We start from the raw sequence: 404,624 nt of genomic DNA, 5'->3' as shown, positions 1-404,624 counted from the left end.
GTGGTCAAATACAGTTTTGGAGTATAGAGTTAAGAAACTTAAAATGAGTACAGAATCTGACAACTATGTTCCATCTAGATTTAAGTCACATTTAGAGTTTGGCTGGGATGTTAGCCAGAAGAGATTTGCTATAGTTTCATGAGATAAAATTATGGCATGAATCATCATCTCTCTAGCTTATTCAAGTAAAGATATTTTTTCAGAGGTTATTTTAAAGACGCAGTTCATAATTTGATGTATATGGGTTTCTACAATTTGATTCTTTAATTTCAAATGGTATGGTGGAGAAGGCATACATTATCTAAAGCTATATGTTCAGATTTATCAGATGAGAACTAAATGAAGGTATGCAAGAACATTTTTTAAAAGGAGTTAGAGGTTCTATTTAAAAAGAATCTTGACATTTTCCAGGCTAAATTATTATTATAGAACATAGAACTTTTATAAAAATACAGATATCTTTCTGAGCAAGGATTTTAAAGACCAATTATCATACATTTTGACAGTATAAGACAAATGCAGAATGTTGGAAAAGCTCATACTGAGATCATCACCTAATACTGCAGCCATAAAACATTCAAGTCCAACCTTAGAGTTCCTGACATTTGCTATGGAGATGAAAATGTGGGTTTCAAAAGACTAGTCCAGTAAGATGTATTTTCTCATTTATGCTGGAACTTTTGATTGCTTATGTTTTCACAGGTCAATTTAATCTTTATCCTTTAACTCTATCATAACCTTTAGGTATTAGCATCTGGCATTCTACTGAAGTTAACTGCAGTGTCCTTAACAGTCATTTTTTAAAAAGGTATTAGAAAATTATATAACTTATATAATTTAAGTAATTTATATAATTTAAGCAAGATGTGTTATTTAGATTGACTCTGCATAAACTTAAGCATCACCTAGTATTACAGCCATAAAACATGTAGATTACTTAACTTCTCAGTGACTTGGTTTCTTCATCTGTAAAATGGGCATTACCCCTTCCATTCTTAGGAGGATTAAATTAGAAAATACATTTCAAGTGCTTAGAATAGTTCTTGGCACGTTGTAAGCATTCAACATAGGATATATATTATCAGTAGCAGTAGCTGCATATGGGAAATGATGGCTTAATATGTAGTAATATGAAAATAAATAGAGGGCATATTGTTTTAGAATTTACCTGCCTAAAATTTGGAGAAAATATTTTATATTTCCTAATCAATAAAAAATAAAATTTCTTAAAAATTACCTATGCACAATTAATATTTAGTGAGCATTCAGTAATACATTATATAATTACTACCCCTTAAGCAAAGGAAGCAAAATAAACCTAAAATGTTATACATAATACACAAAGTAGTACTTATTATCACCATACATTTTATTGTTTAAAAAAGTTTTCCCTGAATTAAATGTTCCCTAGAAAATCTTCCATTGTAGATTATTAATATGTTAAAGTCCCTTTATAACACAGCTTGTTTAGTACCTAGATTTGTGTGCTGTGTCAAATCATTTCCACTGAAAGTTATACCTTGTCCTAAAACAAAATCTCATTAATTTATTATTTTGTTTAAGCGATGGGTCAAATAATGTTTCCCTGAAAAACAAATATTATAATGTTAGGCTAAAAAAGACATTAATTTTCCTCACCAACACCAGGATTTCTGTATATTTGTGTCTAGTAAGGCAAGTAATTTCTATCATACTATGGCAGTGTAATTGGTTTAATTGTTTTCCCAAATTTGTACAAGTTCTGAATCATTGATCTTTAAACTTAAGAGAATAACTTCATAAAATTTGGCCTTAAAAAAATAAAACCACTCTTTTCAATATTCTGCACATTTTATGTACATTGTTTCCTCTCCTGAATTCCAATTGTATTATTTTAGCTCCATTTTCCATCACCTCTTTATAGTCTTTATAGTCTAAAATGGATATTTTCATGTCCAGAGAAAGAAGAATAAGAGTGGCAGTAAAAGGAATAGAAAAATGGCGTTTCGAAAACTCTGAAAATTAATTAGAAAAAGGTGGGAGAAGGATGGCATGAAAAAGAAAAATGAAAGAGAAACACTGAGGCTAATCTAGTGCTGATCCTAGTCTGTTCCCGTGTCCAACTGTAAGCTTAGGAATTCTATTTTGGGGCTACAGTTATTGGATGATTTAAACAGGTTGGATATCCAAGACAACTTGTTTGCATGGATATTAGCAGACAAGTTGATGCTTGTTGTCTGCTGGGAGCTCAGCTAGAACTTCTGACAAGTGGCAACACATTCTCCATGTGGCTTGTTTAACATGATGGCTGGGCTCCCAAAGGGAGCATCTTGAGTACTAAGTGTCCCCAGAACAAGCATTTCAGGTCAAAGTTGCAGAACTTCTTATGATTTAACCTTGGAAGTCCCAGAACATCACTTCCAATGCATTCTATTGGCCAAGCAAATCACTAAAGTCAGCTCAGATTCAGAGAGAGGAGCTGGACTTAATGTCTCAATAGGAAGTGTAACAAAGAATTTGTGGCTATCCTTAAACAACTGCAAATTTGAAAAAAAATTCTAGAAATAAAAATCATTATGAACAAAATTAAGGCTGCAACATGTTGATTTCACAGAATTTTTGACAAAGCTTAAGAAGTAATTAGTGATCTGGATGATAGAACTGGAAGAGAATATTCAGAATAAAAATCCCAAAGGTAATAATCATATATATATATATATATATATATATATATATATATATATATTTTTTTTTTTTTTTTTTTTTTTTTTGGCCATGCTGTGTGGCATGTGGGATTGTAGTTCCCTGACCAGGAATTGAACCCATGCCTCCTGCAGTGGAAGCATGGAGTCTTAACCACTGGACTGCCAGGGAAGTCCCAATAAAATATATTTTTTAAAAGACAATGGAAGCCAGAAGATAATGGAACACACTTTTCAATGAGCTTGAAAGAAAACAACTACCAACCTAAAATTCTGTACCAAGTGAAAATATTCCTCAGGAATGTTTCACACAAATAAAAACTAAGCACACTTGTATTAAAGGAAATACTAATGGGAGTTCTCTAGGTTAAAAAATGAGAATGGTCCTAGGTAGAAGTTTCCAGATGCAAGAAGGAATGAAGAACACAAAAGTGGTAAAGCTCTGGGTAAATCTGAGTAAACAGGGACTGTATCAAATAATAATACTAGGATTTTTTTGGGGGGTGTTTCAAAATATATAGAAATTGAAACATGATAACACTAGCATATAAACCAATAGAGGAGGTTAAGTAGAATAAAAGTGCACCAGAGGAAAAGTAAAGTACTAATTATCATTAGAATTTGACAAGTCATGAATATATTTTTGAGTCCAGATATAAACCCTCATATTTAGTATGTCGATTTTCAATAAAGGTGCCAAGACAATTCAGTGAGGGAAAGGATGATTTGTTTTCAACAAATAGTGCTGGAATAATTAGATATCTACATGCAAAATGATGAATTTAGACCCTTGCCTCATACCATACACAAAAATAAACTCAAAATGGATCATAGACATAAATGTAAGACCTAGAATTATGAAAATCCTAGCAGAAAACATAGCAGTAGATCTTCATGGTCTTGGGTTAGGCAAAGATTTCTTAGAAAGAACATGAAAATCACAAGCAATGGAAGGAAAAAACTGATAAATTGCACTTTATTAAAATTAAAAATTTTGTCCTTCAGAAAATGTAATATGAAAGTGAAAAGACAATCCACAGATTGGAAACTATTTGTAAATCATATATCTGATAAGGGACTTGTATCCATGATATATAAAGAGCTCTTACAACTCAATGATAAGACAAATAATGGGGAAAAGATTTCAATAGACATTTCAGCAAAATGAATATATGAATGGCCAATAAGTACATGAAAAGATGCTCAATATCATTAGTTATTAGGAAAATGCAAATTAAAATTATAATGAGATGACACTTCACACCCACAAAAATGACTCTAATAAAAAAAAGACAATAACAGATGTTGGTGAGGATGTAGAGAAACTGGAACCCTCATATGTTGTTAGCAGGAATGTAAAATGGTACAGTCACTTTGGAAAATATTTTGGTAGTTTCTTAAAATGTTAAACATAAATTTACCACATAACCCAAACAATTCTTCTCTTAGGTATTTACCCTCTCAAAATGAAAATATATGTCCATGTAAAGACTTGTACACAAATGGTCATAGAAACATTATTCATAATAGCCAAAAAAGTGGAAATAATTCAAATGTCCATCAACTGGTGAATGGATGAACACAATGTAGTGCAGACATAAAGGAGACTATTGTTAGGCAACAAAAAGAAATGAAGTAATGATACATATTACAACATGAATGAACCTCTAGAATGTTATGCTAAGTGAAAGAAGCCAGACACAAAGACTACATTTTGTATGCTCCTATTTATATGAAATTTCTAGAAAAGGCAAAACTATAGAGATAAAAAGATCAGTGGTTGCCTAGAATTAGAAACTGCAAATTGGCCACAAGTTTTCTTTTGGGGGCAACAGAAATGTCCGAAAATTAAACTGTGGTGATGATTTCATAACTCTGTAAAATTACTAAAAAACAATTTACTTGTACACTTAAAATGAGTGAATTTTATGGTATGTAATTTACCTCAATAAAGCTTTTAAAAACTGTTATGTAAAATGACATGTTTTGTAATCAGAATTACCTCTAAAACAGTAGCAAAATAAAGGTGAAATAGAATAATAGAAATACTTAACCAAAAAGAAAAGAAAAGAAAAGCTAGAAAGGGGACAAAGAGGAACATAAAACAAGTGAACAAATACCAAGCACACTGTGAGATGGTAGATTTAAACTCATATATATAAGTAATAACATTAAAGTATAAATGGACTGTGTGCTGTTTTTCAATTTATTGCCTCAGCTCCAAATTCACCCTTTTTTCTGTTCTGTGGAAATGGTTCTGGGCCTTTTAAATAGTTTTCCTTTGCCAGATGGCACTGAGGCTTTGTCAGTAGAGGGCGCTGGAGAGACATTACAGAGAGAAAGGGTTTTTACATCCTGGTGCCACTGTGCTCACTCTTCAGGCTCCGGCAGCATGCGCAGCTTTCCAGCATCCAGCTCCTGCAGTGCACATGGCTTCCCCAGCCTCAAGCACTTGTCCTTTCTCCAGCACAAAGTTCCTGCATGCATGGTGACCAGCTGCACCCAGTGGCCAGCACCTTTCCATTTCTTGGGTGGCGTTGTGAGATGCTTCCCCATGAACAGCTTTCCCCAGCGTCCTGGAGTGAGGATTTCCGGTAAGTTCCAGAGGGTAGACTTCCAGAAAGTTCCACCCACATGGCACCACAGAGGGTTCTCTGCCATCCAGTGAGCCTAGCTATGATCAGTCCTGAGATGGTGGGGGAGGGAGGTGTACTTTTCCTTGGACACTCTGTCTCAGCCCTAGAGTAGTGGCTTTTCCTTATATCTGCTATATTTATTAGAATTCTCTGCTTTTTACTAGCTAATCCTTCATTATCCAACCGCCTGTTATAGTTCATTATTCTCTATATTACATTTTCCCTTCAAATTACCGTACAGTTTCTCTCTTCTGAGTGGACCTAAACTGATACACAGACTAAGTTCTCTAATTAAAAGACAGAAAATTTCAGATTTCACTAAAAAAATACCTAAATATATTTTGCTAAAATGTAAGAATACATTAAGATTGAAAGTGAATATTGAACAAATATTTATTCTTATGCAGTTGCATAACATTGAAATAGAAATTTAGCATGGAAAAAAGATTGAAAGTAAAAAAAAGGAAAAAATATATACTGTAAAATAACTGGCCAAAGGGAAGCTGACATAGCTATTAAGGCAAAAGTAATTACCAGAGATAAAGAAGAGTACTTCGTAATGATAAAAGGTTTAATTCAGAGGGAAGTATAGAAAAATTCTAAATTCCTATGGTGACTAGTAACAGCTCCCCCCATCAAAAGAAAATATGGACAAAACTACAAGAATAAATAGATAAACTGATAATTATAGTGGGAGGATTTAACATTCCTCTCAGAACAAATGGAAAAGAAAATCAGGTCCTAGCTTTGAACAATATAATTAACAATTTTATTGCATGCAGCAACTGCAGAATCCATGCTTTTTTAAAAAGAAAAAGAACGTTAATAAAAATTGACCATTTCATTTTTAAGTCTTTTGTCATTTACAGACAGTTCTGGGTGTACTCTGATGCTTTTGTAAATATGTTCCTATAAAAGGGTTTCATCTTCAGGAAATTCATGGAAAAGACTCTGACAAGTAGAGGTTTCTGGTACCTGACTGTACTGCTGAACTGAATGAATAAGCATTTTCAGAACTCTAATGAAAAACTGATGAGCTCATAAAAGTGCTAACAAAAGATCAAGATGAAAAAAAAAATTAATTACATGGGACTGAGTGAACTGATGAGGATGAGTGTAATTTTTGTGACTTTCTGTTTGAATTTAAAAAAAGAAAAAATCCCACAAGGACTCAGAGGCAAAGAATATACAAATCAATTTTCACTGCAAAGTAAAGGAGCTGTTACAGTGGAGGATTACTGGACTGAATGTCAATATTATGACATAGTATGAGTGTGTTTCATGTTTGGTAATTGCAATCATTGTTGCTTTTGTTGTGGTCATCCATGTACAATGCTTGGTGTCAGTCTATTTATCTCTTGTAAAAATAAAATACAGTGTGTGTGAAAAAAAAAATTGACCATTTGTTGTACAATATAAACACATTTCAAAGGATTGAGATTATATACAGTACGTTTTCTGATCAAAATGAAGTTAAACTTGAATTTTATTATAGAAGTAGAAAATATTCATCCATTGTAGAAATTTACAAGTACGTTACCAAATAACTCATGTTTCAAAGGAGAACTCACAATGGAAATTCGATAGTATTTTGAACTGAGTGATAATAAAAATACAGCTTATTAAAACTTGTGTGATGCAGCTAAATAGTACTTAGAGGTTAATTTCTAGGCTAAATATGTATATGTTAGGAAATGAAAAAGGTTGAATATCAATGATCTAAACATTCAGGAAGTTAGAAAAAGTACAACAAAATAAACTTCAAAAGGTCAAAATAAGAAATAGTGACAATAAGAATAGAAATTAAAAAAACAAACAGTGGAAAGCTAAATCAACAAAGCTAAAATTAAATTGATAAACCTCTGGTAATGCATAAATCAAAAAGAGAGAAGGCACAAATAACTATTTGTTCTAAGCTATTTTAAAAGTTAATAGAAGCTATTGTAAGCAACTTTATACTAATACTTTTGAAATTTCAGGAAAAAGTGGTCAAATTCGTAGAAAAATACAGCTTATCTAATATGACACAAGAAAACTAGAAAATCAAAATATTCTTATAGCCATTAAGCAAATTGAGTCTATGATTAATTGCCACAAAGAAAACTGCAAGCCCAGATAGCTCCCCTGCATATTTTCATGGAACATTTAAGAAAGAAATGCCAGTGTAAAACATCTCTGCCAAAGGGTACGAGGCAAACATGATCTTGATATCAAAACTCAACAGGGATATAAAGAGAAATGGAACTTAGAAGAATATCATGAGAAGGAAAGCCCCTCAGAGTATAGATGAAGAAATTCTAAACAAAATATTCTCACACCAAATCTAGCAAGATATAAATAACATAATGTATCATATTAGTCTGCTCAGACTGCCGTAACAAAATACCAGAGAATACGTAGCTTAAACAACAGGAATTTATTTCCTCACAGTTTTGGAGGGTGGCAAGTCCAAGATCAAGGTTCTGGCTGGTTGGGTTTCTGGTGAGAGCGGTCTTCCTGGCTTGGAGATGGCCACTTTGTCCTCATAGGTCTTTCCTCTGAGTGCCCATGAAGAGAGAGCAGGAGATCTCTGAAGTCTTTCCTTATAAAGACACTTGTTCTATGGGATCAGGGCCCCACTTTATAACCTTACTTAACCTTAATTACTTCCTTAAAGGTCCCATTCCCAAATAGAGCTACACCGGGGGTTAGGGCTTTAACATATGAATTTTGAGGGGACATAAATACTCAGTCCATAAACATACATCATGACCAAGTGGGATTTATTGAAGGAATGTGATGTGATTCACACATTATCAGAATAAAATAAAAATGATAAGACCCTTTCAATAGATGCTGAAAAATAGCATTTGATACAGTTCAATATCCATTAGCTGATAAAAGTTAACATTTCTTAGAAACCTAGGAATAGAAGGGAATTTTCTTAATCTACCAATAAGTGACAGTATGCATCATATCTAATGGTGATATTGTGACAGCTTTTCTTTTGATGTCAGGGATAAGACAAGGATGTCTGCTGTCACCACTTCAATTCAGTGTTGTAGTGGAGGCCCTAGCTAGGGCAGTAAGGCAAGAAAAAGAAATAAAAGATATAAGGATTAGAAAGTGTGCTGGTTATTAAGTTACTGTCTCTGAGCTTGAATCCCCCTTTGTGATGCTGGTTCTGGGACTCTGGAAACCACATTTCTTTGTTAGCTGTATCAGCTCTGCCTATAGGAGGCCCTAAAGGGGCCCAGGAGTGGAATTGCTGGGTCATATGTTTGTTCTGTGTGTGTGTGTTTCTGAATCATCTTATAGTCACCTGGTAAAAAAATTTATAGAAAATCACAATTTAGAAGAAACCTTTGAATTCTTATTTTCAGTATTATCAGAGATGAAGAGAATTAGATATAAAAATTTTTTTAAAGGATCCTCATCACTTTTTTTTAAATTGAAGTATAGTTGATTTACAATATCATGTTAGTTTCAGATATACAGCACAGCAATTCAGATATATATATGTATGTATGTATATACATACATACATATATATATGTTCTTTTTCAAATTCTTTTTCCTTATAGGTTATTACAAAATACTGAGTAGAGTTCCCTGTGCTAAACATTTCTGCTGGTTATCTATTTTTATATAGTAGTGTGTATACGTTACTCCCAACTTCCTAATTTATCCCTCCCGCTGCCTTCCCCTTTAGTAACCATAAGTTTATTTTCTATGTCTGCTCATCACTTCTTTTAAAATTACATAAAGACACATCAACTGCAACCTCCTGAAACATATTTTGCTCTAAGGAGTAATCTACACTTGTTGGGACTGATCTGTTCAATCCGTTACATCACTGACAGAGCAGTGGGCAGTTAGTCCAGGCTTACACTACTCTGTGACCTCATTTCTCTCCTTTGTTTCCAGAGAAGTTTCCTGCCTGGTTATGAACTGTTTCCTTGCAGTTGGCTTGAATCCCAAACCTCAGCTTCTGCCTATGAAGTAAATATTTTGCTTCTGATTTTATCTTTTCTCCATGTATGAACTTTGAATGCAGACTTTTTCCTATAATTGTGACCTGAATACAGAATTGTGATCATTCTATTCCAAATATACCCTGACCACACTTCTGCCTATGTACCTTGAATTATTTGGCACTATGAACAGCATTTAGCGTAGCATTTTTCCCTTTCTTCCTTGGGGAATGAGAGAGAGGTTGGGTTATGAACCAAATTTATTTAACTAATTGATTCTATTTGAGGTGGTATCATACAGTGTTAAGTGTGAGTAAAATAACTAAAGAGGTGGCGATCAGGGTGGTGGCAGGAAGCTATTTAGTTCCTAGGAAAGTACACTTATTATGTAGAAAAAAGGAAATGATAGTTTTATTCATATTATGTCAAATTAATGAGTCAAAATGAAACATAATGGATTTTCTGGGTTATATACAGTCACCCTGATATAATAATGGTTTCCCCACTCCCACCCTGAAACTTTGCAGGATTTAACAATGGAAAGGCTTTTAAGTTTTACTATTAGAAAATTCTATGGTCATTGTTAACAGTCTTATGTTAATTTAGAACCTTTTTGAGTTTCCAGAAATCAAGGCAGTGTTAATAGGTAACAGCTATCCTCTGACAGCTTCTTGAAAACACTGCCATCCGTTTACAATTGCTTTATCAAAATTATTAATTATATAACTTCCTATCTGTTCTTTCCAGTTTAAATAAAAGTGAAAATTTCCATAGCATCAATTTTGGTAAGTGAATCCAGAGCCAAACAATAACAGACTCTATGAAATCTGAATAATACTTTTTATTCAGACAACTTGTTTAAGGAGTTCATTCTTGAGTGTTCTGCTTTTTACCTTAAACATTTAAAAATTAATATTGGCCTGTTTTGGTAAGAAAAAGCCAAAGGGTTAGTGATTAACCTTAGAAGTTTTGTTCACCCTTCTCTCTTTGAGTCAAATTCAGTAATAAAAAATACTAGTGTAGGCAATTTATTTCTTCACGTGTCTAGTAATTTTTTATCATATACTGACATGGTGGATGATAAGATGACGAGACTCTGAATTCTAATATCTTCCTCTGAAGAGTGTTGATTTTTGTTCTAGCAGGCAATTATATTATTGGAGAATCATCCTAATCTTCTAGAGTCTTGGTTGTAGGTTTTTTTAGTATGAATCTGTTTAGGTTTTGTCCTAGAGCCTATTCCTCTCTAGGAACTTGATCTTTATTCATAAGGCCTGGTCCTTCTTGAGCTCAAGGTGTTTACTAAGTTCCTGTGACTTTTATGGTGTTGAGATAAGTGTCTAAATTAATGATTTTGTATGTGGATATCCAATTTTCCCAGCAATATATGTGGAAAAGGCTATCCTTTCCCTATTAGATTGCCATGGGATCTTTGTCAAAGATCAACTGAACATGAGTGTAAGGGTTTATTTCCAGACTCAAAATTCTGTTTCATTTTTTCCATATGCTTATCCTTATGCCACACTCTCTTAATTGTTGTAGCTTTATATTATGTATTGAAATCAGGTAGTATAAGCCCTCTAATTTTGATCTTCTTTTCCAGGTTGTTTGGCTATTCTAGGTTCTTTATATCTCTATATACATTTTAGGATCAGCTTGACAATTTCATAAAAATAAGCTTGCTGGCATTTTATAGGGACTGCATTGAACTTATACGTCAACTTAGGAAGCATTACCATCTTAATAATGTTGAATCTTCCAGTCTATGAACATGAAATATCTTCCTACTTATTCAAATCTTTAAAAAATTTCTCTCAGCAATGTTTTGTATTTTTCGGTGTACAAAATCTTACACTTTTTTGTTAAATTTATTCCTAAGCATTTTGTTCTTTCTGATTATTTTGTGAATAGAATTGTTTTCTTCTTTTCATTTTCATATTGTTTGTTGCTAGAGGAATAAAGCTGATTATTGTCTATTGGTCTTGAATTATGTGATTTTGCTGAACTTATTTTTTTTAGTTTTGGTTAATTTTTTGGTGAATTTCTTAGGATTTTCTACATATAGGGTTATATTGTCTGCAAATAAAGCTAATTTTATTTCTTTCTTTCCAATCTGGAGACTTAATTTCTTTTTCTTGCCAAATTGTACTGGCTGGAATATCTACTACAACACTGGAGAGGTGAGAGCAGAGATCTTTGCCTTATTCCCAATATTACAGGGAAAGCCTTCAGCATTTCTCCATTAAGTATATGCTAGTTGTAGGGTTTTTGTGGGTGGCCTTTATCAGGCTGAGAAAGTTACCTCTATTCTAAGTTCCAAGTTTGCTGAGAGATTTTTTTCATAGATGGGTGTTGGATACGGTTAAATTAAACATTTTTCTGAATGTATGAATATAATCTTATGTTTTTGCCCTATTAAAATGTTGTATTATATTAATTGATTTTTGCATGTTAAACTAACCTTGCACACTGGAATATTTGGTCATGGTGTATAATCTTTTTTTTAATATGCTATTGGACTTGGTTTGCTAGTATTTTTTTTTTTAATAATCTTTTTTTTTTTAACTTTATTTATTTATTTTTGGCTGCGTTGGGTCTTCGCTGCTGCACGCGTGCTCTCTCTAGTTGCGGCCAGCAGGGGCTACTCTTTGTCGTGGTGTGCGGGCTTCTCATTGTGGTGGCCTCTCCCGCTGCGGAGCACAGGCTGTAGGCGCACAGGCTTCAGCAGTTGTGGCATGCGGGCTCAGTAGTTGTGGCTCGCGGGTTCCAGAGCACAGGCTCAGCAGCTGTGGCACACGAGCTCAGTTGCTCCGCGGCATGTGGGATCTTCCCAGACCAGGGCTCGAACCCGTGTCCCCTGCATTGGCAGGCGGATTCTCAACCACTGCGCCAACAGGGAAGTCCAGTTTGCTAGTATTTTATTGAAGATTTTTGTGCCTATATTCATAAGCGATGCTGGTCAGTTTTCTTTTTTTATGATGTTTTTGTCTGGCTTTGATATTAGAGTAATACTAACCTTATAGAATGAGTTTAGAAGTGTTCCCTCATCCTCCATTTTCTGGAAGGATTGGTATTATTTCTTTGCTAAACATTTGGAAGAATTTACCAGTGAAGCAATCTGAGCCTTGGATTTTCTTTGTGGGAACATTTTTAAACAGTACTTCAGTTTCTTATTATAGGATCTCCCGAAGATACCCATGTCTTAATCCCCTGAGCCTGTGAATATATTACTTTACATGGCAAAAGAGACTTTGCAAATGTGATTAATTTAAAGACTTTGAGATGGAGAGAATAGCCTGGATTATTCAGTTGGGCCCAATGTAATGACGAGGGTTTTTAAAAGTGAAAGAGAAAGGGAGAAGAGTCAGAATGATGTGATATGCAAAGCACACCTGCCATTGCTTGCTTTGAAGATAGAGGAAGGTGTCCATGAGCCAAGCAATGTGTCTAGGTGTCCTCTAGAAGCTGGAAAATTCAAGGAAACAGATTGTCCCCTAGAGCCTCCAGAAGGGAATGTAGTCCTACTGTTACTTGGATTTTAGCCCAGTGAGACTTATAATCTTTCCTCAGGGAGTTGAACTTCTAACCTATAAATGTAAGGTAATAAATCTGTGGGTTTTTAAGCCACTAAATTTGAGGTAATTTATTACAGCGGCAATAGAAAATGAATACCTAGACTATTCATATTTTCTATTTCTTCTTCAGTTAGTTTTGTTAACTTGTGTCTTTCAAGGAATTTGTCCATTTCATCTAATTTGTCTAATTTGTTGACACAAAGTTGTTCACGGTGTTTCCTAACAATCCTTCAGTGCTTTTGGTCTCTTTAAGGTCAGTAGAGACCTAAAAGAGGTCTCTCTCTTTCATTCCCGATTTTGGTAACTTGTATATTCTCTCTGTCTCTTTCTCTCCCCATCCCTCCCTCCTTCCCTCTCTCCCTCTCTCTCTGTCTCTATCTCTGCCTTGGTCTGTATTTCTAAAGGTTCCTCAGTGTTGCTGATCTTTTCAAAGAACCAACGTTTGTTTCACTGATGTTTTTTTCCTGCTCTCTTTCTGTTTTCTATTTCATTGACTTTCACTCTGACCTTTATTATTACTTTTCCTCTACTTGCTTTGGGTTTAGTTTGCTCTTATTTTTCTGGTTTCTTAAGGTGGAAGCATAGGTTGTTTATTTGATACCTTTCATCTTTTCTAATGTAGGCATTTAAATCTGTAAATTTGCATCTAAAGCACTGTTTAGTTATATCCCATAAATTTTGAGATGATTTATTAAATTATCATTCAGGTCAAAATGTTTTTTAATTCCCTTGATTTCTTTTTTGACACATGGGTTATATATATATATCACTGCAGGTACAACACAGAAACCTGTCATTTAATCCACCAAACACAAAATACACCAGAAAAAAGGACTACAATAAAGGAATTCTCAATATTCAGCATGCCAATTTGTGACCTTGTAGCACAATTACTGCTGGGCCTTTTCACTTTTTTGGTTGAATTCAACATCCATGGAATGTAAGCCATCTTCATCCTTTAAGGGAATGAGTCCCCCCAAAAAGGCTACTTACACTAGGGAAATTATTTTTTCAGAAACCTACTCCTTGGGACGTATCACAGATCTACTAAAACTTCCAAGACTCCTGTACAAGGCTCCCTAGGCTAAAGAAACACTGCCCTATAACAATGCTAGTCTTACAAAGCCCACAGACCTTTGGGTACATTAAGCTTCTGTAAAGTGTTAGTTTCTGCTAACAAAAATGACAAAATAGTATATATTTGTTCTAGTCTCCCCTTTCCATTTCTTGAGTTCAAGTCAGAATACCAAAGTAAGTTTGGCAAATGAATCCCCAAAAATACTGTGTCACCTGCTGTATTTGGAATACTTTTTATCACTATCGCATTTATCAAATGTCATATCAACCTGCTCTAAACTGGAAAAATAAGCACATTTACATGAAAGAGTTGCTTGAATTGTGAATTCTCTAGGATACTTGCAACCATCATGGTCCAAATGAAGGCACTGTCTTGTGATGCTTGAAATTCAAATGACTTTTATTTAAATTGAAAACATATTTAAACATTAAAATATATGAAGGCACATATTTTGGATATTAACCCCTTATTGGATATGTCATTTGCAAATATCTTCTTTCATTGAGTAGGTTGCCTTTTGCTTTGTTGATTGTTTTATCTGCTGTGCAAAAGCTTCTTAGTTTGATGTAGTCCCATTTGTTTATTTTTGCTTTTGTTTCCCTTGCCTGAGGAGACATATCCAAAGAAATATTGCTAAGACTGGTGTCAAAGAGCATACTGCCTGTGTTTTCTTCTAGGAGTTTTATGGTTTCAGATCTACATTTAAGTCTTTAATCCATTTTGAATTTTTTTTTTTTTTTTTTTTTTGGCTGTGTTGGGTCTTCGTTGCTGCGCGCGGGCTTCCTCTAGTTGCGGCAAGCGGGGGCTACTCTTTGTTGCAGTGCACGGGCTTCTCATTGCGGTGGCTTCTCTTGTTGCGGAGCATGGGCTCTAGGCGCACGGGCTTCAGTAGTTGTGGCGCATGGGCTTAGTTGCTCCATGGCATGTGGGATCTTCCAGGACCAGGGATCCAACCTGTGTCCCCTGCATTGGCAGGCGGATTCTTAACCACTACACCACCAGGGAAGTCCTTGAATTTATTTTTATATGTAGTGTAAGAAAGTGGTCCAGTTTTCCCAACACCAGTTATTGAAGAGTCTGTCTTTTCCCCCTTGTATATTCTTGGCTCCTTTGTTCTAAATTAATTGACCACATAAGCATGGGTTTATTTCTGGGCTCTCTATTCTGTTCCATTTATCTATGTATATGTTTTTGTGCCAGTACCATACACTTTTCACTACTGTAGCTTTGTGGTATCGTTTGAAATCAGGGAGCATGATACCTCAGTTTTGTTCTTTTTTCTTAAAATTGCTCTGGCTATTTGGGTCTTTTGGGTTCCATACAAATTTTAGGGCCATTTGTTCCAGTTCTGTGAAAAATGCCTTTGATATTTTGATGGGGTTTGCATTGAATCTGTAGATGCTTTGGGAAGAGTGGACATTTAAACAGTATTAATTCTTCCAGTCCATGAGCATGTTATATCTTTCCATTTATTTGTGTTGTCTTCAATTTCTTTCTTCAGTGTTGTATAGTTTTCAAAGTACAGGTCTTTCACCTCCTCGGTTATTTTATTCCTATGTATTTTATTCTTTTTGATGCAATTGTAAATGGATCGCTGTCTTAATTTCTCTTTCTCATAGTTCATTATTAGTGTATAGAAATGCAACAGATTTCTGTATATTGATTTTGTATCCTGCACCTTTACTGAATTCATTTATTCTAATAATTTTTTGGTCAAGTGCTTAGGGATGTCTATATATACTATCATGTCATCAGCCTATAGTGAGTTTACTTCTTCCTTTCCAATTTGGGTTTCTTTTATTTCTTTCTCTTGCCTGCCATGGCTAGGAATTCCAATATGATGTTGAATAAAAGTGGTGATAATGGGCATCCCTGTTTCGTTCCTGATCTTAGAGGTAAAGTTTTCAGCTTTTTACCATTGAGTTATGTTAGTTGCGTGTTTGTCACATGTAGCCTTTATTATGTTGAGGTATATTCTCTTTATACCAACTTTGTTGAGAGTTTTTATCATAACTGGATACCAAATTTTTTCAGGTGCTTTTTCTGCATCTATGGAGATGATCATATGATTTTTATCCTTTGTTTTGTTTATGTGGTGTTTTGATTTGTGGCTGTTGAATCATCCTTCCATCCTGGAATAAATCTCACCAAATTATACCATCTCCTTATAAAAGGTTATGTGTTTCACACAGAGCTATGCATTTGGTGCTGGAGAGGGTGTGGAGAAAAGGGAACCCTCCTACACTGTTGGTGGGGATGTAAATTGGTGCAGCCACTATGGAGAACAGTATGGAGGTTCCTGAAAAAACTAAAAGTAGAGTTGCCATATGATCCTGCAATCCCACTGTTGGGCATATATCCAGACAAAACTATAATTCGAAAAGATACATGCACCCCAATGTTCATAGCAGCAATATTTACAATAGCCAAGACGTGGAAACAACCTAAATGTCCATTGACAGAAGAATGGATAAAGAAGATGTGGTACATATATACAATGGAATGTTACTCAGCCATAAGAAAGAATGAAATAATGCCATTTGCAGCAACATGGATGGATAGACCTAGAGATTATTATACTAAGTGAAGTAAGTCAGAAAGAGAAAGATATCACTTACATGTGGAATCTAAAATATGACACAAATGAACTTATCTATGAAACAGAAACAGACTCACAGACATAGAGAACAGACTCGTGATTGCCAAGGGGGAGGGGGGTGGGAGAGGGTTGGATTGGTAGTTTGGGACTAGCACATGCAAACAAACTATTATATATAGAATGGATAAACAACAAGGTCCTATTGTATAGCACAGGGAACTATATTCAACATCCTGTAATAAACCATAATGGAAAAGAAAAATACAATCAGAGAGAAAAAAAAAAAACCCATGTATTTGGAAAGATGTAGTGATAAAAAATGCAACAATCCCAGAAAGGAATCTGCTTAAGACCACATTCTATAAAAGGTGTTGTATTCCTGGTCTGCTTATTCTAGGTACCAGAGCTTAACTAAAATTATTAATTGGTTCTATCTGTAACAGTACCTAAGGATTCTGAAAATCTGGATCTTATAAAAGCAATTTTAAAAATAATTGACAATGGCTAAACCCATCCTGTTGTCTTGGGTTTGCTCTCTGACTGCAGTTGCTTACATTGTTACTTTAAGTAACAGTGCTTATCAAACTGCTTTCCAAAGAGCCTTTACCCTCATTCCATGTTTTGCAAGTTATCTGTGAACATTGCTAATTATGGGAAATAGCTTCTTTTTGTTTGGTGCTGCATCTCTGTTTTCTCTCTGCATCCTGCTCAGCTGCCTCAGTATTCTGTCTTTGACAATGATGAAGGGAGAGCCTAATAGGCTTGACAAGATAAGGAACTTCCATATTGATTCCAAACTGAAAATAAATACCACATTGCATGGGAACATCCCTGTGAGTTGGGTGGGACTGACCTACTCCTCATCTTCCGGAATGGGGACTGGGACACAGGGCTGGCACATCAGGGCTTTTCTTGGGACTTTTGCTGGAACCGTTGGGGGAGACGAGTTCTCATTCTTAGGATTCCTAGCTTTAGAGATACTGGTGGTCATCTCTGCTATCTCATAAAGAAAGTTTGTGGGAAAACAAAGGTAGTACAGAGGAAAGCAGTGGTTAAGAGACAAAGAAAAACAGATTTCTAATTACATTTTTAACCCCTTCATCCATTTCTGAAGCTAGATGTCTCAGTTACGTGATCCAGTGATCCTTTACCTCCCCTTTTAAAATCATGCTTCACTCCTCTATAAACAATTGTGTCTGAATTACTGATCTAGCTCTGGTATATTCTATGTAAAGCTTTCAAGTACTTCTCTTTTACTATTTACACGTATTAATGCCTAAATATTTCGTGATCACTGTTGTGTACCACAAATTACACACACTTATGGAATATAAAACAAAGAAATGAATTAACAGTTAATACTTATAATATAAATGTCCTATTATATGTGGCCATCTGTTTTTTGTGATAATCTGAAAATTATAACCAGCAGTTCCAGAATAGGCACCTAGTCAAAAAAAACCCAAAATAACAAATGAGTAAATAAATGATTGAAGAGGGAAAGAAAACATATCTTATATCTGGTAGGATGGGCATTCTCTGATTGACAGATGCTTTTACGTTAGAAATCATCCAGTTTATTACAGGTCCACAGTCCTTTTCCCGGAAACCCAGGGAGTCAGATAGATTTTTTTTTTTTAAACATCTTTATTGGAGTATAATTGCTTTACAATGGTGTGTTTGTTAGTTTCTGCTTTATGACAAAGTGAATCAGTTATATATATACATATGTTCCCATATCTCTTCCCTCTTGCGTCTCCATCCCTCCCACCCTCCCTATCCCACCCTCCCTATCCCACCCCTCTAGGTGGTCACAAAGCACCGAGCTGATCTCCCTGTGCTATGCAGCTGCTTCCCACTAGCTATTTTACGTTTGGTAGTGTATATATGTCCATGCCACTCTCTCACTTTGTCACAGCTTACCCTTCCCCCTCCCCATACACTCAAGTCCATTCTCTAGTAGGTCTGTGTCTTTATTCCCATCTTGCCCCTAGGTTCTTCATGACCTTTTTTTTTTTCTCTTAGATTCCATATATATGTGTTAGCATACTGTATTTGTTTTTCTCTTTCTGACTTACTTCACTCTGTATGACAGACTCTAGGTCCATCCACCTCACTACAAATAACTCAATTTCATTTCTTTTTATGGCTGAGTAATATTCCATTGTATATATGTGCCACATCTTCTTTATCCATTCATCTGTTGATGGACACTTAGGTTGCTTCCATGTCCTGGCTATTGTAAACAGAGCTGCAATGAACATATTGGCACATGACTCTTTTTGAATTATGGAGAACAGTATGGAGGTTCCTTAAAAAACTACAAATAGAACTACCATACGACCCAGCAGTCCCACTACTGGGCATATACCCTGAGCAAACCATAATTCAGATAGATTTTTAAAGCCAGAATTCCTCAGCTCCTCTAAGCTCCTTTCTTTGGTCTAGTCATTTGGATTTCTACTGTTTGAGGACTTCCTCAAACACTTGTTGATGCTGATATGTCTGTTCATTATTTGAACGTGGAGCACTTAAAAGCTGATCAGAAGCATATACCACCACCACCACCTTGGGTATATCAACTTGAGGGACTTTATTGTTGAACTGACCTCTTTTTAGGGCCCAAATTTCCAGTGTCTATGTCTTTTCTCCTGGGAAGGAATGACTTCCCCCGCCCCCCCAGTCCCCCGCTCGAGGTGAAATGAACTTATCTGAGAGTGTTTTGGACATTGGCAGGGGAAGGAGACTGCAGGTGTCATGGCTCAGCATGACTGGGGGGCAGCAGGGAGGGTCTTGGTGGCTTCACTGCTCTTTACACAAAAATTTTAACCAGCTATGTTTGTACATTTGTTTGTGTGGTAAAATATACATAAAATTTACCATTTTAACCTTTTTAAGTATACAATTCAGTGGCATTAAGTACATTCACAACGCTGTGTAACCACCACCACTGTCTACACCTAAAACATTTTCATCACCCCCAACAAAATTCTGTACCCATTAAACAATAACACTCCCTTCCCCCTTCCTCCCAGTCCCTGGTAACCTTGATTCTACGCTGTCTCTATCAATTTACCTATTGTAGGTACCTCGTATAAGTAGAATTATACAATATTTGTCCTTTGGCGTTGTTTGTACCTTTTTATTTTTCAAAGAACTCAGGTTAAGTAAATGGCCCAAGGCCATCAACTCTAAGTGGAAACATGGCCACAGAAACCTAGGTATGTCTGTCAAGAGACTATAGTCTTAACTACTATGCCATTACTACCTTAGTTGTTGACTTTTCCCATCCATATGCATATATGTATCCATACACAGCAGGTATTTTGCACTTGCCATTAAATCCAGAATGTTTTTCCATCCTATTAGGAATTCTCTGAAACATTTTAATGCTTTCTAATAATCATTTTGTATGTATCATGCTTTATCTTTTGTTGATATTTAACTATTTGTGTTTTGAATTTTAAATAACAATATATACCTTTGTACATAAATATTTGTATTTCTGATTAGAACCCTAGGATAAAAGAGAATGTTATTTCTGGTTCAAACAATAGAACATACTTAATAGTTGATACTTGTTAAATTACCCTTCAGAAATTAGCCAGTGTATAATACAAGTATTCTTATGACATCTTCATCACCACTCATTTTTTTTAATTAGGTGAAAAAAACCTAATGTCCTACCAGTTGAATAGGATCTTTGATAAAATATTTTCATTTACTATTTTAAATTTTCTATATATTATGTCACTAGCTCATTTTCTATTCTGTTTTAAGGTATTCATATAAACTTTTCTATATTTTGTGGCATGTTTTTTCCCAATTTTTTTCTTTGCTTTAAATTTGATGAATTAATGGGTGAAACAGAAAATAGAGTCCAGCATTCAATCTTTTTGTCTGGTCTCCTGAGATCTAGAAGATATTTTGCTGGTGAGGGGTTAACACTTTCATTGCCTTTATAGTTTTCAAAGTGGAAATATTTTTATTGCTTTTAGTAATTAAGAAACTAATAAACAGATGTTCTTTTAAAAAGCATTCAATAGTACAGAAATAGAGAAAGTAGAAAATTAAAGGCTCCATAATCCCATTCCCATATAACCATCTGCAAAAGGTATGGGAAGCTTCAGTCATAAATACAAAGAAATATAATACGTGAAAAAAATAAGGCAATTATTAACTCTAGGAAAAATGTAATCATAGCACACTCATTAGCTCTGAAGTGTACAGTATTTCAATGGTCCTAAAATAAAAACAATAAAATATGGATTTAATCAAAAATTTTAACATAGCCATGTTGGGAAGGTGAAGGAGGGCAGAGGGGAGTACAGGAGATTGAAAAGTCTTCCTTCATCCTTTTATGGATTAAGTGGCAGAAATATATGTATTTTATTTAGCAAGATGTATGTACATGTGAAAAGACACAAATATAGAAGCTGGCTGTTTTGGGGGAATGGAACTTTGTGCCAAAGGACAAATTACTGCTCTTTGGTTACAAGCCTTTGAGAGCTACTTTACTTTAAATTTTATGGGTAATTACAATGTATCCAGATTGGGATAAAGCTAAAAGAAATAAGATGACAAAAACACCTACATTTAAAAATAAAATTCTCTTGAGAAAATTTTATTAACATTAATAACAATAAATCATTCAACCTTTTCAGTCTTTAAGAGGTTTTTGTTTTAAAGATGAAATTTATTTCAAAAGTCCTCAAATAAGCCAATCATGAATAAACTTTTATAACGAACTTCTCAAACAAATCTTTTTACTTATCTACCTTTTTTCTTGGGATGACAATAGCATTATTATGATAGTATTAAGTTTTCTTTTTTATTCAAATGAACTGTTTTCAAGATTAATGATTATTAGCAAATCTTGATGCAAGATAAACATGATACTTTAAAATTACTTTTCAATTTCCTATGAACTATTTTAAAGTAAAAAAACTATTTGGTACTAAGTGTTCTTATGTTCAAATTCTAAAAGTAATCTTTAGTCCCAATGGAACTTGGTACTCCAAGATTTAAAAATTTTTTTAATGATATTGACATAATATATATAATTTTAATCACTAAGTTCCTCCTCATCACTGAAATATGTGCTTTTCTTTATCCTTGGGCGTCTTGAATCATCTGATGTTGAGGGACCCCCTGAACTGGGTTTCCATTTTTTTTGTTCTTCTTCAATTTTGGCTTGCTGTAATGTGGTTTGGAAAACAAACAAAACAAAATCAGGAATCTGTTTAATATTACTTATAGTCCAGTGATTCAAAACATGGCAAAACATACATCACAAGTGCCAGCACTCTCTACCCTCCTAGCCATGCAGAGAGTTCTACTCCATTAAGATGCCATTTCCCCTACCCCCAAGTTTTGTCCCAGTCTTACCATGTTAAGCAAAATTATTTTAGACAAGTTCTACTAATTAACAGGCATACGAAATGGAGCCTACTTGTCATCCCTGTTGGATGTGGGAATGTTACATAAAATACGACATTAGTTAACTAACAGGAAAAAATAAATTGATGTATGCATTTACAATTTATCAACTACATTAAAACAAGTGGTTATATAAAATCAGGAAGTTATACACCCTTCTTCAAAAAATGTTTCGTATACTTGTATTAGGACCTTTAACGGTCAAAAATATGTTTTTGGTTTTGTTTTAAAATGAAGCTTCTTTTAAAACAGTATCTTCGGTTTAATAAAATCTTTTCCATTGGGCTAAATTCACTTGAATCAAATAGTTCTGTTCAATTCTATAATGAAAACAGATTAAGACAGTAACAGTGTTGTGGTGCCCTTAAAATCTAGAAAGAACCGATAGGCACTTTTCCACCACACTGTTCTAAAGACCTTAAAGAAAGAGCCTATCTCCTAAAGTTTAGGGGCAAAGGGGAAGACAGAGGTTGCCATCAGGATATGAGTAGTAAAGTAAGCAAGGAATATAAAACTATGAACTCAAGGCAGCTATGGCGTGGTGCCTTAGAAGAGAACTGTTTAGTACCTGGAAAGCTATGGCCTGACTGAGGCTGTCAAGAGCAGGATCTTCCCCTTCATCATCACTTTCTTCTACTTCTTCACTAAATTATTAAAAAAAAAAATCAGAATGCACTTAATCAACAGGAAAAAGACAGAAGCTACACAATGATGTATTTGCTAAGAGTGGATATACATACATTTCTTCTTCTGGTTCAGGAATTTTCTTTTTTTTCTTTTTCTCTTTCTTCTTTGGTGGTTCACGTTCTCCAAGCATATTTTTAGGACAGGCATAACTTAAGTGTCCACTTTCCTTTTGTTTCCCATTAAAAAGGAAAGGAGAAATATTACATTTGTTGTGTTATTAACAGAAAACTTGGTGGTTCCTTAAGACTAAAATGTTTTAGAACTTAAGAAAGAATACTGTCACACAGGGGCTTCCCTGGTGGCACAGTGGTTAAGAATCCGCCTGCCAACGCAGGGGACACGGGTTTGAGCCCTGGTCCGGGAAGATCCCACATGCTGCAGAGCAACTAAGCCCGTGTGCCACAACTACTGAGCCTGCGAGCCACAACTACTGAAGCCCGTGTGCCTAGAGCCCATGCTCCGCAACAAGAGAAGCCACCGCAATGAGAAGCCCGCGCAACACAACGAAGAGTAGCCCCCGCTCGCCGCAACTAGAGAAAGCCCGCGCACAGCAACAAAGACCCAACACAGCCAAAAATAAATAAATTAATTAATTAAAAAAAAAAGAATATTGTCACACAGGGAATATACACAAAGAAATTAAAACCCATTACTTTAATATTTAGAAGGAAGAGATTATGATACCATTACTCCCAATAAGGAAGTATTTCAGTCGTTTCACTACGAGTAAAAGAAGTTTTCTTCCTTCAAACATTTTAAATCTGAAGATTCAGGATATAAAATAATTCAAAATTTAAATGGACCATCTACCTTAGTTGTAAAAATTTTAAGTTATTATGATAAAATGGGGACAAAACTATTCCTAACTTCCAAGATGTTGCTGAACATTTTCTTTTAAAAACAAATGGAAAATTTAAAGTCTTCCTCACTTTTCCTATCAATTAATTTCATTTTGCTTCTTTCATATCTAGATTATACCTGCACTGTCCACTTATGGTAGCCACTAGCTATAATTCTCTTGTGGTTACTGAGAATGTGTCTGAATTGATACATACTGGACTGTGAAGACAGTATGAAAAAAGAATGTAAAATATTATAATTTAAAAAAATTTTAATTACATAATTCAAATGAAAATATTTTGAATTAAAATATATTAAGTTTTTACCCTCTTTATTTTTTTTAATGTGGCTATTAGAACATTTATAATTAAATCTGTGGCTTGCATATGTTTGTATTTGACAGTGCTGGACTAGCCATAACATTATAATGAGCCATAACATGGTTTGAGTTATAAAACGAGACAATGAATCTGTGTATTAGCTTACCAAAATACCTTTAGAAGTAATATGTGAGAATGAGGGTGTGCGGAGAGGCTGAGCCAGGATTAGAACAACAGAAGAGAAAAATAATCATGCTTTTCAAGTATATTTTACAAAGCATCAAATAGACTGTGTACTTTGTATACCTGGGGACATGGCTGAACCCAAGAGGTGTTATTGTTAATGAACTGCTGAGAGGATGTACTCAGAGAACCATTTTTCAAACTGTTTCTGGAATAATGGTATACCAAAAACTGTTAACATATCCCATACAAAAAAAAAAAAAAAAAAAAAAAAAACGGGGACAGGGGTTTAATAGTGAAATAGCTTTGGGAAAAATCAGGCTAAAATAAATGTAAACAGATTTTTGCGGGGGGAGTTTTAAGAAATATTATAATGTACTAAGTATAATATGACAAATCTATGGATCCATAAACCAAAAAGACAGATTAACAGATTCATCCAGGAGTTCTCGGATAATTTAATATTTACTGTGAATATGTGGATATATACTTATCTATCTGATCATAACAACTCCACCCTCCTTTCCTTTCTTTTTTTTCTTTTTTATGATGGACTCTGGAACACAGGTTTTGAAACATTAACTTAGGTGTCAGAATCATAAAAATTGACAGAATGTACCCAGTGCCTTGCTTGCTCTCTCTTTCCATCCATCCATCCATCTATCTATTCACCCACCCATCTGTCTGTATATGTATATATTTTTGAGGGGGAGTGAGTGGCACTGGGGAAAGGACCCCAACACATTTCCTTCTATTTTCCATATGATCATGTAGCCAGGACAATGTCTCTCAGTAATATTCTCTTCAGTAGAAAGCTCCCCATTAACCTCTGGATCCTGCTCTTTAGTATATATAAAGACATTTTAGAAATAGGCAGCAACAGACCCAGACTGAAATTCTCTTGATACAATTATGGGCCTTGGGCAAAGTTGTGTTGTGGCTATACATCTCTCCTAATCACCCAAAGTTTAAATGGATAACAATAGATGATGAGAACTAGATAAGAAAATCTGGGTATAGTTCAGCTCCTGAACTATCAGCAGTACTAATAGGGGGGAAGACTTTTCAAAACAATATCCCATAGAGGATGGGTCATATCATAATGTTTTTACTGACCTGTGATACTTAATCATTGGCAAAATATTATAGAAACACAAAAATTTATGGGTCACTAAAATCTTTCAGACAATAATGTAAGTAATTAGTCTTAAACTTTTTAATCTAACAACTTTCAAAGGTTTGGAAACTGGAGAAAATACCACCCTATATTACCCAACTCAGGTTAACTTTACATACGACATTTCAATTGAGTTTACTTACATGAGTCTAGAGTCCCAAAGTAAAACTTTCATAACCCGATTTTAGCCATCCAGAAGTCTTGGAGAACACAAATAAAACACTGATGTGAAAAATACCTTCAAGTAAACTATGGAAAATTATACTGTTTTAGGTATACTCACCCCACATTCATAACACTTAGATTTATCAAAGTAGTTTCGTCTTCGGATGAACTCAGCTGCTCTTCCATTGTCAATAGCAATGCTTGCTTTTATCACTCTACCAAATAACTAGAACAGAGAAAAATGCAAACGCAGACGGATGTATTTCACTGAAACCTAAAACTACAGTTATTGGATCCCATTTCCTCAAACCTTCAATTCCATTTTATTTTTTAGATTATTTTAGCAATTGCCCACTTAGGTATGACAAATTCTTTCCTGTAGAATAGACTTTTATTCCTTATATTATACCAGTGTTTTGGGAACCCAGTACAGTTTTGACCTCTTTTCTGTAAGTTAAATACCCTCAGGACCTACTGATATCCATCAGACGTGACCATCCCCCCATCCCCACATTTTTAGCCTGGATAAGCACAAAGGCTTTTGGTTAAAAACCTTGTTGGGAATGAATGGCTTACCTGTTTGTTGTTTATTGCCCTGGTACAGTTTTGTGCAGAGTCTTTATCCAAAAATAAAATAAATGCAACCCCTTTACTCTTCCTGGTATCTTTATCTTTCATTATAGTAACCCTTAAAGCATAAACAAATAGCCAGTTAAAAATAATGAGGCAGCAATAAACAAAATATATGAATAAATACTTGAAAAACTCAAGTGGTCAAAAAGGGTTAATAAAACATTTATAGAGTAAGCAAGGAAATTAATATATCTGACAAATAGCTAACTCTTCAAAGTCATGGGATATCAAGAAGAATGGAAATGGGAAAGTGTGATACTGATTTCACACAAGTGAACACAGCTATGATTAGGAGTATCTGATAAATCTAACATTAATCAGAGGCTGAAGGATGAAGAGATTAGAGACAATGGAATCTTGAGGAGTAAGCATAATTCCTCTTCTCTACTGACTCCCTCACTCTGCAGGAAAAAAACAAAACAAAACAAAACAAAACAAAACTGAGATGTTCTCTTCTAGCCAAAAAGTAAAGTGATTTACTCAAATTATTTTTTTCTAGGTGTTAGAACAGAACTATAACCTTAATATTCTTTTAAAGAATCTCCACTTCTGTGCTTCTTAGCCATACTACCCAAGGTACGTAAGTGGTAGGGATGGTCATAAGAGTACAGAGCCTGTTCTTTCTCCTGATGCTTTACCCATGCCTAGTCCTGTGGTCCTCGCTCATCATATGTCATTAAATACAGTTTAAGAAAATATTCAACAGGGCTCTTTGGAGAAATGGCTGACTCCAAGGCTGGGATAGGGTATGTACAAGATGAACTTGGAACATCTTGTTATGTCAGAAAGGAAGTACTGGGGCTTCCCTGGTGGCGCAGTGGTTGGGAATCCGCCTGCCCATTCAGGGAACACGGGTTCGAGCCCTGGTCCGGGAGGATCCCACATGCTGCGGAGCGGCTAAGCCCGTGCGCCACAACTGCTGAGCCTGCACTCTACAGCCCATGAGCCTCAACTACTGAGGTCCGCACGCCTAGAGCCCGTGCTCCACAACAAGAGAAGCCACCGCAATGAGAAGCCTGCGTACTGCAACGAAGAGTAGCCCCCGCTCGCCGCAACTAGAGAAAGCCCGCGTGCAACAACAAAGACCCAACTCAGCCAAAAATAAATAAATAAATAAATTAAAAAAAAAAAAAGAAAGGGAGTACTTGAAAAAAAAAGTAATGATGGGGCATGGCACAAGAACAGAGAAGCCAGTTGGAGGGAGCACCCATTGGCCAAATCTAGGACAGTCTGAGTACCAAAATAATTAAATACAGTAATGAATTATAAACCACATAAAAAAGGAATTCATAAGTCCATAATGATAATAAATAAAAGGGGGAGAAAGGAGAGCTGCTGAATGCCAAGGGATGACTGGTGAATGTATAGGGAGTGCTAGAGTTGGAAAATCACCATTTGCAACAATCATGGTACTGCATCAGGCAAGAATTATCAACAAATGCTATGTCTAAAATGAAATTTTTATGTGGAATAGGATGTTTGCATTGTCTTAAGAGTGTCTCCCACTGACTGCTTCTTAGTTGCAAAAGGGAAAAAAAGTAATTATACAGTGGAGAAGTTGGTTAACATCTTAACTGGGTGATCAAAATTAATATCACTAATGAGGGACAGATGCATGCTGTATGAATCCAGATGTGACACCCTCAGAACACATCACCTATAGAGTATACCAGCCAAGAATACATAACCACCATATAATCATGAGGCAACATCAGGAAAACACAAAATGAGGGGAAAAAAAGATGGGTTAGAGCTATATTATTTATAAATGTTCCAGATTAAAGGAGGCTGAAAAGATAGGACAGTTAAAATAACACCTAACTCTAGACTGGATTCTAGAGGCAAAAAATTCTATGTGGGACATTATTGGGTCAACTGACAAAACTGGAACATTGATGACTGATTCAACAAAAGTACTGTATCAGGATAAATTTATGAGTTTGGTAACTGTACTGTGGTTATATAACATATAACCCTATTGTATTTTTAGGAAATACACACTGAAGTATTTAGGAGTAAAGGGTGATTATGTTTATAACAGTCTCAAATGACTCACAAAAACAAATTGTGTGTGTGTATGTATACACATAGATATATATAGACATACTCATATAGGGGGGTGTGTGTGTGTGTGTATATATATATACACACACCCCCCCCCCATACATGCACACACACTGGGGAGAGAGTGCAAATGATAAAGTAAATGGGGATAAAATGTTAATAAGTGAAGAATCTGGGCAAGGGATATTTTGATGTTCTTTGTACTATTTTTGTAACTTATAAATTTGAAATTATTTCCAAATAGCAAAAAAAGAGACAAAGCTCTAAGACAAAGCTTAATAATTTTCTAAAAACTGAATTAACAGGAAAACAGACAAGAGAACATGAATGAATAAATAAACAGAAATTTGATTTAGTATTACATTTCACATATTAAAATTTATTTTATTTGGATTTGGGATTAGGTACCTATAGAGTCATTGGAATGAAACTGGTAAAAAGATGCCACTATATTAAGAAAAGTGATGTCTTATTTCATTAAAAAAAATATAAGTTACAATAATTTAGGGAAAAATGGGCAACAAAAATGGTTTACTTTCTCAAAAGGCTGCATCTGTTTATTCATTGGGCTTAGAAGGAAGGAAGAGAAGTCAAGCACTTGATGCAGCTCAAGTTTAGGCTGGTTTTCTTCAAAGCCACACCAGTTAGCATAAACAGGAAAGTTTTTAACCAATTTTGAAAGGAGTATAAAGTAAGATAGTTACTTTAACTTTTTAAAAATTTCATGTTTGTGATGGTCAGTTAAAGTCATAAATCATTTTTTTGAAAGTACTATTTGGAAGTGTTAGCTTTCTAAGTCATACTCAGCTAATGATCTCTTCCATCTGTCCTCTCTTTTCCATTCCCACTGCTGTTTTTCTTGTCCACGGTGGCATTACTGTTTCCATAATCTATTCTTACTGGTTCCCTTGATGCTAATTTATGCTCATCTGCTAGTGGAAAAGTCTTCTACTTGAGGAATAAATAAAATCACTTATTCCTTTGCTCAAAAATCTTTGGTTCTTCAAGTTGCCTATTCTTTGGTCCAGCAATCAATATCCTTCATGATTATGGCTCCCATTTCCCTCATCTTTCACTGCTCCTCACTTGCAAACTATGAGGTCTAGCCACAAGAAGGCACTCAGTGTTCATGGAGCATGGCCTGAACTTCCCCTAAACTGGTGCCTCTGTTCATATGGCTTCTATCCGCTTTCAAATCTCAATGTTTTGCCCATTAAAATTTCACTCCTTCTTCAGGGTTCAGAATGTGTCAGTTCTTAACTGGTAATAATTTCTTCTCCTTTCTTTTCTGCTTGTCTCTACTGAAATCTCTGTATAAACAAGGCCTCATCTCCCCTATTCAAAAAATTTATTTTTGCAGTAATAACAAATCTTTATGTTTGGATACATGTGATGGAATTTTTACTCTATTATTTGCCAGGCACCTCTCTAAGCTTTATCTATAAATGTTCCTTTCATCTCACCTATTCTGATATAAAAATCTTCTTTAAGATTGTCTCTGTAACCCCTATTAATCCTACCTCAATATGTTAAAACAAAAAGACAGATACAAATGGGAAAGCAGTTTCTCAAAAGCGTGCATCCATTTGTTTGTTCATGTGGCCATTCAGTCTTTCCATTAGCCTCAAGCACAGGTACTAAGCACTGGCAGTAGGACAGGTTTTTATCCTCAGGAAAAGGCTTTTAGTCTAGAGGTGGAGAAAGCCCTATAAACCAATTAAAATACATTACTTTGATAGAGGTACCTTCTACGGTAACAGAAAAATAATTACATCAAGGATTTAAAAGGACAAACCTAGGATGATTCCCATGTCTCTAGCATGGGAAAAAAGCTAGATGGTGGTACCATTTCCTGATATAAGGTAGATGATGTACTCATTTAAGCACATGAAGTGAAGCAGACACTATTCTGGGAAACCTGGGTGTCATCCATAACACCTCCTTCTCGCTCACCCAACCCTTACATACAAAGTAAGTATATCACTAAGTATTACCCATTTTCCTGCCTAATGATCTCTCAAATCTGACCAGTCTTTACCTCTCCACCTGTATCATCTTAGTCCAAATTTCTCCCCTGGGCTATTGTTATATCTTTTGACTGGTCTCCCTGCATCTGCTCTTGTTCCCCTCCAATCCAATCTCTACACTGAAGCTGGACGGAATAAGCTTCTAAAAATTCAGATCACGTCACTCCCTCATTTAAAATTATTTAATGGATTCTTGGTGTCTTTAGAGGAAACTGCTTCCATCTCTGGACCTGTCTTGTGCTTTCTCCCTCTTGCTCACTCATCTCAAGTCACACTGGCCTTCTTTCTGTTTCTTGATCTTGCTTTATTTTCTCTTGCCACAGGGCCTTTGCACAAGCAAGTCCCTCTACCTGAAATGTTCCTCCCATTCTTTTAACCTACTTAACTCTTACTCAGCCTCTAGGTTTCAACACAAAGGATAATGACTTAGGTAAATCTACCCTGACTCTCTAGACTAGATCAGGTCTTCCCTGTTTATAGGTGCTTTATAACTCTGTGTCTAACTTCATAGCATTCTCATGGCTTATAATTATGTATTTGTATGGAAATTCATTCAGCGATTCTGACAGGGAAAAATCAAGAAAAGGTAAAGGTTAAAGGAATAGGCTGGAATCAAACTATTGGATTCAAACCTTGGCTCCACTGCTAACCAGCAATATGATTTTAGGTTTACTGTGTGCTTCAGTTTTGTCATTTATAATATCACGATAATAACAGTAGCTACCTTAAAAGGTAGTTGTGAGACTTTAATGAGATAATTTATGTAAAGATATTAGAACAATGCATAGAGTATTTATGTGTTCATTGTTACATATCATCATTATTAGTGTTCTGATTGATAATGATCACTGTTTGAAATTCTGAAGACCTAATAGCATTTTTGATGATTTTTTAATAGAGAAGTAAGTTTAAAAGAAGTTAACCTCAGGATGCAGATGAACTTCAACTGTTTAACATCCATTTATCAAAGCTAAAAGAAAAACAACTAGGCAAGATAAATATGCTCTAAATTCTTGGGATTTTAAATACGACTTTAAGTTTATACCAGAACATATTATTAGTTGTAAGATAGAATAACACTATCTTGCTTTTACTTTACACTCTCATTAACCCTGCATTGTTCAAGAGTCAACTGTGTTTGTTTTTATATTCTATTTGTTTGACAAATAATAATCCATTCGTAGTATACTTGATAACACACCTCCTAGTACCTAAAATATATATTTAATCAGAGCCTTTAACTTATGTCTTATATTGGATAACAGGATCAGTTTTAGTTCTTAGTAATATGGTACAAAATTATATTATTTAAATAAATTAAGCCGTATAAAGGAATACCATGAAATCATTAAATACAAGGATGTATCTATATAGTACATGGACAGATATTCATGATATGTCAAGTTAAAAAAAGACAGCAAAATTGCATGTATAGAATTGTCTTTTAAAACTTGTCTATAGATATTTATGTATATTAAAAAATTACTGAAATATACATAAAATGTTAACAGTAGTATTTTTATTTCTTTTTTATATCAAATATCTGTTTTATAAAAAATAGTAAATCTACTTCCATTAAGAAAATAATGGAGAAGTAAACTCCGATAGACTTTTAAATGAAGTTTCAAAATCTGATATACTTACTTTACAACTTTGCCATACTTGGAAAATATCTGAAACAAAAGACCACATAATAATTTGCAATTTAATTTAAAATCATAAGAAAACATTAAATTTTCAGGCTGTATATACTGACCACATTGTTTGTTGTAGTTTATGAAAATTTTTAGCCTCTGGTCTATAAGGCAAGCCCTAGAAGATATATTTTTTTACTGACTAGCATAATACTCTTTTTTTGGCTACTGGTGTCACAGGTATTTGCCTTAGTTCCTAAATTTCTGACAGAAGAGTGCATACAGAGGAAAAAAAAAAACACTCTTCATATGTGGTAGATTGAAGTCACACAAATTGCACAGCTGAGTGTTCCTGTGGTATATCCATGACAACTATCAACCCCACCATAGCTCCAGAGAAACCTCGTGCTTCAACTATCAATGTTGTGGAATATCACTGTTCCTGGCCTACCCCCAACCCCATCAAGCAATCACTATATCAGAAGACAAATCCTTACGTAGACTGTTTATAAAACAAAAAAGCTTCTATAATGAAAAATCCATTCCCATCAGTCTCCTTCTGCCCACCCTAATATGTTGGTGGTACTTTACAGTTGGCCCTTTCTTCCCTTTTACATCTACATCTTCACTCTAAGCAATCTCATCTACTTCTACTGTTTCAGCCGGTCCTATTTATTATATAATGCTTCGTACAAAAGTCCTTCAGAATACATTAATGTATGTAATCAGTAATAATAAATGCTTGAGTTCTATAAGTTGTGTAACCATGGAACATAGTATAACTGGATTGCAGTGTTAGTAATACTGAATTCTGAAGACCAAAAAGTTTTCTCTCTTTTTTTTTTTTGTGGTTTGCCTTTCATTTTCTTTTTTTAAAAAAATTTACTTTATTGAAGTAGAGTTGATTTACAATGTTGTGCTAGTTTCTGGTGTACAGCAAAGTGTATATGTATATATACACACATATACATGTATATATATATATACACATACTCTTTTTCATATTTTTTTCATTATGATGTATTACAGAATATTGAATACAGTTCCGTGTGCTATACAGTAGGACCTTGTTGTTTATCCATTCTGTATATAATAGTTTGCATCTGCTAATCCCAAACTCCCAATCCATCCCTTCCCCACCACTCCTCCCCCTTGGCAACCACAAGTCTGTTTTCTATGGCTGTGAGTCTGTTTCTATTTTGTAGATAAGTTCATTTGTGTCATATTTTAGATTCCACATATAAGTGATATCATACGGTATTTGTCTCGCTTTCTCACTTACTGCACTTAGTATGATAATCTCTGGGTCCATCCATGTTGCTGCAGATGGCATTATTTCATTCTTTTCTATGGCTGAGTAGTATTCCATTGTGTGTGTGTGTGTGTGTATGTATATCTATCTATCTCACATCTTCTTTATCCATTCATCTGTTGACGGACATATAGGTTGTTCCCATGTCTTGGCTATTGTGAATAGTGCTGCTATGAACATAGAGATGCATGTATCATTTCAAATTATAGTTTTTTCTGGACATATGCCCAGCAGTGGGATTGCAGGATCATATGGCAACTCTATTTTTAGTTTTTTGAGGAACCTCCATATTGTTTTCCGTAGTGGCTGCACCAATTTACATTCCCACCAACAACGTAGGAGGGTTCCCGTTTCTCCACTCCCTCTCCAGCATTTATTGTTTGTGGACTTTTTAACGATGGTCATTCTGACCAGTGTGAGGTGGTACCTCATTGTAGTTCTGATTTGCATTTCTCTAATAATTAGCTATGTTTAGCAACTTTTCATGTGCCTATTGGCCATCTGTATGAAAGACAGTTTTCTACATAACATTTCTAATGGCTTCTCATTTCACTCAGAGTCCTTACCGTTATCTGTGCAAGCCCTATAAGGCACCCCTGAATGGGCTTACCTCTGACTGCCCCTCCTCTTCTCTCCACTTTATTTACTCTGTCTGCCTGAAATGCTTGTCCCCCCTAGACATCTGCATCACTGCCTCTTACTTCCTTCATGTCTTAATCGAAAGTCACCTTCCTAAAGTAAAATTTCACCCCCAACCTAACATTTAATAACGCTGCTTTCCTGCTTTTTTTCTCCTTAGCACCTAACACCTTAGCATTAACTTAGTATCTAACAAATAACATCATCTGAATTTTTTATATTTCAAATTGTTTCTCTATCTCGCTACATTGTGAGTGCCAAAAGGGATTTTCATCTTTTTGTTCACTGATGTGTACCTAGTACTTGTAAGTGTTCCTTGGCATATAGTAAGTGTTCAATAAAAAGAGATGTCTCTATTTTTATACAAGGAAGGACACTAAAGTTTGTTTTCTTCTCTGTTCTTGGAGACTCAAGCTATCTTAATTAATTAATCGAGTACTATGTACCACCTATGCAGCATCTCTCTACTGTACTTAACATCTACCCAAAGTAGCAGAGAAAAGAGGGCACACTTGTAGATAGGACTCATGTCATTCCTTCCAGTCCCTCTCAACCACCCATCTGCAGGACAGGCACAGAAGGAAATTTTGTTCTCTGTAAGGTAACAAGGTGAAAGAAGATGTTGGAAGGGATTTTTTTCTCCTCCAATCACCCCTATCCTGAATTGAAAACAAACTTTATTAAACTGTTAAGTTTTTGCCACATATATAAATTAAGATATACTTTCAGAATTGGAGGATTAGGAAAGGGATCTGTTTTGCTTCCATCAGCCCTTCCTCCAAAACCTCCACCCCACTACCAGTTTCAAAAGCCAAGTAAGCAAGCAGGAAAAATCAGCATCATTATGCTAGTAGTGTCTTCTGTGTTTATAAAAAACTTGTTATCCTCTATAAAGCACTGGGAATTCTCTTTGGAAATTACAAGTGTCTAATTTTTTTCACGTACTTATGTTTGCTATAGAGGTCTTTGATATTAATGATTTAAGTGCATTATAATGTATTTATTATGAATTTTGCCTAAGAGAACTGTTTGCTTAAGCTACATTTGTATCTCAAATAGAGAATTCAGTAGATAACAATACTAATACAAAAACTTACCCGGTATAAGTCATTGTTGGTCAGGGAAAAGGGCAGGTTGGATACATACACTGTGCTTTTACTTGGGGCCAATCCACCACTCATTTCTAAAAAACAAACAAACCAATCCAGAAGCAATCTAAACCAGATATTCTTCATTCCAAGTAAAACCAATACTATAGGCAAGTGACAAATTTATATACTTTCCTTCTTAGTAATACTCAGGAAACATTGACTCCAGCTGGGTGAATTAAGGAATTCCTTTTCCCCAGACACCACTTAAAGGAGTTTTCTGGTCCTCCTTTCAAGTAGATTCTTTACACTAACCCCTTTCAGTGATGGAATATGGCGTGAGTGGAGAGGTGAGTTTCAAACAGATGAAGGAAAAACTCTGAAGCTACTCTTAACCTCCCCTCAGGCTGAGAGCAAGAAAGTGCTTTCAGATATGCCTAATACCTTGCCTACCCACGTGAGAAAGAGCCTGGGAGCCCAGAAAGAACCTTAGCTGTTGATTTTCACTAATTTGGCTGGGTAACTTTTTGGTTGTCTTAATATTTTTCTCTGGAGCGGTGCTAAGAGGAAATTTTAGCCTCACATTTTGACGATGTAAAAAAAGTTCTTTCAAATCTCTAATTTTGCATAGTATTGCTAAATTATGAAATGATACATTTCATTATTGGGATAGTTTTCAGTACCCTGAAGGGTATTGACCTGTATATGTATTTTTCAGTTTACAAATATAATCTGTAATTCATTTTCATACCGTATATTGCAAAGTCAGCAAATTATCTCTGAAAATTATATCAGACTCAACCAAGTTCAAATTTTCGATTTAAAAAGTGTGTGTGGTGTGTATTTATGATCACAAATATCAAAATACTGATTCTAAGGCATGCCAGTTCGCGATGTAATGGGAAAACCGCTTGATGCTTGGGATGTTTTGGGGGACAACTTCATCGACAGGTCGCTTTTTAAAAGCTTCCAACTGAAACTCTTCACACGTTAGCCGTTCTGGTGAGAATGGCGAGGGCAGGCAAAAGTAAAGGTCCTGGAATAAAAAGGGTGGCGGGAGAGAGGGGCAAATGTTTCCGGCAGCTGAGTCTGGGGAGGAGCCCGCAGGGAGAAAGGCCGCAGCTGGGTAGGCGTTTACCTTCAGGTGGGGCAGGCCCGGGAGACTAGAAGAGCGCGAGCCCTCAGCTCACTCGGGGCTCAACCCCGACTATTCGTCGCCCCTTGCAGCTGCCTTGGCATCACGGGTCCTGGGAGGGGTCAGGAGCCGGCGACAAGAAGTTAGCAGCAGTGCCTCTTCCAGGATCTCCTTTGACCCAAACCCCGGAGGCGGGTCTAGGGGCGGGCGCTTTTGCTGACGTCTTTGCGCGCGCCGGAAGTGCCTCCCTGGGAGCGCGGCGGCGAGTGGACGACTACGTTTACGGGGTCTCCCGGCGGCCCAGAGTCGGTGAGCGCATTTTACCTTTCCGAGAGGTGGACGGGGATGGGCATGGGCTGCTACACCGGGGAGAGGGGAGGGCGCGGGCGGGCGGGGCTTTCCGCGGCGGAACCTGGAGTCTCCCGCTGCATTTGAATCGTGCAACGATTCTGCTCCTGCGGTTGAGGGTGGAGAGACGCAGCGGAGTTTGGAATAAAGGAAAGTGTTGAGTCTGTGATACAGGTTCGCTTTTCTTTAGCATCGTAATATGCAAAAAGAGGACTGAACTAGGTGACTTCAATGAGCCGAGGTCAGTTAGTAAGTCGGTAAATTTACTGAATGTGTTCGACGTACCCAGTTCGGTTATAGGCACTTCGGGAGCTACAAAAAAGTGTAAAGCGGCCTTTTTCTGGAGGATATCTCAGTCTCGTTGGGGAGACAAGGTCAACCTGGGGAGACTCGGATTCACAGAATGACTCATCCTGAGTATTGGTATGGACAAATGTTAACTTTCTTGGCACCTTTTTTCTTCCTGTAAATCTATAATGGGCACACACTGCTTTTTCCCCAAGTGGCTGTAAACAGGCCCGTCATTCCGACAGAAAAACCAGAAAATAATGCAAGGTAGTTTATACTTAACTTCTACCCACCAGCACACACAGACCAGGCCTCTAACCACTCCCTGGGAGCCTGCGTGCCAGCAGCCTGGAACTCAGAGCCTCTCCTGGAGCCTGCACAATCAATCCAGACTGAAGCCGATGTCTTCTAGAGAGACGGAAGTGCAATCCAGCCAGGGCGCAGCAGAATTTTGAGAGGCCCGAATGCCTCCGCGTCCACCAGGGGACCGCTGGGACTAATTCTCTTGGCAAACTTGTGGCCAGCCAAAACTGCCATGCTTCACATCCCTGTTATCCTTGGTTACCGTCCAAGATGTAAGCCCCTTTGGTCTTCTATGCTACACCCCCATCCCCGTGCTGCTTTGTGCTCGCTCCCTCTGCCTTGATTTAGGCTTTCACTGCTTCTCCCTACTTTTCTTCCACATTTCACCCCTCAACACAACAACTGTGCTCTCTGAAACCTTTCTTCCTTGCTTAACAAACTTTTACTTACTCAGCCTCTTTATGGAAATTTTCTTACGTCTCCTGACCCTAACTAACACTTGTTTTTTCCCTCCAGCCCTTTCAATTGAGCCCTTTCTCTTGACACCTGCGTTTGTGGGTGGGTCCTGGCTCTAGCCATATGGAACTGATTTCACTTTCTTAATGCTTTTTTCTTCAGTCAGCTTCTTTGCAAAAGTTCTTTGATTTTCCTGATCCCTACCCTACCTTTTTCTGGATAATTCCTATACCTGCTAAAGATCTCAGTTTAGTCAATTTCTCTGAGGGGTGTTCCCTGACTTCCCATAGACAGAATTAGGTACCCTTGCTGTGTGCTAAGTGCCCTCTACTTCCCTTTTAGTAGCACTTATAGGATGTATCCTGATTGCTTATCTCTTTGTCTTTGCTACTAAGCTAGGCTTTTGGGGAGGGACTGTATTTGTCTTGTTTACTTTTGTAACTCCAGTGCCTAATAGGCAGTCAAGTATTTCTTGAATCATTGCAGTTGCTGCAGATACAGCCTCAGAAGTCAGGCGGTTGATGTCATCTCCTGACTTTTAAAATGTAAAAATCTTTCAAAAGACGTCAGCTGCTACTCAGCTACAGCTGATTGTGGCTGTGTGACTGTGTGATCCCAGCGTTGCCAGAGTGTCCAGTTTTTTCAAGGCAAGTTGGAAATATAGTTTCTTAAAGGGTTATCTTCCAGTTTTTAAGTGTGGTCAATGGACTAAAATTTTATTAAAAAAAAAGAAACCTGGGCCAAACATAAGTCACACGTGGCTTCGCAGTCATTGTTATGGAATCTTTTGTAAGTGTTGTAGGGTTCAGAAATGGGCTTTCTGGAGAATAATAGATTTTGAACTGGGCCTCTATGGATGTTTGGAAGTTGAGTGAGAGAACGGAAAGAGGTATTCCGGTTTGGGAAATAAGACAACTCCAGGGTAGTGTTTGTTACTTTGTGACACAGTGAGGAGGAAGGCATGAATGAGCCTTTCCGAGAGAACAGAAGTTTAGGTGAGATGGTAGAAGGGGGCATGTAAAGGGCAGAGATGTTTGGATTTGTTACAGTTAATTAATAAGAAACTATTTGGGTTCTTGATCAGGGAAACTTCAGATATGAATGACATATTAGCAAAGTTAATTGAGTATTCTTTTTTAAGGGTGAAATGGAGGGTAAAAGACTGGAAGGAGGCTGACCACTAAAGACTGTAAACTCCATCCAGATGTGAAATAAGATTTAGATTTGAAAATATTACACGCAAACTTTGCCTATTTGAGTAATTTCCGTTACTTGATCACTTATGATGAACAATCAAGAATCTACTACTAAGTATTTAATACTTACATAAAAGAAGTTTCCTTAAAGCAGTGAAAAGTCAAGTAACTTGTGAAACTACTAAAGAATGCAGTACTTTAACAGTACTAAGTTCTATTGTTTGTTATGAAGCAATCAGCGATCTCCTTTCCTCTAGCCTCTTCACCTTCAGTCCTTCCTGTATACTGCCAGGTTAATGTCATTTGGAATGACATTTTTCCCCCTCACCTTATTTCTAGGTTTAAAAGCCTACAGGGAGCTCCTCCTCTAGTTTTTCGCATTTTTCTTTTTTAAGTATTTAGTTGACATGTATCTTTATTTTTTTAAAATTTATTTATTTTATTTATTTTTGGCTGTGTTGAGTCTTTGTTGTTGCGCCGGCTTTCTCTAGTTGCAGTGAGCGGGGGCTACTCTTCATTGTGGTGCGCAGGCTTCTCATTGTGGTGGCTTCTCTTGTTGCAGAGCACGGGCTTTAGACACACAGGTTTCAGTAGTTGCAGCACGCAAGCTCAGTAGTTGTGGCACACGGGCTTAGTTGCTCCACGGCATGTAGGATCTTCCCGGACCAGGGCTCAAACCCGTGTCCCCTGCATTGGCAGGCGGATTCTTAACCACTGCGCCACCAGGCAAGTCCCTGTTTTTTTTGGTTTGTTGTGCCATTTAATGCCCTTGAATTTTGTTTTCTCTGTCCTTGCCTGTTTGCTTTGTGAAGCAAGGTGATATGGTGGAAAGGGCTTGGTTTTTAAAGTCATACAGGCCTGAGTCTGATTCCAGGCTCCGTATGCCTCTGAGATTTGAGCTTTTCAGAGCCTCTGTGTTTTTTTTTCTGGAATGGGAGGGATAATATCTGCTTCAGGGGAGGAAATGAAAGCTTGTTGAATACCTATGCAGGCTCATTTCCCACTCCTTTGCAATGCCAATCTTCTGCCCTGGTCGTTTGTATCTTTCTCATGGACGTTTTATCTTCCCCAATTCCTTTCTGTTTTCTTGGATTCTACCATTGACTGTTGTTCATCCACATTTAAGCACTCTCTCAAGATTAAATTTTCTTGGCTTTTTTTTAAGTATCATTGCCTGCATTTATCTCTCCCTGGGCACTGAACAATGATTAATTCCTGTGGATTCTTTATTTTGACCATTTTAATTGACATCCAATGTTATTTTTTTCTTCACAGACTTTATATTCTAAAATTCATTTTTGTTTTAGATGTCTGGAATTTTAAACATTTTCAAGTAGAAGTAGTATTATGTAATTTTTAGGTTCAAGTCGACACTTAAAAACTTGTTTTAATTTAGGATATCAGGAATACGTTTACCTTGCTTTAACATCAATGGATCTCATCCTAAGATAAGTTTAAGATTTAAAAAAAATGTCCCAGGCAACTGTATAGGGATTTCAGAGAACAAGACCTAGGCATTAGTATTTTTTTTAAAGCTCTTTAGATGATTCTAATATGCAGACAGGGTTGAGAATCACTGCTTTAGGTGCTAGAGCTAAAGGATTCTCATTGGTACCTTTTGCTCAAAAATGAAGTGGCATTAGTGTCATGAGAAGTGTGATAGGAGCCATAATCTAATAGTGCTCATTGGAGGTTTTCTGAGTAACCAAAAGGTACAAACTAATATTTAGGTTCTTCAGAATGGCTCATGTAGTGGTCATATGAATAATATATTTATTTGATCAATATTTAATAAGTACCTTTACTGTGCTAAGCAACAGGAGTAAGAAAGGTACACATTCATTGCCTTTGCAGTGGTGTTTAGTTTGGAAGGGAGGAGAGGAAGGAAAGTAAATTGAATATAATGTTATATAGCACTAGTATAGCAGGGCGCTTTAAGGGGCCCAAAGGAGGAACACTTTATTCTTTCTGGAGAATATAAGAAAAGTTTACATTTGAGCTGAGCCCTGAAGGAAGAGTAGAGGGTGAAGGCAAATAAGTAGAAGAAAGATATTCTAGGCAGGAGAAAAGCATGCCATGATATGGTGGTGAGAAATAGTGGCACACTTGCAGAACAAGATGTAGTTTGTTATGTCTGGAGGTTCTGGAGGCTGTTGGGGAATTGGTAGGAGGTGAAGCTGGAATGGTAGGAGCAAGGTAATAAATAAGCTTTTTCAAGTTTAGGCTGAGACTTCATACTTTAGGATATGGGGAATAACTGAGAGATTTTTAAATCAGGTGTCTTATCAGAATGAACACTCTGGCTACAGTTTGCTGAGTGGAAGAGGTGACATCAGAAGCAAGGAGACCAGTGTTTTACTGTTAGGGAGTCCAATGGCTAGATTAAGAGCATATGAACAAAGACAGTGGTAGCTGGGTTAGGGAAGTGGAGATACATGTGCCTTATATATTGAGGTGGTAGATAAAACTGGATTTAGTTACTTAGATATGAAAAGTTTTGGGTCTTGTGTGACTCAGGTTTCTGATTTGGGCCTTTGGGTATCTGATATAGTGTCATTGACCAAAATGGGGAAGACAGGAGATAAAGCAGTTTTCTGAGAAGTGTGAAGAGTTGTTCTGGCATATGAAGTTGGAGGTGCTGTGAGATACCCTCTTGAAAGGAAGTGGAGACGTGGGAATCATTTATCCAGAGGGGGCATGTTACCAGCTTTAATAGATTTACTCCATGAATACTGAGCACATACATTGTGCAAACTATTCTAGGTGCTTAATATTAATCAGTGAACAATGTAGAGATCCCTGCTTTCATATAGTTCACATTCCTAGTAGCAAGGGACCAATAATATACATCAAAGTTATATAGTATCTTAGATGATTAGTGCTGTGGGAAAAAACAGCAAGATTAGGGGGATCTGGTAGAAAAATGACTTTAAGAAGACATTGGAGGTGACATTGAAGGGTTAACCATGCAGATACTTGGAGACAAGCACCCTGGGTGGGGAATTGCCAGTGCGAAGGCCTATGGCTCATCTAAAGCATGAGGTCAAATATGACCTAATTGCTAACCATGGTTTGCTATCAAAATAGTTACTGAATGAATATAAAGAGTGAAAGGAATGCATTTGGGAAGGAGGGAAAGCTATTTATCCTGAGTGTATTTAATACTGGAAGCTGGCTAGAGCAATGTGCAGAGTTTCTCTGTAGCCTAAGCTGCTACTATAACCTTATAGATAAAATGAAAAACAGATCTTTCTCTGTTGCCTTGCCTGTGGATTCAAAGCGTGAATAGTTTTACAGAAGGATATTGCCTGTGACTTTCCGGTTTCTCAATTTCCAGGCTACTCTTACCGAGACTTCAAGTCCTCCCTGTCATCTTCGCCCTCAATTGAAGCTAACATGACAGTGGTTGGGTAGCTCAATGGAATGCTCTAAGAAAGCTTATTTCTTCCTGGACGTAAATATACCATGATGGTATATTAAACGTACTCTATTGAATATGGCGTAAGAGAATGAGATTTTTATAATCTATGACCAGTTATTAGCAAACTTCTAAATGAAGCCTACATTCCCCACACTGAATTCTAATTCTGTTCTCTGCTTAATTGTCATGTAGAGGGTCCTTCCATTTTTCAGTTGTATTCAGTTTTCATACGGTGTTGGATCAGAGAACTTTACTGGAGTACTTCTGATACTCCCCTAATGGGAGGAGATTAGTGAAGTGATGACAGGGTAAGTAACATGATCACTTCACTGGGAGTCAGAGCACCTTAGTGTATGTATGTATGTATGTATTTATTTATTTATTTATTTACTTATTTATTTATTTATTTATTTATTGTGTTGGGTCTTCGTTTCTGTGCGAGGGCTTTCTCTAGTTGCAGCAAGTGGGGGCCACTCTTCATCGCGGTGCGTGGGCCTCTCACTATCGCGGCCTCTCTTGTTGCGGAGCACAGGCTCCAGACGCGCAGGCTCAGTAGTTGTGACTCACGGGCCTAGTCGCTCCGCGGCATGTGGGATCTTCCCACACCAGGGCTCGAAGCCGTGTCCCCTGCATTGGCAGGCAGATTCTCAACCACTGCGTCACCAGGGAAGCCCCACCTTGGTTTAAATTTAGCTGACTGGCTTCAGTTGCAGAACGGGTCAATAGCCTAAATCTGGATAATGTCATAAACATGTGCCGCTAATCAGAAGGTTGCTGTACTCATCAGTTATTTTAAAATCCTTTGAAAGTTACAAAAAAGATTCTTTGAATTCAAGGTGATATTAGCATATTCTTCCCTTATTATCCTATAGTACCTTCGTTATATCCTCCTGCTCTAATACCTTTTCCCTTTTCTGTTGTTTTAATTAAAGATCCGGCTTAAAGCCAATCTTCTTTACAGCCCAGTGTTCTTTCTTTTGTATGTAATCATCAAACTGTGTCTTCTGTTTTGTTTTACTAACAGTACAGGGTTGCATATGGAATCGTCTATTTATACTACTGCCTTCCCCAATTATATAGGCTTCTTTTTTTAAAATTATTTTTATTGGAGTATACTTGCTTTACAATGCTGTGTTAGTTTCTACTGTACAGCAAAGTGAATCAGCTATACGTATACATATATCCCCTCTTTTTTGGATTTCCTTCCCATTTAGGTCACCACAGAGCATTGAATAGAGTTCCCTGTGCTATACAGTAGGTTTCCATTAGTTATCTATTTAATACATAGTATCAGTAGTGTATATATGTCAATCCCAATCTCCCAATTCATCCCACACCCCCCTTCCCCCTTGGTAGTGTAGGTTTCTTAAAGATAAAAGAAGTTTAATAATTTGGCATGGACCTTACCAGTGGTGGTTGATTTTTTGTGGTGTTTTCTACTAGTAGGTGCTAATTATTTTGCTACACCAAGCTCTATTTAATTTCACCATTACATTGTGTTCTACTATTTTTATGTTCTTATTCTGAAAATACGCAGTAATAAAGCATTATATTCTGATATTGCTGTTTTGTAAAAGCAATAGGTGTGGTAAGAGTACATTTAAAAACTGAATACCTGCAGATTCTGTAAAGATATTAATATTTCAGTATACTCACTGGTAAGAGATAACTTAAAAAATGAAATAATTGATTATGAGATTACTTTATAGCCTAATGTTTCTATTTAATCATTGTAATATAGACATGTAAGCAATTTATTTGTTATTTGTAAAGGAAACTAACTTCCTTTTATAAAATTATTCCTATACTTACAGTAATTGAAATTTTAAATTAAGATCTTTAAAAATTGTCAACTTTTTAAGGTAAAGAAAATTTACCTTATTTACTAAACATTTTTGCTTGAAACTGTGATTTCTGTAGCTCCGGGTAAGGTGAATACTCCATTGGGGCATCATCAGGTATGAAGTCAAATATGCAAAGTTGTCATAGGATTAACTATAGGAATTGAAATTTTGGTAATAGTAGTGTAATATCTTGCTGTTTTGTGGATGCTCTCTGTTTCTAGTAGAAATTAAGTTCAAAATACAGATTGATGCCTTACAGAAGTGATTGTTACATTCAGCAAAGTCAGCTGGGAGTTTGGGGCCAGATAAATTCACGTTAAAAAAATTTTTTTTAATTGTAAAATATACATAAAATTTTCCTTTTTAACCATTTAAGCATACAATTCAGTGGTGTTAAGTATTTACAGTCACATTGTTGTGCAACCATCACCACCACCCAATGCTTTTCATCTTCCCAAACTGAAACAACATACCTATTAAACAATGACTCCCCATCAGATAAATTTGCTTTTATTTAGGTTTTTTCTCTGTCTCTGGATTTTAACTGTGATTCATTTGCTTACATTTAGCTCTTCCACAAATGAATTTAATTGGTCTCTTGTCTCTTGATGATGTATATTCTAGACAGTGCTATTTTGACTTTCTGTATGATTATGTTTCTGTTTTTTGCCTTGTTCTAGCTGCTTTGTTTCCAATTGCTAGGTTTTCATCAAAATTAAATACTTTTACTTTGCTTGCTGCTTTTTTTTTTTTTAGCTTCTGTAAGCTGTGGATTTATTAATTAAAGTAGAAATACTGTGAGGTAATTGCAATAAAATTTTTGTTATTTGTCTTCCAAACTGCCAAGCAGAAAAAGGCAACTAGATCAGGAGTGACCTATAAATTTAAGACTATAAATACAGTCTTATTTCTGCACTCAGCTAGTGAGGCACTTCTCAAAATTTCTATAAAGCAATTAGGTGAGCCTAGTCTTTCAAGTAGACCCACTCCTCTATCCTTTGAATTTCATGTAAAGTGGTAGGTAGGGCTACAGGCTTGAGTAGATTTAGAGTCACTTTTTTTTTTAAACGTAAGAATATTTGAAATATTTGGAATTTCCATCGTTAATCATACATGCCCTTTTTGTTTTTTCAATTTTACCTAAGCCTGCTCTTTGTATACAAATATACTTTGTATACAAAGTATACATATTTATACATATATATACAAAGTATATATATTTGTATACAAATATACTTTGTATACAAAGTATACATATTTATACATATATATACAAAGTATATATATTTGTATACAAAGTATACAAATATACTTTGTATATTTTCAGAGAAAGTCATTAAAAGTTCTCCATCAAACTTATACCTAATAAGTTTGGTGTTCTTTGATGAGTCAATGATTACTGGCTTGATATTGGGATTACTTTTGAACATGGGACCATTTATTGCCAATATAAAACTGTAGGGTTTTCCAGGCTGAGGATGCCAGATTTTCTTTCAATATGTGAGGTATTTTAAAGCTAGTGTTTTTAATATTCTAGGTAAAAATGACTTAAACATCTAGTGCAATCCTTTCAGAGAAAGGATAAGAGTTATGCCCTGTCCAGCTCTCAACTGGCAAAGTTAGGACTAGAAGTCTTCTTGATGTAATTTTGTTGTTCTTACGAAACTTGAGTGGCCTCTGGTGGTCAAAATAATATCTTCTATTTTCAGAGGTGTGTTTGAAGGGAGTCTTGCTTATTAAGGTGCATAATTTTTTATTTTGAGAGTTTTATTTATACAAATAATGAAGGTTTAGTTATTTTTCTCCATTCATACATACAGACACAAATCCTTATGTCTGTATTTTCCCCCCCACCTACAGGAGATTGTTGAAAACTTTAAATTTGATTCCTGAAAAGACTCAAGTAAGTGGTATAGTAATTATTCATACATTCTTTGTGGGCAGCCAGTAGATTTCAGTATTTTATTGCTGTATCTAGTTAAGAAACTATATAGGATTTCTTTAGAACTCTTGTAGTTTATTTTTGTTTCACATTAATTACAAAATCTTACTTTTCCTTATGTTCTCCTTTAGTTCATTAATTTATAGTCATAATTTTTGCCATCAATTGACACGTTATACTTATTGAATGATTTTCAGGACCTTTAAAAACAGTTTCTTATTTTTATAATAGATAATAAGATGTATAAAACATGCAGTGAAAATATTTACCTTCCTATACTCCAGCCACCCCATTTTTCCCAGAGGCAGGCATGGTTATGTTCTCTTGCTTATACTCCCAGAAGTGGTCTGTGCAAAAGCATATACGTATTCATATCTTGCCTTTTTACTTCCAAAGCGTCAGCATACTCTACATGTTAGACTGCCCTTTGCTCTTTTTTACTTAGCAGTGTATCTTGGCAATCTTTCTATATTGTTATATATGGGATTATTTTCTTTGAAATGGTTTGCATAGAATTCCTTTATATGAATGTACAGCACTGTATTTAACCTGTACCCTCCTGAAGGACATTTTAGGTTGCTTTCAGTCTTTGCCATGCACATGTACAAGTATATGTAGAAGTGGAATTGCCAGGTCAAAGCATATGTGCATTTAACATTTTCAATAGATATTGTCAAATTGTTCCCAGTCTGTTCCAAATTATACTTCCTCCATTAATTATGAGTGTTGCTTTCCTTACTCTCATCAAAACAGTTTGCTTTCTTCAGAGCTTTGGGTACTCCATTATAGTTTTAGTTTTCATCTTCTTTATTTTGAAGAAAGGTGGGCATCTTTTCAAAAGATTGAGCCATTCTGTTTCCTTTTTTGTAAACTGTCTTCATATCATATGTCTATTTTTCTTTTGGGTTGTTGATTTTTTCCTGTGATTTGATTTCAGTTTGTTGCTGTTACTATTTCTGTGTATTGTGTCTTAAGGAGTATAAAACCTAACTCATTCTTTAGACTGAAACCCTTTTACTGAAACCTGGATTCAGTAAAGGTAGGTGAGGAGAAGCAATGTTGACTATTTCTTTTCCATGTTGACTATTTCTTTTCCTTTTAAGCTTCCATCAGTTCTTCTACCTAAAAGACTGGTTACTTTGAAATAACACTGTTAATGATGTCTGATTGTAGAGTTAGAATTCAGGTTGATTTATGCATAATGTTAAAAGCTAATTTGTAACTTAAATTAACATTTCCCTAGGCATCTTTGGTTAGTTAGTTCATTTTATTTGGTCTGATTGTATTAGAAAGTATTATAGGTTTGTTTGTACAGAGAAAATTAAGATTGATTTTACTATGAGAGTGTTAAAAAAATATTGCTCTCATCTTCCAGTCTTTGTTTTTTCCTTAGCCTAAACTAACCTAAACTATTACGGTTCTGTGCTGCCAAAATGGAGTGTCTATTTCTTTTTCTTCCCCCTTAGTAGTACATCAGAAAGAACCACCAAAAATCTCTTGATATATGGCTTCTCTGAAATATTTTTCATCTTCACTGATCTGTGGACTGTGTATGTGGACTTGTTGCCTTATTTTCTATGTACTAAAAGGCCATAACTTGGTACCTGTTCCATTTTCACTTCTCGCTCATGATCATCCTTCTACGCATCAGGATGGTTCACAGTTCTAACCTGCTCCATGATTACTTCACCTTCCCCCAGTTCTGCCCTGTTAACCATTTGTCGTCTACTCCAGGGCTTGTCAAGCTGTTCCCTGTGGGCCACCTGCCTGGTTTTGTAAATAAAATGTTTTTGGAACACGGCCACACCCATACATTTATATATATTGCCTATGACTGTTGTCATTTATACTACCAGAATTGAGTAGTTGTGACAGAGACCTGTGATCTGCAGGGCCAAAAATATTTGCCTGGTCCATTAAAAAAACATTTGCCAACCCCTCAATTACTGTATCACCATTTCCTGTAAATGACCTTTGGGCTGTTTCCTGTACCCTATTCTCATCTTCTGTCTTATTTGCCTTGTTTACCTGTTCACAGATGCTCTTTCATCTGGACTCTGTAACGCACTGCATTAGCCCTCTACCCAGAAAATGTCAGGTCTCCGTCAAAGTAGGAAGCCTCTCTCTGCATCCCAAATGGGAAAAATGCTGACAGAACTTTTAATTTCAAATTTATGAAGGTGCCTCTGCATTAAAATAAGATTATAATATTAAAAACAAAATCAAGAGTGGTTTGTCTCAGGGTTTGTTGAGTGTGTTTTGTGGGTTTTTTTTTCCTATTTATTTATTTATTTTGGCTGCGTTGGGTCTTTGTTGCTGCGCGCAGGCTTTCTCTAGTTGTGTCGAGTGGGGCTACTCTTCGTTGTGGTGCGCGGCCTCATTGCGGTGGCTTCTCTTGTTGCGGAGCACAGGCTCTAGGTGCGTGGGCTTCAGTAGTTGCGGCATGTGGGCTCAGTAGTTGTGGCACACGGTCCCTAGAGCGCAGGCTCAGTAGTTGCAGAGCTTGGGCTCTGGGGCACGTGGGCTTCAGTAGTTGTGGCTTGCGAGCTCTAGAGCGCAGGCTTAGTAGTTGTGGCGCATGGGCTTAGTTGCTCTGTGGCGTGTGGGATCTTCCCGGACCAGAGCTTGAACTCGTGTCCCCTGCATTGGCAGGTGGATTCTCAACCACTGCGCCACCAGGGAAGTCCTGTTGAGTGTGTTTTTACAGGGTTGTTTATTTAGTATTTTTTTCAGTTAAAACCACTTCATTGGACATAGACAGTAAGCTCCAAGGATGTAGAAAAGCTGAAACTACTGTTGTACACACCATCCAGCTTTGCTTATTAGCCTTTTACACTGTTCATTAAAATGAATCTTTTCTAATTTTTACTCTATGAGAATGAAAAATCTGTGGTCTTATGGATCTTCCCACAGTTGATGAGAATAAGGTCTTTGAAGCTTTTAAACAGCCTTGGAAATAGAAGGAAGGTGGGGCTTTCTACTACATTTTTTTTTTTAAGAAAATTTCAAAATTGTTTTGAAGAATTGCCATAATCATTGTTTTTTCCTTTCGGTCACTTACATTTTTTTTTTTTCCCTTAAGTATCTCTGGAAAATATCTGTATTAGAATGTAATCATTTACTTTTTCCTTTTCTTCTTTACTATTTCATAGTAACATAAAACCCATTATTCTTTGATTTCTTTTTTTTTATTCTTTAGTGGCTTACAGAAGAGATGAAATGTGGTCTGAGGGACGATATGACTATGAAAGACCTCCAAGAGAAAGAGTACCTCCTCGAAGTCACCCCAGTGTAAGTTGTTCTTACCTGTAGAATAATTCAGAACCAAGTGTCCAAGTGAATTTTGTCTACCAAAAGCTAGTTGAAATGTAGATAAATCAAGCTTATCTTTTAAAAGTCAAAAGTTTGAAAATGAAAGGCAACATTTTATTTATGTAGAAAATCTGTATTTTATATTTCTTACTTAAATTTCTAAAAGGGAGGATTTATACTTAATTTGTGAAGAAAATTTAAGGTTTGATAAAGCTCAGACCATCAGTTAACAAAGAAATATTTGAGCACCTGCTGCTACTATTGGCTGTCACCTGTTTTTCTATGTTCCTAAAAATGTTTGCAAATTGGATATGTGAAATTCTAAAGTAGGGGGAGGTAGGCAATTTCTGGTATGCTGTTCTACTGCTTGTCTCTTTGTTGCTCTGGGAATTGATAATTTTGAACCAGTCCTTTTCTTTTCTAAAGGAACTTGCTGTTTTACTTATTATTGTATTCCCAGCACTGTGTTTAGTACCTGGCACATAGTAGGAGCTCACTGTTTATTGAATGGGTGTATGCTCTCTTTCTCTCCTCAGAATCCTCTATAGAGACCCAAGGGAGGGTTTGGGTAAGGTCAAGAAGCTGTCAATCTTAAACTTTTGCTTAGGCCCATTCTAAGCACCAAGGGATTGGGCTCATGGTGATGGTATATGGGTATATTATGGATTCATTATACACTTATCAAAGGGCACAAATATTAGTTTATATGTTAGTTATTTTTTGTATATGTTGTAAGTAAATCCTACAACCCACTTAGATGGGTGATATCATCTTCATGGTTGTCATTTGGCCTAGGTTACAGCTTAGCTTGGGGTTGATCTAAAATGAATTAAGATGGAAAAAATGAAGAGGCCTCCCATATTTCAGAAGGGGTGGACTTAATTATTACAAAATGTCATTTCTTTCCAGGTTAATTAATAGTCTTAATGTTTCTAATCAAAATCTCAATTTAAAAATTTTTTCAGCTTGATAGAATTATTTTATAGTTTACCTAGAACAAAAAAGTGATAGATAAACAAGATGTAGGACTAACACAGGGATGGGAAAAGGGATGAATTTTTTAAAAATTATTTTTTTAGGTCCCTTACCCTCCCATGGATATATCCTATTAGAAATTTGGGATACTTAAAAGAATTTTCTGTGTGGTTATGCCATTAACTGAATATATAGTTGGGTTTGTTTTACCTTTTTTTTTTTTAATTAATTAATTTTTTTGTTTTTATTTTTGGCTGTATTGGGTCTTCATTGCTGTGTGCGGGCTTTCTCTAGTTGCAACGAGCGGGGGCTACTCTTCGTTGAGGTGCGTGGGCTTCTCATTGTCGTGGCTTCTCTTGTTGCAGAGCACGAGCTCTAGGCACGCAGGCTTCAGTAGTTGTAGCACCTGGGCTCAAGTGGCTCACGGGCTCTAGAGTGCAGGCTCAGTAGTTGTGGTGCACGGGCTTAGTTGCTCTGCAACATGTGCGATCTTCCTGGGCCAGGGATCGAACCCGTGTCCCCTGCATTGGCAGACGGATTCTTAACCACTGCCCCACCAGGGAAGCCGTACTTTGTTTTTGATTTTGGGGGTTTGCCTTTTTTTTTCTTTTCTAATTAGTTTTTTTTTTTTTTTTAATGTAACACTTTTACATGGCTCCAAATTATAAAATAAGGTAATTTAGAGAGGGGATGACTTACTTTAAATGGAAATTTATTGTAACTATCTACTTAACTAGTACCTACTTACTATAAGTGAGGTATATATCAACTTCCTAATCTTCAAAACAATTCTGAGTGTTGAATGGTACATTTCTAGAATGTAGTAGAGTGTTTTAGAAGCCTTATAATGTAGACAGAGATTTATATACAGAAATATAATTTCAGAGAACAGTGGGAAATACTCATGATAAAATCATGGGGAAAGTTATGACATAAAACTTTTAAGACACCATTCTGCATTATGTGTGCATGCTCTGTTATATGATAGAACACACTGCAGTGGGAGTTGGCTTAAAGAGCTGTTAAAACTGGAAGCTGAAGGACCTGCCCAGAGGCTATTGCTTATCAAGGAAGCTGGCTTAAATATGCTGGGGAGGAGTGAGTTTTAAGATGGGAATAATCAGTTTATCAGTGTCATAAAGACCAATAAGTAGGGCCCTCTCTATCTCTAGTAAGGTCATTGTCTGTGTGAGAATGGATTTGAGAAAGCTCATACCTAACAGCCTTTTTCTCTCAAGTAAGAGGTGGCAAGATCATCTATTGAAAGTGGAGGAGGTAGAGGGAGACTTGAGGCCACTGAAGTTTGGCGTAGCCATTGTAGGTATCTCCTGACTAGAGATGTTTAAAAAGACTGTTGCTGAGGGGCTGTAAACTTATGTACCTTAAATTTTATAGGGGCACCAATCTGCAGGATTGTGTGCTTTATTATCTAAGTAGCCCAGGTTGGGAGTAGAGAAAGCAAGTTGTATTGATTTAAGATTCCAAGATGAATGGTGGACCCAGGGAGATAAGGATATTGAAGAATTATTGAGGTGATATGTGGAATGGGCTGATTAGGAAAGGGAATAAGGCTATGAGAGGGACAATGGATTGAAAGAAGTAAGGGGTTGAGGGACAGGAAAGGCTTAATGAGGTTGAAGACCAGGGTATGGTGGAAAGATAAGCAATCAGTATTTTGGAATGTAGAGTTTCCAAGATGGAACGGTTCTGGGTGACTGAAGTTCAGTATATGGTGGTGGGAATGAGGGTGGGTGAAGGTTATTGGAGTTGAGGTCAACAAAACTTTGAGGTTAGATTTTGGATCAGTAATCTAGATTAGGGGCTCTCAGTCCTCACTGTACATTACCTAGAAGGCTCTTAAATACCAATGAATGGGCCCTAGATAATTAAGTCATAATCTTTATGGATAGGATCTGGACAATAGTGTTGTTTAAAAGTTCATCAGGTGATTCCTGTATGCAGAGTTAAGAAAGTCAGATTGTAGCTGAACACTGAAGTTGCTGATGATGACAGTTGAGGTAAAGATGACAGGTGAGGGAAGTCCTCAATGAATGAGGATATTGCAGTAAAATTTAAACAAACCCAAACGTTTTCATTTTATACCTTTTGTGTGTGTGTGAAAGTGAAACAGAGGCATTTTTCCTTTGTAAAATAATTTCATCAGCGGTAAGCAGATAGGGAGATATGTTTTTACCACAAGTGCCCTTAAAATCAGACTGGATATACTCAACTGTAAGTGCCTAAAGGTAAATCTCACTTCCTTAAGTTCTCTGGCTACTAGGTTTCTCCTAGATGGGGAAGAGCCCAGACTGCTTTTCTCCTTCTGGAGCATGGAATGTGCCCAGAACTTGTCCAAGTTCATTCCTCTGGCCTTTCTTCTTTTAATTCCATTAGATTGGTCTCTCCATCCCCCCCAGTCAACTTCTATTACTTTATAAATCCTTCTGTATTCCCACATTCCCCCCCTCCACAAGACTCAAGACACTACATTTTTTCTGGTGAACTTGGTCTTATTATGCTTAGTAATTTAAAGCCTTCCTTTCCTCTCGATATGTTATACCCCTTTGATGGCTCTTGGAAAATTATCCCTTTGCTTTTTATGTTACACCTACATTTTAGTTAAAAAAGCATAGGTTCTTAACCTTTTCTGTGCCATGATCCCTTTAGCAGTGTTGTGAAGCCTATGGATCTCTTCCTAGAATAGCATTTTTAAAACTATAAAATAAAACACACAGAATTAAAGGAGACCACTTATATTTGAATATAATTATAAAACTATTAGAAACCAAATTTGTGATATAGTAATATATACTGCTTTTAGTAGGTCATTAGATATCAAGCAAGAACTAGTGGTGGGGATTTCATTGCTGTGTTTTCAAAGGAGTGATGAGTGTAAATGATACTTTGTTGTTATAGCAACAGCTATAACATGAACATAAAAATATCTGTGATTTCTGTTAGTGGTGAAGCCACAGATACTGCTTTTTGCTGTTGTGTTGTTTGTTGCCTACTTTTAGGTGAAAAAGTAATTTTTTATTCACATCTGATTTCATGGACCGACAGAATTCTTGGGTTAAAGTGTTTAAGTGACACTGGAACTAGAAATGTAAATCACTAAAGTTGTAATTGTGACTTTGGATCTAATAAAAACATAATTAAAAGTTTTAAAATATTTGCTTACAAAGCAGAGATCATCTAATGTTATTTTAAAAAGTATATTGGTGTATGATATCGATATGTACAAGAATGTTCCCAAGCAGCATTATTCATAAGAACTCCAAACTGGCAACAATCCAAGTGTCCAACAGCATGGATAAATTAATTGTGCAGTTATACGGCAATGAGAAAGAATGGACTGCTGCCATATGCAACAACATGTGTGACCCTCACAAACAATACTGGAAGAAAGAAGAATGTGTCCTGTATGATTCCTTTTATACAAAGTTTCAAAACAGGCAGAACTAGCCAGGAAAGAAGTTAACTTTTGGGAGACAGAGGTAGTGACTGGGAGAGAGCGCAGGAAGGCTTTTGCCATGCTAGGAATGTTCAGTTTCTTGATCTGGGTGGTAGTTACACGGTATGATTACCTTGTGAAAATTTATCCAGAAATACATTCATGGTTTGTACACTTTTTTATGTGGCTGTCATACCTAAATAAAACTTTACTTAAAATTTTGAAAGGACAGAATATATACTTTTTTCTAAATGTAAAACTTTAGCCAATCCTTCATAAAGTGAGAACCCACTCTCATTAGTGTCTGGGATAGACAAAGTTAATGTTCTATTTTATTTTGTATGTTTGGGTTCTGTTCTCTAACAACAAACGATTTTACTGCATTTCTCTTTTTTTTTTTCCTTACTGTTCCCTTTGTCCCATTCATTCCCAGTTCTGATACATCAGAAATGTGTTTGAGAAACTATTGCTATGACATAAAGTATGACATCAAATAGGGACTCTAGAAGGTACCTACTACACTAGTATGACCTCAGTTATAAAGCAACTATTTTGTGAGCTTCTAGCTTTTGATAAACCTGGAAGGCAATTGGACACATATATTTTGGTGCTGATGTTAAATTACACTTAATTTGAGTATTGGAAAGCTTATCCTCAATGTACAACTTGACAAATATATCAATTATTATTTTAGCACTTTAGAACATTTAAAAATTACTTCTGTATCAATAATAAGTTACTTTTAAGGCGCTTCACATAAATTTTTATTTAGTCTTAAACTTGGGTAGATAAATAGGAGACTTAAGCCCAAAGAAGTATACTACACAGAATCTGCATGTAAACATACACATTCCTTCGTTGGGAGGACATTGATTATCACAGAACATCTACATTTAACTTCTAGATGTCTGTAAGGCCTTTACTTTTAATTTTTTTATTTTGTTTTTAAAAATATTTATTTATTTATTTGGCTGTGCCGGGATAAATAAAGTTGCAGCATGCGGAATCTTTAGTTGCGGCATCTTTAGTTGTGGCATGCGGGATCTTTAATTGCAGCACACAGGATTTAGTTCCGTGACCAGGGATTGAACCCGGGCCCCCTGCGTTGGGAGCGTGGAGTCTTAACCACTGGACCGCCAGGGAAGTCCCTGTAAGGTCTTTATTTTTAAAAACATGCTTTCTACTTTTTAATCTGTAATTTCTGTGAGCTTGGTTATATGATTTTGTAGCCTTTTTCAAGTTTTGTGACAATGGCTTTTAGATACCAGTAAATTTCCAGTTGTGGAAGTCCGCCTTGTTAGCCTGATAGGGAACAGATAGGTAATGTGGAACATTTTAATGAAGTTGCAACATAAAATGTCCATTTTCCATTGGCTTATTTCAGATTTTTAGAGATGGTAAAGTTTGGAAACTAAGATCAAAACACTAGCAGCTTATATCTGGGGCACTGTAATGTAACTGGGACTGAAGCAATCCTATCTGCTTCTACCTGCCTTCTTCTTTTGTTCCTTTAACAAATGCATATTAAGTAAAAGATTTTCTAATCTTGGTACTTGGTAGCAGTGAGAATTGTAAAGACTGAGGGTAGTGATGAGCAGCAACATTTTTAAAAAATTTTATTTTTGGGGAGTTCCCTGGCGGTCCAGTGGTTAGGACTTGGAGCTTTCACTGTCATGGCCCGGGTTCAAACCCTGGTCGGCAAACTAAGATCCTGCAAGCCGTGTTGTGCGGCCAAAAAAAAATTTTTTTTTTTTTAAATTTTTCTGTTACATATAATTAGTTTTGAGTTACGTAATTAGGTTTTATAATTAAGTAATTACATAACAATATATTTATTTCCTTAGGTTTGTTGAATGTTTCTACTGTTCTTGTCATTGGTTATTTCCCTCTTGGAGACTCTAGCCAATCAGAAATCAATTTTTTAGTGAATTCAGAACATGAGTTTGTTAATTTCTAAGGCCTTATAGGTAATATATGGGACATATATTTGTTCCATATATTCTCGTATTTAAATGTACCCAAGATAAAATCAGACATCTGTTTTTAATCCAACTTGAAATAATCAAGTCTACTTAATTTAGCAATTCAGTTATATACATATTCCAGATACTATTGCTTAAAGTATATTAATGTGGAAATATTCCTTTTCTTCCCACTCTTATTTCATGAAACACTTATTAAAAGTGTGCACATGCATAATTTAATTCTTTTTATGCCCCGCATTTTATTGTTTTACCTAGTCAGTGTTCCTGTAAATTTACCCATGTAAATAAAACTTTTTTCAGTATTTTATTATGAAAGTTTTCAAACCCGCAGCAAAGTTAAATTTTATAGTGAACATCCATTTACTCATCATTTAGATTCAACTGTTAACATTTTACTGAACTTGTTTTATCATGTCTTATCCATCCGTGTGTCCTTTATGCATACACTTAATCCATCAAATTTTGGGGATGCATTTCAAAGTAAACTGTGGACAACAGTACACTTTACATTACCTACCTAAACATGCATATCATTACCTAAAGTGCAATGTTTTTTTTTTACAGTTTACTTGAAATGTGAAAATTACATATGTGAAATACAAAATCTTAAGTGTTCATTTGCTGAGTTTTGATTTAATAATGTTCCTTTGTGTAGAGCTGCCTTAGGAGGTGTTTAATTTTTTTGGCTGACAGAATTGCATGAACTTAACTTTCTTTTTGTTGTCACTATTTCCAGAGATATATGAGCAATTCTTGGCTACATTCTGTAATATGTCCTAATTTTCTTTTTTTTTTTTTTTTAATTATTTTATTTCATTTATTTTTGGCTGCATTGGGTCTTTGTTGCTATGCGTGGGCTTTCTCTAGTTGTGGCGAGCAGGGGCTATTCTTTGTTGTGGTGCACAGCCTTCTCATTGCGGTGGCTTCTCTTGTGGAGCACAGGCTCTAGGCGCGCGGGCTTTAGTAGTTGTGGCACGTGGGCTCAATAGTTGTGTCTTGCGGGCTCTAGAGCGCAGGCTCAGTAGTTGTGGTGCACGGGCTTAGTTGCTCCGCGGCATGTGGGATCTTCCTGGACCAGGGCTTGAACCCATGTCCCCTGCATTGGCAGGCGGATTCTTAACCACTGCACCACCAGGGAAGTCCTGTCCTAATTTTCTGGGGCAGTTCCAGTTTCAGATATTTGACCCATTATTCCCAAAAGCCATTGAAATGACCCAGAAAAATCAATATTTCATTGAAAATTCAGTGAGTGAATTAAACCAATAAGTGCTACTGCACAGAGACATGTCATAAAACATGAGGGATCAGAGTGAGGAAACCTCAAGCTTTTGAAAGCGGAAGTCCACCAGCCTGGTGGGTAATCAAATTTTTTAGTTAGGTGTGGTACTTTTCTAGTAAAAAGCATGTGATGCCAACAGGAGCGTAAAATTGAGATAGCAAAGTGGAATGTATATTATGTATGTGGTGCTTGCTGTGTGCCAAGTACTGTTCCAGGTGCTGGGAATAGAGCAGTGGATAAGACCAAAGTTTCTGTGCCCATGAAACGTGCATTCATACTAAGTTGACTGTGTCAGGAAATAATGGCATTGAATAGTTACATGTACCATTGTACTTAGTTACTTTGTTGGTAGGTTAATGTTTTAGTTGTTTTTGACTTTTTATAAGGGTAAAAATTAAGTATATGAAAGTAAACAAAATGATGTGATGAACTCCCAAGGACAAATCATTCAAATGGTAATTATCAACTCATGGTCAATCTTGTTTTGTCTATGCCTTCACCACTTTCCTCCCTCCTAGATTATTTTGAAGTAAATCCAAAACTTATTTCAAATGAAAATATTTCAGTATGTGTTCCTAAAAGATAAAGATGCTCAAGGGGGTGCTTATATATTAAAAATGTTTTTGTGTTAAAATGGGTGGAAAATATATTTTAAGGACAATGGAAAATAAATGTTTTTAAAGAAATGTAATCCTCATAATTTGTACCCAGTTAGTAATGAGACTAAACATTAGTGTGGGAAATTTCATGTAATTTATATATGGAATCAAAGAAAACATCAAACTTGGTGCTTTTACTTAACTAAAATGAAAGTGTTTCTCATAACAGGTAGTTACATTAAATTGGAATTTATAGAAAATGAAGAAATAATTGGTTGTTTTGCAACAAAACACAATCACCATTTCAGATTTCAAAATTGCAAAACTAATTTGATATGTATCTTAATCTGATCAGATTTCTATTAGTACAAGCAAACTGAATAGTCCATATTTCAGAAATGCAGAGAGCCTTGTGGTAGGAATTGTCTCGTCTAAAAGGTAATGACAATTACAAAAGTGTAAAAATCATAGAACTATAACTTTTCAAAAAAGTGGTTAAGTTTATATACATGTTTTTGCTTTCTACATCCTGCCAGAGTGGATAAATGATTAAGTAAAATGGGTTTTTAAATTTATCGTTTTTTTTTTTAATGAACTACATATACTTTTTATTTTTGGTCTGACTGATCATACCATTAATACTAACTTTGGAGAAGCAAATCCGATGGATCCGTCTGCATTTTAAATAATAGAAATGTTTCCATTCCATTGAGTTTATTTTTTAATTAATTGAAAATGATCCTGTTGTCCTTAAAAACCCTGTATAACATATTCTTCATAAGTTATAATTTTTATTTCTGGTTCATGTATTATGGTGCCATTGTTTTCCGAAACATTTCTTTAAAGGAGGTTCCAAACATCAGTATCTGAAGCCTTGTGTACTTCCATTAGCATTTAGGAAGGAAAATTACATATTTATAGCTTAATGTAAGATTTGTACAAGAATTTCAAACAGTGGTGGTGTTTCCATTCAGATCTGGCTTTGTAAGTAATATAAAATACTGTTTGAACTTTCTTAATAATATAAGCTTTTGAAAGAGAGATTCTGAAATCTTTGCCTCTCATCATGGATTTTATTGGAAAGAAAAAAATTCTTGAATGGTATATCTGGATAAGCTATGAACTCTCTGAAAACACAGTCTTGCTTTGTCACAGACTCCTACAGTCATCTTCATTTCCTTAAATCTTTTCATAGAATGAGGGAGTTTTCTTTAAGATTAGATGCCTACAGAGCAGAGATGGTATAATGATACTTACATTTGAAGACTTTCTCAAAACATAAAGGAAATGCCAATTTCATCTTCATTGCTAGATGTAAGAACTGTCATTAGGAGATTTTTTCTTTTGCTGATTAACAAGTTTGGAATGATTATTTTCATTTGTATTATTTTGTAGAAACAATTTGTTAAATATATAACTAAATGTGACTTGAGTTTTACTTCTTTGAAAGTTTTACCATATACATTTTAAAATCCTGAAATAACTTTGTAGTAATTTGGGGGAGTTGAACACAGAAACAGGCTGCTTGGTAAGGTAATAAGCTGTCTATTAATAGAAGCGTTTAGGCGTATATGCTCCCCACCATCCCTTCACCAAAGCATCTACAAACAAGGATATTGTGGAGTGGAATTTTATGATTTCCTGGAATTGGAGAAATCAGTGATTCTAATTTTATGTATAATAAATTTTGAATTAGAAAATGCTATAAATTGTAATGTTAATTTTGGCTTAATGCCAATTTTTTTTAAAAGAAACTCAGTATTTGTTTAGATTTAATTGAAATCTCTGTGAAAGATAGTGTTTAGAAGAAAGAGTCAATAAATTCATTTGTGTACTATATTTTATGTAATCATACAGAATATATATTACAGTTTAATGTCTAACATACTAAAGAAGGAAACCAACTTGTATCCCCATGGAAAAAAATTAGGTAGGTCATTTTAACTGTCAAATAGATATGAACTATTGATTTTATTTTTTCCTAGCACATTGACAAATTTCCTACCCATTGGGAAATTTGAATTGGATGTAATTATTTATATCTGAATAGTTGTAGTTATTAATGCTAAGAAGTAATGTAAGGAAATAGACACTTTGAGGAATGTAGTGTTTCACTTAGACTTGCAAAAATAGTAATCAAAAGAGCAAACATTTTTTGAGCACTTAGTGTGTCCTGCTGTGCTGAATGTTTTACAATTTGGTTTTTATTTAATCCTCACAACTCCATGAGGTAGGTACTAGTATTAATCTCATTTTGCAGATAATGAAACTGAGACTTAAGATGGTAAAATAACCAGCCCCGAACGTTGGGCATTATATTTTGGTTTTTCATTTTGTCAAATTAATTAACTCATATTGATCATATCTTATACTTAGATAGCTTGCCAGTTTCTTTCACATATACCTAATCTGATATTGATAAACATAGCAAGAGTGCTTAAGACCAGATTGTTTACAGATACATGTTCTGTAGCTCTCCAGTTCTTCTTGTTGATAATCATTTTTGTTTAGTTATTTTACAGCAGCTTCTTGTCTAAGACAGGTGTTCTTCTCTCCCTCTGTCCAGTTTCCCAACTCCCACTAAGAATCCATTCAGCTGCTAAAACTTGAAAACATTAATGTATTACTTTGAAAATTAGTTCAAATTTTATAACGAGTTTTATTTTGCTTCAAAACTCGTGATGTCAAAGGCTCTCCTCTCTCTAGTGCTGCTGGAGAAATAGCAAAATGTTTTCTCTAGATATTTCTAGCTCAGTATTACCTCCCTATTTGCTGTTGGTTATGTGTCAAAATCTTATATTTCTTCTGAACAGTACTTCAAACGCAGTAGACCAAAGATGTGTGCTATCCTAAATGGTTTTACTTATAAAATTCCTAGACAGTTAGGGATTAGAGCTACTGTAACATTCTCACTTTTGTAGTTTATTTTTTATTAAAACAATAATATTGTATTTTTTCTTTTACTTATGATTGGTTTTTTGCATTGCTGCATGTTACTTAAACACCTGGCTTTCTTCATTGAACAGTTTTATTTCCTTTAATTCATGTGAAGACCTTACTATTAGTTATATTCATGTTATTTCATTAATGCATTTTTGTTTGTTTATACATTTACTCTATTTGATTAAGGATAAGAACTCCTGTGCTTTTTAAAAAACCTTTCCAAAACCAAATAGAGAAGTTAGTGATTTTTATATATTTCTTTTTGTCTGTTTTAGGATGGCTACCATAGAGTAGTTAATATTGTGCCAAAGAAACCACCACTGCTAGACAGACCTGGTGAAGGAAGCTACAGTAGATATTACAGTCATGTTGATTACCGAGAATATGACGAGGGCCGCAGTTTTTCTCATGATCGAAGAAGTGGTCCACCTCACAGAGGAGTATGTAAATTTCCCCCATGTACTAATTGTTATTTTTTATAAGTTTAAAAAATCATGTAATTTTTGGAATTTATGGGACTGGCCATGAAGGCAGTTGAATAAACACTTCCTGCTTGATGCTCTGTTGACTTGCCTGCTGGAGCTGTCAAATGGGAACTGGTAGTCAAGAATCTTGGGGTGCTGGACAAAGTGGGTAAGCCCTCTGGATAGCTCTATCTAAATGACATTAATTCCAGCTAGCCTGCTTTTTTATCCCCTAAATTGGCAAGGATTTGCAGAACCAGATAAAGGTAATCTTGTCTATTGTTTTTGTATTCAATAAGTGATAACCAGGTAGTTATCTTTTACTGGATGTGCCCACTTACAATTACTTTATTTTCATCATGATGAAATGCTGTGGGTAAGGTTGGGTTAAGGTTGTTGAGACTCAGTCTCATTTTTGTTATTATTAAAGTCTACTTCCTAACTCAGATTAGAAAGCCCTCAAAACATTGCCTTTCCTATAATAAGCACTTTTTAAGTGTTAGCCATTATTGCTATTATTATTATGTTTTTTCTCTTGATCATCTTTAGTAATCTAGAAGTATATATTTAATGTTGCAATAATCTGTTATTGAACTTGATTAAACTATTCCTTGATGCACTTCCTTTGACCTAGCTTGCATGTTTATAACATTCCTTTGCTAGACCATTTTCCTACACTTTCTCCTTTTTCTCCTTCCCTTCTATATAATGTTGTAATTAATGGTACATATTCAGACATTGCTTATGATAAATTTGACCTCACAGTAGCCATTGGAATTAGTTTCCATACTTTACACCTGAGGAAATGGAGCTAAGGTGATTTACCCAAGATGAGTATGTATGGGAGTTTAGTTCTCTTACTACCACATCATCGTGACCCTTGACAATTCTAAAGTGGCAGTGAGACTATTCAATATTTTCTTGTGTTTGTTTTTAAGTTTGGGGTGTTATAGCTTCCTTACTTCTCAATAGAATTGATTTTTATTTTGTTCAATTTTAAATGTCATGCTGTTCCTTTAGGAAGAAGGGTTTGGTATTGAAAAGTAAATACTATGTGTTATCTCTATTTTAGAAATACTGGATTTTGCCATCAGAGCCATTCTTCCAGGTAGTCTCAAGGAGAAACAGTTTGGCCTTTGCATAAACAGTTGTTATCCCTCTTAGGAAAACCCTGTGGCCATTTAGTGTAGACAGGGGATTTTGGATTCATTGGACCAATTTGTATTTGAAGCCATATGAACAAGATTTTTTTCTAAAACCTTGCAGCATAATAGTGCCTCGATAATATTTTTTACTATTGTTGTTACAAATTGTGTTTATCCATACTTTACACATTTTCTCTTTAAATTTTCTTCAAACAAACAAGCAGGCCCACTTGAGATCCTTAGGATTCTCATGATGCTAATTCTTACCTAGAGTTCAGTTAGTATAAAGCAAACTGCTTACTTGATCCAATATTCTATTATAGCTATTGAGTTTTTTCTTTTGTTTGTTAATGGTTTAATGTTGGGAAGGAAAATGATGAATACATTTTACTTCTGTAAGAATAGAGTACGTGATGCTAAAGAGGAGGATGAAGATAGTATTTATTTTAGGTGAATCAATGTTTCTGATTGTAGGTAATGCACATGTTACAGTTGTCCCTCGATATCAGGAGATTGGTTCCAGGACCCACCAGGATACCAAAACCTGAGGTTGCTCAAGTCCCTTATATAAAATGGCATAGTATTTGCATATAACCTATGCACATCTTCTGTATACTTTAAATCATCTCTAGATTATTTATAATACCTAATACAACATAGTGCTATGTAAATAGTTGGCTGGCATGCAGCAAATTTAAGTTTTGCTTTTTGGAACTTTCTAGAATTTCCCCTTCCCCAATATTTTTGAGCCGATGCAGAACCTGTGGGTATGGATGGCTGATTGTACATTGTTCTTTGTATAATTTTAAAGTAATTGAGTATGGATTACCATGTGGTTCTTTTATATGTACCTTTTCCAAATTTGTTTTAGAGGACAAAGTGTGCTTTCTTTGATTAATTTTAAACTTAGTGCCACATCTTGTTCTAATATAGCTTATCAGTAAGTGTTGATTTCTTATTATATTGTTTCCAGTTGTGGTTTTTAATGGGAGGTAGGTTGAGAAAAGGAAACTTGAACAAGAAAAGTGGAAAAGTGACAAGTTCTTCATTGGGCTTGAATACGAAAATTGCTGAGCAAACTTGACAGAGGAAGAATAAAATGAAAGGTCGAGAAATGTGTGCTTGGCTAAATTTAAATTGAACCTTTGTTCTCGAACAGACTTTCTATGTTGTGAATGTTGGCATGTGCTTTTGGTAATAAGGCTGTTTGGGCCTACCAAAGAAATACTTTAAGTATTTTAATAGAGATAAATGGTACCACAGGTTCTCAGTCTACCAAATTAGTTGTTGAAATGGATGACTTGCTGTATCCTTTTTACTTTTTTATGCCTTTGAAGCTCAGAGAAATTTAGAAAGGTGTTTTTGCCCTCATATTATTTTGGTCTTAGAGACTAGTTTCTAGTAGTTCTGTTAGATACATATATACCCTACCTGACCAAAATAATGTAAATGAATATCTAAGTAACGTTTTTCTGTTACAGGATGAATCTGGCTATAGGTGGACAAGAGATGATCATTCTGCAAGCCGACAGCCTGAATACAGGTAAAAAGATAAAAATAGCATAATTACTTTGATATTTGCCTCACTGAGATGTCTGCTATTGAAATCTAACCTCAAGGCAAATCAATGAAATATTTAATAGGATTTAAAAATTTGAAAGCAACTAGCATTACATTCTTTTTGTGACTGTGTAATATATTAATGGCACTAATAGCTAGTGTTCTGTATCTCTTGGCATTTTGTAATTGACAGTAAAAATATATATTTAAAAATATTTAAACTCTTGTTATATTCTTCTCTAATTATTTAATTATTCTTAATGAGGATTATAAGGTATATATTTGCTTAATTAGAAAATAAGGCATTTTTTCCAGAAGTATCCTTCTTGAAAATATTTGAGTCATTACAAATTGTCTCCTATTAAAAAGCATCTCTCAGTTGCTTTATTTTGATCAATTAAGTTCTGTTGGGAAAACACATTTTGGAAGGACCTCGATCATTGTTAGCTTTGGTTACTTAATAGAGGCATTTGATAGAATAGTTAGAAAAAAAAGATGGACATACTTAACCAGGTTGATAGTTGTTTTTTTAAATGATTTCACTCTGGTAGTGTTGGAAGTTGTAAAAGGAGCCTTTTAAAGATCTCTTATAGACTGTTAGACAAGAACCCCAAACTCATGGAGAATGGCAAGGAGTAACTGCCACAGCTCCATAGGTGCCAGAAGTAGACAGCTGGATTCAATGGATAAGAGCAGGGCAGTTAATTACTCATAGCACAGCAGTCAGAAGGGGCATCAGCATTGCAGTATTGGTTTCCTGTCCCCAAGTCCCACAGGGTGATGTGATAGGCAGAGATGGTGGCTATGCATTGCAGCTAAGGAACCCAGAGTTAAGTGCTGGGTACCTTTTGTTGCAATCAGGAAGCAAGCCAGTCCTTTCCCAGGGAGTAAGCAGTCACATGGTAATTATGCTGTGGTCACCTTGACCTGTTGAACTGTCTCTTGACCAGTTACAAAAACTCTTCAGTATCACTGGATGGTTAGGTCTTTCAGTTTGGTATGTATGGCAGGCATGTACAAGGGCGTTCAGAACTCATGGCAGGCTGCCTCTCTCAAAAGAAGCAACAGAGATAATAGATGCTGAAAAATACTTTGATAAAATTTAACACTCAGTAATTATAAAAACTGTCAGCCAGCTAGGAATAGAAGAGAATTTCCATTATTTGATAGGCATTTGCTATACTGAATGGTAAAGTTAGAAGCATTCGCCTTAAAACCAGAACAAAGCAATAATGCCTGTTTTCACTGCTTCTATTCATTATGGTAATGGTGGTCTCAACACCTTCAGTAAGACAAGAAAAATGAAGGTTAAGGGTTAGAATGAAAGAAACAAAACTATTTACAGATTGTATAATAATCTATGCAGAAAATCCAAAGGAGTCTATAAACTATAGAACTACTAGGATATTAGCAAAGTTCAGTATAATAAAATCAACTATCAGCAGCATAAATTAGACAACGTAATTTAAAAACACTATAGCAGGGACTTCCCTGGTGGCGCAGTGGTTTAGAATCTGCCTGCCAGTGCAGGGGATACAGGTTTAAGCCCTGGTCCGGGAAGATCCCGCATGCCACGGAGCAGCTAAGCCCATGCGCCACAACTACTGAGCCTGCGCTCTAGAGCCCGCAAGCCACAACTACTGAGCCTGCATGCCACAACTACTGAAGCCCGCGCGCCTAGAGCCTGTGCTCTGCAACAAGAGAAGCCATCGTAATGAGAAGCCCGCGCACCTCAACGAAGAGTAGCCCCCGCTCGCTGCAACTAGAGAAAGCTCACGCGCAGCAACGAAGACCCAACGCAGCCAAAAAAAAAAATATATATATATATATATAAATAAATTAATTAATTACAAAAATACTATAGTATGAAAACTATCAGGAGTAATAAGAAAAAATTTAACTGAAGTGTGTGAGACCTATTTGGATGAAATTACAAGTCATTTCTAAAGAACATTTTAAAGTCCTGAGTACATCCTTGGCTATGAAGAGACAGCATCACAAATATGTCAGTTCTCTTCAAATTCAGGTGTGAATTCAATGTGGTTCCAGTCTAAATTCCAGGATTTTTTTTTTTTTGCATAGAAGTTGGCAAACTGATTCTAAAATTAATATGAAGAGTGAAGGGCCAAATAGCAAAAATAGTATTGAAAAACGTGTGAGGACTGAATATGCCATGTATCAAAACTTATTAAAGCTGTAGTAGTGTAAACAGTGAAACAATAAGGAATCTGGAAGCAAACCTAGATATTGAAAAACATGTGAAGACTGAATATGCCATATATCAAAACTTATTAAAGCTGTAGTAATGTAAACAGTGAAACAATAGGGAATCTGGAAGCAAACCTAGATATTGAAAAAACATGTGAAGACTGAATATGCCATATATCAAAACTTATTAAAGCTGTAGTAGTGTAAACAGTGAAATAGAATAGGGAATCTGGAAGCAAACCTAGATATGTCTAGGAATTTAGGATATTGGAAGTATTAAAAATCAAATGGGGAAAGAATGAACTTTTTAATAAATAGTACTGGGGCAAACTGCTATCCATTTGGGGGAAAAAAAAATGTGAAACTGGAAGCCTGGCATGTCAACATAAATAATCTGATATAATAGAGACCTGAATATGAAAAGCAAAATTAAAAAAAAAACAACACAGGTTTTGGTTAGATTAGCTAATGGTTTATATTTCTCCCTAAATAAACAGCTCTTTTTTTTTTTTTGAAACAGCTCTTGGATTATTTTAATTCTGTTGTTTTTCAGTGTTTAAAATTAGAGTTTCTGTTTTTATCTTTCTTCTTTTTGTCTTTTTTAGCATTTTTTTTCCTGTGCCTGTGTATAATTTTACATAAATGAAATAAAATCATATATGTGACTCCTCAATCTTAAAAGCTATGTTAACAGCTTCGTGTATATTCTACTTTTCTCCATATTCATAGACATTTGGGGTATTTGATTTTTGTTGATGAGATCATGTTACACACACTTTTCTCGAAGTTGCTTTTCTCCTTCAGAGGCTTGTGAAAATCCCTCCAAGTTATTTGGTTTAACTTTAATTTGAATCTTTTTAGTGGCCAAGTAATGTTCCATTTGGTGGCTATACCAAATAATTTAGTTGTTCACCTATTGATGAATATTCATGCTGTTTCCAGTACAAAACAGTGCTGCAATAAATCTGAGTACATAATATCTTTAAGAAACAGTACTTTGGTTTCTATGGGATAGATTGCCAAAAGTGGAGTTTCTGGGTCAAAGGGCATATATATTTTAAATTTTAATAGATGTTTCCAGTTTGCCTTCTAAAAGCCTAAAACACTTACGCTTTCATTTTAAAAATCTAATATTTTAATTTCAAGTTTAATTTGTTTTTCTTTTTTTTTTCTCATTGGTGAAGCAGAGTTTTTATTTTTTTTATTTTTTATTTTTTAAATTTTTATTGGAGTATAGTTGATTTACAATGTTGTGTTAGTTTCAGGTGTACAGCAAAGTGAATCAGTTATACATATATCCACTCTTTTTTTTTTTCAGACTATTTCCCCATATAGGCCATTACAGAGTATTGAATAGAGTTCCCTGTGCTATACAGCAGGTTGTTATTAGTTATCTATTTTATATATAGTATTGTGTAAATGTCAATCCCAACCTCCCAATTTAACCGCCCCCCCCCAATCCACTGGTAACCATAAGTTTGTTTTCTACATCCGTGACTTTACTTCTGTTTTGTAAATAAGTTCATTTGTACCCTTTTTTTTTAGACTCCACATATAAGATTTAGATTCCACAAATATCATGTGATATTTGTCTTTCTGTGTCTGACTTACTTCACTCAGTATGACAGCCTCTAGGTTCATCCATGTTGCTGCAGATGGCATTATTTTGTTCTTTTTTATGGCTGAGTAATATTCCATTGTATATATATGTACTATATCTTCTTTATCCATTCCTCTGTTGATGGACATTTAGGTTGCTTCCATGTCCTGGCTATTGTAAATAGCGCTGCAATGAACATTGGAGTGCATGTATCTTTTCGAGTTATGGTTTTCTCAGGGTATATGCCCAGGAGTGGGATTGCTGAGTCATATGGTAGTTCTATTTTTAGTTTTTTAAGGAACCTCCATACTGTTCTCCATAGTGGCTATACCAATTTACATTCCTGCCAGCAGTGTAGGAGGATTCCCTTTTCTCCACACCCTCTCCGCATTTATTGTTTGTAGATTTTTTTGTTGATGGCCATTCTTACCGATGTGAAGTGTTTTTCTTATTTATTAACATAAGTAAAGTTTTGAAATTTCCTTTAAGCATTGTTGTAACTGTATCCCACTAATTCAGATATGTAGCAATTTTATACTGATTCTGACATAGTATATTCTAGTTATTCTGTGATCAGAGAATGTTGCCTGTATTCTTACTCTGCTGTTTGAAATTCATTGATCATTAGTTGATCAGTTTTCTTATCTGTACCATGAGCATTAAAATAAGATATTTTCTTTTTGAATTTTTTCTGGATATATACATGCACCTTAATGTTCACAGAAGCACTATTCATAGTAGCCAAGATGTGGAAGCAACCCAAGTGCGCATCAACAGACGAATGAATTAAGAAGACATGGTATATATATATATACAATAGAATATTACTGAACTATAAAAAAAGAATGAAATACTGCCATTTGCAGCAACGTGGATGGACCTAGAGAATATTATGCTAGGTGAAATAAGTCAGAAAGACAAGTGCTGTATCACTTAAATGTGGAAACTAACAAATAATACAAAGGAATGTATATACAAAACAGAAACAGATTCACGGATATAGAAAACAAACTGGTAACCAAAGGGGAGAGGGAAGGTGGAAGGGACAAATTAGAGGTATGGGATTAACAGATACAAACTACTGTGTATCAGTATAAAACAGATAAAAAACAACTATATACTGGGTTGGCCAAAAGGTTCATTCGGTTTTTTCTGTAAGATGGCTTTAGTAGAACTTAGTTGTCTTTAACTTCATTCGAAACAATTTTGTTAGATCGTATGTGACCGCTGTCATATCAGCGTGCATTAAAAAAAAAGACATCAGAATTGGTGAATTTTTATGTAGCCATTTTAATACTGAAGATGGAAGAAAAAAAGCAACATTTTCGGCATATTATGCTTTATTATTTCAGAAAAGGTGAAAACGTAACTGAAACGCAAAAAAGATTTATGCACTATATGGAGAAGGTGCTGTGACTGATTGAACATGTCAAAAGTGGTTTGCGAAGTTTCGTGTTTGAGATTTCTCGCTGGATGATGCTCCACTCTCGGGTAGACCATTTGAAATTGATAGTGATCAAATTGAGACATTAATTGAGAAGAATCAACATTATACCACATGGGAGATAGCCGACATACTGAAAATATCCAAATCAAGCATTGAAAATCATTTGCACCAGCTTGGCTATGTTAATCGCTTTGATATTTGGGTTCCACGTAAGTAAAACGAAAAAAACCTCCTTGACCATATTTCCACATGCGATTCTCTACTTAAACGTAATGAAAACGTTCCATTTTTAAAACAAATTGTAACGGGCAAAGAAAAGTGGATACTTGTACAAAAATGTGGAACGGAAGAGATCGTGGGGCAAGTGAAATGAACCACCACCAACCACACCAAAGGCCGGTCTTCATCAAAGAAGGTGATGTTGTGTATATGGTGGGATTATGAGCTCCTTCTGGAAAACCAAACGATTAGTTCCAACAAGTACTGCTCCCAATTAGACCAACTGAAAGCAGCACTTGACAAAAAGCATCTGGAATTAGTCAACAGAAAACGCATAATCTTCCATCAGGATAACACAAGAATGCATGTTTCTTTGATGACCAGGCAAAAACTTACAGTTTGGCTGGGAAGTTCTGATTCATCCGCCATATTCACCAGACATTGCACCTTCAGATTTCCATTTATTTCGGTCTTTACAAAATTCTCTTAATGGACAAAATTTCAGTTCCCTGGAAGACTGTAAAAGGCACCTGGAACAGTTCTTTGCTCAAAAAGATAAAAAGTTTTGGGAAGATGGAATTATGAAGTTGCTTGAAAAATGGCAGAAGGTAGTGAAACAAAAAGGTGAATATGTTGTTCAATAAAGTTCTTGGTGAAAATGAAAAATGTGTCTTTTATTTTTACTTAAAAACCGAAGGCACTTTTTGGCCAGCCCAGTACTGTATAGCATAGGGAATTATACCCATTATCTTGAAGTAACCTGTAATGGAATATAAACTGCAAAAATACTGAATCACTATGCTGTGCACCTGAAACTAACGCAATATTGTAAATCAACTATACTTCAATTTTAAAAAAGGATTAAGTGATTTTACACATACAATGCATATTTTATCATGCCTGTCACATAGTAATCATTTAATAAATGTTAACTGTGGAAAAAAAGCAAGGTATATTCTCTTTTCAGGGTATAGAGTTAATTCTATATGGTATAATCATTCATTTGGTAAGTGTTTACTATGTCAGGTAAACTCTTCTAGCCTCTGGAGACAATAAGCTCCTTTCTTTCACGAAGCCTACATTTTAGTATAGATTATAGATAGTAAACAGATAAAAAACAAAACATAAGTTTTATGAAGAAAAATAAAACAGGGTAGTGGAGTAGAAAGTGCTTCTACTTCAGCACCTTCCTGTAGCTTCACTTGATGTCTGGATGTCTTCAGTAACATTTCACATTTTACACTATCACAAAAGCTATAGCTTTTACTGGCTGGCATCTTTCTGGAGCTTCTACCTAAAAGACTTTGTGAGTGGAAAATAGCTGTTGTTCTAGGGGGAAAAAATTACTACATTGTAAACCAGACAGAGAGTAGTTGTGTATTTTTGTAAGAGAATAATGTTCTGAGCAATTAGGAGAACCATGCTAGTCAGTGTTTTTGTTTTTGTCAGTGGGGTATACATAATAATTCCTTATTGCGGGAAGGAAATATTAGAACATTTAAAATATTTTATTTGAAACAGTTTTTAAAATTTAAAAAAGTTGCAAGAATAATTCAAAGAATTCCTGTAATCCTTCACAAGAGACCCCATTAATGTCTCCAACACTGCCCCAGTAATGCACTTTATAGCAAAAAGATCTATCTGATCTCATAGGTCATGTTTTTGTAGACTTCCTTAATCTGGAACAGCTTCTCAGTCTTTCCTTGATTTTTATGGCTGTTTTTGGCAAAATGAAAACAGGACAGACATTTTATAGAATGTTTCTCAATTTGGGTTTGTCTGATGTTTCTTCGTGATTAGATCCAGGTTATACATTTTTTTCTGATGCAGTTTCTGAAGTGATGCTGTGTTCTTTGTATTGTATCCTGTTAGGTTGCACATGCTGGTGATTTGTCCCCTTATTAGTATTGTTGTCTTTTATCACTTGATTAAGATGGGGCCTGTGAAATTTCTTCACTGTGAAGTTAGCCTCCTCCCTTAAAGTTAGTGTTTGTGGGGAGATACTTTGAAACTATGTGATTATGCCATTCTTCATCCCACTTTCACCCCCTAGTTTTAGCATCCATTGATGTTTCTTGCCTGAATTAATTATTAATGAGATGCTTTTAAATGGGTAATTTTGTAATTAGGTGCTTCTTTCTATATTTATTATGCAGGCATTCTGTTGTGAGAAGAGCTTTCTCTTCTCTCCCCAGCCCCTTTAAAAAACAAACAAAACTTTGTTCTGTGTGGTATAATCTGTTGCCATTATTATTTTGATGCCCAAATTTGGCCAGTGTGAATCCCTTCAAAGTAACTTCTGTGTTTTTTTAAAAAAATATTTTGTTGTGGTAGAATATATATGACATAAAATATGCATTGTAACCATTTTCAGTTATACAGTTCACAGGCATTAATTACATTTACAGTGTTGTACAACCATCTCCACTATTTCCAAAACTTTTTATTACCCCAAACAGAAACTCCATACCTGTTAAGCAATAACTCCTTATCCCCCGCTTACCCCCAGCACCTGGCAACCAACATTCTACTTTTAGGAATTTGCCTGTTCTAGATATTTCATATAAGTGCATTCATACGATATTTGTTTTTTGTGTCTGGCTTCTTTCACTTGGCATAGTGTTTTCAAGGTCCATCCATATTGTAGCATATGTCAGAACCTCATTCCTCTTTATTGGTGAATAATATTCCATTGTATGTATATACCACATTTTGTTTATCCATTCAACCTCTGATGGACATTTGGGTTATTTCCACCTTTTGGCTATTGTGAATAATGCTGCAGTGAACATTGACATATAAGTATCTGTTTTGAGTCCCTGTTTTCAATTTTTTTGATGCATACACAGGAGTGGAATTGCTGGGTCATACAGTAATTCTTTGTTTAGCTTTTTGAGGAACCACCAAACTGTTCCATAGTAGCTGTACTGTTTTACATTCCTACCAGCAACGTGCAAGAATCCCAGTTTTTCTACATCCTCACCAACACTTGTTACATTCCTATCATCATCATCACCATCATTATTACTGTTATTACTGCCATCCTGGTAAATGTGAAGTGGTATCTTATGGTTTTGATTTGCATTTCCCTAATGACTAGTAATGATGAACAACTCATTTCATATGCTTATCAGCCATTTGTATATCTTCTTTGGAGAAATTATTCATTTTTTTTCTTTTTTTGCCCATTTGAAAATTGAGTTGTTTGTCTTTTTGTTGTTGTTTTAGGAGTCCTTTATATATTCTGGATATTAAATCCTTATCAAATATGTGATTTCTAAATATTTTCTCCCATTCTCTAGCTTGTTTCTCACTTTGTGGATAATGTCCATTTTTCATGTACAAAATTTTTAAATTTGATAAAATCTAATGTATCTATTTTTCCTTTTGTTGCTAATGTTTTTGTGTCATATAAGAATTTATTGCCAAATTAAGATCATCTGTGTTGTTTTGACTTACCTACCTCATTTTTTGATTATTTCCTTACTTTCTGCTGAAAGATGTTCCTGGTCCTTTTTATACTTTCCCTACCCTGACCCTAAAATCAGCAATTTCTCTAAGGAACACAGGTTCTCTTTAGTGGAGAGTGGTTTTTTATAACCAAGATCTGGACACTAGGTGCGTGCATATATGCACGCACACACACACAAACACACACACACCTTTACATCTGTATTTATTTTTATACAGTATTTACATATATGAGTTCATGGCAGTATCCTTTCATCTTTTCCATATTTTACCTCGCTTCTTCATCAGTGAGAAACCTGGCTTCCATTTGTTGGTAGAGACAGTCCTCCATGGGTCTCTTGCACTCCTACACATCTGGCCAAGTTACACCAGGAATGCAAGGCCCTGATCACTTTTTATCCATATTATTTCTCAGAGCTGAGTTTGTAGTGAGCACTCTTGAAGGATAAGGTAATATCTCCCTCTGTGTCAAAGAGCAAGCTTGCTTATTGCTTGGGGTAAAAATAGTGGTTTTTTACTTGGGTTCCCCAAGTTCAGTGTTCCTCAGTTATGAACCAAACCCACGACATGTGCATCCATCTGGGCTCATATCACATCATCCCTGTGGGACTTGGGACCTGGGGAAACTGACACAAACGTGCCAGCGCTTATGTTGTTTGCTATGCTGATGTATTAAGTACTTTGTCTCTGATCCAGGAGTCTTGTGTCTTCTGCAGGCATCCATGAAATAGTAACAGTCTACCTCATTAGCTTGTAAACAGAGTAAAATCTGATCTCAGAGCTGAAACCAGCACCTTCAATATATTTGCTTACATTCTTGTACATAGTTAATCCTCTGACCCTGTCGGTCTTTCTTCTCATACTCCCCAGCACTTTCCTTTTGCAGATTGCCATCACTGGCTGCTACTGGGGTGCCTTGCTTTCACACCATCTTCCACAGGTCTGTTACTGGCAGTGGAACGTTCTGTTTTATGTGTTTCATATTGTAGCACATTACGTACTTCATAAATCTAGCGTGTGTGTGTATTAGTGGTTTATATTCAAATATGTTTTATTAGTAGGACTGTGGAATCACTGGAAGCAACTGGATGAAATAACAGCTAACAGAGGAAAAGAGAATGTATCAAGTTTTCTATCATCCTCATGCAACAACCCCCGCCCCCCGCCTGTCACTTTCTTATTTTTTTTTAACATCTTTATTGGAGTATAATTGCTTTACAATGTTGTGTTAGTTTCTTCTATACAACAAGGTGAATCAGCCATATGTATACATATGTCCCCATATCCCCTCCCTCACTTTCTTATTTAATAGAGCCACATACCTGGTAATTTGTCTACATTTCAAGTATATAATCACCTACTAATCTTGGTTCTGTATTTACCTAGTGATTATATTATCTATTTGTTCAAAACACACTTGTAGATGAAATTCAGAATATGTTAGGATTTTTTTCATTTTGTATTCAAGGAACATGTCATACTTTATTGATATAGATAGAATGAGGTTATTTTTAACAGTCACTTTTCCCCCTCTACTTACGAGGTCTCAGAATAAACCTTAGGATGGAATTTGTTTAAAGTACTAAATAATATCTAAAAATATGGAACAAGAGTGTCACCAAGTGGTCAGTATACTTTAATTTTAAATAGTTTTTTTTTTTCCTGCATTCACATATGGAAAATTTTGATTTAGTTGTTAAGTATTTCATACTTATTGATTTTTTAAAAAGAGTAGATTTAATTTTTAATTTTATTATAGCTATTTTATCTTCTTAGGTGATAATCTGTTTGATGGAGAAAAATACTGTATAACATCTTTTTCTATTTAGTTCAGGGGTACAAATGTTTACTGAGTGTTTACTATGTGTAGGCCACTGTGTTTGTATCACTGACTTACAGTCTAGGTAGTGAAATAGATGCACAAGTACATAGCATAATATAATACGTGCTGAAGTTTCATCAAGTGCTGAAGACAAATAAGCACTTATCCTGTACTGAGGTTTTATTAAAAGTTTCTGGGAGGGGTGGATAATTTCAACAGAACCTGAAGGAAAAGTAAGAGTTAATCAGAAAAAGAGTAACAGGGACCATATTCCTACACAGGGAAGAGCGTGAGCAAAGCTGTGTAAAGCATGATGTGTAGAGCTATTAATAGGCGATTATGTAAGAGCTGGGGAACTGTGGATTAATCTCTAACTAAGAAGTCTGGGTTTTATTCTATTAACTGTGGGGAACTACTGAGAAATTTTAGCTTGGTAGAAAGAGGGGGGCTACAGTAACACAGTCAGGTTGTAGCTTGTCTTCAGTGTAGGGGATGACTTTTAAAGATGGCACTAGGGCTTCCCTGGTGGCACAGTGGTTAAGAATCCGCCTGCCAATGCAGGGCACACGGGTTCGAGCCCTGGTCTGGGAAGATCCCACATGCCGCGGAGCAACTAAGCTCGTGCGCCACAACTACTGAGCCTGCGCTCCAGAGCCCGCGAGCCACAACTCCTGAAGCCCGGGCGCCTAGAGCCCGTGCTCTGCAACAAGAGAAGCCATGCAATGAGAAGCCCGCGCACTGCAACAAAGAGTAGCCCCCGCTCGCCGCAAGTAGAGAAAGCCCTCATACAGCAACTAAGACCCAACGCAGCCAAAAATAAATAAATTAAAAAAAAAAAAAAGATGGCACTAGAGATAGAATAAGAAACCATGAATATCTTAATTGGAGAAAGGGAGTTGGGGGTGGAGGAAAAGGGTTAAATTTGATAAATGCTTAGGAAGTGAAAAATCAGCAAGATGTGGTTGTTGGATGTGGGAATAAAGAAGAGGGGAATATCTGGAGTCCGGGCGGCGTCCGGCATGGGAGCCGGGGGACCACGATGGTAAAGAAGCGGAAAGGCCGCGTTGTGATTGACTCAGACACGGAAGACAGCGGCAGCGATGAGAACCTGGATCAGGGGACACAGGTTCGATCCCTGGTCTGGGAAGATCCCACATGCCGTGGAGCAACTAAGCCTGTGTGCCACAACTACTGAGCCTACGCTCTAGAGCTTGTGAGCCACAACTACTGAAGCCCGCGTGCCACAACTACTGAAGCCCGTGCGCCTAGAGCCCGTGCTCCGCAACGAGAAGCCCGCGCACCGCAACGAAGAGTAGTCGCTACTCACTGCAACTAGAGAAAGCCCGCGCGCAGCAATGAAGACCCAACACAGCCAAAAATCAATAAATAAAATAATAAATTTATAAAAACAAGAAGAAGAGGGGAATATCTGGATTTTTTGTTCGTTTACTGTGTGTGTAATAATACCATTATCTGAGATTGGCAGTATAGGAGGAATGGTTTCAAGGGAGGAGCTGCATTCAAAATTGAGGTTGTCCAAGGAGAAGGTATAGTTAGACAAGAGCAGTGGACTAAGGTCAGAACCCTAGGGAACACTTTTACGGAAGTGGTGGAAAATAAAGCTTTTTAAACGGTATTATGGGTCACCGATGTCTAATGCAACTGAGTATTTCAGTGATGTAAAGATTAAAATATCTCTTGGGTTTGGCAGTGTCAGGATGAATGACATGGGAAGGGGGTAGATTCAGCCTGGGTGGATAACTTTTTAAAAAATACTTAACTGGGATGGGAAGTAGGCAATGTTGTTAGCTGGAGAAGGACACTGGCTAAAGGGAGAGCACCTAAAACCTTTTTTTAGCTGGTCAGTAATTTGAGCATATTTATAGGTTGAAGGGAAAGAGAGGTTGAAGATACAAGACAGAAAAGGGATAACTGATGAATCAGGTGAATGAGGACGAGGATGAAGACCATTGATAGAAGGGCTAACTTTTTTTTTTTTTAGGTAGCTGTGGTATGGCATCCTGACAGATAGTTTTGTTTTTTTAATTAATTTTTATTGGAGTATAGTTGATTTACAGTGTTGTGTTAGCTTCTGCTGTACAGCAAAGTGAATCAGTTATACATATACATATATCCACTCTTTTAGATTCTTTTCCATTATAGGTCATTACAGAGTTTGAGTATAGTTCCCTGTGCTATATAGTAGGTTCTTACGAGTTATCTGTTTTATATATAGTAGTGTGTATATGTTAATCCCAATCTTCCAATTTAAGAAGGTCTAACTTTTAATGGTGGGGAGGAGAGAGTCATATACCAAGAAAGGAAGGACAGAATTAGGGGTGGGCAGATGAAGGCAAATTGGGGGAGAGGGGTGTGGGCTGGCAGTTGAGGTAGTTCATGCCTAAAGATTGCTGTATTTTTCAGTATGTGAGGTAACTCATTGAGAGTGAAAAGTTTGGTTCTAGGTTAAAGGACTTGGGGAGAATTATCAACATAGAGAATACTTGCTGGCATGAATGGGAGATTGAGCTCACTAATGATAAATAAATAACTCATTGAGAGTGAAAAGTTTGGTGCCAGGTTAAAGGACTTGGGGAGAATTATCAACATGTAGAATACTTGCTGGCATGAATGGGAGATTGAGCTCACTAATGATAAATAAAAATATTACTAGTGGAGTTGAAGTCACAGTGGAAGTCAGAGACCATGTATCCAAAGGGGGACCAATCTGTAGGCTTGTGTAATTTCTCTGTAGGGTATGGCAACCCAACTACATCAGTGAAAAAATCACAGATTTTGGAATTAACTCAGGCTTTGGGTTGCCTTAGATGATGTATCAGAATTGCCGGGAGGGAAAGTTAGTGGTTTTCATAAAGTATTTCAAATACTGTAATTTAGGCTGGAAGCACAATAAGAATGGGGTTCATGGATTGCTAGGAAATATAAGAGACTTACAGGTATCCATGAGGTGTAGGTGGAGTTATTGTAGGAGTGAGAAAACTGAAGGATAAGACATTGTGATAAGAATGCAGTATTGGATTCTGATGAAGAGCACCTCTGGGTAATAAGTGTCAAGGTTTTGGATTTCAGGGAGTGCCTAAGTATTGTGAAGAGGTAGGAGGTGGTCAAGGAATTGCTACCATGCTGCACAGATGATCCACGTGAATTCTGAAAGTCACTCATGATGTGGGTAGGATATGTTACAGTGCAGACTGTGTCATTGAGTTAAAGGCTTTAGGAAATGTGGGAAAATTCCTAGAAGGTTGGTAATATAGGCAATGTGGGGTTATAGTGGGATGGCATGAATTTAAATAAGGAGTTGTCGGGCTCTTTCTCCCTTTTCTTAGAGGATGGAGGATTTAGAACATAATCCTGTGCCCCATATACCTCAGGAGCTTGAGGTAAAGTCATCAATGTGCACTTATTACTCAAGAGTTTGAGGGGAGATAGTATTTGTGTTCCATTGCCAGGTTTCAGTTAAAGGAAGTTGGAGGGATTGGTTTATGAAGAAGCTGATATGAAAACATTACAAGATTGACTCAGATTACTATATTTTTGTTACGTGAGTGAAACAAATACAGTTATTAAGCATAAAGTACTTGTAATACTTACAGGTGAGTAGTTAACATATTTGTTTATCTGTGGTAATAATGCCCCTGTCTATCGATGGCAGTAACTCATGTGCCTACAGTGGCCAGTTAGGGAATGTAAACGAATGCCGAGGGTCAGATTGGAGCAGCTGCTACCTGGTACCAGCTGATCTTTGCTGTTTAATAATATAATGCCACTGTGGCCTGCTTCAAAAGAAGTCAGAAATCCAGATTTTTAAAAAATGTTAGATCTCTTGATTTTTCAGTGTTCACAACTAATTAAAAAAAGGGTTTGTGATCTCTGGAGTAGGGCAATAATCTGGGACTCTGAAATGAAGAGCATGTAACAGCAGCTGTCTCATAATGGTGTTTCTCAGTCCTGGCTGTACTCTGAATTAGGTGTAAAGCTTTTTATAAAAAAAAAAAAAATACTCCATAATTCCTGGTCCTCACACTTGGTGATCTGATGTAATTGGTCTTGGGTGGAACCTGTGCATCAGTATTTTCTAAAAGCTCATCAGATGTTCTAATGTGAAGCTAGACTTGAGAACCGTTGATCTAATAGGTAGTATGGCTCGACAACAGTCCAGAAACTGCAGGATCATGTTAACAGTGACTTCTTGGCACCTTCTCTCATTGGTGGTAACTTCATCTTGAATCTTTATTTTTGACAGCAGTTATTCCCTTTGCTTATGTTTCTAAAACTTGTGTTCATAAGAATTGCTTAGGAGCTCATTAAAAATGAAGATTGCCTGTCTTCATCTCAAGAGATTCTGATTCAGTAAGTGGAGCCTTAGAATCTGAGTCACCTGTATTTTTCACAAGCTCCCTGGATGATTGTGATGCAGAGGGGCTGAGGACTGAAGTTTGAGAATCTCTGACCTGTACTGTCTGCTGCTGATGGCAGACAAATCTGTATCTCTGGCCTTGGCTTCTTTTCTGAGCTCTACATTTCCACATCCAACTGCCTATTAGACACATTTTCACTTGGGAATCCCAGACTTTTCATTGAAAACTTTTTATTTCATCATTCTTGAAAAGACTTCAACCTCTTCTTCACACATCTTAGGCATATAGGTAGACTACTTTTCCCAGCCTTCCTTCCAGCTAGGTGTGGCCATGTAACTATTTATCTCCAGAATAATGTGAGGAGGAGTTCTGTTTCTACACATATTCTTCCACACATATTTGCCTTTTCCCATGTTGCAGGGTGGACCCTGGAATGCAATGGCAGCAGGCATGTGATCTTGGAAGCCACATGTTGAAATAGCAGAGTGGTCAGCCAGGGTTCTTGGATGATGCATGGAGCAGAGTCTCTCACCTTGGAAGGCCTGCCCTAGACTGTTTCATGGTGGTTAGATAGACTTCTTTTGTGTAATGACTCAACATTACATTTTTTGGTATTTTTGTTATAGCAAGTTAGGAACGTTTTTCCTTAACGTTAGGTACTGTTTTAGGTGTCAGTGATCAAATTGTGAATAACACAGAAAAGATCTGTATTCTAGCTGGGAGATCTCAGCCCATATCTCATTCCCAGATTACTTTTAACTGTAAAGATGTGGTTTTGTGGGAAGAACTCTGCACTGGGTCCCCAAACTTCTCATCTCAACTCTGGTATAAGACAGTTACTTGATTTTGGGGTAGTATAGAGTAAAAAGTAATGTGGGAAATCCCTTAGCTTAAGTAACAGTACCCCTCGTTCTCTTGTTCCACATTTAAAAACAGATATTTGAGGTCTGCACTTAACTTATTCTTAACCCTGCTCTACTAGTTACCAAGCTGCTTTCTCTAAATGATTCCTGAAATTTTAATTCCTTTTTGAAGTTCTTGTTGACAAGAAACGAAGTAGCCAGTATTTTGTGTGAAGTATTTCTGAGTGTTGAATGTGGGAAGGAAAGAAAAATGAGGTCCTGAATAAGAAGTAAAATGCTTTCTTTCTCCCCCTTGTTCCCTCCCATTATATCTTTGCCTGATTTTTACTCTTAACCAGTAAACATACATCTGCTGAAACTGAGAGGTTGATCACAATTTGTCTGGTTTGGTGTGAGAGGTGGAATTACTTTGGGGGTGTATATTAACAGGTGAGAATCCTGAACTTTATACGTCTGCTTTTGAAACCAGCATTCAAGGTAATTATAGTGTAGATTGTCCCAGGTTCACATTTTGAGAAACAGTGCCTTATAGCATGTTAGTTCTTCCCATCTTCCATTCTCTAGGTGACTTTGCCCCCTATATATATGTCCAGCATTATGGCTGAAATGTTTGTGACACAGCCAAAGATGCTGTCCTAGCTCTCAAGTTATATACTTTTTTGATAATAAAAAGGATCAGTTCTGTTAAATATATGGGGTTTTTTGGGAGGCCTCATAGTAAGCATTCTAGCTGTACTTATATTTCTTCTTCTCTTTTTGATTGGATTCATTATATATGTTGATATCCTCATTTTCAACATAGCTAGAAACTTTATAGTTTGAAGGCTTTTGATGTAAGTTTTCTTTGTGCAGTAAATGGAACTTCGTCTTACTTGCAGTGCAGAGTTATACCCTGTGAATTAAGGAATGACAATTAAAATGTGCTCAAGTTCCCAGTATCATGTTGTTGTGTTTAGCATGCTTCAGGGGCATCTTTAAACAAAATTCTTTCTTAAAATCAGGATGATACTTGCACAAAGAAAATTATACTAGTTGATATTAATTGAATTTTATAGCTAATCATGAGTGTTAGGACTAACACACTTTAAAAGAAAAAAGTATGAATAAAGCTGTGATACTTATTCAATTGATTCTTTTAATTTTTTTTGGACAAACTAATGATAAACTAGAGATTTTATGTTTTGCATTTTAAGTACTAAATGACAGTTGTATATGTGGGTTTGTTTTAATTTGTACCGTTCTTCAGGAGACAGTTCTGTATTTAAGAATGTTTAGCTTAAATTTATTTTACTTATGTGATTTTAAATACTTAGATTTTCTTGTTAAAATGGGATTTTTACATCTGAAATAATTTTAAGGAATCTTAATTAGTGATCAAGAAGACAGAAATCTCTAAGTATTTCAAATAGAGGGTTAGTCATTAGCAATTCAGGGTCAACCTAAGGGAATTTAGGTCATATGAAGCCAGGCTAGTCTACTTCCGGTTCACCCTGCTCATTGTGTAACCCTTAGGAAGATCTTTATATCCTAATTCTGTGAAGCCATCAGAATTATTTCTCAGCTTTTCATCCTCTCAACTCCTGCTTCTGAAATTGGCAGATATATAAAAGCAAAAGCAGCCCAAAAAAGACAGGCTCAGCAATCTGGGCTTCCTGCTTCTCTTGTACTTTGGATCCATAGTTCTTTACTACATTTTTAGCTCTCTGATGACTCTGAGCGGATTACTAAAAAACAAATCTTTTGTTCAGTTTTTCTAGATTTTTTTCAGCAGTCAAGTTAGAATTATTTAGTTCCCCATTTTTGGACATAGAAGTATTTCTTAAATGTAGTAGTGGTATTTTGTTGAAGTAGCAAAAATCGAGGTGAGCCTTGAAGTAATGGTATCTTTAGGTCAAACTCTATGAAACAGAAATATTTAAAAAATATGTCAAAGATTTTATTAGTAGAAAATATCTATTAAATATATGGTACAGAGTAAAACCGTGAGTGAATTTACAGAAATACAAGCTGTTAAAGCAAGGGCAACAGAAGACTTAAAATTTTTCTGTTAATAATTATTTTGTGTTTGCTTATTCATTAGTCATTTGATAACATTTAGTTGCATACATACAATAGCAGGCACCAAAGATTTAAGAAAAACTATGGGAGACAAAAACATCTTTAAATTTTATATTTTGTTATAAAGGATTATTTTTTTTAATGTTTTATCTATAAAAGATTGTCTTCAAATCTGTGCACTAACTTTTCTGCAGGTCAGGTGACGAGAATCATATTTGGAAATAACGTTGAAGGTTAAGAATTGCTTTGTTAAGGTATAGCATTTTTCTGAATAATGGAAAAATAAATAGCAACAAAATATAAGTTGGATTATTTCTTGGTCAAGACATATTATAAGGTTTGCCTTTGCAGAGAGAATATCCTGAGGTGGAGGAAGCTAATCATGTTGCCCTGATTTCTTGGTGATCCTCTGGGAAGATTACCTGACACCACGTTGGTAGTTGAAGTTGACAAGGCTGCCTTCTCTTGGGTTTGGCGAGTAATGCTATGCTGTTCAGGTGTTCGAAATAAATCTTTAAAATATAATAATGATTTTTAGACAGTAGTTGGTCTTACAATTTGTTTTCCCTTAAAATAAATATTAAAAATGAAAATTCTTTTCTCGAAGATGAAAGTTCTGTTTGCTTTCTTTAAAAAATCCCTTCACATCATTTTAAGTGATAAGGAGCTAAATTTTTGTATATCACATTTTTAGAGGAAAATAAACACCTTTTTTTTTTTTGCTGAGTTGGGTCTTCGTTGCTGCGCACGGGCTTTCTCTAGTTGGCGGCGATCGGGGACTACTCTTCGTTGCAGTGCGTGGGCTTCTCATAGCAGTGGCTTCTCTTGTTGTGGAGCACCGGCCCTAGAGTGCATGGGCTTCAGTTGTTGTGACTCGCGGGCACTAGAGTGCAGGCTCAGTAGTTGTGGTGCACGGGCTTAGTTGCTCTGCGGCATGTGGGATCTTCCCGGACCAGGGATCGAACCTGTGTCCCCTAAATTGGCAGATGGATTCTTAACCACTGTGCCACCAGGGAAGTCCCAATACCTTTCTTTTTCATAGACACTTCTTAGAGCATATAACATACATAAAGTACACAAATCAAGGTGTATAGCTCAGTGTTAACCGTAAGTGTAACCACATCCAGGTTAAGAAATAGAACATTACTTGCACCCCAGAAGCTTCTTCATGCACCTATTCAGTTATTTTCTTCTTTCTCTCCAAAGGTGATCATTATTCTGACATAAAGCCATCTTAACAGTCAATGAGAATAATTACAGTCGTTGTGACTTGTAAAACCTTTTGTCAAAACATTAAACTCTTTCAATAGAAATGTATAGGGAAGTAAAATAAATGGTAAAACTAATATTCATTTAATACACTGTAATTTATAACATTAGAAACATTGAGAGTTTGAGTTTTATTTCTTTGTAAAAAAACTTATCAAGAGTAGTTTGAACAGTGTTTGTCTTCTTCTTGAAGCAAGCATCTTTTTTATGCCTTGGTGAATGGTCATACGTACTCCATTCTGAGTTTGGATCAGTTTCCAACATTTTATCCTTTGCATTTTCATTGCCGTGAAATATCTCTGAGAGTTCCTTTAATGTGAATTTTTTTCTTAGCCTCACTTCCTCTGGGACATCTTCATCCTTTTTTGTCACAGTTCTTTCGTTGTTTGCCTTCAATAAGTTTGCCCTCACCAATTTCCTCAGGCTGCATATCTTGAAGGCAACATTGTCAACATTCCCATGGTCACCTGTTTCTTCCGTAACTCCATTTATGTTCAATTTGAATTCCACTCCTATCACTGTCACTTCTTTGTTTCTTGGCTGCACTTTTGTCTTTGTTGACTAATTCTCTTTCAATTATCCATTTTTATAAAATATCACGTGGGTTTATCACTGGGAACAAGAAGGCAACAAAACTACATGCTTTGTTGTCTGTGTATGAACTGAGTAACAGATGCACCGTGACTAATCCAAAAGCCTTTGAAAAATGCAGTGCGATTCGTCACTGATGATGATGTGCATTTGTGAGTCCTGTGGTGATTTGTGGACTGAGAGCTAGCAGCTTTGCACCCATTTATATTCCCATCCGCAACACATGTGAATTTCAGTTGTTTCACATCCTTGTCAACACTTGGTATTTTCAGTGTTTTTTTTTTTTTTAATTTGAGTTAATAAGTATGAATACTTATTATGTATTATGAATTATGTAGGCATTATTCCTCTTAATCCATCATTCCTGTTTTATAGATGACGAAACAGGCACAGAGAAGTTAAGTAACTGTCACACCTCTCCCATGGTAACCAAATGATGGAGCCAGGATTTGAAACCTGGCAGACTTGTTCCAGAGTCTGTGCTCTTAACTATTGGACTGTATATAAATTAAAGATTGAAAATAGAGTAGAAAATACTTTACTTGAAAATGTAACATATAATTTGAATGTTTAGAAGAGTTGAAGGAATTTTAATACTTGATGTTAGGTATGTTATAAAGTAACATTTTAGAATTGTTAAGTGGTTCCAAGAAAGCTTTAGAATGTTTCTTCTTATTTCTTAAACTGATAGATTAAATTTGAGTGTGTGTGTGTGTGCCCGCGTGCATGCACGTGTGTCTGTCTGTCTCAGGATTTCTGAACTTTGACACTATTGGCATTTTGGGCTGGGCAGTTTTTTATTGAGGGGGTCTGTCCTGTTTATTGTAGGTTGTTTAGCAGCACCCCTGACCTTTACCCACTAGATGATAGTAGTATCCCCCTGTTGTGACAGTAAAAAATGTCATGTCTTCAGATATTGCCACATGTCCTGCTTGGAGCAAAATCACTGTCACTTGAGAACCATCAGTATACTAAGGAGCCTCACTAATAGAATCCTTTTTTATCCTTGCATATATTTTGACTGTTTTTCATATTCGTAATTTGGATAAGTAGGGTTTTTTTGCATTTAGAGTATCAGACTCTCAGAGCAGTAATAATAGCTGTACTCGTCACTTGAGTACATTAAGCATCAGGAAACTGTTTCTAGAGGTTGCTTTTCCTCTTTGAAGTATAATTACAGCTACTTAATTACTGTGGAGAATATTAGCTATCCAGATTTCTTTTTGGATTGGAAGGTTGGTGTTGGAGGGAGGTGGCTTTGAGTAGTGGAAGATCAATTTTTAAAATCTAAAATAGGGAACTTAAGAGAATATTGACATCAGAAAATATTTAGTTACATAAGTTGTTTATAATAGTCAAACTGATTTACTAAATAATTGTGAAATATTTGGTCTTCCACTTGATAAATAGGAACTATCAATGAAATGAAAGAAAAAAAAACTTAACAACTAATTTCTAATTAAATAAAAATAAAAATTTAAAACTTACATTATGAAGTACTACAATCACATTATAGAAATCATCTGAAAGCACTGTTGATTTTCTGTTGAATTACATGCTTTAAAAACTCATTGCACTCTTACATTACATTTTATGCCAAAGAAATAGAAGTAAATAAAAGGGTTTTGTTTCGGTATAAGGTAAAAGATACAAGGTTGCTCAATTTGTCCTTGCCATATTATCTTAATTTAAAGAAAAAAAGAACAAAACAGCTAAGTCCTTGTATATCCATTTTTACCTAAGTCTGTCATAAATTATAGTGGAAGACAAAAATTTAAGAAAATTAAGACTCAGTTGTTTCATAAAACTAATATCACGTGCACTAGTGATATACATTGACACCCATCTTATTTATGGATTACTGGATTTTTTTTTTTTTTTTTAAATTATTAGCACCTTTAATTATTATTTATTTATTTATTTGGCTGTGTTGGGTCTTCGTTTCCCTGCGAGGGCTTCCTCTAGCTGCGGCAAGCGGGGGCCACTCTTCATCGCGGTGCGCAGGCCTCTCACTATCGTGGCCTCTCTCGTTGCGGAGCACAGGCTCCAGACGCGCAGGCTCAGCAGTTGTGGCTCACGGGCCCAGCCGCTCCGCGGCATGCGGGATCTTCCCAGACCAGGGCTCGAACCCGTGTCCCCTGCATTGGCAGGCAGATTCTCAACCACTGCGCCACCAGGGAAGCCCTACTGGATTGTTTTGATAGCTGTGACTTTTTTCTCTCAAAGATAGAAACTCTTATGGTTGACATTTGAAACCAAGTGCAAACTAAATTAACCAGGTGTTATGCCTAGAAAAGGAAGGAATTCAAAGTATTGTGTAGCATTTTGTAACATTAGATTGAGCCTAGAAAAAGTGAGATTTGTACAGAATATAAATAGAGGAAGAGAGAAAGGAAACTTGTTATTTAAAGATAAGAAAGGCATTCTGACAGTGTGGACCTTGAAGTCTAACTCTGTTTTATGGACTAGAGTAGTATTTTTCTTTTTAGGACCAGTAAATCCCTAGCAATTTCCAGCCCAACCCAAATTGTGTATTATTCATGATGAGGCTTATATATCCCATCCTAATTTTCACTATTGGATGGGATCATTTGCCTATTTGATAGGGAAAAATTAAAATAACTTGAGTTATATTAAATATTTAGTGAGATGATACATTTGTCTTTCATTGATTTATCTTCATATCCTTCATCTACTTTTTATTGATGTTTTCATCTTGTTCAAAGGTTTGTCAACATTCATTAAATTATTAAAGACTAACATTTAAGACTGCCATCAGATGTTGGAATTTTCCCTCTTAATTGGAAATTTGCTTTAAATCTAATTAAATTTTCAACTTTAGGCACTTTTTTGGTATGTAGTTTAAACTTGGTATTTTGATACACAGTGGTTTCTTCCTGTTGACTTATAATTATTTAGTATCTTTAAAATATATATATATAGAGAGAGAGAGACAGAGACAGACAGACAGACAGAGAGACAGGTCTTTTTCTCCTATCCCTTCCTTCCAAACATTTAGCTTTTTAGTCAGCCTGAATTTGTCATAGTATGTGTTAAAGGAAAGAGAATCTATCACCCTCTTCCCCACGTTGTCTCAAAGTTAGGTAAAATATTTTATAACTTGAGGATCCATATGTTTGGGGGAAGGTTAAAAATAAGATAACGGATAATGAAAACACTAAACCTTAAAACTATAGTCATAGATACCATTCATTGCAAAGTTGCTGTGCTTAAAGGAGTCAGGAAGTAAATTAAGACCAAAGGCCATGCGTGAGCAGAGGAACTAGTTTTTGAGTCTGTGTCTTCCTGCAGAGAATGCTCTGAGAAGTGTCACTGTAAATAAAGGTGTTTGATTTTATTAAACTCAGTGTTTCCCACAGTTGTGGATTAGTATCTTGTGGAACACATTTTGATGAGAAAAGCTTTTTTATATTATAAGTAAATAAACATTAAATTTGTATATTTACAATTACATTATAAACATATAAAGTCAGGTCTCTGGTAGAAAAGAAAATATGAATCAGCCAAAACATATTTCTATCAGTATGTAACTAACTTGCTGTCCAAAATACAATTAAACTTCTAAAGCATAAAAATCTTGAGATATTGGCAAGGGGTAGGGTGAAAAAAATCCCCATACTTTTCCTTGTGTTCTGTGAGAAAAAGGAAGCTATAGGTAAACTCTTTATTCTTTAATAAATTGTGTTTGGAAACCTTCAAGAAGTACATAATTGTTTACATTGGAATCAGCAAATTATAACCCATGGGCCAAATCTGACCAGCTGTCTATTTTTGTAAATAAAGTTTTATTGGAACACAGCCACACACATTGGTTTACATATCATCTGTGGCTGCTGTTGTGTTAGAGTGGAGTGTTGAGGAGTTGTGATGGAGACCATATAGCCCACAAAACCTAAAATATTTGTAGTTGGACCTTTAAACAAATGTTTGTTGACCCCTAGTCTAGTGAATGGCCATTCTGCCTACTTTTCACTTTATATGTGTTTTGTCTGTGTACAGAACTCCATAACTGCCATTCTTTACATTGAATTATCCACAGTTCATCTTCTGTAAAGCAAATTGCTTGGGAAGTCAAGTGGAAGTCTTGTTCTGGAGGTTTTATTATTTTGAGTAGGTTTTAAACTCTTAACAAATATGTAAGATTTCATAGTTTTTTCTGAATGACAAAGCTATCAAGCGGTTGTATTGGCACGCTTAGCTAATTTCTTGAATAAGCCTTTATACCGATTTGATGGAAATCATAGTGGGATAATACTGTCAATAGAATTAGCTAACATCTGTTGAGTGCTGTGTACCAGGCCCTGTTCTAAGTGCTTTACATATAATATCTCATTTACTCCTTGCAGCTGTAAGTAGGTACTGTTATTATCCCCACCTTGTAGATGACGAAATTAAGGCATAAGGAGGTTAAGTAACTTGTTCAAGGTCATGGAGTCAGTAGTTACTTTGGGAGGGGCTTTTAGTACTTAGGAGGCTAGTTCACAGAGGGCCTTAGCAGTCCCTTTCCTTCCTCTACTAGTTATGCTTCTGTTAAGTCCTATACATAGAGCTAGTATTATATTTGAAATGTTGGTGCTGTATAATTCTATAAACGCCAAGAAAGCTCTCTGACTCATCATTGTGTCCTTGGCACCAACATATGATGCCTTCACAGAGCAGTTAGAGTGATCATTGTAAATGTATATCAGGTCTCTCTACTGCCTCATTCTTTGTTGGGTTCCATCCCCTCTGTTACATCTCTGCTCAGATATTACCTTCTCAGAGATGTTCTTCCTGATCATCTCATCAAAAATAACCTCCCTCACATCTACCTTTCTTTATACTGCCTGTCAGTCTGAAATGTTGTATTTATATGTCTTCTCCATTACAATATAGGCTTCATGAGGGCAAAGACTTGGTCTTTTGGTATCAAAGTAGAGTGGATATATTTTCTATTGTTCTTTCCATCCATTTTCTGCAACAGGAACCTAACTTCCAAGAGTTGAAACCACTTACCTCCCAACTCACTTGCCTCCTAATTCCTTGATTCTTGAGATGAGTTCTGGGCATACTTCTTGCTCCTTATTACCTCCTCCAAGCCACAGTTCCAGTGTCATCTCTGAACTTCTCCATTTGTACCACCTGTCCTCATCTTTGTACTCTTTGATGAATTTCCAGGACCCCATTTCTTGTTCCTGGATTATTATAGTTTCTGGCATATAGTCTTCTCCTCCATCCCTCCCTATCCTGATTTGATGATGCTTTTAATTAACACCAGTTCTTTCTTGTGTTTTCAGCTCTTTAGCTCTCCGCTGGCATGGTCAAACCCTACAATCATCACCACTGGAAAATGTTCTGCCTCTATCATTAGCCCTGAGTTTCTGTTTTTGACTTAAAGATACCATATTTATATGTACACAGCTCTTAGACGTTAGTGAGTTTGTGTAGTTCAGTCCTTCTCAAAGTTTCCTGTGCAACAGAATCACCTGGAGAGCCTTGTTAAAGCCCGGAATCCTTGGTCTCACTCCCAGGGATTCTGATTCAGTAGGTGTGGTTTGATGCCCTGAATTTGAATTTCTATCACCTTCCCAAGGTAGTGCTGATGAAGGTCTGGGGACCTGCATTTTGAGGAACACTGCTCAAATGAATACTTTCCCCCAAAGGACAAATACTTTCCACTCTGCCTTAAGCGTCTGTTCATGTCCTTACTTTCTTTACTTTCTATTAATGACTTCTAGAATTATGTTACTGAGGTAAAGGACTTGTGAAGAGAGATTTCTCATATTTTTTCTTCTTGAAATGAGAATTTTCCTCTTTATCCTTTTCGTGTTCTTCTCTTCTTGGCTTCAGTGCTATTCTCTTCTACTTAGTTCCTTTGTCCCATTTTTTCCTGGTGATTTTTGGCTCCTTCTTTGTCAGTTACCATTTTTGTGTCTTGGATTATCAGTTTCTCCTTCAATAGGAAATTAGCCTTTTCCCCCCAACTTCCAAATATGACCAAGTAAGCCCCTTTCCTCAGAGTATTGTCCCAATTCTCTTCCTTCTTCCCTCTGCCAAACTTTTTTTTTTTTTTAGAAGAAAAGTAGTTTAACTCCTTTAGTAGATATGTCATAATTTCTTATAGTCTGATTTGGTTTCCAAAGTTTTACTGGACAGCCCACTCACTGGTCATGTGACTCTTAGGTTTTAAATATGAAGATCTCTTCCCAGCCTCTGCAGTATTTGATATTAACTACCTTTTCCCTTTTCAAAAATTTCTTCCTTTGTTTTTTAGTTACTGCTTTTTTAAGTTTTCACTGTTCTGACTACTTCTCTTCTTGTTTGCATAATATCCTTTAATCCTTCTCTGCTTTTTCTTGAAGCTTGGAATGCTTTTCCCACCATCTAAATCTGTGCTGTTCCTATGGGAGCCACTAGCTGAATGTGCCTGTTGAGCACTTAAAATGTGGCCAGTTCAGGGGCTTCCCTGGTGGCACAGTGGTTGAGAATCTGCCTGCCCATGCAGGGGACACGGGTTCGAGCCCTGGTCTGGGAAGATCCCACATGCCGCGGAGCAACTAGGCCCGTGAGCCACAGCTACTGAGCCTGCGCGTCTGGAGCCTGTGTCCTGCAACAAGAGAGGCTGTGACAGTGAAAGGCCCGCGCACCGCGATGAAGAGTGGCCCCCGCTTGCCACAGCTAGAGAAAGCCCTCGCATGGAAACGAAGACCCAACACAGCCAAAAAAAAAAAAAAAATGTGGCCAGTTCAGACTGAGATATTGTGTAAGTGTAAAATACACACTGGATTTTCAAGCTGTAAGATGAAAGAGAGAATATAAAGTATCTCACTAAATTTTTTAATATTGATTACATGTTGCTAATATTTTAGATATATTGGTTTAAGTAAAGTATTGCTAAAATTAATTTCACCTGTTTCTCTTTTGAAATATGACTACATCATCTGTGCCTTGATTATATTTCTCTTAGACAATATTGATCTAAATTTCACCTTTGCTTAAAGACTCCTTGGTCAGTTTTTCATCTATTAATATGTATATATGTCGCTTCTAAATTACAGTACCAGCCTTCTGGAACATTTACTCCCCATTCCCCCATTAGATATTAAGCTTCTTCAGAGCCAGAGTAATTCCTCACAGTGCCTTTCGTATATTGGGACAGAGATATATAGATATGAAAAAATATGCATACATACACACATGAATAAATGACTTGGCTAATATTACCACTTTATCAAAGTAGTACCATGTACTTACGGTAGCTGACGCCTGTGGTGATGTTTTTGCTTAATCTGATGGTCAGTAGGAGATGCTGATGTGAAGGAGAGGAGAGACGTTACTCTGCTCTGAGATGTTAAAATCTGACGTGCACTTCCCCCGTGTGTATCTAGCCACCCCAAGCCGCTCTGACAGCTCTCAACTGTGCTGTTGTGATTTTACTGCCATCTGGTGTCAGGATTAGGAAACTGTAGTTCAGCATTTCATCTTTCCATTCCCTCCAGAGAAGATAGGCAGTCTCTCCTCTGAATGTGGGCCTGTTCTTCTCCATTTCCTGAGTAAGTTATCAGGAAGAGCTCATTTACTTTCGCTGTATGAAACCTTGTATTCTCCTTCTTGGAGCACTCTTTCATTGCCTTCCCTGATAACTTACTCACCTGTGCCTCATGTTTCTACGGCCACTCTATTTCATTCTTCTCAGACAGCCCATTTCCTTCTCAGTGTGGCAGTTTTCTAGCCCTAGATTCTGGGCCTTCTGCACTTTTTATCCTTTGTTTTCATCTATACCCAAGGCTTTTAAATACTGCCTGTTTACAGACAAATTTATAGTTATAGCCAAAAATCTCTTCTGATATTATCACCAGTATCTGTAGTTGCCTACCAAGATATTACATGAGCATCTCAAATATAGCACTATCAAGTCTAAATGTGGATCTCCCACCGTGTCCCTATTTCTCAGGTCTATTTTTCTTATTTCAGTAATCCATCGTGCCAGAATTCTGGGTATCATCTTGTCATCCACCGTCTCTCACACTCATTAGTCAAACATTTACCTTGTCTCGTTGAGTCTACAAAACTGCACTCTTGTGCATGTTGAATTTCCCCTGCTCCCGCCTTATCTAAGTCACCACTGTCTCTTGCCTGGACTAAGTAGACTCCTAGTTTCCCTGCACACACCATTGGCTACATGTTTTGCCTGTATGTTTAATATCAGCCTCTCGCACTAGCCTGAGAGTTCCGTAATGGCAGGGACTGCATGCATGTGGTTCACCATTGGGTCCCCAGCGCCTGGTACAGTTCCTAAAATCTGTGTAATACATATATAGCTACTTACTTCAGCTCTCAGTGATATTGATATGATTTCTATAGCTTTAGTGATTGAACTTGAATATATTGGAATTTCTTTAATGCTTTATTTCAGTATTAGTATTTTGTCTGAGTTTATTTATCATAAATGAGTTTTAACTGTTTTCTACTTTTGCACAGAGAAAATTATATCTGGAAAGAGGATATAGTTTGGGTATTAATCAGTTAATGACAACAACCTACTTATATATTGTGGACTACCAGTCAATATGCTGAAATTATTTTCTGAGCAGTTGAAATTTCATACAATTGGCTCGTCTTTTTAGCATTCTTCTGTCTGAAGATAATGGTCTCTAATTTTAATATGGAGGTACATTTGCTAAATCTTCAATTAAAACCTTTTTGACTCCAAGTGTTCTTTTAAATAGAGGCTTGTGTCTTTTTTTTTTAAATTAATTAATTTGTTTATTTTTGGCTGCGTTGAGTCTTCATTGCTGCGCGGGCTTCCTCTAGTTGTGGCGAGCGGGGGCTGCTCTTTGTTGCGGTGAGCGGGCTTCTCATTGCAGTGACTTCTCTTGTTGCTGAGCACAGGCTCTAGGCATGCGGGCTTCAGTAGTTCTGGCACGTGGGCTCAGTAGTTGTGGTGCAAGGGCTTAGTTGCTCCGCGGCATGTGGGATCTTCCTGGACCAGGGCTTGAGCCTGTGTCCCCTGCGTTGGTAGGCGGATTCTTAACCACTGTGCCACCAGGGAAGTCCGAGGCTTGTGTCTTCATAGTTGTATTTAATAATTTTAATTTGCTTTACTGTTATAAAGATAGTTTTGCTTTATAAATCTTTATTACTTGGGCTTACTTTCTGCTTTGAGTTGATGATATTGCTTACTAAGGAAATTTAATTTATAAAAGTAAAGATGATATAAAAAGTTGGTATTTAGAGATTGGCAACAATCTGTTGTAAATTCAGAGAGCAAGGATTTAATAGGTATATACCAGGGTTTCTCAACCTTGGCATTGTTAACACTTTGGGTTGCATAGTTTTTTACTGTGTATATGTGTGGGTATTGTCCTGGGCATTGTAGCATTTTAGGAGCATCCTGCCCCTAACCAGTAGGGGCATTCCCTCCTCTCCAGTTGTAACAACAAAAGTGTCTGTAGATGTTGCCAAATTATCATGGAGGGCAGCGGGGAATCACACTAGTTGAAAACCAGTGGTATATCCTGTACTTAGAAGAGGATAGTAGACCATGAACTGTCTCATTGGGGAAATCTTTGGCATTCTCTAGGTGTCTTTGAGAGTATGGTAGCTGTGTGGTATGTTGTTAGTAGCAAGCAGAAGTAGAGACTATATGACTTTTTCACATTAAAAAATTTTTGTGCTTGCTTAAAATAAAGTAACTTTTGCACTTAACCACCTGGTTCTACCCCAAACTGAAAAAATGACATAATTCACTGATAAAGTTTCATTTTGTTGACTGATTTCAGAAGTTAGGTGGTGGTAGAAAAAGGGGACATAAATTACAACACAAACAGTGGTTTGTAACCAGAGCTTTTGCCATTTGAGCTTGTATATAGAGAGTATAGGATATAATTAACTTATTTTATTTTTTCTTCAAAGGGACATGAGAGACGGCTTTAGAAGAAAAAGTTTCTACTCTTCCCATTATGTGAGAGACCGGTCTCCTCATAAAAGAGACACTCCTTGTTTCAGAGAATCACCTGCAGGCCGAAAGGATTCTCCACACAGCAGATCTGGCTCCAGTGTCAGCAGTAGAAGTTACTCCCCAGAAAGAAGCAAAACTTACTCTTTCCATCAGTCTCAACATAGAAGTATGTATTTTTAAGAGTTCTCCTTTTTTTTTTTTTTTTTTTTGGCAACCTCCACTGATAAGAACGTATTGAGTCAGATTGCCTTATATGTGTTATTATTTTTAACTCTTTATTTGAAAAATTTCAAACTTACAGAAAAGTTGAAAGAATAGTATAATGAATGTCATACACACACATACACACACACACACATTTTGAAACCATTTAAATTGCAGGCTATATGACATTTCACTTCTAGTTCTTCAGCGTTCAAGAGGTTGTAATCATGTTGGCAAGTCATATACCTCCTGTATTTTCTGCTAATTCCTGAGCTGATCCAACCTCTTTAATCTTCTGTCACTAGGGGAAATCTATTTATATTTTTCATGAAAAATATTAGTGGATCCCCCTAAATATAAGGTATATAGCCTTATAGAATTGAGAGCTAAAACCTACCTTAGGTTCATTCTTTCCCAACCTCCAATTTGTTTTTTTGTTTTTTTTTTTTCATTCTTTCCCAACCTCCAATTTGTTTTTTTTAAGTTTGGAGTGCCTGGACATGCATGGCATTCAGTGCATGTCATCCTGGCCCAGTTGCTCAGTATGTGTTGGAATAAATAAATGAAGCAACTTTTCTAGGTAATGCTTTCCTGTGTTGTCATTCTAGACTCTACTACCTGCAGTTGAGCTCATTCACAAAACACTTCCTCATGCCTTCTGTATCCAGGGCACTGTGTTAGAACGATGTCCCTGTCACCAAGGAACTAGACTATATATGTGTATTTTTCCCCAACTAATAACAATTTTATCATTATGTAAATATAACATGTAAAGTATAACTTTGATGTAAGGCTCGTTATGTCGTAAATGAGTTAACATGACATTAGCCGGTCAGGGTAAGAGACTCTCACTCTGGGGATGGAAGAACGTGCCATGGAGGAAATGACATTTGGGCTTATCTTTTATTTCAGACTTCTACAGGTGGAGAAGTATCTTCTAGGTAGAAGGAATTATAAGCCAATAATTTTTCTTTCCTTTTTAACTTCCTTCCTTTTAACTGTTTTTTTCAAATGGTAAGGTTTTTAGTTCAACAGTCTTTGCCTCCTGCATGTTCAGAGTGATGGAAGATCACTTCAGATCATTAGATTGTCTCCATTGTAGCTGTTGCTGGATTCCTGTATTTAACAAACATTTATCACTTGTCTACTGTTTCCAGAGCTAGGTGGAGTGGGGTTTCCAAAAAACGTATTTTTGGATATATGTGTAAGAATGCCATTTGAAGGATTTAAAACAAACATAGTCACTTACACATGCCTGACTGCTTAAAATATTCTTGGAATAGTTCCAGGTAACTGAAAGTTTTACTGTGGAGTTCGGTGTTAAAAGTTTGGCATTTTCTCCTATGCTTTACTTCCTTTTTCTCCCCTCACCCTTCAAGTGGATAAATAACCTCTAAGTCTAATTTATGCTCACATGCACAGACCTAAATATCCCAAATTAGCCAGATATACCTTCTAAGACCGACGATATTTTTTTAGATGTGTGTGACTGAAATCCAAATCTATTAATAATTTGGTTAAGAGGAAGAAAGTGTCTTTGGAAACTGATTTTGAAGCCTTTTTTAACAAAACATGAGTAAAATGGAAGCTTGAGATCCTTCTTTACATCTTATAGTGAAGCTATTAATTTATTTAAGTTACTGTTGAATTAGCCTTATTTTTTACATTTCTCTTCTAAAACAGATTCCTAGGGAGGCATCTTCTGTCTGCCTTTGGCCTGGTAGTCAGTGGCCAAAACTCTCAAATCTCAAGATGAAATGTAGAGTCACACAGTGATGCTCCTGTCTTAGTGTCTGCGATATGCTTGCCCCATCCTCTGAGGTCTAACACCTTTAATATCTTGCAGTGATGGAAAGATAACAGAGAAAGTTGGGAGACTAAAATCTGGTGTGAATTGAATGAAATAGAGTGTATGACTTTGTTAATGCCTTTATGTTTATTTTCTTAAGTCATTTAGCTTTGAAAGTAAAGTTCTTTAATCAAGAAAAAAAAGTTTGTTCTGGGAAAACTCTCTTTACGGGTTACTTTGGTTGAATCCTTAGCTGTTTGGGCTGAACTGTTGAAATGTTTTTCTGTACTCCTTTCGTTAAATAGTTTTTAGAATAGTTATATGAGATCATCTTCCAAAAAGTTAACAGTAAAAGTCTTGCTTTAAACAATAAAAGGAAAAAGTAATTGTTATTTTACATATCTGTGATAATGGTTTTTGCTTTAAATCTAAATCTCACAAATGTTGATGGCACCTTGCTTTTCTTCAAAAAAGGACTGAGAAATATCATCCTTCAATTATCAGTCACTTAAACTGGACTAATTAACAGTGATGGGTTAATTTAGTTTTCCAATGTAAATTGAAATTTTGACAAAGATTTTAAATGTTTCTGTAACAGGTAAAAAATAATTTTCTTATTCCTTATGCCCTCATTTTGTTAATTCTTTAACTTTTAATTTTTTGCTTCTTGTTCATACTTTTCAGAGTAATTTTATTTATTTTAATAATCACTAGTAGTTTGTCCATGGTAATTATTTTAGGACTAATTCTTCACAATTGTTCTGTGCATTTAATGTATCTGTGCTTAATTATAAGCCACAGAATGATTATTACTTTTTCATCTCAGCTGCTTAGTTCCCATTTTGTGCTTACACACACGCACATGTGTGCACACATGTCCACACATGTTATTTAATTAAATTTTTTCTACTTAGCCTTTTGGGTTAAATCTTATGGAACTTTGTACTGACATAGACTAATTATTTTCCTAAATCAAACTGTTTACACCTTGTGTTTCACGTTTAAGAATTTTCTGCCTATAACTTAAGTGGACTAACCTGGTCATAACGGTGACTACGATACTATTTTTCATTCCTTATTGTTGTTCATATTTACATGCTAACAGTGTAGGTTGTCCTTCTTAATCTGTTTATTAACAGATTATTATGATACTGTTATAGTTAAAACTGTTTTGTTATGTATACCTTGTGTATTTTTACTTGAAGTTTATTTTATTCTAATTAACCTAACAAAACATCTCCCCATTTGTCAACTATCTCTTAGATATTTATTTCCTTTTTCCCTACCTTCTCTCAAATGAATCTCATTGTTTTCCTATCTTATACTTTTGCTGTTTACCTTCTGTTTAGGATAATAGCATTAATAATGATCACTATGTTTAGTCTCCCATATGGGTATGGGAGACTTTTTGTTAAAGTACTTCCTGTGATGTTTACTGTATCACAGTACAGTCTTTCCATTTTTGTATAGCTCATTTTAAAAAACAATTAAAATCTTTTCCTATAATGTCTACTTAATACTAGTTATTTATCTTAGAGCCGTAAAGATATTTCTTTTTTTGTTGGAACCGTTTGTGTATTTGAAAAGTACCATCATAATCTTTTCGATTTTTTTTTTTCCAGGTTTAAATATATTTAGTTCCTTCAGCTGTTCCTTTCATTTGACATGGTTTTCAGACCTTTTGCTTTCCTAATTTTCTTTCTATTCCTTTTAAGTCATGATGCCAGAAGTGAACTTTTATTTTGTCAACCATACTGTATTACTGGTCCTTACTGAAACTGCAGGCAACTGAAACCTAGGCCATTTTCACATATATTACTATGAAACAAAAAGCCCTGCAGCCTGTACTTTTTTCAGCTGCAATTATTTGTTTGTAGTTAATGCATTAAAAAAAAAATCTTGGAATGATATATTTCATGTAGTTAACTTTGGCTTATAATTCTCTTCCATAAAGGTCTTAAAATCTCTTTAGTGATCCTATGTATTTAGCAGCAGATAAAAACAGCTTTGTTTTATCTACAAATGAAGTATGCTTTATGTGTTTTGTATTAATCATTAATAATTATGTTGTGTTATAAAGCAGAAACTAACACACCATTGTAAAGCAATTATACTCCAATAAAGATGTTAAAAAAAAAAATTATGTTGAGTAGCATAAGGCCCAATATAGAAACCTCTAGGCACCTCCCTCTGTGGACCACAGCCATTTATCTGCATTGTTTGCTGTTATTCAACCAGTTGTGATTCCCCATCTTGTTTTCTTTTCCACTTGAGGATTACAAAGCATTTCCACTATGGAAACAATGACATAAAGATTGCCTTGCTTTGTTTTGTAAATCTGTCGTGGCTCCTAGGGATGATTATGTTAAGTATTTACAAACTCTTTGTTAATTCATTCTAAACATTTGCTACAGATTAATGTCACATTTACCAGTGATGCTCATATATAAATTAGGTTGTGTGACATTTTGGTTGAATTTTTTAAATGTCATTACTATGGAAGATTTGTAAGTTTATTGTTTTTGTTGGTCTGTATCTGATTTTCTATAGCTCTGACTTTGGGCCCAGCCTCCCCTTATTTTCTCAATATCAGCAGCCATTATTAAGAATGAAAGATATTTTTAAGAAAGACTTATTCATCAGTGTTTAATCCTTTTCAAAAGCATATCTTCTACAATAACTGAAAATGTACAAGAATTAAAAATACTATTTTGAGAAGAGTGTATTTGGAAGATAGACTCTATTATTGAACTTAAGTATAATGGGAAAAGACACATGTCTTAATACCTGTTGGCTGTGAATGAATTTGGAAGTCCACATGAATTTTTGGATCATAGCTGAAATTCCAATAAAATTTAGAGATTTAATTCTGCCTTTAGAAAGAAGGCTTTTCTGTGCGGCTGTAGGTGATAATGGGAATATGGAAATAAGGCTTTACCATCAGATCATGTTTGTTACGCAGTAAGAACCTATTTTCTTAGCAGCTAAATTTTATAGTGTTTCTTGGTTTGAAAGTCATTGTATTTATGTTCAGTGCTCATAAAATCATTCAACAAAAATATATTTCATATAAATGGTTTGCCAAGCAAGACAGATCTAGTCTTTGCCCTCTGAGTTTATGGGTTAGAGAAGGAGACAAATCATTACATGGGAGTAGGCATTTTAGGGGATATCTGAAGAGTGGGCAGAAGTTGGTGGAAGGAGGAAAGTGGAGCAGGGTTATTGGGATGAGTTGTTTCATGAGGAATTTAATCGTGGGCTGTTAACTGATCCAGGCTGTAAGTGTGCTATTGAATTAGATTCTACAATGTATTCTTGTGTGTGAGAGTCTATTTATTATATCACAAAGAGCTTTGGCTGTGAGTTTTCTGGGTGAATCCCAGGAGTACAGCTTTAGCTTTTCTGGCACCTGAGTGATGGAGGTTCTGAAACAGTAATCAATTAATGGCATTTTCCTATGTGTAGGCATTTATAGCATCCCTGTTGCACATGTTCTTAATATGTACAGATGATGTAATATTTTACTTATATTTTAAAAAGTGAGCCCATGTGGTTGTAACTGATGTATTAAAGGAAAGTTCTCTTCAGAAATGCACTTCCATGTATTCATAGTTAATATGCCTTTATTTCAACTTGTTGGATCTCTTACCTCCAAAAGTTTGTTATTTGTGGGAAGCAGAGGTGATACAGAGAGAGCTTTTTCTACCCCTGTGTCTGGATGAACCTGTGCCCCCTGCAACAGAAGTGCGGAGTCCTAACCACTGGACCTCCAGAGAATTCCCTGTTTCATACCTTCTTGAATAAACCAGTAGATCTCTGAGAAATCATGTTCTTCCTAACCAAGAGCCCCAAATTTGCATGTCTTCATCCATGATCCAGAAAAATGAATCATTTCCTCAGCATCTTTATAGCCACCACATCTTCATTTGTTCATATCTTAATTTCCCCTTTAATGCTTCAGCTATCAAAGGAGAGATGAATCTACTACCTGCGCTGTTAGGTTTATTTGTTTATTGATAAGACGTTCAGAAGTATCTGGTTTTCTCTTATACATTAGGCACTGTACCAAGAATTTAATAGTTTGCAAGATGTAGCCCCTAATTTTATTATCTCCAGTGATTTTTTTTTTTTGATGTGGACCATTTTTTAAAAGTCTTTACTGAATTTGTTACAATATTGCTTCTGTTTTATGTTTTTTGGTTTTTTGGCCACGAGGCATGTGGGAACTTAGCTCCCCAACCAGGGATCAAACCTGCACCCCCAGCATTGGAAGGCGAAATCTTAACCACTGGACCTCCAGGGAAGTCCCTCTAGGGATGGTTTTAATTTTTTTTCCTAGCAGTGTATTTTGCTCCTATATGGGTTATCAATAATTAGTAATACTTGATAGGATTGGGTGAGTCTGGTTAAGTTCATCGCTGCTTTCATCAGGAGAACACATCGGCAAGAAAGTATATTTCTGAAAGATCGTATCAGATTTACAGCTATTATATTCAAAGAGACAGCAAATATTGTTAAATTCTTACAGAACTTTTAAATGTTTATTGTAACATTAAGCTGCTTCTCTGGCTTTCATTTCACCTGCGTGGGAAGAACTTTATATCTAGTCTATGGAACCAGTATTTGAAATTCTTGTTCATTGTCTTCCTCACCATTTATTCTTTCACTCACCAATACATTGACTTGGATTTTGATTTCCATATTGCCAACTTTAGAATTTTTCTTTCCTGGTTTCTTTCCTTCATCCTACTTTAGAACTCATTTTCTTTAGCAAATCACAGCAAAGGCAGGAATGTGTTGAGCCCTTTTGCCCTGCTCTCAAGTAGGAGTTAGTTTCTGCTTACTAAGATCACATGTGAGATGAATTTGAGGTAATGGCTAAGTAGCCAAGGAATAGCATTCTGTCAGTTAGAAATATAGAAGTGTGAGTGAAAGAAGTGGATTTGAGAGACATTTGTCTTCATAGTATTGGTTGGAGCCGCGGAAGAATAACAAAACAAAAAGGATTGAGGATAGGAGGAACATTCATATTTAAGGAACAATAACCAACAAAGAAGAAAGAGAAAGGTAGGAAGATGTAGGATGACAAACAGAAACGTACAAAGGCATGAAAAGCAAATGGTAAAATATTAAGAAGAACTTGTGTATGAATCATTAAGCTGCAGTAGTAGAGGACAAGAAGAAAGACCTTCAGTTTTAATGTAAGCAGATCATTGGAAACTCTGGGATAAAGAGTTTAAGCACAATGGGTTGTTTCTATTATCTCTTGTGTTAAAAAAAAATACTCTAAAATTTAGTGGACTAAAACAACCACTTGTTTATGATTTTGCAGTCTGAGCTGGAATCAGCTGGGTGGTTTTACTGTCTGTTAGGATATTATTAAATAGCCCAGGTCTGTTGAAGGTAGCATGGATGGGAATCTGTAGTTAAATGCAGTAATTCCTACAGTGTTTCTGAAATTTGGAATCAAAATCAATCAATACAGCACCAGTGGTGTGTTAGTAAACTGACTCTTCAGGGGAAAGACACCTGATTGTGACGTTTGCCGATATTCGTGGAGTGAATACTTTTACCATGGCTGATTTCAGGCTACCAGTGTGGAGTCACTGAACTTAAGAGTTTGGAATAGATACAGACAGTTCATTCTCAACAGCTAGTGTGAGCCAGGCCCAAGCCCCAGACACTCCTATAAAAAAAAATCATTGTCCTGATCTCTTGATCTACAAAGAATTTGAGGCAGGTTAACAAAAATAAACACTTATTAAAACAGGATTAAGTAAATGGGTGAAGAATTTTATATAAAAGGGAAATAAGGGTGTGAAAATAAAAGAATAAAGTTAGTAGTTTATGAAATAGTTGCCTATGATAAGGATTTCAACAATTACTGTAAGTGAACTAAGGATTTGCCTAAAACAAAGAGGAAATGAGCAATAAATAGTGTTCATAGTGAAACTTAGATAAAAACACATCAGCTGCTCAGGAGGAACAAAACTTTCTGATGACATCAGTGAACAATTAGATAAGGATACTGCGTCTTCAACATTCTTGCAAAAGTAGGATGGCAATATTTGTGTGATGTTTCTTGAATTTTTTTTTAATGCAAGGTGCTGACAGTGCCAAAGTGATTCAGAAAATGTATTATTTTCTCAGAAAAAAAGATAAAATTGGCAATTTGGGATCTATAGTAGAATAATTTGAAATAAATGATAAGAAAACTTATTGGAAATATAGCTGAGAGCCCCTTCTAGTTTATTTAGGCTATTTAGAAAGCCGATTCCATCTGCATCATTAAGAGTTTGCAGGTAAGGAAACTAACAAAATATTTACAAGATTCTAAGTATGGGATAATTAGGAGATCAAGTAGCTGTGGATTTGTTTATAAGGAAAATCCATATATGAGAGAGTTCGTATAAAAAGAATTAGCAAGATTTAGTAATAGGCTACCTGTTGAGAACACGTCAGAATGACTGCTTGCCGGTAGCCGTCCTATGCTCAGGGAACTGATATGATATACCATGAAAACTTTCCCAGGTGTCCTTTTTGATTTCTAGTGGTGATTCATCTTTCACTCTTGATTTTTTGGTGTCATTCTTTAATCCTTTGAATATTGACTTTATGGAGGAGATTAGATTAGATGCTTATAGTGGTAAGTAAGACGTGTGATCCCCGTCTTTAACTTTTGGTGTCTTATCATAGGATCCTTTTCTCATTTCTTTCTGCTCGTGCTGTCCTTGGTTAGCCTCATCTTCATACATAATTGTTGTTGGACCCAATCTTAAACAGAGTTTTTCTCCTATTCTGTTATTTATTTCTCTTCATTGGTGTTTGCTCAGGCAGCCCAACTTGAAAGCAGGGTAGGAAGACGGTTAGGGTCACTGGCAAATGCTCAAAAGTTCCTGTTCTCATTACTCCTACTTCTGGGTTCTTCTCTTGTTCCTCCTGGGCACAGAGGTGCTGGTGTTAATTCCTCCCTGCCCACCTTTCCCTAGAGTCCGTGCGTGCTGGTGCCTCCTACAAACGGCAGAATGAAGGAAAGCCAGAAAGAGGTGAGTTTTGAGCTAGATTGTGATTTGGGATCGTGAAGGGTGGGGGGCTATAATTGATAGAGGTTATAGAAATGGGAAAAGTGTATAACTGCTCCATTAGTCTGCTGTTGGAACCAGAGTTGAACAATAGCAGACTCAGGTAGTAGGATTTGGGGAGACATGTGGGTTTGTTGTCTGGGCTAGACACTCCCAGTCAGCAACTGCCACCTCATAGGAGGTTGAGATCTGTAGAGTAGACAAGTCACTGGCAGAAAGGACCCAACATCAGTAGGATCAGGATATTTCTATTTACCGTTTTTGTGCTCTTTCTGCTGCCATCTGTATCATCCTTTTTCTTTATCCTTTGCTTCTTGCCTGTCCCTGCCCTTCATGCCACCGGTATATATGAATATATGTTGATATTTGATAAACCACTGCCCTCTCCTTCAATGTTCCTTTGCTTCTGCACACTGAGATTGGTTGAAATCTGCTTAAATTAGCCTTATGCAGCTAAAATCATGAAAGATCCTAAGACTACACTTGGATACCATACTTGGCATACCTGTAGTGCTGATGTTTTGTTTGTAAAGGAGGTGCTAAATAAGAGATTAACAGCTGCTTGTGAAAATTTTTTGCTGTGTTTAGCTGCTGTGTGCCAGAATTGAGCCTATAATTATGTCTTTAATTAACATAGTGTGCTGTGCTGATTGGTCCAGTTCTTCATCTCTCAAGGAAATACTTAATCAGAATAGACTGGGGAGGTCATTGAATCCTAAGGGTAGAAAAAGAATTCATCTTTTCACCAGTTTGTGAGTGCCTACTCTTTTCTTAAAAGACTCAACTAGGTAGGCCTTGGGTATTTGGAAAAAAATGAGCTATGATACTTGTTCCTCTAGGGGCTTTTGGTGCAGTGGGATAGACTGACACTGTCACATTATGATATGGAATTTGCCATGTGCAATGGAAATACAGTAGGGAATGACTAAATAAACCATGTTCTTAGCCATTTGGGGATGTAGTGATGGTTGGTATCATTTTGCTTTTGATTTTCAAGGTCTGTAAGAACTTTTAAACTTGCTTAGTGTGAAAGTCTCTTAATGGTACCACAAGTTAAAAGATTCTAGAGTTAGGTCTTTTTTAAGACTATTGGAGCTTCACAGTTGGAATACTGTGCCTAGAGCAGGAGTTTTCAACCTCAGCACTACTGACATTTGAGGCTGGATAATTCTTTGTTGTGGAGGGCTGTCCTGTGCATTTGTAGCATGTTTAGCAGCATCCCTAACCTCTACTTAACATGTGCCAGTGACACTCACCCACTGTGACAATCAGAAATATCTTCACACATTGCCACGTGTTGTGGGTGCGGGGAGCTGTGGGGGGCGTCTTGAGAAAGCCTTTCCGGCTCTGCAGGACATTGGAAAGAGATGTTATTCACTACGTCGCCAGGTGGTTGGAAGCCCTTGACCTCCAGGCCCTTACTTTGCTGTCTTGACCATAGCAGGAAGAGCTTAAGAGGCTTTTTGACTGAAGCTGGCTTTGCCTCAGTTTCAAGGTCGTTTTGTCTCCGCTTTTGCTCTTGACTGCTTTCCTGGCCTTAACCCACTATCCAGTCTTGACCAGTTTCTGTGTCACTCCAAACTTGGTGCTACTTTTTCCTCTTCTCTGTAATTAAAGTTTTCCTAGCACTTGAAAGCAGAGGATATCTGTTACAGTTGACATATAGATAATTTAATGAAACGTTTTTCTATTAGCAACAGCTCACTGTTATTTTTAAGATTATATTTTACTAAACCCATTTTTGTTGTTTTCGTTGAACCGACTAAAATAATATTTAAATTTATTTTCTGGCTTATATTTCCATAAAAACAATAGTACACATAGAGCACTATGTGAGTGTCTGAAGTGACCAAAGATAAAGGTTAGTGACTTTATCACATACAAATTTATTTTTCACCATTTAACAAATATTTAGGTACTCATTCATATCAGGTACTGGATTAGTGAGTGCTCTATTATAGTTTTCTAGTTTTAATTTTTTTAAAACATTTCATGAATACCTGCTAAGTTTCCTACATACCTTTCTCTTTGAGCTATAGCTTAATTAGCTAATAATTAGCTAATTCTCTTTGGTAGTATCTATATAATAACCTCCATTGGATTTTTAGTGTGATGTATTAAAAGTTAACATTTCGGAACTTGGAGGAGGAAGCATTTATGATTTTAAAATGTTTTTTGCCTTTCCTGAGGTCTTCTCTGTGGTTCCGTGTTTGCTAACTGGCATTGATATGGCCTAGATTGCCATATATGCTGTCCTTTGGTTCTAGGTTATTTGAAATTTTTGATGGTGCCCAGCCTCTAAGATAGGAGGATTTAGATATTAACAGATTTAATTTAATAATGTAATAAAGATTTCACTATTAAAATAAGTGTATGACCTCCACCCCTTATTTATTCATTTACAAAATCACTCTAGTTGAAAACGAATAAGCTAGAAAATTGCATTTTATATTTTCTTATATAGGTAAAGAAAGACCTGTTCAGTCTTTGAAAACATCAAGAGACACTTCACCCTCAAGTTCTTCAGCAGTTCCTTCATCAAAGGTTTGTTGTATTTCTAAGATCAATTCAAAGAGGAAACACAAAGTAAATGAGATGGATTGTATAGTACAGATGCTTTTATTCTTTACTGTCACACCTAATGGGGGTACTTTGCTGCATTGAAAGCTTGAGTTTTAAGTAACCATAACTTAAAAGTTGCCCCCAGAGTAAATGAGCAGTTTTCTCATAGAATTATTTCCACAGGTTATGCTAAAATTGGTATTTACTGAGCCCCTTCTCATCTTGACCATAGCCGAGTGGGAATGAATATCCAGATGAGGCATATTTGAGAGACTGTGCTTTTATTTTGGAAGTGCGGTAATAGGCAGAGACCTAATATTTATTGTATAATTACTTGATTCTATGTACTATATTATGTATTTTCTTCTGTTATTAATTCATATAAAAATTCTATGATGTAGGTAAGTGTATATTTCCATTTTATATAGCAGGCTCAGAAGTTAAATAATTTTCTCAAATTATTTCACTGATGAATTCTCCCAAACGTTTAAGAATACCTGTACTTCTCAAACTCTTCCAAAAAATAGAAGAGGATTGAACACTTCCAGACTCGTTTTATGAGCCTAGAATTATCCTGATACCAAAACCAGACAGGGACATTACAAGAAAAGAAAACTACAGGCCAATATCTCTGATGAAGATAGATGCAAAAATCCTCAGCCAAATGTTAGCAAACCAAATTCATCAGCACATTAAATGGATCATATACCATGATCAAGTGGGATTTATTCCAGGCATGCTAGCATGGTTCAGTATCTGCAGATCAATCAGTGTGATACACCACATTAATAAAATAAAGGATAAAAATCATATGATCATCTTAGTAGATGCAGAAAAAGCATTTGAGAACATTTAACATCCATTTATGATAAAAACTCAACAAAGGGGGCATAGAGGGAACATGCCTCAACAAAATAAAGGCTATATATGTCAAGCTGACAGCCAACGTCATTCTCAATGGCAAAAAGCTGAAAGCATTTCCTCTAGGATCAGGAGCAAGACAAGGATGCCCACTCTCACCAGTTTTATTCAACATAGTATTGGAAGTCCTAGCCAGAGCAATTAGGCAAGAAAAAGAAAGAAAAAGCACCCAAACTGGAAAGGAAGAAGTAAAACTGTCACTATTTGTGGATAACATGATTTTATATGTAGAAAACCCTAAAAAGAAATAAAAGCAAAAATAAACAAATGGGAGCTAATTAAACTTAAAAGCTTTTGCAAAACAAAGGAAACCATTGATAAAATAAAAAGACAACCTACAAAATGGGAGAAAATATTTGCAAATGATATAACCAACAAGGGATTAATATCCAAAATATATAAATAGTTCATACAACTCAATATCAAAGAACAGGCAGAAGACCTGAATAGGCATTTTCCCAAACAAGACATACAGATGGCTAGCAGGCATATGAAAAGATGCTCAACATTGCTGATTATTAGAGAAATGCAAATCAAAACCACAATGAGATATCACCTCACACCAGTCAGAATGACTGTCATCAAAAAGTGTACAAATAACAAATGTTGGAGAGGATATGGAAAAAAGGGAATCCTTGTGTGCTCTTGGTGGGAATGTAAATTGGAAAACAGTATGGGGATTCCTCAAAAAAAAAAAAAATTAGAACTATCATATCATCCAGCAAGCCACTTCTAGTTATATATGCAAAGGAATTGAAAACAGGGTAAACACATGGCAGCTCTGAGAGTGCAAGGAAGCTCTGCACCCCTTCGCTTAACCTTGCCTAAGCATCTTTTATCATAAACTGCCTCTTGTTGGCCACAAAACTCAGCCCACATGTGAACACTGGGAGTTGGGTGTCCATCTGCCATGATGCTTCAGTATGCACGTGTGACCACTGCTCATGCTGCTCTCGTAAGGAGAGCAGCCAAGATGGCAAGGTAGAAAGACCCTGAGCTCATCTCCTCTCAGGAGCACACCAAAATCACAGTTTCCTGCAGAACACCCATCAGTGAGAAAGAGTGGGACCTACCAGAAAAGATCTTCTACAACTAAAGACGTAAAGAAGGAACCACAACGAGACAGGTAGGAGGGATGGACTCGCAGTATAATCATATCCCATACCCCCCAGGTGGGCAGCCCACAAATTAGAGGATAATTATATTGCAGAAGTTCTTCCACAGGAGTGAGAGTTCTGAGCCCCATGTCAGGCTCCGCAGCCTGGAGTTCTGGCACCAGGAAGACAAGCCCCCAGAGCATTTGGCTTTGAAGGCCAGCAGGGCTTAATTGCAGGAGCCCCACAGAGTGGGGGAAATAGGGACTTCACTCTTAAAGGGCACACACAAAATCCCATGTGTAGGGGGACCCAGGGCAAAAGCAGTAATTTGATAGGAGCCTGGACAAGACCCACCTACTGGTCTTGGAGAGTCTTCTGGAGAGGCAGGGAGCAGCTGCGGCTCACCCTGGAGACATGGACACTGGTGGCAGACATACTAGGGAACGCTCAGACACATGAACACTGTTGCTGGCTGCTGTCATCTTGGCTCATTAGCACCAAGACCTGGCCCCACTCAGCAGCCTGTAGGGGTCAGTGCTGGGGTGCCTCAGGTCAAACAACTAACTGGGCAGGGACACAGCCCCATCCATCAACAGACAGCCTGCCTAAAGACTTCCTGACCTCTAGACACACCCCTAGACACAGCCCTACCCACCAAAGGGCCAAGACCCAGCTCTAACCACCAGTGGAGAGGCACCAGCCCTTCCTGCCAGGAAGCCTGCACTAGCCTCTAGACCAGCCTCACCCACTAGGGGGCAGACAGCAGAAACAAGCCAGACCCTGCCCTGGGACCAGCTGTGCCCTGGCCCTGACCACTAGCAGGCCAGCACAACCTTCGGGACACCCCAGACCCCATACCCAACTGTTTCAGGAACTGGCCTCCCCCCCTACTCCAGCAATCTGAAATGAGCTCTGGGATCTCTGGCCCTGCAGCCAGACTCCAGGAAGCAGTTCTGCTTGCCAATAGTCCGGCACTAACCCCAGATCTGGCTTCACCTGCCAGTGTGTGGGCAGCAGCTCTAGAGTCTTTGAGACCCTGACTCTGCCCACCAGTGAGCCAGCACTAGCTCTGGGACCCCCTAGGGTTCTGCTACCAGCCACCTTGTGACCAGGCCCAACTAAACAGTAGCCAGCAGCATCTCCACAAGGCAGGGCCTGGCAACCAGCTGGACTTGGGGGCAGCCAACTGGACTAGGGGCCAACCAAGCCTACCAGACTACCCACATAGTTAGCCCACCATAACAGAAGGACCCACACAGCCCTTTTAGGGGGAACGCCTAGAGCATATAGCTTAGGTGATGGCGGAGGGGGGAGTGTACTGCTAGGACACAACGGACGTCTCCTACAGAAGGCTACTTCTCCAAGGTGGAGAAACATAACCTACCTACCACATACATAAAAATACAAAGAGCAACTTAGACAAAATGAGGCAGCAGAGGAATATGTTCTAGAAAGGAACAAGATATAACCCCAGAAGAAGAACTAAGTGAAGATAGGTAATCTACCTGTAAAAGAGTTCAGAGTAATGATCGTGAAGATGATCAAAGAACTTGGGAGGAGAATGGATGCACAGAGTGAGAAGTTAGAAGTTTTTAACAAAGAGTTAGGAAATATAAAGAACAGCCAGAGGTGAAGAATACAGTAACTGAAATTAAAAAAATACGCTAGAATGGATCAATAGTAGACTAAATGATACAGAAGAATGGATCAGTGAGCTGGAAGAGAGAGTAGTGGAAATCACTGCCACTGAATAGAAAAAAGAATGAAAAGAAATCAGGACAGTTTAAGAGACCTCTGGGACAACATGAAGCACACTAATATTTACATTATAGGGGTCTCAGAAGGAGAAGAGAGAGAGAGAAAGGGGAAGAGAACGTATTTGAAGACATAATAGCTGAAAACTTCCTTAATCTGGAAAAGGAAACAGTTACCCAAGTCCAGGAAGCACAGAGAGCCCCGTTCAGGATTAACCCAAAGAGGAACATGCTGAGACACATAGTAATCAAAATGACACAAATTGAAGATAAAGTGAGTATTAAAAGCAGCAAGGGGAATGCAACAAATAACATACAAGGGAACTCGTATAAAACTATCAGCTGATTTTTCAGCAGAAACTCTGCAGGCCAGAGGGTAGTGGCACGGTATATTTAAAGTGATGAAAGGGGAAAACCTGTGACCAAGAATACTTTACCCAGGAAGGCTCTCAGTCAGGTTTGATTTGAAATCAAAAGGTTTACAGACAAGCAAAAGCTAAAAGAATTCAGCACCACCAAACCAGCTTTACAACAAATGTTAAAGGAACTTCTCTAGGTGAAAAAGAAAAGGCCACAACAAGAATACAAGAAAATTATGAAATGAAAAAGCTTACCAGTAAAGGCAAACACACTGTAAAGGTAAGAAATCATCTACACACAAAGCTAGTAAGGAGGTTAAAAGACAAAAGTAGTAAAATCATCTGTATCCACAATAAGCAGTGAAGGGATACACAAAACAATTAGATGTAAAATAAGATAAAGACAGTAATCGTGAGGGGAGGAGGGTACAAATGCAGGCTTTTAAAAATGCATTTGAAATTAAGAGATCAGCAACTTAATATACTGTTATACAGAAACCTCATGGTAACCACAAACCAAAAATCTGTAATATATATACACACAAAAAAGAAAAAGGAATCCAAACATAATACTAAGAATAGTCATCAAATCACAGGAGAAGAGAACAAAAGAAGAAAGGGGGGAAAAAGACCTACCAAAACAATTAACAAAATGGCAATAAGAACATACATATTGATAATTACCTTAAATGTAAGCAGAGTAAATGCTCCAACCAAAGACATAGAGTGGCTTCATGGATACAATAACAGGACTCATATATGGTGTCTGCAAAAGACTCACTTCAGATCTAGAGATACATACAGACTGAAAGGGAGGGCATGGAGAAAGATATTCCATACAAATGGAAATCAAAAGAAAGCTGGAGTAGCAGTACTTATATCAGACAAAATAGACTTTAAATAAAGACTGTCACAAGAGATGAAGAAGGACACTACATAATGATCAAAGGGTCAATCCTAGAAGAAGATATAACAGTTGTAAATATATATGCACCCAACATTGGAGCACCTCAATGTATAAGGCAAATATTAACAGACATAAAAGGAGAAATCGACACTAACACAATAATAGGAGGGGAGTTTAACACCCCACTTATATCAGTGGACAGATCATCTAGACAGAAAATCAGTAAGGAGACATAGGCCTTAAATAACACATTAGACTAAATGGACTTAATTAATATATAGAGAGCATTCTATCCAGAAAGCAGCAGAATGCATATTCTTTTCAAGTGCACATGGAACTTTCTCAAGGATAGATGACTTGCTAGGCCACAAAACAAGCCTTGGTAAATTTAAGAAAATTGAAATCATATCAAACATCTTTTCTGACCACAAGGCTATGAGAGTAGAAATCAACTACGAGGAAAAAACCTGCAAAAAACAAACACATTGGAGGCAAAACAATATGCTACTAAACAACCAATGGATCACTGAAGAAATCAAAGGAAATGAAAACAGTATCTCAAGGAGATATCTGCATTTTTTTTTTTTTTTTTGGCTGTGCTGTGCAGCTTGCGGGATAGCAGTTGCCTGACCAGGTATTGAGCCTGGCCCACGGCAGTGAAAGCCTGGAATCCTAACCACTAGGCCACCAGGGAACTCCCCTGCATTTCTGTGTTCATTGCAGCATTATTCACTATGGCCAAGATGTGGAAACAACCTAACCTGCCCTCAGTGAATAAATGGATAAAGAAAATACTGTATACATACACAATGGAATATTATTTGACCATGAAAAAGGTGAACATCTTACCATTTGTGACAACATGGATGGAGCTTGAGGGCATTATGCTAAGTGAAATAAGCCAGACAGAGAAAGACAAGTATTCTATGATCCCGCTGACATGTGGAATCTAAAAAAGTCAAATTCACAGAAAAAAGGGTTGTTACCAGAGTCTGGGGGATGGGAGAAAAGGGGAGATGTTGGTGAAAGATTATAAACTTGAAGCTATAATATGAATAAGTTCTGGGTATCTAATGTATAGCATAGTTATTATAGTTAATAATACTCTCCTGTATAATTGAAATTTGCTAAGAGATCTTTGATGTTCTCACCACAAAAAAGAAATGGTAATTATGTGACATGATGCAGGTGTTAGCTAACGCTAAGGTTATGATTATTTTGCAATTTAAAAAAAGTGGGTATATATCTCCATTTTATGGAAAAGGCTTAGATGTTAAATAATTTTCTCAAGGACATAGCCAGTCTTCACTGCATCATTCTTCTCAGTCCTTCCTTCTCAGCATCCGAAAACATGTTGAAAAGGTGCATGGTTCTAATCCTCAACTTAAAACTTTGGGGTGTTGCTGAGGTTCTCTTCACCAACCTCACACTCTTTCTCTTTCCATAACTGTTGTTACTTCTATTCTCGTCTTTCTTCACTTCTTTTTGTTTTCTGTCTTTGGTATGTTTGGCTTTTCTGTAAGAATAGATATCACCTGGTGGTCTGTGCTGGTGTTCAGTGGGCAGCTGCTTCTCTGCCTCAAATGGAAAAAAGAAAAGGTGTCTTTGTGACAACTTGTGTCTTTGGAGCTTTCCCAGAAGTGTGAGGATGCTAGAATGCTGGATTTTGAATAGGAAAGATTGATTGGATTTTTCGGTTCTTTCTTATCATATCAAGAGTGCTTTACCCATCTGAAACACTGGCTTGGTTTTGTTTTTTTGGGTTTTTTTTCCCCAGCTAGAAATGAATGAAGAGTAAATAATACCTACCCATCTAAGTCACTATGAATATTTAAATTATGATATTTGAAATATTTATTTCTCTTGAACTATAATGTGGTGTGAATATATTACAGCATAGGACTTTATGGTACGTGATAAAAATATATTTTAACTGTAAAATCCAACACTAATGGATTTTAGATATTTTCATCTGACAGTTTATTTTAGATGTTTGCATTTTTGTCTTAGAATGGAATTAGAATTTCAGAATTTTAGATCTATAATCATTTTATGTATTGGGAAAGTACAGCTTCCTGTGTCCTCTTCCCAGGGTTACATGCTAGCTTTATTACCTAGATTTCCTGATATGGTGGAGGACTTTTTCTTTTAAACATTATGGTCACTGTCATGTAGGAATAGTTTTTCAGAGTGTATTTTCTGCTGTTAGAAGGCAGTTTCAAATGAGAGTTTTTTAAGTGCACAGAGTTAATAATGGTTGAATAGAAGGATTCAGTTATAAAAGATTTTGCTTCCTTCTTTACTAGAGATAATTTACAATGTTTTGTTTTGTTTTTGCTCTATAACTTTCTCTTCAAAACAGGTACCAAAGAAAAGTGAGGTGTACATTTAAAAAAATACATTTGTGTGTGTTTCTTATTTTTTAAAAAACTTTTTAACCTTATTACTGAGTAATAATAAAGGTATTGCTTATATCTTTTTTTTTTTAATTTTTATTTATTTATTTATTTTTGGCTGTGTTGGGTCTTCATTTCTTGCGAGGGCTTTCTCTAGTTGTGGCAAGCGGGGGCCACTCTTCATCGCGGTGCGCGGGCCTCTCACTATTGCGGCCTCTCTTGTTGCGGAGCACAGGCTCCAGACGCGCACGCTCAGTAGTTGTGGCTCACGGGCCCAGCTGCTTCGTGGTATGTGGGATCTTCCCAGACCAGAGCTCGAACCCATGTCCCCTGCATTGGCAGGCAGATTCTCAACCACTGCGCCACCAGGGAAGCCCCGCTTATATCTTTTTAACCTTATGTATGGGTAGGGCTTTGGAGTAAGATATTTAGGCTTACTCAGTGGCCATGGAAACACTCCATGTAGATACACTGTGATTATCTTCCAGTAAATATTATGGGTGGCAAACCAGTTTTTTGGTAAATTGAATTGAAGGTGGTCAAGGGCCTTACTCATCTAGAAGACCTAGTTTTAAGTTCCAGCTCAGCATTTATTGGTAACTGTGTGCAAATCACTAACCTTTTGACATTCAGTTTTTTGGTTTATAAGTTGGGGGTGATAAAGTCTAGCCACTTTCATGGAATTCCGTTTAATTAAAATACCTTTTTTTGGTTTGCATGTGTAAGCGCTTTATAAATGATAGTGTACCATAACATGGGGATTTTTACTGACACTGTCATCCAGAGGAGGTATATTTAGAATCAATGATGTGACGTTATAGAAGTAAGAGATGGAGACAAAATTAAAGTACCAAGCATTATGCTAGATGCTTTCAGGTCTGTTACTTCCCTTGATTCTCACAACTGCTTTAAGAGTGAATATAATATTATTAATCCCTGTTTTGTAAATGAGAAAACGAAGGCTCACAGTGTCATAAGTTATGTGTATAAAATCATCTACCCTCACTAGTGATGAAACTGCTATTCAAACCCAGCTTTGTCTGTAACTCCAAATCCTATACTTTGTTTAGTATTGTATGTGGTTGGAGAAGGGAAGTAGTGGTAGTACCAAAAAATGAAATTTAAGTGTATACATTTCGTGTAAAGAGTAGGATTTATATAAACTATTACAAAGTATAAAATAGCATATCTGGACTTTTCTGTTTCATTAATTAGGAATTTACCTTGATTAAATATTGGCATTAGTTATTTCATTGAATATAATTAAAGATACAAAGTTGAAATCAGTATAATGTCTTGTATATTCTAAGTACTAGTTAGTATATTAGTTGTCAGTGTCTTTTGTTTCGTTCCTTAGATGAATTTCTAAAGCTTTATATAAATGAGAGTAGGAGTCAGATCTAGTCTATATGTCCCAAACAAATTGCAACTTAACTAAATTCTGTGTTGAATATTTTTGAAAAAGCGAAGAATGTACTTGTTCTCTATATAAATTTGAAGGCTTATATGATTTTATGTGTAAGTGGGGTATACTTCTTGATGTATTTGAAATTTAAAAGCCCTTGAGAACTGTAACAGAACCATTCTTTTGTTTTTATTAGGTGTTAGACAAACCCAGTAGGCTAACGGAAAAGGAACTTGCTGAGGCTGCAAGCAAGTGGGCCGCTGAAAAGCTAGAGAAGGCAGATGAAAGTAACTTACCTGAAATTTCTGAGTATGAGGTAAGGCAAAATTTCTTCTTTATGTTTCACATCTGAGAGTTTTGCCTGGATTTTAAATTATGGATGAAAATTTTAGTTTGTTCTAGTGTTTTAAAGTATATTTGGGGAAAATGTCCTCAAGGATTATTAAATTTTACCACACACAGTAATAGAATGAATGTGAATGACTCTGAATTCAGTAATTATACTATGTCTGAATGTCTCTAGTAGTTTAGAAGTGTAAGAATAGTATAAATATAGAGTATAAGGGAAATGCAATATTTATATGCTTCTTTTGTGAGCTTTTAAAAGTATTTCTAGAAATCATGCTAAGCCACTAGTCATAAATCAATGAATTCAGAACAAAAATCTAATTAAACCTTGGATCTTGGGCTATATTTATATTGCATGTTATACTCTATGCAAATTATCTCATAAATATTCCAAGAAATGCAATTATGCATTGTTTGGTCTACCTGTGCTTTTTGATGAGTCTTGAGTACCAAAAAATGAGAACATTTTTGGGTCCACAGAATACTCTTTATAGAATGTTTTCATTAAAATATTTGAAAATGAACTGAAAAATTTCTCTATAACCTGTAATAGAGTGAAATACAGGTATTTTGTGGGCAAAGTTAAGCTCCTAGATTCAGAATTTGTTACTAGAGGAATTATTTTGACCTCGCAGAGAATATAAAAATCTCTGTATGATGACAAATTGTGTATATTCGGAGGAGATTTCTGACTTTACAATATATTTTTGGATGCCTTTTAAGGAAGGTCCTTTGATAAAACAGATCAAGCATTAGAATTCGATGTACAAATTATATACCTACATTCATCTTAATACACTATGAAAAGATCCTTTCCAAAATAACTAATGTACACTGCTCATAGAAAGTACAAACCAGTACAAACCCTATCAGTACTTTCAGAAATAGAGCCTTTCTTTTTTAAGATGCTGATCTATCATTTAGCTATCAGTTGTTCTTAAATAGGTCAAGGTTTCCTTGTTACTGTAGCTATAATAATAGATATGCGTATTTTCAAGTAAAGATATAAAAATATCAAGCTGTCCTTCTTTGGTACCTTTCTAGCACTATTTAAAAGCACGAACAATACAGTAATACATTTAATAGGGTCATTTTGCCTATTTTCCTTAATAATTTAGAATAATGGTTTTTATATTAATAATAGAAATATGTGCTTTAAAATTGCTAATTTGGACATCTGATAATTTTTCTCAGAGTACTTAAACCAAAAACTTCCAAAAATACTCAATTTTTTGTTTCCTAAATACTATATCTTCAATTAGCAAAGCTTTATTAAGATATATTCATTCTCCCCCCCTCGTCTTCTTTGATATCTCTTCATCGAAAAAAAAAATCTCACTATCCACCTTTTCCAGATTTTAAATATTCTATTTATAGTCTTTTTTCATTGCTTGACTAGATTTTGACTCTGAATAGTCAGTGACATTGGGTCTAGAAAGACTTTTTTTTCAGGCTCCTTGTTTTTTCTCTAAAATATGCCCAGAATTTGCTAGGTTTTGAATTAATGAGAAGTCAGTAATCCTAAAAATCTATATGTGGGTCATAGGTCAGACATGATTTTTTTGTTGGACCAAAGGCAAGGTGAGAGCAGGGTTGAGATTACTTTAGTATGTTTGTTAGTTGGTGTACATCGTGAGTGTTGAGCAGCATTATCAGTCTCGTAGCATCTAAATGTTCTTCAAGTTACATTGATACTTTTCCATACTGGAGATAAAGCAGTTGAGAAATTCTTAACGATACTCTCTCTGTCTTTTGGGCACAGATAGTCACATTTGTTCTAGGGTAGTTTTTAAATAGTTGCTCATTTCAGTGATCTATGTTTTATGAGAAGTAAATTTTTGAGAATTTTGACCTTGGTTCTCCTATCTGTTCTCCTATCTAGGTTCTCCTATCTCCTATCTCCTATCTATAAACTCCTATCTGATTTGAAAGAATAAGGTGGAAGGAAAAAAGGACTTTGATGCTATGGAAGAGTTTGGCATAGTGCTGTGTGTGTGTGTGTGTATGTGTGTGTGTATGTGTGTGTTTAAATCTAATTGTGACAATCTTTATATTAGCTGTTGAATAGAGAGGAGATTAAATATTTAAGTTTCCAGTTCATCTTCTCTTGCTGTCATCAGTATAGTTTTAAGCAATTTGGTTGGGAGACCATGTAGTTAATAGAGAGTCCAGTGAAACTGAAGGTAAATTCAGTGATATGTTTAAATATTCAGGAATATTATAGTTCATTCTTCTGTAACAGTTTGCATACATTTACCTTTTGGACTCTAATAGAGAATTTCCCAAAGTATTTGATAGAATGATAATTCTGCAGGGTCTTAGTGGTCTGAGGAAGAACAAAAAAGATTGTGTTAGCCCCCTTACATTTGGGAAGTGCTAGATTTAAAAGAGGTAGGTTGATTTTGGCATTTCAGCACTTTTCAGAGATTTTAATATGTTAATATGCTCATTAGTGGTCTGTGACAGGAGGATGAATAATAAAGTTTGCATAATTTATCAAATTTTTGGCTTGAATTTTTCTTCACAGTGCAAATTTTAGGATTAGTGTTTTAAGGCATGTATTTTCAGAAAATAATACTATACTGGCTTTCTCATAGTTTATTTAAATTCACTAAATATTCATTCTGCATCTGTTTGTGTCAAACACTGCATTAGAGACACCATCCTAGCTTTCAAAGAGCTTGCAGTCAAGTTTGGTAGAGATATAATTTACTATCTGTAAACATATGGCCGTGAGAGTTTTGCTTTTGGCTATCAAAATGAAAAGCAAATTATTCACAGATTATTAGAATGTTGCGGTAGAGCAGGTTGTTGCTTCTTGCTGCAGAAGAAAATTTTAAAATGTTTCTTATTTAAATGTGAAAATGTGAATTATGTTGTTTCCACGTATCAGGTGTTATTTTCCGCTTACCCTGTCCCTAGTGAAGTATGCCCAACTTCCATGGCCCTCTTTCAAATTCAGATCCATTCAGTGAAATCAGTAGTGCTCGAGATAATAAGACTCAATATCTTTCTTGATTCCACTTTTCTTCCTTTCCTGTTGTAAAGTTTTTTGCCACTGTTTCACTGATGACCTTATATTGCCTTTATTAAAAATTTCTTTTACTTGTCTAGTTATTTAGATAGATAGATAGATAGATAGATAGAATGTATCTCATGTCTTGTTTTCCCTCCAGTACCTTGGATAATATATATCTAATGAACTAAACTAAATTTAATTACTAATAAGCTCTTTTTTTCCAGTTTTACTGAAATATAATTGACATACAGCACTGTATAAGTTTAAGGTGTACAGCATAATGAATTGACTTACATATATTGCGAAATGATTATCACAGTAAGTTTAGTTAATATCCATTGTCTCATATAAACACCACAAAAAAGAAAAATATTTTTTTCCTTGTGATGAGAACTCTTAGGATTTACTCTCTTGTCAACTTTCAAATACACCAGACAGCATTGTTAACTATAAACAGCATGTTGTACATTACGTCCTCAGTACTTATTTATCTTATAACTGGAAGTTTGTACCTTTTGACCACCTACATCCAATTCCCACCCCACTACTCCCCAACCCCCACCTCTGGTAACCATGGATATGATCTCTTTTTCTATGAGTTTTTTAAAAAATTCCATATATAAGTGAGATCATACAGTTTTTGTCTCTCTCTGTCTGGCTTATATCACTACCATGATGCCGTCAAGGTCCATCCATGTTGTTGCAAATGGCAGAATTTCTTTCTCTTTTATGGCTGAATAATATTGTATTGTGCATGTAACTTCTTTGTCTGTATATCAGTTGATTGATACTTAGGTTGCTTCTGTATCTTGGCTATTGTAAATTATGCTGCTATGAACATTGGGGGTGCATGTATGTTTTCAAGTTTTTTATTTATTTTTTTATTTATTATTGTTTTTTATTTATTTATTTATTTATTTTGTTTTTATTTTCTTCAAATATATACCCAGATGTGGAATTGCTGGATCATATGGTAGTTCTCTTTTTAATTTTTTGAGGAATCTCATACTGTTTTCTGTAGCGGCTGTACCAATTTACAATCCCACCAACAGTGCACAAAGGTTCCCTTTTCTCCACATCCTCCCAGCATTTGTTACATCTTGTCCTTTTGATGCTGGTCATTCTAAGAGGTGTGAGGTGATATCTCATTGTGGTGATGATTTGCATTTCCCTAATGATTAGTGATGTTGAGCACCTTTTCATGTACCTGTTGGCCATTCATATATCTTCTTTGGAAAAATTTATATTCAGGTCCTTTGCCCATTTTTTAATCGTGTTATTTGGTTTTGTGTGGGGTTTTTTTTGTTTTTTGCTATTGAGTTGTATGAGTTCTTTATTTTGGATATTAACTCTTTATCCACATATATGATTTGCAAATATTTTTTTCCCATTCTGTAGTTTGTCTTTCATTTTGTTAATCATTTCTTTTGCTGTGCAGAAGGTTCATAGTTTGATATAGTATCACTTGTTTATTTTTTATTTTGTTGCTTGTGTTTTAGATGTCATATCTAAAAAATCATTGTCAAAACCCATATCAAGGAACTCTCTTTCCTGTTTTCTTGTAGGAGTTTTATGGTTTCCAGTCTTACATTTAAGTCTTTAGTGCATTTTGTGTTAATTTTTGTGAATAGTGTATGATAGGGCTCTAGTTTCCTTCTTTTACATGTGAATAACCTGATTTCTTCAGCACCATTTATTGAAGAAACTTTCTTTTCTCCGTTGAGTATTCTTGCCTCCTCTGTGAAATATTAGTTGGCCATATATGCATGGGTTTATTTCAGCGCTTTCAGTTCTGTTCCATTTGGCCTATGTGTCTCTTTTTATGCTGGTATCATACTGTTTTGATTACTATAGCTAATGAGCTCTTTTAGTGTCAATTCAAGTTATTTTTCTCTTCGTTACTTGCCTTTTATTTTCCCAAAACTCATCTGCACTGATGTGTTTATTATGCTCATCAATTTCTATTTTTGTATGTAGGTCTAGAATTATGATGAAGCTTGAAATTCCTATTTTGAGTGTGTTGTAAAACTTTAATAATTTTTTGTTTTGTTTGTTTTGCATTGACCTAACTAAAATGGAATCTAGTGGCAGAATTATTTTGACCATGGGGTAGTCAGAACACAGTATAAATAATCTTTCTTGACATCATCTGAAACTAACTGTTGTCTGTCTAGTGTTAGAAACCTTATACTGATATTGTGATTTATTTCTTAAATTATTTTTTATTGTAGTATAATACATATAACTTAAAACTTCCATCTTAACCTTTTTTTTTTTTTTTTTATGTTCCACATCACTTTTATTGCACAGTGGATAGATTATAAAACAATCTTTTTTTAAAAGGACACTTATACCAAACAACCATGGGGAGTAGGGGGATATACATTCCCAAATGAAAAGAGGAAAAAGGAGACAGTTAACATGACTTTTTCCAGAAGCCAGAATGAGCCCCAGAGTTTTGCCACAGTAAGACTAGTGGTACATAGTTTGATATGGTCACATTTAGCCAGTTTATTGGTATAGTGTCAGCAGTTGGGAAAAAAAGAACTACGCAATGGAGACCTTAATGCTCAAAGAACCATTAGGTGGCAGTAGGGACACAGGCATCTTTTTTTTTTTTATACAGCAGGTTCTTATTAGTTATCCATTTTATACATATTAGTGTCTACATGTCAATCCCAATCTCCCAATTCATCCCACCATCACACCCCCCCACCCCCCACCGCTTTCCCCCTTTGTTGTCCATACGTTTGTTCGCTACATCTGTGTATCAATTTCTGCCCTGCAAACCGGTTCATCTGTACCATTTTTCGAGGTTCCACATATATGCATTAATGTACGATATTTGTTTTTCTCTTTCTGACTTACTTCACTCTGTATGACAGTCTCTAGATTCATCCACGTCTCTACAAATGACCCACTTTCGTTCCTTTTTATGGCTGAGTAATATTCCATTGTATATATGTACCACATCTTCTTTATCCATTCATCTGTTGATGGGCATTTAGGTTGCTTCCATGACCTGGCTATTGTAAATAGTGCTGCAATGAACACTGGGGGTGCATGTGTCTTTTTGAATTATGGTTTTCTCTGGGTATATGCCCAGTAGTGGGATTGCTGGGTCATACAGTAATTCTATTTTTAGTTTTTTAAGGAACCTCCATACTGTTCTCCATAGTGGCTGTATCAATTGACATTCCCACCAACAGTGCAAGAGGGTTCCCTTTTCTCCACACCCTCTCCAGCATTTGTTGTTTGTAGAATTTCTGAAGATGCCCATTCTAACTGGTGTGAGGTGATCCCTCATTGTAGTTTTGATTTGCATTTCTCTAATAATTAGTGATGTTGAGCAGCTTTTCATGTGCTTCTTGGCCATCTGTATGTCTTCTTTGGAGAAATGTCTATTTAAGTCTTCTGCCCATTTTTGGATTGGGTTGTTTGTTTTTTTAATATTGAGAGCTGCATGAGCTGTTTATATATTTTGGAGATTAATCCTTTGTCTGTTGATTCGTTTGCAAATACTTTCTCCCATTCTGAGGGTTGTCTTTTCATCTTGTTTATGATTTCCTTTGCTGTGCAAAAGCTTTGAAGTTTCATTAGGTCCCATTTGTTTATTTTTGTTTTTATTACCATTACTCTCAGAGGTGGATCAAAAAAGATCTTGCTGTGATTTATGTCAAAGAGTGTTCTTCCTGTGTTTTCCTCTAAGAGTTTTATAGTGTCCGGTCTTACATTTAGGTCTTGAATCCATTTTGAGTTTATTTTTGTGTATGGTGTTAGGGAGTGTTCTAATTTCATTCTTTTACATGTAGCTGTCCAGTTTTCCCAGCACCACTTATTGAAGAGACTGTCTTTTCTCCATTGTATATCCTTGCCTCCTTTGTCATATATGAGTTGACCATAGGTGCGTGGGTTTATCTCTGGGCTTTCTATCCTCTTCCATTGATCTATATTTCTGTTTTTGTGCCATATTTTCTGTTTTTGTGTCTTGATTACTGTAGCTTTGTAGTATAGTCTGAAGTCAGGAAGTCTGATTGCTCCAGCTCCGTTTTTCTCCCTCAAGACTGCTTTGGCTATTCGGGGTCTTTTGTGTCTCCATACAAATTTTAAGATTTTTTGTTCTAGTTCCGTAAAAAATGCCATTGGTAATTTGATAGGTATTGCACTGAATCTGTAGATTGCTTTGGGTAGTATAGTCATTTTCACAATATTGATTCTTCCAGTCCAAGAACATGGCATATCTCTCCATCTGTTGGTATCATCTTCAATTTCTTTCATCAGTGTGTTATAGTTTTCTGCATAGAGGTCTTTTGTCTCCCTAGGTAGGTTTATTCCTAGGTATTTTATTCTTTTTGTCACAGTGGTAAATGGGAGTGTTTCCTTAATTCCTCTTTCAGATTTTTCATCATTAGTGTATAGGAATGCAAGAGATTTCTGTGCATTAATTTTGTATCCTGCTTCTTAACCAAATTCATTGATTAGCTTTAGTAGTTTTCTGGTGGCATCTTTAGGATTCTCTATGTATAGTATCATGTCATCTGCAAACAGTGACAGTTTCACTTCTTCTTTTCCAATTTGTATTCCTTTTATTTCTTTTTCTTCTCTGATTGCCGTGGCTAGGACTTCCAAAGCTATGTTGAATAATAGTGGTGAGAGTGGACATCCTTGTCTTCTTCCTGATCTTAGAGGAAATGCTTTCAGTTTTTCACCATTGAGGATGATGTTTGCTGTGGGTTTGTCGTATGTGGCCTTTACTATGTTGAGGTAGGTTCCCTTTATGCCCACTTTCTGGAGAGTTTTTTTCATAAATAGGTGTTGAATTTTGTCAGAAGCTTTTTCTGCATGTATTGAGATGATCATATGGTTTTTATTCTTCAATTTGTTAATATGGTGTATCACATTGATTGCTTTGCCTATGTTGAAGAATCCTTGCATCCCTGGGATAAATCCCACTTGATCATGGTGTATGATCCTTTTAATGTGTTGTTGGATTCTGTTTGCTAGTATTTTGTTGAGGATTTTTGTATCTATATTCATCAGTGATATTGGTATGTAATTTTCTTTTTTCATAGTATCTTTGTCTGGTTTTGACATCAGGGTGATTGTGGCCTCATAGAATGAGTTTGGGAGTGTTCCTTCCTCTGCAGTTTTTTGGAAGAGTTTGAGAAGGATGGGTGTTAGCTCTTCTCTAAATGTTTGATAGAATTCACCTGTGAAGACATCTGGTCCTGGACTTTTGTTTGTTGGAAGATTTTTAATCACAATTTCAATTTCATTACTTGTGATTGGTCTGTTCATATTTTCTATTTCTTCCTGGTTCAGTCTTGGAAGGTTATACCTTTCTAAGAATTTGTCCATTTCTTCCAGGTTGTCCATTTTATTGGCATAGAGTTGCTTGTAGTAAGTAGTCTCTTAGGATGCTTTGTATTTCTGTGGTGTCTGTTGTAACTTCTCCTTTTTTATTTCTAATTTTATTGATTTGAGTCCTCTCCCTCGTTTTCTTGATGAGTCTGGCTAATGGTTTATCAATTTTGTTTATCTTCTCAAAGAACCAGCTTTTAGTTTTATTGATCTTTGCTATTGTTTTCTTTGTTTCTATTTCATTTATTTCTGCTCTGATCTTTATGATTTCTTTCCTTCTGCTAACTTTGGGTTTTGTTTGTTCTTCTTTCTCTAGTTCCTTTAGGTGTAAGTTTAGATTGTTTATTTGAGATTTTTCTTGTTTCTTGAGGTAGGCTTGTATAGCTATAAACTTCCCTCTTAGAACTGCTTTTGCTGCATCCTATAGGTTTTGGATTGTCATGTTTTCATTGTCATTTGTCTTTAGGTATTTTTTGATTTCCTCTTTGATTTCTTCAGTGATCTCTTGGTTATTTAGTAACGTATTGTTTAACCTCCTTGTGTTTGTATTTTTTATGTTCTTTTCCCCTGTAATTCATTTCTAATCTCATAGCGTTGTGGTCAGAAAAGATGCTTGATATGATTTCAGTTTTCTTAAATTTACTGAGGCTTGATTTGTGACCCAAGATGTGATCTATCCTGGAGAATGTTCTATGCGCACCTGAGAAGAAAGTGTAATCTGCTGTTTTTGGATAGAATGTCCTATAAATATCAATTAAATCTGTCTGGTCTATTGTGTCATTTAAAGCTCATTTTAACCATTTTAAGTGTATAGTTCAGTGGTATTAAATACATTCACATTATTATGCACATCACCACCCTCCATCCCCTTAACTCTTTTCACCTGTAAAACTGAAACTCTACACCAATTAAACAACAACTCTCCAAAGCAATTTTATCAGTTCATTCTCCCCCTCCCTCAGTCCCTGGCAACCACTATTATGCTTTCTGTCATTATGATTTTGACTACTTTAAGTACTTAAGTGGAATCATATAGTATTTGTCTTTTGTTACTGGCTTATTTCATTATGCATAGTGTCTTCAAGGTTCATCCATGTAGTAGCGTATTATAGAATTTCCTTTTTCTTTTGAAAGGCTGAGTAATATTCCACTGTGTATGTGTGTACTATATTTTGTGTGTGTGTGTGTGTGTGTGTGTTTTAAATGCTTTATATTATTTAGAATTCCTTAGTGGATTTTTAAATAGGTTTAAAAGATACTTTAGTGATATTTGGGGAAATTGATTGGGGTTTTCAGATGGGCTAGGAGTACATTTTTTTTTTTTAAATTTTTTACAGTAAGTCCTTGTTGGTTATCTATTTTAAGTATAGCAGTGTGTGTGTGTACTGCACTTTGTTTATCTGTTCATTGGTATGTTGTGTTTTCATTTTCATTCATCTCTAAGTATTTCTTACTTTCCCTTGTGATTTCTTCTTTGTTTGTTTAAAAGTGCATTAATTTCCACAATTTTGTGAATTTTCCAGATTTTTCTTTTTAAATCTGTTGAGACTTAATATGTGCACCAATACAGGGAAATGTTCCATTTGCACTTGAGAAGAATGTGTACTCTGTTGAAGTTTGGATTGTTCTGTATATGTCTGTTAGATGTAGTTAGTGTATTGTGTTGCTTAAGCCCACTATTCCCTTACTTACTTATTTCCTTACTTATTATTGTGAAACTGTTTATTTCTCCCTTCAATTCTGTCAGTTTTTGTTTCATATATTTTTATAGTTTGTCATTAGGTGTGTAAATGTTTGTAATTGTTATATCTTTTTGCTTTATTGAAACTTTTATTAATACATAATATCCTTGTCTCTTGTAACCATTTTTATTTAAAGTTTATTTGTCTGATATTATTATAGCCACTCTTGCTCTCTTTTGGTTACTATGTGCATGGATTATCTTTTTTCCATCCTTTTACTTTCCACCTGTTTGTGTCTTTGGGTCTCAAGTGAATCTCTTGTAGATAACATATTGTTGGATCATATGTTTTTATTCATTCTGCCAGTTTCTATCTTTGGACTGGATAATTTAAACCATTTACACTTAAAAGTAATTACTGAGGAGGGACTTACTCCTGTCATTGTGCTATTTGTTTTCTATATGCCCTATAGCTCTTTTGTTCCTCATTTCCTGCATTCAGGTCTTCTTTTGTTTTTAGTTGATTTTTTGTAGTGAAATGTTTAAATTTCTATCTTGTTTTCTTTTGTGTATATTCTATGGCTGTTTTCTTTGTGGGTACAATGGAGATGACATTTAACATCCTAAAATTGTAACACTAATTTAAATTTATACCAGCTTACCTGCAATAACATACAAAGCCTGTACTCCTTTACAGCTCTGTCTCTACCTCTTCATTTGTTGATGGTCCACAATTACATCGTTATACATTGTGTGCCGCCCCAAACCATAAACTAATAATTATTTTAAATGCATTAGCATATTAAATTATCTAGAAAATAAGACTTGGAGTTATAAACGAACATTACAGTGATACTAGTTTTTACACTAATAATTTTTTTCTTTAAATGTCATAGTCTCCTAAATCATGTTGCAAATAAAAAGTGCAGTTTCCAACTATTTACAGTAATACTAGCTGTTTTAACTGCCCATGCATTTAACTTTATTGAGCTCTTTATTCCTCCATACAGCTTTGAGTTACCTAGTTATCTAGTGTCCTTTCATTTCACCTTGCAGAGCTCCCTTAAGCATTTCTTGCATGACAGATCTAGTATCATGAACTTCCTCAGCTTTTGTTTATCTGGGAATGTCTTAATTTCTCCCTCACTTATGAAGGACAGTTTTGGTGGATATAGCAGTCTTTGTTGGCAGTTTTTTCTTTTAACACTTTGAACATATCAGTCCACTGTCTTCTGGCCTCCAAAGTTTCTGATGAGAAATCTGCTAAATCTTGGTTGAAGACCCCTTGTATTGATGATGATGATTTCTCACTGCTTTCAAGATTCTCCGTTTGTCTCTATCTTTAAAGTTTGATTATAATGTGTCTTTTGAGCTTCTTTGAGTTCATCTTGGGGTTTTTTGAGCTTCTTGGATGTTTATATTCATGTCTTTCATCAGATTTGGGAGTTTTCAGCCATTATTTATTCAGGTATCTTCTCTGCCCCTTTCTCTCTCTCCTCCTTCTGAGATTCCCAGAAGGATGTATATATTAAGTGTATATTGGTCCACTTAATGGTGCTCCACAGATCCCTTAGGTTCTGTTCACTTTTCTTCAATCTTTTTTCTTTCTGTCCTTCAGACAATAATTTCCTATTTCCTTGTCCTCTTTTTCAAGTTCACTGATTTTTTCTTCTGCCTTTGAATCTCTCTAGTGAATTTTTTATTGTAATTATTGGTCTTATTAGCTATGAAATTTCTTTTTAGTTTCCTTTTAGGTTTTTTATTTCTTTATTGATATTTCCATTTTGTTCACACATTGCTTTCTTGGCTTTTCCCACATCTTTCTTTAGTTCTTTGTGCATCTTAGAGGTGGTTATTTTAAAGTTTTTTCATCCAGTAGATCTGCCATTAGGTCTTTTTCAGGAGCAGTTTCTGTTGATTCATTTTTTTCTTTGAATGAGCAATACTTTGCCGTTTCTTTGTATGATTTGTGATTTTTTTGTTGAACACTGGGCATTTGAATCTAATAATGTGGTAACTCTGTAAGTCAGATTCTCCCTGTTCCCCCGGGCTTGCTGGGTTCGTTGTTGTTGTTGTTGTTATTGTTTTTGTTTTTTATTGTTGGCTGTTTCTTTACTGAGGATCAGTCTGAGGTATAAACAAAGTCTTCTCTGTTCTTTCTGAGCCTTTCCCTTGTTGTGCCCATTTACTTTCTAACTTCCCCCATGTATACAGTTTTTTTTGAACATTCTTATCTTTAACGTCTGGCTCCCAAAAGAGGAAGACGTGAAAAATGAAGGAGGGAAGGGTTCTGGTCCTTTATATCCCCTGGAAGTCACTTCAGCCAGAATAAGAGGGACTTGCAACAATCGGGGGAGGTATAATAATAATGGCTGTTCGCCTGTTTGTCTGCCCCTCTGATCAGAAGCAGCAATCAGTGATTGGAGCACAGTTCTCTGATATTTGGAGTATAGGGTACTTTTTCCCCAGTCTGACTCCCATAAGCAATGTGTAAGCTGCTCTAGGAACATGTACACAGCTTCCTGCCAAGTGGGTAGGGGTGGGAGATAGGCAGCTGCTACTGTGCTAAGAGCTGAATTTAACCTCAGTTTTACCACCCATGTCTTCCTCGGAAGGGACAAGGCTTCAACAGAGTCCAGAGTTCCACAATAGTTAAATCAGACATTATGCCAGTGTAATTTTTTGTGTAGGTTGAGAGACAGATTGCTAGTGCTTCCTACTCTGCTGTCTTCCCAGAATCCTCTCCCCTTAAATGATTCATATACTTTCAATTTAAATCCCTGAAGATATGTAACTCAGACTTATAAAAACCAGGTTTTTTAAAAAAGTAGATTATGCATGCACATGTCAGAAATTCAAAAGGCATTGGAATAGGTACAGTGTCTTCTAAGTTATCCCTATTGAGACAGCCTCTTTTATCATTTTTTTCCCCATAGGTAATATCCTTCCAGAGGTAGTGTGTTCATATATATGCATAAAGGTATATACACCCATGCTTCCCTCTTCCCGTTTGTTTTTGACACAACTGGCAGTATATATATATATATATATATATATATATATATATATATATATTTTAAATTAATTAATTAATTTATTTTTGGTTGTGTTGGGTCTTCGTTTCTATACGAGGGCTTTCTCTAGTTGCGGCGAGTGGGGGCCACTCTTCATCGCGGTGCGCGGGCCTCTCACTGTCGCGGCCTCTCTTATTGCGGAGCACAAGCTCCAGATGCGCAGACTCAGTAGTTGTGGCTCACGGGCCTAGTTGCTCCGTGGCATGTGGGATCTTCCCAGACCAGGCCTCGAACCCGTGTCCCCTGCATTAGCAGGCAGATTCTCAACCACTGCGCCACCAGGGAAGCCCAACTGGCAGTATATTTATGGGGAATGACCTTCGGGACTTGCCAGGAGAAAAATTAGGATACATTATGCAATATATTTAGACTGTTCTGATTCTTTTAAATGATTTCTTAGTATTCCATGGTTCTAGATAGTGCATAATTTATTTGATGGACATTTAGGTTGTTTTCAATCATTTGCCATTAATGGCAGCCATATCTTAGCATTTGTTGCTCATGTGTGTATCTGTAGATTAAGTTCCTACAGGTGAAGGTGCTTGGTGAAAGGGATATGTGGTACATTTTGATAAATATTGCCAAATTACTCTCTAAAGAGGTTGTGGCAGTGTACAACACATTAGATGTTGGAATGCCACTGCTCTTACTGGTGAAAAATACCACTAATTAATATATATCTTGTGACTTCTCTAAAACTACTGCTGTTTGCTGCTACTTCAATCACAAAAACCGTAAGTTTTTTGATAAACTTGTGATAAGTACAGTTTTCTTATTTCCTCCTTCACCTCCCACCCAACTAAAATATACAACAGTAAAATATATTAGCTCAAACTTTACTCTTTCCAAGTTACTGCTTACTGCAGGCTCCGTGAAGGCAAGAACTTTTGTCTGTTCTGTTCATTGATATATCTAGTGTCCCTTGAGCAGTGCTTGGCATTTATCATAGAATAAATATTTGAGTAAACTAATGCATTGTAGTTAAATAATAGTTTTCCCTCATTTATTTAGTTTTCCTCAGAAGTATTTTTAGAAAGTAAAATAATCGGCCTTGGGCTTTTTATGGGATCATTTACTCATTAATGAACTATTGCAGTATTGTTGAAGTAATAATTATTGCTGTTTGGAGTTGTTTTCTTTTCAGTTATTTCAATAAATTCTTAGGCTACAGGTGGCAAGGTATTTTTAACTTCTGAAAGTAGAGTCCTTTTCTGTGTTCCTGTGTAATATATTTGCTTATGTGTGTTCACACTTCTCACTTCCAGTTGGACTTTTTTCTTCTGTGTTTCTTAAATAGATTGCTTAAGGAATAGTTACAGGACAAAACCTTCTAGCTCTGTCTTAATATAGTATGAAATATAATTTTGGACTGGAATAAACCTAGAGGCTTTGTCTTACCTAAGATTTAAAAAGTAGCCATCATTTCCTCTTTAATCCTCCTCACATATGTTCATTATGCATAGCAAGATTGAAAGTGTTTCTTTTCTTAAGTCAGGTTAAATTTAGCACTTTCTCTTGAGATAATCTGCCAGTTGGTGCTTATATTCAGTCATCTAAAATGCTGTATGTCCTTTAAGAAAGTAATAAAAGATTTCTAATTCTTTTTAAAGGCGGGATCCACAGCACCATTGTTCATTGACCAGCCAGAAGAACCTGAGCCAAATGCAACAGATGGCATAGAATTATTCGAAGACAGTCAGCTAACCAGTCGCTCTAAAGCAATAGCTTCAAAAACCAAAGAGATTGAACAGGTGAGAATCCAGTCTGCTTAAAGTACAAAATCTTTTGTTCCTGTCACTTTGTACACAGTAGTTACAGTAAATATTTATTGAATAAATATATTTCATTTTGTCTTTTTCCGTTTGTGACCCTGAAATTACAATGTAAAAAATTCTAAAAAGTGTTTGATTTGATTTCACAGTAATTTTGATCAGTTTGGTCCTCCACCCCTGCTTAATTTTTTTTTCTTTTTTTAATAAAAAGCAAGCTTCTATTTTAGAGAATATTAATATTCTAGTTAGTGTGGAGCAATTAAAGAACTATTAAACTTAGAGATGGGTTGAAAAACATACCAATATGATAGCAAATGTTAGTTTTGAATACTGGGATTACAGATGTTTCTTGATGGTTTTCATTATACTTTTAAGTATTTTTCAAATATTAAAGAAAAAATAAAGGATCGGTATTTAAATCTAATTTTAATGATGTCATTCTGAAAAGTCAGGATCTTGTTTTTACTAGATTGAATAGATTGCTTAAGGAATAGTTATAGGACAAAACCTTCTATCTGTATCTTAATACAGTGTGAAATGTAATTTTGGAATAGAATAAGCCTAGAGGCTTTGTTTTACCTAAGATTTAAAAAGTAGCCGTCATTTCCTCTTTAATCCTCCTCGCATATGCTCATTATGCATAGAAAAGTTGAAAGTGTTTCAATATGGAAATATTACCTGCTTTATAGGGTATTATCACTTTATGAGAATTAAATGAAGTAAATGAAATGTGAAAGGGCTTTATAAAATGTGACATGTTGTACAGCTGTTTGTTTTTGATGTTGTTACTCTCTAGTGCCTTGAGTAAATGTCATTATATAGTTATATAATCTTCTAAAAACTATTGGAAATTAGAACAAAATTAAACCTTTTCTCAAGGTGCTGTCCATTTCCACATCAATTAAAATCTATTTCCCTTGGTTAAGTAGAAGATCTTATTTAAATCCTAGATATGATTGTGCAGCTTATATAGGAAAACGGTGACTGAGAAAATCCGGTTTAATTTGGTGATGTGAATGGCAGATTGGTGCCTTTCAAGATATCAATTAAATGGGAGTAAATAAATGGTTTGCTCACTAGGTGTATCTTCCAATACGAATATGAATATCATTGCCCTATATAAAATTATTGTCTTTTTACTCTGACTTATTTTTCTTTGTAGCTTTTTTTTTTCCCCTACCATTTGACATATGTTTGCTTGTTTCCCTTCCATATGGAAGCTTCATGAGAGCAAGGACTTTGTTTTGTTTACTGCTTTATCTTCATTACCCAGAATAGTGATTGGCATGTAGTGGGCTCACAAGAAATATGTGTTGTACGGATAGTCACTGAGTCACTTGAAATCAGAGTGCGTCTTAACCTGACCACTTAACAGAGTGCCTAGGCCCAGCACATAGTAAGTGCTTGATAAGTGATTGTTAAGTGAATGAATTATTTAATGTTATTTTTCTTTTTCACCTAAATTGCAGTTCTTTAAAGGAGAGGTTTTCTTAAGAATATAACCGGTAGAAAAACTTGACTGACTCCCCTATTGGGAGGGAGTATTTTGGGTTGTTATTTATTAATATTTGTACTGTCTCCTCTTGTTATTAGTCATAGTTGATCTATTTGATCTTGAAAGGGTGGGTTACCAGTCAGAGGTAGAGCCTAGCTTAGCAGCACACACATAAAATTATTTAATATGAAACCAGTGTTTGTATACTTTACAGACACCCATATATGTTTGACCTGTAAGTATGACTGTATCTCTGTTTTCATCTGCCCATTGTTCAAACACATGAAAAATCTGATACTAAAGTATATTGAACAAGGACAGATGACCTAAAGAAAGAAAAATAACTCTAAAAGGTCAATACTGTATTCTGATGTACTAGAGAAGTAAAACCATTAGAAAATAGAGAACTTAATGATGTTAAATGTTGGAATGTAACTACTGTGTTCTTGCTAGGGTACTTTGGTTTTCATATATTGACAAGAAAATCAAACCAAAATTCCTCAAAATGTCACAAAGCTAGTAAATAATGACATATAATTATTTTATAAATCGTGTCTTAATGTTATAGTGATTTTTGAAAATGAAAAAATTAGGTTTAAGGGGATTTCTCTCCAACATTTGCACATTTTATTTTTAGAGATTAAATACCAGATAGATGGGAATATTATAAAGGTTTGAGAAAGCTAGATGGTAGTTAGTTTTACAGCTGTCTAGTAATTTATATTTTTCCATATACTTGAAATATTGCATGATTTAAAAAATGAATAATAGCCCCCCAAAAAAGGGCCTGCATAGATGAGGCCAACAAATCAAACTTAGAATAATGTAGGAATGTAAATGTTGGTGTTATAGCCAAGTTGCTTTTGCTCCCTGTTATGTCAAGTGCAATATGTTCAGATATCTTATAAATTTCCACATGTAATTTTTTGAGGGTTTATATAAATTAGGTCCTTCAGCCCTTGAATCCAAAGAAAGTCATTAACTTGAGGCAGTATTACAATATGTAATAAACTAAATCTTCAGGCCAAAATTTGATTTAATTCAGAGGGCCTACAAATGTGGCTTATTCGATGTTTAAGGGCACGCATATGGAGATAGATTGTATCAGAATCACTTCAATAAGCACAGATTCATGTTCTTTGCCATATTATTGCCATCTCATTCCTGGGCATATAAGAATTCGGTAGGGTAGAGGTACAGGTGCCTTTTGAAAAAGCTGCCAGCTTATAGTCGTATATAGTGGAGAACCACTGGTCTAAAATCCTTGAGCCAGAAGACATCAGATTGCATCTCTGAATATTATGTTGCTAGAGATCATTTGAATCATCTCACTTTTATGTAAATATCTTTTAGTGGATATGATTCATTCTCTTGCTACAGCACATTTATCCTCCTTATGCTTTGGATCCTGTGGTATATCTTTTCCCCCTATTTCCCCAGATTATCCCCTCTTACCCAATTTGGGCCACCTTTTACATTCAAATACTGGAATATTTTCCTAGGCTTTCTGGCTTCTGAGCTTAGAGAGGCGAACTTCAGAATTTCTTCTGTCATTATGGTAATTCCTAGAGAGACTTAATCCACAAAAATATAGGTGATGAATTGGGAGATTGGGATTGACATATATACACTAATATGTATAAAATGGATAACTAATAAGAACCTACTGTATAAAAAAATAAATAAAATTCTAAAATTCAAAAAAAAAATGTAGGTGATTCATATTGTGGTTCAGGTATTTGGCATTAACCCCTTGATCGTGATATATCCTGCAAGACCTCACATACCTACTACTACTGAACTATTTTGATTTGAAAGTGCATCCTACTCCTTGCTATTTTACCAGTGAGGAATCTTGGCTTTTAACGAATTGTTACTTTGAATGAACGACGCAAATTGAAATCCTCCATTATTACATACCCTTCTTTCCTCTATTGTACCTTGAGGGATAAAGCAATATTTATTTTAACTTTTTGGAATTCTCTTATTTAAGATTTGCAAAATCCCTCATACTTTGATAAAATTGTGCTTAGACATAGCCTGTCAGCGAGATCCTCTGTTTTCTTGGGGTCCTGGCATCTAATGATATTTCAGTCTTCTTGTAATTCCCCACTGGCAAGATCTGGCTTCGATTCTTCTATCTTACTCTTTCTTCAGATGGAATCGGATAATATGAGTAGATCTGGGGTATACACACACACACACACACACACACACATATATGTATATGTATACATACACAGACAAAAAAATATGCATATGCATGGTTGGCCTGGCAAATCATATGACTGAGAGTGTCAGGGTGGCTAAAATCCTCCTAAAGACACAAGAAGTTGTAGAGAAGCAGGTGCCTAGTGAAGCAACTGTAAGGATAGTTGGTGAGTAACTGAAGTTTATTAGGATATTTTGCTCTGCCAACTAGTCTTTAAAAAAAGAACCTTTCATCTCTTCACTCTCAAGGCACTGTGCTTATATTGTAATTCTCTGCTTTTGTTGTACATCTGTGGGGCTTTTAAAAAGTAGAGCTTGTTGGATATCTGCCATAAATATTCTGGTAAGTTAGTTATCAGAGCTTCTCAAACTTTAATGTGGGTGTAAATCACTGGGGGGTCTTGTTAAAATACAGATTTTGATTCAGTAGATCTGGGATGGGGCTTGAGATTGGAATGTCTGACATTCTCCCAGGTGACGCTGATTTTACTAGTCTATGTACCATATTTGGAGTAACAAGGAGTTGGAAGGAGGTGACTGTTTTTTCTTAAGTTCTTCTATACTTTCTAATGTGCTGAAAGGTTGAAAACTATTACCACCTTTTATGTAAATTAAGAGACTTTTGTACTGTCTGTTTTTTAATTGTGGTATAATTAACATGCAATAAAATGCATAGATCTTAAATATTCAGTTGGATAAGTTGTAACAGTTGTAGCACTTTGTAAATATCACCCAAAACGAATATTTATGAAAGTCTTTTCTATTCAGTTATGCAGTTGATTTTACTGACAGTAATAACATTCAGTTAGGAACTAACGTCATGGTTATATCTCAAAAGCATGTCCTTTGATTTAGTTTATGTTAAAATATCCTCCGGCCCATCCATTGAAAGCTGTATTTTAAGTGATAAAATACACAAGGATAAAATTCAAAAGGCACAAGAGATTATGCAGTGAAAACAAGTTTCCTTCTCACCTATAATTCTTAGCTGCCCAGTTTCTTTCCCCAACGTGTAGATATACTGTATATATTTGTATGTGTATATATGTGTATATATACATATATATGTGTATACACAGAGTTTATATACAGTATGTATGTGTGTATACATACATACATACATATACACACACACACATCTGGAGCATGTTTGATTCAGATGAGTGGAGATAAAAATTGGTGTGTGGGGCTTCCCTGGTGGCGCAGTGGTTGACAGTCTGCCTGCCAATGCAGGGGACACGGGTTCGAGCCCTGGTCTGGGAGGATCCCACATGCCGCGGAGCAACTAGGCCCGTGAGCCACAATTACTGAGCCTGTGCGTCTGGAGCCTGTGCTCCGCAACAAGAGAGGCCGCGATAGTGAGAGGCCCACGCACCGCGATGAGGAGTGACCCCCACTTGCCGCAACTAGAGAAAGCCCTCGCACAGAAACGAAGACCCAACACAGCCAAAAATAAATAAATAAATAAATATATAAAATTAAAAAAAAAATAAAAATTAAAAAAAATTTTTAAAAGTCATTCCTGAGTGTTAAAAAAAAAAAGGTTGGTGTGTGTGTCTCCATGCTTTTTCTTTAAATACAGTAGAATACTCTGTACCCTGTTCAATGTCTTAGTGACCATTCTATATCAGTATATATAACTAGTCCCCTATTAATAGACATTTATAATCCCTTGGGAACCGTGTTTCAAAATATAGGTCCTCTGATTTCTCCACATTAAAACAATGTATATATATGTATTTTTAAAATAAAATATTACATTTAAAGTATACAGTTTGGGGCTGTGGAGTTGCTTTAATACTGTGGGTGTAAAATGCCTGTGTTTATGTTTTGTGAAGTGCTGTGCAGGTTTTAATAACTGCATAGGAGATCACCAGAGTGCCTGTTTACCTCTCATGGTTCTAATGGCATGCCAAGTTTGAGAATAACTGTAATATGTGAGTTTGTAGAGAATCTGAATTTCTTGCTTGTACCAATCTTTATCAGTCTTTCTTAAAAATCATGTTAGTAGATGCAAGCAATTAATAAAATCTAAGCCAATCTAATTGCGGGGATGTACCTGATAATATTCTTTAAATGCATTACTCGTGATGTTCCTCAAATCGCAGAAAGTCATCATTTGTAAGGGGGAAAGTCCATCTCTTCTTTCTTCTTATTTGGTGAGTAATTCAAAAAAGAACAAGTACCATGAAGGCAAATTCATTTTTAAGACCTCTTTGGCTATTTCAGGACACGATCCTAATAACATAAAGCTGTTTTATGAAAAAGCTGATATTTCTACCTGCAAGTAAGTCTCTCAATTAACAGAATGGTTGATTACTATATTTATCTGATAATTTATAATTAAAATATAGACAGGAATCATTTTAGATCCAGAGAGGGTGCCAATCTAATGTTCTAAAACAGAGAGCGTACTCAGAGACTCTTGATAGAGGGGATTGTGTATTTTTCTTCTTTCCTTCTTTTAACTTCCAAAGACTTAAACTGAATATGCATTTGTTTTGGTAAGGACATTATTTTTTATAGTCAATCATAGCTATGCCAGCCTTGTTATATTGAGGAAATTTTATTTCTTAGCCATGTTGGGGCCACTTTCCTTACTCTAGTTAATAAAAATCAAGTTACTTCTGAAATCATTTTGTTGCCTGTCTAGGTCATCAGTCTTATAGGTTAATACAGTTTTACTGTAAGTCTATATCAATCTACTTAATATGTAGTTTTTATTTTAATTTGAATTCTACATGTTAACCATTTTGTGACCGTATGGGCTGCTCACTGGCTTTTCTTCATTTTCTTCTTCAAAATAAAAAAGTTAGGCTGAATAATCTTAGGTCTCTTCCTAATCTAAATCATATTAAAAATTAAAAGCTAAATATTGCTTCTTCTGTACACACTATTATATATGTACATAAAGAAGCTAATTTCAGATTTCACTATAGAATATTTAGGTGTTGATTCTTTTTTAAACCTCTTAATGAGGACACAGTGTACTTACATTAAAATGCTTTTTAAAAACTCAAATATTTATCATTGCTATGCATCAGTCAGTAATTAATTAGTGCTTGTTGAGCTAATGAATTGTGCAGAAAGTGTTTTGTTCAGTAGACAAGATGTTCCGCTTAGTCACCATTCTGCCTGTGGCCCTCTTCTTTTCTTAGAGTGTCTAGTTTCAGTCACCGTCTAACTATACAGCTGATGCTTCCCAATCCTCTCACTGGGTCTTGCTCTTTCTCCCTCAATGTAAAATAGGATATTTTTGTTTCACTTTTACAGAGAAAAGGCTTGAAAATTAATCAAATGAACCATCTTCCTGAAATGTTAACTAGAGTTGCGGACATGGAAAAGAGTCACACATGATGGGTTAAAATGAAATTGTTTCCAAAGTAGTGGCAACTCTATCATTGTATATGCATGATCTAAGCATTTTATACTAATCCTACATGATAGAAACATTCTTTGTTTTTTCTTTTTATCAGAGCAGGTAACGAACTTTTTTAAAGTGCAGCTCTTACCACTATCTTGTCTAGACATCAAGTCTACCCTACTGTATTTAACAGTCCATTATTACCAACCACTTATTTGGACCTTACATATATAGATTTAGTAAAATATACTCACATAAGATTTACATCTGAAAAATCTCTTATTCCCAAAACATATTGAAAATAAATCATTTATTTTGGCTAAATTTCAGAGTTTTTGAAAGTTACAATTTATCAGTCAGATTCTGTTCATGCTCTTACTATAGACACTTGTTGCTGAAACCTAAGTGTAAAGTTTTCACTTTAAGGGAGTTTCATCTGGAAGCTGTCTCAGAAGGTAATTTGTATCATATTTGAAATGTCAAAACCAAGTGTCTCAGCTTTTATGTTTAATTAAAAGTAAGTTATTTATACCTGATATAAATCCATAAATACAGAGATTTATGACTCTGTTAAGATACTATTTTTACATAAAATATAAAATTTGGACAATACAGATACCAAGCCTTATAAAAACCATACTTAAAATGTTGCAAGTACCAGAAGAGATAAGGCCATCCTGAACATTATCCCTGGGAATGTCATCATTTAAACAAAAGTACCCAATACAGGTATTCCCCATGGCATAAGCCCATGCATGAGCTTCCTTCTCTCACCTCCCTTCTTTGTTTCCTGTCAACCAGTGTTAGGTAAGGATTTTCTCTAGTGGTTCCAAATTACTGTCACTTGCTATTCAGTTCCCCTTTTGTAAGTTAACAATTTTATTTAGTCTCTGAGTACTTCACATTGGGAACATTTCTAAGTAGTGTGGCATAGAAATTGCTGGATGCTTCCATTTAGTGCTTTAACTTCTCAGAGCCTTTTCCTCATTTGTTAAATGGGATTAGTTGCATGTTTTCCTGCAGAATTAACAAACTCTTGTATGTGAAAGCCCTTTATATATTGAAAATCACTATACAAGTGGTTATGGTTGTGTTGAGTATTACTTTGCCTGTTTCTTTGCAACCTTGGAATATTGACTACTTTCAGATTACCTCTTAGGAATATTTTATAGCAAGTTTCCTGTAGAAGTTTAACTTTGAGAGCCCATTTTCTCATCAGTGTGAAGATTTGGGCTGTTTACCTCTTGTCCTTTTACTTCTGTTTTTATTTTGGGGGATTTCCCTTTTATTCAAAATGAAATGTGAAAATAATTTTACTATGAAATATTTTATTTATTTTGGGGGGCTTTGTAATTTTCCTTTCACATTTTCCATTTGGCTTGCTTTTTTATCTCACTGGTCCTTATCTATTTTTCTAGACATAAGAAGTACCATAAAAGATTAATGTTTCCTTCTCCTTAGAATTCCCTGCTTTCCCTCCCCATTCCTAAAACATAAATTGTTCCCATATATCCCCCTTCACTTGTCATCCCTTATTTTTAAGATGTGATCCCTCCTATAACATCTGCTGTCTTCTCTTAACTGTTGTTTAATTCAAGTATTGTGCAAGGAGATAACAAACTTGTCTGTTATATACACTCATTTGCTGACTACAGTGTGAGTTAATTGATATTCTCAATTCATTTATAGACGGTGTTTTAAAAGTTGCACTTAGATAATCTTATGTTTCTACTTAAAGGTAACTTGAAATTAAACACTAGAAGTGAGTTGATGTTGGGAGTCACTTATATTATTATCTATTCTGTGTGCTTTTCCCTTATTCTTTCTCTTTTTTAAATTTTGTTTTTAAAAAAAGTAGTACAGGAAATTGGACAATGCAGTATATATCATTTCTGTTTAGAATACTTGTTTACTTGAATTAGCCAGGAGATTATTTGGAGATTTTTTTGTCTGCCTCTGAACTGAATCTTAAGATTTCTAATCCTTCAGTTATCTGGACTTGAGGGGAAATGAGCAGTTCAGCATCATTCAGCTTTCTGATTAGCTGATGTTCAATTATGCTAAACTCTGCTATGATTACTAATATGCTCTACTTTAAGAAAGTCACCTTAACAATGTATAACACATGTACAGAGAGAAGTGTTCAAAACATAATTAACCTGAATGATTTCTCACAAAGCAAGCACTAGTGAAAACTACCATTCAGGGCAAGAAATAGAGATTACCAGCACCCCAGGAGTCCCATCATACCCCCTCCCTAATCACTGCCCCTCCTTTCCCAAAGGTAACCACTAAATTGATTCCTAACATTGTAGTATAGTTTTTGAGCTTTACACAAATAGAATCATACAGTAGATATTATTTTGTGCCTAGCTTTTTTTTGTTCAGCATTGTGTTTATGAGATTCATTGATATTGTTACATGTAATATAGCTCCTTTTGGTTTTAATTTGCATGTCCCCGATTACAGATGATGCTGAGGATTTTTTCATATGGTTATTCGCACATAGTACAAGTACTCTTTTGTAAAGTACTTGTTGAGATTCTTGCTTGTTTTCCTGTTGAGTTCTTTTTTTTTTTTAAATGATTTGTAGTAGTTCTTTATATATTCTGAATACAAGCCCTTTGTTAGTTACGTGTGTTGCAGATATCTTTTCCCATTTTGTGTCTTGCTTTTTCATTCTTTTGATATCTATGGAGGAATAAAAATTCTTACTTTTAATGTAGCCCAGACTTTTGAGTCTTTGTCTTTATTGCTTTTATTTGTCTCCTATTTAAGATATCTTTCTCTTTTATTATCTTCTAGAAGCTTTTCTGTTTTGTCTTTTACATTGAGTTACAATCCATCTGAAAATGATTTTATGTATAGTGTATATTAAATGTAGCTGGGATCGAGTTTCACTTTTTTCCATGTGGATATCCATTTGACACTGAACCATCTTTTGGAAAGACCACGTGTTCCTCACTGTTCTGCATTGACACCTGCACTGTGTAATAAGTCAGGTGTCCATATATGTGTGAATCTGTTTCTGGACTCTGTTCTATTCTATTGGTCTTTTGATTCATGTAAAAGTACTGCACTGTCCTCATTACTATAGCTTCACAATTAAGTCTTGATATCCAGTAGAGCAAATCCTCCTCCCTGTTGTTTTTTTTTCAAGGGTGCCTGTACTTGGAACTGTGAATTTCTGTAGAAACTTTAGAATTGGTTTCTCATGTTCTCAGTATAACAAACAAAGCCTGTTGGGATCTAGGCTCAGGATCTCTCACGAGGCTGCAGTCAAGCTGATAACAAGGGCTATAGTTTCTCAAGATGTGACTGGAGTTGGAAGATCCACTGTGAGCTTGGAATTCAAGCTGAGATTCCAAGTGAGCTTGGAATCTCAATCTCCACTTGAGATTCCAAGCTCACTTATGTAGCTGTTGGCATGAGTTTCAGTTCCTTGCATGTAATCATTGCCTCCCCCAAGAGTGAGCAAAAAAGAGCAATGCTTTGCTGCCTTTTTTGGTCTGTTCTCTGAGTCACATACTGTCTGTCACTTCTGCCTTGTTCTGTTAATTACAAGTGAGTCACTAAGCCCAGCCAACACTCAACAGGAAGGGATTACACAAGGATGAAAATACCAGGAGGGTGGGGATCACTGGAGGCTATCTGGGGGTTGGCTGCCACATCTTCCATGATCATTGTAACCTGAATTTACCAGCTTTATTAGTCTTTTTCAAAGAACCAACTTTTGGTTTTGTTCATTTTTTTTTCTTGTTTTGATTTTATATTTCATTAAATTCTGCCTTTATTGTTTTTTTTCCTTCTTCATTTTTTGGTTTAATTGCTGTTATTGAAAAAAATTTTGAGATAGGTACTTACTGATTTGTAGTTTTTCTTTTAACCTATAAATTCCCTCTCAACATGGCGTTAGCTCATCTTCCAAATTTTGATGTTATTTTTATTGTCATTCAGTTTAGAATATTTTCCTAATATTCCTTGGATTTCTTATTTAGAGTTATTTAGAATATTTCTTAATTTCCAAACATGGGGATTTTGTAGGTTTTTAAAAAAAAAAAAATTTCCATTTCTAAACCACTGTAGTCAGAAAACATATTCTTTAGGATTTTAGTCCTATGAAATTTGTTGTAACTTACATTGCGGCCCAACACATCATCAGTTTTTCTTTTTTATTTCCTTTTTTTTTTTTTTTGGCTGCGTTGGGTCGTCATTGCTGCACATGGGCTTTCTCTAGTTGCAGTGAGCAGGGGCTACTCTTCATTGCAGTGCGTGGGCTTCTTTTTGCAGTGGCTTCTCTTGTTGTGGAGCACGGGCTCTATGCGTGCGGGCTTGAGCAGTTGCAGCATGCGGGCTCAGTAGTTGTGGCGCACGGGCTTAGTTGCTCCGCAGCATGTGGGATCTTCCCGGACCAGGGATGGAACCTGTGTCCCCTGCATTGCCAGGTGGATTCTTAACCATTGCACCACCAGGGAAGTCCAGTCAGTTTTTCTAAGTGTTCTATATACTTGAAAAGAAGGTGTATTTTTTATTTGTTGAGTGCATTGTTCTATTAGTATGTCAATAAGGTAAAGTTTATTATTGTGTCAACTCTTTCATATCCGTATTGATTTTGCTTGTCTTAACAGTTTCTGAAAGAGTTGTGTCAAAACCTTCAAATATGTTTGTGGATTTGCATATCTCTTTTAAATGTTTCTATTCCTTTTATATGTTGAGGCTATGATGTAAAGTGCATATGAGTTTAGAATTATTTTATGTCTTTATGAAATAGTCCCCTTAATCTCTAATGTCTCATATTTATCTAAGTTAGTTTGGGCATGATATCTGTTTTTGTTACCTTACTTTCATTCTTGTATTTAAGTTATTTCTCTTGTAAGCAGCCATATAGTTGAGTTTTTAAAAAATCCATCTTGAATAAAATACGTCTTTTCTTTGAATCATTTCCATTTACTGTAGTTACTGTTATATTTATGTTTAGTTGTTCTTCCTGTTCTGTAGTCCTTTTTCTTTCCTTTTCTCTTTCTTTGGTACTTTTAAATTTATCGTTCATCTCCCATACACCCACATTTTCTTTGTAGTTATACATTCTTTACACCATGCATCCTTGACGTATTGAAGTCTAATATAAACTAGTACTTTTCACTCCTTGATGATCAATGCAGGCACCTTAGATCGTTTGAAATCCATTGAACTTCCTCTTGATTGATTTGATTTAGTTTGTATTTTACTCCCATATGTATTTTAAACCCCACAAGATACTTAATAGTATTTTATGCAGTTAATGTTCATTTGGTTTATTTAAATATTTACCCTTTTTGTTATTTTCATTGCTTCTTACATCTCTAACTTCCATCAAGGATCATTTTCTTCTACCTGAAGAACAATGACTCAATAGATTCTAGCACATCCACACTATGGAATTCTGTATACTCAGTAGAAGGATTTATGGAGAATTACCACAGTGCTGCTGCAGTATTTTAGAAGTTAGAATAAGTAGTGTAGGAACTGTGGAGTTAGGGGATTTGGCTTGAATCCCAGTTCAGCCACTTGCTGTGCTTCTTTGGGAAAGTCACTTAACTTTTCTGAGCCTCGCTTTTTCCTCACTACTCTGACGGGAATGGTGATATTACCCACTTCATAGTAAAGGTAGAATTAAGTGGGAACACATATTTAAGTTGCCTAGTATATTGTCAGTATCAACATGGCTGCTGCTATTGTTTTGTACTATTTTTCATGGTAGATGAAAAGTATTAAGTCTTGTGTGCTTACAAGATTTTTGTAGATTCACATGGAATCCCAACTTAGAAAAAATAAGGCTTAAACTGACCAAGTAACTTGTAAGTCACACTGAAAAATGATCTGTTCCTTTGGTAGTCTTGTATTTTAAATTATAATCTTTGTGAATGGGTTGAAATTATAATTAACATCATTGAAACAAAGGAGGACAAAAATGACTCCTCCTCTCACTTTCATCTAGTGAGTCCCTCTTACTAGGAGTGAAAGGTAAAGGGCAAAGTAGATATTGAATAACTGAAACATGTAGAATGGTGATAATATGATGCTATATTGTCATCTCCATTTTACCTATGATGGTAGTGATTATATTGAGGCTATAGTAGGACGTAATTTTTGTATATATATCTTTTAAAGATTAATTTGCTTGGAAAAGTCTATAAAATATATATTAGCAATTTCATATTTTGAATAGGGCTTTTGTCTTTTATTTATTGCTTTATCCATACAATCCGCATGTTAGATTGATAGGAAGTATTTTATTTACGGGGATTTTGAAATAATCATTTATAGTATGTGAATTCAAGTTACAAAGTTTTTAAAATTCCATGTCAGCAGATATAGTAGTATGCCTTTCTCCCATTAAACCACTTCTTTGTATCCAGTTTTTCTTGAACATTTTCCTGAACATATACACTCCACTGTCTTTTACTATATGTAGACTGTATTGAATTGTGGTGCTTATTTCTATCTTTAGGATATTTCTGACTTTGAAGATTATTTATCTGTTTTCATTAGCTTCACTGGCTTAATTATAAGGGTGTATATATACACACACACACTCTCTCTCTCTCTCTCTCTTACATATAGTCATACATACACTTCTTTTGAGGATTCTTAATTATAATTTTGCCTGGAGCTTGGACAGTTCCATACTATATTGCTCTCTAATTATGATTTGTGTTATTCTGCCCTGAAATTTTATTCTGTTTATTAACATCCTTCATTGACACTGTTTGAGGAGAACTAAGAAAAACCTCTTGTACTTACTACTTCAACAACTGCATGTGTTTCTCTGTCCTTTATATTTGTTGTCCAAAAGTTATAGATCAAATAAGGTCTTAATAATAACACAGATTTTTTAATCTAGAGATTTAAATAGTACTCATTTATTCTACTTAAGTATTTAATCACGAACTATGTTAGTAAAAATTCTTGGTTCTATTGAAACCAAGCTTGAAGAAATGCATCTGATTCTCTCAGTAAAGAATTTGTTCTTACATAAAAATATTTTTCCATTCCATTTTTTTCTTTTTAAATTAATTAATTTATTTATTTATTTTTGGCTGTGTTGGGTCTTTGTTTCTGTGCGAGGGCTTTCTCTAGTTGCGGCGAGCGGGGGCCACTCTTCATCGCGGTGCGCGGGCCTCTCACTATCGCGGCCTCTCTTGTTGCGGAGCACAGGCTCCAGACGCGCAGGCTCAGTAGTTGTGGCTCACGGGCCCAGTTGCTCCACGGCATGTGAGATCTTCCCAGACCAGGGCTCGAACCTGTGTCCCCTGCATTGGCAGGCAGATTCTCAACCACTGCGCCACCAGGGAAGCCCTCCATTCCATTTATTTAACGTAGTACATTCTTGATTGTAATTGTGAAAGAGATCAGGGCCCCATGTAAAGCAAAAGTGTAAAAATTATTAAATTATTGACTTTCTAGTTGAAACCGGGTATTAAGAGAGGACAGTTAGTTTGCAGCATGTTTACTTTTCTAAATTTTGTTTTATTTATGCTAAAACTTTATTTTTATTCACTGAATTCATCAGTTGCATGGCCAACTGTTGTTTGCCCATGAAAGTTACACAGCCAAAAGTTAATAACATCTTTTTCTCCTACTCGTAGTTAGCATATGTTCATCCACAATGCTATTTACCTTTCTAATAGGCTGAAAGGACAATTATCAATTATTCATCTTTGTATCATCCAGTTCCTTGCCTACAGTAGACTCGCAGTGTGTGTTTACCAGTTGAACGAATGGAACTAGAAGCAGTGCCCAAAGCAACCTTGATCCCACGTACTTTTTGCTCTGCCATTTTAGCTTCAAGGATCTTTCCCTTCAAGGGATTGGGAACTAAAGGAAGAAGGAAAACCATCTTCATTCATTTTGTTGCAAAAACATAGCCAGATTTTAATGGTTTTCATAGTCTACAAGGTTGAGAGGATTTCTCATATTTATTACATATGACTAAAATACATATTAGAAGATTGATGTAAGAAATTGTTATTGATGTAAAAAATTAGATCTTTACAACAACCTATGAAGGGACAAGGAAGAGATTATTATTTTAAAATTTATTTACTTTTGAAGTGCAGTTTCACTATAATGTGTCTAGATAAGGATGTTTTAAAATTTATTCTGTGTAAGATAATTTATGCCTTCTGAGAATTTACATTTTTCATTAGAGCTAGAAAATTATAAACTGTTAACTCTCTGAATTTTGAGTATCCTGTATTTCTACTTTTATGTACTCCAGTTGGACACAGGTAGATGTTTTCATGCCATCTTTCATTTCTCTTAAATTTTTTTCTTTCGTCTTTTCTATCTTTTTCTATTTGAAATTATGGGTATTTTGTTCAGGACTCCCTCTCAGTCTTCAGTTGTATCTAATTTGTTGTTTAACCTATCCATTGAGTTCTTAATTTCGGTTAATATTTTTCACTTTTAGAAGTTCAATTTGGTTCTTTTTGTAAATCTACCTAGAATTAGATTGTTTATTGCTTATGTTTTCATTCCCTCATTTCTTTAAACATCTTATTTTCTGTAACTGATCATTTTAATAGCTGAAGTCTCAGGTCTTTAATCCAGCTGTTGTTTCTGCTAACCCTTGCCTATGGTAGCATGTTCCCTCATGTAATTTGTATTTTGGAGTTGTGATATTATATTTAGAACTACAAATGCATATGAAGGTAGACTGTGCTTATGAATTCTCAGAGGAAACTGCATCTCTTCACCTCTAGAGCCTAGACCAAGGCAGAGAAGTTTTCCTGTCCTTTTCTTTTACTGACAGGTGATTTTTGTTTGTTTTTTTCTAGTTCGACCTTTCACAAAAATCTTAGCTTTATACAGAGGCCTTAAAAACAACTCTATCTTGAATGAGCCAGAAGTCGTGTCTCTCACTGCCCACCAGGCTGTGAGTTCCTGGCTCTTTGGGGCAGCCATGGCTCATGATACTAGCTTAGCACTCTGGTTTCTTGCTTCTTTTCTTTCTTCATTTGTGACTGTTGGCAGTTCCCCTTACTTATTTTAAGAGCTTAGCTATGCTTCTAAAAGAATGTGTTTCTAAGTTTTTTAAGGAAGGAGAGTTTTCTGGGAAATAATAGTGTGTTGTTTTGCCCTATCTTTATTTTACAAGTTTAAAAAGCTGAAGTGACTTATTCAAGTTTATACTGGAAATGGTAAAAATGTGACTGCTCCTTAACTTATTGCATTCTGTTATTCTTGTTTGCCTTGAAACTGAGATTGAAAGAATCAGTTTCAGTTAGGAGAAACAGAAAGGTTTCATTTTGGAAGTGACAATTGTTTGGACTCTTAAAATTCAGGTAGGAGTCTCATAGGTAGGAATATGAGGTAAAAGATTCTAGATAGCGGTGAATGACATGAACATAAGTTGAAAAATAGGACACTGTAGGGAACAATCAACAATTACAGAGATGGCGGAAAGGTAAGACGCGGAGATCACCTTCCTTCCCACAGATAAATTAGAAATACATCTACACGTGGAACTGCTCCTACAGAACACCCACTGAACGCTGGCAGAAGACGTCAGACCTCCCAAAAGGCAAGAAACTCCCCACGTACTTGGGTAGGGCAAAAGAAAAAAGAAATAACAGAGACAAAAGAATAGGGACGGGACCTGCACCAGTGGGAGGGAGCTGTGAAGGAGGAAAGGTTTCCACACGCTAGGAAGCCCCTTTGCGGGCGGAGACTGCGGGTGGCAGAGGGAGGAAGCTTCGGAGCCACGGAGGAGAGCACAGCCACAGGGGTGCGGAGGGCAAAGCAGAGAGATTCCCGCACAGAGGCTCGGCGCCGAGCAGCACTCACCAGCCCGAGAGGCTTGTCTGCTCACCCGCCGGGGCGGGTGGGGGCTGGGAGATGAGGCTCGGGCTTCGGTCGGATCGCAGGGAGAGGACTGGGGTTGGCAGCGCGAACACAGCCTGAAGGGGTTAGCGCACCACAGCTAGCCGGGAGGGAGTCCGGGAAAAAGTCTGCAGCTGCTGAAGAGGCAAGAGACTTTTTCTTGCCTCTTTGTTTCGCAGTGCGCGAGGAGAGGGGATTCAGAGCGCCACCTAAACGAGCTCCAGAGACGGGCGCGAGCCGCGGCTATCAGCGCGGACCCCAGAGGCGGGCGTGAGCCGCGGCTATCAGCGCGGACCCCAGAGGCGGGCGAGAGCCGCGGCTATCAGCGCGGACCCCAGAGACGGGCATGAGACGCTAAGGCTGCTGCTGCCGCCACCAAGAAGCCTGTGTCCGAGCACAGGTCACTCTCCACACCGCCCCTCCTGGGAGCCGGTGCAGCCCGCCATGGCCAGGCTCCCGTGATCCGGGGACAACTTCCCCGGGAGAACGCACGGCGCGCCTCAGGCTGCTGCAACATCACGCTGGCCTCTGCCGCCGCAGGCTCGCCCTGCATCCGTACCCTTCCCTCCTCCACGGCCTGACTGAGCCAGAGCCCCCGAAGCAGCTGCTCCTTTAACCCCGTTCTGTGTGAGCGAAGAACAGACGCCCTCAGGCGACCTACACGCAGAGGCCGGGCCAAATCCAAAGCTGAACCCCGGGAGCTGTATGAACAAAGAAGAGAAAGGGAAATCTCTCCCAGCAGCCTCAGGAGCAACGGATTAAATCTCCACAAACAACTTGATGTACCTGCATCTGTGGAATACCTGAATAGAAAACGAATCATCCCAAATTCAGGAGGTGGACTTTGGGAGCAGGATAAATTAATTTTTCCCCTTTTCCTTTTTTTGTGAGTGTATATGTGTATGCTTCTGTGTGAGATTTTGTCTGCATAGCTTTGCTTTCACCATTTGTCCTAGGGTTCGGTCCGTCCATTTTTTCTTTTTATACTTAAAAATTTTTTTTTCTTAATAAATGTTTTCTTAATAATTTTTTCCTTATTTTCTATTTTTAAGAATTAAAAAAATTTTTTTCGTAATAAGTTTTGTCATATTTTTTATTTAAAAAAATTGAAAAAAATTTTTTTCTTAATAAAGTTTTTCTTAATAATTCTTTTCTTCTTATATTTTTATTATAATAGCTTTATTTTATTTTATCCTCTTTCTTTCTTTCTTTCTATTTTTTCTCCCTTTTATTCTGAGCCATGTGGATGAAAGGCTCTTGGTGCTCCAGCCAGGCATCAGGGCTGTGCCTCTGAGGTGGGAGAGCCAACTTCAGGACACTGGTCCACAAGAGACCTCCCAGCTCCACGTAATACCAAATGGCGAAAACCTCTCAGAGATCTCCATCTCAACATCAAGACCCAGCTTCACTCAACGACCAGCAAGCTACAGTGCTGGACACCCTATGCCAAACAACTAGCAAGACAGGAACACAGCCCCATCCATTAGCAGAGAGGCTGCCTAAGATCATAATAAGGCCACAGACACCCCAAAACACACCACCAGAAGTGGACGTGCCCACCATAAAGGCAAGATCCAGCCTCATCCACCAGCACACAGGCACTAGTCCCCTCCACCAGGAAGCCTACACAACCCACTGAACCAACCTTAGCCACTGGGGACAGATACCAAAAGCAACGGGAACTATGAACCTGCAGTCTGTGAAAAGGAGACCCCAAACACAGTAAGATAAGCAAAATGAGAAGACAGAAAAACACACAGCAGATGAAGGAGCAGGGTCAAAACACACCAGACCTAACAAATGAAGAGGAAATAGGCAGTCTACCTGAAAAAGAATTCAGAATAATGATAGTAAAGATGATCCAAAATCTTGGAAATAGAATAGACAAAATGCAAGAAACATTTAACAAGGATGTAGAAGAACTAAAGAGGAACCAAGCAACGATGAAAAACACAATAAATGAAATTAAAAATACTCCAGACGGGATCAATAGCAGAATAACTGAGGCAGAAGAACGGATAAGTAACCTGGAAGATAAAATAGTGGAAATAACTACTGCACAGCAGAATAAAGAAAAAAGAATGAAAAGAACTGAGGACAGTCTCAGAGACCTCTGGGACAACATTAAACGCACCAACATTCAAATTATAGGGGTCCCAGAAGAAGAAGAGAAAAAGAAGGGGACTGAGAAAATATTTGAAGAGATTATAGTTGAAAACTTCCCTAATATGGGAAAGGAAATAGTTAATCAAGTCCTGGAAGCACAGAGTCCCATACAGGATAAATCCAAGGAGAAACACGCCAAGACACATATTAATCAAACTATCAAAAATTAAATATAAAGAAAACATATTAAAAGCAGGAAGGGAAAAACAACAAATAACACACAAGGGAATCCCCATAAGGTTAACAGCTGATCTTTCAGCAGAAACTCTGCAAGCCAGAAGGGAGAGGCAGGATATACTTAAAGTGATGAAGGAGAAAAACCAACAACCAAGGTTACTCTACCCAGCAAGGATCTCATTCAGATTTGATGGAGAAATTAAAACCTTTACAGACAAGCAAAAGCCGAGAGAGTTCAGCACCACCAAACCAGCTTTACAACAAATGCTAAAGGAACTTCTCTAGGCAAGAAACACAAGAGAAGGAAAACACCTACAATAACAAACCCAAAACATTTAAGAAAATGGGAATAGGAACATACATATCGATAATTACCTTAAATGTAAATGGATTAAATGCTCCCACCAAAAGACACAGACTGACTGAATGGATACAAAAACAAGACCCATATATATGCTGTCTACAAGAGACCCACTTCAGACCTAGGGGCACACACAGACTGAAAGTGAGGGGATGGAAAAAGATATTCCATGCAAATGGAAATCAAAAGAAAGCTGGAGTAGCAATTCTCATATCAGACAAAATAGACTTTAAAATAAAGACTATTACAAGAGACGAAGAAGGACACTATATAATGATCAAGGGATCGATCCAAGAAGAAGGTATAACAATTGTAAATATTTATGCACCCAACATAGGAGCACCTCAATACATAAGGCAAATACTAACAGCCATAAAAGGGGAAATCGACAGTAACACAATCATAGTAGGAGACTTTAACACCCCACTTTCACCAATGGACAGATCATCCAAAATGAAAATAAATAAGGAAACACAAGCTTTAAATGATGCATTGAACAAGATGGACTTAATTGATATTTATAGGACATTCCACCCAAAAACAACAGAATACACATTTTTCTCAAGTGCTCATGGAACATTCTCCAGATAGATCATATCTTGGGTCACAAATCAAGCCTTGGTAAATTTAAGAAAATTGAAATCGTATCAAGTATCTTTTCCGACCACAACGCTATGAGACTAGATATCAATTACTGGAAAAGATCTGTAAAAAATACAAACACATGGAGGCTACACAATACACTACTTAATAACGAAGTGATCACTGAAGAACTCAAAGGGGAAATCAAAAAATACCTAGAAACAAATGACAATGGAGACACGACGACTCAAAACCTATGGGATGCAGCAAAAGCAGTTCTAAGAGGGAAGTTTATAGCAATACAAGCTTACATCAAGAAATAGGAAACATCTCGAATAAACAATCTAACCTTGCACATAAAGCAATTAGAGAAAGAAGAACAAAAAAACCCCAAAGCTAGCAGAAGGAAAGAAATCATAAAGATCAGATCAGAAATAAATGAAAAAGAAATGAAGGAAACAATAGCAAAGGTCAACAGAACTAAAAGCTGGTTCTTTGAGAAGATAAAGAAAATTGATAAACCATTAGCCAGACTCATCAAGAGACAAAGGGAGAAGACTCAAATCAATAGAATTAGAAATGAAAAAGGAGAAGTAACCACTGACACTGCAGAAATACAAATGATCATGAGAGATTACTACAAACAACTCTATGCCAATAAAATGAACAACCTGGAAGAAATGGACAGATTCTTAGAAATGCACAAGCTGCCGAGACTGAACCAGGAAGAAATAGAAAATATGAACAGACCAATCACAAGCACTGAAATTGAAACTGTGATTAAAAATCTTCCAACATACAAAAGCCCAGGACCAGATGGCTTCACAGGCGAATTCTATCAAACATTTAGAGAAGAGCTAAGACCTATCCTTCTCTAACTCTTCCACGATATTGCAGAGGGAGGAACACTACCCAACTCATTCTACGAGGCCACCATCACCCTGATACCAAAACCAGACAAAGATGTCACAAAGAAAGAAAACTACAGGCCAATATCACTGATCAACATAGATGCAAAAATCCTCAACAAAATACTAGCAAACAGGAACCAACAGCACATTAAAAGGATCATACACCATGATCAAGTGGGGTTTATTCCAGGAATGCAAGGATTCTTCAATATACGCAAATCAATCAACGTGATACATCATATTAACAAATTGAAGGAGAAAAACCATATGATCATCTCAATAGATGCAGAGAAAGCTTTTGACAAAATTCAACACCCATTTATGATAAAAGCCCTGCAGAAAGTAGGCATAGAGGGAACTTTCCTCAACATAATAAAGGCCATATATGACAAACCCACAGCCAACATTGTCCTCAATGGTGAAAAACTGAAACCATTTCCACTAAGATCAGGAACAAGACAAGGTTGCCCACTCGCACCACTATTATTCAACATAGTTTTGGAAGTGTTAGCCACAGCAATCAGAGAAGAAAAAGAAATAAAAGGAATCCAAATTGGAAAAGAAGAAGTAAAGCTGTCACTGTTTGCAGATGACGTGATACTATACATAGAGAATCCTAAAGATGCTACCAGAAAACTACTAGAGCTAATCAATGAATTTAGTAAAGTAGCAGGATACAAAATTAATGCACAGAAATCTCTTGCATTCCTATACACTAATGATGAAAAATCTGAAAGTGAAATTAAGAAAACACTCCCGTTTACCATTGCAACAAAAAGAATAAAATATCTAGGAATAAACCTACCTAAGGAGACAAAAGACCTGTATGCAGAAAATTATGACACTGATGAAAGAAATCAAAGATGATACAAATAGATGGAGAGATATACCATGTTCTTGGATTGGAGGAATCAACATTGTGAAAATGACTCTACTACCCAAAGCAATCTACAGATTCAATGCAATCCCTGTCAAGCTACCACTGGCATTTTTCACAGAACTAGAACAAAAAATTTCACAATTTGTATGGAAACACAAAAGACCCCGAATAGCCAAAGCAATCTTGAGAACGAAAAATGGAGCTGGAGGAATCAGGCTCCCTTACTTCAGACTATATTATAAAGCTACAGTAATCAAGACAGTTTGGTACTGGCACAAAAACAGAAACATAGATCAATGGAACAGGATAGAAAGCCCAGAGATAAACCCACGCACATATGGTCACCTTATCTTTGATAAAGGAGGCAAGCATATACAGTGGAGAAAAGACAGCCTCTTCAATAAGTGGTGCTGGGAAAACTGGACAGGTACATGTAAAAGCATGAAATTAGAATACTCCCTGACACCATACAGAAAAATAAACTCAAAATGGATTAAAGACCTAACTGTAAGGCCAGACACTATCAAACTCTTAGAGGAAAACATAGGCAGAACACTCTATGACATAAATCACAGCAAGATCCTTTTTGACCCAGCTCCTAGAGAAATGGAAATAAAAACAAAAATAAACAAATGGGACCTAATGAAACTTAAAAGCTTTTGCACAACAAAGGAAACCATATACAAGACGAAAAGACAACCCTCAGAATGGGAGAAAGTATTTGCAAATGAAGCAACTGACAAAGGATGAATCTCCAAGATTTACAAGCAGCTCATGCAACTCAATAACAAAAAAACAACCCAATCCAAAAATGGGCAGAAGACCTAAATAGACATTTCTCCAAAGAAGATATACAGATTGCCAACAGACACATGAAAGAATGCTCAACATCATTAATCATTAGAGAAATGCAAATCAAAACTACAATGAGATATCATCTCACCCCGGTCAGAATGGCCATCATCAAAAAATCTAGAAACGATAAATGCTGGAGAGGGTGTGGAGAAAAGGGAACACTCTTGCACTGTTGGTGGGAATGTTAATTGATACAGCCACTATGGAGAACAGTATGGAGGTTCCTTAAAAAACTAAAAATAGAACTACCATACGACCCAGCAATCCCACTACTGGGCATATACCCTGAGAAAACCATAATTCAAAAAGAGTCATGTACCAAAATGTTCATTGTAGCTCTATTTACAGTAGCCAAGACATGGAAGCAACCTAAGTGTCCATCATCGGATGAATGGATAAAGAAGATGTGGCACATATATACAATGGAATATTACTCAGGCTTAAAAAGAAATGAAATGGAGGTATTTGTAGTGAGGTGGATGGAGTTAGAGTCTGTCATACAGAGTGAAGTAAGTCAGAAAGAGAAAAACAAATACAGTATGCTAACATATATATGGAATCTAAGGAAAAAAAAAAAGTCATGAAGAACCTAGTGGCAAGACGGGAATAAAGACACAGACCTACTAGAGAATGGACTTGAGGATATGGGGAGGGGGAGGGGTAAGATGTGACAGGGTGAGAGAGTGGCATGGACATATATACGCTACCAAATGTAAAATAGATAGCTAGTGGGAAGCAGCCGCATAGCACAGGGAGATCAGCTCGGTGCTTTGTGACCACCTAGAGGGGTGGAATAGGGAGGGTGGGAGGGAGGGAGACGCAAGAGGGAAGAGATATGGGAACATATGTATATGTATAACTGATTCACTATGTTATAAAGCAGAAACTAACACACCATTGTAAAGCAATTATACTCCATAAAGATGTTTAAAAAAAAAAAACAATTACAAATAGTTTAGGTAAAATCATATTTCACATGAATTTTTGGGGGGTTTCTACTTTTTAAAAAAATTTTATTGAAATATAATTGATTTACAACATTGTGTTAATTTCTGCTTATACAGCAAAGTGACAGCTATACACATATATGGTCTTTTTCATATTCTTTTCCATTATGGTTTATTACAGGATAATGAAGACATTTCCCTGTGTTATACAGTAGGACCTTGTTGTTTATCCATCATATATATAATTGTTTGCATCTACTAATCCCAAACTCACAGTCCTTCCCTCCCCCACTGCACTCCCCATTGGCAACCACAAGTCTGTTCTCTCTGTCTGTGAGTCTGTTTCTGTTTTGTAGATAAGTTCATTTGTGTTGTATTTTAGATTCCACATATAAGTAATACCATATGGTATTTGTCTTTCTCTTTCTGACTTACTTCACTTAGTATGGTAATCTCTGGGTCCATCCATGTTGCTGCAAATGGCATTGTTTCATTCTTTTTTATGGCTGAATAGTATTCCATTGTATGTATATACCACATCTTCTTTATCCATTCTTCTGTCGATGGACATTTAGGTGGTTTCCATGTCTTAGCTATTGTAAATAGTGCTGCTATGAACATAGGGGGTGCATGTATCTTTTTGAATTACAGTTTTGTCTGGGTATATGCCCAGGAGTGGGATTGCTGGATCATATGGCAACTCTACTTTTAGTTTTTTAAGGAACCTCCATCCTGTTCTCCATAGTGGCTGCACCAATTAACATTCCCACCAACAGTGCAAGAGGGTTCCCTTTTCTCCATACCCTCTCCAACATTTATTATTTGTAGACATTTGAATGATGGCCATTGTGACTGGTCTGAGGTGGTACTTCATTGTAGGTTTTGTTTTTTTTAAAAATTTATTTAATTAATTTATTTATTTTTGGCTGCGTTGGGTCTTCGTTGCTGCCTGTGGGCTTTCTCTAGTTGCAGCAAGCGGGGGGCTACTCTTCATTGAGGTGCGCAGGCTTCTCATTGCGGTGGCTTCTCTTGTTGTGGAGCACGGGCTCTAGGTGCGTGGGCTTCAGTAGTTGTGGCACGCGGGTTCAGTCATTGTAGCTCGCGGGCTCTAGAGTGCAGGCTCAGTAGTTGTGGCTCACAGGCTTAGTTGCTCTGCAGCATGTGGGATCTTCCCGGACCAGGGCTCGAACCCGTGTCCCCTGCATTGACAGGTGGATTCTTAACCACTGCGCCACCAGGGAAGATCCTCGTTGTAGTTTTGATTTGCATTTCTCTAACAATTAGCAATGACAAGCATCTTTTCATGTGCCTATTGCCCATCTGTACATGAATATTTTTTAATCTTTCCCCCGTACCCTTCATTCTCCTATTCCACTCCCCAGCCACAGCATTTATTGCTATGATTTCATAGAGTAGATGTTGACAAAATTTTATTTCCTGTGGTATTATTAGAAGGATCTTGAATAGTCTCGAGTAATGGGCTTAAGATCTTTGTCTTGCTTTGGCAGAAAGACTTTGGAAGGAAGTATTTTATTTCAGTCCCAACTGGTGTACTACAGTTCTGTTGCTAACCACCAGAGTTAGTGCAGACCCCAAAAGTTAAAGGGCACAACAAGACTGCCCTTACTTTAGATACCAGCTGGCTGTACTTTGGGGCTCCCTGAACTCCTGACCAGTTGGCTGCAAATTTGGGGTTCCCCGTGATCCCATCAGGTCCAATTATGTGCTAGAACAACTGACAGAACTCAGGAAAGTGCTAAACTTCTGATTACAGTTTTGTTATAAAGGATACAAATCAGGAAGGAAGTATTCTGTTTCAGCTGGTGTACTGGTGTACTGCAATTCAATTCTGGCATTAACCACTCACAGTTAGTGTAGATCCCACAAGTTAAAGGGCACAGTCTCCAAGTAGAAGATGAGAAACTAAGGTAGTGTGAGAAAGGGTGTGATTATAGACTGTATTTTACAGAAATTTGTTGGTAGGGAAAAGATAGTAGATAGCAAGCCTAGGATAGTTTCCTGAGGATAGGTGGATTGAAGCCAGTTTGCTGAAAAATTTAAGTGCCAGAAAAAGAGAGTTTGAATTCTGTTGATAGGCAGTAGGTTTTATGGATGAATTTCAGATACATGAGAATTAGGATCAGGATTGTTTTGAAGATGAGTTTGGCTGTGTAGAGCTGTTTGGCTACTCTTCGGGTGAGGGATGATGAGAGCCTGAATTAGATTGGTGAAGTCAGCAGTGGAGAACTAGTGTGTGAGAAAATGTGGCAGGAGAACAAACAAAACTTGATGCCCTATTTATTTATTTATTTACTTACTTTTGACCACTTGTGAAAGGTTAAGGGTAATATGAGAGAGAGTGAGATAAAAAAACAGATGAAATAATTGATGAAGCAAGAGAAGCTATCAGTAGCACAGATAGAGGGACTTAACCTTGAAAATTTAGAGAACCCTTTTTTCTGCGACTAGGGCAAAGGAGAATAAAGTGGCAGCATTTTTGAGGTGAAGAGGAGGATCAGTTTAGCAGAGGCAGTTTTGCTCAGAGTACGGGGAAATGGATACGGAGGAGAGAGTCCTATCAGCAGTTGGCGTTCCTGATTTGGGCAAGGAAAGGGCTTAGGATACCCCAAATGGTGCGTGTTGGTATAGAACTCAACAGGGAGATTAAAGAGTTTGTGGTGGATCAAATAATTGCAGTTTTGGATTTTTTCCAGTAATTCTCAGTATCCTTTGAGTAAGAGTAGAAAAGCAAACCAGATTGTTTATCCATAGTTAACCAAGTAAGAACACCTTAAATATTACTAAACAATCAAAAAAGGCTCACTGATAGATGGTGAAGGTGATGATTTTACTGAAAAAAAAAAAAAAAGACACAAACTTAGTCTCTTTTAAAGTCTCTTTTAATTGTTATTTATACGCCAGGAAGTTTGACCAGTTCTGTTGCCCAGGCTTTTGAACAACTGACATATTGTGCAACTCAAAATCGAAGAGGCAAGTGATAATAATTAAACTTACGTTCATAACTTGGCATAACGGTTGATCATGATGCATTTAAAAGGGGGGAAAAGAAACAAGTACTTTAGTTTTTAATGTTTTTGAGGTGTCTTTTTAAATATACATATATATTAGCCTTAGACATGAAATGGCTAATGTATTTTAGAATTTTCCACCTGAAAGAAACAAATAATAGTATTTTTTTAAATAGGGAATATATACATTGTTAAAAAAAATTATTTATTTGGCTGCATCAGGTCTTAGCTGCGGCACATGGGATCTTTGTTGCGGCACGCGGGATCTTTGTTGCGGCATGCAGGATCTTTTAGTGGCGGCATGCGAACTCTTAGTTGGGGCTTGTGGGATCTAATCTAGTTCCGTGACCAGGCATTGCGAGCGCGGAGCCTTAGCCACTGGACCACCAGGGAAGTCCCAAACAATAGTATTTTAAACAAGTGAGTAGCAGTGCTCCAGGATGCATTGAATCTCGATCTTTTAGTCAAATGGAATGTTGCTATGGTTATTTCCTGACTTCTAAACCTGTTAAATATAATGTTTTCCCATTTGAAACCCTCCAGTGGCTTCCCGTTATAGTATTTCAGAATAAAAATCCAAAGTCTTTACCGTGGCTGTAGAGATCTCCTGGTTCTTTCTACTACCTCTCCCTCCAAATTTCTTTCGTATTACCCTCGTGGTTCACTGTGCTGCAGTCATACTGGCCTCTTATAGGACACACTTTCTCCCCTCTTGGGTGGCCTTTGTTGATGCTATTACTTTTTCCTGGAATGGTCTTGCTGGCTTCTTCTCATCTTTCAGGCCCCTGCTTGAATATTACCCTTTCACTGAAACATTTCCTTATCCCCCTGACCAATCAAAGTAATTCCCCCATCACTGAACCTACTTTATTTCCTTTATAACACTTCCCACAATTATACATATGTTTATATGTTTTTATACTTTTCATTGCATATCTTTCCCACTAAAAAGAAAGCTTTCTGAGGATAGGGACTGTATGTTTTTTTGTTCACCACTTGCACAGGGTTTGTACATAGTAGGTCCTCAAATATTTGTTGGCTAGTAGGCCCTCAAATGTTTGTTGAGTGAATGGTTTCTGAGTATTAAGTACTTTATGTTTGCTCTGTCACTTAATACTCACAAAAGCCCTGTGACATAAGGTCATGTTACAATACCCACATTATAAACAAGGCAGCTGGGGCTTACAGAATTAAATATTGTGCCCAGAGACACACAGCAGCCCAAACCTAGGGACTCCATGACCTTAAAATCCATCATCTCCATCACTCTGCCATATTCCCCTTCCATCCTGTTAATAATTTAAATTCCTTCATACACATTTTTAAAAGTAAGAAAAAATAAAACTGGACGTTTAAAATGCTTATGAGCCTACCTTTTATAATAGTGGCATCTGTGGGAATTTTTTAAAGGGTTGGAGAATTAAGATTTTTTTTTTTTAGTTTTGAATATTGAATTATATTTAAACCACTTACGTTCAGTATGAATGAAAAAATTACTTCTTTCGTAGAAAGAAAATGATAAGAAATGATACCTATGATAATTTTTTACATTTTTTTTCCTTTCTTTTTTGGAATACCTGTGGATATAAGTGGCTCATTCCTCAAGGTCATAACAAGTTGATTCTTATTGTGCAAAGGATTTCAATTTGAAGCTTTTACTGTGTAATTATGTCCCACATATGATAGAAGGCATAAGAAAACATAATCTGATTTTTATATGGATAATTTTCATATGGATAATTCAGAATGTGTTCAGTATGTGAGAAGAATGGTTTATTATTCTCTTTTTTTTTTTTTTGACAGAGATATAGGATGTTATAGTCAAAATTTGACTTTTAAAGTTGTATTTGGTTTTTCCAATTTAATGTGGTTTCTTTTGTCTCTAAAACTGAAATAACTTAAGTGCCATTTAAAGAAAAATACAGAATGCAGCTGCTACACAATTGAGTTATATGAGATAAATACTGGCTTGAATCACTGGAGATGATGCAGTGTTTGAGGGAAAAATTTAGAGCTTTCCTGTCACACCTACACAGTAGAGACAGAGGCAGAATTTTCCTTTATTTTACATGCAATATGTTTACATTTTAATTATTGCTTCATCTTAGTAACATGCAATCCTCTTGACATCTTAAATACTGTCATCTGAATGGTACCATTTCTGGATGAGTTTTGCTTTGGGTTTTGTGGTTGTTCTTGTGGTTTTGTGTGTATGTTTTGTTTGTTTTCTGTACAAGGCAATATAAATATATTTTTAGACATTTTGCAACTTGTCTCTTTGTATAATAGTCTTTTTTTAAAAAACTTATTTTCTCCTTTGGTGTTCAGTTTTAGTAGTGAAAACTATATGAATGTATAGTGAAGCACAGTGTTTCTAATTGAATTTTATTATTTTTCTACAATATGATTGTCTTACAGGGAAAAAACTTTAGACCAATTTTTTAAAATTGAGTTATAGTTGATTTACAATATTATTATTATTATTAAGTTTCAGGTGTACAACGTAGTGAGTCACAATTTTTAAAGGTTATATTCCATTTATAGTTATAAAATATTAGCTATATTCCTTGTGTTGTACAATATATCCTGTAGCTTATTTATTTTATACATAGTAGTTTGTACCTCTTAATCCCCTACTCTTATCATGCCTCTCTCTTTCCCCCTCTCCCCTCTGGTAACCACTAGTTTGTTTTCTATAACTGTGAGTCTTGTTTCTTTTTTGTTATATGTTTACTTAGTTTGGTATAGTTTTTAGATTCCATATTTAAGTGATATCATATAGTATTTGTCTTTCTCTGTCAGACTTATTTCATTTAGCATTATACCCTCCAAGTCCATCCATGTTATTGCAAATGAAAAAATTTCCTTCTTCTTTATGGCTGAATGGTATTCCATTGTATATATGTACCACATCTTCTTTATCCTTTAATCTGTTGTTGGACACTTAAGTTGGTTCCATATCTTGGCTGTTGTAAATAATGCTGCTGTGAACATTGGGGTGCATGTATCTTTTTTTTTTTTTTTCTATTTTTTGGCTGTGCCGCATGGCATGTGGGATCTTAGTTCCCCAACCAGGGATCGAACTGGCGCCCCCTGCATTGGAAGTGTGGAGTCTTAACCACTGACCACCAGGGAAGTCCATAGGGTGCATGTATCTTTTTGAATTAGTTTTTTCATTTCCTTCAGATGTATACCCAGGAGTGGAAAAGGGATCATTTGATAGTTCTTTTTTTTCATTTTTTGAGGAACCTCCACTCTTTTCCACAGTGGCTGTACCAATTTACATTCCCACCAACAGTGTACAAGGGTTCCCTTTTCTCAGCATCCTCGCCAACATTTGTTATTTATAGTCTCTGTGATGATAGCCAAAAGTGTGACAGGTGTGAGGTATGAGGTAATGTCTCATTCTGGTTTTGATTTGCATCTCTCTGATGATTTGCAATGTAGAGCATCTTTTCATGTGCCTGTTGACATCTGCATTTCCTCTTTGGAAAAACGGCTGTTCATATCTTCTGCCCAATTTTTAATTGGGTTGTTTGTTTTTTGGTATTGACTTGTAGGAGCTGTTTCTATATTTTGGATATTAACCCCTTATTGGTCATATCATTTGCAAATATTTTCTCCCATTCTCTAGGTTGTCTTTTTGTTTTGTTGATGGTTTTCTTTGCTGTGCGAAAGCTTTTAAGTTTAATTAGGTCCCACTTGTTTATTTTTGCTTTTGTTTCCTTTGCCTAGGGAGACAGGCAAAGTGTCTTCTGCCCATGTTTTCCTCTACAAGTTTTATAGTTTATGATTTTGCTTTTAGCTCTTTAATCCATTTTGAGTTTATTTTTTGTATATGGTGTGGGAAAAATTCTAATTTCATTCCTTTATATGTAGCTATCCAATTTTCCTAGTACCACCTAGGTGGTGCTGTCTTCTCCCCACTGTATATTCTTGCCTCTGTCGTACATTAACTGACTGTAAGTGCGTTGGTTTATTTCTGAGTTCTCTATTCTGTTTCATTGATCTATGTGTCTGTTTTTGTGTCAGCACCAAACTGTTTTGAATACTGTAGCTTTGTATTGAATAGTATAGTCTGAAGTCAGGGAGCAGGATACCTCTAGCTCTGTTCTTCTTTCTCAAGATGTTTTGTCTCTTCAGGGTCTCTTGTGTTTCCATACAAATTTTAAAATTATTCTAGTTCTGTGGAAAATGCCATAGGTATTTTGATAGGGACTGCATTAAGTCTAGATTGCCTTGGATAGTGTGGTCATTTTTACAATATTAATTCTTATAATCTGTGAACACAGCATGTCTTTCCATCTGTGTCATCTTCAATTTCGTTCATCAGTGTCTTTTAGTTTTCCAAGTACATGTCTTTTACTTCCTTAGGTAGGTTTATTCCTAGGTATTTTATTCTTTTTGATGTGATTGTAAATGTGATGGTTTCCTTAATTTCTCCTTCTGATAATTCATTGTTAGTGGATAGAAATGTAGCAGATTTCTGTATATTAATTTTGTATCCTGCAGCTTTACTGAATTTATTCATGAGCTCTAGTAGTTTTTTGGTGGTGTCTTTAGGATTTACTATGAATAGTATCATGTCATCTGCAGATAGTGTCAGTTTACTTCTTCCTTTCCGATTTGGAGTTCTTTTATTTCTTTTTGTTGTCTGATTGCTTTCACTAGGACTTCCAATACTGTGTTGAATAAAAGTGTTGAGGGTGGGCATTCTTGTCTTGTTATTGATATTAGAAGAAATGCATTTCACTTTTCACCACTGAGTGTGATGTTGGCTGTCAGCTTTTCATATATGACTTTTATTATGTTGAGAAATATTCCCTCATACCCACTTTCTGGAGAGTTTTTATCATAAGTGGATGTTGAGTTTTGTCAAAAGCTTTTTCTTCATCTACTGAGATGATCATATGGTTTTTATTTTTCAGTTTGTTAGTATGGTGTATCACATTGATTTCTGGATGTTGAAACATTCCTTGCATCCTTGGGATAAACCTCACTTGATCTTGATGTGTGATCCTTTTAATGTATTGTTATATTCATTTTGCTAATATTTGGTTGAGGATTTTTGCATCTATGTTCATCAGGAACATTGGCCTGTAATTTTCTTTTGTTGGTGATATCTTTGTCTGGTTTTGGTATCAAGGTAATGCTGGCTTCATAGAATGAGTTTGGAAGCATTCCTTCCTCTGCAGTTTTTTGGCATAGCTTGAGAAGGATAGGTGTTAACTCCCATCTAGATGTTTGGTAGAATTCTGTGAAGCCACTTGTTCCTAGACTTTATAGTTTGCTGGAATTTTTTTTTTATTACTGATTCGATTTCTATAATAATTGGTTTGTTCATATTTTCTCTTTCCTCCTTGTTTAGTCTTAGGAGTTTGTCCATTTCTTCTAGGTTGTCCATTTTGTTGGCATATAGTTGTTCATAGCAGTCTCTTATGATCCTGTGTATTTCTGTGGTGTCAGTTGTAACTTCTTTTTCATTTCTGATTTTTTTGACTTGGGCCCTCTTCCTTTTTTTCTTGTTGAGTCTGGCTAAAGGCTTATCAATTTTGTTTGTCTTTTGAAAGAACCAGCTTTTAGCTTTATTGCTCTTTGCCTTTTTTTGTGTTTGTGTCTATTTCATTTATTTCTGCTCTGATCTTTATGATTTCCTTCCTTGTACTAACTTTGGGTTTTGTTTGTTCTTTCTCTACTTTCTTTTTAGGTGTGAGGTTAGGTTGTTTATTTGAGATTTTTCTTGTTTCTTGAGGTAGGCTTGTATTGCTATAAACTTCTCCCTCAGAACTGTTTTTGCTGCATCCCATAGGTTCTGGATCATTGTGTTTTCATTTTCATTTGTCTCTAGGTATTTTATGATTTCCTCTTTGATTTCTTCAGTGATTCATTGGTTGTTTAGTAGCATATTGTTTAGCCTCCACATGTTTGTGTTTTCTGAAGTTTTTGTATGCTTCTGTGCTTCCTGGACTTGGATGTATGTTTGCTTTCCAAGGTTAGGAAAGTTTTCAACTATTATGTCTACAAAAACGTTCCCTGCCCCTTTCTGTCTGTCTTTTCTCCTTCTGCGACCCCTATAATGTGAATATTAGTACATTTGATGTTGTTTCAATGGTGTCTTAAACGGTCCTAATTTCTTTTTATTCTTTTTTTTCTCTTTTTCCTATTCAGCTTCAGTGATTTCCACTACTCTGTCTTCCAGCTCACTGATCTGTTTTCCGTATTGTTTAGTCTACTGTTGATTCCTTCTAGTGTGTTTTTCATTTCAGGTGTGGTGTTCATCTCCATTTGGTTATTCTTTATATTTTCTAACTCTTTGTTAGAAACTTCTAACTTCTCGCTCTGTTCATTCATTCTCCCTAGTTCTTCGATCATTTTTACAACTGTTACCTTGTACTCTTTCTCAGGTAGATTGTCTGTCTCCACTTTACTTAGTTGTTCTTCTAGAGTTTTATCTTGCTCCTTCATTTTCAACATGTTCCTCTGTTTCCTCATTTTGCCTAACTTGCTGTTTTTGTTTCTATGTATCTGGTAGGTTAACTACATTTCCTGACCTTGAAGAAGTGACCTTTTGTAGGAGACATCCTATGGGTCCCAGCAGTGCACTCTTTTTTGGTAACCAGAGTTATCTGCTCTAGGGATACCTCCTATGTCGGCTGTGTGGGTTGTTCTCTTCTGGCGGGCTGACTACTCTTGGCAGTCTGGTAGGCGTGGCTGGCTCCCAGTCCAGTTGTTTGCCAGGTTCTGCCTTGTGTGGAGGCTGCCTGCTGCTGGTTGGCAGGGCTGCATCATGAGGTGCCTGGCTGCAGAACCCCGGCGGGCACTGGGGTTAGTGCTGGTTCACTGTTGGGCAGAGTCGGGGTCCAGGAAATCATGTGGCTGGTGCCTGCCCACCAGTGGATGGATGAAGCCAAGTCTTCAGACTAGTGCTAGCCCACTGGGGGGCAGAGCTGTGTCTTGGGGTCTGGGTGCAAGGCCCAGGGGTCCCAGAGCTGGTGTTGGACTGCTGGTGTGTTCTGCCAGTTCATGACACAGTTGACTGTGTGGTCTGTGGTGTCCTGAAGCTTGTGTTGGACTTCTGGTTGGCAAGGCCGTGGCCCATCCCATCCTAGGGCTGGTACTAGCCTGATGGCAGGCTTTGTGGCTGTAGTGGTCCTGGGGCTTGAGTCTACTTCTTGGTGGATGCGACTTTTCCCAAGGCTAGATGTGGCTTGCTGGTGGGCGGGGCCAAGTCCCAGGGGATTCTGGGCCTACTGTCTGCCCACTGGTGGCTCCTGGTGCTCTGGCTGCAGGGCCTGGGGGTCTTGGGTCTAGTACTTGCACAGTGGTGCGTGGGACCAGTTCCTGGGCCCTCTGGTAGGCAGGGCCATGTCCAAGGGCGACTGTGGGCTCAGGTTCAGCCTGTCTACTGGTGAGTGGGACTGTGTCCCTGCCCAGTTAGTTGCTTGGCCTGATGTGTTCCAGTACTGACGCCTACGGACTGGTGGGTATGGGCAGGGCTGGTTACACCTTGCTTGTAATGCTAAATCAATTAAAAATTTAATTATGATATTTACTTGATCAAGGAACAATATTTATTCACAACACCTATGAACAGATTCATTTACTAATCTCAAAGAATTTGCATTTAGGATCAATTGGAAGGATGGCCAAAATGTCTAATTAAAGTTTGAGCCAAGGCCAGAATATATGATGTTAAGCCTTTAAATTAATCAGAGAATTAAAGATCCATTTTGTTCCCAGCCTTATACCTAATGGGAGACAGTTACAAAGGAAGCAAAATAAATTGTATTTACCCTCAATATAATAGAGGTAGGATGGCCAGAAATAAATGTATACTTCTTAGATATTTCAAGTAACTGGAAAAATTTGATCTGGAAAAACTTCATGAAATATATCTTGAACAAAATTTTGAATAAATTGAAGTAGAAAAGCAACCAAGGAAATGCAAATGGCATATGAGAGCAGGTAAAATCCTGAAAGATGTATGGTGCATGATATTTTGTTAGGTGATAAGTCTATCTTAGTAGCTAAGATTTTATTAAAGAATTTGAGTCAGATCTTGGAAGCCAATAGGATGATGGCTTCTGTGAGCAGGAGAGTTTAGAATAAAAAGACTAGAAACAAAACAGTTAGAAAGAAGGCTACTGTGTTATAACAGAGTTGTATTGGTTAGGTTCACACCAGTATCGTGACTGTAGAAATAGCACAATCAAGAAATAAGGAGGTATACAACAGAGTCAGATTTCAGCACTATGGTACTTCCGAAAGTGTGTAAACAGTCCCTTTTAACAGTAGAATACTTTAGCAATTAATTTTTATAGATGATTTCGTGTTTTCTCAGGCAGTACGTCCTAACCTTCAATATTAATTTCTGGCCTTTTAATTACTATAACATGAAGCACACTGAACCCTCAGAGAGTGAAGCCACATTTTGATATTTATGCTTTTTATTGACATAAGACACTGAAAATATGTATGGGGAAAGAAATGGTTTAATGCATCTTTCCAGGATGTGTTTATATGAAAAATTTCTGTCTATGTTGTATCAACATGAGCACGTGATAATCTTGAATGAAGTAAGGTTAAAGGGGAAACTATAGCCTACAGTTTCTTTTGGCTCTTGTAGTAAGGTGGCCAGCCTTCTGACCATTATTTTATCTGAAACAATTCAGTATTCAGTGCTGCTAATCCAAACAAAGGTTTAATGTCTGGTTTTCCCCTTTATTCTTACCTAAAATATACCGATCACTCCAATTTTAGTGACTTTTGCCAGCTAAAAAAAGTTATTAATTTAAAAGTACAGTTTTAGTACTTTCATTTTTATCCTCATAATTTCAAATAAATAGAAATATTTAGTTGTATTGTGTAATAGCAGCTTACCACAAATTAGAAATACGTAGTCGTATTCTGTAATAGCAGCTTACCCCAAATTATCTGCAAACAGAAAATTTCATTTGACTGGATTCCTATCTCAAATCCTTGGCTGTAGCTAAATTCCATCTTCAAAAAGGCTTTTTTGAGGACCAGATTTACATCTTACTTACAAAAATTTAATAACATCAGACAACAATTAATACATGGTCCTTATCTTGAACATAAAATGGAAGTTGCGGCATAATTGGTTGATGTAATGATGACAGCATCATGATTCTAGCATGTGTCTGTTCATTTGTGTGCACAGTATTGTTATAAGTGTGTCTCTGATTCTTGGAAGGTACTTCAGTATCATTTGAGAAGTCATTAGTAGTTTTATTTGTAATGTCAAGTAGACATATTAAGACTAATTTTAAATCATATACCAATTACTCTGTAGACTTTGCTATTAAATGTATAGACTAGAAAATATTTGCAGAGAGACCTTGAAAATGTGTATTTCCATTCATATGTAGTGGGATTTATGGACTTTTCCCACTGTACATAGTATAAATACCTTCAGAGATAACAGTAAAATAATAAATTATTTTAAACATTCATTAATTTTAACCTACTTTTAATATACCGGTTACTGCAGTTCCTATTTTTAAAATGAAGCTGTGCTATTTGTGTTAGTTATGAATAATTCCTTTCTTCTGGAAAGAAAAAAGAACACATATTAGAAGTATTCAGAGTGGTACTATATGTTATCTAATTGAAAAGCTTCTCTCTGGTAGAAGTACAATTAAGTAGACTGATAATATTTTATTTCTTACATTTGCATATGATGAGTTGAAAGCAGATACATTGTTTTTTTTTTTCAGTAGGAGTAACAAAAGCTGTATTTTCAATGGAACTCCAAGGATTGGCAGTTGTTTAGCTTTCACCATGAAACAGTATAGCCTGTCTTCAACTATGTTGGATAAAGCCTTGTGAAGCACCTTTTTGATAGGTTTGCAACTGTACTGAAGAGAAAATAGATTTCTACCATCACCTTGGCACTCTTGGCAGTGTGAAAGCACTGCTGATGAGCAGATATGCTGCAGTGCAGGTGTAACTGCACAGGTCTTTGCTGCTCCCAGATCGTCACCCCAGCCCAGAAGGACCGGATGACATCTACTACATGCAGCAGGCTGTCATGCTAGGTATCTGGAGGAAGTTCTTTTTGGTTGCAAGTTATAAAACCCACTCAGACTACCTTTAGCAAGTAAAGGGAAAGTATTGAAAGCTTATGGGGATTTCTCATGAAATACAGGGCAAAAACCAGGTTTAGAGCCTGGAACTGAAAGGCTACCAGGCAGTTTCTGAACTTCTTCCTTAATTTTCCTTCTATCTCCCCATGCCTCCCTCCCCACCAGCTGTCTACTTTTCCTGTTCCTTGGCAATGCAGCATCATAAACCTAATTCATAATCTAGCACGCCCTGGGATTTGTCTTTATCACCAAAATCCCTTAAATTTTATTCTATAAATATATATTTTTCAATTGGAATATAATATAAATATAGCTGCCAGAGGCCTCTCTCAGGATGGGGGTCGGGGTGGGGGTGGATAAGGTACAGCTAAGCAGAAACTGCTGAAGCTGCCAGAATACTGAAGTTATAGTTAATTCTGACCACCTCTAGTGTGTCCGACCCCTTCACTGCCACCTTCTGGTTCAGCGACCTCTTCATAACCCCCACTCCCGTTACCTTCACTAAGAAGAGACGATGGCATACATTTTAAGTCTCCCAAAACTATTAGCAAGGACTTCTTATCTTGAGCTGAAAATTCACAGTACCTTGATACTGTAACAAAAATAAAAGTTTTTCTAGACTGCACTACATATAAAATATTTAAACTGTCTAGTGTCACTGAAAACAGAGGAAAAGAAAAAGTAGCACAACAGCACATATGTGCTGAACCATAACTTAATTTTTTCAGTGTGAGACATGGGGAAATTTCACAGTAGAAAAAGTAATTTCCCTTAAAATCAACTTTACAGTATAGAATTTTAATGTTGAAAGAAATGGGATGATAGAGTGAATCACATAGCAAAAAAGGTGCACTGAATCACCTGGCAAAAAAGCTAGAGAAGAACTAGCCTCCCCTGTAGAATTCATTGAAAATGTCCCATTTCAGCCATAAAATGCTCTTTAAACCAACAGCATAGTTTACAGAACAGTAGTGCTTTTTCTCAGCATGGGGAAGATGGCTGATCTGACTTGTTTATTTTTCATAAATTTATTTTAGTGGCATCCCTGAAGCTGTATGGAAAAATAACCCAAATTTCAGATTGCACTAGGGGAATGACTTATAAAGTATTAGACATGAAGCACACACACAGAAATAATGTCTCATTTTCTTAAGATAGTTAGGAATCATGATCAGATGACCTGCCTTCCAGGTCATCTTTCTTTACACCACTCTTCAAAACCAAGCAGATTAATTTATCTTTGCCAAAGATTTAGTCTCAGTCGTGGCTTTATTTCTAATTTTGGATTTAAATAATTCTCATGGGTTATAGCAGCAGTATTGTAAGGGGTAAATTAGAAACCTAGGCTGTGAATGTTAATCATACTTCTTGCAGCTGTGAATTCCTTTAATCTCCCTGCTTCAGTATTTTTGTAAAATGAGGATAGTCCTGGTACATAAAATAATGTAAAAAGTCTATGTGAAGATGTTGTTAGTGACTTAATGTTTCTAATATGCCAGTAATTTCTAAATACTATTATGTTTAAACAAAGCCTTTAGAATTGTAACCCATAACCATTTCTAATCATAGAGACGTTTGCCTAGGATTCCTCCCCATTTTCTTAAAATTCTTCCTGCGTAGTGAGCCCTTCCTGATGGCTCACTGACTGGGCTTAGGTTCTGAGTCGTTCTTCCGTATCTTCACAAGGTTAAAGCAACTTTACTTTTGGATTCTCTCCAACCTCTTGTGTGAGAGAGGAACCAGGAGGAAGGGGGTGCGGTGGACGGGTCATGAAGTAGCTAAGCTGCTTCCTGCTTAGTCACTCCTAAGGGTTTCTCCTGTCAGAGGGTTACTGGGTGGATGGAGGTTGCTCCTCTTATTTCTCTCAAACCAATGTAAGATTTTTCGCTTATGGAACAGGCTGTTGCTAATTATTTACTTTCTTTTAGCCTTATTCAAATCTAAAATGTGACCTTTTGTAAGGCAGGACTTTGTACTTTTCTGATTGATAATGTTAAATCATTTGAGGACTAGACTAACCTCATGAACAATTTTAAATCTATTAATTTCTAAAAAGATTTATTTGGAAGTAATCTTAATTAAAATAAATTTTCTTTGGATAACACTAACTTAAACTGTATGTTAGGTTTTTCTTTTGGTTGTATACTCATTAGCTTCATTTAATTTTCAACTAATATAATAATTTCTTTTATAACAAATAGCTATATGTTTAAAAAAATCAGTTCAGTATATACATGAGAAATTTTACATTTGATTTTTTTTTATTCAAGGGAAATACTTTCTAAGTGACAAGTATCTTTTAAGGAGCTGACTTGTCATTTTAACCTGTGATCTGTTTTCATGGTGATGAATGTTTTAGACATTAACTTGGGAAAATGTCTAAATTGAGCCTATCCTTCCTGGCCTTTATTAAAGAATTTTTTATTGTTTTTAGACATGAGAATATTAAAAGCCACCAGATAAATTTTGTCATTTTGCAAAATGCTTATTGTTAACCATTTTCTCAGCAATTAGAATTTTTAAACCTATTTTATTTAATTGCCTTTTATCTTCATTATGACTATTTTTCTTTAGATATAGCCTTTTTTTCTTTTTTGGCTTCTCTTGTTGTGGAGCACAGGCTCTACGTGTGTGGGCTTCAGTAGTTGTGGCACACGGGCTCAGTAGTTGTGGCTCGTGGGCTGTAGAGCACAGGCTCAGTGGTTGTGGTGCACGGGCTTAGTTGCTCCGCAGCATGTGGAATCTTCCCTGACCAGGGCTCGAACCCGTGTCCCCTGACTTGGCAGGCGGATTCTTAACCACTGAGCCATCAGGGAAGTCCCTAGATATAGCCTTTTTATAAAATGTTTTGAATCTTAGAATTTCTTTTCTTAAACCAGTAACTGGCATTGAGCACGAAATTACTTTTCCTGGTCTACTGAATCAGATTTGAAGGGGATATTGAGTAATGAATACATTCATTTCCCTCTAATCAGCAATCTTCAGAGGTTTGTTTGTTGTCTGTTGAATAAGGAAAAAATGTCTACAATGTAATATAAGTTAAGTCCAAGGAGAAGTTAAACCGTAGGCCAATCATAAGTTATTTCAAGTCCAATCTGTTCATATGTTAGCTCCATTTGATTCTAGTCTATCCATTAGCCATCTTTTCCAAATCTTCCCTATCTTCCAAGATTCATTCTTCTTTCTATGCTTTTTTGTTTGCAATCTTCCAGGATTCCTGAAAATAGCCAGCATTCTAAGTGCTTTTAGTCCTCCCCCTCTCCACTCATTATGATCTTTTCTTTGGAATTATTATAATACCAATATTTTGTGTTTGTCTTATGGCATTTACTGTAAAGACATACCTTGTTTTATTGTGCTTCGCTTTACTGGGCTTTGCAGATATTGCATTTTTTACAAATTGAAGGTTTGTGGCAACCCTGCATCTAGCAAGTATGCTGGCACCATTTTTCCAACAGCGTTTGCTCGCATTGTGTCTCTGTGTCACATTTTAGTAATTCTTGTAATATTTCAAACTTTTTCACTATTATTATATTTGTTATGGTGATTTGTGATCTTTGATGTCATTATGGCAAAAAGATTATGACTCACTGAAAGTTCAGATGAGGGTTAGCATTTTTTAGAAATAAAGTATTTTAAAATTAAGGTATATACAATTTTTTAGACATAATGCTATTGCACACTTAATAGACTACAGTATAGTGTAAACATAACTTTTTAAAATTTATTTTTGGCTGCGTTGGGTCTTCGTTGCTGCGCGCGGGCTTTCTCTAGTCGCGGCGAGCAGGGGCCGCTCTTTGTCGTGGTGCGCGTGCTTCTCATTGCGGTGGCTTCTCTTGTTGCGGAGCAGAGGCTCTAGGCACGTGGGCTTCAGTAGTTGTGGCACGCGGGCTGCTGTAGTTGTGGCTCGCAGGCTCTAGAGCGCAGGCTCAGAAGTTGTTCCGCGACATGTGGGATCTTCCCGGACCAGGGATCGAACCCATGACCCCTGCATCGGCAGGCGGATTCTTAACCACTGAGCCACCAGGGAAGTCCCAACATAACTCTTTTTTTGAAGTGTAGTTGATTTACAATATTGTATTATTTTCAGATATACAGCAAAGTGATTCAGTTATATATATATATATATTTTTTTTTTTTCAGATTCTTTTCCATTATAGGTTATTACCAGATATTGAATGTAGTTCTCTATGCTATACAGTAAATCCTTATTGTTTTACCTATTTTATATATGGTGGTGTGTATCTGTTAATCCCCTCAACACCACCCCCCTTTGGTAAACATAAGTTTGTTTTCTATGTCTGTGAGTCTGTTTCTGTTTTGTAAATAAATTTGTTTGTATTATTTTTTAGATTCCACATATAAGTGATATAATATATGTCTTTCTCTGTCTGACTTACTTCACTCAGTATGATAATCTCTAGGTGCATCCATGTTGCTGCAAATGGCAATATTTCAGTATTTTTTATGGCTTAGTAGTATTCCATTGTAGATATATACCACATCTTCTTTATCCATTCATCTGTTGGATGGACACTTAGGTTGCTTCCATGTCTTGGCTGTTGTAAATAGTGATGCTATGAACATTGGGGTGCATGTATCTTTTCAAATTAGAGTTTTCATCTTTTCCAGATATATGCCCAGGAGTGGGATTGCTGGATCATATGGTAGCTCTAATTTTAGTTTTTTAAGGAACCTCTACACTGTTTTCCACTGTGGCTACACCAGTTTACATTCTCAGCAACAGTGAAAAAGGGTTCCCTTTTCTCCACATCCTCTTCAGCATTTATTATTTGCAGACTTTTTGATGATGGCCATTCTGACTGGTGTGAGGTGATACTTCATTGTAGTTTTGATTTGCATTTCTCTAATAATTAGCAATATTGAGCATCTTTTCATGTCCTGTTGGCCTGTGTGTTTTCTTTGGAGAAATGTCTGTTTAGCTCTTCTGCCCATTTTTTGATTGGGTTTTTTGGGTTTTTGATATTGAGTTGTATGAGCAGTTTGTGTATTTTGGAAATTAACCACTTGTCGGTTGCATTGTTTGCAAATATTTTCTCCTAGTCCATAGGTTATCTGACATAACTTTTATATGCACTGGCAAGCCAAAAAGATTCATGGGATGTGACATTTGCTTTATTATCATGGTCTGGAACTGAACTCGCAATATCTCTGAGGTATTTCTGTATTTTGCCTTGCCTTATGGTTATCTTAAACATATTACTGTTTTTTATTAGAATCTAATTTCCTTGGGCAGGGTCTGCTCTATTACTGACTGAATCCAGTGCCTTGCACATAGTAGATGAGTTCTAGTTGTCTGACAGGCACAGCTATCTGTCATTCAAATTTATATCTGCATTTGCAGATTCATTAATATCTGTAATTCTCAACCCACTTTGATAAGGTGCAGAGTTCAGTACCCAGAGTCCAAGCAAAACAGAGATCCATCTTCATTTGTAAGCTGAGATGCCCAGACCCATATACCCATCATTAGGCCTTATTTTGCTTTAGATCTCTCTTTCCCTTTAGTATTTTATTATAAAAATTCCAAACATAAGGAATTATACAGTGCAAACCCATATACTGATCACCTAGATTCTCTAATTAATATTTTGTTTTATTTGCTTTGACATATCTATCCATGCTTCTGTTCATCCATTAATTCATCTTACTTTTAGTTGCATGTCAACATATGTTGCCCATCTCAGTACACTTCACTCCTAAATACTTCATGTATGTCATTAACTAGAGTTTAATATTTGTGGCTTTCCCCCCCTCTTTTTAAATAAATAAAATATTACAGATGTAGATAAAGCCCCTCGCAGATCCTTGCTTTCTCCCTCCCTTCTCAGGGTTGTCATTCTTATGTATTTTTAGTTTATATGTATGTATCCCTAAACTAAATAAACTTGTAAAGACATGCATAAATGGTATCTCTAATTTCCTTTGCAACTTTTCTTTGCTCAGTATTAATTTGAGATTTGTCTTTTTCCTGTATTTAATCTCCATGGTACCTGGTTTTGGCATCAGCGAAAAATTTTGTAGACTCTTTGGAATTATTTCTTTTATTTTTGTCTGTTGAGTATATTAAGATTGGAAGAACCAATAAGCTGGAAAGGATAAAATGAAAACCATTTAAATATTAATCTTTGATTGAATTGTGTAAGTTTATAAACTGATCTGTATTTATGGATGAGAATTCTACAGACATTAATTGCTAAGGTATTTTTAGCGTTTAACCACTTTATCATTAATTTTGGACTTACTTTTTTATGTGGCTGTAGTAGTTGTACCCACATATTGAATGTAGGCGGTTGAGATCTAATCCATGTATTCACAGTGCATTTCTTAGCAACCATCAGTGTTCTTTTTAGGAGCTGTGTTTTTAAGAGCCAGTGCAACTTTGAGGAGGATGTTTCAAAGGTATCTTTTTCTATTAATATAGCACAAGGAGCAACGTAAATGGCAGTAGTTTTGACACCTTCTGCATTACCACAGACCCAAATTAAAAGGTTTAAGTTTGCTCCAGTATTTAACATCAGTATGCTGTCACTTTTTTCCCAGCCTCATCAACACATTAGACATTATGAATGTTTCCTTGTATATTAAGCCTCAATTGGAGTTACTTTTTTTAACTTACATTTTTATAGAATTTCACCAAAAGATTATAGAATATTTCACAGGTACTAATATTTCACAGTGCTTCTTTAAAAGTGGTAAACTTTTATTTCTACTTTAATGGTAACATAGTTGCAAATATATATTAATTAATTTACCAGGTCAACACTTGTCACTTTACCCTTTTTTCACTGCTCCATTTTCTATAACAGCACTGCTTAATAGGATTTTCTGTGACGATGGAAACGTTTTGTATTTGCACTATCCAATATGGAAGCCACTAAAGTGCAACTGAGGAACTGAATTTTTGATTTAATTGATTAAGGTTTAAAGTGAAGTAGTCACACATGGCTAGTGGCTGCTGGATTGGGCAGCATAGCTCCATAAGCGCCACCAGCCAGTGAACTGCTTCTGCAGTTAACCAGCTACTCCCTCGTTTCCACATCCGATGAACATGTTTTGTTTGTCAGCTTCCTAAACCTTTCTCTGGCATTTGATTGACTGTGTCCTTATTTTACAAACTTTCTCCTTCATTCTCTCCTGGTTCTTAGTCTTCCTTATTGTCACTTTTAGGGTTGGTATTGACGTTTTTAGATGTCTACTTTGGGCTGTCTTTTGTTCTTACACTATACATTCTCTCAGAACTGACTTTAGCTATTCATTCAACATTTACTGAATATCTACTTTATCAGCTACTGGAGCTGGAAGGAACTTATCCCGTTCTTCAAGGAACTCCCATGGCCTCAGCTGGCATTGGTGCTGAAAATGATCTCTCTCTCCCCCTCCCTCCCTCCTCTATTTCTTTCTCCTAAAGTCTAGACTCAGTACTCAACTTCCTTTTGATAGGTGCCCCAATTACATATTAGGTACTGACCTTATCTCCCATTCCCAATACCCTCCCCCTTGAAATAAATTAAAACCTTCCACCCATTATTCTTTTTTTTTTAAACATCTTTATTGGAGTATAATTGCTTTACAATGGTGTGTTAGTTTCTGCTTTATAACAAAGTGAATCAGCTATACATATACATATATCCCCATATCTCCTCCCTCTTGCACCACTCTCCCACCGTCCCTATCCCACCCCTCTAGGTGGTCACAAAGCATCGAGCTGATCTCCCTGTGCTATGTGGCTGCTTCCCACTAGCTATCTATTTTACATTTGGTAGTGTATATATGTCCATGCCACTCTCTCACTTCACCCCAGCTTACCCTTCCCCATCCCTGTGTCCTCAAGTCCATTCTCTACATCTGCGTCTTTATTCCTGTTCTGCCCCTAGGTTCTTCAGAACTTTTTTTTTTTAATATATATTCCATATATATGTGTTAGCATATGGTAATTGTTTTTCTCTTTCTGACTTACTTCACTCTGTGTGACAGACTCTAGGTCCATCCACCTCACTACAAATAACTCAATTTCGTTTCTTTTTATGGCTGAGTAATATTCCACTGTATATATGTACCACATCTTCTTTATCCATTCACCTGTCGATGGACACTTAGGTTGCTTCCATGTCCTGGCTATTGTAAATAGAGCTGCAGTGAACGTTGTGGTACATGACTCTTTTTGAATTATGGTTTTCTCAGGGTACATGCCCAGTAGTGGGGTTGCTGGGTCATATGGTAGTTCTATTTTTAGTTTTTTAAGGAACGTCCATACTGTTCTCCATAGTGGCTGTATCAATTAACATTCCCACCAACAGTGCAAGAGTGTTCCCTTTTCTCCACACTCTCTCCAGCATTTATTGTTTGTAGATTTTTTGATGATGGCCATTCTGACTGGTGTGAGGTGATACCTCATTGTAGTTTTGATTTGCATTTCTCTAGTGATGTTGAGCATCCTTTCATGTGTTTGTTGGCAATCTGTATATCTTCTTTGGACAAATATCTGTTTAGGTCTTCTGCACATTTTTGGATTGGGTTGTTTGTTTTTTTGATATTATCATATCCATATTGCTTCTTAATTACTCTGAATTAAGCCTCTTTCTTTAACACATCATGTGGCATTCATAGTTCTGGTTCTCAGGAACCCATAGCATTGATTCCTAACCATTTTCTCCTGGATACATCAAAAAGATCCACTTCCTGCTTATAGCTTTTTACCCATTTGCTAATTGTTAATGTATAAGTTGAGATCTAAACTCCTTGAAAGAAAGCTCTTCATGACCTATTTTGAGGTTAACATGCTTTAACTACACCAAGCCAATTGAGTTTCCCCAAAATGCTATTTCCTTTTCCTCCTTCATGTTTTCCTAGTGAGAACTCCTCATGTTTAAAGAATCAGCTCTTGAGATGGGAAATGTGGTCTTCACATTGATTTTTTTTTCAATGTGCACGTGATTAATGTCAGCAGAAAGCAAAGGACTTGAGATAAAACTAAAACCAAAATAAAAGCATTAATGATAAAATTTTAACTGTAGTCTTTGACGTTAGAAATATAATTAGATGTTAAACATTAAAAAGAAGTTACAATATCATTTTCTAGTACTCCCTTCTCTAGACAAAGTCAGAAGAGTGTTTTTCCTCTTTCCATCATCAGCATCGCTATCTTTAACATATATTAAATGCTTCCTACAGAGCAGGCACTATACTGAGTGCTGTTTATTATCTCCGTCCTTACAACAGCATAGTTAGGTCTGTAGATACTGAAACTAAGGCACAGAGGGTACCTAACGTTTCCCCTCTTCTTTTCATTTGTGTGATTCTTCTCAGTAGTCTACCAAAGTGGCCTGTATCATTTTGCATTCCTACCAGCAATGAATGAGAGTTCCTATTGCTTGCATTCTCACCAGAAATTGGGGTTGTCATTGTTTTGGATTTTAACAATTCTAATAGGTGTGTAGTGGTATCTCGTTTCATCATTGTTTTAATACTCAATACCCTTAATGACATATGATGTTGAACATGTTTTCATTTGCGTATTTGCTATCTAAATGTCTTCGTTGGTGAGGTGTCTGTTCAGATCTTTTGCCCATTTATTAAATTGAGCTCGTTTTTGAGTTTTAAGAATTCTTTGTATATTTTGGATACTAGTACTTTGTCGGATATATGCTTTGCAAAGATTTTTCTCCTAGTGTGTAGCTTGTCTGTTTGTTCTCTTAACATTGTCTTTCCCAGAGGAGATGTTTTTAATTTTAATGAAATCCAATTTTTTTTTCTTGGAACATGCTTTTGGTGTTGTCACTTAGATTTTTTCCTCTGTTATCTTCTAAAAGTATTATGGTTTTGTATTTTACATTTAGGTCTATGATCCATTCTGAGTTCATCTCTGTCTAGATTTTGCACATGGATGATCAGTTCTTCCAGCACCATTTGTTGAAGACTATTCTTTCTTCATTGAATTGCCTTTGCTCCTTTGTCAAAGATCAGTTGACTGTTGAATTGTATGAATCTATTTCTGGGCTCTTTATTCTGTACAACTGATCTCTTTGTTCTTTTGAAAATACCATACAGTCTTGATTACTGTGGCTTTATAGTAAGTTGAGTGTCAGTTCTCTGACTTTGTTCTTTTTCTTCAGTATTATGTTGACTCTTCTGGGGTCTTTTACCTTTCCATATAAACTTTAGAATCAGTTTGTCAATATCTACAAAATTACTTGCTGGAATTTTTGTTGTGACTGTGTTGAATTTATAGATCAAGTTGGGAAAAACTTATTTCTTAACAATACTGAGTTTTCTTATCCATGGACATGGACTATATCTCCATTTACAGACATACCTAGGAGATATTGCAGGTTCAGTTCCAGGCCACCTTAATAAAGAAAATATCACAATAAAGCAAGTCACATGAATTTTTTGGTTTCCCAATGCATATAAAAGTTATGTTTATACTATACTATAGTCTGTTAAGGGTGTAATAGCAATATGTCTAAAAAAACAATATACATACCTTATTAAAAAACTACTTTATTGCTAAAAAATGCTAGCCTTCAGTGAGCCATAATCTTTTTGCTGGTGAAGCGTTTGAGGTATGGCATGAATTACCAAAATGTGACAGAGAAACACAAAGTAAACAAATGCTGTTGGAAAATGGTGCCAATAGACTTGCTTGATGCAAGGTTGCCACAAACCTTCAATTTGTAAAAAACACTGCAGGCACTGTAAAGTGCAATAAAGCAAAGTGCAATAAAATGAGGTATGCTGGTATTTATATCTTCTTTGATTTATTTCATCAGTGTTTTATAGTTTTTCTCATATAGATCTTGTATCTGTTTCATTAGATTTATACTATACTTAGTGTTTTTAGTGCTGTGTTTTGTTTTTAATTTCAAATTACAGTTGTTCATTTCTATTATCTAGGAAAGCAGTTGACTTTTGTATATTAACCTTGTATCCTGCAACCTTGCTCTAATCACTTATTTAGTTCCACTAGTTTTTTGGTCAGTTTTGGGATCTTCTACACAGTCATGTCATCTGCAAACAAAGAGAGTTTTATTTCTCCCTTCATAATTGGTATACCTTTTCTTGTCTTACTGCATTATCTGTGTTCAGTACAGTGTTGAATAGGAGTTGTAAAAGGGGATGTACTTGTCTTGTTTCCTGTCTTGGGAGGAAAGCATCTACTTTCTCACCATGATTTAGCAGTAGGGTTATTGTAGATATTTTTTACCAAGTTGAGGAAGTTCTCCTCTATTCCTAGTTTGCCAGAGACTTTTTGTTGTGAATGAGTGTTGGATTTTTTTCAAATGCTTTCCTGCATCTATTGATATGATCATGTGATTTTTCTTTTCTAGCACATTGATGTGATGGATGGCATTAACTGATTTTCACATGTTGAACCAACCTTGCATACCTGCAGTAAATCCCACTTGATTGTGATGTATAATTCTTTTTATTGTATTTTGGATTTCAGAATTTTTTGGCATCTGTGTTCATGAGAGATACAGGTCTGTAATGTTTCTTTCTTGTAATGTCTTTGTCTGGTTTTGGTAATAAGGTGATGCTGACCTCATAGAACAGTAGGAAATGTTCCCTCTGCTTCTGTTTACTAGAAGTGATTGTGAAGAATTGTTATCATTTTTTCTTTAAATGTTTGGTAGAATTTACCAGTGAAACCACTTGGGCCTAATGCTTTGTTTTGGTATGTTATTAATTGTTAATTCAATTTCTTTCATAGATATAGGCCTATTTATATTATCTATTTTTCCTTGTTTGAGTTTTGCTAGACTGTATCGTTCAAGGAATTGGTTCATTTCATCTATTTATCAAATTAGTGCGCATAGAGTTGTCATAATAGTCCTTTATTATAAATGCCTGGGAGGTCAGTAGTGGTGACCCCTATTTCAATTTTGATATTAATAATTTGTGTCTTCTCTCTTTTTCTCTTGGTTAGCCTGGCTGGAGGTTTATCAATTTTATTCATCTTTTTAAAGAACCACCTTTTGGTTTTATTGATTTTCTAATTTTCTTTTCTCAATTTCATTGATTTCTGCTCAAATTTTTATTAATTTCTTCTACTTACTTTGCATTTAATTTGTTCTTCTTTTTCTAGAATCCTAGCTTATTACATTGTTTATTTTATATCTTCTTTTCTAACATACTCATTTAATGCTATAAACTTCTCTAAGCACTGCTTTTGCTGCATCTCACAAATTTTGATAAGTTGTATTTTCATTTAGTTCAAAATATTTTAAAATTTCTGATGAGACTTCTTTGATCTGGGTGTTATTTAGAAGTATGTTGTTTAATCTCCAAATATCTTGGGATTTTTCTAGCTATCTTTCTTTTGATTTCTAACTTAATTCCACTGTGGTCTGAGAGTATACTTTGTATGATTTCTGTTCTTTTAAATTTGCTAAGGCATGTTTTATGGCCTGGAATGTGGTGTATCTTGGTGCACGTTCCACGTGAGCTTAAGAAGAATGTGTAAAGTCCAAAAGTGCGTCTGCAAGGGCTGTACTTACTCCGGAGGCTCTAGGGGAGAATCTCTTTGCTGGCCTTTTTCAGTTTCTGGAGGCTGCGTGTACTCTTTGGCTGGTAGCTCCCTCCTCCATCTTTAAAGGTCATCACTCAACCTCTATTTCTGTGATCACATTTCCTCTCTTTTTCTGTGTTTCTTTTTAAGGACTTTTGTGATTATATTTTATTCACCTGGATAATCCAGGATAATTTCCCTTTCTCAAATCCTTGATGTAAACATATCTGCAAAGTCTCTTGTACCGTGTAAGGTAACATATTCCTAGGTTCCAGGCATGAGGATATGGACATCTTGGGGGTGGTGTGGGGGTGGAGAACATTATTCAGCCCACCACAGTAGTAGAGTCAGGATTTGAACTCAGTCTTTCTAGCTTCCCTGTCACCTTCCACATCTAGTTATCTCCTTTATGCTGTGTTTTACTTGTCTGTGTTTACCTTTCCCATTGGGATGTGACTCTCCTGAAATAGGACACACAGGATTTGAACCAAATGAGTTCAGATAAAGGAAATTATATGGAATGTTGAGGTATCAACAATAGAGAAAAATCATTGTTTTTGATTCCTCAGTCTTTTAAGGCTGTGTGCATGTCTGACTTTTGCGATTTATCCATGTACCTCCTAATATTAATATAAATTATAAGTTAAATATTAAGATAAGTATATGCATATTTACCTAAATTTAAGTAGCTTCCTGTGGCTAATGGCTGTGTTATCTCTATCATTCCACCGAACTACTCTTATGGAGCTGTAATATATATGCTAAAGATGGTTTGTCTGAAATGAAAATTCTAACAACTCATTTTGCCTTAATTTTTGTTTTCTCTTTTTGTGGGAACAGAGGTAAGGTCTACAATGATATACATTTTAGAGGAATTTTATGTCATTGTAAGTATGTAGTTTGTTTTGCCAGATATTCTTCTTTCAGTCACTAGACAGCATAATTAATAGTAAAAAGCCTTGGTAGTTTATTTTATCATATCCCTTTATTCCTAGAAGCACTTTATGAGAATTCAACTATTAACACAGACTACTATAATAGAGGACTGTGTGAAAGCACATTTGGATAGTGTTTTCATTTTGCTGGCAAACTTAACTATGTTTCTATGCAATGTATGTGAGCCCCACCCAAACTTTAACATGTTTCCCATTTTGATGAGGTCCAATCAAGGGAAAATGCAACAACAAAAAAATCTTCCTGTGTGGCCTGTAGATATCAAATCTGAAGATTATTAATGCATTTCCAGCTTGGGACCATAAGCAAACAAACTCTTCCACAGATAACTACACCCTTCCTGTTTGGGATTGAGTTTACTGTGGAACAGATTTCGGAAATATGTTTCTGACCGTTGTGAATTTTATTTATAAAAGTTTGGAGGGTGAGGTTCTTCCTTTAACAAAAAACTAATTATTTCCTGTCTAATGCCCAACCATTGCATTTTAAGCAGTCTTTTTAGAAAATCTACCCTGTAGTAGAGAATTACATTGCTTTGGGCAGTTCTAGTTGTTGTCAACTAATGTACAAAAATTTGTGTATTTCAGTGAATAATTCAAAAAGGATTTACAATTAAAAAATAAAACACAGCCTTTAAATGCTTGTATTATCTTGTCTCCAGAGTGACAGTAGTTTGCAGTTTAAATGTATGAACACATTTTAATATGGTTTTACTTTTGATATGCAAATCTGTAGTACATTTATGTTCTGTAAATATGCTAAACAAAGAGTTACAGTTTAGGTAAAACAGCAGATTTACATTAAAGAATTTGCAGGTTAATTCACAGTGTAACCTTATCCTCATCTAGTTATATCCGCTATAAAGAAGCCTATAAAATTTAGGCCACCCACAAAGTGGTCTTCTGAGGCCTGTGGTTGGTGTTAGAATGCTGTTATTATGTGGCTTGACTGGTTTGGTAAGGAATTTACCTTCCCCCATGGGGACTGCATTGGCTTCATTAGGTTAGGTACTCTGTGTTTGTTAGACCAATTCCTGTGCTCTATTGCCTTGACAGCCTATGTAATATCATGTGAATGGTATACTGTTTCCTAAGTTGGTTTATTAGAGTAGTTAGTAATATCAATTCTGGGTCATGTAAACCTTAAGATAAACTGGAATAAATGTTTGGTTTAAATAGTTGGATTAAAGTTAATGGCTATTAGTAAATTTCATCACTATTTAGAAAAAGGGGTGTGTGTGTGTGTGTGTGTTAGTACTGAGATGGAGAAGGCAGCTGAGGGTTTTATATATTTTAATTTCTAGGTCATTTGAAAAACTTATTCTTTTTAATTTGGGGCTTGTGAATAGTTTTCAAGAGCAAAGAAGTGAATTTAGTATAAGTTAGCAACCTAGTACTGAGAGTCAAAAATAAATATTCTTCTTTAAATATCTATTTTAAAGGATAAAAAAATCTTGCAGACATTTAAAAAATATTAGCAGCAACCGCCACAACTAGCAGTGATCATTTGAGGAATGAAAACTATCATAAGTGAAGCAATGTCTCAAATTACTTCTTTCTAAGGTTTTAAAAAATGAATAAAATCCTTTTTCAGAGAATAAACATGTTATGTTGATTGTTTTTGTTAAATTTGGAAAAGTTAAAATTAATGTGACAGTTCTTTTAAATCAGACAATTTGTATTTCACTTAATTTTCATGGAGACTTAACTGTAATATTTCTTTAAATACATGAATTGCAGAGTATGAAAAATAGCATAGAAATCTAAAATGCATTTTGTGACTGTAAACTGAAGAAATAACATTTAGTCTGGAGAAAATTTAGCGATTTTTGGGCAGGAAATAATACCTAATTGCCATTGATAAAAATTATATATACATATTGAAGTAAAATAGTATAACATATACATTGAGGTGGAAAAAATATTTACATGTATACACATGTATACATGTGTGTATCTATCTATACATATATGTGTACACACATGCATGCATGAACATGTACGTGTATACATACTGTTTTGATCTTAACTCTGCCTTGGTGATTTTAATTATGGTTAAATATTTATAACTTGAAAAGCTTTTTTCAAATAAATACTTTCAGCCTTCTTATAGTTGTCTTTTGTATACTAAACAGAATTTAAAATTTGTCATCTGGTCATGATTCAAACAAATAATCTGAAGTTAGGGGCTTGGAAACTTACTTCTTCCAAACAAGTAAAGAATAAAGCCATCAGCGTGCCTTACGTGGCTGGCATTTGTTCTCAGTTCTTCTCGTTTCTAGTCTGATGTCCTGTTAGTAGACTGCCTTATGCTTGACAAACGCCATGCCAGATTTCTATAGTCAGTGATGTGGTGTATCAGTGCTTTTCTACTCATTCAGCTTGTCAGCAAATCTCAGAGATAGAGGTTTAAATGGCCTTTGGCAGTAGTGTATACTCAGAGCCAAGAGAGGTTCAGCAGTATTGTGTCTCCCTTTTAGATTTTAGCACCATAGTTCTGCCAGCTGAATCAGCTCAATGTTTGGCTAATTATTCTTAGCTAACCACAATGTATTTCATCTTTCTAGGTTTACCGACAAGACTGTGAAACTTTTGGGATGGTTGTGAAAATGCTGATTGAAAAAGATCCTTCATTAGAAAAGTCTATACAGTTTGCATTGAGACAGAATTTACATGAAATAGGTGAGCGGTGTGTTGAAGAACTCAAGCATTTTATTGCAGAGTATGATACCTCTAGTCAAGATTTTGGAGAGCCTTTTTAGATTACTTGCTCAGGCAAAAAAAAAAAAGTTTCTAGATTTTTTTCCCCCTGGATTGTGTAAATCCTTAATATATGGAATTTTTGTGATGAAGAGAAATACTTTATGATAGTGACCATATTTCCAGTATCAAATAAACATCTAAAATAGTCTAAGATATTTTAATTCGAATTTTTTTAATCTACATGTAGAGCTTCCTAATCCATACTTATCTTTTTTTCCCTCCTAAAATGATGGTCAGTTAATTTTTCAAGCTTTCTTGAAAATGCAGTCCTGGAGAGCAGCTTTCTGTACTTACTCATGTCCTGTAGTCTTCCTTAGTATGCGATCATTTGTTTGGTCACACTAATGTACTGTATAGGTTAGAGATCATTCCACTTAAACATTTATAGTCTTTTTGCATTTCATAGTCAGTGATACCATGTGAAGATGTTAGAATCCTGAGGTGATTTTTATTGACTTGTTGCTTGCTTATCTTAGGCTTTGTAACTTTTAATATGTTTAAGTATATTACCCAAATAAATTGAATACTTTGTTATCTTAGAGAATATTTGCTTTGAGGATAACTCTCATTGTGATAAAACAGAGCACTTAAATCTCTAAAAGTCACCCCATAATAAAATCCTGTTTTCCAAGTAAATGAACTGTCTTCTATTAAAATGGTCCTGAAACTCGTGACTAGTCTCACTGATGTGTGAGTTTTAAACAATATCATATATAAGACTAAGAAGGGGCAATTCGAGATGAAAGATGAGGCCTATTTTAAAGTTGAGATTTCTTTAAAACTTTCTAACCAGAATAGAAAAATTTACAATATGGGGGAGTAGTGGAGTTTCATTTTTTCCATAGGCCCATATTCCCCATCTCAAGAAAGAAGGTGATAGATGACATATCCATAATTAAACCATTTACAGATTATGCCTTTGTTAATCTCTGTTTGTAGTCTAACAGACTCTTTGTTCTGCTGCCCTTTTTAGGGGTTCATAGCCCTCTAAGAGTGTTCTTGAACGAAACAAAGCAGAGTAGGCTGTAAGCCTAGCACAACTACCCTTCACCAAGCAGCCTATGTAAACAGTCCTTCATGAGTGAGCCATCCAAATCACGGGTTAGTTAAGAATCTAACTGGGACAATTCGGATATTCCACTCATTTCCTGATCACTTCCAGCTGCCCAATGGCATTTAGCCAAAATATGTAATTTCATGGCATGTGTTCGGAAACCTTTAAAAATGTTTGTTATTGCTACCCAATTTCATTATCCTCCCATCCTCTTTCCATTTCCACTCTCTTCTCACTTGAATTCTGGCATTATTTTTAGTGGCCTCTATTGATTATATCCAGAGAGCTACCCCAGAGTAGATAAAAATTATATTAAAAGTGAAAATAGCAGTGTAAATAATTGTAGTGGATCCTGTAATGCGTGCCTCAAAATATGTATTATGCCATTCCACAAATTAAAAAACTAATTGAAGGCAACAATTATTAAGTTTCCTATGTGAGACCACCTTGAATTTAGATATTGTACATAAGCTAAAACTAAACCCTACGTATCATCTTTGCTATTTTTCCCTAATGTGAACAGTGGTTTTATCTGTTATCCACATTAGAAAGACTAAGAAAGTAGTCTTGTTTCTCTCTTGCGCCAGTGTTTTTCTTGTTAAATATTCTAATTCCGGGATTCATTTCCTTAAGTCAAGATGTCACAAGTTTAAAAATAAAACTTGAGACTCAACTACCTTGAGGCAAAGGAGTTGTTCACTTTGTTGAAATTCATTAAACTAGAGAAGTTTTACTCACAGATGCATTTAAATATAGGTTCAACAGATAATTCCTTTTCCCCTTTCCCCAAATTACATTCAACATTTAAAGCTGTTTATAGCTTGCCATCAGCATTATTCTGGTAGGCTTGTCAGTGTTAAATCTTTTATTTTTAAAGCTTTTTAAAGTCTTATTTTAAGATAGATGAATTCAGATACGTGCCAGAGTATGTATGTTGCAAAATGTTCTTGATTAAAGAAATTTGTTTGTAAATGATCCATTGTTTTTGAGTGTGCCCAATTCCTGTGATAAAGGTTTCACTGTCTTACCATAAAGCCTTGATGATCAACAGGGGAAGAGCAGATATTGTGAAGCTTTTTGTGAATTTTAAAAGTGCAAAATAAAGCAACTGGGTTTAAATAATTAGATTGTCTTTTTTTTTTTTTTTTCTTAACAGGCTTAGAGTGTCTTGCTTAAATGTAGATTTTTATTACCCTCTACTGCAAGATGGCTCCTGACTCAGCAGCAGGATGGAGGAAATTTGAGGATTGAGAAACTATTAACTTTGGTGACTTGGGGAGTCTCCATGTCTGAGAAAGCAGTTAAGTGAGATAAGATTGAGCGTACAGTAGTGCCCAGTAATTGTGTAATTAGGAATCTGAGTTTCAGAGTATTACAGAATTAAAATCCTACGTCTTTATAGTAACCTCTGGAGGACAGGAACCACATTGTCTTTGTGACCCCAGTTCCTAGCATAGTTTGGAACGTTGTAGGTCCTCCTATTTTTTGATGCTTCACAAAAGAAGTGACATTTGATCCCCTGGGTCTTGGAGGAATAGGACTTATTCAGGGAGAGAAGGAAGAGTATTAGAAGTTCAGGTTGGGGAAGACAATAGGGGACGAATGTAGGAAAAGGTAGGTTGAGAGCAGAATATGAAGGACTTTGAATCCGAAATCTCCTGCTTAAGAATAAGATTTTAAAATAATCACCTTTGTATTTATTCTTGCCAAAAATGTTGATTTCTCACAGCCCCTCAGCCACTTCCCAGCCCTGAGCCAATTCACAGACCCAGAACCTCACAAAGAAAAGGGAGGGCAGATCCCCTTAAGAAAGGACTGTGCTACAATGCCGAAATTTTGTATAGTGGTTTCAGCTTCATTTCACACTTTTTCCTACAAGGGATCCTAAACTCCTAGGAGAGCGCTGACAGTTTTTTGGCAACAACTTTGGAGATGGTGATCTGGTCATCCCTGAAATATTCATGGTGGACAATATTCAGTGTTTTGGGCAGCCAGCCACCCAAGCGGCATAATGTCTGTCACACTGCTCAGGCTGGCACCAGCACCTCCAGTGAGTGATGGCCACATTCTGCTTGTTAGACCAAGGTTTGTGGGTTAGCATCTCCTTCTTGCCAGTTCTCTTGAGAGCACTGATGGTACCCAATTCAGTGAAAAAGAAAAAAGTGCTGGGGCGGGGGCAGCTCGTAAAACTAAGGTATAGTTAGCAGAATCTGTTCTTCCCTTTTTCCGTGGTAATGGAATTGAAATTGAGTCACATGACAGCCTAATTAGGACTATATTTGCTGTGTCCCTCTTGTCACAGGTGTGATCAGGTGACTAAGTTCTCTCCTGTGGAATTTGAGTGGAAGTGCTGCTACTTCTGGGCTGGGACCCTTAGGACAGTGGATGTACCTCCTTCATGCTCTCCCTTATCCCTTCCCTAAAGTAATAGGAATAGCAACCCAGCCTTGAATTGTTGCAGAGCCACAAGATGGAAGGTGCCTGGATCCCTGTGTGACCATATGGAGTGCTGAACTGTTATGTGAAAGAGGAATCAATGTCTTTATGGTTTAAGCCATATTATTGGTTTCTGGCTAGCAGCTCACCTTTTGCTCAAACTAATACAAATGATATTTGAGGGTTAGTGTCACTGAAGTTGGCTTTCAGCAGGCTGCACCAGTCCTGCATTTCCATTGTACAATAATAATTGATCTTGGAGTAATGGGGACTGATTATATAAAAGGCTTTGCTAGTCTACTGAGTCTCTTTCAAGTTGTGTTTAAGATGTCACTTGATGACAAATATTGTTAAGGCTGCGTGCACATTTGTATAGCAGTAGAGACAGCCTGCTTTTTATAGCATGTTGTTTTTTGAGCTCTGCTCCCATAGATTAATGGTGTTCTAATGTTAGACCATTATTATTGAAATTGTGTAAGGTTTTTTGAGGGGTTTTGTGTTTTAATTTGTTTTTTATTGAGGTAACATTTGTTTATAACATATGTTTCATGTGTACAACCTTGTATTTCTACTTCTGTATACTCTACAGTGTGCTCACCACCAAAAATTTAGTTTCCATCCGTCACCATACAGTTGATCCCCTTTATCCATTTCACCCTCCCTCCCACCCCTACCCCTCTGGTAACCGCTGCTCCATTCTCTGTATCTACATGTTTGTTTATGTTTGGTTTGCTCATTTGTTTTGTTTTTTACATTTCACATGAGTGAAATCATATGGTATTTGTCTTTCTCCATTTGACTTATTCACTTAGCATGATACCCTCAAGGTTTATCCATGTTGCTGCAAATGGCAAGATATTCTTTTTTATGGTTGAGTAGTAGCCCATTGTATATATGTACCACATCTTTATCCATTCATCAGATGGGCTTCTAGGTTGTTTTCATATCTTGGCTATTGTGAACACAGGCGTGCATGTATCTTTTTAAATTACTGTTTTCATATTCATTGGATAAATACCAAAAGTGGGATAGCTGGATCACATGGTAGTTCTAAATTATTCTGAGGAATCTCCATACAGTTTTCCGTAGAGGCTGCACCAATTTATATTCCCACCAACAGTGTATGAGAGTTCCTTTTTCTCCACGTACTCACCAACACTTGTTTAAAATTGTGTAAGGTTTTAAATCTTTTTCCCATTTGTGTGTGTATGTGAGAGAGAGAAAAGGTTGAAGTTTATTGAAATACAAACAGTTGAGGACATGTAAGATAGAAAATAACCACGACATACACAGACACTTGCTGCAAGAGGACATCTGAGGTTTCTATCCACCACCTAAGCTGCCCATGTGCGGTCATGTTTTTCCTGGTTAGAACACGTATGAGATGGGGGGAGGAGAGGACAGAGTAGCCCTGGCTGACTGGCACGTGGCCTTCAGGACTGCACCACCCGGGAAGGCTCCTCCTGGCTCAGGGCCCTGTTCCCGGGACTCCTGCTCGTGCCCCCTCTCAGGCTTTCTGGCTGAGACCCGGCTGTTGTCCTTGAGGGCAGCGAGAGTTCACTGACAGGGTAAGCCTGGGCGGGCTGCCCGGGGAGAGGGAGAGGATCCGGTGACAAGACACAGTACGCTGTCCTTGCATCCTTCGATTGGGAAGAGGCCATCCTTCATGACCAAACGCCTGAGAAAGACACATGGACCAAACGTCTGCGATGCCTTCTAGCGGGCCCAGCACCAGCCGACGGGTGTGCCCACACCCTACGCTTGCCTGAGGCTTCTGAGGCCAGAAAGGGGGTGCTGTGTGTGTGTGTGAGAGAGAGTGTGGAGGGCTCAGGGAGGGGAGAGAGAAGCTACAGTCCAGCAGAACTGCCGCTCAGCAGGCTGAGGTATGTTTCGTGCTCAAGCGTTCGCGCTCCCTTTCCTTTACTGGCCAGGACTGAACCTTACCCATGATGTGGGCTCGGCCAGTGTGGCTTTCCACCATCCCAGTGGGTGGAGTTCTACTGAACCCTGTGGGGCTTACTCAACCGAGAGGTGAGTCTTGTGTGAAAGTCACCTTTTCTTTCCAACACAAGAGCAACCTGGTCCACCCCAGCGGCCAAGAGGAGAGGCACTGCTTTCTCAACATCTCATCCTCTGGGGCAGCTCAACCTCTGCTGCAAAGGCCACGGCCTCCCTGTCCTGAGGTGGGAACGTTGAGTGAAGGAGATAAGCCCTGCAAGCGGGGGGAGGGGCATGGGACTAGTCCCACCTTGTAGGAATTTCCCAGTTTTAAAAACTTTGTATTCTGCTACTTCCGTATAGACTCTAGTGTACCATATCGGATGTAGCTTACAGTACATTTCAGGTTTAAGATACTAAGTGTAGGATTCAGAGGAGCACCATGATTTTCATTTGTTTCATTATCTGAACAAGGTTAGAATGGCCACGCTAGTGTTTTTTAGATTCACACACACTTTCACTGGTTATAAGCCAATGAGGATTTTTTTCTCACTTTACAGTTAAGGGCAGAAGGTATAAATCATCTAAGGTCATATAGCAGGAAGGGGCAGAGGCAAGGTTTTACCCAAATCTTTCAACTCTACACTCAGTGTTTGTTTTTGGAAGAAGTGGAAGTTCGGTGGTCATTCAGAACTAGGTTCCAATCCTGACTCCAGGACACACTAGCTATTGGTATGTACAGTTAAAGTGTGATATGACTGTAATGGGCAATATATAAAAATAACTTTACAAAAAAGTTTCGATAACTTTCAAATCCTAGCTCAGTAGATTTTTCCTGGTTTTCACCTATCGGTTCCCATGACCTGTGCTTTGGAGTTAGTTTAGAACACACCTTTGAGGCTCCTAAGAGGCGGTTGTCAAGGGGCAGGTAGCAGGTAGGGTCACAGGGCCCACAGCCAGAGCTCTTTCTTCGGCTGTGGTACTTGGACCCACGGTGGTTTGCCAAGAGCCATTTCAGTGGAATGAGCCTGGTAATTCAACTCTCCTATTCTAGGAGCCAAGATTAAACACAGTTAACACTTTTTCAGCTTTGCTTACAACTTGTTCAGAGATTCCAGACTATGCTGCCAATAGCATTGTAGAAAAAAATCTTACTTTTCATCCTGTTAATTGGGGAGAAACAACATTTGGGAGGAAAATAGCTTGTCTTCCACATACTCTATGCCATCTCCAGACTGCCTACGTGCTCTGATAGGGAGATAACCATTTCCAAACTTCATGGTTTAGTTTAACCTCTTGCCCATTCAGAGTCCCAAGCATTAATATAAAAAAGCACCAACTGTCTTTACAGTTCCCAACTCCCATGAGCCATGGTGTTTGGAAGGATCATCCTTTTAGGAATCCTTGCCTAATATGTTGGTAAATGAAAGAGTCAGAAAAGGGAAACAACACTGTATGCTGAGTGGGAAGACTTTTCTGTTGGCTGACCCAATAAATTCAGTCTCCACAGAATACCGAAGCTGGAAGGAGACCTTTGGGGTGGTTGAGTACTCTCGTTTTACGGAAGTGGAAACTGGGTCAGAGCTTTTAACCTGCCTGAATGAGAGAGGTGAGTCTCCTAACCCAGATCTCCTGAATCCTGAAGTCCAGTGTGCTTTGCGTCACTCCAAGGTCAGCTTTATGGTAGATTTATATTAGACCAGTAATCACCTTTTCCAACATCAGTTACTTGGTTCGCTGACCTAAGAACACTACAACAAGTATTAGCATTTAAGAGAACTAGTTTCATATTTTTAGTATTTTTATGTTGTCTGGAATCAAATGCTTCTGGAGAATGGGCTGCAAGTTACTTCTAAAGTTGTCCTAAACAGCACCTGGTACACACACAGCAGTAGGGATGTGAAATTTCTTTTGCAAAAAGAGAAGTTGAGGCTAAAATGGATCTCTAAAATGGGACTACCTGACCAGCTAGCTGGGTCTGTTGAAAAAGAATAGACTGGATCTGATCCTGTGACCAAGTCTATACACGTACCCCATGTCTTACTTTTCCTCCACACTTCCTTCCTAAACATTTTGTGGAAGCCACCCTTCAACTTTCTTCCCCTGGTAGAGTTATTGCTTCTGTGACTTTGGCAAAACATGAGCTCAGAGATGCAAATTTCAGTTGCTCCTGTGTATTTCTCCCGTTTACCTGGAAGACTTCCTCGTGTGCTTGAAAGTGAACAGAAAACCCATGTGACTGTACAGGAGCATGCCTTGTTTTTAGACAGTTCGAAGAAAGGCTAGAGAATCTAACTAGGCAATTAGCAATTTTCTCATTTGCCTAATTAAAAAGGTTTTTTATAATTGTGTTGCTAACATTAAATTGGTAATGAGGCTCTTAGTGGAATTTTTTTTAATCCCAATAATTTTTCTTCCTTGTGCCTCAAAAAAAGGTCACATGTATTTCTGTAAACAGTAATTAGTCGTGCCTCCTCGAGACAGCTCTAAGAGACAGCTTCAAGTGCTTAATTTATAACCCATGCACTGGTGGCTTGCTGATGGCAGGCTCATTTTGTTCAAATGGTTTCAGAAATGTTTGAATTAGTTGCTAGCATTGAGAATCTGGCAGATGTTTTACAGAAGTCCAAATTCCTGGTTCCTTTTGTAAAGTCTGAAGGTCTAGCACGTACACTGCTTCTCTGTCCACAGCGGCAGTCGAGTGCGCCTTAGGAGAGAGCAGGTCAGTCAACCAAAGCCTGCCACACAGTGTTGACAATCCTGTGCACTGCGCACCCTCGGGCACTCCCCAAACACCTCCACACGCGCACTTGCCCAACGTGTCACCCAAGGACCTTGTGGGGCAGGGCCACATGCCACACAGGGAAATCTAGCAGTCTTCAGTGCCCATTCCAATTTTACTACCCTTTTAAGATGGCCCGTGCTTTGTATCTAAAGTGAGAGGGGTTAGACAGCAAATCTCTCCTTGCACTTCTGGTACTTTTTATTTAACTCAGGAACTGGAAAGCAGAGTGCCAAGAAGAGCAAGTGCATACACAAGGTGAATCATTTTCTTTTACTGAGTGCTGAAAGGAGTTCCCATTGACATTTTATCAGCATCCCTGCGCGGGCTGTAAGCACAATGTTCTCCAGTTTGGTCTGAAGTGAGGAAGATGCAATCATTAGGGTTCTGCTTCACCCATGTAGAGATTAGAGGCAGTGTTTTAATATTTGATATTTACCTTGGGACCAAATTTTAGAGTTTAGTGACTGACTAGACACTTTGTTAACTAAATCTATATGAACACTTTATAGCAACTGTAGGCCTAGTTTAATGACTGACTAGACACTTTGTTAACTAAATCTATATGAACACTTTATAGCAACTGTAGGCCTAGCCTAATTAATTCTTTACAGAACTGCAAGGTAGCTGCTTCCCTTTCTTCCTTTGTAGATAGTCTTCTTTGTTATTGCTATTAACCAAGATTTAAAAGCTTTAAAGTTTACGTTATTATCATGAATAAATATTTCTGCATTCCCTTAATCCTTTGGCAATCTGTATAACCCTTATATAAGGAAATGAAAAGATGAACAGGGTGATTATTGCCAGAAGCAAAAGCAACTATGACTTGAAAACTACTGAGGACTGTGACTTCAGCTTATACCTGCCTTTCTCCAGGTTAAGTAAGGCTGACTATTACCTGTTTACTATTTGTTATCCATCCTTTCCAAGCAACAGTCTTTTCTAAAAGGATGCCCACTGTTTGCAGCATAGGTTCTGAAAAGGTCTTCAAAAATCAGGAAGTCTGCTCCTGTGTCACGTGAGATTGTGAGGGAAGAAGCACTCTCATACTTGTAAATGTAGAGCAGGAGATGGCCTTCTGGAGGAACACTGGTGATAACCATCAAAATTTTAAATGCATAACCCTTGTCCCAGGAACTGTGCTGCTCAGAGTTTATGTGCATATGCGCCAGTGCAGGATAAGGTGTCTATGAGGAAATTCAAGCCCATCACTAAAGGACTGGTGACGTAAATCATGGTATATCCAAAAGTAGACTATTTTGCAGTCATTGCAAGAACAGAATGAGGCAGACCTATATGCACTAATGTGGAATGTCCACATGTAAAGTGAGAAAAGCACGTCTAAGACGGTCTAGTTTGCTGCCATTTTTAAAAGATACATTAATGTAAATATGGTTTGAACATCTGAAGGATACACTAGAAATGGATAACAGTGGTTCCTTCTAGGGAGGCGAACTGAGGGGTGGAGAGTGGAAAGGAGATTCTTCACTGTTTTTTGTTGTTGTTTTTTAACCACGTGTATGCATTTTCTTTTCACTGCTATGTTTTTAAAATGAACCAGACAAGGGAAATGATGATAGTTAGTTATTGAGGAAAGAGCTCTCCCCTCATTGGTGTGTTTCTGAAGGGGCTCTGTCTAGCCCAGATACCAAACCTTGCCCTATCCAGGGGAGGGTATAGTGGATGCTGTCGAGCACTGGTTTTCCTATTGGATTCAGGTCTGCCCTAACAGCTTTTCCCCATACCAGTAAATACGGACAGCTTTGCTTCTGTGCCTCAACTTCTATTTTGCCCCGACTGGTAGGGCAAGTGGACACGCAGGAGTCAAATGTTGGTCTGTTAATGGTAGGAGAACGGCAAGGTAAATCAAAGGAGCAAAATGGATCCAGTGATCTGGATATGTTTGCAGAGATCTGTGTTCAGAAAGGTAGTTTGTTATTTATTAAGCATTTATTAAATACCTTCCTAAAGTTCTGCGATACCACTGGGACATTGAGTTAGTTAGGACTGAAACATATGTGCAAGAATGGCCCATATCAAAATATTAGCTCATCAGTTCAAATCCAACGTAATTCTCCCTTGAAATAGAACCACATATTAACTTGAAGTAACCAGTAACACAGCATCCTCTAAATATTTTAAAAGAAAAACATAACCAGAAGGCCCGGTTTTCAAAACTGCTGTTAAAGGCCAACAAATTAGCTGGAAAGGAGGGATGAAAAGGACTAAATCTACAAAGTACTCTGCCACAGAAAGCAGATCCTTGTAGTTTTTTGGGTCTCTTTCCATGAGATAATCACTACCTTGCTGAAAATGGGAAAGGCAACCCCTGCCCATCCATCCCAAAGGGGAAAAAAAGTATTCACCCAAACAGCTTCTACTTGTTTTTACCATATATTCCAGGTGTACGTGTAGGGGTTTTTTTTTGCTTGTTTGTTTTTACATTTATACAGTTTACATTGCTTGACCCATAAATAACACTTGTAAGATTAATAGGGCCATAGTTTTAAAGAGTATTTACATAGCCCCACCATGCATACAGAGCCTTTTTAATATTGGGGAAAAAAAAAAAAAAAGGAACTTTCCATCACTAGGCAATATAAATTTGACCATCTAAACTTATAAACCCTGACTAAAATACAAGCAATCATTTCATCCATAAATGCTGTTTCTGGTTCCCTAACAAATCTAGCACTGCAGTGTAACAAACATCTTACATTTCAGGGATATAAAAATATCAGCTTTAAAATCTGAACTGTACAGTATATACATTAATATTTGCACCGTTAAATTAGGAATACACTTAAGTCTATGAAATACTACATTATAAATAGCAATGTTCTTTTCGATCTCTAGCTGGAGCTAATACAATATAATGTTTACCTGGCTAATGAGGGTTAGAAGGGGACGACGTGGCCTCGCATGACGGGACGCACAGTGTTGGCTGGGTCACATGACTACGTGCATGCCGCACAACAGGACAGACTGTCAGGACCTGGACCAACCTGGCGCAGATAAACGACAAATACTAGTGCTTTACAAAGGTGGCTCGAGTTCTCTATTGTCTAAAATAAACACCCCCATCCAATCACCTCTCAACAGGTTCTTGAGGATCTCTTGAGGGTTGGAGATCAAACTGTGATGCACCCGACAGGCACAAGAGGTCACGTCCACCTGGCACCATCCAAGGAGGGTAAATGGACAAATCACACCTTCCAAAGGCTAATCTGACACTGTAAACAGCAGTCGGGGTCTCATTTACATGGGCAAAGCACTTGAATCTATTTTAGCAACTTTCCTATGGAAGAAAAAAGATACGATTTAAGATGGTTAATGGCTAAGTTTACGATCTCCACAGCTACTAGGTTAAGAAATGATACAGTTTTTGCCCTTGTGTCCCTTTTTCTTCTTGGATTTAGTTGTCCTCTGACCAAACTGAGGAGTGGGGAGTGCGGAAGTTGGACTAGAAAGGTCGTCTGTATAGTATGCGTATCTCTGCGGCCGGGGCTGAGGAATTGGCTGTCCGAGAAAATATCCTTCTTCTTCTGAGTCGGAGGAGGAGGAGGTGGAGGAGGAGCACCAGGAGTCGTCGTCCTCCCCGTAGAGTCCCAGAAACCGAGGCCCTCCCGGCTTCTGCAGGGTGTAGTCGGACGTGGCGTGGGTGTACCGCCCGTAGAGGTCAGCGTTCTGGATGTAGGCCTGGATCTCCCGGGCACTCTTACTCTGGATAAACTTCTCATAATTATCAGGGGCGTAAAGCCGCAGCCTGTCCTTGGGAGAGTATTTTCTTTCTGTAACGAGGTTCAGAGCATTGTCCGAGCGGGACTTCCTACTTCTTCTGCGGCGATGGTGATGAGACCTGGGTCCCCTTTCTTCAAAATGGTACACCCGTCTCCGCGTTCTCTCACTCATGGGCGGCTGCCGGATTTCGATGTTCTCATAGCTTCCGTTGTCAATGACATCATCGGAAAACTTGACCTGCTGTGGCCTGGACTGAGACTTGGACCTGCGGAGCACTGGCAGGTGCACTGGCTTCTCCTCAGGCAGGACTTTTTCTGGACACAGCTCTGAACTGAGGCTCTTCAAGGACTCTGTGCTCCGGTGCAGCATGGACGAGTTCAAAGTCCCCATATTGCTCATTTTCTCACAGTCTTCTGCCTCTATTTCCTCAAAGTTTTGCAGAGAATATAACGATGGCCTCGGCTTGCTTTCTCCATCCACTGAAGCCCCTAAGAGAAAAGCCAAGACAAGATGTGATTCTCGGTAATCCTGATACTCTGACAGTTATTACCAACAAGCTACTGAAAGGAAGCATTTCAAAGTGACGTCTCTCAAACCTCAATATCTGATTAACGATCACTAGGCAAAACCAACATACTATAATATACACTTAATTGACAAGAGGTATGAATTTTGTCATTGAAACAAGGGGCCCAGCATCTCCTACGAGCCCAGCCGTTCTGGAGCCAAACGTGAGTTGCAGCCCATGGGATGAGCAGCCAGACTTTAAAAGCTTACCTTCCTAAACTAAGAGTCCTGTCATTAGCTTATTAATACGACACACAGAAGCTTCTGTCTCTCAACCCATTAAAGCCAGATTGCTTCATCTGAACGTCTCTCAAAGCAGTCCTTCCCTTTGCTCTCACACGGCTACCATTATGGTCCTCTTCCTATAGCCAGACTAGTCTTATACCTGGTCGCGCAGCCCAAGGGCCACGTCCAGCCCACAGCCTATTTGTGGATAGAGTTTCATTGGGACACAGCTATACCTATTTGCTATGCTATCTATATGCTATACCCATGCTATCTATATGGTTCCTTCCACAATGACAGAGTTAAGTAGTTGCAACAAAGACTGTAAGGCCCCAAAAGTACTCTCTAGCCTTTTACAGAAGTTTACCAAACCCCTGACCTAGACCTTCATCCAGTCTTCTGCCCCTTCAGCCCATAAACTTAATAATGCCACTTCCATATTAATCTCATTTTAAAACTTTTCTCAAAACCAATATGTTTTAACAGGGCTCAGGCAAGTTAAGAGAAATGGATGTAACCCAGATAGCTGTAAGGAACAACAGGAAGTGGTGTGAACTGCTGTCAACTGGAGGCTACACAGCTTCCTACTTTCTAAAGAAAGCCTGTTTTTCAGCCCATCATTGTCAAGAAATGTCAGCACCAGCACGACGTATACCTAATGTTGTCTATTTTTGATATTAAATGTTAAAACACCTGTCATAGGGCCTAGCAAACAGGAGGTGCTTAATATTTAGTCTTACCCACCATTCCTCAAGTCCCCTTTATTGTAGGCCTTAACATTGACATGCCCGACCAAAGCCAGGAGGGTAGCTGTCTTATCCCTCCTTGGCCGGTACCTGGCACAGGGTCCCTCCTGGCAGCGGGCAGCTGCTCAAGCCTTTCCTGCCTATGTTACAATGTAACATAACCTTTATGTAAGGACTGAATGTCCTTCGTTGGACTATAAAACTAGCCAAGTGACAGCAGTATTTCTGTATCCAAAAACTTACTGCAAATGTAAGATTCAGGAGGGCTGGGTTCCAGGTTCAATCTTGCCTTTAAACACCTACGTAAAGTTGGCATTTAGCCTCTCGGCACCGCTTGCGGTATCTTAGTTCCCCGACCAGGGATTGAACCCTGGCAGTGAAAGCACCGAGTCCTAACCACTGGACCACCAGAGAATCCCCTAGCCTCTTGGAAATTCAAGTTTCCTCATTTGTAAAATGCAATAATATCCACTCTATCAGATCATTTTAAGGATGAAATGTAGATAACTGACATGAATGTGTTTTGAAAACATTAAAGTGAAATTAGTTTATAATCTGGGTAAAAAAAAACTTAGCTATTTTTGAGCTGTCTGTCACCACAGGGCAATTCAGGAAAATACAAAGAATGTTCTGTGCTTATAGAGTACACATGTTGATTTTAATATGTTGAAATTCATAGCATGATCCAAAGAGTCCAGTATCTTTCTTCAGATACAGATGCAGACTCCACGATCCCAATAAATTCATTTCTCCTCTTCAAAGCAGGGATAATAAGCCCTATCCCCAAAGACTGTATTGAAAATATATTTTATAGGTATGCACACATGTACACATGTGTTTGTTTTGCTATAGTGTTTGGCATTCAACTGAAACTCCTTCCTCTCCTTGGTCTACAGTTGTAAATAACATAGCCCCCCACTGGTGCTGACCTGGTATTTGTGGAATGAACTTTTCAGTGGCTCCTTTTTCAAATACCCCATAACCCCTAGATTATATACCTGTGATATTAGACAAAGCCAAAGAATCCATAGAATCCCGAACACTCTGCTCTGGTTTCAAGTCTGACAAACACTCCAGGGAATCTTCATACCACTGAGTTTGATCATGACTATATCCCGAAGCCCCATGGTCCAGATCCAACTCCTGGAGCCTTCGACTGCTCGCAGGGCCCGGGTGGCTGCCATAAGCAGAATCCCCCAGTCCATCTTGTGACTGTGCCCAGTACATATCAGACTGGTATTTCTTACTTGCAAGGCTCTGGTTATTTTGCTTTAACTCGGTCTTATTTTTAACCATGTTATCAGGTATCCAGTGCTCACTGGCTCGAATGTCCATCTCATTGGGCTGCTGCTGAAAGAGGCTTTTATCACCAAACTTGAGGAGCAGCTGCGTCATATAATCTTCATGCTCAGCCCATTCTTCAGGGTCTTCTGGGGTTTCGTGCTCTACTCTGCCTTTCCAAAATTCTTCATTGACGAAACCTGCTCCTTGCCTGGAAAGACTCAGATCATCCAGTTTCCGAGAAAGGGTGTCGTCAGCATTGCCTGAAAGGCCAGGAAACTTGTAGTTCAGAGCAGGGGACAAGAGGAGAGACTGTCGACACTGATCTGCTGACCGGCTGCTTTTGCCCATCCGGACACTTCTTCTGGAGTCTCTTGATCGAGCCGACTGGAACGCAGAGTCCGAAGAATCCGAGGCATGGACGTCTTCACCGAGGCTGCATGTCTTTGAGCAATAAATCTGACCTTGTTTGGGAAGGAAGGGGCATCCCAACAGAGAGGCTTTGCACTGGGCGCAGGAGAAGCAGGCCTCTGTAGCATGCCAGTGCTGTCCGTCGTAGGTCATCTGCGCATGGTCCACACCTGTTTCAAAAAAGGATCCAGTAACAGGTTACAGTTCCATCTTGAAACAAAGGCAGAAGAAACAGAAAAGACAGACTGTGGGCATGAGGGAACGCTTGGGGGTGACGGGACTGTTCCAGATCTTGCTAGGGCTGTGAGTTACACAGGGGCAATTAATTCTCATTATTTGCAGATTCCACATTTACAAATTTGCCTACGTGCTAAATATTTTGTAGTTCAAAAATCAATACTCGCAGAGCGTTCAAGGTCATTTGTGGACATGTGCAAGGTGGCAAAAAAATTTGAGTCAAGTGATGTGTGTGTCCCAGCGGGGGTCAAAGCGCACTGCACTCACACTTGCGGCCGATTAGGGCCATTTTTTCGCACTTTTTGTGCTTTCTGTTGGTGGTTTTGCTGTTTAAAATGGCCCAAGCATAGAGCTGAAGTGCTGTCTAGTGTTCCTAAGCGCAAGGAGGCTGTGATGTGCCTTGGAGAAGCAATCCATGTGTTAGATAAGCTTTGTTCAGGCAGGAGTTACAGTGTGAGTTCAATGTTAATGAATCAACAACATATATTAAATAAGGTGTCTTTAAACCAAAATATACACAAAACAAGATTATATATTGATTGGTTGATGACAATGTTGCGACTGGAGGCTCACAGGAACCTAACCCACTGGATCCCTAGGAGCAGTGGCTCAGTATGGGGTAATTCAGTGTCCACGGCGACTCTACAGAACACAACTAGCAGAAGTAATGAGAATCCAGTATACACCCATTTATCAAAACTCATCAAACTGAAACATTTAAAACCTATACATTTCACGGTATGTAAACTATCCCTCAATTAAAAAAACAAAAAAGAAGAGGAAAGAAAGAAAAAAGAGTGTGGGTAATCAGAGACAGACTGATGGATAAGTGACAGAGCCAGCAGGCTGGGCCGTGGACGCACCAATATGCTCGCCGCAGGTCTCACAGTACTCGGCGTACAGGGACTCGAAGCAGCCGCAGCAGAACGGGCGGCCGTCCTTCATGATGTACCTCTGTCCCCCCAGGACCGTCTCGCACTCAAGGCAGCAGAAGTGTTTCATGTGCCAGTGGCGACCCTCTGCTTCTGTGCACTCATCAGCAAAAATTATCTTCAGAGAAATATGAGGCCATAGGATGAAAAAAAAATCATTGTGAACGATTTTAAAGGTCAAGTAACTGCACGTTTGCCGGGCAATTGATAGGCACTGGATCTTTAAGTCGCTTAGACAGTGAACTTTGTTTCTTACAGCCTCAAGCTTAACTAACTAACTTGATTTAGCTATAGAACAAGAACAGAAAGTGAAAACGTTGAAAAAGAGAAACTGAGTGCATGCTTATGCCTTAAAAAACAAAGCAGAATTCTACATTGGATATAATTCACTTGGTCCTATTTTTGCTCCCCAATCACACTTTGTTGGCATAATCTGGCAAAGAATACATTAACATTGAAATAATTTAGTGGTCTGTGCATCTTTTAATAAAGAAAACTCACTAAAGTGGCTGTGGAGTCAACATAGTTAGCGCTCTCTGAATGCTGGATTATGTGAACACCGCTTGTGTAGATAACACTTTGTTTGACGGTGCTGTCTCCAGATTAAGGACTTTAAATTTTTTTACATTTTTGGTTTCAAAAAATTTTCAAATAGCACATCATTGAAAAAACTTAAACATATAAAAGTAAAAACTGAAAGTTTACTGTCACTGATTGAAGTAGACTAGGGAGATAATAATGAATAAATGCAATGAGGTTCCCTGGATGGGGTGAATAAATGCAATGAGGTTCCCTGGATGGGGTCTTGGAATAAAAAAGAGACATCAGTAGAAAAACTGAGGAAATCTAAATAAAATCTATGGTTTAGTTAATGGTATTACACCAGTGTTAACTTCTTAGTTTTGATGCATATACCATGGTTATGTGAGGCATTTTAACAATAGGGGAAGCTGGGAGAAGGGTACACAGGGACTCTCTGTATCTTTGCAACTCTTCTATAAATCTAAAAGTACTTAAAAATGAAGAGCTTAAGGAAAAAAATTTCATTTCACACCACCAGCCCTCCCCACACATGCTCCAGGGGTCACCACTGTTAACTTAGTGTATGCCTTTACATACCATTTCTGAGTGTTTGCAAATATGTATACCGTCTTGTTCTTCCCCCCTTTAACAAGAGTATGATCAATTGCTGCACACTCTTCTTGCAACTTGCTTTTATCTCACAGTCCATCAAGGACATGCTACTTATCAATACACAACGACACCTGCTGCTTTCTCTTTATTAGCTGCATATTATTCCATTGTACCAACGGGAAAGGTTATCTTAAAAACGTACACACAGAGCGCAAGCAGGAGAGATCTGTATTTTGCTTAGGTGTGAACAGTGGAATATTGGCTTACTAGAAGCTTATTTTTTTCCAGTGTTAAGGGATGAACTTTTTTACCTCGTCACATGCTGAACACCGGGGTTTGAGCAGCTCAGCATGGTGCCGGCCACAGTGAATTTTTCCATCCTGATAAAAATAGATGAGGTCGACCAGCAGCTCGTTGCACGTGAAGCAGACAAAACAGGATGGGTGCCAGCATACTCCAGGGCCCGCTCGAGAGGCAAACACTGCGATTTCACCTCCATTTATCTTCAACCCACACTAAAAACAAAAGAATTTAGATCTTCAATGACCCCTTTTTAGTGACTAGATTCTCAGCCTTTTCCACTTTACGCTAAATCCCAAGTTTGTCAGCGAAACTTTAACTTTTGTCCCCTCCTGCTAGTGATTAAATAGTTCTTTAATGCGGGATTATTCGTGATTCTCCACTGGAATGAACATGCCTCAGATCTACTACCACACGGGGCTGCTCCTCAGAACACGCGCAGTGGTTTTCTGGAGGGGTCCTCCTGTTGGATATACTGCTACTCCGAGGACAGCCAGTAAGGAGGCCCCGAATGTCTTCATTACATCCCTGCGTTCTTGAACACTAGGTGCCCCCCAGCACCGCGCTCCACGCCAAGACCCCACGAAAGGCCAGATTTCACCCGATGTTTACATGCCTCCCCCATAATGCACAGCAGTGTAGCCGGTTACCAACACGAATCCCCACGTAATAAGAAGCTACGCTGCCTTTCCTTCTCTCAGTTTTTGGAGGCTTTTAGTGGGCCCACGCCTGTGCTGGCGCTGCCCCCTACCCCCCCCCCCCCAGCTGATCCACGCGCATCACTACTCATCCTAGAACGGGCTACCTGCTCGCACACAGCGTGCATCGCTGCTCTGGACAGAAGTTTAATCGTCCCTCTTCCGAGTGCTTCTTTCTTCCGCTGAGCACTGAACACTTGCAACTCTTTTTCCTCCTCTTCACTCAAAGTCTGGCAATACCGCACCTTCACAGAAAGAAACAGAAGCACCACTCTGAAGCAAACAGCCTCCGTCACCAATTCTTTATTTCCAGAATCAAGTTTCAGGAAATAAAACAGCAAGTTTAGCTGGCCTGCCTCCGTGAATCGCCAGTTCAAAAATGACCCCGTACGTTTAAAATGACACCAAATCTTGCAGCCTCTCTAGCAAAAAGGAAATGCAATTTGAAGGAATAGTCCTTTTTTTTTTTTTTTTTAAAGATGAAAAGTTTAATTTAAACTCTTATCAGCAGAGACACTAAAAGATCATAAGACATTAACCTTTCTACAAAAGGTTTAAACTTGCTAATTGCCACCTTCATTCTACATTCTACAGGCACTCAAGTCCACTGCAGGCCTGAGCCACCATAAAGCACTGACTCTGGGTGAAGGGGTAGGGAGATTGCAGGAATTTGTAGGCTCCTGATAACTGGTGGGTGGCTGCAAACACTGTAAAAACCAACTTGTGTTAAGTTTATTGCACTGACACCCTTTTCTCTCTTAAAGAATGGAAAGCTGTATTCTCCGGCCCAATTTTAACTGAAGAAGGGCAAAAGGGCCCTAGCCAGGGAGGAGCTGGGGTTTATGGGAGGCACCACGATGCTCAGGGTGGATTTTTTTTTTTTTTTCCTAATTAGCCTTCTTCCTGTTATTTTACCTCATTATCATGTGGTGGCAACTGGTACAAAAGCTGTTTAATTCGGTGTTTCTCTCCAGGGCTGTTAACATAAGGAACCTTTTCCTCTGGTAAGCAAGCAAAATAGAGCTGGATCTGAGAGAGAGAGAAGAGGACATCAGCACACAGGAAGCGAACACTTCAGCTCATTCCATCTTCACGTTACCCTGCCCTTTAGGTACTGGCTCTGGCCTCTGACAGGATTTGGCTACTCGTAGCTAATGAGAAGAGAAGCTGAGCCAACTCAGCAGAACTGCAAACCCACAGATAGCTAGCATCCAGCTGCTAAATTGCTCTTCAGGAATGCAATTCATAGTGACAATTAGGGGCATCATAAATTATGCACCATAAGACATGCACATTTAATGCTAGGGTCAGCCGAGAGAGTCCTGAATGAATACTGGAAATGACCACACAAGGCTGTGTGACACTGTCCACAATCCAGCCACTACACAACACATTGGATTTGCTCTCTGAATTTTACACGTTGCAAAGACAAAAGCTGTTTTGTTAAACTTTGTAAACTCTCCCTTATCAGGTTCTCTCAAGCTTCAGCTTTCTTTGCTTGCATGGGTGCTATTTTCTAAATATCTGGAGTCAATTTCCCCAAGGAAACTGGAAGGGAGCTATATTAAGCTGTACTTAGTTCACTTTGAAAGGGGAACTCAATTTTTGTTTGAGATTTTCTTTTTTTCTTTCTGTTGTATCTAAAGGAAATCCTTAATGAGTACTGCGAAGGATACTGCAGTGCTGAGGAAAGATGAAAATGACTGAAGGAAAAACAATAGGAGATTAGGGAATTTGGGGCCTGTCTGCTTCAATATCTTAGTGTCTCACAAAACCTACTCACCCTAAGCTGCAAGAAGGGTTCTCTCTTAATAAGCAGTTTATCAAAACATTGCTTTCCTACCTGGAGGACCAGCTCTCCACCCTCTTCCATTGCATCAGCCGCAGGAGCTTGTACGGTTGTAAACACTTACTGAATACTAGCTACCTGTGTGCCAGGTACTGTGCTAGACCCTGGATGAATCGGAAACCCCTCTTCTCAAACGAGCTCCCATCAAAATGGGAAACACCACCATAACTCAGAAGCAATCGTACACCTAGTTGGCTCTTTTAATTTCAAACTATCTTGGCCCTTATGTCTAACACCAGCAATTTTTAATAAGTTCATCATTATAAGGATATTGGGAAGATAAAAATAGGTACACAGAATGTTCTCATCTTCCTTAAAATAACAATACAACAAAGCACAAAATGAGCTCTTTAATTTTTTTTCCAATTTACACCATGTGGTGACAGAATCTTTCATGCGCAAAGTTATCAAAGGTCAAATCCTACACAATAACACTTCAGATGGTCTCTCACAGCTCTGTATCTCCTCTCTTCCAAAGCAAAGGCACTGCTGAGAACTGACTTGGAAACTTTCCTCTTTCCATTGATTACCTTTTTGTTGTTACTAAAGTTTTTGAAAAAGTTAAACTCCTCCCACTCTCTCCAAAGGGACACCCAAGTCAGAAATCCACATGACAAATGCATAGGCAGTACTCTGGTCTTCACTCAGTAGGGCAAAAATAGCATCCTTATAGGGCTTCTGGATCCAAGAGTACAAAAGGGATTGAAAACGTCCATGGAGAAACTAAGTGTGACCTTAAAAGCAAAAATTTAAAACCATCCAAAGAGTGAGGCCCAAGGACGTAGCATGTCACTGTGACAGTGATAGTCGATCATTTTTAAAATAAAAATGCTTGAAGACCTTAAATCACATTGAAAAATAGAAAAGCAGAGGACTCGGTTCCTACCTGCTCAGGTCTGAGGCCTGGGGGGACCCAGGCGTACTCCTCCAGCGCACAGCCCGAGTCGTCATCGGACGTGGAGCTCCGCTGGCACCCGAAGGCAAGTTTGCTCATTTTGGGCTCCATCTCCAAAGGCATCATAACAAAGTCAAACAGCCAGCTTCTCAGTCACAGGACATCAGACAGTGGCTGCTGTGGGCAATAGAAGACAAACCGAAGAGATGAACCCGAAGGCATTGCTCTCACCCTCCAAGAGCTTCTACTGAATGCCCGCGTACACACGGCAGGGCCCAGAGAAAGGGACCAAGTCGCCAGTGTCACCGTCCCCAGGCCCCCGGAACTTAGAATCTAGGGCCTCGTGATTCGGAAAGAGGCCCTTTACCAGCTCAGCATTTCAGAAAATGCCACCCAAACTAGCTTACTTCCAGATGCCTTTAAAAGGTGCTTCTCTACACACTGTTCATTAGAAAGGTTCTCAAGAAAACTGCTTTGCTCACTGCCCACAAATGAAATCCATGCGAAGCCTCAGGGGTTGTAGGAAGAAGCTGGGTTTGCGCCCCCCGCCTTGCCCACTACTGTGTGCCGTGAAAAGATGGCTCCAGTCGCCCCACTTGGTTCCCTGCATTTCCTCATCCATCTTCCCAGCGGAGCACGGCTGCCTGCACAGATGGGGTCGGCTGGGCCACACTGCTTAGGTTTCAGGTTTCCAATAAAGTCTGAGAGGCACTGAACTTCGTTTACTCATGGAGTAGAAATAGCACAGTTAAATCCTTACACAGCACATTAAACCCGCAAGCCTTTACTATCCATGGGCTAAAGTCAGCCAGCCGTTCATTAATGAGTTCCTTCATAAGACAGTAATTGAATCCAAGCACCAGGTTAAAATAAAATCCAGCATGGTGACAAGTCGTGTTTAGCGGTGTTACTAGAAGGCTTCCACTGAAAAGCTCTGCAGTACCTACTGTGTGTGACATGCTCTCAGCCTGCTGCGGGGCACAGATTCTTAACCACTGCGCCACCAGGGTAAGTCCGCCTCTGAAAAGTCTCCTCAGATGAAGGCCTATAAAGGTGTCAAGACAACAGTCCCTGACCTACAGCCCAGGGACTTTGTTATCACCATGTATGTCCCTTCTAAGTTTCTTCCGATTCTGAAAAATCATCCCCTGTCCCCAGGCACTAAGAAGAAAAAAAAGATACAAGACTTTCAAGATCATATGGAGCTTTTTATACCTGCCCCTTTCCCTCCACCAAAAAAAAAGAAAGAAATTTACAGATAATTAGCCCAACCCAATTTTAAAGAAAACAGGCTCAGGGAAGTTAAGTGACTTGCCTAAGGTCACACAACTAAAAACCAGAGTCTAGTCACACTGCGTGTCTGACACATCAGACTTCCAAAAATTCTGCCTTAAAAAATTCTCTCATTTGCTGCAACAAGTAGGAAAGACAGTGGAAGGTAAATATTGTCAGCCTGACAGTCAGTCATTTGTCAGTGACTCTCACAGTGCAACATGAGATACTTATTGTTAGAACATGGTACCTATTAAAGCCTGTGAGTATGGAAACTGACGATTTTTCTCTGATGAATCAAAGGACGCTAAAAAATTAAAATTGTAACAGTTCACAAATGGGAGGCCAAACATCCAATGGCTATAATCTTTATTAGGGAGGAGCAATGCCCAACAGTAGATATTAGTCCAACTAATAAATGTAACTTTCATTCACCCCAAACAAAAAGTAAAGATGACCTCATTTCCTGCCCCGCCACTGGGAGGGACTGACCTTTTACACAAGACATAAGTTCACACAGGTGTACTTCATTCATGTCTGAGGAAAGGCTTTCTAAACATTGGCACATTCCTTGTACTCCTCAGTAAAAAAGGACGTGTTAATGAAAGTCAGAACATTTCTTGGATCTAGTCTTTCCCTTTTGTTTTGAAAAAAAACCACTCCCCCCATATGGAAGGAAGAGAACTAGAGGTTAAGAATTTAATCCGCGGTGGGAGGGAGGGAGACGCAAGAGGGAAGAGATATGGGAACATATGTATATGTATAACTGATTCACTTTGTTATAAAGCAGAAACTAACACACCATTGTAAAGCAATTATACTCCAATAAAGATGTTAAAAAATAAATAAATAAATAAAATAAAGTCTATTTTATCTGGAAAAAAAAGAATTTAATCCGTAGCTCAAATACCTGCACCAGGAGAATGGGTGCCTTCAATGCAAATGAACCTGAATCACGAATTACGCACGTCTACCCTTTGCCAAATCTGGCTGAGGAGGGAAATGTGAAGGTACCTGCTCTGCACAGACTTACTAAGATCATAAATATTAACTAGAACCTAAAACTTAAAAGTCACTATATTTTAAAACAAGAGAAAACACCACAAATTAAGACAAACTGCAAATTTTCCAGACTAGAAGACAGATGCAGATTGCCAAAGAGCTGAATTACTTTGACAGCTATGTTGCTTGGTTAGCCTTCTGTGGAAACTGCACAGAAAATGACTACCCTCATCAAGGGAAATCACTTAGCACTCAGCGCCACGGTCCCGTCCTCCCAATCACCTGGACGCCGGCCGCGTCTCCAGCCTGCAGCTCCCACAGCCATCCCAGCCTCGGTTCAAACTGAACTGTCACTCACCACTCACCGGCGAAGCGACGAACTTTGTGACGAACTGAAGGAACGTGAGTGACACTGGCGCAGCTTTCAGTGTCCTTTGTTGACACTCTGACAGCTAACTCTCACCTCTGTGCCTAGCCTGGCGTGATCAGTGCCGTGACATCTGATCACCACGTCAAGCAACCCCACGAGGGCGTATCTTGCTTAAAACCAAGGAGGAAACTGAGCCTCAGAGCGATCCGCCATGGGTCAGCTGTCCAAGGGCAGTGGCCTTAGAACTGGGCTCATGGGTGATGACCTTAAACCCCTGCAGCCCTGCACTGCCTCCTGGGTGGAACCTTTTCTTTGGTGAAGTAGTCACACTGCTGCTGCACTGCAGACATGCACGATGACACAGCCGGATTGGGGCGGGGCGGGGGCCAGTCCACTTCACCCAGAGAGGGCATTTTAAGGAGGACATACAGTCAAAAGGGATTATAAAAATTCAATGGCCTCATGAGCTGTTGCTTCAGCGTTCTTAATCTGGAGAAAGCCTCTCGTTTTCTTTTATATCAGAGGATAATTACTTAAAATGACAAAACATTACATTTACTAACAAGTTCTAAGAGCTGGCCAAAAAATAAACATTAAAAAAATATATAGGGCCTTCCGTGGTGGTCCAGTGGACAAGACTCTGCGCTCCCAATGCAGGGGGCCCAGGTTCGATCCCTGGTCCGGGAACTAGATCCCATACGCAAGCCGCAACTAAGAGTTCGCATGCCGCCACCAAGACCCAGCACAACCAAAGAAAGAAAGAAAGAAATATTAAAAAATAAGTTACTTTGCGTGACCTCCACATGCCAGGCAGTGGTACACATGCTGCATCAACACTAGGTATTTTTTCTCTACCTGATAGCATAACAACTTGAAGTTGGATTTTTCTTTTAAAAATTACCTGTCTTGTCAGCAGGCCCAGAAAGCATACTGTTAAGTATATCGCCATCTCAGACTACATCATATGGAAGCAGTATGGTTCTTGCACATGTAAGAATATATAAAATAATTGACAAAAATGTGATCTCACAAATACACCTTATGTAGACATTTACATTACTACATGGTATTTGCTTTGCAGCACGAGAGAAAGGGGGAAGCCTGGCCATTACTTATGCTCTCTGGGTGATGATGAAGGGTCTTCCGAATGCCATCCACACGTGGTTGTGTTTGCTTTGCCAAAATACTACCTTTTAGGCCAAACATGAAACCATGGCTGAATGAGATCTAACAGGAAAATTCCATTCATTCTCTTTCCAGGTGCTGTCTCTTAAGGTTGATCCTGTGAAAACAGGACCCACAGGTCAGGTTTGCAAGTAAGCTGAATGATAACTGAAACAGGACTATTCTGCTGCGGGCTTTGATATGGAGGGAAGCAGCTCTTCAAGATTTCTTTTTAGCAGAACCACACTTAACGTGGACAAGAGTGGCCCCGTCCTGTGACTCGTCCTTTATTCATTTTGTATGTTATTCACTACTTTTGTAAATTTTTTATTTTGATGTAATTTCAAACTTCAGAGAAGTTGTAAGAAGAGTAAGGAACTCCTAGACAGAGCCTTTCACCCAGACTCACCAGCTGTTTACATTTTCCTTCATTTGCTTTGTCACCCCCCCATCTCGTCCTCCTTTTCCTCCTCTTTCTCACAAACACACCCACACTCTTTTGTGGGAACTATTAGGAAGTATTTTTCACATTCTCTTACCTAACCACAATTAAATTAAACATGTTCTCTTAAAAAAAAGTTTATTTAAAAAAAAATAAAACTATGTGCAAGGTACCATGTTAGATGTTAGAGATAAATAGAATAAAAAAGCCAAAATAGCTCAGGCCGCCAGTATTCCATGCTTATTCTGAGGCAGGTTTATTGTCCTGGTCTTGAAATGCTGCCATAAACTGAATGAACTCAATCACAAGTGAATGACAATCATGCATTAACCAATTCTGTGCTAGGTTTGTTAAGGAAATGAACCAGTAGGGACCCCACCGCTCCAATGTCTTTATGATTCTGGATGTAAATAAGTCTGATAAGGCAGGGAAAAGAAGTAAAACGGTTTGAGTCTGACCATGAAGGAAATGTGTAGGGGAAGCAACCTCTTTAAAGCTAAAACCACTGTCAAAGAGGCCTGAGGTTGGGTAAGGAGAGATGAGATACTTTTTCCTAGAAACACGAGGATTCGGGGTTGCTCCCCAAAAGCCATGCAACAAAGTTGAAGAGTTCCATTTCCCCCCTTTGTCCTTTCTTTCCCTTCTTCCTTCAAAATAATTAAATAGCTACTTCTCACCATTTAAAAAGACTCAGAGACAAACAGCCCGCAGATGTATGACTTCTCAATCATCATATACTCGTCAGGAGAACACCTGACCCAAGGGACAGAAGCAGTGCTGAGGGAAGGCAACCTGTTGCCCCGGGCACTCGGTAAGCTCAGCCCTGAAGTCCTCAGACCTTTGACAAGTCACCAAACATTGTGGGACCTGGTTCTTTAAAACAGCAACTATTTTCCTTCCAAAGATGGCCTAAGGATGTGAAAGTTTTAAAGAAGAAAATAATTATATGAATATAAAGAATTAAAGTTACCACTGACATGTACCAATCGCCACTGTTACTTCCACTGATTACACACATCTTGAAGCTGACCAGTGACATTCAGAATAAGAACACTTTAGTAACAAAGACCGAATGTTGACAGGGGAGTTTCATCTTCCTTGTGAGTTCGGGACACTCTAGCCTCCTGAAGGGCAAACAGTTTTGATAAACTATTGGCCACTACTGGCCCTCAGAGTGAGCTTCTAACCAGTCCCTACATAAAATCTCTGACACAGACATATACACACACACCCCATGTCTACGGACCATGGCAGGGTCTTTCCAGGTGTCTTTGGCAAAGCAAAAATTGGGAGCACCCAGTATATGACTGGCTATGAGGTGGCACTTGTTCCCCAAATTCATTCATTTAAGGAGGGGTTCCTTGTGAGATTTACTTTCCAGATTCATTTACTTCACTCATTCATTCATCCTTATATTTAAAGACCATTATTGAGTCATTCTGGGAAACATCAAAAATCAAGGAAACTGACATTTATTCCATTAAAAGCTAGAACTTAAAAAACAAAAAAAGTACCCACTGTGATAAGAATGTTTCCAAATTCCATTTGGAATTTCCTTGCTTTCTTTAATGGTGGTATGTGTGTAAGTTATATGTGATTTAGCCTTTGGCTGATCATTTGTTTTCATTTTGAGTAGGAAATGAACAATATAAAGAACACTGGCTTCAGGATTCAAGCAAATGGAGTTCTAAGTCAGCCATCCAGTTGAGAGGAGTTGAAGGCTATCTCACAATGCAGAGGTGATGTCCAGAATTGCATGGCTTCAGACACGTGCCTTTAATTTGTTGCTTTCAGTATTCTATAAATTAGGCAAATACAGTTTGAAAAGTTGTCCAAAAGTATACAGAATAATTATGCTGTGGACAAGGGCTTAAGCATTCCTCCCATAAGCACAGTAATCACTGGTTAAGGAAGATAACATACAGTATGTGAAGGTGTGATTCAAACTAAAAAACTGCCTTATTATTTTGCTATGCTATTTTGGCCATTTGGAGATCATTTATTTTCTACTGGGCTGTATGCTGCATCCAGGATAGTTAAGGATTATTATTTTGATTGACCTTGACATATACATAAATGAGCCTTTCCTATTTTCCCTAAAAAGCTTAACAGGTCAACACAGTATATGAAGGTCCAGAGGCAGTAAAGAGTTGACATTTTGCTGGAAGACACGTTCTTCCAAAGAAGCAACAATAGATGACCATGGTAGCACTGAGTAACATTTTCAAGAATTACACATCTCAAGCAGAAGACTTTGGACTTAACCCTAGAGGCAATGAGAAAGGACAAAATGCATGTGAGTAGGAGGGTGCCACTCCTGGTCTTAAAATTAAAAGAGAAAAGGAACCTGGGAGGGGCCTATTAGCCCACTGTCATCAAGAGAGCCTAAACATGGTGGCTTGGGGAGAGAAAGTAAAAGGAGCCGATAAGAAAGGGGAAAACTGGGTCAAACAGAGTTCTGAGTCCTCGGTGGCTGAAAGATGATGCACCAATATGGAAATACTATATAGGCGAGTCAGAAGGGGAGGGAGGATTTGAGAGCATTGAGGAGAATGAGTTCAATCAGATTCAAATTGAGGTTATAACTGTACATCAGTTCTGGTACGGTTCCTATTATTCATCATTTTCTTGGACCAAGTTACCAAATCAAATCAAAATCATGCAAATAGAAAAAAACAATTTTCAGCACCTGCCATTGAATAACGAAGGCTAAGGTCATACCCCTAATTACAAATACTTTTCCCAATGAAATTCCACTCTAGTTCCTATGAGAAGACTACCATAGCATTATAAGATCCCTAGGAAAAAGTATTTCTTGTGTGAACATGCCCAGGGAAGTTAGAAGTCCTTTGATCACCAAAAACCAGAACAGATACTGATTTGTGAAGTCAGTTGGGCTAACATTCCCTAAGTGTCCCCTGCTGCTAAGTGCCATCCTGTGGGCCACAAGCTGCTTAACAACTTCTTTGTTAAACTGCTTGTTAACAAGGCCTTTGTACATAGAAGATGCAGATCACACACACCCATTCAAGAGCTACTCTAATTCAGCTGGGCTAAATATGCAGGTGAGTTAAATTTAACTACAGACTAATTTGGTAGTACAGAGCCCCCTAACACTTCCATCCTTTTCAACACACACACACACACACACACATAATGTATGTATGTATGTATTTATGAATGTATGTATGCATGTATGTGTGTATATATATATATATCTATCTCCTAGTTTTATGATGTCCTTAGCTTAAAACTTTAAAAAAGTCAGAGACCTGCAAAAGCCATAGGTCTTAAAACTATTACAATCAAGATTTGAATTCCCTAGTAAATGACACTAAACTGTAATCTCTTTAAAGTTTTCACACAAACAGCACTCAAGCCTATTGTCTGCTAAAGACAATAAAAAAGTCATGGCCAACAGAGGCCAACCCAATTTGACTTATACTGAAATGAATTATGATAACTGTAAAATAAAAACAGAATGAAGGTATCCGAAGATATTGCTTATGAAACATTCCTTGACTAAAAGGACTTCATACCAGCAATTAGTGGCATTAGGCCATGTGCCCTTTGGCCTTTTCTGTATTTTCCAGGTAAACCTCCATCCAACTTGTACACTTTCCGACAGCTGAGTGGCCCGTCAGGCATCATACCATTGCCAAGAAGCTATCCATTTTTCCAAGAGGAAATGTGGAACTCTGCAGGGTTTCAAAGCATTCTAATTTCATGCACAAATACATTCCACGACAGAAAGACAGCCTGCTTAAACAAAAGGAGGAAACATCATGACAAAGCATGGTCCCTTGCTAGAGCGGCGCTTTGGGGGTCAGGTTATTTGGTTGTAAACCGGTCTGTAAAGATAAAATCCGAAACGCTGGCTACGGTGTAAGACGGGCCACGCGAGGCACTGTTCTAATGAATTCACTATTTTCCATAATGGGGGGACGCAGATACTTTCTCAAAATCGTGTTCAAGTCTCCTATTGATTTTTTGAATTTCCATTTTCAACGGCGGCCCAAGGAAACGGCAGCCAGACTTGACTCCAATGTACACACAGACTCGGGTTTCACCCCGTCACCTGTTGGCTCTCGAACAACACTCCTCTTTGTGAAACTTACAGCCCTCATTTGAAACAAGTTTCCAGAGAAAACACTTCAAGAAAGTGTTTGAGAAGTCACGAGACTCGAGTTGTAAAAACAAATTCCACACATAGCCTGACTTAGCTGACACAGATTAATGGGAAAACCCGGGCTTTTTAAAAAGGCCGCGGGAGGGGAGTCGGAGGAAAGGATGCCACCGTCCTTCGGGAGAACCCTGCGGGCTAATTCGAGATGGGCCGCGGGTGATGGGGCCGCCGGGCTCCGCCGGGCCCTGCGCGCCCGCCTCGGGAAGACGCTCGGAGCAGGAGCCCGCGCCCCGGCGCCCCGCAAACCCACCCTCCGCGCCGCGCTGGCTGCTCGGGCCGCCAGGGGGCGCCCGGGCCGCGGGTCCCACTCGGCCCCCGGCTCCTCCGCCTCTGCGGCCTTCCGCACCCAGAAGCCGAGCTCCAGACCCAGCGGCGGGGAGCGAAGCCCTCCTCGGCGCCGGCGCGAGGCCCGCGAGGGCAGCCTCCCGACCCTCGGGGCCTTCGAAGCCCCCTCGCCACCTCCAGAGGAGGGCCCCGCGCCGCCCTCGGCGCAGCGTCATCTCCCGGGGACCGCACTCGCCCCGCGGCTGGACGCCGACACGGAGTGGCCGCGGATCCCCGCGTCTATCCCCAGCTTCCGACGCGAAGCCCTCCCCGCAGTCTCAGCGTTCAGCCGCTGCCGCGCGGCTGCCATCGAGCCCCGGGACCCAGACGGCGGCTCCCCACCTGCGGCCGCGCGACCGTACGCGGCCTGCAGCCCCTCCGCGGAGCCCTCGGCGCGCACTCGCCGCCCCCCGCTCTGCGACCGGCCGAGGCTGGCGGCCAGGCGCGGGTGGCTCCCGGAGGAAAACAGGGCTGGGTGCTCTGCGGGTCACCCGCGCCCACCCATTTCCGGAGGAGACCCCAGCAGGGCGGGGACCGAGGGGCGGAGGCAGCGAGCGCGGGGGCCCCGTCGCGGCGCAATGCTGGCCCCGCCCGGCGGGCGAGGGGTCGCCACCGCCCGCCGTGACGCGCTCACCGCCGGCCGGTCCTCCGCGAGCCCCCTTTCGGTGCAACGCGGAGATCCTCACCCGCGGCCGCCCGCTAACCTGCCGTGGGCGAACCGGCAAGAGGTCCCCCAGTTCCCCAGAGACCCTCTGTCCCCGACGGCGTCGCCGACTCTGCTCCCCCAGTGTTTGAGTCGCCTACCCCAGGCCACAGCGTCCCCCACGCCCCAGCCCCGCGCCTCTCCAAGATCCTTCACCGCGGAAAGAAAAAACCCGTCTCCCCTCTAGCCCCGGGAGCCGGCCCTGGGCCGGCGATCTTCTGAAGTAACCAGAGCCCGCATTAAAGAAAAGTAACCATTTCGCTTCCTGCCGGTCCTACCCTCCTCGCAGCGCTGCGGGCCGGCAGCCGGGCTTGCGATCCACGCCCTGCTCCGCACCCGGCTCCCGTCCGCAGGAGGCGCCTGCCCGGCCTGATCTCGCTGCCACCCGCTTTCCAGGAACTGTCACTGTAAACCGTGCCCCTGGCAGGTCTCCACGAGGTCCCGCGCACACGCTACTCCTCGAAAAGTTATCCCCCCAACTTGGCCAGCCTCGTAGCTCGAGCACCTACCTCGGTCCGCCCGCTCCGTTCCCGGGAGCCCTAGTGAGTGGAGCAGCTGACATGCAAATACCCCAGGACGCTTATGTAAACTTCCCCCTCCCGCAGGTGCACGCGCGGGCCACAAAACTCTGGGAGCATATGCAAGGCCACCTCTTAAAGAAATCATCTCCACTCTGCCCATAACAATGATGTCAGCAAATGGCACGTTTAACCAAGTTCTCACTTGGAAGGGATCATTAACATATGAATTCTCCTCTTAGGACTTTCCTCGCATTTCGGAGAGATTCCTACTGCTTAGCGCAGGAGATTTATTTTTATCAGTAAATAACAGCAAAAGAAAAGGAATCAGGTCGCGGGATGCACTCAGTCAAGTACATGAAAAGGAGTTTTTATAAATAGGTTAAGTGAATATCATTATTCAAACACAAGAACTATGCTCATACTCAAGGCTAATCTTGTTTCTGAGCTACTTCTAGGTACACTAAGAGAAAGCGAAGCTTGTCATTAGTTGTCTACAGAAAGAACAAAGAGAAGCAAAAACAGGACCTCAAAGCAAGCCCAGAAAGAAACGATAGATTAATAACCCACAGCAGAGGACTGAGTCTTCGGAACTACAAATTTTAATTTCTACAATAGCCTCCTTATCACAAGGTGAAAAATTGCCAAAGGAAGGGAGAGAAAAAGATGCAATATTTAAGAGCTCTATCAGTTTATAAAATGCACATAAATAAAGGCAACTTAAAATGGTCACCAGTTCCTTGGGTATCCTACCTCTTTTTCAGGCTATATTTAAAAAAAAAAAAATCCTTAAACCATCAGGATTCCTTGGGAGTGATTTGCAACATATATGTTTCTACAGTATACAACTGAACAATAGCCCATTGTAACTGACTTAAAAATACACAAATAAGTTGCCATAAATAGAGCAGTCAAGTAAATAATTCTGTGGCCAATTTCTGTTATCTCCGCTGCAAAGCAAGGCAGCTGAGAAGCTGCCTTTTTTTTTTTTAAGTTACTTTTTTAAAGTGGCAGAGACAAGAAAAAAAAAAGGTTGCGGCTCGGCTGGTAGACTAGCTTGGAAACACTGATTTAGACAACAGGATTTGTAATTTAAATAGACTCTCTGTTGGCAAATCTAGACTCCAGTTTTGAAGACAGTTCCCAAACAGTTCTCATATAGAACTCCTCTAGCCTTCAGGTCGTGTGGGGATTTGTGAGAGGGTGGTGGTGGGCTTCACAGGTGACCACTTTCCTCTGTGGAGCTGTGAAATTAACCATGAATACCTAGGCCAGATTTCCTTTCTCCTATTTCATTCCCTTTGGGCTTTCTCGGGGAAGTCATCAACTGACAGTGTACAGTCCATTACTGATTTAAATCAAACCCTGAACTATCGTATCATTATAATAAAGGGAGTATCAGCACGCCAATGCTTCAAGCCTGGTGGATGGATCCTTTTTGAAAGCTTTTAATGGAGAACTACACATTAGCCAAGGCTCCAGAACCCTCCCAACTACAAGCCATAGCAACACTTACGAGTATTAAATGTCAGCCATTGTAAGTATGCTTCCTCTCATGCAGTTACTTGTAAATACTGTTTGTTACATTTTCAACAAGTACTGTCAGCTTTATTGCCTATTGTAAGTGTTTTCAGTGATGAAGCAGTTTGGAGACAGTTAAAAGCTTCCTACTAAAGTTCAATCTGAATGCAGCAGACCTTCCTCTGGTCTGAAAGGCACTGTTATTGTCAAGGGCGAACTTATTCAGGATGGGGAGCAAGGCCCCCAACCAGCATCCTTTTGTTTCAGTCAGGAGGAATATTCACTGCTTGCAGATCACACTTGCGAGGAGGTTGAGAAAGGAAGCCCAGAAATTCACAGGATTCGGTTCCCTCTTGCGATCCTGGTCTCTGCCCTGCTCTCACTCAGAGAGGCCTTTTCCAACTACCCATCCCAAATATCACCCCCTCCCTTTTATTTGTGCTACTGTCTTCACAGCACTTTGCTTGACATTATATGTCTATTTGTTCATGTTTGCTTTCTTCTCCCCTAGAAGGTGGGGACTTTGGGGATTCGTTACTGTATTCTCAGCACTGAGATTCATGCCTGGTACTTAGCAGACAAGTTCAATAAACACGAGTTAAATGAATGAATGATTTTTGGACATTCCCCTCAGGCCCTTACAGCCATACCATACCTGAAGAAGGAATGTTTCTAACCTAGAAGCCAGACTGAACTCCAGTGTCCTAATGGAGGAGACTAAGATAGAAAGACAGAAAAATGCCAAGGGCAGAGAAATAAAGAAGGGAGCATTTTGGTTGTCAAATGCCAGTCAGCTTTATTGGGTCTGGAAGAAAGAGATAAACATACAAAATATAAAGCACACCTGGGTTCTATTCCTTGGTTCTCCTATGATTTGTATATAGTGACCTTGAGGTCTTTTCTGCTCCTTTCTTCTGTTTTTTCATTTGTAAAACAGACCTGCTTTCTAGCTTTGAGAGTAAGAGTTGCTCTTGGTCTTGGACATTTGGAAGGATTTGTAGCTAAAAGCCAGTCATCTAGGAAGAGTTTATTTAAATGATTGGATGTCTAAGTTTCTGAATAGAAAAGAGAAATCAAGGGCTCTAAAATTCATCAAATGATATTTCACTCACTAAATTGAAGGGGCAGCTGGCATATGTTAAGTAGGGTGACAGTTTTAGTTTTCAGGACAGTAGTTGGGTAGTTCTGACTATATAGAGATAGGTAACTAAAAGAATCACAACACCTGTAGGATGCAATTTCTAATGAAAATAAAACAGCTTAAAAAATGAATCACAGAGGACTTCCCTGGCAGTCCAGTGGTTAAGACTCCGTGCTTCCCATGCAGGGGGCACGGGTTCCATCCCTGGTCAGGGAACTCAGATCCCACATGCCGTTCGGTGCGGCCAAAAAAAAAAAAAAAAAAAAAAAAATCACAGAATCAGGCAATGTTAGAGTTGACAACAACCTGTAGGATCCTACATCTTGTCCAGAAAAAGAAACCGAGATCCAGAAAAACAATCATAATCATAATTCTTCATGTTTGTCACCAAATTTGTTACCACTAAAAGTTTACGTAAAATGTTTTACTTTCTTGTTAATTTTAAACATTTGTGTTGTATCTCCGATGGGGCAGTATATCCTGCTGGGTCACTGAACATGTGCAAATTGTAGCATTAGCTGAGTCCGTAGCAGCCCCAGGGAAGGGCCCGAAGGAAGGTATCAGCTCTTCCCAGAGTTAACAGGCTGAATGGTGTTTTATAATAGGTTGCAGTTTCTCTAGGTCTCAAATTACTTTCTTTCCCTCCTTTGATTACATTTAAAGCAATGTGATTAGAGAGCACTGGTTCTTTAACATTTTCTACACCCAATCCCTCTTCAGATTTACTACTCCAGTCCTCCCAGCCATCCGTCCCCTCCCCCAACTCCTACCTCCTTTGTGAGGAAAATCCTCCCTGCAAAGTACCCAGATGCACGGAGTTTGGAGTTGGGAGACTTAAAAGTCTATCCTCTGTCAATTACTAGGCTCTGTGACATTGGGATAAATCACTTCTCTAAGGTATTAGTTTTTTTCATTTCTAAAAATGCTAGTGTTTGGGCTAGGTCAGTGGGTAGAACTTCTGAGGTGGGAACACAACCAATTTTTCAACTAAAATAGGAATCTTTTTTTTTTTTAAATAAATTTATTTATTTATTCATTTTTGGCCGCGTTGGGTCTTCGTTACTGCGCGCGGGCTTTCTCTAGTTGCGGCGAGCAGGGGCTACTCTTCGTTGCAGTGAGCGGGCTTCTCACTGCGGTGGCTTCTCTTGTTGCAGAGCACGGGCTCTAGGCGCGTGGGCTTCAGTAGTTGTGACTCACAGGCTCAGTAGTTGTGGCACTTGGGCGTAGTTGCTCTAAGGCATGTGGGATCTTCCTGGACCAGGGCTCGAACTCGTGTCCCCTGCGTTGGCAGGCGGATTCTCAACCACTGTGTCACCAGGGAAGCCCCTAAAATAGGAATCTTAATATAGAAACTGATGAAAGTAAAACTGCTCTGTTGAAGTTCTGGGTTGGTTTCTTCCCAAACCCCTCCCACAACTACCTCCCCAAACCTACTCTTCCAACGAGGAGCTCAGGCTCCTCCATCTCAGACTAGATGCTCCCAGAGGCTCCTCCAGTTCTAATATTTTTTGAGTCTCTTAAAATTTGATAGCTGGTTGTGACACTCATACCAGGCAGGTGTCTTGAGTCTACAGCCCAGGCTGGGTGGGAAAATATGGGGTCAGGTCCTTTCATTTGACTCTCGCTCAGGGTTATGACTTCTAGTAGAAACTGGCAACCGTCTTTGCCCATCCCACTCCTCACTCTCAACTGCTCTGAAATAGCCCTTCCCCACCCCAGGAAATGTTTCTTTCCGTGGACAGATAATTAAACCAGTATTCAAGCACCTTTCCTTAAGTTCTTCAACTTTCTCTACTCCTGTAGACCTGTGGTTAAGTATACAAACATTGCTGAAAAACTGCCAAAATGTTAAGAAATAAAGAATAAATCTTCCAATAAATACTGAGAGATCTATACATGAAAAGAGATCCAAGATAATATTAAGATGCAAATCCCAATATATAGTATGATCACATTGTTGTAACAAATAATATATGGGCTAGTGTGTGCATAGCAAAACTAGTTAGAGGAATATAAATACCAAACCATTAATATAATTTCTAGGGAACGGCAGATGATGGGAAACTATCACTTCTGAGTTTACAGTTGACCCTTGAACAACGTGGGGATTAATCCATGTATAATTCCCTATCCTCAGTTCCTCTGCATCCAAAGATTCAACCAACCACAGACAGTGCAGTACTGTGCAGTGCGGTATTTACTACTGAAAAACATTCGAGTGTAAGTGGACCTGTGCAGTTTCAAACCTGTGTTGTTCAAGCATCAACTGTATATTTGTAAAATAAATGTACTTTTGTATCTTCATGTTATTTATAACCTTTTTCTTTTTATAATGATCATATAAAAATTTTGTAAATGGTTTAAGAAACATTAAAGAAAATATTCTACAATATTAATATAAGGAAGAAAAGCTCAGAAGCAGAAAGTGACTTTCTTGATTTAAGTTATTAGTTGATATAGGAAGATGTATGAATACGTAATTCCTCACTGTGCTATCTTCCGCTCAGTCGCAAACTTCAAGGGTGAAATCTCTGCTGCGTTATTTATAATACTTTGGAAAGGGCGTGTCACCAGTCCCACATTTCCATGGAGCCAGACAATTGGAACAGGAGCTGCCCCAGCTGATGCCTCATGAACCCATCCATTGATTCACCGATAGATTCTTTGGCTGAATCAAAAGGTATTTGTTGAAGGGCAGCACTATTGGACCTAGACCCTCCCCTTAACTTAAGGACTTCGTATTTAAATTTCATATTCTATTTATATCTTGATAAAATAGAGGCATAGAACAATATACAAGATGAGTGGGGAAAATAAACAACTGGTCTAATTTTCCAAAATACATAACCAACCATGATATGTTGTGATTATACTACAGTTGAGGTGTGGTTAAAATTCTAATACAGGAACAAGAGGAAATGTTGATCAATCAATTCTGGTTAGAAGGTGAGAATCCAGGAAGGTGAGGTGACATCTGAGCTGGGCCTGTAAGGATTTGAATAGTTCATCAGGGTAATGAGTGGAGTTGGGTGTAGGAACCAGGGCCCAGGTTGAGCCAGTCAAAGCTTGAGGGACAAAACCGTGAGCAGCCCTTAGTAAACCCACAGTGAAGTGATGGGAGAACAGGAGCACAGGGGACAAAGCAGCACCGGGCTCTAAATGGCTGCGTGTGCCAGGACTGCCAGGACCGCTCAGCTCTTCCAGGGGCTACAGGGAGCCACAGAAGCTTAAAGAAGAGTGACATGACTGTATCTTTGCCCTCGTTAGAAAGAGGGCAGAGAGAACAGTGCAGGGAAACCAGATGGGAAGAGCCTAGAAGCCGCTCCAGGAGTCAAGGGCAGAAAACACAAGACAGTGCGTCTGAGGGCGTGATTTCTGAGGGCAGACAGACTGGACGGTGGTGGCCCAGTGTGTATGGTGAGGACTGAGGGGTGGCAGATGGGGGTTGACATTCTGAAGGAGTCGGTGTTCCCTTAGTTTACTGGAAAGACAACCAACGCTTTAGCCCTGATATAAGCTCCAGCTTAAAACTGAGGATATATTTCACTGCCCATGGGAGACAAACTCAAGGTAACCTGAAGTATTTACATTTCTAAGCTCAAACTTTATCTTCCTATTGGAATCCACCCTTAAAATATAGCATTGGCATCCTCCAGTGTTAAAGAGCTCAGGGTCCATCACTATGAAGGAAACAGGCCCATGACTTTCAGGTTGAAAGATAATCTACGCAGAAGAACTACCCAACCAACGCAGCTGCGGAGATGAACCGAAAGTGGAAACTTACTGTGTTATGTGGGGTCTTCACCTAGCAGTTAGTGTTTTGTACAAAACATCTACATAATAGATATTGCTTTGTCTTAAATTTTAAAGTTATAGAATATTTGCTGCTTTACTTCATGAACTACATGATCAAAGCTATTTCACTCACCTGTGTATTTTCTTACGCTATTTAAACTCTCCACTATCTAAGATGGTTGATTCTCCACAATGAAAAATCTGGGCCAATCAAGGCAGGTCAGCTTTTAACAGTTACCGTGCACAATAACTAATCAAGGCGTTCTTACAGCGACTTCCCTGGTGGCGCAGTGGTTAAGAATCCGCCTGCCAATGCAGGGGACACGGGTTCGAGCCCTGGTCTGGGAAGATCCCACATGCCGCGGAGCAACTACGCCCATGTGCCACAACTACTGTGCCTGCACTCTAGAGCCCGCGAGCCACAACTACTGAGGCCACGTGCCACAACTACTGAAGCCCGCACTCCTAGAGCTGGTGCTCCACAAGAGAAGCCACCGCACCGAGAAGCCCGCGCACCGCGACGAAAGTAGCCCCCGCTCTCTGCAACAAGAGAAAGCCCGCACGCAGCAACAAAGACCCAACGCAGCCAAAAATAAAAATTAAAAAATTTTTTTAAGAAGTCTGTGGCTTAAAAAAAAAAAAAAGCTTTCTTACAGAGGTGTCAGCAAAGAATTATTTCAAGCAGCTTCTTGCCAAAATGAAAAAGGTCAGCCAAGCTTTCCATAACATTTCTTTATCTTATCTAAGATCCCAAGTCCCTTTCTGCAACTGGCAATTTAAACAAGGTGACTTTGTAGTGGAGACTTGTTTACAAGCTTTAATTAGATTGTGCCAGGGCCAGGAGTTAGAATTCAAATTGTTCTATTGGATTGACTCACATAGCTCTAGATAAGTAACTGTCTGGTTTTTTTTGAAATTTATTTTATTTTTTTTTAAACAGCAGGTTCTTATTAGTTATCTATTTTATACATATTAGTGTATATATGTCAATCCCCATCTCCCAATTCATCACACCACCACTACCACCTCCCCCCACCCCCTGCTTCCCCTTCTTTGTGTCCATACGATTGTTCTCTACATCTGTGTCTCTATTTCTGCCCTGCAAACTAGTTCATCTGTACCATTTTTCTCGGTTCCACATATATGCATTAATATACGATATCTCTTTTTCTCTTTCTGACTTACTTCACTCTGTATGACAGTCTCTAGATCCATCCACATCTCTACAAATGACCCAATTTCGTTCCTTTTTATGGCTGAGTAATATTCCATTGTATATATGTACCACTTCTTCTTTATCCATTTGTCTGTTGATGGGCATTTCGGTTGCTTCCATGACCTGGCTATTGTAAATAGTGCTGCAATGAACACTGGGGTGCATGTGTCTTTTTGAATTATGGTTTTCTCTGGGTATATGCCCAGTAGTGGGACTGCTGGGTCATATGGTAATTCTATTTTTAGTTTTTTAAGGAAACTCCATACTGTTCTCCATAGTGGCTGTATCAATTTACATTCCCACCAACAGTGCAAGAGGGTTCCCTTTTCTCCACACCCACTCCAGCATTTGTTGTTTGTAGATTTTTTGATGATGCCAATTCTAACTGGTGTGAGGTCATACAGCAGCAATTTTGATATGCATTTCTCTAATAATTAGTGATGTATCACAGCTTTTCATGTGCCTTTTGGCCAACTATATGTCTTCTTTGGAGAAAGGTCTATTTAGGTCTTCTGCCCATTTTTTGCTTGGGTTGTTTGCTTTTTCAATATTGAGCTGCATGAGCTGTTTATATATTTTGGAGATTAATCCTTTATCCGTTGACTCATTTGCAAATATTTTCTCCCATTCTGAGGTTTGTCTTTTTTGTCTTGTTTATGGTTTCCTTTGCTGTGCAAAAGCTTTTAAGTTTCATTAGGTCCCATTTGTTTATTTTTGTTTTTATTCCCATTACTCTAGGAGGTGGGTCAAAAAAGATCAAGAATGTTCTTCCTATGTTTTCCTCTAAGAGTTTTATAGTGTCTGGTCTTACATATAGGTCTTTAATCTATTTTGAATTTATTTTTGTGTATGGTGTTAGGGAGGGTTCTAATTTCATTCTTTTACATGTAGCTATACACTTTTCCCAGCACCACTTATTGAAGAGACTATCTTTTCTCCACTGTATATATCCTTGCCTCCTTTGTCATAGATTAATTGACCGTAGGTGAGCGGGTTTATCTCTGGGCTTTCTATCCTGTTCCATTGATCTATATTTCTGTTTCTGTGCCAGTACCATATTGTCTTGATTACTGTAGCTTTGTAGTATAGTCTGAAGTTAGGGAGTCTGATTCCTCCAGCTCCATTTTTTTCCCTCAAGATTGCTTTGGCTATTTGGGGTCTTTTGTGTCCCCATACAATTTTAAGATTTTTTGTTCTAGTTTTGTAAAAAATGCCATTGGTAATTTGATAGGGATTGCATTGAATCTGTAGATTGCTTTGGGTAGAACAGTCATTTTCACAATATTTATTCTTCCAATCCAAGAACATGGTATATCTCTCCATCTGCTTGTGTCATCTTTGATTTCTTTCATCAGTGTTTTATAGTTTGCTGAGTAACAGGTCTTTTACCTCCTTAGGTAGATTTACTCCAAGGTATTTTATTCTTTTTGTTGCAATGGTGAATGGGATTGGTTCTTTAATTTCTCTTTCTGATGTTTCATTGTTAGTGTATAAGAATGCAAGAGATTTCTGTGCATTAATTTTGTATCCTGCAACTTTACCAAATTCATTGATTAGCTCTAGTAGTTTTCTGGTGGCATCTTTAGGATTTTCTATGTATAGTATCATGTTATCTGCAAACAGTGACAGTTTTACTTCTTCTTTTCCAATTTGTATTCCTTTTACTTCTTTTTCTTCTCTGATTGCCATGGCTAGGCCTTCCAAAACTATGTTGAATAATAGTAGTGAGAGTGGACATCCTTGTCTTCTTCCTGATCTTAGAAGAAATCCTCTCAGTTTTTCACCATTGAGAATGATGTTTGCTGTGAGTTTGTCATATATAGCCTTTATTATGTTGAGGTAGGTTCCCTCTATGCCCACTTTCTGGAGAGGGTTTATCATAAATGGGTGTTGAATTTTGTCAAAAGCTTTTTCTGTTAAGAAATCTATTGAGATTATCATATGGTTTTTATCCTTCAATTTGTTAATGTGGTGTATCACACTGATTGATTTGCATATATTGAAGAATCCTTGCATCCCTGGGATCAAATCCCACTTGATCATGGTGTATGATCCTTTTAATGTGTTGTTGGATTCTGTTTGCTAGTATTTTGTTGAGGATTTTTGCATCTATATTCATCAATGATATTAGTCTGTAATTTTCTTTTTTTATAGTATCTTTGTCTGGTTTTGGTATCACGGCGATGGTGGCCTCGTAGACTGAGTTTGGGAGTGTTCCTTCCTCTGCAATTTTTTGGAAGAGTTTGAGAAGGATGGGTGTTACCTCTTCTCTAAATGTTTGATAGAATTCACCTGTGAAGCCATCTGGTCCTGGACTTTTGTTTGTTGGAAGATTTTTAATCCCAGTTTCAATTTCATTACTTGTGATTGGTCTGTTCATATTTTCTATTTCTTCCTGGTTCAGTCTTGGAAGGTTGTACCTTTCTAAAGATTTGTCCATTTCTTCCAGGTTGTCCATTTTATTGACATAGACTTGCTTGTAGTAGTCTCTTATGATGCTTTGTATTTCTGCAGTGTCCATTGTAACCTCTCCTTTTTTATTTCTAATTCTGTTGATTTGAGTCTTCTCCCTTTTTTTCTTGATGAGTCCGGCCAGTGGTTTATCAATTTTGTTTATCTTCTCAAACAACCAGCTTTTAGTTTTACTGATCTTTACTATTGTTTTCTTTGCTTCTATTTCATTTATTTCTGCTCTGATCTTTATGATTTCTTTCCTTCTACTCACTTTGGGTTTTGTTTGTTCTTCTTTCTCCAATGGCTTTAGGTGTAAGGTTAGGTTGTTTTTTGGGTTTTTTAAAAATTTATTATTTTTATTTTTGTCTGTGTTGGGTCTTCGCACTCTTTGCTGCAGTGCATGGGCTCTAGGCACGCGGGCTTCAGTAGTTGTGGTGTGTGGGCTCAGTAGTTGTGGCTCCCGGGCTCTAGAGCTCAGGCTCAGTAGTTGTGGTGCATAGGCTTAGTTGCTCTGCGGCATGTGGGATCTTCCCAGCCCAGGACTTGAACCTGTGTCCCCTGAATTGGCAGGCAGATTCTTAACCACTGCGCCACCAGGAAAGTCCTGGTTAGGTTGTTTGAGATTTTTCTTGTTTCTTGAGGTAGGATTGTATTGCTATAAACTTCCCTCTTAGAACTGCTTTTGTTGCATCCCGTAGGTTTTGGATCGTCGTGTTTTCGTTGTAATTTGCCTCTAGGTATTTTTTGATTTCCTCTTTGATTTCTTCAGTGATCTCTTGGTTATGTAGTAATGTATTGTTTAGCCTCTATGTGTTTGTGTTTTTTACGTTTTTTTTCCCCTGTAATTGATTTCTAATCTCATAGCGCTGTGGTCGGAAAAGATGCTTGATATGATTTCAATTTTCTTAAGTTTACCGAGGCTTGATTTGTGACCCAAGATGTGATGTATCCTGGAAAATGTTCTACGGGCACTTGAGAAGAAAGTGTAATCTGCTGTTTCCAGATGGAATGTCCTATAAATATCAATTAAATCTCTCTGGTCTATTGTGTCATTTAAAGCTTGTGTTTCCTTATTAATTTTCTGTCTAGATGATCTGTCCATTGGTGTAAGTGAGGTGTTAAAGTCCCCCACTATTACTGTGTTACTGTCGATTTCCTTTTTTATAGCTGTTAGCATTTGCCTTATGTATTGAGGTGCTCCTATGTTGGGTGCATATATATTTATAATTGCTATATCTTCTTGGATTGATCCCTTGTTCATTATGTAGTGTCCTTCCTTGTCTCTTGTAACGTTCTTTATTTTAAAGTCTATTTTATCTGATATGAGTATTGCTACTCCAGCTTTCTTTTGATTTCCATTTGCATGGAATATCTTTTTCCATCCCCTCACTTTCAGTCTGTATGTGTCCCTAGGTCTGAAGTGGGTCTCTTGTAGACAGCATATATATGGGTCTTGTCTTTGTATCCATTCAGCAAGCCTGTGTCTTTTGGTTGGAGCATTTAATCCATACACATTTAAGGTAATTATCGATATGTATGTTCCTATGACCATTTTCTTAATTGTTTTGGGTTTGTTTTTGTAGGTCCTTTTCTTCTCTTGTGTTTCCCACTTAGAGAAGTTCCTTTAGTATTTGTTGTAGAGCTGGTTTGGTGGTGCTGAATTCTCTTAGCTTTTGCTTGTCTGGAAAGCTTTTGATTTCTCCATCGAATCTGAATGAGATCCTTGCCGGGTTGAGTAATCTTGGTTGTAGGTTCTTCCCTTTCATCACTTTAAATATATCACGTCACTCCCTTCTGGCTTGTAGAGTTTCTGCTGAGAAATCAGCTTTTAACCTTATGGGACTTCCCTTGTATGTTGTCGTTTATCCCTTGTTGCTTTTAATAATTTTTCTTTGTCTTTAATTTTTGTCAATTTGATTACTATGTGTCTCGACGTGTTTCTCCTTGGGTTTATCCTGCCTGGGACTCTATGCACTTCCTGCACTTGGGTGGCTATTTCCTTTTCCATGTTAGGGAAGTTTTCGACTATCATCTCTTCAAATATTTTCTCGCATCCTTTCTCTCTCTCTTCTACTTCTGGGACCCCTATAATGTGAATGCTGTTGTGTTTAATGTTGTCCCAGAGGTCTCTTAGGCTGTCTTCATTTCTTTTCATTCTTTTTTCTTTATTCTGTTCCATGGCAGTGAATTCCACCATTCTGTCTTCCAGGTCACTTATCCGTTCTTCTGCCTCAGTTATTCTGCTATTGATTCCTTGTAGTGTAGTTTTCATTTCAGTTATTGTATTGTTCATCTCTGTTTGTTTGTTCTTTAATTCTTCTAGGTCTTTGTTAAACACTTCTTGCATCTTCTCGATCTTTGCCTCCATTCTTTTTCCGAGGTCCTGGATCATCTTCACTATCATTATTCTGAATTCTTTTTCTGGAAGGTTGCTTATCTCCACTTCATTTAGTTGTTTTTCTGGGGTTTTATCTTGTTCCTTCATCTGGTACATAGCCCTCTGCCTTTTCATCTTATCTTTCTGTGAATGTGGTTTTCATTCCACAGGCTGCAAGATTGTAGTTCTTCTTGCTTCTGCTGTCTGCCCGCTGGTGGATGAGGCTATCTAAGAGGCTTGTGCAAGCTTCCTGATGGGAGGGACTGGTGGTGGGTAGAGCTGGGTGTTGCTCTGGTGGGCAGAGCTCAGTAAAAGTTTAATCCACTTGTCTGCTGATGGGTGGGGTTGAGTTCCCTCCCTGTTGGTAGTTTGGCCTGAGGCAACCCAAGACTGGAGCCTACCTGGGCTCTTTGGTGGGGCTAATGGCGGACTCACACCAAGAGGTACTTCCCAGAACTTCTGCTGCCAATGTCCTTGTCCCTGCGGTGAGCCACAGCCGCACCCCGCGTCTGCAGGAGACCCTCCAACACTAGCAGGTAGGTCTGGTTCAGTCTCTTATGGGGTCACTGCTCCTTCCCCCTGGGTCCTGATGTGCACACTACTTTGTGTGTGCCCTCCAAGAGTGGCGTCTCTGTTTCTCCCAGACCTGTCAAAGTCCTGCAATCAAATCCTGCTAGCCTTCTAAGTCTGATTCTCTGGGAATTCCTCCTCCCGTTGCTGGATCTCCAGGTTGGGAAGCCTGACATGGAGCTCAGAACCTTCACTTCAGTGGGTGGACTTCTGTGGTATAATTTCTCTCCAGTTTTGTGAGTCACCCACCCAACGGTTATGTGATTTGATTTTATTGTGATTGCACCCCTCCTACTGTCTCACTGTGGCTTCCCCTTTGTCTTTGGAGGTGGGGTATCTTTTTTGGTGAGTTCCAATGTCTTCCTGTCGATGACTGTTCAGCAGTTAGTTGTGATTCTGGTGCTCTCACAAGAGGGAGTGAGCACACGTCCTTCTACTCCGCCATCTTGAACCAATCTCAGTAACTGTCTTTTGATGAAAGTTACTTTTAATATTTACTTTCTCCTTTATGCTTGGAGCCCTTGCCTCTTCAGCATTGTATTTGCATTGAATTATACAGGGGCTAATGGCAGGGATCTCACCTGTTTTGTTTAGTGATGGATCTATCCCAAGTGCTTAGATACAGAGGCCTGGTCCATTAGGTACTTTGCCTGCTACATAGTGGAGTCTCAGTGAATATTTGTTGACTGGTCAATGACTGGTTCACATTTGACCTTCCATAAACCCTGACTCAGACCTTGTTAAGCACTCCTATTTATATCTCAATTATCTATCTACTGATTCTGTTTTTATTTTTATTTGGATAAAAAAAGTGAGTCAACTAATTTAGGGTTCAGTTCTCTAGTTTTAATATTTAAAGGAACCTCATCAAGTTTATCATTTAAGTTACTTGTTCTTTTTAGCATATAAGATCTGATATGAACTCAAACCAATCGGCTAAATTGAAATCTCTTTAGAAAGCTCAACTTGTTAAATCATGTGCTCCACCCACCTCCAGACCAATAGCCTCTTTTCTCCTCTATTCCCAGTCTGTTTATGGTACCACCAGTACTCCCAGTAAGCCAGACACCTGACCATCACAGGTGCTTCCTTCGTTAGGCACCCTCCCTCTTGCCTGCCCTCAGTCAGTTGCTTATCAGATCTTTGCATCTTTTCAATTTTCTCTGTTGATTTGTATATCCCTCTCCCACCCCTAAAACTGCTGCCCACCCATCTCCCCAACCCTGGGATGCTACTGCAGCCTAACATCGCCTCGGGGCTTCTCTTCCCTACACTCATTCTCCCTCACTAGACTACCACAAAGCTATATCATTCTCCTACTTTAAAATTCCCTTCTTCAGCTTTCCCAACACCTCCATGGAATAAATGAAGGTCCTCCATTTCCAGCCCCTATTGATCCCTCCAACCCTATCTCCATCACTTGTCATAGCTCACCTTTGGCTCCAGAACTGGTGGTTTCTAAGTGTATCATGTTGTTTCATGACCCTTTGCCTAATCCCGCTGCTTCCTCTACTTGCAACTGTCTAGCCACTCACTTTTATTTGCCTGGCTAACTCTTACTTCAGGACTTAACTTGGGATGGGTCCAGGAATGTTCCCTGAGGCCCCATCAGACCAAAGGTTTCTACGCTGCACTTCCATTGCTCCAAGACCCTCCATTAGCCCCAAGATACCTATCTTATTCAGACCAGTCCCTACACCAAAATTACTGCTTATTTTCTTTTTCAATTAGAAATTCTATGAACTCAAGTGATGTGTTTCTCTTCCTCTGTGCACACAGCTTTGGGATAACCCAGAGGGTCAAACTTTCCACTCAGCAGCTACACCAATAAGGATAGGCTGTAGTCACTATTTTGGTTAATATTAGTGTATGGAAGAGATGTATTTTGAGAAACAGACCTCCTGATGTTTCTAGTTCCTTCAAAGAGCTTTCCCAAACAAAAGGCAGTAACAGCATCCCATGACGATCATGGTGAGGAAGCTGTTTGTCAGGGATAAAACTGCGGTCTGGGTGGATCTGGAGGCTACAAACATCCCTCGTGCCTTTTGGGGAAAGGGAGCGCTGCCTCCTAGCAGGCCATCGAGTACCTCGTACAGGGCCTTCCTTTCACTGAACATGCAGTGACCTAAAGATGGGGGTGGGATAGAATGAAGAATCAAGTATGTATTAGAATTGCGTGTCACTTTGGACATATAATGTGATGTTACTGCATTTTATCTGGTGATATATTGAGTAAGAACATAATGTCAAGTGAACCTCTATTATTATTATTATTATTATTAAGCAGCTATATAACGTATGGAGTACTTGTACGCTAGGCCTTGTGCTAAATCCTGTATATTAAAAAAAATCCTGATAACCACATGATAAGGTAGATCTTATATTCCTCATTTTACAAATGAGAAAAGTAAGGTAAGTTGCTCAGTCCTCTGATCATCAGTGAATTAGTGCAAGAGCCTGTATTCAGAACTGGGTCTGACATCAAAGCCTACAGTCTTAAATCACTATGTTATTTGCTTTTAAAGCAGAGCTTCTTATAAATAGTGAAATAAAATGCTTTGCTTTCCCTAACTTGTCACTCAGCGACATCACCAGAAAGTAGGAAGGATAATTCTAGAAGTTTCATACTGCATTATTTCATCTAGAAATGAAGCAGTGATTGTCGGCCTCACTGAGGGATGCTCAGTGACAACACACTGGCTGTGCTGACCTCTAGGACCAATATGTTGCACAGCTCAAAGGAGCTGGATCACCCTCAGCCCCCAATCCTGGGGCTCCTCAGACAAATGCGACTCTGAGCTTTTGGAAGCAGTTCACTGCACCATTTTAATTTCTACAGATACAAAATCATTTATTGTCCAAATACAACAAAACTGGCCTGTGTTTGAAGATCATTTGTGTAACAGTTGCTCTGATGCAACTATTCGTCATTACAGTATCAGGGTGCGCTAAGCTCCTACTCAGGTAAGGGTATCACTCTCGGATGGGTTCAGAAGCCCAACCATAAGCTCCTCAACTTAGAGGCAGATTATGCTGAACAAAGGGCAAACCATGAGAATGGTTCGCTTTATAGCTCGTGTGTGACCCATTCTACTGAACGCATCTCACACGACATCCTGAAGGCAAAAAGGCACTGAAGTAATAATGCAGCCATTAATAAGCCTGTCAGACAAAATTGATTACAGCTCAACTCCCAGGACCATAATACATTATTATTATTATTTTACTAAGGTCCTTCGGTTCAGTTGTAGCACATGAAAGAAACAAAAGACAACAGAATTAATAGTCTGTCTGGCAGCATTTCTTGGCAATTGTTATTGCCAGTATGTTCCCCAACAAAAATTTGTTGCAGATGAGTGCAAATAATAGGAAACTATTAAGACTCATATAATACCACACAGGCTTGTAAAGACAATCTGCTTCTTACTGAAGGGCACACATTTTTTACTTAACACAAACTCTAGCTCTGATTTAAGACTGCTGACTACTTTGTTGCTTATGTAATAGAACAAACCACGTTTCCATTATCCACCATTCCTGAAGTTTTTAGCTTCTCTTTCAATAGATGCTAACAAGATTCCAGGAATCTCTGAAATGCTTCTCTCCACCTTTTGGAAAGGTATGTTTGGGAGGGGGAGTAATTTAGTGAAGACTGAAAGTATCATGAGCAAAATAGTTTTATGACATAATGCTTTCAGGATTTAAAGAGTCAAATGTTTTTTGAAAAAATCCAACGACATGGTTAGATAACCTCTTCAAACGGAGCCACCATTCAAAAGATAAAAGAGGAGCACCACTTCCTGCACAAGCAACATTTCTGATCATCTTCTTGTCTTTCCAAGAATCTTTACAGTGACTTTCCCGAACATGGAACTATCTGATTCCTAAGAACACCGTTCATGAAGTGCAGCATTTTTTTTTTTTTTTTTTTGCACAATCAGGGAAATTAAAATCTACAGAAAAATGCTTGTCACTCTACAGAAGAATGTTTCTCATGCCTCATTAAGAGAGTTCTTAGGGAGAATAAGTATGATGTTCACATACATAACTATTTGGGTTCCTTGAAAGCCTATAGTAGGAACATCTAGGCATTTTGACGCTGATGCTGTGTAATAAAAAATTTAATTTGTAGTGGAATTATAAGGGGAAAAAGAATTCAAGATGACCACTAGTGTGCTAGCTAGGCTGCAAATTTTCTGTGCATCGTGAGGAAGATACTCTCACCGCTAACAGCGCTAGGACAAATTAGGAAAAAGTGGGCTGGGACCTCTGCCATGTGACTCCTAGAAGCCTGTCAACAGGTATGGCAGCTAGGACCCTCACTGGGTAGATGCTCGGTGGCAGTTTTTGTTTTGAGTAGGTGAGGAACTGACAGTTAATTTAAAGAATGGCTTGGGAATGAATGGACACTTATGGTTCTGTTTTTTTCCCAGAGGGTTTTATGTGTTAGATAGCTCTTAAAGGGGAAATATAGGGGCTACTTACCCAAGGTATTAATAGGTATGATTTTTTTTTTAAGTATTTGCTTCTCTGCTCCTTTATACTTCCAACTATCAGGGACCCACATTTTACACTGGAATGTATTCTTAGGGCAGACGGGGGAAAAGGGCCAAGTTTCAGATGTCTCTTTTCTCTATTTCTTTCCTTCATTGTAAGGTTTCCTTATGGAGCTTTCAGTCTTAGGTTTCCATAACCTCCTAATGCAAAACAGGCTAAGAGAAGCAGTGAATGTAACAAACCATGTTTGCTCTGCTTTCCTTTTTTTGAGGAGGAAAAATCCAGCTTACAAGAAGAGTATGCAAATTGAGCAGTTCACTGCTAAAATTAAAGATGTTTTAAAGGTTTCTTAACCCCAGTCTTGGCCATCTTGTAATATTTTAAAATATAAATGGAAACATATGATTGTGATAAGCTCTGATTTTACTTAGAAGCACAGAGAAGATGCTAAGACCATGGATAATAGTTTACAAAATTAATTTTGACTTATGGGGCAATCTGAATATTTTCACCTCAGCCAAAGATAAGAGACACACACAAAAAATTAACTGTAAGGATTTCATTGTGAAATTGACACTAGCGCTTTCTGAACCCTGGATTCACAATCTGTATCTGGGCTTCCACAGGCTTGCATAAATTATTCAAAATTTTTATGGCTCAATTCACCTGTCAAAGAGAAGGGCCTTTTGACAACACTTCACACCTGTTACTTATCTGGAACAGTTCTGGGCTTAGCGACTCCCCACCTGGATGCGCATGTCCAGACTTTCCTCACACTCATTTTACACAAGGGGATAGATTCTTTGCAGTGCTGGGTAGTAAAGAAATTAAGACACACACTAAAAATCCCTGGAATTTTCCCAAATAGACTATCACAATACAGATCTTAACTAAAGTAATCAAAGAAAAGAGCACAGACCTTTACAAAACCATCATAAGAGACAGTCTATTTAGAGCTCTTCCATGTAACACTTACACAAAAAACAAACAATTAAGGGCCATAGACTTCAATGTCTGTTCTAAGGAAAGCACCATCCAACCAAAAACAAAAACAAGTAACAAATTATGAAAGCTGATTTTTCTTCTAGGTCTTACAGTTGTAAGAAATGTGAATGTCCAAAATAAATTCTCATCAGAATATTCCCAGCTGGGGTAATGCTCAGCTGTGGAAATCTTTATCCCCACACTTTCTTCCTTCCCTAACTCAATTACCATAATAAAGGGATGAAGGCCTAGGTCAAGTCTGAGATTCCCACATCCTCCACAAATCCCTCCCTGTGGTCCTCCCATCATCAATCTGCATGTAATTCGAAAGGGGGTCCTGGTTATTTAATTAAGTGACAAAGGGGATTCTTGGGGAAAAGAGGTTTGACACAAACATCTAGTTTAAATTTTACGTCTGTGGCAAAAACAACAACAAAAACAAAAACCCCACTTCCTCACAAAAATCATACATGGATTTTAGAAGTTCTAAATGATCATCACACTGGAGTATTAATTCTGCTGATGGTTCTTTAAAAAGGGAAATGGGATGCGAAGAAAAGTGGAGTCCTAGGAGAAGTCTACGTCATAAAATATGAGGGTGTTTAAAAAGCAGGGGATGTTAAAAGTTGAATGCAGATTTCTGAAAACAGAGCCAGAGTAAGCTCAGAGGCGCCTCTCCTGGACCAGAGTCCTGGGAGTGGTGCCAGGAAAGGAAACTTCTTGTTCAGGGAAACCTGGTAGGCAGAGTATAGGAAAATTGCTTAGTTATAATCCAAGGGTCTTTAAGGAGAATATTCCGATGATGAAAAAGTGTACCTGCCTCCCAAATGAGCACATTTGGGCAGAACATCTGAATGGAACTTGGGTCACTCGGAACCGATTCTACAGACGGGGCTACTTCTCCCTTTTGGTGGCATCCAATCATGGTAAGTACATTAGGGAACTATACTGCTGCAAGCTGGGCTGTGTTGAAATTAATGAGGTTTGTATTAGTGAGGACTCTTTTTGTAAGTAACAGAAACCAGACTAATTTAAGGGAAAAAAGGGTGGGGAGTGATCACTTACTGGATGGATACAAGAGGTGTCTCAGGCAACACAGAGCAGGATTGTAGCTGAGCTTCAGAAAACGTGATTCAGAAAGAGAAAGGCTCAGAAATCTAGACAGTATTCTGTCTTCCTCTAGTCTTCCATCTGCTTCTTTCTGGTTAACATTTTGTGCTCCTTTCCTTTCAGACAGGGCTTTGTGGCTCCTTAGTTTATGAGGTTAAAAAATGGCCCCCTCTCAGTTCTGGGGATGGAATCCAACATGACCGCCAAGGGCCCACTCCTTGACCATGTATCCACGTGGGTACATGGATTTGGATTTGGGCATGTGTGTTTTATGGGCTGCAGGCCAGTAATTCCCAGTGAAGGTGGAATTGTTTCTGTCCGGCACAGATACTCCAAAAGTGTCTATTAAATGGATTAAAAAATTCTATTTGTACAATGGGGCAAGAGTACTTGCTATTAGATATTATGGATGGGCATTGTCCCTAATAACGGTGAGCCAAGAGCAATTGATGCTGAGCTGGTTGACAGTTTAAGAATCACCTGGAAAGCCTAAAAATATATAGATGCCTGGACCACATCCCTATAGATTTTGATTCAATAAGTCTGAGTTAGGACCCAGAAATTTGCATTTCAGACAGTCTTCCTAGGTAATTGCAGTTTGTAACTGGGTTTAGGAACCATGCATTGGTCTATAGACACCATTCACTTTGCTTACTAGCTCTCCTAAGACAGTGGTAAATTTGTGGAATGAAAAAGAGAAGCTACTTCAAGTTCTTATTGAGTAGTTGGTCGAAGCAAAATTCTACCCTCCAGCGTCCTCAATATTGCTTATGAAGCAGGCATGCTGATGAGTAAATCTCAGATCTCTTTCATAAAAAGTTCTAAAGGGATACATATCATTTTAGGGATCTGACCCACCTTAGTTAAGATGTCTTGCTCAAGTGAAAGTTAACTTCTCTTTTATTATATTAGGTGAAACTATTCTTTTGATGTGGCCTGTGGTGCTGGTTTTAATCCACAAAACATTTGAGAACTATGGTTTCTAGAATGGGTTAGAAAAAAGCATGAAGTGAGAAATTTAGAACTCAAAGCCATTTAATATCTAATATTTAAACCCATAATTTGGGGGACATACAATGCTTAATTTTATTTATGCATAGTTTCTGCCATTTCAACGCATTTCCTCTGCAAAAGCTCCACTCTCAGGATGCTTTTGAGGTGAGTGCCGTTCCCATTGATGTAAATTAACTGCTGTCCTGCTGGGTAAGGCTGTTGAAACTTGAAGGCTGCTGGGAAGCTGCTGTCTCCCTGAGTTCTGAGTGTTCATCAGCTTCCCAGCACATGGACACATAACAAGCAGATCACATGTCATTTCGGGAGACAGGGGATATTTACTGAAAATACTAAGAAGATCAAGGTGTGTAGACAAAGCAGAAAAATAATAAATCACGTGACCCTTACAGACATAAGCTGGGAAGGTGTTTGAACTAAACAAACTAATTCACTGGGAGAGCACTGTCTTGGCAGAGGATAGAAAAGGCTTCCCCTATCCCACAACTTGCTGTCTGTCCCAAAGTAACAACAACAAACGATTCACTGTTCACAACTATATCTCTTGCTCTTCTCTGCTATAGTATTTTCCCTTTCTTCTTGCACCAGCTTTTTTCGTGCTCAGTCTTCTAATTTGTTTTGCTACATGGAAGATTTTTTCCTCCAGATATTATTAATATTACCGTAAGAAAGAATTCTTCTGGAGGAACTAACCTCCAATCCCCATCACACCGTCAATGAAGGTTGCATCGTGCTGAGCAGAAAGCAGAGCCTAAATGAGGTTGATGGACATTTCCAAAGCCAACGCATCTGTGTTGATTTAATGCAGGGAAACAGAAGATGACTATGGTTAGTCATGTGACAGATGACATAGAAGCTTATCAGCAGGCTGAATCGCAGTATTGACAGGATTAGTTTTTCCTCATTAGTCAGAGAACAAGATAAATACATATCTGAGGACACAGAGTAGGATAGGCTTACACCTCCTGTTCCTGTGTGATTTTTATCAGGATATGAAATGCAATTACATCAATCTTATTTGAATTAATCCATCAATTTGTCACTATGGGGTTTTACAAAAGTTAACTGTATAAATAAGCAAAAGTGAAAATATACTTTAACGACGATTGAGAACACGCTTTTATATTTATAAAAAATCATGAAAAGATAATAATCCTTCTTTTGTAATGGTTACAGTGGAAAATGAGAAGTATGGACAATGTGATTCTGAGAAGGAAGGAGGGAACAGGAAAAGGGGAAGGGGGTGGAATGTTTGTCCTAGACTAAGAATTTTTATAAAGGATCCTCCCCACTCATGCTGCTTAAGGGCACTAAGAACTTATTATATGGCAATAATCTTAGCACAACACACTTTCCTGTTAGAATATCCTGTACCATGGAGTTTTTTGGCTGAAAACTGAAGTATGCCTGAACATAATGTGTAATGTAATTCCCACAAATGAGCTACTGTTTGGTGGGAAAAAAAGGCAAGTGGTAATAAATCTGTAAATCCCTACTGCAGTTTTTAGGATAACCTTTATTGGTCTGGGCTTAACAGTTTTATGTATGGGTATATAACATATACCAAATCAGAAATTCATCAACGGAACTCATTGATAAAGAACTGTTGCATAAATAGCTTTATTCTTTAGAGTTTTACTTATTACTTAGAGAGCTATTATAAACAGCATTATTATTTAGTTGTTTGTTTAAAGGAAAAACAATATAGAGAGACATTTAGATTAGGTCAAACATGGGAAATCGCTCACAACTGCGGGCTTCTAACACAGATGTGCAGAGAGGTCCCGGAAGCGGCGAGAATGAAGAAGCGTGATGGAGGTGGGTGGGCGCACTCTCAGGGTCCCGGAGCGGGGGCTGCTCCACTCCAGATCTGGGTTGGAGGCGAGGGCAGGGCTTGGCATGGTAGTCCTGCCTCTGCAGTAACTGGCTGGAAGACCTTTACCCTCTGGGCCTCAATTTCCCATCCACAAAATGGTAGATGATCTCTGAGGTCTTTTGGCTGTGAAATCCTCTAATTCTCTGAACTCTTCAGTCTGGAAAACCTAGGAATGGAGGTCAGCTGTATGCACAGGGGCCACTTTAACCAAAAGCTGGTTTTAGCATTTATTGCCACACCCCAGCATGGTGAAGTGGACCCAATGCCCGAATTCCCAGCGAGGGCAGCAGGAGAGAAGCCCACACACAGTGATGGGCCTGACCGTCTGTGCAGCCTCACGGACCCTTCTTGTCTCTTTGGGGTTTAGACGGTACAAAACTTCCAATGAAATTTCCCAGGCATGTACCCTAAATTCCCCATCTCATCCGCGGCTCCTTAGTCTGAATAGAAAATTCTATTTCGGGAAACCATCTCGGGATACATTTAGGCTAACGGGAAGGAACAGTTGGAAAGCAAACTCGGACATAAAACATAGACACTCTCAAAGAACTGTTGAAAAAGGAAAATGAGATTCTTCCTTTAAAGCACACTCCAGAATAAAGTTCTAAAGGACTTAAGAATAATGTTGCCACAACACCTGTCACTTCCCTACCATATTCTGTTCACCCTTTAATCATTTGTGTGATGTCTGGGGTCTCCGTTGGGCTGGAGGACTTATGTAGATGGAGAGCGAGATGGTCTTGCTCAGCCCTGCCCCCGAAAACAAGCCTAACACCCGTCACGCCGTCGGGATTGACAAAGGTTTGTTGAGTGACTGAATGGTTGAATGATGAGTGCCATTCATTTTATGAGAATATCCGAGATGTGGAACATTCAGGATATTAAAATGTCAATTAAAAAATGATTACCATGTACCCAGTTTTTCTACTTTCTGTTCTACCAATGACCTTTATTAAGAAATAAGTCATGCCATTTGGTCTGAAAGATAATCAAGATCATTTTTTAGTCAGAAACATAACATTTTCTTGAAAAAGTCTTTAATTGAGTTTCATTTATATTTTATTCCTGGTACAATTCATCTTTTTGTTATGAGTAAACAAACAAATCCCCCAAATTGATACTATTTCCCAAAAATCTTCATTGAGATGGGCAACTGGAAGGTTTACATCTTTGTCAAAAAGGAGCTCAGGTCCTAGCCTGTGTCACTACTGAAGAGCTTGAAAAACCTTTATTTCCCTGCCTAGCAGGGACACTAACATGCTGCATTCAGAGCTCTAATAAAAAGTGTGTGATAAAAATGCCAAGGCTTGCTTATCTTAAAAGATTCTTCCTAGTTCAAAGGGTCAGTTTCACACCAGGGTCCCAAGCCTTATCAGCTGGCTCTTCAGGGCCCTGCCGTTGTAAAACAAAGGATTCCTCCAACTGGCATGACAATGGTACAATCACCAGACACTTCAAAAGAAGCGGGCACCGCACAGAGGATACCCTGAGGTTGCCCCTCACTGGGATGTTTACACACGCGTTCCAACAGCTCAACCCACAATAAAGGCCAGGCGGGACAGTCAAGGGCATCACGCCTGCAGAGTAGTCAAGGACTCTGTCTTTACCAATAAAGCCGAGAGACAGAGAGAGAGAGAGAAAGACGTATGTCTGCAGATAACCCAGAATCATCTGCAGGTGTCCGCATGAAATTTGCAGATGTGGATAAAAATAGTAAAAGTCTACACTGGCTTCGCAGGATGCAAAGAGAAAGCCTACAGGTATGAGGATAACAGAAGAAAAGAATTTGCTGTATTCCCTCTGAGGGTCTGGCCTTGTGATGGGGGCTCTGATCTGTTGGCCTTGTTTGTTTAACTTCCCTGAAAATCAAGAACAAATACCAACTTTCCCAAATCAAGTTCCACAGGAAAACAGGTATGGAAATGATTGAAAAACTTACCTTTGAGGTTCCCCAGGCCTTTCTTGGAGATGTGTATTAGAGACATGTATAGATAGTGTTATTTCAAAGAAACCCAGGCACTTAGATATTGGAAGCAGGAGGCCAAATAAGGAACAGCTTGATTTTGTCGACATCAAACAGTAAGTTATAAGGTTTTCTTTATTTTTCAAAGCCTGTACTTTGTACATTCTAGGATATCAACGGTGTTTTAAAAACAAGCAAACAACCTCCAATTATTACAGGGAACCCTTTGTACTTTGCAAAGAGCTTGGTGGCCTTGCTGAAGACCAATAGGACTGTGAGGTCTGGGCAGTCCTTTAAGCCATCACTCTACCCCCAGTGGGGTCGTGCTATTCAAGCAACCTCGCCCTAGTTCTTTTCAGGTTCCTGTCTTTGCTTCAACCCCAATGAGGAGCTTGAATGCCTAACAGCGCATGTCCTACTAATCAACCAAAGGGGGAAAAAAAAAAAGAGTTCAGACAAGGTTCTCAGGGAGATGGATAGATTTGTTTTTGTCAAGAAATAATTTCAACAGGCATTTTAGTGAGCCCGTTATGTATCCACCCTAGTTAAAATTGCACCCAGCCCTCTCTCTGCCCCTCACTTCTCATCTCTTTCTCCCAAGTTATTTTTCTTCATAGCTCCTAGCCCCATCTCACAGACTATTGTTTTCTTTGGCCCCTGCCTCCATCCCTGCCCCCAACACCACTAGAATGTAAGCTCCACCAGGCAAGTATTTCTGTCAATTTTGTTCACTGATGTAGCTCCAGAACCTGGTGCATAGTAGGTACTCAATTAATATGCGTTACATAAATGGATATAAGCAACCGTGCTGGACACTGCGGTATAAAGAGGAACAACAGCTGCTTTTTGCCCTGAAGCAACTCACTACTCCCTCTATTTAAATATATACTGTCAATTCTTTCCTCATTTTTATGTCTCTCTTAAAGCTTTAGTGTGTCTCTTTTAAAAAATCATTACACAATAAAACATGGATATAATCTCACTGTATATTAGTGAGCTATTCAATTTAGTATATACAGTAGCCCCAAGACTATAACCATTCCAATATATATTTGTTGTCTTTAAAAATCCTTTGAGGCATCTTCATTGCAATAAAATAGTCCAACAGTTGTTTGGTATACAAATATATCCCCAAATCATGAAACATTAATGATCTAATAAAAGCAATTAGTTTCAGGTTGCAGCAAATGAAACTATGTCTTCCATTCTGGAATTACAGATCCTTTTATTTTCTGCACTTCATATTTTCCTCTGTGTGTGCTGGGAGACTATTAAATCCCCCACCAGATAGAACTCTTATCTCATGGTTATTCAGTGGAAGAAGAATGATCATCATCTATTTTTTTTTTCTGAATTTCTTGCCAGTGTTCTTATAAGAAATAGATATCCAAATACGGTTTAATTTTTGTTACAAGAGAATGACTGCATGCAGACCAACAAAAATGCCTTGGGAAACTCACTGGCTGATGAGCTAAAATTAAATCTGAACAATTCATCTATTATACGTTGTCAAATTGAAAGATCCACATTATCAAAAATGAAAACAAAGTTTCTTTGCCCATCCTGGCCTATTCCACTTTTCAAGTTTCTTTTTTAAAATTTCATTTCATTGAAATTATACAAGCACATACTTTAAAAATCAAACAATTCTAAAAGGCTTTTTTTGAAAAATAGCAGTCCCCTCCTGTGCCTCCCTCTCCCCTTTTCTGCTTCCCAAAGGCAGCCAAGTTCATCGCTTTTTATTGATCCTTTTACTATCTATCTCTACTTCTCTAGATAGTGCAGAGATATTAATACTTTGATTTTTCTTTTTTTTTAAATGTATTATCTATTAACTCCTACCCTCACTCTATCTCACGCACCCTTTCCTGGGAGGTAAACCTGTCGAAACCTCGCATCCCTGATATTACCATGACCTACCCTTAACTTCAAATGATACTTTGATGGACTAGTGAATTCTAAGCCCAAACTGATTTCTCCAGAGAATTTTGAAGGCACCACTCTGCTGTCTTTTAGCTGCCAGCGTTGCCATTCTGATTCTTCATCCTTTACATGAAACCTGTTTTTCTACCCTTTCTGAAAGGTTGTAGGACCTTTTATATTCCTAGCATTCTAAAATTACCTGATGATGTGCCTTCATATTGAGTCTATTTTCATACACTGGACAGGGTGTTTGGTGGGCCTTTCAATCCAGAAATTCATTTCCTTCAGTTCAGGAAAATTTATGGAATGATTTATTTGATGATATTCTCCCCTCCATTTTCTCCTGCTATTTAGATTTTGGTTCCCTGGACCTGACTTCCCATTTTCTCATCTTCTATCTCATATTTTGCATTTCTTAGTGCTTTAATTTTACTTTCTAGGAGATTTTCTATTATTGTAGCTTCCAAGGCTTCTAGGGGATGGTTTTTCATTTCTTATTTTTAATTTCCAAGAGTTGCTTTGTTTGCCCATGAAGGTTCCTTTTTTGTAGCATTCTGTTCTTGTTTACTGGGTACACTATCTTCTCCTTTCTCAGACAATGCTAATTATATATATAAATATATTTTTTTCTTTTTCTTTTTTTTTTTAAGTGTTCTTCTCCCTGGGTAGTATCTGTTCTATCAGTACTCTCTCTCTCTCTGTTCATTTCATATTAGATATTTCTTCCAATGTCTTCCAGACATTCTTCCAATGTCTGATGATCCTTGGCTATCTGTTCATATTTCAGAGTGAGACACTAAAAATCTGATTGGACGTTGTCTGTTTTGGGGAGAATGGGGTCAGGGGAAGGGAGCTTTTTGACTCTGTCTTCACTCTAGACTAAGATAATACAGGAACCCCCAAAGTCGGTATCTCTAGTTTTGTTTCATCTTTTGCCCACTTTTGGCTAACCAGATTCTCCAGAGAACACTTCCCATCTCCTGCCTACAGGATGATACCCAGCTGAATGATGTGGAAGGCAAGTTGAGGCATGTTACCTGACTCCTCTGGTTTTGGTTAGGGATCCCTGTATGGTCAGGCCACCCAAGATGCCTGTTCTCTTGCTCTCTGTACAGCCCCTGCTTGACCAGTGCCTGCTTTAGCTACACGTTACTCACATGACTGACCTTCCTACATACTTGCCCCAGGCCCAAAGCTAATGATTGTTCTAGCTTTAGATCAGAACTCTCCACTATGCTTATCAAAGGGGTGGTGAGGGCTGTGCCCCTCTGCTAGCTTCCTGGTAACCAATGAGCCAACCTGTTGCCAATTCCCCTTATAACTGGTAATCTCCCCTTCCCCCTGGGAGCAAAGACTGCCGCCACGTCCTGTCCTCTGTCCACTGCACACAGTGGGTGTCACTCCAGGACCTTGCTTCAGACATGTAAGCTCCCCCTGTCCATTAAACCACTGATGTCTCTGCTGCTGACTCCAGGCTCTTTCTTCACTCTTGAAGCTGGGCAAGTGCAGGCCTAGTGGGCCTGTGGGGTGCAGCCCAACAGCCCCTCCCTCAATTGTGCTTGGTGTCTCACAGGCTAGAGAGGCTTGTTCTACCCTCCCAAGGGTAAACCTTCTTGAGCCTTTTGGGACGTCTACGGTATAACTCAGGTTGCATCTCAACTTTCTCTAGTTCTAGATTAGGATCTGCTTCCTTCAGTCTTCTAAGTCAGTTACCAATTACAGTCATCCCTCAGTATCCACGGGGGATTGGTTCCAGGACCGCCCCCCCCATAGAATGCTCAAGTCCCTTATAGTCCACCCTCTGTATGCGAGAATGCAGAACCTGTGGGTACAGAGGGTGACTGTATCCTGCTTCCAGCCTCCAAGATGTGTTATCTTCTTCTTTCCCATTCTCATCTTTGTGGCTTATCTCCTTTTAAAAAGTAATTTATTTACTGTCATCTTAGTGAAATTCTGCAAGAGGACAGAGGTAAGTGTGCATATTCAATCTGCCATCTTTAACCAGAGGTCCCTATTTCATTTTTTCCATGGGCTTATTTTTAAGGCCATCCTCAAATACCAGTCTCACTGCGTCCTCCCAGCTCAAGGTCACCTTGCAGCTCTTAAGTCCCGAGTTTGAAGGAAAAGGAAAGGAATTTCTGTTGATAAAAGGCAAATGTGTCCTTAAATACTTAACTGGACACTTAACAAGAAGAGTGGGGACTTTAGTAGTCTGAAAGGTGTTTCTCTGCATAATAGATGGGTTTCTTTCTGCACATCAGATAGACATGAATTTCTAGAGCACAAAGGAGGAACTAAAAGGTCTCAGGATGTCTCTTCTAGATTTGAGTTTGTAATTCTAAAAATAAGAGAATTAAAAACCCAGCCTAATATAATGCCTTCATTTCATATGCAAGAAAACTGATTTTACTGTAAAAGTTAGCTAAATTAAAAGCATCAGAAATATTTAAGGACAGATATCTTGATAGCACTATGACTGCTTGCCTGCTAACAAGGACAACTTTTTTTTTTTTTTTTTTTAATTTATTTATCCATCCTTGCCTGTGTTGGGTCTTCGTCTCTGCGCGAGGGCTTTCTCCAGTCGCGGCAAGCGGGGGCCACTCCTCACCGCGGTGCGCGGGCCTCTCACTATCGCGGCCCCTCTTGTTGCAGAGCACAGGCTCCAGACGCGCAGGCTCAGTAGCTGTGGCTCACGGGCCTAGTTGCTCCGCGGCATGTGGGATCTTCCCAGACCAGGACTCGAACCCGTATCCCCTGCATTGGCAGGCAAATTCTCAACCACTGCGCCACCAGGACAACTTTTTATACCCTGGAGAATTTCTCACTTTTTTCAACTGATGTGCCTTTCCCTAACAAGCACAAACAATAAATATACGACATGCTGAAATCCATATGTTGTGGATTTATTTTTTAACGAAGCAAAGTTATTTAAGTTCTGACACAACAACAGCTGTCAACTTAATTTTAAAATGTTAAAAATAGCTCAGGGGTCCTTAATTTTTCTATATTTGTCCTTGCATCTGTCTTCCAATTTTAAAATGAAAACACTATTGAATTCACTCATATAAAAGTTATGAGATGAATTTTAATCCCATTTTTATTTAAAACTGAACTGTATTCTATATTAGCATCTAGTCAAATTGATCCTGAAATTTATTTGGCAATATCTACTCATTGAGGCAAGAATAATACATCCTGTATTTCTAAAAAAAAAAAAAAACCTAGCAACAATATCCCTACCGCCTTCCAATAAACTGTAAATTACGCTTACTGACAAGATAATCTTGGAGCCTTGGTTCACACAGCAGCTTTGCCACTAGCTAGCTGTGCCACCTCCCTGTGCCTCTATTTCCTATTCTCTAAAATGGGGGCAATAATAGCACCTACAGCATAACGGTGCTGATGTGGGCAATAAAAATGATAATTCATATAAAGTAGCAGGTCTTCCACGAGAGGCACTGTGGCTTCATAATGGATAATTCTCTGCTTTATTTAGGAAAGTCAGGCCTGAAATGTTGAAAGAATGGCTACTTTATTTCTCCCTCATGTACATAACCCTCAACAGTAATCACTGTCATCTTTAATACTGAAAAATATCTTCAACATGACCAATTCTTAAATAGCACTCAGGGAACTAAACTATTGCCTCCTCTGTGTTTTTTTGTTTGTTTGGTTGGTTTTTTTTGGCTGCACCACGTGGCAAGCAGGATCTTAGTACCCTGACCAGGGATCGAACCCACACCCCTGCGGTGGAAGCACAGAGTCTTAACCACTGGACCGCCAGGGAAGTCCCTCCACTGTGTTGTTAATAGACATTTACTGAATTTTTAGCTCTAGCTTTAGACTTTTACCAAAGAAAAGGGATACTTCAAGACTTCTGTGGCTTAATGTACTTGATCAACTCCAACCCCTTCGCTGATCTTGGTGAGTGAATACTGATCAGTGCTGGTGATGGTAACAAAACAGCATTCCGACACTTAGTAAAAAGGCCTATTCTTTTGATTAATCCACAGCTGGAAGAACATTGACACAAGACTGCTTTACAGAATTCTAGACCAGTGATGGGGTAGGTGAGGGAACACCTCTAGAAATGGTTAGCTAAAAGGAGTGGGGGGAAGTTGGGCAGTTTGAAAACAAAGCAGAACTTTCCCGTGGCTTTGAATGTTTTAATCCAGTGTTTACTTTACTTAGCAATTCAAATAACATTAAAGGCAGCCCTATGTGTTTAGCAGCATAGGCATGTGCTTTTAAAAACAGTTGAGAGGGTTTCCCTGGTGGCGCAGTGGTTGAGAATCTGCCTGCCAATGCAGGGGACACGGGTTCGAGCCCTGGTCTGGGAGGATCCCACATGCCGCAGAGCAACTGGGCCCGTGAGCCACAACTGCTGAGCCTGCGCATCTGGAGCCTGTGCTCCGCAACAAGAGAGGCAGCGACAGTGAGAGGCCCGCACACCGCGATGAAGAGTGGCCCCCGCTCGCTGCAACTAGAGAAAGCCCTCGCACAGAAACGAAGACCCAACACAGCCAAAAAATAAATAAATAAATAAAAATAAAAATTAAAACAAACAAACAAAAATAAAAACAGTTGAGAAATACTGCTCTAAACCAGAATTTCTCAATCTTCTTTGTCCCCATCAGGATCCGTAGCAGTCCCCAGGATGGTGTATTTCAACCCACAGCACTCCCTCCCCTGCAGCTCTGATAGGGCACACCCTCCCAGCAACCACTGCTTTCTGTACTGTAACCACACGCCCCATTTTGATTTGGAAAATCTTAGTTTGCGCCTCCTTTCCACATACAATTATCGACGGCACCCTCTTTCAACCTCTCAAGTGTTCAGGTTTGGACAAAAAATGATAAGGTCACTGTATACCTATGAGTCCCCAGATCTATGGTGGATCTGGAGTCCTGGAAGTAAGAGAGTTATATGGAATCTGCACAGGAGAACAGATGATTCCCGCAATACACCCTGGCAACCGAACCTCTCACCATGTTTTTCCGACATAACCAACCTAACACGTGGAAAAGAAAGATGCAGGGCCTTGGTGGACAACATACCTGAGAAGAATATTAAGAGACAGTGGACTGTTTAGAAGGACAGCCCTGAGTTAGAGCGCCAGCTCTCCCATTTAGTAATTTCCTGATGGGGGGCATGTCATTTCATTCTCCCTTAGCCTCATTTTCCTCCACTACGCAATGGAAATGTAAAATTTCCTTCACCAAGTTGTGATGGGGATTAAATGAGATGATGCATGAAAAGTGCTTAGCACAGTGGGGAGATTCGGTGAACAAGATCCATGCCAAATAGTGCTTTACATTGTTTTAATTTGATTAAGGCTTCACTTTAGTTTGTGTTATCTGTATAACCTAACAATACACTTTTAATTCAAAAGGTTTTGAACTTAAGAAGAAGTTTTTTAATTTAGGCAGAGCCTCAAACTGTCGATTGAATTTGGTTGGTTAGCAATACAGTGAGGTATTGCAAATCAGAATGTAAGCGTCCAAGAAATTTCACTCTATGCACAATTTGAATCAGATGTAATGTCATGTTGTGGTAGTGTGTGCTTACATCTACTGATACAAGGATAAATGAGTTAATCTAGGCAATTTATATTGTATTAATACAAATGTTGATTATACAATTGAAAGTCAAAAGAGTGATGGCAAAGAAACTTTAAAACCTTATTTTGAGGAACATTATATTTCTTTACTAATTATATAGTTAATGGATGAAGAGAAATACTTTTAAAACCACAATGTATTTCAATTTCAAGATAGTTATGAAGGGAATACAGTTAAAAGTGATTAACAGTAGAAATTAACCAACCAGTTAAAATTCAGAAGAAATGGTCTGCTGCAATCTGTCCCATTTCTCCCAGCACTGAGAACGTCTCCTATGAAGACACTAGCTGTATAAACCAACAGTGAAGAGTGAGACAACTACCCTCAGAACAACCCAATTTGGTTTTAATTATCTAAATACTTCAAATGAAATCAGGGCTTTTTTAGGACTGCCATTTTCTACTTTGCTTGTACAACTAGAATAATGTGGAATTAAATGACTACAGTCCATTTGCAATAGAACCAGATCAAAGCAGACAAGTTTTGCTGAGTTTTACTCAGATAATTCAGGCTATATCTTGGCCTTGAAATTTGCAAGTTTGGTATTGTAAACCCTGGTTTCTAAATTATACCACAGCACAGTACATAGAATTACCACCTAATGTGACAAGAGAAAATATATTTACCTGACAATGTATCTTGTTTTAATAAATGTAGCCAACAGTCAAAAAATACCTTAAAAATTTGAAAATGAGAGCCATGTACATCTGGCGGGGTTTGGGACTTGGCCACATGAATGCTCCTTTCCTTTGTACCTCCTGTGGCACTTTGCCGTGGGAAACCCACCACTGCACCAAGTGAGTTTTATTACTTTGGTGGCTGAGCAAAGTTTTCGTTTTTTCCATTAGCAAACAGAATCTTTCTTTAAAGCAAGACACTGGCAAAGTTATTTTTAAAGTGGATATGTTACATAAATTTGATCTGAAGGGATCTAGGAATTTTCAGTGAACTCTCATAAAGAAAGCAAGCTTTGTGCTACTCCACCCATTTTATCCTTAACCACTTTAATATAAAGATTGCCCATGTCCCAAAGCAGTTCATGTTAGTTGAAAGGTGATTCTAAAAGAGGTTTTTTTTTTTTTTTAAAGTTCTTTTTAAATTTGGAGCAGGCATTTAAAGGTTAATCAAGTTGCCCATTTTCTGAATTTCCCTCTAGCCCAATTGACGCAGGGGCACATCTTGAATTGTGAACAGGACACAGGGAACTAGGTCTTTTAATGGCTACTTTACAAAAAGGTCACCTGGTAAATGTTTCAATAAACTCTTTTTCGCACAAGTGCATCTGTTCCCAACCTGTGTGAAACAATAGGCTGATACTAAACACCTTTCTTGAGTCTTCAAAAGACCAAGAAAGGAAAGAAAGAAGACGGGTGGAAGCAATGGATTTTCATATGCATGTCTTTCACATCCTCAGGGTTTCAGATGGCTCAAGGAATGCCCAATTATAAATACGAACCCTCCTGGTGTATTAAAGGGTAAAAATCTGGGGGTCACATTACGTAGTACAGGTGGAAATACATCTTACAAACACAGTCAAAACAGGTGATCTGTATAAACCTGCAACTTTTATCTATCTGCAAACTTAACCAAACTTATCCCATGCTTAAATGAAATTAAACCTTGTCAGCCACAAAGTTCAGGATAAAGATCTTGGATGTCAGGGACTTCCCTGGTGGCGCAGTGGTTAAGAATCCACCTGCCAATGCAGGGGACACGGTTTCGATCCCTGGTCTGGGAAGATTCCACATGCCGTGGAGCAAGTAAGCCCATGCGCCACAACTACTGAAGCCCGTGCACTCTAGGGCCTGCGTGCTGCAACTACTGAAGCCCGCGCGACTAGAGCCGGTGCTCTGCAATAAGAGAAGCCACCACAATGTGGCCCACGCACCACAACAAAGAGTAGCCCCTGCTCACCCCAACTAGAGAAAACCCACGCGCAGCAACAAGACCCAATGCAGCCAAAATAAAAATTAAAAAAAAAAAAAAAAAGATTTTGGATGTCAAACATAGCATTCTGAAGCAAGTTTTTATTAACTAGGCATTTTGTAAATAACATTTATCTTCAAAGTACCAAACACAATACTCATTCCCAGGTAAACAGTAAGCGCCTAGGAACAACAATTCAACAATGTTGAATTAATTTATGACCCTAAACATTCTTTCCTCTGAAATATATTTTAACACTTTTAATTGAATTGACCATGGCTTCATTGAGCTAATAAAAGGCACTTCCTATCTTTAAGCTAATTTTATGTCCATTAAAATGGCCCTTGCAACACAGGTAATTTGAAACAGCAAGCACACCTATAATACAGCAGCTTTACAAAGTGTTGTTTTGTATAGAATGTGTGATTATGAAAATCAAGGCTATTCTGAAACACTGCAAATGATAGAAAAACAAAGAACCAGTAAGTGCAAGCACCTGAATTTTAGTCATGTAATCCTTTTTAAATTAATTTTTTCCTACTAACCCAATAGTAGATTAAGGTTTTCCTGAAATAAAGACCAAAGTTAAATTATTGAGTAAAAATTGTTGTAATAATTACTGTTTAAATTTTTTACATTTACCTGAAAATTCTTCTTTATTAGTTATGATCCTTTTTAGAAGAAATGTTTGTTTGGAAGACAGTAAGGCACAGTGGTAAAGGACATGGGTTCTAGAATCATCAAGACTTGGTCCATATGGCAGCTCTGCCACTCACTAGCTGTGCCACCTCCCTGGGCCTCCATTTCCTATTCTCTAAAGCAGGGACAATAATGGCACCTACATCAATAGCACCAATAAAAATGATAATTCATATAAAGCACCATGCCTGCTACACAGTAAGTGCTCAACAGATGTTAAATGTCACTATTACGAATGGACCAAAGACCATCACAATGGGCAAGGAGGGGACGAATGCCTTTTCCCAAGAAATCCGCCTGTTTTCCTGCCTAGAGGGTAGTGAGAGGTTCCGTGGTTGAGAAACAGAGAGTGCAAGTGCAAAATCGTGGACAGAGAGGTCTGGAGGGTGGGCTGGGACCACTTTGCAAGGGCCTTGCATGAGAACTCCAGTGAAGGGTGATCCACTGGCGTGTTGTAGCAGGGCCAGGCCATGATCAGATTGCCCTTCATAACAGTGACCATGGCTGCAGTGTGGAAAATGGTTCAGAGGAATGCAGAAAGAAACCTAGGCAGAAAGACCACTTGGGAAGCTGTTAAATAATCACGGTGCCTTAAGCGTGGCAATGAAAGTGAGAGGAAGGCTTAGATTTGAGGGCGAGTTCCCAGGAAGACACAATAGTCTATGGTGCTTGAATGTTACAGGGGCCATTGTGAGATGGCCTTGTCAAGGACAACGTGTCCAATATCAAACTGTGGACCAGCACTATCTCTACACATTCAGATGACTAAGCGGTTAAGAAAGGAGAAGTGAGGAAGTCAGATTGGGTCACTGGGAAAGGGTAGAATTTAAGGGTGTGTTTTCCTAAAGGAAAACTGCCTCCTTCTCTCTTCCTTCCAACCCAAGATGCAACTCAAGATTCACTTAGCAGGCAACAAGCACTACTGGAGGCTCCATCTCATGATCAGGACACCTTGTCATGAAAAGACTTTACTGGGAGCCCATGAAGACATGGCATGCAAAGAGGACTTAATAAACACGTGTCGTGAATTTGATAAGCAGGAAGTGAATAAAACAGTGGACTGGGTCTTAAAATTACCTGAATCTACTGAACTCCTGTGTGTTGATTTTTTTCATTTATAAAATGGAGATGAGGGCTTCCCTGGTGGTTACGAATCCGCCTGCCAATGCAGGCGACACGGGTTCGAGCCCTGGTCCGGGAAGATCCCACATGCTGCAGAGCAACTAAGCTCATGCGTCACAACTACTGAGCCCGTGTGCCACAACTGCTGAAGTCCACATGCCTAGAGCCTGTGCTCCACAACAGGAGAAGCCACTGCAATGAGAAGCCCACGCACCGTGACAAAGAGGGGCCCCCGCTCGCCGCAACTAGATAAAGCCTGCGTGCAGCAACGAAGACCCAATGCAGCCAAAAATAAATACATAAATAAATTTATAAAATGGGATAAAAATGTTAGGAATTAAAGAAAGAAAATTCTTAAAATAAGCAAGACTTGATCAAGAAGTATTGATGTTGGAAAGGAGTAACTACCCAAGTTCTGTATCTAATGATAAGCAATCTATTAAAAATTTTATATATACTCTATACTCTTTAATGTCTATCTAAAGTTTTATTTTGTATCTTTTTGCCATAAAGCAATTAAACAAATAAAATGTAGTGCAAGCTTTCTCAAATTTACATGGGAAAGCTAAATTTGTGTGGAAGTCTTACTGTGGAAAAAATTATATTTAAGGGAAGTTTTGAGAAAAACTTCTTAAGTTTGAGAAAAACTGAATATTTGCAAGAAGTCTTCATATTTATAAAGATAAGAACATAATACTTATGGCCTGGTTTTACAGTTGCCTTTAAACATTATTTCATAATAAAACATTATTATTTTAAAGATCTTAGGTATTAGGAAAAAGTTAAATGTATTAAATTTAAATTGCCAGAAATTTTTATATTCTATCAATCAGGCAGAATTTGATGTAATTAGAAATGTTTGGAATATAACAGTGAGACTCCATTTGATATTCTCACAGCGGCTCAAAAAATACCCACTGACATACCTATTAGAATGGCCAAAATTCAGAACACTGACAACACCAAATGCTGGTGAAGATGTGGAGCAATAAGAACTCTCAGGGGCTTCCCTGGTGGCACAGTGGTTGAGAATCTGCCTGCTAATGCAGGGGACATGGATTCGAGCCCTGGTCTGGGAAGATCCCACATGCCGCGGAGCAACTAGGCCCGTGAGCCACAACTACTGAGCCTGCGTGTCTGGAGCCTGTGCTCCGCAACAAGAGAGGCCACGATAGTGAGAGGCCCGCGCACCGCGATGAAGAGTGGACCCCGCTTGCCGCAACTAGAGAAAGCCCTCGCACAGAAACGAAGACCCAACACAGCCAAAAATAAATAAATAAATAAATAAAATTAAAAAAAAAAAAATAAGAACTCTCATTCCTTGCTGGTAGGAATGCAAAATGGTACAGCCACTTTGGAAGACAATTTGGTGGTTTCTTACAAAACTAAACATACTCTTACCATACAATCCAGCAATCACACTCCTTGGTATTTACCCAAAGGAGCTGAAAACTTATGTTTACAGAAATATGGATGTTTATAGCAGCTTTACTCATAATTGCCAAAACCTGAAAGCAACTAAGATGTCCTTCAATAGGTAAATGGGTAAATAAACTGTAGTACATCCAGATAATAGAATATTCAGCTCTAAAAGAAAGAAGGTATGAAGCCATGAAAAGACATGGTGGAAACTTAAATGCATATTCCTAGGTGAAAGAAACCAATCAGAAAAGGCTACATACTGTATGATTCCAACAATACGACATTCAGGGAAAGGAGACAGTAAAAAGATGAGTGGTTGCCAGAAGTTGGGGGAAGGTAGAGCACAGACGATCTTTAGGGCAGAGAAAATACTCTGTATACTACAATGATGAATACAGGCCGTCATATCCCATACAATATACAACACTATGAATGAACTGTATGTAATATAAACTATGCGCTTTAGGTGATTATGATGCATCAATGTAGGTTCATCAATTGTAACTAACGTACCACTGCGGGGAGGGATGCTGATCGCGGGGGAGGCCATGCACATGGCGGGGCAGGAGGTATGTGGGAAATCTCTGTACTTTCCTCTCAGTTTTGCTGTGAACCTAAAACTGTACTAAAAATATTTTCTTTTAATCTGTTGAGTGTGAAAAAATCAAGAAATAATCATCACATACCTCATATGTAGGTGTACGATGAGCATATGAATGAGCTACGCTGGCTAATTTTTTAAGGACTGCACAGCCCTCCAGCATCATAGTTAGAAAGCAGTTCTTGTAGCCTCTCAAATAAATCTTCATGTGAAAACCAAAAGATGGCTCTTTGCCTCTGAAGTACCACCACGAAGGCAAGCTTCCCTTGAAAACAGCCCCTCTTCCTCTGCACTTTTTTTTTAAAGAATGGATGTGTCGGATTTAGACCTTCTGCTCTGTGGCACTACACACGGAAACACTTATAAAATTACACTAAAAAATGGCAGGTTCTTTTTTTAATTAGGAAAAATTTCTAGTCCTTCAAAACTAGATATTTTGCTTTGATTTTATTTGTAATCAAAATATTTCTCTGGAAGCATTTTCTGTAGCCTTAATTACTCAATTAAAGATGTTCCTATGTGACTTTCATGTCGCCACTGCATGATAATCCCGCAGATGGCAAAGATTTAATATGGAATTAAACTAAGCTATTAATTATATATACAAGTTAAAAGAAATCTAAATGAATGACCTCTAAAAAATGTTTCTCATACTTGTCTACTTACCTGGGAGATACAAGAGTCAAGCTAGAAACAGAGTAAGGATGAAGTGCTTGAAGTTTGCTACTTGTTTTTATGAAATAAAATACTAGCCTTTTATTTAAAATGCCACCATAGGATAAAAATGTGATTCTTACAGAAGTCAGGTCATCTCAGATCTACTGCTACTATATCCGATTGAAAATTGAAAACTATCCCAAGCTAGTACGACATGGTGTACTTTCATGTATGTTTAACTGAGAGGCAGACAGCGAAGTCTTTAAAAGATGATTTTTCACTGAAGACTCATGTTAAAGTGAATAAATGGAGAATCTTTTTTTTGCAATCAGATGGCAAAGATGGGAAACATTCACTGCAAGTTAGGAATAAAAGAGTTATGTAAATATTTTTATCTTGGATGGTTATCTCCTCTGGAGGGAAGACAAAGCAACTAAATAATAATCCAAAATGTATAGATAGTAGAGTCTTACATAACATTATCTTCGGGGAGTAAAAATTCTTTTTTGGTAGTTCTGAATACCATTCCATTGAAAGTCAGTCTTCTCTTCTCCCCTCACTCATAAGGGGAAAAATCCAGCTTGGAGTTTCTGTTCATGGAGGTAGGGTTTGGATCAAATTCATTAGATCCAAAGTTAGGAAAAAGGAAGAATTTGTCAAGTTGGATTAAATTATGGATTTTTATTTCTGCTTCCTCCATTGGTAGACAATGTAATTCATTACTTTAAATGAAACGCTGACAGAGAACCTGAAACTCTTTATTTTATACTTTAGAAATGCCATGAATCATTCCCCCTAAATTATATTGAAGTCACTGTTTAGTGACTTGCTAACTTCCCTAGTCAAACATAAGCTCTCTTTTTGAATCTGCATTTTCTTTACTACTCCTCTGGGGAAACGAAAGAGAGTTCAGCAACTCCTGAAAGTTCCTGACTTTTTCCCTAAGAGTCCCTGAGACACAAGAGAAAAGTACAAAAGGCAAAAACCCTAAATAAGCAAGCAAGGAAGGATCTATTGGCCAAGTGACACAAAAAATTAAGTGTATTTTGTCCAGTTAATATTACAAGAAAAGCACAACCTTGTTCATCGAACATATGCCTTATCGCTAAACATCCTAAGGCTTTGTTTTTAATGTACAATAAATAGTGTTAAAACAGTGGTACCTTTCCGCCAATGATAGATCAAATACTCTGGATCTCTGATAAATGATCTTTTAGGCTCACAACCCCTTCCCCCTTCACATCATGTAGTTTTACAAAGATAAATCAGAAAGGTTTAAAAACTATACACTGTTAACCTTTTCCATTTCATGATTGTCTACAAGCAACAACCGAGCAAGCCTATGTGTTTTAATTCAGAAGGAAGAATAATGCTGAGTCCAACTCTTAACCCCTTGCAATTCACATAAAACATGAAAATTCAGAACCAACTTTACAGACAACTTAGAGCTAATTTTGATTTATGTGAATATAACTGACATGATATTTTTGATTCAATGTAAAATGAGCAATGGTTAATAATCAGAAGCATATCTTTCTCTACAAGGAGGATGATAACATAGTGAGAAACAAAAGCATTATTTTTTTCTTCTTCATTTATTTATAACATATTTCTCAATTTAAAAATTTCTGTTCTCGGGCTTCGCTGTTAGCGCAGTGGTTAAGAATCTGCCTGCCAATGAGGGGGACGCAGGTTCGAGCCCTGCTCCAGGAAGATCCCACATGCCACGGAGCAACTAAGCCCGTGCGCCACAACTACTGAGCCTGCGCTCTAGAGCCTTCGAGCCACAGCTACTGAAGCCCGCGTGGCTAGAGCCCGTGCTCTGCAACAAGAGAAGCCACCACAATGAGAAGCCCGCGCACCACAACTAAGAGTAGCCCCCGCTCACCACAACTAGAGGAAGCCTGTGCGCAGCAACGAAGACCCAACAAAGCTAAAAAAAAAAAAAAAAAAAAGAATTTCCATTCTCCCAGCATTTCTACTTCTAGCAGTAAATCCTAAGGAAGTAATCAGAGATGTGCAAAAAGGTTTATGATGTACAGGGTGTTCCAAGAGTAATTTTTAATTCTGAAAAATAAGAAGTGCCTTGAAGAGTCAATATTATGGGACTGATTAAGAATTAAATAATTATATTCAAGTGGTATAAAATTGTGCAGCTATAAAAATGATGCTATAGAACCAGTGCTGTCCAACAGAAATAGAGTGTGAATGATATTTGTAACTTTAAATTTTCCAGTAGGTGCATGGAAAAAAAGTTTTTAAAAAGTGAAATTAATTTTATTACTATTATTTAACCCAATATTTCAACAGGTAATCAATATAAAAATTAATAATGAGGCATTTCCCCTTTTTTTGTACTTCCTCTGGAATCTGATGTGTCTTTTGTAGTTACAGCACATCCTAATTCTAACTAGCCACAATTCTAGTGCTCAACAGCCCATATGGTGCTGTGGTGACAGTACTGAACAGTGCAGTTACAGACAATATTTAGATCTAGAAAGTAGTTAATAATGTATGAAAATTAAAAAACAGATTATATGACGTATCTATAGTATGATTCTAATCGTATGCTTTAAAAATTCATGAACAGGAGAAAAAAGCATCGGAGGGTATACGCCGAAATGCTCACAGTATTATTCTAGGAAGCAGGATTATAGTTATTTTCTTGTTTTCTTTTTTCTCTTCTGTATTTTCTTTTTACAGACAACTTAGAGCTAATTTTGATTTATTTGAATATAACTGACGTGATATTTTTGATTCAATGTAAAATGAGCAACGGTTAATAATCAGAAGCAGGTTTGAAAATAAACCTGTATTATTTTGAATTTAAGAAATGATTCTGTTAACATGCTCCAATCAGCACTGATTAGATTTATGATGACCTTAGACATTCAACTCTTTCTAAGAATTTGATCCCTGAAAAGTAACTGTATTTATTTTGTATTTCATACTAGTGAGGACAAATCTCATTGTCCTTAGAGAATAATTCACCACTATGTACAAGATTTATATTTTGAGCATGAGCCCTAACATTTGCCCCTTAAATGTAGTGTGTGTATTTACAGTATAAGAACTGTGAGTAAATTATTTCATTGCCTGTTAAATAACCATTTTAAGTCTAGACAAAAATCATAAATAGCCATTATTTATAGAGTTTCCATTCAAGGTACTCGGGAAATTGTATAATAAATAGGCAATGTGACCAACACCTCCTCGTACCCCCAAACCACACACAAAAAAGAGAGAGAAAATATATAAAATTGGCAAAGATGCTAAATACAGACAAAATCCACTTTGAAAAAGGGAGACTAAACTAAAATGACTGTTGCAAGCTCGGCATCCACCTTCAAGCAGCAGAGAGCTTACTCTGCTGACCCTCTGCATCACTGTAGCCCACCCTCCCAAACCCCACACAAAAGGCTCTTAAGACAAACCAGCCTATATTTCCTCTTCAACCATCTCTTCTCAATATTCCCCATCACTAGCTCTGCACTGTCTAGCTCTCTGGCATTCCTCATTTTATCCTCAACAAAATTCCTGTGACCCTTAAGGAGGTCCAGAAAACGTCTGACATTAATTTATTTTACTGAAAAATATTTACTGAGCTCCTACTTACTGCATTAAAGTGGGGCTTACATCAGCTAGGAGAAATACACAAAAACATAAAAATACAAAAATAATTTTAAATGGTGGTAAGGAAAATAACGGAAAAGAAGAGAGTGCTATGGAAGAAGATAATAGATTGGGGCTTGGGGCAGGAGCAGGGTGGTGGTCAGGAAAGCCCTCTCCAATGACAAAGGACAAACCCACCGATGCTGAGGCCTGATGGATGAGCGGGAAAAAGCGGGAAGAAGTGCCTTCCTGAAGATGTGCATGTCCCAGCCCCGGGTGGATGGGAGCCCAGGTGAATTCAGGGATCCAGGGTTGGCTGGGTTAGGGTTAGGGAGTGGAAGAAGGCTGGAGCCACTCCAGCCCATGGGCGTCTAGCAGAGGGGCCAGTGTGTAAGCATGGTCATTACTAGTATTAACGACGACAGCAATAGACAACATATGAGCATTTTTGACAAGCTAGGCACATGCTAAGAGCTCTACACACAATCATGGACTAATTCCTCACAGCAGCCCTTTGAGGTAGGGACGATGAAGCACCTGTGAGGTTAGAACCTTGTCTGAGGTGACAAGACTCGTAGAGGGCAGGGCAGGGGTCTGCTGACACAGCATCCTCTTGGATGAACTGCCTCCCCTTCCAAGTTTTGCACCTTGATCCATTGCCACCAGAGTTGTGGGCAAAGGCAGAGTTTTTTGAAAGAGGATACTGGAAAAAAACAAAGAAACTGAGATTTCTGTTCCTAGAAGGAGAATCCTATCTTATGGACACGAAAGACCAAATTCACTCATGTCTAAACCACAGAGGAAGGACAAAGAAAAATATGTGTAGCACGCTATAGTAGATACCTGCAGGTTTTGTCTTCCTGACACGTTATTTTCATTTTTTTCTAGTAAAAACTATTTTCTTTGGGCAGCTCTCCCTCCCCCACTCTCAGTCTACAGTGGTTTTGGTAGGGCAGACCCTACCCCTGGCTTTAGGGCTGAGCACATGACTTTTCACACCTAGGCAACTGGAACATTTCATTCCCTTGGCCAGTTTCAGGCTCAGAGATGGTATATGACTGATGGCATATGAGCTCGATCTGGGACTTTCCTGAATGATTGAGAAAGACGTAAGGTCACAGATGCTAGTGTGCACACTGCCTCCATATTGGACGATACTGCCTGAGAATGAAGCCAGTAAGGAGAAAAACGTGCCTGGAGATGAAGAGGTAAGAGTCCTTATGAATCACTCAGCACAGGGATTCAAACAAACTAGAAGCAAGAGTTACTCCTCGACTTTCCAGCTGAATATACCAACAAGCTCTCTTTCTCTGAGAAGCCATTTTGAGTTGGATTTTTCAACCAAAAAAGACCTAGTGTGGATTAGAGTCAGAGCAGACTGGAGGGAAATGAGGGCCAGAGTAAGGCCAGTATTAGCCAAAATGGCAGAAAAGTGGCCATTATATGACCACTGAGAAAGCAGACACTCAGATGGCTGCAGTAAAACTGTTCCTCCTTCTTGGCGGCAGGCAGTCAACCAAGTAGAAAGCACAACTTTTGAGATGCAGGTGCAAACAGCCAGCAGTCAAGAAAGAGTTACTGGATGCTTGAGGGGCGCCAGACTCCGCGCTGGGTGCAGGAATATGTTGATGAACAAGACACAGTCCCTTTCCCCCTTGGAGTTCATAGCTACTCCAGAGGGAAAAGGAAGGAAGCACAGGTGAGTGTACCTACATCATAATTTACCTACAAACTGAAGAGAGTGCAGTAAAAACAGCACCTGATTAAAAAGAAAGTCTTGGTTCTCTGGTCTATAGACATAAACATCGTCCACTGAACTATATAATGAAAGGCTCAAAAGTGCAGAGGCCAAAAGACAGGGAGACCTGGAATATGAGAGACCAGCCCTCGTAGCAGCAGCAGCTATGGGCAGAAAGGCTTAGAACCAGAACTGCAGGAATCTAAGTGGACTCTGGTCTGTTTCCAGAAATAAAGTTGCTGAAGAAAGAAATCAATCTAGGAACTGAGAACAGAACGTCAGGGGGGACACCATAAAGAGCCAAGGTGAAAAATGCCTCCAGCTGCTACAAAAGGACATGAACCCTGCAAGACTTTTCTGGCCTTTACCACCATAGCTCTCAGTAGCTCATCTCTCCTCCTGACCAATTACTGTATTTCCCTGAGCAGTTCTACATCCGGCTCCCTCCTCAGTGAGGCAGGACACGAACTGCTCTGCCAAACGCAGGATCCAGGGCCCCAGAACTTACCAAGAACACCTGGTTTCTGGGTTCCTACATTCCTGTGTGTCCAGCCTTCAAACGGGGCCTCTTCCCAACTCGCTGTGCAGATGTGTAGGGTTTTCACCCTATTTGCTACGAAGACTCATTAAGTTTCATGCCCAAATCACAGATGTAATTCATATTTAGTGGAGGTGAATGCTCTTAAATTAGCTGTTTGGAAAAACTACACGTAGCCCATCTAAAGAGTTATTTTCGTTCTTCTCCATTCTTCTATTTACAAGATCTCAACATAAAGATCCCATTTGGGTGTTGCTAAATTAAAACGCCTCACTCAACACAAATACGCCTCCTGAATTATCTGTTTTGTGTTAACTGGGACCTGAGGGGAGACTATTCTTGAATAAATGCACCAAGGAACAAAAACCAAAACCCAGTAATAATGGACCAAGTCAAAAGGACTTAAATACCAACTCTGATGATTTGAGCAGTCATTTAACCATCACATTGATTCACTTATGCAACAAATTTACAGTGAGTGTTTACTGTGTATCAGACAGTGATCTAGACTTTGGGGATAAAGCGGGAACAAGACATTTTCTGAATATTCTGTATGTACTGAGTACCAAACTATGCTCTCCTCCTTCGTGGAGATAAATCCATCTTTCCTTCCTACTTTATTGACTCTGCCCAGGATATACTCTTAAAGATGGCATGTCCATGTCAAGACTCAGTTGTTCAAAGAAGCATTCTTTCAACAAAAGCTATCTTGTAACAGTAATACTAAAAAAAAAAAAAAAAAAAAAGAAAAGAAAAAAATAAACCCCAAAACAAACACAAAAAACCTTTACGATCATCTAATTCAACCCATCATCTACAGATGACAAACCTGAGGCAATGTAAGTTAAGGGTACTTCCCCAGGGTGGTCCATATCATTAGTGCTGAAACAAGTATTAAATCTCTTGGTTTTTCATCCAGTGCTTTCTTCTCCTGCACCGTCCAATACGGTAGCCACTAGCCCCATGTGGCTATTTAAGTTCAAATTTAGAATTAAAAATTCAGTTCCTCAGCTGCACTACCTCCATTTCAAGTGCTCAACAGCCACACAAGCTAGTGGCTCTTGTATTGGGCAGTGAAGAAAAGAGACTATTTCCATCATTGCAGAAAGTTCATTGGACAGTGCTGTGGCATCTAAAACACACTGCTTGCGTTATTCCAGCTCAGCACTTCTCAAACTCTAATAGGCATAGCACTCAATCTGTGGGGGTCATGTACAAATGCTGGTGCTGATACAGTATAGGTCGGGATGGGGCCTGACATTATACGATCCTCATAAGCTTCCGTCACAGAACTGCCCTGGGTCTGAGGACCACACTTGGGAGTATGGAGTGTCAAGGTTCTGGTTCAATACTGCAGTTAATACTGCAAGAGTTAGTGTCCTAACAGTTTAATGTGTAGGATGTTTTTGTCTGCCCCATGAGATTTTAAGCTGCTTAAGATAGAGCAACACATCTTATACTTCCCATCCCTCATCATGACTGCACAACGTAGGGATAGACCAGGAGCAAGTTTTCCTATCTATAAGTGCATTATATTTGGTGCAAGTTACTGCAATGCTACACATAAACACATACACATAAACTGTTTCTTTCCTTTTTTTTTTTTTTGGCCACACCACACGGCTTGTGGGATCTTAGTTCCCTGACCAGGGACTGAACCCAGGCCCTCGACAGTGAGAGCACGGAGTCCTAGCTACTGGACCACCCAGGAAATTCCCTCTTTTTCTTTTTAAAAGACACCAGGTCTTTGATCTAACCATTCATTGACTTTGATTTCCCAAAAGTGAGACACTGGTAGCTGTACTATGTCAACTTCAATAAAACACATAGAAATTAATTGTATTTAATGGCTTTAAATTGAATTGTGAATTTTACTAAAGCATACATATTTAAAATAATTTTTAAATAGTTGAGAAAAAATATATAAGGTATATTTGATAGCTGAATGGATGCTAAATAGTCTCCTGAAAGTACAATTGAATATCCAAGTTGTCTCTAAAATTAGAAAATGATTAAAATATTTACAAAAATAATACAATCAGAAATTTTATCTCTGTCTTTAAATTACTGTGGCCTTATTTCCTAGCCTGGAAACACAGAGCACCCTTTCTTAATGGGACAGCTGACAGCTGTCTTGGTATGAGCAGGCACTTCTATAATTCTTATCATAGTTTTCCATCAGCAATTTCCATTTTCCTAGAAATTTCAGTGATTACTATATGTAGTCAGTTATTAATTAACAACTTTGCATTAGGTTTAAGAGTTCAATCACTTTTGTATCTAAAAGTCACATATTTATGCATTAAGCTTCTAAAGAAATGAGTCCTTTGTGCCTTTCTAAATGTATTCCTTATAAAGCAACAGGAAAAAAAAAGTTTTATTAATGCACAAGACTGAAAGAAATGTCAAGTATGCTAGAGTTCTGGTTTTGATTTTGGACTTCAGAGAAAGTAAAAGAAGCAGTGGAACAGAAGAGCCCTGTAATTACAATCCAATGTCCTAGAGAAGACTATCTGATATCTCTTCCAGTTGGCATTCGAGCCGGTGTAAGAAAATCAACTGCTATCAGTACAACACAAAATCATCCCACCTCGTCAAGATCATCAGGAATTATACTGCGAGTACGTCGTGAACCTCCCTGGTTTTGTTTAAGACCTTCTTGGACACATTAAAAGATGGAAATGTTTCAAGAGTTAAATCAATAAATTTATTTATGCTACACAACCTAAGCCAATAAAAGTTTGTGCTAAGATTCCTCAAACTCCCGCTTCATTTTGGGGAGGGCAACTAAATCAGCATTTTTTCCCCTAGGAGGAGAGTAGACTGCTCTCTGGCAGGAAGATGGCAGCAGTGTGATGGTTGACAGTTTGAGTCCGGAGTTACTGGCTGCATACAAATTCTCCACTCAGTCTCCTCATCATGTCAGCCTTAGGAAAATTAGCTCTCTCTTTAAGACTCAGTTTCTTCATCTGTAAAATGGGAATGAGAATAGGATTGCTGGGAGCATTTAATGCAATACTGATCATATGGCACTTGATACAGTAAATAAGCATGTAGCACACAGTAAGCTTTAAATGAACCTTAATTATTTTTACTAGGTCTGAAAGGGATATATCATAGCTCAGTGGCCATGAAATATTTTCCTTCACTTTCATCAAGCTCCTTTAAGACCTCTTACTTTGTGTTTGTATCTAGAAATCTTCCCTTAAGATATAAAAAATATCCATTTATGAGAGAAATAAAAGATGTATTTGGGGATTTGTTTTTTCAAAACAAGTATGTTATCTGCTCACCTGGAAATGCTCTATAGCCCCTACTCAGAGAGAAAATGATTCAAAGACACTGAAGTACAATCTCAATAAATATAGTATCAATATCCAGATTGAGTCAGTAACATTAGATACACTCCTCTAGAAGAAAACTTTCAGTCATGGGGTTGCTGAAGTGAGGTCCAAGTAGCTCAGAACGAAGTAGAAGTAGACAAATACATAATTTATGTTGCATAGGGGGAAAATTTGACTTAGTTCACAAAGAGGACTGTTTTTGTCCTTCAGTATCTAGTCTGGTTGTTGCCTACACAAGAATCATGTCAATTCCTCTCTTTTCTTATTGAGCGTAGAACTGACTGAGAAAGAACAAGAATCGTTCTCCTCATCAGGGACAAGAGACAGTGGTCCCAGTAACAATCGCTCAGGCTGGCCAAGCTCCCATCATCAGCCAAAGAAAGGGCTTGTGTATCAGCACAGTCAGGTGAGAAGGGGTCTGATATGCACACTCCCCGCATCAGGGTGACCTTTCTCTGAAGGGAGGGCGGTGGACACATTCCCGTTTAAGATGTTTATGACAGTGCTAGTCAGTAACAAAATCCAGGCCCCCTCCAGTCATAGGTACGGGGCAGGGGGGCGACCTGGAGCAAGGAAGAGAAACAGGCTTGACACTGCACATGTGCATAGCACTGTCCCATCTACAAGGTCATAACAGAACTCACTTGACCATGGTCCTCATGAGGTTGGTACAGTTATTTTATCTTGTCAAGAAATGAAGGTCTGAGGGGAAGATGGCATGCCCAAGAAAACCAGCAACGTGGCAGAGGTAGGAACTCCATCCATGTCATTCTGTGGGCAGAGGGCGAGAAAACGGTTGTGGGGAGGGAAGCACTGAGAACTCGGCTGTGGCAGCACTAGATTTCACCAAGGTGTGGTTCTTGTGGCCTTTGGTTTTATTTTCTACACTGTCAAAGGAAGTAAGGTTATAAAACTAGGGTTTTTATATAATTTTTCATAATATCACCAAATATTTCATCTCTATTCAAAATTTTCAATTTGTTTTTCAATTTCTTTTTTTTTTTTTGGCTGCGCCACTTGGCTTGTGGGATCTTAGTTCCCAGACCAGGGGTTGAACCTGGGCCCTCAGCAGTAACAGTGCAGAGTCCTAACCACTGGACCACCAGGGAATTCCCTAAAATGTTTTAATAGCAGCTTTTTCCTCACCTAACCAGGATCCGAACAAAGTGGTACACTGCGTTTGGTCACTAGGTCTCTTTAGACCTTTTAGACTAGAATAGTGTCCCCATCATTTCTTTAAATCACACTGGCTTTTCGAAGCATCACAACTGTTGTCTTCTAGAAGGGCCACATTCTGGATTTGGTTGTTTCCTTATATCGTCTTTTAACATATTCTGCTAGCCCCTCCATTTCCTGTAACCTGTGTCAGGTTTGATTGGATTCTTGGAAAGAAGATTTCACTGGTGGTGGTATGTTTCACATTGTTTCACAGTGCTCACGTTGCTTCCTATTGCTTCACATCAAGAAACATATAAGATTGCCCCACTGTTACTGAATTTCAGAGTGATCACTTGGTTTAGTTGGTGAGCACTGTATTTCTCCATTTTAAAAGTGGGTTTCGTTTTACTTTGTTTTGTTTTTGTCAATCGTTAGTATACATAATTTTTTTGGTACTATGTAGATATGCTATTCCTCAACAATTTCTCAATTTTTGTAGCTATTTTTTATGTTATGTTTGTAAATCTATCATGTTTTACCAACTAAAATCCTCCTGCAACATTCATTATTTGGGTTGGGAATCTGGTGAGCCAAATCTGCCCTACTCCCACCTCCCAGTGTCACATTCATGGACCCAACCGCAGGTTCAAGCCTTTTCCTCCACCTGCCAAGTAAAGATGGTGGGCCTTACCTTTTGCAGGACAGGGGAGTTCCATCACGATATGGACAGAATTCAATCTCTACCCAAAACTCTAAGAACAATGCTAACCATCTGGTAAAATTAGTTATGCTTTTTAAAATGTTTATTTTATCAAAGTTTTATATACACACACAGACACACATACACTTTTTAAAAGCAAAACAGTGCTAAAAGGCTCACAACAGAAACAGTAGTCATTTGGCCGCCCTTGGCCAACAGAGTCAACCACTTTTAACTCTTGTAGTTATTTCTTCCACTACTTACCTCCATATTTCTAAATAATATGTAGAACTATTATACTTAATTTAAAAATTTTAGTCATTATCTCTGACTTCCTCTTATAGTAGATGAGGATTAGCTGCTTTTCCTATTACTGGCTTTGGAGGAGAAGTGAACGTGAACTCCTAAAGTGACCACACTGAATTTTGACAACAACTAGCACATGGTTAGTGGGCCTTAAAAATACTGTTGAATGTCATTGGATGAATGATATAGATATCCAAATGCATAAAGCCAGGATGCATTCTGCAGTTTCTCATAGCAAGTATGCATTGAGCAGAATGTAGCAGAAATACCTAATTTCCCCAAATCACATACATTAAGTTGGTTATTTATATTTTGTTTTAGTATGTTCTTAGAAAACATTAAAATTCAACACATTAAAATATTTTTAAAAGAGGAATGTCATGAAACTAATTTAAAGGACTCAGTAAAAACATCTCTGCAGCCCAAAGATTTTTTTTTCAAGTAAATTCTTAATTGGCAGTAGAGAAAGAAATCTCTACTTTCTTACTTTAGATGTGAGAAAGTAGTCTTTTCTAAACAATGATGAGCAAACATGCTTGAAAATATATGGGAGACCTTCCCTGGAGTCATGCAGGCTCAGAATTCAGCCCTTTGCCTCACAGAATTTCAAAGTTTGATGCTAAGCCAAAAAAAAAAGTATAAGTTATGAGTACTCTGAAAAGACTCCCACCTCATTAATATGTCTCAAAACACATTGCTTAAGGGTAAAGTTAATTAAATCACAGTACCCATAAATTTGAAATGGATGGATAATCAATCACAGACAAAATTATGTTATACAAAGACAAAATAGGTGTAGTGGACATTAATAAATGTTAAATGAAAACAGATTCATACAATGGAAGGAATTTTTCACCTGACTTGCTGCTGCCTCTTTGTATTATCCAGCTTTCGGGACTATCTGAGGCAAACTGATGAAAGAATTAAATATTCTTCTTCACTTGGAACCCTTTAAAGTGGCAAATCTTCCATTTAGTACTTGAGAATTTCTCAAGCTGACTTCAACCAGCATCAAATTTTCTAACAAGGCACTAAAACTCTTAAATTTACTGGCTGAGTTATGTAGCTTTGTGAATTTTCCAAGAACTCTCTCTCTGTGTTTTGTTGTTGTGTGTCTTTGGGCCTTTCACTTTCATTGCATTTCAACTATTTTGCAAGAAGAGAAAAGAAAGAAAGAAATTGAAACCAGCCATTTTGATTACTTGTTAATAGTTCTGACAAAATAGACCCTGAGTTTTGTTTTTTGGTTTTTTTTTGGTAATTAGCTGCAGGCTCCAAGTATTCATGTATTATTACTTACAGGAGCAATCTGGAGCAGATTTGAAATTATTTTCCGTAGCTGGAATAATTTCTACCCCCTGTAATATTACTTCCCTTGTATGTCTAGCTTTTATAACATTGAATCTCAGAATGGGGAGGCTCTTAGAATGAGCTACTTTCGGGGCTTCCCTGGTGGCGCAGTGGTTGAGAGTCCGCCTGCCAATGCAGGGGACGTGCCCTGGTCTGGGAGGATCCCATGTGCCGCGGAGCATCTGGGCCCGTGGGCCACAGTTGCTGAGCCTGCGCGTCTGGAGCCTGTGCTCCGCAACGGGAGAGGCCGCGACGGTGAAAGGCCCGCGCACCGCGAGGAAGAGTGGACCCGCTTGCCGCAACTAGAGAGAGCCCTCGCACAGAAACGAAGACCCAACACAGACAAAAATAAATAAATAAATAAAAAATGCAAAAAAAGAAAAGAATGAGCTACTTTCAAACCTCCACTTGAGGCATCTTCCTAGCAAGTGCTGATAATAGGAAGTGGTGCACGGTGGTCAAAAGAGCAAGGGATTGGGAGCCAGATGGTTTTACCCATTTCTAACAGAGGCTAACAACAGATACCCAGGAAGTACTTGGGCAGTTATGTAATGTAATAGACACACAAGAGCCAGTCGCACAATGCAATAGACAAAACCCCAGGATGTGGAGTTGGAGCTTTGTAGACACCTGTGTGTCTCAGGATAGGTTACTTCTCTTCTCTGAGGCCCAGCTTCCCCATCTGCCAAATGGAGAAAATAATACACCTAATTCACAATGTTATTTTTAAAAACCAAATGGGATAAAATGTGTGAGGCTCAGAAAGTATGAGCTACCATTATTAGAACAATTCAGATTAAAAACCGGGAACTGGATAAACCTACTTTCAAGGTTCTCAGATTAACAGTATTATGTACCTAATGAAGGCAGCGATATTTATAACTGACAATTTTAATTTATGAGAGAAGAAAATCAAGGTTAAATTTCACAGTATATGTAGTAGAAAAATATCCTCTATCTTTAAATCTCCCTAATATATTAACAGAAAAGTATGTATTTGTGCTTTCTAAGCATAAGCGTAATATAGGCGACAAAAAGGACAATCCAGGGTCCTCCCCCGAGGACAGTCCATCTAGGAGTACACAGCAGTCACGCACACCAGAATAACTAACTACACAAGACCGTATAAGCTAAGTGGTGAATAAAGGGTCCAGAATAATAAGTTCCAAGGAGCAAGGGCTGGCTCCCTTTCAGGAGGTGCGGTCAAAGAGGAGGGGGAATTTGAGCTGGGCCCTAAAGGTCAGTTTTCCGGAGAGGAGGTGGGGAAGAGGAAGGTCATTATTTCAGATGGAAAGAATGTGCTGGCCTATCCAATCCCCATCTACAATTTAAACTAATGATAAAGCTGCAAACCAGAGTCTCAGAAGGTTCCCTGATTTGGAGTAAGAAGAAGGGAGAGAACTTGTGCAGCTTATAACTTTCTAGATAAGGTCGCCTCTCCCCACAGGAAGCTAGAATAAAGGTATGAGGAGTAACATTAAGGAACAATTGGCGCCCATCCCAGCGTTCCTCATCCGCCAGGGTTCCCAAGCCCCCGTGGCATCGAGGGGTCTTGCTGAAGCTGGTCAGAGGTAAGAACGTACATCCAACAAGCTACAAGCAGAATCCACACCAAATGGGGGTTTGTGAGAATACGAAATAAAGAGTGTAAGAAACACAAGAGGGAAACGGGTTAAAATACCTGTTGTTGTTAAGCTGATCTTGACATAGTTGCATGGGTCACATGCAGAGTTCTCAGAGTGGGGCTCCCAGTGACTCAAAGTCTCCTTTATGCCCTGGGACGGTGTAATGCCCGCATCCTCCACCCCACTGCTACTGACCATCTCCACCTGGGTGACTCTAGGCACCCTTTCCTTTCTCCTGCCACAGTCTATCTCATAGGATATGCATGCCTCCTCCCAACAGTGGCCTAAACCAGAAACCTGAAAGTCCCCATGGACTTCTGTCTCTTCCTTAGACTCTTTAATGGATGGGTCACTATCTCCCCAGTCTGGTCTCACCTCCTCTAATCTATATATTCTCCAGACTGCTGCCACAAAGAGTCTCACTTGCAGGATAAAAATCTCAACTCCTTTTTAGCAAGGCAGAAAAGGGCATCATTACCTGGCCCCAGCCGACCAGTCTGACCTGAGCTTCCAACACTCTTTCCTTGAAATTTGCATCCTGACAACATCTAATTACCTGAGAGGTCCCGGAACTCACCCTGATTTGGGGCCTCCCTGCCTTGCAAACACTCTTCTCTCCCACTGTGCTGACAACTTGGAACATTTCTATTCATCCTTCTAGCCTTAGCTCAAGTCCTTTCTCTGCTCTGATTCTTTACTGACACCTGCCCATGTGCTGAGATGCTCCCCATCCATGTATACCCTAGAACTGTGACAATTTACAATGTCTGTCTTTGCACCTGCTTTGTAAGCTCCTTGAAATCAGGAACAAAAACCTTTTTCCTTCCAGCTCTAGCATCCTGCACACAGCGCCCACCCAAACAAAACTTTGTCAAGCAAATGACTAATTTTAAAATGAAAAAGAGAGGAATCGATATTATTTGGTTAAAATCAACAAGTCTGAAGAAATCCACTGCGAACATTAGTCTATTTAATTGGAGGTGGGGTGGACTTGCATGGGGATATTCTCCAACAGTTTATCTTTTCTTTGAAACTGTCAAGCCAATGAAATAGACTCACGCATGTTGTACAACAGGGCAAGGAAGCAAAGGAGCATTTGTTTAAAAGAAATGACTTCTATGGTACTACCTGAATTTACAGGGTTTTGGAACTCTTTTCCACCCTGCTGGTACTCAAATTTAACTAGAATATTTTCAACCCCTTCTCTACTACCAAAACAACAAAAATACCACAAAAATTTAGAACCAGCCAGGCAACAGAGATTTAGCACCGTCTTAGCTTTGAGAACTCTCAAAATTACATTCAAAGCCCCCCTATAAAATGGGAGATGTTATGAAATTGTCTTTGCATCCCTTGAAGAAAAGGGTGACACACAGAATCATGCTGGAAATCGCAGGACTGAACTCTGAAATCCTCAAGTTTTGAGTATTTGGTTAATTGCAATCATTTACTTTCCTTGGGAATTAATAGAAACCATCTGCTTAATGATAAAGCTGAGCTCTGCAATTATTTGAGGAAACATGTGCTGTAGTCAGCATCTTATTGAGGAAGCCTGCTAGACATACATATATATTTTTTTAAATTAAAGCCAATCACATTCATTAATTTAAAAATGCTGGGTTTTTAAAATTTATCAGCACCACCCTTGTTAATATGTACCTATGCAACCTTCAATTTTAAACTTACGGTAGGTTAAATAGCTATAATTGTACAGATGGCTGTGATCACACATCAGAATGTTGAGGTGATCATGAGAAAAAAAATAAAGATGAGAAATAAATGTCCACTCTGAACCACATACCCGCCTCTGGGTCTCATGCCTGTGTGCGGAGGGATATTTCCCTCTCCTAGCAAACAGGAAAATGGCTGAGTGCTCCAAACAAAATTCCTTTGAACTGGCCATCTCTCAAAGCTCCTGCTAATTCTAACTGCAGTTCTGCTAGCAGATGTGAAGAAAAACAGGCAGCTTTTGTTACACGGCAGCCTAGAAAATGGGAAGAGCCAACGTCTCCTCTGAATGGCTGTAAATATTGATCCACCTGTAAAGAATAAGGGTGCCATCTCTGAATGGTGGCAAATAAATAAAGCAGGAGGAGAATAGAGGAAAGAGAAACACACATGTTGGGCCAAGAGCTCCAAGCCAGTTTCTTCTGTGTGTGTGTGGCCCAAGGGCGGAGGAGATGTTTATTTGGACATCTTCCCTTCCGAAAAGAAGCCAGCTGACTGTCTGCTTTTGTATGCGTCCACTGCTAGAGCCCAGTTAACTTCATAGGCAAAGACCATCCAGTTTTTAACCAATGTAACGAAGGATTTTGAATTTTTAAAACCAGTTGGTAAGAAACAGCTAATCCTCACCACTCCAGCCCACCAAAAAAACCCACGTTGGCTCTACAATGTTTAACTAGTTATTACTGTGGTCCTTAACCTACAGAACAGCAGAGGGGTTAAGAAGATGGGTTTCGCAAAGTATGACAGACACTGACTGAAATCTCCATTAGCCATTCACTACCTGTATACATTTAAGAAAGTTACTTAATGTCGTAACACCTTATTTTCTATTTCTGTAAAATGGAGAAAATAATAGTATCTACCATAGAGGGCTGTGAAAATCAAAAAAGATAATGTATGAAAAGTGCTTAGTCCAGGGCCTGGAGCAGAGAAAGTGCCCACAAATATGAGTTATCTTTGTCATTTTTATTCTTATTATCATTATGGCCAGTCTTACGGTAGAAACTAGCAGGAAAATCTTAGGAATCATCAAGATTGCTGAGGGATCATCCCTGCCAGGGGCATCATTGCCAGAAAGAAGGCATCCTCTCTCTTCTTTTGAAAAGGAATCCAGGGAGGAAGTTGAAAGAGTTGGGCTGAGGTAGCTGTGTGCAGTACCACAAGCAGCCATTCTATCAGAAATGTACACAAAGACCCTGTTTTAAAGTTGAGTAAACACAACAAATCTTTTGGCAAAGAGGGAAGAGGTGTTTTAGAATATGAATATTTATATGCCACCCTCAGTTTCTTTTTTAAAAAAGTTTCAAACAAATATGTCCATTGTATTATGTCATCAAAAGGCATATGGGTTCTAGAGTCAGAGGGACCAGGGTGCCTCCCCCGTGCTGCCACTTACCCTAGGTGACCTGGGGCAAATCACTGAATGTCTGCATCAGTTTCCTCCTTTGAAAAGTGGTGATAATAAAAATACTCATCAAGTTATGTAAGCATTAAATAAGCTGATACTACCATGGGTCTTAGAACTGAATTCATTTTGCTTATCATTGTAAAGATTAAAAGAGATAATGCATGTAAGCCTTGCATGTATTAAGTGCTCATTACACAGTACCTATCATTCTTACTGTTAAGAAATTAGGAAATAAAATGAACAAACCAGAAAAAAGTAAAATAACTCAATTTTTACATGGAAACTTTTAGAATTAAATAGTATAAAAATGACCAGAATTGTGGTTGGAGAAAGACACTATTTCCAAGAAAACTATGGAAATTTATTTCCCTAATAATCCTTTAAAAAGGAGTCTGGACTAAGACGTTCCAAAGGTGGGAGATGACTTCTGTATTTCCCTTTTAGACCCGTTAACAGTTCACAAATTATTCAGTGGAGGAACTATTAATAGAAACCTGTAAGACAGCAAAAGTATCACAGGAAGCAAGGCAAATGCCTACTAAAATGGGAAGCTCCAAGTTCAAAAAAGACTTTTAGCCAAACCCAAGAGAAGAAAGGGAATGCATTTATTAATGTCAACAAATCCAAGTCCCATTCGAGGTGTAGGTTTTAAAATACGGAACTTTCTCCCTAAAACCCAGGTTCAAGTTCCCTTCATCAACTCTTTCCCTAAGGCACTGGGCAATAATGGGTATTAATATGAAAATTTCTCTAGTCTGAATCACAGAGAATGGACCTAGACCTTTTTTTTAACGAAGAGTACCATACTAGGTAGTGCAATACAGACACTTGGAGGGGAAGGTCCACTTAAAAGTATTGCTTTGAGTGGGCAGCTTTAAAAAAGTTTTTCAAACTCCTTTAGAATACACAAATTCTGTTAGACTATAAAGGAAAATAGAATAAACTTAGCCCAAATATTTTGGGGGGTTTAAATAATATTATTTTGTTTAAATACGTGGAAAACAATAATCTTTCTGTGGGACTATAAAATCAGTTTAGCAATGTTTCTTTGCTTTCCTTTTCTTATCCCCACCTCCAAAATTTAAAATCTTTCACAACATATGTACTGATTACTACATACATATAATTAATTTTTAAAATAAGAATGTACAAAAATAATTATTTCCAATGTATTTTCAAGTTTCAAATGACACAAGAGCTCAGGGTTAAATTTTTTCTCATTTTTTTTATGGTCTAACACATAATTTTGAAATGTGACACATGAGTATTTGTAAGTTATAATAGAGTCTAAACATTTTAACAGTAAGAAATAAAGCTTACTTATTCAAGAAGAGCTTTTTAAAATCGTCCCTCTAGGATCCTTCTAGAATAACCATTATTGCTATACAGTATTTTCTTTGTATGTTACATGGTTACTCAGAATTAGCAACAACCTTACTCTTATTCCTAGCGCATATAAACCTTTCATTATTCTAGGGAACCCAGAAAGTAAAAAGAATTACACCTTTCAGCATTTAATCACCAAATTTGATTTTCTTTACAAATAGCCTGAAGGTAGGTCCGTAATATTATGTATCTCTTAATTCCACTTGGAAGGTAAGCAAACATGTACCAGCCCACTTAGTGCCTGAATACAATCCATATTCTTTTCTGTGGTTCAGACATAAAGCCCTATTGATTATGTTCAAGTGGCCACTTACAAGGGTGCCTTAAGCAAGTGCTTGTTGAATTCACTGAAGGAGGTTCTCTGGCCTTGGCAGAGGCAAAACGCTACAGACCTCACCACCACCGTGCCCCAGCTTGAAGGTTTTGATGGCTTCCTAGGGTAGAGGATGAGGCCCCAAACTGGGAGATGTGGTCCTCCGACCTATCCAGCTTCATCTCACAGCATGCTCACCTTTGCTCTAATAACCACCAACAGTAATAACTACTACCCACACAGGACCTAAGCACTGGATATAAAGCAATTAATTTCATCCTTACAACACCCTGTAGTGGAGGGACTATTATTACCCCCACTCTACAGAAGAGATTAAATGACCCGCCTGCAATCTGCCAGCTAGCAAGTGTGGCAGCCGGGATTCAAACAAGCACAGCGTGGCTCCAGGTCTGAGCTCTCCCCTCTTGACACTTATACAGAGATAGGGTCTGGCACAAAGTAGGACCTCAATAAATCTTTATTAAATGACTGAACAAATGACTTCTACAATTAGTCAAGAAGTCTATACGGTCAATCCTGACTTCCCAGTTTCTACACATAACTCCATTATGAGTTTCAAAAGAGGATTTAAATGGATAATGCAGAAATTTGCTCAGCAAATATTGCAGAGCACCTACAATGTGCCAGGCACCCAGGCTAGAAGGAGACACTGCCCTGCCTCCAAAAAGCTGATGGCCCAGTGTAGGACACAGACCAAGAACAGGCCACTAATTGTTACCAGAGTGGTGACTGCTGGATGCTACTCAGCCACAGAATAGCTCGTCTGAGCTGCAAAGAGCTAAGCCTTGGGGAGGGTTCAAGACAACAGTGAATGCTCTATAAATAAAGCCAGTTTATTCAACACATATTCATTCTGCTTAAACCTTTTGTGAGCTGGCCTGCGACAGTGCCTGGCCTGAGGAGCCACTCAATTACTGTTTGTTAAATGGATGAAGGAAGGGACAAATGAAGGAAGCAAGCCAACTGTGACTGGTCACCTTGTTTGATGACCTTGGAAAATGCATTTCAGGTTCTAACCAAACTTGCAGGCTCATGTAGTTCAGGTCTCTCATTATATCAGAGCAGGAGAGGAGCCATAGTTAGCAACTCCCTGCCCCCCACATATGCTTCCCTTAAAAACAAGGGGCAAGTCAATAATCAAAATAGCAAATGGAACTCCAGATTTTATATCACCTATTCACACACCACCCTCTCTTCCTTTCTGCAAATGCTTTCTTTTTAAAGATGTCCATGTTTACTTAAAAGATGCTTTAGGGATTGGAAGGGCTCGATCCCTCCTTATGTCATCTGTGACACATGGAATACTTGAGTTGTTACAATTCCGAGCTTTCTGTGGGAGTCATTTTGTTTTTATAAAACTGGCAAATCAAAATTCTAGGTTTCATGACTGCTTTATGTAACCATGCAAAGTTTTTCTCTCTATATAAAAAAGGTTCCTCACACACATTAAAATACTTATTCCAAAATCATCACAATTTTTTCAATCAAAAACTGAACAGCTTTGACATTTTAAAATAAGAAACTGTCACTTTCAGAATTTGATTAAACTATTCTAATAGCAAGCTGGAGTCATTAAAATTGGCTTTTAGAGAGAGACTTCACATGCTTCGTAACTGGCATACTGTGATGACAGCCTCCAAATCAGGCTTCCAAGTAAGACAGTGTCTCTAAAGACTGGATAAAGGCATGTCACACACGAGCCGCCCATTAGAAATGTGTTTCAATCTTGTTTAATCATACAAATGCTACATCTTCATAATAAAGTAATACTATTTTGCATAAATAAAATGTAATATTTACACTTTAGTGCACACATATTCTTGTGTTAGAAATGGAAAGATATTCTGGGAAACACTTATGCCACCTTAATTCAAAAGTAAAGTACAAAAGAGCATTTCATAATTCTTCTCTTTGTCCATTATTACCATTAAGGGTGAAAAATGGAGGGAACAACCAATAATTTGTTAATGGTTTACGAGAGAAATGCCAGGTTAATTAAAACAAAAACGGCACAATGTTTCCTAAGATTTACTACCATTTTATTGAAGGGCAAACTTTCTTTAAAATTCCAGATGTGAAAGTGCCTTAGGAAAATTCCGATGCTGTTGTGGAAAATGCGGTGAAAGTCTCCGACAGGACGCGGCTTGTCTGGGTCCCCAGTGGCTCTCCCGGGACCAGGAGATGCCAGCCGGCAGTGGGCGCTGGACCACAGGCTCACTGGACAAGCACCACTTTTGCCTTTGGGTCACTAAGCTACAAAGAAACGCTCTGTTTTAAAAGTCTTCTTACAGAAAGTAATAAAGTGCTATTTCTTGGCTTTTACGACCTTATATTCTTTTAAAGAACTTCATTTTCCCATATAGGAGCCAGAGCTGATGTATACGGTTGATATGGTATAAGCCACAGCCAAGGGAAGCTAAACTGAGAAGGCAGAAGATACTGTTGGAAGTACAAGTATATTGAATTAGTTAATTTTCTTAGGCAGTCAAATAGTTACCAAATAGGCAGGATTTTTTTTCTTAATCTGACATTTAACCAGGCGTACTGAATTGAATGATTTATTTTACACGTCTTTTTTCATTTGTGAGATGTCCTAGCTTTTAGGTTGCAGTGTAGAGGGTAAATTTCTGTAGAAAACTGAGAAATTGGGAGCAGTAAGTAGTTTGAAAGAAAAGAAAATCAAAGGACAATGAGTTCAGGTCTATGTGAAGTGCTAGACATGCACTGAAACTCCTTCAAAGCAATCACCTTTTCTTCTTTGTCACTAATATCATCTCTCATTTCAACAGCCACTCTGTTTCCTGGTGGCTTTTAGAAAATAATGTTACCCTATATAATCCATTTAGCCATCAGAGGTCTTTTATTTAGAAGAGTTATTTTGATGTCAAGATGCTTAAATGCTCCTTCCTAATTAAAATGTACCAAAATAAAACCTACTTAAGACTTTCCATGGGAAGGGAAACTTCCTGATCTCTATTCCCTTAGATATAGGCTACCGACCTGCCCTTGGCTCCAGTATTGATTTTACCTGATTTGATTGACCACAGTTAAACAGGTTTTTACCACATTCTCACAGCAGGGGAAGTACATTCCAGGTGCAAAGTCTGGAGCCTGTGCTGAAGGTGTTATACGATACACAAATCACTGGCAAGCAAAACAATTGTATCCATGCTCCCTAAACATTGCTTCACAAAATTAATGTGCTAACCATTAGTTCTATATACGCTGGAAAAGAAATAAATAGGAACAAGTTCTTCAAACAAAGTGGAGATATAAATTTTTAAATATCACAGATAAAATGGGAAATCATTCAACATTTAGATATTCTTAGTCTTTGAACTCAGTATTCAAACTTATTTATACCATTTCTATTGTCTGAGACTATTTGTTGAAGAGTGTGGAAATAATGCCAGAGACAGAGTGTGGGAGAGAGAGAATAAAGTGATCCAATTTTCCATTAAAGGCAAGCTTTTGTTAATTCTGGACTAGGCAGTTATTTAGTTACATCTGTGCTTTGCCGTGGCTGAAGTCAGTACCCCCAACACTGGACAGTCACCTCACACACGGCCACTACTGTTCACAAGCAACGGTAGGCAAGAATGGATGTGCATCTGATTCTGGAAAAAATTTCCCTTAATCTTGGCAGGTCCCAAGCACCATCTTCATGCAAGAAACACATGTACCATTGGCAGTTCTGAAAACCCGTAATAATATTGCTAACTTGTGTTAATAATATAAAAAATATTAATAGAATCCTACCCCCCAAAAGAACGAAAATGTCTTCCAGGATTTGTGATGCCTGAAATGCTATAAATCTCTGAAGACAGGTTATATCCTTCCCACTTCCCTGAGGCATTTGTCACATTGCCAGACAAGATTAGAACCAGATAAGCCTCAGACACTTTTTGAAGATATTAGAAAGATCATGTTAGGGGAAGTGGCTTAGGGGTTATACTTTATCAAACCAACATCCTTCAAATGCCTCTTACTAATAATACACTGTTGTCTGCTACAGCAAGATGGTGGATACTGAGGCAAGAAGGGAACCATATACTTAGTAATAACCTTTATTCTGTTTTCCTTTTCTGTGTGCTTGTGAGGGAAAGATCTATTAAAAAGATAATAACACAATAAGACAATATAAAATAAGACAATAGAAAAGTCTCCAGCACCAAAGGCATTTTTCACTATGAAAGCCCTTTCTAACCACTCCCAGTCACTTCTCTGACCTTCTTTTTTCTAAACTTTCCTGTTACTCCACCCAAATTTTTCTCCTGAATAGTATTTTTTTTCCTACTCCATTCGACTCACAGTTTTGTAACACTCAGTCACAGAATAGCTTACTACTGGCATCTACCTTGGTTGAATATGTGTTTTCAAATGCGTTATTTACAGTAGAAAGTTAATGCTATTCTGTCCAAGAACTAATGAACTAATTTGGTGTAAATTTAAAGGTCGTACTTTAGAAGCCCACAAATGTTTTTCAATTGCAGGCAACTATATACATTACAAATCCTCACTAGAGATTTTATCAGGGTGTATAATGAAATTTGTCTCATTTTCCATTTTAGATGTCCATTTTTAATGAAAATGACTCAATGCTTATGTACAGTAACTATGAAAAGTCATCTCTAAGAATGGCCAAGATATATTGCTAATTCAAAATCACTGTGGGAAATGTGTCAGTCATTGAAGTCACCTTACGGTTGCTCCCAAACAGGTGAAAATGTAATGTCTCAGCCCCCCATTTTCAAATCAGTCAAAAGGCAAAGATATCTTATCTCATTTATTGTATTAGAATTAAAATATATGTGCTAACATGGTAAGATTACAAAGGGAAAGATTAGGAGGGGGAGGGAAACCTCACTAGAGATTGTCTACAAGAGTGAAACCCATTTTGAAGATGTAAAAGATGTTGATAACAGACTCAAAGTATATTATACACATAACAGAGCTAAAGGAAATTAAGAAAAGTTGCTAATGTACTTGAAATGTTCCTGAAATCAGCTGAAGTGAATTCTGAAATAAAGCGCCTCTGGAAGATATCTTAAAAATAAATTTAAAAAAAGAAAAAAATTAGAACTAGCAATGAAAGAAATGAGAAATGAATAAATGAATGAATATATGTAAGAAAAGCCAAAGGTGTAAGTATTCACTAGGAAATAGATGAGAAAGAACCAAAGCAAGGCAAAGACCTGCAGATAAAATTTAAATATCAACTTCATACTGTGGTGAAGACGCGAACAGTTTCCTTATATGAAGAGTGGCTTCAGTACCCTAAATCACAGATGGAAAAGAGAAAAAAATAAATGATATAACAGTGGAAGGAACTTTGCTGCTAAGACAGATGATGGAGATCACTGGCCAGAAACACTGGATCACCAACAAAGACATAGCTTGCATTCAAATTTTAGCAGATTTAATTAAAATTTTAAAATTGTGATCAGGACAATTTCACAGCTCTGGAAGATAAAGAGCTAAGTTACTGCCACAAACAGAAACTTGCCTGTGGAGAGCCAAGTTCAAGCAGGGTGAGTAAGAATACTGACTGCTTTTTTCTCAAACTACACTTACATATTGGGGTTTTTTAAAGCCATATATATATATATATATATATTTTTTTGCATTTCTTTGCAAGACTTAATTACAGACAAACAAAAATCCTGATCAATTGTTTCATAATTAAATAGAATACAGTTGGGAGACCATATAATTTATCACGCAAACCAGGACATTTTTTGAGTGCAATTAATAACTATGTTGGGACAATAGACATAAACCAGGATGTATAGTCATCCTAAATATAGCACAATTCTAAAGTGAAATAACATAAAAAAAATTGGACTCACCACCCACCCTTCTCCCACTATGAAAAATGTCCCTTTCCAAAATGCTATCGCAATCCTTCTGGAGGTCGTATTTTAAAATGTAGGAATAACATTTCCCAAACTTCAATGAAGAATTCAAAGAAATATCCTTGGAAGGGTTAGTTGTAAAAGGATTTAATTTAATTTTTGTCAGTTTCAGAATCATTTGGATTCCAAAGTCCTAGTGGAATGTAAACAAAAGCAAAAGGATACATTTACTGTAATGTATCCAGATGTAGAGCTTAGTATCACTGGTAATAAAGAACAATAATTTAATGATTGCAAAAAGGATTAGCTTGCATTTAATTTGCATTAAATAAATACAAATACATTTTATCTGGGGCAAGACACTAGCACTAGCAAACTGAAAGTAAACAAAGAATCTCAAAAGGAGTTAACATTGATACCATATGTTTGAAAATATCATTCATAAATATCTGAGTCAATACGGTCAAGGTCAAATACAAATATTAATACCTCAATTAGGGTTCCCAGATTCAGGGACATCTGAGTTGCTGCTGGATATCACTAGCCTTCTGGGGACAGCAGCTCTCTCTGTGCTGAGGAACATTCAAGCAGCACAGCAGGACTGCTGTGGGTGACGCCTAAGGGGAGAGGCCATCAGCGCTGAAAGTTTTAAAACAGGGGGTTCTTCCAAATTCTCATCAGCCAAGCTGGAGAGAGGGGAGAGCAGTGTGGGGAAGGAAACCGGTGGGTTGGGTCGCCTTAAGAGCCCAGAGACTCTGGGAAGTACCTCCATCTAGGAGGGTGTGTTTTGGAGACAGGGGGAGTAGAGGAGGGGTGTGGGAAGCAACTGTCCCACCTCAACCTCCCCCCATGCCCCATTCCCAAAGTGGTGCTTTATCAGAGGCCATAAAGACCCTGATGAACTGGCATTAAAGGAAGCAGCATGGAATATAGGATGGGATCCTTAAGGGACACAGGGAAAGAGAAGAGGTAAACAAAAAGGGAGCCCTTTTCATGGGTTCACTCTCCCCAATGACCAAAGGACCAAAGCAGCACCTCCTCCTTACTGGTAAAGCCTGGCTAATCCTGCAATTTTTTTTTTTTTTTTTTGTCCTCATGGCTTATGGGATCTTAATTCCCAGAGCAGGGATTGAACCCCAGCCCCAGCAGTGAGAATACCCAGTCCTAATCACTGGACCACCAGGGAATTCCCCAATCCTGCAGTTTTATCCATTTGTTCTGTGTATTTGTTTGCATCTGCTTTTTTTTTTTTTGCTAATTGTTTTTCACCCACAGCCAGTTCCCCTAGCTTCCTTTTTTTTTTTTTAAATCAGCACTGACCTCATGATCCCAGAGGCTGGTGAGGGGAGGTTGCTGGAGACCGACTGGGCTAAAGGAACTGACGGAAGAACTACAACTACCCTCTGAGGAGCTTTCCTCCAGGTCTCTGGCTTTAAGGCCTGATTCTGTGGCTTTTATACTCACCTACAGTGGGCCAGAACGAGACTCTGGGGGTGGGGGGAGGGGGAGGGAAAATGTGGTTCTGACCTGGAAAGAGACAATCTAAGTAAGATATGGCGGCGCTCTGTCTGGCCTGTGCTGCTAGATGGTTAAAGGCAAAGGAGAGGCTCGAGTGAGATGCTTGACGGGGTGGGCTCAAGAACCAGGCCACGGAGGGCTCATAGGAGAAGCACAATTTGAACGAAAAAGTGGCACAGTCAAATTTTCATTTTAGATCACTCTGCACTGTGAAGGCAGCAGGGCTAGAGTCCAGCAGTCTGGATGGTGGTTTAGTGAACGAAGATGAAGAACTGAATCTTGGAGAGAAGAGGATGGCTGGTCCCAGAAATGTCCAGGAGGTAAATTAGATGGGACTTGTGGTTGAAGGAATGGGAAAAAGAGGAGTGGAGGATAACATTCAGGTTTCTAACTTGGACAACTAGGTGGTTTATGAAGTTACTAACTTAGGACATATATATAGATGGTGGGAAAGGTTTGAGGATGGACGGTGGCAAGCAGAGTGGCTGGCCGGGGAGGTGACAGTAGGGTCTCAGCGTAGGTACGCTACGTGTTGATCTCAAGCAAACTAGGGCAAGAACGTACTGGACTCGTGTAAGAAGTCTGGATTCCAGTCTGGTGCTAACATTTAGTTAACTGTGTAACCCACAGTGATTCTCTCAACCATGGGGAACCTGATTCTTCATTTATCAAATGAGACAACTGACCCACAGTTTGTTACCAGGACTAAATGAGAATGTGTGTAAAAGCATTTCAACGCTGAAGCATTGAAAGTCTGAAGCTAAGAAAGCCTCCACACCCCGCTACACTCATCAAACGTTCGGTACTATTTTCAGCCAGGAACCAGAGGTACAGAAGTGGACGGTGATCTCACAGGGGCTGATACAGTCGTCAGGATCTGGTGTCCCAAACTTGGCTTTTCACTTGAGAAACATTTATTTACTCATCAAGGAAAAAATTTTTGAGCCCCTACTTTACACTTATTCTAAAAACAGAAACACAAGTAACACTGTTTTCCTTAAAGGCCTCAAACTTCAGGGTGCAGGAGATAAAATATAAAGAGATGAATTATAATATGTGTTCAGCACTGTAACAGAGGTTGCATGCCATCTTTGCCAAAGGGTTAGCTAAACTCCTTACTATTCCAATTTTTGTATATGAGGGGCAAAGAGATTATTACTACTATTTTACTTTATTACTTTTTTACTACTATTTTAATTTAATTTTTTTTTTTGGCCGAGCGGCATGCAGGATCCAAGTTCCCCGATCATGGATTGAACCCATGCTCCTTGCAGTGGAAGCACGTAGTCCTAACCTCTGGACGGCCAGGGAAGTCCCTATTTTAATTTTTCAATTGAAGTATAGTTGATGTACAATGTTCTGTTAGTTTCAGGTGTACAGCACAGTGATTCAGTTATACATAGGGTAGGTGTGCTAAATGCATTTTCGACTTATGGTATTTTCAATTTACAATGGGTTTATCGGGACACCTAACCTGTGGGCTGAGGAAGATTTGCATATGGAATACTTTTCCATATCAAAAGCAAAAATTTTTATTGTGATATTAAGCTTCATAATGCCCTTATATTTGCAATTTTTATAAAGTATAGTTCAAGTCCACGTTCATTTGGAACAGAAGTGACTGCTTTTAGGTAATGCATTTGTTTTAAGAGAGGAAAGGTCATTTCAAGTTTGTTTAAGACTGCCATCTAGTGCCTCCTTTCTCCCTATTGGATGCAGAGGCTTTCTGTGAGCAAGTCAGTTTAAGGAGAGTCTATAGTTAACTTTCTGGATTGGTTAACTCAGGTTTTAGATAGATAGCAGTAACCTTTTTCAGCTTGGATGTCATTCTTACGGTACCAGCTGTGCCGATTAAGGAAATTAATTGTCCTGCTCAGCAGTCTTAGAGAAAAAGTGAGGAACAGACTTGAAGTAAAGTAAAAAGCAGTCATTTATTATCCTTTGTTGACCTATGCAATTAGACATGACCCTCAAAACAAGACAAATTAACTCCTTTGTGGTGATGTAATCCCTATAACAGATGGATCGATGATGGAAACATGTAACCCCACCAAGGTTCATGTTTAAGATGAGCAGTGTGGCACTAGAAACTCTGCTCTGGCCGGTACAGCTGAAAGATTATGTCAGCGGCTGAACAGCACACATTCTGAAATCAGAGTACTGCAGAGACACCTGCTACAGACTAGATAGTCACTGTCTGACCCAAGGCATTCCTTTGTGAATCAATGTGAAATCAATGTCCCAGCATGATGTTAGGTGGAACTGTGCAAATGGACAAGTAAACCAGTAAGGGACACACAGCAAAGGAGACTTCAGCCTTATGAGCTCATTAGCCAGTTGGAACTGGAACAGTTCCAAGACACCTGTGTGGTTATGTCCACCTACCTGAATTACCCTGGAAGTTTCAATTGGATACAGTTCCCTTCCATGAGTCATAGATTAAGTTTTACTGTGCACTGTTAAACAATTGTCATATTCCACGCTTAAGTGGCTGCCTTCCAAATGGGGTATAAAGTGATTTTTGTGATAAAATTCACTGGAGTCCTAAAGTATAAACGAAGTGTACTGGTTTTAGATAAAATTCCATCTGGCAGCTCAACTTATCAAGACATTGATTTGATTTCAACAGCTCACAGAATTATGATTAGGCAACTCTGAATGGCACCCATATGTCTCTTCCTAGAAAATACCTAGTTTACTCATAAGTAAAATAAATCTTTAAGAAAGTCCTTTCATATTTATTTCCTTTTAATATCACAAGTTAAAAATTCCAAATTCAGTGAGTTCTTGAAAATTATTATATAAACTTTAAAATATATAGTCAAAATAAGAAAATATTTAACTTTATTTTGAAGCAACTATTTTGTATATTTGGGAAATTATTTTCACAAGCATTTATGTGTTAAGGTCAACAATAACCAGTTTAATTTAATATGCAATAGTTTGTGCGAATGTAACCTTAACCCCAGAAGTTGTCTCAGCAAATATAAAACCTTTAATTTCCTAGGCTTTATCGTGCAAATCCCCTCAAATCACCTGTCAAATTCTACCTTCATCTAGCCACTGAAAAAGGTAGAGTAAAATGTAGCCTATTTGAACCGTGAAAGTAAGTATAAACATCATGGATAGGTAATTTTTGCACATGTTAATATGAGAAAAGAAAAAAACCAAATATTTTGGGTTTCTCCATATTATAGACTTGGTATGAGTTTCAGAGTCAACAAAAAAGACCAGTAAAAGGGATTTTATGAAGTTATTTCCTCCTCCAAGAGAATTCAAAAAGAAGCTAATAGGAAAAAGAAAATGTCCCTGTAGCTTATATTATATATTGATCAAAACCAAAATCCCTGAAACCAGCCTAGGGGAGGGTGAAACCATCCAGCACAAACCCAGTCTGAAGTTAAAGCCAGTGGTGAGAAGCAGACAAACTCCAGGGTCCCAAGCCTTTGGTTTGGAAACAAGCAGGGATTCTGGTGGCTTTTCAAATCCAGCTCCTGGGATGGAAGCTTGCGCTTGTTTTCATGGTACAAGATGATGATCCCCCAGCCAGACTCGGGTGACCTGGGTCTTCAGGTCCTGATGTGCCAACAGCCTCGTGAAAGTCACTTTCATTCATTGAGCATCAGAGGGCTCATTTGCTAATTGAGGCCAAGCATCCTTCCTCTTGCATGAGTGCATTCCCCAGCCCAGCCCACCACATCGTGGCGTCCTGAAGGATGGAGCGGGTGGGTCACATCTTTGGATCTTCCTTTCCTTTTGCTTCCACTCATCACCCCCTTTCTTGTGCTGTACAGGAATATGTCTATGTTTCTTCAATAAATATTTGTTGAATGAATAAAATGAATGAATGAGAGATAAATTTTAAGTGTGAACAATTCGGGTAGATTTCATATTACAATTAACCTTCAAAGATATATAAGCATTTGCAAATGAAAACTATCTATATTCCAGATGATCTTCATCTATACTTTAGAACATTTAAACAAGGAATATTTATGGGTTTTCCCCCTGCCAAGAAACATTTAAAATATATCACTAATACTTAATTTCCTTATTTAAAAAGTAACACACCTACAGCACAAACTATGGAAAAAATGAAAAAGGGACACAAAGTCATATCCATTCCTAATCTACCCACCAAGAAATAAACCATTACTAACATTTTGCTAATACAAAAACTTCACGGAGAGTCAGTAGGCCATCCACACAGGGCATCAAACCCAAAGCACCTGGGGACCCATAGGTCAGGGAGAAGGTCCTCAGTTTTTGTATGTTTTTAAAAGACTTTTCATCAGTTAATCCAGGGAGTTCCTCGAGCATTGCAGGATTGTTTCGTCCTAAAGAAATTTAGTGGCTTCTGATCGCTAATTAGACTGTACTCAGTTACACTGAGAAATGTAATGGCCAAATAAATAAGAATATTCCACAAAGGAGTCAGCTTGAGAAATGAAAATAATAATCTGAGGGCTGCTTTAAAATACTGGAGCAAAATAACCAAATTACCTTAACAGGTATTATCTTCAAGCCAGGACCACTAAAACATGTGCATGTCAACTAGACCAAAAGCCAAGGATGGGCCCATGCAGGCACCTCTCCCTTGGGTTGCATTAGAATCAGGCTCACAAGCTCCCATCCATTTTTCTCTTTATGGATGGACTCTATTTGGCCAACCTGCAATTCTGATTTACCATCAGTTCTCCTTTCTCTTAAATTGCTGACATAACGAATAGGTGACTTGACAAACATTGTTCCCAAAGATTGGGAGACTAAAGTATTTTATCCTAAGAAACAAGAAAGGCAAAGCAAAGGCAATCATTCTTTACAACTATCGTGTGCAGCAGTGGATGCATGGTCATGGAGATTCTCTAACACAGCCAAGGAAGTGATAATACTTCCTAAATTTGGACTGAGAAAGAAAACGTATTATTAATTCTCTCTCAGCATTTGTATAGATTTCTTCTATCTGTGGTTTTCAAACTGTGTGCAAGGACCCAGGACCCTCACCTGGCTGAGGAGGAGACAAGGGCACTGAAAGGGCAGGGCTATAAACAGGAACTTTGAGTTGCCAGGTAACATACAGGATGCACGGTTAAGTCTGAATTTCAGACAAACCATCAATCATTTTTTTAGGGACATGCAATATTTGAGACACACTTATACTAAAAATTCTTAATTGTTTACCTGAAATTCAAATCAACTGGGCATCTTGTGTGGTTTTCTTATCTTGACAAATCTGGCAGCCCTACCACTAACTCCCTTTCTCCCTCCCAACAAAAGCAGTTTCTACTTGACGTGCTAGAGTTCCAGATTATCTTGTGTTTGAGAAAAGTGTTCAGCTATCCACAAAAAGTTTGTAAACCACTTTGCTAGACGAATCTGGGCAACACTCTGAACTCCACTGTCTGTGGACTTCTCATGAATAAAGCAGAGTGCATCTGGTTGTTGTGAAAATTAATTAAAGCTTGTAAAGCCCTTTGCGATTGGCATGTTCAGCCACATATGCTACAAAATATTTATCTCACGCCAGACTGCCTGAAAACATACTGATTGCTCAGTGAACAATCAGATGGCAGAAATTCTGAAAGATGTTAAATCACAATCTTAATCTCACCACACTGAAGAACCACATACTGAAACACAGCAGGCCTTCCAGCCTAAGAAGTGAACTTACCTTTGAAAAACAAACATAACGTAATTTGCTTTTAAAAAGTACAGTATTCTAAATTATATTGTTATGGATTTTTTTCAGCTGAATCATAGTTTTTGAAACAGGAGATCAAGAAATAACAATCAGGAAATGAAGAAAACAGTTCATCTCCTACAAGTCTACTGTCTGCTATTTCTGCTTGGTAAGGTTTTTTAGACTAAAAAAAAGTTTTTATGAAAACAAAACACAGATACCAACACAATAAAACACATCTGGTGGCCACTTGGTGACATTTAGGCTCTTTTTTGTCCCAACCATTAGCTTTCATGGAAAGCACTTACAGTACTAAAGCAGATGTCATAAAAGTGCAACACATTATATAATGTTGTCTAAACACTTGAGTCTGAAATTGAAACCTGGCAGTGAAACTGAAGAGTAAATAAATTTAGATTGTACCAACATAACAATGAAAAGACACAAGTGTAAATAAATACCTGGTGGGTTGGCCAGGTTAATGCAACATTTAAGGAGAAGAGAAAGCCCTTATTCAGAAGCTTAAAGTCAATTACAGAGAAGAAAGACAGGGTCACAATTAAAGCTGTCAAAACTCATCTCTTACTTTTGATTGAAACTGAAGTTTTATAAAGGTGGCAATAAGTCCATGACTAAGAGCATAATTAATCTTAGAGCCAGATATAAAGATTTGCAATTCACTGAGCATCATGCTTGTCTCATGTTTCCTGCCTTTGCACACACTTTGCCTTCTCCCCAACCTGAGTCATTGTCCAATTCTAATGGCTTGGTCAACTCCTATTCAGTCGTCAAGACCCATCTCAACCATATCCTCCTCTCTGGAGCCTTCCTTAACAATTCACACAGAACAAATGACTTCCACTTTCGGCTTTGTGCCACTACTATATCTAGTACATTTCTATTCCTGCCTCTACCACAGTATTTCACAAGTGCTTAAATGCCTTCCTTCCCTACAAAATGGTAAGCTTTTTAAAGACAGGAACCATTCTTATTTGATGTTTGTATTCCCAGAGCCTAGCACAGTGCCTGGCAAACCACAGGACTCAATGAGGGTGTGCTGAAGTGAAAATGATGCCCCCAAACTGAAATAAAAATGGGAAGTTTAACATTAAATGGTTAACATGCGTTTGTAAGTGCAATTTCTTCTTACCTTTCAGAGGAGAGAAAAGGCGGTAGAGAATATGCAAAATAGCTACCATCACTTTGAAGTGAATAAATGGTCAGGAAATGAGGCAGAAGATGAAAGGTTCTGTATGTCCATTTAAGGAGCCAGAACAACAGAAACTACTGTGAGCTGTCCCTAAAACATCTCTGCAAAAGTATGCCAACTGTAACCTGGAGGGCTGGCCTCCAGACCAAGGAGCAGATGCAACTTTATTTCTATTCCTCCCTCTAACCTTCTGCTGAGAAGGCCCACAAAGGTGTCATTAAGAGATGGAATGCCTTCTTGCAGCACTTTCACACACTCATTACCATCTGATAGCGTTTGATCTCTGAGTCATGGCTGAAGCGACCCAGATTCAAACTGGTGATTATTAATGTCACATTTCTATAGTACTTCCTATTGGAACAGCACTTATAGTCACTTGCAAATCTGCTGGGATCGGGGCCACGGCTCATTGAGTTGTTCATCTGAACAACTCACAAACTCCATCTTCGGAGACGTAATATAAGTAGTACCCTACTTCCCAGTGGGCGGCTGTAACTTCAGGCTCAGCCTAATTAGAATGTGAATAAGATCCAAGGGCCTGAGAATTTGCGTAAAAGTTAGTGATTTAATTAATCACAAAAATGATTTTTGCTACAAAAATGGAACAGGCAGACCAGTAGGTATGGTGACACAGGCCAACATGTATTATTTAAGATTAATACAGAAAGAGTTTCACCACTGACTGCATATTTATACCAGCTTTTATTGGGAGAGGGGGGTAGATAAAAATATTATTATGGTTTAAAAAAATATTAAGAATGCAACTAAAATGGATGCTGGGCTACTCTTATTTTCCAGCAAACCCTCTCTAAACCTCCCCCAATTAATTCCAATTTGGTCAATGGACACGCACTATGTGATTACATAAGTAAGTGAACATACTACTTTGAGTCTTACTTTATAAATTTTCCATATTTCCCATGTATAAACACAGTACTCAGGTTTGTAACTTTTAGTATGAATATAACTATGCCATTGTTGCAACTACATCAGATTAATAATTTGCTCTGAATATTACTGCATTGTTTTAGCTCCTCATATTAAATTATAATGTAACTTATTAAACCAGACTTTTGGTAAGGGGAAGTGTACATTCTCTTAGGTCTTTAAAACACAGCTACTGTTGCATTTTGAATTGGCCACACTGAATCATGAATAAAGAGACCATTTTTAAAAGTTGCACCTGGTTAACATGAATAATTTTGAGTAGATTGTGAAATAATTCTAGTCAGGGACTTAGGTAATGATGAAAATTAATAATAATAACAATATTAGCTCCCATTTATTAACGATTCCCCTAAAGTTTTAGCCTCCAAATCCAGTATTTTAGAATCAAGGAAATTGAGCCTAAAATGTCATCAGGCCTCTCACATCATTCAGGAAACTGAGGCACAAAGTGGGTAAGAAGTCCAAAAAATTAAGTGACTTGTCCAAGATTACATGTAAGTTAGTAGTAGTAGAGGCTATAATGATCTAAAAGCATTTAATATAGAATATAAACACAGCAATGTTTACAAAACAATAAAACATCATCAAACTATTTTAGATAGATTATAAGTGCTTATTTTCCTCTTTCTTCTGTTTGTTTCTTTCTTTAGAAAAATTGAACTACTAATTTATTTAGGAATCATCAAACCAAAGCTCCTTAGGAAGGTGCATCTTGAACAAATAGGCAGCTTACCCATCAGTAAATTGGGGACAACCTTGGTTAGACCTCTACACAAAGATGCAGTGAAGGTAAATGAGATGAATCTGAAATTGCTTTGTGTACTTCGGAGGTATTAGCTGTATTAGTAATAAAGAACCCCTGAGTTAAAACATGATCATTTCTGGACAAATACATTGGCACAGCTCCTTAACAGGAAAGCTGACTCACCGCCAATTTAGCCCTGGAACCTGAGACATTAAAATAATAATTTCAAGCAACCAGGTTTCTTACTGAGCTGGCTGAAATCACTTAGAGGATTAGCTTTTCACCTCTGGAATTTAAGTCAGGATTTCTTGAGTGAAAGATAGCCCATCATCCTTATTTTAACATAAAAGTCTGTCAGAAGATACTACCTTTTTTTTTTTAAGGTTACAGAGCAGCATGGGTGCATTATGAAGTGGGAAGTCACATAGCTCACAAATATTTGGTCTTACTTCTATTAATATGGCATCCATTCGCTATATGATTACAGATCATTGAGCACTTTGTGGTGGAGAGAAGGGAGGAGGGGTATTTGATCAGTTTCTTTCCTCATACTCCATAACATTTCTCTGGCTTTACTCAGATAAGGGAGGAAACAGCTCAGAAACTCCACTGTAGCTGCCACCCACACCCCCCCCCACCCCGCCCCCAGCCAAATACACCAAAAGACTCTGTTTTGGAGATTTTCACTCAGATAAAAACAGCAGTCAGGTCTCTGTTTGTTTTTCTGTTTTTTTAAAGGTTATTTTATGACATATAGATTTTTCTTTTTTTTTTTTTAATTTATTTTTGGCTGCGTTGGGTCTTTGTTGCTGCGAGCGGGGGCTACTCTTCATTGCGGTGCGCGGGCTTCTCATTGCGGTGGCTTCTCTTGTTGCAGAGCACGGGCTCTAGCCACGCGGGCTTCAGTAGTTGTGGCATGTGAGCTCAGCAGTTGTGGCTCGCGGGCTTTAGAGCGCAGGCTCAATAGTTGTGGCGCACAGGCTTAGTTGCTCCACAACATGCGGGATCTTCCCGGACCGGGGCTCCAACCATGTCCCCTGCGTTGGCAGGCGGATTCTTAACCACTGTGCCACCAGGAAAGTCCTGGTTTCCGTTTTTACTTTATATATAACATTAAAATGGTCCACAAATGCCTACCCTGTAAAATGAGGGTGGCCATTTGCTAACTTTATGGTTCTATCATGAGAATGAGAATGTAAGAGTAAAACCCTCTAACTAGCTTATACACATTATACATATTATTAGATCAGGGAGGGGTGTTCCAATTCGAAGCTCCCTAAATATTTGCAGTCATTCATTCTGCAGGCACCATGTGCCTATGTGCCAGGCACTACTCTAAGAACAGGCATAAAGCCGTATACAAGACAGCATAGAGATTTCTTCCTGGAACAAACAGCTACAATAAGTAGGTATCTGTCCAGGAGTGGTAAGTGCTATGGAGAAAGGTGAAGCAGGTTAAGGGGTTTGGGGAGTGCTAACTGGTGGCTGGGAAGGCAGGGGCGTTGCTGTTTCATGTAAGGTGATCAGGGAGGGCTTCCCGGATATCAGATGCCTTTTGAGCTGAGACCTGAAGGGATGGAGTGAGCCATCTTCCCACTTGGAAAAACCAACACGTGTGCTTTTATATTAGCTTGAAGTCCAGAACAAACAAGAAGATTAGCTGTGAAACTTCAGGAAAGTGAAACCTACAAATAATAAGGCTTATACCATACTTTGGACCAGCCCTCAATTTACCTCCAATGATCCTGAAACCCTGTTTAGCGACTACTTAATCTTTTTCCTGACTGAAGTGCCTCACAGTAGTATCCCTTCACGTAATGACTAAGAGACAGCTTTCCTGTTAACGTTGTACAAACAACCCAAGCAGATAACTCAGGTGTCAGTGTCCACTCTGAGGCCCTGATTAGTTGATCTGGCAGTGGGTGTAGGAAAAAAGAGCTCACGCTAGCTGATTTTGCTACTGGCCATGCCTTCACAGTGAAAAAGTTCAGAGGAAACTGGACAGTTATCCAGGTTTTAGAGAGGTGAATTTTTAAAGTTCTTTTAATTAAAAACAAAGCACCCTCCCTCCCCTCAAGAACGGCAACATACAATAACAACAAAAAAATCAAGTAAACTAGGTAAGTATCAAATGTCTCCTTTTTGTTCCTATTATGCAGACACAGCCAGCAGTTACACTGATTGGTTTAAGTTCTTTTTATTTAGTCTATGTTCTACAGTAATGGTAATAATGGATAATGATAGGAAATAACCCAATTTTTCAAAGACTGAAGAAAAGAGCAAAGAAACAAAATGGGCAACAAACTCTTTTAATCAATTTGCACAAAACTATGCAACCAAGAATTTTCCTACCCTTGATAATAAAACTTTCAGATGCATCATACTTATGAGAAAAACAGAGTGTGCTTCTCATATTTTATTGAGATTTTCTGATGTATCGTATCTAGAACAATATATATATGTGTGTACATACACATATATCTATGTATACACACATGCACTGTGGATATGGACACTTTAAAAGCACTTTATATGTTATGAAATATATGATGTGGAATCATGTCTGTAAAAGGATCCAACATAATTGCTGGCTATAAAAAACAATTATAATTAGCAATCGATTTAAAAATTTTGACCTTTGTAATTTAAAATATTTTAAAATAAGACTTAAAATTGTAATAAAGTTGTAAATTTGTCAGATAAGCTCTGAAACCTTTATAGTGATTTGGTTGGGTTATACTTCTTAAACTGACACACATAGGTCATGGCAGAAAATTGAACAATCATTCATTCAACAAATGCAGGAGCCCAAGAGATAAGGAAACATAAGACACATTATGGTTTTCATAGGATAATCTGTTTTTCATAGTACATTAATTACACTTTCAAGTAATAGGCTTAGTATCTTTTTTGTCAACCTCCAGATACCTTTTCAGGTGATGTAACTCCACATTTAAAGCAATGAGACCAATTGTTAATCTGGGAAAAACTACAATCAGTACACTATAGAGTATCCCAAAAGTCTGAAAACATAAGGGAAATAATGTATTTATTATGTTATTTTTCAGATGAATAATTACATCCATTGTTTTAAATTTGGAGGCACTTTACCTGAAAGGTACCTGGAGGCTGACAAAAAACATATTGAGCATATTATTTTACTTTATTTCATTTTTAATTTATCTTTTATTGAGGTAATATTGGCTTATAACATTATATAAGTCTCATGTGTACAGCATTATATTTATACTTCTGTGTACACTACAGAATGTTGGCCATATTATTTTAAAATAACTAACATCACATTTTCAAAGATTCCTGAGTCTTGGGGCTCTCTGTTGTTGAGTGTCCATTATGTGCCAGGCACTGTGTTAGGCGTTGGGTATGAAATGGTGAACTAACGTGGTTCCTCCCTTATATCAATTACCATCTACTCACAGGAGCAGAACATAGATCTTCCCAGAACTGAGTTAAAATGATGTCTATATTTTGACAGCAACATTAGGAATGAATGTAGCTGTTAAGAATGAATGAACAAATGAACAAAACAGAAAGGAAGGAAGGAAAGAAAAATGTTCAGTCTAGTAGGATTAGAAACATAAAATTTTAGAACTGGAAGGAAATCTTAGAGATCATCTAATTTAGTGGCTCTTAACCACAGCTGTGTATCAAATTACTTGAAGAGCTTTTTCAAGTTAAATGTGCAAGACCCCACCCCAAACCTGCTGCCTTAAAAATCTCTGTGTGTTTGCATTTTGAAAAAGCTCGATAGGTGTTTACGGTTCAAACCTTTGGTTAACATGCACTGACCTGGCCTAATTCCCTTACTTTATATATGAGGAACTGAGGCCCAGAAAGGCTGAGTGGCTGACTAGAAATCACACAGCTATTAGACTACAGTCCAAATTTTCTGATTTTCAGAAAATGATGGGAGAAAAACTGTCTTTTTCTGTACTATTATATTGCATCACCACTGTCTGTTCTTGAATCTCTGCTCAAGAAGCAACAGGATAAATGGATAAGTACTTGACCAAAAGTTACTGAACCAAAGTAAAAAAAAGCTAGTGTGTACAGGCAACATGAACACATAAAAAACAAAGACCCATCATGTACCATTGTAACCTGGTTGCTTCCTGCTTAAACAGCCAAGTCAAGCCAGTTTAAAACTCTCCCACACAAATATCATTATTCCTATCAGTTTCTCATTTCAGCACTGCATTGAATAATAATTTTGGCTTTTGTGGGTAAGGAGAAGAAGAGAGTGATTTTTTCTGGTTTATTCCTAAAATTCAGAAGGTTAAAAAAAAATATGTTTCCAATACCTCAATATGAAGAAAGCCTGGTCTGCTTTTAACACGTTTGGCAGTACTTGAGGACATGTTTTTGGCTATTAGCCTGACAAGCTGTTTAAGCTTATAGAAGACCCACAAAGGGAACTTATATGATTAAGTTAGTTAAACACAAACATCTTTTCTGTATATTTTATTCCCTCCCTTCACATTCACAAAAACATAAAAGGCTAAGGCATTTCAGAACTAGGTGAGGGGGCTAGTTATTTATCACTTCAGCTCCCTTCCCAAGGCTTGTGTAAATAAGAACTGAAGCAACTCAATGAAATTATTCATATGATCCTTGCAAGGAACAAAGCTAAGCATCAGAAAGGAGTTCAAAATTCCTACGAAGCATATGAATTTTCTTACAGGAAACACCTGTGATTCTCTAATGCACTTCAGAGCTAACTTTATCTCTTTCTAAAAATTATGTAACATGCACATACTTCAAGCACTGAACATACTTATTAATTACATAGTCACGGAAGAATTTAAAATGCTGTCTCCTTTTGACACACATTATAACAAGTATTTCAACACTAGAGCACTAAGGAGTCTTCTTACATAAAATCTAATAGTTCCTGAAACTGTTTGGCAGAGAGATTTTATTTATTTATCTTTAGGTCTTTTTTAAAATTAGTTATCTATTTTATACATATTAGTGTATATATGTCAATCCCAACCTCCCATTTCATCCCATCACCACCCTCCCTTCCCCACTTTCCCCCCTTGGCGTCCATACGTTTGTTCTCTACATCTGTGTCTCTATTTCAAGGCAGAGATATTTTAAAGCAAAACAAAATGCCATGCTATCTAGGTCTTTTTCAGATCCTAACGAAGGAACGTAGATTATTCAAGCATGTAAATAACAGAGTTGGAAACATCATTTACAGTTAACAAGTTATGAGTTTCTTCAGAAGAATACCATACTATTTACTTATCACTGAGATAAAAGACAAAAAAAAAGCAAGTACAAATGCCTCTCGTGAAACTATAACATGGTCTAAATCAGTTTACTATTAGTAGATTAAAAGAATGTTGTGTATGTGTGTGTGTATCCAGAAGACTGCACTGCAACGAGGGCAGAGGAGCTGGCCAATATAGAAACGGGTTTTAATAGACTTTCTACTTCAACCATAGTTACTATAGTGGGTTTTGTCACTATAGCAATGGACCTGGGTGGGCTGAGTATTTGGCAGGCTGGGGTACTCAGCTGGTAAAGCAACATAAATCTCATTCTACCTTGAGTTGAGTAAATTTCCTCTGAGAAGGTTTGCTTAATTGAAAGAGTTTTCAAGGAGAAAGGACAAGTCTAAGTGTCGGTTGGTGGGTGCTTCTTACACTAAGGCTAACCTCGCACCCTCTCCTAGCTTTGGTCAAAGACCCCTACCATCATTCATTAGTGGTAGGACATTGGATGCAGGCAGTAACTTAACCTCCAGGATCTCAATGATCCCTAGCAGCCTGGGTTAATTTCAGCTGTCTCTACAGGGGCTACATGAAACATGGCATTTACAAATTTGGATTATACAGCACTATTTATTACATGATGGAAGATTTCCAAAAATGCCAGAAGAGATGTTGGCATTTATGCAAGTCAACTACTGTTCAACCCAAAGAAGCACTATATTCTATAGGATGTGTTTGCCAGGATTGAAAGAGCCTATGTGAAAACACCCTAATTGGGACCATCTTAGCACCTCAGCTATTGGATACCCTCTAGCTCTAGGTGTTATGTTTCAAATGGGCCAACAAACCATCCTGGAAACAGAACTCCCCAGTCCTGCAACTAATCCCTTCACTCTAAATCCTGAAAGTGTATATTTTCTTATTTTCAGATTTAATAAGTCAAGTATATCTGGTAGCTATTAAAAGATTTAAGCCACTACTGTTTTAAAAGGTTTCAGTGTTCAGAGATTTCAAGCCCACAGAGGGGGTGATCTGGCTGGTTTGGTGGCTATAGAATGGTGAAATTATTTCCATGGTTCCCTCCCTGCCCCGCCCCCCCCCATGCCCACTGTTTTAAGAATATTCTTATTGAACTTTCTCTACCTTTTCAATGTGTCTTTAACATATGTTCATGGGCTCACAAAAAGAAAAGTAGAAGAAGTTGAAGGAAAGACACTGTACCCAATAATCTTCAGTGACCTAAATACATAATTATAATGGCAGATCCCTAAAGAAGGAGGGGGAAAAATTCGAAAACGTTGGCTACTTACAATATGTGATCAGATAACCTTTCCTTCTTTTCTTCTTTGGGGAAATCCAAACTGCTGTACAATGTTTCTTTAAGTTTTCCTTTATTGAACAGTCCTCATGCTTGCACAAAGCCAAGGGCCATCCTAGAAAACCAGGGCCAATACTGTATCACATTAAGTGGTGGCTACCTTATATCAGACTTTTTTTAAAAGGTGACAAAAATGGGGTGGGGGAGAGAAGGTGGTTATAAAAAGCTTCCCAGGAAACCAAATAGCCTTTATTTAAATTAAAAGCAATCACAGCCTGATTCTTGGAACACACTTGGAAATGCTTTTTGGCATGCAGCTGCTACATGCCGCCAATATTGTGTGTAATTGGAAACATTTCAAACAGAATTGTTACCAAAGTCAAAGACCATAATTGTAAGCTGTGGGATCTGCACTGCAGATAAAAGCAGGGCAGCTGAGGGAGAGCATGCTGCACCCAGGGGTCTCCTTAAGGCCACATCTGACTACAATATTTTCACTGTATTATTGACAACTCTTTCTTTCCAGAGGCCCAATGAGACAAGAAGGAAACAGAGAGAAGCGTACACAAAGCAAAAGCTGGTGGGTGCTATAAATCAGCAGTCGGGACAAAACTCTTAGAAAGGAGTACATGACTTTAGTGCTTCAACAACTGAAATAACACAGCCCGCACTTTTTTTTTTCTTCTGAAGTGTAATCCACTAGAAATGAAAGGCTTCTCTCCCAAGAGTTTAGAAAAAACCTACCAGTGAGAAAAAAATGCAACTGCAGTGGAACTGGTCAGTTGTTTTTTAGGATCGCTTCGGACGAAGTTACGGACAGGAAGGAAAAAGTTCAGTAAAGGGGAATGACAGCTGCTTGCTAGTTTACAGCTCTAAGTTTTAAAATGTTTACACTGGCTTCTGCCTTGCTGGTATTTTTATTTTTATTTTACATTTAAAATCTCTCTTCATAAGGAAATGAATCTGGAGAGGTCTAATCAGTTCAGGCTGGGCAATCGTTCTTGTTCTAGAGAGGTCCCTTCAAAAGTGACCAAAATGCATTTAGAGTTTAGTCTAAACAAGCGCACAAAAGAGAGACACAGGAAGAATTACTGCATTCTTTTTGAGAGGTTTGAACCGCCCCCCACCCCACCCCACCCCCGCACCGCCCCCCGGGGGCTGGAAATAGAGCCAGCGGACCACTGGCTCAGGAACGGTTCTTGGAAAAATCGTGTCATTCTGGCACACGGGAGAGGGGTCCGATTATTCTGTCGTGTCTCTGCGCCAGGAGTGTCATGACATCAGCGTGCTTCATCTTGTAAAGCCTGTCTCTTCGCACCATCCCTCCTTCAGGGGAGAGGAGAGTGAGGGAAATGGTGAGGGAGGTGGACCCCCATGTGCAATTTCGGGCCAGGCCTTTACCACTGTTCCAAAATGTTCCTCCACCAACACACATTTAGTTAACCTCCGCGACTTCAGTTCTGCACGGCCACAGACAGGAAGGTTGGCTATTGGTCGCTGGCGGCGCTGAGGTGCTAGGCTTGTGTGCGTCCAGAGACGGAAGAGTCCAGAAGGGGGGCCGGCTGGGTCCTGGCACTCGGCTCTGGCTCCACGTACCGCCTGAGGTTTCGAGGAACTGCATCAAGGCAGGACTTGGCACCAGGACTACTGTAGTTCCCTCTCCCAGCTCGTTTGCTAACACGACCTTCTAAAGACATTAGTATGTAATACGGTACTGCTTTATTCTGTGACCAGAAGACAAAGCAGCAGTGGCCCCTCAGAACACCAACCAACCAACCAGCCAAGAAATATAACTCATTCACTTTCCTAATTCCTCTTGATTGTGAAATAATTGGACCTGCATTTAAGCAAACTGAATATTCTCACATGAATAAGAGTTAAACAATTAACATTATTTTGTGTAACCTGGAGGGAAAAAAAGAGAGAGCTATTTTTTTTGCAAGGGGAAGGAGCGTACCCTGGTCTACTGGCATCTTTAACATTTCTATGCACAGATGAGAATCACTTTGATTTTTAAAATTACTTTCATTCTTTAAAAGGAAAAATTTACTCTTTATAAACTACTTTAATGGGAAAATTAACAGTAGTAACTAGAATAATCTTTTCTGAAAATTGTTTCCTGTAATATGGACAACCCAAACTGTATCACTAAAATAGTTACTTAATTACTGGAGAATCATTTTAAAAATTCTTGTTCCATCTCACGAGTATTATGAAAAGTCACTCATAATACTCAAGTATTTGTATTTGGTTTTCAAGTAATTATAAACGGTTTTAGAGAAATTATCTTACAGTGTCACTTTTTAAAACTTAGATTTCAGCTTCCTTTTTAAAATTCTAACTTAAGAAATTTTAAATTGTAACCTTTTTTCTTTTGTGTCTTTTCAGAGTTATCATAGCAGAGGACATTAGGAATAACCAGACTTTTACCCGTATCTGACTCTAAACTTAATAGTTTAGCTATTAACCCTATAAAGGTCTTTTTTTTCCTCCAGCTGATATTAGCTTTTATTTGGGTGACCCAAGCTGACTCATTACAACCTCCTTTATTATACAGACAAATGGCGGTTCCATGGACCTTGATTTTAAAAACATGATAAACTTTTAATTAAAGGTTCAGTGGTATTGCTGGCAGAACTGATTGAATCTGTCACTTGAGTAAAATACATCACTTTTCTTTTAAAAACCTGTGAACCAACAGGCTCCCTCAGTGATAAATCACCAATTAGTACCAAATTAAGGATTGAAAAATTAATTTACAAAATCCATTCTCTCACATCAATATAGCTACCCCTATGTTTCATCCAGTCCTTTAGCCCTCTCTCCCTCCCTCCCACACTGATTCACAAGAAGAAGTCACTATTGTTAGCCATGGCTTATTAAAAGAGAGATTTTCAAGTTCATCAGCAAGTGTGCTAACTTTCAACTGTGGGTAACGTCCATTCATTTCTAGCACCTTTTAGTATTAATAGGTAGAGCACATGCATTGTTAACCTTTAAATCCTTTGTATAAACATTTCTGGAAGAGCTTGTAAAATATCTCCTTCTGTGTTTCCTGACTCGCCAGTTGATGGCATTTAGGAACCTCCTGGTACCAGCAGGTGCTGTATTTTGTTTTCTTCAGGCTCCAGCTGGGCTACAATGACAGATTCCTGTCCCAGGCCCAGCCCAGCCACCTAGGCTAGGACCACATGGAGGCAAACTGAACCGGGCCCCGCCAGACAGCAAGATAAATGGCTGCTGTTTAAGTTTAAAATCCCCTAGTGGGAGTAAATATTGTTCCAAAGAAAAAGGCTTGACAAATATTGCGTCATCCTTCCAGAGCTGTCTTGATTAAAGCAGAATCTTTGGATTAAGTTGGTGCTCCATTCAAAATGTATCTATCTTGCTGTCATGGGATTTTTTTTTCTCCTTCCTACAGTCTGAAAACAGACATATTGTTGGGGATGGTGAAACAAGGCTGCCACCTCCCAAGGGGCTAGAGTCCACTCTGATAATAGAAGGCGCTGAACATTGACACTTCACTGAGGATAATGGAGACAGCAAAGGCTTAGTGGGAAAAGGCCAGTTGTCACCTAAGTGACAGGCAACAGCTGAGCTCACACATCTGGAGCCAGACCAGGGCAAACATTCAGCAACCCTCACCTGTCTACACCTTGGGTTTGGTCTGAAGTAACAGACAGAAGTTCCTTTTACTCCAAAGGCACATTAGAAATTAACTGATGGTGAACCGCATCAATTATATAACATCAGCTGTAGACAGTGCCTTCTGAAGTCTGGTTAAAATCGGGAGGTAGACAAAACTGTACCGGCATGCACAAATACAATTTCATTACATGTAATCTGTCCTTCATAAAACCCGTCCCCAAAGCCACATATATATGCATGCTTTTTATAGCACAAATGCATCTGAACTCCTCGGGAGAGGCAAGATCCTTACATGTTTTCCTTTAGGCAGTTCCCATGCTGTGTTCTTCACCTTGCTCAGGGCCGCAGCTCTGCCTACCATACTCTTCAAAATCAGCAACCGAACATGTTTGGCTTATGACTCTGAATCCTCCTTAGGGAAGCTGGAACCCAGGGCAGTGCCAGCCATCCTCCCCCCACCCCCACCTCCTTCTTCAGCCTCCTGAAGACAATCTGTGGACAATTTTCCCAAAGTCCCCCAAATAACACGGCACTGCCAACAGTCACTGGCGATGCCGTCTGTTTTTCTTAGAGGGCAATGAAAATTTAACAGCTTTCTGCTGCATCCTGAGTCCCGGTCCTGCTAATTATTAACATGCCCAGTTTCTCCAACTTTTTCTGCCTAAAGGGAAGAAGACGCTCCCATTCTTTCCCATATACGTGCAAAATCCGGAAAACACCACTGCTGGGGCGGGGGCGGGGGCGGGGGCGGGAGGGGGGAGCTGATGCCCCTCAGCCAAAAAGCAATCGGCCCTTTCCCCAGAGCGTTAGGGGAGAATAGGCACCCTGCCTCCGGACGCCAGTAGGTGACAGGCGATCCTAAGAGGTGGACAAGGACCAATGCACCCCAGCCTCCCCGCGCCCCGCATCGCCCCAACTCTGGGGCCGCTGAACGGGTTTCCACGCAGGAGAGAATCAAGGGAAGAGTTGGTTGTGATGCAGCAAGCAGGAGCTGTGCGGGCAGCCTATCTGAAGCCCTCTTGGTGCTGCAGCCCCAGTATTTGCTTTCACTGTCTACCCAGCCCAACAAACCGACTATGCCCATCTCCCTCATTTTCTGCGACACCGACCCAGTCTGGGTGTCACAGACCCCCCGCAGTGACGCGGACCGTGCCGGGCCCTTCCCCCGCGGCGCTCGCCCCTCACCGCCGCACCCGCAGCCCCTCTGCGGAGCCCACTCACCCCAGCGAGGGAGCGGGACTCGGCTGGACTGTCGTCGGCGCCGCGGCGGGTCTGCGGAGCTGAGGTCCGCGGCGTCAGCGGCGGGCGAGGGTGGGCAGCACGCGAACCATCCTAAGCCCGGGACGTGGCCGTGCCGGCCGCGGTGCCCCTCGCGGAGGTCAGCTCAGGCTGTGCGAGGCGGGCACGCTCCGGGGCGCGCTGTCGGGCGCGGCGGCCGCGGGAGGCGGCGCTCGCTGGGCTGCAGGCGGAGTGCGCCCTGCTCCCCAGCCCGCGCCGCGCTGCCGCGCACCCCGCCCTCGGCCGCCTGCCCGGCGCTAGCGAAAACGCGGAGCGCGGACGCCGCCGCGGGATCAGGGCTGTTCGCGCGCCCACGCGCCCCTGGCTCCGCCTGGAAAGGCCGAGTCGGCGCCCGGCTCCGGCGGCGGGGCGGGCAGGACCGGCTCGGCGCAGCGGGAGGGCTGAGCTGGGCGCTGGGGATCTGCTGGATGAAGTTCGCCTGGGCACAGCCCAGGTTCTCAAGTGCACTTGGGTCGTCTCCTCTGCCCCGCCCCCGATCTTACGCCTTTTTTTTTTTAACCAACCATTCTGATGGATTGAAAGACAGGAAGGGTGAAGCGGGGGAAAAGAAACCCAATTTCCTCTGATCAAACGGTTTGGGGGTTGCCTATTTGGGTTTCTTCTCCTTTGGCGTGGGGGAGGGGGGTAGTTAATTAAACTCTTACTTAGATTCCTTCCGGCGCGCCTCGCCTCGCTGGGGACCCGCTTGGACTCGATCCTATCTCGTGTAATCCCACAGGCTGGGCTGTCTCCGCCTCGGAGCACGAAGCCAAAGATTCAGCCTCTAGTCTGTTCCCTTCCCTCCCCGACGATCCTGGTCGTCTCAAAAAAAAAAAAAAAAAAATCTCTAAGTCTGGGGAGTGCACGTGAGAACCTCAGCCCACTGCAATGTCCCCAACCTGACCCAAGTTAGCGTGGCGAACTTAAAGCCGTGTTCAAAGTGTTAATTTGATCACGATGATCATTTTTCATTGGCCAAGCTACTCTCCATGTTTTCATTCTGCCCAGTTCCCAGGGCTGGGCTCTCAGGCGCTTTCGCTCTGGAGGAACTTGGACTTAGCCTGTTTGAAAGTTCTGCCCTGACATCTGGGTTACCTTAGAACCTTAAAACCCTTCACTCGTTCCACTTCCAGATCAGTGGAGTCTCACACCGTGGGAGTACTGTTTCCCCCGTTGCAGAAGGTGAATCCGACAGCAGCTGCTGAGCCCAACTTGACGGGTGTCTCTGCAAAGCTGGGGCTTCGTTGACCTCTCAATCCCTTCTACAACCCTCTAAGACACTGTAACATCTTCCAGAAAGATGAGGATGTGTGTATGCGTGTGTGTGTGTGTGGGGGGGTGTTGATCAATGCATTTTTTTATTCCTTTAAGAAAAATCAAAACAGCCAATTTCAGAGCACCAAATCTCCTCGATTTTCATTGGGAGTAAAACCAGGGAATACTAAACAAATTCGGAGCTGATGAAAAAGAGGATGTAAAGCAATAACATCTAAAGGCAGAAGGAAGGAGAAAAGGAACAAATCTAGGAAAATGTTTGACCACAACCCTGTGCTCTGTGATTCCACGTCAGATTCAGATCTCCCTGCACTGTCGAAACTTTCTCCCCTCTAGATTCACAACTGAGTTTCTAAACTTCTGAGCATAGATCCCTCAGGAAACAAGGCTGTTGCTTTTGAAATAACTCCACTTGTTCCTGGTGTTTGTAACTGACGGGAATCTAGGGAAAAACAATCTGGGCTGTCTTGCTCCTTGGCATTTTATTGGAGTTGGCCTTTTAAGTTGTGTCTGTTTATCTTGCCAGGGTTACAAATGCTTCTATTAAGCTGTAAACTTTTATCTTCTACCTAAACTCCAGAAATGCCAAGAAGACTGACAAAATGATTTATTCCACCCATGGAGCTCATGAAAATTAGTACTTATAAGGGCAAAGAGTCCACTTTCCTATTAGCATCTGTGGGTGCCTATCTGTCTATTGTCTCAATGGAGACCTTCAAATGAAAGCAGTTTCCCAACAAACCGAATGACGCAGTGGAATAGAATCAATGGACGATGGAGTGGAGGACAGCATCATTGAACTCCTGCAGCTGTGTCTTCATGAGAAAGTCCTCTTTGATGGACCAGTAGACACTTGTAGCAGGCAGAGCTGAGTATGGAGAAGCTCAAGAGGAGGATATTTATGGAAACCGCACTTGGCTCTCCCTATTAACTGGAGACAATGCTACTTTCTTTTTTTTTTTTTTTTTTTTTTTTTTTTTTTTAAACATCTTTATTGAAGTATAATTGCTTTACAATGGTGTGCTAGCTTCTGCTTTACAACAAAGTGAATCAGTTACACATATACATATGTTGCCATATCTCTTCCCTCTTGCATCTCCCTCCCTCCCACCCTCCCTATCCCACCCCTCTAGGTGGTCACAAAGCACCGAGCTGATCTCCCTGTGCTATGCGGCTGCTTCCCACTAGTTATCTATTTTACATTTGGTAGTGTATATATGTCCATGACACTCTCTCACCCTGTCACATCTCACCCCTCCCCCTCCCCATATCCTCAAGTCCATTCTCTAGTAGGTCTGTGTCTTTATTCCCATCTTGCCACTAGGTTCTTCATGACCTCTTTTTTTTTTTTTTTTTTCCCTTAGATTCCATATATATGTGTTAGCATACTGTATTTGTTTTTCTCTTTCTGACTTACTTCACTCTGTATGACAGACTCTAACTCCATCCACCTCATTACAAACACCTCCATTTCATTTCTTTTTATGGCTGAGTAATATTCCATTGTATATATGTGCCACATCTTCTTTATCCATTCATCCGATGATGGACACCTAGGTTGCTTCCATGTCCTGGCTATTGTAAACAGAGCTGCAATGAATATTTTGGTACATGACTCTTTCTGAATTATGGTTTTCTCAGGGTATATGCCCAGTAGTGGGATTGCTGGGTCATATGGTAGTTCTATTTTTAGTTTTTTAAGGAACCTCCATACTGTTCTCCATAGTGGCTGTATCAATTTACATTCCCACCAACAGTGCAAGAGTGTTCCCTTTTCTCCACACCCTCTCCAGCGTTTATTGTTTCTAGATTTTTTGATGATGGCCATTCTGACCGGTGTGAGATGATACCTCATTGTAGTTTTGATTTGCATTTCTCTAATGATTAATGATGTTGAGCATTCTTTCATGTGTCTGTTGGCAATCTGTATCTCTTCTTTGGAGAAATGTCTATTTAGGTCTTCTGCCCATTTTTGGATTGGGTTGTTTGTTTTTTTGTTATTGAGCTGCATGAGCTGCTTGTAAATCTTGGAGATTAATGCTTTGTCCGTTGCTTCATTTGCAAATATTTTCTCCCATTCTGAGGGTTGTCTTTTGGTCTTGTTTATGGTTTCCTTTGCTGTGCAAAAGCTTTTAAGTTTCATTAGGTCCCATTTGTTTATTTGTGTTTTTATTTCCATTTCTCTAGGACCTGGGTCAAAAAGGATCTTGCTGTGACTTATGTCATACAGTGTTCTGCCTATGTTTTCCTCTAAGAGTTTGATAGTGTCTGGCCTTACACTTAGGTCTTTAATCCATTTTGAGTTTATTTTTGTGTATGGTGTTAGGGAGTGTTCTAATTTCATACTTTTACATGTACCTGTCCAATTTTCCCAGCACCACTTATTGAAGAGGCTGTCTTTTCTCCACTGTATATGCTTGCCTCCTTTATCAAAGATAAGGTGACCATATGTGCGTGGGCTTATCTCTGGGCTTTCTATCCTGTTCCATTGATCTATATTTCTGTTTTTGTGCCAGTACCAAACTGTCTTGATTACTGTAGCTTTGTAATATAGTCTGAAGTCAGGGAGCCTGATTCCTCCAGCTCCATTTTTCGTTCTCAAGATTGCTTTGGCTATTCGGGGTCTTTTGTGTTTCCATACAAATTGTGAAATTTTTTGTTCTAGTTCTGTGAAAAATGCCAGTGGTAGTTCGATAGGGATTGCATTGAATCTGTAGATTGCTTTGGGTAGCAGAGTCATTTTCACAATGTTTATTCTTCCAATCCAAGAACATGGTATATCTCTCCATCTATTTGTATCATCTTTAATTTCTTTCATCAGTGTCCTATAATTTTCTGCATACAGGTCTTTTGTCTCCTTAGGTAGGTTTATTCCTAGGTATTTTATTCTTTTTGTTGCAATGGTAAACGGGAGTGTTTTCTTAATTTCACTTTCAGATTTTTCATCATTAGTATACAGGAATGCAAGAGATTTCTGTGCATTAATTTTGTATCCTGCTACTTTACCAAATTCATTGATTAGCTCTAGTAGTTTTCTGGTAGCATCTTTTGGATTCTCTATGTATAGTATCATGTCATCTGCAAACAGTGACAGCTTTACTTCTTCTTTTCCGATTTGGATTCCTTTTATTTCTTTTTCGTCTCTGATTGCTGTGGCTAACACTTCCAAAACTATGTTGAATAATAGTGGTGAGAGTGGGCAACCTTGTCTTGTTCCTGATCTTAGTGGAAATGGTTTCAGTTTTTCACCATTGAGGACAATGTTGGCTGTGGGTTTGTCATATACGGCCTTTATTATGTTGAGGAAAGTTCCCTCTATGCCTACTTTCTGCAGGACTTTTATCATAAATGGGTGTTGAATTTTGTCGAAAGCTTTCTCTGCATCTATTGAGATGATCATATGGTTTTTCTCCTTCAATTTGTTAATATGATGTATCACGTTGATTGATTTGCGTATATTGAAGAATCCTTGCATTCCTGGAATAAATCCCACTTGATCATGGTGTATGATCCTTTTAATGTGCTGTTGGTTCCTGTTTGCTAGTATTTTGTTGAGGATTTTTGCATCTATGTTCATCAGTGATATTGGCCTGTAGTTTTCTTTCTTTGTGACATCTTTGCCTGGTTTTGGTATCAGGGTGATGGTGGCCTCGTAGAATGAGTTGGGGAGTGTTCCTCCCTCTGCAATATTTTGGAAGAGTTTGAGAAGGATAGGTGTTAGCTCTTCTCTAAATGTTTGATAGAATTCGCCCGTGAAGCCATCTGGTCCTGGGCTTTTGTGTGTTGGAAGATTTTTAATCACAGTTTCAATTTCAGTGCTTGTGATTGGTCTGTTCATATTTTCTATTTCTTCCTGGTTCAGTCTCGGCAGGTTGTGCATTTCTAAGAATCTGTCCATTTCTTCCAGGTTGTCCATTTTATTAGCATAGAGTTGCTTGTAGTAATCTCTCATGATCGTTTGTATTTCTGCAGTGTCAGTGGTTACTTCTCCTTTTTCATTTCTAATTCTATTAATTTGAGTCTTCTCCTTTTTTCTCTTGATGAGTCTGGCTAATGGTTTATCAATTTTGTTTATCTTCTCAAAGAACCAGCTTTTAGTTTCATTGATTTTTGCTATTGTTTCCTTCATTTCTTTTTCATTTATTTCTGATCTGATCTTTATGATTTCTTTCCTTCTGCTAGCTTTGGGGTTTTTTTGTTCTTCTTTCTCTAATTGCTTTAGGTGCAAGGTTAGGTTGTTTATTCGAGATGTTTCCTGTTTCTTGATGTAGGCTTGTATTGCTATAAACTTCCCTCTTAGAACTGCTTTTGCTGCATCCCATAGGTTTTGGATCGTCGTGTCTCCATTGTCATTTGTTTCTAGGTATTTTTTGATTTCCCCTTTGATTTCTTCAGTGATCACTTCGTTATTAAGTAGTGTATTGTGTAGCCTCCATGTGTTTGTATTTTTTACAGATCTTTTCCTGTAATTGATATCTAGTCTCATAGCGTTGTGGTCGGAAAAGATACTTGATACGATTTCAATTTTTTTAAATTTACCAAGGCTTGATTTGTGACCCAAGATATGATCTATCCTGGAGAATGTTCCATGAGCACTTGAGAAAAATGTGTATTCTGTTGTTTTTGGGTGGAATGTCCTATACATATCAATTAAGTCCATCTTGTTTAATGTATCATTTAAAGCTTGTGTTTCCTTATTTATTTTCATTTTGGATGATCTGTCCATTGGTGAAAGTGGGGTGTTAAAGTCCCCTACTATGATTGTGTTACTGTCGATTTCCCCTTTTATGGCTGTTAGTATTTGCCTTATGTATTGAGGTGCTCCTATGTTGGGTGCATAAATATTTACAATTGTTATACCTTCCTCTTGGATCGATCCCTTGATCATTATATAGTGTCCGTCTTTGTCTCTTGTAATTGTCTTTATTTTAAAGTCTATTTTGTCTGATATGAGAATTGCTACTCCAGCTTTCTTTTGATTTCCATTTGCATGGAATATCTTTTTCCATCCCCTCACTTTCAGTCTGTATGTGTCTCTAGGTCTGAAGTGGGTCTCTTGTAGACAGCATATATATGGGTCTTGTTTTTGTATCCATTCAGCCAGTCTGTGTCTTTTGGTGGGAGCATTTAATCCATTTACATTTAAGGTAATTATCGATATGTATGTTCCTATTCCCATTTTCTTAAATGTTTTGGGTTTGTTATTGTAGGTGTTTTCCTTCTCTTGTGTTTCTTGCCTAGAGAAGTTCCTTTAGCATTTGTTGTAAAGCTGGTTTGGTGGTGCTGAACTCTCTCAGCTTTTGCTTGTCTGTAAAGGTTTTAATTTCTCCATCAAATCTGAATAATGCTACTTTCTTATGATTAGAAATGAATCTGATATCGGAGGACTTACAGCTCTATGGTGACTTCACAAAGGTTTTGTTTGTTGAGCACCTATTGTTTGGTATCAAACATGTTGGGCACAGGAGGACATTCATAATTGCCCCTTAAGAGGATTGTTGCCTCTTTGGACAGTGCGCTGGGCAGCATCTTTTGGACCCATTGCAAAGACGACCCCTTGGTCTTCAACCAGGACTCACAAAATTACTTTGGGTGGTACATGTGATAATTTGTGGTCAGAGAAATTTGAGTTCAAATCTCAGCCCAACTGCTTACCAAATGCAGCCTAGAATAATGTAGTTAGGATTAAAGTGGTGCTTAGCTTCTTCATTTGTAAGTGAGGATAATAATATCCACCTCAGAGAGCTGTTGGGAGGATTGAATACTAGGTATGCAGAAGAGACTCAGTAGGTGGAAAGTTTATACAATGCCATTGTATAAGTCATTGTCTCACACCACCCTTCTCTACACCAGCCTCCACGCAAAATCCTACAAATTAGGAAAGAACCATTTTGAACGTAATCTGAAAAAGCATTCTTCATTGTGGACTATTCGGTTGCTTCTGGGTCTTTTATATTAATGGTGTTATTTTCTTTGTCTTTACAAACCAACAAGTACCAAATCTTTTATAAATAAATCAGTTCACTTAGGGAATGTCTACTTTTCTTTTAAAGCTTTGATAACAAATGCATCTTTTTGTAAATGATACCTTTATGCGTTGAAGTGTCCTCCAAATATTCATGTGTTGGAGTCCTTGCTTCCAGTATCTCGGAATGCAACCTAATTTGGAAACAGGGTCTTTACAGAGATAATCAGGGAAAAAATTAGGTCACTGGGTGAGCCCTAATCCAGCATGACTGGTGTTCTTCTAGAAAGTGCAAACAGACACGCACATAGGGAGAATAGCATGTGAAGAAGGCAGAGGTCAAGGTGATGTGTCTTATAGATAAGCCAAGGAACCACCAGAAACTAGGCACGAGACTTGGGACAGATTCTTCCTGTGGTTCTCAGAAGGAACCAACCTTGCTGACACCTTGATCTCAGACTTCTAGCCTCTAGAGCTGTGAGACAATACATTTCTCTTGTTTAAGGCACCCAGTTTGTGTGCTTTGTTATGACAGCCCCACGCACAAATACAATTCCCAATCAAGTCACGCTATGAATGCCTTGGCTCACTGAAGAGTACTTTCACGTGAAGATGAGGAGTTCACGACGGTTTAGACCACAAGCTTGGGACTTTAAAAAGGAAGAACCTGATGGTGTTGTCAGGCTCTGTTTGATTCCCAGGTCTGCTGGGTTCCTAGGCTTTGCTTGGTTCCTGTTCCTTGTGTTTCTTGTTTGCCCACATCTGGGACTCTTTTCCCTGACCTGCAGACTCAGCCCTACTTAATGTTTCCAGAATGAATCATCTTGACCCTGTAATGACCTGCATGGGCTTAGCTGTAAGGCATGTTCCCCTGTTGAGGAATCCTACATAGACTTCCCAGTGCTTTCTGGATAGAGTGCACCCTATTTGGTTAGCCTAAAAGGTCTTTCATATTTGCACTCTGCTTATCTTTCTAGTTTATTTTCCTACCACTCCCCATCCTATTTGCTCTTACCATATTAAGCTATTTACAGTTCCTTGAAAGCATCAAGCTATTTTATGCCTCTGTGCTTTGAACACACCTAGAACATTACCCACTGACAAAAGGTCCTCTTTATTAGCTAACTCCTGCTTATCCTTTAAAATTCAACTCAAGCATCAACTTCTTGACAGTCCATTGATTTGCATATTTGTTGTTTTGTCTGCCCAGCATTTGTTTCTCCTTTGTAACACCCCAGATTTCCTTTGGGGAACCACCTTCCTTCACTGTGAGTGCACAAGCTTTCACTGCAGACTCATCCCTGGTTTTGCTGTTGGGATCATGTGACCCAGACCTGGAAAGGGAGAGCTCTGGATCCCCCTGATCAAAAGATTGGTTCAGGGAAGGGTATGTGATCCAAGTCAGGTCCTGAGATTTGTGCACGAACTTTTAGGAATTCCACAACAACAAATTCAACAAATATGTACTGAGCACTGATATACCAGCCACCTTTTCACTGGAAATCCAACAGTAAACCAAACAGACGAAGTTTCTACCCCTGTGGATCTTCTTTGAGCCCCTGGATCAAACCCTACCTGAAAACAATTACCACTGAACTTGTCAGATTACATCAATATCTTGTTGTTGTTATTTAAGCCAATTAGGGGTTTAAATGACTTAAAATTAAAGGATACTAACTGGTATATCCCTCCCCCATTTAGATGCCACTTTTCTCTGTTCAACTCTCTACTCCTTTATCACTTTGTTTAATTAATTAAACCCGACGTTATTCCAGAAAAGATTTAAGTCCACTTACAATTACGCAACAATAAAATGCAGCAAGTTAATGTGAAATTGTAATTTGAAAATCGTTATGAAATGTGAAACAGAAATGAGACAAATTCATAAAATTCATCCCATAAAGAGTGGGACACAATTTAGCTTTTAGGTTTCTAGCAGCCTGTATAATAAGGGTTACATAATTCTTACACAATTGAAAATGTATTTAAGGTAAAACAATCCTATTAAGAGAAGCACAACTATTGCTAAATCAAAGAGCAGAAAGCACCCTCACCCCAGGTCTTTATGAAGAAGGCTCTAGAAAAATGACAAACAATATCCTCAACAAAATCGTCACAGAAGCACACAACAATGTGTCTCTTGAGGCTGTTTCTCAGAGCATCCCTCAATTCACTCTTCAGAAAATCCATGTTTCATCCAATAAAGATGTTAAAAAAAAAAAAAAGGAAAATCCATGTTTCAGAAGGAGCAATTTAATTCACTTCATTTTGTGACGGCACTTCACAGAGTGTAAGCAATGACATTAAAGTGAGAGGTCCAGGGTGCTCTGGTAGTACATAGCAGAGGCAAGCTACATAGCTGGGGGGGACAGAGGTAGCGTGAGGGAAGGCTTCCTAGAAGAAGAGTCACCTGAAAGATGAGTTAACCTAGGGAAAGATGTATGTGTGCGTGTGTGTGTGTGTGTGAGTGTACATGGGTTCAAGCATTTTAGGCAGAGGGAACATCACGTGTAAAAGTGAGGAGGAGAGTGTAAATATGGCGAATCTGAGAAACTGAAACATGTTCCGTCTGGCTGCAGTCTGAGGTACTCGGGGAGAGTGATGGTGGAGGCTTGGATGAGCCTCGAGAGATGGGCAGAGGCTGGGTCATGAATGAGCTTAAAAGCAGGGACAAGTTTGTTGGGGGAAGATTCAGTTTTGGAAGACAAGAGAAAGTAACCTTCAATATTAACTAAGAAGTAGTTAAAGCAAGTGGAAGGAGCTAGGGAGAAAGCAGTGTGCAAGAATTCAAGAGAAGAGAGTAGTACCTACCCTCTTCTGCTAAATTTTAGACTGTCCAGAGCAGACTATGTTCCATGGAGCCCTAAGAGTTCTATTGAACCCCTAAACTAAGAGGTTTGATGGAGGCCCTCAGAGGACCTGACGGGTGGGTCCTGGGCACCTTGAGGGGTTTCAGCGTTTATCTATATCCATAAAGTGGACCAACAAATCTGTGTATCCTTCAGGCAATCCTCCTTAAATAAAAGTGCACTAGGCTTTGGGGAGTTTGACCAGCAGTGATCTTGAAATTATAATCCCTGGGAAATACTGAACTATTCCATGTTGCTCATTTTAAAAGGAATTATATATTTTAACAGTCAGCTGAGCCCAGTTGATGATCTCTTGTAAAAATTGTGCCTACTCAGGACACGTGAGAATTGAAGGCCATTTCAAAGGTGAGTGGAAGGAGGTTGCTGGGTCAGGGTCCACTCGTCCATCACAGCAATCTTTGTGGTCTTTAATTTGCTGTCTCTTCCACTAGTCTGGTCCTTGAAGGCAGTGTTGCCTCTTTCAATGTTGTGACTCCAGTGCTTTGCACAGAGACCGGAACCCACTTGGTGCTCAATATACACAGAATGATAAGTGAACACTGGGACCCAATGGAGAGCTGCTGGGGAGGAGGGAGAGAGGTGGAGTCAGGTAGGGCTGGTCTGCCCCCCCTAAGGTGATCCAGCCAAGGCTAGTGTGGTCCACAATCTGCAGGAGCTCAGGACCAGGCCTTTGGGCAGTAGGGACTCCATAGATGGAGAGGCAGTGGGCTAGGTGAAGCAGCAATCGGGGTTTAGGGGCAGGGTCTAACATCCCCGGAAGATGGAGTGTCAGGTTGTCAGTGTTCAACCAAAGGAGCTGAGGTTCAAGGGTGGACCAGAGTCCCAGTGGCCAAATTAGAAATCAGGGTGAAGTCCAGTGATGTCTGTATGTGATAGGGGCATCTCCTATAGGAGATCCCCAACTTTGGAGAACAAGATGAATTCCAGACCTCCGCAGCCAAAATGAGGAGCTGGTCTGGAGAATAGATTGGTGTTTTGTTTATTTTGGTTCTCTGATTCTGGCTTCCTTATTTATACTTCAAACCAGACACTATCGATTTCACATACCTGTGAGTTTGAGAAAAAGAGAGAGAGGAAAAATTAATGTCCTTTCGCTCACAGCTGTTAACCCTATCTATTTTATTTCAGGTCTTTGTGCTATGTAGAGGCACTAAGACTAATTCCTTCACTTTGACAGCTTACAAAACTTAAGACAGTGGCATGATGGCTTCTAATGACCTTTCTGGAAATATCCTGGGTTAAATGGTGTTTTATTTTCTCTTTTTTTTTGTCCCAAAGGAACTTTGGAACTTGTAGTTGAATCACTGAAGGAAGACTAAAGTCAACCCTTTGTCTCTCTAATCTTAGATTTTACTACCTATTCTCTTTTTTATAAAAAGTAGCAATTCCTGTTTCAGAATGTGGCTTATTCTTTTGGCCCCAGGCTTGAAGATCTCCTACAGATAGCACATGGTGTTCCATAAATATCTTCAGGTATGACCTGCAATGTCTGAATTACCTTTCCCCTCACTAGTGCTTTGGCTGGGACAGAAGTTCCCAGATGTGGAGTTTAAATAATCCCACGACTCCTAGTCATACTTGCACCCCATGTCCCAACTCCCACCCTGAGCCCAGCATTTGTGGGCCATTAAAACAAAACAAAGCTCAAGCAAGCATTAAAAAAAAAATGACATGCTCGGTAGTGTGGTTATCGGCTGTAAGTGTCAAAAAGGAGCAACTTTCAAATAGAGATTGCTAGATTTACATCCATTTTCTTCTGGAGTTTACGATGGGAAGGGCGAGATTGTGGGGTGCTCACTGCATGCCATTTCATGAGCAAAAAAAGGAACTGTTGGCTTTGCTTACCAACTCTGAAAATTCAGATACAAGCCACAGGGTAGAAAGAGGGTGAGGGCAGCATTTCTGATCCCCTGGGAACGGGCTCCCAGGCCGGCACCCTCCACCAGGATGTGGTTTTCTGGTGAATGAGAGCCAGTGATGGGCCTGGAAATTAGCCATTTATGTTAGTGTGCTGACCACGTGACTCTCCATTGCTATCCTAAAGCATTAGCAAAATAACCTGTCACTCGTGATGTGGTTAAGCGAAATGTACAAAGGAAATGAGTTTACTAACTCCATTAGGTTAAAAGGCAAATGGGAGACTGAAACCATAATCAAATGGTAATATTTTATTTTTCAGAATTAGTTACCTGACAGGGTATTTCTCTTTTAATTTAACGTTCTATATGGTGAAATGATGAAGTTTAAGGAGCTTAATAGAGAAACAGAGGAAATTAGGGTGCCAAGCAAATCAACACGCTTAATCCTCTTTATAGAGTTTCAGAGTTACAACCCATTCTTGTTAAAAAGTACTATTCCAGCCCCCAAAGCAGAATAAGTCAATATGAGAAAAAGGAAAAAAAAAAAACCACAAAAAACCCACCTCAAACTCCACACAGGAGCTGAAAATGAAATCAATGAATTTTCCCAAATGAATGACTCAAGATGGTGAGATCCCAGCCCATGCTTCTGCATGGCGCTTGAACTTCTATATTTGCAAGTTATATGAAATCTCTTCTAGTCTGAAATTGGAGTTTGCCTGGAAGCAGCTATAATTCTCTTTAAATAGGTTAAAACAGGCAGGCAGTCCTGTCAGCAGGGCCTAGGAGGAATGTGAATACAGTGGGAAGTTGATGTCTCTGCACAGTGATTCTCTCTGCAAGAATCAGCAAAGGTGTGTGGGTGACAGTAGTAAGGAGGAAAAGGAAGAGAAAGGAGAAGCAACTCTCAAAACACAGCCAAAGGAAATGGAGCTCTTGTCACAACCCGGTGGGAATATACTGATACTATTTTTCCCCAATTGAGGTGGATGCATCTGTCAGGGAAACGCTCTCCGTGGGAGCAAAGTCCTTGGAAACAGATCTAAGCCATTCCATTTATAGTGCAAATGCCTATCAATGGACTCAGTGACCAGCGCTGGGCAAGTTGTTATTGTTACTCTTATCGACATTATTTTTATTGGATTCTTGAGGGTTAATACTGGAGGATGAAGTTTTCTTCTCACTTTTAGGATTTGATGCTGAAATTGATTTAAAATGTTTAAACAAAAACCTTAGCTTAGGGCTTCCCTGGTGGCGCAGTGGTTGAGAATCTGCCTGCCAATGCAGGGGACACGGGTTCAAGCCCTGGTCTGGGAAGATCCCACATGCCACGGAGCAACTGGGCCCGTGAGCCACAACTACTGAGCCTGCGCGTCTGGAGCCTGTGCTCCCAACAAGAGAGGCCACGATAGTGAGAGGCCCGCGCACCGCGATGAAGAGTGGCCCCCGCTCACCACAACTAGAGAAAGCCCTCGCACAGAAACGAAGACCCAACACAGCCAAAAATAAATAAATAAATAAGTAAAATTAAAAAAAAAAAAGAAAGGATGCCTACACAGCAAATGCTCTTGAGTAAAATCATGGAAAATAAACTCAGTAATGTCTATGGACAACGTAGAGGAGTTCCTCATTTCTGAGCTCTTCATCTGTTTCAGAATTTAAAGAAATACTTTGTTGAATTCCCCAAATTCTGTCCCATTAAAAAAATCAAGAAGAACAGACTTTGACCTGGGTATTTTGAGGGAAGAATTTACCCCAAACCTCATTTATTTCTGCCCTCGAGGAACCTTAGCTCTTGAGTTATGTTTAATTTTGAAAAGTACTACAACCTGATTTGATTCTAAGATAATTCATCCCCCAGATGAAGCGCTGTATAACTGAATGGGGAAATCTTTTGGCTAAAATTGTTTAGTGTTATCCATTTACATATGACAGTGCAACTGACAAGAGTTTGGTTTGACATAATTACTATTTAGCTGTTCTCCTAGGCAGTAATTGGTCAACAGGTTCAACTGCTTTTAGAGGCCACTCCTGGAATATGAAAGTGGTGCCATGTGATCAGCATAAAAAGGGTCCTTCTCTTCTGTTGGCCGAATAGGTTCCTTGGATTTGGAGCTAGTACCAAATAGTCCAGGTACAAGTTAAACTCAGAAGGGGTTGTGTGCCACTGAAAAGATGCTATAGTTGTCAGAAAGTGAATCCTGTCAGCTCTGATTCTCAGACTAGTAGGGAATTAAATGCGGTAAAGGGGTATTAAAAACCTTGGGTCAATGCACATTATGTAATCTGGCCATAAATCATTGCCTGTAGAATGAAGGACTGACACGAGATCAATAATTGCCAGAAAAATTAAAATTTTCATTAAGATAAAACAAAAAGCAACATTTGAACAGTTAAACCTCAAACCAGCCTGCTTTCCAGGAGGGATAAGAGGTGGAGTGACCCAGGCCTGGACTTTGTTGAGCAGAACTGGCATAGAATTCCGAGGAAATGAGAGGAGATGAAATGGGTCTATCTCATTGTTGTTTTTAATGGTCTTTGGGTCCATCTAGTTAACGGAGGTACAGATTTCTCCAAAAATCAGACCTGTAAATTGCAGTAGGTTAAAGAGCTCCCAGGGCAGGGCTTCCTTGGGACCCTTCTTTGGCTTAAGACTTGTCTTAGGGAGTGTTCTGGAAGCAAAACAAGAGCCCTTGTCCTGAAGCTGCAGCAGCAGAGCCAGGCCTTGACAGAGATCTGTAAGTCACAGTTCCTCCCATCACAGCCCTGTGAAAACAAAGCCCCAGCCACCAAGTACAGTCTAAGAGCCAGGCCTCCCACTGAGGTCTGTGGGAGCCCCTCCCCTGCCCCTCCTCCCCTACCATGTGTGAACCCAAGGCAGCTTTCTCAGAAGTACACAAAAACCACGTACTTCCTTGCTAGTCTGCCTCTTTTTCTTGGCTCCCTAACAGTTCTTTCCCAGACGTGGGGCAGAAAAAAAGGGGTTGGATTCTCCATCAGGAAGCTCTGTTTCCAGGTTTAGTTGATCTCTAGTTCATGGTGGCACTGGCTCTTTGGCCCACCCTGGCCTCTTCTCATCTTTCAGCCAAATAGTTAATAACCTGTAAACAAATAAACAGCTGTCCAAGGGGATCCAGATATTAAAAAAGCCCTGAGGTGAATCTTTTGTGAAGCAAAACATCTTTTTTGTGATGCAGATATGTTTCCTCTGATTCATCTGTTTTATAGGTTAGTATGCTATAGGGCTTTCCAGCCATAAAGGTATCATTTGTCGTTGTAGTCAGAAGAATGCTGATGAGGTTTCCAGTTAAATTCAGATAAAATGAGGTCCAATTTCCTTATCGTGGCACAATGGCCATTACCTTAAAATGTCTCATTCCAACAACCCGTTCTGTAGCGCTGTTCCACATTAAAGATCAGTGTTTTAATGGTTTCAAGTAGCAGGAACAAGATGAGTCTCCTCTCCACCAGGGAACAGCACATTCCTCCTGCCCCTTCTGTTGCCTGGAGAGGTGGGTGAAGATCCTTTGCGGGGAAAGTAATGAACTTGGAGAGAGAAGCTTCTGGAAGGAGATGCCCTATCACAGGCAAACTGGGAGATAGTGCCAATGTCGGAGCTGAGTCTCTATTTGTCCACCCCTGGTCTCTAAACTTCCAAGAATGCAATGTATGGTTGGAATGCTTTATCTTTGTTAAAAGAAGTATTATTCCACAAGGAAAAATATTATATGAATACACAAAGATGAATAGGCTGTTTAAAAAGGAGTAGTGTTTGGATAACTCCCATTCTATGGTTTCTCTTCTACTGAAAGAATGTGCTCATTTCAAAATTTTGAAAAATATAAAAAAGCACAAAGAAAATGTATTCTCTGGTCTTTTTTTTTCCCTGGACATATGTATATTACAGAAATTGATCACATTGGACAAGTGAAACTTGCTTTTCAGTTAATATATAATGAACATTTCTCCATGTCAATATTATTTTACAACCATTATTTTATGGCTATAAGATACATTTGTTGGCCATTAACATTAAAATAATTTTAAAAAAATAAACATTCTTTAACTGGTGATGAGCATTCTTTAGCTAACTCTTTGTGCTCATTCATTATTTTCACAGGATAAACTTGTAAAAGGATTTCTGTTTTCTAAAACTGTATTTACCCAAAGTGAAGGGAAGAAGACTAACTAGCCCTGACTGCTAGGTACCAATATCAGGGGGCAGCATAACACAGCATTTAAAAAGCATGGAATTTGCAGTCACACTGCCCTCATTTAAACCCCACTTCTACCTTATGGATGCTCAGTTTCCTCATCTGTAAAATGGGGATAATAATGGTACCTATATTCTAGGTTTGCTGGGTGATACAAATGACTTAATATAGAAATGTGTATCTGGCCCACTATTGTATTTTCCTCCTTTATTGCCATTAATGGCTCAATTAGATGGTATTATTATGGCTAAATTGCAGAGGAGGAAGCAGATGCCCAGAAATGAGAAGTGACTCACCCAAAGCAGTTTAACACAGATTCTGTGTGTCTAGCTCCAAAGTGCATTCTTTCCCCTTTTATACAATAATTATTAACTTAATCCATGTAGGAACTCAAATGAAACATTAGTTCTAGAAGTACAATTTTTCAGTCTCCCTTCAGATCTCTGCCAAAGTATCACTGCCCCAGAAAAGAGCAGCTGCCTATCACATCACTCTGTGTTTTCATCCCAGCATGTGTTGCAACTTTTATGATCTCTTAAACTCATTTTCTATTTATTGTCTGTCTTTCCCATTGGAATGTACGCTATCTGAGGGAGAGCCGTGTCTTTTCAATGATTTAGCTACAAATCTGGCACTTAGAATATTTAAAAAATAAATAAATTTATTTATTTATTTATATTTTATTTTTGGCTGCGTTGCGGCGTGCGGGCTTCTCATTGCAGTGGCTTCTTTTGTTGTGGAGCACGGGCTCTAGGCGTGCAGGCTTCAGTAGTTGTGGCACACGGGCTCAGTAGTTGTGGTTCGCGGGCTCTAGAGCGCAGGCTCAGTAGTTGTGGTGCACGGGCTTAGTTGCTCTGCGGCATGTGGGATCTTCCCGGACCAGGGCTCAAACCCATGTCCCCTGCATTGGCAGGTGGATTCTTAACCACTGTGCCACCAGGGAAGTCCAGAGACTTTTTTCTGATAAATAAATCTTATCATTCAGATGTGTACAGAGCCTAAATTACAACATTATTGCTAAATTATTTCCTTTTGCTTATGCAATAAAGATTACCTATAAGTATCAAATTACCTGGATAATTTCCATCTTTTCCTTTTTACTAAAAGCATCCTTGGTTCTTAGATTTAAAAAGCAACCAAACAATAAATACATTGATAAAATCTTAAACTAAATATGTATATAAAACTTGATTGAAAGTGGTGGTAAACTTCTGCCCTCATATCAAATTCTTTTGAGAAATCTTCCTCAAACAGATAAAGGGCTTAAATATGAAAACATTCCTAGAAACACTCTCATTTCTTAAAGCCCAGAGTTATATTTGCCTGGTACATGTTGCATATACAGGCATAATCACCTTGACCGAGTTGCCTGACTGATCCATCTAAACAATTGGATAATTCCACAGAAAAGAATAAGTAAAATCATGTTTCAGCCCCTTTGTTTTGACTGATTGGCTGTGTTGCCTTTTCTTCCTCTATCTCTTAAAGAATTCCCACTTATTGTTCGAGTCTCCATTTGAAAATCTGTCTAAAGCCTTCTCTTATTTCCCTTTTGCTCTGGGAAGGAATTCAGCTCTCTGTTCTTGGTGCTCCCATGACACCTTGTACATAGTATGATATGGCTCTGAGGGCTTTGTTATTTTAAAAATCTGTGTCCTCATTTGGACTGAGATTCTTTAGTGCAGTGATCATGGCCTTGCGTTCCCACGGCCTAGAACGTTAAAGCATGTTGTCGGTTCTGCTGAATGAATGAATGAATGAACAAATGAATGAATGAACGAGCTATTTGTGTGAAAATGTGTACTTAGATTTTGTTAAGAGAGCAACAAGGCACCAAGGGACATCTCTATTTTCTTTCTCCAGATTCATTCAAATGTGATTGACATAAAACATTATGCAATTTTAAGGTGTTCAACATGTTGATTTGATACATTTATATACTGCAAAATGATTACCACCACCCAAGGGAGGTTTTTAAGTAAGGGGGTAGCAGGATCCAATTCATGGTTTAGGTCTACTTGTTTGACTGTACTCAGCTCCACCCTAGTCCTAGAATTCAGCCTCTTAGGCACATGCGAAATTGGCTGAAACTTACTTTTCTACCCTACGCATTTCATTTGAAAACATTTTGTTTCATTTTTGGGTGCCTCTGTAGCCTGGCCCTTCTTTCTGAAGATTGTAATTTATTTACTTTTTTTCCACTAGATTTTCTTCAAATGTTGGGTGGTACTTTATCTTGATATTTGGTACTTCCAAAATGTCATCTTTCATAGCACTGAAGCAATTTGACGGTGGACAGCAGGCGGAAAATGTGCCACATGCTTCTCAAATAGGGTTAGGACTTTCAGGCAGGATTGCCAAGTTTCTAGGGGGTCCCAAGCAGGAATATTGCATATTGTTTCTATCATGGGTTTTCTTCCACCCACTGAAACCCCCTTAAGAGCAGTTTTGATATCTTATTCCTTGTTTCATCTCCAGCATCTAGTACAATGCCTGGTACATAGTAAATGTGGGGGGAAACAGTGTTCGATAAATTAATGAAAGACTGACTGATGGATGGAAGGAGAGCTCATCTGGATTTCAGTAACACTGATAGTCCCCAGAAGGGCAAGAGTGACAGAAGCTAAAATACTGCAGGTTTGTAACAAGGCCCTGCCACCAGTATCCCCTTTGGAGATAAATGGTCCTAGGGTCTTTGGAAAACTCTTCGGCAAGAAGTCAAGTAAGCCCATGAAGTTCATCTTCTTTCACAGGGAATTTATAAACTCTAAAGCATATTTCTCGTTACCAAGTTGAAGAGTAATGTCATTTGTAGGCTTTTGCTTTGGGAATTAAAAGTCAGCAACACCATTCCTTTATTTTAAATGGGTTCATGTTTGCCCTGGTCCTGTTGATTCCTCTTTTTTCCTCTCCCAATGTCTCAAATAACACTTGCTGTGCAACTGAAGCTTCTAGGAGGGGAGAAGAGAAGCAGAGAGGGCAAGGATCTGTTGAGACCTGTATCTTTCTCATGGAGAATGGGTGTTCTGCTGGGACAGATGGGAGGAAGGTGACACATCGGGTTTCTGAGTCCTGGGAGTGGGCTGCAGTTGACGTGGGCGATCCGGCAGCCTGCTCACAGCTAAGCTCTTAACACTGTTGGCTGGCTGCTGCCTTGGCATTCATTGCTGTGATTTAGATTTGGGCCTTCTAGGATGGATGCTCTTCAGTACACAGTAAGTGTACATTGTTAGAGTTCATGCTGGTCCCCAGAGACATTCTAAGTCCATTCATACCTTAAAAAGAATTCTACCCACAAGGCCCTGCCCTTGTTCACAACTGGGTTCTGGCCTTTAGGTTTAAGTCTGGGAGGGTCCCTTAGGGAATGTGAATGTAAGGTGACAGCCTTGTGTGGTACATTGCGCGTCCTTACCCTTTGCAAAGACACTTCATTTTCTCAACATCCCGCTTATGTTTGGGAGATGCTGTTGCCACGGTGACATTTAACAGACATGTAGGAACTTAGGACACCCAGTGGGCTGGATTCTGGGTCTGAGAGATGTTAAGTGGTGAGAGCTGTCTCTACCCAGAGCCTGGTTTCGAACCGTTCTTTGCTTTAGGCTGAAGAGATCACAGCCAAAGAAGCAGACCGAGGTGGAGCTGACTGCTGAGGACTCGGGTTTTCCCACAGCCTGGACGAGAAGCTCCCGCTCCTTTGGTGTCCGGGGCACAGCAGAGTGGAGCTCTGTTACACCTCAGTCAAGCGCTTTCTTCTAAAGCTGTCCCCCTGTGCGCTCATCCTCCTCCCCCCCACTGACCCCAACTCTCCCACAAAGTTTAAAAAGAAAACTATCAGAGAGTTTAAGAAGGCTCACTCTAGGCTTCCCTGGTGACGCAGTGGTTGAGAATCTGCCTGCCAATGCAGGGGACACGGGTTCGAGCCCTGGTCTGGGAAGATCCCACATGCCGCGGAGCAACTAGGCCCGTGAGCCACAATTACTGAGCCTGCGCGTCTGGAGCCTGTGCTCCGCAACAAGAGAGGCCACGATAGTGAGAGGCCCGCGCACCGCGATGAAGAGTGGCCCCCGCTTGCCGCAACTAGAGAAAGCCCTCGCACAGAAACGAAGACCCAACACAGCCAAAAATACATAAATAAATAAATTAATTAATTAAAAAAAAAAGAAGCCTCTCCCTATGTCAACTGCAATTCAGGGGGATCATTTTCCTGGGGATTTCTGAGAAGAAATGAGAAATGCTTCCTCACAGGTCACCCAGGTTACACATTTAATCTTTCTATTAGGCTGGATTCCATGTGATTTACAGTTATTTAAGCCTTGTCTGTCGCAAATATATTTTTTTCTGATGGATAAAATAGTCGGTTTCTCTTTCCTGTCACCCTGACTCCACTTCCTGGTTAGTTTTCTTGGTTCAGTCACCGGGTTGTTGCTTATCTTGTGTCTGTCCAGCACGTCACCCCTCGCTCGGCCCTTCTGAACGGTGGGTTCCCAGCAGTTCTAGGGGAGATGACCCACCCTCCCCAGACACCGCTGATTAGGCCAAGGGTGTGCAGTAGGGCCAATCAGAACCCTTTCTGTGGGATTGTGAGGAAGTCTGTCTCTCAGAGAGGCTGGAACTTTAATAGTTAAACCCGGGAGCAACGGGTGTCCATTGTGTATTCACTCGATTAACGAAAGTAACACCATGTTAAGGAGGAAGAGGCAGAAGAGTCTGGAGGAGAGGTGGAGAAATTCTCGACCCCTTTGCATTCTCTTTCTTGTATTCCTGAAGCCTGGTCACATTCCTGTCCTCGGGGTGTGTGGTCACCTCCGTATCATTATGATAACACTCTCACTTTTTTAATTTATTTTTTTTGGTTTGAGCAGGTGTGAAGTTTTCTTCTGTCACTTCTAATCCAAAGAATCCTAACTAGTCCATATTTACCCAGGCATTATTTCATTTGGCACTCTGCCACAACTCCAAGGAACAGAGAAACATAGAGGAAGAGAGAGCGGTATAAACAAAGAGGTCTTCATCAAACTGGGAAATGGGAGGTTTTCTTCCTTTCTTTATCACAGTCACACACTCCCTCCTTGAGGGAAACTTTGTGGTGTGTGTGTGAGAGGTTGGAGCCCAGAGCCCACGGCAACAAATCACACAGAGCATGATGTAGCTACAGTCAGGAAAGAAATACGTTTTGAAAGACAGGGTCCAAGTGTAAAGTTTCACATGTGCAGAGTGTATGCCCAACAGAAAGATCCTGGTCCTCTTGGGCAGATCAAATGATGGCTCTTGGATCCCTCCACAGGACACATACCATTGGTAGGAGGCAGGAATGATTTGTTCTTCAAGGTCTGATTACGATATTTTGAAATTTGCATATTGTCATCTTATTTGCATTCTGGGGGAACTGAGAGGGCCTTGAAAGTTGTTTTGATAATTACCATTCCCTTCTTCCACATCGGACATAGATAATTCATATCCCAGTTATGATGTGACTGATTCAAATATGATTATTATTCAAACATAAATAGTCTTCTATTTTCTTTGCTAGAAAATAACTTTCTACTTGGTAGAGCCAAGTTATGGAAAAGTCAGCACTGTCTGTTTTTCATAAAGCACATTCTTTCTCTGCTTCATGCCAAAATTCTGTCTCAGTTGAAAATAAAGTGGAAAAATCTTCATTGTGGCTGATGTATAGCTTTTTATGAGAAGGGACATATTATGATTCTAACTCTATCCTTTGACCTTCTGTTCTGATTTAAGGTTACATGTGTAGAATATTTAAAAATCAGAGAGACTACTTGGAATATGGATATAAAAGAGAAATATTAGGTATTTTTTTATTTTGACATTAAAATATTTTCAAAAGTTATCCAAAAACTTAAAGAAAAATCTTCCATAGGACAGTTTTTACCTTCACTTAGGAAGATCAAAGCAATGTTATTTATCGATTATATCAGGCAGAGGTGCAAATTTTCTCCCCAACGAACTTCATTAAAAATGTTGCTTACCACAAACTTCTCTTGGCAAGACTTAATTTCAGACCTTGAATTTCAATATTATGTACACAGACTGGGATATGGGTGTTTCTATCACTAACCTAGGCTGTTCTACTTTCTATTCCATGTTAACTAGATGGATTGGAGTATATCATCTTCCATTTTTATATTCCTTCCCAACCTGAAATGAGCAAATGTTTCATGGATTTTTCCTTCTTGCTTTGGTTTCCCCTTGTTACACATTTTGCCAGATGGCTGAGTTTCATTTAGAGAAGAATTTTCCATAATAACATATCACTTGGTACTCATGGCCAATGGTCCCACTCCCCACTGCCATCTGAAGGAGCCATGGGATGGAGGAAAGTGGCAAATGAGTCAAGCCTGGCAGAGCCTGGAGGAAGAGGGAGAGGAGAGATGCAACAAGCGGGGGAGGCTTGGATTGGGAGAGACAAGGAAAAGCCTATCACAGCAAGGGCTGAGTGGGGTTGTTGGGGGAGGAGAGGGGGAGACAGGGTGAGAGGGAGAAAGGGAGAGAGAAGGGAAGGAGGGTGAGAGAGAGTGCCACGTGCACATACTCAGGAGGAATTGTGTATGTAAGTATTTTGGAGTGTGTAGCTGCTGGAGGGCATTCTGACAGATGTGGAACATGTGTGGCCCAACTTCATACAAGGGAGGGGAGGACCGGGGGAGACAGGAATATCACTGAGCTGCCAAAAGAGACGAGGCTAAGATCCTGGGTGTGCCAGGGAGGACTTGGTGAGGGAAACAGTACTAAGAAGATAGGACAAACTCACGTCGTGCCATTCACTGTGTTTGCCAAATTTTCGTTATTAGAACAGCAACAAAGAAGAAATGAAACTCTTTACCCAGAGCCTGAGTTTATAATTTTCAAGAAATTGCATGACTCATGGAGTCTGCAGGCAGAGTCACCATCACACAAAATCTAAACAAGGGACTTGCTCCTGGAACCAGAGCCTCCACTCTGCCCAGTACAAAACAGGTAACTTGCAAATATGGTATTCATTTAGACTGGAGTTCCTGAGAGCTAATTTTTGGACTTAGTGACTTTTAGCAAATTATATAACCTCTCTGAGCTTCAATTTCCTCAATCGAAAACGAAGCAGTTGGTCTAGAGAAGTGCTCTCTAAACCGTTCTCTACAATTCCTCCTAGAAAGTGCCTCTCCCTCACTTTCAGGGTTCAAGCAGAGCTAATAGGGCTTTTCCCACTTATATCTTAGTCTTTAAAGAAGGCATTCCACTGATTAAAAGGAAAAAAAGATTTGGGATTCGCCAGATTGAACTTTAAGCTCCCTTCTAGCTGTTATCCTAAATATGTTCGCCTTGGGGTTGACATGAACACATTCTGATCCATTCAGTCAGTCAACAAACACCACCGAGCATCTGTTATTCACTAGGAACAGTTATAGGCATGGAGAGTAAAGCAGGAAAGGAGACAAAAAGTCCTTCAACATTCTAGTTGAAGGAAAGATAATAAATGAAGTAATTACAGATGGTGCTTGGTATTTGAAAGCAGGACACAGAGAGCTCCCCAGGGTGACATTTGAACAGACACCTGAACAAAGCGAGAGAAAGACTGTAAGGATGTGGGGAAGAGTATTCCATGTAGAGGGAATAGTGAGCAGAAGATCTTGGACGGATACACGCCTGTAGATTTATTTTCCTACACGACCTGATCTTGGTCTTCAGGCTCCATGCTCCCTTAAGGAAGGAAACACTTGGTTTGCTGATGAATGACACTGGAGTCTCTTCTGCTTTTGGTAATGCCTTGTCTTAGTGGTTCCTTCTTGCCCTTCTCCAGGGGCTCCTTCCACCTCGCCTACACAGCACGGTGCTCACTTCCAGCCGAGGGAAAAGTCTGGTCCTGTTCTGTCCCTGGGGCTCAGCCTCTGTCCTTGCTCTGTCTGCCGAGGCTAACGCAAGGTGCCCTGACCCTGTTCTCCTCTTCCGCACTTGAATCTGGTCACCACCGCTGATAACCACTGGCCTGACCACTGTTCCCAGTCCCCAGGATCCCTTTCCCAGCAGCTTGGGGCTCTCTGTACAGACTCCAGGCCTCTTTGGTCCTCTCAGCACTGCTCGGGCATGGAGACTTGATCTTTGCTGGAGGGGGCGTGAGAGGCACTGGGACCCAAGCTCCTGAGTCTCAGTTCTTGGGTTTGTGTTCTGGTTCTGTGGAGCCCAGTGACCTTGAGTCTCTTTGTGTTTTTCTTTGTCTCAGTTGTTCAACCTGGAAAAGAAGGGTGATCATGATGGTAACTCTACCTTAGATGGTTGTTGTCAGGTACAAATAGGTTAACATATGCAAAATGCTTTTGAGAGTGCATGATACATAGTAAATACCTGATAGCTTTTTGGTTTATAAGACAACCTGAGGTCACTGCCCTGGGTTTCTTGCTCAGCATTGCTGTTCACCTGCCCTGTAGCCCACAGAACTCCTCCTTCTCTGAGAGGCTCAGTGTACCCCATAGTGGGCTGCAGGAAGTGAGGCATTAGCCTGCTGTGGTCTAGGTTTTCCTCAACTGAATGGGACCCTCATTTAGAATTTAACATCCAACCACAGATGGTTTGTACTTAACCAAACATTCCCAAGAGTTATTTTATTGACTCCCCAACATGACATTGTAAAGTTTGAATCATTTACCCCATATTACACATGAGACTTAGAGAGGCTGTGACTTGATCACACAGGTCATCAATAGCCAAATTCATACTTTTTAAAAAAAGGATTCTGCTTACAGAGTTCCTTTCAGTATACCTCAGCTATCTCTAAGAAAATCTTTGGAAAAACCCACAGGTCAGAATATCAGGCAGATGAACTGGCTAAATCCAAGTATAGAAATAACCTGTTTTATCAAAGTCTTGCTTCTTTGTTTTCCCACCCTATTTTTCATGTCATTACTTAGCCTGGTCCTCAGTCATGGAAATGTCATGAGTGAAAATGGAGTAGACAATATAACTTTGAATTATTTTGGTACTTTTGTGTATTATTTTAAACACCATTTAAATAAGGCTCATTTTTTAAAAAACTTCTTGGAAGAATTCCCCTCTCCTTTTTATTTTTTTTATTTTTATTTATTTTTTTTATTTTTAAACATCTTTATTGAAGTATAATTGCTTTACAATGGTGTGTTAGTTTCTGCTTTATAACAAAGTGAATCAGTTATACATCCTTTTTATTATATTTAAAAGTAAATTACAAAATAAAATCACTAAATCAATAGATTGATTATTCATCAGAGACTTGTGACAGGTCAAGAAATCAATTACTCATCATTCTAATTGTGAGAGAATGGTCTATGGAAAGAATAAAAGTGTTAAGATAAATACTGTTGGGTTTCATACCAACCATTCCCTTTCAAATTAAAGTTTTACAATTAAACCACAGTGCAATTAAAATGTGAATGGACTGATTGCATAGAGTTTCTATCTGCAGAGTCCTGGTCCCAGACAGTGAAGCCAACGCTGCCACATTGACTCTTTTTCTGTAGCCACCACCCAGCAATCCCACTACTGGGCATATACCCTGAGAAAACCATAATTCAAAAAGAATTCATGTACCAAAATGTTCATTGCAGTTCTATTTACAATAGCCAGGACATGGAAGCAACCTAAGTGTCCATCATCGGATGAATGGATAAAGAAGATGTGGCACATATATACAATGGAATATTACTCAGCCATAAAAAGAAACGAAATTGAGGTATTTGTAGTGAGGTGGATGGAGTTAGAGTCTGTCATACAGAGTGAAGTAAGTCAGAAAGAGAAAATAAATACCGTATGCTAACACATATATACGGAATCTAAGGAAAAAAAAAAAGGTCATGAAGAACCTAGTGGCAAGATGGGAATAAAGACACAGACCTACTAGAGAATGGACTTGAAGATATGGGGAGGGGGAAGGGTAAGCTGTGACAAAGTGAGAGAGTGGCATGGACATATATACACTACCAAACGTAAAATAGATAGCTAGTGGGAAGCAGCCTCATAGCACAGGGAGATCAGCTTGGTGCTTTGTGACCACCTAGAGGGGTGGGAGAGGGAGGGTGGGAGGGAAGAGATATGGGAACATATGTACATGTATAACTGATTCACTTTGTTATAAAGCAGAAACTAACACACCATTGTAAAGCAATTATACTCCAATAAAGATGTTAAAAAAAAAAAAACCCAAGGATATTTCAATAATTACTGTCTTTTTTTCCCCCCCAAAGATCACGTACAGTTAGTATACAGTATCTTTTGATAGAATATCTAATTGTTAAAAGTAGTTTTTAGGAGAACATTTTAAATGTATAATACAATCTTGGAGGTAAAGTCCTCTGTTTTATTGTGTGAGAATTATTTTGGCTTGGCTTTTCAAGACCACTGTCTGAGTTTTGTCGACTATTAGAAAGCTGCTCATAGTTTGGAGAGTAGGGCTTTGGCTCTGACTGTGTAGCTGGCTTTAGAGAGCCTCGGTGGTAATGTTCGCTGGGCAAGATCCTGGCTTATGCCGCAGCTCTGCTCTTGCAGCCATCGCCATGTGGACTTGTTATTTGCACGTATCACTAGCCCGTTTGCTCTGCCAATGATGGTTAGAGATGATGCCCCCCCCACCCCATGGTACCCAAGTCTACATCTCAATGACGCAACCTGAGCTTTGGCCAGCGGCTTCCATTTTCTCCATCGGAAGCTCCCATTAATTCATGTCAAGTAATTTCAAAGCTGAAGTCTTTCTTTTCTTTCTGGAAATCTTGCCAAGTGCATTCCTGCCTATGTATGAAGGGAATTGGGGAGTCACTGCAAGAAAGTTCAGAAGGATAAAAAAAAATTCCAATTTCCATGATGTTGACCAAGAGTGGCCACACACGTTAGTTTACAAGGGGTAGCATTTAGGTCTTCATTTTAATCTGTGTCACTGTTTGTGGCAGGAAACTGGGCCTTTTCGCAGCTCCTTGCTTTACAGGAAATCTCTGTGGGCATTCACTAGGAGTCTGTGCACCCGTTTTAAAAGGAAATGCAACTTTCTGTTCTTTTTACGCACACAAGTCTGAAAGGAACACTGTATTTTGAGAGCACCACCGTACAGAGTAGAGCTAACTTTAATTATCTCCTTGAGGTGTCAACAGTTAGGGAAACTGAGGAAGTCCCAACTTCTGAGATGAGAGAGGCTTTTCAGGTAACTCTAAGAGGTTTTAAAAGGTACCTTGCCACTTTCGTGAGTGCAGTTTCCCAACTGCTGTTTAATTATCTGTTATGAATGCACACGAAGAAAGCATTGAGACAACTGAACTTGTCTGAGAGAATAAAAGAATTCATTTTTCTAGTGAAATAGCTAAAACTGAAGCTGCTTTAAGGCATTAAGTGGGGAAAATTGATTTTAGTCTGTTTTCTCTCTGTTGCAGTTTTTCCAGGTGACCAAGAGCAAATTATTTTAAGAGAGGGTGACAATTCTGCCCAGCTGCCTTTTAAAACATAGAAACCAAGTTCATTCTTACTGGAAGATTTATTTTTATGTGTGTTCACCTTGGGTTAGGAGCTATAGCCTAACATGGCTCCATCATCTTCAGGCTTCCATTTCTAAGAATGATCAATCCAGGAAGAGAGGAATTTTCTTCTCCTCAGTTACATACTAATATTTCCCTTTCTTTACAACTCAGCCTCTGTCACTATCCTACTCTATTAAGATTAGGATAATTGTCTCGGACTCCAGGCCCATCGCATAGACTTGCCTTTCACTGTCCAAGAGCAGCTTTGTATTCTGAAACCTAATCAGAGGTTTCAGATTAGGTTCACCCCCAAAATGTTTCTTTACACAATGCTTGTTGAAGAACAGTATGCAAGGCTCCATACCAGATGCTGGAGTAAAGTGGGGAGCCAAATAGAGAAAGATCCCTGCCCTCCTGGAGCTTATGCTCAAGGGGAGGGGAGGTCAGCTTCTTACTGAAAATATAGGTTGGTCTACCTTATATCTTCCTGAGTTTTCTCATCCCAAGATGTGTACTGGTGCAGTTTATACACATTTTACCGAGCTCAGGACAGAATTCTTATTAAGAGAAAATTGTGTTCACTATGTTAAGGTTTTGGTAATTCAGAGCCAAGAGCGCTTTCTGCTATAGATATATTAGTCTGGTCATCAAGATTACATGAGAACAGAGGGTCTGAAACCCCTGAGATCCTTGTTTTAAATTTAAATTTAAATTTAAAGGTGAAGACAATTGAGAAGCAAAACCAGAAAAGACAAAAAAATTCCTGCTTTCATAGAACTTGCATTTAGTTGGGGGGGAGGCAGAAAACAAAATATGAATGAGTAACGTGTCATTGTGTCAGGCGCTGTTAAGTGCTATGGAAGTACTGTTGTCTACACAGTTTGCAAAGTAATCTCACAAACACCCTTAATTCATTTAACCAATACTTATTGAGCATCCCATATATACCAGTCTTTGTGCTTGTAACAACTATATAGTTGTCACGATTTTATACGTATTTTAAGACTGAAATACTGCAGTAAAGTTATTTTTCCAAGGTAATAGAGCTGGTAAATTGCAAAGCCAGTACCCAAATTCTTATTTTCAATTTCCAAGTATAGTCCTCTTTCTGATGCAATAGCTGTAATTTAAAAACTTGGGCCCTGAAGCTAACATTTCTTTAGAAGCGTCCTTGTTTCTTCTTTCACTCTTTCACTTACTATTTAATGGCAAAATAAATACATTTCTAGGGAAATGGATTTCTAATTTCAGGGGTTCCTTGCCATGTGTGTTGGTGGATATTTCTTCTTCAATTAGATGAGTTTGGTAGCCTAAAAATTCATTATGACTTGCAAAATCAAAGTGCGTTTGTGTGTTTTAAAATGTGCATTTATAAGCTTTCCTTTAAGTGAATTTATCTATTTATTTATTTAATTTTGGCTGTGTTGGGTCTTTGTTGCTGTGCGTGGGCTTTCTCTAGTTGTGGTGAGCAGGGGCTACTCTTCATTGTGGTGCGCGGGCTTCTCATTGTGGTGGCTTCTCTTGTGGCGGAGCGCAGGCTCTAGGCACGTGGGCTTCAGTAGTTGTGGCACATGGGCTCAGTAGTTGTGGCTTGCGGGTTTTAGAGCACAGGCTCAGTAGTTGTGGCGCACAGGCTTAGTTGCTCCATGGCACATGGGATATTCCTGGAACAGGGTTCGAACCCGTGTCCCCTGCATTGGCAGGCTGATTCTTAACCACTGCGCCACCAGGGAAGTCCCTAAGTGAATTTAAAGGGAATCATTTACCATAATCTTCCCCTCCCTGTTTCATATCCTTTAGTTAATTTTATTTCTTCAATTTCTTCTAGTTAAATGAATTCAAAATTCGATCTTTTGACTCTTTTCTAAACTGTATTTGGAGAGTCTTTCAAACCTGTTTTTGCTGGATTCTTAAAAGTCCACGTCATTCTGAATTCATCCTTTATGTGGGAAACAAGAGAGATTCTTGGAAATAATCTGAGTTGATGTCTATTTCTGCTGTTTTACAAAAGTTTCCCAAAGTAGGCAGTATAAAATAAAATTAGAACAATTGCGGAAAAGTCAGCACAGAGCTGTAAATTGTAGTGTTTGCAGGTTAGGGAAATCAGGCTTCTTTTACTGAATTTTTACATAGGGATTTTCCTTGAGTTGTGTTTTTAAAACTCTTCTCATTTCTTTTATTTTTGCCGCGTGGTGGATCCATCTCCGCTAAAAAGTTTTAAACTGATTTTACAGCAGGATGAATGCAGCAATGGAGATGTGAAGAAAGTCAGGACATTACAGTGGACAGAGCACAGAAATTTAAAAAATAATTGAGCAGCTTGTATAATTATTAATCTTTAAAAAGAAACCAAATAATAATCTTTAAAAAATACAAAAGCAACTTTTGTTCAATGTAGAGATTATTACTGTTAATATCTTGGTATGGTCTATCCTTTTGGTCATATTTTCCTCCTATAAAAATATGTGATTGTGTATTATGGACTTCTTCTGTGTCAATTCCCTTTTTTTTTTTTTTTTTTGGTTTGCCTCATTTTTATGGCTCTTTAGTGGACTGATGTATTATGATTTCTGTAACTACTTGTCTACTATTGACCATTTAAGTTATTTCTATTTTTTCACTCTTATTTATAGTGTTACAATAAATATCCTTAAAGCAAAATTCTTAAGCACATCAGTGATTTGTTCCTTAAACTAATTCACAGAAGTTAAGTTGTTATGTCAAAGGGTATATAGGATTTTAAGGCTTTTGTTAGTTTTGTCAAATTTTTCTCAGAATTCAATATTCCCACCAGTAGTAAATGGTGAGCTAAAACATTGGATAAGAAACTTTAAAATGTAGAAAGTATAACACATAGATTGAAAAAGTAGATTTCAGTTAATTTCAACAACTAAGTATGCTCTGATTCTTTATTTTTGGAGATTTTCTATTTGACAACCTTCCCAAAGAAAGAAAAATGGAATACCATTACAACTGAGAAGCTCTGTAGAGTGCATTAAATTGGCAGTCAGGAAATTTGGTCTCTAGTCCTGGTCCTGGTACTTACTGATGTGCGAGATTCTAAGCCAGCCAGTTAGCCTGCCTGGGCCTTGGATTCCTTATTTGGTTCCAGCACAATAATTACTAGCATCTTACCTTACTCTCAAAGTGGACCACAAATCCTATGCTTATCTATATGGGAGGTATTTCACCTGTTGACGTGGATGTCTGTTGTTTTGGCTGCCTTGCCTGTTTTTCTCATTATGTGTTGTCTTTCCCACCATCACGGACTCTTTCCCAGCCTACACCTTGCAGTCTAACTCTATCCTGAAGCACAGGACCAGGCTTGGCCAGTCAGAGCACCACATCCCCTCTGCCTCAGAGATGGATCTAAATGTAGGTGTGTGTCCCAAGCCAGGCTCTTGTGAACTGTCCTCCTGGATTTCTGATGAAACTGGCTCACAGGGCCTGCAAGAGCCAATGTTAATTTCTAGGAATTTTGCCAATCAGTTGTTAAACACAACCATTATTAAAAATTAGATTATGTAAACTTACAATTAAATTCTGTTAAAATAAAGGTACTGAATACTCAAAATTTATAGCTTTCTAGTTATAGTACTCTATTTTATTATTATCTATTCTCTTAAAGTTATATATGTGTGTCGTACCTATATGTATGGTGGAAATACTAAACAATCCACCCTCTGTATTGGAGGGTTCCATGTTCTTAGATTCAACCAACAGATGACTGCAATTAAAATTGGAAACCCCTGGATAGAAGCCAACTCTACTAGCCATTTTATATAGGGACTTGAGCATCCATGGATTTTGGTATCCGAGGGGTTGGTCCTGGAACCAATCCCCCAGGGACACCGAGGGACAACTGTATAATGGACTAGTGCCCTTCCCAACTCCACGTTTAGTGATGTCAAGTTAGTAGGTTGAAACTGGCCACCGTAGGAGTACTTACACCATGGAAATTGGCGAATGCTACAAACCAGAATTTTTTTTCTGGAAAGCCAGTTGTCAAATATTTACACTATTCCATTGGCTGAAACTATTGGGAGAAGAACTTTTGCTTTTTTACTTCGTTGCTAGGCTAGTAAAATATAATCCTGGAGTAGCCAAAGGGCCATTTTAGTCATTTGTGGAGAGCTTGCCCCAAGAAAAATGCCAAGAAAAAGGAAAGCAGAGCTGAGGGATGCAGAGAGACAAAATTCTTAAGGTCAGGTAAGCATTTGGTATTTTAGTTGGATGAGAAACAGACTCAAACCACATTAAGTTTCTATAACTTATGAATGAAAGTCTTTTGATAATACAGATTTCGTCATCTCTAAAACTCCCTCATAGCTTTGATAATACATTTAATAATATAAGATTCAAAACTATGTAAAAGGGGAACTCCTTAGCTAGATATTTCAGTGCCCATAGTTGCTATCTTTGAAAGAAGTCAAATAAAAATAGTCTCTAGTGAACTCGCCCAATCTGTCCTCACTCAAACATTCAGTTCTGTATAATGTTAGCATTAAAAGTCTTATAACTGAATTTTAAAGTCATAATATAAATGGAATAAACTTATGTTAATAATTTTCAGTTCATTTTACAAAATTTTTCTCCTTCCTTTTAAAATGAAATATTGTTTTTAAGTTGATAACTTTACAAGATTTTAAAAACCTATTTTTAATTATCCTCAGAAAATGAGTCTTACCTATATTAAAGCATAGCACTCTTTCCAGAGAACCAGTTAGAATATGGTTACTCTGCATTTCAAGAACACTGCATTTTCCCTCTTTGAATTATTGATTTCAGTTTACCAAAGCGCTGCCTGCCGATGTGTACCCTGAGGTCCTGTTTCTTAATTAGCGATTGAGTCTGGAGTAGGTCCTACTGAGGTAGTAGGAATACTCTTCAATTTGACATTGCTCCAGTGTGTATTTAACACTTTATCTTGTCTCACTACAGCTATGACCCATTTCACATATTGTTGATTCAAAAGAATCAAAATCCCTTCGGTATGTTTACTTTCTGGTACTTGACTGTTGATAACTCAGAGGTGTTAGTGGTTAATTGTCACCGTTCATGAAAACCTTGGGACCAAACTTGACAATATGCCGAGTGTTAAGATGGTTTAAGTTTACCCCCCCCCCCCAAATATAGTGTTCTCTTCTTTCTCTGCCTTTAAAAAGATGTTGGAGAAAGTCTGTTTAGATTTGGATCATCATATTTAAAAATAAACTCAACAATGAAAATCTTGACACTAGTACTATTAGCTCTGCTAGAATTACTTTTGGATGCCAGAATCTTGGGGTCTTGTTGCCAATAGCTAGCTGCCCTATTTCAATTCTATTGCTGGTTTGCCCCCTTTTCATTAATGAGGTCTTATCTTGAAGCTATAAGAAAACTGGTTCAAATTAATATGAATGAGAACCATTGTGTAGTGGAACAAATCAACACGTCTTTTTTTACTAAACTTGAGTTAACTCTCTACACCAGCATTTGCATTTCCTAAAGTGTATTCTGAGGAGCCTAGTTAGGGAAACTGTCCAGATCAGTGTTTCTCAACGTGTTGGTCGTCTGCATCTGAGCCTCCTGGGGCGTCTGTTAAAATAGAGACTCCAGGGTTGCTGTGGACTCCCATTCTCTGGGAGTGGGGCTTGGCAATCTAGATTTTTAACAGTTCCTCAGGGTGATTCATACATCCTCTGCGAATAAAGGGTCCAATAAATTTGTGACCCACTTTCTTGAAGATTTACAAACCAAAGTAGCACATTAAAGGCTCTGAGAAGTCCTGTAGTAGGGACTGCTTAACTTTTTAAACCCAGGATTTCCCCAAATTATTTCATTACAAAACTTTTTTGGGGGGGGGGAATATCTGTTATTTGACCAAATTCTATTGGGAAAGTTTACTCTAACCAATAGCATAAGAATTGTAGATTGTTTCAGGTGCTTGCTAGTTTGATACTAATGAATTAATGTCATGTCTTAGTAGGTACATTAGACAGGAAGATCTAAGTGTGAATCCTGGATTTTGTACTGTTGGCTCAGTTGCTGACCTTCGTCCCAAGGGAGATGGGATAAAAACATGAGTTAGTACCAACCCAGAACCATTGCTAGAAAACTAATTTAAAGAGAAAGCCCCTTTGGTAATGTCATCTTTTATGAACCCATTAATACTTATGGGAATGTACTTTGCCCAGACATTCTACCTCCTCTCTCTACATCCCCAGGGAAGAGATCTGGTTACTATTTTACAGCGGAAGATATGGAGAGACGAGGAAGGAGCTATTCTAGAGATGCCAATCAAGTTGAACAGTGGGAAAAAAAGAAATACATTTGAACAGGAAATTGCGTGGAAGTGAAAGAATTCTTTACCCTGTAGCAGAAAGGGAGAAAGGAGACCCCAGTCTTCCGTTCCACACCTCCTCCTATTAGGCACAAACAACACAGAGACAGGGAAGGTGCAGGGAGTAAAGAAGTAAGTGAGCATGAACTGGGGAGACTTCAGTAGGTCCTTCTCTCTGGGTGGGACCGCCTTTTGCTTGGCTCTAGAAATAGAGGGTGCCCAGATGGGTCCAGATAAAGGAGGTAGGGGAGACATGAGCTGTAGGGAGAAAGATAAGGAGACCTTAGGGTTTCCTTTTAGATTGCCTGGGCTGGTTCACTGGGGTAGAGAGGGAGGCAAGGTCTTCAGAGCATTTTGCCCTCCCCCAGCCCCCCCAGGCATTTCATACCCCAGTGACTTTGCACATGTCGTCTCTTTTGTTTCAAATGCCCTGGCCTTTTTCTCTCCTACTTTGTGTTCATGAAACTTGGCTGATTCTGCTAGTTTAATCCCATAATATTATATTAATAGTATGTGGTTGGATTGGGAGCTCTTTAAGGGCAGGGATATATATATATATTTTTTCACATCTTTATTGGAGTATAAATGCTTTACAATTTTGTGTTAGTTTCTGCTGTACAACAAAGTGAATCAGATATATGTATACATATATCCCCATATCCCCTCCCTCTTGAGCCTCCCTCCCACCCTCCCTATTCCACCCCTCTAGGTCATCACAAAGCACCGAGTTGATCTCCCTGTGCTATGTGGCTGCTTCCCACTAGCCATCCATTCTACATTTGGTAGTGTATATACATCAATGCTACTCCCTCACTTCATCCCAGCTTCCCCTTCCCCCCGTACCCTCAAGCCTCTTCTCTACATCTGCATTTTTAGTGCTGCCCTGCCACTAGGTTCATCAGTACTACTTTTTAAAATTCCATATATATGCATTAGCATACGGTATTTATTTTTCTCTTTCTGACTTACTTCACTCTGTATGACAGATTCTAGGTCCATCTACCTCGCTACAAATAACTCAATTTTGTTCCTTTTTATGGCTGAGTAATATTCCATTGTATATATGTGCCACATCTTTTTTAAAAAATGTTTTTGAATTTTATTTAATTTATTTTTTTATACACCAGGTTCTTATTAGTCATCAATTTTATACATATCAGTGTATACATGTCAATCCCAATCGTCCAATTCATCACACCACCACCTCCACCCCCCCGCGGCTTTCTCCCCTTGGTATCCATACGTTTGTTCTCTACATCTGTGTCTCAATTTCTGCCCTGCAAATCGTTTCATCTGTACCATTTTTCTAGGTTCCACATATATGCGTTAATATACAATATTTGTTTTTCTCTTTCTGACTTACTTCACTCTGTATGACACTCTCTAGATCCATCTACGTCTCTACAAATGACCCAGTTTCATTCCTTTTTATGGCTGAGTAATATTCCGTTGTATATATGTACCACATCTTCTTTATCCATTCATCTGTCGATGGGCATGTAGGTTGCTTCCGTGACCTGGCTATTGTAAATAGTGCTGCAATGAACATTGGGGTGCATGTGTCTTTTTGAATTATGGTTTTCTCTGGGTATATGCCCAGTAGTGGGATTGCTGGATCATATGGTAATTCTATTTTTATTTTTTAAGGAACCTCCATACTGTTCTCATAGTGGCTGTATCAGTTTACATTCGCACCAACAGTGCAAGAGGGTTCCCTTTTCTCCACACCCTCTCCAGCATTTGTTGTTTGTACATTTTCTGATGATGCCCATTCTAACTGGTGTGAGGTGATACCTCATTGTAGTTTTGATTTGCATTTCTCTAATAATTAGTGATGTTGAGCAGCTTTTCATGGGCTTCTTGGCCATCTGTATGTCTTCTTTGCAGAAATGTCATTTTAGGTCTTCTGCCCATTTTTGGATTGGGTTGTTTGTTTGTTTAATATTGAGTTGCACAAGCTGTTTATATATTTTGGAGATTAATCCTTTGTCCGATGATTCGTTTGCAAATATTTTCTCCCATTCTGAGGGTTGTCTTTTCGTCTTGTTTATGGTTTCCTTTGCTGTGCAAAAGCTTTGAAGTTTCATTAGGTCCCATTTGTTTATTTTTGTTTTTATTTCCATTACTCTAGGAGGTGGGTCAAAAAAGATCTTGCTGTGATTTATGTCAAAGAGTGTTCTTCCTATGTTTTCCTCTAAGAGTTTTATAGTGTCTAGTCTTACATTTAGGTCTCTAATCCATTTTGAGTTTATTTTTGTGTATGGTGTTAGGGAGTGTTCTGATTGCATTCTTTTACATGTAGCTGTCCAGTTTTCCCAGCACCACTTATTGAAGAGACTGTCTTTTCTCCATTGTATATCCTTGCCTCCTTTGTCATAGATTAGTTGACCATAGGTGTGTGGGTTTATCTCTGGGCTTTCTATCTTGTTCCATTGATCTATGTTTCTGTTTTTGTGCCAGTACCATATTGTCTTGATTACTGTAGCTTTGTAGTATAGTCTGAAGTCAGGGAGTCTGATTCCTCCAGCTCCGTTTTTTCCCCTCAAGACTGCTTTGGCTATTCGGGGTCTTTTGTGTCTCCATACAAATGTTAAGATGATTTTTTCTAGCTCCGTAAAAAATGCCATTGGTAATTTGATAGGGATTGCATTGAATCTGTAGATTGCTTTGGGTAGTATAGTCATTTTCACAATGTTGATTCTTCCAATCCAAGAACATGGTATATCTCTCCATCTGTTGGTATCATCTTTAATTTCTTTCATCAGTGTCTTATAGTTTTCTGCATACAGGTCTTTTGTCTCCCTAGGTAGGTGTATTCCTAGGTATTTTATTCTTTTTGTTGCAATGGTAAATGGGAGTGTTTCCATAATTTCTCTTTCAGATTTTTCATCATTAGTGTATAGGAATGCAAGAGATTTCTGTGCATTAATTTTGTATCCTGCAACTTTACCAAATAAATTGATTAGCTCTAGTAGTTTTCTGGTGGCATCTTTAGGATTCTCTATGTATGGTATCATGTCATCTGCAAACAGTGACAGTTTCACTTCTTCTTTTCCAATTTGTATTCTTTTTATTTCTTTTTCTTCTCTGATTGCCGTGGCTAGGACTTCCAAAACTATGTCGAATAATAGTGGTGAGAGTGGACATTCTTGTCTTGTTCCTGATCTTAGAGGAAATGCTTTCAGTTTTTCACCACTGAGAATGATGTTTGCTGTGGGTTTGTCATAAGTGGCCTTTACTATGTTGAGGTAGGTTCCCTCTATGACCACTTTCTGGAGAGTTTTTATCATAAATGGGTGTTGAATTTTGTCAAAAGCTTTTTCTGCATCTATTGAGATGATCATATGGTTTTTATTCTTCAATTTGTTAATATGGTGTATCACATTGATTAATTTGCGTATATTGAAGATTCCTTTCATCCCTGGGATAAATCCCACTTGATCGTGGTGTATGATCCTTTTAATGTGTTGTTGGATTCTGTTTGCTAGTATTTTGCTGAGGATTTTTGCATCTATATTCATCAGTGATATTGGTATGTAATTTTCTTTTTTTGTAGTATCTTTGTCTGGTTTTGGTGTCAGGGTGATGGTGGCCTCACAGAATGAGTTTGGGAGTGTTCCTTCCTCTGCAATTTTTTGCAAGAGTTTGAGAAGGATGGGTGTTATCTCTTCTCTAAATATTTGATAGAATTCACCTGTGAAGCCATCTGGTCCTGGGCTTTTGTTTGTTGGAAGATTTATAATCACAGTCTCAATTTCAGTGCTTGTGATTGGTCTGTTCATATTTTCTATTTCTTCCTGGTTCAATCTTGGAAGGTTATACCTTTCTAAGAATTTGTCCATTTCTTCCAGGTTGTCCATTTTATGGGCATAGAGTTGCTTGTAGTAGTCTCTTAGGATGTTTTGTATTTCTGCGGTGTCTGTTGTAACTTCTCCTTTTTCATTTCTAATTTTATCGATTTGAGTCCTCTCCCTCTTTTTCTTGATGAGTCTGGCTAATGGTTTATGAATTTTGTTTATCTTCTCAAAGAACCAGCTTTTAGGGCTTCCCTGGTGGTTGAGAGTCTGCCTGCCAATGCAGGGGACACGGGTTCGAGCCCTGGTCTGAGAAGATCCCACATGCCGCAGAGCAATTAGGCCCGTGAGCCACAACTACTGAGCCTGCGCGTCTGGAACCTGTGTTCCACAACAAGAGAGGCTGCGACAGTGAGAGGCCCATGCACCGCAATGAAGAGTGGCCCCCCACTTGCCACAACTAGAGAAAGCCCTCGCACAGAAACGAAGACCCAACACAGCCAAAAATAAATAAATAAAAAAAAAAAAAAAAAAAAGAACAAGCTTTTAGTTTTATTGATCTTTGCTAATGTTTTCTTGGTTTCTATTTCATTTATTTCTACTCTGATCTTTATGATTTCTTTCCCTCTACTAACTTTGTGTTTTGTTTGTTCTTCTTTCTCTAGTTCCTTTAGGTGTAAGGTTAGATTTTTTATTTGAGATTTTTCTTGTTTCTTGAGGTAGGCTTGTATAGCTATAAACTTCCCTCTTAAAACTGCTTTTGCTGCATCCCACAGGTTTTGGATCGTTGTGTTTTCATTGTCATTTGTCTCTAGGTAGTTTTTGATTTCCTCTTTGATTTCTTCAGTGATCTCTTGGTTATTTAGTAACATAGTGTTTAGCCTCTGTGTGTTTGTGTTTTTTACGTTTTTTTCCCTGTAATTCATTTCTAATCTCATAACGTTGTGGTCAGAAAAGATGCTTGATATGATTTCAATTTTCTTAAATTTACTGAGGCTTGATTTGTGACCCAAGGTGTGATCTATCCTGGAGAATGTTCCATGCACACTTGAGAAGAAAGTGTAATCTGCTGTTTTTGGATGGAATGTCCTATAAATATCAGTTAAATCTATCTGGTCTATTGTGTCATTTAAAGCTTCTGTTTCCTTATTTATTTTCATTTTGGATGATCTGTCCATTGTTGTAAGTGAGGTGCTAAAGTCCCCCACTATTATTGTGTTACTGTCGATATCCTCTTTTATAGCTGTTAGCAGTTGCCTTATGTATTGAGGTGCTCCTGTGTTGGGTGCATATATATTTATAATTGTTATATCTTCTTCTTGGATTGATCCCTTGTTCATTATGTAGTGTCCTTCCTTGTCTCTTGTAACATTCTTTATTTTAAAGTCTATTTTATCTGATATGAGTATTGCTACTCCAGCTTTCTTTTGATTTCCATTTGCATGGAATATCTTTTTCCATTCTCTCACTTTCAGTTTGTATGTGTCCCTAAGTCTGAAGTGAATCTCTTGTAGACAGCATATATATGGGTCTTGTTTTTGTATCCATTCAGCAAGCCTGTGTCTTTTGGTTGGAGCATTTAATCCATTCACGTTTAAGGTAATTATCGATATGTATGTTGCTATGACCATTTTCTTAATTGTTTTGGGTTTGTTTTTGTAGGTCCTTTTCTTCTCTTGTGTTTCCCACTTGGAGAAGTTCCTTTAGCATTTGTTGTAGAGCTGGTTTGGTGGTGCTGAATTCTCTTAGCTTTTGCTTGTCTGTAAAGCTTTTGATTTCTCCATCAAATCTGAATGAGATCCTTGCCGGGTAGAGTAATCTTGGTTGTAGGTTCTTCCCTTTCATCACTTTAAGTATATCATGCCACTCCCTTCTGGCTTGTAGAGTTTCTGCTGACAAATCAGCTGTTAACCTTATGGGAGTTCCCTTGTATGTTATTTGTCGTTTTTCCCTTGCTGCTTTCAATAATTTTTCTTTGTCTTTAATTTTTGCCAGTTTGATTACTATGTGTCTCAGCGTGTTTCTCCTTGGGTTTATCCTGTATGGGACTCACTGCACATCCTGGACTTGGGTGGCTATTTCCTTTCCCATATTAGGGAAGTTTTCAACTATCATCTCCTCAAATATTTTCTCTGGTCCTTTCTCTCTCTCTTCTCCTTCTGGGAAACCTACAATGCAAATGTTGTTGCATTTAATGTTTTCCCAGAGGTCTCTTAGGCTGTCTTCATTTCTTTTTATTTTATTTTTTTATTCTGTTCCGCAGCAGTGAACTCCACCATTCTGTCTTCCAGGTCACTTATCCGTTCTTCTGCCTCAGTTATTCTGCTATTGATTCCTTCTAGTGTAGTTTTCATTTCAGTTATTGTATTGGTCATCTCTGTGTGTTTGTTCTTTAATTCTTCTAGGTCTTTGTTATACATTTCTTGCATCTTCTCGATCTTTGTTTCCATCCTTTTTCCAAGGTCCTGGATCATCTTCACTATCATTATTCTGAATTCTTTTTCTGGAAGGTTGCCTATCGCCACTTCATTTAGTTGTTTTTCTAGGGTTTTATCTTGTTCCTTCATCTGGTACATAGCCCTCTGCCTTTTCACCTTGTCTATCTTTCTGTGAATGTGGTTTTTGTTCCACAGGATGCAGGATTGTAGTTCTTCTTGTTTCTGCTGTCTGCCCTCTGGTGGATGAGGCTATCTACGAGGATTGTTCAAGTTTCCTAATGGGAGGGACTGGTGGTGGGTAGAGCTGACTGTTGCTCTGGTGGGCAGAGCTCAGTAAACTTTAATCCGCCTGACTGCTGATGGGTGGGGCTGGGTTCCCTCGCTGTTGGTTGTTTGACCCGAGGCAACCCAAGACTGGAGCCTACCTGGGCTTTTTGGTGGGGCTAATGGCAGACTCTAGGAGGGCTCACGCCAAGGAGTACTACCCAGAACTTCTGCTCCCAGTGTCCTTTTCTCCAGGGTGAGCCACAGCCCCCCCACCCCGCTTCTGCAGGAGACCCTCGAACACTAGCAGGTACGTCTGGTTCAGTCTCCCCTGGGGTCACTACTGCTCTTTCCCCTGGGTCCCGATGCACACAGTACTTTGTGTGTGCCCTCCAAGAGTGAAGTCTCTGTTTCCCCCAGTTCTGTCGGAGTCCTGCAATCAATTCCCACTAGGCTTCAAAGTTTAATTCTCTAGGAATTCCTCCTCCCGTTGCCAGACCCCCAGGTTGGGAAGCCTGACGTGGGGCTCAGAACCTTCACTCTAGTGGGTGGACTTCTGTGGTATAAGTGTTCTCCAGTCTGTGAGTCACCCACCCAACAGTTATGGGATTTGATTTTACTGTGATTGCGGCCCTCCTACCGTCTTACTGTGGCTTCTCCTTTGTCTTTGGATGTGGGGTATCTTTTTTGGTGAGTTCCAGTGTCTTCCTGTCGATGACTGTCCAGCAGCTAGCTGTGATTCTGGTGTTCTCACAAGAGGGAGTGAGAGCTCGTCCTTCTACTCCGCCATCTTGGTTCAGGGCCACAGATTTCACTTCTTCCTTAATTTTCTCCCACCAAAAGTATCAGCGCTGTGTAGGCACCATCAGTGGCTGCTTGTTGTTGTATTTCCAGCGCCTCACTCTGTGCATTTCTGGAGAGGAGAGGGCCCCACACCGTGCAGGGCTGCACAGGGAAACAGTGAGGGTGGTCTCCGGGCACAGAGAAAGAGGCAACTTAAGGGCAGGGATATTGTCTTCTTTATTTTGAACATCTTGCATGAGGCTCAGCTCCTAGCATAAAACAGAATTTCAATACATGTTTCTTTGTGATAGCCAGAGCACCAGAAACCTGAACAGGGTGCCCTTAAACAGTCTTCAGAGTATTCGTCTAGCGTTCCATGGATGCAGAATTTTAGAACTGGTGGGCATCTGGTAGATCCTCCTCATTTTACAAATAAGAAAGAGATAGTTCACACAGGAAGTAAGTGGTGGCCTAGGACTCAAGCCCCCTAGTTCCCAGGCCAATGTTCTTTGGTCTACCCCAGGGTGGTTTGTGTAATTAAAGAATAAAATTTCTTACACTACCCAATGCTGTCAGGACCTTTTCTGAATTATGGTATAAACCAGCATTTAAATTAATATTTGCATCAGTGAAAAATGCAGAATCATTGGGCTAGAAAGTGATTTAAGGAGGATATTCCACCTTCAAATAGAATTTGTTCCATCTCTTTTTTTTCACTCCTTGAATTTTTGCATCCCATTGTGCTCCTTTCTGATTCTTGGCTTAGCTTGGAAGCTACAGTTAAAAACTGCTGGGTGAGAAGCTATTCTCCAGGTACTCTCAACTTTATTGGAAAGAGAAGCTCTCATAAATCACATAAGGGAACTAAGGCCTGTGGGATTGCTTAGTTGCCAAGTGAATTCTTATTGATTGCTTTGGAAAATATGTACATTTTCCAGGAGCTTATCTGAAATAAAATAAAAGATTCATACTTTCTCAGACTGAGCTCCCTCTCCACCAAATTTCAATGATAGTCTGGTCATTTTAATACAGTGAAAGGGCAGTTAAATGAACAGCATAAGCATTAGAAGTTTAGTAAAAAACTTGGATAGCAGAGCACAAATGTTATTCCAAATGGAGAAAGGTTTGGAACAACAAAGTGTCCCTAACTAAACATAAAATCAGAAACAGATTCAGGTTATAGGACTCCTGTTGACTTTGTCAAATTTATTCCTAAAAATGATCAGCATAGTAGAGGAATTGCTAGGAAAATCATGATATTAGATGCAGTTATCACTTCCATATCAGGAAGTGGTGTGAATTAGGGTTTCGGGGGAACTGAAATTGTGTATGTCCAAGAATAGTGAAATAAGTGGGAGGAAGGCATTTGGATCTTAATCCTTTTAGGCCGCAGAATCTGTTGAAAATTTCTAAAAGCAGTGATCCTTTTCCCTGGAAAAATTCACATAGACATAAAAGCCTTCAGGCTATTTCAGGGAGTTCACAGACCCCCAGACACACAGGAATGTGGGACTCCATATTAAGGGCCCCTTATTTAGCTATTCCCCCCAAAGTTCCTGCTTTCTTCATGTGGCAGCTCTGCCTGGCTGGCATCTGGGACTTCCAACCCTGTTACAGACACACACACACACACACACACACACACACACACACGGCCAGGTCCTAGCAAATGGAAAGGACTGAACATATGCTATGAGGCTGATTCAATTTTATTCAGAGTGAACAGAAGTGGCCTTAATCCCCCACAGATTTCCTTAACTTTTGTTGTGTGGTGAGATCATCTGGGGGAGATTTAGACTTCTCTTAGCATTTATTTACACTTTCCTTTATAGTATGTCTGAAAGGAAAATGCAAACTTTTAATTGGACTAACTTGGTCATTTGTTTCTGTGGTAGACTAGGTTTAGAATTGTCTCCATACCCATTCACCGGATGATTACAATTCACATGGGTAGCAGGCTCTGCTTGATCCTGGAGATATACAGCTCAAAGGATTTTCTAGTCTTCAGTCATTTCCATCTTATTGAATTCACTGGTGAACTAAGGAATTCTTTCTGTTTTATTAGCCTAGCAGACATGGTGGTGCATCCCTGAACAGACATGGGAAAGGAGGGTGGCTAATAACAGTCTACAGCACTTTTTGTTTATCCAGAAATCAACCATCCCCAGGAGGCTGATGTATAATCCTATGCTTAATCTGTCATCCATACTTTATTTAATAATAATAATAATGATAATGGTAATCATTTACACTTATATAGCCACTTTCATCTAGGGAATCTCAACGCTTTACAAAACACTAATTAATTTTCCTAGTGTCCCTGTGAACTAGGTGAGGCTCATTTTACAGGTGAGGCAATTGAGGCACAGGAAGGACAAGTGGTTTTCTCAAGGCCATGGGGTAGCTGATGGCAGAGCCCAGAAGCCTGGAGAGCTCTGTACCTTCCAGGTGTCCAGAGCCAGCTGCATCTTGTGGGTGAGGGAGTGGGAGGGATCACACTAGAATGAAGCCCTCGCTCTTCTGGGTCTCATTTACCTAAGCCCAGCAGTTCGTAGAAATGCAGGGCAGGTTTCCAAAGTAAACATTTTCCCATCCCCACACGACTTGCACAGCCTGTGATGGGTTGTTTTTGAGGTCTAAGCAGTAGAGGGGGAGCTAAAATTGGCTGTCATATGTGTTTGGATAGGAAGGAGAGGAATGAACTTGGGTGGAAAATTGCCTTTTCGGTGGACGCTGCTGAGAAGCATTGCCCACTCTGTGCCAAATCGGAGCAATCGTGGCCTTGGGCCTGTTTTATTCTGTTCCACCATATGAACAAGCTGATGATATGCACATAACAAGGATGAAATAATTAAAGAGAGTCCCATATGCAATTTGCCAGGGACCAAGTGGAAAATAGCTTCTCACTATTTACAGGCTTTTCAGTTGAAGAGAATTCTTAAAATTCCCCAAAACAGGTGGTGCTGAGTTCCAGGTAATAGGATGGTCTATATGAGTGCTTCTCAAATTTAAGATGCATACAGATAACTTAGGGATCTGTTAACATGCGGATGCTGCCTCAGTAATTCTGGAGTGCGGCCCCAAGATTATGTTTCCAGGTGATGCCGATGCTAATGGTCCCTACATCATACTCAGAGTAGCAAGATGCTAATGCTACTATTTATCAATCTGATAGGTCCATTCCCACCACCTACTGCTCTGGAGAAAGTTTTGGTCTCTTAGAATGAGGCTTGGGCTTAGAGGACTAAGGCCTGGGTTTGAAAATTGATTCTGTTACATATTAGCTGAGAGAGTTGGGACACCAAACCTTTCTGAACTTCACTTTCCATACCATAAATGAATTCCTCCCTCTTAGGGTTGAAGATGAATAAGAAAACCCAATAGGAAGAGTCTGTCCCAAGGTGGGACTCCACACCTGGGCTCCCCAGTGCAGCCGGTCTGGCTGTCTTCCCTAACAAATACTGAATAGTTTCCCTCTGTGTCTGCCATAATTACCAGCTACATTTGATCTATATTGCCTTTTTCATGTAACTTTATCTCTATACACTTTCTCTTCCACATGTAAAAGCCAGTATCAAATGTCACCTTTTTCATTATCAAAATGCTTTTCTTGAGCTAATTTCTTGTCTCCTTAACTATCACAATGTGTCCCTGCCTTCCTGGGTTCTCATTTGATCTAGGCTACACAATGGAAGTGAGATTATAGGGTATTCATTTAGTAGATAAATGTTTATTAAACACCTACTATGCTAGGCCCTGGGTATACCACTGAGAATAAAATAGACTTCTTTCTATTGTTTTTGTAGCCTCTGTTTAACTTTCTGGATCACAGTGAAGTCTTCCTTTAATTCTTCATTTGTTGATGGCTTCAGACTTTTCTCTCATCTCCTTCTAGTTTCATGTTCTCTATTCTTACTGCCCATACTAATCCTTTGGTTCTTTTTCCTCTGCATCTAGTAGGCTGACCTAAAGCTTCTCTCCTAAAAATCTTCATAAAACTCATTTTGTGTGACTGTCTCTGTGTAAAACTGTTTTTTTTTTTTTAAATAGCGACACTGAAAGTCATGTACAGTATATACATAGGAAAAAAATCTTGAATAGCACACACCTCACTGATAGCATTGGAACTGTGAGAGGGAACTCTCAATGTTTTCTTTATGTACTTTGACATTTTTGGAAAAAAATTTCTCCCTTACAGTCAGCAAGTTTTATTCTGTAGCACAGGAAAAAAATAAGGAGAAAAAAATTTAACTGCATGGATTAATGAATAACGCAAGGAAAGATGAAGAAACATGAAAATAAAACTTACAGTCTTCAAATCTTCCCACATTCTCACTTGTAGTTTTATGTCTCAATTTCTGGGTCTGTCTTACTTAAGTTTCAAGTCACTGGTGCAGAACTCTGTCTTCCCGGCATTACACAGTGTCAGGAACACTGTTGGCATAAAAGCAACACTAATAGTAAAGCAACAGGAGGCATTTTTACAAGAGAGAGCACAACCGAGATGGATTTTGATAAGGTTGGTATGTGCCCCAAGAGGTCATAATTACCCACATCAAAGAAGGAGTGGCTTCTTAAGCAAGTGGACTTTATCTTGCCATCTGCCAAAAACGTACCAAATGCTCTTACTTTGTTGAAAAACATGTGCACTCTTGGAACCAAGTCTTCGCAGCTTTGGACTGATGAACAGGACTGAAGAAATACTTTTATTCCTGACGCGTTTGACCTCCCAGCCTTTATTTGGCACCTTGCTTCTCCTATGTTCTCCTAGTTTGGGCACATCATCTGCAATTTGCATAAACGAGATAGGATTGGGTCATGGCTGAACTGGGAACAGAGAGAAGTTATCTGATGAAAACAGTGCAGGAAGAATCTAATTTTCCCAGCTCAACGGTCAATTTTCACTCTACCAGCTGGAATGCCGGGCTGAGTAGTGGTCAGAGAATTGAGGTGGCAGGCTAAACGGTATTAGAATTTAGCTAGGACTCAATGTGGCTTCTTGTTAGAGTACCCTAGAGAGGCTGTTTTAGCCAGAGAGCTTGATTTAATCAGCCAAACTTTGGAATTAACAAAAACAACAATAAACGAGTCAAAACAAAACAAAACATCAAGCGCAAAATCCCACAACTCTCCAAGCGTCTGCTGTGCACAGCCAGGAGAGTGACTCCTGGGACCATAAGAGGTCTTTGAACAGCATGGCTTTTTATTAGAGATCACATAGTTCTCCAAAGGAAGACTAGACACTGCTAAACTCCATTTTGTCCTGCGACTTTTGGTTTCATGTACATTGGAAAAGAAATCAGATAGGAAGAAAAATAAATTAGAATAGTCCAAGAATATGTTGAACATTTATAATTGTGTTTCAGGCTTGGTACTTTTTATTTTGTATATCTATATATAAAACTCTACTATTACATTTCTCTTCAAATAAGTCTGATTTCTTAAATATTACTTAATGAAGTGTTTCCCCTGTTGTTTCAGCAATAATTGTTAAGTTATCAATCTTTAAAAAAACACAGGATGAAAATGTGTTTATCCTCACACGGGAGTTTCTGCCATTGGGCTCATCTTAAGCTTTTTGCCTGCTTCTCCTTTTCAGAGGTGCCATACTTGTTAGATTCTTCATGGATTTGATAAAAGTGTTTGAGGCTAATTTTGCTTCTTTGTGGTTTTAATTCTCTATTTCCAGTATTACTTGGGGGTATATTTGGCTGTGTTGTTTCCTACTCCACCACTTTCCAGGGAGTTCTGGGCATAACATTTTAGATGGTACCCCCATGGAGGATAATCTGGATGTCAAAATATCTGAAAACCATGCTGAGTGATGAACATTTGAAGGAAATAGAGGCAAATGTCTTAGAAAAATTATGGTGTGAACTTGTAAGGTGATGGCTTCTTCAGTATATTTACTTTCTTAATGAATATTTTTTTTCTTAATTAAAGAAAACTTAGATCCTCCAAGGTTTTAACCCTTGTTCCTTGATGTGCAACTTCCTTTAGGGCAAGGATGATACTCATTATTCATCTATGCTGCTGCCTCTGTCATAGTAAAGATCTATAGCAGTAACTGATCAAAGCATTCTTTTCTGTTGAATCTGGATATGGCCTCAGAATCTTTCTCAACAGTACTCCAGGCAGCCACTACTAATTGATTGCTATTGGCATTAAAGATGATGCTTATTTGCAATCCCTACCTTAAAGCCCTATTGCTAAGTACTGCTTCCAGGAGGATAATTCTGCCCTTCAACCACCAAAGGCTTTATGATCCTTATTTGAATACCTAGATAACAGTTGAGTCAAGATTGGAATATTTTACTAGGACTACAATCAAGGCTAGGTGAGTAACAAAGTGGAAACAGAGTAACAGAACACTAGACAGTTTCTGCCCACTTTTCTCTACCTCATTCTTAGCCTGTGATCCTCTAGAAGGATACATCCCTGCATAGCGCCTGGTCTTCTTCCATGAAGAGGAAACCATTTTTAACTCCAGCTTTCTGGAAATATTTTTAGTATCTCCAGGACTTCGAAATTTAGATCCAAGAAAATGAAGCCCTGAGAGAGAGAGGAATTGCTCTGTTTGTTGCCTTCTGAGTTGTAAGTGAATTGCTTGACATTTCTCTGAAGATCGGCAACAGAATGTTCATATGACTTGTCTTTAAGAGAAACCACACTTCATTACCATTCAGTCATGATCTCAAAGTCCCAACATTCCTTCAGGAGATTCACATATGTCAAGGTTATAAATGCTGTCTTCAAATATTTGAAGAGCTACTGTGGAGAAGAGGGTGTACGGTTATTGTGTATTGCTGCTGAGGGTTAACTAGACCAGTGAGTAGAAATTAGAGGGGGTCAAACTTGGGTTTGATAGGAGGGTATATTTTCTATTAATAAGAGCTTCCTTAACATGAACAAGCTGTCTAATGTTATAGAATGCTCTCAGTCACTGGGACAAATAAGGCAAAGCCTGGATTGCCCTCTGTGAGAGATGGAGTTCAATGGATTCCTATCTTAGATGGAAAATTGAACGAACTCTTCTTTCCAGAGGGAGACCCTGGTGAGTTAGATATAACTAAGCTATGCAGTACAATATGTATGCTTGTATTGAGGTAGTCCATAGACCTTTTGACCTTTTCTATCCTGACATCTGCTGGCCAACACATGACTCATCATAGGTCATGATGATATATCTGCAGCTTCTGAATGGGAAGATCTTTGAGTGGGAACTGAAAAGACAAGGTGGTGGAAAAATAACCAGTGGTAATATATATTGGCACGGATTTATAAGTGAATACAACCTAGTTGCATTATAATATATAAATGTATTCATATATAATCTATAGTTACAACTTTATAAGTGAATGCAACATAGTCAATTTTAAATGACTTTTAAACATAATTTTGAACTTACAGTTATGAGATGGAATATTATGTAGCCTAAATAACACTGCTATAGAAAATATATAATAACGTGGGGAAATATTCACACAATACAGAAGAAAAGCAGATTATAAAAATATCATGTGAAGTATGATTCCAACTTTTGATCGGGAAAAGCCTACCTTTGTGTTTTTAAAAACAGATTGGTTAAAGGTGTGCTTTAATTTTGTAAGAAAAAAAAAAGACTGGAAGGATATACCCTGAACAGTTAATAATGGATATTATGGGAGAGTAGAATTCTGGGTGATTTTTGTTTCCTTTTTAAACGTTTCCCCAAATTTCCAAAATTCCTAAGATAAACACACATTACTTTGGTGGTGAATTAGCTTTGTATTGCTGTCATAACAAATGATGACAGACTTAACGGCTTAAAAAAACACAGATGTATTATTTTATGTTTCTGTGGGTTAGGAGTCAAACATGAGCTCACTGGGTTAAAATCAAGATGTCAACAGTGCTGCTTTCCCTTCTGGAGACTCTGGAGGAAATTCATTTCCTCACCTTTTTCAGCTTTTAGAGGCCACTTGAATTTCCTGGCTTGTGGCCCCTTCCTTCATCTTTAAAGACAGCAATGTTAACATCTCTCTGATATTCTTCCATAGTCACATCTCCCACTGCCTGGCTTCAACTGGAAAAGCTTCTCTGCTTTTCAGGATTCTCATGATTACATTGGGTTTACTTGAATAATCCAGGATAATCTCTCCATCTCAAGGTCCTTAACCTTAATCACATCTGCAAAGTCCCTTTTGCCAGGTGAGGTAACATATCCACAGGTTCCGGGGATTAGGCCATGAATATATTTGGGGAGGACATTCTTATGCCTACCCCAAGTGGTCAGGATAACAAATTATTTTGTAAAACTGCATTGAATCCCTACTGAACTCATACTGCACTTTCCAATAGAAGCAATGCCATGCATGAGGTCACTCTCCCAGGCCAGCCATCAGAACTTACATGACCTGCGATAGGAGAGACTTTGCTCTTTTAAGTACTGCAGTAAAGAACACTGATGGGACTATTTGATACCAAAACCACGAATAACATTTTGTTTTAGAAAAATGTGTTCAGAGTTCTCAAGAGGATATCCCTTCCCCTGTCTTCTCAGCCTTTTTCCCCCTTTATCCTTATTATTGCCTCTCCCCTCTCCTCCTATGTTTGGGAATTATGAGTAGAGGACTCAATTTCTAAGTTATGGTGGTGGTTGCCATGGTCTGTGGCATGGGTTTGAGCAGGGTGGGCGTTGGGAGGCGAGGGACAGCTGAGGAACTAGGTGACTCTGAAAGAAGGTGGCTGTGGGAACTTTTCCTGGTGTGAATGAAATCTCTGGGGGATACCCTAGGAGGATTCTGGATCTTTCCTTTAGTTCTCCCAGGGGCCTAAATGATGGGCTCACTTACTTCTTTCTAGTTGCCTCTGCTGGTCTCAACAAAGTCTTCTCTCCTTACTTGCTCACTGGGGGATAAGATATATGGTTGTGGGACTTCCCTGGCGGTCCAGTGGTTAAGACTTCGCCTTCCAATGCAGGGGGTGTGGGTTCGATCCCTGGTCGGGGAGCTAAGATCTCACAGGCCTTGCGGCCAAAAAACCAAAACATATAACAGAAACAATATTGTAACAAATTCAATAAAGACTTTAAAAATGGTCCACGTCAAAAAAAAAATCTTAAAAAAAAAAAAGATATATGGTTGTGCACACAAGCCAAAGCCCTTCTGGAGTTTTCTGAGGGCTTTTGTTTCCAGCAACTAGGGGAGAAAAAAGCGCTCTCCCCTGCTCCCTTCTATTTATTTTTACTCGTATTATGTGGGGATCACACACATAGGAGCGCTGTACAGAAAGGATGGCCTTGGAAGGCGAGGAACGCAGAAAGGCTCTGCAGCAGGGCCAGGAGTCAGGTCTGAGGGAGGAGAAGGGCTGCTTTTCCCTCATGGGGTGGGCACTCCTCCAGTTCTGGCCACCACAGTCCCACATGATCCCAACCAACAGAGCAAGTCTGTCTCCTCGCAGAGTTCAAAGGTGGCGAAACTATTGTTTTCTCACGTCCTGAGCTTCTCTGCGGTCAGCTGAGGGAGTGTGTGGAGAAGTCTTGTTTTGGAGAAGTTTCTTCTTTTGGGGTAGTTAAGGGGAACATTGCTCCTGACTGGGATCTAGGGCTCCCTTCCCAAGAATGATGAGGATAATGATACAAGTAGAATCGCTTACTCAGTTCTAACACTGTGCTAGTGTCTACATGCATCGTCTAGTCAAATCCTCACGATAATACGATGACACAAGAACCAATGTATTGTTGTTTTGTGCCAATGAATTCAAAATAACACAGAAAAATATACAAAACTGTGTACTAAATCAGTGCGATATATAAGCCATTCAAAAATTATTGGGTGGTGCAGGTGGTGGGATGAATTGGGAGATTGGGATTGACATATATAGACTACTATGTATAAAATAGATAGCTAATAAGAACCTGCTGTATAAAAAATAAATAAAATAAAATTCAAAAAAAAATTATTGGGAATAAGATACACTGAATAAAGCACTGAAGTCATGGAAAGGGCTTAGCTTGGCTGTTCCAGGCCCTGGAATAACACTCGTAAAATAAAAGCTGGAGTCCTTGCCTCTCCCCCCGCTGCTGCCCCTCGACTCGCTTTTGCTCGGCCCACCGTGGCCATTCTAGTGCTCTTTCTGCCCCCTGAACATACCAAGCTTGCAATGAGCTGAACACTGTGCCCCACATTCACATGTTGAAGTCCTAACCCCAGTGCCTCAGAATGGGACTGTATTTGGAAATGGGGTCCTTAAGGAGGTCCTCAGTTAGGGTAAGATGAGGTCATTAGGGTGGGCCCTGATCCAATGTGACTGGTGTCCTTATGAGAAGAGATTAGGACACAGACACACTCAGAGGGAGGTCCATGTGAAGATGTAAAGAGAAGGTGGCATCTACCAGCCAAGGAAGGAGGCCTCAGGAAAAGCAACCCTGCTAACGCCTTGATCTCTGACTCATGGCTTCCAGAACTGTGAGGAAATACATTTCTGCTGTTTAAGCCACTGAGTCTGTAGCGTGTGTTACGGCAGCCCTAGCAAACTAATAGAAAGTATTTTTTTAAAAAATTTATTTATTTATTTATTCTTTTTTTTGGCTGTGTTGGGTCTTCGTTTCTGTGCGAGGGCTTTCTCTAGTTGCGGCAAGTGGGGGCCACTCTTCATCGCGGTGCGCGGGCCTCTCACTGTCGCGGCCTCTCTTGTTGCGGAGCACAGGCTCCAGACGCACAGGCTCAGTAGTTGTGGCTCACGGGCCTAATTGCTCCGCGGCATGTGGGATCTTCCCAGACCAGGGCTCGAACCCGTGTCCTCTTCATTGGCAGGCAGATTCTCAACCACTGCACCACCAGGGAAGCCCTAGAAAGTATTTTTAATGTCCCAGGAACTTTGTGCTCTGTACTATTTGGTTGGAATTCTTTGCCCCCAAGTTCAGTTCAAGTATTCCCTCCTCAGAGAGGCTGTCTCCACCAGTTGTTAGTAAAATCAGTGCTCCCATCCCTCACAGTCAACCTCGAGCACCTGTGTTTTTCTTACCTTGACTAGCACCTGGGCTACTTACCTGTCCGAGTGTTTATTTTCTCTCCCCTGATCCCTTCTAGAATGTAAGCTCCTCGAAGGCAGTTTCTCATTCCTTTCCACTAAGTAACACTTGATAAAGGGAATAGTTCTAGCCTCCAGGAAGCCACTGGTGCAAAGTCCAGGACGTTGTGGTATCAGCTGGCTTCCCTCCCATGCGGTCTGCAAATGCTGGTTACCTGCTCCCCCATCAACCACAATGGCTGCATGTTAACGGCGGGATACCCTCACCCTCTTGGACTTCCCTTGCGCTTCTGCCTTTGCATATGCTTTGGTTTGTGTGTTGTCCTAATGGACTCAACATTCTGTGTGCCGTGGTACTGGGAGGGGAGTAGGAAACCCCCTCTGGCAGGGAAAGCTACTCTGTGCTTGGAGTCAGAGCTGAAAATAGATTTCTTCACTGGACAGCAATTTGGATGCCAAGACGTCTCTTGTTGCCCCATTTAACACCCATCCCCCCACCCGGGGAGAAGTAGCTCAGGGATATTATTTGAACATTTTTTGCCCGTTATGGTGAGGACTACATAGCCACAGGGACAGACGTACGGTAGAGTATCAGAAATGGTGGGGATTCCATTTATTGTGTAACTAAACCGATCTTGCCAATCATTTACCAGTCAGGCTAGCTGGTCTCACAATTTCAGACTGATATATTGTACTTGAAGATTGATGATCTTTCATAATTTTGTTGCTGGCATGGGCAAACGGCAATCTGAGAGCTACCAGATGAAATAAAGACCCGGGATAATCTATTTTATTCCTGGGAAGAAAAATGAGGCCTACTGCAAAAGGACAGATCAGCCTGCTAACGTTTCAAAAAAGATCTTATTAAAAATGAATACAATTTCAGGAAAATTCCAGTGGTGTTTAATTTAGGTACTATCACTGCTTCACAGAAACGGAAGCATTCTACTGTGTGACAGGTTACCCTTTACATTTATTAAACGTGTCATAGGATTTTTCAACTCCTGAAACAGGGCAGAAAATATAAAAACGTCCTTTTTTGGTTAAAAAGACCAGAAGGTAAAGCAAGGGACAAAATGTTACCAGACAAATAAAGCACAAAATGCCAAATTCCAAACTCAAAACACTGAGGGTACTAATTTTCTAATTAGAATGTTCCTGGGACCTTCGTTGCTTTAAAACTATGGACTGGGGCTTCCCTGGTGGCGCAGTGGTTGTGAATCTGCCTGCCAATGCAGGGGACATGGGTTCGAGCCCTGGTCTGGGAAGATCCCACATACCGCAGAGCAACTGGGCCCGTGAGCCACAACTACTGAGCCTGCGCGTCTGGAGCCTGTGCTCCGCAACAAGAGAGGCCGCGATAGTGAGAGGCCCGCGCACGGCGATGAAGAGTGGCCCCGGCTTGCTGCAACTAGGGAAAGCCCTCGCACAGAAACGAAGACCCAACACAGCCAAAAATAAATAAATAAATTTAAAAAAACAAACAAAAAAAAATATGGACTGAACCATGAGCTGCTCCTCTCTATGGCTCATGGTTCCAGATTGACAACTGCCATTTTTCCTTAGCAGATGGAGGCACTTCCTTTTTCTGCTTTTCAGATGCTTAGCCTGCTCAGTGAGTGCCGGGAAAGCAGGTCACTGATGTGAACTCAGACAGATGAACGATTTACACTGCAATGGCACAAAACCAAACCCCAGTTTTGGACTTTGGTCTGACAGCAAAATTTAACATTGAGGTACTGATTAAAGCAAAACCTCCCTGTTTCAAGAGGTTTATTCATTAAAAAAAAAAAAAGCCTATTAGGAACCCAATGAGTTTACAGTTCTGAATAACTGTATGTATGGTGTATAGTAAACAACCTGAATAGCCATTCTAAATGAGTTCTTTATATTCTGCTTCTAGAAACTTGTAATTACATTGGAAGCAGGACATGTGATACAGAAGATATAAAGCTATTCAGCCCCAACTGCCACTTGAATTCAATGAAGGCAGTCCAGCGAGATCAGTGGAACACATGAGAAAATCACTGCAATTAATCATCTCTTAAAGTTGAACTGAGGAAAGCTTTTCCTTAAAAACAAATAGATTTAACTCTTTCATTAGTCCTGGGCTTTTAAGATAAATTGTGATGGCGTTGCATTTTCAGCAGCAATTGATCTTTTTGGTCGTACATTTTCTATCTTTCTTGGTCATGTTAGAAAATTATAAACATAAATACTGTCATAGCATTTCAGTTTGAAAAGTGAAGGTCTGAGAAGAGAGTTAGAAAAAAAGTATGCTTTGATTTTCAACAACTCTGAAATCAAATGTGTGGTTACTTCAAGAATTTCTCCCCATCTTGAGCTAGGGAAGCATGATCTAGGAGAAGACATATATGCCCAAGAAAATTTAGAAATTTAAATATGAACAATCTTTGAATCAATAGGCCATGTTTTAAATGTCTTTATGTTAACAAAAATATGGCAACTTTGAAAGAATCTCCTTTCCAGACAGACTGACCAAAAATCTAACAGTTTGCTGCTAATAACTTTAGCAACCTGCAAAAATTTGATCAACTTTATTCTTCCCATCATGCATTCATTATTTCAGAAAAACATTTATTGAACTTCACTCAGTTCTATAGCTAATGGCAGTGAACTTTAAGGGTCTGAAGTTTCTTATTCATATTTCGGAATATACAGTCAATTTATCTTCTAATCTTTTAGGTTAGAATTAGGTCCGACCTAATTTCTTTCTGGTCTTGGCTCTCTTGGGCCATGTCAATTACAATCAAAGTCAACCCTCCCCTTACAAGCCTGGGACACTGATTGGCACGAGCTGATGCTGGAGAGCCACGGAGAAGAGATAAAGAACCACGCAGAAGTAGTGTGTAGGTGGTGTTGCAATCACAAACCACAGCGTATGCTGCCCAAATGGGTCATCGCTACATAACTGGACTATTCACTGTTCTCCTAACCAGGCACCTCATTTGCTTGTTTCTGATGTTTGCTCACACCTTTTTGTCTGCTTTCTCCAATTTGAGTGCTTTGAATTTTAAACCATTCTATAAGACACAGAGCTCAAATAATTTTCCTTCATTAAAGCATCTTTAATTTACCATCTTTATTCTCTTCCCAAGGTAATTTCTTCTCTTTAAATTTCCATTTATTGGTATTTTTCTTTTGGTTCACATCTAGAAGTGTGTATGGTAGGTATTTTCTCCTTTGTATTCCTACTAACTGTAAGTTCTTTGAAAATAATATTGTTTCTTATTTATCTTGGTAGCCCCTGGAAAATTTTGTTTTTTGTCTTTCAAACAGAAGGTACCTGATAAATATTAGTGGACAGAATTGGGAAAATTGGATGCAATGTTGGTGACATGTATTTGGCATATGGGTTTTACTTTTACCGTTATTTTCTCTTCCATCAATATAAATGGTAAAAAAAAAAAAAAAAAGAGGAATCCCCATATCAAGACTTCATTTATAGTCAAAGAATCCTTGAATTAGAGTGAAACAACTGAGGCTAGAATTTAGCTCTTTATGTTACATTTGTGGAACTAATTTTTCTAGTGGCAGTTTGGGAAGTCACCAACACAGACATAACGTCATTGCAAACCAGGAGGCCAAGCATAGCTGTGGGAAAGAGAGCCCATGTTCAAAAGGAAATATCCAAAATAATAGAATGGAGGGTCTAGAAAATCACCACCATGAATGCCTTTTTTGTGGTCTCATTTCCCCCAAGGTTGCTCTAGTATGAAAGTCTTTCTTTAAGGAGATAACATAAAAAGAATTAAGGGGTGGCAAAAAAAGTCCACTCGTGTAATGGCCTTGTGTATTCTTTGGCTATTTCCATGTAATGTTTATCTAATAAATAGCATTTCAGTGTTAAACAGTAGAGCTGTGTCTGCATTCCTGGGCCAAACGGCTGGACCTCCTTCAGGTCTTGCCATGCTCTTACTGCTGAAAAAAAGTCCTGTTTTAATGAAAAGAGATACTATGTGCCTGGAGCCAGCACCAGCGATGGCTGCTTAATGTTTTCGTGCTTCTGGGTGTATTGAAGTCTTCAGACAGAATCACAAGTTAGTGTGTGTGTGTGTGCATACATTTATGAAAAAATGTAATCTTAGTAAAAATTCATAGTTCTTGAATAATAAAAATCACCCAGATAATACTTTTTCGAAATATAATTCTTTGTAATTACTTCCTGTATTAAACTACTTGAAAGTTGTCTGTGATGTGACTGGTACATTTGTATAATAACGTGAGTGAATATTTTGATGTCATTGTTAAAAAAGAAGGAATAAAGAAGACTAATGTGTGGTTGTGAAGTTTAGAGAAATGCTAATTCCAGAAGAGAGGAAATGAAACCTATGTCCAATTACCCACATCAACCTTTAGATGGTCAACACATTTAGATAGTATCTGAGTCAGAGTAAATTCTAGAAATGTAGTCCCTGACCTTGCTATTCTCCAGTAGACGGAAATGTGTTCTGAGAAGAGTTAGGTGGATTTCCAACATGGTGGAGTGAAGAGGTGACCGGGAGAGGGTAGGTCAGGTGGAGACGGACATTAAAGAGGATAAAATGTAGTGCATTAAAAATGGCCTCAACCACAGAGAGAAATATATGATATTGTCTTGTTTATTTAACTTGTCTCTGTAAACTCAGAAGGAGATGTTTATGTGGTTCTAAGGCAGTGTTTCTACTCTGACAAAGTATATGGATTTGGTTTATGGACCACGGAGTTTCAGGCAGAAAAATGGGAAAGAGAAACTTGGAAGGGCATTTGGTTAAAGTGTTCTTATCATCAGTCTGAACTTCTTCCTAAACCCTTGCGTACTCATTCCTACATTCCATTCATTTAAAAAACTGTTAGGCACCTTCTGGGAGCATTAGAAAGGATAGCGACACTGAAATACACAGGTCCTGCCCCTGAGGAACTTAAAATTAGTCAGGTTTAAATTATAGGTCTGGTTAGGCATAGTCCATATGCCCTGCAGCTGGAGCTTATTTTATTTAATTATTTAATTAATTGCTTTGGGGGATTTTTATTTTGATCCTGAAACATCCAGCCTCCAGCAGTCAGCAGGCTATTCCATGTAAGGTTGGCATCCCTGCAGAATTACATTGCAACCGGAGTACTTGATCACATATTCACAGAACGTTTCCTACATTCGCTCAGTAAATACCTGCTGACTACGTGCTGGCACAGTTCTAGACACTGGGCAGAGTGAACAAACAGTTCAGCTACTTACACCCACTGAGCTTATACCTGTGTGTTGGAATAATGACGGTGAGGCCCCAAATGATCAGCCCACAAAGTATAAGAGAAACAGCTTTTTACAGGAAAAGTCAGATGTGGTATCAGAAAGAGGAAAGGGGTGATAGGAAAGCAAAGGTGACAGACGTCTGTTACAGGCCTCACCTAACATTCAGCTTGACACATCTTGTGTCTGTCACCCAGCATTTGACTCCTGACCTTGTTGTTTTCTTCTTTCCTTCCTGGCTCGGCACACTCCTAGGAAACTCTCCTGGTAACATCCCTCTTGCTTTAACCCAACCCCAAGACCCCTTCTTTTTGTACCCTGACCCAGTGGACAGTCCCTATTCCAGGGTGTACTGGCCATTAGGAGTCAGGGTGTAGGGGTGATGGCAGTGGGATGAGGGGAGACAGGACTGGGGAAGGGAGGGGTTCATTGCAAAGAAATGAGGGCAACTTTACAAATACAGATGATAAAGTACAATAAATGGCAGTAACTCCAATGAAAACTAAATCATTTTAAAACAGGAAGAAATTAAGGGAATACTATCATTTTTCAATGAATAAAAAGCAAAGAATAAAGTGTCACGAAGGAAAGGGATGGGAAGAGAAGTCTACCGCAGCGTTCCTCAGAGTGTGGGCCGAGGGTCACAGCATCAGCATCACCTGGGAGTTTGTTTAAAACTTTGCACTTGGGCTTCCCTGGTGGCGCAGTGGTTGAGAATCCGCCTGCCAATGCAGGCGACACAGGTTCGAGCCCTGGTCTGGGAAGATCCCACTTGCCGCAGAGCAGCTGGGCCCGTGAGCCACAACTACTGAGCCTGCGCGTCTGGAGCCTGTGCTCCGCAACAAGAGAGGCCGCGATAGTGAAGAGGCCCGTGCACCGCGATGAAGAGTGGCCCCCACTTGCCGCAACTAGAGAAAGCCCTCACACAGAGACGAAGACGCAACACAGCCATAAATAAATAAATAAAAACAAAAAACAAAAATCTTTGCACTTGTCAGAAATCCTGAGGCTGGAACCCTCAGGTGAATCTGATGTAGGACATTTTTCAGGCCTTTCGTTCTAGAGGGTGATGGATCCTACCTACCTGGTGATCCATTTCTTCTTTTAAAACAAGGTGCTGATACTCATCTTTTAGCAATTTGTAAGATGCTTCCCTTCTAGTCTCTTCTTTCTATTCCTTCTTCCTTATATTCTGTAATTTTGATCTGTAGCCCATGAGCATTACACAAACTGTCAAGGTGCAGGTCAATGAACATAGTTAGAAATAAGAAAAGATAACAGCTTGCTAGTTCTCAGTGTATATTTAGCAAGGAGAAATCACTTGAATCCATCCAATCTTCAGCTGGTGAACTGCTTGCTCACAAAAATGCATCAGTCATTTATTTGAGTAGACATGTAGCGCAGAAAGGGATAGCACAGTCTTTGTTGTACACTATCTTACACAGATACAGAGGCACATGCAAATATTGTAGAGCTCAAACATTAAAGTTTCCCATCTGAAATGAAAGAATAATATATTTTTTAAATATACCATTTTTTAACAAATAATATGATAATGTTTTAACTTGGCAAATGTGCAGAGACATGTTCAATGTGAAGGAAAAAGACATCAGTTACAGGTCAAGAGCAAAGAAACCAATAACAATGAACACTTACATGATATTTACATGCCAGGTCTTATCCTAAGTGCTTGACTTATACGAATTTGTTCAGTCCTCACAATGCCCCTGAGAGTTACATGCTGCTAGCAGGCCCATTTTAAAGATGAGGATGAGGCACTGAGAGGCTGTATCTTGCTGAGATCACACAGTCTGGATTTGAAGCCAGACAGTAGAGCCCAAGAACCTCTGCTCTTAACCTCCACACCACCTTAGCCTCTGTTTCTAACCACTCTTCACTCCCACTTCTTTTTTTTTTTTTAATAAATTTATTTATTTATTTTTGGCTGCATTGGGTCTTCATTGCTGTACGCGGGCTTTCTCTAGTTGCGGTGGCTTCTCTTGTTGTGGAGCGTGGGCTCTAGGCGCACGGGCTTCAGTAGTTGTGGCACACGGGCTCAGTAGTTGTGGCACGTGGGCTCAGTAGTTGTGGCACACGGGCTTAGTTGCTCTGTGGCATGTGGGATCTTCCTGGACCAGGGCTCGAACCTGTGTCCCCTGCATTGGCAGGCAGATTCTCAACCACTGTGCCACCAGGGAAGCCCTTCACTCCCACTTCTGAGCACAGTTTAATGCTATTACTGTAGCTTTAGGCAGCTGGAGGGCAGTGAAAGAGCAAGTGGGAGAAGGCAGAGCAGAGATACTGAAGGAAACAGAGGCAGGAGGGATGAGACTGGACAACAGGACACAAAGAGGAGCAGAAGCAAAGGGAAGGGACGTGGCGTGGAGGTGGGAGAAGCTAGAAGTGGGCTGACGGGGGTGATGCGCAAGAATGAAACTCAGGTGGTTGGGAGAGAGTAAAGGAGGTATGAGAACGAGCTTGGATGCTGAGGGGTGGGAGCAGCAGGGAGGGGCGTGAAGGGGCAGGTCCTCGGAGGTGGAGCCAAGGAGAGATGAGTTTAGAAAAGACGATCTGGGTCCAGAAAGATAAAATAGAAAGAAAAGAATAAGAAAAGGACACAATGAAAAAAGAAGGTCCTTTCCTTGGCCATTCAAAATGCCATCATGCCCTGTGGTCCTCTGCTAGTATGCGATAAAAACATCATTTTAATAAAGAGCATGGTATCAGCCTCATAGCACAGACAGGACAGCATTCGTTATGAAAATAAAAAAGACTGGAATCCAGCAGCAATGTCTTTTCATTTTGTCCCTCCACTCTCCAACAGCTCATGTGCTTTTGCTACTTTAATATGAGACACAAGAGACCAAGACTGGCATTCCCTGACCACTCAAAACATGTCCCAGCCCTGCCACTGGGGCAACCAAGAGGAAGCCGTGAGCAATAGAATACTGGTTTGAATCGCCTTCAGAGGACTATCTAAACCTTCCACTGAGAACACAGCCCAGTTCAGCACAATAAGAGCATTTAACACGGCAGCTGCCTCCTCAGGTTGGGCTATGGGCATCCACACTTCACAGCCTCTTAGTTGCTCAACGAAGGCAAGTGGGGACCTGGTGTTGCATCTACCTGACAGGCCTGGGTTCTCAAAGTTCTTCAAGAATGTGATTTAGGACTTCCCTGGTGGTACAGTTGTTGAGAATCCACCTGCCAATGCAGGGGACACGGTTGGAGCCCTGGTCCGGGAAGATTCCACATGCCACAGAGCAACTAAGCCCGTGCGCCACAGCTACTGAGCCTGAGCTCTAGAGCCCACGAGCCACAACTACTGAGCCCGTGTGCCACAACTACTGAAGCCCTCGTGCCTAGAGCCCATGCTCCACAATAAGAGAAGCCATTGCAATGAGAAGCCCGCGCACCACAGTGAAGAGTAGCCCCCGCTCGCCACAACTAGAGAAAAGCCCACACGTATCAATGAAGACCCTGCGCAGCCAAAAGTAAATAAATAAATAAATAAAAATAAAGAATGTGATTTAACACAGACATAGAGAACAGACTGGTGGTTGCCGACGGGGAGGGGGTTGGGGGAAGAATGGAGGGGGAGGTTGGGGCGAGCAGAAATAAGCTTCTATATACAGAATGGATAAACAAGGTCCTACTGCATACCACAGAGAACTATAGTCAATATCCTATGAGAAACCATAATGGAAAAGAATATTAAAAAAAGAATGTAGGGCTTCCCTGGTGGCTCAGTGGTTAAGAATCCACCTGCCAATGCAGGGGACATGGGTTCAAGCCCTGGTCCAGGAAGATCCCACATGCCGCGGAGCAACTAAGCCTGTGTGCCACAACTACTGAGCCTGTGCTCTAGAGCCCGCGAGCCACAACTACTGAGCCCGCATGCCACAACTACTGAAGCCTGCACGCCTAGAGCCCGTGCTCCACAACAAGAGAAGCCACCGCAATGAGAAGCCCCTGCTCGCCGCAACTAGAGAAAGCCCCGCGCGCAGCAATGGAGACCCAACGCAGCCAGAAACAATAAATAAATAAAATAAAATAATAAAATAAATAAATTTAAAAAAAAGAATGTATATGGAACTGAATCACTTTGCTGTACAGCAGTAATTAGCACACGTTGTAAATCAACTATACTTCAACTGCAAACAATGTGATTTAACAAAGGGATACAGCCAAAAAAAAAAAAAAATCAGAAATATTTTGCTTATTGACCTGAGAAGTGAGAATTCTTACTTGCAAATGGATTGCCTCCTGAATAAAAACCAAATGCAAGGACTTCCTCAATCCTATGCCTCACATTCTAGTGTTCTCCAAACTTACCGGATATTAGCAATCACATTGAGTGCTTATTTAAAGAAGAAAAATGTTTGCCAAAAATATATTCCGGAGATTTTGAATCAGTAAGTCTAGGTGGGGCTGAGGAATCCATTTTTCTCCCCCTAGGTACACGCACATACCCACAAATAATTCTTTTGCTCTGACATGTTGGGGGGCACTGACATACCTTATACACCAACTCAACTGCATTTCTTTTTGCTCAAAGATTTTCTACTCCTCTCTTGCTCTACACTTTACATCCAATAGCTCCATATGCTGACCTCTAGTTTCCTCAAATTCTACCCACCAATACCATCTCCTCCTGTTGAAATGCTAGCCATTTTTCAAATGAGTAGGATTTCTTGACCTTCCCAGTTGAAAATGGTCTCTTCCTCTCTGCTCTCATATGAAATTTGGTTGGTGTTTATCGTGTAGCGCTGCTCACATTTTACCTTGGATTGTGGGTACAGTACCCATCATCTCCTTTTTACTCTATTGCAAACTTGTTGAAGGAAGTAATCATGTCTTCAAATAGCCCCACAGATATAAAATGTCTGGCACTGTGCTTGGGACACTGTATCTCATACTTCTCATTGCATCTCATCCCTTCCCTTCCCTTTTCCTTTTTGTATCCCTTTGGTACATAGCAAGGTGTTTTGCTTGCAGTATATGTTTACTAAATGTATGTTAAGTAAATGAATAACTGATATAGGAACTTTGGGAGGCTTTTTCTAAATTTGTATTACTTTTTGGTCTAGGTAAAACAAACTTAGAAAAAAGTACCTGGAGGCATTTAGAATGCAGAATGGAGAGGTTTTATCTTTCCTTACAGGCAATCATAAATTACAATGCTAAGGTCTTGGCTTGGTTTAATTTGGGGACACTTTTAGAAGAAACAAGCATTTAATTGAGTATATAGGAGGCATAAAAATCTCTCCAGAGAACTAAGGAAGGACACAAAATAAATGGGGAAATGGTCTCTCATCCTCATAAACCGTTTTGTTTAAACATGAGAAAGGTAATACCAAATATCTTCTGATATAGTTCTAACATCTAATTGCTTCAGATTTCTGTCTGATTCTATTTGTTTAGTATATCTTTAGGTCAAATACAGCTTTACTTCCATTACTGTAATTCTAAGGAGATCAATATTTTTCATCAATTTTTATAGTGATTTCCCTTAGTGAAAATTTCAGGCTATGTGTTTTGCTTGTTTTACGTGACAGTGTTATCCTATGAATCTTTATAACCCTCTGGATCACTTTCCAGTTCCTTGAATCGAAATTGTTTCCTTCAATTCCATCTTGATGTGTAACCCTGAGTTTGCAAGGTGCCTCCTGTAAAACATCAGCCTAATTGGATAATGATCACTCATCCATGTAGTTTTCTTATAAGCATCCCTTATACAACTGGATGCAATTTCTTCAGAAATCAAGGAGGATTCTACCTGGGAAAGAGATCTCTTCCAGATATACTTTTGAGATTATGTTCTAGTATTATGATATAAAACTACAAAACAGTCATGTTCTGATGTTGACTAGGCAGCCATGGCCACATGATAGCAAGCATAAAAACCCAACTTTAAAAATGCACTCAATTATCCAAATGTTTCTTAACATCCAGATGTTTGGCATTACCAGAACAAAACATCTGGATAGCCATAAAATGTTTTTAGTTATCACTAGCATATTTTGCTTCCTATAAGACCGTATAAGACTCTTAAAGATATTCTCAAATTTTTCTGATAATCACCTCCACAGTCAATGTAATCAAGGTCACAGAAATTTTAAACGTGAATTGTTTCCCACTTTTGAACAATGCTCTGTGTTGTGAGCTCTCACCCAGCGTGAATGCATAGCGTGTACATTTCTTCTGAATGCACTGCATTCCGATCTCACAAGTGAGGACTTTAAATAGCAGCTTATCATTATGTCAAAATTCCTTAATGCTTTTACACCAGAAAGAAGGCATATAAGGAAAATAAGAAATCAAGCTGTTCTAGGCCATCACACTGCTATTTTTGTGGTTCAGTGGGACACACAGTGACCTCTGAGAATCATAATTGTTCAACTATACAAGACAGCTGGTACGCTTAAAAGATGAGTTCCTTAGGAATTGGTTAAACAAAAAGATTCATTCGGAACTAGTTCTAATGCCTTTCTGTTACGTAATGTCAGATGTGAAAAAATTGTATGCATATGCCCTATAGCATTATATAAAAATAGCATCTCTCAGGGCACTTGATCATCAGGTAATGTTACTGAAGGTAGAAACAGGTAACAAGTAACAGTAATTTGTGGCTATGCAGCTCTAACAACAATAACCAAAAAAGGCAACCTAGTGAACTCTCTTTCGTTAGCAATCAGGCTCCTTTCATTCTTTTGAATTATAAATTTCAAGAGAAGAAAAGAGGGAAACGACCCACAAATATTTTACCTCAATTAATTTCAACAGGATGCTGGAATGCATGTGTCAGACTCGACCATTATTAAACCTGGTATGTAATTACAGCAAAACATCTTGCAGGATCTTGAAGCAATCATTTTCATTTTTTATTCTTCTTTGGTGACTAAAAATTACCACTTCAGATTTCAGTGAGTAACCTACATCAATTTTGGATATTTAAGAAGTCACAGAGACCTAAATATGGAATAAAATCTACAAAAGTATTCAGGTGGAGCTATATGTGGTTCTTGGATAGGACACTTCAAGGTTAGCACTGCTTTATTTAGAATGATACATACTTGGTAAATAGAAAAAATATGTACCCTTTACTACTCCTCAATTTTATCTACTTTATAGGACTGAGATAGCACCTGAGGCTGAATATGCTGGATTGGGACAAAATAATAATTTTAATATGTGATGTATGCAAGTAAGGAGAGCTGAGACTTTCTCGCTCACCAGAATGTAAGCTCTTTGAGGGCACAGGTCTAATTTTCATGGTTTGCTTCTGATCTCCTCTCTGCCTAGAGTAGTACGTGGCACATAGTAGGTGCTCACTAAATATTTGTTGAATGAATGAATGAATTCGATTTTTCAATAAACGTGTCTTGAGAGTCTGCTCATTAGAAGACACTTCTAGATATCAAGGGAGAGGCAAAATCTGGATGAATGTACCCAAATCTGTGATGAAGTTGGTCTATTAGAGAAAAAAAAAAAGATCTAATTCGAATACAGGTCAGTGGGGTTAAATATCACAGGAGTGGTACCCAAACCTGGGATGCTAGGATGCTTGGCCTTCAGGGGAAGGAGAGAGCATTTCAAACGAGGGTGACCACAAACACACACCTAGATAATTTAAAACGAAAGAAAGATAATTTGCACTCTAGATAATTTAAAATAAAAGAAAGAAAAGAAAAGAATGGAACCCGTAGCCCTGGTTCCTTTTCAGAGAAGAGAGAGGTGAAAATAACCTAGGAAGAGTGGAGAGAAACCTCAGGAAAGCTAGGCAGCTGTGCGTGGACATTTTGGGGGAGGGAAGGGACCGGCAAGATGTCACTTGATCATAGGAGTGACCATTTCATTGCTGGTTTTTAACTGTTGTAGGATCTCTAAATTTCTGATTTCTGGAAGGGGCTACAGCAGAAGTGCTAAATATCCCGAGAGAAGGAGGAAATCATGTTGTCCTAAGAGTTCCCGTCCAGTTTTTCTAGACTGCAGAGACAAAATGTTTGCCTGAGGGATGAAACTTTCGGGTGGTCATCCAAGACAAGCCGGAAAGACTTCTGAGGTTCTCCAATTGCTACTTATCATTCACCATAATTCTTATAATTATAGGTTTGTCTGATATGATCCTTGATCCATTATGTCCTTTACACATATATCAGTTTTTCTATCTTATAATTGTCCTAGGAGTGATTAAAAGTTGTGTTATTATAGAATTTAAATCAGAAAAATAAATTTAGAAAATGTTACAAAAATGTTACCTCTGAAATGTATATTTATCCTTTATATAACTATCTCTGATTCATTTCAGTGGGTTTAGCATAGTGGGATGTGTTAAAATATAAGTGAAGTGTGACTTTTTCTGTGATTAGTAAAAAGCTTTTCCTAAGATTTGCTTAAACTCTTGCTGTGTGCAATTGCTGATGGATTTCACGAGAAGATGGGTTGGATGCTAGCTAATCTGAATTCCCAGAGATTCAGGCTGCAGGAATTGTTTCAGGCACTCAGACCCATCAGAAGAAAAGACAACCAACAGGCAGAAGTGCTAGAGGACTGTCACACTTTATCTGCTGCTTTTTTCATGATACCGTTTGGAAGATCAATTCAGGAATTGTCCCTGCTGATTGCTTCATGTACACGCAGTGTTACCCTGCAGCACCTCATGCTTGTTTTCTTCCTCTGGGCAAAGGCAGAAAGCATGCCCGTCTCCCACTCTCCATTCTAGGCTTTGCTTGATGCTGTGGACCTAGCCAGTGCCCCAACCTAAGCTACGTCTAAGTCAGCCTACTTTGGTATAAAAAGACACAAGAGTGCTTGCTTTCCCTCTGGGGTGAATTCTCACAGCTGTGAGTAGGAATAAACATTGAGTAAGACAAATTATCAATGGCTACTTCTTTTAGATAAGAATACTCTTTTGCTTTGCTTTTAGATGAGTGAGCTCTGGGGCACTAGAAGAGCCATTTCTGTAGCATCACTTATTCTGGAGTAATGGAAAATGGTTTGGCAATTCTTACAATTATTTTTATTTTATATTATTTGATACATTTATCATAGGACCCAGCCATCCCACTCTTAAGTATTTACCCACGATAAAACTTAGGTTCACACAATAAAGGGGACACCTCTATTCATAATCACCCAACATAGGAGACAGTCCAAATGCCCTTCCATGGGTGAATGAGTAAGCCTCTATTCGATGGAATATCACTTAGCAATAAAAAGGAACAAACTATTAATACATGCAACAACTTGCGTGAATCCCAAAAGCATTTCGCTGAATGAAAGAAGCCAGTCTCAGAGTTGCATGCTGGATGATTTCATTTATATGATATTCTCAAAAATATATATTTATAACTATAGCAACAGAGAATGGATCATTGTTTGCCAGGGGTTAGGTGTGAGGGGCAGAGATTGACTGAGAGAGTCATGGAACTAGTCTGTATTTTTATTCGGGTGTCAAAACACAGTGTTACAGACATAGAGAACAGACTTGTGGTTGCCAAGGGGGAGGGGGTGTGGGGGAGGGATGGATTGGGAGTTTGGGATCAGCAGATACAAACTATTATATATAGGATGGATACACGACAAGATCCTACGTATAGCACAGGGAACTCTATTCAATATCCTGTGATAAACCATAATGGAAAAGAATACGAAAAAGAATGTCTGTATACGTATAACTGACTCACTTTGCTGTACCGCAGAGATTAACACAACGTCGTAAATCAACTATACTTCAATAAAATAAATTAAAAAAAAAACAAGTGTTAAAACTCATAGGATGGGGCTTCCCTGGTGGCGCAGTGGTTGAGAATCTGCCTGCCAATGCGGGGGACACGGGTTCGAGCCCTGGTCTGGGAAGATCCCACATGCCGCGGAGCAACTAGGCCCGTGAGCCACAACTACTGAGCCTGCGCGTCTGGAGCCTGTGCTCCGCAACAAGAGAGGCTGCGATAGTGAGAGGCCCGCGCACCGCGATGAAGAGTGGCCCCCGCTTGCCACAACTAGAGAAAGCCCTCGCATACAAACGAAGACGCAACACAGCCCCCCCCCAAAATAAATAAATAAATAAATGTCAGGAGCTCTTTAAAAAAAAAGCAAATTCCAGCAAAAAAAAACAAAACAAAAACTCATAGGATGGTATACACCCAGAAAAGTCAATTTTACTATTTGTGAATTTAATTAAACACACACACGTACACAGTGGCATCAGCAGCAGCTTAGGGAAGGAACCTGGAGTACAGGGGTCAATGGATCCTAGCACGACCTCCAAGTTCTCCAGGGGCTCCTGAAACGGGTTGATGGGGCGGCTGCCATGCTTCTGGATGCACGCAGAAGCCACGCAGCGCGACTGCTCTCTAAGATAGCTCCAGTGACTGCCCGCCCCCCTTATCCTGCCACAGTCCGTGACGCTGTTAGTGTTAGAGTGTCCTCTGCTCCCCACCCCCAGCTTAAAGTAGTTTGTCTCTGTTGTGTTATTCCAATATTATCTAGGGAAAAGAATCCATTAACACCTTAGCAAGAAAGATGTTCCTTGGATGAAGTAGACTCAGAGAATTCCGGGAAGACAGTGCACAAAACTGCTGTCTTTTTTAGAAGGACAGGGAGGAGGGGGCTGGAACAAGGTAGGCTCCCAAGTAAGGGACACCTAGGGAAGTCAGTAGAGGCCACAAAGGCCGCCACCACCACTGAGGACCGTCCCCTAAAAAAGGGGCAAAGCAGCCATGTCAGCACGGTTCCTTTCCCATAAACATAAATACCAGGTCTGTGTCAATCAACCTTATAATAAGACCCAGTTGACAGGTCACAAAACTCTAGCTACTGGAAATGGGTTATTAAAACTGCTTTTCCGAAGCATGCTCACACCAGAGAGGTACACACAATTTATTCATAATTGCTGGAGAGCAGATTCTGCCCATTAGTCCTGTAGGACACCCCAGAGACTCCTACCCACTGCCTCTGGTCCAGACTCAGTGATTATGGAACGACTGAAGTAACTCCCTCCAAGGGCCCCAGTGACCTACTGTCCACTCGTAATAAAACCCACACTATGTCTCATGGCCTTTGAGGCCCTACATGGCCTGGCCCCTGCCTGACTCTTAGATGTGGTGCCCGCCCCGCCTTGTTTATCATTCAGTCTGTCTGACGGTCCTGCTGGTCCTTGAATACACCGAGCTCAGTCCTACCTCAGGGTTTTTGCACTTTCGGTTCCACCTGCCTGAACAATGTTCCCACAAACCTCACCTTTCCAGTCTTAATTCCAGTGTTATTCACCTCCTCAGAAAGGCCTTTCCTGACTTCCCATCTAATGCGGCCTCCACACACCAAGGCATACTCACACCACCCCCTTTGATTTTCTTCATGGTCTGGCCGTTGTCTGAAATTATTTGCCTATTTGTTTAGAGTGTAGTTTGAGTCCATTGATTCTGGAATGAGATGCTTGCTCTGAATCCCAGCATCACCACTTTCTGTGTGGCCTTAGGAAAGTGACAGCCTGTCTGTGCCTTGGTTTCTCATTTGTCAAATGGGGATAATGAGAGCACCTACCTTAAGTGCTATGTTTTCAATTGAGAGACAACACGTGAACTGTTTAGAATAGTGGTGTTGGTAAGTCAGATTTGTTAGTTGGTTGGTTTACTCAGATTATTACCATAAGAGCTCTAAGCTTTTCAGGCAGAGTAGCTCATGCCCTGCCTGGTCAAGGTGACTTGTCACTGGGGGGACATGTGACCCCAGCTGCACTATTCTGAGCCCTTCCTGAAGCCTGATACGGAGGGAAAGAGAGGACCACTCTCCTTTGGAAAGTTCAGGAGCTAAGATCACGCACCTCAGGGCTTGCCAGGGGAGGACATAGACTTCCATTTGGAGAAAGCAGGGGAGAGAGAGAGAGAGAGAGAGAGGGAGAGAGAAAAAGAGAGAGATTGGGAATTCTCTTATTATTTGAATCCCTGATTCTAGCTATGCCAGAAGCCAAACTACTATTAGAGGTTTTAGTTATATGAGCCAATTAGGACTCTCTTTCGGTGAAACTAGATAAATTGGGTTTTTGTCATTTGCAACAGAAAACTGTGTCCAGAAGAATATACAAGATGCCGTTTTGGCTACTGAGCATTCACTTAATCACCCCCTTGGTTTTCCGTTTGGAACCCATGCACCTCTCCACTCTTAAGTCATGGGTGGTGGCACTTGGCTTGGACAGTCAGTGAATTCCATCTTCTTGGCTACAATAATTGGTTCAGGGACTGGCACAAGGCAAAATCCATGTCAGAGAGACTCAGCTGAGGATTTTTATAGGAACTCTTGGAAATATGAAGCGAGATTTTTCTCTAGAATTACAATACTGGAGTTGCCAGCCCAGAGCTGTTGGGGCCATTAATGTGGAAGAGGACTGTCCGGAAGCAAAGCTCATAGAGAAAATTTGAACATGGAGAGATCAAGGCTGATGACATCAAGGTTCAGAACAGCTGAGGTTAAGAGGTTCAGGAAGCTTAAAAAGCACATTAAAGAGAGGTGTTAATCAGCTGCAGAGCACACATGTTTAGAATCTTGCTAAATCATGGTCAACTTAAGCAGATTTTCCCACTTGGTTTTGTGATCCAAAGGAAGACTTCAGATGCAGTGTGAATCAAAGGAGAACTTATTTCTGCCACTTACTCCATTATATAGAAGGGTTAAGGCCATTCTTATTGAAAATTATGATAGAATCAGAATTTCAGAGCTGAAAGGGATCTTAGAATTTATCTGAACTGGTGATTTCCAAGCTATGCGCCATATAGTTTTGGGTTTTTTTTTGTTGTTGTTTTTTTATGTGGACAACTTTTAAAGTCTTTACTGAATTTGCTACAACATTGCTTCTGTTTTATGCTTTGGTCCTTTGGCCCCGAGGCATGTGGGATCCTAATTCCCCGACCAGGGATCGAACCCAAACCCCCTGCATTGGAAGGTGAAGTCTCAACCACTGGACCTCCAGGGAACTCCCATGCGCCGTATAGTTTTTTTTTTTTTTTTTTAAACATCTTTATTGAAGTATAATTGCTTTACAATGGTGTGTTAGTTTCTGCTTTATAACAAAGTGAATCAGTTATACATATACATATGTTCCCATATCTCTTCCCTCTTGCATCTCCCTCCCTCCCACCCTCCCCATCCCACCCCTCTAGGTGGTCACAAAGCACCGAGCTGATCTCCCTGTGCTCGCCGTATAGTTTTTACAAGTGGTCCTTAAATCTATATAGGTCACAAACTTTGCCCTGCAGATGGAAGGAAGCACAAATCTGGCACACATACATGAATTATACTTTTTCAGATGTACATATCAATAGATACTACTATAATTTACTTTGCTAAGATTCACTTAAAGTCTGGACTGAAAGCATAGTAGCTATTTTTCATTATATTTATCATTATATCTCAATCAGGATTGAGTAAAAGTACTACCAAACTTTGGTAGGGAGGAAGGTCGGAAAATTTTTTGATGCTAAAAAATTTCACCTAATTGAAAAGATTTTAAAACATTTACCTTGGCCAAAATGTTGATTTCTATTAATTGAAGAAACTAAGAGTTTGCATGACCTGCCCGAATGTTTGTCTGTGATACTTCTGTTACCATGCATGGCTACTGAAAGGCAGCTGCCTAAATGACATGGTACCTAGGAGGTAAATGGAGACTCGAGAGTCTTATTGACCGTTATATCTTCCCAAGCCGTATCCTTACCATCGGTGGCCAGGTCCTGCAGCACTGGCCCTGGTACGTCTCCTCCCCCATCATCTTGTCCCCATTGCCCCTTGCTCTCTGCACTTCTGTCACATTGAGTTTCTTGCAATGTTTTGGAAAGGCTCTGCTTTCTCTCACCACAGGGCTGTGATTGCCTCTGACTGAAATGGTCTCCACCCCCTGCCCCTCTTTCCTCACTGCTCAGCTCAGGAATCATGTCCCCATCAGGGCAGCGTATCCCAGCTCCTGTCCAAGTCAAGTCCTTTGTTATGTGTCTTCCATAACAGTACGGCTTTCCTTCTGAGCATTGCTCTCAGCATCTCACGCTGCTCTTGGGCTGCGGTTTGACCAGGTCTGATTTTCCCATGAGGGTGGAAGTGTCCTGAGGGCAGGAACTGTGTCCGTTTTTGTGCATCTTTGTCTTTGCAGTGCCTGCACCTAATAAAGTTTGTTGCACCAATGAAGCGGGCCACTAAGGTGTCTTAAATTCCTGCTGTCTGTGCTCCTCTGCCTCCATTATGCCCCTTTTTTACATTCTTTTGCCTGATTTCTACTTTTTCTGTCCCTGTAACTAGTCTTGGAACCCTTCAAGGGCAGAAACTGTATTGCATTTATCTTTCTATCACCAATACATGTATCTATTTTTATCCAAAATGTGAATAGAAGGCACACCTGCAAGATTGTGACATAACCGGAAAACTATGTCCTATATACAGCCTTGTTCTAAAAATAGCCTGGCACATGCTCTGGTTTAATCTGACTCAGATGCTTCATACCGTAGCATTTCAGGAATAGGCCTGTTTTTATATACTAGTTAAAACTCAGGAATTGAGTTAGTACATTCAAGTGACTGCTTAGATAAGATCAATATATTACTCCTGGGTTTAACTAGAAGCAAAGGATCCTTAAGCCTTCTGTGGCTTCACAAAGACCCCTTTCTCTACTCAACCTTAAGTGAAAGCTACAGGAATGAAGGACACGTGGCCTGGGAGACCACCCAAGAATAGTGCCGCATTTACCCCCGTGCCTAAGCAAAACTTTTGGAGTTACACACACTAGGTTTGAACCTAGCTTTGCTACTGACCAGCTGTGTGGCTTTAGCTGGCTACCAGATATCTCTGAGCTTTGTTTTCTTCACAGCTAAGGGGAGAGGACAATAGTACCTACCCCACAGGGCTGTAGGGAGTACGGCTGAAACCGTGCAAGTAAAGTGCTCTGCCCAAGGCCAGACGGAGGTTCACGATCATAATCGCTGCTTCTCCTCTGAGCTCAGGAGGGGTGGGTGGGGACTGGTGTAGCCTGAATGGGGCCAATATTCCGGATTGGGGCAAGTCTACCAATTCTTTTTCTGCAGCCAGACTGGTAAATGGGAAAGGATTAAAAAAGATCCCGGGGATAGAGAACAGCTCTGTCCAAGCCATCAGTGACCATTTGGTCTTTTTTTGGGTAAAAGTCAGTGAGGTGGGAGTGTTGGGGTGTGATAGCTTGAAGATAAAGATGGGACAACCGACTGACCTTTGGGGACAGCAGTAAGCTTGTTCCAATAAGAATAAATTCTCAAAAGACCTCGAGGAAAGAAGATGGAACAGATACATTTAAAATACAGTTCAGTACAGATCCTATGATAAACATTAAGCGCCTCAGAGCTTCCTGGCAACTGCAGACTGTTGGTATTTTTATTGTAGATTTTAAGTGGGGCTCGCGTTTGTGATGTTTTCTTTGCGTGATGCCTCACTTGCATGCTCATTTCCGCTGAAATCTGATGTCTGGTTATTGCCTTTTTAAATGGTGAGGATTCAGATTAGATAATGGAGTGAGAGAGTAAGTTATAAAGTACAACACAAATGTGAAGAATAATCATTAAAACTTTCCAGCTCCAACAAACTGTCTCCATCAGTTCCTTCTAATCCATTCTCCAGACTCACCATGGGGGCTATTCCTAAAACACAGTCTGCTCACATCTTTCCCTTGCTTGTAGTCTCTCTGTCTCAATACTTAGAGCAGTAAATGTCATTTTCTTTAAATTCTTAAGTTTTTGTTGAATGGTTGAAAGCATCAAATGGTACAGAAAAGCAGCAAATCTTTTACCTTACTTCTTCCTTCCCCAGAGGAAACCACGTTAAATTCTCTTAGCTCTTCAATTTTTTGGGGGGTTCTATATAAATAACATGCTAATAATAGTATTTGATTTATCAATTTTTGGCCATATCTGTTGACTTTCAGCACACACACACACACACACACACACAATTATTCTTTTTCTTTTCCTAAGTCATTTGCGAATAGGCTGTAAATATCCTGCTCCCTTACTCTTTAATACTTCAGTGTGCATTTCTTAAGAACAAGGGTGCTCTCTTATGTAATCACAGTACAGTTATCAAATTTAGGAAACTGTACATTTGTATAATATGTTATCTAATCTGTAGTCCATTTGCCATTTTTAAAATAAATTTATTTATTTTATTTTTGGCCGTGTTGGCTCTTTGCTGCTGCGCGCGGGCTTTCTCTAGCTGTGGCGAGCAGGGGCTACTCTTCGTCGAGGTGTGCGGGCTTCTCAGTGCGGTGGCTTCTCTTGTTGCGGGGCACCGGCTCTAGGCGTACGGGCTTCAGTAGTTGTGTCACGCGGGCTCAGTAGTTGTGGTGCACGGGCTTAGTTGCTCAGCGGCATGTGGGGTCTTCCCGGACCAGGGCTTGAACCCGTGCCCCCTGCATTGGCAGGAGGATTCTTAACCACTGCGCCACCAGGGAAGTCCCCATTTGCCATTTTTATCCATTCTTGTAGTAGTGTATTTTACAGAAGCTTCTTTTCCTCCAGTACAGGATCTAGGACCACATATTGCATCTTGGTGGGGGGGCGTCACATTTCTTTAGTCTGTTAACTTGGAATAGTTCCTCAGCTTTTCTTTGTTTTTCATGACATTGGCATTTAAAAAAAAAAGGATTATAGGCCCCTAGTTTTATAGAGTGGTTCTCAATGTGAGTTTTATGATACTTCGTCATGATTGGATTCAGTTGTACATTTCCAGCATGGATACTACAAAAGGAATGCTGTGCCCTTCTCAGGGCATCACATCCGGAGGATTATGACATTAATTCTGATCATCTGGTCATGGGGTTGTCCAGTTTCTTCACTGAGTCTACAGTTACTATTTTCCCCTTGCAGTCCTTGGGAAGACAATTTAAGAACATGTACATATCTGGCTCCTCATCAAACTTTCTCCCCTAGATTGAGCATCCATTGATTTTTGATTAAGCCAGTCTTTGCTATGATGGTTACAAAAATGGTGATTTTCCACATCCATCACAGCCTCCACTTTTATTAACTGACATTCCACTATAAGGAAGAGCCCTCCTCCTACTTTCCTCTCCCCCATCGTCTCTCTTTCCTCTCCCAGCTCTGAGAGTCAATCTACGTGAAAGGCTGTTGCTCACTTTCAGTGGTGCCAAGTCAGAGGGATGAAGGTGAGGGCAGCCAGTCTCCTTTAGGCCATGCCACCTGAATGCGTGCACACACACACGCACACATACACACAGTTTAAAGGACAGCTTAAAAGGGAAATTTTAACATAGATTCGCCTTTAATCTCCTACTGCACATAGTCAGAAGGTAGCCTTTGGATCTATATTTGTCATAAGTATATGACTTGCTCAGTGCTTTAGTGATTCAAATTTGAAATAAAATTTATACAGTGATGTTACTGAATGCAAGTTCATGTGCCCAAAGCACAGTGAGGCCAAACAATACCGAAACTTTGGAGTTTGGAGCAGACAAAGTTTTATTGCAGGGTCATGCAAGGAGAACAGGCAGTTCATGCCTCAAAAACCCAGAAGGATTTCAACAAAGCATTTTTAAAGGCAAGATGAGGGAAGGGCGAGGTTGGCTGTTGCAAACTTCTTGGTGCAGGAATCCTTTGTCCATGTAGGTCAGGTACTGATGTTCCTGTAAACATCCAACAAGACAAATGTTATTCTTTGTTTTGCAACTTTTTATCTCTGTGTGAATGGAAAAGTGTTATACTCTTAAAGGTCAGAGCCTTGAGAATGGACTATCCTGTATATTTCAGGCTATAGGCAACATTCTTAACTCTAAGCAAAAGCAATAGAATACAAAGGTTAAAGTAAAAGAAACAGATCTAATATGGAGTGAGATTTGTCCTTCCTTATTACAATGCTTTCAAGATCCATTTATCTCAGGAGCAGCCTGAGATTGCAAAGTAAAGTCTTGGGGGCAAACCAAACCAAACCCAAAACAAAAACAACCCTGCTATGATTTGAAGTTCCTAAATATTTTGAATTAGAATTTTTCTCGATTCTGCGCAAACCAGAATACAGAAATAAATTGGTTGCTGAGGCTGCTACATGATTGTAACTATTATCTGTAAACCTCAGTTTCAAATTGTGTGCTTATACTTTTGTATTTGTCTTTTTATTTATACTTTATGTTTACCCAAACAGCCTAATTTTTTTTTCCATTGTTTGACCTTAGAGAAACTGAATTTGAACATTGTAAAATCCATTCTAAGTTTCTGTATCAAGACCTTATTCTTTGGGTTTTCTTATAATTCTAATTAAAATGGAAAAATTAAAAAAACTCAAACTCTTTGAATCACTAACTGAAGCCCAAGCTCCTTACGAGGACACACAAGGGTCTTTATGATCTGGTTTCTTCCTAACATTCCAACCTTGTGTCCTGATCCTCCCTACTTTTTTGAAACTACTTGAAACTCCTTGACTATGCTGAGGTTTTCTTGCTCTCCTGTCTTTGCCTGATGGTCCCTGCCTGGAATGTCCTTTCCTGACTTGCTTGCCTGATGAAATTGTGTTCATGCCTCCAGACTCAGTTCAGAAGTATTGTCCTTGGGGAAATGTCCCAGAGGGAGTCTGGTCACCTCTCCTGGCTGCATACGGCCCCTCGTGTACCCCATGACCCTGGGGCGTGCTCATTCCCAGTACCTGCTCCTTTTCCGTGATTCTTTCTCACAGCAATTAAAGGGCTTGGACATCTTGCCTCTCTTTCTCCCCCGTGCCTAGCATGGTTGCAGGCGTGTGCCAAGCACACAGTAACTGTAATTATTTGACAAAATGTATAATGGTATGCTATTTTCATGAAGTCTGTTCAAATGCTGCCTTCATATTGAGAAACACATCTATTGAAGAAATCGAAGTGTCAGAAGTATGGATGAGGCTACCTCTTTAGCTATTTGTAAAACTTCCTCAGTGTTGAAGCTCTCACGACACTCTAATGCATTGGTGGGGTTTCGAGGACTTTAAAATGTTATTTTTAAAATATAGCTATATCATAACCACTTTATAGCAAGTTTGGAACTTACCAAAAAGGAAAAATATGCCTTTGCTTTTATTGCCCTAACAGTACCACAGTTTACTTAAGCATTTCCATATTGTTGGCTGTCCCCCCCAATAATATAATTATTCTCTTAATTTTGAGACATTTAAATTGTTTCCAATTCTGTTACTATAAATAATTTTATGGAAAACATATTTTCCCATATATTTTAAAATGATTTCCTTAGGATTGATTATCCAAATTGTAAAAGCTGGACCAAACAGTACAAATACCTTTATGAATCATGATACTTATTACCAAACTACCTTCAAAAATGATTTTGCCAATACACTATACTACCAGAAATACATGAGTGCCCTTTGCACCTCACTCTTGCCATTTTAAAAAATTTTTTGACTAAATAATATCTCAATCGAGGTCTTTTGTTTTGAATCATCTGTAAAGTTGTCTAATTATTATTCTTGGTGGGAAACTTACTGAGACATAAAATTTAAAAGTCTACTTTTAAACTTAGATCCCTTTTACAGTTCAAAATACTAGAACTTGACTGCTTTCCAACTCCTAATTATCAAATTCTGGATACGATGAGTTCTAGCATCATTTTCTCATAAATTCACGTCCTGCAGCTTGTTGCCATAGTAAAAGTTACTGTGAATCACATGCCATCCATCCTGTGTTGGACAAGAAATAACTCCATCTCTGCAGTTGTCTGGCACATCTCGACTAAATATAAGGGGAAGCTTAGAAGTGTCTCAAAGTTTTCTAGTTCCAAAATTTAGGAAAAAACTGAGTTGTTTGCAAAAGCAGGCATAAAATGATTCACTTGGTAGTAGTGCCTTTAGGTTCTTTGATTGAAGAGTGTGTATGAGGGAATGGAAAATGTCCTCGTTTAAATGTAATTAAAGGTTTGATATTTTTTTCCTCTTTGTTCACTAGAAGAGATTGATAGTATGGTAAACAGAGATTCTAAACTGACTCTCAGGCATTGTATTTACATGATGCCAACTTTTGCAAGTGAACTGTAAATTTTGTTCTCAGACAGTTGCACGCATGGCTGATCAAATTGATCCACTTGCCTTAATGGATCATTGTGTAACGGGGTGGAAAAACAGGAAACCTGATTGAGGCACCATTTTGATCAGAGACTGAAATCAAATGACATGAGTGCTCAGGTCATTTCGATGTCCTCCAGTAAGTCCGTCCTGTGTGACTTCATCTCCGAGTAGAGTGGGAAGCTCTGCTAACCTCACCTCAGTCACGCTCATGACAAATAGAATCGTTTTTCACGGTATCAACATTTGATGTCTTTTGACAAAGGGTTCAGTTTCCCCAAAGACATATTATACATGCAATACTTTTTTTGTTTTGAGAATTTTGATAATTTTCTGGGCAACTTTTGAATGAGGAGAATATACGTGGTTTGCTCAAGGGTGAGAAATAAACAACAATTCTCAACAAATCAGAATTTGTTGTGAAAAAATGCATTTTAATTTTATAGTTGTTTATCTCTGTACACTCCTAGCTCATTCTCGGCTTCTCTATATACCTACTGGCTCACCCACTACCTCATCCATCTACCCCCCCCACCCCAGAACTTGTACGACTCCCGAGAAAACACAAGGTGTCCTCTCCCTGATAGCAAGAAGGGTTTGGAAAGCATCTTCTCCTGTAAGTGTTACTCCTTAAGCAGTTGTTTCATACCATTCTTCAGGAGCAAATAAAGGAGCTGCTGTAAGGAACCAAACAGTTATGTGAGTGAATAGTCAAATTGACCCACCTGCCTTAATGGATCATTATATAACAGAGTTAAAAACAACAATAAAACACCCCTTTTTGCATTTAAGCTCTAGGGCTGCAGTGCCTGGAGGTCAGCCACATCTTTCCTGCCCAGTGATGATGACCATGTGGCAGCTTCCTGAACCAATCCTCAACTTGGGAGGAACTTGGGATTTAGGTGAGGGTGTGGAGGTTCAGAGAGGGAATCTTCCTGTTTGATCTCCTTCTGCTAAAATCTTTGCCTTGATCTTTTAGTTATTTTCTTTCTTATTTTTTTTTCTTCTTGACACTCCTCCCGTGCCCCCGACCACCCTAGCATGCGTAATTAGCATGTCCTTTTCCCCTACTTCCTCCATCCCCTGAATCTCTTATGCAGAAGCTTCCTTAGCTCAGTCTCCTTGAGATGGACATGTCCCCAGAATTACAGCAGAGCTTCATTCCTTTCCTCACGAGGGCCGTATCTCTGCCACAATAGTTTTTCCTGTTCCTACTGCCCTTTCACCAGGTTGTTCTATTGTCACTTTCCCCATGTTAGGCGGTCAGTGCTGTGCTGTGATTAGGTCAACATTCTTTTGGGAGGTATTTTGACATTTGCCTGAGTTGTTTGGATGCTGGGCCCAGGGGTATCTTCTCTGTAGTCTATGTAGGTAAATGACTCTGTCAAAAAGTGGTACAAAAAATGATATGAAAATGCACATTTGTAAAATAAAGCCAATATAAATGTGAATTATGCTACTGACTTTTCTTAAGAGGAACAAAGTTTTCTGGCAACAGGGAATAGAAACATAAATTTAGTTTCTGGTGATTCATTACTTAATAGGAAATGTTCCATTTCAATATTTGTAAACAAAGTAAAACTGCAATTTATGCATTTATTCATCCATTTAGTCAGCATATATTAGTTGACCATCTTTTATGAGTTGGATTTTGCACTAAATAATGGAGATACAAAGATGAATAAAATAGTTCCCACCCACAGGGATGTAAGAGTGTAAAGGAAGAGACAGATACAAAAAGAGGTCATTTGCACAGATGTAGAGAACAGATGTATGGATACCAAGGGGGGAAAACCGCAGTGGGGTGGGGATGGTGGTGTGATGAATTGGGCGATTGGGATTGACATGTATACACTGGTGTGTATAAAATTGATGACTAATAAGAACCTGCAGTATAAACAAACAAACAAACAAACAAAACAACTAATACTAAACTTTCTTTGGGTTATTTGTATGGAAATATGTTAATATAAATGTTTCAGACATTACATGAAATTTCTAAAAATCTTATATGTTCTGGTATAATGTTATAAGTCATAATTCTAGTTATTACTTTAAAATGTATATCTCAGAAATAACTAAATTTCCTTGTCCATTGCATTATTATGAGCTTTCATCAAATCTTTAACCGTGGTCATTTTTAAGTCTTTTGTCACTTACAGACAGTTCTGGGTGTACTCGGATGCTTTTGCAAATATGTTCCTATAAAAGGGTTTCATCTTCAAGGAATTCATGGAAAAGACTCTGACAAGTACAGGTTTCTGGTAACTGACTATATTGCTGAGCTGAATGAATAAGCATTTTCAGAACTCTAATGGAAAACTGATGAACTCATAAAAGTGCTAACAAAAGATCAAGATAAAAAAAAAATTAATTACATGGAACTGAGTGAACTGATGAGGATGATTATATTTGTGACTTTCTGTTTGAATAAAAAAAATAAAAAATCCCCCACCCCCCCAAAAAAAAGAGGTCATTTAAAAACAACATGATTCTATCAACAGGATATACACAGGAGCTTAGGGAGTATGAATAAACGAATAATGGAATGAGTGAATGAATCTACCCATCTATTTCCTTTAATATAATGAAAAGCAAGTAATTCAGTTGCAACTTCGCTGCTTACTGGATGTGGCAGTTTGAAAACACATCTGCAGTTTTTTTTTTTTTTTTAATATTCCCCCTATCAAGAGATGGGGTTTATGCTCTTTTTCTTGAAGTTGGGCAGGATTTTTGACTATTTGCCCAATAGAGTGTGGTGGAAGTGATGCTATGTGACTTCCAAAGAGAAGACGTAAGGGAGATGCAGTCCTGCCTCACTTGCTGGAACACTCATGCTGGAGCCCCAGGTGCCATCTGTGAGGAAGTCCAAGTTAGCCCTTGTATAGAGACTTCATGGAGAAGCCCTAGGGCTACGAGAGAGAGAGAGAGATGCCTAGCGAACCCCCAGTTGCTCCAACCCCGCTACTGTTGAGTTTCAGCCACTATTTGACAGCAACCACATGGGAGCCCCCAAGCCAGAATTACCCAGTGAAGCCCTTCTCAGATTCCTGACCCTCAGAAACTATAAGACATAATAAAATGTTAGCCATTGTTTAAAGACAGTAAGTATTGGGGAGATTTGTTACACATCGATAGATAAATGGAACAGATTTTTGTTTTCATCTTTTTTTTTTTGGAGTGAGGTTCTGCTATAACAAAAACTTAAAACATGTGGCATTAGCTTTGGGCCTGGACAGCAGACAGATGCTAGAAGAGCCTTGAAGAAATTGTTAGCAGAAGCTTGATGGACCTTGAGGAATCTCTTATAAAAGTTTAAAGGAAAATGAGAAAATTTTATTGAAAGCTGGAGGAAAGGAGACCTTTGTTAGACGGTGATAGAAAGTGTAGCGGAATTGTCACCTAGAGTCATGTGGAAAAGAAAACATACCAAATGAACGGATGGATCCGGCTGAGAAAATTTGCAGGCAGAATGCTGAAAAGGCCAACTGCTTTCTTTTAGATGTGCAGGCTAAGATACAAATAGAAAGAGATAAGTCCAAAATGCAACTGTTCAGTTTTCAATAAAAATTTAGAGGAAGTATTAAGATGCCAAGACTCCCTGTGCTTGAGAACTAAACTGTTTCTTATTTGTAATCTAACTAGATGACAAAAATACTCTCAAATTTAGTAATAGTTTTAGGGCAAAGATCAAATCCATGGCGGTCCTGTAATGTCTTTGGTTAAGACCTCAGAAAAATGTCAGGTGGTACCTCTTAGATCATTTCAAACAGACAAAACATCTTGTAAGGATCTTGAGGGCGTGCCTCACAGCCTCTCTCTGTTAAACAGAGAGAGAGGCTGTTTAAATAGGACTTTTAAGAATCTTAAGAGAGTTTTCCAATAGCAACTTCACAGGAAGCCCAAGGTAGAGAAGGCTTGTCTTAAAGAGATTTGTATAGCTTATGTTCAATGGAGTGGATTATACATTAATATACAAAAATCCCACAAAAATTTTAAAGGAACTGTATCAGTTTGAACTGAAAACAACAAAGACAAAACAAAATGAAAAGAGGCCTATATGTTTCTTCAAACTAATATGACCAAGAAGGAGGCTGAGAAAACTACTCAGCTGCAAATAGGCAGAAAAAGTAAAATTTTTTTTTACGGAAAAGTAAAAATGACTTGGTAAAACCAAGAGTGTAGGGAGTGAAGCCAAGAACCACAGAAAAACATTCCCTGGTAGAAGGATTGGGCCTGCAGCAAGGAACTGGCAACATGTGCCCAGCTGGGTTTCAGCTGCATGGACCAGAGACTGCTATGTGCTTCTTGTTTTCCCCTTTATGAAAGGGAGTGTCTATAATGGTTGTCCTATGCCTCTTCCACCACTGTGTGTTAAGTATGTGGGGCAGACAACTTGTCATTCTATTTCATAATTGAGAAAAATTTTTTTCTCATTGAGAGGGACTGTACCTAAAATACCACGCCCAGGGAATTGGACCCAAGGAATATCATAGTACTTGGATTTGATTTAGATAATGTCTTGAACCTCAAGCCTGATACCATAATGTAATGAAAATATAGTGGTCTTGGGAAGAGGGTAAATGAATTTTGCTTATGTATTTTGTGCTCAGAAAGTGAACTGTGGTGGTTTAAAAACACATCTGAAATCACTTTGGCACTTCTCCTGCCAAGAGGGCTTTTGAAATTGTTTGACCAATAGAGTAGGGCAGAGGGATGCTATGTGATTTCTAAGATGGATCATAAATGGTAATGCAAGTTCTGCCTTCTTTGCTGGAACATTGCACTGGAGTCCTGTGCAGGCAGGTAAGCCATCTGACTGCCCTGGAGCCAACACGCTGTAAGGAAGCGCAACTGGCGCATTACATAAAGGAGCCCTGAAGCAATATCCCTATCTACATATCTCTGTTTCTATGTTTCTATCTATCATCTGTTTATCTAGTTTAGCTATCTATCCATCCACACATATACAGTCATCCCTCAGTATCCTTGGGGGATTGGTTCCAGGACTCCCCACAGATACCAAAATCCAGGGAGGCTCAAATCCCTTTTATAAAATGGCGTAGTCCTTGCATATAATGTTTGCACATCCTCCTGTATACTTTAAACCATGTCTAGATTACTTATAATATCTAATACATTGTAAATGCTGCATAAATAGTTGAGGCACATGGCAAATTCAAACTTTCCTTTTTTGGAACTTTTTGGAATTTTTTGGGGGAATATTTTCAATTCGTGGTTGGTTGTATCTGTAGATAGAGAGGGCTGACTGTTTAGAGAGATGCCCGGCCAATCCCCTGTTACCCCAGACCTTCCATTGTTCCTGCTCAAGCCCCCTTCTGACTGGATGAGGAATCCCAAGCCAAAGCTGCCCAGCAGAGCCCTTCCCCAATACCTGACTCACAGGAACTAAGTTTTGGCGTGATTTGTTGTAGGGTCATAGCTAACCAGAATACTGGCCATGCGTACTTAAGCAGTATATAACTTATATTTCCAAATGGGAAAATAGATATTAATTTATTCATTCATTTACTCTTTGCTTTATATCAGATACCTTGCAAGCAACTTGTTGAATGATTGAATCAATGAATATCCCCGTTTTAAGGTGAGAAAACGGAGCCATAGAGAGATTAAGCAATTTATGTAAGGTCACGAGGTAAGGAAGGTCACACCTGGATGGGAAACATCCCAAAAGCCATTCAGTAAAGTTTCATTCATTCAACAAATTCTTTATTGTGTTTCAGCTATGTGCCAGGCGCTGTGCCAGGCAATGGGTCTATAATGGGGAACAGACAGTGATAGTTCCTGCTTTCAGGGAGCTTACATTCTCACGAGAAACCAACAATAAACAAGAAGTAATTATACATTTTGATAATTGCAGAGAAGAAATGTAAGAGAATGCCATGATGGATTTCGTCAGGGAATGCTTACTCTAGAGAAGGTGTCTAGGAAAATTCTCTCTAGGGAGGAGACGTTTGAGCTAGATTCTGAAGGCTGAGGAGTAGCCAGTTATGTGAAGGGAACACTTAGCATTTTTTTGAGAGGTTGTGTATAAAGTTTTCCACCCAGTACCGTGGCGTGTGGCTGCCCTTTCCAGAGCCTCAGATGAGTAGGACTGGCAGTGAAGATGCTTTGCAGTGAGCACTCTGACCGGGGGTGTTTCTTTAAATTTTGCACCTTTGGCATCTCTCCCTCACCCTAGTCCTGGCCCTGCTTCTGAACTTCCACATTTAGGTCTGTGATGCATGACTGCTTACCAAGTTTAAGACTCGATTAATGCAATGAAAGAATCGACACAGACACAGACGCACACAGACACATGGACCTAGGAAAAAGTCAAAGGATTGATAAAAATTATGGTGTTTTAAAATAGAACTAATGGGAATCTTACGAAAAGTAGCAGGAGAACTGGCTCTTACATTCAGGGACAGGACTTGCTAAGGTACGTGGTTGGGGTTACACTGTGGGGTGAGCCGTCTCCTTACACCCATAATGTTTTAGTACCTGGTTGGCGATGAACTAATCAGCTGCAGGTGGGCAAAACGCAGTGATATCTTCTGAAACTCAGAGAAAAAAAAGTAGTGTTGAGCCAACGATCTCGGTGAGACATTGTGAGTGCTGCCCCAGCAGAGGACTTTTGGAAAATTTTAATATGCACAAAGTCCTCTTCTGTAACACAAATACTTGTTTTGGTCAAACTCTTAGAAACTCCCTCTTTCAGTGATTCGAAGAGCATGTGTTACTGCCTTAGGATTCAGAATGTATCATGGCCAAGTTGAACCCCCTCCATCAGTGGAATAATTTTACCCCTTGCAGGTTCGAAATCATTCTTGGGACACTGAAGACATTAGCCGAGGTGAAACTACGTGACTTGCAGACACGGGGGGGTGGGGGGAGGTGGTGCCGAGCAACAGACCTGAAACAAATCTGTACTTTGGGAAGAGATAATGTGCGTCCCCTCACTTCATGCTTTATCTTCCAAGTATTCTTTTGGTATAAGCAGCTTTGCTTATCCTACCTTTGTGCATTTTTCTTTTGCTTTCTTTTTTTAAAAAAATTTATGTATGTATTTATTTATTTTCGGCTGCATTGGGTCTTTGTTGCTGCACGCGGGCTTTCTCTAGTTGCGGTGAGCAGGGGCTACTCTTCGCTGCGGTGCACGGGCTTCTCACTGCAGTGGCTTCTCTTGTTGCGGAGCATGGGCTCTAGGTGCGCGGGCTTCAGTAGTTGTGGCACGTGGGCTTCAGTAGTTGTGGCACATGGGCTCAGTAGTTTTGGCTTGCAGGCTTTAGAGCACAGGCTCAGTAGTTGTGGTGCACGGGCTTAGTTGCTCCGCGGCATGTGGGATCTTCCCAGACCAGGGCTCAAACCTGTGTCCCCTGCATTGGCAGGCAGATTCCTAACCACTACACCACTAGGGAAGTCCCTCTTTTGCTTTCTTTGAGGGATTGTTTTTCCAGAGGAAAATGTGGTTCAAGGTCATTTCTAATTCCCCATATTTGTTACTGTTGGGTTAGTAATGTCCTTTTACTCTATGTATACCCCTTTTTCTTCTTCTCTCTATGAGAACTTTATGCACATAACTTTTCTTCTCTACACACACTTCCTATTACAGGCCTCACTGCAGCCTAATCAGACCCAGGACTCAGAGGAGACTGAGGAAAGCCTGGATTCTGCTCTTCTGAAAAGCTCAGGCTAACACAGGTTTATTGAGTAACTCCTTGAGCCAGGCATTGTCTCCTGGGTGCTGGGGGTCTAGAATTTAGTGGGTCCCTGGAAGAATTCACAGTCTAATGTAATTACCCATTTACGTAAATGTCTACAGTAGAGAGGTAATTATAACCCTAGTTTATAGATATCAAAAAAGCATAGAGTATGTGCTTGGAGTGAGCTGCTTACATGTGGGGTGATGCTGAGCACTCTTTTGAAGGATAATTTGGAGTTTTCTAAGTGGACCAATAGGGCATTCTGGATCAGGAGATTTATTAGGTCATTAGTTTGTCTTTCTTTTCTTTTCTTTCTTTCCTGCCTCTCTCTCTTTCTTTCCTTCTTTCTTTCCTTCTTTCTTTCTTTCTTTCTTTCTTTCTTTCTTTCTTTCTTTCTTTCTTTCTTTCTTTCTTTCTTTCTTTCTTTCTTTCTTTCTTTTTTTCTTCCTTCCTTCCTTCCTTTCTTTCTCTTTCTTTCTTTTCTTTTCTTTCTTTCTTTCTTTCTTTCTTTCTTTCTTTCTTTCTTTCTTTCTTTCTTTTTCTTTCTTCCTTCCTTCCTTTCTCTTTCTTTCTTTTCTTTCTTTCTTTCTTTCTTTTTCTTTCTTTCTTCCTTCCTTCCTTTCTCTTTCTTTCTTTTCTTTCTTTCTTTCTTTTCTTTCTTTCTTTCTTTCTTTCTTTCCTTCTCTTTCTTTCTTTCTTTCTTTCTTTCTTCTTTCTTTCTTTCTTACTTTCTTTCTTTCTCTCTTTCTTTCTTTTTTTCTTTCTTCCCCTTCCTTCCTTCCTTCTTTCCTTCCTTCCCTCCCTCTCTCTCTCTCTCCCTCCCTCCCTCCTTCCCTCACCTACTGAAAGACATCTTTGCTGCCTCAAGTTTTGGCAACTATGAATAAAGCTGCTATGAACATGAGGTTCATTTCTCTTCATTCGCGGTTGCATTTTAGAAAGCTTGCTCTGTCAACAATGTGGAAAAATGTATTGGAGAGACAAGAAAAGACTTGGTAGAATTTTTCTCAATTAATTTATCTCTTACTGTTTCAGGACAAGCTGTACATAATAAGTAGGTACATGGAAAAAGCATTTCCAACACAGCGATTGCTAGCATACATGAAGCAATTTAAATGATTTGACTAACTGAGTGGTAAAGTATTTAAAAAACATATCAATCAGCCTATTGGATGTCGGACTCAGTGATTTGGCCACAACACAGCCTGAACCTTATTTGACCTTTTTTATTGCTTAGTGGATATAAGTAATTTAAAAGGAAGAATGTTTTCTCTTTTATGTCCCATAATTGTATACTGAATAAAATGATTAGTAGAGGCTTTGCTAATACTCAGGGTGGTGTCATATTATGGGAAGATGGATTTACTTTGATTAATGGAAAAAAAAAAATCTTAAGAAAGTCTAGGTGTTGGCTTATAAGGTCAAATACCTGACACTTGTTGTCATTTATTCTGTAGACAGCAGAGATGATACATAGGAAAATGCAGCTATTTCTTTTGCCTACCTTAAAGTCTCATTTTCAGTGAATAAATAAAGTCTGTGTGTTTCTTAACTTTCATTAAAATTGATTTAGAAACCGTCAAGTGAGAGGTAAAATTAGAGAAGAGGAGTTTAAGCTGTGGAATCTGACCACTCAGGTTCAAGTCCTAGTTTCACTAACTATTTGACACTGGGAAAGGTACTTAAATCCTGTGATCTCATTTCCTCCTTTGTAAAGTAGGAATGATGTCTATAGTACTTTTTTTTAGGATTCTTGTAAAAGTTAATTGATATAATATCTTAAAATACTTAACCAAGACCAGTATATAGTATGTGATCAATAAATATCATCTATAGTAAACATTAACAAAATTAAGAGCCTACTTTAAGGCATTGTGCAGGAATATAATGATGAAATACTATATTGCTTCCTCAGGGATTTTGCATTTTGCAATCTATTTGGAATGGCAGCTATGCAAAGAGCTAGCCCTTAAAACTCAAGCAGAATGAAATAAATGTTGTATTATTTTTACAAGATGAGGGGAAGCTAGTGTGATTAAGGATCCCTGGGTAGATTAGACGATGCTTCAGCCAAGGATGGCATTTGATCTGGATCTTGGAAGAGGATGATGGGTGCTGTAAATGGAGAAGCAGAGGAGAATGACCCAGGCATGGGTCAAGAAAGGGTTTAGAGAGGGATTCTCTTGAGCTTAAGAGTAGAAAGGGTAAGGGTAATGGAGAAAGAAATGATGGGAAAGGCAAGTAAAGAGTATATTGTAGGAACTTCCAGAGTTCCACTTGTGGTCCAGTGGTTAAGACTCTGTGCTCCCAATGCAGGGGGCCCAGGTTCTATCCCTGGTCAAGGAAGTAGATCCTGTATGCCACAACTAAAAAGATCCTGTACGTGGCAACTAAGACCTGGTGCAGCCAAATAGATACATATTAAAAAAAAAAAAAGAGTAGATTATGATGGGCCCAGGATGCCAAGGGGAGAGGTTGGGTTTGGTTCTAATTATTCTCAATGCTTTATAATTTTTTCATATCAGTGTTCTGAAAAAGCCATCTTGGAAGAGAATGCATACAAAGTTTTATTTCCCTTCCTTTGGAAAAAAAGCCCCTATCCTTGTAAATCATTAATGGTCCCTTTAAAAAGGAGATTACAGTCTTGAGAGTTACTATTTTTCTGTTCAGTAGAGAAATAAAAAGAAGCATACTGAATTATGTGAAATATGAATTGGTCTCTGTGCTCCAGTACCTATCTGGGGCAGATTTATAAATACTAAAATGATATAAATGACCATCATTCAGCTCCTTTAATGTTAAAGAACTTCTAATGTTAAATCAAGGATACTGAAAGAGAAAGTTTTAGGGAAAAACAGTCGTAGTCTGGAAGTCTTGAGGTTATTCTTGTTTTCGTCTGTGTTCATTTATGTCTAACCAATACTTGAAGATTTTTAGTTTTCTGCCTACTCCGCCAATTCTTAGAACATCTGAGGAACTGAGAATTTACTTACTATTATTAGTCCCTAAATACATTTTAAAGGTCACAGTGAGATCTTAAAATTATTTGATCACTTTTCATTGTGCAGTTCATTGAGGTAGAACTAATATTCAGATAATTAATTTCCAAGAAAGGTTTAATGTATATGTATAGCTGATACACTTTGTTATAAAGCAGAAACTAACACACCGTTGTAAAGCAATTACACTCCAATAAAGATGTTAAAAAAAAAATGACAGAAGATTGCTTTCCTCAGAAGTTTAATCCAATGTCTCCTGGAATAATACTGGCGAGTAGTATTGGGAGGAGATGACAAGAAATTGTTTCAAATTCTAGATCAGGCAAACAATGCTCTAATTAGTAGACTGTAGGGGAAGGAAAAATTGTCCAAAGAATTAAACATGAAAACCAAATCTTTCAGTGTTCCAAGGATGTTTAATTCTCTTAGATAGGTTTACCTATATCTCAACTGGGAATTATTTAAATTGTCTATGAAATCTTCAAGTTATTATTGAAAAGAAAAATAGAAATAAAAACTCCTCCCCTCAAAAGCTTTGTAGAGGAAAGTTTGGAAGCACTCACAGTTTTATAGTTAGCCTTGACCCATTCCTCCCTCATTTCAGAGTCCAAATTGGCCATCAGAGTTTTCTACTGTGGTATTTTTCCAGGCTTACCCTCCAAAGGAATTTTCTTGTTTTATCAAAACTAAGTTAAGCTATTTCCATAGCGCTCTGATAAATGATTGCCAGTTTGAGCCTAGTGTTTATTCATTTGTTCATTCACTTAGTATTTATTGATTTCTGTGAATGTATTTATCATCATCTATTGGATAAACACATTTTCACTTACTTAAAAGGAAATGTGAACATAATATAGACTTTATTTTTTATTATTTTTTAATTTTTATTTTATATTGGAGTATAGTTGATTAACAATGTTGTGTTAGTTTCAGGTGTATAGCAAAGTGATTCAGTTATACATATACATGTATCTATTCTTCTTCAAATTCTTTTTCTTTTAGGTTGTTACATAATATTGAACAGAGTTCCCTGTGCTATACAGTAGGGTCCTTTTTGATGATCCATTTTAAATAGAGCAGTGTGTACGTGTCAATCCCAAACTCCCTAACTAACACATCCTAACTTGGGATGTGTGGCAGATAGTATGTTCTAAAGATGGCTGCAGTAATATCTCCTATCCCGTGTGCTCTTCTTGCAGTGTGATCTTGACACACCTCCCATTGAGAGATGTGGTCTATGTCTCCTGTTGGACATGGGTGACGTTGTGACTACCTCAACTAAGCACGTATGGCAAGACTGATATTATATGACTTCTGAAGCTAGATTATGCAATGCCATGCACTTCTGTCTTGCTTTCTTGGAACACTCACACTTGGAAGCCAGCCTCAATGCTGTGAGCAAGCCCCTGTTGGTCCATGTGGAGAGGCCACATGTAGGTGTACTGGTGGACAGCCTAGCTGAGGTCCCAGCTGACAGCCAGCATCAACCACCAGTGACTGAAGATGCCTCCAGATGATACTAGCCTGCCTCTGGCCTTTGAGTCTCCTCAAGGAGCAGAGATATGCCATATATCCTGTGCCCTCTCCAAATTCCTAACCTACTCGAATCCGTGAGCAAAGTAAAATAATTGTTTCATGCCACCAAGTTTTAAGGCAATTTGTTACACAGCAACAGCTAACCAGGACAAGATCAGAGGATTCATCTATTTTAAAACTATTCTTAACATTTTAGTAGGGTTGTAAAGAAAATTGGAAATGTGTTACTTCTATTATTTTACTAGCTCTATCTTGTGATAGAAAGCTGTAGTTATTGCTTACTGGAACTGCAGAGCAAAGCAGTGATTTAAAAATATTGGAGTTCCCTAATGGCAGGGCAGGAATAAAGGCACAGACGTAGAGAACGGACTTGAGGACACGGGGGAGGAAGGGGAAGCTGGGACGAAGTGAGAGAGTGGCATGGACATATATACACTGCCAAATGTAAAATGGATAGCTAGTGGGAAGCAGCTGCATAGCACAGGGAGATCAGCTCGGTGGTTTGTGACCACCTAGAGGGATGGGATAGGGAGCGTGGGAGGGAGATGCAAGAGGGAGGAGATATGGGGATATATGTATACGTATAGCTGATTCACTTTGTTGTACAGCAGAAACTAACACAACTTTGTAAAGCAATTATATTCCAATAAAGATATTAAAAAAAAAATTGGCATTCCTACTTTTTCTCAAGCAGGACCAAATATAATGATGGTAGTTGCCATAGCCACCTCCACCAGCATGTCCCTAACTTTTCAATGGAGGGGCTGAGGTATTCCGGTTTGCTTCCACTTTTCCAAGGAATGAGTAGTGAGCCTCTTCATCCCCCTGAATGTCTTCAGAGTGGAATCCAATGGGAATTGTTTTTTGGTGCTACCATCTCCGGCATTTCATCTTTCAGAACGAGTGGCAAGCAGAAAGCAGATGCTCTGTGAATCATTTGGGAAGAGAAGAAGTGTTTTATTCTCTTTGCAGCTTGATAAGATACAGTTGGCTTTTCCTGAACCCAGATGTTGCAGTTCTATAGTTCATCTCCTTCATCAGTTCAAGAAGATTATAAGCTTGCTCTAAACCTCTGGACCCTTGCTCAAATGATTTATTCTACTGCAAATGACTCCCTTTACCCCTTAGCTTTTAAAATCCAGTAGACACTTACCTTCTTCATGAAAGTTTCATGAGTTAGAGGCAGCACTTAAACCTTCTTAGCACTTTGTTGGCACTTCTCTTAGAATTCTTAACACCACCAATGCCTGTTTCCCCGATTAGGTTTCAGTGCCGTTCTTGGCAGGGTCACTGTCTTGCTCTCCTTCATGACCCCTACTGTGGTTTCTCAGGAAATGCTTGTTGAATTCCATAAGGCAGCTTGAGGTGATGCCAAAATTGTGCAATCAGAGTCAAGAGACTTGGCTGCCAGTCTCAGGCCTGAGCCAGTCTGTCAATAAGCAGTCCCTGAAAATGGTGTTGGGACCCTAGAAGATTCTTCATCTTTCTGGGCCTCAGTTTGCTCCTCTGCGAAACAAGAAGTTTAGAGTAGGTCAGAGGTTCTCAACTAGGGAAGCTTTTTCAATACCACTAGTGCCCAGAGGGTCTGGCACATCCTTGGTTGTACATCCTTGACTGGATACACAACTTATAAGATGCCTTCTGGTTTCAGAAATATACGTGGGTTGTTGGATATTGCTGTGGCTTGTGGAGTTGGATGCAAGTGAGCAGATTGGAATTACAGGTTAGCACTTCAGAGGCACAGCAAAACAGAGAATTGAGGCAACTCTTTAAATAATAATAGCTAACATTCATTAATCCAGGCATTGTGCTAAGGGCTTGAAATACATTCTTATTTTTTTTTTTTTTTTTAAAGATTTATTTATTTTATTGATTGATTGACTGCCATGTTGGGTCGTCGTTTCTGTGCGAGGGCCCTCTCCAGTTGCGGCAAGCGGGGGCCACTCCTCATCGCGGTGCGCGGGCCCCTCAGTATCGCGGCCTCTCTCGTTGCGGAGCACAGGCTCCAGACGCGCAGGCTCAGTAGTTGTAACTCACGGGCCCAGTCGCTCCACGGCACGTGGGATCTTCCCAGACCAGGGCTCGAACCCGCGTCCCCTGCCTTAGCAGGCAGACTCTCAACCACTGCGCCACCAGGGAAGCCCTACATTCTTATTAAATACTCACAATACTCTTATGAGGCAGGTACTATTATTACCCCTATTTTTATAGATGAAGAAACGGAGGCTTAGAGAGGTTAAACAATGAGCCAAATTGCTAAACTAGGTTACTAAGCACTGGGACAGATCAAACCCAAGATCCCCGACTCCAGAACCTGTAATTCTAAGCACCCACCAGCTGCCTCTCTCTTAGTTTTTGCTTGTGTAGTGGGACATATGCTCATGTTGTTGGGATTTGTTACATAGTTATTAAAATTGCTGACTTTTTTAGTCCCTGCAATTCCTCTCTCTCACTGGTGCCTGGTAAGTGATGTGGGTACTCATAAATAATAATAATTTTTGTGAAGACAGGCCATGGAGACATCATCGGGCCATTTAATTTTTGAAAATTGCAGAATGCCACTCCAAATTCATGCAAGAGCAGCATCTTTTTATTTTATCATACATACCAGGACAGACTTTGTAATATGAAAGGAATTTGCTTTCTGAAGGAAATGCCTGGAGTTAAAGGCAGAGCTGGTGTTACAAAATCACCAAAGACCAGGAAATGTAGCAAATCTTGTGGAAACTCACCCAGAGTTCTCATTAGTGGTGAGGGAAATGATGCTCTGTAATTGCATAGATAGAACGATAACCCACTTCCATTTGCAAAATGTTTCACCCCACAGAGTGATCAAGCAGTTAGAACTCACTGCACCCCAGACATTGTTCCTGTTTCTCTACGTGAACAACTCCCAGATCTACCCTTTTACCCCCAATTTTCCTATCATTTCATCATTTCTAGCTGCCTCTGTAATGCCTCTACCTGCTGAAATGACTTTTGGCTTCTGCTGAGCACAACTGATTTTCCCCTCAGGTGTTTCGAACACCCAATTTCCTAGTTTTTGTGGGCAGAACACCTTTGCCTTCGTCCGATAAGTACTATGTCTTAAGGTCAGTTCGGCTCTTAGCCATTTGTGATTTATCTTCTGATTGCTGTCTGATCTGGTGACTTTTACCTCCATGACGTTTCTAATATCTCTTCCCACACTCTCCCTTTCTACCAGGTCCACCTTTTAGATTTAACAGCTCTAAGTCACATCCTTTCCTACAGGATTATGACGTGCCACACCCCCCGCCCCTGTCCTGAGCCCCCAGTGTTCATCCTCTACCCTTGCCCTCTTTAACCTCTGATCAGTAGAAAAAATCCTGCTACAAACTGGTAAAGTGATGCTCTCCCTTCTAAGGAGGGTGTGAAATAGTGTAAGTGGGCCCAGTGTGATCAGCCCTTGTGCTTGGGGTCACAGGAGACAAAGGAAAGACAAGGCAATTGGAAAGGACACCAGTAGGGTGGTGGAGGGCTGGCTCCAGGCATTGGTCAAAGCCTCTGGCTCCCACAAAGGGCCTGCTCCTGGGAACCTGGCACATGATGTCAGGGTCAGGACATGCAGCCCTCCCCAAGAGAGGGCTTGAAGACTTGGGCAAGTAAGTCACTAAGGTCTCAGGGCTTCAGTCTCTGTATGAGAGAGGCGTCCCTGGTGGCCAATCTCCCTTCCTTATATTATTGGAGGTGACAAAATGCCTCACCAAACAAGTATATTTCCCAGCCTCCTTGGCAGGAAATGTAGTCACGTATGTCTGGCTGGGGAGATCTCAGTGAAGTTCTGTGTGGACTTATGGGGACTTAGGGCTGCTTCAAAGTAGGTGGTAACTGAGTGGGGAGGGCTTCCTTTTTGCCTTTCCTTCCTTCTTTCCTGCTACCTGGCGTGCAGATGTCAGAATTTCAACAGCCAACTTGCACCTTGAGGTGCTTGGGAATAAAAGGTATGCCTAGTGTATTAATTTTCTACCACTGTGTAACAAATTAATACAGATTTAGTGGCTCAAAGCAACACAAGTTTATTGTCTTACAGTTTCTCTGGCTCTGAGTTCTGGGTAGGAGGTAGCTGGATTTTCTGCTCAAGGTCTCATGAGGCTGAAATCAAGGTGTCAGCTGGGCTATGTTCTCAACTGGAACTTGGGCACCTCTTCCAAGCTCATTCAGATTTTGGTTGAATTCAGTTTCTTGCAGTTGTGGGACTGAGGTCTTGTTTTCCTGCTCAGCTCCTAGAGGCCACTTGCAGGTCCTAGCCCCCTGGCCCTCTCACACATGGCAGCTTTCTTCATAAGGGCCAGCTGGTGAATCTCACTCAGAAAGGTTTAAAAGCTAGCTTTGAACATCTTCCTTTAGGAAGGTCCCAGCACCTTTTAAGGGTTCACCTAACTAGGTCAGGCCCACCTAACTAGGTCAGGCCCATCCAGGATAGTCTCCTTTTTGATTAAGTCAAAATCAACTGACTTGGGACTTTAACTGCATTGGAAAATCTCTTCACCGATTTCATATAATGTAACCTAATCATGATGATGAGAGCCATCAGATTCGCAGCACTGCCCACACTCACAGGGAGGGAGTTATTCTGGGCATGTACACAAGGGGCAAGAATCTTGGGGACCATCTTAGATTTCTGCCCACCACACAAAAGATGGTGGAGCTGAAGGGTGCAGAAAGCCTGGTTCTTAATGACCTTGGAGCCTCCGCACCACCTATAGGCTGTTCTTCTTTAAAATGAACTTCTTTTATCTTTTTTTTATGTTGTCAGATATTTTTATTTTATTTTATCTCATTGGTATGTAGGGATATCTCATTTGGGTTTTAAAAATCTTTTTTAATTTTTAATTTTTATTTTATATTGGAGTATAGTTGATTTACAATGTTGTGTTAGTTTCAGGTGTATAGCAAAGTGATTCAGTTATACATATACATATATGTATTCCTTTTCAGATTCTTTTCCCATATAGGTTATTACATATAGAACTATATTCCTATATAGAACTACTAAGTAAGTTTCCCTGTGCTATACAGTAGGTCCTTGTTGTTAATCTATTTTATATATAGTCGTGTGTATATGTTACTCCCAACCTCCTAATTTATCCCTCCCCCCCACCTTTCCCCTTTGGTAACCATAAGTTTGTTTTCTAAGTCTGTGAGCCTGTTTTGTAAATAAGTTCGTTTATATGATTTTTTTAAGATTCCACATATAAACGATACCATATGATACTTGACTTTCTCTGTCTGACTTACTTCACTTAGTATGATAACCTCTAGGTCCATCCATGTTGCTGTAAATGGCATTATTTCATTCTTTTTTATGGCTGAGTAATATTCATGAACTTCTTTTAGGTAAGAGACATATCCTTGTTTTATGGAAGCCACTGTATTCGGGCTTTTTTTTTTTTAACCAGCAGCTGAAAACTATTCCTAACTAATCCAGTGAGGGAGTTGGATCAGATAGTTTTTTTTCATTCTCTAGGGACATTCTCTTTGGCATGTGCATGTTGGCCGATACCATGTCTTGGAATTCAAAACTCTTCTGCACGCCATTCACAGCTCTGCTCATCCCAGGCCTAAACTTCTTTACCTCTCGCAGTTCTCCAGAAGCAGTTTTCTGTTTGATGGAGAGAAGGAGACATGGAATCTGAAGTCAAAAGACCTAGCTTCCAGGTTGGGCTTCTTCATTTATTAGCTTTGCAACCTTGAGCAAGTTACTTCATATAGTTGAACTTGAATGTCTTAATTTAAAGTGGGGATAGTAATCATACCTGCCTCCCCAACTGTAGAGGGTTGATGTCAAGAATAAACAAGAGAAATATGTGAAGGTGTTTTGAACAACATAAATCTGTAAGCAACTGTTAATGACATGCCACGACCCACCCACCCTTTCTCCCTCCCTCCCTCCCTCCCTCCCTCCCTCCCTCCCTCCCTCCCTTCCTTCCTTCCACAAATATTTACTCTGCACCAACTATTTGTCGAGCACTGAAATAGTGTTGGGGACTCTAAGACTTGTAAGAGAGAGTTCCTGGTTCCTGCCAGATAATAAAATAACTGAGTAAATTAGGTAGCAAAGATATGGAAGGAGGTAAGAGAGAGTTGGGCAGATGTTGGGAAGAAGAACAGTCCAGGCAGAGGCAACAGCACTTGCAAAGGCCCCGAGGAAGGAGTGGGCCTGGCATCTCGGAGTTCCTGAGTGGCTAGTAGTAGGAGGTGACCTCTGAGAGGCAGTGAGCGCTGGCAAGCCATTTAGGGCTTCTTTGATCATTTGAAAGATTTTGGCTCTTTATTAGGAGTGAGATGGGAAATCACTAGAGGATTTTCAGCAGAGAAGTGACATTGTGTGTGGCTGAACCACGCTGGCTCCGTTTTTGTCAGCTTCATCTTAGGCCCGCTGTCCTACCCCAGCCCTTTCTGTGTGACTGAGCTTTAGCCTAACTTACAAGGAATGCACCCAAGCCAGATAAGTTCCCTATCAGCATATACCCTTGCCTTCATCTGATATGAAACCTGGAAGAATGCCTTTCGCTGACACAGAGGGTTAACAGTCATGAGACACCCTGGGGGGAGGAAAAAACCCCGGATCCTGTGGCTGTGGACGTGCTTCTCACTTGGTTGTCAGATTCTAGTTTTAGCTTTGGCCCCTTTAAATCCCCCTGTACCCCCTTTACAGCTGAGAATGCCTCTGGATTGTTGTCTGCCCAATCCTGCCCGTATGCAAGTTGCCCATGATAAACGTCATAATTGCACTTTATGGAGTTGCCTGCTTCATTTTTCAGTCTCAAAGTTCCTTCTTGGTTTGGAGGATATGGTTCAATATTTCCTCCTCCCAACACATCATTTCCTTATGTTTTATAAGGATCGCTCTGGCTGCTGTGTTGAGAATAGACTCTGGGAGGCAGGAAGTTTGGACAAATGTGGAAGCAGGGAGAGCATCTAGGAAGCTATTGCAATAATGGAGGTGAGGAATGATGGTGGCTTGGGAGAGCTGTATTAGTGGAGATAGTAAGCAGTTGGCCAGACTCTGGATATATCTTGAAGACTGAACCTGAAGGATTTCCCAATAGATTATACAAGGAAGACTCCAAGATTTTTGTCCTGAGCAATGGGAAAACCTCTTACCTTCTGTCCTTAAGAAAAGGACCTGGTTTTAATTTTCTTTGTATGTTTCTTAGTTCCAAGTACAGTTTGGAGTGAATTTCAAGCTTTCGATAGAAATTATTTGAATTTGATGGAAAGATTTGCAGCCTCTAAGCATATACCCTGTGGGATGATTAAGTAGCTAGTTTGTTGTTTCAAATACACGTTTTCCTTAACCTTAGCACTAAATCTCTCAAAGTAGCGTTTCCTTTCTGGCAGCAAATGGGACCTAAATGGTGCCGATCATGGAACAGGTAGGGATTGTGTGGGAGTTTGGGTGGAAGAAAGAGATTGGGGTGAAGTTTGCCCAAGTGGGCGCCATATTGGAAACCTGGGCAACTGAGGGTACTCAGCTGAGGGGTGCCTGGCAAGGATGGGGTGAGGATCTGAAAAGCAAGAAGGGAGACCCTAAGACCTCCAGCATTCTGACCTGGCTTATTATTATTATTTTTTAAATTTATATTTATTTATTTATGGCTGTGTAGGGTCTTCGTTTCTGTGCGAGGGCTTTCTCTAGTTGCGGCAAGTGGGGGCCACTCTTCATCGCGGTGCGCGGGCCTCTCATTATCGCGGCCTCTCTTGTTTCGGAGCACAGGCTCCAGACGCGCAGGCTCAGTAGTTGTGGCTCACGGGCCCAGTTGCTCCGTGGCATGTGGGATCTTCCCAGACCAGGGCTCGAACCCGTGTCCCCTGCATTGGCAGACAGATTCTCAACCACTGCGCCACCATGACCTAGCTTATTTTGACAGTGTACATGCCTAGGTATGGCATGCAAACAAAGACTTCACTGAATTTTAAGTTTTTGAATTAGAAGAGGAAGTAAGAAGGTATTTGGAAATATACTCTAGATTTTTCTTCTCTTTAAAAAAAGTAGCATCTATTTTTCATAAATAATAGGTTTGTGGAAAAATCTATTATTATACTTGTGTGTTTGCTCTCAGATCCATATCCCATCCTTCCCCTGGACTCTGCGTACTGAGGGTGGCTTCATCTGCACACTACGTCTCCCAGGCTCCCTTGCCAGCTAGCTCAGGCTCAGCTGGTGTGAAACTCTGCAGGGAATTGGAGGGTGTAAGTGCAGTGCAGAAGAACCAGGATATTTCCACTTCCTTCTCTTTGTTTCAAATGGTGTTCCAGAAGAGGCCATGTCTTCTCTGCTAGGAGCCCCTGAGTGGCTCTGGCTGCTAGTTCGGGCTCCTCCCTTCTCCTTTCACCTCTTGATGCTACTTATTGCTGGGCTCACTGGTCCCTGTGTACCTTTCATCTCTTATAACACCTTTGCAGCTACTGCCCATGTTAAATTCCTAATATCGAACTACCTGGTGTGGGCTATTTTCCTAGTTGGACCCTGACTGGGACATACGTTTAGTGTAGAAATTTGGCCAAAGGAGAATTTTGTAGAAAATACAACAAAGAATATGAAGTCACCACTAATCCCACTATTCAAAGATAACTATGGTTAACACTTTGTTGTGTATCCTTCCAGTTTATCTTCATATGCATATACACCTTTTTTTCTTTCACAACTTTAGAGTCATACTGTACTCTTTGTAATCTTTTCTTTTTTCCATTTAATCTATTGAAAACATATGTCTCAATCGTTAGGTATTTTTATATAACATGATTTTTAAATAGGTATTTGTGTGACTTCAAATGGATGTACTAGAACTTATTTAACCAGTCTACTATTGTTGGTTATTTAGATTGCTTCCAATATTTTGCTACTGTAATAATACTGTATGCTAATTTTTGGTTTATATTTCTGATTGTTTCTTTAAGATAGATTCAAAGTGTAACTACTATGAGAACAGGGGTTTTGTCTGGTTTGTCCACTAATGAATTCTCATTTCCTGCCCGAGGGTGGGCATTCTTGGTGGGGATAAAGTAGGATGACTGAATTAAGGGACATGTACAATCTAGAGATCCTGTATGTCTTGACATACCTCTCTTTTGAGGGCCAGGGCTGATTCATTACACAGAAAGCAGCTGGCTCAGAACTGGCCAGCTGTCTGAAGAATTGTACAGGATGGAGCCTCTAGGCTACCACAGCTGCTGGGGGTCATTCAGCTGGTGGAATTTGCCTTGTTGCAACTGGGAGCCAGCTGGACCGAGAGTAAAGGCCAGGGCTGCATGGATTGCTGTGAAGTCCACTCCTGCTTCCGCAGGACGTCCAATCGCTGCTCTGCTGAGGCTGTCGTAACTGTGCTGTGACAAATCTCAGGCCCAACCCAAGCTGGACAAAGGTGCAGGGATGGGTCCTTCTGGTCCAGATCATTCTGATGGAGCTCTCAGTTCTCTTCGACCCTGAACTTTTGAAAACTGAGATTTTTAAAATTGGGGCTTTCCCCACAGATAAACCATGCACCTATGGTCAACTAATCTATGACAAAGGAGGCAAGGATATACAATGGAGAAAAGACAGTCTCTTCAATAAGTGGTGCTGAGAAAACTGGACAGCTACATGTAAAAGAATGAAATTAGAACACTTAACACCATACACAAAAATAAACTCAAAATTGATTAAAGACCTAAATGTAAGACTGGACACTATAAAACTCTTAGAGGAAAACATAGGAAGAACACTCTTTGACATAAATCACAGCAAGATCTTTTTTGACCCACCTCCTAGAGTAATGGAAATAAAAACAAAAATAAACAAATGGGACCTAATGAAACTTCAAAGCTTTTGCACAGCAAAGGAAACCGTAAACAAGATAAAAAGACAACCCTCAGAATGGGAGAAAATATCTGCAAACGAATCAACGGACAAAGGATTAATCTCCAAAATATATAAGCAGCTCATGCAGCTCAATATCAAAAAAACAAATAACCCAATCAAAAAATGGGTGGAAGACCTAAATAGACATTTCTCCAAAGAAGACATACAGATGGCCAAGAGGCACATGAAAAGCTGCTCAACATCACTAATTATTAGAGAAATGCAAATCAAAACTACAATAAGGTATCACCTCACACTGGTCAGAATGGCCATCATCAGAAAATCTACAAACAGTAAATTCTGGAGAGGGTGTGGAGAAAAGGGAACCCTTGCATTGTTGGTGGGAATGTAAATTGATACAGCCACTATGGAGAACGGTATGGAGGTTCCTTAAAAAACTAAAAATAGAATTACCATATGACCCAGCAATCCCACTACTGAGCATATACCCAGAGGAAACCATAATTCAAAAAGACACATACACCCCAATGTTCACTGCAGCACTATTTACAATAGCCAGGTCATGGAAGCAACCTAAATGCCCATTGACAGACAAATGGATAAAGAAGATGTGGTACATATATACAGTGGAATATTACTCAGCCATAAAAAGGAACGAAATTGGGTCATTTGTAGAGACGTGGGTGGACCTAGAAGCTATCATATAGAGTGAAGGAAGTCAGAAAGAGAAAAACAAATATTGTATATTAACGCATGTATGTGGAATCTAAAAAAATGGTTCAGACGAACTGGTTTGCAAGGCAGAAATAGAAACACAGATGTAGAGAACAAATGCATGGACACTAAGGGGAGAAAGAGGGGGTGGGATGAATTGGGAGATTGGGATTGACATATATACACTAATATGTATAAAATAGATAACTAATGAGAACCTGCTGTATAACACAGGGAACTCCACTTCGTTGTACAGTAGAAACCAACACAACATTGTAAAACAACTATACCCCAAATTTAAAAAAAGAAAAAAAAAGGAAAAAAAATAAAACCCACAAAAAAACTTAAGAAAAAAATAAAATTGGGGGCTTTCAACTCAACTCACAAACAATATACTAATTTGAGGCTTAAACCTGGTCACAAAGAAAGGTTTGAGTAGATTAAAGAAATTCTGTCCCTTCTGGTAAAGGAAGTTTCTTTATTGAGTTACCAGTTGACAAGCTGAGATTTTTTTTTCTTGTTTGTTTGTTTGTTTTTTAAGAAAGTGAGGCAGCCACAAGGGGCTAGCACCTTAGTTCTCCACGTTTATCTTTGATTTGCCTAAGCCCAAATACATGCCTTTGAGACCCAAGCTAATAACAATAACATGAAAACCACAAAGGCAAAGTAGAATGTGGAGAACAAGCAGATTTTATGCCAGGGACTAAACTGCAGCCTGAGGATGTATCTGAATACCCTGGTCACCGGCAGCATATTCCAGATGATTTCAAGTGTGAATTGAATTCAATAATTATTTACTGAGCACCTATTATGTGCTCAGTGTCAGACGCTGTCTCGAGGGAGTTTCACCTTTGGAAGAAGGGAATGGCAGTACAAATTCCCAACTCAGTAAATGGTAAAGAGCTTGAGGAGGAGCCCAGGGCTGGGCTGCCTGGCTTCTATTCCTGGTTCTACTGTTTAAACACTGTGTGATCTTGGGGAAGTTATCAGCTCTCCTTTGGCCTCAGTTTCCTAGTCTGTAGAAAGAGTATACGATCCTATGGCGTTGGTGGGAGAATTCAATGAATTACCATTTGAGATGTGTGTGGAACACTGCCTGGGACATGGGACATCCACGGTGCTGTTCCAAGTCCTCCTCCGGGAGCGGGGGTGGTGGAGGGGAATCGGCAGCATTGGCACGTGTCCCCTGTATGGGCGGGGACTTTCTAGCTTCCACCTCTCGGTGACTTTCTGACCTTGCTCTTGGCCTTCCGTGTTAGTCCCTAGCCTGTCATTCTGCTGGGGGTTGATGCAGCACTAGGCTAAGTGCTGTGCCAGACAGAGGGTTCTAAGAAATGGTCCTTCCCTGATATGCTGGGCCTGTGAGGGTCAAAGACACCTGGCCCAGGAAGAGATGGGCCTTAGAGCAGAATGCAGGCATGAGTGTGGGGTTCCCAGAGCTACTGTCCTTAGAAGTAGTGAAAGGAGCCCTAGCCCTTGAGAATGAGCCTTAGCAACTGCACAGCTGCCAGAACAAGCCCCATGTACTCCCAGAAAATCCGGCCTTTCACCCAAATTCAGGATTCTTTGGACACTATGCTCTGAGAGATAGTCATTGAGCTCCTGCTGGAACATTTCATTCATTCATTCACTCAGTCACTTGGCTGGGTGAGGACGGTCATGTGGACTTCACTACCTGTCCTATCAGACAGCACCGGAAATCCACCCAAACAACTCCCACCTGGTGGTTCTTGCTCTGGTTTTGCAAAAAACAAGTCAGATCTCTATTGTATATATTTAATGGCATACATTTTCTTCCTAAATCTCTTCCTTTGCAGACTCATCTTCCAGATTCAGCTTATTCAATATATTTGGCACGAGTTCCCCACGCTCTGCCTTTCTGATTGCCTTTCTTGAGAAGAATCTCAGTCTGGGAATCTCCTCTTTAAAATTCGGCATAAAGATTTAGTTTCAACATACCACATGTAGACTCAGTCTCCTTGATGTTCTACATCTACTAATGTAACCTAAGACTTTTAACTTTTAAAGGAAAATGTATGTAAGAGCCATTATCCACTCAGCTTTCTTCCACCCCATAGTTGTATAATTGGCTTTCTGAGCCTGAATGCAACTACTTCCATGAATTTATTTTAAATAATTTCAGCTCACCTATCCTCTGATGTAATTTTGAATTTGTTAGTTAGAGGGATTTGTGCCATCTGTAATTTTTTAGCATAGACTAAATAAGAAAAGGCAAAGCCAGCACATTCCAGCACCCCACCACAAATTTTACTCTGAGGTTTTACCCATCTAATAATCAACACTTCTTGGCTTTTGGATTCAACCAGTTGATTCTTCCTACAAATTGGAGTCACCATTCAGTTTGAAGCTCTTTACTGATTAGCAGACTGAGATTGGGGAAGTTATGGAACCTCTCTGAACCCCAGTTTCATCACCTATAAAGTGAGTAAATATCTATCTACTAGAGTTGCAGTGAGGGATAAATAAGATAAATTATGTAAAGGGTTTATCATAGTGTCAAACAAATGGTAAGCATTTAATGTCAGTTATTTAATATGTTATTTCTTTTGTTCATCATATCCAGTAGATATCACAAAGACTCATTATCATAGTTACAATATTTTGTTATATTTGCTCTTCTGGAGTTTCCTCATTTTTGAAGATTTTTAAAGGATTAATTGGCAACGATCTTGAAATGAGCCTAGAGGCTTGTTTGAAGTAGGAACCGAGAGCAATTATGACTTCCTACAGAGCCCTAGATTAGCCTAGTGACACATACAAATAATATCATTAATTGGGTGTTTGGGGGAGAGGGAAGGCTAATTCGGCTCCATAAGAGCTGAAAGTCAAACCTAGAAGTCAGACAATAGTTTTTTTTTTTTTTTAATTAGATATGCCAAAATTGAAGATAATGCAGGGTGATTTTTATTAGATTAGATTACAGAACAATCAGCAGGACTCAGGGGTTGCTGCTCAGAGTGTGATGGCTGATTGCTGGCTTCACCTTGGACACTGTTTATCCAATAGCATGATCATGATTAAGGGCTTCTGGGGTCAGACTGCCCTGACTCAACCATTTATTACCTTGGCTAAGCTCATAGCTGAAATCTTGGACTGAGTCTTAGTTAGTTCATCATTTGAATGATGTAAAGAATATAAGGTGGTTTGATTCCAGTAGAACTATGCACATTTATTTCTAAAAAGACACATTGTAGAATGTTCATAGTAATATTATTTGTAGTGGTGCTAAATTGGAAATTATTGAAAGGTCTATAACAATAGAATATATAAGTCAGTTATGATAGTACATATTCTACAGCATTGGAGCATTGAGAATAAACTATCTACAATTATATATATACTGAAAAAAAAATATAAGGTGGTTTAAGGATGATGGGAGAAAGGGCATTTAAAGTACTTGTTTTGGTTCCTACTGAGTCCATAGTCAGTATTCAATAAATGGTAGCCATAATTTTAATTATGCTAAGAGAAAATTTCACAAAGGAATTGCCCACAAAACACCACTAATTTGCAGCTGAAAATTATAACTGGTGCCTTTTCCAGAATACTTGCTTTTTTTCTGGTCAAGTGTATAACACTGTGACTGAATGACAGAAAGAGAGTGCTTTCTATCAGCGGCCCCCGGATTTCTCTTTCACTGGAATTCAGCTTATTAGCTGCATGGCTAGCTCCGAGAGCCAGGAAACCATGTCCCACGCATGACACCGTTGTCAAGCAGAGGAGACAGATGTTTCTCGGCTTCCCCTTTCTGGGACTTAATAGCTGTTGAAGGTTAACCCTTACTGACTCATTAAGCTGTGTCCGCCTGGGGGTCAGTGGTGGCGAAGCTTGTGTTAACCTCAGCAAGCAGCCACCACCAAGCTTTACAAAGGGAGACGTTGCATTTAGGAGAAAGACAGGTGATACAACACACACGCTCTATGGCCATGGTTCCCTGGAGATGAGGACAAAATACGTGTTTTCTTAAAGGTTTAGAGAAGAAAACCTTTTGCTTTTTTCTGGGTGGCTTATTGATAGGAGATCTCAAAATTGGATCCCTTGTTCTGTCTCTGTCTTTAATCTCTCTATTTGCTAAGGAGGACCACTCACATCCAGCATCTACGATGGTGAGTGGCCGAGAGGTGGGGTGCTGTGGTTACTGCTGGAGGCGTAATGAAACCCACTGGGAAAGGAGGAAAAAACAATGTTATTCTCTCTTTCAGTGAAGCATTGAAAATAACTGGTTTTATTTTCTCCTTTCTCTCTCTGGTGTCCCATGTATGCAGTGATGGGAATGGAAATTAGTACATTTGATGTTCCCAACTGAATTATTCCTAATCTATTCTGATGTGCTTCTATTTTTTGCTTACTGAATCTGGAGATACCTAATTTCTATGCTGTTCTCCTGCTAGTTCCCCAGGTGCAGGTCACGCTTGCTCTCTTGTGATCCCTTTGGACATCAGCCTGTTTCTGGGAGAGAAGTGCATGGATGAGGTGAAAGTGTGCTGTCATCATCAGCAGAGAATATTTACTGAGTGATTGTAAAATGGTCTCTGGAGAGGTTCCCATGATGTTCTCTCAGTGAGCCAATGCTGTCTTCTGGTGAACATCCTTAAGTACATGTCAGAAATCAGTTCTGTAATAATCTATCCTAGAACTTTGTTAGGCTTAAGCTTTATGATAATGTGTGTGAATTTCTAATTATCACCTGTAATAATTCCTCTGGAACTGTAGACTTCAATTTATTCAAAGGGAAAATACTTGTTCCCTTGGGCTTCTGGTCTGTTTTATGTGGTTCACTCTATGCTTTATAATTTGAAGAACGTTTTCTTTGGTGGCCAAATAAGGAGTAAGTTTCCTGGTACTACTAACAGAATGGTCAAAAAGGTTAGAGACATGGATGGGGTTAGAACTGTGCTTTCCAGTATGGTACATGTGGCTAGTGGCTACCATTTTGGACAGGGCAGAGACAGAACATTTCCATCATCACAAAAAGCTCTATGGAACAACACTGGGTTAGATGGTCAAAAGAGTAGGACCACCTTCTTCTGGCCTGGAGGTCTCCATCAGTAGAAGTCAAGCGAGTGCAGTAGAATTCTTCAGGCTCCTATAACCAGCCCTGCCCACCTCCCTGCCAACACATACCTTCTTTACCTCCTCTGTGGCCTTGGGACCACCAGGACTACTCTTATCATGTCACTCATCACACGAAGCCCAAGACTGCCTGGCCATCTTCATCCCTAGACACTAATTCCCCTATGATTCTACGTCTCCTCTTTAAAGGATTTCACTGGCCCTTTGGAATTTAAGGTCAACTGTCAGCATAATCCTCGTATCCTCAAGGCTTTGCTGAATCTTCTCTTCACCTCCTTGCTCTCCCTAAGACACTGCTTCCCTGCAGCCCTCTCAGGGGATTGCTGTTTTCTCTTCCTTCCCTGTTGCACTGCTGGACCTGGAGGTGAAGTAGGTATATTCTTTTACTCATTTCCTCCTCTGGACCATACTCTCTCTCTCTTCCACTAAAATCACTCAGCTATGAATCTCACTAGTCCCCACTCCCTCGTTGCAGTCAATTAGCACAACTTGGACCACTCAGCCTAATTTCTTGAAGATGTTAGCTTTGGCTCACTGCCATTCCCTCATCACTCTTTCTTTACTGTTGGCAATTTGAATAGACATGTAGAGGATTCTTGACTTTCTCTTCTC

At 38.8% G+C, this 404,624-nt stretch overlaps 3 protein-coding genes and 1 non-coding gene across 19 annotated transcripts; 1 reads left to right on the top strand and 3 right to left on the bottom strand.

Moving 5' to 3' along the window:
* Positions 1–21,349: 21,349 nt before the first annotated feature.
* On the bottom strand, positions 21,350–36,063 carry ZCRB1 (zinc finger CCHC-type and RNA binding motif containing 1). Its single transcript, XM_061205278.1, has 8 exons — positions 35,869–36,063; positions 34,740–34,825; positions 31,702–31,730; positions 25,910–26,021; positions 25,452–25,559; positions 22,702–22,814; positions 22,530–22,605; positions 21,350–21,719 (listed from the first exon to the last, which is right to left on the bottom strand). The coding sequence occupies exons 2-8, from the start codon at positions 34,821–34,823 to the stop codon at positions 21,588–21,590; spliced, it is 654 nt and encodes a 217-aa protein (XP_061061261.1). The 5' UTR covers positions 34,824–34,825; positions 35,869–36,063; the 3' UTR covers positions 21,350–21,587.
* Positions 36,064–36,106: 43 nt separating this feature from the next.
* Positions 36,107–184,614, top strand: PPHLN1 (periphilin 1). 8 transcript variants are annotated; one of them, XM_061204844.1, is made up of 11 exons: positions 36,133–36,174; positions 36,503–36,636; positions 48,863–48,954; positions 60,486–60,650; positions 63,301–63,362; positions 93,222–93,433; positions 102,250–102,306; positions 104,807–104,886; positions 113,940–114,059; positions 128,837–128,977; positions 181,999–184,370. In XM_061204844.1, exons 3-11 carry the CDS (start codon positions 48,883–48,885, stop codon positions 182,191–182,193), a joined length of 1,104 nt encoding a protein of 367 aa, XP_061060827.1. In that variant the 5' UTR covers positions 36,133–36,174; positions 36,503–36,636; positions 48,863–48,882; the 3' UTR covers positions 182,194–184,370. The 8 variants fall into 8 exon arrangements, with proteins under 8 accessions (XP_061060825.1, XP_061060827.1, XP_061060828.1 ...); XM_061204845.1 differs by lacking the exons at positions 36,133–36,174; positions 36,503–36,636 and adding exons at positions 36,798–37,076; positions 184,405–184,614 and having other exon boundaries at positions 181,999–182,113; XM_061204840.1 differs by lacking the exons at positions 36,133–36,174; positions 36,503–36,636 and adding an exon at positions 36,798–37,076 and having other exon boundaries at positions 181,999–182,113; positions 183,168–184,370.
* A 7,837-nt stretch (positions 184,615–192,451) lies between these two features.
* On the bottom strand, positions 192,452–299,355 carry PRICKLE1 (prickle planar cell polarity protein 1). 9 transcript variants are annotated; one of them, XM_061204808.1, is made up of 9 exons: positions 299,220–299,355; positions 293,621–293,743; positions 203,412–203,597; positions 201,592–201,705; positions 200,784–200,921; positions 199,990–200,193; positions 198,476–198,662; positions 196,682–197,545; positions 192,452–194,633 (listed from the first exon to the last, which is right to left on the bottom strand). In XM_061204808.1, exons 3-9 carry the CDS (start codon positions 203,544–203,546, stop codon positions 193,771–193,773), a joined length of 2,505 nt encoding a protein of 834 aa, XP_061060791.1. In that variant the 5' UTR covers positions 203,547–203,597; positions 293,621–293,743; positions 299,220–299,355; the 3' UTR covers positions 192,452–193,770. The 9 variants fall into 9 exon arrangements, with proteins under 9 accessions (XP_061060791.1, XP_061060787.1, XP_061060789.1 ...); XM_061204804.1 differs by lacking the exon at positions 299,220–299,355 and adding an exon at positions 298,498–298,756; XM_061204806.1 differs by lacking the exon at positions 299,220–299,355 and adding an exon at positions 297,569–297,953.
* On the bottom strand, positions 262,156–262,228 carry TRNAN-GUU (transfer RNA asparagine (anticodon GUU)). Its single transcript has one exon. It is a non-coding gene; the product is annotated as a tRNA-Asn (tRNA).
* Positions 299,356–404,624: the final 105,269 nt, after the last annotated feature.

This window comes from Eubalaena glacialis, chromosome 11 (genome assembly GCF_028564815.1).
Source record: "Eubalaena glacialis isolate mEubGla1 chromosome 11, mEubGla1.1.hap2.+ XY, whole genome shotgun sequence".
NCBI classification, from domain to species: Eukaryota; Metazoa; Chordata; class Mammalia; order Artiodactyla; family Balaenidae; genus Eubalaena; species Eubalaena glacialis.
The sequence above is the reverse complement of the archived record's forward strand: the minus strand, read 5'-3'. Positions and strand labels throughout refer to the sequence as shown.

What these genes read in the sequence shown, in the direction of transcription:
- ZCRB1 (XM_061205278.1), bottom strand. Translation starts at nt 34,823, where the DNA reads ATGAGTGGTGGATTGGCCCCAAGTAAAAGCACAGTGTATGTATCCAAC. An exon ending in AAGTATGGCAAAGTTGTAAA is followed by an intron (nt 26,022 to 31,701) that starts GTAAGTATATCA and finishes TTATGCTTTAAG; the next exon opens with GGTTACTATAATGAAAGATA. An exon ending in CCTGAACCAGAAGAAGAAAT is followed by an intron (nt 22,606 to 22,701) that starts GTATGTATATCC and finishes TTAATAATTTAG; the next exon opens with TGAAGAAGTAGAAGAAAGTG.
- PPHLN1 (XM_061204839.1), top strand. Translation starts at nt 37,037, where the DNA reads ATGCTTCACATCCCTGTTATCCTTGGTTACCGTCCAAGAT. An exon ending in CTCCTCGAAGTCACCCCAGT is followed by an intron (nt 48,955 to 60,485) that starts GTAAGTTGTTCT and finishes TGTCTGTTTTAG; the next exon opens with GATGGCTACCATAGAGTAGT. An exon ending in CAGCAGTTCCTTCATCAAAG is followed by an intron (nt 104,887 to 113,939) that starts GTTTGTTGTATT and finishes TGTTTTTATTAG; the next exon opens with GTGTTAGACAAACCCAGTAG.
- PRICKLE1 (XM_061204808.1), bottom strand. Translation starts at nt 203,546, where the DNA reads ATGATGCCTTTGGAGATGGAGCCCAAAATGAGCAAACTTGCCTTCGGG. An exon ending in TGCACGCTGTGTGCGAGCAG is followed by an intron (nt 200,194 to 200,783) that starts GTAGCCCGTTCT and finishes TTTTGTTTTTAG; the next exon opens with TGTGGGTTGAAGATAAATGG. An exon ending in GACCTGCGGCGAGCATATTG is followed by an intron (nt 197,546 to 198,475) that starts GTGCGTCCACGG and finishes TTTTTGAAACAG; the next exon opens with GTGTGGACCATGCGCAGATG.